The 576,716-nt window shown below is 43.0% G+C and overlaps 4 protein-coding genes and 1 pseudogene across 6 annotated transcripts; 3 read left to right on the top strand and 2 right to left on the bottom strand.

Moving 5' to 3' along the window:
- Positions 1-1,100: 1,100 nt before the first annotated feature.
- LOC141131400 (transient receptor potential cation channel subfamily M member 7-like) lies at positions 1,101-140,464 on the top strand. Of its 2 annotated transcripts, XM_073618615.1 has the most exons (38): positions 1,101-1,176; positions 7,962-8,000; positions 20,146-20,326; positions 24,367-24,580; positions 26,956-27,080; positions 27,166-27,337; positions 30,260-30,434; positions 30,538-30,661; positions 37,542-37,614; positions 38,824-38,924; positions 39,043-39,177; positions 47,137-47,190; positions 55,127-55,258; positions 58,816-58,938; positions 59,027-59,298; positions 60,247-60,475; positions 67,569-67,721; positions 68,584-68,730; positions 70,053-70,181; positions 80,127-80,408; positions 82,227-82,401; positions 90,138-90,264; positions 91,331-91,512; positions 97,070-97,202; positions 99,415-100,340; positions 100,857-100,900; positions 103,197-103,293; positions 105,274-105,344; positions 108,622-108,659; positions 108,752-108,777; positions 113,777-113,827; positions 113,905-113,970; positions 115,425-115,708; positions 125,718-125,800; positions 127,218-127,423; positions 128,824-128,875; positions 134,408-134,514; positions 140,121-140,464. In XM_073618615.1, the coding sequence occupies exons 1-38, from the start codon at positions 1,148-1,150 to the stop codon at positions 140,243-140,245; spliced, it is 5,682 nt and encodes a 1,893-aa protein (XP_073474716.1). In that variant the 5' UTR covers positions 1,101-1,147; the 3' UTR covers positions 140,246-140,464. The 2 variants fall into 2 exon arrangements, with proteins under 2 accessions (XP_073474716.1, XP_073474717.1); XM_073618616.1 differs by lacking the exons at positions 30,538-30,661; positions 37,542-37,614; positions 38,824-38,924; ... (26 more) ...; positions 134,408-134,514; positions 140,121-140,464 and having other exon boundaries at positions 30,260-30,438.
- A 54,781-nt stretch (positions 140,465-195,245) lies between these two features.
- LOC141131402 (migration and invasion enhancer 1-like) lies at positions 195,246-209,043 on the top strand (annotated as a pseudogene).
- Positions 209,044-215,135: 6,092 nt separating this feature from the next.
- On the bottom strand, positions 215,136-235,415 carry LG03H15orf40 (linkage group 03 C15orf40 homolog). Its single transcript, XM_073618617.1, has 4 exons — positions 235,192-235,415; positions 228,861-228,987; positions 227,558-227,685; positions 215,136-215,534 (listed from the first exon to the last, which is right to left on the bottom strand). Exons 1-4 carry the CDS (start codon positions 235,279-235,281, stop codon positions 215,439-215,441), a joined length of 441 nt encoding a protein of 146 aa, XP_073474718.1. The 5' UTR covers positions 235,282-235,415; the 3' UTR covers positions 215,136-215,438.
- Positions 235,416-243,028: 7,613 nt separating this feature from the next.
- Positions 243,029-379,593, top strand: TM6SF1 (transmembrane 6 superfamily member 1). Of its 2 annotated transcripts, none has more exons than XM_073618620.1 (10): positions 243,029-243,101; positions 302,855-302,958; positions 307,136-307,233; positions 324,181-324,284; positions 332,555-332,637; positions 334,228-334,349; positions 347,597-347,701; positions 359,073-359,165; positions 370,307-370,426; positions 376,386-379,593. In XM_073618620.1, exons 3-10 carry the CDS (start codon positions 307,213-307,215, stop codon positions 376,575-376,577), a joined length of 840 nt encoding a protein of 279 aa, XP_073474721.1. In that variant the 5' UTR covers positions 243,029-243,101; positions 302,855-302,958; positions 307,136-307,212; the 3' UTR covers positions 376,578-379,593. The 2 variants fall into 2 exon arrangements, with proteins under 2 accessions (XP_073474721.1, XP_073474720.1); XM_073618619.1 differs by lacking the exon at positions 243,029-243,101 and adding an exon at positions 284,133-284,552.
- A 1,532-nt stretch (positions 379,594-381,125) lies between these two features.
- On the bottom strand, positions 381,126-464,107 carry HDGFL3 (HDGF like 3). Its single transcript, XM_073618621.1, has 8 exons — positions 463,682-464,107; positions 431,821-431,897; positions 421,156-421,294; positions 409,889-409,900; positions 403,499-403,660; positions 397,352-397,495; positions 387,146-387,229; positions 381,126-385,371 (listed from the first exon to the last, which is right to left on the bottom strand). Exons 1-7 carry the CDS (start codon positions 463,763-463,765, stop codon positions 387,176-387,178), a joined length of 672 nt encoding a protein of 223 aa, XP_073474722.1. The 5' UTR covers positions 463,766-464,107; the 3' UTR covers positions 381,126-385,371; positions 387,146-387,175.
- Between the last annotated feature and the right edge of the window lie 112,609 nt (positions 464,108-576,716).

Here is a 576,716-nt window from a genome sequence, read left to right on the forward strand (position 1 = left end):
TGCACCAACATCATTGGTGCATGCGCACTGAAGAAATGGCCTGTTTGTGCCGTTTCTTCAGGGCCTGTGCTGTGACCGGCGACGGGAGTGATGTTATCGCGGCTCCGGGTTATCCCCCTGATGATGACACGTGATCCCTGTGTCGAAGACGCGTAGGGGAGGGGCCAGGATGGAGAGACTGACACGGACTTTACACCAGCGCTGTCCCAGCACAGCATACCGCACCAAACATCCAGTGATTTTGCATAGAAAGCCGTTATAGTACGGTGCACTGACGCACCAGTGCCATGTGAGCACCCCGGTGTGGGGAGCATTTTCTTTTAATAAAAGTATTTTGACTATATTACACTATATAGTTTCCTTTTCATTTATATGTATGGAGCCACATTGTTTCCAGCTGGAGGAGTGCAGCAGACACTGAGACTGAGCCCGGGGGTGGCTCCAAAGCCTATTTGGACTCAGGGTAGAAGCTGAGTCACACGCTCTGAGGTGAGCACATTAGCTTAAGGGGGTCACGAAGGAGCACAGGAACATGTTTTGCAGCACTCAGGATATCTTCGGCATGATGTTGGATTGTTGTCACAGCTGAACACCACCTGCACGTATTGTTTTATTATCACTGCTGGACATTATTTGCACGCACTATTTAGAGTGCCAAAGAGAACTTTTTTTCATTATTTATTATTTATTAATTTTTTTTATCTAAAAAAGCAGGATACTTTATATTGAGCACTAAGCACTTTTTATGTTGATTAAGACACTATATATGGTGTAACAAGCACTATTAAGCACTAATTTATGGTGTAACAAGCACTTGTTTTTTCACACCTTGTTTATTTATTCAACATTCATATTATTTGTATTTAATATCATCGCACTAGTAAGCACAGAGTTGGTTATTATTAATTTTGTTTTTGGGGTCACCCAAGCGCAGCGCATAACTTGTAAATTTATCCTATGCACGTTATATGAAGCGTGATTAGCGCATGCAGCTGGAGGTAGCACAAGCAAGGCATAAGATCATTGTGGCTCACAGAATTTTTCCAATTTGAATTATATGATCAGCATGGTAAAGCTTTACACTTTTGTTTTCCAGATGAACTTGTCCTGGATAGAAAAGACCTTTTATAAACGGGACTGTGTTTGTATGATACCAAGCTCAAGAGAACCTCACAGGTTTGTTTTTTGCCCAATAAAATACAACATTATTATATTTCCTGCCATTACAATAGATTGCAGTATATTCGCAATGTGGTCATTAAACAGAGCATTAGAACTTGCTTTCAGCTGTGTTGAATGTGCATGGTACATTGCAGATTTGTTCATGTATTGATAAACGCATGGGCAGCTAAGCTATGAGGAATGATTAGAGGAACTGAATCTATTCCCTCTTGAGAAAAGGAGATTAAGGGGAATATGATCAACATGTACAAATACATAAGTGGTCCATATCGTGAACTTGGTGTTGAGTTATTTACTTTAAGGTCATCACAGAGGACAAGGGGGAACTCTTTATGTCTAGAGGAAAAAAGATTTAATCTCCAAATACGGAAAGGTTTCTTCACAGTAATGCCCCGTACACACGATTGGACATTGATCGGACATTCCGACAACAAAATCCATGGATTTTTTCCGACGGATGTTGGCTCAAACTTGTCTTTCATACACACGGTCACACAAAGTTGTTGGAAAATCCGATGGCTCTGAACGAGGAGACGTAAAACACGTACGCCGGGACTATAAACGGGGCAGTAGCAAATAGCTTTCGTCTCTTAATTTATTGTGAGCATGCGTGGCACTTTGTGCGTCGGATTTGTATACACACGATCGGAAAATTTCCAACAACGGATTTTGTTGTCGGAAAATTTTATAGCAAGCTCTCAAACTTTGTGTGTCGTAAATTCCGATGGAAAATGTGTGATGGAGCCCACACACGGTCGGAATTTCCGACAACAAGGTCCTATCACACATTTTCCGTCGGAAAATCCGACCGTGTGTACAGGGCAAAAGAGCTGTGAAAATGTGGAATAGACTCCCCTCCAGAGGTGGTTCTGGCAATCTTAATCGATTGCTTTAAAAAAGGCCTGTATTCTTTCCTAAATGTACACAATATAACTGGGTACTAACATTTATAGGTAAAAGTTGATCCAGGGAAAATACGATTGCCTCTCGGGGATCAGGAAGGAATTTTTTCCCCTGCTGTAGCAAATTGGAGCATGCTTTGCTGGGGTTTTTTTCTTTCCTCTGGATCAACTGTGGATGTAGGTTTGTATATATGGGATTGTATTTTTTTTTGTTGAACTTGATGGACGTGTCTTTTTTCAACCTGTAACTAACTATGTAACTATGATTCACTAAACTACAAAGAACAGTAGTTTGCATGTGTGTACATTCACACATTCAAGAATGTTTTCGTACCAATATAACAAAGTTGTGCTTGTTCCTCTGCTGGTACATTGGCATGGGAACATTATCCCATGCCACCTATGCTGCGTGCACATACATCACATACTCAAATGCCAGAAAACATGTAGTATGACTGCGCCTTCACACCGGAATGCAGGAAGGGAAAACTGTGTTCCGTGCCCATTTCCCGCACTGTGCTCTGAACTTTCGAAATGAATGGGCTGAAAATCACATTGCACTGAACGCATTCCTGTGCAATTCTGGTGTGAACCGTCACTAAAGTAAAAAGAGGTAGATATTCCAGGAGGAATTTGAATATCCTTAGCCTGGCCACAGTGCTTGTATTAACTGCCCATGTGCCACCACTCTGCATTCCAAGTAGGTTCCCTACAAACATGTCAGGAAACAGCCTTGTTGCCGTGCTATAAGAGGTACATTAAGCTGATTCATCAGGTGATGTATATCTAAGACCCTGTAATATATCCCAAACTCTCTCAATAAATTAATAGATCTATTTAACTATTGTGAATCATTTGAAAGACTGTAGAGCAGGTATATCACAGCTACCACATTTAGAAATCTTATACAAAAATTAATATAATCCCTTAATTATAACTGTCAATTAAACATTTTAATCTGTGTAGGCCATTACATAATATAATAACATAAACTAAAAACAGATCATGTACACGAGAAGATGGGCTGATATCAGGCACTCCCATATAAATGAAATTACTAACAAACCTTAAGATATGAAATGCTTACTATGAAATAAATGTAGCCCTCTTTTAGGGGGTTATGGGAAATGTCCCTCCCCAAACAAGATACTGCACTGAACTTGTAGGTAAATAAAAGAACTGAGACATTCTCTACATGAAAGCTAATAATAGGCGTCATAATAAAGTTGGCAGTGCCTCCACCCAGGAACAGGGGTGATTCTGTTCCTGGGAAATTAACCAGTAATCTAATTAAAGTAATTGGGAGCAGAGGAACTACTGCAACCAGCATATAACATTAACCATAATCATATAGATGCACACCAGTATAGAAATAATACAAGCTTTATATAAGAAGAGAATAATAACAGTACATACATCTGGAGCATCCTCCTAGTTGATAGTGTAGGTACATTTAGTCTGGCTCCTCTGTAGGCAGAGAAGCATGGGTTAATTTGTTTTTGGGACTGTGCAGCAGGTGGTGGCTTACCAGAATAGAATGACCCCCAATAAAGAGTAGTCAAACTGCGCTCAAAGTACTCCACACAGGGCAATCGACTCACTGTGTGCCATCTTGCAAGCATATACGAAGTTGCCACCTTGGATTCCACTCGTCAATGTTTAAAAAACTCAAAGTATCAGCATCATGGAAAGAAAGAAAGACTCTACATTGTAAAGGTCATCAAGTATAAATAGATTAACTCGGTAAATACACTTATGCCGCGTACACATGGTCGGATTTTCCGACGGGAAATGTTCGATGGGAGCTTGTTGTCGGAAATTCCGACCGTGTGTAGGCTCCATGGGACATTTTCCATCGGAATTTCCGACAAACAAAATTTGAGATCTCAAATTTTCCGACAACAAAATCCATTGTCGTAAATTCCAATTGTGTGCACACAATTCTGACGCACAAAGTTCAACTCATGCTTGGAATCAAGCAGAAGAGCCGCACTGGCTATTGAACTTCATTTTTCTCGGCTTGACGTACGTGTTGTACGTCACAGCGTTTTTGGCGATTGGAATTTCCGACAAGATTTGTGTGACAGTGTGTATGCAAGACAAGTTTGAGCCAACATTCGTCGGGAAAAAAAACATGGATTTTGCTGTCGGAATGTGCGATTGTGTGTACGTGGCATATCAGTGAGCTGAGGATAAATGAGCATTTCTTTAGTAAAAACAGCTGTCAGGATCTTGGTAGGAGACCGAGTTGCTGAGAGGGCTCCCCTTGCGGCCGAGTGCAGCACAACCCTGAAGATGACACAGGGATGTGGTGCTCACAGAAGCACGGGTTGCCTGGAAGTAGGAGCCGGTGTTGGTGGCTTGATAGAGAAAGTCACTAGAGGCAACGTGCTTAGGGTCCAAGGAGGGGACCAATGGAAGTCCAATAGGAAATCAGAAGCCAGGCCAGGGGGTCAAACACAGTAAGCAGTCCGAGAATCAAAGCAACAAGTCCAGGTACAGGAGACAGAGGAATGCGGAGTCCGTTTAGCCAAGCCAGGGTCAGATGCAGGAAGCAGGCTGGAAGAGTCAGAAGCAAGCCGGTGGGTAAGCCAGGAGGTCCAGAGGAGTAGATAACAAGCCGGGTCGGTACACAGCAGGTCAGGACAAATCACAATCACAGGAACACAGGAAGAGCTGACGATAATCCAGCAATGTGGCACTGTCAGTGGATCGTTTAAATAAACAAGGCGCAGTATCACGTCGTACGCGCACCGTTCCGTTCGTGCGTTCGTACCATCGCGACGTTGTTACGCACGCGCATTCGTCCGAACGTGGCGCCAGGCGTCCGCCTAGTAGAAACATTGCACACCCGTGTGCGTTGATGCGCGTTAGCGCGACCTTGCCTGTGCTGGTTTGCTAGCCTAGCAGGACTATGCATAGGGGTGCGCCTATTTCCCTGACAACAGCTTTCCATGCCAGGATCAAAGGTGGCCGTGGCGATTTGCGCATGTGCAGTAGTGTTTCGGCTCCCTCCTGCGCGTTTTGTCATACTTGACATCATTCGGGGCACAGAACACATACTGCCGCCCGCTAATACATGTATAGATGGACACAGGGAGGATTGTGACCAGATTGGAATCCCTGAAGGTAGGCGGGACGTAACAATTAACCGTGTTAATGTATAATTTGCACATTGCGGCAATGGCTCATTGCAAAGCTCTCCAACTGCGCCATCTAGTGGATAAATATTAAAATATAAAAACATATAAAAACCCAATGCCAAAGGCAATTATTGGTATAATCCATGGATAACATTATTTCTAAAATGTTTGAAATTTAATCCTCCATATGTCTCTCCATCTTGATGCATACAACTTATAGGCATTCCATATGAGTACACAATTATAAGGTTAAAAAAGTTAAAAGTAAAAATACTTTTTTGTGGATTCTTATGTATTTTCATTTTTAACCTTTATAATTGTGAAATTTATAAAAAAAAAAAAAAAAAAGGTTAAAGCAAGTAAATATAATATAATTTCCTATCTATTTACTAATGCTAGCAGCATAAGGATTAGAAATAGTCAATGTTGATTGAGAGTGAGTGAAGTTCTGCTTTAATGTACCCACAATCTGATAGAATGTGAAAGCTGGAACTAAACCCTAAAATGGAACTCCAAGCATATATTAGAAATGTATTCATTAACTATTATTTTAGTTTTAAATACAACTATTTTTTAGTTTTAATCACAGCTAGTATAAATATCTGAATTGGTTATTTTAGGTTTGTGTAATCAACAGTTAGGCTCTGCTCAGACAGACATACTTAAGTATACATCCAAGAAAGGGCCGTGTCTTCCCGCACGGAATGCACAGGTGTTCCGTGCATCCACATATAGGCAGGCCTATTCATGGCAATTAGAATGCGGCGGGTGCATGGACATAGCGGCTGTTCCCAATTTGACATCCGTGTGGGTGCAGGTCAGGTGTGTCCTCAAATGCAGACAGTGTGAGTTTGGGGACACACAATCACACAAACCTGCACCCACATTGATGTCCAATTGGGAGCAGTGTGTGTGTGTGTGTGTGTGTGTGTGTGTGTCTGTGTGTGTGTCTGTGGGTGTGTGTGTATCTGTCTGTATATGTCTGTGTGTGTCTGTGTTCATTTTTTAATTTCACACTGGAATTGGGCTCTAAGGTAAAAATAACCTATGTGAGTTCTAGTATATTTTGAAGTTAAAAGCAATATGTACTATTACATGAAAAATAAATAATAGTGTTCCAACCATAATCTGTAGATTCAGGTTCTCGAGTACAGTGCCCACTACCAATGTTCATCCATTGTAGGACTAGAAAGACACACCTGTGCACACTTCACACAGGGCAATACAGCAATTAAAAAAAAAAAAAAAAACTTTAAAAAAAGTTTTATTAGTTGAAATGAAAACTGTTACTGATATGCATTAAAACAATGTAGCAATTATAAGTTGTATATTTCCTAAAAACTAAGTAACAATGATTTAGGTATTCAAATTAATCATAGAATTATTGACAAGTTAACTGATGCATAATGTTAAAAATAAAAGCGAAAAATCTTGCGAGCCACAACAATCCAGTGCCCAAATAAAACCAAACGTAAATGTGAATACCTAGCAGCAAACGCAGATCACGTATTCATGGCCGTGCGAATCAAATGTAAGAGAGAGTAAATGTAAGAGAGAAAAAAAAAAATATATATTTACATATAATTCCTCATAAGTGCAATGTGCATATAAATGAAAAAATATAATTGAAAAAAAATATATAAAAATTCTCACATATAATCAAGAAGTTAACACATATATGTACTGTGCCTATAATACATGTATAAATTAATAAAAAACGTGCAGTAATACATATAGAGTGCAACATGCATATACTCTGTTACAATCAAAAAGTATATTAAAGTGCCTGGTGAACCTTAAATAAATTAATAAAATCTGTAGAGGTCTCGCCCAAAAAATGTGCATATAACAGTGTTCAAAATATCCAGAAGGTAATGTGTGTATTAGTGTCCAAAGCAAACATTAAAAGTCCAAATCATCCAGCGTGCTCAATCCAAGTGTCACAAAACATGCCTCGATGTGCCTCGGTGACCCCCCCCAAAGTGGTTGCGCTCACCTTAGAGGGATCATCCCCCTGATGAAGACACGTGACCCCTGTTTCGAACACGCGTAGGGGAGGGGCCAGGACGGAGTGAGCAGCACAGAACACAGCTGGGAGAATCATATACCCCACAGCACGCCGGTCAGCAGTTTGTTAAGAAGCTTGTAATGTATGGTACACTCACGCACCAAGGAAATGTGAGTACCCCCCTGTGGGGAGTGGGTTTTGTTATAATAAAGTTACCTTGACGGAATTACACTATATAGTCTCTTTTTACATTTATGATATGACGTTTATGGAGCCACATTGATTTAGGTTGGAGACCGCTTCTAGCTTGCCATACAGAGCCCGGAGGTGGCTCCACAGCGTGTTTTGACACAGCTAAAAACTGTGTTACACGCTCTAAGGTGAGCGCAACCACTTTGGGGGGGTCACCGAGGCACATCGAGGCATGTTTTGTGACAATTGGAGTGACACTTAAATATTTATTTTATATGTAAATATATATATATTTTTCTCTCCTATACGTTTTTTTTTTTTTTTGGTATTATAATCACGTTGGATAGTGTATATGATATATACCTAAGCGCAGTGCATCCTTGCTTTACATTTGATGCATAATGTTGTTGCAAAATTTGGTCTGGGTATCCAAAAATCAATGACCTTTGATATCAAAGAAAATATGATAGAAAATGGATATATAAACATGAATTAGTGCTAATGTTGTGCTTTATAAATATGTTTGTTTTGTAGATGTATTCCTGGATGTCAGATTTGCCACCAGCTTGTGCGGTAAGTTTTGAACCTGCATGAACATTCAAGTTTAATTTGCATATCAGGATGCTTAGATAAGGAACTATACCCTGCTACAAATTATTATGCCAATGATATTTTTCTCATTTACCTAAATAATTGATGTAAACAACATCATAATTCTCATGTTATCAACTATTAAGAGTACAATTCAAATTTTATTGAACAAACCTCCTAATGATAACAGTTTTTATTTTTCAAAATAAAAAACTTACAATGCACTGTTCCAAATTATTACGCACAGTGTAAAAAGTGTTAAAACACTTTATAGGTTGTAAAGAACTTGAAATTGTCATTTGTTGTGTTTGCAGCATATTTACTGAAATCAAAAGCTATTTCAATCAAACTTTCAACAACATTTTAACTTTTTAAACATTTTAACAGGTCACGTTACATTTTAACATAGGACCCCTTATTTGAAAGCAGCTTCACAAGTCTTGCATCCATTGAACTTGTGAATATTTGGGCAGTTTCTGCTTGAATTTGTTTGCAAGATGTCAGAATAGCCTCCCAGAGCTGCTGTTTGGATGTAAACTGCCTCCCACCCTCATAGATCTTTTGCTTGAGGATGCTCCAAAGGTTCTCAATAGGATTGAGGTCAGGGGAGGATGGAGGCCACACCACGACTTTCTCTCCTTTTACCCCCATAGCAGCCATTGATGCAGAGGTATACTTTGCAGCATGAGATGGTGCATTGCCATGCATGAAGATGATTTTATTACGGAAAGCATAGTTCTTCCTTCTGTACCAGGGAAGGAAGTGGTCAGTCAAGAACTCCACATACTTTGCAGAGGTCAGATGACCTTCACCTTCAGGGACCCTAAAGGGGTTGACCAGCTCTCTTCCCATGATTCCGGGCCAAAACATGACTCCACCGCAGCCTTGTTGGAACAGGGTGGCCGTCCACCAACCATCCACTACTCCATCCATCTGGACCATCCAGGGTTGCACGGCACTCATCAGTGATCAGGACTGTTTGAAAATTAGTCTTCATGTATTTTTCTGCCCAATGCAGCCGTTTCTGCTTGTGAGCATTGGTTAGTGGTGGCCGAAAGGAAGGTTTATGCACAGTTGCAAACTCTGGAGGACTCTACACCTTGATGTCCGTGGGACTCCAGAGGCGCCAGCAGCTTCAATTATCTGTTTGCTGCTATGTAATGGTGTTTTAGCAGCTGCTCACTTGATCCAATGCATGGACCTGGCAGAAATCTTCCTCAATGTGCCTTTATCTGCACGAAACCCGTCTGTGTCAAATCTCCTAATAGTGCGACGATCACGCTTAAGTTTTCATGAAATATCTAATGTTTTCATACCTCGTCCAAGGCATTGAACTATTTCGTCTTTTCGGCAGCAGAGAGATCCTTTTTCTTCCCCATATTGCTTGAAAATTGTGCTCTGCTTAATAATGTGGAACACCCTCCTTTAGTAGTTTTTCCTTTAATTGGGCTCACTTGTCAATCCAACTATTACAGGTGTCCGAGATTGTTTTCAGTGATCAAAAGAGCCCTGAGACACAATGCCATCCATGAGTTAAACTGAAAAACAAAATATTTAATCTTTGTGACACTGAAATAGAATTTGCATAATAATTTGGAACAGGGTGTCTAGTGCTGTATATACCTGCCAAGTCATTTGTACAAAATGAATATGTACTGTACATCTAGATTAGATTTTTTCAACCAGGGTCTCACCTGGGTTTGAGAGGGGTGCCATCTGCAAGCACCACTCAGATTGAATGCTGTACACAATGGATTCTGCCTTCTGTGCTGTTCTGGGCTCATCCATCTGCCACTTGCTGGCACACTGGAAGCCAATTAGCGAGTGGTTAATTGTTGCATGCAGCACTGTGACCAATAGGAGAAGGACTCTTTCCAATTTTTTATTTTATTTTAACCTCCCTGGCGGTATGATTATTTCGGATTTTAGGTGCTGAAAGTGGTACAATTATTTTGCATGGAAATTTGGCGTTTTATATTGTAGGTCTGTAATTCTTAACAATAACACACTTAAATCTGTCCAAACAAGAGTCTAGTAGATATCCCGGGTATGATAAAGTTTGAAACACAAAAACATAAATTATAATATAATAAATAAAAATAAATAATTAAAAAAAAATAAAAATAATAATAATAAAATAAATTTCCCCACGATTCACTATCGTCCAATTCTGCAAAAGTTCTAATTTACTATTGCTGTTTTCTAGCTGGTCTAAAGCCACTTTTGACGTACAGGGACACTTTTTGGTTGCTATGGACAATCTCAAGTTTCCAGGCAGAAAGAACAGTATATATCACATAAAACTGCATGCAGGGCATGGGCCAAAGCACTGGGGACAAAAGGGATGTTAAATCATTTCATACAGTACTGTAATCTGTAAGATTACAGTACTGTATGTGTTATGATTTTTACAATTTTTTGAATTTGCCGCCAAGCTCCGCCCCCGTGCGTCGCGGCGCTCGCAGGGAACGGAGCCTGGCAAGGAGAGGCTTCGGAGGAGGACGGAGCCCACGAACACAGCGGGGGACATCGCAGGATCCTGGGGACAAGGTAAGTAAGGAGGCACCAGGATCCTGTGATGTAATCCCGAGTGTGGCTTGGGGTTACCGCTAATGGTGCTGAAATTTAACCCCGAGCCACACTCGGGAAAACCGCCATGGAGGCTACGACAACATACAGTAAATACAGAGACCAATGACAAACGTGTCAAAATATATCACCGATTAGAAAATCAGAACATTTGGAAAACAAGTGAAGTCAAGAACAACACACGGGTTACTAAAATAACATTCAGTAAGGCCTTGTACTCATCAGAATATACAAATACATACCAGTAAAACCACTTTTTGAGGAATTTCAGAAGGGCTCTGATTGGCTGCCAGATGGGTCAGCAGAAAGGCATAAGCACTATTATAAATAGGTGGAGCACAAATACTGTAGCTGCTAACTTTAAACAAACAGGTACTTACCAACCCAGGAATTCAGCACTGTCTTTACCAATGCCAAATCTCTGCTGGGCTTTGGCGTTGCCATCTTGGATGTGGGAGCTGGCTGTGACTTCCTGATGCCTGACAGCTGGGTCCACGCTGTGTATGCGCAAGATTGTGTGTTGCTTACAGACTGGTCTTGCAGCCTCCAGGAATGTGTGATGTGTCCCAGGAGGTTGCGGGCAGGGGGACAGAGGGCTAAAGTGATGTCATCCTTGCCTAGGCAAGAACTGAGTAAGTGGGAGTGGGTACTGTCAAAAACCGCTCCCAAAGAAGAAAAAGACTTGAGGGGAGGGGTGGATGAGTAGTACTTTCCTGTTTCAGTGAAGGTCTGCTTTAAAGTAATTGTCCACTAATAGGGAAGTTAAAGTCACCATACACAGGCTGAGAGGTAGATGTGATAGATGAAAGTGGGTCTGTGGAAATAAATTAGAATCTAGTATTTAATCCCCTCCTATTGATGGTAACATTTACATTTTTTTAAACATTTAATGCCGTGTACACACGAGCAGACTTTACGGCAGACTTTGTCTGGCGGACTTTTCGACTGACTTTCCGAATGAACGGACTTGCCTACACACGATCAACCAAAGTCCGACAGATTCGTACATGATGACGTATGACCGGACTAAAACAAGGAAGTTCATAGCCAGTAGCCAATAGCTGCCTTAGCGTCGGTTTTTGTCCGTCGGACTAGCATACAGACGAGCGGACTTTTCGACCGGACTCTAGTCCGTCGGACAGATTTGAAACATGTTTCAAATCTAAGTCCGTCAAACTTTTGAGAAAACAAAGTCCGCTGGAGCCCACACACGATCAAATTGTCCGTCAAAATCCGGTACGCCTGACCAAGTATGCCGTAAAGTCCGATCGTGTGTACGCGGCATTAGACTGGAGTGCCCTGAGGTTTTGCATGCTTTTGAAGGGTCCCATGACTGATAAAGGCTAATCTAGACTATCCTACATAAACAAAACATGTGGGTTCTACTTATGAAAGAAACTGATACAAGAAAAAGGTTTGCCCAATGCATGTACTGGTATAACAGCCATACCCTCCTGTGACATGATGTACATACTGTATGCCAGGAATTCCAGATCTACTGGAACTGTTGTGGGTTTCAGTAGCAGGAGGGTTAGTTGGAAATACGTCTATATTTGTTCACAAGATATGAAAGTATTCTTACCTCCATCTCTCTCTCACCTGCTCGTCCTCCTTCTTGTTCCCTCTCTCCATCTATCTTTTTTTCTTTTGCTCTTCCTTTCTATACTGTATGTTTCTTATTTCTCCTACCCTTTGGCTTCAAACCAGCATCTTTCCTTATACTTGCACACTTTGTTTACTTGCACAAAGTCAGGGATTTTGTAGGATTAGAGTCAGGTGTATGATTAACCATATATACCAAGCAGGTGCTAATGGTCATCAAATTCGTATGTAGGTTGAAACACAGTCATTAACTGAAACAGAAACAGCTGTGTAAGAGGCTTATAACTGGGTGAGGAACAGCCAGACTCTGCTACTAAGGTAAGGTTGTGGGAGACAGTTTCATGTCACAGGTCATACACCATGGTAAGACATAATAAAACAACAAGACAAGGTAGTTATACTGCATCAACAAGGTCTCTCCCAGGCAAAGATTTCAAAGTAGACTGGAGTTTCATGATGTGCTGTTCAAGCTCTTTTGAAAAAGCACATAGAAATTGGCAATATTGAGGACTGTAGACACAGTGGTCAACTAAGGAAATTTAAAGTGGATGTAAACCCTCACATTTGCCCAGTGAAGTGAATAGCCTCAGATGATACACAGGGATGAAACAAATCTCCCTACATAAGTTTTACTTGTATATCTGCTGTCTTCATAGTTATATACTGTTTAGAAAGTGCCCATCATGTTAGGAGATTTTATCTTCCTGGTTAGCAGTACAGTGAAGCCTATGCATATAGCCAAGACAACTGATTGGAGGAAAGGCACACACCCCCTCTGCTCATAGGTAGAGAATTTCAGCTCTGTTTGTTGAATGGTTCAGGGCTCTGCTAATCTATTTATCGCATCCTCCCCAACACAAAAGTGAGGCTGCTTTTATCACATGTGACGGAGAACTTGTCAGGAGTTATCAGGCTGATAACAGAAGAACAGAGCAGGAGACAGTTACGGGACATAGGGCTTTGAAGAGAGATAAGAAAACAATGCAGATATATGCATTCCAGCTCAAATTTCATGAATCGGGTTTACATCCACTTTAATGCAGCAGATAAAAGACATATCATGCTTACTTCCCTTCAACATTGGAAGATGTCCAGCAGTGCCATCAGCACAAAAATAGTGGAAACCAGTAGGACCTAGGTACACCCATCTATCATTCAGAGAAATCTGGCCAGAAGTGGTCTTCATGGAAGCATTGCAGCCAAAAAGCCATACCTCCGACATGGAAACAAGACTAAGCATGAAAGCATAGGAACTGGGGTGCAGAAAAATGGTAGCAGGTGCTCTGGACTGATGAGCTAAAATATGAAATATTTGGCTGTAACAGGAGGCAGTTTGCTGGTGAAGGACTGGAGAATTGTACCATAATGAGTGTCTGTAGGCAACAGTGAAGCATGGTGGATGTTCCTTGTAAGTTTGGGGCTTCATTTCTGCAAATGAAGTTGAAGATTTGATCAGGATCAATGGTGTCCTCAGTGCTGAGAAATACAGTCAGATACTTATCAATCATTAGGCGTGTGATTGCCCCCAAATCTATTCTGAAAAAGGATAATTACCCCAAACATACAGCCAATGTCAGTAGGAACTATCTTTACTGTAAAGAAGAAGGAGTCCTGGAAGTGATGGTTTGGCCCCCACAGAGCCCTGATCCCAATATTGAGTCTGTCTGGGATTACATGAAAAGACAGGAGGATTTGAGACAGCCCACATCCACAGAAGATCTGTGGTTAATTCTCCAAGACGTTTGGAACAACCTACCTGCTGAGTTTCTTCAATTCATGTTGCTAATTGACATAGGCCTGCACACCAGGTATGTCGGGTGTGCCTGGGCACACCCTAATCACTGTGCTGTTTCTGAGATCTGCTGGGAAAAGCTGCGTCCAAGCAGAGTGTAGCCCGTTTCACATTCAGCAGATCATGAGGCTTGCCAGAGCCGCTCAGTGTGTGTGAAACTGTCTGGTAATGTAGCTTAATGCAAGGAGAGAGACCAGCTGTCACAACATGTCTGGTGGGCAGGACCGAAACAGCTATAAAACACCAACCAATGGGATGGGGTCTGGGCGGGCCACTACATTTACTTGGCTCCGCCCCCTTTCTTAAGCAGCCCAATCATTGGCTGGTGTTTGATAGCTGCTCGGTCCAGCCCATCCCCGACATTGCGGCTGAGTTATGACAGATGGTCTCTCTCCCTGCATGCAGTTACATTACATGACAGTTTCACACACTGAGCGGCTCTGGCAAGTCTCACGATCTGCTGCATGTGAAACTCCCCCTCTCCCCTGTCAGTGTCCATGAGTGCTGCCAATCAGAGCCCATCAGTGCAGCCTATCAGTGCCCATCAGTGCTGCCTATCAGTGCCAATCAATGCTGCCAATCCGTGCCCATCAATGCCAACCAATGCTGCCTATCAATACCAATCAATGCTGCCAATCAGTGCCCAGCAGTGCTGCCTATCAGGGCCAATTAGTGCTGCCTATCAGTGCCCATCAGTGCTGCCTATCAGTGCCAAATAGTGCCCATCAGTGCTTCCTATCAGTGCCCATCAGTGCTGCCTATCAGTGCCAATTAGTGCCCATCAGTGCTGCCTATCAGTGTCCATCAGTGCTGCCTATTAATGCCACTCAGTGCCCATAAGTGCTGCCAATAAGTGCCCATAAGTGCTGCCTATCAGTGCCAATCAGTGCTGCCAGTCTGTGCCCCCTATCAGTGCTGCCAATTACTGCCCATCAACGCTGCCAATCAGTGCCAATCAGTGCAGCCTATCAATGCCAATCAGGGCCCATCATTGCCAATTATCAGTGCCAATCAGGGCCCATCATTGCTGCCTATCAGTACTGCCAATCATTGCTGCCTAACAGTGCTGCCAATCAGTCGTTATCAGTACCCATCAGTTCTGCCAATCAGTGCCCATCGCTGCTGCGAATCAGTGCCAATTAGTGCTAACAAACTGTGCTGCCTATCAGTGGACATCAGTCCTGCCTATCAGTGCCCATCCATGCTGCCAATCAGTGCCACCTATCAGTGTCAATCAGGGGTGCCTATCAGTGCCCACCTGTGCTGCTTATCAGTCCCAATCAGTGCTGCCAGTCAGTGCCTTCTATCAATGCCAATCAGTGCCTCCAATTAGGGCAGCCTATCAATGCCAATCCGTGCCCATCATTGCCACCTATAAGTGCCCATCAGTGCTGCCTATCAGTGCCAATTGATGCTGCCAATCAGTGCCGCCTATCAGTGCCAATAAGGGCCTATCATTGCTGCCTATCAGTGCCAATCAGTGCTGCCAATCATTGCTGCGTAATAGTGCCACAAATCAGTGCCCATCGGTGCCCTTTAGTGCTGCGAATCAGTACCAATTAGTGCTAACAATCTGTGCTGCCTATCAGTGGACATCAGTGCTGCCTATCTGTGCCCATCCGTGCTGCCAATCAGTGTCACCTATCAGTGTCAATCAGGGGCACCTATTAGTGCCCATAAGTGCTGCCAGTTAGTTCCACCTATCAGTGCCCATCAGTACTGCCAATCAGTGCCCATCAGTGCTGCCAATTAGTGCCCATCAGTGCACTGAGTGGTGGAATGGAGAGACGAACTCTGCAGCCAGGCACATTCTTTATGGGGGAAGGGGGGGTGGCATGGTGGGGCACAACTGAAATCCGTAAATTTTTATTAATGCCACATGCCAATCTTTAGTATAATAGGTAATCACCACACTACTATTTACAATAATAGTAGTGGAGGTAAAGTAAAAAAAGTGTCAGTAAAATTGCAAAATCCCCATACCTCTGACGTGGAAACAAGTCTAAGCATGAAAACATAGAAACTGGGGTGCAGAAAATGGTAGCAGGTGCTCTTGACTGATGAGCTAAAATGTGAAATATTTGGCTGTAACAAGAGGCAGTTTGCTGGTGAAGGACTGGAGAATTGTACCATAATGAGTGTCTGCAGGCAACAGTGAAGCATAGTGGATGTTCCTTGTAAGTTTGAGGCTGCATTTCTGCAAATGAAATTGGAGATTTGGTCAGGATCAATGGTGTCCTCGATGCTGAGAAATACAGGCAGATACTTATCCATCATGACATACCATTAGGCGTGTGATTGCCCCAAAACCTATTCTGCAACAGGACAATGACCCCAAACATACAGCCAATGTCAGTAAGAACAGGAGTCCTGGAAGTGGTGGTTTGGCCCCCACAGAGCCCTGATCTCAATATTGAGTCTGTCTGGGATTATATAAAAAGACAGGAGGATTTGAGACAGCCCACATCCACAGAAGATCTGTGGTTGATTCTCCAAGACGTTTGGAACAACTTACCTGCTGAGTTTCTTCAATTCATGTTGCTAATTGACGTAGGTGTGCGCACAGGGTGTGCCAGGTGTGCCTAGGCACACCCTAATCACCGTGCTGTCTCCCGGAATCTGCTTTGAAAAGCTACATCTAAGCAGTGTGTAGCCCGCTCTGCCTGTGAAACAGTTTCACATTCAGCAGATCGTGAGGCTTGCCAGAGCTGCTCAGTGTGTGTGAAACTGTCAGGTGTTCTAGCTGCATGCAAGGAAAGAGACCAGCTGTCACAACTCAGCCGCGATGCCAGGGGTGGGTGGGACCGAACAGCTATTAAACACCAGCAAATGGGATGGGGTCTGTACGGGCCACTATATTTATGTGGTTCTGCCCCCTTTCTTAACCACTTGCTGCCCACCATATAGAGAATGACGGCGGCAAAGTGGTTTCAATACAATATTCTGACTGGGCGTCATATGACGATAATGAAGGTGTAGAACCATCTCAAGGATGATCAGAAGAAATGGACAGCACCTGAGTTAAATATATGAGTGTCACAGCAAAGGGTCTGAATACTTAGGACCATGTGATATTTCAGTTTTTCTTTTTTAATAAATCTGCACAAATTTCAACAATTCTGTGTTTTTCTGTCAATATGGGGTGCTGTGTGTACATTAATGACAATTAATTCATGAAAAAAAATGAACTTAAATGATTTTAGCAAATGGCTCCAATATAACAAAGAGTGAAAAATTTAAGGGGGTCTGAATACTTTCCTTTCCCACTGTATATATATATATATATATATATATATATATATATATATATATATAGGCATGTCTGTTTGAGCTTTGGGGGGGCACACCCTAATGCAATAGGTTGCGCATTACTACGCTAATTGATAAAAAGAAACTATTAGCACTTCTATTTCTAAAAGCATTCTTCATTTACAGCATTTTTCACACCTGCCTAAAACTTTTGCACAGTAGTATAAATGACAGCAGTTCTCAAAATGTTGCACCTGTACTTCCAGATATACAGATTCAAAGGATACTGCTTTGAACTGCCTATGTAGGTAGGGGTCGTCTGTAGATAAAAGCTAACTTTGCACCTTTGGTTGAACAATGTCCTTACTATAGGTTTGGCCATTTATGTACCTCTCAAAGCTTGAAAAGCCCACTGAGATTGCATCACCCTGTCCTGCTTTGTTGCTAGGATGTTGCTAGGGGTCAATCCCAGCTGTCACCTTCCTCATCAGAGGAGTGAGCTCACATGTGCTCTCTCCCCCCTAATGCAGTAGATCAGTGTTTGTGATCTCACTCATGTGATAGCTGGGGTGAACTGTAACGGCTGGAAGTCACAGTTAGCAACTTCCTAGCAACAAAGCAGGTCAGAATGATGCGGTCTCTATGAATTTATTAGTCTGGCTTTGGGAGGTACATTAAAGGTGAACTATGCCTTTAAACATTTTGTAAATACCAAATCTTATACAAGACAAATTAAATTGTTTAAAAAGCAAGAAATACCTTTTAGGCCTGGTTCACACTTATGCATTTTTTTGCACGTTTTCAAATTCGCTGAAACACACTGCAGTCCATTTAACATGGTTTCCTATGGGTCACGTTTACATCTGTGCATTTTATGGAAAGGGCCAGGGATCAGCAGGTTGTGTTTTTGGTTCCATAGACTTCAATGGATCAAAAACGTTTATTGAAAAATGCAAAATGCACCTGGAATATGCAAACTGCAACCAGGGGCGGACTGACAACTCATGGGGCCCCCCGGCAATAGGAGATTATGGGGCCCCCGGGCAATAGAAGATTATGGGGCCCCCAGGCAATAGGAAATTATGGGGCCCCCAGGCAATAGGAAATTATGGGGCCACACAGTATACACACACATACAGTATACACACACAGACACACCATATACACATAGTATACACACACAGACACACAATATACACATAGTATACACGCACAGAATACACATACACAGACTGGAAAGGAGGGGCAGCTATAATCTTGAGATTTTTAAAAAAACACAGACTTTTACATACTGTCCCTGGTTTTATTGCGGCTGGCAACCCTGATGGGGCCCCTTAGTGGCATGGGGCCCTCGGCCAGTGCCCAACTGCCCCAATGGTCAGTCCACCCCTGACTGAAACCTGCATAGGTGTGAACCAGGCCGCAGATGGCAGACATCCCAACCTGCAAAAACTCATTTCAGGGAGGTTTCCAACTCATTTCAGGGAAGTGACGCTTCGCACCAGAGCCGACCCTACCAATAAAATACAGCCTTACCAGTGCCAATTAAATGCAGCCTGATCAGTACCAATTAAATGCACCTATACCAGTACCCATTAAATGCAGCCTTACCAATGCCCAATGAAATGCCGCCTGATCACACAGCTGCTGGGGCTGGGCTAACGGTCCTGGGGTCTGGCTGCTAGGGCCTGGCTGCTGGGGCCAAGGGTCTGGCTGCTGGGGCCAAGGGTCTGGCTGCTGGTCCTGGTGTGTGGCTGCTGGGGCCTGGGTTCTGGCTGCTGGGGTCAGGGGTCTGGCTGCTGGCTGCTGGGGTCAGGGGTCTGGCTGCTGGTCCTGGGGTCTAGCTGCTGGTCGTGGGGTCTGGCTGCTGGTCCTAGGGTCTGGCTGCTGGGGCCAGGGGTCTGGCTGCTGGGGCTGGGCTGCTGGGGCCAGGGGTCTGGCTGCTGGGACTGGGCTCCTGGAGCCAGGGGTCTGGCTGCTGGGGCCAGGGGTCTCGCTGCTGGGGCTGGGCTGCTGGGGCCAGGGGTCTGGCTGCTGGGGCTGGGCTCCTGGGGCCAGGGGTCTGGTTGCTGGGGCCAGGGGTCTGGCTGCCGGGGCTGGGCTGCTGGGGCCAGGGGTCTGGCTTCTGGGGCGGTCTGGCTGCTGGGGCCAAGGGTCTGGCTGCTGGTCCTGGGGTCTGGCTGCAATGGGGCTGGTGAGCCATCCCAGTCAGAGAATTCCCCAGAAGGAAGGGGGTGGGCGGAGGCAGAGAGAAGGCTGTGATCTGCAGGCTGTAACAATTAAAAGAAAAAACTTTCCCCTGTCAAGCAGCCTCTTTCTCCACTTTCGGCTGCCGCTGCGCAGTGTTCTCCTGTGTGACAAATACATGACAGTCCCGGTCTCTTCTATATCAATCCGCCGAAAGTGGAGAAAGAGTCCTCTTGACAGGGGAAAGTTTTTTTTTTCTTTTAATTGCTACAGCCTGCAGATCACACTCTCTGTCTCTGCCCACCCCCCTCCTTCCCTGCTGAATCGGCCGGACCAACCCCAAAAGGTACCCATGCAGCAGCCAAAGCAGGCTGGGGACAGCAATATGGGCTGTTACTCAGCCACAGACAAAGCGGCCGTACTCCATTCGGCTGCTTGGGATGCTCCTGTCTGTCTGTGGCTGAGTCACAGGCCCAGCCGGGATATCGCCCTACGCTCGCGGGTATCCGGGACCCCGCAGCCAAATGCGGGAGACTCTTGCGGTTCGCGGGAGACTTGGGATGTCTGAGATGGTATGGACAAATTATGTATATATTTCTTACAAGCGGCTTGCAATGTATACTGTGTGCATAAAAGTTTATAAATTCATATACATCTTATTACACAGAGATACGTAGAGCATAATGGAAATGTCTTTCTGCTGTGCAGGTGCTGTTGTGGCCGGCTAATAAAAGAACACAGCTTCTATAGGAGCAATGCTGGAGGAAACCCTTCTGGGGACATGCCAGGGTCAGAGGTTTGGACAGCGGAAAATCACACAGTGAAAAGTTCTACAGATGCTTATGGAACCATTGACTTTCAAGGAGGTTCACAGACTAGCAAAGCCAAGGTAAAGGTTTTATTTAAAATAATTGTCAAGTTAATTTATTTTTTAATAACCAACATGTCATACTTACCTGATCTGTGCAATGGGTTTGCAAAGAGCAGCCCTGTTCCTCCCTCTCTGGTACTCTGGGCTCCTCCTCTTCCCTGTGAGCCACCGTGGAATGCTGCTTGCTATGGTGGACACATATGCATTAATCCCATGCCGTGCTCTCTGTCTATTGACATACACAATGTGGCTCAGCCCTGCGCCCACTCCCTCATCACTGGATTTTATTGACAGCAGCAGGAGCAGGCACAGCGCTGGATCAAGATCAGGCTTAGGTAATTATTTGGGAGGGCTGGGGTTGGCTTCTGACAGTAGAAGATATTTAGGCATTTTACCCTATTGCAGAGAATGCAGTAGCCTCCCTGTGATTATGGCAGATTTTTGAATCTCAAAGCGGTAAATTGTTTTGCATGGAAATTTGATGTTTTATATTGTAGGCCTGTAATTCTTAGGAATAACTCACTTGAATCTGTCCAAACAAGAGTCTAGTAGATATCCCGGGTATGATAAAGTTTGAAACATGAAATCATAAATTATAATATAATAAATAACTATAAATAATTATAAAAAATAATAATATAATAATAATAAAATTAATTTCCCTACGATTTACTATCGCTCAATTCTGCAAGTGTTCTAATTTACTAACGCTCTTTTCTAGCTGGTCCAAAACCACTTTTGACGTAAAGGGACACTTTTTGGTTGCTATGGACAATCTCAAGTTTCCAGGCAGAAAGAACAGTATATATCATATAAAAGTGTAGGCAGGGCATTGGACAAAGCATTGGGGACAAAAGGGATGTGAAATGATTTGATACAGTAATGTAATCTGTAAGAATACAGTGTACTGTATGTGTTATGAATTTTGTACTTTCTGAATTTGCTGCCGGGCTCCGCCCCCATGCTTCGCGATGCTCGCAGGGAATGGAGCCCAGAACACAGGACACGGGGTGGATGATCTGGCGGAGGAGACAGCGGGGGGACATCACAGGATCCTGGTGACAAGGCAAATATGTTGTACCAGGATTTTGCAATGCAATCCCGAGTGTGGCTCGGGGTTACCGCTAATGGAACTGAAATTTAACCCCGAGCCACACTCGGGAATTCCACCAGGAGGGTTAAAGTGGTTGTAAACCCCCCTGACCTATTTTTACATATAGGTAAGCCTACACTAAGGCTTACCTATATGTACTGAAAATATCTCCTAAACATACGCCGTTTAGGGTATATTTGCCTTGTAGTGCGCCCGATGATGTCACCGCGCATGCGCAGTGAAGAAATGGCCCTTTGTGCCGTCTCTTCCCAAGCTTGTACCGTGACTGGCAGCTCCCGCGCGCATGCGTGGGAGTGACGTCACGCTGCTCCGGCCAGTCACAGAGTCCGTGGCCCTGGAAGGAAGAGGGGTGAAGATGGATGCTTCCAGCAGCGGGTACATCGTGGGTTTCGTTTGCAAGGTAAGTGACACATAATGGGCTAGTATATTGCATACTAGCCCATTATGCTTTTACTTTGCAGGGGAATACAGAGGAAGTAAAACCCATCAGGGTTTACTGCCTCTTTAAGATAAAAAACACCTTCAGCCTTTGCAACCACTTTAAAGTGTATTTCCAGCTTTGCAACCAAATTGGCATAACACCGACTTTATTTGTTCCCATTCACATGGCATAACCTATATATATTTTCTTTTAAATCCAAAGCTTTTTTTTTTATTGACAAGGAGAAAAAGTGCCTGCACATTGTGGAGGTAAGAGGTATACATGACAACCAATTACACAAACATTGTAAATAAGGTAGATAACCAGGTACAGAGCATCACATCGTATACGAAACATATACAAGGTTTTATAAAAAACATTGAAGAGGAAAAACAGTCTCTTTTGGCTACACTCGGATATAAAGCTCAGAAATTCCCAAACTTGGGCCATGCCCATTATAACTATAACCTATATTTATAAATTGCCAACTTTCGCTCATTTGTCCCCCCCCCCCCCCCCCCGGTGCCTTGGCACCTTTCAGGGGGGGAGCAGGGACAGGGTCCTGTTCCCACTTCCGAGAGCCACAGCCGTGGATATTGATATCACTGCTCAGCTGACCGCTCGGCTCCCTCCTCTTCCCCTGTCACCGGGCCAGCAGGAGAGAGGAGCGGGGCCTCGCGCATGTGCAGTAGGGTTCCCGGTGTGAAGCATCAGCTGCCGTGCTGACATCGCTAGACTCCAGGACAAGTAAGTGTCCTATTATTAAAAGCCAACAGCTGCAGTATGTGTAGCTGCTGGATTTTAATTTTTGCAGCGGTGGGCGGACCTCCGCTTCATTTTAGATGCTGTTTTCTGATAACTGCATCACTAAAAAATCCTACTCAGTTCTCTTTGTTTATAAGAGGTCTGGAGAGCTGTGTTTGCCATAAACAATTGTGTCTGTACTGTGCTGGCAGAGCTCGTTGTAAACTGGATTTGCACACTTCCTGTCCTAACAAAGGGCTAAAGGTTTAGAAGCTGACCTCCTGCATTGTATGATAATGAGTGGAAATTTAGTCTGTCCTAATCACACTTTAATATTGTTCAGAAAAACTTTTGTAGTCTGCCATAAGGCCTTCTTCTAAGAAACATTTATAGATATACTTGTGACCGGGAACACATAACAAAGGTAAAGTGGGTTTTCAGGAATATGATTGCAAACGTGAAAATACACCTTAAAGTTGTTTTAAAAGTTTATATATACACTTTACATTTATATACCTATTTTATGGTGCCGTCTCCTGCATACAGAATATGATTTTATAATTACAAATTGCCATGATAGTAAATTAGGCCCAATGGCAGCTAATCATCTATCACTGCTTTAATTACATAATTCTGAACATAGTTGCTAGCTATAGAAACAGATTTAAAAGGAGGATACTCACCTTCCCAGTGCTTCCTCGTGGGTGCCAGCATATTCTCCTGTGTTCCAGGTTTCGGCTATCTCCATTGGCTGGCGTAGGATGACGTCACTCCTGTGCATGTGCAGTACCTAGTCATCCTTGCACACAGGATCAGCCCGGCCTCAGTAAGTTGAGATGTGCATTCTCAGCACTTTACTCAACAAAAGCGGAGTTACGCTTTAACATGATAATAATCATGTAAATAGCTGTGGCACAAGGTTTAACACTAAAAAAAATATTTTTAAAGAAATATAACACTATAAGCAGTAACTTTACATGGCAAGTCATATAAGAAGACAAGGTATAAATGTCCAACATCTGTTTTCCAAACGTAAAGACACATGATTCCTCATCCCAATATTTGACTAGTCCCAAGTATCTGGACCATCGCCCCAAGGATCCTGAGATGTTTACATCTAAAGTAGTCTATGAAGAATTTGACTGGGAAGGAGCAAGCCCTGGGGTATCCAACCAATTTTGCCAGATGGACATTAATTCATGTATTAGAGTGGAATTTACCTGTTTGATCCAATGTTGCTCAATGAGAGTTTGAGATGGAAGCCAAAACTGGGCTATTTGTTTATGTGGCATCTAGAGAAGTCTTATTATTGCAGTGCGAGTCGGGGGAGGGGGGAGGACAAACAATTCCTCATCTATATAGCCCAGCAGGCATACTATTGGGTCTTGAGGTATAGTAATGGCAAATGCCGAAGATAATATATCAGCAATGTCCTTCCAGTATCTGTCTTTGTTATACTTTATTGCTAGATGACAAGGGCGCTGGGTGGCATTGTATCCTATTATTTTGTACCCTATTATTTTGATTATGACACAGTTAATATAAGCCCAGTCTGATATATTTAATGACTGACTGTTGACCTGCTCCCACCCAGTAGATGATTCATATAGTATATGATTAATTAAGTTTATATTTGTTATTTATTATGGGTTGTGCTGTTATTATACTATTACCTACATTTTCCCTAAGTATGTCATAACATGTTAATTAGCACATGGTAAACATACAAATTAATTTAATGTTATATACATGTATCTGTTGAATTTTTTTTTCATTTAGTATGTCAGACTATCAAGTGACAGTAAGGTTGAAGATATACTTCATCTTATGGTTGAGGAGTGGAGGATGCAGCTACCAAAACTTATTATCTCTGTACATGGTGGGAAGCAAAAATTTGACCTCCATCCTCATATAAAGGAGGCTCTTTCTAGAGGATTAGTGAAAGTGGCCACAACCACAGGATCTTGGATCTTTACGGAAGGACTGAATGATGGTAAATAAACAAAATCATCATGTTATAGTGCATAGAAAATATACAAAATAGACACAATTCTTAGGAAAGTATCAGGGCTAGCCAAGTTAAATGTACCATATCCCATTTTTTGCAGAGCAACCAGAAAATAGAGAGTACCCTGTGGAACTTTTAGGGTACAAATGTCATTGATTGTAGTCTCATATTAATAACCATGTCAAATTACATAAAACACATTGTAAACAGTATATCGAGTGACTTAAAGTGGAACTTTAGTCAGAAAATTTAAATATAGAAAATACTGTATAAAATCCAGTAATACGGTCTCACCCTGCTCTGCACATGCTCAGTTGCTCTCCAATTTTAGGAATTTTTAGGCACCGCTGAGATTGTAGAAGCCAATCTGCTGACAGCCTGAAAAATAGATAAAACCCACCTATCCTTTACAGCCAAGGAAGCTGCTTCTGTTTGAGCTACAACTGCCATGGTGCTGCCCGTGTGATCATTTAGGATACCAGTTATTGGATGGTTTGACAGTTTGGTCAAAGACACAAGAAAATGTGACAGTTAGCAATCCCGGCATTCCAGGAATGTAATTGTTTTTTGAAACTGTTGAATCGATGGGTTGAGTTTCGCTTTACCATGTACTGCTGTACAGAGGCTCTAGGCTTCAGCAAAATGGCAGCCTCCAGCAAGAATAAACAGGAGCAATGTTGGAGGCAATTTACAGCACATACTAATGTTTGTAGCATAATTATTAATTTGGAATGCATGTTCCTTCCTAAAGAACTTTATTTTTTATCAAGTTGTTATGAGTAAAGTTCTGTTTTAACTACAGGAGACAAAAATCAGGTCTCCTGCCCTCCAAACAGATCTGGATGGACAGAAATACAAATCATTGGCAGAACCCAAAATTGTTTCACTTGCTTTTCTGAAACTGACACTTCTGAGAGTGTCGAACTTCTATTCCCCCTCAACACTCAGTGGTTCCTCCCACCAACCCCCACGTCATTACAGGACACAGAGAAACCACTGAGCACAGCGGGGGAGCAGGAGTTTGATATTCTTGTCAATTTCTTTTCTGGAGAATGTTCAGGGGACAATTTCTCTGCAGTGCAATGGGATTTAGTGGCATGGGCAGCAGGGGAAGTAAATATTTACTGCACAGATTGTATTATCTTTCAGCATAGAATCCCCACTGTAGTCCAGGCAGCATTCATACTTCCCCTTTTCAGGTTTGTGCAGTATCAAAAGCAGGGAGAGATAATGTGACACTAAACTAAAAAAAATCGATTCAAGTATGTATTCTTAACTCAATAAAGTATATTCTATTGCTCTCGGCCCCCTCCAAATTCCTTTATTTTGCTGCTGTGATCCAATCGATGTTCGTTCTCCATGGTCACACTGCAGTGGCGGCTGGTGGTATATTTTTTGGGGGCGGGTGGCAATCCATCTGCTGCCAACCCGCGCCGGTCTGGTCTCCTGCACCCCCCCTCCCCGGTCAGTCGGGTCTCCCCCACCGCCCCCGTTGGTCGGTCAGCAGCCGAGCACTAACCCCATCTTTAGCGTGGGCTTTCTCCGGAGCGGCGGATGGCGGCTTCACACTGCGTCCTCCATCCTCGGCTTAATAGTGGCGTGGCTTCCCCTGCGTGATGTCTCCTCCCTCCTCCTCCTCCTATGCCAATAGGATCACTTCTCCTTTCGGCCAATCAGGGAATGGGTCTCAAGACCCGCTTCCTGATTGGCCAGGAGGAGAATCAGTGTGACAATAGCGAATTTTCATTCTCTATTGTCACACAACTGGGTGAGCTTGGGGTGCAGTGCTCTGCGCCCAGAGCCCACCATTTTTTGAAGCCTATTAGAGCCTCAGGCTCTAAAAAAAACAAAACATTGGAATCCATGCGTCCGGCACTCCGCATGTAGATTAGGGGGTCGGAAACAAGGATGGGGGGGCCCACCACTGTCACACTGTATATAGGAGCGTAGCCACCCTTTCTTGCTCACTTCAGAGATACATAAGGGAATCTGGACTATGGGGATTTTTTTTTTTTAAAGGGTTAAAGTATATAGGTACAAAACAAAGCCTTTGGGCATTCCCCGACTTGCAAGCACATAAAACATAACAGTACTATCATCTTATCTAGTAACAAAACCACAACATTAAATGTGCATAGAGCAGTATACATGACTGCAACTAACATGCACTGCTTGTTCCAAACAAATCAAGGTGAGGAGGGAAAAGTAGAGGTTTGGGAGATAATGGAAGGTGTTGCATGCTTCTTTGATAAAATGTTTAAAAATTCTAAAACTGGTAGTGTTGAGTTAGATATTGTGTGCACAATACACCCATTATAACTATAAGTGCATGATAGGTTTGCGTTTTCCTTATGACGCAGGTGTTGCTGAACACATCGGAGATGCCTTACAGGAGAATTCATCCTACCTAAATCAGAAGGTCTGCACTGTTGGAATAGCTCCATGGGGTGTAGTTGAAGGTAGACAGGATCTTATTGGAAGAAATGTAAGTCATCTTGGCCCATGCACAGTTTTCATTATCTGTTCACCTCCCAGAAGTGACCATCTTCATTATTTTTGTTTTCTTCAAGATTGTAGTACCATACCAAGCTCTGCTGACCCCACTTAGCAAACTTCATGTCCTGAATAGCCTCCATTCTCACTTCATTCTTGTGGACGATGGAACAGTTGGGCGACATGGAGCAGAAGTTTCAATACGAAAAGATTTAGAGAGTAGAATCTGTCTGCAGCAAATCCATTCAAGTAAATTTTGGCAATATATTTTATAACAATTGCATTAAAAATTAGCTTTGGGCACAAATAAAGACACCATGTATTCATTAATATATATATATATATATATATATATATATATATATATATATATATATATATATACGGGGCTTTTTTTCTCAGAGAAAAGGTGCAGGAACTCAACCATGACCGCCACACACATACCTGCCAAATGGTATCTAATAGTAGTTCTTCCCTCTGCATACAACCCCTCCCTCCACTGCCCTTATCTTCTCCCCACCTCCTTAAAAGCTCCACCATCTGTCATATGTCTTACCTTTGTTGCAATATTAAGCTGAAGCACCTATCTGGCTGTAGTACCTCCCAGCATACTATACTATACTACAGTCACTTGCAAGGGATATCATGCAGTAGGAGCATCAACAACTGGTCACCAGGGAAAAAATGGAGACCACAGAGGGTGCAGTCTAACACGCACCCTCTCCTGCCCATGACTGCACTGAACCCTGGGCACCTGTTCTGTATCTCCCTTGTCCCTGTCTGGCACTCAGTGGGATCTGCGCAGGAGACTTGTGGGAGCTACTGGGAGATAAGCTATCACTTGCAAACACAGAAGCTGGACATCAGTGTTATCAAGTGATAGTGGTGATCAGGGAGCAGAAGACCTGAGCCAGAGGTGGTGGAACTGAGTTCCCCCTAGTTCCTGCTGAAAAAAAGCCAGATAGATAGATAGATAGATAGATAGATAGATAGATAGATAGATAGATAGATAGATAGATAGATAGATAGATAGATAGATAGATAGATAGATTTCATTGATGAATTACATACTGTAAGTACCTAAATATGATGTTACATTAACTTACTGTAACCCACTGCGCAGCAGCACTTAAGCTGGCCATACACGGGTCCGTTTTGTTCAACTGGCGATTTGAACAAAAAAAGAAAAACTGACCCGATTCCCTCATCCACACATTCAATTTGAATGTTGGAATCCCCGCTGTCAGAATACAATGACACAGCGGGGAGAGTCCCCCCTCCATCAGAATACACAGATCAGTGCTACAGCCTATTGCCTGTTTCTCTGATCAAGTGAAAATATACCAACAAGGCAATTTAACAGAAGTTGATCAGTAGATCGACTTCTGTACAACCACAGCGGCCACACATATATTTGTCTGGTCCCTGCTAAACCGGCCCAATTTAGATTCATGTGTATGACCAGCTTAAGACTAATGCCGCGTACACATGGTCGGAATTTCCGACAACAAATGTTCGATGTGGGCTTGTTGTTGGAAAATCCGACCATGTGTTTGCTCCATCGGACATTTGCTGTCGAAATTTCCGACAACAAATGTTTGAGAGCTGGTTCTGTTTTGTTGTCGGAAATTCCGAGCGTGTGTACACAATTCCGACACACAAAATTCAACGCATGCTCGGAATCAAGCAGAAGAGCCACATTGGCTATTGAACTTCATTTTTCTCGGCTCGTCGTACGTGTTGTACGTCACCGCGTTCTTGACGATCGGAATTTCCGACAACATTTGTGTGACTGTGTGTACGCAAGACAAGTTTGAGCCAACATCCGTCGGGAAAAAATCCACAGTTTTGTTGTCGGAATGTCCGATCGTGTGTACGCGACATAAGAGTATGAAGGTCAGTGTTGCCAATCAGGATATGTTATATTACATTACACTATGCTGGGAATGCACTTACAGGAGAAGAAAACACAAAGATGACCTCAGCATGTGTTTTCTTGCTCCTTCATTGTTCAATATCACAAACATAAATATTTTTACCAGTGGTGGTATTGTACAGCTTTTTAAAAGGCCTTTGCCAACCTTTGTAAAAAATGGTTAAAAAATAAAGAGAAAACGCACTATAAATAGGAGAAATAACGTGATTGTAAAGTCTCGATTTAACTTTTTTTTTTTAAATAACAAACATGTTATACTTACCTGCTCTGTTGCAGTGGTTTTGCACAGAGCAGCCCAGATCCTCCTCTTCTTGGGTCCCTCTTCAGTGCTCCTCACCCCTCCCTCCTGTCGAGTGCCCCCACAGCAAGCAGCTTGCTATGGGAACACCCAAGCCAAGCTGCAGCTCCGTCTGTCCATTCAAACACAGAGCTGTCCCACCCCCTCTCTTCTGATTGGCTAACTGACTTTGATTGACAGCCACAGGAGCCAATGGTGCCGCTGCTGTGTCTCAGTCAAATCAGGAGGGAGAGTCCCAGAGGGCCGAGGGACTCGTGGACATCGCTGGACAGAGATGGGGTTCAGGTAAGTATTAGGGGGGCTGCTGCACACAGAAGGCTTTTTATCTTAATGTATAGAATGCATACAACCACTTTAATAAAACTTGTGTCTTACTGGACTGATGTCTATAGTTTTTTTTTCTTGTAAAATGATTGCAATATCTTATCTTATACAATAGGATCCTCTTATGCCGCGTACACACAATTGGACATTCTGACAACAAAATCCTGGATTTTTTCCGAAGGATGTTGGCTCAAACTTGTCTTGCATACACACGGTCACACAAATCTTATCGGAAATTCCGAACATCAAGAACGTGGTGACGTACAACACGTATGACGAGCTGTGAAAAATGAAGTTAAATAGCCAGCGCGGCTCTTCTGCTTGATTCCGAGCATGCATGGAATTTTGTGCGTCAGAATTGTGTACACACAATCGGAATTTACAACAACGGATTTTGTTGTCGAAAAATCCAGATCTCAAATTTTGTGTGACGGAAATTCCGATGGAAAATGTCCGATGGAGCCTACACACGGTCAGAATTTCCGACAACAAGCTCCCATAGAACATTTTCCATTTGAAAATCCGACTGTGTGTACGGGGCATTACTCTTAACATTACTCATCCTTAGCAGTCATTTAATATACTTGTATATATAAGTTTTTTTTGTCTTCAGGAACTGGCAAGCGAATACCTATTGTGGCTCTAATACTAGAAGGTGGACCCAGTACTATCCTGAGAGTGTTTGAGTATCTTCAGCAAAACCCTCCAGTGCCAGTGGTGGTTTGTGAAGGAAGTGGCAGAGCCGCAGATCTCTTGGCATATGTATATAAACATACAGAGAGCCAGGGGTAAGATGTGTTCTAATGAATGATTACCGAATGTGTTCTAATGAAAACCACTAGAAACCACATTGTTATTTAATAACACCCTATCTTTTATCCCCATGAATAGAAAACTCTTAGAAGGCTCAGAGGCTGATGTTATTGCCACTATAAAGAACTCCTTCAGCCTAAGTCAAAGTGAAACTGCTCACATGTTCCAGACATTATTGGCTTGTATGAGGACCAAACACTTAGTGAGTTTGTTGATTTTCCTTCTAAAGATTTGTCCAGTGGCAATACATGCTTCACTTATTTACATTTCTTAGATGTGATGGCTGCAATCATTTTCTTTTTTAGGCCCCTTTCACACTGCCACAACTTGAAAGCTGCGCGATTTTGCCGCGATTTCAGGGAATGCCTGTGTAAACTTGAAGTCTATGGACCTTAACTCGCATCGAAGTTGGACCAAAGTAGTACAGGGACTACTTTGAAGTCAATGTGTCTTGAAGTCACACATATACGAATGGTTATCATTGGGTACAACTTTTTATGTGACTCTGATGTCCAAAGTCACAGGAAAAGTCGCACAAGTGTGAAAGGGGCCTTAAGCTTTCTTTCTTCTATTTTCATCAGGTGATCCAGCCAGTAAGTCGGTTTATTTGCAAAAAGAACATGCTCTCTAGCAGAATGTATCAGTTACAGAGATGCGACAAATAACACTGGCAGGGGTGCTTACAATGAGCAGCTTTTATTTATTTATGTAAAACATTTATCCCAAAACAAAAACTGGTTGCCGTAACCGATTATAAAGTATTAACTGGAGTTTGGTTTCAATTTAGTAGTGTATTTAAATTTGCTAGTACATCTAACACGCCCCTCCCCCCCAGACTGCCAATGCTGCTGTCCAAAAGTGCCCCCTGTGCTCATTCATCCAGAGTGGGAGCATGCTAACACAGGAGGTGTGTTACTGACCAGATCACCAGGTGAAAACAGAAAAGAAAACGAATAAGCGCTGCGTAAATTGACAGCGCTATATAAGTACCTGAAATAAATAAATAAATAAATGAATGTATCCACCACACCCAATGATATTCCCATATAGTGATCAGAGCTTTTTATGTGGGAAACATTTAAAGCTGAAATGGGAATTCATATTTAGAGCCCTTTCACACCGGGTCGCCCATAGCGTCGGCGGTAAAACGCCACCATTTTTAGCGGCGTTTTACCGTTGGATTAGCGGCGCATTTCGGCCGCTAGCGGGGCCCTTTTACCCCCCGCTAGCGGCCGAGAAAGGGTTAAAACCGCCCACAATGTGCCGCTATAGCGGCGTTTTGCCGCCGGTATCCCAGTGCTGCCCCATTGATTTCAATGGGGAGCAGCAGTGGAGGAGCGGTAAACACCGCTCCTTCACCGCTCGAAAGAAGCTGCTGGCAGGACTTTTTTTCCCGTCCTGCCAGCGCAGCGCTCCGGTGTGAAAGCACTCTGGCTTTCACACTGGAGACAATGCTGCAGCTGTTTGAGGGCGGATTGCAGGTGCTATTTTTAACGCTATAGCGCCTGCAAATCGCCCTCGGTGTGAAAGGGGTCTTAGAATATCAGGTTTCATTTATGCCTTGATAAGTAAACAGTTGTTATTTTTAGGGGCTAATTATTAAATGTGTTAATCATGTTAATGTGTAATAACCAATGAGAATTCATCTTGTATGGGTTAGGCTTTAGCAAAGTAAATTCAAGTTGAAATAGTGCTGTATTTACAGTGTCATTAACAAATTATAAACATTAACAATGTTAACAAAGATCTTGAATGGTATGCAAATTAAGAAAATTAGGGGTAAGTCAGAAGTCATTATCGCCATCCTTGTTCCAGGTCAAAGATTCAGAGTATTGAAGCGAAAGCATCAACACTATAGAGAGGCAACTAGTATTTTCAGCTAGAGAAAGCTTGGTAATAGAGGTCTCTGGGTTGGTCTCACAATAGCACAATAGGTGTCATTTGTTATTAAAGGCAAGGGAGGCAATACCATTCTGCTCCTTCCTAAGGTGTCCTTTTATGAAACTGAGATCAGCGGCGATCCTGAGTCTCACCGCTGATCTCAGCGCTTTACCAGTTTATGAAACTGAGATAATCAGCGGAGAACATGTTCTCCGCTGATTATCTCAGCACAGTGAGAATTCACAGAAACGGCCAGTTTATGAAGGTGCGATCTCCACACCTCACTGGCGATCTGTGACAGAATTCTCACTTTCTGATTCACCATTTCAGAAGTGGAGAATCAGAGTGAGAAGCCTGAAACTGGCTGATATTCTGGAGAAAGAAAGAAGTCTTTTGACTTCTTTCTTTCACCAAACAGTCAGAGCACACCTTCCCCACCATTACACACCCCAAAACCAGCAGGATAGGAATTTATAGTGTATATATATATATATATATATATATATATATATATATATATATATAGCTATATATATATATATATATGTATATATATATAGCTATATATATATATATATATATATATATATATATATATATATATATATATGTGTATATATATATATATATATATATATATATATATATATATATATATATATATATACATACATATATATATATATATATATATATATATATATATATATATATATATATATAGCTATATATAGAGACATATATATATATATGTATGTCTCTATATATAGATATATATATATATATATATATATATTTTTTTTTAGATGTTCACGTCTCTGGCTGGGTTCACACTTGTGCGATGCGTGAACCAGCGTGATTCCTGTGCGGGTTTTCACATCGCACCTACATTGACATCTGCGCACCACTGCGGGTGTCAATGTAAAGTTAATGACACCCCCAGATCATTTCACAGATCGCAGTGCGAACTATGTAATGGTGCAGGAATCGGATCGCATGGGTGTTCACACCCATGCGATCCGATTCCAGTGCGGACCAAATAAAGGGTCCTGTACCATTTTGGTGCAAATGCAATATGATTTAGGGCCAGTTCCCACTGCTGCGGTGTCCGAGATCGGATGTGATTCGCACCGCAGTGCAAAATCACATCCGATCTCTGTGCGATGCGATTTCAGCCATACATTCAGCCATTGCCCTCGGACCAAACTCTTACAGGACCCTTTTTTTGGTCCACAGCAGAATCGGATTGCATGGGTGTTCACACCCATGCGATTCGATTACTGTCCGAGTTTGCAGATCGCACTGCGATATGCGAACTGATTTGGGGGTGTTAACTTTTAGGCCCAGTTCACACTTGTGCGATGCCGGACATCGCACAGGCATCGCATGTTATTTGCAGCACACTGCCATTCACATTACATGCGATGTCTGTGCGGTGCGATATCAGCTGTACAGATAGTATGGCTGATATCGCACCGCATTCGGTGCAAACACACACAGGACCCTTTTTTCTGTTCGGACCAGAATCGGATCGCATGTGTGTTCACACATATGCGATCCGATTCATGTCCGAACTGTCAGTTCCAAGTGCGATATGCAAGCTGATCTGGGGGTGTCCTTAACAATGTATTGACACTCCCCAGCGATTCGCATATGGCAATGTGAACTGACATGCGAGTCGGTGCGATGCGGGAACCGCAGTGGATTCGCAGTGTTCTCGCATCGCACCAGTTTATCAATTTTTATGTTTATCTATAATGAAATATATTTTATTTTAATTTATTAATAAATATTTATACTTGTATACTTTATTAAAATTATTTTTTTAATGATTATAAATGTATTTTGCATTTATATGAATGGTGTATAGCTGCATTACATATGTGCATTACATTCATTTACTATACACCATTCACATTTAAATAGGGACATGTATGATCTTTAAATATTGATAAAAACAATGTTTTTTTTATAATTAGGTTAATGTATATTGTGTAGGGGGAATTTATCTTTATTATTTTATTAATATGTTGGGGAATAATGTGTGCTGATTTGTGTTAAACTTTTGTATTTTATGGTTCCTCATACTGTAATCCCGCTACATCACACGAGATTATAGTGAGAGGAGCCATTCTCAGGAGTTCCCGGCGTTTGTAGATCGCTCCTCAACTCAACATGAGAAGCGATCTACACACTTTCATAAACAGGCACTCAGAGGAGAGCGATCTCCTCTGAGAATGCCTGAGAACTGAAAAGCGGTATTTTACCGCACTTTCATAAAAGGACACCTAAGTTTGCAGTTAATTCCAAAACAGCAATGTTGAGGCTAAAGTGTCTCCAGACATATAAAAGACTCCTGAATCTGGAACCTTTCTTTGTTGTCTTCATTTATTTGATTGATGGGAAATTTGAACATGGCTTCAGTCAGGATACAGACCTGGTAGTCATAACCTGTTTTCCTTCAGGTCCTCTAACTATATAAAGCAGCATTTCTCCAACTCTTTATCATATAGGAACCCTTGACATACCTTACAGGTTTAAGGCTGGGTTCACACCTATGCCAATTGGATGCGGGTTTCCATTGGGGTCTGTAGTAAAAAAAGCTCTTTACACTATTGGTCAGTGGGAAGAATGCCTCTTACATTGATGGTCAGTGGGAAGAATGCCTCTTACATTGATGGTCTGTGGGAAGAATGCCCTCTTACATTGGTGGTCTGTGGGAAGAATGCCCTCTTACATTGGTGGTCTGTGGGAAGAATGCCCTCTTACATTGGTGGTCTGTGGGAAGAATGCCCTCTTACATTGGTGGTCTGTGGGAAGAATGCCCTCTTACAGATATCTAGAAAGATTATTGGTGTCACTGCCCTGAAGGCAGAAATTACTCCCTGCTGAAGGAACCCCTAACAACCTTTGTAGAGACCACAGAGTTCCACGGAACCCTGATTGAGAGAGACTATTTTAGAGGGATATTAAGACAAAATGTGTGGTCATGTTAGAGCTGTAGCTTATTTGTTATATGAGAGTGAGCATGATAAGCTCCAAAGCTGTCCCTAGGCTGCTCAAATTTCCCTCAGTGGACGCCTCCCGTCTAATATCCTTCGATTGAATAATCAAAGGATCTTGGCAGAAAATTGTTGACCAAACAGTGGCTACATCCAATTGGATGCAGCTGCTGTTCAGAGCTGGCTGTCAAAATACAATGGCTGCAACAGGAAATTCATTCATCTGCTCTGCATAGCTTGGACAAAGGAATTTAGTTTTTTTTGGAGGAAAATTCATGAGTATATGGCCAGCTTAAGATGTCTTGTACCCAGCAAGCTTGTGATGGGCAGGTGATAAGACTAAAGCCTAGTACACACAGGCCGAATGTTGGGCTGTACTAACATCCGAATGTTAGTATAGTGGCTCTGACCTGAGCTGTGAGTAGTGTCCATGGATCTAGTATTGTGTACGAGGCTTAAAGTGTTACTAAACCCAGGTCCCTGCATTCACTATATCTGGTCTCCCACAGTACACAGAACATGAAAATGCTATTATTTTTGTAAATATAAACTGCTAAATACCTTTTCTCATCAGCTGTATATAGCAGTCTTGTGACTTATATCAGTGTCTGGCTAAAGCTTGTAGGAGGAGATTTCATCCTGCACTGGCTGTCCTATCAGGATACAGGATCCCTGACCCTCTGTCTGGACAATGCTGATTGGCCCTGTGCTGATCACATGCACTCTCTCTCTCTCAAAAAGAAAAACTCTCTAGCCAAACACAGCATGTGCAGACTGACTACTAATTCTGTCTTATCCGGACATGTTTTGGGGGCAATGCAAGAAGGGGAGGATCTGTGCATACAGGATCAAACAGCCTTTTTACACAATGCAGAGGATTAGCCCCTTAGGTTCAACAGTGAGTATAACAAGCATGCTTTACTGCATATACAGACTGATTTTACTGTTGTGGGTTTAGTAACACTTTAAGGCAGACCACACATGATTCCTCTATCCAAAAACTCAATGTGGGTGGGAGCATCCCTCCCACACAGCTTCTCCACGGGTCAAAATACACTCATCAGCACCTTCAGCTATAGCCGGCGGCACTCTTTGAGCAAACATTTTCCAACAGGCTGGTTGTTTAGAAGTCAATCGAGATATTGACTTCTTTACAACCAGCCTGCCCATAGATGGATCAAAATTTGGTGGGTCCCTGCTGAACCGACCCAATTTCAATCCATCTATGGCTGGCATTAACCGGGCCATACAATAGTAGAATTTTGTTCGAAAGTTGTAAGAAATTTTCGAATCATTAGTGGGTCAAATTGGCTTTTGTTTTCAACTACAACAATGAGAAAATTTGAAGGAGCAGGATGGAAAATTTTTCTTTCTCTAATTTCTAACATTGTATGTCTTTTTTGATCTGGAAAATTCATTCATTTCAAAATTGAATGTTAAAAGTAAACACAATTTTGAAGTACTTTCAAATTACATTTGTCAATTCATCAAATGTACTGAGAATTTTTATATAAGTGTTCGAAAATCTACTAGTGTATGGCCAGCTTAAGACTACTGGAAGTTCACAAATGTTTTGCATAAGTAGGGTTGGCTTGTTTTAAAAGAGAAGTATGGGTTTGGGGGGTTTCCCCCATCATACTTACCTAGGCGGATGCAGCATCGGTCCGATGCTGCATATGTCCCCTGGCGTCTCTGCACTGAGAACCGATCGATCGAACATCGCCGATGGCTCAGTTCTCACAGCTCCCCGAACGGAGAGCTGCTGCATGTCAGTCAGCAGCTCCCCACTCTGCTCCTCCTCGATCATTGGAGCGCTGAGCTGTGGAGGGGGCGGAGCGGACCGTCTCAGGCTCTCAGTGGCTCGCTGAGAGCCTGAGCCGGGTGTCAGTCCAGGCACCTGGTGGATCCAGACTCTAGGTATGACACGGTGCCTGGGCTGATTTCTGTGACATCAGGAGAGAGCGAACTTCAGTCCGCTCTCTGCTGAAAACGGATCACAGGAGTGCAAAACAGATTGCTCTCCTGTGAGCCATAGGAGAAGCCCAGCCAAACGAGCTCAGGCTGGACTTCTCCTTTAATGAGGGGCATGTTATTTGTTAATCAGCTTCTTTGCATACAGGACATAAATCAGTTGACAGGCAGAGGTTATTGTTTAGCCATGTCTAAAAACATTTTCTGACAATTCCTTTTGCTTTCCAGATAACTGTATACCATGCTGGACCCGAAGAACAACAGGATATTGATGTTGCAATCCTAACATCTCTGTTAAAAAGTCAGTATATGTTCATTCTTGGTTGCAGGGTGATCTGCCTTCTTCTGATGGCAAGGTGGAACTAATATTATATAGAGACTTCTAATGCTGATCTTTAGAAAATGCTCTTTTGTTTGACTGTTGCTTAAATCCTCTTACTTCAGCACTTACTGAACCACTGACCTAGAAGTATACAGTAGTTCAAGTGGAACTGAACTAAAAATTAAAGATGTGCTAGCATAGGTGTGTGCACAGGGTGTGCTGGGTGTGCCCAGGCACACCCTAATCATCCCTGTGCTCTGTCTGTGCTTTCACTGCCAGTGCTAGTGCTGACTGCTGCAACATAAGTAACTTACGGTTACCACTGGGGTTGGGTCCGGGGCAGCAAAACTAGCTGTGCTGCGAGTGGGAGGTGATTGAGCAGGGCCTAGGGACCACAGCCGCGGAGTAATCCAGCCACATTTTCTGATCTGGCTTCTATAGTCCTGGCTGCAGGTCCCACAGGCGCCGGTGGAGTGATATACATCTGCACTCTGCCTGCCCTCTGGACTCTCTCTCCCTTGGAAGAACAGCGGAGCCTGGATAGCAGAAGGCGGGTGGCTGCAAGATCGAGGTGAACAGTGAGACTGAGCAGGGCAGGCACATGGACCAAAAAAAAAAAGGCAACAATTCAAATTAATTTGAACCTTGGATTGTCAGCAAAAAAGTGTGTATTTATTTGTATATATGTATATATATATACATACATACATACATACATACATACATACATACACAATTCTGCGCCTACAGCCCCATAGCTGCGTACTTTTCCCAGGTTAGTGACTTTTTGCGTGGCAAGTCACATGGCCAATGCCATGACAGTCAGATCCCTCAGCAGACAATCAGATATTCCCTGGAGCAATTATCCCTGGTGTTATTACCTCTAAATACTAGTGTCCGGTTATATTTTGTGTATTTAGGAATGCATCCAGCTCTTTTTTTAAAACAATCTACTGAGTTGACCAGAACTGGTTCTTGAAGGAGTCTGTTCCACCGTTTCTTAGCTCTTACTGTAAATAAGGATTTCTATGTGTGGAGGTCAGATCTCTTTTCCTCCAGATGTAAAGATTGTCCCCTTGTCCTCTGTAATGACCTGAAAGTGACTAACTCACACCAAGTTCACTATATGGACCTTTTGGCGATCATATACCCCCTTATATATATATATTTCTGTTTCATTTCTTTTAGGCAAAAATATGTCTCCATACGATCAGCTTGTTCTAGCTTTGGCTTGGGACAGGGTAGATATTGCCAAAAATTGTATTTTTGTACATGGACAGCAGTGGTTGGTATGTGAACATTTCTCACTTATTTCATATTATATTAAGTCAATCCAATTTACAAGATCTTGGGGCAACAGAAAGCAAATCCATATACATAAATAATTTTTATTTATTTTTTTCATAGACAAAACCCTTGGAACAGATCATGTTGGATGCGCTTGTTATGAACAGGGTTGCATTTGTCAAACTTCTCATAGAGAAAGGTGTTAGTATGCACAGATTTCTGACAATACCCAGGCTGGAGGAACTGTACAATGCAGTAAGTGTTCACTATCCTGTTAGGATACCCTTATCTTTCCATAATCTATTCTTATCAGTCCTAAGTTCATCCATCTAAAAACATGTCTAAGCACAACTTTGAAGTCGGACCCCAGCAAGATTTCCGCATGACTTGCATACGACTTCTTTAACAGAAGTCAATGCAAGTCAGACCAAAAGTAGTGTAGGAACCTTTTTCTAAGTCAGAGCGACTCAAGTCGCACTGAATAGGGGCCAACTTCTGATGCTACAAGTGCTCCAAGGTCGGAGCGAGTGTGAACCGGGCCTTATACAGTACTGCTTACAACGGCACAAGTTCATTGTTTTTTACAAGATCAACAATGATATGAATTATTATAATGTGTTCTAATTTGTTGACTTCTAAACTGAGGATTCAAATTTTAGAACCTGATGGCTATAGCAGAAGAGCCTCAGAAACAAGTGTGATGCACTCTGAATGTATTTTTATTAAAGTAAGCTTGTTTTGCGGAATACATGGGGACTTCTGTCTGCTGGTTGATTGGCTGTTATACTAAAAATAGTAAAAAACAAAACTTATCTGCATACTTTTTCCAAGTCGGTAATATAAAGTACTTAAAATACAGGGTTAGTATTACATTTCAATGTTCTTTTTATTAAATGTTAGTTCTGAGATCAACAATTCAAGTAAAAACAAAATATCTAGCACAAAGATCAATACAAATGGTATCCAAAAATGTAGCTGAAGACATAGTTCAAAGACAATTATGGCAAGTTAAATCAACAGAGTTATGACACCGTAGAACCAATTTTCCACCAGGTATACATCTCCCTATCGTAGAGATTGTAGGTTAAAGGAACAAGAGGAAATATTTATCATACTTACCAAAAAAAAGTGCGCTGCCTCCTTAAATAATAATCATAGAATAATGCCCCGTACACACGGTCGGACTTTGTTCGGACATTCCGACAACAAAATCCATGGATTTTTTCCGACGGATGTTGGCTCAAACTTGTCTTGCATACACACGGTCACACAAAGTTGTCGGAAAATCCAATCGTTCTAAACGCGGTGACGTAAAACACGTATGCCGGGACTATAAACGGGGCAGTGGCCAATAGCTTTCATCTCTTTATTTATTCTGAGCATGCGTGGCACTTTGTGCCTCGGATTTGTGTACACACGATTGGAATTTCCGGCAACGGGTTTTGTTGTCGGAAAATTTTATATCCTGCTCTCAAACTTTGTGTGTCGGAAAATCCGATGGAAAATGTGTGATGGAGCCCACACACGGTTGGAATTTCCGACAACAAGGTCCTATCACACATTTTCCGTCAGAAAATCCGACCGTGTGTACGGAGCATAATAGTTATGTGCAATTACGTACCTTGTATAGAAAGAAAATTCACATCTACAACATAAATAATGAATCAAATTACTCTGCATTAAATATATTTCACTAATAAAAAGTCTGAATCTTAAGTGAGCAATAAATGAATTGGACTTCATAAATCGTGTAAAAAAAATAAACTCCAGTAACGTATAATTGTGATAAAGTTCATTACTGCACACATGCAAAAATCAATCATATGAAGCGCGTAAAGAAGTGCTGAGAAAAGTGCTCAGTGCTTGTTGTAAACAACATATTGAAAACGTGTTCCAAAGGTGCCCGTTAGGTAATGTAACCTCTTACCGGAACAAAATGATCCCTAATAGTAGAGATCATTAGAGCTCGTATGTTATCCAGGGAGCCAATGCGCTCAGCCACAGATTGCCGTTCAGGTCTATTGCGCCTGCAGGTAAGACCGCCAGCCCAGTTTCCGGTGTCTGCTTATCCTCTATCCACACTTCCCAGATAAATTCCGACGCTCAAAATCGCAAGTATAAAGAAGAGGATCTCATAGAACAAGTCGACTAAAAAATATCCATTTATTAAAGTAGTGCTGAAGATATATAAAGCATTTAGCCAGACAGCTTGCAAAAGAACCTCAGCCACAGTGTCATCTAAACAGCTTTGGCGTGATGACGTCACAGACCCAACTCCATCCAAAGCGTTTCTCCATATGAGGCGTCTTCTGAGATTGGAGATTCTCTTGATATGCAAGATAATTAAGAACATAGCGCAAAAAAAAAAAAAAAAAGAGAAAAAAAATGATAGGGAAAGAGAAGGAGAGAGAAAGTAGTGACTGTATCAGCAGAAAAGGTGAGGAGTGCCGCCTCGGGACTCGCTAGTCAATAGATATCTGATCCATGGGCCTCAAGTCTTATCAGATTTTGTGGTGTTATTTATTTTTCTCACTACAGGTTTCCTTTATGTTAAAGCAGACTTTAACCTGAAAAGCAAACTACTGCTCAGTCTCTTCCTCCCTCCAGTCTTCAATTTTTTGCAGCTTTTTCTTTTTTTGGGGGGGAGCAAGTACCTTTTTTGACATGTACCCAGTCCCACTGCCTCAATCTTTTCCTAGCCTAATGTCACGCATTCCTGGAGGTTGCAGGACCAGTCCCCCTGTGTCATCAATCTTCCGAATGTGCAGGGGGGAGCGGACTGTGAGTCATCAGAAGTCATAGCTGGCTCCCAAATCTAAGATGGCGGTGCCAGAATCTGCTGCAGGGAAGACAGCGCTGGACTTCATGAACTAGTTAAGTGTCTGTTTCTTAAAAGTTGGCAGCTACAGTATTTGTAGCTGCCGACATTTAATTTTCACAACCCCGGGTGAAGTTAAAAAGCTAATGTTGTTATACCAATAACTATTATTAAATGTTACTTATTCAGCGTCTGCAGTAATATTTGTTTCATCCTACTCCCCAGTCAGTGCCTGCAGTAAGCTGTTATGATCACAGTGGTTAATACAGGCTTTCTGATTTCACAATAAAAGTGCATTAAACATATGATGAACTCATCCTAAATTGAGATATCTGTGCAAATAAAGTCCATATAAAATGTGTAAAGCACTATGCAAAAAATCTATTATAATATATATATATATATATATATATATATATATATACACAGTGGGGACGGAAAGTATTCAGACCCCCTCAATTTTTCACTCTTTGTTATATTGCAGCCATTTGCTAAAATCATTTAAAGTGGTTGTATACCTTTATTTTTAACTTTTACCTACAGGTAAGCCTATAATAAGGTAAGGTTTAGGAGATATTCCCCTCGCAATGAGCCGGTGACTGCAGCGGCGCATGCGCACAGGGGATTCTCGGCTGACAGCCCGGCAAACTCCAGAGCTTGCCGGGCAGAAGTCTCCCGTGCGCATGCGGGAGTGACGACATCGCGGCTCCGGCCACTCACAGCGCCGGAGCCACGATACACGGAAGACACACCGAGGGGAGTTGTCAGCTCCCTTGGCGTGGACCAGGGGAGATGCCGGCGCCTCGTTCTAAGGTAAGTATCTCATAATGAGCTAGTATGCAGTGCATACTAGCTCATTATGCCTTTTCCCTTGCAGGTGTAGAAAAAAAAAAAAGACAGCAGGTATACAACCACTTTAAGTTCATTTTTTTCCTCATTAATGTACACACAGCACCCCATATTGACAGAAAAACACAGAATTGTTGACATTTTTGCAGATTTATTAAAAAAGAAAAACTGAAATATCACATGGCCCTAAGTATTCAGATCCCTTGCTGTTGGTTGTTGTGAGCTAACTGATCCCTACAGACCAGGAGAAGAGGCTATTATGGAGCTGTTTATGCCATTTAACGCTGGATGTTTGTGAGTGCAATCCTCATTTTTTTATACACTTATCTTCATCTATTAAACGATAACACACTAGGGCTGGTGTGCGCTCTCTCTCTTGTCATTATATATTTTCAGACCCTTTGCTGTGACACTCATATATTTAACTCAGGTGCTGTCCATTTCTTCTGATCATCCTTGAGATGGTTCTACACCTTCATTTGAGTCCAGCTGTGTTTGATTATACTGATTGGACTTGATTAGGAAAACCACACACCTGTCTATATAAGACCTTACAGCTCACAGTGCATGTCAGAGCAAATGAGAATCATGAGGTCAAAGGAACTGCCTGAAGAGCTCAGAGACAGAATTGTGGCAAGGCATCTGGCCAAGGTTACAAAAAAATTTCTGCTGCACTTAAGGTTCCTAAGAGCACAGTGGCCTCCATAATCCTTAAATAGAAGACGTTTGGAATGACCAGAACCATTCCTAGAGCTGGCCGTCCGGCCAAACTGAGCTATCGGGGGAGAAGAGCCTTGGTGAGAGAGGTATAGAAGAACCTAAAGATCACTGTGGCTGGGCTCCAGAGATGCAGTCGGGAGATGGGAGAAAGTTGTAGAAAGTCAACCATCACTGCAGCCGTCTACCAGTTGGGGCTTTATGGCAGAGTGGCCCGACGCAAGCCTCTCCTCAGTGCAAGACACATGAAAGCCTGCATGGAGTTTGCTAAAAAACACCTGAAGGACTCCAAGATGGTGAGAAATAAGATTCTCAGGTCTGATGAGACCAAGATAGAACTTTTTGGCCTTAAATCTAAGCGGTATGTGTGGAGAAAACCAGGCATCACCTGTCCAATACAGTCCCAACAGTGAAGCATGGTGGTGGCAGCATCATGCTGTGGGGGTGTTTTTCAGCTGCAGGGACAGAACGACTGGCTGCAATCGAGGAAAAGATGAATGCGGCCAAGTACAGGGATATCCTGGACGAAAACCTTCTCCAGAGTGCTCAGGACCTCAGACTGAGCATCTCTAGAGAGACCAAAAAATGGCTGTCCACCAACGTTTACCATCCAATTTGACAGAACTGGAGAGGATCTGCAAGGAGGAATGGCAGAGGATCCCCAAATCCAGGTGTGAAAAACTTGTTGCATCTTTCCCAAAAAGACTCATGGCTGTATTAGATCAAAAGGGTGCTTCTACTAAATACTGAGCAAATGGTCTGAATACTTAGGACCATGTGATATTTCAGTTTTTCTTTTTTAATAAACCTGCAAAAATGTCAACAATTCTGTGTTTTTCTGTCAATATTGGGTGCTTTGTGTACATTAATGAGGAAAAAAATGAACTTAAATGATTTTAGCAAATGGCTGCAATATAATAAAGAGTGAACAATTTAAGGGGGTCTGAATACTTTCCGTCCCCACTGTATATATATATATATATGTATATAGAAAAGTGCAAAAAGGTGCTGAGATTTTCTAAACTTCAATAGTCCCTCTTTCTTTGCCATGAAGGAACCAGCACCGTCTGGGGATATGAGGCTCATATCCCCAGGAGACGCTGATTAAAGAGAAATTCGTGCTTTGGCAGGGGCCTCACACGTGATGTTTTTCCGCAAGTCGGCCTGACCGCTTGGATCTGATGGTTGTTTGTAATGCATGCTGTGTAATTCCTTCAAAATTGTAAGTTTGATTTTATAATTTTAATAAAATTTTGGTGAAATATTACACTATGTGGATTTTCCTCTGTACTTTAACTTCCTCCATGGATCGTGGAACCTTTGCATGCATGATCGTGGTGTATAAGGCTGCTGTGCAGCAAGGCGTCTGATGGTCTCCTTGTGGGATCAGAGCAGATGGTAAGGAGCTCATTTAATCACTTGTGGTGATTCCTTTTGGGAGCACTCTTTCTTCTTGGTGGTGCACGTTATCATCAGTCTTTCACGGCAAAGAAAGAGGTTTAGAAAATCAGAGCACCTTTTTGCAATATATATATATATATATATATATATATATATATATATATATATATATATTTTATAATATGTTTTTTTGCACAGTGTTTGCACATTTTATATGGACTTTTTTTGCACATATATGTCAATTTAGGATGAGTTCATCATATGTTCAATGCACATTTATTGTGTCTCTTATGTGGTTTATAAACTTATACCTATCACAAGGATAGCACACTTTTTATTGTTTGGTTGAAGCTTGTTACACATCCTATTCGGATTGGTGATTTACAGTAGCTTCACAGTAGCTTGACCTCTACCCCTTGAAATTGTCCACATTTTGTCATGTTACAACCAAAAATGTAAATGTATTTTATTGAGATTTTATGTGATAGACCAACACAAAGTGGCACATAATTGTGAAGTGGAAGGAAAATGATAAATGGTTTTCTCAGTCCCCCTGGGGATGTCTCTACCAGCTTTGCACATCTAGAGAGTGAAATTTTTGCCCATTCTTCTTTGCAAAATTGCTCAAGATCTGTCAGATTGGATGGCGAGCGTCTGTGAACAGCAATTTTCAAGTCTTGCCACAGATTCTCAATTGGATTTAAGTCTGGACTTTGACTGGGCCATTCTAACACATGGATATGCTTTGATCTAAACCATTTCATTGTAGCTCTGGCTGTATGTTTAGAGTTGTTGTCCTACTGGAAGGTGAACCTCCGCCCCAGTCTCAAGTCTTTTTCAGACTCTAACAGGTTTTCTTCTAAGATTGCCCTGTATTTGGCTCCATCCATCTTCCCATCGACTCTGACCAGCTTCCCTGTCCCAGCTGAAGAAAAGCATCCCCACAACATGATGCTGCCACCACCATGTTTCACGGTGGTAATGGTGTGTTCAGGGTGATGTGCAGTGTTCGCTTTCCACCACAAATCCTAGGAGTGTCCTGTATTTGGCTCCATCCATATTTCTATCTACTCTGACCAGCATCCTTGTCCCTGCTGAAGAAAAGCATCCCCACAACAAGATGCTGCCACTGCAATGTTTCATGGTGGGGATGGTGTGTTCAGGGTGATGTGCAGTGTTAGTTTTCTGCCACACATAGCGTTTTGCTTTTAGGCCAAAAAGTTAAATTTTGGTCTCATCTGACCAGAGCACCTTCTTCCACATGTAGCCCTGTTATGGGGGGGGGGGGGGGGGGTCATATGAAGTTGAGCTCTCCACACTCCAGGCTATGGCACTAACCTGCAGGTAACCAAAGGAGCCAGAGCCTTCGCTAAAGGAAGAGTGGACTATGAATATATAATTGGCATTGCCTCCACCTAGAACAGGGCTCCAGCGTAAGTAGGGATGATCCCTTTTCAGGACAATAACTAGTAACTCACCCAATAGAACTGACAGCAGTAGTACTAATGCACCCAGCTAAGATTTCTAAAAGTAAAAATAAGCAGACCTACCAGCAGGTGATTAGTGTAACTTTATATATGATAAAGTGATGGCATTACATACAACCAACGCAATAACAGGAAGAATGTACATATGTCTGAGAAGAACAGTGTATATATGTATCTCTGCTCACACTGTACCGATCGGTACAGAGAGGGGAGAGAGGAACCGGACATGATGCCGGTTTGTTTACAAGTGATCGCTCCGTCATTTGACATTGTCATTATCATCACGTAAAAAAAGGGTCGCTGTCAGCGGCCATTTACCGTGATCCATGATGCAGGACCCAGCGTTATCCATGATGCAGGTAGCCGTTATTCAGCTATGGCGCAGTTGGCAAGCGGTTAAAATCCAGTAATACACTGGGGTTTATTTACTAAAACTGGAGCACTCAGAATCTGGTGCAGCTGGGAATGGCAACCAGTCAGCTTCTAACTTCAGCTTGTTCAATTAAGCTTTGATAAAAAACAAAAACAAAAAAAAACTGGATTGGTTTCTATGCAGAGTTGCACCAGATTTTGTATGCTGCAGTTTTAGTAAATCCACCCCTCTGTCTAACCCTGTACTGCACATGCTCAGTTGTTCTCTATTTTTAGGCACTGTGCCGAATTTGTAGAGGTCGATCTGCTGACAGCCTTAAGATTTACTGCTTTCAGGGGCTCTGGGCTTCAGCAAAATGGCGGCCTCCAGCAAGAAGAAACAGAAAAGATGCTGGAGTCAGTTTACAGCACACATTCTTTTTGGTAACATAATTATGAATGCAAAATGTATATTTAATGCTAAAGAACTTTATTTTTATGAAGTTTTTATGGGTTAGATTCCATTTTATTCACTTCCCATTATTTTACAGGAAGACCAACAATTAAGTATTTCTCTTTGCTGTTTCCTAGGCTCATTACACAAGTAAAGACACCCTTCTGCAGCTAATCCAAGATGTCAAGAAGGTAATAATTCAACTTTTCCTATGCAATGTATATTATAGCATAAAAAGGAAAAAAAAGAAAATGGGACTTTACATGTGGCATGTCAATGTGTATACTACTGCATAGAATATACAATCTGTCTGTATTACTTTAGCATCTCAATCCCATAGGGTAATCCATGATTGTAATAAATTAATGTATCAATATCAATCATATTCAAAAAATAGTATAATCAAAAAAGATTTACTTAGCAAATATATAATATAACATATTTAATAGAGGTAATCGATGGACATAAATTATGCAATCAATACAGAATGAATAAATATAATTCATATAAAATACAGAGCATATAAATTAAATTCACATAATACATATACAAATAGTAGGCACCAATATTAAAAATGTATCTTTGGGCGAGCATGTCTCGGTACTCATATTTGAACACTCAACGCGTTTCATGGCGTTATAGCCAATCATCAGGAGTAAAATGCACGGTAATTGCTGAAAAGTCAGATAAATACCCGTTAATATATAATGCCCTCTAGAGATGGAAAGTGTCAAACGACAGACTAATTCTAAATTACTTACACATAAAGCCCACAGGCTATACCCAGCTTATGTGATGTAAATGGGCGGTGGCCTGGGATGAGCTGTTTCACCCAGGGTTGAGGTGGGACCAAGGGGGGCAGCAGCTGGGGAGCATTCCAGACCAGTCACGACATAGATCTCAAGGTGTACTATTTGCGCGCACCGCGCTTATACTCAATCTGTGAATTTTTTTTAAAAAATAGGTAAAGACCAAACCAAAAAACAAAAAAAAACTAAAATAACTTAAAAAAAAAAAAAACATATATATATATATAATAAGTGACATCTAAATGTTCCCAAATAAGGGAGTATGTATATGTGCGTGATTGAAGTGAATAATCCTATTGTTGTTAATTAAGTGTGTTTATAGACACACTGTGCATGTGAACAATGTTGATGCACTCCATAGGTGTGCGCTGCTGACTAGCAAAAAATTGAAGTAAAATAAAGTGTGTGTGTGTGTGTGTGAAGTACCTGGATGATACAAGTGTAGTTTAAAAGGTGTCCCTCCTTGTGGTGGAATCATATGAAGTGTATAGCTGGCAGCCCCCGGCTAAAATACCCCCCAGGTCCAGGGTGGGTCCCCGCCAACGTCATGAAAACATGTATATTATTGATATATTCTTTATATGGTCACTCTGGGCACATTTAGTACATTGGAACTTTCTGTACTATATGATTATCCCCTGAGTGAATAGATTATAATGAGGAAACAGAAGAGAGTATTGGGCAAAGCAGGCTGTAATAACTTTCACAGCTTTGCTGGCTGGGAGTTAAAGAGGAACTCCGACATCCCAAGTCTCCCGCATTTGGCTGGGGGCTCACTGTCTGTGGCTGAGTGACAGGTGGATGTGATGAGGTCCCTGTCTGTGCGAGATGGAGGACTGTAACAAAATCCCGCCTCCTAGATAGACGGAACATTGATCCAATGATACATTGAATCAGTGTGACGTGTATCATGGGAGGCAGGAATTTGTTACAGTTGCCGCCGGGATATTCAAATTCGTTTCAGAGCTCTGTGTGATCAGGCTGTATTTTATGGGCACTGGTATAGCTGCATTTCATTGGCACTGGTAAGGCTGTATTTCATGGGCACTGGTATAGCTGCATTTCATTGGCACTGGTAAGGCTGCATTTCATTGGTACTGGTAAGGCTGCATTTCATTGGCACTGGTAAGGCTGCATTGAATTGGGGGGGGGGGGGGGGTCGGCGCTGGTGCGAAGGGTCACCCACCTGAAATGAGTTTTCCACCTCGCTGAAATATGTTTTTGCAGGTTGGGATGTCTGGGAACTGCAGTCTGCTCACATATTTTGTAATAAAACTATCTTTGCCATCCTGAAACTTCCCTCCAACCACTTTGCATATTATTTGATATATACTGTGATTCTGTACTTGCCAAATATGCTGCAGAAATCTCCCTTCACTGAGTCTGGCTGCATACATTTTAACTGTGGGCAGCTGAAGCTGCTGCCTGTTTACTTCCTGGATTTACACAGGCACACCTTCAGCCCTGCAGCTCTCATTGGCCCTCTTATGACTCATCACCCCTCCCTTCCTGGCAAACTCTCACACGAGTCAGAGAATGAGCTGTGAATGATGTCATAAGCCTAGGCTTTTTACCAGACAAGAAAGAGTTAGTGGGCTGTATAAGGTAATTACTGGCAGAAAAAAAAAGTTTTACTATCCAAAGTTAAAACAACAAGGGCAGGAGATTAAATAGCTGGAAAGTTGAAAAAATTACTGATGGTCCGCTTTAACGTCTAATCATCTTTACATTGTGAGCTTAACCGTTAGCCGACCAGCCGCCGCAGTTATACTGTGGCAGGTTGGCACGGCTGCGCAAATCGCCGTAGTTGTACGTCGTTCCTTTAAGACGTCACAGCAGGTGCACGAACGCGCCCGCCGTGTGTCCCCGGAGCCAATGCACATGCCCGGTGGGCGTGATGGCGGCCGGGCACCCGCGATCGCTCATGACAGAGCGAGAACCGTGATCTGTGTGTGTAAACACACAAATCCCAGTTCACTCAGGGGAGAGGAGACAGATCGTGTGTTCATACACACGAACACTGATCAGTCTCAACCCCTAGTCAGTCCCATCCCCCCCACAGTTAGAACACACTGGGGGAACACAATGAACCCCTTCATTGGCCCCAGTGTTAACCCCTTCCCTTCCAGTGACATTTATACAGTAATCAGTGGCTATTTTTAGCTCTGATCACTGTATAAATGTCAATGGTCCCAAAATAGTGTCAAAAGTGTCCGATCTGTTTGCCACAATGTTGCAGTCCTGATAATTTCTAGTAAATAAAAATGACATCAAAATATCCCCTATTTTGTAGGCTTATTGCAATTTTTTTGTATACCTGACTTAGACAGGTATCTGCACCCCCCTCCCCCCTGAAAGGTGCCAAATGTGACACCGGAGGGGGGAGGGTTCCGAAAAGCGGAGGTTCCATTTTTGTGTGAACCTCCACTTTAAAGAAGAAGTATAGCCAAAGCTCGTTTGGCTGTACTTCTCCTGTGGATCACAGGAGTGCAGTTCGTTCTGCACTCCTGTGACCCGTTGTCAGCAGACAGCGAGCTGAAGTCCACAATCAAAGAGCCGGTCCAGGCTTAGGCAAGATCACGACACTGGGGTCAGGATCCGCCCACATGCCTGGATTAGCACCCGGCGAGCTACTGAGAGCCTGAGCCGGCCACTCCTGCCCCCTCCACAGCTCAGTGCTCCAGTGAGCGAGGAGGGGGCAGAGCAGAACCGAGCGATCTGCGGTGTTAGATCTCTCGGTTCTCAGTGTTAGAGCAATGCTGTATCCACATAGGTAAGTATAAATCTGCAAAAACTCCAAACCCCATACTTTTAAAATAAGACATATAGCAATCAAGCTCAACCACACACAAAACAAAAAATCACCTTGCATCTTCAAAGACCCCCAGGTAATACAGAGTAATGCTGGCCATACACTGAGTGAAATTTGAGTGAAATTTGAGTGAAATTTGCTTTGTGGGTGACCCTGTTTGCCCCCTCCTGCCTGATGTCCTTTGTCTGAAAAAGCAAAAGAGCCGAGCAGAAAATGGTTGGTCAAACAGAAGCTGAATCCAATCCATTTCAGCTGCTGTTTGGGTATTCTGGCTGTCAGAATACAATAGCCCACACTGCAGTTTTGTCCATCTGATCAATAGCATTGATGGAGAAACCTGCAAACGGAACAGAGAAAAATTCCTTGTTAATCCCCAAAGGCAATTTGATGACTAATTGGGTCGAAATTCTGCATTGGTATTTTGTATAAATAGTAATAGTTTATATTTTACAAATGAACAATATACTGAGCCTTCTGGAGCTAGTTCTTGTAGAAGGCTTCCCTTCATTTTCACAGCTCTTCCAGTAAACAGCTGTTTCTGTATACAGAGGTTACACTTTTTTTTTCTCCAGCCACAAAGAATACCTTCATGTCTTTTTCAGTGACCTTAAAGAGTATTACATTAAAACATTTAAATAGTTTTATTTTTTGAAGTTTTTTTTTTCTTTTTCACCTGTCCCTTGGGTGGCTACCCTCACTCCTCCACTGTATCTATGGCAGGAGTAATGGTTGTCAGGCTAGACTTCAAACATGATCATGTTTGTTCATGTTCAAGGCTTTGTTCGTGTCCATTAGATGGGGAATGGGGAGATAAGTATTTTACAGAAGGAAGATACATTTGTTTCCAGTTCATATCAAAGAAAGTGACAAGAACACTGACCCACTAACAAGATCAAAGGGTATTTTGTGTACTTTCAGAAAATATTTTTAGCTTAAAATGTGAAAACTAATACAGCCAAGAACTGATAAGCTGCAATACATTTTTGGTTTTAGTTAACCTTTATTAAAGTAAGTATCTTTTGTACTCTATGGACCATTTATATGCTGTTTGTGTATATATATATATATATATATATATATATATATATATATATATATATATATATATATATATATATATATGTGTATATATATATATATATATATATATATGTAGTGCTGGTAGATTTTTAATCTACCGCTGATAGGTAAATCTTGTGGAAGTTAGATTTGCCTCTGTTCCAGCTTGGCTGAGTTGCATGTAGTTCCATACTGTGCCGGTGGGTGTCGTTGTCACCATGGGCTGGTGTTGGAAAGGCAACGTGTTGAAGCGTATGAGTGCTCCTCTGTCCCAGAGACAACTCGGTGGAGGTAGTCCTCCGAGTTGCATTCTGGGAGAGGGTATTTATGGGACAGACGCCATGTTTAGGGGTTCGTTTTCAGCCACCTGCTAGCCCTTCTGGCCGACAGGTATGTGTTAGAGTACCACCTCATGGTCCTCCGTTTCGGAGGCCCACGTCGCTGCGGCGCGTGGGTGGGCCCAGAAGCCTGTCTGGGGCCTACCACAGCAGCCGAGGAATGGTCCTGAGCTGCCTAACCAGAATGAAGAAGCTGGACAACCGAGGAGATCCCAGGGGAGGACCCATCATGGAAGGATCATGCAGAGTGCTGGTCTGGAGAGGGGCCTGGTGACTTGGTTGGAGGATGTATCCTGAAGTAATCTTACAGTATAGTACTGCCGACTTGGCTTAAAGGTTCAAGTACTGTGTCTGACATTCATCGCAAACCAATACATCCTGTGGCAGAGGATTGTACGGGTTTTATACCAAACAAGTCTATGGCAGAGACTTTTGTTCGTGCTGTGTACTGGCTGCTAGGCAAGTGAGAGAGGCCTATCCAGGCAGGCAAAGATTGAATTCCACAAGGGGAGTGCATTCAACTACAAGTGTTCAATTCCAAAGAATGTTCTAAAGAATACTAAGGAAAGGTATTTGAGCTTCCCTGCAACTTTCCTTCTGCCTCTTTCCTGCTACTTCCTTTATTACTTGTTCATTAAAGCATTGAAAAATATACTCAAGTGTTTGGTGCCTACATCGTCCAGAGGTAAACTCAATGGGACCCTAGACCCGGTGTCGGTGAAACAGAGGTATCGAGAGTGAAGGTAACAGCCCGCTTTAAACCAGCAGCTCCACCAAGAATTAGTGCTACATATATATATATATATATATATATATATATATATATATATATATATATATATATATATATATATTTATTTTACCAAAAGTATTGCGACATCTGCCTTTACACGCACATGAACTTTAATGGCATCCCAGTCTTAGTCCGTAGAGTTCAATATTGAGTTGGCCTATAACAGCTTCAACATTTCTGGGAAGGCTCCATGAAGTTTAGAAGTGTGTCTATGGGAATGTTTGACCATTCTTCCAGAGGCGCATTTGTGAGTTGTGCATATAATTTAATATAGGGACATTTGTCATGTTTTACATTTAAAGAGAAGTTCCAGCCCCCCCCCCACCAAAAAATTAAAAGTCAGCAGCTATAAATACTGTAGCTGCTGACTTTTAATATTTGTCCATCGATCCCGCAATGTCAGCACCCCAGACGATGTTTCAATCAGCTCTTGGGTGCTTCACAGCCAGTTACCTACTGCATATGCGTAAAGCGGTGGAATGGGGGCCGAACTTCCGAGGGACCTTGCCGCGGTGAAGTCTCCAGGAAGTATGGACAGGTACCTGTCAAAAACAGGTACCCGCTCCCCCCAAAAGGTGCCAAATATGGCAGCAGAGGAGGGGAGGAAGCAAACAAGCGGAGTTCCACTTTTGGGTTTTTTGGCTTTAATATAGGGGTAGCACTTTACCATTTATCATTCACATATCAAGAACAGCTGTTCATTTCATCTAATTTTTTGTATGAGTTAACCTTGATAATTTTAGTTCATTGGTCTTAGGAGAACTTTAAACAGTGTCTGGTAAAGTACTTAGTAGATACTTGATGATTTCATTATCTGAGTAAAGCTTTAGGAACTTGGTATCATTTTCTTTTTCTATGAATACAATAGTAATGAAATTCATAGTGGCTTTTTATTGATGTGATTCACTTTTATAGACTCAGTGGATTATTATTATACATAATATATTGCCCAATTAGGATAATTGTGGATAAATAAAACAAATTAACCACTGACTTAACTAGTCGATTAAACAAACAACTGAGTATTAATAATGGAACGCAAACAATTGATGATGATGTATAGTTCTATGTTTAATTATATGCTAATATATGTGTTTGCAGGAAGTTGAAACTCCCTGTGTGTTTTATTTAATAGATGTCTTCACAATATAATAATACTAGTGTACAATACGTGATAGATAGATATATATATATATATATATATATATATATATATATATATATATATATATATATATATATATACACATGCCTTTTATATATTTGATGCTCTGGTTGTGGCACCCTGTTTAAAAATGCAATTTGATTGTACTATGTCAAAGTGAACCTCTAAGGACCTGTACAACCATCGGCTGTTTTGGTTTTGAAAGGTGCGGGCTTTGGGATTGTAATCCTTATCCTGACAGCCCTGGAGCCTGTACCTTTCAAAAAGTAAGTAATAACTACTCCCAATTTCTATCCTCAGAAGTCCACTTTAATAAATCTATTTGGTTTGACTTTTATTCACTATGCCATTTTTAATAGTTTTTTCTCTATTTTGCCTGTCATAGACGGAGTGAATTTCTTTCCTTTCAACTGCAGGAAAGAAATTTGTTTGATTGCCTCATCAACACTGACAGTGTTGACATGGGAATCCCTCCTGTGGAGCCATTGTGTTCTCTCACCGAGGGGGGGGGGGGGGGGGGGGGGGGGGGTACTGGAGAAGCTGCCCCTCCCGGGAGAACACAGTGATTATTGTAACAGCCAATAGCACTCATCGCATGTAAAATCTGGCAGGCTTTTCTTGTTAAAAAAATATCTGGCAGGCTGGTTGTACCTAAGTTGATAAATTGATCAACTCGGGTACACCGAGCCTACCCATACATGGTTTAAATGTCAGCGGGTTCCTGCTTAGACCTTGAGAACAAATAACTTCATTTGTTAGTGATCACAATTTTAAGTAACTGTACACATACAGCTTATAACACATATAAATGTAAACTTTTCTACTTCTACTCAAACGTGTGATTTAAATACCCTGACTCTATAGCAAGGTAGGTGCTACTCCTATTTCCTATTTCAGTTTTGCAGATTCTTATGTGACATTTCTGCTCACTGGAAAAAGAAAGATTATCGGACAGTGTCCAATGATCAGGAGCATGATACAGGAAGCTCCAAGACTGAATAGGGTAAAAGGAGGTCTCCTACCATCTGTGAGCTTGTCTTAATAGAATGATGGGTATTTTTGCAAGTACAGCAGTTCACATACCGGTATGTAAATTTAATCTGTATACTTATTGTATTGTTTCACTTTAGTTATCATTGAATCTGGTTTAGGGTAACCTCCCAGCAACATACAAGATCACCCTCCTGGATGTTGGACTTGTTATAGAATGTATTATGGGTGGAACATACAGATGCAACTACACAAAGAGAAACTTCAGAACAATGTACAAAAAGCTTAATCAGGTATTTAATGATCTCCATTTGAGGGTGAAATGTACCCTGAAAGCACCGATATGGACTGAGTTGTTTTCTTGCTTTTTTAGCTGCAAAAAATATTTTTTCCTCGATCTTCTTGTGCAACTGTCCAGCCATATCACATGTAATGAAAGTATTTGGTCTATGATTCCTTTTTATTTTAATGTATGAATCTTGGATCTTATTTCACAAATCTTTTTATATGTCTCTCCACATTTACAGACAGGCCAAGTAATGGCACTGCTGGGAGTTAGTTGGGATGAATGACAACAATCCTAGTGTTGCCTCAACTGTTACAATAACAGAGATGCAATGAGAGTGCTAGCAAAGTGAGCCAGTCATGCTCTCCTGCATTTTACAGCCTATCATTGTAAAATGTTTTAGGTCTAGATGTTTTAGGGGATTTTAGGCAGCCTACAGCAATGGTGGGAGTACAGAGTGGGTCACCAGAGTGGCAATGCTTATTTATAGTCTAACCGGCAGAAATAAAGGGTAACTCCAGTTCTGTGAAAAAATGAAAAATTCATTGCAATATGGCAACCTGGAGACACGGTTATATAGAGCACTGTCAGAAATGTCATTTCCTGGTTGTGTGATTGGCTTACTGATTTTCCTAGAAGTCTGCTCAAGTCAAATTTTAACTGAAAGCCAATACTGAAATCTGGAGGGAGAGTGTGCAGGCCGTGGGTGCAATGTTTTGAAGGATCCTTTGGGAAAAAAAGAATTTGCACGTTTTTTTCCCCCTGCAAAAATATGTGCATTTATTATTTTTTCCCTAAAGGTTAACTTATTCTTTAAATATTTCTAAAGTGGTGCAGACACTGTAGCTTTTCTCATCAGAACACCAGTGCCGCGTGTCAGGTCACCTTGAGGCTAGGTGACAGATGCACTCTGTAGGAGTCAGAAGTGCACCGCTAGGTAGTGGACCCTAGGATTGACTGCTGCGGATTGAACCCTGGGAGGTTCAGGAAGCAGGTCAACTGGATCACTGACACAGATCCCACTGGGAGCTAGAGCATAGATTCCCCAGGGCACGGAGTCTAAGAGCCAGCAGGTGTTCACCAGAGCCTCTAGTGGTGAGAATGGACTGCGCTGCAGTCTGGCTCCAGGTCGTGGCCCCCAGGGTCTCAGCTCATGCTCACGGTAGACTACAGGAGAAGAGGAAGGAGGCAGCAGGTTAGAACAACAAGGAAAGTAAGGGACAAGCCAAGGTCGGGGCCACAAGCAGACAAGGACAACAGAGTTCACACCAAGGTTCAGGTTCACGAGCAGACAGGAATAGTTAAGAACAGGCCAAAGTCAGTAACTGGAATCAGACATAGGAAACACAGCAAGTACACACGAAAGCTAACACACAATGGTTGATCAGCACTGCTGGCTTGCAGTGCACAGGTTAATATAGGGTTCCCTGATAGGGCCTGGGGTGGGGCCATGCTTAGAGGAGAGGTTATAAAACCAGTCAGGTGAGAGGCAGCTGGTCTTTAGAGATGAACACATGGAGACAGGTAAGCTGACAGAGAAACTCTATTGCATAACCATGACACCGCGTACACATGATCGGAAATTCGGCCAGCCAAAGACCGATGAGAGCTTTTGGTCAGAAAATGCGATCGTGTGTATACTCCATCGTACTTCTGCTGGCCGAATTCCAGCCAGCAAAAGATTGAGAGCATGTTCCTATCCGAAAATGCGATCGTCTGTAGCAATTCCGACGTGCAAAGTTCCTACGCATGCTCAGAAACAATTCGACGCATGCTCAGAAGCATTGAACTTCATTTTCTCGGCTCGTCGTAGTGTTGTACGTCACTGCGTTCTTGACGGTCGAAAGTTCAGCGAGCTTGAGCAGAATCCCGTCGGAAAAGCCATCATACCTTTTTCCGACCAAAATCCTGATCGTGTGTACGCAGCATTAGCGTGCACCAGGTGATTATGGTTAACCAGCCACTCCTAATCAGAACTGGCATCCAAAAGACATGGTGGAAAAAAACACAGCTTGTTCTTTAGGACAGAAAAATGTAGAATTCTGCAAACAAAGTTGGTTAAAATCCCTGCAATGTAAATCCAACACCCAGAGGGGATTGTTTTTTTTTTCAACAAAAGTTGGAGTTACTCTTTAAGGTTGTAAGAAGATGTAGAAAGCTAAAGGCTTTTAAAAAGTACCTAGGCAATCTGGCAGGGTGTGCGTTATCATAAGATAGAGTGAAGAGAATTACAGTTCACATATATGTATGTCAAAGGTATAATGTTAGGCTGTTAACATTTTAATAATTATTGGTTGTTAACTGAAAGACCTGTGCAATGTTAGATTATACTGGTATATGTTATATTTGCTCTGTTCCATGAAAAGATAGCAAGACCCCAACTTTAGGCTCCTGCGACCTCTAGCAGACCCTTCTAATGATAATCTATCTCACATGGTGGTTAAGCTCACAGAAGGAAGCATGGGATGGGAGTATTGAATCCAAGGATTCTAAATTTTAAGAAATGTGTTATCTGTATTCGTCAGTATACTGGTTAAATATTAATTTATGAAAAAAGGCATCTATTAGTTTTACTTCGGCTAAGCAAATGAATTGTTTTTCTTAGTAGCTAGTACAATATAGTTTCTATTGGAATTTGGTTAGGAAGGGGGCTTTGAAATGGAATGCCAGCTAAAGATCTTTTTGGGATTTGGATGTTGAACAAATGTAGCAACAATTTAAACACTTTAGCCCAGAATCTGCTAAGTATTGGACAGGTCAACCGAGTGTGTATGGCATCTCCAACCTTGTCTCATCCTCTGAGACATTTATGTGATTATGCCAGATGAAGATATGGAAGTCTGGATGTTACCATGTAACAACAAGTGTAAACTGGCAGATTCTAGTTCTAGGGTGGTTATGGTAATAGTGCCTGAGGCAATTGTGTTGCCAGTCTTCCTTGGATTTAGTATCACCAAGGGCTTTCTCCAACTTGGAATAGTAAGTATGTCCTTTTTATGATCAGAAAATAAGTTAAGGTGTGAAGATTAATATTAGTTTAAAAGCTAGCAGAGTGTAATGGAATTTGTGCTCATTATTATATTATTATTATTATACACAATTTTTATAGCGCCAACAGTTTACGCAGCACTTTACAATGTATAGGGGGGAGACAACACAATTACAGTACAATACAGAAGAGACAGGAGGGCCCTGCTTGTAGAGCTTACATTCTAAGGGAGGGGGTGGGGTACAAAAGGTAAGGTGTTCATAAGTAGTCAGTTTGATTGTGTGATTATTGTGATTATTGTTTCATATTAGTAATAGGATGCAGTGCCTGATTTGTAGCTATATAAAGAACTCAGCTTTGGGTGCTGAGAAGTTGTCTTTAATACTAGACCAGTTGTACCATATCTCTATCTTGAGAGCAATTAACATTGATGTTGACAGTTTTTCACCAGTTGAAAAGCTGCGGCATTCCGGTGGGGGGGGGGATAATGGAGATAATGGATTACCCTGTAAAGTAGTGGTTGATGTGCTAGATTAGCTTGCTATAATGGTAAATTACATTATTTTTCATTTTAGAGTTTAGGCCAGTCAGATCAAGGAAGCTCTTCAAAAAGTGACGACTCTCTGCAAAGGATAGATAGGAAAGAAAAAACAAGACACAATCACTTCCTTCAGACTGCCAAACCATTCGGGTCTAAGGTATCATTTTTAAATCAAACTTGACAATCCAGGAAAGGATATGAAGATATATTCTCTTTAATAACATTTATTCTTTCCTTACTGGCAGAATGACACAAGTGAAAAAGAAAAAGTCCCCAGATCTGGCATAGCTCATCGTGAGGATGACAGTGGAAAACCTTTCCAATATCCATATAATGAGCTCCTAGTTTGGGCAGTGTTGATGAAAAGACAACAGATGGCACTCTTCTTCTGGCAGCATGGAGAAGAATCCATGGCTAAGGCACTGGTTGCTAGGTGTCTGTTCCGAGCAATGTCACGGGAAGCTAGGAAATGGGACATCATTGATGATACACCGGATAAGCTCAAAGAATATTCCAAGTAAATATATTTGTTTTTATTTACTGAAGTGGACATTGGCAATTGTTTTTATCAGCGATTAGGCGACACACAAGAAAAGTGACCTAGACACTAACAATTCTGCCACAGAATCATGCATGATCCAGCCACTAAAGAGCTTTCTAATGAGATTGTAGTAGAACCATGAGTGCTCACATCGGTCACATTGGGAGGGGCTCTCTAGAGATGTTCTCAATGATGTCGCCTCTATAAATAAATCAACTGTGATCAGCTGAGAAACTTCCAACCAGGACAATTGACTACATACCCTACCCCCACAGAGAAAGCTTGAGCAGGGGGTGGCTGGGTAGGGCCTTCTAACATATGAATTATCCCAAATCCAGCCATTTCCAAATTTTTAGTGACAGAATACTGGAGAGCCTTATGGAAGGCAGAATGAACAAAATACATAGTATAATAAATACAGTATATTGTTGTTACTATAATGCCGTGTACACACGAGCGGACTTTTCAACAGGACTGGTCCGATGGACCGAGTACAGCGGACAATTCGACCATGTGTGGGTTTCATCGGACCTGAAGCGGACTTTTTCGGTCGAAAATCTGACAGACTGTAGATTTGGAACATGTTTCAAATCTTTCCGACGGACTCGGTCGAAAAGTCCACTCGTCTGTATGCTAGTCCGACGGACGAAAACCTCAACCTCAACTTCCTTATTTTAGTCCAGTCGTACGTCATCACGTACGAATCCGTCGGACTTTGGTTTGATCATGTGTAGGCAAGTCCGTTTGTTCGGAAAGTCCGTCGGAACTCCGCCGAAAGTCCGTCGGATAGACCGTCGGATAGACCGTCGAACCAGTCTGGTCGAAAAGTCAGCTTGTGTGTACGCAGCATTACTGTTTAATTTGTTTTCATGTGATTTATTTTTGTGAGACTATACTGACAGCACTTTGTTATCCTCTCTGTAGAGAATTTGGAGATCTGGCAGTTGAACTCCTTGATAAGGCCTACCAGAGTAATGAAAGAAAGACAATGAAGATATTAACATATGAGCTACGCAACTGGAGCAAATCTACTTGCCTTAAGCTGGCTGTTTCAGGAAAACTCCAAACATTTGTTTCTCATGAATGTACTCAGAAATTGCTGACAGAGATATGGATGGGGAGGCTGAACCTGAGGAAAAATTCATGGTTAAAGGTAGCTATGAAAAGATGAAAATGATAAAGCTAGCCAGGGAATATCACATGGTGCCAAAGTCAGAAAATGCACTCCGCTTTTGTGAATTGTCTGGAAGAATCCACAAAGACAGAACACACTCTGGGGAAGGAGTGGAGAGCTTAATGCCCTGTACACACGATAGGATTTTCCGATGGAAAATGTGTGATAGGACCTTGTTGTTGGAAATTCCGACCGTGTGTAGGCTCCATCACACATTTTCCATAGGAATTTCCGACACACAAAGTTTGAGAGCAGGATATAAAATTTTCCGACAACAAAATCTGTTGTCGGAAATTCCGATCGTGTGTACACAAATCCGACGGACAAAGTGCCATGCATGCTCAGAATAAATTAAGAAACGAAAGCTATTGGCTACTGCCCCGTTTATAGTCCCGATGTACGTGTTTTACATCACCACATTCAGAACGATCGGATTTTCCGATAACTTTGTGTGACCGTGTGTATGCAAGACAAGTTCGAACCAACATCCGTCAGAAAAAATCCATGGATTTTGTTGTTGGAATGTCCGATCAATGTCCGATCGTGTGTACAGGGCATTACAGTTTAAAAGTTTTAAAGCTGAACTCGGGGGAATAAACACTTTTGTGGAAATATATTACTTAATAGCCAGTAAGGATATAACCCCACTTTGTGTGCACCAAATGCCTTTGCAATCACTGTTTGCATATACACTATATTACCAAAAGTCTTGGGATGCTGGCCTTTACACACACATGAACTTTAATGACATCCCAGTCTTAGTCCGTAAGGTTCTATATTGAGTAGGCCCACCTTTTGCAGCTATAACAGCTTCAACTCTTCTGGGAAGGCTGTCCACAAGGTTTAGGAGTCTTTCTATGGGAATGTGTAACCATTCTTCCAGAAGCGCATTTGTGAGGTCAGGCACTGATAAGGACGAGAAGGCCTGGCTCGCAGTCTCCACTCTAATTCATCCCAAATGTGTTCTATCGGTTTTAGGGCAGGACTCTGTGCAGGCCAGTCAAGTTCCTCCACCCCAAACTTGCTCATCTATGTCCTTATGGACCTTGCTTTGTGCACTGGTATGCAGTCATGTTGGAACAGGAAGGGGCCATCCCCAAACTGTTCCCACTAAGTTGGGAGCATTAAACTGTCCAAAATGCCTTGGTATACTGACGCCTTAAGAGTTCCCTTCACTGGAATTAAGAGGCCAAGCTCAACCCCTGAAAAACAACCCCACACCATAATCCCCCCTCCACCAAATGATTTGGACCAGTGCACAAAGCAAGATCCATAAAGACATGGATGAGTGAGTTTGGGGTGGAGGAACTTGACTGGCCTGCACAGAGGCCTGACCTCAACCCTATAGAACACCTTTGGAATGAATTGGAGCAGAGACTACGAGCCAGACCTTCTCTCCAATATCAGTGCCTGACCTCACAAATGCCATTCTGGAAGAATAGTCAAACATTCCAATAGACACACTCCTAAACCTTGTGGATAGCCTTCCCAGAAGAGTTGAAACTGTTAGCTCCAAAGGGTGGGCCAACTCTATATTGAACCCTATGGACTAAGACGCTTTTAAAGTTCATGTGCATGTAAAGGCAGGTGTCCCAATACTTTTGGTAATATAGTGTATCTTGCGCAGAGAGTAGAGCCGTGGGAGGGAATGGATGATTCTTGTTAACTGCCAATCCTCCAACCAAATAAATTCTGTGAAATGAAATAAAACAACAGCTGCCAGCACTCCCTCCACTTCCTTATAGTGAAATAACACAAAATATATCTACGTATAGTGCAGCACTATTAATAATGTGCAAATATATCTATACCACTAATATAATCCAAAGAGCATAAATATAAACAGCCAAAAACAAATGAATAAGGCCTCATGTACACTGCTGTTGGTAAACGGACGTTCAGAGGCAGTTGGGTGCTTTTTTCAGCTGCCCCTGAACTCATCCAATGTTATCTTTTGTGTACACGTACACAGGTTAGTTTAATGTCGTTTTTAGGCAATTGTGTTTATAAGCTTTTCTTTAAAGGCAAAAAAGTGAGTTTGATAATTAGTTTGAAAAAGCACAATTTTTTTTTTTTTTAAACTTGTAATTGCTTGCTATGCTTCATAGACCATTTATATATCGCTAATGAGCATGATCCAATCCAATACACCACTTGCATTGCTGTTAGCCAAAGTATAATTGGAATTTGACCTATATGTTGTTAGATTTCAACCAGATGACCCCACCATTGAGCTTCACCACGACTTGATCAAACATAGTTGCATGAAATTTAAGGTTAGCAGTTAGGGTTAGTGTTTCCTATTAGTGTTAGGGGGTTATGGTTAGGGTTTTCCCGTTGAAGAACAAGTTACACACCAACGTACCCTGAATGAGCCCAGGAGTGGCTCCAAAGCGTGTTAGACGCTGTTTAACTACCGTGTCACATGCTTAGAGGTGAGCGCAAGCACAATTGGGTGACCACAGAAGAGCACAATAAGCATGTTTTGATATGGACACCATTTAGGAGAAGCATGATGGACACTTAATTTATGGACACTGAATATTTGCACTTTATGTTCCGGTTTTAATAAGCTGATTATACTTTGATTTGACACTTGATTGTCACAAGAACAGCACTTGGATTATACGTTCAAAGTTGTATTTATATATTTTTTCTCTTTTTGCATGATGCACTTTTGAGGATTTTTCTATATAAGGATTGCATTTATTATATGTATATTTATATGTATGTCTTTATTGGCACAATAATTTTGGTTTTATTATATTAGAGATATTTTTGCACTATCTTTCTTTTTTTATATACATTTTAGCGCAGACACAATTGGTGAAAAACAAAAACCCTTTGTGCAAAAAACATTTTTTTCTGTGCAAAAATGTTCATCTGTAAAGAATATACTGTGCAAAATCCGCAATATTGTGATACAAAATAATCCTTAATCCATAATCTTCATTTAATTCCACGGTGTATAGTCCTTTTTACTCCACAATGTGCCACCTCCACCATTTAAAATGTGCCCTCACCTTAATACAGTAGATAATAAGCCTTTAAGACTTTTCCTTAGCCTTATATGTCGATCCTTGCTGGATAACTTGTCAGCATTCCCCACACTTCTCAATCTGTTCATCCCGATCTCCGGCTTGATAGCTCAATATGGTCATGCAAAATAACAAGGATATGCAATAGTGCTTTACCGTTTTGAAAACCTTTTATTTATAAAACATGTGCCAAATGAACACTCACATTAACATCATAAAACGTAAGCATGTACAGTGTGACAGTGGTCAGGATGGTTACTTGCCGTTACTTGGAGTCATGCACAGATCTGGAAGAAATACACAAAGAACACCAATATTCAAGTAAGATTACACACACCTATTGTATTTATGCAAAATTTGCTTACCTGGAGTTCCGTTTTAAAGAGGCCATCCTCAGCATTGCTTTAGCTGTGCATGACCATAGTCCATCAATGTTAAGAAGTGGTGACCTAGCTTTTTAAGGAATCTGAGAATGTCTTTCCACAATAACACAATATCTACTGTTTGCATCAGTCTACAAACAATTTCATTAGGAAACAGAGGGAAACATAACTGTTTACAGAATGTTCTCAGTATAACACTCAAAGGTTAAACTTGTTTGATATGCTTAGATAAATTAAAGGAAATAAGATGTTTTAAAAGTGTACATATTTTCTAAAATTATTTTTTATACAGTTCTTCGCAGTAATGTACCCACCATCAGGTTAGATGCCAATGACTATTGCTAACAGAAATGGTATATGAGTTCATGTAATACAGGGGTAGGCAACCTTTTGAGCACAGTGTGCCGAAATTTTTTTCAAAGAAATTGAGTGTGCCGATTTTATAACAAAAAAATTTTAAATTCACACTCTCAATCATGAAAAGCATTTTTTATAAAATAAATGCTGTAAACTACTTGAGTAGTAGTGAGAAATTAATATCCTGCACTCTTACGCCTCAGATCAGCCCCAATTCATACACCTTCACACCTCAGATCAATGTCCCCCTGCTCATCTGCCCCACCACTGTAACCCTCTGCACATCTACCCCACCACTGTAACTCCCTGCACATCTGCCCCACCACTGTAACCCCCCTGCACATCTACCCCACCACTGTAACTGCCTGCACATCTGCCCCACCACTGTAACCCCCCTGCACATCTGCCCCACCACTGTAACCCTCTGCACATCTACCCCACCGCTGTAACTCCCTGCACATCTGCCCCACCACTGTAACCCCCCTGCACATCTGCCCCACCACTGTAATCCCCTGCTCATCTGTCCCACCAATGTACCCCCTGCACATCTGCCCCACCACTGTACCCCCTGCACATCTGTCCCACCACTGTAACCCTCTGCACATCTACCCCACCGCTGTAACTCCCTGCACATCTGCCCCACCACTGTAACCCCCCTGCACATCTGCCCCACCACTGTAATCCCCTGCTCATCTGTCCCACCAATGTACCCCCTGCACATCTGCCCCACCACTGTACCCCCTGCACATCTGCCCCACCACTGTACTACCCTGCACATCTGCCCCACCTCTGTACCCCCCTGCTCATCTGTCCCACCACTGTGACCCCCTGTACATCTACCCCACCACTGTACCATCCTGCTTTTCTCTCCCACCACTGTACCACCCTGCTCATCTGCCCTACCAATGTCCCCCCTTTCTCATCTGCCCCACCACTGTACCTCCCTGCATATCTGCTCCACCACTGTACCCGCATGCTCTTCTGTCCTAACACTGAACTTATCTGCTCATCTGCCCCACCACTGTAACCCCCTTTCTCATCTGCCCCACCACTGTACCTCCTACACATTTGTCACAACTCTGTTTCCCCTACTCTTCTGCCCCACCACTGTAACCCAACTGCACATCTGCCCCACCTCTGTACCACCCTGCTCATCTGTCCCACCACTGTAACCCTCTGCACATCTACCCCACCGCTGTAACTCCCTGCATATCTGCCCCACCACTGTAACCCCCCTGCACATCTGCCCCACCACTGTACCACCCTGCTCATCTGTCCCACCACTGTAATCCCCTGCTCATCTGTCCCACCAATGTACCCCCTGCACATCTGCCCCACCACTGTACCCCCTGCACATCTGCCCCACCACTGTACTACCCTGCACATCTGCCCCACCTCTGTACCCCCCTGCTCATCTGTCCCACCACTGTGACCCCCTGTACATCTACCCCACCACTGTACCATCCTGCTTTTCTCTCCCACCACTGTACCACCCTGCTCATCTGCCCTACCAATGTCCCCCCTTTCTCATCTGCCCCACCACTGTACCTCCCTGCATATCTGCTCCACCACCGTACCCGCATGCTCTTCTGTCTCTCTGCTGAACCACCTTCTCATCTGTCCTAACACTGAACTTATCTGCTCATCTGCCCCACCATTGTAACCCCCTTTCTCATCTGCCCCACCACTGTACCTCCTACACATTTTTCACAACTCTGTTCCCCCTACTCTTCTGCCCCACCACTGTAACCCCCTGCTCATGTGTTCCACAGATGTACTTTCTTTCTCCTCTGCACCCCTCTGCACATCTGCCCCACCTCTGTACCCCCCTGCTCATCTGTCCCATCAATGTACCTCCTTTTTCCTCTGCCCCACCTGTACATCTGCCCCACCTCTGTACCCCCTTCTCATCTGCCCCAACACTGAACCCCCCTGCTCATCTTTCCCACCACTGTAACCTCCTTCTCATCTGGCCTAACACTGAACCCCCCGCTCATCTGTCCCACCACTGTAACCCCCTGCTCATCTGCCCCATCACTGTACCCCCCTGCTTTTCAGTCCCACCGCTGAGCCCCCTTCTCATCCCTACCACCACTGTACCTCCTGCACATCTGCCCCACCACTGTACCCCCTTGCTCTTCTTTCCTATCAATGTACCCCTTTTCTCATCTGCCCCACCACTGTACCTCCTTCCACATCTGTTTCATCGCCGTATCCCCATGCTCTTCTGTCTCATTACTGAATCACCTTCTCATCTGTCCTAACACTGAACCCATCTGCTCATCTGCCCCACCACTGTAACCCGCTTTCTCATCTGCCCAACCAATGCACCTCCTGCACATCTGTCTCACCGCTGTACCCCCCTGCTCTTCTGCCCCACCATTGTAACCCCCTGCTCACCTGTCCCAGCAATACACCTCCTTTCACATCTGCTCCACTGCTCTACCCCCCTGCTTTTCTGTCCCACCACTGAACCCCTTTCTCATCTGCCCCAACACTGAACACCCCTGCTCATCTGTCCCACCACTGTAACCCCCTGCTCTTCTGTCTCACTGCTGAACCCCTCTCTCATCTCTTCCACCATTGTACCTCCCTGCACATCTGCCCCACCGCTGTACCCTGCTGCTCTTCTGTCCCACCTCTGAACCTCTCCTGCTCATTTTCCCCGCTGTAACCTCTTCTCATCTATGATGTGCGTGATATGCAGATTGGTGAAACGAAGCAGAGATGAGACACATCTACCTGTCCTGGCACACTAATCCTGCTGATCCACCACTCACATCCAGCCCACGTACTTGTATGTGATGTATGGGATGTATGTGATGTTACATAGAAGCATCTCAAATGGATGCGCAATGATGAGCTCAGGTCAGGGGTATTTTCTGAAAGCAGCGGGCCTGTGTGCAGGATCATAAGTTGGGCCCCCACTACCAGAACTGCACCCAATCTCTTCCCATCACAAAAGCTGACAATCACAGCAAAAGAAAAGTTAGAGAACCAAACAATGTTTCCCATCTTTTACAATGTGTGGGGGCGCAGTGCCTCCCTCTCAGTGCAGGTGCAGCGTAGGGAATTCTGAGATTGGAATGCATTAGTGTCTCACTGACACTTCCCTGCGCTGCTCTGCTGATGGGGAGGGAGTCTAGTTCCGGCAAAAGAGGCTTCACATGCCGCTTGTGGCACCCATGCCAGGGGTTGCCTACCCCTGATGTAATACATGTATCTAGTGGCTGAATTTATTTGATTTTGTACATTTAAACCCTTATAAAAAATGTATACATTTGTTTTTTCTAGGTGATTCTAGGTATTTTTCTGCCACCAGTTATTCCATTTTTTAATTACAAAACCAAGGCACAAATGTCCCACATCCCATTGTCTGAGGATGCCCATCAGATGATACAGAGTGAACGGGATGATGTAAAATACACTGAAGAAGGAATTACTCTGGTAAGGCCATAAACATCTACATATAGAACTGTCCAGTCTAACCATTGTATACCAGTCTAACCATTGTATATGACAGTAAGTGGCAGGAATTGTGTAATTAAATAATAACACTTCTCCTGTACCAAGTTATGTTCCTTATATTGTACAGTATTACTAGACCAAGTGTGTCCATCATGGAAAGAATAGAACCCTGGGTGCTTGAACACACTCTAGCTTCTATGTCTCCAGCAGCAGTAGCAGATAAAGATACATATTGAATTACTGTAGAATAACTGTACTGCCACACCTGCCACTTTCTAATGGGGCGTACACATGGTCGGACTTTTCAGCTACAAAAGTCCGACAGCCCGTCCGACAAACTTTCGACGGACTTTTGGCGGACTTGCGGCGGACTTTCTAACGAACGAACTTGCCTACATATGATCACACAAAAGTCCGACGGATTCGGACGTGATGACGTACACCGGACTAAAATAAGGAAGTTGATAGCCAGTAGCCAAAGCTGCCCTAGCGTGGGTTTTTGTCCATCGGACTAGCATACAGACGAGCGGATTTCTGGGTCCGGTGGAGTTACGACGTAAAGATTTGATGCAAGTTCCAAATCTAAAGTCCGTTAGATTTGCGACTGGAAAAGTCCGCTGAAAGTTTGGGGAAGCCCACACACGATCGGATTGTCCGCCGGATTTGGTCCGTCGGCGTCCGTCGGACTTTTGTAGCCGAAAAGTCCGACCGTGTGTACACCCCATAATACATTTTAGGGTCTGCCAGCTCCTAAAGCAGAATTTATCGTTTTTCTTTACCCTACCATATTTCTGCTCATTGCTATGGTACAGTTTAACTCTTCATAACTACTATGTTTTAGGGTGCTTGTAAAGAACGTGCATTTCATGATGGATCTGGAGAAAATCATCCTGAAATGAGAATTGAAGGAAAGTATCAGCGTCTTCCTCTGGCACAGAAGTATTTTGCATTTTACCATGCACCAATTGTGAAATTCTGGTTTAACACGGTAAATGCCATATTTCTTGATACATTTTCACTGTATTCAGTTGCTGAAAATGCACTAATTAGGTCTGTCATGTAGAGGTATGCATGATTGGCCAGCACAGGTACCGGAAAAGCAGCACCTGCAGTGTTGGGTGTACTGCATTGATGGTAGGTAGATTGCTTGTCCCTTGGAAAAGTTGACTTGAGCTGGCCTCGTTTGTGCTGTCTAATGCCGCGTACACACGATCGGACTTTCCGCCAACAAATCCATGGATTTTTTTCCGAAGGATGTTGGCTCAAACTTGTCTTGCATACACACGGTCACACAAATGTTGGCCAACAATTCCGAACGTACGATGAGCCGAAAAAAAGGAAGTTCAATAGCCAGTGCGGCTCCTTCTGCTTGATTCCGAGCATGCATGAACTTTTGTGCGACGGACTTGTGTACACACAATCGGACTTAACGACAACAAGTTTTGTTGGTGGAAAATTTGAAAACCTGCTCTCAAACATTTGTTGGCGGAAAGTCCGACAGCAAATGTTCTATGGAGCATACACACAGTCGGACTTTCGGACAACAAGCTCACATCCAACGTTTCCCGTCGGAAAGTCCGACCGTGTGTACGCGGCATAAAAGTTTAGTCCCTGTTACCTATGGACTCCAACCAGGTATCAACTATCATTTTTTACTGTAGATTTCGTTGTTATAACAGAGTTTTTTTCTATAATTATGACCTGTGTAGACCAATATTTCTAAAGGTGGCCATAGATGAAATGAAATTCAGCTGCCTCCGCAAGGAATGTCTGAATTTTGATCCATGTGGGCCACTGCAGTTGAACAGATGTCGATCTACTGATTGACGTTTGTTCAACCACCCTATCAGAAAAAAGTCTTCCTGCTGTCAGAATACAATAGTGCAGTGGAGAGAATACAAGGAGTCGGTTCCGTTTTTTTTGTTCAGGCTGCTGGCGGAACAAAAGAAAACGGAACCATGTATGGCCAACTTAACATTGCTTCCTTGTTAACATAAACATACCCAGGATGCATCTTGGGTATCTTGTTTACTGTCACTTTTGATGACAGTAAACAAGATATATAGAGAGGGTGCACAGAGAACAATAAAAACCTGACAGGTATTCTTAACCCGCTGCTCTCTATCCAAAACTAAAATAAAAGTTTTGCCTTTGTTTACATGTTAATTCCATTCCAAATAAGTAGCCCATTGTCCATGTATATTTTAGAGCATATTATACTTGTATTACATGGCTACTTTTATTAATGTAGTCTCATTTTGGCTTGTTTTCATGTTCAGTTATTAAACTATACTTGTTTACTGCATTTAGCTAGTGTACCTAGCATTCCTGATGCTCTACACCTATGTCGTCCTGGTTAAGATGGAAACTTTACCTTCTGTGCAAGAGTGGATTGTGATCATAACCATAGTCACTACAGGTGTCGAGACAATGCGTGAGGTGTGTATGAAACAGAGTTTAAAACCCAAACTAAACTAAAATGGAATGTCACTGCTCTGGATAGACATTGGGGTAGGGGGGTTGAATCACCAACTCTTTCTTTACACCAGGAGCCTGTTTGAGTTTTTACCTGCTTTCCAGTCCCAGTCATTAAAAGCTAAACATGAATTTCACGATAACCATGCTGAATATATTGTGTGTTTGGTCTTTATTGCCAATCCATGCATTAACCAGTTTGTTTGTCAATGAACCTCATTCTTTTACGAACAATGATGTAACGTCAGAAATGTGCATGAAACAATAGGGAAAGACTAGGAATTGTATTAAATCGGTTGTAAAATATACCTTTTAATAAAACTTATATAAAGCTTTTCATAAGGCTTACCTGTACATATTGTGAATTAGGGTTGTCCCGATACCACTTTTTAAAGCCATACTACAAGCACTGATCAGCCCTGTTGGGGGGCTTTGGTGAGATATCAGGGGTCTTAACAGACCCCTGACATCTCCCCTTTGAAACAGGGAAAGGGACTGAGGACACAGATTCCCCAGTCCTTTTCTCTGCAGCCTCATCTGCACTGAACATGAATGGACAGGAGACAGCAGCTCCTCTCCATTCATAAACTGAAGCATCGTAAACACAGTCACTGACTCTGTTCATTCAGAAAAGGAAGGAGTTGGTAAATGACAGATTTACCAGCTCCTTCCTCTGCTCTCCATCCTTACAGATCCAGGACAAAGGGGGCGGAGAAGCATGGAGAGGGGGCGGAGCACAGAGGGGGGGACAGTAGCACAGAGGGCGGAGCATGGAGGGGACAATAGCATGGAGGGGGACAGTAGCACAGAGGAGGAGCGGAGCACGGAGGGGCACAGTAGCATGGGGGGAGCGGCACACGGAGAGGGACAGTAGCACGAAGGGGGAGCAGAGCACTGAGGGGAGCACTGAGGGTGATAGTAGCACGGAGAGGGAAGCGGAGCGTGGAGGGGGTCAGTAGCACGGAGGGGGGAGCTGAACACGGAGGGGGGGAATGGAGCACGGAGGGGGATAGTAGCACAAAGGGGGAGCGGAGCAAGAGGGGCAGTAGCATGGAGGCGGGAGCAGAGCACGGAGGGGGGACTTGAGCACGGAGGGAGGGTGGAGCACAGAGTGGGGAGCGGAGCACGGAGGGGGGACAGTAGCATGGAGGGGGACAGTAGCATGGAGGGGGAAGCCAAGCATGGAGGGGGACATTAGCACAGAGGGGGAGCGGAGCACGAAGGGGCACAGTAGCATGGGGGGAGCAGCGCACGAAGGGGGAGCGGAGCACTGAGGGGAGCACTGAGGGTGACAGTAGCACAGAGGAGGGAGCGGAGCACGGAGGGGGACAGTAGCACGGAAGGGGGAGCGGAGCACAGAGGGGGACAGCAGCATGGGGGGCAGTAGCATGGAGGCGGGAGCAGAGCACGGTGGGGGGACAGTTGCACAGAGGGGGACCAGAGGAGCCTGGAGGAGGACACAGTGGGGGTCTGGAGGCTGGTGGAGGATACAGAGGCAGTCAGGGGTGATCGGTGCGGCGGTGGGGGTGGTTGCAAGCACCGATTCCCCTGTATAGATTTCAATATAGCAGCTGAAAGCTGCACGGTGAGAGAGAGGAGGAGAAGTGGCTGTCAGCTGCTATATTGAAATCTATACAGGGGGATCGGTGCTTGTAACCCCCTCCACCACCACGCCGATCACCCCTGACTGCCCAAGTATCAAGCATCAAATACTAGTATCGGTATCGGGACAACCCTACTGTGAATATCTTCTAATATTCAGCCATTTAGAAAATATTCACATTGTCTGCAGTCAATGGCATCACTGAGCAGTAACTCTGCATTCAGGGCACACTGAGTGTGCCCTGAATGTAGAGAGTGCCATGGCATGATCATTACTCCCCTATGCATGCATGGGAGTGATGTTATCATGGCCCGGCCATTCAAATCACCAGAGAGCGCAAACTTGTAAAGAAGATGGTGTGAAGATGGAAGCACTGGCAGCGGTGACAGCATGCCGCTGGGGGGTTTTATTTACAGGTTAAGTTTGTTATAATGTGCTAGTGTGTGGCGCATAGTAGCACATTATAACATGAGCCTAAAGGGGGGGCCATAAAAAAAAAATCAACGGTAGAATTTACTACCAACACTGAAGAAATGGCTGCACTCCAAGATCCATCAAAATTCTTATTTAATGAACGAACATCCCAAGTGTTACAAACAGTTCAAACGCGTTTCACACACTAACAGGTGTGCTCAGTCATTGCGAATTTACTACCACTTTTACTTCCACTTTAAGACTTCAGTACACACAATTTCATAACATGTTGGGGAAGGGGGAGCTCTGTTGTCCTAATACATTTAATGCACTGGACAGTATTGGATTTCTGGCAGGACCAACAGGCATTGTTTGCTATTATAAAATACATTTCTTTCAATGTTTTTTTATTTGAGGTGATTGTAGCCGTATTAGTGCAATTGTGACAGAGAAAATTGAGTACTGTCCGTGATATTTTTTTTATTTGCACTAACATACAATTTTTCAGGATGAGCTTTTGAGGTATGTCCCCTTCTTCAAGGTCCAAGCAGTACTGATTCACAAAAGTTTTAGCAGAATGTTAAAATGTTTAAAAAAAAAAAAAAAAAAAAAAAAAAACACCATTTCTGAGGGAAAGGAAAAAGAAAAAAAAAGAAAAACAAACACATACAAATCAATGTGTATGGCAATGGTAATAAAGCTAGCAGCAAGTGAGATAAGACAGAGGGAGAGCTATAGGCTGGAGGGGGGGGGGGGGTGGCATTTGATAGTCACAGAGGGGGTCGTAAAACTGTAATATCTAAATTTAGGCCATTATTTTTTGTGTCAAAAAGAAGTATCATTCTCAGTTGTTCAAATGTTTTGCTTTCCTGGACAGTTCTGAAATTCCCTTTAAGAACTAAAACATTGAGGTCTTCTATAGTGTGGTCCGGCTGTGAGAAGTGATGTCCCACAGGTGTGCAGAAACTGTCTTCTTTATGTTCCTTGATGGTATGTCTGTGAAAATTCATCCTCACTTGCAACTTCTGTCCTGTTTCACCAACATAAGATCCTTTGCTGCACCTTTTGCATTGGATGAGGTACACAACATTACTGAATGTACAGCTGTATGATCCCATGATATTTAAGGTCCCATTTGTGTGTGTGACACTTTTGCAACCAGGTTGATCTGGTTGCACAGTTTGCAGCGTTTTTTATTGCAGGGTTTGCTTCCATTATTTGTGACTTCATTTTCAGATTGAAGTTTCCTGCTGATTGGTTTATGTCTGAGGATGGGTGGTTGTCTGAAAGCCAATAGTGGGGGTTGTTGGAATATTTCTCTCAGAGTTTCATCCTCTGTTATTATGGGTTATAAATCTTTGATTATCTTTTTGATCCCTTCTAGTGATGGGTTGTATGTGGTGACTAGAGGTACTCGGTTATTCCTTTTTTTTCTCTGTGTATTGGAGGAGAATTTCTCTTTGGGTTTTCAAGGCTGTGTTTATGCTGTTGTTGATGGTTTTGTCTTTGTAACCTTTCTTATGGAAGGAGTCTGACAGTGTTCTGAGATGTTTATCTCTGTCTTCTGGGTCTGAACATATTCGGTGGTATCTGATGGCCTGGCTGTGTATGATGGCTTGTTTAGTGTGTTGGGGGTGAAAACTGGAACTATGGAGATAGCTGCATCCTTCAGTCGGTTTTCTGTATATCGAAGTGTGAAGCTTGTCATCCCTGATGTATACTGAAGTGTCTAGGAAGTTGACATGTGTGTTCGAATAATTCATTTTTAGTTTGATAGATGGGTGAAAGGTGTTGATCAATGAGAAAAATTGTTTTAGATTTTCTTCACCTTCAATCCATATCATGAAGATATTATTATTATTATACGAGATTTATATAGCGCCAACAGTTTACGCAGCGCTTTACAATGTATAAGGGGGACAACACAATTACAGTGAAGTTCAATAGAAAACATACAGGAGGGCCCTGCTCGTAGAGCTTACATTCTAAAGGGAGGGGGTGGTGGTACATAAGGTAATAGCTGCAAAGAATGATTTGATGGGGGTGGCTCAGGGACAGTTATGTGGGTGTGGGATAGGCTTCCCTGAATAAATGAGTTTTCAGGGATCTCCTAAAGGTGGACAGGGTAGGGGCTGATCGGACATACTGGGGCAGGGAATTCCAGAGGGTGGGAGAGGCTCTGGAGAAGTCCTGAAGGCAGGCATGGGAGGAGGTAACAAGGGAGCTAGAGAGCAGGAGATCCTGGGAGGAGCGGAGGGGGCGATTTGGGCGATATCTGCAGATGAGGTTGGTGATGTAGATTGGGGCGATGTTGTGGATGGCCTTGTATATTGTGGTTAGCATTTTGAATTTTACACGGTGGGGTAGGGGAAGCCAGTGAAGGCATTGGCAGAGAGGAGCAGCAGTCACGGATCGATTAGTGAGGTGTATTAGTTTAGCAGCAGCATTCATAATAGACTGAAGGGGGGATAGCCTGCTTAAGGGAAGGCCATTAAGGAGAGAGTTGCAGTAGTCGAGGCGGGAAATAATCAAGGAGTGAATACGTTGCTTTGTGGTGTCATCAGTCAGGAAGGGTCGAATTCTGGAGATGCTGCGGAGGTTAAGGCGGCAGGATTTAGCCAGTGATTGGATATGGGGGCTGAAGGAGAGGTCAGAGTCAAGGATTACACCCAGGACCCTGGCATGTGTGGAGGGACCAATGGTTGTGTTGTTGATATTAATGGTGAAGTCACAGGAGGGGGACCGTGAAGGAGGAAATATAACAAGCTCAGTTTTAGAAAGATTAAGTTTGAGGAAGTGGTGTGACATCCATACCGATATGTCATTCAGCAAGTTTGAGATCTGTGAGGAGATAGAGGGGGTGAGTTGAGGAGTGGAGAGATAGATCTGGGTGTCATCGGCATAGAGGTGGTATTGGAAGCCATGGGAGGTTATCAACTGGCCCAGGGAAGAGGTATACAGTGAGAAAAGGAGAGCGTTAATATCTGTATGGCTTTTGTTGTATGCTAGAAAAGCAGAAAAAAAACTGCGCTAAATCATATGAATAAAACAATCAATTGGGAAAAATTGAAAAATGTGTTATGAACCCAAACGAATATATAGTGAATTTTGAAAAGCAGCAACTCTAATAAAATGACACCCATATTTTACTTAAATGTAGAAACACAAGAATCACGCTAAATTGGAAATAAATTAAACTTAGTGAGTGAATAAAATCATTGTAAAAATAAATGATGGGTAAGCTTGTTCGCATGTGCAGAATAAACTAAATACAATAGATCATAAAGTCTCTGTGAATGATGGCATCTAATAATACAGAATCTTGGGCAGCATGTAGAAGTCCCCAATTTCTGGACTATCTGGAATTGCACTGATAAGTTGTGAATCTAGGTGGCTTGGTATTGTTGCGATGAGACCTTTTAATTGCTTAGTAAAATCCTGGGTCGGATCATAATACAGTTCTTTGTAGTAAGTAGTATTTGCCAGCTGCCTCTGGCCCTCTTGTATACATTTGTCTGAATCCATCAGAACGACAGCTCCACCTTTTTTCTGCTGGTTTTGATGGTTATGGTAAAATGATTGTGCAGATTGTGTACAGCTCTTCACTCCAGTGGTGAAAGGTTGTATAATTCTTTTGCTGGGTGGTTTATTTACAAACCAAAAGGGGGCAAATAAGAGAAGTTAAATATTAGGGTTTACATAGGTTAGAAGTATAGTGTCTACCTCAGAAGCGACTGCTTTCACTCCAAACACACAAAACGTTCTGTAATATAAAGCTAGGTGATGCAGTACAGTTTCATCTGTTCTACTGCTATGGATTGGGATAAACACCTGCAGGACCTCAGGTAGGAGTTTATGCAAAAAGGTTAAAGTGCAAAGTCAATAGACACTCAAATCAGGAACATGGCCTCCATTTCCAGGCAGAACCTTCTGAAGTATCAGCCACCCAAGGGAGAGACCCACTTCTACTTGGTGGTCACCTACTACCCGCAGCTGGGAATTATGGGCAACATCGTAAAAGAACTCCCAGTGGTGCTACATAAAAATGGAAGCTTGCAAGATATTTTCCCAGACCATCCTTTCCTATCTTTCTGGCAGCTTCCCAACTTAAAGCAATTGATTGACTGAAGCAACTTCCATCTAAGAATGACACATCTCCCTACCTGAAAAAATGCTGCAAAACCCACAGACACATATACAACACTGACTGTCTGCAGGTACCACAATGTCAACCCAGCTATATTTCAATCCATGTGTAGCAGTTCTCATTTGAGAGGAGTTGATCTAGTGATCGATATTTTCGCTTGATCAGTGCTTGCAGCCAATCAGCTGCAGCACTGATCAGTGTATTCTGGCAGCGGAGAATCCCCACTGCCAGAATACAAAAGCGCAGTGGGGGGATTCACCCAATCTTCCAGCTGGCTGATAAAAAAACAAAAAAAAATTATCTATCTATGGCCAGCTTAAGCAGATAAGGGTTTGGGGAACATTTCCCTGCAGGTACTCAGATGTGGTGGATCTGATTATGTGTGTGCAATGTCCCTCCACTGGTTTGTATGTTGGTGAAGCAGGGCAAATACTGTGTCAAGCAGATAAACTCTCATAGATTTTCCATTAACAGCTGCAGGATCAGTCTTCCCACCTGAGAATCACTATTCTGATGGGGGGCTCCCACAGAGGGAAAGGAACAAAGAGGAATATAAACTTATACAGAAATTTAACACATAACACTAAGTGGCCTTAATAGGAACAAAACTATATGTGCCACTATGACTAAAGCTGGTTATACACACATACTGTAGGTTCCCCCATCCACACTATAGAGCATGGATTGAGAATCCACCCCCTTCAGCTATTGTATTCTGACATCTGTTAGAATACCCAAACAGTGGCTGCATCTGATTGGATGCAGATGTTGTATGTCTGACGATTTTCTGTCCCCCCTTTTGATTTTTCACATAAAAGAGAAAGGGGGGGGGGGAATCACCTACATTTTTACGTTCCTGCTGGCTCCTTATGTAGTAACTAGTGAAAGTTTTCATTCAATATTTTTAGGCAGTTAAAACATTAAAATTAGAACATAGATTAGCTACTAACACACACTGTACTATATCTTATGAAAATGTATTTAAGCCCTAACAGTTAAAGTAGAAGTTCAGTCAAAATCTAACTAAGGCTAAACCTACTCCCACCCCATTCTAAGACTATTATATTCATCCTGTAAAAGGAAAGATGTGTATACTTACCTATTCTAAAGAAGCTTCGGTCCAGTCACATGATAATGTCCCAGCACCGGCTTCAGTGTAGAGGAGGGGAAGCTGACAAAGGTTGCTCCATAGTAAGCCAATGAGTGATGTCACTTCACAGGCCTTTGCAGCTGTTGTCAGTGATCTCTCCTCTCCCTTGAAACCAGCGTTGGGACCTGATCATGTGGCTTCAGAATAGGCATATATAAGCATATATAATAGGCAATATAAGCATCTTTTCTTTCACAGGATAAAACTAGGACTTAAAAGTCTTAAAATAAGCATGGGAGTAGGTTTAGCCTTAGTAAGATTTTAACTGAACTTAACGCTTTTTTATTTGCCCCATTTTGGAATTCTTTTTATATCTGTTTCCAAAGTGTAAAAATATCTGATGATCCTGCCAGAAATCCAGTGGTGTTCTAAATTCTGTGCCCCCTACAGTGTTATCTCTACCAATGTTATAAGGAAATGTGGACTACAGAGCACCTCTCCCATGAGAGGGAGAGCACCGGAGAGAGGGAGGTATTCTGAAATCCCAATACAATTCGTATTTTAGGGTGACAACACTGCTCCTTCTGAGATACAGTACTATGAGCAAAGATTGTCACTCTAGGACAAGAAGTGTGTTACTGGCAGGATCATCAAACAAAACAAAAAGCCTAAAAAAGAAAACACATGTATTTGTCACATCTAAGGACTGGTAAGCTAAAATATTTTAAATTATTGTTCTTGAGTTTAGATACTCTTTCAATGAGGTCCTGTAGCATTGCACCAAGAATGCAAATGATATTCAGTGGCCACCAGACAGTGGTTATCTTACATCACTTCTGTTTAGCTGACCATATGCTTACACATGTAATGTAACAGATTCCTATATCCACAGTAGACAGAGAGGATGGAAAACCTACCCTGCTGGCCATTGTAATACGAGAGCTGGCATCAGCGGCTGCCAGAGTACATGAACAGTGGCTGCATCTGATTGGATGGGTTGGTTGAAAATGTTCTGCCTGTCTCCTTGCACAAAAGTTAATTGAACAATTGGCTTTTGTAGAGGCAGGTGGTGCTGAAGAGGGCTAAATCGGCTGAAATTTGATCCATGTTTGACAAACCATTAGATACATGAGGTTAATCTGTGACTAATTGTTCTATGTTACTGACCGCTATTACCCATTTTTATGCCACTAATGAAACTAAAGCAGGTTATAGATGTATAGAAATCTGGAAACTGGCTAAATTTCAATGTGTGTATTTCCCGCTCTGTTCAACAAAACTAAGTCTAAAGCCTTGTACACACGATCAGACTTTCCGACGGGAAATGTTCGATGACAGGCTGTTGGCGGTAAATCCGACCATGTGTATGCTTCATCAGACAATTGTTGTCGGATTTTCCACGGTCAAATGTTGGCTAGCAGGTTTTTAAATTTTCCACGGACAAATTGTGTTGTCGGATTTTCCGAGCGTGAGTACACAAGTCCGTCTGACAAAAATCCAAAGTACAAACACACATGCTCGGAAGCAAGGACGAGCCGGAAGTGGTCGGTCTTGTAAACTAGCACTCATAATGGAGAATTAACATTTGTGACGTGGCAAATTATGAAATCTCGAAATGCAGCGCACATTCTCTTCTTCTTTAATGGGATAATAATGAAGCTGCTTTGCTGGTGATACTGATGGAGTTATTGCAAACGGATTTTCAAAGGCTTTTTTTTTTCTAGTGATATCAAGAATAATATTATTATGCTTTTTTATTTTTTTATTTGGGCAAGTTACCACAACACCATTATCGCATAGTTTTTAAGATCAAAGATACAACTATGTTGGTGTCCCTTGACAATTTTACATTGTATTTTTTAAAATGTAACTGCCTACTCCCAAACTGTCATTTGAAGTAAAACACATAGCCAAGTATTATTCTACACAATTTTTTTTATTGTGCATTAAAAAAAGAAAACAAATAAAATTAGACATGCTATCTGTCAATAGAACTTAACCAAAAAGTGCATTCTATGCATCCAAAAATATAGAAAATATACCCAATCAAACTATTATTCAACCAAAAAATAATGTCAAAGCAATAACTCCAAGGCCAATAATAAATAACACGTTATCTCCTCCGATTCCGCAACATGGCTGCTTGACAAACGGCCACTCAGAAACTAACTGAAAAGCGTGAAATGAAAAGCGCAAAATGAAAAGTGCGAAATGAAAAGCGCAAAATCAACACTCACTAAACTTCTACTAACACAAAATTAGCAGAAGGAGCCCAAAAGGTGGTGCTAAAGAGCTGAAAAATAACGTATTATGTCACTACGTTCGTATTTGTTGGCCAACAATTGTGTGGCCGTGTGTATGCAAGACAAGTTTGGGCCAATGCCCTTCAGACAAAATTCCACAGTTTCGTTGGCCAACAATCCGATCATGTGTATGAGGCTTTACAACTGTCTTCTGTTAAATAGTCATGCTGGAAAAAGAGCATTCAGTTAGCCACTGCAGTCAATGGCTACTGCACTAATGTGTGTATTCTGTCAGGGGGGAGGAGTCCCCACCTTTAAAATAAAATAGCGCAGTGGGGGAGATCTGTGAGTTCTCTGCGTTTATACCCATCTTAACCTAGCCCTGCTAAACCCATTTTTCTTTTTATTGCAGATCTTCATTTCAGAGGCTGGTAAAATAAGCCAGAAGCTTAAAACACATTTCAGTAGTTACTTAAATGTTAATGAATTCTTGGGAATTTTAACATTCCTCATCGGTTTTGGTCTAAGATTCGGCTATAGAAATATACCCAACAGTACCTCTAGTGAGGATTTAGTTTTTGAAGCTGGAAGAATAATCTACTGTCTCAACACAATCTTCTGGTTTGTGAGGTTGTTGGATATATTAAATGTGAATCAAGATGCTGGCCTCTACGTTTTTATAATAGCGAAAATGGTAAGCCTATATGATCTAATATTTTGTTATACTGAGTTAATATGAACCGTTGCTATGATTGCTGGCCCCCTGAAAATGCTGGCCCCCTGTCCATCTTGCATTCAACCACTGAGCCAAAAGAAATATGCAGCTAGTGAAGTACTAACTTCTGATCTGTGTGTAGCCTTTTTTTTTGGGTAGGGGGGTGCAAAATGGTCTCCCCAAACAGGACATCCTGCTAAACCTGTAAGTAAATAAGAGAACCAGAACCTTCACTAAGTGGATGGGTGGGTTTGATAAAGAAAAAGATGGCAGTGCCACCACCCAGGATAGGGCCTCTCTAAACAGGGGGGGTTCTCTCTCTCTTCCTCCTTCTAGGGTTTCAAAGCCAATGACCTAGGGGCAGAAAGTACATACTGTACATAATATATTTACAGACATTTGCAAATTCAGACAGTAGAGGGCAGTAGATCCCTACATGTCTATTTGTTCCGGGCCAGTAAAGCCATAAGATCAGTATAACAGCCAAACAATAAGGATTTTCAGAAGGAAAGATTAACGCTCTTTAATACAGGTATGCATTTCGGAAAAAAATAAAAAAGAAATAATTAAAGCATAATTCTTTTCAAATTCTGCTCAAATTGAGGCCAATTTAGATGGAATTGGCAAAAACTTGAGCTATATTTGACCAGCTTAACACTAGGTGCCTGCTTATGTGTGTATGAGTGATAGTTAACTTGTGTTAGTCCTTTTGATTTTTTCATTAGCTTTTAGATAAATTTGGTGGTTGCCTTGCTGCTATAACAATAGTTTTTAAGTGATTGTAAAGTCTATTTTTTTTCCTATAAAAATAGCAAACATGTTATACTTACCTGCTCTGTTGCAGTGGATTTGCACAAAGCAGCCCGGATCCTCCTCTTCTCGGGTCCCTATTCTGTGTTCTTGGCCCTTCCCTTCTGTTGAGTGCCACCAAACAGCAAGCAGCTTGCTGTGGGGGCACCTGAGCCGAGTCAAAGGTTCCTGTATCCATTCAGATACGGAACCGCGACCCAGCCCCCGATCCCGTCTCTGTCCTGATTGGCTAGCTGACTTTGATTGACAGCAGTGGGAACCAATGGCGCAGAGGCTGTGTGTCAGCCAATCAGGAGGGAGGATTGGACAGCTGAGCTGAGGCACTCGTGGACATTGCTGGACAGAGGGGGACATCAGGAAAGTGTTAAGGGGGGCTGAGGGGGGCTGCTGCCCACAGAAGGCTTTTTATCTTAATGCATAGAATGCATTAAGGTAAAAAACCTTCTGACTTTACAATCACTTTAAGAATTCTGCAAACGAATTTCTAATCCTTAGGTCCTCAGATTAGTACAGTCAGAAAATGTAAAATTATTCTTTCTTAAGCCTATATATAGAACTGCATATTCATAGCTCCCAACTGTCCCTGATTTCAAGGGACTGTCTCTGATTTGGAACAAAGTCCCTCTGTCCCTCTATCCTCCTCATTTGTCCCTCATTTTGGTCTGATCTATATAGTTGTATTTAAATGTACTATTTATCTTTCAAAAAGTGTTTCACAGTGCTAAATATTTTATCCAATTTCTAATTTGCTGTATTTGTAAATTTCAGAAGTCAGTATATAGTGATAGTAGTGGTTAAAAAAAAGCACTTGTAGGTTTAACTAATCTTTTTTTTTATTTAATTCTGCTTTAAGGGGGCGTGGCATGGGGTATGCCTACATACTTTTGCTAATAGATGTCTCTCATTCCTATCTCAAAAAGTTGGGAGGTATGCATATTTCCCTAGCCAAGCTTCTGTTCATAATCAAACAATTTCTTTTTCTTTTAGGTGTCAAGAATGTTTTTCATTGTTGTTATAATGGGGATTGTTGTGATAGCCTTTGGTGTCCCAAAGCAAGGAATTCTTCATCCTCATGAGGAGCCTTCTTTTGCTCTTGCACAAGCTGTTGTATTTCGACCATACTGGATGATGTATGGTGAAATGTTTGCTTATGAAATTGATCGTAAGTCCAGTATCTATCAACAAGGGAAGAGGTTGCTATTGGCCAATCATTTATCATATACATTGTTATTGGCTCATGACTATGTTGGGCTGCCTTGACACTACCAGGAAATCAAGTAGCTTTGCAAAAGTAGTTGTGCCTACACTTTACAGCCAGCAGGAGACATATTTCTACTTTTGTAGTCAAATTTGAGAAACCCTACTAAATGTTTTTTATGTGTTCCCATTTACACAACTTACCTAAAAATGCTTATAAATATTTCTTACCTTTTTGATGTTTCTCAGGAGAAGGCCTTATGGTAGAGTGTTGGCATTTGTGGACAATCTCAGAATGAGTCTGTTCCAAGGACAGGCTGAGCTTCCTGTTGTTACTATACAATGCAGAATTAAGATACACCTCTCAATTTGTAACCCTATGTTAGGACAGTGTTCAAATCTATTTTACAACTGGAAATTATAGTTGCAAGCATTGCACAGATAGGGTTTAAAGGATAAGTTCACCTGTTATGAAAAAATAATAAATGCACACCTTTTTGCAGGTAAAAAAATGCAAAAGGGAAAAGAAATATTGTGCTGTCATCAAATAGGGTGCTTAAAGCGGAGTTCCACCCAAAAGTGGAACTTCCGCTCATTGTACTCATATTTGGGACCTTTCGGGGAGGAGTGGGGACAGCATACCTGTCTTTCACAGGTATGCTGTCCCCACTTCTGGGAGCCTCAGCCGCAGGTATTGATGTCAAGCCTTAAGCCAGTAATTTATATTAATTAAAATTCATCCAATTAGTGCAATCCACATACAGTCCATGCTATCATGCAAGGAAAACAAAGTGCAAAATCACCCCAAAAAATTATTGAAAATTGATAAAAGTCCCTAATACAGTCAATTATTGAAAGATGGTGCACATCCTATTGTTCTGTAGGTGATCACCCAATCATGCTCCACTCCAAGATGAAAAAATTAGCCTCTTACCAGAAAGTAAGACTTTAATAGGGTCTGAACTCGCTTTAGTGAGCCCACCCTTCACTGTTGGTATGGAGAGTATCTCTCCCATTAGGAAAGCCCATAGGTAATTAATAAAAATATGTCAATATCCGCGCTATTCTATGCGAACCAATAAATCAAAGCAGCCAGCACAGTCGGTTGATAACCAAACATAATAATACAAATATCCAAAAAAATGCGGCGCTTTAAAATGACAAATAATAGTAAGTCCAAAGTAGGGAAGAAGAATATTCCAGTCACCAACTATAGTGCAAGTATACAAAAGCACTCGGCACCACGTGGTAAAGTGATCTGCTTACCATATGGCTGGAAATTATATGCATATCATAATGACCCCAGGCTCATCCTGCATATCCGGCTTCAGAGCAAAATTCTTCCAATAAACGGTGTCCAGATAATATTCTCCCTCACACAAAATTCTCCAGGAACTCACATCAGATGTAAGGTGTTCAGTAAATCGATCAACAATGCCCAATGAAGGAAATAAGTGACCAATAGTGAAGCCCGCAATACCATTAAAAACAAATTTATTGTAGTAACTTACAGTTTAGATTCAAGAGTGCATGCATCACAAGGACCAATCGGCTGCAGCATTCAGTGTGCTGGTTTCAACCTGCCTGACATGTTTCATTTCCGTTTAACAATTTATGTCCCATTCAATGTTAAGCCCCTGTGGACAATGGGTTTTGAACTCATAGATCCAGCGGGTCTCATGCCTGGAAATATGGCGAACTGCATTGCTCCCCCGCCAGTGGGATGAAAAAGATCCTATACCCACTACCTTTAACTCTGATGGATTTCTGCCATGTTTAGGGGAAAATGTCTCGATAGACTGTGTATGCTAAACCCTTTCTTAATGTTAGCAAGGTGTTCCCCTATATGTATTTAAAAAGTCCTTTTAGTCGTCCCTGCCTATTTTAGCCAACAGCTACACTGTAAAAGGTACACCACATTCTTAGTATAGCAGGTTATAAAAACCATCAATCTCATATGTTCTTCCTGTTACTGTGGATTCAAATGTCTGAGTCCTAATAGAATTGGACCCACAGCACCTGCACACGGGGAACCTCCTACAGGGATAAAAACCCTGTACATTTCTAAAGAAAGAAGGCTTAATGGGTGGCTCTATATCATTAGGTGCCCTCCCCACCCATACATTGCAGTTTCCAATTTACATCACAGCCCACCTCCTTTTATATCACAGCCCTTTTCTTATCACAGCCCCATCTTTACATCACAGCAATCCCCTTTACAATATAGCCCCCCTTTACATTACAGCACCCCTTATATTACAGCACCCCCTTTACATCACAGTCCCTCCTTTACATCACAGCCCCCCTTTACATTAAAGTGCCCCTTTTACAACACAGCACCCTCTTTAGATCACAGCAATCCCCTTTGCAATACAGCCCCCTTTACATCACAGCACCCCCTTGACATTACAGCACTCCCCTTTACAATACACCCCCCTTTACATCACAGCACTCCCTTTACAATACAGACTACCTTTACATTACAGCACCCTACTTTCTTGTATACCAGTCCTTTCACAGCCCCCCTTCTTGTATACCAGTCCCCTTCACAGACTCCTCTTTCTTTGCACCTCAGTCCCCTTTCAGCCCCAACTTTCCTTGCACCCCAGTCCCCCTCACAGCCCCCTCTTTCTTTGCACCCCAGTCCCCCTCACAGCCCCCTCTTTCCTTGCACCCCAGTCCCATTCCCAGCCCCCCTTTTTGCATCCCAGTCCCCTTCACAGCCTCCCTTTCCTTGCACCCCAGTCCCCTTCACAGCCCCCCCTTTTTGCATCCCAGTCCCCTTCACAGCCCCCCTTTCTTGTATACCAGTGCCCTTCATAACCCTCCTTTCTTGGTTACCGGTGCCCATCACAGCTCCCCCCTTCTTGTATACCAGTCCCCCCTTCACAGCTCCCCCTTTCTTTTATACCAGTGCCCTGCAATGCCCCCCTTTCACATATTCCAGTCCCCTTCATGGCCCCCTTTCTTGTTTCTCAGTTACTTTCACATAGCCCGTCTAAAACGTTTCCAATCCTACCTTGCACCACGGTTGGTGGGCGGGGTGTGTGGCGTGTCTGAATGGGGGCAGGACTGCCCAGATTTTCCTGTTGGCAGGCAGGTGATTGATTGCTGGGACCACCCCATGTCTTGGTGGCAAGGAACCGGCTTGTGAGTTTGGGCGGTCCCGCCCTCCGTCCAGGTGTGCCTTCTGCTTGCCAGTGGCAGCAGCAAGGGAAGGAAGTTATCACCAGGAGAGGACACCCAGGCTGCTGGATGGCGGAGTTGCAGTCCGGATAGGACTGTAATTCGGTCTGGGTCCAGACTGCAGTCCGTCATTTAGTGACCCCTGCTCTAGGGCGATTTGGAAGAGCCAGGCCCAATACCTCATCACTCTTCAAAATATTCCAGTGTCTGTTTAACAATTTGTTAAGTTCTATATTGACTAAAATAAGTGGAAGGGAAGGACCACTCATAACCTAAATTGTTCCTCCCTCTTTCTCTAGGCACTAATAAATTATTTCTGTCAACAGATGTAACTTGTATAGTTCTATCAAGTGTTTGATTTGAATAGCCCTTCTCAATGAACCACTGTTTGATCACTAATTGGTTCATAAAATCATTCACATTAGAACAGTTGCATTGGATCCTCAAAAATTGGCTTTTGGGGATACCCTGCAGCCAACTGGGATGATGAAAACTGTGTAATTGAATGTGCCTATTCCTGTAGGTTTCTTGAAAAAGTACTAAATCTACTGCCATCCCTGATAATTGTGAGATCAAGAATATTAAAAAACTATATAGAAAAAAAAGAAAGGTATAGAATATTTTTCTTCCCACTGGTGGGGGAGCAATGCAGTTCGCCATATTTCCAGGCGTGAGAATTGCTGGATCTATAAGCTCAAAACCCATTGTCCACTGACTTAACATTAAATGGGACATAAATTGATTCATTAATAATAATTAGGTCTTGGGAGGAATAAAAGGGCTTGTTTTTTGAATAATGATATTCCACTGTTCAATTTAAATTTTGATCAAATCTTAGGGATTTTTTCCATTTTTATTTTATTTTATTTTAAGCTTTAAGTTTTAATGTAAGCTTTTGCTAAATTGATTGTAGCATTCCTAGGATACGCTACCACTTTTACTCATATATGTATGTGTGGATTTAATTAGTTCTAATATTTTTGTTGTTTAAAGTTGCTTATTAGAAGTATTTTCCCCCATTAGGCTGGGTTGGTACACATATTAACCACTTGCCAACCATGTCACACATATTAACCACTTGCCAACCATGTGTAAACACACAAATCCCTATGCTGTCAGAGGAGAGGAGCCATATCGTTAGTTCCTATAAGTAGGAAAAACGATATGGCTCCTCTCCTAGTCAATCCTATCCCCATACAGTTAGAACACAGTGAGGGAGCACACAATTAATCCTTTGATCGCCCCCTAGTGTTAACCCCTTCCCTGCCAGTGACACTTACACAGTAATCATCGCATTTTTATAGCACTGATCGCTGTATAAATGCCAATGGTCCCAAAAAAGTGTCAAAAGTCTCCAATGTCGCAGTACTGCTAAAAATCGCAGATCACCGCCATTACTAGTAAATAAAAAATAAAAATGCCATAAATCTTTCCCATAGTTTGCAGACGCTATAACTTTTGTGCAAACCAATCAATATATGCTTATTGTGATTTTTTTTTTTTTTTTACCAAAAATATGTAGAAGAATATATATTGGCCTAAACTGATGAAGAAATGTGTTTTTTAAAATAAAATTGGGGTTATTTATTATAGCAAAAAGTAAAAAATATTGTTTTTTTTTCGAAAGTGTCTCTCTTTTTTTGTTTATAGTGCAAAAAATAAAAACCGCAAAGGTGATCAAATACCACCAAAAGAAAGCTCTATTTGTGGAAAAAAAGGACGCAAATTTTGTTTGGGTACAGTGTCGAACGACCGCGCAATTGTCAGTTAAAACAATGCAGTGCCAAATTGTAAAAAGTGCTCTAGTCAAGAAGGGGGTAAAATCTTCCGGGCTGAAGCGGTTAAAGTAGGGTGTAAAATGTTTGACTTATTTTTATCCTAACAGTGTTTCAAATATAATGCACGGGTTGGAGACCCTCTTGACTCCGGTACTATGGCGGTTGCTATACTGCCAAGAACTAGGAAAGTGGCAGCGCTCTTGTCACGTACCTGGTTGGAGACTGAAATGACGAGGTCAGCCTCTCTTGTATCTCCAGTCCAGGTCCCGCTGGAAGTGGAACAGCGGGAGCCGAGGACCAGGAGGGACATGAGTGCCTGCAGCTGCGGGCCCGGAGACTTGTGGCGGAGGATGCGATCTTGAATGAGCAGAGAAACCGTCAGATCAGGATAAGCGGTGCTGCGCCAAGGATCAGCTGGGCTTAAGGAGGCACTCCGCAGGAACTGTGGTGCAGGAACGTTAGGTGATGTAAAGTCCCTGGAATACTTGCAGCAGGAAGTCGCAGCAGGTTGCAGGACTTGCAGGATAACGAGTAGAAACGCCAGAGGCAGGAGCAGAGTCTCAAGGGTAGCCAGGTTCGGTAACAGGCGGGCAGCGGGGTACAAGGCAGCAGGCAGAAGCGAAGTCACATGGATAGCCGGGACTGGTAACATGCGAGCAGTGCAGTGCAAGGCAGTAGGCATAAACAGAGTCCAATGGGAAGCCAGGATCAGAAACCGATAGTCAGAGCAGAAACAGGATCCAAAAGCAGGGTCAAGGCAAGCCAGGTTCATCAACAGGTAACAAGCAGGTAGTAGCAGGGTTCAGGTATCAGGGTACAGCTGAAGACCAGTCAGCACCGGTCTGAGGGCAGAGCACTTCTTTAAATAGGCCGGCTGGCGCCAACTGGCGTTATGGGCGCGCTCCTGCACGTGCACGCTGTCCATCACGCACACGCATGCGCATTGATGCGCACATCCCAGTAAAAAGGAAGTTCAATAGCCAGTAGCCAATAGCTTCTGTCTCGTACTTGCTTCAGAGCAAGTGTTGTTTTTGGTCCGTCGGAACAGCATAGAGACAAGCGGTTTTCCCGATAGGAATTGGTTACATCGGAAATATTTAGAACATGTCCTATTTCTAGGTATGTCAGAATTTTAGAAAACAAAAGTCAGATGAGGCACACACACGATCAGAATAGACGATGAAAAGCTTCCGTCGGACTTTCTCTGTCGGACATTCCGCTCGTGTGTACGCGGCTTTATGCTGCGCTAGCATTAGTAAATGGATAGGAGAATATATCATATTTACTTGTTTTATTCATTTCTTCAGTTACTTCCTGGTTTCCATGCCTAGGCAAATGATGTCATACATCCCAGGAGTCTTCAGAAGGGGAGGAGGGATTTTCTCAGCTAAGCTTGCATGCCTGAGCTAAGGGATTCCAGGAAGTAATTGCTACATGAATCATCTGGCCTTACTCAAGATGGCCACACCATAAATGACAAGGGCTGTTTTTCAAAGTGATTTGTCAACAAAATAAAGCATTGAGGCATGGATGGATGGGGGGAGCTGCTTTGAATATTAAAAATGAATTAAAGAGCATTTTTGGTTTGTGGTGCTCAGATAAAGTGTAGTTCCACTTTCATTACCTATGGGCCTTCCCAATGGGAGATACTCTCCATACCTACAGTGAAGGGTGTGCTTAGAGGCTAATTTATTCATCTTGGAGTGGAGCACGATTGGGTGATCGTCTACAGCACCAGGCACAATAGGATGTGCACATGTTGAACACCATCTTTCAATAATTGTATTTGGGACTTTTATCAATTTTCAATAATTTTTTTGGGGGGATTTTGCACTTTTTTTTCCTTGCATGATAGCACGGACTTTATAATGTGGATTGCACTAATTGGATGAATTGTATTTATATTAATTATAAATAAGGCACTATATGCACTTTATTATTAATTTATAAATTTGTTGGTATGCGTTTAAACAAATCTATTTAAGCAATTATTTGATGATGGCACATTTCTTTTCTTATTTGTGTTTTTATATTGTTATGTGCAATATTGTGAGTTCAGCTGTTGGCACTATTGATTATTAGCAATTAATCATTCCTTTCACACTGCGCAGATAGTTCCTATTAGGTAAAAAAAAAGTTTATTTATTATTTTTTTACAATGGAGCCTGTAAAGCATGGCACCCGTAATCAGCAGAGCGGAGGTGCAATGCCAGGCTCCTGCAGACTCCCAGTACAATGTCTACCTGTACCTCCTGTACGGGCAGGCACTTACTGAATTGCAGGAAGAATCAATGAACTACGAGAGCTACTAGCCATTAACAGCAATGGGCAATGGTACATGTATTTCATCCATTCATAGAACTCTGTGAAAAAATTATAAGGACATGCGGGAGGAGCCCAGCATGGCCAAGCTGGTTTTAAATTATGACAGCGGGTGTGGGGAGAGGTTCCCCCTCCTGCTGTCACAGGGAGGGTCAGATCGGAGGGAGAGGAGGCAGGAGCCGGAACATATTACGTTACACCCCATATTACATTACACCCTACATTTAACATGTTCCAAAGGTGAACCTATCCATTAAGCCTGTTCCTGGTAGTCTATTCACATGCAAAGAAAACATAGAAATAGAGATGCCAATATCTTTGCTTTTGTCTTTCCGTATTGGCAAATGGTAAGGGTTGGACTGCTTCTGCACTGAATGTATTTTATGTAATTTTATGTTTTCTTTCATTTTCCAAGCGTGTGCCAATGACTCAGTTGTACCACATCTCTGCGGCACAGGAAGCTGGCTGAATGGATATCTGCAAGCTGTTTATGTGTTTGTTCAATACATTATTATGGTTAATCTTCTCATTGCTGTTTTCAAGTAAGTAAAATGTCATTTGCAGGCATAGTTAAAATGTAACTCCAGACACAATCTTTTTTTAGTTTTAGAAATGGAAAGAAAGGCATAGAATCTCTGATAGGTGTTGATTGCTCTCTGTGTCCCCACTGTAGAGCTTTTTTCTTACTTTTTGTGCCAGGAACAGCGTTGTTCCTGGGAAATAGTTACATAGTTACATAGTTAATAAGGTTGAATAAAGACACCAGTCCAACCTGAGTGAGTGTGGGTGTCTACAATTATCCCTAACCCTGTACATCCCACACTCACATCATTCCCTACCCTCAATCCAAGGTCCCCATTCATATACTAGGGCCAATTTTGGACAGGATCCAATTAACCTACCAGCATATTTTTGGAGTGTGGGAGGAAACCGGAGTACCCGGAGGAAACCCACGCAGGCACAGGGAGAACATGCAAACTCCAGGCAGGTAGTGTCGTGTTGGGATTCGAACCAGCGACCCTTTTTACTTCTAGGCGAGAGTGCTATCCACTACACCACTATAGCCACCTTCCCAGGCCGCCTGCTCTCTGGCCCGGCGCCTCTCCTCCTCCTCAGCGGGGGTCCTCTGCACTGCAAGCCGCTGATCCTTGCGCCGATTCCGCCTATTCTTGCGCTCCACACTGACAGCTCACACACAGTGCCTGGAAAGTGTGTCTAACGGAGAGAATATCCCCAGACTGCATCTCCAAACTCCTACCTGACCGCACCGCTGACGTAAAAACTACGGGAAGTAGTTGAAGAAGATGCTTTTCTTTTTCCAGTAATAATGTTTTTACAGCAAAATGAAAAGGGAGAAAATCTCCATAAGAATATATTTGTTAGCAGCAGGAACCTAAAAAAGCAGTAAGGCTACCAGCAGGGCTCCCTTTTTAGAGCCACGCATACAGAAATACTGATTGTTTCCAGGGGTTTATACATCTGTATATGTGTGTGCGTCTCACATCATTTCCTCATCTATCAACGTATCTCTTATTTAATTACTTTTTTGTATATGAGCAGTTTCTGTGTCAAAGATTCACAAGGTGGTGTGTCTTTTGTGTCCCATAGCAATGTGTACTCCGAATGTAAAGCAATGTCTAATCACCTGTGGAAGTTCCAGCGCTATTATGTGATTATGTTTTATCAAGGCAAGCCAGTGCTCCCTCCTCCATTTGTTCTGTTCTCCCATATAACCACTGCCATTGCTTGGATGTGTAGAGGAAGACCTAAGACCAAGTCGCAAGGACCAAGTAAGTTTCAATATAACGTTTACCTATGGTATATGCTAAATACCTTTTCTTATCAGCAGTATATAGCAGTCTTGTAACTTTTATCAGTGTCTGGTTAAAGCTTATAGGAGGAGTTTTCATGAGGCTGTATGACCCCTGACCCTCTGTCTGGACAGGGCTGATTGGCCCTGTGCTAATCACATGCACCCCCCCCCTCCCCCAAAAAAAAAAACTTCTAGCAATAAATGCCAAACTGAGCATGTGCAGAGTGCCTCCAAGGCTCTGTACTTTCGGCAGATGGCTTGGGGACAGAAAAAGGAGGGGAGAATCAGAGAATACAGGATCAAACAGCCTTTTTACACAATGTGGAGGATTAACCCCTTAGGTTCCACAGTAAGTATAAAGACTGCATATACAGACTGATTTTACTGTTGTGGGTTTAGTAACATTTTAACTAGAGTAAAAGGGCTGATATACTTACCCTTTATGGGCCACTTAGTCCATTGTGTGGCAATGATGTTGTGAGAAAGGTGCAGCAGGGTGTGGCGGGCAGTGAACACACAGGGTTTTATTTACTAAAGGTGGAGAGTGCAAAATCAGGCTCACTTCTGCATAGAAATCAATCAGCTTCCAGGTTTTATTGCAAAAGCTTAAAGGGTAAGTTCACCTTTACAGAAAAATCTGTAAGGTGAACTTACACAGGACCCCCTATTCACCCCCCTCCCCCCGGAGTCCCGCTGACCTGCGGCACAGCGATCTCCTCTTCTAAGTCATGGTATACCCGCCTCACAGCTCAGGGGCTTAGAAATCCCCGGAGCTTAATCTTCTAAACATACCCCATCAGGAGGGATGTTTAGGAGCATTCTAATTGGTTGGCGCCATCACATGGGCGGCGCTGACCAATCGGAACTGGAGTAGTTCGTCCTCTCAGCGGGGAAGAAGAGGAGTGGATGCCAAGGGTATTTCTAAGCCCCGGACCCCTGAGGCGGCTATACCGGGGCTCAGAATGGGAGATTGTGTGCTGAGGGGGGGGGGGGTTCCTGTGTAAGTTCATCTTACAGATTTTTCTATAGAGGTGAACTTACACTTTAATTGAACAAGCCAAGGTTATAAGCTGATTGATTTCTATGCAGAAGTGAGTCTGATTTTGCACTCTCCAGCTTTAGTAAATAAACCCCACAGTCCAAGTAAGGCAATAGTGATATATTGTAAAAAAGTCCAGCACAACTCAGCTAGGCCCGGCGGGTAGGCACACCTGTCCGGGACCACTTACAACAGCGGGTAACAGTGGTCTGTAGACTTAAAGATTCCAACAGCATCTGTAATGAGGAGCGGAATGCAGCTTGGCCAGTCCACACCGAAAAGGGAAGGCTTCCTGAAGCGCGGTAGATGTAGCCCTGCACTGTTCCTACTCCTCCAGCATCTTTCCTTATCTCTAAGCACTGTCCCAGATGAGGAACCTATCCTACTCTGGCTATTTGCATAAAACAAGCCAAACCTGCCAAACCTGTGAGCCTGACCAAAGACTCTTCCTGACCCAAGATGGCCACCAAAGTCACACGGGACCTCAGAGTAAGATTGGACAGCTGTCTCCCCATGACCTCAGGAAGTCAACTTCCTTCCTCTTCTTCAATACCACTTCAATCGAGTGCCACCTACAGTGGGGAATGCAGAGTGCACCTGCCTACAATGTGACCAAACACATTTACATTTGGTCTTGTGATACTTGTTGAAAAGGCCCGTCAAAGTCCAGGTTGCTAATCCACTCCCTCAGCAGAGATTATGCAACCAATTAGTTTTTGTTGAGTATGCTACCCCGACATTTCATATTTCTGATATGTGCTTGCTCTACCATGTGCTTGCATAAAAAAGTATCCTGTTGTCTTTGTATTGTCACCCTTGTGTGAAATACTTGGTCTTCCTGCCAATCCCTCTGTTCTCTTGTTTAAAACTGACCAGTCTAGGCATGAGACCACAGCCCACAGCGTGGTCAGTTTCCCAGCTGTGCTGGAAACTCAGCCTGCTCTCCTTTAATGAATGGGACTTGTTCTGACCCCCCCCCCCCCCCCCACAGCCATTCACTGAGAAGATAAGTGTGCTGCTGCTTCTCCTCTCTCCCCCTAGCTCTCCTCTCTCCTCATGCATCTGTGAACATAGATTACCTGATTACTTATAAACAAAAGGTATGTATAATGTTATAAATATATAGCTAAACACAAATGTTTTGCCTTTCATTTCTATTTTTCTATTCTAAAATGAATGGGTTGTTTTACAAGGTGAGGGTTTACATATAATTTAGGTTGATCAATGCAAAAACTCGTAAAAAGGAAGGTTTTGTAACATGCACATTTATTGATGACAGGGGTAATGCTATCAACAAGAATGAAAAAATGAAAGGATAAAAACCTGACTGAGCCTCAGTCAGGTTTTTATAATTTCAATTTTGCATATTGACTTAATACTGTCAGCTCCCTCTGGCAGGTGTTTATTATTATTGTTGTCTTCTTTCTGTTATCTTGGTACGAGCATTAATGAGATAATATTGGACTATGACCTGAAGGACACATTTTTAATTATTTTATGTTGGGATTATCAACAAGAATGGTGTTAAACACAGGGGTCCACATTTTAAGCTATCATATGAAATACCAACTAAAATAGATGGACAACCATTGATTGGCTTTTCACCCATTGGAAGAATTGTACAGTCCTAAATGTGGTCACTGTGACAGGCTGGAGCTAACATCCAACAGCAGTACCAGTACTGGCATATTTCAGGACTTTAATGCTGTTAATATAGCTTTAGTTCAAAAATATACATAGGGGCTTGGTAATGATGCCACTCACTTTAATACTAGTACAGCCTTTCCAGCTTAGTAAAAAAAATACATAAAACCTGGAGCACTATCAAATCGTTGGGTCATATGATGTGGTGTGACAAACGAAATTCTGTAAATTGTGGATCAGAAGCCAGTGCAGCTGCTTAAACATTAACCTTTATTACCCACCAATATCCACCCTCCTGTGTGGCCACGTCTCGTATGTCCATCTTCACCCCACAATTTAGGAAACATAGCTTAAGATTTACTTTGCATATTCAATGTGGAATGGTAGTGTTGATGATTCAAATTTGCCTTCTTTTGTAAGAACTACAAAACTTTTTGAATAAAAAAAAAAACTATCTTTAAAGCTGCGAAGCAGATAATAGTGAAGGCACGGTTTTCTGATGCGTTAACAATGTCTGAAGTTAAATCTCCTATACAATGGGCCTTAGGCTGGCCATACACGGAACAAATATCTTTCCTGCAACATATTGCAGAAAAGAAATTAGTTTGATTACCCCCATCAACGCAGACAGTGTTGAGACAGGAATCCCTCCTGCCAGACCATTGTCTTCTCTTGGTGGGGGGGTGAGGGAAGCTGTCCCCGCCAGGAGAAGACAGTGCTTATTGCTAGCGGCTATAGCAGCCGCTAATGATAATCACAGATAAAACCCGGCATGCTGGTTGTACCCAAGTTAATTGATCGATCAACTTGGTACATTCAGCCTGCCCATACACAGTTCGAAGCTCGGTAGGTTCCTGGTGATTCGAACCGTGTATGCTGCCTTAGTCAATGAAAAACCTACTGTTAATTTGCAAGGAATTATGGCAAAATTTCACAGAGTTTGGGTATCTTGGCCCTCTCATTTTCTCCCAAGGGACTTTCACCATTTCCTTCTTAAACGCTTAATCTTGGAGCTGCTTTGGTCGGGGTCTCTGGGCCATCTCTCTCCCCCCCCCCCTTCCCTTTCCCTTCTCTCCTTCCCTGCTTTTTACACACATAGCACTGATTGGCCTAATCATTACTGGAGCCAGGTCCCTACCCAGGATCCTTGTGAACACACTAACAATATGATCTGTTACCATTTTCCATTTACCTATCTGTTGTTGCTTTTTATACAAATGTTCACAAGGCTGAAAAACCCTTTTCTTTTGCACCATATTACCTGTTATTGTTATTAAGTTTCAGTGATCGGAGATGTGAACCTATATGTTCCCAATGTTCTTACCTGAAGCACTTTGTTGTATCTGTGCATTTTTGATTAAAATCAGTAAAAACATTGAACAAGAATTAAAATAAAATAAATATAAATAAATATATACTGTATATACAGTATCTCATAAAAGTGAGTACACCCCTCACATTTTTGTAAATATTTTATTATATCTTTTCATGTGACAACACTGAAGAAATGACACTTTGCTACAATGTAAAGTAGTGAGTGTACAGCTTGTATAACAGTGTAAATTTGCTGTCCCCTCAAAATAACTCAACACACAGCCATTAATGTCTAAACCGCTAACCACAAAAGAACAAAAGGGAGTACACCTCTAAGTAAAAATGTCCAAATTGGGGATAAAGTGTCAATATTTTGTGTGGCCACCATTATTTTCCAGCACTGCCTTAACCCTCTTGGGCATGGAATTCACCAGAGCTTCACAGGTTGCCACCGGTGTCCTCTTCCACTCCTCCATGACGACATCACAGAGCTGGTGGATGTTAGAGACCTTGCGCTCCTCCACCTTCCGTTTGAGGATGCCCCACAGATGCTCAATAGGGTTCAGGTCTGGAGACATGCTTGGCCAGTCCATTACCTTTACCCTCAGCTTTTTTAGCAAGGCAGTGGTTGTCTTGGGGGTGTGTTTGGGGTCGTCATCATGTTGGAATACTGCCCTGCGGCCCAGTCTCCGAAGGGAGGGGTAATGCTCTGCTTTAGTATGTCACAGTACATGTTGGCATTCATGGTTCCCTTAAAGAACTGTAGCTCCCCAGTGCTGCAGCACTCATGCAGCCCCAGACCATGACACTCCCACCACCATGCTTGACGGTAGGCAAGACACACTTGTCTTTGTACTCCTCACCTGGTTGCTGCCACACACGCTTGACACCATCTGAACCAAATAAGTTTATCTTGGTCTCATCAAACCACAGGACATGGTTCCAGTAATCCATGTCCTTAGTCTGCTTGTCTTCAGCAAACTGTTGGTGGGCTTTCTTGTGCATCATCGTTAGAAGGGGCTTCCCAATTTGATGCAGTGTGCGGAATATGGTCTGAGCACTGACAGGCTGACCCCCCACCCCTTCAACCTCTGAAGCAATGCTGGCAGCACTCATACATCTATTTCCCAAAGACAACCTCTGGATATGACGCTGAGCACGTGCACTCACCTTCTTTGCTCGACCATGGCGAGGCCTGTTCTGAATAGAACCTGTCCAGTGTTGAGTTATTTTGAGGGGACAGCAAATTTAAACTGTTTTACAAGCTGTACACTCACTACTTTACATTGTAGCAAAGGGTCATTTCTTCAGTGTTGTCACATGAAAAGATATAATTAAATATTTACAAAAATGTGAGGGGTATACTCACTTTTGTGAGATACTGTATATATAGAAAGAAAGAGAGAGATAGAGGGATAACACATTTATTCAAAAGGTAACAAACATTTTCGCCCTTCCTAAAAAACCTTAACAGTGACTTATTCTGATCATAAAAAAAAAAATATCTATCAGCCTTTACTTGTTTCTTTTCAAACAGAACTCTTTCTAACGGAGGAAGACCAAATAAGACTTCATGAATTTGAAGGACAATGTGTTCAAATTTATTTCAATGACAAGAAAGATCATGAAAGTTCAAAGAGTGATGAAAGAATCCGTGTAACAACAGAAAGGTATTATGTAAATGTGAGCAGTTCAAATGGCATTCTGCCATACAGAATAAAAAAAAAAATATTCCTAACAAAGCCAGAGCAAAAGAGGAAATGCAAAATAGAGATGGATCCCTCCTATTCTTTGTCATAAATATTTAAAATTTTTTTAAATAGTGGGCAGAGTATACTGAGCTCTGTGACACAGATTGTGGATGGTGTGTATGTGTCACTTAGGTTTGCAGGGTATGACTGATGTGACGAAAACAAACTTTTTGTATTCTCAGAATCATAATAAGTTCTGTACTGGGTCATGGAGCCTGGATATTTTGTAGAGATTTGGGTGGCATAAAGTCTCCATTCCTGAGACATACTTTACCCTTATTATTAGTCTCAACTGTCCATTGGCCTTTATAAATGTAAGAAGAGCTATGCATTCTTTGCATTAAGGTAAAAAATGTTTAGGAATCTGTATCCCCCCTCCCGCCCTTTTACTTACCTAAGTCCTTATTGGATCCAGCGCTGTGTCCGTCTACAGCTCTTCTCTCTACTTACTTCCTAGTCTTACAGCTTTTGCTGAGGCATTGGCTCCCACTGCTGTCAATCAAAGCCAGTGAGGAGGAAGTGGGGAGTGAGTCCCACTGTCTGTGTCTATAGACGCAGACAGTGAGGCTTGCGAACTAGCCCACACAGTGCCCCCATAGAAAGCGGCTTTCTATGGGGGCACTCATCGGAAAGGAGGAGCCAGGAGCAGCAGCAGGAGACCAGAGAAGAGTAGGTTAGGGGCCTCTCTGTGAAATTCCATTGCACAGAGCAAGTAAATGAAAACCTGTTTGTAGTTTTTATTTAAAAAAAATAGCATTTACAGCCAATGTGTGTCCTTAGTAGGGCTTTTTGTCTGAAAGTCCCTCATGTTACATTTCTAAAATTACATTACAATTGACAATCCCTGTAACATCTTCTACGAGATTTATATTTAAATGTCCAGGTGAGGCAGAGTAATAAAATAAAAAAATAACACACAAAATAAAAAGGGAATATAATTCATCTAGTATCAGGCTACCCCCTGCTGTCCTACTCATCTACTTAGAGCAGTGGTTCTCAACCTGGGGGCGGGACCCCCCCGGGGGTCAAATGATGATTTGCCAGGGGTCACCGAATCCTGGGCTGTTCCTGAATCCCGCACCGCTCTCCCAGCCTTTTTGTGGCCGCACAGCTGGGCGGTTCCTGGAGCCAGTGACCGCCCACTCAGCCTCTTCGCAGCCGCCCATTCAGTTCACAGCACGGCTGGGGGGCAGAGACTAAAGGTCAGCTGACTGGGGAGGTATGTGAAGTGGGAGAGGCTGGAGGAGACCCTATCTCCTGATTTTGGCATAGGTGTCACTGCTGCAAGTAACCACAAAGTTGGAGACACAGTGAGTAACATTACCTGTGATTAGTGTTGCCATTAAAAGTCCCCACTACAGTTCTCAGATCAGCAGATGACCTTGATCAAGAGCACCTAAGCTGGCTGATCATAACCCCCCTAGCACTGCCACTGATCGCAACTCCCCACCAGCACTGCCACTCATCCCATTCCCCCCACCAAGGAGTAAGAGAAGGAATAAAAATAGAGAATACATGGAATGGAGAGGAAAAGAGGGGGAGGAACAAAGAAAAGGGATAGAAAGAATAAGAGAACAAGAACAACGGCTAGAGAGAGGAAAAGGGAAAAAAAATCAAGAAATTGGGATAGAAAGAGATAAAAGGGAAAGAAAGGAGAACAAAGAGAAGGAGTGGTACATCCTAAAATGTACCACAAGGGGTTTTAATACTGTACGAGTGGAAGGGACTCAGGGAGCGCTAAATGTCCGTGGGTTAGGGGCGCAAATAACTTGTCTTGCCTTGGGTGCCGACAACCCATGCTATGAAAATAATTTTACTGTTAGGGGTCCCCACAACTTGGGGAATTTTATCAAGGGGTCACGACACTAGAAAGGGTTGAGAACCACTGAAATACGGCCTTGCAGCCTTTATTGTATCTGTTCTGTACTTATAGACAAGTGGTAACCACAGCTGGCAAAAAACTATTATCTGACTAGTGGAAAGTAAAAAATAAATTACTGTTTCCTATCGGTTGCTGTTTAAATATATCGGTATGTACTATAGACTTTTATTTGTCATTTGTCTGTCAGTAATCAGTTTAAAACGAAAAAGCACTTGCAATGTTACATAATTTTATTTTTGATCTTTCTAGAGTGGAAGATATGCTTGGTGATGTGAAAGATGTCAGAGATCATGTTGGTTTCATTAAACAGTTGCTTCATCATTTAGATGATCACATTGGACACCTACAAGATCTTTCAGGACTCACTTTGGATTCCATGAAAACCTTGACAGCGCAGAAAGCCTTGGAAATTAATAGAAGCCAGAGCATCATGTCCAGTGATATTAGCCGATCACAGCAGACCACCGATGACGGACTTGGACATTCTGTCATGTGGAGAAAAAGCAGAAGTGATCAAGTATGGAGTCGTTCCCTTTCACAGCCTGGTATGGATACAATTATCCAACCTAAAGCTTCAATCTCACTGCGAAGGATCAATATTTCAGATACTAGTCCTACAGGTAGTTCTTTGTTTCACTCATCTCATGGCCATAACGAGAAATGTGATGACCTGGAATTCCAAAATGGAGCTTTCAGTGAACATAAAGTAGGATACTCTCAGCCTAAGTCTTTAAAAAGACATCACTCAAGTGTAGCAATGATACACAGTCCCCAAACACTTCCACAGTTACGGGTCACCCCAAAACGTAATGATTCTCTTCAGTCTCAAAATATGCAGTTGCACACTTTTTCAGTATTTACAGATTCTGTTGATCAAAGCAACACTCTAAGGGAAGAAGGCATTGTAAATTTGGCATTTATTGATGACAGGGGTAATGCTATCCACAAGCATGATGTTGACCATATGGGTTCAGATTTCAAAATATCAGATGAAGAATCAACTAAGAAAGATGGTCAGCTTTCATCAGGAATGTCACCCGCTGAGGGTAGTGATTGTCACAATGACAACATTCATGAAAGTACAGCTAAACCTCCAAGCAAATCGGAACAGTTATCTAACAGCAGTACCATTACGGAGATGTTTCAGAAACTCTGGACAAAATCGAAACATTCAGGTAATGTTAAATTACTATTTCATAGCTCCCAACTGTCCCCGATTTGGAATTAAGGCCCCAATTTCCTCCTCATTTGTCCCTCATTTTGGTCTGAGCTATATATTTTTTTATCTTTCAAAAAGTGTTTTACAGAGCTAAACCTTTCATCCAATTTCTAAATTGCTGCATTTGTAAATGTCAAAAGCCAATATAAAGGAATACTAGTGGTAAAAAAAAAGTACTTGTGGGTTTAACTAATGATTTTTTTATATAATGCTCCTTTAAGGGGGTGTGGGGGGAGGTGTGTCCTATGCCTACATATTTTTGCTAATATGTGTCCCTCATTCCCATCTCAAAAAGTTGGGAGGTATGCTATTTTATAAAGGTTATTGGTTTTTGTATACTTACACTTTATGTAAACTAATTGACACCCAAAACACAATGCTAAAGTGGATTTTGTTCTAGACATTATAAACAATTGCCATGTTTGACAATTACAGATTGATCTCATTATAATAAATATGCTTTATTACTCAGGATTCAAGCTGCACAAAACAAAGCAGTTGCCAGAGGATACAGAGGTAAACCTTTTTTTTGCAGTTTTGGGAAGGGGGGACCTCTGTTAGCTTTTTGTTGCTGTATATATTTTCCTGTCCCAGTGATGACCATTGTCTTCCTTTGGAGTCAGAGACGGCAATATAAAAGGATAGTGGCCTATTTATCAAAATGTTATTACAAGATCCACACTTGTTTCAACCAGGATTCACCAGTGTTAATTTCGTCAATGAAAACATTTGTCAAAATTTTCGTCAGCGGCCTTTTTATGGCGACAAAATGAAAAGTACACCACACTTTTGTCCACTGATGAAAGTCAAGTACGTTTTCGTTAATGATTGAAAACCAAACTAAATTTTGAGGCAGGGATGTTTACCCTCGTGCGCTTCTGGTTTCCACGTAGCTCCGTCTGCTTCTGCTCCCAGCAAGAAAGTGACTCGAGTCTGTAGCGTTCTTCATTTAGCAGCAGTTAGCAGACTGAGCAGCCCGCATTACAGGCCTGCGAGTCCTCAGAGGACCGTCTAGAGCATCACTGTGCATTACAGGCCTCCCGACGAGAGTCCCACTCCCGACGATGACTGTCCAGAGCAGAGAGCACTGTGAGTGTGTACATTACAATTAAAGGTATCCCCTCAGACCACCATCCAGCACTGTACAGCATTACAGACCTCTCAGTATCAGAACACTGTCCAGAGCACTCTGTGCATTACAGGCCTCCTCTGACCACCGGCATCCAGAGCACTGTACATTACAGGCCATCCCTCAGACCTGAGAACACCATCCAGCATTGTGAATCATTCCTGGCCTCTCAGATTCAGACCACTATCCCAAAGCACTGTGCATTACAGACCACCATCCTGAGCACTGTGCAACATTACAGATCTCCTCAGACCACCGTCCAGAGCACTGTGTAGCTTTACAGGCCTCTCAGACCACCATCCAGAGCACTGTGCAGCATTACAGGCCTCCTCAGACCACTGTCCAGAGCACTGTGCGCATTACAGGCCTCCTCAGACCACTGTCCAGAGCACTGTGTGCAATGCATCACAGGCCTCTTTCACAGACTATTCATGTCCAGAGTACTGTGTGCATTACAGGCCTCCTCAGACCACTGTCCAGAGCACTGTACAGCATCACAGCCACAGTCCAGAGCACTATGAGGCATTCCAGGCCTCCTCAGACCATCATCCAGAGCACTGTGTAGCATTATAGCCACCGTCCAGAGCACTATGCAGCACTACAGGCCTCCTCAGACCACCGTCCAGAGCACTGTATGTATTACAGGCCTCAGACCACTGTCCAGGGTACTGTGTGCAATGCATTACAGGCCTCCTCTTCAGACTATCGATGTTCAGAGCACTGTGTGCATTACAGGCCTCCTCAGATCACTGTCCAGAGCACTGTGCAGGAAGGAGGAGGGGGCCGAACTTCCCGAGGGATGGCACCGCGACTCTGTCTCCCGGAAGAGGGGAATGGTACCTGTCAAAAACAGGTACCCGTTCTCCCCTCCCCCGAAAGGTGCCAAATGTGGCATTGGAGGGGGAGAGTAAACAGATCAGTGGAGGTTTAACTTTTGGGTGGAACTCTGCTATAATACCATAAATAATAACATGGTATTAGATTTTTTTTTACTTCAGGAGTATATAACGAGTTTGGAAATTCTATAGAAATGCTTAAATAATGCATTACAATTTAACTAAACACATTAGATTTTAGTTGACTAAAATGATTTTATTAGACTAAAATACGATTAAAAAAAAAGGCAGATTACCAAAATGAGACTAAAACAAAGGCCCCTTTCACACTTGTGCGACTTGTCCTGCGACTTGGGACTGCAAAGTCACATGACAAGTCTTACTCCATGATTCCAATGAGTACCGTTCATATCTGTGCAACTTCAAGTTGCAGTGACTTCAAAGTAGTCCTTGCCTTACTTTGGTCCGACTTTGATGCGACTTGAGGTCCATAGACCTCAAGATTACACAGACATTGCTTCAAGTCGCGTCATAGTCGCGGCAACATCACTGATAAAATCGAGGCAAAAATTGCACGACTTTCAGGTTGCACAAGTGTGAAAGGGGCCTAAAATGGTCATTTTAGTCAAAAGACTAAAACTAATTCAAAATTTGATGCCAAAATTAACACTGGGCTTCTCACATTTGCAATGGAATCCATTTAGAAATATATTTGAATTATTTGTAAAGCATTTATAATTAGACCCCTAAACCTAACCTGTAATTGCCCTGTTTGATTAATAACAATTAGCTACTTTTATCCAGGGACCTCCAGTATGAAAAATAACACTGCTTATTTGATTTCTAGTCCACTTACAGCAATGAAGATGGTCTCAGAAGAACTTCTTCCTGCACAGACCTGAATGTATTCCAACCAACTTCTCCATCTGCATCAAATAGTCAGTGTAGGTGAAATTGTTTGAAGATTTTAACAGTAAATTTTTCTGGGCATGCTTCACACTAACAAACTTCTGGTTTCCATCAAAGAGTTATGGTGATAATAAATGCCTCACTTTAACCACTGGCCAACCGCAATACGTATATATACGTTTCAGTTTGCAAGTGCATTACCGGGATTATGACTGAAGATATCAGCCATAACCCCTGTACCATTTTTTTCAGCAGGCGGCCGGCTTTCTCATGAAACCAGTCTGAGCGGCTCATGAGCCGGTGGAGCAGTTTCCGAAGCGTTTCTCGGGCTTACCATTTCCGAGAAATAAAAGTGATTAAAATAAATAAATTAAAGGACAGTGTAAAAATAAAAAGTAAAATAAATAATGATAAAAAAAAAAAAAATGGTAAAGCTCCCCCTCGAACGCAGAAGCGAACTCATACTTAATTTGCGCACAGATATGTAAATGGTATTCGACATGTGAGGTATTGCTGGGAACGTTACAGCAAGAGCAATAATGCTAACATTAGACCTCCTCTGTAACTATAAACAGGTAACCTGTAAAGGTGTTTAAAGCATTGCCTATGGATATTTTTAAGTACCATCGTTTTCCCCATTCTACGAGCGTGCCGAATTTAAAAGTGTTAGCTATCTATTTACTCAGTGTAACCTTATCTTTCACATTATACAAAAGTTGGGGTAACTATTGCGTTTTTTAAATTTTTTTATTAAAGTGTATTTTTTCCCAAAAAATTGCATTTGCAAAACTGCTGCGCAAATACTGTGTGGCATAAAAAATTGCAACAATCACCATTTAATTCCCTACAGTCTCTGCTAAAAAAAAAAAAAAAAAAAAAGAAAAAGATAATGTTGGGGGGTTATAAGTAATTTTCTAGCAAAAAATACAGATTTCAACTTGTAAACAAAAAGTGCCAAAAAAAGCCTTGTCAGCAAGACTTATCAGTTGAGCTTTGGTAGTGGGCTCGTGGTGAAGCCTGTACAGGCTGGGGCCTCAATTTTCCCCGTTCTCATAGAAGTGGTGGCCACTGTTTTAAATGGTGGAAAGCCTAAGATGGGACTGTGAGACCAATCAGTGGGCAGTGCCTGAGGAAGAAAGGCGATTAAAGTGTGGCCCTTGGAAAGAAGAGTGAGTATGGGGTGGACAAAGCCAAAAATAATTGGTGGGGGGGTTGGCAGAGTGGAAAAAAATGGGCAGGGGAAAAGGAGATGGGCAGCATTTACACACACAGCACCCACGGGAGTAAGGATGAGCTCAGCTTTTGGCTAACCTTTGGTGTGAACTGCACCTGGCAGGAAGCTGTTATTCCCGCTCACTCAACTGCAGCCAGGCCAGGGCATTCCCCTTCCCACATCTACACAAAGTGGTGGGTATGCTGTACTTTAGACATCAATGACCTAATACGGCCATGTAACCATATAAAGTCAAAGATGTCACAAGCATCCCTAACCCTTAGTTTATGTATAGCTGTGAACTGGGGAATGTCTTGGACACAGATGACTGAGCGGCAGCGGGAGGGAGTGACAGCATCCTGTTGGATTTGGTCTGAACCCAAGTTTGGACCAAACATGAGCTCATCCATAACCGGGGGAAAGCTTAGGGGCCTCAGTTATCATTTGACAGTGGTCAAAGTACAACAATCTGTGGTAGGGCTCCACAGTGTTGTGAGTGTAATGTGAAATTGTTTTATAAATCTGTGTTCCCCCAAATGTATGCAAAAAGTCGTTGTTATGTCCTTATTGGAGTGCCAACTGGGGAAAAGAGAAGGAGTGGCCACCCAGACCTTATATCAATCAAAATAACATGTTGCAGTTTGTGGTTTTCTATAAACACCAGTAAGTTGCAGATGTCCTAACCGGTGCTAAACAATTGAAAGCTAGAATCAGATTGCAGCAGATAATACACTCAATGAGCCTAATAATCAAATTTGTGTTTCCTTTTTTGTTTATGTTTATCATATTTTGTCTTATATAGTTAACATGGACAGCAAATCTATGTCTTATGAAGATCTGTATCAAATTGACTCCAAGGCAGCCTTACTGAAGGTGGGTGGATTGTGGGAAGGAATTTTGTACAATAAAACAGGATAAGAACTTTAAAGTACAACTGCACCTTTGTTGTAAAAGACAATTTTGTAATGAGCCTAACATGCAATAAATCATCAGTATCGATGCTTTACCTTTTTTTACACGAACTAAGATTTTGTCATAGTCCGCTTAATTTAAAGTAATACTAAAGTCTTGTTTTTTTGTTAAAAATAACAAACATGTACTTATCTGCTCTGTGCAGTGGTTTTGGTCAACGGGGGACCCGATCCTCCTCTTCTTGGGTCCCCCGTTGGCGCTCCTGGCCCCTCCCTCCTGTTGAGTGCCCCCACAGCAAGCAGCTTGCTATGGGGGCACCCGAGCCCAGCCACTGCTCTGTGTGTCCATACAGACACAGAACAAAAGATTACAGCCCACACATACAAAAATTACATTTAAATCCTGCAAGGCTATCTAAAGCACCTGAACATATTAAGCAAATAAGCAAAAATATGGGGATTTGGTCTCACCACATGGCCATACAGTGCTTAAGCCCACTACTGCGTCAAAGTACCGCATTATCAGTGGGTCCTACACTATTCATAGAATGAAAGATCCTACTTCTCAACCATGGGAGAAATACACTCCTCTTTATGGGAGAACTAAAAGGACCCCTCCTATAACTCAGGTGGACACTAATTAGAGGTAATGGTGAGGGGCAGACACAAAGCCACGGCCCAGTCTTATCCCCTCTCTCTCCTCATTGGCTCACTGACTTTGACTGCAGTGGGACCCAATGGCACTTCGCTGCTGTCTCAGTCAATGAGGAGGGAAAGGAGAGTCCCGGGCAGCCGAGTCTCTAGTGCACATTGCTGGATCGAGATGGGGCTGCTGCACACAGAAGGCTTTTTATCTTAATGCATAGAATGCATTAAGATTAAAAAACCTTCTGCCTTTACAACCATTTTAAGGCTGGCCATAGACAGTTTGAATCTCGGCCGGTTCAGTAGGAACCAGCTGAGATTTGAACTGTGTAGGGGCAGGCTGAATGTGCCACGTTGATCGATAGATCAACTTGGGTACAACCAGACTGCTGGATTATACTTGCAATTATTGCTAGCGGCTGCTGTAGCCGCTAGCAGTAATCACTGTCTTCTCCTGCTGGGAGAATACAATGTCTTGGCTCGAGGGATTTTCCTGTCAACACTGATGGGGAAAACATGCAAATTTCTTTCCTGCAACCGGTGGCAGGGGTCCTCAAACTACAGCCCGCTGGCTGGATACAGCCCGCCTAGGTTATTTACCAAGCCCACGGTGCACAGGTGAGGCTGCATTGCTGGACACTGGAGAGGCTGCATTGCTGTGCACAGGTGTGGCTGCATTGATGGGCACTGGAGAGGCTGCATTGATGGGCACTGGTGTGGCTGCATTGCTGTGCACTGGTGTGGCTGCATTGCTGTGCACAGGTGAGGCTGCATTGCTGTGCACAGGAGAGGCTGCATTGCTGGACACTGGAGAGACTGCATTGATGAGCACAGGTGTGGCTGCATTGCTGTGCACTGGTGTGGCTGCATTGCTGTGCACAGGTGAGCCTGCATTGCTGTGCACAGGAGAGGCTGCATTGCTGGACACTGGAGAGACTGCATTGATGAGCACAGGTGTGGCTGTATTGATGGGCACAGGTGTGGCTGCGCTGATGAGCACATCTGTTGCTGCATTGATGGGCACTGGTGAGGCTGCATTGATGGGCACAGGTGTGGCTGCATTGATGAGCACAGGTGTGGCTGCGCTGATGGGCACAGGTGCGGCTGCGCTGATGGGCACAGGTGAGGCTGCATTAATTCAGCCCACCAACATTCTGAGGGACAGTGAACTGGCCCCCTGTTTAAAAAGTTTGAGGACCCCTGGTCTATGGCCTGGGGTCTGGTCTATGGCCATAAGGGTCTCCTTCCCAGGAGAAGCCAGTGATTATTGCTAGCAGCTATAGGAGTAAGTAAGTAAAGGAAGTAAAATCCAGCAGGCTGGTTGTACCCAAGTTGATCAATCGATTAAGTTGGCACATTCAGCCTGCCCATACACGGTTCGAATCTCGCCTAGTTCCTGTTGAACCGGCTGAGATTCGAACTGTCTATGGCCCGCCTTACTCTGTTGCTAAAATCAACTAAAATTTGGCTGCCACCAACTGACCACCCAGACTCCTGTGGAGTAACAAGTACACAGGAATAACTATAGTGTGCTTTATAGTCCCAGCTTTTAAGACAGACCAGGAAACTTATATCCCCTCAGTTTGCACAAGTGTGTAATTCTAGAGATGGGTATATTGCTCCAAAATTCAGCGCTGCTGAAGTAGAATGGGAAGTGCATGAATGATCTCATCAGCATGTCCACCAGTTGGCTAACAGATGGACAGGATGAATAGAGGGGGTGAGGATGGTCAGCTAGTAATGATGTAAGTGAATAAGAAGTCTGGGCAGCGCTCAAGGCTTGTAATATTTAGGGTCACATTTTTTTGACCACCACTGATTGTTGTAATTACTGTACAACACAAAATCGTTAAGCAAAAGTGACCAGATAATTCCATTTTACTCCAAAAAAAAAGATCACAGGACCTTTAAAACAAAATGCAAACAATTGAAAGTAAACAGTACCGAATGCCACCATGTCAGGGCTAAGATGAAAAGTCACACTGTATTCCAAGCCAGAACGAAGATGGAAGTGTCAGTCCTCGGAATCTCTATGGGGAGAATAATCTGGCTTGCAGGATAGTGTCTCCAGGCTGGGTGTGCCAGCACGCCATGGGTGACACAGGTAGGGAGGAACCACACGGAGGTGGCTTGGACCGCAAATGTAGTTGGTTGCTGTGATGGCGAGTTTCGCATGCATGCTCTTTATCAAGTTGTGACTTGATAAAGAGCAAGATAATAAAATATGGCCATTGTCCTTTAAACCTTAAATAATACTAAATGCGTACATGTAACACTTATTCATTCTGCTGCCCACTCTACTGAACGTCGCTATATTTAACAAAAATCGCCACCTAAAAGTCCCCTCCTGTACTCACAGATTCCTACTGCCAATCCTTACAGTACTAAAGGACAAAGTAGTAACACCAGAAGTGTCAGTTTCTGAAGAGCCTTCAGGCAAGGATTTCTCTTAAATACAGTGGCATTCATGGACACAAATAGAAGGAAAGATATTTGCTATCTTCTTTGCAAGGACAATTTTTATTCACAATTTGATTTTAGCAACATTTCTTTAAATATTAGTAATATGTAATGTTTTAAACATTTTTAAACAGGAACCATATTACAGCCGATATTCATCTGCTTCGAAGAAGTAAGTTTTTTCATGTTTTAAAAACATTTTTATATAAAGTTAACCTTTAAAAAGCATTATGTATTTATTCAAATTTCCTATTATCTTTTTAGGTCTCTTCAAAAAAAAACCTTTACAAGTAAGACATTTTACCAAGTGATATTTTGTTTTTGCTGATCCAGATTGTAAGTCCTCACAGGCAGGGCACTCCTAACCCTCTCGTACTGAATTGTATTGTCTCCCTTTATTTTGTAGAGCCCTGTGTAAACTGTTGGCGCTATCAAATTCTTTATAGCAATAATAATTATTATTAGTAGCCATATGGCACTTATAGTGAGCTATGCAAAGTCATCCTGTGGGCAAACGCCATGCTTCTCCTTTCCAAATAATAATTATAATAATTTTAAAATCTTGTCTTAGTTCACACTGTATTCTCTATTATGCATTTTATCATACAGGAGTTTAGCAGCAGAAAAATGCACCAAAAAGCTGCGTTTTTGCATGCGCGTTAATGTGCGTTCTATGCGCCTGGCATTCATGCTTTCTATTGGCCAGAATGTTCATTTATTCTGGCCATTAGAATGAATTACTGTGCGAATGTATATAAACACACCTAGTGTTAACACGCATTTATGCACTTTTCAAGTGTTTTTCTGCTCAAAAGGTTCCTCTCCTGGATGTGACTTTGGTGGGTTTTTTTCTGCCTCTAAATGCCCCTGCCTTTAAACTCTTGAAAATACCCATAGTGTACATGGGCACATAGGTTAACAAGGAGGGGCATTTAGAAGAAGAAAAAAAAAAAAGCTCAAACTCTTGTACAGGCCGTGTTTTTGGACTCAAGTGCATTTCTGTGCATGAGCCCTTATACTTTAACCTCCCTGGCGGTAATCCCCAGTGTGGCTCGGGGTTAAATTTCAGTACCATTAGCGGTAACCCTGAGCCACAGGTTACTTACCTTGTCCCCAGGATCCTGCGATGTCCCCCCGCTTTGTGGCTGTGTGTGTGGGCTGTGTACTCCGCCAGATTCTCTGTGTGTGGCTCCATTCCCTGTGAGAGTCGCAACGCATGGGGGCGGAGCCCGGGAGCAAATTCAAAAAGTACACAAAACATAACACATACAGTTCACTGAAATCTTACAGATTACAATTTCTGCATCAAATTATTTCACATCCCTTTTGTCCCTAATGCTTTGTCCAGTGCCCTGCATGCAGTTTTATATTATATAGTTTATATAATTTATATATTAAATATATTATATATATATATCTATATATATTTATTTTATATCTAATATTTATATATATATATATATATATATATATATATATATATATATATATATATATATATTCTTTCTGCCTGGAAACTTGAGATTGTCCATAGCAACCGAAAAGTGTCCCTTTACATCAAAAGTGGTTTTAGACCAGTTAGAAAACAGCGATAGTGAATTAGAACACTTGCAGAATTGAGCGATAGTGAATTGTGAGGAAATTAATTTTATTATTATTATATTATGATTTTTTATAATTATTTATAGTTATTTATTATATTATAATTTATGATTTAGTGTTTCAAACTTTATCATACCCGGGATGTTTACTAGACTCTTGTTTGGACAGATTTAAGTCTGTTATTGCTAAGAATTATAGGCCTACAATATAAAACGCCAAATTTCTATTACCGCTTTGAGACGCAAAAATCTGACATAATCATACCGCCAGGGTGGTTAAGTTAGACCCCGAAGAATGGATAGTAAAAGACTAAATGATAAATAGAAAAAACAAATAAAATCAGAAGTAAAAAAGTAAACATATGCAGAAATAGCAATGCTACATCTTGTGTTGTTCATTTAACGTGAACCTTTAGTGACTCCACATAGTACAAAACAGTAGAATAATATAAAATGAATTTGACCACCTAGTATGCTTCTGGAGTTCCCTGCAACAGCTTTCTGAAAGTCAGAATGACAGGCCAGCTACATCTTATGGGGTGTTGCCCAGGCCTTCTCATTGGTTGAGCATTGGTTGAGCAGGCACCTAGTATTACAGGGCCATACCTACTATCACCACAAGAAGACATTCAGGTGGCACCGTGGTTCCACTGAACAGCAGCAGCTGAATGTACCTGATGTTCTGTGTAGGTGTTGTTTTATGCTATACAGTGTCACTACAGGTTTGCATTACAGTTCTAAATTTAAGTTAATCTGTGGCATGCTTAAAGCGATTGTAAACCTCAAACATGAAATATACACAAGGCATATCCCTCTATAGTGTGTACTTGTCTCAGTCCAGAGCACTAAGTGTCATTTCTCTCTGCTGCCTCATTCCTCTGCTATCTATATGAGTAATTTCTGACACCATGAGGTAAAAAGGTGACAGGGTAGGGAGCTTCAGCACACAGTTTGTGATTGACAGCCTTGGCTCTGTTTCTGTGTGTTATGTAAAAGGATGAGGGGGGGGGGGTCTTCAGCTCTCAGAGCTCCCCTCACTGCTCTCTACAGAATGTAACTTGAGCTCCCCTTCCCCTGCTTTCTGGAAGTTCAGACAAGCTGTATAAATTCTGGACACCGCAGATAAACAGGTACAACTTATGTAAGAGGATTTGTTTCATCTTCGTGTATCACCTGAGGCTAGACACTTCACTGGGTATATGTAAGGGTTTACAGCCACTTTAAAAGAGCAATTGGCAAATGTTACTTTGCATGAAAAATGCACATCAAATGAACAGAACTATAGGCAACTGATGTTACATGCAGATCTTGACTTTTCCTGTAAATGTTGAGCTCTGTTAACAACTTCTGCCTTCAGGACATCCCTGTTTGTCAGTGAGGTTGCCCATTATTTTAAAGGGCCAATGCTAATCTTCTTACCTATACAGTACCCCACCTGCACTATCAAATTATTCCTTATTGTCATCATAATGTCAGTTGGGGGGACCCTGATAAGGAATATCTTCCCATTGTCTCCTTTGGTTTTTCGTACGCATATAACTTCAGCTGCCTATACGGCTGGATCTACTGTTTGTTGTGACATCCAGGTTTTACTGTAACCTCTGATTGTGCATTTTCCATCATAAGCTCAGTTTGAATTAGAGTGTTCTGAAATAAAAAAATATAAGAAAATATAATGGAGGCATAAAACACAACATAATGTGTGTACTTTTTGCATAAAGACCAACAATCAAGCAAACAATGGTATCATTGAGGACAAAACAGAAAATAGTTCTCTATTTTTTTTTCTGCAGCCAAGTAATCAACAACAAAAAAAAATTGTACTTTTCAGTGGCACATTAGACAAAGGTAGAGATTGTGACATCACCACCCTTCCTCTCCACCTCATCCAATCAGTGCACATGTTGTATTCATGAAATAACATACAAGGCATTTTGTGAATGGTGGCAGTGTTGAGGGAGTCAGATAGTAGGGTAATAGTACTGTGCCAATCCCAAAAAAATCAAAAGCAGCCGACACTACAATCAGACAAATTGTGCAAAAATATATGGAATAAAGTGTAGCACTAATAAGTGGAAATAATATACAATTAGTGAAAAAGGCGATCAGAGAATGACGCCCCAAAACTACAAAAATAAGTGATTAAAACGTGACAAATCCGCACTATGCCATTGAGTAGAGAACCCAAATCGCACTTGATGAGTGAAGAATGTGACCTCATATGCCACTGTGGGAGTGCAGCAATAGTGGTGAACAACCATGTCACATTAAGCCAAATATGTATATAACCACTGTATTGGCAAACTGCGACATCATATATAGATAAAGAGACATATCAAAAGGCAAGTATAAAAATAAAAATCTATAGCTATTAGTGTAGCAAAACAATTATTCACCTAAAAACAAAAGTTTGTGCACACAATAAATTGGTGTTACTAACATCAAATGCAAAATTAAATGAAAAAACGGTGTTGCTAGCGACCAAAAAAAGTTCATAAATGTAGATAGTGACAGTCCCAGAAGTTATCATGAGTTTCTCAAACTGCCCAAAATGGTGAGGAGATGATCCAAGTAATATTCTTCCCAATGGTGATTGCAAACAATGTAAAAGATAAGGTATTCTTACCAGCACTGGTGGACTCACAAGCCATGAGCGGTGAGTCAAAATGGCTTAAACTGTCATACAATGAGTGACAGTGTGGACATGGTCTGCAGAGCTGAGATGTTTCTCCTAGGGTGGAATCCAGATATCCGTCCAGATCGTTAGTTCGATCTTCCGACTTTTGTTATTCTGAAGAAATCCAAAGTTGAGGGAGTGACCCCTTGTGGTCAGTGTGCAGAAATGGAAGCTGCATGGCACAGGACCCGTAAGTTCGTGGCTATCACTGTAGTAGCGCTGATTTCTATAGTGCAGCCCTTTTCAACCAGGGTACCCAGGGGTGCCTTGAGAGTTCTTTAGGGGTGCCTTGGCAAAATGCCTAAAAATTGCCCAAAAATTGTATACACGTCAGCGTATGGATGAAGGCTGCCTTTTTAGTTACACAAAGCCCCAGGTTTTCATTGTGCACCATTACAACCTTCTAGCTGCTGGCATCCTAACGACCAATGGCATCATCAGTTGATAGGAAGGATGTCAGTCGGCTGCATAGCATCCGTGTTTGACCCTACCCTGCCCCTCTCCATCAGCGTTGGGGTCACATTAGCTGAGTGATGGAGAAAAACTGAGGGAGAAAAGAAACATTGGAATACTAGTCAGTACCAGTTTGCATAAATGTATTTGCTTTGGAAGAATAAAGCCCCTCAAATGTTGGGTGTCCTACTTAGACTTGTGGATTTTGCTGCATTATGTAAAACTGTTGAAATCATTTTTACATTTTAGAATGGGGTCCCTTGAGATTGTCCATAATTTTTAAAGGGTGCCTTGACTGAAAAAAGGTTGAGAAACACTGCTATAATGATTGTCAGCTTCACGAATGACCCTCAGGTATGAGATATACTGTACATACTTATATTATACAAAGCTGAACCAGTGTAAGTATGCAATACATATCATACCTGGAGTTGAGCTTTAAACCTGTCATGTACATGTATATACATTTTAAAGTGCTAACATTTTGTGGAACAGATAGCCTTTGATGTATAGAATATAATAGCGCTGCATTTTAATTGAAACGCTGTTATTTTTTAGGATTTGGCCATGATTTTAAAACATCAATGGATAAATCTTTTTATTATTCCGGTGAGTATTATTTAGAAAATATTTTATCAAACTAAATTATTATCAGTTACTAACTTTATTCTGTGTATCACCAACAGCCATTGAAAGAAACAACTTATACCGGCTCTCCCAGAGTATACCCTTTACACCCCTGCCTCCTGTAGGTAAGCAGAAAAGTAGATTGAATTAAGCCGCGTACTCACGATCGGATTTTCCGACGGGAAACGTGTGATGACAGGCTGGTGGCGGAAAATCCGACCGTTTGTATGCTCAATCAGACAATTGTTGTCGGATTTTCCATGGACAAATGTTGGATGGCAGGTTTTAAAATTTTGCGCAGACAAATGTCTGTTGTCGGATTTTCCGAGCGTGTGTACACAAGTCCGTCGGACAAAAGTCCAAAGTACAAACACGCATGCTCGGAAGCAAGGACGAGCCAGAAGCATTCGGTCTTGTAAACTAGCGTTCATAATGGAGAATTAACATTCGTGACGTGGCAAATTATGAAATCTCGAAATGCAGCGCACAATTCTCTTCTTCTTTAATGGGATGATAATGAAGCTGCTTTGCTGGTGATACTGATGGAGTTATTGCAAACAAATTTCCAAAGGCTTTTTTTTTTCTAGTGATATCAAGAATAATATTATTGTGCTTGTTATTTTTTTTTATTTTTTAAGATCAAAGATACAACTATATTGGTGTCCCTTGTTAATTTTACATTGTATTTTTTTAAAATGTAACTGCCTACTCCCAAACTGTCATTTGAAGTAAAACACATAGCCAAGTATTATTCTACACAATTTTTTTTATTGTGCATTAAAAAAGAAAACAAATAAAATTAGACATGTTATCTGCCAATAGAACTTAACCAAAAAGTGCATTCTATGCATCCAAAAATATAGAAAATATACCAAATCAAATCATTATTCAACCAAAAAATAAAATAAAAGCCTCATGCATGTGTCCTGCTTCTTAATATAGGGGGTCAACAATGCCAAGAGTTGGTGAAAGCAGGGGTCCGTCATCCAGAGATAATTCCGAAAATCATCTGGATTATTCTCCTGGAGCGCCCGAGGCAAAGGCATATGACATGATTGGTCACGATTAATAAAGCAACCAATTTTTGGTCCAAGAAATTCTCCTCCTCCTGTTCCTGGACTGGACTTGGGTCAAAGCAATAACTCCAAGGCCAATAATAAATAACACGTTATCTCCTCTGATTCCGCAACATGGCTGGTTGACGAACGGCCGTTCAGAAATTAACTGAAAAGTGCGAAATGAAAAGTGCAAAATGAAAAGCGCTCACCAAACTTCTACTAACACGAAATTAGCTGAAGGAGCCCAAAGGGTGGCGTCTGACAATTGAACTTCCTCTTTTTCAGCTCGTAGTACGTCTAGTATGTCACTACGTTCATGTTTGTTGGCCGACAATTGTGTACCGTTTGTATGCAAGACAAAATCCAGGCACATGCCTTCGGACAAAAGTCAGACGTTTTGTCTGCGGAAAATCCGATCGTGTGTACGAGGCTTAAATCCTAGTTTTTCCCAAATAAATGCTGTAAATGAAGTATTAAAAATAGAGTGCGTATATCTAACAAGTGCCCACGGTTTATTTCAGGGGAGCTGGCCACTGTGTATCGGCTAGAAGAAAGCTCACCAAACATCCTGAACAACAGCATGTCGTCCTGGTCTCATAATGGCTATTATGCCACAATAGAGATACTAACTAAGGAAGAAATGGGAGGTGGATTGAGACGTGCTGTGAAAGTGGCCTGTACCTGGTCTGAGAATGACATCCTCAAGGCTGGACACCTCTATATCATCAAGTCATTTCTACCTGAGGTGGTGAATAACTGGTCAGATGTATATAAAGATGGCACCGTGTTGCAGCTGTGCCTCAGGGTGAGTAAAATTATTAAAATTATGCAAAAGATATATTGGGTCACTGTCATCCTTGCTGTGTCTATGGGCAAATCTCAACAGGTGGATAAGGAGTACAGAAAATTGCAATAATACATATACACCTATTATATATAAAAAAATATATATATACATGTAGTGTGAGTGGGCAAAGGAGCTATGACTATCACCAACATGTTACCACCCCTTCCAAAAGGGTGTTAGGCCAGTTCTTGTTGGAGGAAAATCCTCCTTATGAGGCACCAAGTACTCTTTCACACAGGCGTTGAAAATAGGCGAATGGGTCCTGTTTTTAGCTTTTTCCGAATGCCTATCAATGCCACCCAAAATTGTTACAATAGGGACCAGATGGAGGCATTCACACTGCAGTGTTAGCGTTGCTGGGAGGAAAAAATAATGCTGCCTGCAGAGCTTGTAAGGCATTGATGCTTTGATGCTGCCTCCATTCACTTCTATTAAAACGCACCACAGCCGCACCTTAAATGCACTGTAAAAGTGCCTGTGGCATTTACAGTGCAGTTGCAAAGCGTCAAAAGTGATTATTTTCCATTTTAGCCTTGTAAGAAAAAAACACACAGGGCATTTGAGAAGTGTTGCCTTATGCAAAATGAACCCCTGTAGAACACATCCTAAATGTTCATACATGCTATAGGTGCGTTAATGCGCTTTTAGGCTAAGTTCACCCTGGCATTAAGAGGACTTTTACACTGGGGCAGTGTGGCCGGTAGCGGCTAGTTTTAGCGGCGCTTTACCACTGTTATAGCGGCACTTTTTGGCCGATAACACTTTTAATCCACGCTGGCAGCCGAGGAAAGGGTTAAAAGTGCCTGTGTTGCGGCGCTACCAAAGCGATTTTCAGGTGCTTCGGCAGAGATGCCCATTCATTTCAATGGGCAGGGCGTTTTGGGAGCGATGTATACAACACTCCTGCACCGCCCCAAAGTTACTGCTTGCAGGAATTTTTTTTCCCGTCCTTCAAGCGCACCGCCCCAGTGTGAAAGCACTCGGGCTTTCACACTGGGGTGGCTTTACGGGCACTGTTTTTAGCGCTAAAACGCCTGAAAAGCGCCCCAGTGTGAAAGAGGTCTAAAAGCAGGTGTTTGAGAGGCGTTAAAAATGCCCCTCAAATGCCTATGCAAATGATACAATAGACAGCACACAGTGCTGATCATACTATCAAAACATGAAGCCTCATGTCAAGTCAGGAGGTGTTTTAAGACTTTCAACGCCTCCCATTCAAGTCTATGGTAATGCCTCGCAAATGCTCTGGCAAGCAGTTGCGTTGCTGTTGCGGGGCATTAAAAGTAGTTTATTTCCTGTAATGGAATAGGCGTTTGTGGAGCAGTTTTGATGTACCTTAACGCTCGTCAGACCAGTGGCGGCCCGTGCACTGTGGGCGCAGGGGCGCCGCCCCCCCATCCATGCGCCCGGCCCCTTTTCAGGATGTCGAACGCATGGATTCCTATGGCGAGGGTGGGAGGGGGTTGTACATTTTGAAGCACCTGATTAGAGCCTGAGGCTTCAATAGGCTTCAAAATAGGGTGGGCTCGGGGCGCAGAGAGCGTGCCCTGATCCCACCCAATTGTGTGACGATAGCGAATACATTTTCGCTATTTTCACACTAACCTTCCTCCCTGCCAATCAGGAGGCAGGACGTCAGACCTGCTTCCTGATTGGCCAAAGCGCCAGGCAACCCTATTGGATGCCTGACGCTTAGGAAGAGGAGTGAGGAGACTCGCGCTGGAGCGAAGGTCGCCGCCGCTCTCAGAGGTAACTCCCCTCGGCTGCATCAAACCCCACCCGCACGTGGATGGTGGCTCTGGCACCACCCCTCGGGTGCCAGAGCCGTGATCCACGTGTGCGGTGGGGGATGCAGCCAGGGCCGCAAACCCCGCGAGTGGGGGGTGGGGTCAGTGGGCACTGTGGCTGCATTTGATGAGCACAGGTGGCTGCTGTGACTATTTTATTTAATTAATTTTTCCTTTTCCACTTTGATGGGACACTATTGTGGATTATATGCAGTTGTCACCTGCATTTATCCTCCTTTACACATATTATATTTTTTTACTTATGTCATGTATGTAAAGTTGCACATTTAATTAGCGCAATTCCTTTATTTTTCTCTGTCATTTTTATGACAGACCCAGACCCCCCCAAAAAAAAAATGATATGATATAGAGAAATAAAGCGGGACCCACAGCATGCATTGCAAATTGTCAGTGTGGTCAAAATGCGTTGATAGAGAGAGGGCTTAAAGGGGAGCCGTAGCAGAGAAGGAGAGAGCTGGAGGGAGGAGACTGCATCTCACTGAGCTCACACTCTCCCTGACACAGTGCGGGCCCACTAAGGGTTCCATGGCCACAGAAGATTCTTTACACAGCACTGCCAGACAGCGGCATGTACACAAAAAATTAACTATCAGGTGGCCCCAGCACTCCCAGTGAGCCCACACCCAGAGCAAACCTCACCCCCCCCCGCACCCCCATTAGTACGCCACTGCATTTACTTTGAGAAGACCCTCTTTGCACCAGTAGCTTCAGCCATCTGTCTCCAGGGTCCCACTACAATACTGAGGACCTTCAGGCCTCGTTCACACCATGTGCAGAGATGTCAGTTTTTCTACATGTGTTCTGCAAGGGTACAAAAAAAAACAATTGTCCTCTGAGTGCCCTGTTCACACCACAACTCTGGTATCCCGTGCAGATTTTTTTCTGCGCAGAAAACTGCATATACATTGCAGATTCCTACACAGAAAAAATCTGCATGTGATACCAGAGTTGTGTTGTGAACAGGGCACTCAGAGGACAATTGTTTTTTGTTGTGCCCTTGCAGAATGTTACAGAAAAACTGACGCCTCTGCACATGGTGTGAACAAGGCCCAAAAATACAGGAGAAGGGGAAATCTATGCAGCTCACTCTATAGTGATGACAACTCGTTGGCAGGTCAACTACTGTCTGTACCTAATTCTAAACCAGATGTCCAGTCAGGTTTGGGTTGTGTTCTAACAGCTTTATTCTAACATAAGCTGTTAATCTTTTCTTCACACTGAGGCATTTCCAACAAGGTAGCTTACAGCAAGTTTTAATTAAAAAAAAGAAAAACACCTTTCAGAATGGCAGAGGGAGATTAGAGAAGTAAACAAGTGGCTGAGGAGCTGGTGTAGTAAGGAGGGGTAAGAAGGAGCAGCGTCTCAGTCGGTTACCAGCTCTATAGAAGGGACGGACTGCACCTAAATGGGGAAGGTGCAGATCTGCTGGGAGTGAAGATGGCCCAAAAGTTAGAGGGGCTTTTAAACTAGGTGACGGGGGGGGTCTAGAGGTAGAGATAGTCGGACTGGAACATATTCCAGAGGGTAGTATTGTTGGGGGCATTAGTGGTAGGTTGACTAAAGAACCTAAACCCAAGGTAAGTATAGTAACAGGTCCTATTTGCAACCCCGGAGCACCCAATAAGGAGATAGTATGCGACCGGTCTAAACTACGTAGCATGTTCACCAATGCCAGGAGTCTGGTGGACAAGATGGGAGAACTAGAAATACTGTTGTAGGAGGAGGATTTTGATTTTGTAGGAATTTCAGAGACTTGGTTCGACAGCTCTCATGATTGGCTGGCAACCATTCAAGGGTATTCCCTATATCGCAGGGATAGATAAGGTAAAAAAGGGGGTGGGGTATGCCTGTATATAAAAAATGATGTACAAGTGAATGTGAGAGATGACATCACTAAGGGAGCAAGGAAGGAGGTGGAATCCTTATGGGTCGAGCTACAAAGGGAGGAAACTAAGGGGAAAGTAATACTGGGATTATGCTATAGGCTCCCTAACCAGAGGGAGGAGGCAGAGGTGGACCTCCTATCACAATTTGGATTAGCGGCAAGAATGGGAAGTGTCATTATAATGGGGGATTTTAATTATCCAGACATAGACTGGGTGGAAGGAACCACGCATTCATCTAAGGCTCACCAGTTCCTAAATGTCTTGCAGGACAATTTCATGGGTCAGATGGTAAATGCACCAACTAGAAACAAAGCGTTACTAGACCTACTGATTACCAACAATACAGGCCTGATCACAGATGTGGAAATACAGGGAAATTTAGAAAACAGCGATCACAGGTCATTTATGTTTTAGTATAAATCACACAAATAGGAAACATACAGGAAATACAAAGACACTGAATTTCAAAAGAGCCAACTTCCCTAAACTACGATCCTTGCTAGAAGATAATAATTGGGATAAAATCTTAGGAACAAAGGACACAGAGGAAAAATTGGTATGCTTTAAGGGCATATTAAATAAGGGCATTAGCCAGTGCATCCCAATGTAAAATAAATTTAAAAGAGCTAATAAAAGTCCTGGGTGGCTTAACTCCAACGTAAAAATGCATATAAGAGCAAGGGAGAAGGCCTTCAAAAAATACAATACTGAGGGATCATCATCAGCATTCAATCAGCATTCAAACTTTACAAAGAATGCAACAAGAAATGTAAGGGTGCAATCAGGGCAGCTAAGATAGAACACAAAAGGCACATAGCAGAGGAGAGTAAATGCCAAGAAATTCTTTAAGTACATAAATAGTAAGAAAGGGTGGTCAGATCATATTGGTCCCATAAAGAATGATGAGGGGAATCTGGTTACTAAGGATGGGGAGATGGCGAAGGTATTGAATTTATTCTTCTCCTTAGTCTTCACGAAGGAATTGGGGGGCTTCCGTAACCAAAACTGCAATGTTTATCCTTATGACACATCACAGGAAACACCCTCATTGCTAACAGAGGACAGAATTAGAATTAGACTTGAAAAACGTAACATTAATAAGTCACCAGGACCAGATGGCTTGCACCCGAGGGTCCTTAAGGAAATCATTTAAGTAATTGCTGGACCATCGTTCCTAATTTTTACGAACAGTCTACTGACTGGAATGGTTACCAGCTGATTGGAGAAAAGCCAATGTAGCACCAATATTTAAAAAAGGGCCAAGATACATCCCTGGGAATTACAGACCAGTTAGCCTAACATCAATTGTATGCAAGCTCTTGGAGGGGATGATATGGAACTATATACAAGATTTTAGTAATAACAACGGTACCATTAGCAGTAATATGCATGGATTCATGAAAAATCATTCTTGCCAAACCAATATATTAACCTTCTATGAGGAGGTGAGCTACTATCTAGATCAGTGGTTCTCAACCTTTCTAATGCCGTGACCCCTTGATAAAATTTCCCAAGTTGTGGGGACCCCTAACAGTAAAATTATTTTCATAGTGTGGGTTGCCAGCACCCAAGGCAAGACAAGTCATTTGCGCCCCTAACCCACAGACATTTAGTGCCCCCCGATTCCCTTCCACTTGTACAGTATTGAAACCCCTTATGGTACATTTTAGGATGTACCACTCTTTCTCTTTGTTCTCCTTTCTTTCCCTTTTCGCTCTCTCTATCCTAATTTCTTGTTTTTTTTTTCCCCATCTCTCTCTAGAGCCGTCTTTCTTGTTCTTTCTCTTATTCTTTCTCTCCCTTTTTCTTTGTTCATCCCCCTCTTTTCCTCTCCCTTCCATGTATTCTCTATTTATATCCCTTGGTGGAGGGTGGGGGAATGGGATGAGTGACAGTGCTGGCGGGGAGTTGGGATGAGTGGCAGTTCTGGTGGGGGGTGGGTTCAGTTCAGTGGCAGCGCCGGGGGGAGTTCTGATCAGACAACTTAGGTGCTCTTGATCAAGGTAATCTGCTGATCTGAGAACTGTAGTGGGGACTTTTAATGGCAACTCTAATAACAGGTAGTGTTACTCACTTTGTCTCCGGCTTCACTGTGTCTCCAGCTCTGTGGTGTTTCGTAGCCATGCCACCTATGCCGAAATCAGTAGATAGGGTCTCCCCCAGCCCCTCCCACTTCACATTCCTCACCAGTCAGCTGATCCCTAGTCTCTGCCCCCCAACCATACTGTGAACTGAATGGGTGGCTGCAAAGAGCCCGAGTGGGCGGCCGCAGGCTTCAGAGGCAGCCCTGCTGGGCAGCTGCAGGCTTCAGAGACAGCCCTGCTGGGCGGCCGCAGGCTTCAGAGACAGCCCTGCTGGGCGGCGGCGAACAGGCTGTAAGAGTGGCGCGGGCTTCAGGAACAGCCCAGGATTTGGTGACCCCTGGCAAATCATCATTCGACCCCCGAGGGGGTCCCGACCCCCAGGTTGAGAACCACTGATCTAGATAAAGGAAGGCCCGTAGACGTGGTGTGTCTGGATTTTGCAAAAGCATTTGATACAGTTCCCTATAAATGTTTACTGTACAAAGTAAGGTCCGTTGGCATGGACCATAGGGTGAGTACATAGATTGTAAACTGGCTACAGGGATGAGTTCAGAGGGTAGTGATAAATGGGGAGTACTCGGAATGGTCCGGGGAGGAAAGTGGGGTCCCCCAGGGTTCTGTCCTGGGACCAATCCTATTTAATTTATTCATAAACGACTTGGAGGATGGGATAAACAGCTCAATCTCTGTATTTGCGAACGGTACTAAGCTAAGCAGGGCAATAACTTCTCCGCAAGATGGGGAAACCTTGCAAGAAGATCTGCACAAATTGATGGGGTGGGCAAATGAGGTTTAATGTAGAAAAATGTAAAATAATGTATTTGGGTGGCAAAAATATTAATGCAATCTACTCACTAGGGGGAGAGGCTCTGGGGGAATCTAGGATGGAAAAGGACCTGGGGGTCCTAGCAGATGACAGGCTCAGCAATGGCATGCAATGCCAAGCTGCTGCAAGCAAAGCAAACAGAATATTGGCATGCATTAAAAAGGGGATCAACTCCAGAAATAAAACGATAATTCTCCCACTATACAAGACTGTGGTCTGGCCGCACCTGGAGTATGCTGTCTAGTTCTGGACACTAGTCCTCCGGAAGAATGTGCTGGAACTGGAGAGAGTCCAGAGAAGGGCAACAAAAGTAATAAAGAGACTGGAGGACCTTAGTTATGAGGAAAGGTTACGAGCACTGAACTTGTTCTCTCTGGAGAAGAGACGCTTGAGAGGGGATATGATTTCAATGTACAAACACCGTACTGGTGACCCCACAATAGGGATAAAACTTTTCAGTGAGAGGAAATTTAATAAGACACGTGGCCACTCACTAAAACTAGAAGAAAAGCTGTTTAACCTTAAACTGCGTAGAGGGTTCTTTACTATAATAGCAGTTAGGATGTGGAATTCTCTTCCACAAGCAGTGGTTTCAGCGGGGAGAATTGATAATTTCAAAAAACTATTAGATAAGCACCTGAATGACCACAACTTACAGGGATATACAATGTAATACTGACATAAAATCACATACATAGATTGGACTTGATGGACTTGTGTCTTGTAACTATGTAACTGCTAATACTCAGGTGCTTAGAGTGCCATGGGTGCTTAGGCTCCTAAAAGGGTGAAAACTCTGTCCTGTCTGTTCCCAGAAGGCTCTCCTAAACTAAGGGTAATGTATTTTGTGTACTTAGGGGTCCTCCTGCTTCTCCCAATGGGAAAGCCACCGCAGCAGAGTCGCCTGGTGTCACATAAGCCCTTATCCCCCAACTTGTTGGGGAGCAGTAGTATTCCCTTGAAGTGGTGATCACATGTGCCTCCCTCTCCTAGACTACATCCTTACTGCTGATGAAGACCCCCCTGCTGTGATGCAATATATATTATTTATATATCATGGCAGAAGTACTTGGTTTGTTTCCATTTGGGATACAGATCTCTGCAAGATGTCCCCTGAAGCCTACAGCAGAGAACATATTAGTCCTATGCTTAGCTCCCCTTATGCCATTTTTGCCCCTTTTCTTTTTTTTGCATGCTAGTCTTATATCGAAAACCAATAGGTTAAGTTAAAAAAAAATAATACAATTTCAGAAGCGTTGTAATGTATTGTATTGTATTGTAATGTAATGTATTCCTTAATTTCCAAGCTTGCGTGGTCTTGGTCGTACTATTTTTTTCGTACAAATACCATACTAATTACATAAAAATATTTTGTTCTGTTATCGTGCGAGAAATATTTTCATTCTTGTCCCTTCGAATATTTTCTCATGAACTGGTGATTGGCTCTCGAAAGCTGTGTACTAGCGATCAGCTTAGAAAGCTGTATTTTTCATCCGATTTTCTCATTATGTGTACTAGGCGTTAGGTTTCTGCACAAGTAAATTGTAGATATGTAAGGACATCTAGTGGCACCCAGAAACATTGGCAGTAGAATTCACATAAGTAGTATATACAAGGCATAGTTTTACTTTCTCCAAAGTAATTATTATTATTATTCTACTACAGGATTTATGTAGCAGCAACAGTTTGCACAGCTTTTTACAACAAGAGGGCAGACAGTACAATTACAATACAGTTTAGTACAGGAGGAATTAGAGGGCCCTGCTCGTTAGAGCTTACAATATAAGAGGGAGAGTCAAGAGATACAAAAGGCAGGGGATGAGCTGATGGAGAAAGTGGTAATACAGTTGTTAGGTGGGGGCAGGGTAGGCCTTTCTGGAGAGAAGGGTTTTCAGGGATTGTTTAAAGTGAACAGAGTAGGAGATAGTCAGGCAGATTGGGGTAGGGAATTCCAGTGGGTGGCAGAGGCTCGGGATAAGTTCTGGAGGCGAGCATGGGTGGAGGTGACAAGGGAGCTAGGGAGCAGAAGGTCTTGGGAGGAATGAAGAGAGCGGTTTAGTTGATATTTTGAGACTAGGTTAGTGATGTAGCTGGGGGCCGAGTTGTGGATGGCTTCGTAAGTTGTTTTTTTTATTTTGAATTTCATTTGTTGGGTGCGGAAGCCAGTGGAGGCAGCAGTGGGGGTAGCAGACACTGAGCGGTTGGTGAGGTGAATGAGTCTGACAGTGGCATTCATGATGGACTTAATGGGGGATAGCCTATGTAAAGGTAATCCCATGAGGAGGGAGTTTTAGTAATCAAGGCAAGAGATGTCCAGGGAGTGAACTAGAAGCTTGGTGGCATCATTGCTTAGGAAGGGGTGTATTTTAGAGATGTTGCGGAGGTTGAGGAGGCCCTGTAATATATACAGGGCAAAGTTATATTTGTCTACTAATCTGCCATTATTCTAGAGATGCTGCCATAATCCAAAGGCAACAGAATAAACACTGATAAGGTATATTTGTACGATACCCCAATTCAAGTATTGTGTTTAAAATATGTATGTATTTGAGGGTTCCAGGTATATCCTAGGGTAGTAGAGTCTACTGTGGTCTACATGTATAAGAGCTCTCAAAAGTTCTTTTGGCCCTAGTTCTCCTTTGGGTCACAGGTCTGCACTCCTGTGACCCGCATATAACCGACACACACAGATGCCTTACCGGCAGCTGGCTCAGCCTCTCAGAACACTGCTGAGATCCTGAGCCAGCCGTTCAGCCCCCTCCACACCCCAGCGCTCCAGTGAGTGCTGGAGGGGCAGAGCAGAGAGCCGGTGACTGACAGTCACTTGCTCTCTGCTCTCTGAAGATGCTACATCCACCTAGGTGAGTATAAATGTTTGTTCTTTTTAAATCCTACACTTACTTTTAAATAACCTTCCCTACAGTATATTAGGGTCACTGTGACGTTTATTATACTTTTCAACAGGAACCAACTTATTAAAATTCTATACCTCTTCTTGATACATGTACCATGGGCAAGGCCCAGCTAATCCATAAGCATTTATGGGTAGGAGGGGAGTGCTGTATAATTGTCATAGTATATAAGCAAGTTAATTGCATTTAATAGTTTTCTTTGCCAAGTTTAAGCGCAGTAAACCTTGTTTTAACTAAAAAAAAAAAAAAAAGGCATACATGCTATACCTATTACAAGAGCTGGTGACAGAGGGTAGTGTAGCTGTGCTTTACGGGAAATAAAGGTCTGAATTTGTGATGAAAATATCATTATAATACATTGCACACGTGCAGCTTTTGTTAGTTTTTTAGTGATAATATGCTAACATATTACTTACATTTTATCTGAAATCCCCTATTTCTACTTCTACTCTAGGAAATTCAGCAACAACGAGCTGCCCAAAAATTACTGTTTGCTTTCAACCAAATGAAACCCAAAGCAATCCCATATACTCCAAAGTAAGTACTGTGTGTTCAGGTGCAGGGCGTTGTGTCTATGTGTGTACTACAAAAAATAGAAAGAAACTAAAAAGAGAGTACAATGGGCCACCCAAAGGCTACTTCCTCACATTAAATTTGATTGAATATAAAATATAAACAGCATAAAGGCTCCTAAAACATTATGTTTCCCCCTCTTTCCTAAAAACCATCATCACATCCCCAAATATTCTATACCTACCTAGACCCACACCCTATAACCCTCCTCCCTAACACAGCAAAACACTATAACCCTCCCATAGGAAGCTGGGACAGAGGTGACTGTATAAATGGAACCCCTGATGTGAATACATGCACGCTAAAGGGACCTAAAGTCCATATAAGTCAAGGGACCCAATAAAAACAGAAGATGTATGTGGTGACTCTGCACCTTAAGGTTACAATGGGTGAATGCAGTGCACAACCACCACACAGATGATCCTGTGGGGAAAACTATAGCTATGTAATAAGTTCCATCAATGTCATGAGAGTAAATGCAGTCCATCCAATGTCATCAGGTATGAGTGATGTACTGGTGAAACTCAAATAAGAGCAATAGTCAATATAAGCACCTCCAGACCATGGGTACAATGTAAACCTGAGCCCCTCCAAAGGTTTGCATGATTTACCACCAGTAGTAATGAGGCATAGTTTACTGGAGACAGAGAGATGGAGCTCAGCAGGCAGAGCAAAAATGATTACACCTTGTTTAAAAGGAACCATTCATAGTGTCTCACCAGTACTGTAGCTGGTGTGGCCGGTGCTATGTTCCCAGCCATTGTGGGTATCATACTACACTGCCAGTAGAGCCAGTCTACTTGTGTTAGGGGTCAAGGTTACTCACAGTCCTGCTGCACCTGTCTCATTCCAGTGTATATCACACTCTCCATGCGTTCAGGCTCTTGAAATACTGGCCGGTAATATAGAGGTAATGAAAATCAGCAGCATTCAATCTACAGATGAGCACAGTAGTCCCATAGGTCGATGGTATACAGTGTACTGATGGCAGCTTATGTCTCATGGATGGACATTGATTGCAGTAGTATTCAATGCCTCCACGAAGTTCTAATATAGGATCGTATGGTATAATAGTGTGCACTAAATCATAGGGGGTGTGTGGGGGAGCCCATCCTAGTGTCTGTGTCTACATGTTTCGTTCCACCCCCGGAACTTTGTCAGGACATTTGAGCTCTCTTCCTGTCACTGAGTTATATATCAATCAGAGCACCGCCTATCAGCTTCAGCTCTTAAAGTGATATACCATAAAAGGGGAAAAGCCCTATGTAAGTTAGTGTATAGTCTCGGATTCCATCACCCACCTTACCATATCAGTGATATGTGTGTACTTCTGCTGAGGTTTTGTGACCTGTAGAGCTGATGAAATATTTTTCCATGGCAGATTTCTGGAGGTTTTCCTCCTCTATTGTCACTCCGTTGGACAGTGGTTTACAATTGAAGAATGTATGGCGGGAAGATTTCGAAAATATAATAACAACACCGGCAATGAAACAGTCCCATCAAACAAGCTGGAGAAGACCATGTTAGCCTATAGCCACTGGACCTATGAGTATACAAGAGGGGAATTTCTGGTCCTGGACTTGCAAGGTAGATCACTTAGTTTAATGGCTCCTTAATATTATCAGTAAAAAAAAATGTATGTGTTGCTGTCCTTATTTATTTAACTGGTTGACTTTTAAAATATATTATCTTTAAGACAAAGCAGAATGTTGTAGATATAATATTTAAAAAAGAGATTTGGGGATGCACACATTAACACCCCTTTCACACTGGGACCGTGGCCGCGTCAGTGCTAAAGCGCCGCTCATTTTAGTGGCGCTCTAGCGCTGTTTAAGCAGAGCTTTTTGGCCGCTAGTGGAGCGCTTTTAACCCCAAAGAAGGGGTTAAAAACTCCCGTGTTGTGGCACTTCCGAAGCGCTTTGGAAGCGCTGCCCATTCATGCCAATGGGCAAGGGCGTTTTGGGAGCGTTAGATACAGCACTCCCAAACCATCCCAAAGATGCTGCTTGCAGGACTTTTCATAACATCCCGCAATTGCACCGCCCCAGTGTGAAAAGTCACACTTGAATTAATGGGAAGCGGTTTTCAGGCGCTTGGCAGAGGCTATTTCCAGCGCTAAAGCATCTGTAAACTGCCCCAGTGTGAAAGGGGTCTTATAGCCTTGACATATTTGGTACCTCTTTACTTGACATAATCTCATCATTTTATATTGACAAATATAAAATACAAACAGATTAATTCTCTTCGTTCCTCCCAAGACCTCCTGCTCTCTAGCTCCTTTGTCACCTCCTCCCATGCTTGCCTCCAGGACCTCTCCTGAGCCTCTGCCACCCTCTGGAACCCCCTACCCCAATCTGTCTGTCTATCTCCTACTCTGTCCACTTTTAGATGATCACTGAAAACACTTCAGTTCAGACATTTATTTTCTCCATCAGCCCATCTCCCACAGTTATTGCCTTTGTATTTCTTGACCCTCCCTCTTAGATTGTCAGCTCTATCAAACAGGGCCCTTTGATTCCTCTTGTATTAAACTGTATTGTAAATGTACTGTCTGTCCTCATATTGTAAAGCACTGCGTAAATTGTAAGCGCCATATAAATCCTATATAATAATAACAATAACAGATTTGAAATAGTTAAATGAATACATACAAATAATTATGTTATATTAATTATTATTACAAATATGTTATCTTATAGTTATGAGTATAATGTATGAATATCTGAATATGAATATATGAAACAGTTGCCCAAATATCATGTGAAAAATGAAAAAAATGCTTAGGCAGCAAAAGGATTAATATAGTTAGAAATGTTAATACTACTACCAAAAAGTGTTCATTTCAATCCAATGTCACTCCTGTAATGTACGTTATGACAAACATTTGTCATATTTGTAGCCCTACATCTAAAATGTGAAATGTATCTGAAGATCAACTGTTAAAAACCACATTAGAAAATTTTTGTGCTTTATTTTTATTTTTTTAGGCGTTGGGGAAAATTTGACAGATCCATCTGTTATTAAAGCTGGAGAACGCAGGTGAGTCATACATATAGAAACTAACTTAGCTATAAGACACACCCAACTGACAGTATTTTGAAGTGAAAAACAAAATGTCAGTGTTTCAGGCGGATCTGATCGGAGCCTCCATTCGCTCCTATGGAGAGGCGGACGACATGTCCACTGACACCCACTGCTATCCGATCTGATCCTGTCTGGGAAATCCAGATGGATGGTGACCCTATTTTCCATCCGTCTGGCGGATCGGATCGGATGAAAACAGACCACCATAGAGGAGAGGGGGACTCTGACAGGTCCGCCTCAGCGCAGTGAGCGGAGACAGAGCGGTCATCCGCCTGCTCAGCGGGGATCAGCAGATCAATCCCCTGCTGAGCAAAGCGGAGTCCGCCGGGCAGATTGCTTGTGTGAAAGGACCCTCATCCAAACCAATCCGAAAGACGGATGGAAATAGGGTCACCATCCGTCTGGATTTCATGGACAGGATCAGATCGGATAGCAGTGAGTGTTAGCGGACACGTCACCACTGACAGGAGTGAATGGAGGCTCTGATCAGGTCCGCCTGAAAAACTGACAGGTGGACCTGATTGGAAAGCCTGTGTGAAAGAGGCCAGGCTGAATATTCCTATCTAACTACATCTCAGAGATGACTTGTGCCGCGTACACCCGACTGGACTTTCCGGCAGAAAAGGTCCGACGGAACCATTCCGTTGGACATTCCGATCGTGTGTGGGCTTCATCAGACCTTTTTTTTCTAAATTCCGACGGACTTAGGAATAGAACAAGTTTCAAATCTTTCCAATGGACTCAGTTCCTATCGGAAAACTGCTCGTCTGTATGCTAGTCTGACGGACCAAGAACGACGCAAGGGCAGCTATTGGCTACTGGCCATTGAACTTCCTTTTTCTAGTCTCGTTGTACGTCATCACGTTCTAAACGATCGGACTTTGGTGTGATCGTGTGTAGCAAAGTCCGTTTCAGCGAAAGTCAGTCGAAACTCAGTCGGAAAGACCGTCAGACTTCGGTCCGACAGAAAGACTGGTCGTGTGTACGCGGCATTAGTGGAGTTAGTTATATGGCCCTCATAAATGTATTTTTCTATCTGCATTCTTCTCCTTATCGAGGTTACTGTGCATTTCATTGTATTGTAGTTTTAAAGTATATTTAGAGATAAAATACATAAGGCAGTACCAGTGGCAGCTGGTGCTCCAAATTTTTTGGGGGGCGCAAATAAATACCACCAAAAGAAAGTTCTATTTGTGGGAAAAAAAAGGACGTCAATTTTATTTGTGTACAGCGTTGCACGACCGTACAATAGTCAGTTAAAGCAATGCAGTGCTGAATAGCAAAAAATTGGATTCCTATCTGTGGCTGATCACAAAAACCTGCCCATGCCCGCTGCAGACATATGCTGACCTGGCTGGTATAAGGCCCTAATTGGCCATGTGCATGAGATATAGGAAAACTATCATCTTATCTTACCTGTCTCTATACCTAACACACTTCAGGTAGATGTTAACTACTATGACAATGACGTTTAAATTTTTTTTTTTTTTTTCATGCGATGTGCATCTTAGCACTTCTGATCTCCTGCAGCCTCTTAGCAGCCACTTCGCATTTATATGCATGCCCCCTGCACCAGCTGCATGTCATTGGTTGGCAGGACATTTCTGCACAATGGATGTTGCCACATCCTTCTCCACCAGAAGTATGTGAAACCAGGTGACAACCCAGGAGAACAGTTGGCAGAGGGGGACAGAGTGTTGTCACTATAACAGGAAGTGCCTGAACATGGACCTTCACAGAAGAATCGCTGGGTATTATTATAATGACTGCTTCAGATTTGAAAAGATTGACAAGAACTTTGGAAATAACTATGACATGATGAAGATTGGATGAGATTGGGTGCACAGGTCACAGATACAATCCAGCTGTGGGATCTATCACAATACAGATGACACACATATACATCATCATTCATTGCTAATTTTCCCAAATGTAATGAGAAAGCCTTTCCTCTTATTGGATGAGATGATCAGCGCACTCATAGGACGTCTGACAAGGGGGATTTTTTACAGAATCAGCAAAACATCCATCCTGAAAAGTTGTTTCCCCATTTCCCTCAGGAATGGAAGCCTGATTCCCAAACAAAGACTTTTCCAGCTGTGTGGCCTGGTGTCACATAAACATGACATTGGGTGGAAGAGGCAGGGATGGAGCCTGGGTTGGATGGTGGGTGAGCAGAGCCCATGTGCTCTCATTGATGTCCCTCATGCAGCAGAAAGTTTGTTTATTCCACAAGTGAGGAGCTCAGCCATGCACTTAGGGTTGCCACCTGTCCAGGATTCACCCAGACAGTTCGGTTTGGAATCATGCGTCCGGGTTTCAGACTGCCTGAAACCCGGACACATTGATCAGATTTGACCATCGCTTCCCAGTGGGGTTGCTGACTGCAGTTGTCTGTTACACTCTCTCTCTCACAATGACCAAAGCCAGCACTAAAGATCCCCCCCAAACACACACAGATGGGAGAGGAGAGAGGACTTGATCTGCTCCTCTTCCTCCCGCCCCTACCCCTCTTTGTCTGCCCACACTCCAATCCCAGGCGCTGTGCCTCAGAAAAGGAAAGTGGGAAATGTGAAGTTCAGCAGCCTCAGCTACATCTGGATGAGAGGTGCTGACTGCCAAGGGGTGAGTGAGCTCACCATCCATCTCTGTCTGTGACTGAAGTCTCCCCCATTCTCTCTCCTGCCTCTGAGTACACTAAGGTAAATCAGGGTTCTCAAAACACCCCTTACATCAGAGTCCTCTCCGTGCATCAGAGTTCTCAGTTTTCCCCCTTAATCAGGGTTCCCAGATCATCCCTTATGTCAGGGTCCCCGGAGTTCTCCCCTACATCAGAGTCTGCAGAGTCCCCCCTTACAGTGAATGGGAACTCTGCGAGTTCAGATGTAAAAGGGGAACTCTGTGGACTCTGATGTAAAGGGGGGACTCTTGTTATTAACTTCATATAATTAGAAATGTTATTTAATAGCAAAAGATATGTATAGTTTATACTATAAAAAATAATATGGCTGTGCGCCGCTAAAGTGTTTGGGTTTGACTGAAGAAAAGGTGGCAACCCTACATGCACTGCTGCTGGGGAATGGCGGGGTCTTTTGTGTGCAGCTCACTCACATCACCAACACATGCCGTGGCGTGCTCACAAAACACTTTTTATTACAGGAATAGATCATCAGACACAAAGCAAAGATCAGCTATAAGACACAAATAGGCATTCAGTTTAACAAAGCATTTTGCAGGCTACACAGTGCTCTGGAAGTAGCTTGCATGCAGATCAGAGGGGATCACAGTCCCGGGATACACAGTGACAGAGGCAGAGCATTCACTTTGACAGCAGCATGGGAAGCAAATGTCCACATGACAACAAAACCACCTGCCCACCATCTGTCAGTGCAGACACCCTCCACCCCTGTACACAGCCCACACCTACCTTTCTTCCTCTTGTCTGATGGTCAGTGGGGGGATGATGGAGATGAGGCGTTAAATGTCTTGTGTGTTCTGGCATGTCCTTCGATCTGAAACTTCTCCAAGTTTTCCTGTTCTCCCAGCAGCAGCATCTTCAATCGATCTTCAAATAGGCCCCGCTTGGGCTGTGCATTCCATCCAAGCTGTGCCAACACCACTTCTGGCTTCTCGCTGGCACAGAGAAACCAGAGGTGACGTCAGGAGGGAAAGCACCGCCCACGTCCTACGGAGGTGCCAAGCAACATAAACACAGCAAGAAGAATGACACTATGAGAGTGTAGAGGTGCACTGCATGGCGCCACAAAGCAGCAGAAAACCCCCGCAAATGAAGCGTCTCGCCTGCAATCACGCGATTGCATTGGCATCACGCTTCCCATAGTGTCCCGCGCCCGAACACAGTGCACTTAAAATACTTTTTTTTCTTTCTTAAAGTTCCTTTTTTTGTGACTAGCTGTGGGGGGGGGGGGGGGGGGGCGGAGCCCATGTGCCCCCTATGGACAGGCCACCACTGGGCAGTACTGTCTTATTGCCAACACAATATCATATAATGACATATATTTCAATGATATCTAAACCTAAGAACAAAAATGTAATATATTGTGGTATACCAGTCCATAGATGTGGTGACTGCATTAGTTCTTTTTTTTTTTTGGTTAACAACATTTTCTGCTAGTACAGAAAATATCTGTTGATCTTTTAAGAAGTATGTTATGTTATGTTATCCTTGTAACTTTCTGTGCACTGAACTGTAATCTCAATCAGGAGAGCAGCCTAGGGTGGCAGCGTTGCTCCTCCCTGAATACATTTTCACCCTAGGACAAGACAGGTATAAGGAGATGTCAAGTGGGGTCTCTGTATCCTGCCACTAGGTGGCGCCCTTTCCTAACATATAAATAGGTGTGCTTTAGAAAGAGGGGAGTTCAGGCATACAGTCAGTGGAGGGGCATGGAGTATTTGGGTCTGGCCCCTATGAGACGTGGTGGTAACTTGACTGCAGCTATGTAGCCTACCATGAACACAGTATTCCCTGGCTGGGAAATGCCTTGGAGTTCTGTTTCTCCCAGTTGGGCTTAGGGATAGGAACAGGACAAAAGAATGTCCACTATAGCAAGTGCTAATACCCCCCTCTGGAATTGTGTGTACTACAGTCGCACAAAGTAAAGCAATAGAAAAGCAACCTAGACTTGTCCCTTATTTCACTGGTGGCCTATTCCAAAACTGATCACTGACTAAGCAAGGGAGAGCAGGATAACGTGCTGTGCCAATGGTTTGTGTATACTAAGGTGGAACTGATCTTTTCTTACTACCTCTGAGAGTGGTGCTCACGCCAGCTAGAATGTAGACTCAAAAAACCTGCTGATGGCACCCAAGGATGCAACAAGTGTCCTACGTTCTCTTGGCCTCGCCTACAAGTGTGTTACTTACAGAATCACTAGGTGAAAATAAAGGAAATCATTTTTTTCTGAACAAAGGAAAACAAATGCAACCACCACATCTAAGGTATAGCATTTAGGGGTATAACTATGGTTTGAGTGTTACTGGACTTTTTTTGAGGAAAAAAAATTATCTTCTGTAAATTCATATGCAGTACATTGCATTTTAGCTAACTTGTTGCATTGCCTTCAACTGACTTTATCTTTCTCTCGTCACTTGATTCTAATCTAACAACAGAGACACTATAACACATACAAATTATTAACTGGATAAGTATTCAACCAGGTGTACCAAATTTTCCCCATATTTTCACTAATATGATTAGTTCATATGATCCATCTAATGGCCATAATTTGGTATTTTTCTTTTTAAATACTTCAATCAGGAAAGTACTGCATTATCGCCAGTGGATGGAGCTGACGTTCATATGAAACATTTGTTACGGCTTAGAGAATACATGTGACATTCGTCCAGCAAATTATTTATAAATGGTTCCATACTGTGCTGAAATGGAAATGGTCTTAAGCCAGTTTATGGTTCCTTTCTTACTGGCTATAATCTTGATGGCATGTCTTTCTTACACTTGTCCAGATCAAATGACATGGTATTTGGACCAGCCAACCTCGGAGATGATGCCATTAAAAACTTCTGTGCCAACCACCAATGTAACACATGCTGCAAGCATTTAAAACTTCCAGGTAAGGTATACCTAATGAATGCACCTGAAGGTGGTATGGGTGAACTATTGCTTTGTAAATGAATTGCTGGTGAAGGATACCACTCATGTCTTCACTGATGTGACAGCACAATATTGCACATGTAATTTATTGTTATTCAATGTACACGATGAACAAGTAAGGTCCATGTCATCTGCAGAACACACCTCTCCCATAGCAATGAATAGGGCCATGGTGAGCATGTGCGCCAAGAAAAGGAACACTGACACGTTCTGTAAAAAGGCTGGGCAGTGCTGAGCAGAGCCATATATGAAGATCCCTGGAATGGGGAAGAAGTATTAAACATGGCATGCTACATTAAGCGGGTAGAGAGGATTTGTTAAAGGACTTCAAAGTTCTTCAGAAGTGTTTGCCATGTGCCCTATGTGATCTCATGATACTTGTCTCTTGTTCAGTTTACATCATACAGTATATTATTATTATTATTATTATTATTCAGGATTTATATAGCGCCAACAGTTTACGCAGCGCTTTACAATATAAAAGGGAGACAATACAGTTATAATATAATACAATACAATACAATAGGATTAAGAGGGCCCTGCTCAGAAGAGCTTACAATCTAATAGGGTGGGGCAGGTGGTACAAAAGGTTGTAACTGTGGGGAATGAGCTGGTGGAAGTGGTAGGAGATTAGTTGGAGACGTGATAGGCTTTCCTGAAGAGATGAGTTTTCAGGGATTGCCTGAAGGTAGCAAGAGTAGGGGATAGCCGGATAGATGGAGGTAGCGAGTTCCAGAGGATGGGAGAGGCTCTGGAGAAATCCTGGAGACGAGCATGGGAGGAGGAGATGAGAGAGCTTGAAAGCAGGAGGTCTTGAGAAGAGCGGAGAGGACGATTTGGGTGATATTTGGAGACAAGATTAGTGATGTAGCTTGGGGCAGAGTTGTGAATGGCTTTGTATGTTGTGGTTAGAATTTTGAATTTAATTCGCTGGGTGATTGGGAGCCATATATATTGTTCAGGTGTGTTTTTTCTGTATTTTTCTGTATTTTCATGCACTCCAAGGAAAAACTGAATATGCACAGCTGTCCTTCTTTTCATCTTGCTTCATTTTGCATACTCACCCCTAAGCTTTGAAATTAACTAGCACTGCATTTAATAGGGCTGCATGCTAACAGTGGTCACAAGGTGGCAGCATTGCCACCCTCTAGATCAGTGGTGGTCAACTGACATGATGCAGGGGGCCTCATGTGTGGTCCCTCACATCACCAAAGGACCGCAGACATTGGTGTACGTAGCCTATTGCATTAGTGTGTGCACCCCAGAGCACAATCACACATGCGTATATATCAACAGAGCAGTGGACGGTATCAGTAGTTTTTTATTTGTATTATTTTTTACAATTCAGTTTTTTTTTTATTATTCTTTACAGTTCTATTTTTTATTATTTGTTTACAATCATTTTAGAAACCCTGTTGTTGGGGGGGGGGCTCTTTTTAGACAGAGAAAGGGACTGAGGACAGAGCTCCCCCAGTCCCTTTCTCTGCAGCCTTCGCTGCACTGGACAGTGAAGGAATGGGAAGTGCTCTGTGCTCAACGGCATGGTTTACTATGCTTCAGTTAAGAATGAACACAGGTGCGCTCGGTACAGATCACTCACTGTGTTCATTCAGAAAAGGAAGGGGCCGGTAAAGGAAATATTTAATGGCCCCTTCCCCCACTCTTCATCCTGAAACATCCCCGTTGGAGCCAGAGGGAGAGGAGAAGAGGGAAGCTGGCAGAACTGCAGGGGGGGGGAGACCGTCTTGAATGCAGAAGCCCCCAGGATGGGTAACAAGGATCTAGCTCTAGATCAAGCTTAGATAGAAGGTGCTATGACTTTTACCATAAATCAAAAAATGTTTCCTCATATTCAAGAACAAAATTTTCTTATTCAGTAACACCGTTAAAACATAATAATAAAGTGCAGTTTTTGGTTAAATCAAGAATTGTCTTTGGGGGATCTGCATGGTACAGCAAAATACTCACATGAGAAGGCCATATAGATGTGTAGATTTTTTTAGCCTGAATGAAAGAAAATTTGCAGATTTCTCCATCTACACAAATGAGGTAGATGGAGGAATTTCTCGCGCCCGGAAATTGTATTCTGACACCTGCTGCTGTCAGAATACATTGATCTGCAGTAACAGCTGATTGGCTGCAGCCACAGATCGACAAAAGCTTTTAAGCATCTTCTTTTGACAGAAGTCAATCGACTTCTGTTGAATAGGGTCAGCCACACACTGATTGAAATTCGGACGGGCCCTGCTGACCCACCCCGATTTTCAATTAGCCTCTGCCCAACTTTAGATAGAAGCTGACCCTTAGGCACAGAGCAGGTTGAGAGTTGGTGAATAGCAGCTTCCACTTGAAGCTTCCTACATAGGCATCCTGGCTTTTTGATAGTGTTTGTCACACTTTGTACTGTTGCACAATGTGTATTTATAATTTTTTCTACAGGAGCTTGAAAATCATTGCACCGTTGATCAACAGATCATGTCAGGCTCCTGCACAGTCTTCATCCAGCTTTATGCCTGTACTTCTGTATGGGCTTTCTGTTACAAAGCTAGAAGAATAGATTAACCCCTTCACACCTACGAGTAATCTAAATGCCTAAGCTCAATTTTGCAAGTTTGACACATGTTTGTAAAACTGTACATATCGTCACAACTACTTAGTGCATCCAGATGGATTATCCCTAGTTTCTTTCAGAACAAATTGGGCTTTCTTTTGGTGGTAAATGGTAATGGTATCTCCTGATTTTTTTTTTTTTTTTATTATCTAAACTTGCCCAAAATAGTAAAAAAAAAATAAAACATTTTTATTTAGCTGCATATTTCTTGCTATTTTCATAATTTACCACCAAAATACAACCCAAAATAAATTCTCCTGCTCTTGATGATCGCAGCAATACCACATATGTGGTGTATGTTGTTGTTTGTACCTGTAGTACAGGCCAGAAAGAATGGGGAGCATTTTGCATATTTTTGATTCTTCCTAAAACACACTGATATCAATTAAAAATGTGTTTTTTTTTATTCTGCACAAAATATGCTGGCCATGACCTTGACCTTGACCCTAACAAAAACCCTTGCAACCTTGATTCTGTTATTTTTTCTCAATTTTTTTTCTTTCTTTTTTTTTCTTTCTTCATTTATTTTACACACTTGTATTGTTTACAATGCCTCTCCTGCAAGAAAAGGAAGACACAATATATCATTCTCTTCATTCAGAAGAGAAAGGAAACCAGGGGTGGGCCTCACAGTGACTGATCACTGTGATAGCCAATCAGAGGCTACCGCAGCGATCAGGTGACCCGGAACCGACAGTCCCAGGTCCCGATCGTTAGTACGCGCTCCCAGCACAAAGGGAGTCACACATATATTCAGCCCCACGGGAAAAAGCCCATTTCCGTGAAGCCACATATACTGTATGTGTCCGGTCAGTACGAAGGGGTAAACCCTCCTTGGTCATTTTTACCTACAGGTAAGCCTATAATAAGACTTACCTGTAGGTAAAATCAATATATCCTAAATGTGCACCATTTAGGAGATATTCACCCTGGATGCAGCCAGTTACGTCACTGGCTCATGCTCTCTGAAAGTCCGACATACCTTGCTGGACCTTCTGAGCTTTGTGCTGGAACTGAGGGCTCCTGCGCGCACGCGCGGGAGTGACGTCATCGCGGCTCCGTCCAATCACATAGCTGGAACGTGAAAACCCGGAATAAAGGCCAGGGGAATATGTCAGACCTTTCAGCAGTGACAGCACAGCACTGGAGGGCTTTGTTCCAAGGTGAGTATTTCATAATGTGACAGTATGCAATGCATACTAGCACATTATGCCATTGCCTTACAGGTGTTTTTGTTTTTTTGTTTTTTCACAACAGCTGCGGTTTACTACAGCTTTAACTACAAGTTCAATAAAGCTACAGGTCTGTTTGCTGCAGTGGTAGTTTTTTTTCATTCACAGATCCCTGTGAATGAATGATGCAGCTGTGCGGGCAGAACCCCACACAGCCATGCTGTTTTTAAAATGTGACGGCAGGTGTGGTGAGATTATGCCCTACCCCCTGTCACGGTGGAGGGGGGAGGGTGAGGGTGTAACATGTTCAAAAGGTGCATCTATCATTTAAGTTATGCACAACCCTATACCTCTCAACACCCTAATGATAACATAGTCATTGAATCCCTATATCATTTTGCTTAAAAAAGAAGTATGGGTTTTATATTCTTTTAAGAATCATACTTACCTAGCTGGTTGCTGCATCTGTCCCCCGCCGCCTCTAAGACTGAGAACCGAGCGATCAAATACTGCTGATCACTCGTTTCTCAGAGCTCCCTGAGCAAAGAGCTGCTGACTGTCAGTCACCATTGTCTGCTCTTCCCCCTTCTCACTCACTGGAGCGATGGGCTATGGAGGGGGGCGTTAGTGGCCGGCTCAGGTCCAGGCATGTGGGTGGATCCCAACCATACGGTCGCGATCTTGTCCGAGCCTAGACCAGCTCTCTGACCCACAGTGGGCTTCAGCCTTCTGTCTGCTGAAAACGAGTCACAGGATTGCAGATCGAACTTTGGCTGTACTTTAAAACTAGCTCCAGTTTGATTATGTTTGGTCAAAATCTTAATGACTGTCCTCTTCACCGTCCAAAATTTAGGTCCTCCCTCCATATTATGGGCAGTTGAATAGCATTCTTAATTTTTTTTTTTTGTAATTCCTTTATTTGCCAAAGAAAGTTACATGTAACAGTCAAAAGAAACAGTGTTTACAGAATCTCAAAACAATAACAGATAAGTAGTCAAAGGCCGAGTCAGGAAACAACAGGCCCAGCGTTGTACAGAGTATATGGTCATAATAGCGAATACGTTTGTGAAGATAGTGCTCCGTGCACCACACTGGAGTATCTGTCATAGATTTGTAGTAAGGATCAAGGCTTATGTGCTTTAATGCATGAAACATTGGGATGAACCAAAATAAAGTATATAACATACAATAGAATGGAGTAACTTAGCTTAGAATTTTCAGGTAGCGTATCGGGAGATAGTATTCCCCTTGGACATAAGAAACCCAGGGATGGAGCAATATGAAAGCAGGATATAAACCAGGATATACTACATATCTGAGGGGCGTATCCCATCAATGGGTCTCAAGAGGATAACTAAAGAGAAAAAAGGGGGGGTAGGACCAGGGGACCAACCCGAATGGAGGCAGTTGTTGGGAGTAGATGGCCCCAGGGTAGGAGGAGCTGGGTGTAGGGGATAGACTCAGTAGACTCAGATCCAGGGAGGCTAGTTTGTTTGTGCCACCTCCTGTATCTACGCATCAGTGTATATAAAATGGTTCCAGGGTCGCCAGGTCTCTCGGAAGGTCTCCTCTTGATTATGCAAGGTAGCTGTGAGATCCTCCATGTCTCTCAATTCTTTTACCTTAGAGAACCACAGAGATTTTGATGGGGGGTTTTCCAATCTCCAATAGCATTCTTAATTTGTAGCGGTATGTGTGAGTATGGTTGTATGCTGTTTTACTTTGATGCTATATAGTATTTGAATGCATGTCTGCTAAACAAGATCATAATTATCTCCTCAGAGATAAAGAGGAATGACTATGTTCTAGATGAAGCTTTGCTCCGAGGAAGCGCTCTACTCATTAATGAGAGTCATGGGACAGAAAGGCCAATCCCGCAATCTCTAAGGGAAGATCAACAATGTTAACCTGAAAAGACTATTTCCTAAGCTCTCCATGTGCCATTTGTAGGTCTTTTTCACTGTTTACTATATTTTGCAAAGAAAGCCACTTTTTTATTGAAGAATACATTGTTTTAGTCTTCTATAAAATGTTCTTTTTTGAAATGTTGATGTAAATATTTGTCTATGGATTAATTCCATATACTGTGCAATATTGTAATAAGATGTAATTTTTGGTCAAATAAAGGTCTAATTTTTTTAAAGGTTTGCCAGTGTAATTTTCTATACTACAGATGGATATATGGCTCTACTGTCCAGGTACATGACATCATAGCTGGTTTGCTTTTTTACATGCAGTAAGTTAAGCTGTACGTTTGTATGAAAGTTTACCAGTATATGGCCAACTTAAAGTGGAACTAAACCGTTCTTTACAGTCAAGGAAGCTGCCGTCTGGTCTCTGTTTGATCTGCAGTTGCCATAATGCTGCACATGTGACCAGTTATGACACCAGCGATGTGATGGTTTGACAGTTGGGTTGAGGGCACAAGCAAATATGACAGTAATGCCCTGTACACACGATAGGATTTTCCGACAACAAAATCCATGTTTTTTTTCCGACGGATGTTGGCTCAAACTTGTCTTGCATACACACGGTCAACACAAATCTTGTCGGAAATTCCAAACGTCAAGAACGCGGTGATATACAACACGTATGACGAGCCGAGAAAAATGAAGTTCAATAGCCAGTGCGGCTCTTCTGCTTGATTCTGAGCATGCATAGAATTTTGTGCGTCGGAATTGTGTACACACAATAGGAATTTCCGACAATGGATTTTGTTGTCCGAAAATTTAAGATCCAGATCTCAAATTTTGTTTGTCGGAAATTCCGACAGAAAATGTCCGATGGAGCCTAAACACGGTCGGAATTTTCAACAACAATCTCCCATAGAACATTTGTTGTCAGAAAATCCTATTGTGTGTACAGGGCATTAGCATTCCTGGCATGCCATGAATGTAACTGTTTTGGGAAATAGTTATAGCGATAGGTTTAGTTCCACTTTAAAGTGGAACTTTAGTCAGAAAATTAAGTCTTGCTAGATGACTTTAGGCTGGCCCCTTTTGCAGGTATAGCCATGTAAAACCTTAAAAATAAGTGCCTATAAAGTTTAAAATCCAGTAACTCACTGTCTCACCCTGCTCTGCACATGCTCAGTTGCTCTCCATTTTTCTGCACTGTGGAGTTTGTAGAGGCTGATCTGCTGACAGCCTTAAAGCGGAATTAAACCCTCATATCCTTTACAGCCAAGAAAGCTGCTTCTGTTTGATCTGCAACTGTCATGTTGCTGCACATGTGATCAGTTATGACACCAGCCATTTGATGGTTTGACAGTTTGGTTGAGGACACAAGCAAATGTGACAGTAATCCGGGCATTCGAGGTTTTTGAAACTGGTAAATCGATGGGTTTAGTTCCGCTTCATGATTTACTTCAGGGGCTCTAGGCTTCAGCAAAATGGCAGCCTCCAGCAAGAAGAAACAAGAGCAATGCTGGAGGCAATTTACAACACACACTCATTTTGGTAGCATAATTATTAATATGGAATGTATGCTCCTGGCTAAAGTTGTTATGGGTAAAGTTCCACTGTAGGCTGGCCTCACACTGGTTTCCCCGCATCCAATTCGCATGGCAGGAGATTGTGAGTGGCTCTCAATGGAGCCGGTTCACACATCTCTGGAGCGGCTGCAGAGCGAATTGCGCAGGAGTCCTGTGTGTCTTCTAGTTCGTTTCAGGTCCGAATTCAGCCAAAAATTCGGACTGAAATCGGACCCGAAACGGTGAACAGTGCTGCACCGGACCCCTGCTGTGAGCCGCTCCGTACGCCAGTGTGAACCCAGCCTTAAGGAGTCATTACAGCTCTTCTATGCTACAAATGGACACCTTATCATATGCCACAGCTACGCTTATCTGAACTACAATACAGAACAAAGGCTGTCAACATGAACTTAGCTTAAATAAATACATCCAACCTGCCTGATAAATGCATCATCCAATTTTTGTTCCCCGCTTGATTACTGTGTTTATTTGTAGTAGATACACTACCCTGCAGCCGCACAAAAACATGTTAGGGCTGTTATCTGTCACATCTAAGGCTCACATGAAGGTTGCTATTTACTGATTCCTGAAAGTGGTTATAGTGCTACATCATATGTCGGCAATACCATATACACTGATGTAACTGTTTGAAGCTGTCATCACTTCCAGTAGTTGGGCAATGGCGGAGCTTTGGCTGCAACAAGTAACAGCTATCATTACAGGCCCCCTTGAATCCACTTTTGGGAACAATAATCTCATTCTCATTCAACAAATAAGAAACAAGTGAAAAAAAAAAAATCTCATAAAGTTGCTGCTTAGCCTTTTATTGCTCTTATATTTTACTCCCAAACTGAATTTTTCTGTGGAATGCAAGGGGGTTTTGGAATTTGTATTATAAATAATGTTGTCTTGCTGTGCTGGCAGATCACCTTATCAGCTATAAATGTAGATTTGAACACCGTCTGTCCTAACCAGTGGTGGCCAGCTCATTAGGTTTGTTCGCCACCCCCCCCCCCCAAAAAAAAATTGCGCACCAGCCGCTACTGGTCCTAACAAAGGGTTAAAGATTTAGAAGCTGGCTTCCCACACTGTATTTTTTTTTTATGTAAATTTCTTTTTATTGAAAATTTTGAAGTACATACATACACTGAGAATCTGCCAACGTAGCACATTCCCAGCACAACATCTGGCCACACAGGGCCTATGCAAACTTCCCCCTGCTCTACCCCCCCCCCCCACCCTCCCCCCACCCTCCTTGTCACAGCTCACAGATTATACTGTATATCATAAACCTTAAGCACCCAGTCTTCTTTCTTTGCTTACAAAACCATGTATTTAGTGATCATAGAATGAGAGTTATATTATTAATAATCTACATTATCCTTCATACTAATAACAGTCTGTCCCTCATCATAATGTGTTGTGTCTTACACTCTCAGATTGTTTGCATTACATTTTATTTGATCTTACTGGTTTCTATATCAACCATTTTTAACCCACCGTGGTAGCTGACTCATACCACACTTTCCATATTTTATCAAATTTTTTAATACATCCCCTTGCTTCATATGTATATTTATAGTGGGGTAACATTGAATTTACCAGATTTTTCCAAAAGTTTATGTCAGGTGCTTTGGCATTTTTCCATTTAAGCAGAATGGCCTTTTTCCCGTAAAACAATAAAATAGCGAGTAACGTTCGCATGGCTCATTTTGGAACCACCTCATCCACCAGTCCCAATAGGCACACCCTAATTGTCATTGGTATAGGTACCGATAAGAGGTCCGATATGCATGTTGTAATCTCTTTCCAAAAATCTTGTACATGAGAACATAGCCAAAAAATATGCTCAGCATCAGCTGGAGATGCAGAGCACCTCCAACACTCTGCCGATGTACTACCATAGATCTTGGCTAGTCTGGCTGGTGTATAATAACTTCTATGTAAAAATTTGAATTGTATTAGTCTGTCTCTGGCTGATACCAGGTGCCTGAACAGCTGATTCCAAAGGTCATCCCAATCCTCCCCCTGTAGGTCCGGAACCTCCATTTCCCATTTGGTTCGGCATTTAGTGATTGCTTTCGGTGTTGATTTAAAAAATTCCTTGTATGTCACCGAGAGGACCTTGCTCAGGCCCTCTGCTGACAATAGGGATTCAGGAGTGGATGGCAGAGATTCCACTCTCAACTCTCCAAATTGATTCTGAAATGCGTGTCTAATCTGGAAGAAACGAAATAAATATGAGTTGGGCAGCTCATGTCTTGACTGTAACTGGGAGAAGGTCAGAAGATCTCTAAATGTTGTGATATCTTTGAGTGTTTTTACGCCCTTAACCGCCCATACCCCTGGATCTGGTAAGTTATAAAAGTGAGGTAAAGTATGATCCATCCAAATTGGGGTCGATGGGGAAAGTCCCCCATAGCTAGGTGTTGCCAACCTTACCGCTAATTCCCAGGCCTTAATAGTAGCTTTCATAGTTGTAGTCAGAGGCAGATCAGATTTGGTGCCCCCGAAACAGCGCCAAACACAGGCTTTCATAGGAACCCAAATGTGCCGCCTCCAAGACTGTGGCAGAGTCCCCATCATCTGACATTAGCCATCTCCGGGCAAACACCATCTGGCCAGCCAGATAGTATTTTTGCCAATCGGGTAGCGCCATTCCTCCCTGATCACAAGGTTCTTGTAATACTTTTAATCCTATCCTAGAGGGTTTGGGGGCCCAAAGAAAAGAACCAATATTTCCTTCAATTTGTTTGAAATATGTTTTGGGTATCCAAACTGGGGAGTGGCGTATGAAGTACAGTAGTAGTACCGGAAGGAACTTCATCTTGAGTAGGCTGATTCTACCTATGAGCGAAAGGGGTAGTTTGCTCCAAGAAAGCACTTTTTGCTTGAGAAGGGTCAACAGGGGGAGCAGATTTAAAGGGCTATACTCCTGAATATTTGCCGTAATTTTCACCCCCAAGTACTTGAGTGATGTTATCCATTGCAGGGGCACCCCTGAGTTCGCTTTTTCCCTAGCTTTAGCGTCTAGAGGTAGTATGGACAACTTACTCCAATTTACCTTCAACCCAGAGAACTTCCCAAATTCATTTAAAATCTTTAGTACTGCCTTTAGCGAGGCATCAGGGTCACTTAGAAACAGGAGCATGTCATCTGCGTATAAAGCTAGTGTTTCATGAATTGTACTTACTTTGATTGCCTGCACTTCTCCAGAGGCTCTCAATGCGAGGCCAGGGGCTCCATAACCAGGGCAAACAAGAAAGGGGACAACGGGCACCCCTGTCTTGTGCCCCTGCCCACCTCAAAGAATTCAGAAATCCTCGATCCCATTCTGATAGCTACCTTGGGGTTTCTATACAGCATGGAGATCCATCGTCTAAATTGCGCCCCAAAACCCATTGCCTCTAATACTTTGAACATAAACACCCAATCAACCGTGTCAAAGGCTTTTTCTATATCTTATGACACTACTATTTTGGTATCAGTATCTGTCTGTGGAAGTTGTATGTGAGTGAAAAGTCTTCTTAGGTTACTATCAGTCGATTTTCATGGCATGAACCCGGTCTGATCTATATTTACCACCGTTTGAATGACTAGAGCTAATCTGGCTGCCAGTATTTTGGTTAGAATTTTGAGGTCCGCGTTGAGTAGAGCTATGGGGAAGTATGAGGCACACTCTGTCGGGTCTTTCCCTGGTTTGGGCAGGAGGATCATATAGGCCTCAAGCATGGAAACTGGTAGGGAAGAATTTTCAATACTATGTTCTAATAGCCAGTTAAATCTCTCGGCCAGTTGATCCACATGCGCCTTGTAAAAGTCAGCTGGGAAGCCATCAGGGCCTGGAGCCTTGTTGGGGGGGGGAGGCAAAAATTGCGTTCTGTACCTCTTTAACTGTTATTTTAGCATCTAGTGTATTACAGTCTTCTATAGTTAGTCTTGGTATAGTCAGTTTAGATAGTAGCGAATCTAGCTCTTCTGTATCATTTTGCGGAATTGGGGTATATAGTGTAGAGAAGAAATCAATGAATTCCTTCATAATCAACGACGGGTCAGTGACCAGTGTGCCCCCCTTGTCTCTTATAGCTGGTATGTGTGCCACTGGGTGATAATCTGCCACTAGCATAGCTAAGAGTTTCCCGTTCTTGTCGCCTTCTGCGAATATCCTGTGTGTATTTCTGTTTAATTCTGTTCGTGTCAGCCCTTTAATATGTAGTGACAACTCTCTCCTTGCCTCCAGATGAGCCTCATATGAGGCCTTTGTGGGGGCTTCCGCCTGTTTTTCCGCACATTCCCTCTCTTTCTGTTTCAAGGTATTTCGTATTTCATTATCATTCACTCTTGCTGTCTTTATGGCCGAAATGCATTCCCCTCTTACCACCGCCTTAAAGGCGTCCCATACTACTGGTGGCTCTGATGAGTCAGTATTGGTAGACCAATATATTTTTATCGTTTCCGCCAGCTGAGTTTCAACTTGTTCATGTTGTAACCAACTGGGCGAAAGTCGCCAACCTCCCTTTGTCTGACCTGTAGCAAAAGACAGAGTTAGCGATAGGGGATTATGATCTGACAGACCCCCTGCCATATATTCAACATCGATTACATATTGCAAAGTTCGAGCGTTACCAAAAGCTAGATCAATCCTGGCCGATGACCCATGCGACAATGATATATGGGAGTACCCCTTTAACCCCTTTACATTTGGATGTTTCCATCTCCAAAGCTCAACCAACCCAGCCACGGAAGCCCATCCGTTCAAGTCAGCCGAGCTCCCTCTGCTTAAATTAGAAGAGTCCAAGGCCGCATCTAGAATTGCGTTGAAATCTCCCAAAAAAAAGGGCAGGCAGATGTAAAAATTGGGCTAATTTAGTTAGCATATCAAATAATAGTTGGCCCTGAAATGTAGGGGGTATGTAGACATTTACTAGCAGGATTTGACAATGATATACATTTATAACAAAAGCCACAAACCTTCCCCCTGGATCAGTAATGACCCTATGAATAGTGCACGGGACAGATTTGTAAGTTATAAACAAATATATACCGCGCTGTCTCAAAAAAAAAAAAAAAAAAAAAAAAAAACTAAAGCAGCCAGCACAGCAGTGGATAAAATTGCAAAAATGACAAATAGGGTGAAATGTGCAGCGCTTATGTGATCATATAAACCATAACAAATAATATTAGTACAGAAAACTTGAATAATAAATGATGTGCTCAAAAATACTCCAAGCAGTCCTCTATTATGACATGTGATGTCTATAAACAGAGTAACTTGGACGTGTGATGTCCAAAAAAGAAAAAAGTCAGTGACAAGCTTCAGTCATGTGTGATGATAATCCTCAACCACATGTGGATATAATATAGTGACAGTCTTTAACTTCAAATATGTATGATGTAATAACAGTTAATAGTGGGTCCACCACCAAAGACACCAGAAGCTGCTTACCAGAGGGATTGAACTCAAATAGGTGTACACCTAGTGAGTCAATCAAGCTTTGTGGTATAATATACCAAGGGGATCAGATGCTCTATCCAGATATGACCTCCAGATGGACCTCCGAACAAGTGTAAGGTATGGATGGACTCAGTAGATATAGGCAGTCAGCCCCATAATTAAAAGAAAGAGGAAGGCATATAGTGTAACTCCGTATGGAAATTTTAATACATAAAAAGCAAAGGAAATACACTCACGTGTTAAGCAATAAAATCAAGCGCTTGTATAAAAGAAGACAGTGGTCTCAGCATATCCTTCCGACGCGTTTCGACTTAGAAGTCATCATCTGGGGTGCTGGACCACTGTACTGGCTGAGTATTTATAGGTACTGGTTACCCCCATAACAAGTGGCAGCTCCATCTGATTGAAAGTGCAAATTATGGAGATTACTTCCTGGTTCCTCCAAAATGGCGCCAGGGCTTGCATTCCAAGCCTCGTTTTCATGTGTAAACGAGGCTTGGAATGCAAGCCCTGGCGCCATTTTGGAGGAACCAGGAAGTAATCTCCATAATTTGCACTTTCAATCAGATGGAGCTGCCACTTGTTATGGGGGTAACCAGTACCTATAAATACTCAGCCAGTACAGTGGTCCAGCACCCCAGATGATGACTTCTAAGTCGAAACGCGTCGGAAGGATATGCTGAGACCACTGTCTTCTTTTATACAAGCGCTTCATTTTACTGCTTAACACGTGAGTGTATTTCCTTTGCTTTTTATGTATTAAAATTTCCATACGGAGTTACACTATATGCCTTCCTCTTTCTTTTAATTATGGGGCTGACTGCCTATATTTACTGAGTCCATCCATACCTTACACTTGTTCGGAGGTCCATCTGGAGGTCATATCTGGATAGAGCATCTGATCCCCTTGGTATATTATACCACAAAGCTTGATTGACTCACTAGGTGTACACCTATTTGAGTTCAATCCCTCTGGTAAGCAGCTTCTGGTGTCTTTGGTGGTGGACCCACTATTAACTGTTATTGCATCATACATATTTGAAGTTAAAAACTGTCACTATATTATATCCACATGTGGTTGAGGATTATCATCACACATGACTGAAGCTTGTCACTGACTTTTTTCTTTTTTGGACATCACACGTCCAAGTTACTCTGTTTATAGACATCACATGTCATAATAGAGGACTGCTTGGAGTATTTTTGAGCACATCATTTATTATTCAAGTTTTCTGTACTAATATTATTTGTTATGGTTTATATGATCACATAAGCGCTGCACATTTCACCCTATTTGTCACGGGACAGATTTGCTTATTAAAATGGACACTCCTCTGGCAAAGGTAGAATACGTGGAGTGTAAAGCCCTCTGTATCCACGGTTTGCGCAGGGACATTACCCTGTTGCCATCCAAGTGTGTTTCTTGTAAAAGAATTATGTGTGGTTTAGATTGTTTCAGGTATTGGAACACCAAGGCCCTTTTGAATTTATTGTTCATGCCTCTGACATTCCAAGACACCACTTTTAGTTTATCCGCCATTATTATCACTACTGTAATGATTATCCTTACCGCTTACCAATGAAACTAGCTTCTCCCTCTCCCTGACCACTGTACATTCTAGTAGAATTTCTATATCAAAGGTTGTTGAGTTAGCTTCCGTTATGTGAGCTGTGATAAGTGACATTTCCCCCACTGCTATTATACCAGAAACATAAAAAAAAAAAATTTCCAGTAAAAAAAGGTAAACCAGAATACAAAAACCAAAAAACAAAAAAGTTCCGGTATGTAGCTTTTAACCAAAAACAAGAAACAATCCTGATGGAGAGTTCCAACCGCATTAATCAAAGTTCGGCAGAGTTTCTGTATGTTAGTCTCTGTTACCGTATGCTCCATAAAACAAAAAAAGTGAATTTTCGGAGTAGATGTGTAATTTGCAAAAAATAAAAGAAAAATATCACCATAAAAAATAAAGAAAAAGAGAGAAGAGATCTCTGTAATGGGGGAGAGAGACACCTGGGTAAAAGAACTCAGAACCGGAAATTCCTCTTTCGACCTGCAGACTCCCATCCACTTCAGGGTAATGGTAGTCCTCGTTCCCACGTGTTCCAGTATGCTATCCGGAGAAATAGGAGACATTTGTTGATCTACCCAAGTGTGCAGTCAGCCATTTACTGGAAGCCATGCAATTAAAAACTTGAAGTGATGGCTCTTATTGAGATTTCAAACTGACGTCATACTATTCCGTCATCTGATGCAGTAGTATGCCCAGTGATGTATTCTTGCCCAGGGTCTGTATAGCATCCACTGGATTTTCCGGGGTTAGGGTTTGTTTTCACCCTGTGCCAGGGGCGTAACTAGAAATCACAGGGCCCCATAGCAAAATGTTGTATGGGCCCGCCCCCTGCAAACCGCCCCCTCCACAAAAAAAACAACTAATGCCATTAAACAGCAGATTACCGCACCCATGTGGCACAGTACCCAGGCAACAGCTTATATTAATTTTGAACAACAAAGTATGCAGTATAATGTATGCAGCCCCTAAAGGACACACAATGCTGACCTCCAGCCTTCTAACCAATTTCTGTTCTGTTATATAAAATGAAATAGTTCAACTCACCATAATGCAGAATCAGTGAGAGTCCTGAGTGTGTCACTTGCCACCGTCGCCTGCCACCAGATGCAACTTGTCACGGAATGTCACTTGCCACATCACCCACCACACATTGCGGATTGTCCACTTGCCAGGTCGCCTGCCACCAGATGCAGATTGTCACTTGTCACACGTTGCAGAATGTCACCTGCCACATGTTGCCGATTGTCCACTTGCCACGTCCTGGATTGTCACTTGCCACGTCACCTGCCACACATTACGGATTGTCACTTGCCACGTCCCGGATTGTCACTTGCCACTTCACCTGTCACACATTACGGATTGTCACTTGCCACGTCGCCTGCCACATGTTACAGATTGTCACTTGCCACGTCACCTGCCATACATTACGGATAGTCACTTGCCACGTCACCTGCCACACATTACAGATAGTCACTTGCCACGTAACCTGCCACACATTACGGATTGTCACTTGCCACGTCCCGGATTGTCACTTGCCACACATTACGGATCGTCACTTTCTGCCACGGCCCGGATTGTCACTTGCCACTTCACCTGTCACACATTACGGATTGTCACTTGCTGTGTCACTTTCATGCTGTGTCCCAGAGTCAGGCAGCAGAGAGATAAGGTCATCTCTCTGCTTCCCGAGGCTGCCTGCACAGTGAGGGGGGAACTGCACTGCAGGGATGCAGGGAGGGCGCCGGGCGGTGAGAGATGATGTCATCTCTATGCACCCCTGGCTGCCAGCTCCCTGATTGGCCATCCCGCTCACACACGAGCCAAGCCGCCCAGCTGACTAACCGCCTGACAGACCCGCGGAGCCGCCCGCTCTCACCCGCAAAGCCGCCCGCTCTCGCCCGCAAAGCCGCCCGCTCTCACCCGCTGTCACCCGCGGAGCCATCTGTGCCTGTCCTCACCGGGTCAGGGCCCCTAACAGCTGCGAGCCCCATAGAGGCCGCGTGTGTCTCTATGGCGGTAGTTCCGCCACTGCCCTGTGCCCTTCATTAACGTCACTCATCAAAGAATTCCGTGCATGCGTATGTCCGCCCCAGGGATAGTCAATCAAAAGCAAATCACTGGCTTAACGAATGCACAGACCAATCATTGTAGGGCCTGAGTAACTGGGAACAATCAACCAGCACAACTGGTGCAACCTTTATGTAAAATAGCACTTTCTTACTTGCTCATTCGATCTATTTTCTGTCCCAGAAGCTTTAAGCAAGTTCCTTATCCATCCATTCACAAGCCTCCGCAAGATTTTCAAAAAACTTTACTGTGCCTTTATATTGTACTCGTAGTTTGCTCGGATATAACATACTGTATTGTACCTCTTTTTCACGAAGTCTCCTACGTACATCATTGAAAGAGCGTCGTCTCTGCTGCGTGGCCGCTGAAAAATCCGGGAACAACATAAGGCGCGCATTCTCATATTTCAAGTCTTGAATTCTTCTAGATTTTGCTAGGATCATATCCCTGTCTCTATAGTTCTGGAATCGGACCAGGAAAGGTCTGGGATAGGCACCAGGGGGTCTTCTTCCTGTGGGGACCCTGTGCGCTCTCTCTACCACATAAGTGGGGGGTAAATCCTCCAGGGAAAGCAACTGTTTAAACAGGACCTCAGCAAAGAGTGTAGGCTTTTCCCCTTCAGCACCTTCAGACAAGCCCACCACCCTAATATTGTTCCTCCTTTGGCGGTCTTCAGCATCATCTGCCCTATGTTGCAGGGACTTCACCAGGTCCCAGAGTTCAGCTAGATGTATGCCTTGTGTGTGAGAAGTGTCCTCCACCTCTGTCTTCCACTGTTGTAAGCCTGCCCCTGATTTTGTCCAGATCGTGCCTGATCAAAGTGCATTCGGATGATAAATGGTCTATGCACCCCAAGAGCTCTGACTTACTTAGGTTAATGGCTTCTAGGATTGGACCAGTTATTGCATCCGCATCCACAGCCAGCATTTGTTCTTTCACAGCTTCGTGCTCAGCGTTCATCTCCTTTGGGCTCCCAGTCGGCGCCATGTTTGCCGTCTTATGCTTGGCGCGCTGTTCAGGCTCCCTTGCAGGCAAGATGGCGGGGGCGGAGTCTCTCACTGCCTCCTTTGCAGAGCGTGTCTGGCGCTGGTCATGCAGCTGCTTCTGTGCCTTTTTGGACGCCGAGGAATGCATGATAGGAGTCCTCTCACCTTCCCCCAAATGTTAGTGAAAGTTAAAAGCAGGGGGATTCACTCTAATTTGAAGGATTAGATCAGGATGTATGGAGCTCCTCAGAGACGCGTGCTGCCCCGATCACATCCGGCCACGCCCGCCCCGCTTCCCACACTGTATGTTAATGAAGGTAGCTAAGAATGTTCCAGGTGTGGGGACAGGGACACTTTGAGATTGTCCAGAAATTTTTTTCAATCTGGTAACACGTAACAAACATATAGTAGAGTTTTCTCAAATTTGACTGCAAAAGTGTAAGTACACCTTAAGTAAGCAGAATTAAATAAATGAACATTGGAGTGAACCCTATGGTTCAGCTATGTATTAAAAAACAATAGCTTACTTATATATATTGTGTTAGTGTGGTACCCCACCAGTAAATGGACAAAGTATTCTCAACCAGGCAGGTTGAGGGGCTCCAGTGTATCATCCTGCCCGAGGAGTCCAGGCGAACAAGGGAGAAGCGTGCATGGCTGCACGGTATAGTCAGACTGAGAGACCAAGCCTGTGGGCTGAGCAGGACCAAAGTTGGAAAAGAGGTACAGTGCCTGGACAGGAACTTCGTTATAGAGCTAAGAGGGCTGAAGCATAAGCTTGAGCAGCGGTGCTGCTAGAAAGCCAGGTGGCTTGGCATTTTTCATTTATATTGTTGCTGTGGAAAGCTGAAACTCCTGCGTGGGCAACTGTTCTGTTATTGGACTTATTTTTCCTTTAATAAACGTGGGCTAACAACTGGCATGGACTCAGCTCACTGGTAGGCTCTATGTTAAACTAAAACACCCCCCAATATTATATAGTAAAGGTAAATAGTAGCGCTAGCAGATAAAAATATCTTTTATATAAAAAACCCCACAGTGATAGGGTGTGAAGAAATTAACAGTTCATGAGTAACTTCATAACTTCATAATCAAACACTTTGTTGCTGAGCTTCCAACTGTCACCACACGATGTAAGAGCCCTTTCACACCGGGCCGCCCATAGCGTTGACGGTTGTAATGAAAATTTGTAAGTTCTGTATATAATTGTATTGTATTTTGTATGTATCGCACACGGCCCTCACTGTGCACACAGCACTAATAATGTTTTCAGTAAATGTTTACATTATTTCGAGTCCTGATTAGATTTAGCCTGCCTATGTAACGCCCCTTGTTACCATAAATGTACAATTGTAATATTAATGTGATACCTACGTAATCATGTGCATAAAAACCTTCAATTGCGTCATAATAAAGCAGAACAGTTGTTTGGAAAGATGCTGAGCGTATCTTTTGTGTCTGTTCCCTACTGCAGTAGTTATTATTAATTTGGAACCACTAATTAATATGAGGATAGGAGTTGCCTATCATCAATTTAACCGAGTCAGCATGGCGAGCTTTGCCTTAGGAGGGGATTCCAGGTGACCCTGAGTATCCGAAACGAGGAGCTTGAGACGATCCGGGAATTTCTGATAATCAGCCGGCTGAGGTAAGCCTTTTGCTTACATTTGAGTTATCAGACTTCCTTGATCGGTAAGGCATTTTCGGGACAAAGGGTACCTATTTTACTCCCCTTAATCGAACTGTATTGATTGGTGGTTATATGTTATGTTGTCCCTGTCTATTGTCCATCGGAGTGTTATAGATAAGAAAGGGAAGAATAGTGCTGTTCACAGGTATTTGTAGTACATCTGCTAGATATAGTAGTTTAGAGGCAAGAGGGTATAGGCACACGTAGAGAAGAGAGAAGACTGGCCAGTTATTATGGGCATTGAATTAAGTAAGGGAATGAAGGGTAAGAGACCCTCAAAAATGCCCAGCGCAAGAGGAGCGCTACATATGAACCAAAGGTGCGGTTCCGCCTATACTGAGCCCCTAGATTAATGGTTAGAGTGGACAGGGATCCACAGTGGATACCTGGGTTACCAAGGTCCACAGGGACTAAGAATCATGCAGAGTAAACAGCTAGAGAAACAGCTATCTATGTGAACAGGATGGGTCAAGGGTGACATTAACACTAGACAGAAAGGGACATTTTCATGTTAAGTTGTGGGATGAATTTGGGGTCAGGCACTACAACTAGTAAAATCAGAAACAGAGAAATGAGAATTAAAACAGAATACTTTATATGTTGTCAGAGAGGGAAGATGGGATGAGTACTCTGGCTGCCCGTCTGATCATAGAAACTAGATATAAAAGATATCTGAACAAAATAAGGAAAGCAAAATTTAGGCAGGGAAATATTAAAGAGAGTTAAAAGAAATTGAGAGAATGATATGCATGTGTTGTGTACAAATGGGAAAAATGTAAGCGATTTTAGAGAGATATTGGTGTATGTGCGCGAATGCTGGGACCTTTAGTTCTATTGCTTGTGTGTGTCATGTACACAGATGTGACCCCCTCCTTTGCGCTCTCATGAAAGAATGTCCCTGAGAGGTCAGTGATAAGCTGGAAGGACACCATGCCAATTTCTGTTTTTTAGACAAAACATTTATAACAAAATGTGCCGGGTTAACGAATCTAATGGTAAACAATGTGATCACAATTATTTTGAATCTGTTTTCCAGACATGGTAAAATGAAGGTTACATTTAACCGTGTATTACACAAATTGAATATCCTTTGATAGTGGAAACAGTGCATTTAAAAAAGGGAAATTAAGTAATAATGAGTATTAATTTCTAATATGAGTTTAACAATTATATAGATATATTGAAACTGGTTTAGACAACCTTTGGTTGGAAATGAAATCCAGGGAAATTTGTAAAAATAGGATTAGTTTAGATTAAGATAACAATTTTTGTAATTTTTCATTTATACAATAAGCCCTTATTGAGAGAAAAAAAAAGATTAAGATGGGGTTGTTATTTGGAATAAAGCTGCCACAATATTTAACAAAGCCAAGATGGATGGGATACATAAGAAGTTTTTCTACAAAAATGAAATTTTAAGGTTCTTGATAACAACTTGATGTGCGGTCCATGATGTGAGAGTTGTTATAAAATAACATTTAAATATAACAGACCCATCACATCAAGTCCACACACCCTGTTAGGATTGATGCCACCTGCAGCCAGTTGTTTTATAGTTTTTGATGCTTTATGGTCCATCATACAGATTGTTGATCCTTTTGTTTTTATTTATTTTTATTTTTGAAATCCAAAGCAGAATATGTGGATTGTGAAATGATGTGCCCCTTTTCCTTGTAAGTACAGTGGTATAAGCAGAAGAATATTTTGGATTTATGGGCATCTCTGCATGACTGCAGGGTATTGTTATCATTTATTATAATATTGCCAGGAAGAAGTTGTCTTTTGAAACATGAAATTGGAGTTCTTACACAAATAGCATGATAGAAAACAAGCCATTGTAATATATTTATGCAAGCTGGACCCAGTAATGAAGGATTCATCCTGATATATCAGAGCTGCAGCTTTTATGCAAAGGTGCTATTAGACAAAGTTGGATATTGTTTTGGTCAAACATTTAATTTTTAATGGTCCGACATTCTGTGCAGCAAATATACAGCTAACTAAATGTTTGTCTAATGAAAGGTTTAAAATATGAGTTTGTTTATGTACAAATCTAACAATGAAAAATGCGTACATTTATTCAAAAGAAAGGAAAAGACGCATGTGTTAAATTGATGGTGTAGGAATCAGCTGCTGTGAGCCCAGTGCAGGACACACTCCCTGAAGACCCAGATATTACATTTTTTGTAGATTTGAGGATGCAGTTTATCACCCAGAAGGATACTCTGTATTCAAAGTCATTGGATCCTTTTTCCCCAGCTCAAGAAGCAGAGCTCCATGTTTTAGCAAAGCCTGTGAGCTATAAAAAGAGTGTATATTTATATAGATAGATATAGAGAGCTTTTGGTTCCATTTGAAGGGCCAGAAGTTTGTTTTTACTTCGGCAGGTAAACCAATAAAGCATGCCAAGTTAATTTGATTGGCTGTTTTCAGCCTTCCAGGTTCTTGCTGAGGTAGCCATATTAACTTTCACACATGGAAGCAGATCAGGTGACTAAGGATGCTGCATTTACATCCCCGGACACTTGATGGGTCTGTGCAACTCACAGATTCCACCCTAGTTCTGGCCCAGTATAGCTGGGATTAATAATTCAACTTTAAGGACCCCAGAACGAGAAGAACAAGTGGTCCACAGGGGGCAACTTCTTATGAAACAGGACTTTGGAAAAGGTGATCATTTATGTCTGCCAGCCACTCTTTTCCCTCCAGCTTGACACATGGACCGTGTCATCAGTCACAAGCAGTTATGGCTGCCTTAGTAAATGAGCATGGGATAGAGCCAGGGTTCTCCACAGTTGTTTTTATAAAATACCACTTCTTGTTTTACCTGTTACCAAAGGTGTTACCAAAAGCTGAACATCCCTTCCAGAGATTACAAAAAAGATATATCCAGATGCCCAAGTCAAGATCTTACAAGTATGCATTTTGTCTGTATGGACATGTTTTTTTTGATGTCCAGTGGCAAATGCTACTGCAAAGGCCACAGTAAAAAGTGTTATCAGAAGTAGTTTGTAAGTACAGAGTGCCAGAAAGTACAGAGAGTAACAGAGGAAATCATTTTTATAGGAGAGTCCTTAATAGAAGTTTTGAGGTTTTATTTTTACACCCCCTACTGTCTACAATGTAGCGGACAAAGTAGAGTAATAAACTAGAAAACTTTTGCCTGAATGTTTTCTTGTATTTTATCAAGCCCCTAAGGGGATGTTGGACTCTCTCTGGGATTTGGTTTGGGAGTGTGTTACTCACTTGCTTATATTTTGTCTCAGCAGCTGAAGTCCTCCATTCGGATCTCACGGAGAATGTTGATAATCTTTTAAGGTTTTTTGACAAACTCATTTATGTGTTTTCTCCCCAATTCCAGATCCTAAAAGTTTGGAAGGATCTAAAACTAAAGCCAGGTGACTTGTGGATTGTTAAGAGACATTTATATATAAAGAAATGTTTGGAGACTCAATACAGCATCCATTTCATGTACAGTTGTGCAAAACTTAAAGAAAAATTCACCTGGATCCACACCAGACACTGCAAAAATGACTAAATTAAAGAAATCTCTGTGTTTGATTTGTTTCCCTCTTGTCATCACAGTCTAGGGTACTTTTTGATTCAATTACTTTAATTGTAAGGGATATATATATTTTAAAAATAGTTTAACCATGTTGAAGTCATATTTGTCTTCTGTACGTCTTCCATTTTATGTAGAATTGTCTGTGTTTACATATGCTGATAAGTCAGCATGCCAACAATTCAGCTAGAAGGCCATTCAGGCCACAGGAGTGTACAGCCAGTACTCTGTAAATATGTCTTATCAATTATTTGTTTTTCACAATGAAAAGTCATTTTGTAATGAAAAAGTTGCTCAGCTATTATTTTCTCCACAATGGAGTTTTTGCCTCTTTGGCCAGGACTACCTCCACCTAAGCGTGTGGAGGTTCCAGGTTAAAGGTGATAGCAGGTATGGTTAGTGATCAAAATATTGATCAAAAGAGGGGAGACTGTAATGGAAATTTGTAATTCTGTATATAATTGTATTGTATTTTGTATGTATCGCACACGGCCCTCACTGTGCACATGGCACTAATAATGTTTTCAGTACATGTTTACATTATTTCGAGTCCTGATTAGATTTAGCCTGCCTATGTAACGCCCCTTGTTACCATAAATGTACAATTGTAATATTAATGTGATACCTACGTAATCATGTGCATAAAAACCTTCAATTGCGTCATAATAAAGCAGAACAGTTATTTGGAAAGATGCTGAGCGTATCTTTTGTGTCTGTTCCCTACTGCAGTAGTTATTATTAATTTGGAACCACTAATCAATATGAGGATAGGAGTTGCCTATCATCAATTTAACCGAGTCACGGTAAAACGCCGCTATTTATAGTGGCGTTTTACCGTCGGATTAGCGGCGCATTTCGGCCGCTAGTGGGGTGCTTTTACCCCCCGCTAGTGGCCGAGAAAGGGTTAAAACCGCCCATAACGGCGTTTTGCCGGCGGTATCCCAGCGCTGCCCCATTGATTTCAATGGGGAGCAGCGGTGGAGGAGCGGTAAACACACCGCTCCTTCACCGCTCAAAAGAAGCTGCTGGCAGGACTTTTTTCCCGGGCTTTCATACTGGAGACAATGCTGCAGCTGTTTAAGGGCGGATTGCAGGCGCTATTTTTAACGTTATAGCGCCTGCAAAATGCCCTCGGTGTGAAAGGGGTCTTAGTAAAAGTGTCACTGCTTCCCCAGTCAGATCTACACTCACCAACTAGTATTGCTTCACACTCTTAGCAAACAAAGCAGTCACCCCTTAGGGTTAAAACAACATCCCATCAGATAGAGGTCCAAGGAAAATCGTAATATGTGGAGAAAATAAACTCCAGATAGTGTTATACCATATATAAAAGTTTATTTAAATATAGCATTACATCACCAGCCTAATGGTAGTGCACTTACCAGAAGGCAACGAAAGTATTGCATAGGTATCGTGTGTGATGCCGGAAATATCACATTGCGGCAAATATAAGAGAAACTTCAAATTTCACCCGTCTTCCTTATCCAAAAACACTCGGAATGCCAATTCCGGTGGTACGTGATCGTCCCTTCCGGTTGCCATACAGCCACGTCCTGACGCTTTTCATCATACTGAATTTGCCCTGGGATTACGGTACCACTTTATCTGGAGTTTATTTTCTCCACTCTATCTGATGGGATATTGTTTTAACCCTGAGGGGTGACTGCTTTGTTTGCCAAAACACAAGAGTGTGAAGCAATACTAGTTGGTGAGTGTACATCTGACTGGGGAAGCAGTGGCACGTTTACTCATATGGTGTGGTGACAGTTGGAAGCTTAGCAACAAAGTGTTTGATTATGAAGTTACTTGTGGACTATTAATTTCTTCACACACTATCACTGTATTTTTTTTTTATTTACCTTTGCTATATATATGTAGCGCTGGTAGATTTTCAATCTACCGCTGATAGGTAAATTTAGTGGGTTACCTGTTCATACATAGTCAGATTTGCCTCTGTTCCAGCTTGGCTGAGTTGCATGTAGTTTCACATTGTGCCTGTGGGTGTCGTTGTCACCATGGGTTGGTGTTGAAAGGCAACACACTGAAGTGTATGAGTGCTCCTTTGTTCCGGCGATAACTCGGTGGAGGTGGTCCTCCGAGTTGCATTCTGGGAGAGGGTATTTATGGGTCAGACGCCATGTTTTAGGGTTCGTTTCGTTCCACCTGCTGGCCCTCCTGGCCGACAGGTATGTGCTAGGAGTACTACCTCGTGGTCCTCCGTCCGGGAGGCCCACATAACTGCGGCGTGTGGGTGGGCCCAGAAACCTGCCTGGGGCCTACCACAGCGGCAGAGGAATGGTCCTGGGCTGTCTGTCCTACGGGAAGAAGCTGGACAACTGAGAAGATCCCAGGGGAGGACCCGTCATGGAAGGATCATGCAGAGTGCTGGTCTGGAGAGGGGCCTGGTGACTCAGTTGGAGGACGCATCCTAAAGTAACCCTACCGCATAGTACTGCCGGGTCGGCTTAAAGGTTGTAGTGCTGTGTTTGCTATTCATCATAAACCATTACATCCTGTGGCAGAGGATCGTATGGGTTTTGTTCCAATCAAGTCTGTGGCAGAGACTTTTGTTCGTGCTGCGTACTGGCTGCTAGGTTAGTGAGAGAAACCTATCCAGGCGGGCAAAGATTAAACTCTTCAAAGAGATAGTACATTCATCAATAAGTTCTAAATTCCTGATGCTACACCAAGAAAAGGTATTTGAACTTCTGTGCAACTCTCCTTCTACCTCTTTCCTGCTACTTCTTTCAACTTATGTTTATTAAAGCATTGGAAAAGATACTCAAGTGTCCGGTGCCTACATCATATGGTGATAAACTCAACGGGACCCTAGACCCGGTTCTGGTGAAATAAAGCTAGCGAAGGTGACGGTAACAGCCCGCAAAAAACCAGCAGCTCTACCGTGAGTTAGTGCTACGTATATATATATGTGTGTGTGTGTATATATATATATATATATATATATATATATATATATATATATATATATATATATATATATATATATATGGTAAATCTATAGTTTTTTTTAATGTTTTTCTCATTTTCCCGTTTTATCCTATTGTTATTGTCCGTTATGAATTTATTGAAAATAAATACCGTAATCATCTAGCTTGTTTCCACTCTCTTCCATTCCCCTGTACACCCCCTACTTTCAGATGAAGATGCTCTTCTTAATGAACTAAAAGCAAAACATCTTTTTTTCAGGGTTATAACCCATTAGTTTTTTTTGACAACTGTGTCCCATTGGACATATCACATTGCGGCGAATATAAGAGAAACTTCAAATTTCACCCATCTTCATTATCCAAAAACACTCGGAACGCTACTTCCTGTCCCATAGCCAAAACAGGAAGTGAGAGAAAATCACTGCAAATTGTTAGCCCGGTCACCAGATTTAGTGCCCCAATTGGACCATGTGAGTAAACGTGTCACTGCTTCCCCAGTCAGATCTACACTCGCCAAATAGTATTGCTTCACACTATTTGCAAACAAAGCAGTCACCCCTAAAGCCATGTACACACGGGCGGACTTTTTGACCGGACTGGTCCGATGGACTTTCCGATGGACTTAAAACGGACTTCTGACGGACGTCCGACGGACTTTCTAACGAACGGACTTGCCTACACACGATCACACCAAAGTTCGACCGATTCATACATGATGACGTACACCGGACTAAAATAAGGAAGTTGATAGCCAGTAGCCAATAGCTACCCTAGCGTCGTTTTTTGTCCGTCGGACTAGCATACAGACGAGCGGATTTCTGGGTCCGACGGAGTTACAACGTAAAGATTTGAAGCATGTTGCAAATCTAAAGTCCGTCAGATTTTCGACTGGAAAAGTCCGCTGAAGGTCCAATGAAGCCCCCACACTTAAGATGGCCACGGCCTGCTGTAAGTTGTATGAAATAACAAACTACTGCTATAAACTAACAAAACAGACCTTAGTTTACAGACTAACTTTACTAGAATACAATTTTTATTTTTATTTAATTTTATTTTTATTTGAAAACTATAATTTCGACTGGAACACCACTTTAAGCAAGGTATTAATGAAATTAAAAAGGGGAGGGAGCGAGGCTGCTTACCCATGTCCCAGCAGACACCAGGCGCAGGGTTTTGCCGCCAGGGAGTGATCTCCCGCGGCGACCCGGGGAGCTGCAAACATGACGGATAAGGATCTGGGTAGATAAAGTAAAGGAATTGGGTATACTGGGATTGCCACACTAAAGACAAGTGGATAAGTGAAGCGTAGGATAGTAAAAGAGGTATTAAAATAAAATTGTGAAGGATGTGAGCTAGTAATAGAGATATACAAAGTGCACAATGAAAAGGGGAGTGAAGAAGAAGAAGAAAAAAGGTGAAAGTGATGATATGTGAACAAATGTGAAAAATTGTGAAAGCAATAAAAAATAAAAAATGTGTGAAAAATTAAAAAAATGAATAAGTAACAATAAAAGTGAGGGAAGACGTCTGGGGGGGGGGGGGGGACAAGAAGGGCATGGCAGTGGGTGAGTGCGGGGCGGGGGAAAGAAAAAGGGGGGGAAAAAGAGAGAGGCTGAGGAGCTGACATGTTTCCTCTGTTTCTCATCATATCTATCATTTTACCCACAGGTATGTGATGCATACCAGCACATTATGCTATTGTCTTGCAGGTTTTTGTTTTTTTTTTGGGGGGGGGGGGGTTTACGGCGGTTTACAACTGCTTTAAATCTAGTTACAATCGATAATGAAGATCTGCCTGCCCACAACAGATAGGGTTAATTATGGCAAACACAGCTGCCCAGTCCACTAGGATTTTACCTTGTCCAGAAAAATAGAATTTAAAAAAGGTAAGTTCCAGTTTTTAAATATTTATGGTATGCTGAGTGAATGGGGACATGTAACATACAGGTGATACTCGAAAAATTAGAATATTGTGCAAAAGTTCATTTATTTCACTAATGCAACTTAAAAGGTGAAACTAATATATGAGATAAACTCAATACATGCAAAGCAAGATAGTTCAAGCCGTGATTTGTCATAATTGTGATGGTTATGGCTTACAGCTCATGAAAACCCCAAATCCAAAATCTCAGAAAATTAGAATATTACATGCAATCAATAAAACAAGAATTGTGCATAGAACAATATCAGACCTCTGAAAAGTATAAGCATATGTACTCAGTACTTGGTTTGGGGCCCCTTTTGCAGCAATTACTGCCTCAATACAGCGTGACATGGAAGCTATCAGCCTGTGGCACTGCTGAGGTGTTATGGAAGACCAGGATGCTTCAATAGCGGCCTTCAGTTCTTCTGCATTGTTCGGTCTCATGTCTCTCATCTTTCTCTTGGCAATGCTCCATAGATTCTCTATGGGGTTCAGGTCAGGCGAGTTTGCTGGCCAATCAAGCACAGTAATCCCACGGTCATTGAACCAGGTTTTGGTGCTTTTGGCAGTGTGGGCAGGTGCCAAGTCTTGCTGGAAAATGAAGTCAGCATCCCCATAGAGCTCATCTGCGGAAGAAAGCAAGAAGCGCTCCAAAATCTCCTGGTAGACGGCTGCGTTGACCCTGGACTTAATGAAGTACAGTGGACCAACACCAGCAGATGACACGGCTCCTCAAATCAACACAGACTGTGGAAACTTCACACTGGACTTCAAGCATCTTGCAGTGTGTGCCTTTCCATTCTTCCTTCATACTCCGGGTCCTTGATTTCCAAATGAGATACAAAAGTTGCTCTCATCAGAAAAGAGGACTTTGGACCACTGAGCAACAGACCAGGTCTGTTTTTCTTTAGCCTAGGTAAGACGTGTAGTGCTGGTAGATTTGCGATCTACCATCTGATAGGTAAATTTAGTAAATTGCTCATTAGGGGTAGTTAGATTTGCCTCTGTTCCAGCTTGGCTGACGTTGCATGTGTTTCCATACTGGGCCGGTGGGTGTCGTTGTTACTATCGGCTAGTGTTGGAAAGGCAACATGTCAAAGCGTATGGATGCTCTTCTGTCCCGGAGAGGTGGTCCTCCGACCTGCATTCTGGGAGAGGGTATTTATGGGACAGACGCCATGTTTTAGGGTCGTTTTACATCCACCTGCTGGCCCTCCTGGCCGACAGGTATGCGTCATAGTGCTACCTCGTGGTCCTCCGTTCCGGAGGCCCACGTCGCTGCGGCGCATGGGTGGGCCCAGAAGCTTGTCAGGGGCCTACCACAGCAGCCGAGGAATGGCCCTGAGCTGTCTATCCAGAGTGAAGAAGCTGGACAACCGAGGAGATCCCAGGGGAGGACCCGTCATGGAAGGATCATGCAGAGTGCTGGTCTGGAGAGGGGCCTGGTGATTCGATTGGAGGACGTATCCTAAAGTAACTTTACAGCATAGTGTTGCCGGGTTTGGCTTAAAGGTTCAAGCACTGTGACTGACATTCACCGCAAAACCAATACATCCTGTGGCAGAGGATCGTACGGGTTCATCCCAAGCCAGTCTGTGGCAGAGACTGTTGTTCATGCTACGTACTGGCTGCTAGGCAAGTGAGAGAGGCCTATCCAGGCGAGCAAAGAGTGTGTCCCACAAGGGGAGCGCATTCTACTGTATTATTCAACCCTAAAGGACATTTGTCAAGAATCCTACAGAAAGGTATTTGAGCTTTCCCTGCAGTTTTCCTTCTGCCTCTTTCCTGCTACTTCCTTTGTTAATTGTTTAATAAAGCATTGAAAACGCACTCAAGTGTGCTTGTATCGTCCGGCGGTAAACTCAACGGAACCCTAGACCCGGTGTCGGTAAAACGGAGGGAAGGAGAGTGAAGGTAACAAGCCCGCTTAAACCAGCAGCTCTGCCGAGAGTTATTGCTACATGTGGGAGAGTCGTCCGGGATTTGTTGACCATCAATTCTCGCAACCCAGAGAAGTGTTTCACCGGGAGTTTACGGTGAGAGCTGGACTTTGTCAAAATTTTGCAGGAAGAGAAGGGATTAAAGCTGCAGGACTTTATTTCTGAGTGCGTAGGCGGCGGGCGCCAGTATAAGCCCAGGAGCTACGTGATCAGAAGATCAGAGTGTGGCTATGTCTTTTCCAGCGATGCAGCCAATTATGGGACCGAGAATGTTCCCTGCAAACACCGTGTTGAATACTGTGCTGACCGGAACCCTGCTTACGGATACTGGAGTTCATTTGAAGCCGCAGGGGAGGTTTGTTCTGTATACCTCAGGAGATATTGAGGGACTGGGCATGATCTGCCACCGATGTGAAGGACTGGCTGTGCATCTTCGTCCGTTTGGCCGATGTCTGCAATGTGGAGAGTACTTGTTTGTGGTGGAGCAACCTACCACGTCGCCCTGTGCTTATCGGATGGATTGGGCAACAGGTATCGCCACAGTAGAAGCTGCTACTACTACAGAGAGAGAATGGCAGGCCACCACTTTGCCTGTTGTTACTGACAATGTTCCGGAGAGAGACACTGCTGTTGCCGTCTCATCAGGGGACATTACTGTGATTTCTGCGTCCACTACACCTACTCCTGTTGCACCTGTTCAGAGGAAGGTGGGATATGTGAAGGCTTCCCGCGAGCGTGGTCGAGGCCTACCTCAGAGGTTACCTGAACCGGAGCTACCAAAGTCCACGTCAGGTACGGGTAAGCCACTGATGGGGAATGTATCTGGGACTGTAAATAAATATCTGCCAGCGGAAGAGTTGGGAGATTCGGAAATAGAATCCATGTCGGATCTTTCCGGCGATGATGACTTATTTGCGACTATGTCACAAGAGCTGTTGTGGTCACAAGGCGAAGACGTTGCCTCTGCTACGACTTTCCCTGAATGGACAGCCCTGAGTTCTGGGAAGACGTCACCCTGTGTGGAGCCACACAGTACTGCTACTGAGACTTTATCGAAAGTTGCTAGTTCACTACAGACACCGGCTGGGTCTATGGTGAGCAAATCATTGGATTCCTGTGTGCCTCCTGGTATAGGGAAAGACAGATCTTTGCCCAAACTTGCACGTTTGCAGAGAATGTTAAACAAGCGTGTGGCTGCAGAGTATGGTTTGGAATTCCCTTATGTGCCCCAGGACAAGTGATTGAACTTAACCGGGAACTTTGGTACAGTAAAGCTGTTTGGGACTATTTGTCTGTGCCTAAGCCTTTCCGAAAGACTGGATGTTCTGTTAAAATAGATGAACGTTTTAATGGATGTTTTACGCACTGGAACTTCGGTCGGCACATCTATGCTGACAAAGTGGTCATCTGCAGGCCCGGAAAAGATGACGTTGTCTATTTCATTACCACAGTGGCTAAAACGGGAAAGACGCTGACCTTGCCAGATCCCCGGTTTTATTGGTGATTATGGACAAAAGAACTTTGAAGTTAGATAGTTAGTTAGTGTCAGTATAAAGAGATCTTCGTGGTCAAGATCTGCATATCCTGTTCAGTGTTTCAAATCCAAGGACTTCTTTTTGCTAGCCGGATTTCCTTCATTTAGAGAAATTAATATACAGGGATGGACTCCTTAAGATTATTTTGATATAGGTAAAAGGAAGAGAGGCTCATTTAAAAAAAAAAAGAAAAGATGAGGCTTTGCTCCTGATATTGTACGGTATATGTGTGTGTTTAATATGTTTTCCTTTTCAGGAACTATTGGATCTCCTATCAAGCTGGGAGTCTTTTCAGCTAGATAGATGATGAGGATATTGTACAGTCATAAGATGGTTTTGTTTACGGACGTGAACATAATGTTTTGTAGATGTAAGTCTTATAATGTCTTTCCACTGTCTTTCTTTCTTCTTTGACTATCCAAGTTATTAAAAGCTCAAATACCTACTCCCAGGCTTGGGAGTTACTGTCATTGTTTTTGGACAGACGTTGGGGACAACGTCTACTGTAGTGGGGGGAGTATGTAGCGCTGGTAGATTTGCGATCTACCATCTGATAGGTAAATTTAGTAAATTGCTCGTTAGGGGTAGGGGTATCCTAAAGTAACTTTACAGAATAGTGTTGCCGGGTTTGGCTTAAAGGTTCAAGCACTGTGACGGACAATCACCACAAAACCAATACATCCTGTGGCAGAGGATCGTATAGGTTCATCCCAAGCAAGTCTGTGGCAGAGACTTTTGTTCCTGCTATGTACTGGCTGCTAGGCAAGTGAGAGAGGCCTATCCAGGCGAGCAAAGAGTGTGTCCCACAAGGGGAGCGCATTCTACTGTAATATTCAACCCTAAAGGACATTTGTCAAGAATCCTACAGAAAGGTATTTGAGCTTTCCCTGCAGTTTCCCTTCTGCCTCTTTAGTGCTACTTCCTTCGTTAATTGTTCAATAAAGCATTGAAAACGCACTCACGTGTTGGTGCTTGTATTGTCCGGAGGTAAACTCAACGGAACCCTAGACCCAGTGCCGGTGAAACAGAGGGAAGGAGAGTGAAGGTAACAAGCCTGCTTAAACCAGCAGCTCCGCTGAGAGTTATTGCTACAGACGCTTCTGACGTTGTTTGTTGTTCAGGAGTGGCTTGACAAGAGGAATACAACATTTGAAGCCCATGTCCAGGATCCGTCTGTGTATGGTGGCTCTTGATGCACTGACTCCAGCTTCACTCCTTGTGAAAATCCCCAACACTTTTGAATGGCCTTTTCCTGACTATCCTCTCCAGGCTGCGGTCATCCCTGCTGCTTGTGCACCTTTTTCTTCCACACTTTTCCCTTCCATATAACTTTCTATTAATGTGCTTTGATACAGCACTTTAGGAACATCCAACTTCTTTTGCAATTACCCTTTGAGGCTTTCCCTCCTAATGGAGGGTGTCAATGATGGTTTTCTGCCAGGTCAGCAGTCTTTCCCATGATTGTGATTCCTACTGAACCAGACTTAGAGACCATTTAAAGGCTCAGGAACCCTTTGCAGGTGTTTTGGCTTAATTAGCTGATTAGAGTGGGACACTTTGAGCCTAGAATATTGCACCCTTCACAATATTCTAATTTTCTGAGATTGTGGATTTGGGGTTTTCATGAGCTATAAGCCATAATCATCACAATTATGACAAATCACGGCTTGAACTATCTTGCTTTGCATGTAATGAGTCCATCTCCTATATTAGGTTCACCTTTTGAGTTGCATTAGTGAAATAAATGAACTTTTGCACGATATTCTAATTTTTCGAGTATCACCTGTACGTCCAGAAGGTGTTATCCCAGTTTGGCTGCAAACGTGGAAATACACTTCAGCAGATAGTGACTTTCTAAGAAGAGGATGTACAGCTCAGCAATAGGACAGCGATAAATATAAGATTCACCCATAAATCAAACACTGAGAATGGTAATGGCTTAGTTTCCAAGAAGTGCTTTCATCATAAAGCTTCCTGTGCAGTGTGTAGACACACATTTACAGTATTGCTGCAATGTCTTCTATTTGCACACACTATTAAAGCTGCTCACACATAAGGTAACTATTTACTTTTTTGCTAAACCGCTTCCTTCAAGCTTCATAAAGCTTTCTGTGCAGTGTGTAGACACACATTTATAGTATTGCTGCAATGTCTTCTATTTGCACACACTATTATAGCTGCTCACACATAAGGTAACTATTTACTTTTTTGCTAAACTGCTTCCTTCGAGCGTCTCCTGATAAGTAATTTCACTCTAGAACATTTATGAAATAGCCACACTCATGAAAATGTGCCTTTTTCATGTGGACACAGTTTTACTAAACCCACAAGAGTAAAATCAGTCTGTATATGCAGTAAAGCATGCTTGTTATACTCACTGTGGAACCTAAGGGGTTAATCCTCTGCACTGTGTAAAAAGGCTGTTTGATCCTGTCTTCTATGATGATCCCCTTCTTTTACCATCCCCAATCCGTCTTCTGATAGTACAGAGCCTTGGGGGCACTCTACACATGCTCAGTTTGGTGTGTAATGCTAGAGAGTTTTTTTTCTTTTCTTAGGAGAGTGCATGTGATCAGCACAGGGCCAATCAGCACTGTCCAGACAGAGGGTCAGGGGTCCTGCAGCTTCATAGGAAAGAGTAGAATGCAAACTCCTCCTACAAGCTTCAACCAGTGCCTGGCCAGACACTTATAGAAATCACAAGACTGCTATATACTGCTGATGAGAAAAGGTATTTAGCAGTTTATATTTACTAAAATAATTGCATTCCCACTTTCTATGTACTGTGGGAGATCAGATATTGTAAATGCAGGGTCCTGGGTTTAGTAACACTTTAACCGCTTATGGACCGCCCCACGCAGATATACTGCAGCAGGGCAGCCCTCCTGCGCAAAATCACATACAGGTACGTGATTTCGTGCACAGGGCCTGGGGCGCATGTGTGCACCACCGGCAATGTCCACTGAGGCCCGCCCATTGTTCTCTGGAGAGGAAGAAAGGCGGACCACCATTCTGTGAGAGAGGAAGATGGAGATCTTGTGTTTCTGCTAAGCAGAAACACAGATCTCTCTCTTCCTTCAGTCAAAGCAATCCCCCACACAGTTAGCAAGCACTCCCTAGGAGCACACTTAACCCTTTGATCGTCGCTGATGTTAACGCCTTTCCTGCCAGTGTCATTAGTACAGTGTCAGTGCATATTTTTTAGCACTTTTTTTCACTGTATTAGTGTTACTGGTCCCCAAAAAGTGTCACATAGTGTCATAGTCCCACTAAAAATCGCAGATCGCCACCATTACTAGTAAAAAAAAAATTCAAAAAATTCCATAAGCCCCCGTTCACACCTATGCAAATTCGCATCCAATTCTCAGGACATTTTAAAATACATTCATTTGAATGTATCTGGATCACATATGTGCGTTGCATTCGCACTGCGCATTGCACAAAAAACGTGTGCGTTTTTTGGGCATTGCGGTGCAAACTACAAGCCTATTATCTCCTATGAGAACGCATCTGATTCGCAGATGCATTGCGTTCTGAACAAGGATTTTCTCCTCACTACACCTCCCCCTCTCCCGCCCCGCCTCCCTCCTCCTCTCCCTGCTCACTGATCCGCAGCTACAATGCAGTGAAACCTCTGAACAGCAGATTTTTATCTTCCCAGTGAAACCTGAGCTTCAATTCGCACCGCACATGTGTGAACCCAGGCTAAATCTATCCCTTAGTTTGTAGATGCTATAACATTTGGCAATCAATGTACACTTATTGGGATTTTTTTATCAAAAATATATAGCAGAATACATATTAGCCCAAAATGATGAAGAAATTATATTTTTTAAATTTTTGATTGAATGTGTTTTATAGCAGAAAGTAAAAAATATTGGTTTTTTTTCAAAATTGTCAGTCTTTTTTTGTTTATAGCGTAAAAAATAAAAACCGGAGAGGTGATCAAATACCACCAAGAGAAAGCTCTATTTCTGGGAATAAAAGGTCATCAACTTTATTTGTGTACAGCATCGCACGACCGCGCAATTGTCAGTTAAAGTAACGCAGTGCCGTATCGCACAAAATGGCCTGGTTATGAAGGGGGGTAAACCTTCCGGAGCGGAAGTGGTTAAAGAAGTATGAGAAAGCAAAAAAAAAATCATGCATACTCCCCTATATGGCTGCAACATCAGTCAGATGCTGCAGCTGTCTCCCGCCTGATCTAAGACTGTAAGCAATCACATGACCACTGATCGCTCAGTTCTCGGTCTTCACTGAGCAGTGGGCCAATCACTATTGGTCACCGGCTCTCTGCTCTGCCCCTTCAGTGCTCACTGGATCATCAGGGCTGGGGAGGGGGTGGGAGCAGCTGGCTCAGGCTCTCAGTGGCATGCAAGTTACTAATCCTTTTTTTTTTTTAACAGAAGGAATGTTTATTGAAGTATTTAGACATTATACATGAGATCAGTAATAATCAAATTAGCAAATATCCACATGACAAAACCAACAATGACTTTCTTGTTTCTCTGAGTTCATTAAACATAATCAAATTTCCTCTCTTACAGCATATCCACCACAATCTTCCCCAAACCTTCCCCCAACCCCCGCTAGGACAATGCCCACATTATTTTTAATAGGTATATCAACACCTGTATAGGATGTACCTGCTTGGTTTAGTTCTCATACCAATATAAATGAGAGGAGGGAAGGGAACGGAGAGAAGGGGGTGCAGACATGTACACGAAGAAGAGTGAAGGAGGAAAATAAGGAAGAAATGCGAAAAGAACGTGGAGGAGGGGGGGAGAGAAAACACAATCTATACACCAGGTTGAACCTTTCTTAGACCCCAGGAGAGATTCATGCCATGTTCCGCCACCATCTATGTATTCCAGCTTCCTTTATCTTCTAAGTCCATACCCCATGTATCCTGATCTATCCATCTACACTGTGATATGCCTGGCTTGCACCCAGGGCGCCCATATTTTTTCAAATTTTTGAGGGCAGTTCCTGCCCATGTACGTGAGTTTATACATGGGCAAGACCGTGTTTATAAGCGCCCTCCATGTCGACAATTGAGGGGATCTGACACCTTCCACTTCAAGAGTATCGCCTTCCTGGCATAGTAGGCCGCATAAAAGACAAATAATGAATTATGTTTGGTCGTTTTAAGGTTATCAGTGATACCCAGTAAAAATATCAAGGGGTCTCCCTCCAGATTGAGTCCTGCCACACTGTTGACATCAGCAATCACTGCCCGCCAGAATATCTGAATGAGGGGGCACTCCCACACCATATGTATAAAGGTACCCACCGACTGTCTGCATTTGGGGCACGTCTCTGTCACCGCCGGATATATTTTGGAAAGCCTAGCAGGAGTATAGTATACTCTGTGTAAAAATTTTAATTGGACAAAACGATCTCTGGCTGATATCATAAGCGGAATGCATTGCTGTAGACCCTCCGACCAGTCCTCCTCCGTTAAGGCAGGTATATCTTATTTCCAGGCCTCAAAGAGTTTAACTGTGTTAGCATCTTTCCTGCACGTGAGCCTCAGATATATAGAGGATAGTGTGCGATCAATCTCTACCGCCATTAGGAGGGACTCGACCGAGTTGACAGCAATAACAATCCCAGCCGGGAACTGAGTCCTCACAGTGTGCCTAAGCTGGATATATCTAAAGTACATCCACGGCGGTAGACAAAACTATCTCCTGAGCTCCGCTAGAGATAGAAGCCTTCCCCCAGATATAATGTGTTTTAATTTAGTTATCTGAAACCTAGCCCAGACTTGTGGGTCCGGAACAGATCCAAGATGTTGCAGATTAGGATTCCCCCAAAGCGGAGTGTGAGGGGACACAGTGCCCCCCTCTACTAAACAGTTGGTAACTTGTTTCCAGGCTAATAGTGTTGTTTTCATGGGAGCAGTCACTTGTGGGCCATACTTGGGACCGCGGTATACTAGGTTGCTGAGTTCTGAATAAGATCCCAAGATGGCCGCCTCTAAATTCACCGCCGGGTTTGACTTGTCCTGAGTGAACCACCATCTTACAGTAACCAATTGTGCAGCCCAGTAATATTTTTTTAAAATTCGGCAAGGACAATCCCCCCTCAGTAAGGGAGAGTTGGAGTTTTGATTTGGCCACCCTGGGGACCAAACCCGCCCCAATAAATGTAGAAATTATGCGATCTAGCAAAAAAAGCAAAAAAGGCATTGGGAATAGGAATCGGGGCTTGTCGGAACACATACAGAAATTTAGGGAGAAAGGTAATTTTGATAAGGTTGACTCTACCAACCGGGGTAAGGGGAAGATTCCTCCACACCCCGCATTTAAGTAATAGCTGTTGGAGAACAGGGTATAGATTATCTTCTAGATATTTTTTGAGATCACGTTGAACATAAATGCCTAGATATTTAAATCTAGTCGTTACTTGTAAAGGAATTTGAGGGGCTACTATTTGTTTTCCCGTTGCCAACGGGAAGAGGAGCGATTTATCCCAATTTACCCTTATCCCAGAAAAGTATCCAAATCTATCTATAATGGCTAAAGCTGCGGGTAGTGAGCGGTGGATATCTTGCAAGTATAGCAGCATATCATCCGCATATAGAGATACCTTCTCGACCAAGGGGGGGAAAGAAATGCCCCGAACCTCATCAGCGGACCGCAGAAGCTCTGCCAACGGCTCAACTGCCAGCGCGAAAAGAGCCGGAGACAGAGGGCAGCCCTGCCTCGTTCCTCGGTGAAGTGGGAAGGCCGGTGAGAGTATACCACCTGTACGGACTCTAGCCGAGGGGCCCGAATATAGCATCCTCAGCCAGGCTATAAATCTGGGCCCAAATCCAAATTTTTGAAGAACAAGCCATAGATATTCCCACTCCACAGAGTCGAAGGCCTTCTCTGCGTCTAACGAGGCAACCGCCTGAACAAACGTCTCGCAGCTGCATGTTGGATAATTTTTGCCACTGGCGTGAAGTGAAGCATCACAACAGCGACATGCAAACACACCTGTCTGCTGCCATTGCAGCTTAAAGCGGACCTTCAGTCATTTTTTCAGCTTTCCATCTATTAAATCTTCTGCCCTTGTTGTTTTAACTTTGGATAGTAAAACATTTTTTTTCTGCCAGTAAATACCTTATACAGCCCACTTCCTGTTTGTGGTCTGGTAAAAAGCCTAGGCTTAGGACATCATGCACAGCTCTCTCTCTCTGGTCAGAGTTTGCCAAGAAGGGAGGGGGGATGAGTCATAAGAGGGCCAATGAGAGCTGCAGAGCTGGAGGTGTGCCTCTGTGTGTCTGTGTAAATCCAGGAAGTGAACAGGCAGCGGCTTCAGCTGCCCACAGTTAAAATGGCTGCAGCCAGACTCAGTGGAGGGAGATTTCTGCAGCATATTTGTCAAGTACAAAATCACAGTATATATAAAATAATATGCAAAGTGTTTGGAGGGAAGCTTCAGAATGGCAAAGATGTTTTTATTACAAATTATGTGAGCAGACTGCAGTTCCTCTTTAAGAAGGAAGCAGTTGGGGGTGTTAAAAACATGGCTTAACGTCCCCCCAACTGCACGTTTAACCTCTTTGGGGCCGATCTAGGACTGAGACTGAAATAGCTAATTTTATAAATATGATGACATGACAATCTAAAAATGAAATGTATCATCACTGTTAAAAAAAGACATAATAAATTGAATCACCAGTGGATAAACTATAATATGCTAAAATTATATTTTGTATAGAATGTATAATCCTATTAATAATAATAATAATTATTATTTTTTCCCCAAATTCTTTATTTATAAATGTTTATGAGTACAAAAGACACAGTCAGCAATCATTGACAGCATTCATTTTTAAAGCAACGCTTCATATTTTAAAATGTTTACAGAGACTGCTGCAAAATATAAACTATTTATAAACCGCCAATCAGCATAATCAGAACAAGAAAATCGCTTCATCTTACCACGTGGGACCTGCCTATTCCTATTGCTACTTCTCACGCAGCATAGTGAAGATGAACCAAAGATATCGCTGCCCTCCCTGTGATAGTCAAAGATCTCTGGATGTACAGTGCCTTGAAAAAGTATTCATACCCCTTGAAATTTCCCACATTTTGTCATGTTACAACCAGAAATGTAAATGTATTTTATTGGGATTTTATGTGATAGACCAACACAAAGTGGCACATAATTGTGAAGTGGAAGGAAAATGATAAATGGTTTTCAATTTTGTTTTACAAATAAATATCTGATAGTGTGGCGTGCATGTGAAAGAACGTGCTCTGGTCAGATGAGACCAAAATTTTACTTTTTGGCCTAAAAGCAAAACGCTTTGTGTGGCGGAAAACTAACACTGCACATCACCCTGAACACACCGTCCCCACTGTGAAACATGGTGGTGGCAGCATCATGTTGTGGGGATGTTTTTCTTCACAGGGACAGGGAAGCTGGATAGAGTTGATGGGAAGATGGATGGAGCCAAATACAGGACAATCTTAGAAGAAAACCTGTTAGAGTCTGCAAAAGACTTGAGACTGGGGCAGAGGTTCACCTTCCAGCAGGACAACAACCCTAAACATACAGCCAGAGCTACAATGGAATGGTTTATATCACAGCATATTAATGTGTTATAATGGCCCAGTCAAAGTCCAGACCTAAATCCAATTGAGAATCTGTGGCAAGACTTGAAAATTGCTGTTCACAGACTCCATCCAATCTGACAGAGCTTGAGCTATTTTGCAAAGAAGAATGGGCAAAAATGTCACTCTCTAGATGTGCAAAGCTGGTAGAGACATCCCCAAAAGGATTTGCAACTGTAATTGCAGAGAAAGGTGGTTCTACAAAGTATTGACTGATTGATGTGGGAAATTTCAAGGGGTGTGAATACTTTTTCAAGGCACTGTAAGGAAGGCCCAACCAAGGACCGGGTTGTTAAACCAATCCCTGGACCAGGTGTCCAATGTAGATCTCACTGCTGGCAGTCTTTTGAATTAACAATTAGGCTCGGTTCACATATATACGAAAAGTGATCCGTGAAAGGACTTCTGCGCTACTATATATTAAACTAAACCTAAATACTAAATGTGAGTGGAATTGCTGCAAAATCTAAAAGTGATCACAACTCACTAAAAGCATACAAAAAGGATATATTAATAAGTATATAAATGATCCTGCGCAAAACCTAGTGATAATAATATCTTTTGGAATGATATATAAATACTACAATCATAAACAGTGATTAATCATCACATAACAGTGAAAGTGAAAATCCTTAATTATTTGTTGGACTTTTTCACTGATGGAATCACTATTGGGATTTTTCACTTTCACTGTTATGTGATGATTAATCACTGTTTATGATTGTAGTATTGATCATTCCAAAAGATATTATTATCACTAGGTTTTGCGCAGGATAATTTATATATTTATTTATATATCCTTTTTATATATACGGGTGCGGTTTTCATCTAGCGGTTCAGGTGAGATTCAGGTGTAAATTTGACACTTAAATTGTACCTGAACCAGACTGAAAAATGCACAAAATCCTTTTTTATTCGCACCTCAACCGGCCCGCATATATGTGAAACGGCTCCATTGAAATCCGGTCTGGTTCATATGTTGCGCGAATCAGATGCGGTCAACCGCATCCGATTTGCATATATGTGAACCGAGCCTAATGATGTCAGTATATATATTATGTGGGCAGCTGACTTAGAAAGAAACCCTGATTATAATATTTAACATACACATGCATACTAATATCATCTAGCCAAAAGTATACAAGACAATTTGATGGAGATTAGACATGTCAGATTTATTTTGTTACATAACTAAATTCGGGTGAAATTTGCGTGATTTGGAGATTTGTATGTATCCGAATCTCTGAATCATAATAGTAATGAATGTCAACAAATCTCCAAAAAATTATAACTAAAACAACAAAGTCATTTGAATTCTTTCATTTCATCCAGAATGACATGATGTGATAGTTTGGGCCTTTTGTTAATGTTTGAAGCATCCAAAATAACTCAATGACATAACGAATGATCCGCATTAATTCGGATCCATTCGTTTTTATTTTAGTAAGCATTGAGTGAATATTCTAATAGAATTCTTTCTGTATTGGGGTTAACTATTTGTTTAATTTGTATGTGCACTGCTCAACAAAGTCTGTTGAGAATGGGGAAATGAATTCAACTTAAAGTGGAACCTCACCCAAAAAGGGGAAATTCCGCTAGTTTGCACCCCCCCTCCACTGCCACATTTGTAAGTTTTTCAGGGGGAGAGGGTACCTGGTTTTGACAGGTACCCACTTCCAGGTCAGATCGCTGCAGCAATCTACGAGGATGTTCGACCCCCTCCTCTTTCTCCCTGCAGCATTCTGGGACACACACAGGTCCCAGAAGACTGCGGGACCAATCACAAAGGGTAGCACAGCTTGCGCATGCGCAGTAGGAAACCGGTCCTGAAACCAAAAGGCTTCACTGCTGGTTTCCGTTACCTAAGATGCCTGCACCTGAAGAATCGGCTTGGGTGCGGACATCACTGGATCCCTAGACAGGTAAGTGTCCTTATATTACAAGGCAGCAGAAACCGTATTTGTAGCTGCTGACTATACATTCTTTTGGAGACTGAAGCTCCTCTTTATAAATATAATAAATAAATACATATTCATTTGGATTGATTTGTTTTATTCGGATGAGAATGGCATGGTAGTCTCTGACTTTTGGATAATCAGCAGATTCTTTTTGCATAGACATTTTTCACTATTGTGAAAAATACACTCCATAAAAAATAGAAAAATATTACAATTAAATACAGTAAGGCAGGACTCAAAATTTCAAGACCTGAGCTACTAGCCAGGCCTTAATGGTTACTTGCCACCAGTTGCCCCACCCAACCCCCTCCAATGCGGCTCCACACTCGCTCTTAGCTTATTTCCACTTCCCTAATGCGAGCAGACGAATGGAAATTTTAAGGGCTGGTGTATAGAGGTGTATATAGTATATAGAGGTGTGTATAGACTGTATATAGAGGTGTATATAGTATATAGAGGTGTGTATAGACTGTATATAGAGGTGTATATAGTATCTAGAGGTGTGTATAGAGTGTATATAGAGGAGTATATAGTATACAGAGGTGTGTATAGAGTGTATATAGAGGTGTATATAGTGTATATATAGAGGTGTATATATAGAGGTGTGTATAGAGTGTATATAGAGGTGTATATAGTATATATAGGTGTATATAGTATATAGAGGTGTACAGACAGAGCACAGATCACACAAACAAGTATAGATACATGATTGTCATACAGACAGAGGGATTGGTGGGTGATGGGATGTGGATGATTGGTGTGCAGACATCGCTTCATCTATGGAGACATTTCATCTTATCCTCCCTCCCCTACCACCTGGACTATTATCCCCCTCCCTCCCCTACCATCCGGACTATTATGCCCCTCCCTCCCCTTCCATCCAGACTATTATCCCCCTCCCTCCCCTACCATCCCGACTATTATCCCCCTCCCTTCCCTACCATCCAGACTATTATCCCCCTCCCCTACCATCTGGACTATTATCCCCCTGCCTCCTCTACCATCCGGACTATTATCCCCCTCCCTCCCCTACCATCCGGACTATTATCCCTCTCCCTCCCCTACCATCCGGACTATTATCCCCCTCCCTCCTCTACCATCCGGACTATTACCCCCCTCCCTTCCCTACCATCCGGACTATTATCCCCCTCCCCTACCATCCGGACTATTATCCCCCTCCCTCCCCTACCATCCGGACTATTATCCCCCTCCCTTCCCTACCATCCGGACTATTATCCCCCTCCCTCCCCTACCATCCGGACTATTATCACCCTCCCCTCCCTACCATCCGGACTATTATCCCCCTCCCCTACCATCCGGACTATTATCCCCCTCCCTTCCCTACCATCCGAACTATTATCCCCCTCCCTCCCCTACCATCTGGACTATTATCCCCCTCCCTTCCCTACCATCCGCACTATTATCCCCCTCCCTCCTCTACCATCTGGACTATTATCCCCCTCCCTCCCCTACCATCCGGACTATTATCCCTCTCCCTCCCCTACCATCCGGACTATTATCCCCCTCCCTCCCCTACCATCCGGACTATTATCCCTCTCCCTCCCCTACCATCCGGACTATTATCCCCCTCCTCTACCATCCGGATTATTATCCCCCTCCCTCCCTTACCATCCGGACTATTATCCCTCTCCCTCCCCTACCATCCGGACTATTATCCCCCTCCCTCCCCTACCATCCGGACTATTATCCCCCTCCCTTCCCTACCATCCGGACTATTATTCCGCTCCCTCCCCTACCATCCGGACAATTATCCCCCTCCCTCCTCTACCATCCGAACTATTATCCCCCTCCCTCCCCTACCATCCAGACTATTATCCCCCTCCCTTCCCTACCATCCGGACTATTATTCCCCTCCCTCCCCTACCATCCGGACAATTATCCCCCTCCCTCCTCTACCATCCGAACTATTATCCCCCTCCCTTCCCTACCATCCGGACTATTATCCCCCTCCTCTACCATCCGGACTATTATCCCCCTCCCTCCCTTACCATCCGGACTATTATCCCCCTCCCTCCCCTACCATCCGGACTATTATCCCCCTCCCTTCCCTACCATCCGGACTATTATTCCCCTCCCTCCCCTACCATCCGGACAATTATCCCCCTCCCTCCTCTACCATCCGAACTATTATCCCCCTCCCTCCCCTACCATCCGGACTATTATCCCCCTCCCTGCACAGGACACACAGAGCTCACCTCTCCTCCGCCTCCATCCACACACACTGCACATGGCCTGAGCTCCGCCCACCCACACTGGGGAGGAGTCACACTACACTCATCACAGGAAAGGCGTCACTGATTGAATGACTGTGTGTGACTCCTCCCTTCAGAATCGAGTCCTAACATTGCCCAGCGCTAGGGGGGTGTAGGCTGGGTGGAGAATCCGCTTCCGTTCGACCCCGCCTGCCACTGATGCCGCCCCCCCCCCCATGCAAATCCACACACTCGCCTTCAGCTTATTTCCACTCACTAAATGCAAGCAGGTGAGTAGAAATTTTGAGGGTTGCAGTAAGGTATAAAAGTGAAATAAGAGGATTCTACTTATTGTGTTTGGGTTGGATGGAGGTGAATCCCTCAGAATCTTGAAATCATAACATAAGGAATGAATCCAAAATGAATTTAGTTCTATTTGTTACTTTCGGATTCATGTGACTCAAGTTCATATCATCCAAACACTTTTTTTTTTTTTGAAAAGTTTTATTTATTGCTTTTTTTTTTTTTTTTTACATACCATAACAAGTACATACAAGACCCATTGGGCCACATACAAAATAAACTATTTACAATTCTTCAGCATTGGCTCACTCCTCCTTCCTCCAGACCTTCAGTAAAAATTAAAAAATAAGATAATAGTAATTAGGCCACCTTTTCACAATATCAGTCAATGAAAACTTCAGGATATGTCAGATAGTTACATACATGTTAAAACCCACTAAAAGCATATTCCATTAGGTACTACTCAATCCGCCACCGTATTTTCACTATTCATCCAACTGCCCCACACTTTATCAAATTTTTGTGGTATGCCCCTGCTAATATATGTAGCCCAACACTGTATCCTGGCCTAGGCCAACAAGGCCCAGGCCTAGGGCAGCACTTTGCAGGGGGGCAGCATTAAAAGAGTCCCCACCGGCTTCCGTTACACTTTTCGTGCAGCGCAGTCTTATGAGGTGGACTTGGCCACAAGACAAATCGGTCTGGCACCCCCATAAAGCGGCCGCACTGCTGCCGGTATGATAGGGATGGCGCAGACGCAAGGGACACTGACATGGTTGTAACGAGCCCCTTGCTCGCTCGGTTCCACTCTCCCGACACTCCTCTGCTGCTATAGAATCAGATTGCAGATCGCAACATCTGATTGTTCGGTCATCCGATGCTCCGGGATTAGAACTACAGCTATGTGCCGTTCTAACCCAGTTGTGATAGCTCAGAACAAACACCAGGAAGGCTGTATGTAAGTTCAACCAGGAATCCCTCTTTATTGACAGGAATACAGTCTCTTTTATACAGTGAAAGAGGAGGTGCAGACCTCCTGTTCATATTACTCTAATAATACAGCTTTAACCTAATTAACATGAGCTAATTAACTAATCCCTTTAGACAGCATAGATGACTCAGACATGACCTTTAGGCCAGACTGGCCGTCTTGTAGCTCAGAAAACCCAATCAACATTATCACAATAGCAGAGTTAATTAACACAAACAATGGGGATCTAATGACTCTTAGATCCCATACTAGAGACTTATTTACAATACACATTCTAGCAGGCAACAGACTGACAGGTGTCTGGAATTGACATCAGCATCTCCTAACAGTATCTGTCCCAGCATTATGAAACAGCCACTATTTCTAATATGGCAAATCCAGGGTCCCCAGAGTCTGTGTGTCCTGGGGGACCAGGACCCGAATCCACAGTAATACCACCTCAAGGGTCCCCAGGCATACGGCTCACAAAGAGCACTGTTCCCCCAAATGACAGGGCCCACGATCGATCGGCAGGAGGCTAGAATTCAGTCCCCTCCAAAAGTCTCTCTCCCGGCTAGGTCTGTCACAATGGTCACCTATACCTGGCAGGTAGGTAGTAGGACTCTCCTGCAATCCTTTGCTTGTGTCAGTTGTACATATTAAGGAATCTTATTTTTATTTATTTCTGTTGATTGCTGATGAGAAAAAAAAAAAGATGGATTTATTTGTTGCTGCCCCTAATCCTTCCTTTGCTCACTGCCTGGACCACAAACCTTCATCACTGTGCTATATGTTTTCTGCTGCACCTCTGGCATGGTTATATCCTCTAAGTCCTCCAGAAATTTACCAGAAATTTGTGCTTAACCACTTGCCGTCGACCACCTCCCGCTGATATATGTCGGCAGAATGGCACGGGCAGGCAGAATCACGTACCGATTGGACCCCCCCCGGTGCCTGAGGTGGTCGGCTTCTGTCCCGGAGCGATGAGAGGTGAGGGGGAGGCCATCCATTCGTGCCCCCCCTCGCGATCGCTCAATAAGAATCTTCCTCTGCCTCTGCATAGTAAACAGAGGCAGAGGAAATTATGTCATCTCTCCTCGGCTCGGTATTTTCCGCTCCGGCGCCGAGGAGAGAAGGCTCCAATGTGAGTGCACAACACAACACATCACAGTAGAACATGCCAGGCACACATAACACCCCCCTTTACCCCCCGATCACCCCCCCCCCCCCCCCCCGTCACAATGACACCAAGCAGTTTTTTTTCTGATTACTGCATTGGTGTCAGTTTGTGACAGTTAGTGTGGTAGGGCAGTTAGTGTTAGCCCCCTTTAGGTCTAGGGTACTCCCCTCACCCCCCCAATAAAGTTTTAACCCCTTGATCACCCCCGTCGCCAGTGTCGCTAAGCGATCATTTTTCTGATCGCTGTACTAGTGTCACTGGTTACACTAGTTAGGGAGGTAAATATTTAGGTTCGCCATCAGCGTTTTATAGCGACAGGGACCCCCATATACTATCTAATAAAGGTTTTAACCCCTTGATTGCCCCCTAGCTAACCCTTTCACCACTGATCACCGTATAACTGCTACGGGTGACGCTGGTTAGTTAGTTTATTTTTTATAGTGTCAGGGCACCCGCCGTTTATTACCCAATAAAGGTTTAGCCCCCTGATCGCCCGGCGGTGATATGCGTTGCCCCAGGTTAGCGCCAGTACCGCTAACACCCACGCACGCACGCAGCATACGCCTCCCTTAGTGGTATAGTATCTGAACGGATCAATATCTGATCCGATCAGATCTATACTAGCGTCCCCAGCAGTTTAGGGTTCCCAAAAATGCAGTGTTAGCGGGATCAGCCCAGATACCTGCTAGCACCTGCGTTTTGCCCCTTCCGCCTGGCCCAGCCCAGCCCACCCAAGTGCAGTATCGATCGATCACTGTCACTTACAAAACGCATAACTGCAGCGTTCGCAGAGTCAGGCCTGATCCCTGCGATCGCTAACAGTTTTTTTTTGTAGCGTTTTGGTGAACTGGCAAGCACCAGCCCCAGGCAGCGTCAGGTTAGCGCCAGTACCGCTAACACCCACGCACGCACCGTACACCTCCCTTAGTGGTATAGTATCTGAACGAATCAATATTTGATCCGATCAGATCTATACTAGCGTCTCCAGCAGTTTAGGGTTCCCAAAAACGCAGTGTTAGCGGGATCAGCCCAGATACCTGCTAGCACCTGCGTTTTGCCCCTCTGCCCAGCCCACCCAAGTGCAGTATCGATCGATCACTGTCACTTACAAAACACTAAACACACATAGCTGCAGCATTCACAGAGTCAGGCCTGATCCCTGCGATCGCTAACAGTTTTTTTTGGTAGCGTTTTGGTGAACTGGCAAGCACCAGCGGCCTAGTACACCCCGATCGTAGTCAAACCAGCACTGCAGTAACACTTGGTGACGTGGCGAGTCCCATAAGTGCAGTTCAAGCTGGTGAGGTGGCAAGCACAAGTAGTGTCCCGCTGCCACCAAGAAGAAGACAAACAGGCCCGTTGTGCCCATAATGCCCTTCCTGCTGCATTCGCCAATCCTAATAATTGGGAACCCACCACTTCTGCAGCACCCGTACTTCCCCCATTCACATCCCCAACCAAATGCAGTCGGCTGCATGAGAGGCATTTTCTTTATGTCCTCCCGAGTACCCCTACCCAAGGAACCCCCCCCCCAAAAAGATGTTGTGTCTGCAGCAAGCTCAGATATAGGCGTGACACCCGCTATTATTGTCCCTCCTGTCCTGACAATCCTGGTCTTTGCATTGGTGAATGTTTTGAGCGCTACCTTACACTAGTTGAGTATTAGCGTAGGGTACAGCATTGCACAGACTAGGCACACTTTCACAGGGTCTCCCAAGATGCCATCGCATTTTGAAAGACCCGAAACTGGAATCGGCTACAGTTATAAAAGTTACAGTTACAAAAAAAAAGTGTAAAAAAAAAAAAAACACAAAAAAACACAAAAAAAAATATAAAATTTTAAAAAATAGTTGTCGTTTTATTGTTCTCTCTCTCTCTCTATTCTCTCTATTGTTCTGCTCTTTTTTACTGTATTCTATTCTGCAATGTTTTATTGTTATTATGTTTTATCATGTTTGCTTTTCAGGTATGCAATTTTTTATACTTTACCGTTTACTGTGTTTTATTGTTAACCATTTTTTTGTCTTCAGGTACGCCATTCACGACTTTGTGTGGTTATACCAGAATGATGCCTGCAGGTTTAGGTATCATCTTGGTATCATTCTTTTCAGCCAGCGGTCGGCTTTCATGTAAAAGCAAGCTTAGCAGCTAATTAGGCTCTAGACTGCTTTTACAAGCAGTGGGAGGGAATGCCGCCCCCCCCCCCCCCCCCCATCTTCCGTGTTTTTCTCTGGCTCTCCTGTCTCAACAGGGAACCTGAGAATGCAGCCGTTGATTCAGCCAGCTGACCATAGAGCTGATCAGAGACCAGAGTGGCTCCAAACATCTCTATGGCCTAAGAAATCGGAAGCTATGAGCATTTCATGACTTAGATTTCGCCGGATGTAAACAGCGTCATTGAGAAATTGGGAAAGCATTTTATCACACCGATCTTGGTGTGATCAGATGCTTTGAAGGCAGAGGAGAGATCTAGAGTCTAATATACCCCAATTTTTTCAAAAAAACAGTACCTGTCACTACCTATTGCTATCATAGGGGATATTTACATTCCCTGAGATAACAATAAAAATGATTAAAAAAAAAAAAAATGAAAGGAACAGTTTAAAAATAAGATAAAAAAGCAAAAAAAAAAAAAAAAAAAAAAGCCCCCCTGTCCCCCCCCCCCCCTGCTCTCGCGCTAAGGCGAATGCAAGCTAAGGCGAATGCAAGCATCGGTCTGGTGTCAAATGTAAACAGCAATTGCACCATGCATGTGAGGTATCACCGTGAAGGTCAGTTCGAGGGCAGTAATTTTAGCAGTAGACCTCCTCTGTAAATCTAAAGTGGTAACCTGTAAAGGCTTTTAAAAATGTATTTAGTTTGTCGCCACTGCATGTTTGTGCGCAATTTTAAAGCATGTCATGTTTGGTATCCATGTACTCGGCCTAAGATCATCTTTTTTATTTCATCAAACATTTGGGCAATATAGTGTGTTTTAGTGCATTAAAATGTTAAAAAGTGTGTTTTTCCCCAAAAAAGTGCGTTTGAAAAATCGCTGCGCAAATAATGTGTGAAAAAAAAATGAAACACCCACCAGTTTATTCTGTAGGGCATTTGCTTTAAAAAAATATATAATGTTTGGGGGTTCAAAGTAATTTTCTTGCAAAAAAAAAATAATTTTTTCATGTAAACAAAAAGTGTCAGAAAGGGCTTTGTCTTCAAGTGGTTAGAAGAGTGGGTGATGTGTGACATAAGCTTCTAAATGTTGTGCATAAAATGCCAGGACAGTTCAAAACCCCCCCAAATGACCCCATTTTGGAAAGTAGACACCCCAAGCTATTTTCTGAGAGGCATGTTGAGTCCATGGAATATTTTATATTGTGACACAAGTTGCGGGAAAAAGACACATTTTTTTTTTTTTTTTGCACAAAGTTGTCACTAAATGATATATTGCTCACACATGCCATGGGAATATGTGAAATTGCACCCCAAAATACATTCTGCTGCTTCTCCTGAGTACGGGGATACCACATGTGTGAGACTTTTTGGGAGCCTAGCCGCGTACGGGACCCCGAAAACCAAGCATCGCCTTCAGGCTTTCTAAGGGTGTAAATTTTTGATTTCACTCTTCACTGCCTATCACAGTTTCGGAGGCCATGGAATGCCCAGGTGGCACAAAACCCCTCCAAATGACCCCATTTTGGAAAGTAGACACCCCAAGCTATTTGCTGAGAGGTATAGTGAGTATTTTGCAGACCTAGCTTTTTGTCACAAAGTTTTGAAAATTGAAAAAAGAAAAAAAAAAAATGTTTTTTCTTGTCTTTCTTCATTTTCAAAAACAAATGAGAGCTGCAAAATACTCACCATGCCTCTCAGCAAATAGCTTGGGGTGTCTACTTTCCAAAATGGGGTCATTTGGGGGGGTTTGTGCCATCTGGGCATTTTATGGCCTCCGACACTGTGATAGGCAGTGAAGAGTGAAATCAAAAATTTACGCCCTTAGAAATCCTGAAGGCGGTGACTGTTTTTCGGGGCTCCGTACGCGGTTAGGCTCCCAAAAAGTCCCACACATGTGGTATCCCCGTACTCAGGAGAAGCAGCTGAATGTATTTTGGGGTGTAATTCCACATATGCCCATGGCCTGTGTGAGCAATATATCATTTAGTGACAACTTTTTGTAAATTTTTTTTTTGTCATTATTCAATCACTTGGGACAAAAAAAATGAATATTCAATGGGTTCAACATGCCTCTCAGCAACTTCCTTGGGGTGTCTACTTTCTAAAATGGGGTCATTTGTGGGGGTTTTGTACTGCCCTCAAGAAATGACATAGGCAGTCATAAACTAAAAGCTGTGTAAATTCCAGAAAATGTACCCTAGTTTGTAGGCGCTATAACTTTTGCGCAAACCAATAAATATACGCTTATTGACATTTTTTTTACCAAAGACATGTGGCCGAATACATTTTGGCCTAAATGTATGACTAAAATTGAGTTTATTGGATTTTTTTTTTTTTTATAACAAAAAGTAGAAAATATTTTTTTTTTTAATTTTTGGTCTTTTTCCGTTTATAGCGCAAAAAATAAAAACTGCAGAGGTGATCAAATACCATCAAAAGAAAGCTCTATTTGTGGGAAGAAAAGGACGCAAATTTCGTTTGGGTACAGCGATTAGCAGTTAAAGCGACACAGTGCCAAATTGTAAAAAGTGCTCTGGTCAGGAAGGGGGTAAATCCTTCCGGGGCTGAAATGGTTAAAGTAGAACTATACGCAAAACTTTTTTCCCATTTTGGATAGAGTAAGGGAGGGTTATAGCCCCTGTTCATTTTTTATGCCATCCGTTCATTTCCTGCCCCCTAGCCAAACAGGAAGTGAGAGGAAATCTCTGCAGATTAAGGAAATCCCCCCCCCCCAAGGCCCTCAGAACTAGTGTCCCCACTGAAAAATATTTCAGGGCAGGTCTTAAACAGGAAGGGGTGTGACCTTGACAGGAAGGGGTGGATCATAAGTTAGGGGCTGAGCGAGTTTAGTCAGGCCTAGGGCAGCACAAAACCTAAATACACCACTGATGTAGCCTTGTATAAAGGTGCAGCCCTATTCACCACGCCTTTCCACGCTGATACAGATGGAGGATTAGGCTTTTTCCATGACAACACTATCATTTTTCTAGCGTAATAGATTAGGATCGTTAGCAAAGTACGAGTCACTCTCTTTGGGGCTAGATTGTCCACCAACCCCAAAAGGCACACCTCTATTGTGGGCTGTATAGGAATGGCTGTTACTTCTGCTATACATTCTGTAACTCCCTTCCAAAATGCTTGAATGTTCGAGCAATTCCAGAAAATATGCATGAAATCAGCAGTGAGGGAGCTGCACCACCAGCAACTAGGTGACCGGGTAGGGAACATTCCAGCTAATCTAGCTGGAGTAAGATATATGCGATGAAGGAATTCGAATTGAATGAGTTGGTCTCTAGCAGAAACCAATCTAGTAAAATTAATGTCCCATACATCGTCCCAGTCATCCCCGTCCATCTGGGGGACACCTCATCCCACACCACCCTACACTTTGCAAGGAGATCTCCCCCCTCACCGAACAGTTGTTTGTAGATTGTAGACAGGGCCTTGTCCAAAGTGTCCTCCCTCAGTAAAGACTCAATATCACTCATTTTCAGGGTAATTCCATTATTTCCAAACTGGGCATTATATGCATGCCTGAGCTGAAAATAACGGAACAGGTGAGGGTTGGGAAGATTAAACTTAGTTTTAAGGATGTCAAACTGTAGAAGTTCCCCACCACCCACTATGTCTTTCAGTGTCTTAATACCAAATTTAGTCCAGATAACTGGATCAGGATGCTCATAAAAGTGTGCTAATGTAGGATTCTTCCAAAGTGGTGTGTGAGGAGAAATTTCAGACGCATTACCCAGCTTGGTCACCGCCACCCATGCCCTACTAGTCGCACGCATGGATATCGTGAGTCTATACGGAGCCCTGAAACCCCGAAACGGGAGATGTCTCAGTGTCTCATAAGAACCAACAACCGCTGCCTCTAGAGTGTTAGCAGTGTCATCTTCAGGCATAACAAACCACCTATGTACCATTACTAGCTGACCCGCTAAGAAATATCTATGAAAGTCTGGGACCGCCAATCCCCCTTGTTTCCACGGCAGCTGCAGCACCCGAAGTTTAATGCGGGGGTGTCGTCCCTGCCACAGGAAAGTCGTTATGAGCTGATCTATTCTTTTGAATATATATCTCGGAATCCAAACAGGGGAGTTCCGAAATATATACAGAAACAGAGGCAAAAATTTCATTTTCACTAAGTTCACTCTACCTATGAGTGACAATGGTAAATTCTGCCATGCCTGTAACCTGGATTTTAGTTTAGTCAGAAGCGGATCGACATTCGTCCAAACACTTTAAAATAAATATAGTAAATTTTTCGAAATATCAAAAGAATAACAGAACTTCCGAAAATACAAATTGTTTCGGAAAAAAATGAATATAAACTCTCCTGAAATAACAAATCCTTCCAATAATGAATCATTCTAACATAACGATTGTGACGAAAAAAAATTATTTACTTAACAAATGAAGCCAAAACAAATGTTTCCGTTATGAACATCGCTAGTAAATATCCATGTTTGATATGTGAAGGACCACTGGGGCCGCAGAAAATCACTGCGGTAATCCACACTACACACAATGATAACTGTGCTGTTCCAGATAATGCTCTGATGGCTTCCATTCTGCACACTGAACACGAGGAGTCGCTCGCTCAGCACTGCTGCCTTTTAGAAAATGCCTTGCATTGTTTCAATGAATACAAGGCATTCTCTGATTGGACGAGGTGGAGATTGTTACATCATTTGCCCCTCCTTTCTACCTCCTCAGAGGATGTTTTGTATTTACTGAAAAAAAGATGTTCTGTGAATGGCGGTTGTACAGAGTGAGCACCCAGTAGAGCGTGGCTATCACTGCTTGTAGCAAGTACTAGTACAGTAATTTACAGCATCCCAAGTGGCCCTCCAGATATCAAATATGGAAACTTACATCAGGCCAAGCTGGACCAAAAAAAGATAATAACTTGCATTTCGCTTTAACTGCTTTAAAGCGTTCGTTACCCCAACATTTCATATTCCTGATATGTGTCCGCTGTACCATGTATTTGTATGAGAAAGTCTCCTGTTCTCTGTGTATTGCTTCCTTTGTGTGAAATCCCCATTGTTCCTGCTAGCCCCACTTCTTTCCTATTAAAAACTGACCATACTAAGCAGGAGAGCACATCGTGGTCAGTTCCCTAGCTATGCTGGGAACTCAGTGTATTCTCCTCCAATGATCAGACTTGTCCTGACACGCCCCCCGCTGCACAGCCATTCACTGGGAAGATCAGTGTAGTGCTGCTTCTCCCCACCCCCGGCTTTTATGCAGCTGAGAACAGAGGTTATATGATCACTTATAAAAAAGGGATAAAGGTATTTGTAGGCCCCTTTCACACGGACAACTCCGCCGTACTGAATCCACTTGCTCAGCAGCAGGGAATCAGTCCACTGATACCCGCTGAGCAGGTGGATGAAAGGTCTGTGTTCGATCCGCTGTGCAGAGCAGAGACAGGCACAGTCCCACTCTCTGCTATAAAGAAATCAGGTGGAAATGGACCGCCTGGTCCGTTTTTATCCGTTACTATCTGATCCACCAGCCGGATGGAAAATAGGACCACCATCTGTCTGGATTTGGTGGGCAGGATCGGATCGGATAGCAGCGGGTGTCAATGGACATATGTGCGCTGACATCCGCCGCTCCATAGAGGGGACTGGAGGGTCCAATCAGGTCCGCCTAAAAAATAGACGGACCTGATTGGGCAGCTCTTGTGAAAGGGGCCATAATGTTTTTTTTTTGTTTTTTTATATCTATACAAAAATGTTTCGCCTATCATTGCTATTTTAACCGCTTCAGCCCCGGGAGATTTGGCTGCTCAATGACCAGGCCATTTTTTGCGATTCGTCACTGCGTCGCTTTAACTGACAATTGCGCAGTCGTGCGACTCTGTACCCAAGCAAAATTGACGTCCTTTTTTTCCCACAAATAGAGCTTTCTTTTGGTGGTATTTGATCACCTCTGCGGTTTTTATGTTTTGCGCTATAAACAAAAGAAGAGTGACAATTTTGAAGAAAACACAATGGGGGTTATTTACAAAAAGAAAATCCACTTTGCAGTGCAAGTGCACTTGGAAGTACAGTCACTGTAGATCCGAGGGGGACATGCAAGGAAAATAAAAAACAGCATTTTAGCACATGATTGGATGATAAAATCAGCAGAGCTTCCCCTCATTTTAGATTTACCCCTTAGATTTAGAGCGACTGCACTTTCAAGTGCACTTGCAGTGCAAAGTGGATTTGCCTTTCATAAATAACCCCCAATATCTTTTACTTTTTGCTATAATAAATATCCCTCATTTTTTATCAAAAAAATAATTTTTTTTCCTCAGTTTAGGCCGATACGTATTCTTCTACATATTTTTGGTAAAAAAAAAATTTGCAATTGATATATATATATTGATTGGTTTGCGCAAAAGTTATAGCGTCTACAAAATAGGAGATAGATTTATGGCACTTTTATTATTATTGTTTTTTACTAGTAATGGCGGTGATCAGCGTTTTTTATTGGGTCTGCGACATTGTGGCGGACACATCGGACACTTTTTTGAAACTGACTCGGTTAAATTGATGATAGGCAACTCCTATCCTCATATTGATTAGTGGTTCCAAATTAATAATAACTACTGCAGTAGGGAACAGACACAAAAGATACGCTCAGCATCTTTCCAAATAACTGTTCTGCTTTATTATGACGCAATTGAAGGTTTTTATGCACATGATTACGTAGGTATCACATTAATATTACAATTGTACATTTATGGTAACAAGGGGCGTTACATAGGCAGGCTAATTCTAATCAGGACTCGAAAGAATGTAAACATTTACTGAAAACATTATTAGTGCTGTGTGCACAGTGAAGGCAATGTGCAATACATACAAAATAGAATACAATTATATACAGAACGTACAAATTTCCATTACAGTCTCCCCTCTTTTGATCAATATTTTGATCACTAACCATACCTGCTATCACCTTTAACCTGGAACCTCCACACGCTTAGGTGGAGGTAGTCCTGGCCAAAGAGGCAAAAAAACTCCATTGTGGAGAAAATAATAGCTGAGCAACTTTTTCATTACAAAATGACTTTTCATTGTGAAAAACAAATAATTGATAAGACATATTTACAGAGTACTGGCTGTACACTCCTGTGGCCAGAATGGCCTTCTAGCTGAATTGTGGGCATGCTGACTTATCAGCATATGTAAACACAGACAATTCTACATAAAATGGAAGACGTACAAAAGACAAAATATGACTTCAAAATGGCTAAACTACTTTTCAAATATATATATTCCTTTCAATTAAAGTAATTTAATCAAAAAGTACCCTAGACTGTGATCACAAGAGGGAAACAAATCAAACACAGAGATTTCTTTAATTTAGTCATTTTTGCAGTGTCTGGTGTGGATCCAGGTGACTTTTTCTTCACGTTTTGCAAAAACTGTACATGAAATAGATGCTGTATTGAGTCTCCAAACTTTTCCTTATATATAAATGTCTCTTAACAATCCACAAGTCACCTGGCTTTAGTTTTAGATCCTTCCAAACTTTTAGGATCTGGAATTGGGGAGAAAACACATACATGAGTTTGTCAAAAAACCTTAAAAGATCAGCAACATTCTCTATGAGATCCGAATGAAGGACTTCAGCTGCTGAGACAAAATATAAGCAAGTGAGTAACACACTCCCAAACAAAATCCCATAGGGAGAGAGTCCAACATCCCCCTTAGGGGCTTGATAAAATATAAGAAAAACATTCATCCAAAAGTTTTCTAGTTTCTTACTCTACTTTGTCCGATACATTGTAGACAGTAGGGGGTGTAAAAATAAAACCTCAAAACTTCTATTAAGGACTCTCCTATAAAAATGATTTCCTCTGTTACTCCCTGTACTCCCTGGCACTCTGTACTTACAAGCTACTTCTGATAACACTTTTTACTGTGGCCTTTGCAGTAGCATTTGCCACTGGACATCCAGAAAATATGTCCATACAGAAAAAATGCATACTTGTAAGATCCTGACTTGGGCATCTGGATATATCTTTTTTGTAATCTCTGGAAGGGATGTTCAGCTTTTGTTAACACATTTGGTAACAGGTAAAACAAGAAGTGGTATGTTATAAAAACAACTGTGGAGAACCCTGGCTCTATCCCACGCTCATTTACTAAGGCAGCCATAACTGCTTGTGACTGATGACACGGTCCATGTGTCAAGCTGGAGGGAAAAGAGTGGCTGGCAGACATAAATGATCACCTTTCCCAAAGTCCTATTTCATAAGAAGTTGCCCCCTGTGGACCACTTGTTCTTCTTGTTCTGGGGTCCTTAAAGTTGAATTATTAATCCCAGCTATACTGGGCCAGAACTAGGGTGGAATCTGTGAGTTGCACAGACCCATCAAGTGTCCGGGGCTGTAAATGCAGAATCCTTAGTCACCTGGTCTGCTTCCATGTGTGAAAGTTAATATGGCTACCTCAGCAAGAACCTGGAAGGCTGAAAACAGCCGATCAAATTAACTTGGCATGCTTGGTTGGTTTACCTGCCGAAGTAAAAACAAACTTCTGGCCCTTTAAATGGAACCAAAAGCTCTCTATATCTCGACTATCTATATAAATATACACTCTTTTTATAGCTCACAGGCTTTGCTAAAACATGGAGCTCTGCTTCTTGAGCTGGGGAAAAAGGATCCAATGACTTTGAATACAGAGTATCCTTCTGGGTGATGAACTGCATCCTCAAATCTACAAAAAATTTAATATCTGGGTCTTCAGGGAGTGTGTCCTGCACTGGGCTCACAGCAACTGATTCCTACACCATCAATTTAACACATGTGTCTTTTCCTTTCTCCAGCCTCCTCCAATAGAGGCAATAAGGTGGCTGGATTCAAATGTACGCATTTTTCATTGTTAGATTTGTACATAAACAAACTCATATTTTAAACCTTTCATTAGACAAACATTTCGTTAGCTGTATATTTGCTGCACAGAATGTCGGACCATTAAAAATTAAATGTTTGACCAAAACAATATCTAACTTTGTCTAATAGCACCTTTGCATAAAAGCTACAGCTCTGATATATCGGGGTGAACCCTTCATTACTGGGTCCAGCTTCCATAAATATATTACAATGGCTTGTTTTCTATCACACTGTTTGTGTAAGAACTCCAGTTTCATGTTTCAAAAGACAACTTTTTCCTGGCAATATTATAATAAATGATAACAATACCCTGCGGTCATGCAGAGATGCCCATAAATCCAAAATATTCTTCTGCTTATACCACTGTACTTACAAGAAAAAGGGGCACATCATTTCACAATCCACACATTCTGCTTTAGATTTCAAAAATAAAAATAAATAAAACAAAAGGACCAAGAATCTGTATGATGGACCAGAAAGCATCAAAAACTATAAAACAACTGGCTGCAGGTGGCATCTATCCTAACATGGTGTGTGGACTTGATGTGATGGGTCTGTTATATTTACATTTTATTTATTATTACTCTCACATCATGGACCGCACATCAATTTATCATCAAAAACCTTAAAATTTCATTTTTGTAGAAAAACTTCTTATGTATCCCATCCATCTTGGCTTTGTTAAATATTATGGCAGCTTTATTCAAAATAACAACCTCATCTTAATCTTTTTTTTCTCTCAATAAGGGCTTATTGTATAAATGTAAAATTACAAAATTGTTATCTTATTCTAAACTAATCTCATTCATTACAAATTTCCCCATTAACCTGAATTTCATTTCCAACCAAAGGTTGTCTAAACCAGTTTCAATATATCTATTTTATTAATAAAATTGTTAAACTCATATTAGAAATTAATACTCATTACTTAATTTTACTTAATTTCCCTGTTTTAAATGCACTGTTTCCACTATCAAAGGATATTCAATTTGTGTAATACACGGTTAAATGTAACCTTCATTTTACCATGTTTGGAAAACAGATTAAAAATAATTGTGATCACATTGTTTACCATTAGATTCGTTAACCCGGCACATGTTTAGTCTAAAAAACTGGAATTGGCATGGTGTCCTGCCAGCTTATCACTGACCTCTCAGGGACATTCTTTCAGGAGAGCACAAAGGAGGGGGTGACATCTGCGTACATGACACACACAAGCAATAGAACTAAAGGTCCCAGCATTCGCACACATACACCAATATCTCTCTCACTTTCTTTTAACTCTCATTAATATTTTCCTGTCTAAATTCTACTTTCTTTATTTTGTTCAGATATCTTTTATATCTAGCTTCTATGATCAGACGGGCAGCCAGAGTGCTCCTCCCATCTTCCCTCTCTGACAACATATAAAGTATTCTGTTTTACCTCTCATTTCTCTGTTTCTGACTCTAATAGTTATAGTGCCTGACCCCAAATTCATCCCACAACTTAACATGAAAATGTCCCTTTCTGTCTAGTGTTATTGTCACCCTTGATCCATCCCGCTCACATAGATAGCTGTTTCTCTAGCTGTTTACTCTGCATGATTCTTAGTCCCTATGGCCTTTAGTAACCCAGTTACCCATTGTGGATCCCGGTCCACTCTAACCATTAATCTAGGGGCTCAGTATAGGCGGAACCGCACCTTTGGTTCATATATAGCCCTCCTCTTGCGCTGGGCATTTTTTGAGGGTCTCTTACCCTTCATTCCCTTACTTAATTCAATGCCCATAATAACTGGCCAGTCTTCTCTCTTCTCTACGTGTGCCTATACCCTCTTGCCTCTAAACTACTTTATCTAGCAGATTTACTACATATACCTGTGAACAGCACTATTCTTCCCTTTCTTATCTATAACACTCCAATGGACAATAGACAGGGACAACATAACATATAACCACCAATCAATACAGTTCGATTAAGGGGAGTAAAATAGGTACCCTTTGTCCCGAAAATGCCTTACCGATCAAGGAAGTCTGATAACTCAAATGTAAGCAAAAGGCTTACCTCAGCCGGCTGATTATCAGAAATTCCCGGATCGTCTCAAGCTCCTCGTTTCGGATACTCAGGGTCACCTGGAATCCCCTCCTAAGGCAAAGCTCGCCATGCATGACTCGGTTAAATTGATGATAGGCAACTCCTATCCTCATATTGATTAGTGGTTCCAAATTATTAATAACTACTGCAGTAGGGAACAGACACAAAAGATACGCTCAGCATCTTTCCAAATAACTGTTCTGCTTTATTATGACGCAATTGAAGGTTTTTATGCACATGATTACGTAGGTATCACATTAATATTACAATTGTACATTTATGGTAACAAGGGGCGTTACATAGGCAGGCTAATTCTAATCAGGACTCGAAAGAATGTAAACATTTACTGAAAACATTATTAGTGCCGTGTGCACAGTGAGGGCAGTGTGCAATACATACAAAATAGAATACAATTATATACAGAACGTACAAATTTCCATTACAAAACCATTGACAATTATACAGCGATCAGTGCTATAAAAATGCACTGATTACTGTGTAAATGTCACTAAATGTTTACACACACACATCCCGGTTCTCGCTCTGCCACAAGTGATTGCAGGAGCCCAGCGGTCATCGCGCCCGCCGGGCACTCACATCGGAGTCGTGCACACGATGTGGGCGCACATGCCCCTAGTGGTCAAAAGTAAAATTGCACCGGCTGGTTGGCAAGCGGTTAAACTGAATGGCGGGCCAGCTGCCGTCATTATACATCGTTGTATTAATGTCAATGGTCCCATCTGTCCGCCGCAATGTCATAGTCCTGCTAAAAATCGCAGATCACCGCCATTACTGGTAAAAAAAAAAAAAAATGCCATAAATATATTTCCTATTTTGTAGACGCTATAAATTTTGCGCAAACCAATCAATATACACTTATTGCGATTTTTTTTTACCAAAAATATGTAGAAGAATATATATGGGCCTAAACTGATGAAGAAATTTTAATTTTTTGGGGGATATTTAATATAGAAAAAAGTACAAAAATATTGTTTTTTTTTTTTTTCAAAATTGTCGCTCTTTTTTTGTTTATAGCGCAAAAAAATTAAAAACAGCAGAGGTGATCAAATACCACCAAAAGAATGACTGCGCAATTGTCAGTTAAAGCGACACAGTGCCGTATCGCAAAATACAGCCTGGTCATTAAGGGGGAAAATCTTCCGGTCTGTAAGTGGTTAATGAGCTGAACACCCACACAGGATGAGTTCTTCATTTCGCAGCATCTGGAGCAGATTTCAGCTGGACTGGCTGGGGATGTGTCTGGAATCTGTGCATTTGGCAGGCCATCACTGAGATATCACAAGCTGCTCTATTGATGCGCTCCCACCACTCCCAGTCTGCACTGGTCTCTATTGTGTTGCTAGTTTCAGCTGACAGGTCTGGTTTCATCGGTCACGTGACAACAGAGAACACGCTCACAATGACTAGGCAGCTTTTCTGGTTCTTCCTGTATCAGTGATCTGTTTGCTGCTTTAAATAGAGGCAGCCCAGTCCTGGACAGCACAACAAAGCAGCAAGATGACGAGCCAGAGCCAAGCCGTGAGGATCCATATAGAGTACTGGTAAGTAAGACTATCATCATGTATCAGACACTGTAGAAATGGTCACCTTCCTTTAGTATGGACCTATAATCGCAGGACTTGCATTCAATGTTACTACATGATATGAGTATATATGAGCACAGTGAGGAGGATTTACTAAAACTGGAGGGTGCAAAATCTGGTGCAGCTCTGCATAGAAACCAATCAGCTTCCAGGTTTTTTTTTTTGTTGAAGTTTAGCCACTTAAGGACCGAGCCTCTTTCTGAGATTTGTTGTTTACAAGTTAAAAACAGTTTTTTTGGGTTTTTTTTTTTTTGCTAGAAAATTACTTAGAACCCCCAAACATTATACATTTCTTTTTCTAACACCCTAAAGAATAACATGGCGGTTGTTGCAATACTTTCTCTCACACTGTATTTGCGCAGCGGACTTACAAGTGCACTTTTTTGGGAACAAATGTTTTATTTTTAATAATATTAATTATTATTAATTATTATTAATATTAATGGTGACAAACTTTTAACCTTAAAAATCTCCATAGGCGACGTTTAAAAAATTCTACAGGTTGTATGTTTAGAGTTACTAGGTCTAGAATTATTGCTCTCGCTCTACCGATTGCGGCGATACCTCACATGTGTGGTTTGAACACCGTTTTCATATGCGTGCGCTACTTACGTATGTGTTCGCTTCTGCATCTGAGCTCGGCGGGATGGGGTGCATTTAAAAAATTTTTTTTTTTTTCTTAGACCCCTTTCACACTGGGGTGCTTTGCAGGCGCTACAGTGCTAAAAATAGCCTGCAAAGCGCCCTGAAAGAGGCACTCCTGTCTCTCCAGTGTGAAAGCCTGGAGCGGTGCACTGGCAGGACGCTAAAAAAAGTCCTGCTAGCAGCATCTTTGGAGCGGTGAAGCAGCGCAGTGTATACCGCTCCTGCCCATTGAGCTTTGCGGGTGGTTTTAACCCTTTCTCGGCTGCTAGCGGGGGGTAAAAGCGTCCCGCTAGCAGCCGAATAGCGCCGCTAAAAATAGCGGTGCTTTACAGCTGATGCACCCACCGCCCCAGTGTGAAAGGGGTCTTATTTATTTTACTTATTTTTACACTGTTCTTTTAAAAACACTAAATTGTGTCACTTTTATTCCTTTTACAAGGAATGTAAACGTCCCTTGTAATAGGGAAAAAAAGCATGACAGGACCTCTTAAATATGATATCTGGGGTCAAAAAGACCTCAGATCTCATATTTACACTAAAATGCAATCATAATAAAAAAAAAAAAAAATGTCCCTTTTTAAGAGGTATGGGTGGAAGTGACGTTTTTGACGTCACTTCCGCCCTGAAATGGTATGGAGACGGGTGGGGGCCATCTTCCCCTCACTAGGCTCCATGCCTAGCAGGAAGAAGGATCCAATCGTCTTTGCCGACGGCTACGGTAAGTGGCGGAGGGCACCAGAGTGCGGCGGGAGGGGGGACCGCCAATAAAAGTGATCTTGTGGTGAATCCGCCACAGAGACCACTATTATCAGAAACCAGACCACCTGCCGAAGAAGAAGATACCTGAGTTATGGCAGCTAGCTGCTGCCATAACAAAGATATCCCTCTTCAAAGTTAGGATGTATATCGGCGTGCAGCAGTCCAGAAGTGGTTAATTGAACAAGCTGAACTTAGAAGCTGATTGGCTACAATGCAGAGCGGCACCAGATTCTGAGTGCTCCGGTTTGAGTAAATCTCCCCCAGTGTTTTCTCTGCCCACATTTTGGGCTGAAATCGGACCTGAAACTGTGATTGGAGACACACCGGACCCTGCTGTGACCCGCTGCATGTTCTAGTGTGAACCCAGCCTGAAGGAAGTCTTTCCTATGAGAAGCATGAAGTCCGCTATTGCTGAGTAAATGATAGTTGCCAGCCTACATAGAATAACTGATGTGAATGTGCATTTGCAGATATGGACGTCCAACCTCAGTCTGCCTTCCCTTTTGCTAATCATACATGGCTTTATGTTCTCTCATTCAACCCAGAGCGAGAAAAAATCCATTGATTTCCCAATCCATGTTATAGGACGTAGATGGAAGAATCTCCACTGACAGCTACTGTGTTCAGGAGTCATGGCACTCACAACTGCCTGAATACAGTTCTCCTGCCAAACAGCGATTGTATCTGATAGGATGCAGTCACTGTTCAGCAGATAATGTTCTGCTGTGGTCCTTGCAGGGCTTGAAAAGCCCAAACTTTGAATGATCTATACAAAATTCAAGGTGTCTATGGCCAGCCATTTGTTGAGCCAGGTAGTGCTTGCAGGACCAAGCTTGGCTCCAATTTGGAGATGTCTTTGGCCAACCTTTCCTAGTCAGTAACTTAAGCTGGCAATTAAATTTTTTCCTTCAGGCTGAACAAAAAAGATCTCACACTCTCCCCTATCATGCTGTACACTACAGTGCAGATGGAGGAATCACCTGCTGTCGTATTCTGACAACTGGCACCAGAACACCCGAACAGCAGCTGCATCTGATTGAATACAGCTGCTGCTTGACCATCAATTTGCCATATGGCTCCTTCAATTTTAAGATGCCAAAGGGAGGGTAGTAACAGGGTCACCCATGAAATGAATTTCGGTCAGTTCATTAGGAACCGCCCAATATGACTAGCTTTAGAAAGTATTGAAACCAGAGGGTTGGCTTACTGCCAGGCAACCAGCATTTCCAGAAAGAGGTCAGCAGTAGAATGGTTTCCTTTGAAATGTCTGAATGCAAGGGGCTTAGTAAAAAATGATCTACTGGGGTATAAATATAGAACAGTTGTTTCTCTTTGATGTAGGATTTTGAAACCACATTAGTGGGAATGCATACCGTATTCTCATACATGTTGCACACCGCCCTTACATGTAGGTAATATGTTCTTTCGTAACCATTATGTAACAAATACATACCTTGGTCATTGGGCACAATTTCATACCTCCCAACATTTTGAGATGGGAATGAAGGACAGCTATCGGCAAAAGTATGCAGGCATAGGACACACCCCTTGCCACGCCCCCTTAAAAGGAGAATTGTACAAAAAACAAGACTGGTTAAAACCACAAGTTTTTTTTTTACCACTACTATTTCTTTATATTTGCTTTTGGAATTTACAAATGCAGTCATTTAGAAATCAGATGAAAGGGTTGGCGCTGGGAAACACTTTTTGATAGATAAAAAGTGTATTTTATATACATCTATATAGATCAGACCAAAATGAGGGACAAATGAGGAGGAATGAGGGACAGAGGGACATTGCTCCAAATTAGGGACAGTCCCTCGAAATCGGGGACAGTTGGGAGCTATGCAATTTGAATATGCATTACATACTGTAGTGCACAGAGCACTGCAAATAGGCTAAAAAAACTAACTACAGAATAATTTTTTTCATTATAGTTCTAATGAATCTTCTATAATCGCTGAGCATTACCCCTGACCTAAAGCATTTCTGTTACACTGTAGGCAGGTATGGAACACTATGCATTTTACAATGGCAAAGAGCATTACATCTCCCTGGTTATTCTAACTGCTGACCAAAATCTTAGGCCAATGTAATATTACACAGTGAGCACGTAGCATCCTGCAGCAGCAGAACCACATTTCAAAAGTGTAGAAGAATTCAGCATACCTTTCAAAAGAAATTCCAAGTCATCTGAGCCAATAATGCAGTCTAGCAAACCCTGCAGCAGTCCTGAAGCCAAAAGGTTCAGTTAGGGCTTGTTCTAACGTGTGCCTATTATTGCTGCCTCTTTGAAAAGTGATCTAAAGTGGAATGTTTTTCGGGGGGGGGGGGGGGGGCATTGGACAAGTAGTGCGGAGGCTATATGTGATCTCCTCACTGCATTTTTTTTTTTTTTTTTTATCTCTCAAAATGCCAATTCACCACACCGGAACTGTCTGTTGTGGCACAGCTCCATTCATTGCAATGGGTTCTGCTGTGTTACCACCCACCGAATGCAACATTCCACTCTTTTTGCCATGGCCATGAAGATAGGCGTAGTGGTTGTGGCATGTATACAGCCCTAAGAAGTTGCATTTCTGTGTTTAGGTGGATGTTCAGGGGACAGTAAATCCACAGCTCAGCTGCCTGTTCTTACTGCCTGTGTGAATGAGCCCCTGGTTTATCTTTAGTTCAGTTCTCTGATATTCCCTGCAGTCAGAATCCAGAGAAATCCTTGCCTGTCGGATGGGGGTGTCTCCTCTGTTATTTGCCTATCTGTGTCACCCATTCCATTGGGATTTGCAAGGCAGCTTTAAATGTGATTGATGATTGTGTGAAGTGTCTGAAAGGTCCGGCTTTATGTATGTGAGATACAGCAAGAAGAATGCAATGGGTGTGTTTGTAATGCTGAGGAGGTAAGTAAAAAGGGGGTCCCAGTCTTTGGATAAGTGTTACCATAATGAGTTGGGACCTAAAAGTCCCATCACTGGATGCAGGAACCCCCTACAATCTTCTGTCAGGACCCAATCTTGATAATGATTCCTTACAAAGATAAAGTACAGATAATGATTGCATGGACAGAGTTCTTAGAACACCATATTGTGTTTATTTTATTTTTTTATTTTATAGAATTGATTTGATAAATTACAATCAAACAGGTTTGGTTACTGACTCTTTGTTTTCGTATTTCCCAGTGGTAGGTGAGGATACAAGGCCCGTTATCAGGAGCTTGCATCTGAGATCAAGGAGCATGTACCTGATGCGGAGATCACTGGTGGTTTAGGAAGGACGGGTAAGTTTACTGATCTGTTTCATATTATTTGACTTTTCCATGTAGGAAAACGGTTTAGACACAGACCCAGAAGAATGCAGCATACTTCTTCTGGGCTAGTGTCTTACAAAATTCAGAAACCAATGGATTAGCATGACAACCATGGTACTAGCATTTTCAGATGTTATCTATGATTTCTCCCAGTATAGGTTTCCCTTGAAAAAAATTAAAGCCACCTTTATTGGGCTATTAGTAATATTAGATTGTATCCTATTAATATAAAGACTTATTCTGTGTTTTGTCCAGTTTACGCTCGTATAATGTTACTTTGACACGCTATATTACGAAAAGTATTGGGACACCTGCCTTTATACGCACATGAACTTTAATGGAATTTCACTCTTATGCCCTGTACACACGGTCGGACATTGATCGCACATTCCGACAACAAAATCCATGGATTTTTTCCGACGGATGTTGGCTCAAACTTGTCCTGCATACACACGGTCACACAAAGTTGGCGCAAAATCCGATCGTTCTGAACGCGGTGGCGTAAAACACGTACGTCGGGACTATAAACGGGGCAGTAGCCAATAGCTTTCGTCTCTTAATTTATTCTGAGCATGCGTGGCACTTTGTGCATCGGATTTGTGTACACACGATCGGAATTTCCGACAACGGATGTTGTCGGAAAATTTTATAGCAAGCTCTTAAACTTTGTGTGTCGGAAATTCCGATGGAAAACGTGTGATGGAACCCACACACGGTCGGAATTTCTGACAACAAGGTCCTATCACGCATTTTCCGTCGGAAAATCCGACCGTGTGTACAAGGCATTAGTCTGTAGGGTTCATAAAACAGAGAGAGGGGAACTGACATTGTTCCTCAATATGACCCCGGAAACCGGGAGCGACGAGAATTAATTAAAAAAAAAAAAAAAAAAAACACCACGGTCCCCCCCAACGCATATGTTACTCCCCCACGCATATGTAAATGGTGTGGTATTGTCACGAATGTCAGAGCGAGCGCAATAATTCCAGCACCGGACCTGCTGTGTATCTCTAAACTGGTAACTTGTAAAGGAGTTTAAAGCTGAGAATGTGGAGAATTTTAAGCACTGTAGTTTGCTGCCATTCCACGGGCAAACACAATTTTAAAGCATGACATGTTAAGTATGTATTTACTTGGCATAACATCTTTCACATTATACAAAAAAATTGGGGTAAATATTGTGTTTTTTTTTTTTTTTTTTTTTTTTTATTATTATTAAAGTGTATTTTTTCCAAAATAATTGCATTTGAAAAACTGCTGCGCAAATACCGTGTGACATAAAACACCCATCCCACATTACATATATATATATTAATAATGTAATTTTCTAGCATTGATTTTTACATGCAGGAGTGAAGTGTCAGAATTGGCCTAGATATGAAGTGGTTAAACCATTTTAAACACAATATGGCATTTTGTATAAAGAAGTATACGGTACATGTAAACCTAGGAACACCTATACAAAGTACAAATCCATTAAACCTATAAATAGACTTCTCTTTTGAGCTTTATCTTATCTCATAGGAATGCAGTGCCACTCCCCAGATTTTTCTTGCATATTTCCCATTTTGAGATGCACGCAGTTTTTTTTTTGTTTTTTTTTGTTTTGTTTTTTTTCCCCTTCTGAAACAAACTAATGGAATTTGAGCGCTTTCATTACCATTGTGTATTTCTGGTTACCTGGCTTTAGAGTTGAGCTTGGGCGTCCCCCAAATTCATCTCTAGCCGAACACCAAACTGGAACTCTACTTGCCCTCTGTATTTTCTGATTTAGGCCTCATGCACACTGGTTTATTGTAAACACTGTTTCCCCTGATAGGGAAAAATCAGCGTGAAAAAACTCACCTAAGCTGCATTTTTTTAAACCAGTTTAAGTGAGTTTAGTAGCATTTGGTGATTGGGAATTTATTTAATTGGCCAGTATTGTAATTTATTCTGGCCATGGAAATGAATAATGCTGAAGTGCTAAACGGCCTAGCAGCGTTTGGCACTTTTTATGACCAAAACCTCCTCTTCTGAACACAATTCTTCTGCATTCAGGAGAGGAGCATTTCACTGCTCCTAACCTCTGGTAAAAGCCTATGTGTACATGGATACATAGGCTTTTATTGAGCTGAATTCAGGGGCTTTGGCAAAAAAAACGCCAAAAGCTCCTAAATGTGAGTTTAGGAGCAGCAGTGTGCATGAGGCCTTACTAACCCACAAGAAGTAAGTAGATCAGATGTTCTGACTTCACTCTGACTTTGGTTGCTCCATGCTTGAGTCAGTTCAGGCACTTGGATATTTCAAACCAGAGAGGGCCAAGAGATGGAGATTTGGCAATGGCTGTGCTCCACGAACTCCAGGTTTCCTTTGTAAAAGTCAAGAATGCTTCTATTTAATAATTTAAAAAAAAATCCCACCTTTTATTCTGTCCCTGAGGACATCTCTAGAAAACCAGTGAAAACCAGTAGGTACTGCAAACTTGGGAATCCTAAACCAGCAGGGTAAGGTGGCTCATAGTCATGTCCCTTCATCTGTTATGAATATGCTCTATAACAGGGCCATCCACCAGGAGGTCTGTGGGCTACATTATCCAGGGGCCTTTATTGGGACCCACAAGACAGTGGTCAATGCAGAGTGGCAGCGAATTGCTGCATGCCAGAATGTTCTCTGCATTACAGAACCCAGCGCTGCCTGTTGGCAGAGTAATCTAATGATCACTTGGTCCAATAGAGATAGTGCCATTTCAGCACGACAGAGTGGTAGAAGTAGTGTGACAGAGTGCCACATCCACCAAAGAAGGGGAGATAAGTTATTTATTAATGCCACTATTACCCAAGGGCACGTGTGTCAAACGCAAGGCCCGTGGGCTGAATCTGGCGTGCCAGGCTATTTCATGTGGCTCTCGCACCCAGGGCTTTTTTTCAACCAGAGGTAGCAGAACCCTGCACACTGGCATAGCACACCCCTGAACTCTGCACTCTGTATGTAGCGCAATCCTCAGCCCTGCACTCCATACACTGCACACCATCCCTGAACTCTGCACATAGCACAATGCTCAGCCCTGCACTCTATACACAGCACACCACCCCTGAACGCTGCCATCTGTGCATAGGGTACCTCTGAACTCCACACATAAAACACTCCTGTTATTTATTGCCCCTTTAAGATCTTCCCACTGTCACTACTGTAATTTGGCCACCCCCATTGTTTGATGCGGTTCAGCAGAGGGTGTGTGGTTAAAGTTCCTGCACCTATTCTCTCAGGGGAAAAAAAAAAACTCTGGATAAATTTATACCATCTTGCAGATCCACCCAGCCCTTTAAGGGCAACTATAATGCTGATGTGGCCTGCAATTAAATTGAGTTTGACACCCCCTGCCCAGGGAGGGGGTATTTAGTGCTGCTACTCTAAGTGAAACTAAACCCTCCTACCATTTCCAGCCTGGGAAGCTGCCATCTTAGCTTCTGTTTTATCTGCAGTTGTCATGGTGCTGCACATTGATCAGTTGTGACAGCAGCCATTTAATGCCTTGACAGTTCAGTTGGGAAAACTAGCAACTATGACACTTATTCTTCATAGCTTCAGGGCAGGCCCGAAGACCCACACCCTACCATATGTGAGTAAAGGAAAATGGAAACATACTGTATATAGAGTGCAGTGACACAACGTGACAGTGAATAAAAAAAAATAAGAGAGGTGCCAATGTTGTGCACAATGGCTGGGACTTGCGGCCCGTTAACAAAAATTACCCCGTTCTCACCTATGAAGCGATGTGCAGAAAAAAAATCAAGAGGCGTCATGGTCAAGTGCTTGTTCTCACAGTGGGGTCCTAAACCCATAGTGATGCTAGGAGCACCCCTGGGTCACCACTGCCAGGGGGGTCTTAAGACTGCAGGCTCTCTGCCTGGCCACACAAGGTAGCACTGTTCAAACCAGGAGGCATTGGGTCCCTCAATCCCTATATTACAGTGATCTCTAGATTCCACAGGGATCCCACGGGTATGTGACTTGTGAAATGCGGCTATCACTGTACATATCAGCAGCTCTCAGCATATCTTAGGGGAGCTTACAGAGCGCTCTTGGAGTAATTAAAACATTACAGGTTTAATTTGAATATGAAATATTGAAGTGAAATAGCTTTGCCTGGAGTTCGGGTTTAAAGGACATGCCAGAATGCTCTCCGCTTATCACTACAGGAGAAAGGCCATTGTCAAAATCTGTTTAGAGGGTTCAACCCCTGGCAGGGCCTTGCCACGTGAGCCTTTGGGGAGAAGAGTACAAAGGTTTGCATCAAATGCTGATTGAAACACTGAATTTAGCTTTCACTATGACTTGACCTTCTCTGGCACTGTCTGTGATGCTGATGATAATGATGTGGAATGTATGAGAACACATTATGTTTTTCCTGATTATTATTGTTCTCACCACTGTAATCCTTCTATCAACAGGCAGCTTTGAAGTTAAAGTTAACGATGAGCTGATCTTCTCCAAACTGGAATGTGGCGGATTTCCGTTTGCGAAAGATGTAAGTGTCGGAATATGTATGATCGCTAAAACAAGACAACACTTTTTATGAACATGTGGAATCATTAGCTCTGAATGAACATAGAATGGACGTTATGGAATAATTGATTTGTTCATATAGCCAGGTTTGGTCTTATGAGAGAGCCTGGTTGGGTATTTAAAGCAGTGTTCCACCTGGGAAAAAAAAGAAAAGTCAGCAGCTACAAATACTGTAGCTGCTGACTTTTAATATATGGACACTCGCCTGCCTAGGGAGCCCATGATGTCAGCACCCCCAGCCGATTTTCAGATCAGCTCCTAGGTGCTGCCACCGCCATTCGTGGTAAGGGAAGCCGGCAGTAAAGCCTTTCGGCTTCACAGCCGATTCCCTACTACGCATGCGCGAAGTGTGCTGTGCTTTCTAACTGGCCCGGCGGCGGTGGAAGGAGAAGAGGGGCCAAACTTCCGAGGGGCGGTGCCATCTCCCAGAAGTGGGAAAGGGTACCTGTCAAAAACAGTTAAACCTTGCTTTGGGGGCACCCAAGCAGGCACACTCCCCAGCCGCAGCTCTGTGTGTCCATTCACACATGGAGCTGCGGCTCAGACCCGCCCCCTTCATCCCCTGATTGGCTCACTGGCTGTGATTGACAGCAGCGGCAGCCATTGCTGCTAAAAGCCAATCTGGAGTGCGAGTCCCCGGAAAGCCAAGGTTCTCGTGGACATCGCTGGATTAAGAAGGGCTAAGGTAAGTATTAGGGGGTGGCTTGGGGGGGGGGTCGACTGCTGCACACAGGTTTTTTTATTTACCTTTAATGCATAAAATGTTCAAAAAAACATTTTGCCTTTACTACCACTTTAACTTCAACTGCCACTGGACCACATCAGTCCATTCATACTGGTCCCCATGCACACTCCCGGGGGAGACTCTGCCGGACAGTTTGCCAACTCATCTCCCTCTGACAGCTGTCACAACATCCTAGCCCAATGCTGCAGGCTTTCATTGGGTAACACAGGCCGTGAAGAAATGACATATCACGCTGGAGACACCTGCCTCTGAAAAGTGATCCACTGCTGATTTCATTTCAGAGGGTTGGAAAATACCACTTCAGAAATCCTTAAACAGATCTCAACTGAAGCAAAACTAAAGTCCCATTTTCAAAAATTGTTTTGACAGAAAGGGAGAAATAATTGTAGGAATAATTACTTGGAAAGAAGTTAAGTTGGCTTTTAGACAGGGACGTTCTATTTCAACATCTTTCCCTATCTCATATTCCGAGAATTGTGTCAGATCATTGGCAGAACATTTTGATGTCAACTGGTCATCCACATGTGTTGCAATACCAAAAGAATTTAGAAACAAAAAGAGAAAAACAAGTAAAATGGGAATACAATTTCATATTGAAGAGGAACCCTGAATTTATAAAAAGATATGGTTCCTATATTTCCTATATCTTCACACGAACAAGCAGGCTCTTTTTTGCAGAAGAGACATGCAATGCCTGTTCTGCAATAAAATAAACATACCTGCTTTTAGAATGTAAGCTGAGCTGCATATGCATAGGTCAGTTTACATTGCGGCACAGCGCCTGTGTGTAGGGATGGCTGCACTCCTATGCATGCGCAAGAACGACGTCATCCTGCACAGACCAATGAAGATGGCCACAGCCCAGCACCCAGGAGATACTGGGTAGAAGAAGCCATCATTGGGGAGGGACGCCAGCTCGTTGAATGAATAGTAAGTATTGTGCAGTTTAGCTCTGCTTTAAAGGGATAGTTTACACCAGACAAATATGTTTTTTTAAATGGAGTATGAAAGTGTATGCAAGAAAAATGAACGTATTTCAATGAGCTTAGTTTACACCATTGCAACGCTTTCATGTGTGTTTAAAAAAAAAATAGTACAGCATGATGCAAATTTTTTTTTTTTTTTTTTTTTTTTCCATGTACTGGAACACACAAAAACACCTTGAAAATATAAATGCAACCCATTAAAAACAAAACCATAAATAACGGCTAAAAATGTGCGGCAAATGCAACAAAAATGCACTGCCAATGAGGTTGATTTACTAAAGACTAAAAGACTGCGCACTTTGCAGTTGCTCCCGAGCTTAGTAAATGAGCAGAAGCTTTGCTGACTTCCATCATCCAATCATGTGCAAGCAAAAATGCTGTTTTTTTTTTTTTTTTTTTTCCCTGCACATGATCGGGTATTCTTTGCAAAGTGAAGCCTTACCTCATTTACTAAGTTCTGGAACAACTGCACTTTGCAAAAAGCAAGTCTATTTGCCTTTTAGTTAATCAACCCCTATGTGACAAAGCACTCATAAATGCGCATGTGGAACTGCACATTAAACACGGGATTGTGATGTAAAAAAAAAACTATTTATGCCAGGAGAAAACTTCTCTCTGAAGCTGAATCTGTATGAAATAACATTATAGTAGTATATAAACCAGATCCCCCCCCCCCCCCCCCCCAAACGTATCACAATAATAACAGGCAGTAGCGGTTGGTTGGCTTTTCTTAATAACTACCCCCACCATGTGGTGCGGCACTAATGCACCCCCCTCCTAGCAAACAGAACTACCCCCCCCCCATGCGGTGCGGCACTAATGCACCCCCCTCCTAGCACCAGGGATGGCCGCTGGGTTTGCAGCTCTGTCAGCACCCCCCCCCCCCCAGTGTTTCTCCTATTACACAGCGCGAGGCATCCAATAGGATCGCCAGCCGCTTTGACCAATCTGGAAACGGGTCTCCCTGACCTGCTTCCTGATTGGCGGGGAGTAACTGTAGTGTGAAAATTCATTTTCTATGGTCACACAATTGGGTGGGATCGGGGCGCACTCTCTGCTCTCTGCCCCCCAAGCCCACCCTATTGTGAAGCCCATTAGAGCCTCTGGCTCTAATTAGGTGCTTCAAACCCCACCCCCACCACCACCACCATAGGAATTCATGTGCCCGGCGTCCTGAAAGAGTTTTAACCAGTGGCTATTTTTAGCTCTGATCGATTGTATAAATGTCAGTGGTCCCAAAAAATTGTCAAAAGTGTCCAATCTGTCCGCCGCAATGTCACAGTGTCGCTAAAAATCACTGACCACCGCCATTACTTTAAAAAAAAAAAACAAATGCCATAAATCTATCCCCTATTTTATAGACACTATAACTTTTGCGCAAAGCAATCAATATAGGCTTATTGCAATTTATTTTTTTTACCAAAAATATGTAGAAGAATACATATTGGCCTAAACTGATGAAGAAATTTTTTATTTTTTTTTTTTGGATATTCATTATAGCAAAAAGTAAAAAAAGATTTTTTTTTTTTTTTTTTTTCAAAATTGTCAGTCTTTTTTTGTTTATAGCGCAAAAAATAAAAACCACAGAGATGATCAAATACCACCAAAAGAAAGCTCTATTTGTGGGGGGGGGGACATACATTTTGTTTGGGTACAGCGTTGCATGACCGCGCAATTGTCAGTTAAAGCTACGCAGTGCCGTATCACAAAAAATGGCCTGGTCTGGAAGGGGGCAAATCCTTCCAGACCTTAACTAGTTAAGCACAAGTTAAAAAAAAATAAAAAAAAACAATTGCCACATTACACAGGACATCGGGCTCAGTGTATGATATCCTGAAACATTTCCATGTCACCCATTTGTCATGTAGAACATCCATGACCTTTAATCCAGGCTAATGTTTACATTTTATTCCAGGAGTGGGTGGGATATAAGAGCAAAGCACTGCTTCAGAGAGCCGGCTTCTGATAGCAGAGCACTGCTAATAACATTTAAAAGGGAGGGTTCTGGCTTGAGTGGCAGTGGGACCCGGATCCACAGGATGCTGGCACTGTGTTAGAATCTTGGGACAGTCCAGCGGAATCCGGGACTGTTGGGAGGTATGTAAATGTCTGATGAGCTAAAATTGGTCTAACAAGGTCTGTGTCTGTCTTTGAATGTGATGACTGAAACTGACATTTATGGATCTTTGAAGGTTTATTAGACTTTTTTGTTTTTTTTTGTTTTTTTTGTTTTTCAATTGACACTGGCTCAGCCATGCAGAATATCATTTTGTGTCAGGAAGTTGGTAGTTGAAAATACTGGATGATGATGATGATGATGATAAAATTTTTTTTTAGATCATAGAGGCTGTGCAGAGGATGAACGATGGCAAGAAAGCTGAGAAAATCACCAGGAACAAGAAAGCATGCACTATCCAATAGAGTGCAGCTGGTGTGGAAGACTTGAAGACGGTCTGCCTTACAGACCAGGGCAGGTTCTGCTAATGACTGGTTTCGTCAAAAAGCCGAGGAAATCATGAGTATCTTTAGAGTCTGTTCCTAAGGGCTGTAAGACAACTTATTCATGTCTACATGGAATAAAAATTCTCAACAGTGACTCGGTATTCTGTTCTGTCATTTTTACAAAAAAAATAAATAAGCATTTTCTAATTATTTAATTCCTTGATTTGAACAGATATGTTTTGGAAACGGCACTCGCCTTCTGACTGCAGGTGTTCTGTCAGAATAGCGAACCAGTCAGATTAGGTAACGGAAGTGACCCTCCGTCAGCTGCGCATGTGCGTTCCACCGCTACCAGGTTTGCTAATCTGACAGAACACCTGCAGTCAGAAGGTGGCAGCGGACATCTTACTACACCCAGCTACTTTTTGAATAATGTTAGCAATAATAAAGTGAACGTATATAAATAAATATAGTATATTGACATCTGTGATGCTGCTTTGATGTTACATTTCAAAAGGAGCTGGACGCCAGCAGTAGGAAGGTGGTGGTGGCCATGTTGGTACACCCTGCATTGCTCTGTACTAAACCTTTAGGCTTTCAAAATTAAACATCCAGACAGCATCACAGATGTCAATACACTATAATTATTTATATACGCTCAGTTTGTTGCTAAAATTTACAGGGTAATTCAATACGTAGCTAGGTGTAGTAAGATGTCCGCTGCCGCATTCTTCTGACTGCAGGTGTTCCGTCAGAATTGGCGACCCATCAGATTAGATAACAGAAATTACGTTCCGTCACTACACCGCATCGCCATCTTGCTACACCCCGCACTCAGCCGCAGTAAGCCTGTGTTCCATCAGATTAGGTGACCCGTCAGATTTCGTAACAGAAGTGACGTTCCGTCACTGCCATCTTGGTGCACCCTGCACTTGGCCACTGTTTCGATGTTGAATTTTACAAGCTGCGGCAAGCTTTCTGATCTCACACGTTTGCTAATCTGACAGAAGACCCCTGCTTTTAAAATTCTACATCAAAACAGTGTCACGGACTCCTAAATACTGTATTTTACTATATAAGCTCAGTTTACTGGTAAAAATAAGTGTGAAATGCTAAACTCCGGAACACTAACACTAACAGAACACTAGTCATAAAAAGGTGGCAGCGGACATCTTAGTACACCCAGCTATGTCTTTAATTTAACAGTCATTTTAGCAATAAAGTGAGCATATATAAATACATATAGTATAGTGACATCCGTGATGGTTATTTGATAACTTTTGAAAGAAGTTGGACGCCAGCAGTAGGAAGGTGGCGGAGGCCAGACATCAGATGTCACTATACTATATGTATTTATATACGCTCACTTTATTGCAAAAAATGCCTGTTAAATTAAAGACATCTTTTAGATTAGCAAATCTGGTAGCGGGTGTACACTTGTGCAGGTAACTTATTCGTAAAATGCAGTATTTTTAAATCCATGACACTTTTGATGAATTTTAAAAGCAGCGGGAAGCCTGCTGATCTCACAGAACCGCTGCTTTTAAAATTCAAAATCAAAACAGTTTGACGGATTTCAGAATACTGTATTTCACTATATAAGCTGTTTACTAGTAAAAATAAGTGTGAAATGCAATCTTGGGTGGGTGTAAAAAGATGTCTGCTGCCGCCTTCTGACTGCAGGTGTTTCCTCAGATTGTAACAGAAGTTACATAGTTACATAGTAGGTGAGGTTGAAAAAAGACACAAGTCCATCAAGTCCAACCTATGTGTGTGATTATGTGTCAGTATTACATTACATATCCCTGTATGTTGCAGTCATTCAGGTGATTATCTAATAGTTTCTTGAAGCTATCAATGCTCCCCGCCTAAACCACCGCCTGTGGAAGGGAATTCCACATCCTTGCCACTCTTACAGTAAAGAACCCTCTAAGTAGTTTAAGGTTAAACCTCTTTTCTTCTAATTGTAATGAGTGGCCGCGTGTCTTATTAAACTCTCTACTGCGAAAAAGTTTTATCCCTATTGTGGGGTCACCAGTACAGTATTTGTAAATTGAAATCATATCCCCTCTCAAGCGTCTCTTCTCCAGAGAGAATAAGTTCAGTGCTCGCAACCTTTCCTCATAACTAAGATCCTCCAGACCCTTTATTAGCTTTGTTGCCCTTCTTTGTACTCGCTCCATTTCCAGTACGTCCTTCCTGAGGACTGGTGCCCAGAACTGGACAGCATACTCTAGGTGCGGCCGGACCAGAGTCTTGTAGAGCGGGAGAATTATCGTTTTATCTCTGGAGTTGATCCCCCTTTTAATGCATGCCAATATTCTGTTTGCTTTATTAGCAGCAGCTTGGCATTGCATGCCATTGCTGAGCCTATCATCTACTAGGACCCCCAGGTCCTTTTCCATCCTAGATTCCCCCAGAGGTTCTCCCCCCAGTGTATAGATTGCATTCATATTTTTGCCACCCAAATGCATTATTTTAAATTTTTCTACATTGAACCTCATTTGCCATGTATTTGCCCACCCCATTAATTTGTTCAGACCTTCTTGCAAGGTTTCCACATCCTGCGGAGAAGTTATTGCCCTGCTTAGCTTAGTATCGTCTGCAAATACAGAGATTGAACTGTTTATCCCATCCTCCAGGTCGTTTATAAACAAATTAAATAGGATTGGTCCCAGCACAGAACCCTGGGGAACCCCACTACCCACCTCTGACCATTCCGAGTACTCCCCATTTATCACCACCCTCTGAACTCGCCCTTGTAGCCAGTTTTCAATCCATGTACTCACCCTATGGTCCATGCCAACGGACCTTACTTTGTACAGTAAACGTTTACGGGGAACTGTAAACTGTTCCATCGCCACCATCTTGCTACACTCCGCACTCCTCCACAGTAAGGATCCAGTGAGAAGGGGGCAAGCGGACATCTTGTTACACCCACCGGAGTTTTGCATTTCACACTTATTTTTAAAAGTAAACGGAGCATATATGGTGAAATACAGTATTTAGAAATCCGATGGACTGTTTAGATGTTGAATTTTAAAAGCAGCGGCAAACCTGTTGATCTCACAGGTTTGCAAATCTGACAGAACATCGCTGATTTTATAATTCATCATGTAAACAGTCTGTCGGATTTGTAAATACTGTATGGGATAGCAGTCAGCAGGATTTGACACAATAAAACACACCAATACCTTTGAATGGAAAAATATTTGGCTGTGGCCTTTATTATTGGCTTTAACCTCTTGCTTACTGGGCACTTAAACCCCCCTCCTGTCCAGACCAATTTTCAGCTTTCAGTGCTCTCACACTTTGAATGACAATTACTCAGTCATGCAACACTGTACCCATATGATTTTTTTGTCCTTTTTTTCATACAAATAGAGCTTTCATTTGGTGGTATTTGATCACCTCCTGGGTTTTTTAATTTTTGCGCTATAAATGAAAAAAGACCGAAAATTTTGAAAAAAAAAAATGCTTTTTTCTTCGTTTCTGTGATAAAATTTTGCAAATTAGCAATTTTTCTTCATAAATGTTGGCCACAATTTATACTGCTACATATCTTTGGTAAAAATAACCCAAATTAGTGGATATTATGTGGTCTGTGTGAAATTTATAGAGTCTACAAGCTATGGTGCGAATCATAAAAAAATGATCACACCTGATGTACTGAGGCCCATCTCATTTCTTGAGACCTTAACATGCCAAGAAAGTACAAACGCCCCCCAAATGACCCCTTTTTGGAAAGTAGACATTCCAGGGTATTTAGCAAGAGGCATGGTGAGTTATTTGAAGTTATTATAGCTTTGTGGATTTGTGACCTGTGACTGCAGACAGTAATAATTCAGTCAGTGGTGTATGAGGAGTGTGAAGGGGGACGGAGAGCTGTGACAGAAGAGGACTGACGATCTCCCCTCCATACACATTGCTGGCACTGGGGGGGGAAATGTGGTCAGTGACCGGTGCAGGATTGAAATGAGGCCTAGACTGCAATGGTGGAGACCCTAAGGGGAGCTAACTGTGCCAGGAGCAGGAGGGGAAATCAGAGGTAAGTGTACCCTGCATGACCAAGACCGTCCCATGTGTCCACACCAATACACACCATAGCATACTTGTACAAGAGTAATATTTAATATTGTTAAAGGATAGATTCACATTTCATAACATGTTATATGTTACACCCCTGTTACTTAATAAGCAGCCCCCACAACTCTTACCACCCCTCCAGGTCCCTGTTGTGACAACACACCCACCGTCACAATTTTTAAAAAGCGGTTGTGTGGGGGCTCCACCCACCCAGCTGCGTCATTCATTTATAGAGTTCTGGGAATGCGAGAACTACAACTACAGTCATCCATTGAGGCTGATGGCTTGTAGTTCTCAATGAACTACCAGGGCATTGAGCGCTGTAGGTAGTCGATTGATTTTTCAAGTCATTAAATAACTGCCTAACCTTACGAGGTACGGGCAGACAGCTATATTGACAGTCTGCAGGAGCCTGAGATTGCACCCATGATCAGCAGATCTCGGGTGCAATGCGTTGCAGGCTCCTAATAAAACAAAAAATAAGAAATGACATTTTTTTGACCTGCAAAAAGATGTGCGTGCATTTTTTTTTAAAGATTAACTTAGGCTTTTAATATTTTATTAGCAGTGATAATATCACATTATTATAGGGATGAGTAAGTAAAATGTATTACTAAAATAATAAAGTTATTATAATATTTAATGTATTGTTTATGTTTTTTAACCTCTTAATTGCTATGTGACAATTTGTAGTTCTGATGGTAATCTACATAATTAGGAGCAAAAATAAAATTTTCATTGCCCCCAGAACTAAGAATTAAAAATGGCGAAGTGCAATATGTTGCCTGAAACTGGCTGCATGCCGTGCAGAGTACTGAGCAGCTATACCACTTTCTTGCATGAGTAGATTAGTGTAGCCAGCGAGGTGCACCATTTAGCCATTTCCAACCTTTTTAACCCCAGAATAATTATCAGGTCTCAGGAAACTCTTACTAAAATCCATTCATTGGGGGAAATCCAGGTATGGATTTTGAACACATTCAGATAGTACTTTGCAGTTTCCAAATGAATGCAGAATGTTCTCCGACTGGATGAGGTGGAGAGTGTGATGTCACTGCTTTTCTTCTCCACCTTGTCCAATCATTCCATTGTAGGGAAAATAATATAAAAAACTAATATAGGTTTTTCAGACAGCTGCTGTTTTTTTTTGGGACTGGCTGGTCCAGCAAATTCAGCGCAAGAGCTGACTGCCTGATGCTAAAAGAAGTCCCAAAATTGTGTTGCAGGATCTGTTGGTAGAAGTACATTCTGGAGCAATATGCTTTGGCCTGAATAATCAAAGTGTTGTTTAAGCACAGTAACAGTAAGCATGTTTGACACATACTAAAGACAGCATGTCAGAAGAAGAACCTCATACCAACTGTGAAATATGGAGGTGGAAATGTTATGGTTTACTTTGCCGACATGAGATAATTCTACGTTTCGAAGCGTGCTTGATAAAAAAAAAAAAAGGTTAGACCTCCCTTTCAAAATTTGAAGTAAAACCAGAAATGGATCTTTCAATATAATGATGCAAAAGCACACACTAGCATAAAGGAAAGGCTCAAAAATAAGCAATGAAGGGTTATGGACTGGCCCAGTGAAAGTCACAATTTGAAAGGCAATTAAATTGGGGAGCAAAGGCAAATCATGCAAGAATTTTTCACGAAGGTTTGGTTAAAAAATTTTTTTTAAAAAGTGACCAAGTTGAGTCTGGTTATCAAAAGATTTTCGATAAGTTATTTCTGCTTCAGGAGCCAATAGCACCAATAGCAGCTTTTTTTTTATCAAGACTGTGTATTTTCCCACAGTATATCATTACATCTATTGATTAGATTAGCATGCATAGCATGCATTAAGATAAAAAGAAACTTCTGCCTTTACAACTCCTTTAATTTTTTTCCCGTTCAAATATATTAAAGCTATTCCTTTCTACACGTGATAATACACAATTTACATGGAATGTACTTTCTTTTCCACATCTCCCTACTCTATCCATAATAAAGGCTGATGATTTGTACTGGATAATATTTCCTCGAAAACAAGGTTTGTCCTTTGAAGGTGAGAAATTCATAAACCCTCATTTATCACGTTTCACATAAACTTTGAAGTAAGTTGTCTTATATACACTCCAAATGGAAACTTTTAATACCTAGAATAAATGTAGCTACTTATCAATCGTTTTGATGGACCATTTAAAAATTTAATGCAGAAACTACAGTATATTCATCCTTAAATAAAAAAATAATGTATTTTAGTTTTGCCAGTAACAGATGCAGTACATTCTGTTCTCCATCAACTGCTTTTCCAATTAATTTAATGCACAATCAATGCATCCAGATCATTTTCACACTAGCACTTGTGACACATATATTAAAATCAGATTCTGCCACAAAGATCGCTGTGGAGTGATATATCACGGTGTGTGCGATACATTCTTCAGTTAGCAGAAGCCATCGTTACACAAGGACGCCTCTTTTCCATTCAGCCTTTTCCTGCTTCACTCTTCAGCTTCTCTAACACAGCTTCTGTGGTGGTATTGGCTGAAATCTTTACAACCTTTTCTCGACTTTTGCCACCCTGTTAGAGAGGGAGAAAAAAAAATCAGTTACTGCTTCTAAATAAACTACTATATAAAATTGCCACTGAACTACCAGCTTGAAAATAAATCAAATCATGTTCATACTGATAGTAATATTACAAAACATACATTGTACACACTGTATGGCATAGGCTGCATTATCAGGAGTGGAGCTTAAAGAGGAAGTAAAGTCTTTTTTTTTTTTTTTTTTTCTACTTATACCTACCAGGTAAGCTTATAAATAGGGCTTACCTGTATGTACTGTGAAAATCTCCTAAACTTTCACTGTTTAAGAGATATTCAGAGTGCATACAACCAATGATGTCATTGCGCATGCGCTCTGAAGGTTCGGCTTGCCATACCACAAAACGGCGGCCCCCACACGGATGTGCAAGAGTGACGCCATCGCGGCTCCGGCCACTCACAGCGCTGAAGCTTGTGAACCCGGGAGAAACACCGGGTAAGATGTCAGCAGTGTACCGGCGCCACTGGAGGGCTTCGTTCTAAGGCAAGTATTTCATAATGAGCTAGTATGCGATGCATACTAGCTCATTATGCTGCCTTTGTCCTACAGATTTTTTGGGGAACCCACACTCCTGGACCCGTAATAGCACCCTGCCAGTAAAACTTTATGGCTGAAAATACCAAAGTACTGGATCCCGGGGTCCAGCTCTCTAAAAAGAGAAGCGTTACAGGCAAAACCTCTTTTTTTCCAGACACGAGGCCCGGGTATCATTCAATTCGGCCTAAAAGACACTTTGAATGGATCTGGCTGCATAGCTAGCCCTAGCAAGGATTGCTCCGGTGGAGCTCAGCACAGCACATCTTTAGTCGTGACCAACACCTTAGACACTGGCGAAAAAAAAACTGAGGTACTCCCAGTAGTGGGAGGGGTTATATAGGGAGTGGACTTCCTGTCTTAGGGTGTGCCAGTGTGGATCACCTGAAGGTGGCCTATAACCCACATAGAAACTACTATGGCTCTGTGTCTTGTGATGTACGATAAGAAATCTCCATAGGCAATGCTTTTAAAGCCTTTATTAGGTTAGAGATAACCGCAAGTTATGACACTGCGAATATTGTTCTAACTCACGGTGATACCTTGTGTGGTGTAATCTCTGCTTACATACATGTGCACATGTTTGCATTTGTGGGTGTGCATAAGGCAACAGAACTTTCAATATTTCTTTAAATATATTTTCTTTTTTCATTAACATAACACACATTATACTTACTTGCTTTGTGTAATGATTTTGCACAGAGCAGCCCTGATGTCAGGAAGATCCTGGCAGTAATCAGCGATCCAGATGCACGGGGACATGGCCACGGGTTCCACTGCGCATGCATTCTCGGGTGCTGTCACGCAGGGGGACACGCGCGCACTCCCGTTAGTGCTAGGCGGGCTATTTAAACCGGTCTGTCACAATCTATCCCCGCTGTCTGCTCTACAGCGTTCCGTGTGCCTTAACCTGATCTGACCTGTGTACTCTGCTATCTGACCCGCCTTCCTGTTAGACCATCCTGCTATCCGCCTGCACCAGACCCTCTTGGCTTGCCTGACCATCCCTCTGTATTATCCCTGGTACCTCTGCTGCTGGACCGATACCGACCACCGGCTTGTTTGACCATCCCTTTGTCTGATACCAGTATCCAGTCTATTACCTGCTGCCTTGTTCCTGGTTCCAGTCCAGCATTCCAGGCTACTACCTGCTGCTTGTTCCAGTCCAGCGTCCCAGGCTACTACCCGCTGCCTTGTTCCTGGTTCCAGTCCAGCGTTCCAGCCTACTACCTGCTGCCTTGTTCCCGGTTCCAGTCCAGCGTTCCAGTCTACTACCTGCTGCCTTGTTCCTGGTTCCAGTCCAGCGTTCCAGGCTACTACCTGCTGCTTGTTCCTGGTTCCAGTCCGGCGTTCCAGTCTACTACCTACTGCCTTGTTCCTGGTTCCAGTCCAGCGTTCCAGGCTACTACCCGCTGCCTTGTTCCTGGTTCCAGTCCGGCGTTCCAGGCTTCTACCTGCTGCCTTGTTCCTGGTTCCAGTCCAGCGTTCCAGGCTACTACCTGCTGCTTGTTCCTGGTTCCAGTTCAGCGTTCCAGTCTACTACCTGCTGCCTTGTTCCTGGTTCCAGTCCAGCTCTCAGTCCTGCTTACTTACCTGCTGTGGTTCCGGGTCCTCTCTGCATTCCAGCCTCCTCTTCAGCTTCAGGTTCCAGAGGGTGCCACCACTCCCGAACTTCCGGTGACTGTCGATCCTGCCAGGCACCCATACCACTCCTCACTCCTGGGCCTTCTGTCTCCATTCCAGGGGAACAGGAGTGGGAGCTGTAAGGGAGGTCTTTCTCTGCACTTCGGGCTCAAAACCTACCAGGTACGTGACAGTAGCAGACAGCCATGTCTGAGCCTGAGCAGGGAACGTCTCCCATGGAGGAACTTTGTGCACACCTGGCAGGATTGACTGAAGCAGTCAAGAATCTACAGCAAGGATACACCAGGCTGGAGTGTTAACCTTGTCTAATCCAATTGGGGCCCAGGGAGTTCCTTCCGCTCCTGCTCCTTCAGTCGGGCCTTCCTCAACGGTGGTTATGCTCCCTCCAGAACCCAAGGTCCCGACGCCTGAACGTTTCTCCGGAAATCGCCTTAAATTCAGGGCTTTCCGCAACTCCTGTGAATTGTTCTTTGCTCTTCAGCCACGTACCTTTTCCCTGGAGGCTACCAAGGTGGGCTACGTAATCTCTCTGCTTTCTGGTGACCCCCAAACCTGGGCCCATTGCCTCTTGGAGCAAAAGGACGTATCCCTGACTAATCTCTCCACCTTCCTTGACACACTAGGTCAGCTGTACGATGACCCCCAGCTGTCCGTGACTGCAGAAGCGGCTTTGCACACCCTTCAACAGGGTCGCAGGGCTGCAGAGGACTATGTGGCGGAATTCAGAAAATGGAGTGCGGACACAAATTGGAATGATGCGGCTCTCCGCTATCAGTTTCGAATGGGACTTTCTGACTCTCTGAAGGATGAATTGGCCAGGGTGGGTACCCCACAGACTTTAAATGCATTGATCGATCTAGCAATCCAGATCGATCGACGCCTAAGAGAACGTAGGACTGAGAGAGCTATGGGAACTTCTCGCCCAACTTGGATTACCCCTAAAGTTCCTCATCATACGTCACCAGCACCACCTACCTCCACGTTTAACCCACCTGAGCCAATGCAATTAGGGGTTCTGCGGCCTTCTCTTACCCAGGAGGAACGACAACGTCGTTGAGTGAATAATCTGTGCCTGTATTGTGGGGAACCTGGGCATTATGTCAGGAACTGTCCTCTTAAACTCCGTAAGTGTCTATCCCTGTCCACTGACTATGTTGCACCTTTGGTTAAGAACACTACTCACCTTGCTCTCTCTATCCTGTTACAGCTTCCAGGAGAGACTCTGCAAATAACCGCCATTATTGACTCTGGAGCTTGCAGTTGTTTCATGGACTCTCTTTTTGCTACCCAACACCGGATACCTCTGTTGCCTAAAGCCCATGGACTTTCCATCCATCTAGCTGATGGAACCGCCATTAAGTCTGGGCCTGTTACCCAAGAGACTGTTCCAATACCCGTCTCCATCTACAATTCTCATCAAGAACTGCTACGCCTAGATATCATCGCTTCACCTCTGTTTCCCATAATCCTCGGCATGCCATGGTTACAGGCCCACAATCCTGACATCAATTGGATCACAGGTGAAGTTACCTTTTCTTCTCCATATTGCCAACAGTCTTGTAGATTTCAGAACACTCAGGAGAACCCTACCTTGCTCTGTTTGAATACAGATCCTAATCTACACCTCTCCATCCCTTCTGCCTATCATGATTTCTTAGATGTATTCAGCAAGCAAGGGGCAGAGGTCTTACCCTCTCACCGGGCCTATGACTGTCCTATCGAATTACTTCCCGGTGCTGAGATACCTTTTGGAAGAATATTTCCTTTGACTGAAGTAGAACAAGGGGCTTTAAAAGAATATATCGATGAGAATCTAAAGAAAGGCTTCATTCGTCCATCCACGTCTCCAGCAGGTGCAGGTATCTTCTTTGTACAGAAGAAAGACAAGACCCTCAGACCATGTGTAGATTACCGCGAGCTGAACAAAATCACTGTAAAAAAACGTTACCCTCTTCCCCTGGTACCAGAATTGTTCCAAAGACTTGGGACAGCTACCATATTCACTAAGCTTGACCTTTGCGGAGCCTACAATTTAGTTTGTATTAGGGACGGAGACGAATGGAAGACCGCTTTTCGTACCCGTTATGGACATTTTGAGTACCTAGTGATGCCTTTCGGTCTGTGCAATGCCCCTGCTACATTCCAGTACTTCATCAATGATGTTTTACGAGACTTCCTAGATCTGTTTGTTATCGTCTATTGAGACGACATACTAATTTTTTCTTGTTCCCTTGAATTCCATCGCAGGCACGTCAGAAGTGTGTTGGCCCGGCTTCGACAACACGGTCTATATGCAAAAGCTGAGAAATGTGAATTTGAACAGGAAAGTATTCAATTTTTGGGGTTAATCATTTCCAGTAAAGGCATTAAGATGGACCCTCAAAAGGTCGCTGCAGTGCTAGATTGGCCAGTCCCGACAGACAAGAAGGGGATCCAGCGATTCGATGGATTCGCTAATTTTTACCGTAAATTTATTAAGGGGTTTTCAGCCATCATCACACCCATAACACAGCTAACTAAATAGGGTACACACTTCCACTGGTCTGCTGAGGCTCAAAAGGCTTTTGAGACTCTCAAGGGCCTTTTTACTTCTGCCTCCGTACTAAAGCATCCAGATTCCTCTCTGCCATTCGTACTAGAGGTGGACGTATCCGAAATTGCAGTAGGGGCAGTGTTGTCCCAAAGACAGGGAACTAAGGCCCTGTTATATCCTGTGGCCTTCTTCTCTCGTAAATTGTCCACGGCAGAGAGAAATTATGATGTAGGTGACAGAGAGTTGTTGGCAATCAAATCAGCGTTGGAGTAGTGGCGCTATCTGCTAGAGGGTGCCGCTCATCCAGTCTTAATTTTTAGATCATAAGAACCTTGAAGCCACGCCAAGCCAGGTGGGCTCTCTTTTTCTCCAGGTTCTCTTTTCATGTCACTTACCGCCCTGGCTCCAAGAATACCAAACCTGATGCCCTATCCAGGATGTTTCACAAGTCCCAAGAGGATTCCCCTCCGGACACCATTCTGTCCCCGGGGAATTTTCTTTTGCTTCAGGGAGACCTGCTTTCCCAGATTAAGCAGGCTTCCGCAGAGTTGGGATCTTCCATTAGGTCAGAACTCCAAGTTAAGGATGGGTTACTGTGGCACGAGAATAGGATCTTTATACCTGAAGAACTATGAGTTTCAGTACTAGAACTCTGTCATGACCATGCATTGGCTGGGCATTTTGGCGTGGCTAAGACTACTGATCTGGTACAGCGTACCTTTTGCTGGCCTCAGTTACGTGAAGATTGTAGGAGATTTGTTGAATCCTGTACCACCTGTATCAGGAACAAGGGGCACAGGACCAAGGCATGGGGATTGCTAAAGCCATTACCTGTCCCAGATAGGCCTTGGAAAATGCTTTCTATAGATTTTATTGTGGAATTACCTCCGGCTGGGGGCTTCACCTCAATTTTTGTCATAGTAGACCGGTTGTCGAAAATGGCCCACTTTGTCCCAATGAAGGGCACCCCCTCAGCTACAGAAACGGCACAGGCATTTATTAAAGAAGTCATCAGGCTCCATGGGGTACCAGTTAATATCGTTTCAGATCGGGGGGTACAGTTTACCTCCCGATTCTGGAGGTCTCTGTGCAAAACATTGAAGATTGAACTCTCATTTTCATCTGCTTATCATCCCCAGACTAATGGGCAAACAGAGAGAACAAACCAGACTCTTGAACAATATTTACGCTGTTTTTCTTCTTTTGCCCAAGATGATTGGATTTCTGTTCTTCCATTGGCTGAATTCGCCTACAACAATATAGAATTGTTGTAGGCGAATTCATTCATATCAAACAAACTCCATTTTTTGCAAATTATGGTTTCCACCCTTCATTTTTGCCTAATTCTCTTCCAGAGTGCACAGTACCCGCAGTTCAGGAGAGGTTGGACTTCTTTACTTCCAACAACCAAGTTTTGCAGGAGACCATGACCAGGACCCAGGAGTATAATAAGGCAACTTTTGATAAAAAGAGAAGAGGTGAGCTGTTACTTTTACTGTAGATAACCATACCTGGTCCCCGGGTATATCTCAGGATGGCTTGCCCTTCAAAGAAATTGGGTCCCAAGTTTCTTGGACCATTTCCTGTCAAGCGAAGAATTAATGAGGTGGCATACGAACTTGAACTTCCGGATTCACTAAAAGTACATCCAGTATTTCATGTGTCCCTGCTCAGACCCTTTGTTTCTAATCCATTTCCAGGCCGAAGTACGGATCCTCCTGATCCAATTTTGGTAGATGGGGAGGAGGAATTCGAGGTGGAGGCTATCATGGACCATAGGAGAAGAGGTAACCAAAATCAATTTCTGATAAAATGGAGGGGGTTCGGCCCAGAAGAAAATTCTTGGGAACCTGAGGATAATATTCATGCTGAAAATCTGTTGCAATCTTTTAAAAGAGCCCATCCGGAGAAATTTCTTCAAAGGGGCATCCGGAGGCTGCCCCTTGGGGGGGGGGGGCAATGTCATGAAGATCCTGCCAGTAATCGGCGATCCAGACGCACGGGGACACGGCCACTTGTTCCACTGCGCATGCGCGCGCGTTCACGGGTGCTGTCACGCACGGGCATGCGCGCGCACTCCCGCTAGTGCTAGGCGGGCTATTTAAACCGGCCTGTCACACTCTATCCCCGCTGTCTGCTCTACAGCGTTCCGTGTGCCCTAACCTGATCTGTGTACTCTGCTATCTGACCCGGCTTCCTGTTAGACCATCCTGCTATCCGCCTGCACCAGACCCTCTTGGCTTGCCTGACCATCCCTGTGTGTTATCCCTGGTACCTCTGCTGCTCGACCGATACCGAACTCCGGCTTGTTTGACCATCCCTTTGTTGGATACCATTATCCAGTCTATTACCTGCTGCCTTGTTCATGGTTCCAGTCCAGCGTTCCAGGCTACTACCTGCTGCTTGTTCCTGGTTCCAGTCGAGCGTCCCAGGCTACTACCCGCTGCCTTGTTCCTGGTTTCAGTCCAGCGTTCCAGCCTACTACCTGCTGCCTTGTTCCCGGTTCCAGTCCAGCGTTCCAGCCTACTACCTGCTGCCTTGTTCCTGGTTCCAGTCCAGCGTTCCAGGCTACTACCTGCTGCCTTGTTCTTGGTTCCAGTCCAGCGTTCCAGTCTACTACCTGCTGCCTTGTTCCTGGTTCCAGTCCAGCTCTCAGTCCTGCTTACTTACCCGCTTTCTTACCTGCTTACCTACCTGCTGTGGTTCCGGGTCCTCTCTGCATTCCAGCCTCCTCTTCAGCTTCAGGTTCCAGAGGGTGCCACCACTCCTGAACTTCCGGTGACTGTCGATCCTGCCAGGCACCCATACCACTCCTCACTCCTGGGCCTTCTGTCTCCATTCCAGGGGAACAGGAGTGCGAGCTGTAAGGGAGGTCTTTCTCTGCACTTCGGGCTCAAAACCTACCAGGTACGTGACACCCGATTCTCCTCTTCTCGGGTCCCTATTGGTGTTCCTGGCCCCTCCCCCTGCTCAGTGCCCCATAAGGACCCGCTTCTTATGGGGGCACTTGTGCGGGTTCGCTCCTGAGCATGCGGTTTACGTCTATTCAGACACACAGCCTAGCTCGGTCTCACCCCATGCTCTCAGATTATGACTGACAGCCAATGGCTCCCACTGCTTTCAGCTAAGGCTGTGAGCAGAGAGAGAGGGGAGAAGAGCTGCTGCAGACATGCACAGCAGTGCATGAGATGGGGCTCAGGTGAGTATTTAGGCGACGATCCCTCCTGCTGTTTCTAAAAGCAATCCAGCCAATTGCATTGCTTTTATCAGAAAGAGGAAAATCGCCGGCTGAAAAAAAAAAAGAAAAAAAACCCATAATGTAAATGTACATTAGGGGGTCTTGAAGTGCATAAGGAAAAAGAAAAAAAAATATATAAAAAAAAAACAAAAAACACACCTTTATAACCACGTTGATGGTTTAAAAAAAAAAAAATAAATACAGGGGGTCCCCTAGTTACAAACATCCGACTTACAAACGACTCCTACTTACAAACGGATGGAGACAACAGGAAGTGAGAGGAAATCTACCCCTAGGAAGGGAAATAAACTCCTGTAAGAGCTAATATGGGGAAAAGGTACCTCCACTGATGCTTTATCACCAAGGCTTGTTTCCACAACAACCCAAAATTTTCAAAATCCAATTGTCATTGGGACAGAAAGTCAGGTGAAATCATCTGAACAGGGGCACAGACAGCAAAACAAATGTTACAGGGGTGATAACCCTTCCCTATGCTATCCAAAAAGCTTAAAAATAGTTTTTTTGGCTGGAGCTACACTTAAAAAAGGTACCTGTTCCGACTTACAAACAGATTCAACTTAAGAACAAACCTACAGTCCCTAACTTGTTTGTAACCCGGGGACCCCCTGTAAATAAAATAAAGTTAAATGTGGTTATAAAGATGTGTTTGCATTTTTTTTATTTTACCTTAACCACTTCCAGACCCCCTAATGTACATTTGCATTATGGGTTTGAAGTGGTTTACCAGGGTTATGGCTGAACCATCATTACTATCAAAAGGGGTTAAACCCCCCCATGTAATAGCATAGGGCAGATGACGTGCCCTCCAAAGAACTAACCAAGCACAGATCTGCTCGGTTACATGCTTCCCTGGCTGTATCAGCCACAGAATGACACGTCTAAAACCAGAAGGGAAATCATTGTCTCTTCCAGTTGTATGCACATCAGCCATCAGATTGTGCTTAGCCCTTCACTCCTTGGACATACTGCATACATCCAAACAGCTGAAGTACTAAAAACCCCAGAACATTATGTGATGGGAGGGCCCGTGGAACCCAGAATCCCTTGGAGAGGTTGGGAAAGCCTTGTTTCAGCTCCCCATGCATCCCCTTTGTCTACCCTATGTCCATTAAGTTACCCTGTGCCCTTTAGGGGAACAGGGTGAATGAGAAAAATGATGGACAGCTGTTTAATGGACAATGAGAAGGTGGTTACTTAAATATAACAGTAATATTTATCCACAATATCACCCAGGATATAAATAAAAGAGCTGATCACAGGAGAGAGAACTGGGTAGGAGCCAGACAGTCTACTCCTGCTGTAGTCTGGTTCCTACTAGGCTGAGGAGGGGGAGATCACAGTTCGAATTGCTAATTGTAATTAGCTTCTGCTATTGTGAGAAGGTTTGCTGTGTTTATATTTATGATAAAAGACGGCAAGTCTGTCCTGAAAGGTCATGCCTCTGAGTCAGCTAGGCTGTCTAAACGATTAGTTAATTAGCTCATGTTAATTAGGTTTCTGGTTACAGTTTGTATTTTCAATCTGGTGTATATATTTTTGTGCAAGATCTCAAAACAACCAATCCATGTTAAAGCTGTGTAACTGAGCTAGTCTCGTTTGGATCTTGGTTACAGTATTCAGCTATAAAATCTGACATCTGAAGGTCCAGATTTGAGGAAGCTGTGTGCTGACGGAAGCATTCAAGCGGAGTGCTACGGGGATCCGTTACACGTTATATTTCTGAAAGCAGAGGCCCTATATAATAAAAAGGTAGTAGTTGCAATTTTTTATGTTGCATGATATTCCGAGTCGAGTACAGATACCACACTTATTAAGCCTTAAAACTGCATGATCCGTAATATTGCAAAGACCACGCCGCTCGCACTTTACAGGTAGGAGCTGGCTAAAGAAAGCTACTGCAGCCATGAACTGCTATTGAACCCTTCACTCTCTGGACATACTATAGACATCCAAAGAGCTGACGTGGTTAAGGAATGAAGGTGAGCAGTTTATAATAAACAATGGCATCTAGGTTTGTTACCTTTCTCTTTCTGTCTCAAATCATTTCCACTTGCATCACAGAGGTAACACACAGGTATACACAAAATCACCTGTGTTTGTGTTGTGTATGTCATTACTTCTAGAAAGCAGAGAAGTCTTGTGGAGAATCATGTGAGTCAGCTTTGTTTTAATTGATAGCTAGAGTTTTTTCCTACACAGAGTAGGTCTGAGGTTCAAGTTTGCCTAATCCACTCCCCACACTATACCAGTGTGGGGTCACAGTAGCCATATTGTCAGATTCTGTGTATGGACATGTACTATACCAGTGATGGCGAACCTATGGCACGCAGAGCCCTCTCTGTGGGCACACGAGGAGTCCAGGGATCGCAAGGTAGAGGGAGATCAATGAAGAGTCTAGGTCCATGGCAGTGAGAGCGCGGCAGCAGCGAAAGCGAGGTGCGGTAAACCATCTGCACATAGCAAGTGAGTGGGTGGCCCCGCAGCCTCCGTGGGGAAGGCGAACTGAGAGCCAGGAGGGAGAAAAGAACTTTACCGCCTTTCTGCTGCCCATAAAGGCGAGCAGCGGGCGCAGCATCTCTGGCACCCTTCAGAGTCTGGACCCCCTCAAACCTCCTCTTTGCTAAAACATCAACAGTGAGGCTCCCGAGAACAGGCTGATTGGGGGGCCCGAAAGACGAGGATGGCCAGGAGGCATAGGCTGCAAGGAAGCCGCTGAAAGGAATCTCTCTCTCAGTGGTGCTGGGTGTCACTGCTTCCCCTGGAGGATTGGGATTACTGGGAGCTCAGTGCGAGGTACACAGGTGGGAGGTGAGGGGGTGCTGCACCTGCCAGGGAGGGTGGGGACTCCTAGAAGGGATATTACTGTAGCGGACCATGTGTGATCTCCTACCGGGGAACAGAAATATGGTGGGGTGCGTGGAGTTCTCCCCCCCCCCCCCCTCACATCTCGACGCGGTCACATGACTTCTGACACGCTGCTCTGTACACCTGTTGCAGTTTAGCCACTCGGGCCCAAAAAGGTTCACCATCACTGTGCTATACTGTTGATTCCAGTGATGGGCTACATATCCACATACAGATTTAAAGCCGATCCCCAGCTTTACTGTCACTTTAGCTAGTTCATATGGGCCAAGCTGGCCAAAACAAACTAACTATTTCCTACACTAACGGGTGTGCCAGCTGGGTGGGAAGAGAATTTCTGGCAGGATGGCGTTATACTCAACTTTTCTTTTGCTTATAAAAAAAGCCTTTTTTTTTGTTTAAACGGTGGATGAGTTTATTGTTGTGTGAGATGAAGAGAATGAGTTCATGCACTTCATCTGACAGCCTAGGTACCGGACATTCCTAAGGGTACTTGTAACATTGCCTTCCAGGGGACATCTGTGCAGCTGGAGCTATGTATTGCCTTCAGGGGAACAAGGAACTGGTGACCAAAAAAGTAAGTGTCAAAATCAAAATCCCCCTTTTTTTGTTTTTAATAAACTCATCCACCGTTTCAAAAAAAAAAAAAAGGGCTTAAAGGCTTTTTTATAAGCAAAAGAAAAGTTGAGTATAACGCCATCCTGCCTGGAAGTTCTTGTCCCACCCAGCTGGCACACCCGTTAGTGTAAGAAAGGTTGTTTTGGCCAGCTTGGCCCATATGAAACAGTAAAGCTGGGGATCGGCTTTAAATCTGTATGTGTTGTTCTAGAGCAAGGTAGTCTTAGAAGCATGCTGATGGGTAAATTTGGAAAAAGGGGAAAGTCTGCTTTATAGAATTTGTGTATTTTCAATATCTCTTTTGAAGCCACATGAAAAAGACCCTCTCCCTGCTGTACAGTATTTTGTTTTTATTTTGTCAGTACATATTCTCCCCAGCCTTTTATTTAACATCGGCTTACTTATTAGTCCTACAAATGGCCTGAATTGAATAACAAGATTTGGCCCCCAAAAACATCATTGGGATTTACAAAACATCTTGCGAATCAAACCTGGGCCTGTTCAAATGGTCACCCACCCTGAGTATAGGGAGTAGAAAGCCACTTACCTTGTCGAGGACAACTTCACTCTTCTTTATTTCCAAAACCTTTGATAGATATCGACACAATTCAGCATTCGCCTCGCCTTCAGTTGGAGGAGCAGCAATGGCAACACCAACAGCTTCTGATGTCACATCTATAATGGAAACATGTCATATGTAGCAACTGACAAGATACAGATAAAAGGCACGTAGGTTTCAGATTGTAATTGCATTCACTGCATGAAATGTAAAACAATGAAAAATAAAAAATAACCATTTTTTTTCCAAGGAAGGGCGTTAAATGGCAACCCCAAACTGGAAGTAAGTGTATTGTCAGTAGAGCAGCCTTATCCAAGCTATCAGGACACATAAGACATTTCATCTCCACCAGTTACAGTGATCAGGATACAACATCAAAAGAAGCCCTAATTCTGGCCATGGAATAGGAGAGTTCCCAGCAGTTTTCTGTCATCATGACAACTGACTGTTGCCAAATACTTCTTTTTATTTTTTTTTTTTAATTAAAGCATTAGTAAAGTCAGGGCTTGTTTAATATACCTTAGCTTGGTATTGGCAATCATGTAAGTGCAGTGGCAAGGCAGGTAGGCCCTTAATGCCCACACATGCATCTATGGGGGGGGGGCTAAGGTTTCTATGCGCTCCCAGCATTTGTCATTCCTGATGCACTGCTGCCTGTCATGAAAAGAGCATGAAACAAAGAAGGACAGCACAGTACTATGTAGGTAACAAGCCTACCAGGTGCTGGAGGACAAGTACCTTTTGGCCACTTAAATGGACTGTAAATGTTTTTTTATTATTAAAATAGCATGTTATACTTATCTGCTCTGTGCAATGGTTTTGCACAGAGCAGTCCCTGGCGCGCCAGGGTCCTCCCCCTGCCGAGTACCCCCATAGCAAGCCTCTTGCTATTCTGGTACTCATGCGTGCTCGCTCTTGAGCCCCACTCTGTGTGTCCATTGACACAGAGCGTGGCTCAGCCTGGCCCCTCCTAACTAGCTGTAATTGACAGCAGCAGGAGACAATTACTCCCACTGCTGTCTCTGAGTCAATGAAGTGGGGGAGAGCCGAGAGAGTAACTGCTCATCGCTGGATTGAAATCGGGATCAGCTAAGTATAAGTGGGGCTGGGGGGAGCTGCATGCAGAAGGTTTTTTACTTTAATGCAGAGAATGCATTAAGTTAAAAACTTCTTCCTTTACAACCACTTTAAACATCAAAGGATGCATTAAAAATGCATTGATGCATATATCTATGAAATATATTGTGCTGCATTCATCACACAGGAAAGGACTGTACTCACAAATATTTACCTGTTATAGCATTTTGTTTGGAACCCGGCTTAGCATGAATAGCAATAGAAATGGATCCACTTTTATCTATTCTAACTGGACCTGTGGTGTGCGGATCCTGGGGTGCTTCTTTCTTCTGTCCCTTACCCTGCAATGAAAGACAAACACTCCAATAAATGCATAACAACAATAAGTATATTCTTTACAATATACAAAAAGTCAAAAGAAAAATGGACACAAAGAAGCATATGCCAGGAGACTTTCATGATCAGGTTTTCCAGCACTGTAGTTCCTGAATAATTTTTACTGAAACTAAAAATCAAACTTTATACAGTGCTGTGAAAAAGTATTTGCCCCTTCCTGATTACAGGAAAGTAAACAACCCTTGTAATAGAAATAAGGATGACAGGTCCTCTTTATGAAGAGATCTGGGGTCAAAAAGACCCCAAATCTCTTTACCTTTAAAAGCAAAAGATCAGCCCAGACCAGCCTGGACTGGAAGTGACGTCATGACATTGCTCCGGTCCTCCAAGGCCACAGAGTCGATCAAAGCGTTAACTCTTGGATCGCCTATGAGACCAGACAGCCACACCATTGGATTGTTTCTCGGGCAAACCGGCAGCAATAAGCCCGAGAAGCCCCAGCAGGGGGTAGGAACGTCCCCTCCCACCACTTTGAAAATCGGCCCATCATGAGCCGCTCGGACCGGTTTTATGAGAAATCCAGCAGTCTGCTGAAAAAAATGGTAGGGGGGTTATGGTTGATGTCTTCAGCCATAGCCCTGGTAAACCACTTGCAGAACGCAACATATATATACGTATTATGGTCGGCAAGTGGTTTTTAAAATGCCATCCTGTTAAAAAATCTTGATCTCAATTGGTGTAATGCATAGTTGCATTGGCAGCATGGGTGGGCCTTAATGCCCAGTCACTGTATTTGTCCATGGAGCTCTGCGGTTCCATTCTGAGATTGCACACTGACAGCTCCTGGTCAGTGTTTGCGAGTATGAGACCAGGTGACACCTAATTACAGCAATCAGGGGATTGGGAGGCTGCCTCTGCCATTAACATTCACTTAAAGGACTGCTGGGAGGCAGTGGAAATGGGTTAAATAAACTGCTGTTGCAAAATACCACTAAGGACCGATTTGCTTGGATTGGTTTTTAAGTGGTATTTACCTCAATTTTAACAAAGTTGCTGACAGTCAGGGTTTTATGATAGAATAGAGACCCTATCAGTCTTCTTCTATCAGAAGTGCTTCTCCCTGCCTGTGAGAGGTAATGAAGACCGAGCCGTGCATGCAAAGCTCAGAATACATTTATGGCACCCGATCTGTGCGGTCATGATGTGTGCCGGAGTGACATCATTGTGGTACAGCCATTCAAGTGGCTGAACAGACAAAACCCAGTAGGAAAGACCGGGAGAAGATTGACATGACCATGCCCCCTTATGACCTCACATTCCCAGCATGCCCCGGGACTGTGATGTCATAGGGGGCGGAGTTACCGCCTATATAAGTCATAGCAGAGCGCACAGACAGCATTACAGTCGGAGAGACCGTCGTGTCAACATCTCTGGAAGAGAAGAGGGAAGAAGACGATCCAGATGTCCGGGCTCCTCCGCTAGCAAAAGAGTGGCAAAAGAGCAGAAGTTAGCGGAGGAGCCCGGCAGAATGAAGAAGGCACCGGAGAAGAACCAGAGAGCGCAGAGACGACACCGGAGAGAGGGAGAAGAGGCCTGAGAGACCCCCGAAGTCGGCAGAGGAACCCCGAAGTCAGAAGAAGACCCCCGAAGTCAGAAGAAGACCCCGGAGCTGCCTAATAAATTAATTTTAAAACCTGTGTAGCGTGTTTTATTTATTGACACTTTTTTCCCTAGGTGAATGGGTAGGGGTACGCTGTACCCCATACTCATTCACATAGGGTGTGGGGCCGGGATCTGGGGGCCCCCTTATTAAGGGGGGCTCCCGGATTCCGATAAGCCCCCCGCCCGCAGACCACGACAACCAACGGCCAGGGTTGTCGGGAAGAGGCCCTTGTCCTCATCAACATGGGGACAAGGTGCTTTGGGGTGGGGGGGCCGCAGGGCGTCCCCCTCCCCCAAAGCACCCACCCCCCATGGTGAGGGCATGCGGCCTGGTACGGCTCAGGGGGGCCCCTTTCCTGACCGGCCTGCGTGCTCGGATAAGGGTCTGGTATGGATTTGGGGGGGGGACCCCCACGCCGTTTTTTCGGCGTAGGGGGTTCCCCTTACAATCCATACCAGACCTAAGGGCCTGGTATGCCCCTGGAGAGGAACCCATGCCGGTTTTTTATTTAACATTTGGCGTGGAGTTCCCCCCTCAAGATTCATACCAAACACAGTGCCTGGCATTGGCGGGGATCTAAGTCGGATCCCCGCACCAGTGTGAACCCGGCTCGCAAGGTGTCTATCTCGCCAATAAAAGTGGCGAGATTGACTCAATATCAGACAACAATACAGAAGTTGACCAAAGGGTGGTGGTAAAGAGCTGAAAAACCACGTGATTTGGTGAAAGTTGGCTGGAAAAGTCCTGTTGTCTGTATGCAAGACAAACTTCTGGCCAACTCCCTTTGTACAAAAATCCAAGGGAAAGTTTGTACAAAGTCCTATCGTGTGTATGGGGCTTTAGGGTGTTCATTCCATTCAGTTGAATAAGACAATAATGGTTCCTTCACACAGTTGTTCACCGCCCAGATCCGTATTTCTGTGGTGGTACGGACAGGTGTTCAGGTTCAGCTGCGGACCAGAAGCGTGTACAAACCAATGACAGGCCGAGAATGTCGTGCATCATCACATGTGCAGAAATTAGGGACAAATGAAAAATTCCTGGTAAGGATGGATGCGCGGGGGAGCGGTGACAGCTCAGTCCTGGAGGGCTCCGTTTCCAGGTAAGTCTGTCATAATGTACTCGTAAGCAGTGCATACAACATTATGGACTTAAACCTGCAAGGGGCCCATTTTTGTTGTTTACAATCAGGACTTTAAAACCACTTTACCTACCTAGAGCGCTCACTAGCACCCTGATAGTTCATTGAGAACTACAAGCTACCAGCTGCAAAGGCTGTCAGTACTTGAAGTTCATTCATTCACAGATCTCTGTGAATGAATGACGTTGGCTATGTGGGCAGAGCTCCGCTAGGCTGTGTTCTTTTCAAATTGTGACAGCTGGTGTGGGGAGAAGATCCCTGGCCCGCTGTCACAACAAGGGGGGGGGGGGGCAGCAGTGGGAACATGTTACCTCCTAAAAAACAGGTGGAACATGTTCCCAAAGGTGAACTTATCCTTTAGGCTGGGTTGACACCTATGCGAATTGGATGCAGGCTTCTCCGCATTCAATATGCATGGTAGGAGATTGTGACCGGCTCTCTATGGAGCCGGTTCACATATCTCCGGGACGTCTTTGGCTCAGTTTCAAGGACAAATTCAGGCAACGATTTGGCCCTGAAACGGAGAACAGGGACGCACAGCGCTCCTGTGCGACACGCCTCCATTTTAGGTGTGAACTGAGCCTTAAAGAGGAACTTCACTCCCCACTCTCTAACCCCCCTCACCTTTTGCAAGTGTTATGCACACAATTCACATCCTGACTCGGCCAGCGAATCCATAGTCGTTCAGCTGTGATCCACCGCACTGCTGTCATAAGTCGGGTCCCACACCGCCATCTCTGCTGCTGACGTCGTTGGGTGCCTCTTCCTGGTTCAGGCAGCTCAGCCCCTGATGATTCACTCCCAGGTCCACCCTCCTCCAGCTACATAAATGAAATAGGAAGCATTGTGGAGAAAAATAAGATAAAGAAAAAATATTTAAAGTTTTAGATTATGGAGGAGGAGAGGACAGCAGTGATGCCCGGGGTATATAGTGGGTGAAGGTGTGCTTTAAACATCTGGCTGTACCCACTGCAGAAATATGTCGATCTTGGTGGTAGATGGCTGTGTGAATGAACCCTTAAAGTGGTATTAAACTCAAAACCAAAATCTTAATATATTGAAGCTTACAATTCATTAGATGTGGTGACTGTGTTAGTTTTTCTTTTTTTTAGGCTTGTCTTTTTGTCTATTTTCACCTGGTGATCTGGCCAGTAACACATCTTATTAGAGTGCCCCCATTCTGGATGCACCTTTGGACAGCAACATTGCCAGTCTGGGGGGACATGCACCATTATATTGTTGTTTAGATTTGTGTGTTAGGTGTCCAGCCCTGAGACACAAGTTATCATTCATGCACTAGGATCACTTTTATTACATGTTTTGGATCATTATTTATATTGCATGTTTCTATGCCTATTTTCTATTACTGCTGATTTAACACGGTGTGAAGAGTGTGGCGATCGCTGGATGAATAGGGGCATCACAGAGTGATTGCTTTTAGCCTTGAGGTTACACCCAATTGGTTTATGCACTGAAATCACTTTATATTTATATTGACGGTTATCTATTGGGATTGATTAACTAGGTTTACCTACCACAACAGTTCATGTCACATATTGGTTAGATCGAGTTAACTGTCAGCACCTCACTACTCTCTAACAATTCATTCGGTATTGTCACAGTGGGTGGGCACTGCGCCCCGAGCCCACCCTTTTTTTGAAGCCTAATAGAGCCTCTGGCTATAATCATGTGCTTCAAAAACACTCCCCCCGGCCCCCATTGGAATCCATGTGTACAGCGCCCTGTATGTAGACGCGCCTCTAATGGACAGGCCATCACTGTAAAGATAGTTTTATTGGACTCTGTGTGTGAAGGTTACTATGGGAGTCCTCTTGTTCCTGTAAGTTTTTTTTTCTGCTAAATGATTAGCGCTCCCCGCCTTGTGCGTCTGCTAAAGAGAAGTATGTAGTCTGTATGGGAAGATGTGCGACTACATGGGACCCCCACCCACATCAATGGGACCCCAGACTAAGGGGGAATGAAGGTGCAGCTCAATCACGTGTTCATACTGCCCCTCCCCGGCCCCAACCACAACGATATACAAGGCCCTGGGACAAAGTACTACAATCCCCTCCCCCCATAACACACAGAACTGTACAATCCAGAATGACAGATCCAACCGCTATGTCCTCCGCACACCCGCATCCCGACTCCACGTCCTCCGCACACCCGCATCCCGACTCCACGTCCTCCGCATCCCAACACCACGTCCTCCGCACACCCGCATCCCGACACCACGTCCTCCGCACACCCGCATCCACGTCCTCCGCACACCCGCATCCCGACACCACGTCCTCCGCACACCCGCATCCCGACACCACGTCCTCCGCACACCCGCATCCCGACACCACGTCCTCCGCACACCCGCATCCCGACACCACGTCCTCCGCACACCCGCATCCCGACACCACGTCCTCCGCACACCCGCATCCCGACACCACGTCCTCCGCACACCCGCATCCCGACACCACGTCCTCCGCACACCCGCATCCCGACTCCACGTCCTCCGCACACCCGCATCCCGACACCACGTCCTCCGCACACCCGCATCCCGACTCCACGTCCTCCGCACACCCGCATCCCGACACCACGTCCTCCGCACACCCGCATCCCGACACCACGTCCTCCGCACACCCGCATCCCGACACCACGTCCTCCGCACACCCGCATCCCGACACCACGTCCTCCGCACACCCGCATCCCGACACCACGTCCTCCGCACACCCGCATCCCGACACCACGTCCTCCGCGCACCCTGTACCATACCTCCCAACTAAGGATGAGCTCCGGTGTGTTCGCACATCCCACATGCAGAGCCCGCCAGAAAGTCGTCACTAATCACAGGCATTGAGACATTTCCTGATCTCTGCAGTCGCACATTGGGAAATGTCTCACTGCCTGTGATTAGCGCTGTGCAGTGCTGACTTCCTGGCGGGCTCTGCATGTGGGATGTGCGAACACACCGGAGCTCATCCTTACTCCCAACGTTTTGAGATGGGAATGATGAACACCTACTAGCAAAAGTATGTAGGCATAGGACACGCCCCCTGCCACACCCCCTTAAAGGAGAATTACCTTTAAAAAAAAAAAAAAAATTAGTTACATCCACAAGTGCTTTTTTTAACCACTACTATTCCTTTATATTGGCTTTTAAAATCTACAAATACAGCCATTTAGAAATTGGATGAAATGTTTAGCACTGGGAAACACTTTTTGAAAGATAAAACGTGCATTTTATATACAACAATATAGATCAGACCAGAATGAGGGACAAATGAGGAGGAATGAGGGACATTGATCGAAATTCGGTACAGTTGGGAGCTATGCTGTACACCGGGTAGATCGGTCCGCTCTCTCTCTCTCTCTCTCTCCTCCTATACATTGTATATTACAGTGCGCGCTCACCTCTCTGCTCTCCTTGCGCGGCATTGTGCGCGCTCCCGCTGCTGCCTGCTGAATGGAGATCACAAGGGAACGGCTCAAGCGAACGAGCATGTAGATCCAGGGAAAGTGTGTGGTGTACAGATGAGTGGAGTGTGATCTTCACAGCATCTCCCTACACCGAGCCATGGGATCATGAATGTCCGGGTTACTGTGTACATCACATGACCGCCCCGCCCACCTTCGGACATAGAGATAGAGCTGTCAGCTGGCTTATCATCTGCGGACCACAGCGACCCCTACTGGTCACACCGAAAGCTGCTCCCCATAAGATTGCACACAGCAGAGCATAGACTACGAGTGTCCTTATTACTGAGGGGGGTGATATTACAGGGTACACACAGGGGGGGGGGGTTGTTATATTACAGGGTACTACCGTACACACAGGGGGGATGATAATACAGGGTACACACAGAGGAGGGATGATATTACAGGGTACACACAAAGGGGGATGATAATACAGGGTACACACAGAGGAGGGACGATAATACAGGGTACACACAGAGGAGGGATGATAATACAGGGTACACACAGAGGGGATGATAATACAGGGTACACACAGAGGAGGGATGATAATACAGGGTACACACAGAGGAGGGATGATAATACAGGGTACACACAGAGGGGGATGATATTACAGGGTACACACAGAGGAGGGACGATAATACAGGGTACACACAGAGGGGGGGATGATAATACAGGGTACACACAGAGGGGGGATGATAATACAGGGTACACACAGAGGGGGATGATATTACAGGGTACACACAGAGGGGGGATGATAATACAGGGTACACACAGAGGAGGGATGATAATACAGGGTACACACAGAGGGGGGGGGGGGTGATAATACAGGGTACACACAGAGGGGATGATAATACAGGGAACACACAGAGGGGGATAATAATACAGGGTACACACAGCGGGGGATGATATTACAGGGTACACACAGAGGGGATGATAATACAGGGTACACACAGAGGGGGATGATAATACAGAGTACACACAGAGGGGATGATAATACAGGGTACACACAGAGGGGGATGATAATACAGGGTACACACAGAGGGGGGGATGATAATACAGGGTACACACAGAGAGGGATGATAATACAGGGTACACACAGAGGGGGATGATAATACAGGGTACACACAGAGGGGGGATGATAATACAGGGTACACACAGAGGGGATGATAATACAGGGTACACACAGAGGGGGGGATGATAATACAGGGTACACACAGAGGGGATGATAATACAGGGTACACACAGAGGGGGATGATAATACAGGGTACACACAGAGGGGGATGATAATACAGGGTACACACAGAGGGGATGATAATACAGGGTACCGACAGAGGGGGGGATGATAATACAGGGTACACACAGAGGGGGGGATGATAATACAGGGTACACACAGAGGGGGATGATAATACAGGGTACACACAGAGGGGATGATAATACAGGGTACACACAGAGGGGGGGATGATAATACAGGGTACACACAGAGGGGGGGATGATAATACAGGGTACACACAGAGGGGATGATAATACAGGGTACACACAGAGGGGGATGATAATACAGAGTACACACAGAGGGGATGATAATACAGGGTACACACAGAGGGGGATGATAATACAGGGTACACACAGAGGGGGGGGATGATAATACAGGGTACACACAGAGGGGATGATAATACAGGGTACACACAGAGGGGGATGATAATACAGAGTACACACAGAGGGGATGATAATACAGGGTACATACAGAGGGGATGATAATACAGGGTACACACAGAGGGGGGGATGATAATACAGAGTACACACAGAGGGGGATGATATTACAGGGTACACACAGAGGGGGATGATAATACAGGGTACACACAGAGGGGGGGGTGATAATACAGGGTACACACAGAGGGGATGATAATACAGGGTACACACAGAGGGGGATGATAATACAGAGTACACACAGAGGGGATGATAATACAGAGTACACACAGAGGGGGATGATAATACAGGGTACACACAGAGGGGGATGATAATACAGAGTACACACAGAGGGGATGATAATACAGAGTACACACAGAGGGGGATGATAATACAGAGTACACACAGAGGGGGATGATATTACAGGGTACACACAGAGGGGGATGATAATACAGGGTACACACAGAGGGGGATGATAATACAGGGTACACACAGAGGAGGGACGATAATACAGGGTACACACAGAGGAGGGACGATAATACAGGGTACACACAGAGGGGGATGATAATACAGGGTACACACAGAGGAGGGACGATAATACAGGGTACACACAGAGGGGATGATAATACAGGGTACACACAGAGAGGGATGATAATACAGGGTACACACAGAGGGGGATGATAATACAGGGTACACACAGAGGGGGGATGATAATACAGGGTACACACAGAGGGGGGATGATAATACAGGGTACACACAGAGGGGATGATAATACAGGGTACACACAGAGGGGGGGATGATAATACAGGGTACACACAGAGGAGGGATGATAATACAGGGTACACACAGAGGGGGATGATAATACAGAGTACACACAGAGGGGTTGATAATACAGGGTACACACAGAGGGGGATGATAATACAGGGTACACACAGAGGGGATGATAATACAGGGTACACACAGAGGGGGATGATAATACAGGGTACACACAGAGGGGATGATAATACAGGGTACACACAGAGGGGGGGGGGGGTGATAATACAGGGTACACACAGAGGGGGGGATGATAATACAGGGTACACACAGAGGGGGGGATGATAATACAGGGTACACACAGAGGGGATGATAATACAGGGTACACACAGAGGGGGATGATAATACAGGGTACACACAGAGGGGGATGATAATATAGGGTACACACAGAGGGGGATGATAATATAGGGTACACACAGAGGGGATGATAATACAGGGTACACACAGAGGGGGATGATAATACAGGGTACACACAGAGGGGGGGGATGATAATACAGGGTACACACAGAGGGGGATGATAATACAGAGTACACACAGAGGGGATGATAATACAGGGTACACACAGAGGGGGGGATGATAATACAGAGTACACACAGAGGGGGATGATATTACAGGGTACACACAGAGGGGGATGATAATACAGGGTACACACAGAGGGGGGGTGATAATACAGGGTACACACAGAGGGGATGATAATACAGGGTACACACAGAGGGGGATGATAATACAGAGTACACACAGAGGGGATGATAATACAGAGTACACACAGAGGGGGATGATAATACAGAGTACACACAGAGGGGGATGATATTACAGGGTACACACAGAGGGGGATGATAATACAGGGTACACACAGAGGGGGATGATAATACAGAGTACACACAGAGGAGGGACGATAATACAGGGTACACACAGAGGGGATGATAATACAGGGTACACACAGAGGGAGATGATATTACAGGGTACACACAGAGGGGGATAATATTACAGGGTACACACAGAGCAATGATAATACAGGGTACACACAGAGGGGATGATAATACAGGGTACACACAGAGGGGGATGATAATACAGGGTACACACAGAGGGGGATGATAATATAGGGTACACACAGAGGGGGATGATAATATAGGGTACACACAGAGGGGATGATAATACAGGGTACACACAGAGGGGGATGATAATACAGGGTACACACAGAGGGGGGGGGATGATAATACAGGGTACACACAGAGGGGGATGATAATACAGAGTACACACAGAGGGGATGATAATACAGGGTACACACAGAGGGGGGGATGATAATACAGAGTACACACAGAGGGGGATGATATTACAGGGTACACACAGAGGGGGATGATAATACAGGGTACACACAGAGGGGGGGGTGATAATACAGGGTACACACAGAGGGGATGATAATACAGGGTACACACAGAGGGGATGATAATACAGAGTACACACAGAGGGGGATGATAATACAGAGTACACACAGAGGGGGATGATATTACAGGGTACACACAGAGGGGGATGATAATACAGGGTACACACAGAGGGGGATGATAATACAGAGTACACACAGAGGAGGGACGATAATACAGGGTACACACAGAGGGGATGATAATACAGGGTACACACAGAGGGAGATGATATTACAGGGTACACACAGAGGGGGATAATATTACAGGGTACACACAGAGCAATGATAATACAGGGTACACACAGAGGGGGGATGATAATACAGGGTACACACAGAGGGGATGATAATACAGGGTACACACAGAGGGGATGATAATACAGGGTACACACAGAGGGGATGATAATACAGGGTACACACAGAGGGAGATGATTTTACAGGGGACACACAGAGGGGGGATGATATTACAGGATACACACAGAGGAGGGATGATAATACAGGGTACACACAGAGGAGGGATGATAATACAGGGTACACACAGAGAAGGGATGATAATACAGGGTACACACAGAGAAGGGATGATAATACAGGGTACACACAGAGAAGGGATGATAATACAGGGTACACACAGAGAAGGGATGATAATACAGGGTACACACAGAGAAGGGATGATAATACAGGGTACACACAGAGGGGATGATAATACAGGGTACCGACAGAGGGGGGGATGATAATACAGGGTACACACAGAGGGGGATGATATTACAGGGTACACACAGAGGGGATGATAATACAGGGTACACACAGAGGGGGGGATGATAATACAGGGTACACACAGAGGGGGGGATGATAATACAGGGTACACACAGAGGGGATGATAATACAGGGTACACACAGAGGGGGATGATAATACAGAGTACACACAGAGGGGATGATAATACAGGGTACACACAGAGGGGGATGATAATACAGGGTACACACAGAGGGGGATGATAATACAGGGTACACACAGAGGGGGGGGGGATGATAATACAGGGTACACACAGAGGGGATGATAATACAGGGTACACACAGAGGGGGGGGATGATAATACAGAGTACACACAGAGGGGGATGATATTACAGGGTACACACAGAGGGGGATGATAATACAGGGTACACACAGAGGGGGGGGTGATAATACAGGGTACACACAGAGGGGATGATAATACAGGGTACACACAGAGGGGGATGATAATACAGAGTACACACAGAGGGGATGATAATACAGAGTACACACAGAGGGGGATGATAATACAGAGTACACACAGAGGGGGATGATATTACAGGGTACACACAGAGGGGGATGATAATACAGGGTACACACAGAGGGGGATGATAATACAGGGTACACACAGAGGAGGGACGATAATACAGGGTACACACAGAGGAGGGACGATAATACAGGGTACACACAGAGGGGGATGATAATACAGGGTACACACAGAGGAGGGACGATAATACAGGGTACACACAGAGGGGATGATAATACAGGGTACACACAGAGAGGGATGATAATACAGGGTACACACAGAGGGGGATGATAATACAGGGTACACACAGAGGGGGGATGATAATACAGGGTACACACAGAGGGGATGATAATACAGGGTACACACAGAGGGGGGGATGATAATACAGGGTACACACAGAGGAGGGATGATAATACAGGGTACACACAGAGGGGGATGATAATACAGAGTACACACAGAGGGGTTGATAATACAGGGTACACACAGAGGGGGATGATAATACAGGGTACACACAGAGGGGATGATAATACAGGGTACACACAGAGGGGGATGATAATACAGGGTACACACAGAGGGGATGATAATACAGGGTACACACAGAGGGGGGGGGATGATAATACAGGGTACACACAGAGGGGGGGAGATGATAATACAGGGTACACACAGAGGGGGGGATGATAATACAGGGTACACACAGAGGGGATGATAATACAGGGTACACACAGAGGGGGATGATAATACAGGGTACACACAGAGGGGATGATAATACAGGGTACACACAGAGGGGATGATAATACAGGGTACACACAGAGGGGGATGATAATACAGGGTACACACAGAGGGGGATGATATTACAGGGTACACACAGAGGGGGATGATAATACAGGGTACACACAGAGGGGGGGGATGATAATACAGGGTACACACAGAGGGGGATGATAATACAGAGTACACACAGAGGGGATGATAATACAGGGTACACACAGAGGGGGGGATGATAATACAGAGTACACACAGAGGGGGATGATATTACAGGGTACACACAGAGGGGGATGATAATACAGGGTACACACAGAGGGGGGGGGGGGTGATAATACAGGGTACACACAGAGGGTATGATAATACAGGGTACACACAGAGGGGGATGATAATACAGAGTACACACAGAGGGGATGATAATACAGAGTACACACAGAGGGGGATGATAATACAGAGTACACACAGAGGGGGATGATATTACAGGGTACACACAGAGGGGGATGATAATACAGGGTACACACAGAGGGGGATGATAATACAGAGTACACACAGAGGAGGGACGATAATACAGGGTACACACAGAGGGGATGATAATACAGGGTACACACAGAGGGAGATGATATTACAGGGTACACACAGAGGGGGATAATATTACAGGGTACACACAGAGCAATGATAATACAGGATACACACAGAGGGGGGATGATAATACAGGGTACACACAGAGGGGGGATGATAATACAGGGTACACACAGAGGGGATGATAATACAGGGTACACACAGAGGGGATGATAATACAGGGTACACACAGAGGGGATGATAATACAGGGTACACACAGAGGGGATGATAATACAGGGTACACACAGAGGGAGATGATTTTACAGGGGACACACAGAGGGGGGATGATATTACAGGATACACACAGAGGAGGGATGATAATACAGGGTACACACAGAGGAGGGATGATAATACAGGGTACACACAGAGAAGGGATGATAATACAGGGTACACACAGAGAAGGGATGATAATACAGGGTACACACAGAGAAGGGATGATAATACAGGGTACACACAGAGGGGGGATGATAATACAGGGTACACACAGAGGGGGGATGATATTACAGGATACACACAGAGGAGGGATGATAATACAGGGTACACACAGAGGAGGGATGATAATACAGGGTACACACAGAGGAGGGATGATAATACAGGGTACACACAGAGGAGGGATGATAATACAGGGTACACACAGAGAAGGGATGATAATACAGGGTACACACAGTTTTTTCAACGCAGGCTCTTTGTCACAATTTATGTGTTCGGGGCTCTCACAGATTTGAGCCTGTGTGGTATCTATGTTTCATACTGCTTTGTATCCTATATGATGTTTTCCATATGTATTGGTATGAACATGTGTAGACCTGTTAAGTGAAAAACTTCAATAAAAATGATTTGATTTAAAAAAAAATAACACTTAACTTACCTTACCCTCCACTCCCCTGGCAGATGGCGCTCCCCCGGTTCCGGCGGTGGACTGTCCCTCAGTGTTTTCACCTCCAACGCAGGGCTATGGACATCTTGATGACATTGAAATTTTAGAATGTGGGAGAAGACTCTACAGGGACCGGTCTAGAGGATCCGGTAAGTAAATCTCCCTTTCTATGTCCCCCAGACCTAAACAAGCAACTAACCTTTGCAGTGCCAGCACAGCCCCACTACAAAGGATAATTGTTAAGTTTCCCGGAGTTGGGCTTTAAGGGCGAGTTTTGTGACTTTGCCTAGACTGATCTGATGTCATTTGTTTTTTTCAGGCACAAGGATACACGTCCTCCGTTTCCTCTCTCCAGGGATCAGACTGCTGTATTGTAAGAAGGCACAAGGTAAGAGGCCACAGCAGTTCATATTCTGATCTATAGGCATAGTGTACTCTGTTACATCTCCTTATTAAAACCCCACTTAAAATGACACTTACAAAAAGGTAAATGATACACGCTTTACAAGCAATATCGTTCAGCTCCCTACCTCTATCGGCGTGATTCTGGCGTAACGTCACCAAGCTTGACTCTTCCCCTAGACGAGTTGCGCCACATGATAGGGCTTCTTCAGTAGGTGATACCTACTAAAGGCGCAACTCCGGCATTACTCTATTGGCACGACTCCAGCGTAACATCACAAAGCTCGACTCCTCCCCTGCTCACCACCTCCATCGGCACGACTCCTTGTCTGGCTCACCACCTCTATCGGCGTGACTCCAGCGTAACTTCACTGAGCTCAACTCCTCCCCTAGACGCATTGCGCCACGTGATAGGGCCTTCTTCAGTAGGTCGGACCTAATGAAGAAGCCCATCACGTGGCGCAACATATCTAGGGGAGGGGTCAAGCTCAGTGACGTTAAGCTGGAGTCGCGCCGAGGTTGTGAGCCGGATGATATTACTTGTAAAACGTTTATCATTTACCTAAGTGTAATTTTAAGTGGGGTTTTAATAAAGAGTTGTTACGGAGTACACTATTCCTGTCCTTTTTGCCTTGTTACATATGAGCTGAGTCCGGGTGATCCTCGGTGAGCCGCGAGGAAGCCTCTGTCCAATTGAGGAGAAGTGGAGAGATTTGCCCGGGTGTAAAGAGAGAAGCGATTTTTATTTGTATGGAGGTGAGCAGGCCCTTCACTTGGTGACGGATTCTCACTGTGCATATGGAGAGTCGGCACGGGGTGCTTTGAAATACATTGTTATGTGCACAGATTCACAGAATATTTAGTCAACATTGTTTGATTTATTATTCACGATAGAGCTGCACAATTAATCGTTAAGAATCAAGATCGCAGTTTTTGTCCCCCCTCACGATCTTAACAAAGCATTTTCCCGATTCTATGCAGAGAGTTCTCTGCTCAAGCCGACAGCTGTTAACCCCCCCCCCACCAAAAAAAAAACTAGGCAGTCTGCAAAGTTTCACAACATTCCTCAGCTGCTGAGCTAACTATAAACATTGTAACATTTTGTTCGTCAGATCAAACTAATGAACTTCAGTCTGTAAATGAGGGCAGTTTAACCACTTAAAGTCTAAACCTTTTTCTTACACTTGTTGGTTTCAAGTTAAAATCAACATTTCTTAGAACTCCCAAACATTATATATATATATATATATATATATTTTAGCAGAGACCATAGCGAATAAAATGGTGGTTGTTGCAATATTTTATGTCACACTATATTTGTGCAGCGGTCTTTCAAATGCAGGTTTTTTTTTTTTTTTAATACACTTTAATGAATTAAAAAAAAAAAACGAAACAGTAACTTTTTTTTATAATATGAAAGATGATGTTACGCCGCAAGAATCATGATCTTTATTCTAAGCAAAAAATTTGTGATTCTCATTTTAGCCAGAATCGTGCAGCTCTAAGTCACATCTATATGGGCTACACTGATTTATGTTTGAACACTCAACTGATTGGTAGGATGAAGAAAGTGACCAAAACAGAAAATGCTATTTAAATACCAAGTCATAGAATGGGAAGTCACCAGTACTCCAAAATGTAGGATTTATAAATACACAGATTATTGTGAACACATAGGGGTTAATTTGCTAAAGGCAAATAAGCTGCTCACTTTTCAAGGAAATTATCTTTGTGAATGTGGTGAAATTTCACTTTGCAAAGAATACCCAATCACGTGCAAGGAAAATAAAAAAAAAAAAAAAATATGAATTTTGCTGACACATGATTGGATGATGGAAGTCAGCAGAGCTTCACCTCATTCACCAAATGAAGGGAAAATTCTCCTGCAACATGACCAGCCTATGAACTTTAGTAAATCAACCCCATAATGTCACATAGGTTGTTTAGCCAAGGTTTCGGGGGCCACGCAGGGTCCCCTTCCTTATGGTAACACAGTGGCTAAATGATCTGTGTGACATTATGGGGTCTGATTATAAAACATATCAGAAGCATCTGTGCACACTGAATGAAATGTGACCGTAATGTGTGTCAGTGATTAATGCTTTTATCTTCAGCTCCATGACTGAGGTGTATTTTGGCTACTAGATGGCGTTGAAGATTCAGGCATGAATTTTTCTGACATTCACATAAAAATATTCTATAAATAGACTCCTACGTGTTCACAGCAAACAGTAAATCCATATTTTGGAGTGCTGGAGACTTTCTATTTTATAACTGCAACAGGAGGCTGATCTGTGTCAGACGTATGGCATGGAGCTCTGCCTGTCACAGAGAGCCGGCGATTCAATTCCATACTAGGAAAACAATTTATATCAGTGCTGTGGCTCAGAACTGCTGTTCTAGTGCATCTCAAAATGGCCCTTAAAGTGCGTGTACATCCTATATCTGTGTTTTAGTATGTTTGGCATCACGGCTCATTGTATACATTTTTACTCAACAAATGTTTTTGTAAATTTGTTGCAAAGTTTCTTATTTGGAGATCCTGCCAGTAACAGCACTTCCTATTTCAGGCTGCCACAGCTAAACTTCTGCCTCAGTTAGCAGAAGCGTTGTCACCGGCATTGCATGCTCCTTCACTTGGCTGTGTGGCTGCCCATGTGATAGACCCAATAACCCAATGGAAAAATAAAGTGGCTCAAATGGCATGGAAATGCAGTTATTTTAGTAAATATAAACTGCTAAACACCTTTTCTCATCAGCGGTATATAGGAGCCTTCTGTGACTTCTATCGACGTCCGACTGAGCACTGGCTAAAGCTTTTAGGAGGAGTTTTCATTCTCCTCTGACTGTCCTATGAGACTGCATGACCCCTGACCCTCTGTCTGGACAATGCTGATTGGCCCTGTGCTGCTCAAACGCAAACTTAACCCCCCCCCCCCCAAACAAAAAAAACTCTCTAGCAATACACACCAAACTGAGCATGTGCAGAGTGTCTCCCCCCCCCAACCCTACCACTCTCTAATGCAACGTCCATCATAGGGGCTAGCTATTAAGGGTATAGTGCTGAATGCTGCTGCCCAAGAGGTCTTCTTTATTATTTACAGTTCTCCTGGTGGACATTGTAATTTGTATTATACCTTGCACGGTAAACTGTGGGGTTAACCCCTTGATATGTAATCAATTTTACTGATAATTTTGTCATGCAATTGATCTATGCCTGTGTTTTCTTATGCTGATTTGTTCAATTAAAAACATTTCTGTTAAAAAAAAAAAAAAATTATATAAACGAAAAAAGACCAACAATTTTGAAAACAACAATACCCAGATACTCTCTACTTTCTATTATAAAACATATCCAAAAAAAACCCCAAAAAATAATTTCTTCATAAATTAATGCCAAAATGTGTACATCTACAAAATTCCAATAAGTGTACATTAATTGGTTTGTATGAAAATTATAGCATCTACTATCTATGGTGTATATACTGAAACTTTTGTAGCTTTGACGCTATACTGTAATGGCGGTGGATACTACCTGGAGGGTCGCTAACTTACTGACGTTGGTAGTGACACGAATACAGTTATCAGTGATAATACTGTCCACTGTCACTGTACTAATGATATTGGCTGGGAAGGGGTTAACATCTAGGGCCAACCAAGGGGTTAACTGTGTGCCTAACAATGTGTAATGTGTGCTGCTTTTACTTTATTATCTGGCTGTTTTTTCTCCCTGCTTTTCAAGTGGACGAAACAGCAAGATCGCTGTTCCTATGCACACGGAGTCCTGTGCTTTTGTAAACACAAAACTCTGTGTGCGATTGGACACAGCCGATCAGCTGTTTTCAGCCAAAATCATTGGCTGAAATCTGCTGCCAAACTCATGCTGAGTCCAATCACAGGACTGGTCAGCAGGGGGCACTCCCCAAACCCAGAAGAAAGGCCTGATGTACAGGTATGTGATTATGCTTACACCTGCTGCCCACTCATAGTAAATTTACTGTGAGCGGTTGACATGTGGTTGGGGTATTGAACCCCCAGTCAACAGAATGACTGTAGAAAAAACACACACTTGTACAAAAGAGCAACTATACTCACTGTTATTCAATTTATTTTGTAGAAAATGCAGATCTATGTGAATGGGTTACCTGAAGTTAAAGTGACACTAAATGATTTTCTTGTTCTCCAGAAATAATCCATATGTGGGCTGGCTGTGCATAGAAAAGTGTACATGACCGAAACTAACCTGCGCAACAAATGGAAGTGAGGGGGAGAGGCAGTGGCGATCCTGACCTCCCTGGGGCCCTAAGCAAAATTCTGCTAAGGGGCCCGTGATGTCGTGAGCTATGTAAACCACTTGCCATTGCCACACAGTCACACCTGACACTTCAGTGCTCCCAATACAATCCTCCCTCCTTCAGGGTCCCCATAGAGCCCCCCCTTACACCAGGGTCCCAAGAGAGCCCCCCCTTACATTAGTGTCCCCAGAGAGCCTTCCCTCTTACATTAGTGTCCCCAGAGAGCCCCTCCTTACACAGGGTCCCCAGAGAGCCCCTCCTTACACAGGTTCCCTAGAGAGTCCCCCCTCTTACAATAGTGTCCCAAGAGGGCCCCCTCTTACATCAGTGTCCCCAGAGGGCCCCGCCCTTACATGAGTGTCCCCAGAGAGCCCCCCCCCTTACAGTAGTGTCTCCAGAGGCCCCCCTCTGACATCAGTGTCCCCAGAGGGCCCCGTCCTTACATTAGTGTCCCCAGAGGCCCCCCTCTTACATCAGTGTCTCCAAACAGCTGACTCCCCCCCCCTTACAGAGGTTCCCCTGTACCTGGCTGGTGGAGGTGGGAGGCGGCGATCGGCAGCTCTATGGTGTCCACAGGCAGGGGGATCTCCCTGGGGCTAGTAGTTCTATCTCCGAATGTATACAGCGGAGAGGGGAGGGGCCTCTGACCCGGGCATCAGCAACAGTGTTCAAGCAGAGTGAAAGTGAAACTGATACCTGCCCGGGTCAGAGGCCCCTCCCTTCTCCTCTCCACTGTATACACTGACACTCAAGAGAGTACTACAAGCCCCAGGGAGATCCCACCGACCACACAAGCACCATAGAGCTGCCGATTGCCGCCTTCCACCTCCTCTCACCTCTCCCCACTGCACTCTAAACGGCCAGCCAGAGGTGCAGAGGGAGATGCTGGGTCTTGGGGGCCCCCGCCACAGCGGTATAACGGAAGAGCCTAGTCGCAAATGCTGGATGTTGTAAACATTAATTGACGCGCTATGACACAAGGGGGAGGCGGGGCCTCGAGTAATTTGCGGGGCCCTACGTAGCTTGTGTAGTGAGCGTATAGGGCGGATCGGCTCTGGGGAGAGGTTTAGGAGCTCACAGAATGAGTTTGTATGGATGTGTATAGATTATTTAGGGTGTAACATGTAACATAGTGAAAATGGGGCCCCCCATACCCAGGATAGCATGCGGGGTTCTTCTCCCTTGCAGCCACTGTCACTTTTGAAACTGGTGCAGCTGTGCAAGATTCTGCCTGCACAGCCACGTCATTCATTCATTCATAGAGATCTGTACATGAATAAACTACAAATCCCGTCTTCCATCACGGTAGTTGTAGTTCTCAATTGAACACGGGTGCAGTGATCACCACACTTGTAGTCCATTGACACCTCCTTCAGCTCTCCAAATGAAAGCCTGTGCAAAGTTACAGGCAGAGAGCTGGAGGAAGAATCTACAGGAGCCTGCAATTATACCCACGATCCACTGATTGTGGATGAAATACTTTTCATGCTCCTACAAAAAGAAAAAAAAATTCCTTCATGCAAAAATATGTGCATTTAATATTATTATTTTAAAGTATTACCATAGCCATAGCTCCCAACTGTCCCTGATTTCGAGGGACTATCCCTGATTTGGAGCAAAGTCCCTCTGTCCGTCATTCCTCCTCATTTGTACCTCATTTTGGTCTGATCTATATAGATGTATATAAAATGCACTTTTTATCTATCAAAAAGTGTTTCCCAGTGCTAAACATTTCATCTGATTTCTAAATTGCTGCATTTGTAAATTCCAAAAGCAAATATAAAGGAATAGTAGTGATAAAAAAAAAGCACTTGTGGGTTTAACCAATCTTGTTTTTTTGTACAATTCTCCTTTAAGGGGGCGTGGCCAGGGGTGTGTCCTATGCCTGCATACTTTTGCTGATAGGTGTCCCTCATTCCCATCTCAAAAAGTTGGGAGGTATGCCATAGCTTTTAACCCCTTGGCGCCAACTCCTCCCGGCCCTTTAAAGGGTTTCAGATGCCGGGAGGTGTGTCAGGGTTTCTGATCATGTGACCACCATGATTGGCTGTCACAGTGGTCACCTGATCGGAAAGCTTCTGATCACTAGTATGCATTGGGAGCTTTCAAGTACCCTACGGCTACTGTGCTGGGAGCAAGCAGGGGGCGCACCCTCAGCACGATAAGTTGTTTTAACAGCTCCACATATATGCAGCCCTTAAGCGTTAAGGGCCCCTCGTTGAGCGGCCGCATATATATACATGCGGCCGGCATCAAGAGGTTGAAGTACAGCAGCTATGCTGGGGAACGTGCAACTAGAACTGTCCATGGTGCTGAAACTGTGTTTTTAGAATGGTACCAAAATTATGAGAACAAGTCTTAAAGGGGTTGTAAACCCTCTTGTTTTTTCGCCTTCATGCATCCTATGCATGAAGGTGAAAAAACACCTGGCAGTGACTGCCCCCCCATTTTACTTACCTGAGCCCTGGAACTTGACCCGGTGGGGATGTGCTTTTGATTGGATAGATTGATAGCAGTGCAGCCATTGGCTCCTGCTGCTGTCAATCAAATCCAATGACGCGGGCAGCTATGGACGCCGAATGCTGGACTCAGGAGGGCATACCCGCAAGGTAACCCCCTCGGGAGAGCGCTTCTCCTAGGGGGTTATCTGATGTGGGGAGGAGCCACGAGAGCCGCCAGGTGACCCCAGAAGAGGAGGTTTGGGGCCACTCTGTGCAAAATGGGCTGCACAGTGGAGGTAAGTATGATATGTTTGTTATTTAAAAAAAAAAAAACCCTTACAATCACTTTAAGCCCCAAACCTCTTTCTGAGATTTGGTGTTTACAAGTTAAAAACAGGTTTTGTTGCTAGAAAATGACTTAGAACCCCCAAACATTATATTTTTTTCTTTCGAACACCCTAGAGAATAAAATGGTCGTCGTTGCAATACTTTCTGTGACATCGTATTTGCGCATCGGTCTTACAAGCGCACCTTTTTCTGAAAAAATTCACTTTTTTGAATGAAAAAATAAGATAAGAGTAAAGTTAGCCCAATTTTTTTTTATACTGTGAAAGATAATGTTCTGCCAAGTAAATTGATACCCAACATCAGTGGTGTATTTACGTTTTGTGCTGCCCTAGGCCTGACTAAACTCATGCACCCCCAAATTTAAATATGACCAGCCCCTTCCTGTCGATGCCACACCCCTTCATGTTTAAGGCCTGCCCTGTCATCTGTAAACCACACCCCTTCCTATTTAGGCTCCACCTCTTCCTCTCTGTACATTAGGCCTACATTCACATTAGGGAGAATTTGAAATCTGAACTCGCACGATTTCAAACCGGCAATGAAGTCCGAATTCGGGGACGATTTGACAGACATCTGTGTGGGTTCATGCACAGATGTCTATTAAAATGGCCCCCAAAGTCACCAAAAGTAGTACAAAAACTTATTTTGGGAATCGGTTCGGCTCCGCAAAGGCAGCGTCGCACCGATTTGAACTGTGTAATTGTCAGCAATAGCTGTAAATTTGGCATGCGATTTGACATGCCAAATTGGCCCAATGTGATTGTGGGCTTAAAGTGGGTACCAAGTGCAGCCTCATCAGTGCCGATCAGTGCAGCCTCACCAGTGCCCACACAAGTGGCGAGGAGGCCGCATATTGCCTCTGAAAAGAAATCTGTGTGTATTGCTTTTCAGAGGCGTGACAGTCTTTTTTAATCAGAGCAGGAGAGGGGGACATTAGTGTAATTGTCTAGGAGGAGGTGATGTTTAAACTTACTAACCAATTTTCCAGCCTCTAGTATGCGTGTACTCTGATTTGCCACCTGTCCTGCACACCTTAACATACACACAGAAAGTGTGTCTGTGTGTGTGCATCAGGGGGTGGAGTCTGGACATAGCTGATGGGGCAGGCACAACAGAGATTGGATAGATCATAAGGAGGCGGGGCAAAATCATTGGCCTTTTCAGCAAACTGCGTTCACTCCAAATAGAGACAAAAGAAAAAAGAAAGAAAAATAAATATACGTCAGTCTTAAATGTAGTTAGTAGAATGGACAATAAAATCCAGACTGATCTATAATGAGAAATGACACTTTTCTTTGTATGTCAGAAGGCAGCATGAACCATACAGGTAGCTATGAAAGGTTAAACCAATATATACAAGCAGACACTAAGGTGTTAAATGCCATTTTTTACCAGAAGCACCAGCCTGCAGATGTTGAGCTGTAAATAGTCAGGCTGCATTCACACCTGAACGTTTTCAGCTCGTAAAATGCCATCAAAAACCCGTGAAAACGCCCAACAAACAAAATCCCATTCATTTAAATGGCCCCTGTTCACATCTGAGCATTTTGTCGCCTGTAGTAAAACGCCTGAAGCTGCATTCACACCTGAGTGTATCGTTTCCAGGCAGAAAGTTACGCTATTTTTGCCACGATTTTGTACAGGTCAAAAGGTCACCAATGTAAAAGAATTAAAAACGCCTGTAATCTGCCAAAAAAGAAGCTGATGTACTTTTTTGAGCGATGGCCGTTTTGCTTTATGTGACAGAAAGCTCAGATGTGAACAGGGGCCATTGAAATGAATGGGATTAGTCTTGTTGGGCATTTTTAGAGCTGAGGCTGAGAGCAAACAAATGCCCAAAAACGCCTATGTGTAAACAGAGCCTGAGCTCAAAAAAGTACATGAACTTCTTCATAGGCAGATTATAGGCATTTTTCTGCTTTTTTTCTTTGGTGACCTTTTGACCTGTACAAAATTGTGGCAAAAATCATGGTAAAAACGTGCGACTTTCTGCATGAAAGAAATACGCTCAGGTATGAGTGCAGCCTTAACCATTTAGAGTCCTTTCACATTGAAAGCATCTGGGCGTCGACAGTAAAGCGGCGCTATTTTTAGCGCCGCTTTACCGTCGAAATCGGCCGCTAGCGGGGCGGTTTTAACTCCTGCTAGCGGCCAAAAAAAGGTTAAATTCGCCTGCAAAATGCCGCTGCAGCGGCGCTTTGCCGGTGCTGCCCATTGATTTCAATGGGCAGGAGCAGTGTATTCACCGCTCCTACACCGCTGCAAAGAAGCTGCAGGCAGGACTTTTTGTAACACCCTGCCAGCGCAGCGCCCCAGTGTGAAAGCACTCAGGCTTTTTTCAGGTGCGCTGTAGTGCCTGAAAAACGCCGCCAGTGTGAAAGGGGTAAGCAGCAGTGTACATGTGTTCATTAAGCCCAGGTTCACACTGATGTGATGTGGGAACCAGTGCGATTCCAGCGCCAGTTGCCGCATTGTATCTCTCCCGTGGGCAGATCACACCACCCTCTGCGAACCTCTGTGGGTGTCAATACAATGTTAATGACACCCCCAGCTTAGTTCACAGATCGCAGTGCGAACTGTTAACTCGCACAGGAATCGGATCGCATAGGTGAGAACACCCATGCGATCTGATTCTAGTGCTGGGAAAAACAAGTCCCTGTTATTTTTTTCTGTGCCAATCCAATACGAGTTCAGCCATACAATTTCATGGCTGAACTCGCATCTCACAGACATTGCATGTAATCGGTACCACTGGTGCGGGTGCGAATCACATGCAATGTCTGATCACACTGGTGTGAACCTGGGCTGAAGCAGAGAAGAAAAGAAAAGCACAGTTCTCCCCCAGCAAGGACATAGAGGGTTAATTACTAGAGAGACTCTATTTCAGATAACAGGAGATAGGAGAAACAAAGTGGGAAAGTCAGAGCACAGATAAGCAGTGCTATGAGGTTTGCAAGGAGACCTAGTGAGGATCAGTATTTCCTCTCACCCCTCCAGCCAGGTCAGATATGAAGAATGTACACAGTAGCCGGTCCGCTGCTGAAGCCACAATCCGACTGCTCCATGTGCACTCGGGGTCACAACACAGGAAGAGAAACTGACCTCCTCTCTCACTGCTCTCCGTCTGTTTAGAGAGGAGGGGGGAACTGTCACCACACTGTATGAGAGAGAGACGCTCTCCGAACGCTGCGTGTTCTGTCAAATTCTCAATGAATGGGCTGACTCAGGAGGGGGGGGGGGGGGGCGGCAGCTGCCGCCCCCCCAAAGTGCCGCCCTAGGCCTGGGCCTTGTCGGCCTAGGCCAAGACACAGCACTGCCCAACATGTCACGCTTCAAAATTGTGCCCGCTCATAGAATGGCGACAAACTTTTACCCTTAAAAATCTCCACAGGTGACATTTAAAAAATTCACAAGTTGCATGTTTTGAGTTACAGAGGAGGTCTAGGGCTAGCATTATTGCTCTCGCGGCGATACCTCACATGTGTGGTTTAAACACCGTTTTCATATGCGGGCGCCGCTCATGTATGCGTTCGCTTCTGCACGCGAGCTCGGCAAGCTTTAAAATGTTTTTTTTTTCTTATTTATTTTACCTTTTATTTTTTTTTTTTTTTTTTAAATGGTGTCACTTTTTTTCCTATTACAAGGAATGTAAACATCCCTTGTAATAGAAAAAAAGCATGACAGGACCTCTTGAATATGAGATCTGGGGTCAAAAAGACCTCAGATCTCATATTTACATTAAAATGCAATACTAAAAAAAAAAAATGTTTAAAAAAAAAAAAAAATGTTGCTTTAAGAGCTATGGGCGGAAGTGACTTTTTGACATCGCTTCCGCCCTGCAATGGTATGGAAACGGGTGGGGGCCATCTTCCCCTCACTCATCTCCATACCTAACAGGAGAAAGGACCCGATCGCCTCCGCCGTTGCCAGTGGCTCCGGTAAGCGGTGGAGGGCACCGAAGCACGGCGGAAGGGGGGGCCTCTGCTGCCGCCGATAAAAGTGATCTCGCAGAGACCGCTTTTATCTGAAAGCGGACCGCCACCCGCTGAAGAAGAGGATACCGGAGGGTTATGGTAGCTAGTTGTTGCCATAACAACAATAACCCTCTTCAAAGTACCGATGTATAACAACGGCAGGCAGTCTGTAAGTGGTTAAAGGATAAGTTCACATCTTGTAACATGTTGCATGTTACACCCATATTTAGGGTGTACCATGTTACAAATGCACCAGCCCCTGCACCCCACTGATCCCCTGTTTTGAAAGCGAGCAGGGGATTTTCTCCCCCTGCTTGCTGTCACAATATAAAAAATAAAAAGAACATTCATTCACAGTATTCTGTGAATGGGAAAACAACAGCCTTTGCAGTTGTCAGCTTATAGTTCTCAATGAACTACCATGGTGCTGTTGATCACTTTAAGTAGTTCATTGAGTCTCCCTGTCAGAGTGTAACTGTTTGTATCCGAGGTACGGCCAGGCAGATACACAGACAGTCTGCAAGACCATGGCATTACACCCACCATCTGCCGATTACAGGTGCAATGCTTTACAGGCTCCTAATGATAACATTTTTTTATTTTTAACCTGCAAAAAAATGTGCATTTATTTTTTATTTTTTGTAAAGTTGTAAAGTGGAACTTATCCTTTAAAAGCTCCCAACTCTTCAGCAGGGGGTTGGTTTACTAAATGCAAATAGGCTGTTCACTATGTGAGGGAGTTTTGCCTCAGAGCCCAGTGAATAAGATGAAGTTCTGCTGACTTCTATCATTCAATCACATACAAACAGAAATTCTGTTTTTTTGTTTGTTTTTTTCTTTGCACTTGATTGGGTATTCTTTGCACCTTCACCTTCAAGCTCTGTGGAAAATTCCCTTGCAAAGTGAACAACCTATTTGCTTTTAATAAATCAACCCCACAGGCTCAGTTTACACCTGATCGATTTGAAGTTAGAAGCTCTTCAATGCTCAACATGAGGATTCTCATTGTATCCCATGGTGTCGCTGCACATGTGAAGCTTGTTCAAAGTTCCAAAATGTTTTTGGTCAGTATAGACTTCAATGGGATCACATGAAAAACAGGCATAGTTTTTTTTGTTTTGGTTTTTTTTTTGTCTCTCCTTCTGCTAGTAACTAATTTTGCATTGGCTAAAACACTCATGCATAAAAACACTTGAAAAAACTGTGTACAAAAGTGCATAAAAAACACTCCAAAAATACTTGAAGAAGTTCAAGTGTGAACCTAATGCCGTGTACACACGAGCGGAATTTCCGTCGGAGAAATCTTGGATGGTTTTTCTGACAGAATTCCGTTCAAGCTTGGCTTGCATACACATGGTCACACAAAAGTTCTGTGAACTTTCGACTGTCAAGAACGCGGTGACGTACCACACTACGACGAGCCAAGAAAATGAAGTTCAATGCTTCCAAGCATGCGTCGAATTGTTTCGAGGCATGCATAGGAATTTTGCATGTCAGAATTGGTACAGACGATCAGAATTTCCGATCGGACCTTTTTCCGACCGTAAATTAGAGAACATGCTAATTGCAGGAATTCCGCCAGCAAAAGTCCGATGGAGCATACACACAGTCAGAATTTCCGACCAAAAGCTCACATCGGACTTTTGCTGGTGGAATTTCTGATCGTGTGTACGGGACATAAGGGCAATTTTGATAATGCAGACCACAGGTCAGGGTTTACTTCAGTATCCGCAGAGCTACAGCACTCTAGCTTCTTCTCGGAGGCAGCACAATACTGCAGAAGCTCTAGCCAGCTGCATAGACTATTATGGACAGCACTTTAGTCTCTCTGAGCTCAGATGGCTCAGAAACAAAGCACCTGTACACAAAGCTGGATTGTGATAGGTCATTTGGCTGCTGGAATCAAAAATCTGTGCTGGGGTCTGCATTTTTCCTTGTTCAATATTTTTATTGAATTTAATCAAACAGGTATAAGTACAGCAAGCTGATTCAGGTATAAGAAGATATTTAGAAATACAGCTCCATTCACTGACACATACTATGACAAATACAATGCAAAAGAAGACTTGTCAGCCTTAGTATAAAGTGCAAATAAAAACAAAAAACGGTACAAACAATGGTATCAAACCATGTTGGTGGTGCTACCGCAAAGATCCTGGGTTGGGACCTGGTCCCAGCAAGAGTAAGGCCAATGAGTACTGTGTATTATAGTGGTAGAGAGAGGAAAGGTAGGAGTGAAGAAGAAGAAAAGGAGCACAGAGGGTGCAGAGAGCAGGGGAGAAAAAGGGGGGGGGGGGTGAAGGAAGGAGACAATCGGGGAGTGAACACTGTCCAGTTCAGAGACCCCAGCCAGGGCCGCTTCAAATGTTAAACTTCAAAGAGGCGTTGGTCGAAGTCCTGTGGAAAAAAATGAGAGACCCAAGGGTCCCAAACCTTATAGAATTTTGTCATGGTCCCTTGAAATTTAGCTGTAAGCTTTCATTGACTAGGACCTATTGCATACATAAGTTAACTTCGGATATCAATAAGGTATAAGACAGCCAAGCCTCAGCAATTGTCTGTTTTGCAGTCATCAAGACATGGGTCATCAACGTGTGTTAAAGGAGAAGTACAGCCAAAGTTTGTTTGGCTATACAGTACTTCTCCCATGGATCATAGGAGTGCAGTTTATTCTGCACTCCTGTGATGCATTTTCAGTAGACAGCGGGCTAAAGTCCGCTGTTGGCTGACGTCACAGAACCGGTTCAGGCTCGAGAAACATTGTGACAATATGATTGGGATCCGCTCACATGCCTGGACCACCACATGGCTCAGCCTCTCAGTGAGCCACTGAGAACCTGAGTTGGCCACTCCCGCCCTCTCCACATCCCAGCACTCCAGTGAGTGCTGGAGGGGCAGAGCAGACAGTGGTGCCTGACAGTCACCAGCTCTCTGCTCAGGCAGCCTGGAAAACTGAGCGATCAGCGATGTTTGATCTCTCTGCTCTGAGCCTTAGAGCTGCTTCCACCTCGGTAAGTATGATTTTAAATTTAAAAAAATTCCCATGCTTCTCTTTTAAGCAGAGCTTCTTGCAGAAGCATAGGGATTGGTTTCTGCAATAATTTATGCAAGATATCATAGACAGTAGTCCAAAACATTTGTGCCATTGGGCAGGTCCACCATATATGGAAATATGACTTTGTATTTGGACAGCCATGAAAACGGGTTAGGGGATTGGTCGGAAAGACACGGGCTAGTCTGAGTGGCACCAAGTGCCAAACGAGAACTTTGTAATTGGTCTCGACCACTGGTATGGTTATGGAGACATGGTAGTATCCCAAATTTGAATCCAGGCTTGCGAGTCTAATGGCATACCCAGGTCCCTCTCCCAGGAGAGCAGGTTGGTAGAAAATTTAAATAAGAGTAGTGTATAGAAGTGAAATTAAGCCCAGAGAATGCAGATCCTTTAGGGGTTTTACATTTATAATTACCCCCTTCCCCCAGCCTGCATGCCATGCTTCGTTGGTGGTGATGAAAGCATTGTTCCAGTGCTTATGGGCCCAGGCATCTTAGCACCCAAAGCTGCAAAAGGAGTTGTTCGCATTGACTGACTTTCATGCTACCAGTATGCTCATTGTGAGGGGTAAGTGGGTGGTCATTTCATCATTGTGACCTGGTTTTGAGGATACTTGGCCCATTTAACATGAATGGGGGCTGAAGGGGAAACTTTGACCTTCATAAAAAACTACTTTAAATTGTGAACTGTACATAGCCAAAGAATATTTCATTTTGGATAATGTAGGAAAAGGTTAAGTGTCAGTATGATTTCTGCTCTCAGTGTCTTATTAGGGAGATTTACCTTCATGTAATTCAGAGAAGCAACAAGAAGTGAGAAAAAAAATATCTAAAAAAATAAATACATTTCCCCCTTAGACAATTATCACTGGAACAAGTGTTCCTTCTTTTGAAAGTTTTCCCCTTACCTCTTGTTCTGGTGATGCCTTCCAAATTTTGAATTTCCAGTCGTGTCATATTTTGGTAAAAGTGGTCAACAGAACAGATAGGAAAAATGAATTTACCTAGCAGGGACATAGAAAGCAATTAATACTTGACAGGAGTGCTAATCCTTCCCAACTCTGTCCAAAACTAAAAACAAAGTTTTGGCTACACATACACTGTAATGTTCTAAACTTAACTACTGTATCTAGCGATGTCTAATGCTGGGTCTTTTTTTGTGCCTGACTGAAATCCCTAATAGAGGAACAAAAGTCCCTGGCAAAGAAAAGGAGATCCTCAGCAAGCCATGGCTTTAAGTGCTGAGAGAAGTTTGGGAAAAGCATTCATTTTTTTTTTTTTTACTTTTATTAGAAACGATGTTACGCTATAAACAGTGTAGGACATGCTATTTCTTACCTCTTTAAAAGGGTGATTAAAAAAAAATTCTTTACCTATTCATTGTCTGGCCATGAGAGAGCCTGAATTCCTTCTTTTCCACTCTTTCTTCCTTCCTTAGGCCGCTCTAGGCCTTTCTCTCTTCCTTTCTTTCTCTTTTTGGATCATACTTTCCTCTCTTCCTTTAATCATACATAATCATACACCTTATCTGTTTTATGATTTTATCACATAATGCAAATATCAGTGACATGGATGCCTTCTCTCCCTACAATGTTACTCTGCAATGTTTCCACCTGTTTACTTGGACTCTGTTATCATTGTTCACTCAAACAGTGTTATTTGGGTATAACCCACTGTTGTATTACTACTTGTGATGGGAACAAATAATAAAAATACATATTTACCTCTAAAAGGGGGGATTAAATAAAGATCTTAATGGGTTGGAGTAAATTTTAATACTTTTTTTTTAAGTTTTTGATTTAATTTTAATACTTTTTAAAATAGTTTAACTAATATTTAAAATTGTGTATATATATATATATATATATATATATATATATATATATATATATATATATATATATTTATATATATATGAGATTAAACATAACATTTCTTCTCTGAATTACATGAAGGTAAATCTCCCTAATAAGACACAGAGAGCAGAAATCATAATGACACTTACCTTTTCCTACTTTATCCAAAATAAAATATTTTTTGGCTATGTACAGTTCACACTTTAAAGTAGTTTTTTATGAAGGTCAAAGTTTCCCCTTCAGCCCCCATTCATGTTAAATGAGCCAAGCATCCTCAAAACCAGGTCACAATGATGAAGTGGCCACCCACTTACCCCTCACAATGAGCATACTGGTAGCATGAAAGTCAGTCAATGCGAACAACTCCTTTTGCAGCTTTGGGTGCTAAGATGCCTGGGCCCATAAGCACTGGAATCAATGCTTTCATCACACTATATATACACTATATTTTCAAAAGCATTGGGACTCCTGCCCCAATAAAGACATGGATGAGCGAGTTTAGGGTGGAGGAACTTGAGTCCTGACCTCAACCCGATAGAACACCTTTGGGATGAATTAGAGAGGAGACTGTGAGCCAGGCCTTCTCGTCCACATCAGTGTCAGACCTCACAAATGCGCTTCTGCAGGAATGTCAAAAATTCCCATAGACACAGTCCTAAACCTTGTGGACAGCCTTCCCAGAAGAGTTGAAGCTGTTATAGCTGCAACTCAATATTGAACCCTACAGACTAAGACTGGGATACCATTAAAGTTCATGTGCGTGTAAAGGCAGGCGTCCCAATACATTTCACAAGATAGTGTATATACAGTATACACTATATATAAGTCACTAAAAACAAGTGATGCATGTGCTGCCTGTCAATCAAATAACAATATAATACACTAAAACATAAGGAAAAACACAACATTCTTCTGAAAACCACCTCTTAAACCGCCTTAACTCTGCCCTTCCCGCTGTTGACTCCAAAGCATTTTGTTAAAATGGACACATTTTACAAAAGATGTAGGTAAAGTGAAATCAGTCAGTCTCGCTCATCACATTGTGAGTTGAGCTCTTTTTTTCCCCATACACCATATATGTATATGGAGGAGGACATGTGACTTGTAACTTATTTATAGGCTGGTAAGCAGGCAGTCTGTTGCCTACAGACAGGAATACAAATTACCACTGGCCGTGTCTACAAATAAACCTGCAAAGGTCTGGTTTACTCTGCTATGGAGCCACTTTGGCATATGCTGCTCACATGCTTTGAATCACAATGACAATTATCTTCCACATCTTTCATCAAGAAACCAGATAGCGAATTTAGATACAGAAAGTACATTTGGGTTTCTTGTGTTTTCAGTTGCTGTCACTTATACCATTTTACATACTTCTTTGTTATATGGACAATTTTTTGCTCTACTTGGCACAGCAGGAAGTTTTAATTCATCAATGTGCATGTTACATTGAAAAGTGAATGAATATTTTTAATATGCAATGAAAAACTGGTGTTAAAGTCAAGGTGAATGAAATGTGTTAAGGCTAACCTATGCTTTGCTTAGTGGTAGCCCCACAGTAGTCCATTCACTCCCTACAAGCTGTATGTGGCTGCCAGGAGCAAGAAACAATACCCATTACATCTGGGTAGGTTTCTGTAGGTGACTCTACCCTCTCTTTCTTTAATGTGACTGCATTGGTACTTGATGATTGGCTGCTCAGGCACCCAATAGAAAAGGGAGAGGAGTCCTCAATCCTGTGTAAGCTTCACGATGGGCTCCTGAACCAGAGCTGCAGGGGAATGTATGTAAGTACAGTTGGAGAAGCTGCATTAAAGTATTTATTACAGGTGCATATATAGCACCAACAATTTACATAGTGCTTTACGTATATAATGTAGATTCACATCAGTCCCTGCCCTTAAAGAGCTTACAATCTAAGGTCCCTAAAGCTGGTCATAGACAGTTCAAATATTGGCTAGTTCAGCAGGAACCGGCTGAGATTCGAAAAATGTATAGGCAGGCTGAATGTGCTCAAGTTGATCGATCGACTTGGGTACAACCAGTCTGCCGGATTTTACATGTGATTATTGCTAGTGGCTGTTATAAAATCCAGAAATCCAAGTAGAGAGAGAGTATCACCGCTCCAGGTGGGTCAGATCAAATTAAAAGGCATCTCCTTCAGTCTAGAAGTCCAGGTGCTGGCAATGCTGTAACAGTTAGACATCAAAGAAATCCTGGACAGCCGCACTCCAAAAATATTTGCCTTTATTCAATAAAGTGTCATCCAAAATAGAGGTCACAGCAGAGTGAAACAAAGCTTACACGTTTCGCACTACACAGAGTGCTTAGTCATAGCTGGTGACTAAGCACTCTGTGTAGTGCGAAACGCGTAAGATTTGTTCCACTCTGCTGTGACCTGTATTTTGGATGACACTTTATTGAATAAAGGCAAATATTTTTGGAGTGCGGCTGTCCAGGATTTCTTTGATGTCTAGCGTCTATTATAGCCAGCAATAATATATAGTTACATAGTAGGTGAGGTTGAAAAAAGACACAAGTCCATCAAGTCCAACCTATGTGATCACTGTGTTTTCCCAGCAGAGACGGCTTCCCCTGCCGGGAGAGCACAATAGCTCCACGGGAGGGACACTGATTGTGTTGATGGGGGAATCGAGCAAATGTGACAGGAAACCGGAGGAAACCCACACAAGCACATACACACTACAGGCAGATAGTATCATGGTTGGGATTCGAACCAACAACCTAAGTTGTTTTGCTCTGCATTGCATAGCACAGGTTAATTGAGATGTTTACTCATTGACAACATTTCCCAAACTACTCCAATGAGTATCTAGACTTGTAATATTTACATATGGATCAAGGGTTGCATGTGGAGTTTTTGTTTTTCATTTTTGTAATGTATTGCTATCTGTGTGACTGTAGAGATTTAAATTTAGTTTGACTGGACACCCCAATTAACATAGCTAAGTGCAAAACTTGCAAATCAAAAAGTTCATACAGTATAGCAAGAACACACCATAATTCACAACTTGTCATGAGAGTCACAACATGTCAGCAGTCATTAAACAGCAAGAATGTGACAAATGAGATAAAAAGTAACCATAGAAAAAAAATTCCCTCCTCCTTCCCTCAGCAGCCAATTCGATTGCTTCTCCTCTCGGCCAACCCGTTTCCTGTTTGGCCGGGAGGAGAATAAGGAAGACAATCGCGTATATTGATTCGCTATTGTCACACAACTGGGTGGGCTCAGGGCGCAGTGCCCTATGCCCCGAGCCCACCCTTTTTGAAGACAATTAGAGCCTCAGGCTCTAATCGTGCTTCAAAAAACAAATCAAAAAAACCCCATTGAAATCCATGCGTCTGGCGCCCTGCATGTAGATTATGGGCTGGGAGCATGGATTAGGGGGGCGGCACCCCTTATGGACAGGCCACCACTGGTTCCAAAAGAAATTAAAATTAATGGAAAACATAGATATGACAATTTATGTAAATAATTGTTGATTACAACAATTGCAAATGAATCGGAGCTCCGGGCAAATGGCTAAATACACACCACTGCCATAGTGCATAGCCAGGAAGATACCATGTACTTGTTGTGTAAAATGTTAAATCATTGTAGTGTGTGGCCAGTCCTCCTTTTTTTTTTTTTTTTTTTTTAAGCATGTTGAGCCAGCCGCAGAGATTAGATGGAGGAAAACTGTACATGAGTTATCCCATCACCCTTGTACCTGCCCTGTGTGGGATATGTACCGACAGACAGCACTCATCTTCACTGTAGTTGGTGTTTGGCAAAAGTACAGCATTCACGTGCTGGAGAGCCTGTGAGAAAATGGGCAAGGTCTAGCAAAATCTTTTCATCATAGTTTTCATTAGCTGTATGTTTTCAGTGATGAAAACTAAACGAAAATAAAATAAAAGTTTTAATTCTGATGACTAAAATACGACTGAAACTAAAAAAAGAAGAATCTAAAACTAAATTGATGCAGTGTTTCTGTTCAGACTTTTGTACACTGGACCAATCTATCTTTTATACCAACTTTACCGGCCCCCTGGAAATATTCCTGTCTTAGATTATTGCTATATTTCTCTTCAATATTGTTTATTTTGTGCACAATCCACTGAATTATTTGTTTGTTTTGGTGCTACTGTTTTTATTGATTTTCTTTTATTTGGTACCTGCCCCAGATTGTTGGGGGCCTATGTCAGGGTTTTGATACCTCGTATGCTAAATGTTTTTTTTCAATAAAAATTAGATAACATAAAACTAAATCGAAATTTGATGCCAAAATGAACAGTTGTTAAAAAAGCAATATTTTTTGTCTACAAAACTTTATTCATACTTGTTTTCATTATTAACAGAGAACTGTTAAACTTTTTATATTCAGGTATTACATGCAATGGCATTACAGCGAATAGAATTTACAGGTTTGTTTTTTTTTATATATTTTAGAGTTACACTTCTGTAACAAAAAGCAAAATTTGTTTGTTTATGATACTGGAGATTTTAGTCGACTAAAATAGGACTAAACTAAAACAATTCAGATGACTAAAACTAAAATGGCATTTTAGTCAAAAGAATATGACCAAAAGGAAATCGAAATTAACACTGGTTCTGCTAAGTAAAAAAGAAGGAATAACAGTGGAATGAAAGATTTGACATGCAAAATTAATTTTTATAGATCCCAGATCTATATGACCATTGATATATAATTAATTGAATATAGTAATTGAATATAGTACATAGTTTTCTATCTATGGCAAGAAGGGCTGGCTAAAATGTAAGGTGAAAGAGGCAGGAGGTTCAGCTCCCAGCATGCAATGTTGCTCTAAAGTCAAGAGCAGAGTTTCCCAGGGTGTGACTGCACAGGGGAAAATACTGGAAAAAAAAAAAGTATATAAACAAGGTTCAAGGTTCATCACTCAGTAGCAAAGATGTTATCAGTGACCTCTGACACATAGGGGGCCACTAAAGCTTGATGTCACTGACATCCCGTTAAGGAAAGCACATGGGGAAGCAGTCACAATATAACAAGAGGGGGGTTTTATGTCATCTTATGAGACATTCAGCTAGACATTCAGGAGGCAATCCTGCTTCCTCCTAAATGCCTTTTTTGGTCTTTTTTAAATTAAATTCAAATAGGGATTTTTTAATTAAAATACTGCACCACAACCATGAGCGAAATGGCTTGCTCGTGGTTGCAGGGTGGTCCCTTTAACATCAATAGGTGAGTTTGACAGGTGATGCCACCTGTCAACCTCTGCAAGCCGAGTTAAATTTGCTGTGACCGCAACAGTGTGTACTACACTGTCCTACCGCAACATTGGATTTAAATGGATGGTCAAGAGTAAAAACATGGTTTAGTCGTCTGTCTTTACTGGCTTTTTGCCAACCAAGAGAAAAGCCTTTAAATTAATTACACTTATGCCCCGTACACACGATCGGACATTCCAACAACAAAATCCATGGATTTTTTCCTACGAATGTTGGCTCAAACTTGTCTTGCATACACACAGTCACACAAAGTTGTCGGAAAATCCGATCATTCTGAACGCGGTGACGTAAAACACATATGTCGGGACTATAAACGGGGCAGTGGCCAATAGCTTTTGTCTCTTAATTTATTCTGAGCATGCGTGGCACTTTGTTCGTTGGATTTGTGTACACACGATTGGAATTTCCGACAACGGATTTTGTTGTCGGAAAATTTTATAACCTGCTCTCAAACTTTGTGTGTCGGAAATTCCGATGGAAAATGTGTCATGGAGCCCACACACGGTCGGAATTTCCGACAACAAGGTCCTATCACACATGTTCCATTGGAAAATCCAACTATGTGTACGGGGCATAAAAGTATAGCATTCTTACAAATAGTTTACATGGCCGTATATCAAGATAAATATAATCTTGACCTCATTGCTCTACATATGCCATATTGCTAATAAAAAAGGGGTAGATTCAATAGCAATTTTTGTGAAGTAAACTAAGTTTATTGTACAAGGCTAGTTCTATTTATAAGTTATAGCAGATAATGGCGGAAAACAGTTTATTTTTGGTCAAACCTTAAAATACATTTGTATGCCATCCCCATACATCCCTATAGATACACAGTATTTGATCCCTGGCCTTTTCTATATATCTAGACAAACAAAATGTACTTATAAAACAGGTATGAGTTCCCTTTTAAAAAGCGAGTTGTGACATTTTGTTACAATAGAAATATGCTGCCCGTCTTTCAGGAATAGTTCATATTTACAGCCTCATAATATTCATCTTATGATTCATTTTGTTTCTATTTTTGACCCGTAGCTCAGGATAACAGCTGTCTCCTACAGTCTGTCATTACATGTTTTTTGTAAATGGCTTTACCTCCAATGACACAAACAATTGCTGTCAAGTGACCTGCATGAAGGTTACTCCACTGCTACATGATGCTTTAAATCATCACAATTCCACAATGGATCATATCTTTCCATAGCGAATATCATAAAGGGAAGAACGTCAGGAGAGATGCCAATTACAATACTTTCCAAAGGCAGCTGCAGTATCATATCTAACACAATGACAACCACACACAGATAGCAAAGTGCCAGGCTTGCCTTCTGCTGTGCTTTATAAATATATAAACACATATAAATTTACAAATTTGCCCTCATTCAGACAGGCATTGGCATCCATACTGTGTGCAGGCAGCCTGTGGAGGTGGATTCAGATGCAGCACCTGTACTGACCAGGCCACAAGTCAAAAGTTGAGAGCCATGCAATAGCGGGTGCACAACCCTGAACACACACTGCCTGTGTCTGGGGCTATGCACCCCTTCCTGCATGTCTGTCAGATTTTGACATGCGTCTGTGTTCATGCAACTGCTCTGTCTGCATATACTTCCTTAGGCGGCTTGCACGCAGCTTGGGGTGGATGCAGATGCCAAAACAAAATCCTCCTGCATGCAGTACAGGTGCCCGTGCCTGTCTTAATGAGGCCTATAAGGCCGGGGTTCACAGCAGGGGATCCGGTGCGTCCCTGTTCACCGTTTCAAGTCCGAATTAGATCCAAATATTTGCCTAAATTCAGACATGAAACAGAGTCAAAGACGCACAGGACCCTTCTGCCTTGCGCTCCGCGGCCACCCCGGAGATGTGTAAACCGGCTCCATTGAGAGCCGGTCACAGTAACCTCTCATGCAAATTGGATGAGTGGAAACCAGTGTGCACCCTGCCTAAAATAAACATAAGAATACAGTTAAACACATTTATCATAGTTACTAACAAAGAATGCATGTAGGGTATTGTCTAATCGATCTGCCAGGATAAATAAAATGTATTTTTTGAAGATTATTGTGTAGAGTTAAAAGATTATTTTTCAATCAAGTTAGGTCTTAAAGTAGAACTATAGGCAAAACTTTTTTTTTTTTTTTTTCATTTTGGATAGACCAAGGGAAAGTTATAACCCCTGCCAGATTTTTTTTCACAATCTCTGTCCCATTGCAGGAATTTTCCTTCACTTCCTGTATCGTAGCCAAACAGGAAGTGAGAGGAAATCCCTTCAAATTAAAGGAATTCCTTAGGGACCCCCAGGGCACCAGGCATAGTGTCCCCATTGGAAAATTTCCCCTCTATTATTTTTCTGGGGACAACACAAAGTTTGTGATTTTTTTTTACTTTCACTTTCACTTGCTAATGGGGGCACAGACAGCAATAAAATCTGACAATTATTCTAATCCACCTCCACTCTGTCTAAAACTGAAAAAAAAATTGCCTTTAGTTATTCTTTAACATTTTATTTAGTTTTCCACTAAAACTTCATATACAGTTGACCTTTGTTAGCTTAAATTCTTCTACCTAGGAGCGAGTATACAGTAGAGCTGCTCGAATCTGGCCAAAATGAGAATCGCAATTTTTTTGCTTAGAATAAATCTTTTACATTATACAAAAAAATTGGACTAACTTTACTGTTTTGTTTTTTTTAATTCATTAAAGTGTGTTTTTTTAAAAAAAATTGTGTTTGAAAGCCTGCTACGCAAATACAGTGTGACATAAAATATTGCAACAACTGCCATTTTATTCTTTAGGGTCTCAGCTAAAATTATATATATATATATATATATATATATATATATATATATATATATATATATATATATATTTATTTATTTATTTATTTATTTATATATATATAATGTTTGGGGGTTCTAAGTAATTTTCTAGCAAAAAATACTAATACTAATGCTAATACTAATGAACAACAACTGTCAGAAAAAGGTTTAGTCTTTAAGTGGTTAAACTTCCCTCATTTACAGACCGAAGTTCATTCCTTTGATCTAAAAGGACAAGTGTTACAATGCTTATCATCTAAGCATGTTGCCATAAACTTGGCAGGCTGTCTGGTTTTTTTTTTGACAGCTGTCAACTGTGAGCAGAAATCGGGAAAATGCTGTGTTAAGATCGTGAGGGAGGAAGAATCGCGATCTGATTTTTTAACAATTAATCGTGCAGATCTAGTATACACAGTATGTATTTTGTGATTTGTGATATTAGCTATGTTACCCATAGAGATAAGATTGAGGTCTACCATGTGCTTAAGGTGAACCCTGCTTGTTCTTGGTGTGCAAACTTGGCAAATAAATGTGTGTGTGGGGGGGGGGGGTTTATTTAAGCCACCCCCTCCAAATAAAATGATGTGTTCCCAGCAGCCATATTGACAATGAACTTTAGATGTTATAGGAAAAGCGTAGAAAGTGTTGTTGATAATCTTAAAGGGAGTGATTATTGTAGGGCTTGTAGGCACTGGTAGGTCTCTAAGAAGAAATATAAACCTTTACCAAATGTCCTGTAGGTAGCAAAGTGCTGTGTATCTGTGGGTAATCTGGGGGGGGGGGGGGGGGGGGGGGCTTGGGTGTAGCAAAGTGTTTTTACCTTATTTCACCTTTTGTTGTATTTTAATGGTGCTGATGTCCTGTAGCCAGTTTACAGCTTGTTCCTGTCTACATGCACTATGGTTATAACAAGCTGCATGTGTTTTTTCACAGGTCTTTTTTTTAATAGCGGCAACAGTGGGTGATGTGCTTGTCGAGCATGTGACAAGCAGAAGATTGTGGGAGTTCTGGGTAGAGCATTGTCAACCCATCACACAAGGGCTAATATATGTCTGTAACAACAAATTGATAGCTAGCTTTTCAACTGTCAACACCTTAGTTATGTTTTTCTACTACTTAGAATATTTCCCCTTTTTTTTAAGATTGTAACTATTATGTTAGGGTGATTAGGGTACATCAGGCAGTTGTTACTGATAGTCTATTCAAAAGCTGTCTTTTTCCCAGCACCTCACTGCATTCTTTAAAGAGGTTGTAAACCCAAGGAAAAAAAAACCTGCACTGGCTACTAGCTCATTATGAAATACTTACCTTAGATCAGAGCCCCTGCAGCTCTCCCGGTAACATGTCTCCCGGAGTTATTTACGGGTTTGCGGGCTCTGTGATTGGCCCGGAGCCGCGATGACGTCACTCCCACGCATGCGTGCGGGAGCCGCCGGTAACGGCACAGCAGCTGAAGAAACGTCACGAGCGAGCCGTTTCTTCAGTGCGCATGTGCCGATGCCGTCGGCACATGCAGATACAGTGAATATCTCCTAAATGGTGCATGGTTCATGGCCTATAAAGCTTACCTGTAGGTAAATGTGGTGTGTAAGGGTTTACAACCACTTAAAAAAAAAAAAATGAAAAGCACTACAACCCCTTGCTGTATCCCACTTTACAGAAAAAGTGTTTAGTTCTAACTTAGTTAATAGTATTTAAAACAAATGTGTTGATTTTATGAGTAACATCTGCAGTTGGTGTTTGGTACTCCTCTACAATCCAGGTCTGATTAAAGTGATTGTAAAGTCAAATTAGTATTTTTTTTTACTAATATAACAAACATGGCTGACGCTCTAGGCTCCTCCTCTTTTCTGTGTGCCCCTATAGCAAGCCGCTAGCTATGGGGGCATACCTGTGGGCTTGCTCCCAAGCTGTCCTGTTTGTGTCCATTGACGCAGACAGCGTGGCTTCCCCTCCCCCCATCTCTCTTTACACCTTTAATTGACCGGATCGCTCACAGGCTTAGGTAAGTGAGTAAATCATCTTCTGAGTCACAAATCCCCCCTGAGTACCTTTAACTCATATTGCTCCAGATAGTAGTACACCGTTCACAATCAGTAGTCCATGCGTATAATTGCTTGTCAATGTTTTCATTACAGTCTTGTCCCTGTTAGTGTTTGCTTTACCAGGGCAGGGACAGCCTTACAAGGAGAAAAACTGTAAAAATGAAAAAAAAAAGAATCTCTAACATTAACCTTTAGCATATTCTTTTTAAACTCTATTCACAGAGTGGTATCGGAAGGTGTTTCCCCATACAGATTGCTGTAAAGTTTAAATATAACTACAATAAATACCACCTCCACATTCACAAAAATAAATGTAGATCCAGTTTCAGATTTAAACAGAGTGCTTTTACAATATACGTAAATTCCCCATCTCCACAATTTAGGAATGTGATCAATAGCCCTATACTTGATTTAACCCAGGACCTCTTTCCACAGAATGTCTTACCAATTCTAATGCCACCTGTTAATCCCTAATATCATACTTGTGTCTTGCAATGCAGTTCTGAAATTTTTGTGTGGTCTCCCCAATGTAACAGAGATCACCTGAACACCTAATAATAAATATATTTGTATACTGACATGTTATATAGTGTTTGCTTGCAATGACAATAAAATGTGGATGGAGCACCCTGGAGTTTAGGCAGGGAGCTCCTCACAAATTTACTTGCCAGGAGTAGTTATCCTGGTTGATTGGTAGAGATCTATTGATTTCTCTCTAAGTTTGGCCTTGTTGCACTTTTCTCTTCTACCACTAGGTGGCCGGGTACTTGGTGGTACTAGATACGCGAAGGACAACGCGAGGTCAGGTTATGGGTATATGGGGTATCTCAGCCAGATGATCTATGTTCTGTGCCACCTGGATGGCTGTCTGGGTGGACATGTGTTGTATTGCCCGGGCTGCCAGGCTGGAGATTGGGCCTATTCTGGGCACATCTGGCTGCTAGGCTCTCTGAGGGCCTATCCAGAAGCAAGAAAGCAGTGTAGGGTTGGCACTGTGGCTTGCAGTCCAACAAAAAGTGACAGTTCTGCCGGCTGGAGAACCTGTCATGGTCGGAGGTAGAGGGGAAGCTGTTGCCAGTAAGGGACTATCCGCCTAATTACAAAGGACCACAGTGAGTAACTGAAGCAAGTACCGGAGCAGCATTCTCTCCAACCGGGGACAGTGAAGAATTGGGAAACTTCAGTGGCTATCAAGCCAGGGACCCAGCCAGCGGAGGTGACGCTTGCAGAGCAGCCTTGTGAGTCAAACCAGGGCCTGAGCAGGCCAGCAGGGGTGAACCTTGAGAGGTATCTAGAGTGCCAAGCTAGGAACCCAGCAGAGAAGCGGGGGTGACGCTTGAGGAAGTTACCACCGTGAAGATTGGAGGAGCTCAAGGGATTCAGTGGCAGTGAATCAGAGGGTCTAGTGAGAGGCCGGGAGCTCAGTGTGCTGAAGAACTATGAGGGGCAATTGTAGTGAAGGTGAAGGAACTGTTAAGCTTTGTGTTTGAAACTGTTAAAGACTGTTACCATAGGAGACAGCATTCCTGCACATGCAGATGTGGTGTTTTGCTGGATGCCTTTCCCTGCATGGCTGTCTTCCTATTGAAGTCTCGGAGTCTGCCAATTAATCTTGCAACTACCTGGCCCTAACCCTCTCTCCCCCAAAAAAGTTTGTTAAGAGAAATAAACTTTCTTTTACATTCAAGAAGTGTCTGGCGCCCAATAACTTTAACTACTCTGCACCCACCATGCTTCACAACCCACTACATACAAAAGGATGTCAGCTATCCCTGGCCCTGGAGGTTCTCATTAAATCAAAGGAGGCCTAGGACCTCGCTACATATACATAAAATTGTATCTACTTTCCCCAATCAGGACACAATCACCAGTCTGACAGCAGAGGTCGTGATTCAGACTGCCTCTCATATATGTTTACTCAGTGAAGGAGAACGATTTTCTGCAGACTTCCCTTCCTTCTATGTTGTGGAATGGCTGGCAGCCTATGGCCATAGGTTTCCACCTCCTGACCCATTTCCTACTCTGCTTTCTGGGCTAATGAATTGTGGCTGTGTACCTGGCACTATGCTGTAGCACAGGCCAAAAACTTGCAGAAAGGGGTGATTTGAATGGCTGAAATGGAAACCACTGCAGATCCATTCCCATTCACAGCTGCTGATCTATCCCAATGTTGAGCTTTGTCAGCCACTTGGCTACCTCCTGCACATGCTGTGGCTATATAGCAAAGGCAGATGTTCCCTCATCTTACATGATGCAGCCAACCACCATTTTGCCCTGCAGAACATGCCCGTCCCTTACTGTCTCCACCAGCAGAACCTCTGCCTGTATTTTAGGCCTGCTTGACAATCTTTTAAATAAAGGGGATTATGTAAATTTAATGGCAGCTATGGCAAAAGGGAGGGTAAATATGTGCTTTAATGCACACTACTTTAGTGTACAACATAGGCGTGTGCACAAGGTGTGCGGGATGTGCCTGGGCACACCCTAATTAGCCTGTGCGGTGCTGATTCCCCCTGCTTCCTGGCACCCCTGTTTCCCTCAGCAGTGCTGCCAGCTTCCCTCCTCACCTGCTGGTTGTTGTGGGGGATGTTTCAGGATGGAGAACGAGGGAAAGGCCAGTAAATATTTCACTGGCCCCTTCCTTTTCTGAATTAACACAGTGAGTGATCTGTACGAATCATTCCTGTTTTCATTCTTAAATGAAGCATAGTAAACTATGTATACTGTGCTTCAGTTTGTGAATGAACAGGAACCAACTCAGCACAGAGCAATTCCTATTCATTCACTGTCCAGTGCAGCTGAGGCTGCAGAAAAAGGGACTAGGGAATCTACTGTATGTCTTCACTCAGTCCCTTTCTCTGTATCAAAAGTGAGACATCAGAGGTTTGTTTAGACCCCTGATATTTCACCAAAGCCCCCAACAGGGCTCCTAAAAAAAATTATCAAAATAATATTGTAACAAATCATTTAAAAATAAAATTGTGAAAAATATGTCCACAAGGTTTAGGAGTATGTCTATGGGAATGTTTGATCATTCTTCCAGAAGTGCATTTGTGAGGTCAGGCATTGATGTGGACGAGAAGGCCTGGTTCGCAGTTTCCGCTCTAATTCATCTCAAAGGTGTTCTATCAGGTTGAGGTCAGGACTCTGTGCAGGCCAGTCAAGTTCCTCCAGCACAAACTCGCTCATCCATGTCTTTATGGGCCTTGTTTGTGCACTGGTCCAAATCATTTGGTGGAGGGGGGATTATGGTGTGGGGTTGTTTTTCAAGGGTTGGGCTTGGCCCCTTAGTTCCAGTGAAGGGAACTCTTAAGGCGTCAGCATACCAAGATATTTTGAACAATTTCATGCTCCCAATTTTGTGGAAACAGTTTGGGGATGGTCCCTTCCTGTTCCAATGTGACTGCACACCAGTGCACAATGCATGGTCCATAAAGACATGGAGTTTGGGGTGGAGGAACTTGACTGGCCTGCAGAGATCTCAACCCGATAGAACATCTTTGGGAGGAATTAGAGCGGAGACTGTGAGCCAGGTCTTCTCGTCCACATCAGTGCCTGACCTCACAAATGCGCTTCTGGAAGAATGGTCAAACATTCCCATAGACACACTCCTAAACCTTGTGGACAGCCTTCCTAGACGAGTTGAAGCTGTTATGGCTACAAAGGGTGGGCCAACTCAATATTGAACCCTACGGACTTAGACTGGGATGCCATTAAAGTTCATGTGCATGTAAAGGCATGTGTCCCAATACTTTTGGTAATATAGTGTACATGCATGTGTGTTTGTGCTCTGGAGTGCACACCCTAATACAATAGGTTGCCCGCACCAATGGTGCACAAGTATAGGGTGACATGCTGTAAACGATGCGCAGCTTTGCCTGTGTCAGCAACAAGTGTACACTAAATACAAAATGCAAAAACCACAACAATCAAGCAAATATTAGAGCTGCAGCAAACACCAATATTGTGTTCCCACACTCAAAAGACAACTAACAAATAGAGTGTTGCGCTACTCCAAAACATGCAGTGTACATAGTGACTTAAAATATAGTCAGAATTAATACAATACCATGAATTACATCAAAATAAGTGTGTAAATATAATCATCAGACACAAAAAGTTAAATAATCATAACAGGTTAAAAAAAGGTCCATTAGCAATCCTCATGTTTATTGCACGTACACTATATTGTCAAAAGTATTGTGACGCCTGCCTTTACATGCACCTTACTTTGTGCACTTGTCCAAATCATCTTGTGGAGGGGGGATTATGATGTGGGGATGTTTTTCAGGGGTTGGGCTTTGCCTCTTAGTTCCAGTGAAGGTAATTCTTAAGGCATCAGCATGCCAAGACATTTTGGGCAATTTTATGCTCCCTACTTTGTGGGAACAGTTTGGGGATGGCCCCTTCCTGTTCCAACATGATTGCGCACTGGTGCTCAAAGCAAGGTCCATAAAAGACATGGATGAGCGAGTTTGGGGTGGAGGAACTTGACTGGCCTGCACAGAGTCCTGACCTGAACATGATAGAACACCTTTGGGATGAATTAGAGCGGAGACTGCGAGACAGACCTTCTTGTCGACATCAGTTCCTGGCCTCACAAATGCGCTTCTGGAAGAATGTTCAAACATTCCCATAGACACACTCCTAAAGCTTGTGGACAGCCTTCCCAGAAGAGCTGAAGCTGTTATAGCTGCAAAGGGTGGTCCAATGCAATAATGAACCCTACGGACTAAGCCTGGGATGCCATTAAAGTTAATGTGCCTGTAAAGGCAGGTGTCCCAATACTTTTGACAATATAGTGTATCTCTGTGCTTCACCAGAATCAGTGCAGTGCCCCACCACCAGTAAGAATGCTCACTCACCTGGAACGTGGACATATGTAAATATACAGGTCAGAATACACCTTATCCAAACATCTGGTGATATCTACAACCTAATAGGTTCTGGTAGACAGGTCCCATTTACATTACCGGCAGGTCCCCTTTATATCCTAGGCATTCTTCCATTCAGCCATTAAAAAATGCTCCGATAGTGTAATTCAGCCATTAAAAAATGCTCCGATAGTGTAATTCAGCCAGGGAAGAAAAAGGCTCCGATAGTGTAATACAGTTTATTGATTTTAAAACGTTAAAAAATATAAGAGACCTGCCAGTGATTTAACCACTTACAGACCAAAAGATTTTCCCACTTAATGACCAGGCCATCTTTTGTGATACAGCAATGCATCGCTTTAACTGACAATTGCACGGTCATGCAACACTGTACCCAAACAAAATTGATGTCCTCTTTTTCCCACAAATAGAGCTTTCTTTTGGTGGTATTTAAACACCTCTGCGGTTTTTATTTTTTGCGCTATAAACAAAAAAAGAGTGACAATTTTGAAAAAAAACCCAATATTTTTTACTTTTTGCTATAATAAATATCCAAAAAAAAAAATGTAAAAAACAAAAATTTCTTCATCAGTTTAGGCCAATATGTATTCTTCTACATATGTGTGGTAAAAAAAAATCACAATAAGCGTATATCAATAAGTTTGCGCAAATGGTTTCATGTCTACAAAATAGGGGATAGATGTATAGCATTTTTATTATTATTTTTTTCTTTTTACTAGTAATTGCGGCAATCTGTGATTTTTAGTGGGACTGCAACAGTGCGGCGGACAGATCGGACACTTTTGAAACTTTTTTGGGATCATTGACATTTATACAGCAATCAGTGCTATAAAAATGCACTGATTAATGTGTAAATGTCACTGGCAGGGGGGGGGGGGGTAACACTAGGGGGCGATCAAGGGGTTAAATGTGTTCCCTGGGAGGTGTTTCTAACTGTGGGGGGGGTGGGACTGACTGGAGGAGGATAGAGATCGCTGTTCCTAATCACTAGGAACAGAAGATCTCTCTCTCCTCCCCCGTTAGAACTGGGATCTGTCTGTTTACATTGACAGACCCCCGTCCTGGCTCTCGTTCGCGAGATCGCGGGTGGCTGACGGACATCGCGGCCGCCGGCCAGCGCACCTGGTCCCCCGCTGTGCAGCACGGGTCTCCAGTGGCATGCACGCATCTGCTATGACTCTTAAAGGAGCCGATTTACATCTACGGCGATTCGCCGGAACGTGCCGCACTGCCGCAGTATAATCACGGCGGCTGGTCGGAAAGTGGTTAAAGGGGACCTGTCTACCAGTACCTACTGGGTTGGAGATATCAATAGATGTTTGGATAAGGTGTATATTTACAGTGAGGGAAGAAAGTATTTGATCCCCTGCTGATTTTGTATGTTTGCCCACTGACAAGGAAATGATCAGTCTATAATTTTAATGGTAGGTTTATTTTACCTGTGAGAGACAGAACAACAAAATTATCCAGAAAAATGCATTTCAAAAAAGTTATAAATTGATTTACATTTTAATGAGTGAAATAAATATTTGACCCCTTCGCAAAACATTACTTACTACTTGGTGGCAAAACCTTTTGTCAGGTCACCTGTATCCAGGTGACAGATGCACCCCGTTGGGGTCAGGAGTGCACCGCTATGATAGTGGACCCTAAGGCTGACTGCTGCGGATGGAACTCGGGGTGGTTCAGGAAGGCAGGTCCCCTGGAGCACCAACACGAATCCCACAGTGAGTTAGAGCATATATTGCCCAGGGCGCGGAGTCTAAGAGCCAGCAGGTGTTCCCCCAGGGTCTCCCAGCTCACGCTCACGGTAGGCTACAGGAGGATGGAGAGGAAACAGTAGCCCAGGACAGCAAGGGATAGTAAGGAGGTAGCCAAATGTCAGGGCGACTAGCAGACAAGGATAACAGAGAACACGCCAAAAGTCAGGGTCACAGGCAAACAGGGATAGTCGAGAACACGCCAAAGGTCAGGGTCACAAGCAGACAGGGATAGTCAGGAACACGCCAAGATCGGTAACAGAGACAGAGACAAACTTAGAGCACACGGCAAACAGGAAGCCAAACACACAATATTGTACGGCAAGGCAGGCTTGGAGAATACGGTGTTAAATAGTGGTTCCTGTTGAGGCTAGGGTGGAGCCACACAGAGGGAAGATTACTTAAGCATGCAGGTGTGAGAGTACAAGCCTCAAGGCTGATACACAGACCAGGTAAGAGACAGACAGGTCATGAATGTATTACTGCAAGGTCATGACACCTTTGTTGGCCATCACAGAGGTCAGACGTTTCTTGTAGTTGGCCACCAGGTTTGCACACATCTCAGGAGGGATTTTGTCCCACTTCTCTTTGCAGATCCTCTCCAAGTCATTAAGGTTTCAGGGCTGCCGTTTGGTAACTGGAACCTTCAGCTCCTTCCACATATAATTTCTATGGGGTGAAGGTCTGGAGACTGGCTAGGCCACTCCAGGACCTTAATGTGCTTCTTCTTGAGCCACTCCTTTGTTGCCTTGGTCATGTGTTTTGGGTCATTGTCATGCTGGAATACCCATCCATGATCCATTTTCAATGCCCTGGCTAAGGAAAGGAGGTACTCACCCAAGATTTGACGGTACATTGCCCCGTCCATCGTCCCTTTGATGCGGTGAAGTTGTCCTGTCCCCTTAGCAGAAAAACACCCCCAGAGCATGTTTCCACCCCCATATTTAACGGTGGGGATGGTGTTCTTGGGGTCATAGGCAGCATTCCTCCTCCTCTAAACACGGCGAGTTGAGGTGATGCCAATGAGCTTGATTGTGGTCTCATTTGACCACAGCACTTTCACCCAGTTCTCCTCTGAATCATTCAGATGTTCATTAGCAAACTTCAGACGGGCCTTTACATGTGCTTTCTTGAGCAGGGGGACCTTGTGGGCACTGCAGGATTTCAGTCCTTCACGACGTAGTGTGTTACTATGTGTTTTCTTGGTGACTATGGTCCCAGCTGCCTTGAGATCATTGATAAGATTCTCCCATGTAGTTCTGGGCTGATTCCTCACCGTTCTCATGATCATTGAAACTCCACAAGGTGAGATCCTGCATGGAGCCCCAGAGCGAGGGAGATTGACAGTTATTTTGTGTTTCTTCCATTTGCGAATAATCACACCAACTGTTGTCACCCTCTCACCAAGCTGCTTGGCGATGGTCTTGTAGCCCATTCCAGTCTTGTGTAGGTCTACAGTCTTGTCCCTGAGAGCCTTGGACAGCTCTTTGGTCTTGGTCATGGTGGAGAGATTGGAATCTGATTGATTGCTTCTGTGGACAGGTGTCTTTTATAAAGGTAACAAGCTGAGATTAGGAGCACTCCCTTTAAGGGAGTGCTCCTAATCTCAGCTCCTTATCTGTATAGAAGACACTTGGGAGCAAGAAATCTTGCTGATTGATAGGGGATCAAATACTTATTTTACTCATTAAAATGCAAATCAATTTATAGCTTTTTTGAAATGTGTTTTTCTGGATATTTTTGTTGTTATTTTGTCTCTCACTGGTAAAATAAACCTACCATTAAAATTATAGACTGATTATTTCTTTGTCAGTGGGCAAATGTACAAAATCAGCAAGAAATCAAATACTTCTTTCCCTCACTGTACATAGGTCCACATTCCAAGCGAGTGAGCATTCTTACTGGTGGTGGAGCACTGCACTGATTCTGGTAGAGCACTGAGTTACAAGCAATAAACACGAGAATTGCTAAAGGGCTTTTTTTGGACCTATATTGATTATTATTATTAATCTTTTGGTGTCTGATGATTCTATTTATACATCTATTTTGACGTAATTCATGGTATTTTTTTTATTTTTTGTTAGTTGACAAGAGTACACTGCTAACTTGAAGTTAAAAAAGAAAGTAAAATTATATTTATTTATTTATTAAAATGCTTAACCTACGCAGTCTTACCCGAAGGCCTCGATGCACAAAACACAAGACATTGACATTAAAAAACCTTAGGGGTATCAACATACCAGCATGACAACATACAGAATAAAAGTCTGGGGGTCTGTCCATCACACCCCATTAAAATTAGGTGACTCCAAAAGCTTGTACAAAAAGTACGGTTTTCAATTTCTTTCGGAATTTCAGAAAGTCATTCTCAAGTCTCAGTTTCAGAGGCAAGGAGTTCCAAAATTCAGCTCCTTGTATTTCACTCGTTCTCCCTTCGCATGTTTTTTTTTTGAATTTAGTAATCTTCAATATGGCCAAGTTCGCTGATCTCAAGGATTGGGTAGGCACATACTTGATGAATTTTTCCTTCAGGTACTCTGGGCCACATCCATGCAATGCCTTATGGACAAGACATCCAGTTTTGAACAGAACCCATTCAAATATACCTTTTAAAAAAAACAGAAAGCTATGCCTGAATACAACTGACTTCTGACTGCCTGGGATGTTAAAAAAACAAAACAAAAAAAACATATTTAAATAGAAAACAAACAATAAACAAAAAATAAATAAAAATAAGTTGCAGGGGGGGCAGAATCTGCAGGGAAGTGGTTGCAGCTTAAAAAACTTGGACAAAGTGGGGTTAAGACAGCGAGACTCATTATAGTGTAGCTTTTTTTTTTTTTTTCGCTCCAGATGTCAGTTGATGCCTGTTCCCATCTGGAGCTGCATTTTCATGCGTATTTGCATAATAGTTCCTGATGTGATAACATTTTTACTTTGACATGTTCTTTTTAATCAGACACTAGGGGTCAGGATCAGGATGTCCCTGATGCACTACACTGAAGCTAATGGAGCGCATATTGTACTCTATTAGCTTCTTCCCTGGTTGCTGTGGGATCAGAAACCGCAAATAAGGAAATCCTCATCACTATTATTATTATTATTATTATTATTATACAGGATTTATATAGCACCAACAGTTTACGTAGCGCTTTACAACTTGAGGGTAGACAGTACAAATACAATACACTTTAATACAGTAGGAATCAGAGGGCCCTGCTCCTTAGAGCTTACAATCTAAGAGGGAAGGTCAAGAGATATAAGAGGTAATAACTGTGGGTGATGTGCTGATTGAGAGGATAAATGTACAGTTGTTAGGTGGGGGCCAGATAGGCTTCTCTGAAGAGATGAGTTTTCAGGGATCGTATGAAAGTGGATAAAGTAGGAGAAAATCGGACGGATTGGGGTAGAGCATTCCAGAGGATGAGAGAAGCTCTGGAGAAGTCCTGAAGGCGAGCATGGAATGAGGTGACAAGGGGGTTTGAGAGCAGGAGGTCTAGGGAGGAGCGAAGAGAACGATTAGGTTGGTATTTTGAGACTAGGTTGTAGCTGGGGGCCAGGTTGTGGATGGCTTTGTAAGTTATAGTTAGTATCTTGAATTTAATTCAGTGACTGAGTGGCAGCCAATGGAGGGATTGGCAGAGGGGTATAGCAGACACTGAGCGGTTTGTGAGGTGGATGAGCCTGGCAGCAGCGTTCATGATGGGCTGAAGTGGGGATAGCCTATTTAGAGGTAAGCCAATGAGGAGGGAGTTGCAGTAGTCGAGGCGGGAGATGACCAGGGAGTGGATTAGAAGCTTTGTGGTGACATTAATGAGTTCTTAATAGCTTGGGGTAGATCAGTGAATGGGCACTCACTAGTCTTCCTCCCCTGTACTCAGCAACACCTGCCACGTGGGTCCCGGGTCCACAGGTGGGATAGTGGAGCCGAGGAAACACAGTGGGGCACAGGGCAAAATATACCAGGGGGTCCATGGAATCAAACGCTTTCACCAGAAAGCTTCTACCTTTCCTGTGTAGAGGGAATGTTCATAGAAGCAACACAGAGAGTAGGAGTCAGCAGGTTTGCAAGTCTTGCAGTGCAAGTACCAGAGTAAGAATATTAAATAGTTTACTGGGAAATGTTTATTTTATTTTGCTCAATGTGTTAAGCTAAAAAACGGTGAGGGTTTAATACTACCTTAAGCTTTTAAATGTCCCTTATTTTTCTAATTCTAAAGCAAGCTACCATGTCATTAGCAAATATACTTTATTTATTAATAAATCTGAAAAGCTGAGCATAAGTGAGTTTCATGCCAACATCTGACCTTTGTCCTATTTTTCCAGTGCTATATTTTGGGCCTATAATCCTATGATTATATGATTAACAAAATAGCCATGCCTCTTTGAAAGTAATTCATGCACCAAAAATTGCTGTGCATATAAATAACTTGATTTCTAAACAAAACAAATTGTATTATGTCTGGTGGAAGGTTCATCCAGTACTGGAAAAGGAACGTGAGGTTTCAGAAAACACATCTGAAGCCAGTAAATAAAAAATGAAGTAAAAGTTAGGTAAAGCATTAAAATAACTCTACTTATTTGATATTATTCAACCGGCTTATTTTCTGAATAACATTATAGTAGAAACAGAAACAGTTAACTGTTTTATTACCATCATCATTATTATTATGTAGGATTTATATAGCGCAAGCATTTTGTGCAGCGCTTTAAAAAATGGAGGCAGATAGTGCAGGTACTACTGTAACTATGATTCAATACAAGAGGAATCAGAGGACCTCGCTCGTTAGAGCTTACAATCTATAAGGAAGAAATAAGTAATACAAAAAGTAATAACTCAGGGGCATGAGCTGATGGAGAAATAAAAAGTTCAGTTACGGTAATTAGTAAACCACTTGACCTCCGGAAGATTAACCCCCCCCCATTTACTGAAAATTGTGCAGTTGTGCAACACTGTACACAAATACGATTTATGTCCTTTTTTACCCCACAAATAGAGCTTTCTTTTGGTGGTGTTTGATCACTTCTGTGGTTTTTATTTTTTTGCGCTATAAACAAAAAATACCGACAATTTTGAAAAAAAAAAAAAACAATATTTTTTACTTTCTGCTATAAAACATATCCAATAAAAAAAATATAAAAAATCGAATTTCTTCATCATTGTAGGCCAATATGTATTCTGCTACATACTTCTGGTATATAAAAAAAAACCCAATAAGCGTATATTGATTGGTTTGCGCAAAAGTTAAAGGGTCTACAATTTATGGGATTTTTAAAAAAATGTTTTACTAGTAATGGCGGTGATCAGTGACTGTGATATTGCAGCAGATAAATCAGACACTAACTGACACTTAAAACACATAACATAAAAATTTGCTACAAAATTTTATTCTAACAAAACAGGACTTGGAAAAGAGCAAAGAAAGCAAAAAACACATGCATGTTACTTTGAGACACTAACAGAATATGGTTTTGAGGTCTGACCATTTGGCAGAGGAAACTAACAGGAGTGAAAAGGACTGCGCCCACAAACGGACAGTCTCTTAAGGATTTAAACATTTTAGTCACAACATCTTGAGGAAGATTTTGCAAAATAATGCAGCACTGACAATTAAATCAAAGTGAAACTAACAACCTACAAACGACACATATTGACAACATCAAAAATATTTCAGGCACAAATATCCCCCCCCAAAAAAATAAACACAAGTAAAAAATACTTGCTCTAAAACACATCTGTTTTGCAAAGACATAACAAAATATAAAGAGGAAATACACATGTCACAAACACCCCCCCCCCCCCCCCCGGTTCAGGGGGGCAAACAAAGAGCCTAACATGGGCAAAAGTTATATAACAAATACCATTGCAGTCTATGGGAAGTTAATTGTTAATTTTGCTAGTCCCCACTTGACTGGCTTATATTCTAGTTATTGGGTATGGGGGCCCAGGTTGCACCCTGAGGGACATAAATCAATATCACCAATTTGGACAACCCCAAAAACGACACAAGGAGAAGTGCCTTTAAAAATGCAAAATTGCTTAAAAGCTAGTAACTTGTGGGAGGGAGGGGGGGTTACTCTGCCTGTAAAGTGGTGCATCTGTAGCATGTATCCAAAATGCTGCTTCAAAGATGTACGGCTTTAGAGAAAACGTACAAATCTACATTGCAGCTGCAAGATTTTAACCCAAAACAAAAATAGCCTGCCCCCCAATACATACAAGGCCGATTGGGTCTGTTTAGGCTTAAAATGAGAACCCCCACGTGAAAAATACCACCCCAAACTAAAAAAGTATTGTGCCCCTCCCACACACTAACAAACCCCTAGCCAAACACACAGCAAGCTAGCCCATGAAAGGGGGTGGATGCTTGGGGGCAGGAGGGGTTCGGGCACCCCAAAAGTCAACCACCTTGTTCCCATATTCAGGGGGACAGGGGCCTCTTCCACACAACTCTAGGCTGGGGTTGTGGGGGGCTGCAGATAGGGGGCTTTATGGAATGTGGAAAGGCCCTTTAAACTAGTGGGTACAAGGTGCTTTGTGGTTGGTATTGGGCTGATCCCAACATGCCCCAAAGGCAGCCAGCTATGTTGAGTGCATGTGGCCTTATATGGTTCAGGAGGGGGTTGGGCGATCGCTCTTCTCGCCCCTTTCCTAGCTGGCCCTGTTGTATGCTCTGAAAAAGGATGTGGTTTGGATTGGTGAAGGCAGCTCACAGCCTTTTGAGAATGGAGTGGAGTGTGGAGTTCCCCTTTAAAAGCAAAAGTTAGCCCATGGAAATCCAAGGAATTAGAGGGGGGGGAGACAAGAGCATTGGAGAATGGAGTGTGGAGTTCCCCTTTAAAAGCAAAAGCTAGCCCAAGGAAATCATATGCATTAGAGGGGAAAGGTTAAATGCCCTTTTAGGAGGAGCTAGAGGAGCGAGAGACTTTTTAGATAATTTTAACAAGGTGCATGTCACATGTTGGCATCGTAACATGCTAGCATGACCTATGTGCAAATCTCCTTATAAATACATATAGGTGAACCAGCGTAAAAAAAAATGTGTCAAGTTTAGAGGTGCTCCCGTTCCACCTATGCAATTGCATGTACGTTGCTTAACATTTACTAAGATTTTGGCCGCACAGTGAACAAACTCATGTGAACGAGAGCAAGAGCCGCTTGCGCATGCGCACTGCTTACATTGATCTCACGCAGTTCTAAACGTACTTGCAGGCACAGCAGGCTTTCTATGAAAAAGTTACTTTCTCATTCTATTTTGGGCAAATTTGTTACTTGGGTAGTTGTTACTAAACTTCCTCACATCACCCCATAATATTGGCACCTCCATCTTCAATATTGAATTAGAGATGCGCCATGTCCATAGTGGCGCACAGATTGCATTCTCCCGTGCGCCAAGATTGCTATAGTAAATGGGGTATGGCACTGTTACCAGCGCACCATTTCGTAAATATGGAAATGTGCTTTGCGCCTCGCCGTGTGCCTCTACTGATGGAGCACGGCTTTCGTAAATCACCCCCTTTGTGTTCTTACTAAGGGGCCCATCTACCTCCATCTCCATGGACTTCTATGGGGCTTAACTGTGCAGGTTCGTTCAGGAGACAGGGGACTTCCAGCATGGGTTGTCAACAATCCCTGGAGGCTGCAGGCAAGTATTCATATCTGGAGGGGGAGGGTCTGTTTGGTCAGCTTAAAGGGGCAAACAGGATAAGTGCACGTACTCTGAAACTGCACTTATTGTTTAAGGCTGGTACACAAGGGCTGAATATCAGCCATTTCAAAAGAAACCAGGTGACATTTGGCCAGTGTGTACAGCAGCCTGTTGGGGCATGCTGGAAAAACAGCAGCCGATCCGCATCCGATCAGTGCTTGCAGCCAATACCTGCGAGTGCTGACCAGTGTGTCCTGGTGGGGGTGGGGCTAGGGGCAGTGTCAGAACACAATAGCTCAGCATGGAGATTACTGTACTAACATTGCATAGTTAGTACAGCAAGCTCCTTGTGAGCTCTTCTGTTTTTTTTTTTTTTTTCGTTTAGCCTGCTGTGTACCAGGCATTAATTTCCAGGGTTGACTAAATGCAGCTTTATTATTCACTTTTAGTTCTCTTTCCATTTGCATTTATTAAAATTTAATTAAAAAAAAACTGTACATTTTGCTGAAAGACTGCACATAATTGTATGATGTCATGTTGATTCAGCTGCTGATTTGCTCCAGGTTTACTCAATCAGATGAGGTCACAGCTTTCTGAATCTGTTGTACTGGCACTGGCCTGAGCCAGCCACTCGCTGTAGGAATTCGAAGCAGCTTGTGTTCTGAAAACAGCAGTCAGCTGTGTCACTGCACAGAACAAGGGGAGGCTCGGGTGTCCTGTGTGTGTAACCTTGTGTGTGCCGAGCACCAAGCATTGCATCCAAAGGAAGAGAACTGAGAAGATTTTCTAGGGGGTTTCATATAATGCAGAGGGCATAGCAAGCTGGCAGCAGTGTCATGGAGCAGCTGTTTCAGGAGGTGCACCACATTGTGAACTCCACCATCCTCTGAGCTGGAGATGCCGCTTTCCTGAAGGAGGGACAAGTTCTACCATAATGAGCGCACCTGCTGCAACCGGTGTATTTATATTATCCTTAACTGCCATTCCTGTCACTTACCTTTTCAACTATGTGTCTACAGTTAACGGGTAAGTGGAATACACCTATTACATAAAGCGTAGTAATATTAGCTAAAAAGAACCTCACTGAATAGACAGAAGTTGGTTTTAATTGCGTTTTTATCCCAGTAGGATAATGCATAACAAATACATTGTTTTAGAATCATTTTTTGGTACCTTATACCCCAATTGTAGACCTTTCCATGATCTCTGATTCATATATTCATCTTCTGTAGAGGAGTCACTATGAATCCATACTCATCTGTCATCAGCTGCCTGAGTTGGAGATAGAATAGCATTCCGTTTGACACTGACCACGTTAAACAGGGACATGGTTGTCAACTAGGCTTAAAAAATCAAAATGGCTAAAAGGGTGATTTGCAAAGGTCATATTATATATGGCCAAGCCAAATGTTCTAATACATTTAGTTTTAGTGCTTATTTCTGTAGAGTTCTTGGAAATCCCCATTACACAGAGGTGCATGGTTTTCAAGCACAAAAGATCACTCCATTAACCACTTCAGCCCCGGAAGGATTTACCCCCTTCCTGACCAGAGCACTTTTTACAATTTGGCACTGCGCCGTTTTAACTGCTAATTGCACGGTCATGCAATGCTGTACCTAAACGAAATTTGCGTCATTTTTTCCCCATAAATAGAGCTTTCTTTTGATGGTATTTGATCACCTCTGCGATTTTTATTTTTTGCGCTATAAACGGAAAAAGACCGAAAATTTTGAAAAAAAATGATATTTTCTACTTTTTGTTATAAAAAAAAATCCAATAAACTCAATTTTAGTCATACATTTAGGCGAAAATGTATTCGGCCACATGTCTTTGGTAAAAAAAATGTCAATAAGCGTATATTTATTGGTTTGTGCAAAAGTTATAGCGTCTACAAACTAGGGTATATTTTCTGGAATTTACACAGCTTTTAGTTTATGACTGCCTATGTCATTTCTTGAGGTGCTAAAATGGCAGGGCAGTACAAAACCCCCCCAAATGACCCCATTTTGGAAAGTAGACACCCCAAGGAAATTGCTGAGAGGCATGTTGAGCCCATTAAATATTAATTTATTTGTCCCAAGTGATTGAATAATGATAAAAAAAAAAAAATTACAAAAAGTTGTCACTAAATGATATATTGCTCACACATGCCATGGTTATATGTGAAATTGCACCCCTAAATACATTTAGCTGCTTCTCCTGAGCACTTTTTGGGAGCCTAGCCGCGTACGGGGCCCCGAAAACCAAGCACCGCCTTCAGGATTTCTAAGGGCGTACATTTTTGATTTCACTCCTCACTACCTATCACAGTTTTGAAGGCCATAAAATGCCAAGATGGCACAACCCCCCCCCCCCAAATGACCCCATTTTGGAAAGTAGACACCCCAAGCTATTTGCTGAAAGGCATGTTGAGTCCATGGAATATTTTGACACAAGTTGCGGGAAAATTACAAACTTTTTTTTTTTGCACAGTTGTCACTAAATGATATATTGATCAAACATGCCATGGGCATATAGTATGTGGAATTACACCCCAAAATACATTCTGCTGCTTCTCCTGAGTACGGGGATACCACATGTGTGGGACTTTTTGGGAGTTTAGCTGCGTACGGGGCCCAGAAACCAAGCACCGCCTTCAGGATTTCTAAGGGCGTAAATTTTTGATTTCACTCCTCACTACCTATCACAGTTTTGAAGGCCATAAAATGCCAAGATGGCACAACCCCCCCCCCCCCCCCCAAATGACCCCATTTTGGAAAGTAGACTCCCCAAGCTATTTGCTGAGAGGCATGTTGAGTCCATGGAATATTTTATATTGTCACTAAATGATATATTGCTCAAACATGCCATGGGCATATGTGGAGTTACACCCCAAAATACATTCTGCTGCTTCTCCTGAGTACGGGGATACCACATGTGTGGGACTTTTTGGGAGCCTAGTTGCATACGGGGCCCCGAAAACCAATCACCGCCTTCAGGTTTTCTAAGGGTGAAAATTTTTGATTTCACTCCTCACTACCTATCACAGTTTTGAAGATCATAACATGCTAAGATAGCACAACCCCCCCCCCCCCAAATGACCACATTTTGGAAAGTAGACACCCCAAGCTATTTGCTGAGAGGCATGGTGAGTATTTTGCAGCTCTCATTTGTTTTTGAAAATGAAGATAGACAAGATAAATGTTTTTTTTTTTTCTTTTTTCAATTTTCAAAACTTTGTGACAAAAAGTGAAGTCTGCAAAATACTCACTATACCTCTCAGGAAATAGCTTGGAGTGTCTACTTTCCAAAATGGGGTCGTTTGAGGGGGGGGGGGGGGGGTTTGTGCCACCTGGGCATTCCATGGCCTCCGAAACTGTGATAGGCAGTGAAGAGTGAAATAAAAAATTTACACCCTTAGAAAGCCTGAAGGCGGTGCTTGGTTTACGGGGTCTGGTACGCGGCTAGGCTCCCAAAAAGTCTCACACATGTGGTATCAAGAGGATCAACAGAATCTATTTTGGGGTGTAATTTCACATATTCCCATGGCATGTTTGAGCAATATATCATTTATTGACAACTTTGTGCAAAAAAAAATTGTCTTTTTCCCGCAACTTGTGTCACAATATAAAATATTCCATGGACTCGACATGCCTCTCAGCAAATAGCTTGGGGTGTCTACTTTCCAAAATGGGGTCATTTGAACTGTCCTGGCATTTTATGCACAACATTTAGAAGCTTATGTCACACATCACCCACTCTTCTAACCACTTGAAGACAAAGCCCTTTCTGACACTTTTTGTTTACATGAAAAAATACATTTTTTTTGCAAGAAAATTACTTTGAACCCCCAAACATTATATATTTTTTTTAAAGCAAATGCCCTACAGATTAAAATGGTGGGTGTTTCATTTTTTTTTTCACACAGTATTTGCGCAGCAATTTTTCAAACGCATTTTTTTGGGAACAAACACACTTTTTAAAATTTTAATGCACTAAAACACACTATATTGCCCAAATTTTTGATGAAATAAAAAAGATGATCTTAGGCTGAGTACATGGATACCAAACACAACATGCTTTAAAATTGCGCACAAACGTGCAGTGGCGACAAACTAAATACGTTTTTAAAAGCCTTTACAAGTTACCACTTTAGATTTACAGAGGAGGTCTACTGCTAAAATTGCTGCCCTCGATCTGACCTTCGCGGCGATACCCCACATGCATGGTGCAATTGCTGTTTACATTTGATGCCAGACCGACGCTTGCGTTCGCTTTTGCGCGAGAGCAGGGGGGACAGGGGTGCTTTTTTTTTTATTGTTATTTTTTTGCTTTTTTATCTTATTTTTAAACTGTTCCTTTCTTTTTTTTATCAGTTTTATTGTTATCTCAGGGAATGTAAATATCCCCTATGATAGCAATAGTTAGTGACAGGTACTCTTTTTTGAAAAAATTGGGGTCTATTAGACCCTAGATCTCTCCTCTGCCCTCAAAACATCTGACCACACCAAGATCGGTGTGATAATTTCCCAATTTCCCAATGGCGCTGTTTACATCCAGCAAAATCTAAGTCATAAAATGCTCGTAGCTCCTGGTTTCTTAGGTCATAGAGATGATTGGAGCCATTCTGGTCTCTGATCAGCTCTATGGTCAGCTGGCCGAATCACCGGCTGCATTCTCAGGTTCTCTGTTGAGACAGGAGAGCCAGAGAAAAACATGGAAGACGGTGGGGGGGAGGGCATTCCCTCCCACTGCTTATAAAAGCAGTCTAGAGGCTAATTAGCCACTAGGATTGCTTTTACATGAATGCCGACCGCTGGCTGAAAAGAATGATACCAAGATGATACCTAAACCTGCAGGCATCATTCTGGTATAACCATTCCAGTACGTTGCTGCTCCTTGTTGGGCATATATTGTAAACTTTTTTTTCATGCAGCCTGTGGGCTGAACGAAAAAAAGAGATTAATCGGTGGGTATGGCCACCATTAGAATACTTCCCTTCATCCACTTCTAATGATGGGCATACATGCACCGTTTATATATGCCGAAGCATGGGGGCATCCACCCCAAAAGGTAGGAGCAAATCGCTCCTCCGCCCCTGCTGCCCCCATGCTTCGGCATATATGCTCTTTTTTTGGATTTAGCTGTTGCTGTTAAGATAAATAAATCCGCACTGCAACTGAATGCCGTACCTGCTAAGCAAATGATGGTTAATAAAACAAAGTAAGATTACAGTATAACACTTATGCCCCGTACACATGGTCGGACATTGATCGGACATTCCGACAACAAAATCCATGGATTTTTTCCGACAGATGTTGGTTTAAACTTGTCTTGCATACACACGGTCACACAAAGTTGTTGGAAAATCCGATCGTTCTAAACGCGGTGATGTAAAACACGTACGTCGGGACTATAAATGAGGCAGTAGCCAATAGCTTTTGTCTCTTAATTTATTCTGAGCATGCGTGGCACTTTGTGCGTCGGATTTGTGTACACACGATCGGAATTTCCGACAACGGATTTTGTTGTCGGAAAATTTTATAGCAAACTCTCAAACTTTGTGTGTCGGAAATTCCGATGGAAAATGTGTGATGGAGCCCACACACGGTCGGAATTTCCGACAACATGGTCCTATCACACATTTTCCGTCGGAAAATCTGACCATGTGTACAGGGCATTAGACTTACCATACCTGCAAAGCAAATACAAAAAAAACATAGTAAAAAATAAAACATTTTTTAATGCAACCTGTGCCTAAAATATATATATGCCGAAGCATGGGGGCATCCACCCACAAAAGGTAGGAGCAAATCGCTCCTCCGCCCCTGCTGCCCCCATGCCTCGGCATATATCACCTCCGACAGCGCTGGAGTCACGGCTTTATGTATCGTGGGAGCAAACGCTGTTGCTGTCAAGATAAATAAATCCGCTCTGCAGCTGAATAGCGTACCTGAAAACAAAAAAATGGTTAACAATAAAACACAGTAAACAGTAAAGTAAAAAAAAAATGCATACCTATAAAGCAAACATGATAAAACATAATAACAATAAAACATTGCAGAATAGAATACAGTAAAAAAAAGCAGAACAATAGAGAGAGAATAGAGAGAGAACAATAAAACGACAACTATTTTTTTTTTTTTTTTATTTTATATTTTTTTGTGGTTTTTTTTTCACTTTTTTTTGTAACTGTAACCGGTTTCCAGGTTCGGGTCTCTCAAAATGCGATGGCATCTTGGGAGACCCTGTGAAAGTGTGCCTAGTCTGTGCAGTGCTGTACCCTACGCTAATGCCCTGTACACACGGTCGGATTCTCTGACGGAAAATGTGTGCTAGGACCATGTTGTCGGAACACATTTTCCATCGGAATTTCCGACACACAAAGTTTGAGAGCTTGCTATAAAATTTTCCGACAACAAAATCCGTTGTCGAAAATTCCCATTGTGTGTACACAAATCCAACGCACAAAGTGCCACGCATGCTCAGAATAAATTAGGAGGCGAAAGCTATTGGCTACTGCCCCGTTTATAGTCCCGACGTACGTGTTTTACGTCACCGCGTTCAGAACGATCGGATTTTCCGACAACTTTGTGTGACTGTGTGTATGCAAGACAAGTTTGAGCCAACATCCGTCGGAAAAAATCCATGGATTTTGTTGTCGGAATGGCCGATCAATGTCCGACCTTGTGTACAGGGCATAATACTCAACTAGTGTATGGTAGAGTTCAAAACATTCACCAATGCAAAGACCAGGATTATCAGGACAGGAGGGCCAATAATAGCGGGTGTCACGCCTATATCTGCGCTTGCTGCAGACACAACATCTTTTTTTGGGGGGCTCGTTGGGTAGGAGTACTCGGGAGGACATAAAGAAAATGCCTCTCATGCAGCCGGCTTACTGCATTTGGTTGGGGAAGGTGAGGTGGAGCACCGTCTGGAAACAGAAGGGCTCTGACGATCTCTTCCTGGAATTTAAGGAAGGATCCAGTTCGTCCTGAAGCTCTGTATAGCACATGAGCGTTCAGCAAAGCCAATTGAAATAAATAAACAGACACTTTCTTGTACCAGCATCTGGCCTTACGGGCAATTAGGTACGGCACCAACAACTGGTCGTTGAGGTCCATCCCTCCCATATTATGGTTATATTCGTGGACACAGAGGAGTTTCTCCACAACACCAGTCGCCATAGTAATTTGGACCATCGTGTCTGCATGAAGGGAGGTAAGAACGAAAACATTCTTATTATCCCTCCACTTCATAGCAAGTTATTACACTTGAAGCAGGCTCTCTCCCCCAGCCTAAGACGGGAATCTACAAGCCGCTGGGGAAAGCCCTGGCGATTAGGTGCACGGTGCCACATGCTCCAATCTGCTGATCAAACAAGTGACTAAAAAGTGGCATGCTCATGTAATAATTGTCCACATATAAGTAGTACCCCTTTCCGAATAAGGGTGACACCAAGTCCCACACAATCTTGCCAGCGCTTCCTATGTAGTCAGGGCAGTTTGTCGCTCTACTGGGCTATCTTTTCCATCGTAAACCATAAAACGACATGTATAGCCTGTGGCCCTGTCACAGAGCTTATACATCTTGACCCCGTATCTGGCACGCTTGCTGGGAAGGTACTGTTTGAATGACAAGCGGCCAGAAAACTTAATCAGGGACTCATCAGCGCAGACAACTTGATGGGGAGTAAACAAGTCTGCAAAACGTTGGTTGAAGTGGTTTACGAGGGGCCGAATTTTGTAGAGCTGATCGTATCCAGGGTCGACAGAGTTCATTGTCATTGAGGTGCATGAACCGCAAGATCTGCTCGTATGGTGCCCTGGTCATGGAGGCAGAGAATAAGGGCATATGGTGAATTGGGTCAGTGGACCAATATGACCGCAACTCACTGTTTTTATTTATGCCCATGTTGAGGGAAAGGCCCAGAAAGAGCTTAAATTCGGAAACCGTAATTGGTCTCCAATTTCTGGCACGGGAGGACTGGGGAATAGTGGCGATGTGTTGACCAGTGTACAAATTGCTTTGTCCACAATAGATCTATAGAGATCTTCGGTGAAAAACAGCGAATAAAAATCAAGTGACGTGAAATCAACTGTTTCCACCTGAACGCCGGCTTGGCCAGTGAATGGGGGAAGTACGGGTGCTGCAGAAGTGGTGGGTTCCCAATTAGGATTGCGAATGCAGCAGGAAGCGCAATATGGGCACGACGGACCTGTGTTCGTCTTCTTGGTGGCAGCGGGACACTACTTGTGCTTGCCACCTAACCAGCTTGAACTGCACTTTTGGGACTCGCCACGTCACCAAGTGTTACTGCAGTGCTGGATTGACTACGACCAGGGTGTACTAGGCCGCTGGTGCTTGCCAGTTCACCAGAAGGAATGGCGGCGCTAGTACTGCTCTGCTCCATACGAGGGACCTGCGGTTCTTGCACATCAATGACAGAAGAAGAAGATTGGGGTCTGGTACACCTGACCTTGGCGGGGACCACAACTCTGTCGTCAGAGCTATCTGTCATGGAGCCACTGTCCTCTACAGGATCGTATTCTGAGCCTGAATCTGACAGATGAGTGACTTCCTCTTCACTATCTGTCATGCTCAGAAACGTGTAGGCCTCTTCACTAGTGTACCTTCGATTTGCCATTTTGGGCTCTAAATTTAGTGGTACACTAGTGAGACTCACAGGCAAAAAAGCTCCTGACTGTTAGCAGCTGTATCAAAACGCTACCAAAAAAACTGTTAGCGATCGCAGGGATCAGGCCTGACTCTGTGAACGCTGCAGTTATGTGTGTTTAGTGTTTTGTAAGTGACAGTGATCGTTCGATAATGCACTTGGGTGGGCTGGGCTGGTGCTGGGCCGAGGGGCAAAATGCAGGTGCTAGCAGGTATCTGGGCTGATCCCGCTAACACTGCGTTTTTGGGAACCCTAAACTGCTGGGGACGCTAGTATAGCTCTGATCGGATCAGATATTGATCCGTTCAGATACTATACCACTAAGGGAGGTGTATGCTGCGTGCATGGGTGTTAGCAGTACTGGCACTAACCTGACGCTGCCTGGGGCGACGCAGACCCTATCCGACCCTAAAACGTAACTTATATCACCGCCGGGCGATCAGGGGGTTAAACCTTTATTCGGTAATAAACGGCGGGTGCCCTGAAACTATAAAAAACAAACTAACTAACCAGCGTCACCAGTAACAGTTATATTATAGTGATCACTGGTGAAAGGGTTAAGTAGGGGGCAATCAGGGGGTTAAAACCTTTTATTAGGTAGTATATGGGGGTCCCTGGCGTTATAAAACGCTGACGGCGAACCTAAATACATACCTCCCTACCTAGCGTCACCTGTGACACTAATACAGCGATCAGAAAAACGATCACTTAGTGACACTGGTGACGGGGGGTGATCAAGGGGTTAAAACTTTATTAGCGGGGTTAGGGGGGTACCCTAGACCTAAAGGGGGCTAACACTAACTGCCCTACCACTTATAACTGTCACTAATGACACCAATGCAATAATCAGAAAAAAAAAAAAACTGCTATTGGTGTCACTGTGACAAGGGGGGCAGGGGGGGGGTGACTGGGGGGTGGAATGTGTTCCTAGAGTGTTCTACTGTTAGTGTAGTGTTGGTGCACTTACTTGGATGTCTTCTCTCCTCGGCGCTGGAACGAAAAGACCGACACGAGGAGAGATGACATCATTTCCTCTGCCGCTGTTTACATTACAGAGGCAGAGGAAGATTGTCATTCGTTGGAAGCGATCGCGAGGGGGTGGCCACGAATGAGTCGCCTCCCCCTCAGCATGGATCGCTCCCCTAACCGACCACCTCGGGCACCGGTGGGGACGCGATGCGCCCCCCTGCCCGCGGGAGGCAAATCACGTACCAGGTACGTGATTTTGCCTGCCCGTGCCATTCTGCCGCAGTATATCTGCGTTAGGCGGTCGGCAAGTGGTTAAAGAGTGATAAAACTAGAGGACATTTATAAAGCTCCAATAACGATAGATGTATAATTTTTATTACTAAGCGCTAATGTAATGTAAGCTAGAATGTAAGCTCTACGAGCAGGGCCCTCCTGTCCCTTTTGTATTGAACTGTACTGTAATTGTGTTGTCTCCCCTATACATTGTAAAGCACTGCATAAACTGTTGGCGCTATATAAATTGCGTATAATAATAATAATGTACTTCAATTTGCATGTTCCAAGAACCATAAGAAATGGCCACAGATGGTTTTTGGAAAGGCTTTCTTATCCTCTTCTTTGGAAATACACTTATAAACCAATAAGTACATAAAAACAGCTTTTAAGTTATCTCCTCAAAATTAAACCTGTTATTTACTTTAGGTTACAAAAATACAATTTTAACCACTAAATGGCTAAAGCAAACCATATGGGTTGAATTCCAAAAGCATATTTTTTACGAAAATCGTAGCTAGGAATTTTCTTCCAAATTTCACACCATTACCTTTGTTAAAAAAAAAAATTCACACCATTAGTGGGCTTCAGCAATGAACAATTTATCGTGCGGCCATCAAATTTGAGTGATTGGGCATCTTAGAAATTTCGAATCAATGATGGGAGAATCGTGTGAGAAATATAATCGAAAAAGAAATGTGCATGATCTGTGACCTGGAAAGAAAAGAAGATTTACAGCCAGTAAAAATTCTTTTCAACATGAGGTGAAATTGAAGGCTTGGTTGGTCGATTTTTTTTTTTTTTCCCTAGGAATCATACTTACCTCAGTGAATGCAGCATTGGTCCGATGCTGCACCTGTCCCCCGGCGCCTCTGCACTAAGAACCGAGCGATTGAACACCGCCAATCGCTTGGTTTTCAGAGCTCCCCAAGCAGAAAGCTGTAGACTGTCTCTGTGCTGCTCTCTGCTCTGCCTTCTCCTCGCTCATTGGAGCGATGGGCTGGGCTGTGGAGGGGACAAGGGCGGCCGGCTCAGGCTCTCAGCGGCTTGCTGAGAGCCTGATCTGGGTGTCAGTCTAAGCACCTGGCGGATCTGGACTCTGTGGTCATGGTGACGCGGTGGACTGACAGCAGTGACGTAAACAGAGAGTGGACTTCAGCCCGCTCTCTGCTGAAAATGGGTCACAGGAGTGCAAAATGAACTGCACTCCTCTAATTCATAGAAGTCCAGCCAAACAAACTTTGGCTGGACTTCTCCTTTAAGTTGAGTTATATTTTTCAGAGTTATTTGCAAGATGTGTGACAGTATGCTTCCCTGTCATGGTATTTGTCACCCAGGATTCTCAACAAGACAGGTTGAGGGGCTCCAGGATGATTGTGTAATTTGGAGGAAACTGTTTTTTCAGTTTACTTCGTGGTTGGTAGAATCTGGTTTGGGACCTGGAGGTTTCATAGTGTGAGGAAATCGCCAATCCTGGGACCAGGTTTTAGGAATAACCAGGACACTGATTGTGCAGGTGGGTTCTGGGCTTTTTGTGGAGACAGGACCAGGGTTCTGGTCTCCAACCTCCCGAGGAGTCCAGGTGTGTAAGTGAGAAGCCAGAGGGCTGCATGGTGCAGTCTGTGATAGAACAGTGGGCCCAAGCCTGTAGGCTGGAGCTTCAGTAAAGCCGTGGAAGAAGAGTGCTAACTGTGGTACAGTGTTTGCAAGTGAATACAGGGACACTGTTACATGGTCAGGAAGACCAAAGCACAAGGTCTGAGCAGTGGTGCTGCTAAAAAGCACCAGGAGGCTAAACATTATTTTGTGTTAATGATGGAAACCCCCTGTGTGGGAAACTTAGATTGTATGATCTTTTTTCTTTCTGAAAAGTAGGCCAACAGGCCCTTAAATGGCACAACTGGCATAGTCTCCACTCACTGGTGAGCTCTACACTTAAGCTAAACAACCCCCAACATTACAGATGTTATTTTACACTTAAGGCCGGGTTCACACTATTGCGAATTGGATGCGGGATTTCTACATCCAATTCGCAATAGCAAGAGATTGTGACTGGCTCCGGTGCAAATTTGCGCAGGAACTCTGTGCGTCTTTTGGTCCATTTCAGATCTGAATTCAGCCCAAAAATTTAGGCTGAAATCGGACCTGAAATGGTGAACCAGGACTCACAGGACCCCTGCTGTGAGCCACATTGGCATGCAGTGTGAACCCAGCCTAAAGCAGTATTAAAATAAAGAACCATATATAATATATCACAGTTACCATTTCTTAAATGTGGAGACTGCATTAGTTTCCTTTTTTTTTGTCTTAATTTGACCAGTTACACACTTCCTGTCATAGGGTGTCCGCATTCCGGATGGAGGAGCAACGGGACACCTTTGAACAGCAGCATGGTCAGTTTGGGAAGAGGGTAGTGTTAGGTGGACTAGCAAATTTAGATGGACTGGACTAACAAATTTAAGCTGATCCCCAGCTAACATTTTTTATGTATCTATAGCAGCAGTTTTTTTCCCTTTGAGGTCAAAGGTTTTTCATAAATGAATAAAAGCTGATCACTGTAAGCCCCCCTAATAATATTAAATGAATCGTCTCAACTAACTGCTACTTTTGCTAGACAGCATGGTCTGCTAAAGGTAGTTGAAAAACAGACTTACTGGCTGGATCACCAGGTGAAAAGAATGAATGCAGCCACCACATCTGAGAATTGGTAAGCTGCAGTATATAATACTTTTTGTCTTTTGGATTTAATACTGTTTTAATGGTGTATGACTTAAGGAGAAAAGACCACAATGTTATTATAAATTGGGCATTTTATTTGTCCTATTTAATTATTTTGGTTAGCGTGTAGGCCAATAAGAATATATACATGGATGTTAGTACCCACAAAGGAAGGCAATTCACCCATACACCAAAGTCTGTACAAAGTGCAATAGGGTCTCTGGGCAAAATCCAGGAATTGACACACATAAATAAATTATTTAATTAATAAATAATAGAAAACAACATTACAAAATATTTTGTTATAAAATAATAATCATATAAACATATATTAAAAATATATATAAATAAATAAATATATTTTAAAAAACACAGTAATAAACATAAACTATAAAGCTATAAATAATCCACCACCTGAATAATAATGAAAATTCACATTATTCAACTGAACCTATTATCGGTGTGTGAGAAGAATTAAAGCTGAATATCAGGCAGATATAAAGTCAGAGATTAATGCAGTTCTGTATTCATTAATACATCCTTAAATGTTTTATTTAAAAGCATGCAATTCGATTTGGACTTGTATCAGCCTTTTGCAATTCCCATATAGCAACACACATCTGTTGGTAGGTACACTTGGGTGCCAATCAGAATGACTGTCCATGTGCACAACCATTTAGTGACCCTCAACATAGGCAAAAGCATCTTCGTGCACAGCACCCAGCAATGTTTTAGTTGTGTCTTCACATGAGAACACAGCCAACCGCTGAGATGCACTGTGCCATGATCCATACTGTGTGCATAGCAGGCTGTGTTTACTGTACAGATAATGACAAGCTGTATTCATAGGCTTATGAACACCTAAAAGGTCAGATGACACTGAGGGTTGATGTGAATTCATTAAGCAACTTTTAATCAATTTTCTGGAAAAAATCTTCTGAATCCAATCACCCCTGCTAATAATCAAAGCACACCATTGGAGACTCCCTCTCCGCCTGGCCTAACCAGCAAAGTAGTACATCCCATGTTTGCTTTACAGCAGTGGACCCCAATAGCAGCCTTACCCAGCACTGGGAAGGAAGCATACAAATAACGAAAGCCTTTAAACTATTTAGGTATCCCAAGTGTCACAGCACATCTCCATAAGGTTGCACACAATAGAGTAAACCATAACGAAATGAGAGCTGAGTCAAGGAGTCCATTCTTATTGGGAGGGGCTTGCCAGAGTCCTATATCACACTCACCAGGGATGCAAGTAGTTCCAATAGTCCTGCAACTTTCTCTTCCTGCTACTTCCCTTAGAAGAAATATCAATAGATAGAGCCTCACAGACTACATCCTTACTGTAGCTTGGTGCTTCAGACACTACCCACTACAAACTCCAGGCAGACTCCAACCAAACTATTTATAACAGGGCCCTACTTCCCAAGATGTCCCACACATGGGCTGGGATGACACTTCCCAAGATCATACCCTGATGCTATAATGAGGGCCTCTAGTAGCTAACTATGAGCTTACACTGCCAACTAAATGCAAGGTTTCCTGCGCTTGCTCTCAGTTACCTGTGGTGATACCTGGTGACCAAATTGCAGAACTACACTGGACAATCCCGTGCCTCTACCCTACACTGTTAGTAAAAATACATAGTCACCAATGCACTTCTTAACAGTGCCACATCCATACCACTTTAAGAGTGGTTGATTACAGTTAGCAAGCGATCCATTTTAGTATGACAAATAAGACATATACCTGCACTATGGATGTTGCACTTCTATCATTATTCTTGTTTTGGCTGATCACAAAGAATTGCTGGCCATACACAATTTCATAGCAATTTCAATTAGATAGTGATCGCAAACATGGATAAATCATGGTAATATATAAATATATACATTATTGGATAAAACAAATGGTAAACTAATTGTGGGTGTATACTTATAGGCCCCCTAACTTTAAGGATTATTAGGAGATCTGTCTTGTTCACAGTTAGAATGGCAGGAAAGCAGGGCAATGTTATACTCATAGGGGACTTCAACTATCCTGATATTGAGTGGGGAAGCAGAACTATGCACTAAACTACGACTTGTTGTTTCCTGAATGTAATGTACAACAATTTCATAAATCAAATGGTGGAATTCCCAACCAGAAATAATGCTCTACATGACCTGTCATCCAGCTGCTCCTCTCAGCTCAGCAGGAGATAAGCGGACTGACTCCCTGCTGGGCAAAAACATATCCAGCCCGTGTGAAAGGGGTCTAATTCAGCCTTAAAAACTATATAACTATATATTTATAGAGTTGCCTTGGTCTATTTGATCATTTTTGTGATGGAACTCTGATTATAAGTAGTTAAGAGAAAATTGTCATGGCTATGACTAGTATATGAAAGCTTGCATTCAGTCAGAATCAAGAATAATCCTTATTATTACTACAGTAAACTGATATGTGTGTCAGGCTCAGTTCACACTGCCGCAAGTTGTGAGACCACACGTTGCATGACATGGGAAATCCCATTTTAGTCAATGAGAGCTGTCTTAATTAGCACTACTGAAGTCACTCCGACTATAGAAACGGTTTCTGTACTACTTCAAGGCGACTTCTATCTGACTTGTGCCCATAGACTTGTAGTACCCTGATGTTTAGGCAGGGTTGTTCTTAAATTTATCTGCCAAGTGATAGTTGCCATGGCCAATTGCTAGGAGATGAAATGATTTCACCCTAATTCTGGAATTGCTGCACTTCTCTCCTCTCTCAATAGGTGGCTGGTATCTGGTGACATTAAATAACACAAGGGCATTGCAAGGACAGATTAGGAATGAATGGGGTGTTTCAGCCAATGGGCAGGGATTTTCTTGGGTCCCTTGGCCTGCTGGGAGAACCTATTTATTTGGGTGGAGTCAGGTGCTCGGGGTTCTGTGCCACCTGGACGGCTGTCTGGGTGGACGTGTGTTGTGCTGCCCCAGGCTGCTAGGCCAGAGACCTGAGGCCCATCCCGAGGACATCTGGCTGCTAGGCTGTCTGAGGGCCTATCCAGAAGCAAGAGAGCAGAGCAGGGTTGGGATTGCGGCTTGCAATCCAACCAGAAGTAACGGTTCTGCCAGCCAGAGAACCTGTCGTGGTCGGAGGTAGAGGGGAAGCTGTCGCCACTAAGAGACCATCCACCTTACTACCAGGGGCCACTGTGAGTAACTGAAGCAGGTACCTCCACCAGTATTCTCAACAACCGGCAGGAGCGTTGGGAGGGTGGGGCTTGGAGGGCTGGAGCCCCGAAAATCCCAGAGTCTCAGGCATGCAGCTCTCCATTGTTAGCGGCGAGCACCAGGACCGATCTGATCCCGAGCGCGGCCGAGTGCCATAGCATGTCCCGCCTTCTGGAGCCTGCAACGCCTATGATGGACGTCCCACTGGTCCAATGCTGGGACCGCGGGACGTGTGACCTCCATCATAGGCACTGCAGGTTCCAGAAGGTGGGTATTACAATTACAATCCCCGCTCGGGCGGGCGGCTCTCCTTTCCTCCTCTGACGACTGACTGACTGACTGCCTGGCTGCTGTGACACCGCACACCACGGCTGAGCTGAGGTAGGTCAGACAGTGTATGTAAATGTCAGTGTATGTAGGTCATTACCGTCAGTGTATGTAGGTCAGTGTATGTAGGTCACTACCGTCAGTGTATGTAGGTCACTACCGTCAGTGTATGTAGGTCAGTGTATGTAGGTCAGTGTATGCAAGTCAGGGAGATCAGTGTATGTAGATCAGGTAGGTCAGTGGCAGGCAGGTGAGTTTAGTGGTCAGCACTGATGGGCACTGGTAAGCCACACAACCCCCCCCCCCCCGGTGACCGGTGCCTTAGACTTCGGGCTGAAGCCTAAGGTCTTTTTGCCACCTAGCAATGCCCCTGCCAACTGGGGACGGTGAAGAATTGGGAAACTTAAGCAGAGGTCAAGCCAGAGACCCAGCCAGTGGAGGTGACACTTGCAGAGCATTATTCTGTGCCAAGCCAGGGGCCGAGCAGGCCAGTGGGGTGAAGCTTGAAGAGTGTCTGTGAGTGCCAAGCTAAGGACCCAGCAGGGATGCTGCGGTGATGCTTGAGGAAGACACTCAGTGAGAAGATTGGAAGAGCTCAGGAGATCCAGTGGCAGTGGATCAGCGGGTCTAATCCCGCGTACACACGATCGGAATTTCCGACAACAAATGTTCGACCATGTGTAAGCTCCATCGGACATTTTTTGTCGGAACTTCCCACAACAAAAATTTGAGAGCTGTTTCTCAAATTTTCTGACAACAAAATCCGTCGTCGGAAATTCTGATCGTGTGTACACAATTCTGACGCACAAAATTCCACGCATGCTCGGAATCAAGCAGAAGAGCCGCACTGGCTATTGAACTTAATTTTTCTCGGCTTGTCGTACGTGTTGTAGGTCACCGCGTTTTTGACGTTCAGAATTTCCGACAACATTTGTGTGACCGTGTGTATGCAAGACAAGTTTGAGCCAACAGCCGTCGGAAATAAATTCAGGATTTTGATGTCGGAATGTCCGATCGTGTGTATGCGGCATAAGTGATAGACTGGGAGCTCAGTTGAGTGAAGATCTAAAATGGAGATTGTGGAGGAAGTGAAAGAGTTCATTACAACTTTGTTAGAAACTGTTCAAGATTGTTGCCATAGGAGACAGCGTTTCTACACATGCAGACGTGGTGTCCAGCTGGGTGCCTTTCCCTGCATGGCTGTCTACCTATAGAAGTCTTGGAGTCTGCTTATTAACATTGCAACTACTAAGGGGTGTCCTGGCCCTAACCCTCTCTTAGTTCTGTTCAAGAGAAAATAAATCTCTTTGCATTTAAGATGTGTCTGGCGCCCATTAATTTACCTTACATTGCACCCACCATGCCTGGTAACCCACCCTACACAGAAGGATGTCAGCTGTCCCTGACTTTGGAGGGCACCATTAGGCCTGGAGTGGCTCTGGACTTGGCTACAGACTTTAATGGAAGTCGCCTCCAAGTCGGTTCCTAATCATAATTGATGTGATTTGAATCTGACATTACAGTAATATTAGCCAGGCATTCCCTGAAGTTGCTTCAAAGTTGCACTGAAGTCGCCTGGCAGAGCTGCACTGTAAAGCATCGTACACATGGTTCGATTGTTGTACGACCGAGCGTCTGATTTTTGTCAAACGGGCGTGTGCAGGATTTTGTCTAGCATACTAACAATCCGCAAATTGTCATTCGATAAACACGAACATAGTGACGTACTATGAGAGTATAAAGAGGAAGTTCATTTCTCAAGCGCCACCCTTTGGGCCCCTTCTGCTAATTTCATGTTAGTAGAAGTTTTGATGAGCGTTGATTCACACTTTTTTGTTAAGTTATTTTTATTTGGATGGCAGATAGCATCTCTAATTACATTTCATTTTTTTTTCTGTAAAATAAAATAATTGTGTAGAATAATACTTGGCTGTGTGTTTTTCTTCAAATGACAGTTTGGGAGTAGGCAGTTACATTAAAAACAACACAATGGAAAATTAACAAGGGACACCAACATAGTTTTATCTCTGATCTTAAAAACTACGGGATAATGGTGTTGTGGTAACTTCCCAAAAAAAATCAAACAACAACCACCATATTAATATTATTTATATCACTACAAAACAAATGCCTTTTAAAATACATTTGGCACAACTACATCAGTATCACCAGCAAAGCAGCTTCATTATTATCCCATTAAAGAAGATGAGAATATGCGCTGCATTTCGACATTTCATCAATTGCCGCGTCATGAATGTTAATTCTAGATTACGGACGGTAGTTTACAAGACCGAACTCTTCCCGGTCGTTCCTTGATTCCGATCATGCGTGTTTGTACTTTTGTGTCGACAAAAATGTTATAGCCTGCACATCCAGCTTTTGTCTGACGAAAAAGTCAAATCGACTGTCGAAAGCACTGTACTAACGATCCGAAAATCCGCAGACCGCTCCTCTTAATTTTCCCTTCTGATTTTCGTATCGTGTGTGTACGAGCCGCGTACACACGAGTGGAATGTCCGACAGAAAAAGTCAGACGGAAGCTTTTCATCATCTATTCCGATCGTGTGTATGCCTCATCTGACTTTTTTTTTTCGAAAATTCTGACGGACCTAGAAATGGAACATGTTCTAAATATTTCCGACGGAACCAATTCCTATCGGGAAAACTGCTCGTCTGTATGCTGTTCCGACGGACCAGTACTGGCTATTGAACTTCCTTTTTCTAGTCCCGTCGTACGTATTGTACGTCACCTCATTCTGGACGGTTGGACTTTGGTGTGACTGTGTGTATGCAAGACAGCTTGGGCGGAATTCCATCGGAGTTCCATCTGAGAAACCTTCAGAGTTTATTCCAACAGCAAAACTGGTCGTGTGTACGAGGCCTAAGGCATTGATTTGTTATGAATTAGAACCCAGTGCTTGCAACACCTATGTGGCCCACACCCAGACTGTATACCCTGCTTTAATGAGGGAAAAAAAGGAAAACTTGGTAATTAGCAAGTCCAATGGTTCGTGTTTGTGCGCGCTAAATTTATGATGGGTTTACCAATCTGCACCTCTACTTCTATGGGTCATGTTTATATAAAAAATTAACAATAAAATAAAAATGTATTTTTAAACAGCACCGATCTTAGCAACTGTGTAAATGTCCATTTATCTGTCAAATATTTTGTATTTTCCAGTTCCTGGCCGGTTATAGTTTCTGGTGCTGTGGTTTTAGTGGTCATCGCATTATTATCCCGTCTGCTTGTCATTCAGAAACCACCCAAGGATCCTTTGTTTTATGGTATGTATACCTACGAAACCGTCTTAACTTATGTTTTGTTAATGTTTCTTAACATAGTAAATCGTATTAATCTAGTAAATAAATGAAATAATTATATAAATTTATATTAAAAAAATAATAATATTATGGCTGTTCTTCAGACCTTGCTGATTACTGTCATCGATGCCAAGGGGTTCACCTTCCAGACACTGTTTGTATTATTTTCAAATCACAAGAAATGATCTTGTGTCATTAGAGTCTCCATCACGTAGCTATCATACATTCAGATACTGGAGAGTGTGCTGCTTAGTGTTCTGTTATGCAGCGGACACACAAGCGGACTTTTCAGCATCAAAGGTCCGACGGTCTTTCCGACGGACTTTCGACAGAGTTACGACGGACTTTCGAATGACCGGACTTGCCCACACACGAAAGCCCGTTGGTTTGAATATGATGATGTAGGAAGGGTCTAGAATAGGGAAGTTCATAGCCAGTAGCCAATAGCTGCCCTTGCGTCCTTTTTTGTCCGTCGGACTAACATACAGACGAACGGATTTTTCGACCGGACTCGAGTCCGTCGGAAAGATTTGAAACATGTTCCAAATCTAAAGTCCGTCTGATTTTTGAAAGAAAAACTTCGCTGAAGGTCCGATGAAGCCCACATACGGTCGGATTGCCCGACGGATTTGATCCATCGGACCAGTCCGGTCAAAAAGTCCGGTCGTGTGTACACAGCTTTTCAAATGTTTTATACAAAAGACATACCTGCTGAGTCCCAGTCTTTATGGACAGGATGGCAACTTGCTGACATAACAAGATCCACAGGATGTGTCACCTCACAGAGAAAACTCACAGTAGGAATGCGTTTTAGTTTATTCCAGGCTGCCAGGTTACAAAAGATCTTTTCTGGAATTTTCTCAGAGGTGAATAATAATGGAACAAAACCTTCTGACTCCTTTTAGGGAACTGTACTAATACTTAAAACACAATGGTGACACACAGGAGCATACCAGGTATGAGCATTAGATAATAAAACAAGCAGCTGTGGCAACACACCAAGAAAAACAATGAAAATAGTACCGCTCAAATACCCCCTAAACCTATGTCAGTCAGATCAGTATGTGAATAGACTGGTGCAAGACAGACAGGATTGGCTTGTCAGGCTCGAGTAGAATTCAACAAAATGGTGGCCATCTGCACACAGACACCAACTCCCTGTTGCATAAATGTATATGAGATGTGTAAAAGATGGCTTCAGCTCCTGTTCTTCACCTGTAGAGAAATCTTCAGACGTATTTCACCCTTTTCAGGGCTTATTCATAGAGGGCTCTATGAGTAAACTCTGAAAAGGGTGAAACGTATTGGAGGAGTTATCTACAGGTGGAGAACAGGAGCTGAAGCCATCTTTTACCCATCTCATTTACACTTATGCAACAGGGAGTCGGTGTCTGTGTGCAGATGGCCACCATTTTATTGAAGCACGCTAAGCAAACCACATTTGTTAGTGAATTGGCTGTATGTACACTTTTCAGTTGTATGCATCGCTGCATGGGTGTTGTAAACACTGTGAGAGTACTCATTTTCTATATGACTGGATTTGTGGGCACATCAATGCAACAGCTTATGTGTGTTATCCTTAGCAAATAATTGTTCACATCTCTGTGTGTTACAAAACACCTTCACCCTTTGTTATAGGAAAAGGAGAGGGGTGTTTTTTTGTAGTCCAGTCACAGAGAGACAACGCTGCTCCTTGTGTTGATTGCGCCCTCTGTATCACTCTGTAAAGAGATTTTCCATCTTGTAGAACAACAATCTAAGCACCAGCAGGCTGAGAGTGATCACCTGTGGGGCAGGTTGAGTAGTTAACCCTTTACATAGAGGCATGGAGGAGTTTAAATATGAGGAAAGATTAGAGGAACTGAATGTATTCCCTCTTGAGAAGAGGAGATTAAGGGGGGATATGATCAACATGTACAAATACATAAGTGGTCCATATAGTGAACTTGGTGTTGAGTTATTCACTTTAAGTTCATCACAGAGGACAAGGGGGCACTCTTTACGTCTAGAGGAAAAAAGATTTCATCTCCAAATACGGAAAGGTTTCTTCACAGTAAGAGCTGTGAAAATGTGGAGCAGACTCCCTCTAGAGGTGGTGCTGGTAAGTATAGTAAATTGCTTTTAAAAAGTTCTGGATTCTTTCCTAAATGTACAGAATATACCTGGGTACTAACATATATAGGTAAAGTTGATCCAGGGAAAATCTGATTGCCTCTCGGGGGATCAGGAAGGAATTTTTTTCCCCTGCTGTAGCAGATTGGAGAATGCTTTGCTGGGGTTTTTTGCCTTCCTCTGGATCAACTCTGGGTGAAGGATTGTGTATATGGGATTGCATTATTATTTTTTTTTTTGGTTGAACTAGATGGACTTGTGTCTATTTTCAACCTGAATCCATAGACTGTCACAGCACAGATCAGGAGCAGGATACATGCAGGCAAGCGACTGACTGCCAATGTGGGATGTGACTATCCCCGCACCGAAGAGCCTGGTTTAAGGCAAAGATGGAATGTAGAAGACCGCAGATGATGACAAAAAAAGAGCTGGATAGCAGGGGCGGCTGAGATCTTGATGACCAACACACCAGGATAGGATGCTGATAGAGGTGAAAAACGCCAGAGAAGCCGATCCTCAAGCAGCGACTGCTGTGTATCCTTACACACTGTACAGTCCTGTGTAGACCTTGTACAAGGGATAGCAGCGGGTAAGCGTACGCATTTCAGGGTCCCGCCCCTTTCCCAGCATCATACCACTGCAGATGCAGGGTAAAAAAATAGCATTCAAGCAAAAAAATAAAAAATATAATCAAATAATTGAAAATTAAGAAATAAAAGATCAGAGAGAGTAAAAAAAAATGTTAAAAACATCCATGAGAGATAAACAAGCGGCCACCACCAGCCAACACCAGCCAACTCAAAGTGCAGGGACACAAAGAGGTTTGGCCATCATCTACTGTCTTCTACATTCCATCTTTGCCTTGAACCAGGCTTCTCAGTGCAGGGATAATTACATCCCACACTGGCCGTCAGGCGGCTTGCCTGCTCCGGCTCACCACCACCCAGCCCGCTGTCTCCCCCAATCTGTGCTGTGACAGTCTGTGGATTCCCCCTCACCTCCTCCACTGTGGACCAAGCCATCCATGTAAGTTTTTGCTAATGCTTAATAAATTTTTTAATTCATGGTCCACCGCCTTGGTCCCTGGTTTGCAATTCTCTGTGGATCTTCCCCTGATCTTTTATATCAAGAGCCGCGGATCATACACTGGAAGTTGTGTTTTTCATTTTTAAGAAACTTCATGACAATTGTTAATCCTCTGCAACCTTTTTACTGCTTTTTCTAGAGTTGACAGTTACTCATCCCTTGCAAGCTTTTTGCAGCCACTTCATGTGCATGAATAATTCCTTCTAGCAGTCCATTGTGAGTGCTTGAGTAAGTGTCTAATGGCACTTTTTGTTTTTAGTATTCAAATGTACAGGGCGTCACATGACTTCTTGTATCCTATGCTAATGCCATAGGCGTGCGCAAGGGGTGTGCCAGGTGTGCCTGGGCACACCCTAATCCTGTGGTTGGCAACCCGCCAAGGACTGGTAGGTGACAGGTAAACCGCAATCCTTCCTTGCTGACCCTCAGAACCTGGACAGGAGAGGCGGGGTGGAGTTTAGTGGAACCGATCTGTATTTTCCTCCTGCAGCAGCTGAAAGTAGGCTTCTCCTAATCTCCCTCTCATCAACATTCAGCTGCCACAGGAGGAAAATACAGGGGGGATCTGTACCAATATATGCTATCTATCTATCTATCTATCTATCTATCTATCTATCTATCTATCTATCTATCTATCTATCTATCTATCTATCTATCAATCTATCATTGTCCCACTTGGCAATTGGGCTGTATGTCTCTATCCAGCAAAGAATAATTAATCATCTGATATGGATTTTCATTGTTGATCGCTGTTGTAACAGAGGTACCATTCCAAGTTGACTTGCTCATTTATGCAGATAATCCCTCAATATTAGATCATTTGGTAATTGTAAAGTGCATGCACAGTGTTAGTGTGATATCTTTACCCATCTATAAAATGTCTCCATAATGCTTGTGGTGTTTTTTCTTTACTGTAACCATCATGATGTTTTTGCTTTTCTAGTATATGCAGTATTTGCATTTACCAGCGTGGTGGGTCTTATCATTGGCCTGGAACAAGATGGACTCATTGATAGTTATATGACCCTATATTTAAAAGAGGTAATAACAACAGAGTTTAGATATGTGCATAGCTGTTTTATACATTTATGGAACATGATGACTGTAACTGTTCCCTTTTGAAGCAAAATATATTAAAGCTGTATTTTTATTTTTTTGCAGTATGTTTGGCATCATGCCTTACTGTATACAGTTTTCCTAAGCAAATCCATTTGTCAATGTGTTGCAGAGTGCCTTACCTGAAGATCGTGCCATGAATAGCACTTCCTGTTGTGGTCTGACAGTGCTAAGCCTCTACCTTGCAATTAGCAGCAGTGTTGTCAGCCTGCATTGTGCAGTTCTGCCTGCCTGGCAAGCATGGGCAGACCTGATTGACAGTCCCATGGCCAGTCTGTGAGGTGCACACAGGCTGACAGCACTGCTACTAATTGTGAGGCAGTGGTATAGCCCAGCCATAGAGTCGAATGTATGGGCAGGCTGAATGTACCAAGTTGATCAATCAACTTGGGTACGACCAGCCAGCTGGATCTTACATGCAATTATCGCTAGCAGCTGGTATAGCCACTAGCAATAATTACTGTTTTCTCCTAGCGGGGATGGCTTCCCCCGCCCCTCACCAGGAGAATACAATGACTCCGCAGGAGGGATTCCCATGTCAACCTTGTCTATGTTGATGAGGGAATCAAGCATATTTCTTTCCAGCAACCCGAGTTTGCAGGAAAGAAATTTGCACCATGTATGGCTGGCTTTAGCCTTGTCAGCCTCAACAGGAAGTGATGTTACTGTCAAGATCTCCAAGTAAGAAACTTTGCAACAGATTCACAATAAATTATTTTCTTGATAAAAACTGTGTACAGTGAGGTGTGATGGCAAACAGATTTTGTGTTTACATACATTTTAAAGCTCAGCATAATTACAAATGAATAAATCAACATATGATCAGCTGAAGTGATGAATCTGAGAGTAAAAAGGTAATTCATGTGGTACAGTATATGTGCATATCACACACCATACCAAGTGCATGAAAATATGACAAATCATTTGTGCTGTTGAAAGTGTTTTCAGACTTTTCCAAAAAGACCCCTATGCATTCTTCTGAATAGTAAACACCTGTGCTCCTCCTGTTTCAAATGTTGCACCTCCTCTAATTAAATATGCAGTGGTGGAGGGCCTCTCAGCAAAAACTGCTGGCCTCTCGATCCCCCTCCACCCTGCCGGTCACTCCAGCCAATTCAAACTGCCTGTTTGCAGTGTACTCTCTCCATCTTTAGCTGCAGCAGTTGAGCTCAGCTGGAGAAGAGAGCGCAATTTGAATGGCAGGACGGAGGGGGATTGAGGAGCCAGCAGTTTTTACAGAGAGGCTCCCCAACAGTTGCATGTGTAATGAGAGGAGGTGCAGCATTTAAAAGAGGAGCCCTGGTAAGTACTATTCAGAGGATATGGAATTGCATAGGGGGCTTTTTGGAAAATGTTGCTGAAGGTGAACTTATACATTAAAGGGGTTGTAAACCCTTGTGTTTTTTCAGCTTAATGAATCCTATGCATTAAGCTGAAAAAACTTCTGACACTAACCAGCCCCCCAAAACCCCCAGCCCCCCCCCCCCCCAGTTTTACTCACCTAAGCACCTTGTTCCCTTGGCAGAGACATGCTCACCCTCTCTGCCTGGGGTTCTTGGGTCTTGATTGAATAGATTGATAGCAGCGCAGCAATTGGCTCCCATTACTGTCAATCAGATCCAATGACGCGGGCGCCGGGGGGCGGGGCCGAGTCCGGCATTCTGTGTCTATAGACGCAAATGCTGGACTCAGGAGCGAGAGCCTGCTAGGAGAGCGCTGCTCCTAGGGTGTTTACTGATGCAAGGAGGAGCCGGGAGCGCCGTTGCTGGACCCCAGAAGATGATGATTCAGGCCACACTGTGCAAAACGAACTGCACAGTGGAGGTAAGTATGATATGTTTGTTATTTAAAAAAAGAGAAAAAAAAAGAGGGTTTACAACCCCTTTTAAATAGGAATGCAATTTTAAATATTTTTCAGTTCTGAGTTTAATCCCTTGCTGGATCTTGATATCTTCCCCAACCTCCAGCTGTAATGTAACAGTTAGGGTCCAGCTGTGAGCCGAACTTCATTTTTTTTTAAATTGGAAAGCATTTTCCATCATTTACATGGAATAACAGGTACATGATAATGGCAGTCTGCTCTGCGATGATGAAACTGCCGTTGGATAAGAGCAAGAGTCACAGCCAACAGTGAGGATCAAAGCTTAAAAATAAAGAATACTTTGGTACCCTTCCAATTTAAATTTCAGCTACGCACCCTGGAGATTTGATTGGATAAAGATGTACCGTGCAGGGGTAGGCAACCTTGGCACTCCAGCTGTGGTGAAACTACAAATCCCATCATGCCTCTGCCTCTAGGAGTCATGTCTGTGATTGTCATGGTCTTGCAATGTCTCATGGGACTTGTAGTTTCACCACAACTGGAAGGCCGAGGTTTCCTACCCCGATGTAAGGTATCAGTTAACCATCCATAAGTACTAGGCTTCTATCATTTGCAATGATTAGAGGGAAAGTCCCAAAAGTGAAGGGCAACCCCTGCGGTTCACAGAGTTTCAAGGAGTACACAGCTGTAATTACAGATTTCACTTGCAGCATCACTTGCTGGTGAAGTTTGGTAAGACCAAACTGCAATAGTTTCTCATGGAAATTGCTGTGCATTTAGTATTTCCCTTTTAACCTCCCTGGCGGCATGATTATTTCAGATTTTTCAGGGATGTGAAATGATTTCATACAGTACTGTAATCTGCAAGATTACAATACTGTATGTGTTATGATTTTTACATTTTTTAAAATTTGCCGCCAGGCTCCATCCCTGTGCATTGCGACGCTCGCAGGGAACAGAGCCTGGCACAGAGAGGCTTCGGGCAGAGGACGGAGCCCGCAGACAGCGCGGGGGGACATCGCAGGATCCTGGGGACAAGGTAAGTAACCTGCACCAGGATCCTGAGATGTAATCCCGAATGTGGCTCGGGGTTACCGCTAATGGTGCTGAAATTTAACCCCGAGCCACACTCGGGTATACCGTCAGGGAGGTTAAGATTTGATTCCATCAAAGTACAGAGAGGAGAGATCTTACTGTTAGAACAATAATGCCGCGTACACACGATCGTATTTTACGACAGGAAATGTTGGATGTGAGCTTGTTGTTGGAAAGTCCGACCGTGTGTATGCTCCATCGAACATTTGCTGTCGGACTTTCCACCAAGAAATGTTTGCTAGCAGGATCTCAAATTTTCCGCCAACAAAACTTTGCTAATGCTATAATAATGAAGTTGCTTTGCTGCTGATATTCACAGAGTTCTGACAAACATATTTTTTATTATTTCTCGTGATCTCCTGAATAATATTTGTTTTTGTTGTTTTTTTTTCTCGTGATCTCCAGAATAATCTTCTTTTTTTTTGTCTTATAGCGATCTCCATATTTTTTTTTTTTTCTCGTGATCTCCATAATTTTTTTAAAACCAGAAAGAGAACAAAAAGCGGGACTTTACGTGAGACATGTCAGCGCATAAACAACAATTAATTGGTCAGGCTCATATAGGGCTGGCCTGTATCCAATGCAAATATAAAAACTGGAAGTCAATAATAATATAAAAAACAATGGGCGTAATCACAAAGGATTTACATCAGATATTCATAGAAAATATAATTTTAATTCATCATTCAACATAGAAGAATTAATGTAAAATCAATCAATGGACATAATAAGTACAAAAAATACAGTTGCAGTGCAGATAGTTGTTAGAATGTAGGCGGCCTCAGTCTTTTGGGTTTTTTTGGGGACTGGTCCTTGCCTCAACCCCGGGGGAGACTTTGCAGACCCAGACCACCTGATAGTCCCATTTCAATGGTTATCCATCAATTTGTGAGTACTACCTTAGTTTTTGTTTTTTCGGTACATAACTGTCAATCATTAGACTAATGGCTGCTCCGTTACTTTATTTATTTTTAGTTATTACGCATCTGAACTCCTGATGATTGGTTATAAGCCAAGAAACGCGTTGAGTTAACAACTTATGGATGCCTACATTCTAACAACTATCTGTACTGTAACTGTATTTTTTGTACTTATTTTGTCCATTGATTGATTTTACATTAATTCTTCTATGTTGAATGATGAATTAGAATTATATTTTCTATGAATATCTGATGTAAATCCTTTGTGATTATGCCCATTGTTTTTTATATTATTATTGACTTCCAGTTATTATATTTGCATTGGATACAGGCCAACCCTATATGAGCCTGACCAATTAATTGTTGTTTATGCGCTGACATGTCTCACGCAAAGTCCCGCTTTTTGTTCTCTTTCTGGTTTTGTATTAATTGGGGTGGAGACATGTCAGCGTTCTAAATAATGGTATGGTACAGGTCACAACCCCCTTCTCCATAATTTTTTGGTCGTTTTGTGTGTCAAGTTACCACAACACCATTATTATCTTGTATTTTTGAACATCAAAGATACAACTATGTTGGTGCCCTTTGTTAATTTGACATTGAATTTTTGAAATGTACCTGCCTACTCACAAACAAACTGTCCTTTTTGAAGTAAAACACATAGCCAAGTATTTGTCAAAACAAAAATGAGAAATTTAATAGGGGTCATAACAAAATAACGCTGGAGAAACAGTTGGAATTGGTGAAGCCTTTGTACCCCAGGGCAGACATCAATTATTTGACTGTCAAAATTGGTAACCTGAGGAGTCCATTTAATAGGGAGCACAATACGGTCCAGGAATCCGAGAGATCGGGAGCAGCAGCAGATGACATATATGTCCCGAGGCTGTGGTCTTACAACAGCCTGCGTTTTTTGCCAGACAACACCAAACCCAGGCCATCACTCTCAACACTTCCTTCTACGCTTCCTTCCATGCTGCTGTGGTGGGTTGGGTGGCTGTGGTGTTGGTGGTGGAGGAGTATGGTCCAACTCACACAGGTGGGTTTGAGTTGTTAGTTCGCCCCTCTTCCCCTTGTTTAGGGCCTGCAGAATGATTTCCTCACAGATCGTGCGTTAGCCCTCCTCCATGTGTTCGAGCTTGCTTGCTGTGACACAGCCAAATGCCTCGTGGCCACCAGGGGTCGGGTTACGTGCCGCAGTACCCTCCAGGTTCCTCTTCTTTCTTATCCTTTTGCTTGGAGGGCAGAGGGGAGGAACCTGGGATTCCGTCAGGCTGCTTGCCACGGGCACCTCCTGGCTGAGACTTTCCTGTGTATGAAAATGATACATAGTTTTAGTTTTTTGGTCATCAATCACACAATTTTTAGCTCATGACTGTTGCAAATTGAATGTTAACAAATAGAAAAGAATATCCTTCTGACCCCAGCATTTTTCATTCTTGTCTATTTTTGGCTACTACTGTCTATTGATATGTAAACCACTTTGTTAAATCAGAAATTAGTGATCACTAACATCTAGTTAACAACATTCAATTTTTGATAAGAAATATGTTCCACAATGCTATACCTGGGTCAAGCTAGGCTCCTCCACATCTTCCTGGGTGAAAGGCCCAGGTTGGACTTCAGGAGCCTCAGCTGGTGTGGAAGGAAGTATTGAAGGAAGTGTAGATAGTGATGGCCTGGGTTCCGTCTGTTCTGACAAAAAACGCAGTCTGTCGTAGTACCACAGCCTGGGTACATATACATCATCTGCTGCTGCTCCGGATCTCATGGTATCCTGGACCTACTTTGCGCTCCCTATTATATGTGCTCCTCAAGCTACCTCTAACGCTACCTTTTGGCCTTCAAATAGTTGATGTCTGCCGTGGGATACACCGGCTTCAGCAATTGCAACAGTTTATCCAGCGCTGCCTTCCTTATTTGCTTGTTCGAGTAGTCCCTGCTTTGGACTTGCCAGAGACATGGCAGCTCCCTGTACATGTCTAGGAATTTGGGCAGGAAGTCCGGGTCTGTGAATTTATCCACCATTTTAGCTGCAATACACAAGACAAACCCTAATGTCAGGCTAAACTCTCCTAATCTTGTCCCAATATAGGCCTCAATCTATAAGCAGTATAGGCCACTAACCACTGATGCCCCAAGTTACAATTGTACCTTCGTTTGCATGATCGGCGCTTACGATCCTCCGTTCTCCACTCACAGATCGTACATACGACGCCCGCGTGTTATGCTTTATATACACTGCGCATGCATCAAACTCTTCCCCCTGTCCTTCTTTCTAGTGTATTTCCTGCCTTTTCTCTTTCGGGGCAGAGGGAGAGCACATGACGGAGACACAGCAGGTGTGTGCTGTTATCAGCAACGACGAGGAAAGCCCGGAGCAAGGAAGTTTCAGATCCAGGAGGAGATAGAAGGCCTCAAATATGTCCTTTGAAGAGATGGTGGAGATGGTGTACATCTTGAAGAGGGCAGACTATGATGGGAAGTATGGACCGTACAGAAACCTAATTGTGAGAAAGGCCAAGATCATGACTAAAGTTATGAGAAGTCTGCACAGGACTTTTGGGGTATGATGATCCAAGGTGCAATTGAGGAAACGCTGGTCAGACCTGAAATTGAAGGAGCAGGGTCAGTATAGAAGGATCAGGAAAGTGCTGCAAAAAAGTAAGTATTTCCTAAGTGTTCCTATTATTATTATCATTACTTTGGTGCTGGTACATGTGCTTTTCTTTACTGTTGTACAGTTTAATATGCCAAGTTTGAGGTTCGTGGGAACAGTAATCGTTCTTATTAAACATCGTTCATTGGACCACTAATACGATGTTTTTGGCAGGTGCAGGTTAACTACATTTGTTCATGCCTATTTGGATTAAAAGAAGTTTATTACATTGTTGTCTAGATGTGTTTGAAACTATAATGAAATGCCAACTTGATTCAGTGTAAGAAGAGGACGCTCAGCAGCTGTTTACACATCTGGACGCAGGACCACTAGTGTGGGACACCATAACAACCTTTTTATGGTGTCCCACGCAGGTGCTGCAGTGGATACATGATGGGAGCTAGCACATGTTGACACACTGTGGCTTATTTCAAAAAAGCAAAACCACTTTGCCCTACAAGTGCACTTGAAAGTGCATTTGTAGGGCAAAGTGGATTGTCCTTTCTGAAATAAGGCCCAGTGTGTCAACATGTGCTAGCTCACATCATGGGGGATCAATGGACGTGTTTCGGGGGTGCAACTCCTTCCTCTCACCTACTTTAGTTTCGAGGAAGGGGTTGCACCCACAAAACACATACATTGATATCCCATGATGGCAGATAGCACATGTTGACACACTGTGTGTTTTGTGGCTTTAGAAAAATAGATGTAGGGAAAAGACACACATTTTAGGCATGGGGATCATGAGGGAAATCCACATTTTGAGTCCCATTTTGTATGCATCTTCAAAATTTGGCTTTTACAGGGGTGAGATCACCCCATCTGATGAAAGCAAAATCAACACAGTTTTGACATACTAATGTCTCATATGGCCTTCGCTTTATCAAAGTTGAACTTTGTAAGTTTCTGAGTTGGGGATGTTTATGTTATGGTTTTAAACATGCCTGTTTAGCCACAAAAAAAGGATATATACTGTCAAACATACATGTTATACACCAAAGATGTTGGTTTGTTAAAAAAACATTTTATAACGCACATGTGAATGTGCTTGGAGTAATCAGGCCATTTTAGGGACTCCAAGCAATGAATTCATGGAGTTGAAAAGGATGAATATTTTTATCATTAATGCATTACATACATTAACAACAAAAACATTGTGTAGCAGACCCACAGCACAACATAATAGTTATCTGAAGAAGAGATTGTCACCTCATGTATCAAATAAGTTATGTTTGCACTATTGAAAAAAATGGCCAAAAATAAAAGGCCATTGAAGACCCTAGGAGACAGATAAGAAACACAAGCAATAAATCAAATTAAATATGAGGTTAGTTTTTAAAAAAAAAATTATTTTAAAGAGCTTCCAGATTCTCTGGTATATCAACTGCCCCCCTACCCATGAAGTACTCCACATAGCTTTGCCGTACTTCCTGGGCGCTTTGGGGGAGCAAGCCAGGACGGCCAGTTTCAAGCGCTGTCATTGTTTCTGTGGGTAAAAAGTCAGCCTCAATCGCAACTGAAGCCAGATAGTTGGCTGCATTCTTACGCAGAAAATTATGTAGAATGCAGCAACTTAAAATTATGTGATTCAGTCTGTATTCGGCCATGTTTATGGTCGTTTGGAAAAGCCGGAACCAGCTGGCCATTATGCCAAAGGCATTCTTGACAACTCTTCTGACTCTGGCCAGCCAGTAGTTAAAAACCCTCTGCTCCAGGGTCAGGGTCCTCATGGGGAACGGCCTCATCAAATGCTCCCCCAGCGCAAAGGCCTCACCTGCAACAAAAACAAACGGGAGGCCCGCCACGTTATCCGCTGGAGGTGGCAATCCCAAGCTGCCATTCTGGAGACACCTGTAAAATTCTGTCTGGGTGGTGTCTCCTCCATCAGACAGAAGGCCATTCTTCCCCATGTTCAGATAGAGGAACTCATAAGTCGCCGACACCACCGCCAACATCACAACGAATGAATGATGAATGAATGAATGAATGAAAGATTTGTAGAGCGCTGCAAATGCGAACTGAATCGCCTCAAGGCGCTATAATACTACTATACCCCTTGTAATTGTAGTAGTATGACCCCTGGTTGGGGGGTGGGACGATCCAGACGTGCTTCCCATCTATCGCACCACTGCAGTTGGGAAAGTCCCACTGCCGGTGGAATTGGGAGGCCACAGTCTGCCATTCCTATGGGTTGGAAGGAAACTGTGGAGTCAAACAAGCAAACAAAAATTAGTACTTTTGCACATAACGTTGCAAGCAGATTAGACACAAACATTCTTGGCCAACATAAGTAGAACATTTATGGAAATTAATATTTAAAGACAAAAGTATAAGGTCCACTTATCAGATTCCTCACCCCCTCTGATGGCCCATTGGAAAAATGTTATGGTGGGGGGGTGTTTTGGACAGGTAACCGCCTCCACTTCATTGAGAGCTGAATGCATAAATAATGTGTCTTACTTTGGCCAGCCCCTCCTTACTTACACTATTGGCAGCCCACTGGACAGGTAAGAAGTGTCATAATCCAAAAATATGAATACACACTGTCCAAATTGAAGCACGTTTTTACATTCTGCAATTACCTATCAAGAGTACCATTTGAAAGTATTCAGGCAGGCACTTGCACTATATGCTTTGGTGAATTCATCCATAGATATGACCACAAATAGGTATAGTGTATATCGTTTTGGCAAAGTCAGCAGATAGAGTGTTGGTATCGGTTGACTTAGTGTTTGGGAGGAGGGAGGTTTCCAAATGAGTTTTGCCCCCCCCCAAAAGCCTCTTGCACCATGCCTGTATTTAAGGACAACAATAACATTTGTACAGATTTTTTATGCTTACAGCATGCATAAGGACAAAGAGGACATTCACAGCATATTATAATCATGGTAATTATGGAATGATGAAATAAATACAATACATTAGCAAACATTAAATACATAGCATGTGATGTTAAAGGATAAAACTTACCTTAATATAGTCCTTCTGCAGGTCCTGAATGATATCAGAACAGGTCTCTGGAATAATGATTCCCAGAGCCTGGGGGGAGATCCCAGTCGTGAACTTGATATCCTGGAGACTTCTCCCTGTCGCCAAGTACCGCAAGGTGGTGATGAGCCTTTTTTCAGGAGTGATGGCTTGCCGCATGCAGGTGTAATATAGGGGGAAAGCAAAGCCAACAGACGGTGAAAGACAGGGTCCATCATCCGGTGATAATTCCTGAAATCATCAGGATTATTCTCCTGGAGCTCCCGCAACAAAGGCATATGAGAGAATTGGTCACGATTAAGTAACCAGTTCTTGGTCCAAGAACTCCTCCTCCCCATGTTCATGGACTGGACTTGGGTCAAAGCAAGAACTCCAACACCAAGCCCAACAACAGCACGAACTCTACGACAAGTACGTAACCGCAACATGGCTAGAAAACAGTCAGCTGCTCAGAACGAACTGACAATACGCACTGAAAATCAGAAAGGACCTGAGAAGAACGAGCTGAAAATCAGAAACGAGCGGACAAGAACGCACTGAAAAACAGAAGCGAACTATAAATAGAATGCACTGAAAGACAGGAACGAACTGACAACATGCACTGAAGAACAGATACGAACCGACAAGCACAAACTGAAAAGTAGAAACAAACTGAAAAGCACGAGGCTGAAAAGCGCGAATCGTCTCTCACCAAACTTCTACTAACACGAGATAAACACAAGATCAATAGAAGGAGCCCAAAGCGTTGCGCACTGGCTATTGAACTTCCTTTTTATCGGCTCGTCGTACATGTTGTACGTCACCGCGTTCCCACGTTCGTAATTGTTGGCCAACATTTGTGTGACCGTGTGTATGCAAGACAAGTTTGAGCCAACAGCCTTCGAACAAAAATCCACGGTTTTGTTGGCGGAAAGTCCAATCGTGTGTACACGGCATAAGACTGTGGCTAGTGGGGACTATTACATGCCTATGTATTTGAATCTCATAGATCATTTTTTTCCTATACAAGTTTCACAATTTGTATGTCTCCTGTGTTTATTAATTACTTGCCTTCCTTCTCTATCTACATCGTAAGAATGCTATAGAGTTTGCCTTGTGCACTAGATAATATTGTCTCTGGAAGTCACCTGCATCTTACAAAGATATTTTATTCTCTTCTTTTATAGGAAACTATGTAAATATAAAAAAATTTAAAATATTTTAATCCACCTTACAGCTTTCACTGGCGAGCCCTTTCAGAAAATCTTGCAATCTCTCTATGGATTAATTTAATTGTACTTCTAAATCCTGAATGGAAAATATTTTAGCACATTTGGAGCAGATTAAAGATTCATGTTGTTTTTCAGAAATATTAAAATGTAGCAACAATAGTTGTTAAGCAGCAATATTGCAGAAACTGTTAACTCTTCTGCAAATCTGCGTTCAAGGTCAACTGCATCTTCTATGGAATATGTAATCATATGAACATACCTTTTATCTTCTGCCCTTTGGAACCAATAGTTGAGTTGGTAAGCTCTTTAGGCTTGTGTAGCATACAATTAAAGTTAGGCCTCATATACACTGGATGTTTAGCCCCAGTGCATGAGACTCCAGTGTTTATGTGCAGGTGGAAGGCATAGGTACATTGTCTAGCCCTGCTGCTGGTGACCTGTAAAACTCTGTGAGAGGCTGACAGCTGCTGCGACTGTACAGGGCTGGATGATGCATCAACTGGTACTAATGTTTTGGGTAGCATGTGTCCAGGGAGGAATGCCTAGAATGCAAGCCATCTCAGTTCCCAGCATTTGTCCCTGGGTGCATACTGCCCTAAACCTGTTCTGATGGTGTGGCTGTAAGTCTCCCAACCGCTATCTTATGTCTATGGATAATTTTAAAGTTATAGAATAGAATGTGATCTGTCCTCTGGACTTATTGCACTGGGGAAGAACAGTAAAACGGGCGGGTTGAGTTTCAACTGCCATACAGCTATGGTGGCCATGTACGGAATAGCTTCATATATGATTGTATTGTTGGTCAGTTGGAGAAAAAATACAAATGAAAGATCGAAAAGATTGTTTCATGCACCATACACCTAACAAATATATTGATCCATCTACTTTCCAACAAATGGATTTTCTGTACAGACCGATCAGAACAATTTCAATAAAATCAATTGGTTTTGTTAAAAATTGATTAGTGGCACAATATTGGGTTTTTGCAAATAATATTCCTTGCACAAATGCAACCAATATCTTCACATTTAGAAAGAAAATCACTGTATTTGCTCTAATATATGTAGTTTCTATATTGTCAACCACACCATGTGGCAATAATACTTTTTCCCCCAATTTGAGGTATTTATGGAAAAAAATGCATTATGGCCAATTGGTGGTGCTCCTCCCACGAGCAAGGCACTAGGCAATGGGAGCTTGCATGTTGGGGTGGCACCAGGGAGACAACAAGTTATAGTTGGACACTTCACAGAGAAAGCCTTCATAGGCTGTTAATGCTGTAAAGACAGCACAATACTGGGGACAGGAGGCAATGACGACATTAGGTATACAGCTACATTTATTAATTTATTTAATCAAGGAGGGTTATAATAATACATTAACAATGAGACTCGCACATTATACTGCCTAAAAGGAGAAGAATATGTGCTGCCTTTTAGAAACCACTTGCTTTTCTTTTTAATTTACCAATCTGCCCTAGTAATACAAAGGCTGATTGGTTGCTATGAGGAGTGCCAACAGTTTGTTTTTTTCAGAAGCTGTCATATGTAAAACCCAGTGTATCCCCCTGGTCTGGTTTGGCAGCGAGCACCTTTATTATCAGTATATATAAGCAGGTATAGATCCCAAAGCAATAATAAACTGTTTATTTAGAGAAAATATATGTCTCCCCACTGAAGAAGCGGCTTGCACCACAAAACATGTAGAGGACTCTATCATGTCTGGAGAGCGGTGTTAATTTCATAGACGAAAACATTTCTGTCAACATTTTCGTCAATGGCCTTTTTACAGTGACGAAAATGTTTACGAAGGAAAACAAAAATGAAAATGTGAGAGGGACGTTTACCCTTGTGAACATCCAGTTTTCATGGAGCTCCTCCTGTGTAGAGCCCGTGAGTGCTTCCGCTCCCAGCAAGCAAGGGACTCAAGTCCATAGCATACTTAGCTTAGCACTGTGCAGCCAGCATTACAAGCCTCTGACCTCTCAGATGACCAGCACTGTGCCTTACAGGCCTCCCTACGAAAGTCCCACTCCTGACTCACAACGACTGTCCAGAGCAGAAAGCACTATGACTGTACATTATAGTTATTACAGGCCTCCCCTCAGGCCACCATCTGTCCAGAGCACTGTGTGCATTACAGGCCTCCTCAGCTCTGACCAGTGACCACTGGCATCCAGAGCACTGAGAATTACAGGCCTACAATCAGACCTGAGACCAGCATCTAGCACTGTGCAGCATTACAATCCTCCCCTCAGACCACCGTCCCAGAGCACTGTGCATTACAGTCCTCCCCTTAGACCATCATCCAGCAGCATTACAGGCCTCTCAGACCACCGTCCAGAGCACTGTGCAGCATTACAGGCCTCCTTAGACCACTGTCCAGGGCACTGTGCAGAATTACAGGCCTCCTCAGAAAACCATAGCACTGTGTAGCATTACAGCCACCTTCCAGAGCACTGTGCAGCATTACAGGCCTCTCAGACCATACAGAGTATACAGGCCTCCTCAGACCACTGTCCCGAGCACTGTGCAGCATTACAGGCCTCCTTAGACCACAGTCAAGAGCACTGTGCAGCATTACAGGCCTCTCAAATCACCATCCAGAGAACTGTGCAGCATTACAGGCCTCCTCGGACCACTATCCACTTATCCAGAGCATTGTGCAGCATTACAGGCCTCCTCAAACCACCATCCAGAGCAATGTGCAGCATTACAAGCCTCCTCAGACCACCATCCAGAGCACTGTGCAGCACTACAGGCCTCCTCACACTGCCATCCAGAGCATTGTGTAGCACACACCACAGATGATATCCAATAGGGATATCCAGTGTCCAGTGACGCTCATAAGCCATTGCAGTCTCTTTCTTGATGCATCTTTAGATTTTCTATGCACTTATCAAGCCTACATGTGTAAATGTACATCTGTTTTTCCAATAAAACACTTTTATACAGTTTTACACTATGTGTGGCTGTTTATTCCCTCCATACATGTTCGAGAGCGGCCTTCCTTTCTGATGTTTGCTGTTGGTTGGAAATTTGTTCGGTTAAAGTGGAACCTCCTCATTCAGTCAGTGATGGGGTGTATACAGACCATCCATCCGATACAGCAAGACAAGGTTGAGGTGTTACCTCACATATACTTGGTTGACTCATTACAAACCAATATATGAGTCCATAATTTCTGGTAAGCATGTCCATTTTACTCTCAGGTGGTGGATTGCACAAACCAGTGGGCAGTGTTTTTTTCTACTGTACCTTCTCATGGGTATTTTCATGTTCACCTAAAGATTTCATTTTCTCATGGACTTTTTTTCATTCACTTTTTTCATACATTTTTTTGGTTTATGAACATTTATTTGGGAGTTTTTGAACGTTAATCATTCATTGCTTTTGTTTATTGATCAAAACACGGTATTCACTATTCATTTACTGTTGCATTTGTGTTTTGTCATTTGTGTGCATATCCACAGTTTTCTGTCACAATATTTTTTACTAATATTTAAATTAGAATGGTTAACTCTTTGGGGGGGGGGGGGGATTAATTAACAATACAACAATTAGTAATATGCAGCATGAAGAGGTTAATATGCTGCCACTGGTCACTGATGCATTAGTGACCAGTGACAGTTAATTACGGTAACCCCTTTTGCTGCAGCATGAAAGGGTTAGTAATAAGCACTGACACTAGTGCCACTACTGCAGCACAAAGGGGTTAATTAACTGCCCCTAGTCACTAATGCATCAGTGACTAATGGCAGCACATTAACCCCTTCATGCTGCATTCTACTAATAACGTTGTTAACTACTTTCGGACCAGCAATATACTGGTACGCTGCTGGACTAAGTGGTTATACCAAAATGATGCTTGCAGCTGCTTGCAGTTGCAGGCATCATCCTGGTAGGTCTTGTTAGGGCCAATGGCTGGCTCTCTTGCAAAAGCAATCCTAATGGCTAACTAGCCGCTAGACGTCTCCCCCCTCTCACTGCCTTCTGTGGCTATCTCAGGCTGTCTTGTCCCAATTGACCAGCCGGAGCTTCTGCCAGCTGATCATGGAGGTGAACAAAGACGGAAGACGGAACCGCTCGGTCAGCCTCCATTAAAAAGGAAACTGTAAGCGATGCGCATACATCACTGCCGATTTCCCCGGATGTAAACAGCGCCATTTTTAAAACTGGAAAGAATTTGATCACATCGATCTTGTTAAAGCTGAGTTCCATCCACTTTTTAATCTTCACACCATTAGCTTCTAAACTGACAGTAATGAGTGCATTGGGCATTTTTTTTCTTCTCTTTGTTTACCTTGTTTTCAAGGCTCTCTCTCACTCTTCCTGTTTCTCCCCTCCGCGGTGTTGTATGTAGTTTCCTGCAGCACACTGGCTCCTAGGAGATGTGTGTCATGATTCCCTGGAGTCAGTGAGCCTTGCAGCCTCTCAGCATCACGAGATTTAAATGTGATTGTGAAGGCAACCAGAGACGTATCCTGTGCTGTGACCTGTGTTTAATGTGCATGCGCGAGGTCAGGAGGTGCATGCTGGGTAGCCAGCAGCACCATATCCCAGAAAAGTATCCTAGTGGGCTTCACATTCTCACAAGCAAGATGGAAGAACGCAACACAGCCCAAACAAAAGTTAGTTTTTTTTCTTAAATAAGAAATACAACAGCGGTTTTACTAAAAGTAGCGATTACAACCTGAGATTAATTAAATAAAAAAAGTTGCCTTTGAAAAAAAAAAAATATATATATATGTGGGCGAAATGCCTCTTTAAAGGCAGAGGCGGGATTTGTCCTGCCTATTGCTGCCGCAAGAGATGTTTACATTCTTTGTGACAGCAATTAAAGTGATAAAAAAACATTTTTAAAGTTCCCCCATTCCCTTGTGCTCATGTGCAAAGGTGAATGCACACATCAGTCACGCACGCATGCAAAAAGCGATCACCCCATACATGTGAGGTATCACCGCGAACGGGGTGTGGGGGGGGGGGGCACAGTTTGCCATTTTCGTCCTGACCCCGGATTAGTTTGTCCCTGCACTGAGTAGCACTGTGGCAGGCTAATGGGGGTGAGAATGCACTAGGCTGCTCTATGTCCTACTGCCTGTCCTGCTGTCATTCTGCAGTGGCAGGACAGAGCACTGCAGCCTTGGGGGGGAGGCACACCATGTTTTACCGCACCGGGTAACACCAACCCTAGTGACGCCATGCCACTGATGACGAGTACTCTTTATGGAGGGATCAGGGGTCAATAAGACCCCAAATCTCTCCTTTGCACCTGAAAGCATTCAAAACACCAAGATCCGCGGTTTTGAATACTTTCAATTTTCAAATAAGCTATTAAGATGCCGGTAAATCTGGAAGTGATGTTGTGTCATCGCTTCCGGGTTACCATAGCGGTGACCTGATCAAAGCCGATCCTGGCTTTCTTTGGGTCTCCGACTGACCAGCAAACGCCCGGCTAGTAGCTTCGGTCTCCCGGTGGGAAGGGAGAGCCCGACCAACCGCAGAAGGCGGTGGGAGGGGGGCATCCCCTCCCGCTGCTTGTAATAACAACCGAGTGGCTGGTTGGTGACCGTTGGCTCTAAAAAACAGTACCGGGGTAGCTGCAGGCATCACCCTGGTACAACCACTTGATGGTCAACCAAATCAGGCACGTGATTTGGCAGCAAGTGGTTAACGTTACATTTCTGTCGAAAAAACAATATTCTTGTAACAAAACTTAGTTTTACTTAAAGACATTATATAACGACTAAATCAGTGTCTGCCATGCATGTTCAAACAATAATACCATAAATAATAACGTTAGATTTTTTTTTCAATTCAGGAGTATATAATGAGTTTGGAAATTATAGAGAAATTGTAGAGAAATGCTTAAAGAGGAAATAAACTTCCCTGGTTTGTTTGTACCTATAGGTAAGCCTATAGTAAGGCTTACCTATAGGTACTGCAAATATCTCCTAAACTTGCACCGTTTAGAAGATATTTACTGTATACGCCGCCGAATTTCATCACATGCGCTCTGAAGGAACGACCGCCTATGCTGCCCATGTAAATGCTATTCTTTCTATGTTGGAGTAAAAGGAGTTTAAAAAAAGTGTACAATTGTATGTAGTTGACACAAAAAAATATGCAGAACACCTCTTTTGTGTTAAATGGTAATTATCATAATATCATTTTCCAGAGTGAGCCATATCTGAACACAGCTCATGGTCATATGATCTGCTATTGGGATGGCACTGCTCATTACCTGATGTACCTACTGATGGTGGCAGCGATCGCTTGGGAGTAAGTGGATGATTGCAAACATTAGCATAACCAATGTGTGTATTATATACAATTTGTAGTTTTAATTAACACTAACCCATTTTGCATAGACAAAATTGGGCACAAATAAAAATAAAATAAACATTTACTACAGGTTGCATGTACTGTATTTATAATGTTTAGTTTGCATATCTACAATTAGAAAGCCTGTGCCTGCTGGCTGCATGCATATGGGACCACCTGCTTTAGTCAGTTAATATGAAATTAGTCAGTTGATATGAAATATGAAATATCTACAATATCTCCCAAAAGTGAGTACACCCCTCACATATTTGTATTTTATTATCTCTATTACCTGACACCGGGGGGGGGGGGGGATTGGCTAACCCAGTTTGGAGATCTTCACTTGGGGGTGTACTCATTTTTGTTGCCAGTGGTTTAGAAATGAATGGCTGACGGCTGTGTGTTGAGTTATTTTGAGGGGACAGCAAATTTACACTGTTATACAAGCTGTACACTCACTACTTTACATTGTAGCAAAGTGAAATTTCTTCAGTGTTGTCACATGAAAAGGTATAATAAAATATTTAGAAAAATGTGAGGGGTGTACTCACTTTTGTGAGATACTGTATATGCAATATTTACGTGATTGAAAAAACATACGTAATACAAAGATGTGTTTCTCATACTGTAAATATTGCATTATTGTTTAGCTAAAAAAAATAAGATTGAGGGACAGTGCTTACATTCCTCAAAGTGTCCCTTTGTACTGGTGGCTTGAAATCTTCTGTCCTCTCAACCCTCCATTACCCCCTGTAATTTTCTGGTGCTGCGGGGTTAATACAACCACTGAACCTGTCATAGGCACTCATGAAGTCTGCTGACTATGCCTGCCCCCCCCCCCCCCTCCTCCTCCAATTGTAGAAGTTGTTCTATAGCTTCTATCAATGTAAAGTGCTCCATAGATGGAGGATGTGGACCTTTTATTTATCCGCCTGTGCTCTATACACACTACAAATCCCATAGTCCATCTTGAGAGCGAGCATGAGAGGGTGACTACGTTCCTACATACAGTGGAACCATGGAGAATGAACATAGCTACCCTATAATTCGGAGGAAAATCACAACAGCAAACAAGGAATTTGGAGATTTAGAAAAGGCTGAGAGCAATAGAAATAATTTTTTGTGCTAAGAATACCTATTTGAATAGAATTTTTTTAACCACAGTTTAGTGTCACTTTAAATGATAAGAATTTCTATTTTAGAGAGTCAATTCATGACATTAACACAACATCGGTGTTTCATGATATGAAGTAATTTAAACAAAATTTCTAAAATATTTAGTAGGTGTAACAGTTATGTACAGTAAGTAGAACTGGATCAAAACACCTCCATTACAAGCAGAGGTACAACACTAAGTACAAGAGGCATTTGCCATTAAAGGAAGGCCCTTCACATACTAAATATAAGCGTTAAAGCGTTAGTATCTAAACGCAAGATCAAAAATTTAATACATTGCAGCTTACTAGTCCTCAGTGTGGTGGCTGCATTTCAAGCTTTTCCTGCTTTACTTTACCTGGTGATCCTCCTGCAAATTACACGCCTCCTGTCCATGGGTGGCTACATCACTCCTCCACTGTTATCTATGGAGGGGAGCCTTGGTCGTCACTCTAGGCTTCTCTCCTGATATTGATTGCAAACATGTCAATATCTTTTCAAATCCATTTCATGGGGGCAGTGCAATTGGTGGTTTACAAAAGGAAGGAAGATATTCTGTGCAGCTCACAGGAAGAGCCAAGGACACCGCATTTCCAGCAAGATCAACAGGTATTTTCTGTATTTGCTAAAAATGTTCTTAGCTTGAGAAAAATAAATAAAACAAAGGCAGCCACCACATCTAAGGACTGTAAGCTGCAATAAAGTGCCTTGAAAAAGTATTCACACCCCTTGACATTTTCCACATTTTGTCATGTTACAACCAAAAACGTAAATGTATTTTATTGGGGTTTTATGCGATAGACCAACACAAAGTGGCACATAATTGTGAAGTGGAAGGAAAATTATAGATTTCCAATTTTTTTACAAATAAATATGTGAAAAGTATGCCGTGCATTTGTATTCAGCCCACTTTACTCTGATACCCCTAACTAAAATCTAGTGAAACCAGTTGCCTTCAGAAGTCACCTAATTAGTAAATACAGTCCACCTGTATGTAATTTAATCTCAGTATAAATACAGCTGTTCTGTGAAGCCCTCAGAGGTTTGTTAGAGAATCTTAGTGAGCCAACAGCATCATGAAGGCCAAGGAACACACCAGACAGGTCAGGGATAAAGTAAAGTTTAAAGCAGGGTTAGGTTATAAAAAAAAAATATCCCAAGCTTTGAACATCTCACGGAGCACTGTTCAATCCATCATCCGAAAATGGAAAGAGTATGGCATAACTGCAAACCTACCATGACATGGCCGTCGACCTAAACAAGGCCAGGCAAGGAGAGCAATAATCAGAGAAGCAGCAAAGAGGCCCATGGTAACTCTGAAGTAGCTGCAGAGATCCACAGCTCAGGTGGGAGAATCTGTCCACACATTGATAAGTGCCTGTATCCTGGCACTAAATGGTAACGCGTGTGGTCGGATGGATGCCACAACACTGCCGCTGGAGACAAAACCGGAAGCTGGGACCTGGAAGTGACATGACCGGAAGGTGCCTCAACGCACGTTTCATATTGCTACGTCATCAGGAAGCGCTTCCTGATGACGTAGCAATACGAAACGTACGTTGAGGCGGTTTCATCTTCTTGTTTTGTCTCCAGTGGTAGTGGAATGCACGCTAATTCCCAGCGTGAGCAGGGCATATCGCGGCATCCATCCGACCACACACGCGTTACCATTTAGTGCCGGCATACAGGCACTTATCAATGTAAGCAGGCAATATTTATTTACTATTGATGTTTTAATAAACCAAGCAATATTACGCTATTGGATCCTCCTTGTCTTTTCTCAACTTATGTACCTATTATGGGGGAGAGGAGAGCACATGGTTGGATAGTCTGAGATTCCACACCAGGCTGCAAGATTGCAGCACAACCGAATTCTGATCTTCTTTTGGCTAAAGAGGTCATGGCTGTTTGGTGAGCAGGTTATTTTACAAGAGCACGTTGGGTGTTGTTGGATGTTTACAAGCGGTGGAGGATATCTACACCTACTGATTGAACTAATCACATTTCGTTTTGGAATATTCACTGAGAAATATGGACCATTTTTATCTTTAATTATAGAATTATAGAATATCACTATGTGTTATATATATATATCATGTATTATTGCATCTGTTCACAAATTGGTACACTTAGGATTTTATTTTATTAGTATTCACAGCCCCTATTATCACTTCACATTCATAGCACAGTAGGTATCCTACAAGCACTTTGGGGAGCATCTTAACTAGCAAAATTATCAGGCATTGGCGTAAGGTTTTTTATTATTCATTGTTAAAAGAAAGCCATAAGAAGTCCCATTTGCAGTTTGCGAGAAGCCATGTGGGAGACATAGCAAACATGTGGAAAAAGGTGCTCTGGTCAGATGAGACTAAAATTGAACTTTTTTGGCCTAAAAGCAAAACGCTATGTGTGATGGAAAACTAACACTGCACATCACCCTGAACACACCATCCCCACCGTGAAACATGGTGGTGACAGCATCATGATGTGGGGATGCTTTTCTTCAGCAGGGACAGGGAAGCTGGTCAGAGTTGATGGGAAGATTGATGGAGCCAAATACAGGACAATCTTAGAAGAAAAGCTGTTAGAGTCTGAAAGACTTAAGACTGGTGCGGTGGTTCACCTTCCAGCAGGACAACGACCCCAAACATACAGCCAGAGCTACAATGGAATGGTTTAGGTCAAAGCATATTCATGTGTTAAAATGACCCAAAGTCCAGACCCAAATCCAATTGAGAATCCGTGGCAAGATTTGAAAATTGCTGTTTAGACACTCTCCAACCAATCTGACAGAGCTTGAGCTATTTTTGCAAACAAAAATTGGCAAAAATGTCACTCTCTTAGATGTGCAAAGCTAGTAGATATATACCCAAAAAGATTTGCAGCTGTAATTACAGTGAAAGGTGGTTCTACAAGTATTGATTCAGGGGGGCTGAATACAAATGCACGCCACACTTTTCAGATATTTAGTTGAAAAATTAAAATTGAAAATCATTTATCATTTTCCTTCTACTTCACAATTATGTGCCACTTTGTGTTGTTCGATCACATAAAATCCCAATAAAATACATTTAAGTTTTTGGTTGTAACATGACAAACTGTGGAAAATTTCAAGGGGTGTGAATACTTTTTCAAGGCACTGTATATTGTGTTTTTGTACTTGGTTTAGTTCAGCTTTAACTACATTCCCACCAGAGAGACTCTAGTTTTGTGCAATTTTTTTCACAAATGCACCTTTGAACATTAAACTCTATTGCTTCACCTACAGTATTAGCCTCTGTAGTTCTGATTCCTATTAATTTAAATGAGATGTAATTATTTCAAATGCAGCAATGCAGAGTCACATTCGTTATTCCTGCTGTAAAGGACTAGCGTCAAATGTAGAGCTTTAAGGACACCACCACTCACTGTTTCTTCTTTTTAGGGGCTTTGTTTGCCCATTTTTATTAAAAGCAAGTTCAGCAAACAAACATAGGTTTCCCTCGCAGAGGTTTCAGCATTCCTTTTTCCATCAACAAAATGACATTCAGCCTAGTTGGCTCTTACTTGCAGCACTGCTGCTTTGGCCTTACACGCAGTGGCGGCTGGTGACGTTTTAGGATGGGGGGGCGCCAGACCCCGCCCTTCCTTTTTGACCCCTCCCACTTGGTGAAAATGGATGTGGTTTCAGGGAAATAGTGGGCGTGGCTCTAAGGTGGTGTGGTTAGCGTCTGAGATGAACGAGGGATGGAGGGAGAGGGAGAGGGAGAGAGGGACAGCAGGCCTAGATCCTACACAACAAAAGAAATGTGTATTCTACAAAGTTTAACAATCAGCAGATAAAGATACTCCAAACACCTGGTGTTAGCGCTTCAATCATCCCATCACCATGGTTGTTATGGTGTCAGGATGATTGAAGCTCATTATTACTATTATTACATTGTAATATAAAATGAAATCGTTCAACTCACCATAATGCAGAATCAGTGGGAGCCCCGAGTGTGTCACTAGCCACGTCGCCTGCCACCAGATGCCATCAGGTGTCCCCAGCAGTCCCTTCTTACATGCAGCCTCTGTCACATAAAATGCAGCCTCTGTCTCCCCCCCAAATCCAAATGCAGCCTCTGCCCCCCCCCAAATACAGCCTCTGTCCCCTTACATCAGAGTTGCCATCAGTGTCCCCCCACAGCATGTGTCCCCATCAGAGCCCCCCACAGCAGGTGTCCCCCACAGCAGGGTGTCTCCATCAGAGTCCCCCCACAGCATGTGTCCCCATCAGAGCCCCCCACAGCAAGTGTCCCCCACAGCAGGGTGTCTCCATCAGAGTCCCCCCACAGCATGTGTCCCCATCAGAGCCCCCCACAGCAGGGTGTCTCCATCAGAGCCCCCCCACAGCATGTGTCCCCATCAGAGCCCCCCACAGCAGGTGTCCCCATCAGAGTCCCCCCACAGCAGGTGTCCCCATCAGAGTCCCCCCACAGCAGGTGTCTCCATCAGAGTCCCCCCACAGCAGGTGTCCCCATCAGAGTCCCCCCACAGCAGGTGTCCCCATCAGAGTCCCCCCACAGCAGGTGTCCCCATCAGAGTCCCCCCACAGCAGGTGTCCCCATCAGAGTCCCCCCACAGCAGGTGTCCCCATCAGAGTCCCCCATCAGAGCCCCCCACCAGAGCCCCCCACAGCAGGTGTCCCCTATCAAAGCCCCCCACAGCAGGTGTCCCCTATCAAAGCCCCCCACAGCAGGTGTCCCCTATCAAAGCCCCCCACAGCAGGTGTCCCCCATCAGAGCCCCCCACAGCAGGTGTCCCCCATCAGAGTCCCCCCACAGCAGGTATCCCCCATTAGAGTCCCCCCACAGCAGGTGTCCCCCATCAGAGCCCCCCACAGCAGGTGTCCCCCACAGCAGGTGTCCCCATCAGAGTCCCCCCAAAACAGGAGTCGCCCATCAGAGCCCCCCACAGCAGGTGTCCCCCATCAGAGCCCCCCAACAGCAGGTGTCCCCATCAGGGTCCCCCACAGCAGGTGTCCCCCATCAGAGCCCCCCAACAGCAGGTGTCCCCCATCAGAGCCCCCCAACAGCAGGTGTCCCCCATCAGAGCCCCCCATCAGAGCCCCCCACCAGAGCCCCCCACAGCAGGTGTCCCCTATCAAAGCCCCCCACAGCAGGTGTCCCCCATCAGAGTCCCCCCACAGCAGGTGTCCCCATCAGAGTCCCCCCACAGCAGGTGTCCCCATCAAAGTCCCCCCACAGCAGGTGTCCCCCATCAGAGTCCCCCTTTAGAGCCCCCCACAGCAGGTGTCCCCCACAGCAGAGTGTCCCCATCAGAGTCCCCCCACAGAAGGTGTCCCCATCAAAGTCCCCCCACAGCAGGTGTCCCCCATCAGAGTCCTCCATCAGAGCCCCCCACAGCAGGTGTCCCCTATTAAAGCCCCCCACAGCAGGTGTCCCCCATCAGAGCCCCCCACAGCAGGTGTCCCCCATCAGAGCCCCCCACAGCAGGTGTCCCCCATCAGAGCCCCCCCACAGCAGGTGTCCCCCATCAGAGCCCCCCACAGCAGGTGTCCCCCATCAGAGCCCCCCACAGCAGGTGTTCCCCCATCAGAGCCCCCCACAGCAGGTGTCCCCCATCAGAGCCCCCCACAGCAGGTGTCCCCATCAGAGCCCCCCACAGCAGGTGTCCCCCATCAGAGCCCCCCCACAGCAGGTGTCCCCTATCAGAGCCCCCCACAGCAGGTGTCCCCCATCAGAGCCCCCCCACAGCAGGTGTCCCCCATCAGAGCCCCCCACAGCAGGTGTCCCCCATCAGAGCCCCCCCACAGCAGGTGTCCCCCATCAGAGTCCCCCACAGCAGGTGTCCCCCATCAGAGCCCCCCCACAGCAGGTGTCCCCCATCAGAGCCCCCCACAGCAGGTGTCCCCCATCAGAGCCCCCCACAGCAGGTGTCCCCCATCAGAGCCCCCCACAGCAGTTGTCCCCATCAGAGCCCCCCAACAGCAGGTGTCCCCCCCATTCTCCACACAGAGGTACTTACCTTGGGTCTCCTGCGGTGTCCTCCTCACACTGGCACCAGCATTCTTCCTGCTTCCTCTGTCGGGCGCAATGAGAGAGAGAACCAGGAAGTGACATCTGACTCAGGGCAGATGTCAATCAAATCTGAAGTGCCAAGTAGCTTCCGCCCGGCGCCTGTAGTATGTATTACTATGGCCGGGCGGAAGCTACTTGTTGCTTCAGAAAATGCCCCAAGGCGGGCTAAACGCCCGCAAATGCAGCGCCACGTCTGCAATCTCGTGATTGCATAGACGTGGCGCTTCCTATAAGTGCACTGTGTCCGGCGTCGCACTGTATCCGGCGTCCGAACACAGTGCACTTAAGGACCTTTTTTTTCCTTTTTTTTTTTTTAAAGGGCCAGTATTAAAATTTTTTTATTTTTTTATTTTTTTGCTGCCTGGAGGGGGGGGGGGGGGGGCGACGCCCAGGCGCCCCCTATGGACGGGCCGCCACTGCTTACACGCCAGGCCCTTGTCTGTCTCCTACAGACTGTTTCATAGACCAACTTGGTGCACTTGCTGCACTGGCTCCCCCGTGGAGTCCCCCTGACTCCTGGCCAGACTTCCTATCTGCCGGGGTGGAGTCCAGAACCATGGTCAGGTTACTACTAAAAGCCGTTCTCAAAATCAAGAACCAGGACTGGGGATTTCATCCCACCCGGATCTCTAAAAAATTCCCTGAGCTCCAGGTCCCAAAGTGGACTTTGCAAAACACTGAGGAAACTGAAAGGCCAGTTTCCTCTTCATGTTACAAGCTCCCTGGAGCCCCTCAACCCGTCCGATTGAGAATTCTGGGTCACAACCTCCTTCTAGACCCTGGCAGGGCAACGCTCTCCCACAGTACCTACATAGGAACTACTATCTAAGGATAATGTTTGTATGGGGTGATTTCTAATTATGCTGCAAGAGGCAAGAAGACACACACATACAATAAAAAAAAAAAAAAAAAAAACACATTGCACAGAGCACATATGCATAGAGGTGTTTTGTTATTTTAAAAAATTCCCTTAACAATTACTTTAATGTTTATTGCCATTTTCTTCTACAGCCAGAATTACAGGACAATTGGCCTTTATTGGATTGGATCTATTATAATGAGCATGGTTGTCTTTGTTCCTGGAAGCATTGCTGGTAAGTATCACAGGTACATAATAGGCAATCAAACTTTATATAATTGTGCAACACAAAGGCCCCATACTTACTGTCATGCAGCTGAAACTGCTGCACAGCACAATGTGTGTTAACACATCATGACTGTGTGAACTCAAAAAAGGCCGGATTTCCGATCACCTATTAAGGGAAGCGCACAGCCACTGACAATGCAGGTTGCTGTCAGTATAGTACTGTATAGAAAAAAGTTCCAGACGTCGATCCCACCTGCCATTATAATCCAGTCAGGTCCTCATTGGTGCAATGCCTGCATAATCTGTGCATTATGTTGGTGGAAGAGTATACTGTGTATTTACAGCTGACCCGTGCTGGGTCTGTATACCTGCAACTGAACTGCTAGAAGAATAAGGACAGATTTTGCTTATCACGTCTTGCTGACAGTTCCAGGAGTCCCTTAGACCTGGTACACACGTCAAGTTTTTTTTTCTTTTCCTTCAATCCAGCGGGCTGAATGAGAAAAAAAACAACCCGACAGATTGCTGTACCAACAAAAGCAATGCTGGTGCTGTGATCTCCCTCATTGTGCCTTTGTGTTTTGACAGGGGGACTACCCCCCTCCCCCACCAGAACACATTATTCAGCGCTTGCAGCCATTGGCATTAATGCATTGTCTCAATTAACTTTTCTGTAAATAATTAATGATTTTAGATCTTAGACTATCCCTTTTAAAGCAGTAGTAAACTGCCGAAAAAAAAAACGAAAACAAAGAAACCTGCAATACAATAGCATAATGTTTTAGTATGCGTCGCATACTAGCACATTATGAAATACTTGCCTTAGAACGAGGCTCCCGCAGCTCACCCGGTCACCGCTGAGGGGGCTGACATGTTCCCTCTGCGTTTCTTTCCGGGTTCGCAGGCTCCGGCGCTGTGAGTGGCCGGAGCCACAATGAAGTTCCATCCACGGCTGCATGCAGGGTGAATATCTTCTAAACCGTGCAGGTTTAGAAGAAATTCATTTTACCTACAAGTAAGTCTTATTATAGGTTTACCTGTAGGTAAAAATGACCAAGAGGACAATACAACCGCTTTAGGTCCTGAATAAGATATGGACCCTTATCTAATAATTTAGTTTGAATTGAACTAAAAGGTCAATTGTTCCAGCAGCTGCTACTGAGCTGGATCACCCAATGTTTTTTTTCTTTTAGTTTGGGACTCCAAGGGCAAAATCATAATTTCCTGGCTTAAATGTGAACCTGCGTTTTTCCTAAGCTGAGCAAATTAACAGGTACGCTTAAAAATGGCCCCACAAGCAGCGCATGTTTCTCATTCCTGTTTCTTCCATATAACAGAACTGGTGCCCAGTAATTTGTGTTCTATAGGAACACAATACTGTCACAGGCAGAGATTGCCCTGCTGCAGTTCCTTGCAGTTAACACAAACTGATTGGTAACACATCCCTGCGAGTGTTTGTCCGACTCCACACCATCTATGTAATACTTGCACATGATCACACTACATATAGCAAAGCCCTGGGATTCATGTCATTACAATCACTTCACAAATGTATTGCAGTACAACTTAAACATAAACAGGCGTTTCTGTTCCACAGGGAAATATGGGACACGAATTTGTTCGACATTTCTCCTAAACTTTCCATATTTGTGCCTTCCACTTTGGGCTGCAGTCAAGATCTACAATCAGCCATCTGTCATTCATAACCCATCTATAGAGGTAACTTAACATATTTAACATTGACTATACTGGATTCTAAGAGATTTAGAGCATGCAGCTGAATGTTACTAATATTATTATGCCAAGAAATTTATATTATTATAGCCAATGGTGAAGCACTTCCTCGAAAACCTTATTAATAGTGCTTAAATAGTGATAATTATAAATTATATAAAGAACTCTCTGTGACAACTCATAATAATATGATTAAATCAATATAAATCATATAAACTAAATACAAATATAAACCAGGAAAAATGTGATTCACATAAACGGAAATATAAAGTCCCATCCGATCCATGATCAATGTGCGAATTCCAAATTCGTAAAAAAGTCCAAGCAACATATATTCCCAATATAGTGCCCCGTACACCATCCACTCTGTATATAAGCGGTGCACGATTTATGAACTCTTCTCACAGGTGATATCTGACCTTTTTTTCACTTCACTCCACACCCACAAAGCCCTTCACCACACGTCTTGGGTGTCCTCTCACCTAATGTAGGGGACCCCACTAGTATATTAGGATCAGTTGCACTTTCCTAATAACTGTCAGCTCCAGTCTTTCTATTCAGGCTCAGCAATAAGACAGGTTGCCAGATGGATGGAATATGGGAGGAAGCAAAAAAGAGAACCCAATAGTGTAGACTGCTAAAAATGTTCTGATCTCTTAACATATAAATTGCACTTACTTTTATTAAATACCCACAGGCATAAAATAAACTCAAATTGATATCTCAATGGTGGTGTGCAAATCCTGCCCAGTGTGATGATGCCACTGCCTCATGCATTGCGAACTAATCAGATTTCTCAAAGGCTCCTTTGGAACCTTTGAGAAAGCTGACTGGAGCGCAATGCTATCACTATTTAAGCACTATTATTAAGGTTTAGAGAAAGCGCTTCACCATTGGATATAATATATATTGCATTTGACAGTGTGGTGATAACACGTGGTAGCTGTGTTTTTTTTTTTTTTTTATTTGATATAGTGGTGTTGAGTAGAGTAGCACAGGGTACCTATATTTGTTTATTATGCCAAGAAACTTGCCTGTAAAATGATTGCCATTGTAGCTGCCTTAGCTACTGTATGTGTGATCTAGGTGGAATATACACAAAAAAGATAACTTTGTTCTCCCTCCTGACTTATGGCTGGGTAGTTTGCTTCCTTTCTTCCTCCCCCACCCCCCTTTCCTCATCTTTGGCCTGGTCTATAAAGCTTTTACCCTCGAACAGAGACAGATTAAGGCAGAAGGGGCCCTAGGCAAGTTATTAGCTTTGGCCTCCCACCTCTGACTAGCATTGATGTTGATTGCACAAAGTGCCCCATTTGCACTGTCTGTACTGGTATGGCCCCATCAGACACAAGCTGAATGTAAGTACATCCTTGTGAATTTAGAGGCAGGTGCAGAGCTAGGACCAGTTTGCTGTATCCTGCTAGTTTAGTGCAAGAGCATGAATGTAAAAGGGACCCCTTGACATCTACTGGGCCCTAGGAACCGGATTAGGGTTGCCTTGTGGATGATCTGGCTGCTTGTGGTGTGTGTATATGGAGGACAATGTACAGTATCTCACAAAAGTGAGTACACCCCTCACATTTTTGTAAATATTTTATTATATCTTTTCATGTGACAACACTGAAGAAATGACACTTTGCTACAATGTAAAGTAGTGAGTGTACAGCTTGTATAACAGTGTAAATTTGCTGTCCCTTCAAAATAACTCAACACACAGCCATTAATGTCTAAACCACTGCCATCAAAAGTGAGTTCACCCCTAAGTGAAAATGTCCAAATTGGGCCCGCAGTGTCAATATTTTGTGTGGCCACCATTATTTTCCAGCACTGCCTTAACCCTCTTGGGCATGGATTTCCTCAGAGCTTCACAGGTTGCCACTGGAGTTCTCTTCCACTCCTCCATGACGACATAATGGAGCTGGTGGATGTTAGAGATCATGCGCTCCTCCACCTTCCATTTGAGGATGCCCCACAAATGCTCAATAGGGTTTAGGTCTGGAGACATGCTTGGCCAGTCCATCACCTTTACCCTCAGCTTCTTTAGCAAGGCAGAGGTCGTCTTGGAGGTGTGTTTGGGGTCGTTATCATATTGGAATACTGCCCTGCTGCCCAGTCTCCGAAAGGAGGGGATCATGCTCTGCTTCATCATGTCACAGTACATGTTGGCATTCATGATTCCCTCAATGAACTGTAGCTCCCCAGTGCCAGCAGCACTCATGCAGCCCCAGACTATGACACTCCCACCACCATGCTTGACTGTAGGCAAGACACACTTGTCTTTGTTACGCTCACCTGGTTGCCGCCACACACGCTTGACACCATCTGAAGCAAATTAGTTTATCTTGGTCTCATCAGACCCCAGGACGTGGTTCCAGTAAGTCCTTAGTCTGCTTGTCTTCAGCAAACTGTTTGCAGGCTTTCTTGTGCATCATGATTAGATGAGGCTTCCTTCTGAGACAACAGCCATGCAGACCAATTTGATGCAGTGTGCGGCGTATGGTCTGAGCACTGACAAGCTGACCCCCCACCCCTTCAACCTCTGCAGCAATGCTGGCAGCACTCATACGTCTATTTCCCAAAGACAACCTCTGGATATGACGCTGAGCACATGCACTCAACTTCTTTGGTTGACCATGGCGAGGCCTGTTCTGAGTAAAACCTGTCCTGTCAAACCGCTGTATGGTCTTGGCCACCGTGCTGCAGCTCAGTTTCAGGGTCTTGGCAATCTTTTCATAGCCTAGGCCACCTTTATGTAGAGCAACTTATATTTTTTTCAGATACTCAGAGGGTTCTTAGCCACGAGGTGCCATGTTGAGCTTCCAGTGACTAGTATGAGAGAGTGTGAGCGATAACCTCAAATTTAATACACCTGCTCCCCATTCACACCTGACACCTTGTAACAATAACAAGTCACATGACACCGGGGAGGGAAAATGGCTAATTGGGCCCAATTTGGACATTTTCACTTAGGGGTGTACTCACTTAGCGGTGTACTCACTTTTGTTGCCAGCGCTTTAGACATTAATGGCTGTGTGTTGAGTTATTTTGAGCGGACAGCAAATTTACACTGTTATACAAGCTGTACACTCACTACTTTACATTGTAGCAAAGTGTAATTTCTTCAGTGTCACATGGAAAGATATAATAAAATATTTACAAAAATTTGAGGGGTGTATTCACTTTTGTGAGATACTGTACACACTAGGGGTGCAAAGGATCAAAAAACTCACGGATTGGATCGATCCTCGGATCAGAGTCACGGATCGGATCATTTTCGGATCAGCAAAAAAAAACAAAACAAAAAAAACACACAAATCTTGTTACACCCACCGGAGTTTTAGATTTAAAAGCTATTTTCAACACAAAACCAAGCTTATATGCATAAATACAGTATTTGTAGATCGGACAGACTGTTTAGATGTTAGATGTTAGATTTTAAAAGCAACAGCAAACCTGCTGACCTTACATGGTTGCTAATGTGACAGAACACCTCTGATTTTCACATTTAACATTAAATGTGAAAATCAGAGGTGTTCTGCACCAATAATGGTAGTGATGCAGCCCATCACTAGAGTCGTCGGCGGACCTAGGTAAAATGGCCGCCATCACAGCTCCATAGGTTGCTGGATAATCCATTATTGTTTTTTTAAGCCATTCGTTGATCACAGGTGTAGCCCAACACTAGAGCTGTCGGCGGTCCTAGGCAAAATGGCCGCCGTCAGCATATAAAATACACTCAGAACGCCCATCCAATGAGATCCCCCAGAGGAAGGCACGTGATCCCTGTGCCGAATACGCATACGCATATATATACAACAATTATTTTCAAAGATTAACACCTTTATTGAGCTAGCTTTAGTTCTCCCTATGTCCATACCCTAAAGAATTGCCTTCTTGGTGTACAGGATGACCTATAAACCTCAGTATACAATGTACAGTACATCAAATACTTTGGTATGTATACTGTATTTTTATGCTAGAAAGATGATACTCCTTGCCATCTTTCTCCATCACAAAAATCCTCTCCATCCTAGTCAGAATGGGGACAAGTTACTGTATATCACTATCCTGCAACTATTCAAACTGATATACAAGCTCAAAAGTAAACCTCAGCCTTTTGAAAAAATATGGGGTCCATGGCTTCACCCAACTCATGCTGTTCCTGAACACCTTGTGTTCTTTACCAGTAGCACTATACACCTATCAACCATAACTATAGGACCATCCACTAATATTGAGTACATCCCTATTTTGCTTCCAAAACAGCCCTCATCCATCAAGGGGATGCCGCTAGATCTCAAAAGATCTGCTACTGATGGCTTGGTGCCAGTTACCAGAGCATACCTTCAAAGTCCTGTAAGGGGCCTCCATAAGAACCTGTAAGGGGCCTCCTCTATAAGAACTGTTTAATGGTGAATCGCATAAAAAAATCTTTATAAAAAAATATTGCTAGCTTCTGCCTGTCAACAGTGAATGAAGGCAAAATACAGGTACAGTATATGTAGTGCTAAAAATGAAAGCATAAAAATATGTAACTAAAAAGTCCACTGTAATTTTGCATAAAGAGTCCATGTGCAGAAAAATTGGAATCACCCACGGTGTATACAGGACAAACTAGGGTGAATCGAGATATCCTCCACCGAACACCAACACACCGGGCCTCTTACTGCAAACAGTGGACCAGGGCCGATCCTACCCAGGGTGCGAAGGGTGCTTTGCACCCAGGCGCCTGCAGAGGTGGGGGCGCCGAAGAGCCAGAGTTCTCCCCTCCCTCCTTCTCTCCTTGTGAGTGTCTGTCCAGAACTCCAGTGTGAGCGTAGGGCAGCTGTCCAGCCTGGCAGTGCTCAGGGGAGGGGCGCTCCTCTTCCTGACACGAGTGTTCTAGTCAGTGGCTGCTGATGTGCAGGAATGAATTCCTCACACTGGGATCCCGCACTGTCTCTACCAACTCCAGTTGGAATGCCTCCCCCTCCCATCGCTATTGCATGGAGAGAGAACTGAGGTGAGTCAGTGTGCTGTGTGTAGGAATGGCATCCCCTGCACACCTTTATATGTGCTCTGGGCTGCCCCTGCTAGGAGATGTTTTATGGCATGATAGATTACAATAGGATACACAGCCCCTGTCTCTTCCTGCACCTAAGTAGTCCATCTACAGATGTGATGTTTAATGAGATGTACTAAGAGCCCTTTCACACTGACAGTGCAGGGGCATCGGCGGTAATGCGCTGCTACTTTTAGTGGCGCTTTACCATCCCTTTAGAGGTACATTTAAGCCCCACTGAAGGGTTCAAAGGCGCAGCTGCGGAGGCACTTTGCAGGCACTGCCCATTGATTTCAATGAGCAAGGGCGCTTTAGGAGCGGTGTATACACTGCTCCTAAAGCGCCTCAAAGAAGCAACTTGCAGGAATTTTTTGGACGTCGTGCCAGTGCTCTGCTCCAGTGTGAAAGCATTCGGGCTCTCACACTGGGATTGCAGATAAGGCTTTTTCCAGGTGCTATTTTTAACACTAAAGCACTTGAAAAACGCCTCCAGTGTGAAAGGGGTCTAATGGACCATCTCCTGTACTATGTCGGCAGTAAGGATGAGCTCCGACGTGTTCGCAAGCTGCATGTGCAGAGCCCGCCAGGAACTCGGCACTGCACAGCGCTAATCACAAACAGTGAGACATTTCCCAATGTGCGGCTGCAAAGATCGGGAAATGTCTCACTGCTTGTGATTAGCGCAGCGCATTGCCGACTCCCTGGCGGGCTCTGCACATGCAGCTTGCGAACACGCCGGAGATCATCCTTAGTCTGCAGTCTCGGATCATCTCCTGTAGTATGTCTGCAGTCTCTGATCATCTCCTGTATTATATCTGCAGTCTCTAACCGTCTTCCATATCATGTCTGCAGTCTATGACCATCTCCTGTACTATGTCTGTAGTCTCGGACCATCTCCTTTATTATGTCTGCAGTCTCTGACCATCTCCTGTACTATGTCTGCAGTCTCTGATCCTCTCCTGTACTATGTCTGCAGTCTCTGATCATCTCCTGTACCATGTCTGCAGTCTCTGACCATCTCCTGTACCATGTCTGCAGTCTCTGATCATCTCCTGTAATATGTCTGCAGTCTCTGATCATCTCCTGTACTATGTCTGCAGTCTCTGATCATCTCCTGTACTATGTCTGCAGTCTCTGACCATCACCTGTACTATGTCTGCAGTCTCTGACCATCTCCTGTACTATGTATGTGGTCTCTGATCATCTCCTGTATTATGTCTACAGTCTCTGATCATCTCCTGTACTATGTCTGCAGTGTCTGACAATCTCCTGTACCATGTCTGCAGTCTCTGACCATCTCCTGTACTATGTCAGCAGTCTCTGATCATCTCCTGTAATATGTCTGCAGTCTCTGATCATCTCCTGTACTATGTCTGCAGTCTCTGATCATCTCCTGTAATATGTCTGCAGTCTCTGATCATCTCCTGTACTATGTCTGCAGTCTCTGATCATCTCCTGTACTATGTCTGCAGTCTCTGATCATCTTCTGTACTATGTCTGCAGTCTCTGATCATCTCCTGTACTATGTCTGCAGTCTCTGATCATCTCCTGTACTATGTCTGCAGTCTCTGACCATCTCCTGTACTATGTCTGCAGTCTCTGACCCTCTCCTGTACTATGTCTGCAGTCTCTGACCATCTCCTGTACTATGTCTGCAGTCTCTGACCATCTCCTGTACTATGTCTGCAGTCTCTGATCATCTCCTGTACTATGTCTGCAGTCTCTGATCATCTCCCGTACTATGTCTGCAGTCTCTGATCATCTCCTGTACTATGTCTGCAGTCGCTGATCATCTCCTGTACTATGTCTGCAGTCTCTGATCATCTCCCGTACTATGTCTGCAGTCTCTGATCATCTCCTGTACTATGTCTGCAGTCTCTGATCATCTCCTGTAGTATGTCTGCAGTCTCTGATCATCTAGTGTACTATGTCTGCAGTCTCTGATCATCTCCCGTACTATGTCTGCAGTCTCTGATCATCTCCTGTACTATGTCTGCAGTCTCTGATCATCTCCTGTACTATGTCTGCAGTCTCTGATCATCTAGTGTACTATGTCTGCAGTCTCTGATCATCTAGTGTACTATGTCTGCAGTCTCTGACCATCTCCTGTACTATGTCTGCAGTCTCTGACCATCTCCTGTACCATGTCTGCAGTCTCTGACCATCTCCTGTATTATGTCTGCAGTCTCTGACCATCTCCTGTACCATGTCTGCAGTCTCTGACCATCTACTGTACCATGTCTGCAGTCTCTGACTATCTCCTGTACCATGTCTACAGTCTCTGACCATCTCCTGTACTATGTATGCGGTCTCTGATCATCTAGTGTACTATGTCTGCAGTCTCTGATCATCTCCTGTACTATGTCTGCAGTCTCTGACCATCTCCTATACTATGTCTGCAGTCTCTGATCATCTCCTGTATTATGTCTGCAGTCTCTGATCATCTCCTGTACTATGTCTGCAGTCTCTGATCATCTAGTGTACTATGTCTGCAGTCTCTGATCATCTCCTGTACTATGTCTGCAGTCTCTGATCATCTCCTGTAGTATGTCTGCAGTCTCTGATCATCTAGTGTACTATGTCTGCAGTCTCTGATCATCTCCCGTACTATGTCTGCAGTCTCTGATCATCTCCTGTACTATGTCTGCAGTCTCTGATCATCTCCTGTACTATGTCTGCAGTCTCTGATCATCTAGTGTACTATGTCTGCAGTCTCTGATCATCTAGTGTACTATGTCTGCAGTCTCTGACCATCTCCTGTACTATGTCTGCAGTCTCTGACCATCTCCTGTACCATGTCTGCAGTCTCTGACCATCTCCTGTATTATGTCTGCAGTCTCTGACCATCTCCTGTACCATGTCTGCAGTCTCTGACCATCTACTGTACCATGTCTGCAGTCTCTGACTATCTCCTGTACCATGTCTACAGTCTCTGACCATCTCCTGTACTATGTATGCGGTCTCTGATCATCTAGTGTACTATGTCTGCAGTCTCTGATCATCTCCTGTACTATGTCTGCAGTCTCTGACCATCTCCTATACTATGTCTGCAGTCTCTGATCATCTCCTGTATTATGTCTGCAGTCTCTGATCATCTCCTGTACTATGTCTGCAGTCTCTGATCATCTAGTGTACTATGTCTGCAGTCTCTGATCATCTCCTGTACTATGTCTGCAGTCTCTGATCATCTCCTGTATCACGTCTGTAGTATTTCTGGGGGCTCTTTCTAACAGACTCTCTAACAGAAGCGCTCTCTGTCTCCATCAGAGAGGCCCCCCTCCAGGTCCCAATAAAGTACTCTTGCTTCTCTTCCTGTATTTTGTTTATTGTACCTGTAAGGATCCCTGGGTAATGAAGACTTTGTGGTGGAGCATCTCTGTGGTTGAGTTGTTGCCATAGAAATTTTTGTAAAGGGGAGGAGTTACTAAAAATGACCACGCCCCTGTGAGGGCGCCAGAAATATTTCTGCACCCAGGCGCCTGTGACCCTAGGATCGGCCCTGCAGTGGACCAATAGATTATAGGAGGTCAAACAGGCATAATATATCCATAATATCACGACTCTACTCAGGTAACAGATAGCTGGATCTCGTACAGTCTCAACATGTGATGGATCCGCAGGTTCATATATTAAATAAAGAGAAGAAAGCAACTCCTCATGGTGCAGTATGCTGCTTCACCCATGTGGTACCAGCTCTTCCGTGTCTCCTGTCCCGTGTTTCCTCCCAGGTAATTCTTAATTTTCAGATTCTGCCAAATCTTTCATAAAGGACATGGAATGCCACAAGAGTCCTTTGTAGTAAATGTACACGATAATGTCCATTATTATGGGCTTCCCATCAGATTTTTGTGGAATGTCTCTGGTTTTACCTTTGTGGAGCTTTGTCAGAGAAAATACAGATTGCAGTCCTCCTGGAACTGAGCAATGGAACACAGGTGTGTAGGATTGTGACTTTAAGGATTGTGAATGCCAAGCTGCGGTTTCCAAAGCGAGCAAAGTCCTTTCTTGTATTAAGAGAGGTATGGACTCCTGAGATATCATTATGCCCCTGTACAAATCATTAGTAAGATCTCATCTGGAATATGCAGTTCAGTTTTGGACACCATTTCTCAAAAAGGATATCAGGGAACTGGAGAAATGCAGAGAAGAGCAACCAAGCTAATAAGAGGCATGGAGGAGCTCAGCTATGAGGAAAGATTAGAGGAACTGAATCTATTCCCTCTTGGGAAGAGGAGAATATCGTTAAGCATATTTTTAGGATTTCATTTTTAGCGCTGCATATATCTGTATTTTTCCTTGTCTAATTGTTAAAGTTAAAAGTTAAAGCTCTTTAGTTATGCGCAGTAATTAATTTTTATTTTTAGTGAATGGAGGTGTTTATTGGGGGAGCAGAATATGGAGCCATTTAAGGTGGTGGTAAAATATTGATTCACAAGACAAAAAACTGATCCTTGGGATAACAAGGTTTTCAACAGTTAAATAATAATTTCTTGTAGAAAAATGTCAATTTAACACTAATGCAATATTTATTTTTTGCAAATTGGACATTTTGATCAGGAACTTTAGGGAGAAAAAAGTTAATGCATGTAAAACAACTTCTGCAGCTTTGATGCTAATGTGTTTTATGTATATCACATTTAGGCTGGGTTCACACTAGTGTGAATTGAATGCAGGTTTCCCCGCATCCAATTCACATGTAAGGAGATTGTGATCAGCTCTCTAAGGAGCCGGTTCACATGTCCGGAGCGGCTCTGGTGCGAATTGCACAGGGGTCCTGTACGTCTTCTGGTTCGTTTCAGGTCCGAATTCAGCCAAAAATCGTACCTGAAGCAGGGGAATTGGGACCCACTGGACCCCTGCTGTGAGCTGCTGTGTGTTCCTGTGTGAACCCAGCCTTATGCCCCGTACGCACGATCAGACATTCCGACAACAAAATCCATGGATTTCTTCCGACGGATGTTGGCTCAAACTTGTCTTGCATACACACAGTCACACAAAATTCCGAACGTAAAGAACGCGGTGACATACAACACGACAAGCCGAGAAAAATTAAGTTCAATAGCCAGTGCAGCTCTTCTGCTTGATTCCGAGCACGCGTTGAACTTTGTGCGTCGGAATTGTGTACACACGATCGGAATTTACGACACTGGATTTTGTTGTCGGAAAATTTGAGATCCAGATCTCAAATTTTGTGTGACGGAAATTCCGATGGAAAATGTTCGATGGAGCTTACACACGGTCGGAATTTCTGACAACAAGCTCCCATCGAACATTTTCCGTCAGAAAATCCGTCCCCGTGTCTACGGGGCATTAGAGTTCAATCTTTATGAAAGGTTCACACAGGCATTAAATGGGGAAGCGTGTTGTTTTCCTCATGCCCACTATAAGCAATCTCCACTGATCAGGGGCTGAACAGACCATCACTGAGAAGCCGCACTGTGTCTGCAATCTCTGACCCACAGCACATTTGGAATATATTTGACTTATCAGGTCCCTTTTTTAAAAAGTGCCTGAAGTTGTGCGGGTGGTGGACGGGACACAAGGCCTTGATGACGCCTGTGTGTGTTTTTCGTTAGATAAATTGGCCTTGCTAAGGCTGAGCGTACCATCAGAGATTGTTAAATATATGTAAGCCAAATCTGTAAAATCTCACAAAGGATTTAGCCTCCTTGTTATTTCAAAAGTCATTTAAATGTTTTTTTTTTCATCTGTAGCTTTATTCAGAGAATAGCTGGTAATCATTCGCTGAAAGACCTTGTTATAGGATTTCTCCCAGTTGTTCTCCTGTGCTTTCACAGTACACTGTTATCCCCATGAAGAAACAACGAGAAATGGCTTGTATTTATTTCTAAAGTGCATACATGTACATAGAAAGTAGCCGCAAAGAGGCTGGAGGAGATCAGTAGCACTGAGGGGCAAGAAAGAATGAAAAATTGATTAACTACCTCAATACCATGCCATAGCTGAAAGACAGCTACATCGCGTCTCTCTTGTTTTGGGAGGGCATCCACGGACGTCCTCCCAGAACACACCTCCCACGTGAACTCCCCATCCGAGCGTGGTCTGTGACCGCTGTTCACAGATTGAGGTAAAGGGCCAAACACAGCTCCCCTTTAACACATTATCCAATCATATGGGTCCAATCACAGCTTATCACATGTAAACTTGCCAATTATCAGCATTCCCATCCTCACGCGCTGTCACAGTGTGATGAAAAGAGAGCCAATAACTGGCAAATCTGACAGGGCACATTTACACAGATCATTATCAGTGCAGCCACATTAGTTCCAATCAGTGCAGCTTATCAGTGCCCATCAGTGCAGCAGCATCAGTGCTTTCTCATCAGCACCCCTTAGTGTTGCCTAATCAGTGCAGCCTCATTGGTGTAGCCTCACCAGTGCCCACCACTGCAGCCTCACTTTCTACCCATCAGTGCAGCTTCATCAGCACACATCAGTGCATCCTCACAAGAGCCCATCAGTGAAGGAGAAAAATTACTTTGTTTCTGTTATAAAATTTTGCAAATAAGAAAAACTTTTCAAAATTTTTGGTCTTTTTTTTTTTTAAACAAAAACCCCAGTGGTGATTATATAATTCCAAAAGAAAGCTCTATCTATCTAAAAAAAAAGATAAAAACATCCATATGGGTACAGTGTTGCATGACCGCGCAATTGTCATTCAAATTGGCACAGCGATGAAAATTGGCCTGAGCAGGAAGGGGGTGGAAGTGCCCTATATTGAATTGGTTAAAAGAAGTATTTTATTACAAAGGGCTTATGTTTATGAAACACAGTGCTTCAGCAAATGTTATTTCACATGTACTTTTATTTGAAAGATGCATATTGAAAGTGTAGTTATTTGTTAAAGCAGAACTATACTCAGCTGTACTCCAGTGCTGTGATCCCCCAGAGCTCCAGGTATCGATCCCCAGCTGTTTCCATTGGCCAAGCTGAGATGAGGTCATTCCCACGCATGAATTCAGTCATTTCTGCATTGCCAAAATTTTTACACTGAGCTGCAGTGCGCATACAGTACATAGCACATACATACATAGCATGTCTCTTCTGCATTAAACATCCTGCTTGTTCTCAATTTGTTTAAGTAAAGCTCCACTTTAAGGTTAAATATATTTTTATTGAATTTTTTCAAGGTAAAATATAACACAGATGAGAAAAAGGAAAAGGGGGGGGTACATAATAAAGAAAGATGGGGGAAATGGAGAGGAAGAGGGGAGGCGGTTTTCACATACCGTCCATTGTACATAATGCTATATCTTACATCTATATGTCTATTTAAAGCATTTCTTCATAATACAAGACTCAGCCATGCAGTGTCATCTATCACCGGACACTGCCTGGAATATCTGCTCAATAAACAAACTGTCGGATAGGGGAGGGTACGGGGAAAACATTAAGGTAAAGAGGGGGGCGGATCAGGGGGAATGAGTAAGAGGGGAGAGGAGGGGGGTACTCAGCAGTAAATGTCTAATAACAATTTAGTCAGCTATACACTATACTATAAGCGTTATCAGAGTCTCTTTTGTTGAGGGTTTGTATCTCTTTTCATTTCCGTGTTCCATATTTGTGGTATGGAATGCTGGCAATGCTGTTGAGGAAGGGGTCTGATGAGGAATGATGGAGCCAAGGGTACCATAATTGTGTGTGTATTTATCCCATGGATCACTTTGTTTTGCCTGTAACTCCTCCATGATCATAGTGTCATTTAGGGTGTCTATCCATCTAGTGATAGGGGGGGACGGTGTCGGTCTTCCAGAACTGCGATATGACATGTCGGGCCGCGGACAAGAAAAATCTAAGAAGGCTTTTTCTGTGAGAGCTTATTGGTCCTGGAAGGATGGATAATAGTGCCACTTGCAGGGAGGGTACCATGGAAACATTGTATAAGCCATTATAAATAATAAATACCTTGTCCCAAAAAGGGCGAACTCGGTCGCAGTCCCACCACACGTGGATATATGAGCCCTTTCCTCCGTGACAGTGCCAGCACCCGTCCGAAGTACCCGGGTACATCTTGCTCACCGTGACCAGGTCCCTGTACCACAGTGATAGTAGTTTGTAGTTTTTCTCTTGTGAGAACCCGGATATGGAAGATTTGTGTGTAAATGTGAATTAGGTGTCCCACTGTTGAAAGCTCCACTTTAATATCCGTCTACATTGTTTGTTTTTTGTAGGAAGCACAAAGTATTCAGGAGAAAAATATATTCCAGAGACCATTAGACTTGGTGCTAGCTTTGTATCTTATTGCTGCAAGTACCTTTTGTGTATTCCGTGGAATGGTGAGTCATGTAATCATAGTAATATGACTGTATGCGCTATTACACTCATTTAGAACTAAAGTGGTATTAAACCAACAATGGGAAAGTATACATGTTTCAAACTTTTTTTTTTTTTATATACATGCAAGAGACCAGGATAATGTAAATTGTTTTCTCAATATCAAAGTGGTTTATATGTTTTGTATTTAAATGTTTTATTTTTACAGTATGTATTGTTAAATCTCTATATAAAATGCAGTATACAAATATGAAAGAGCAGGTATGTAACAATGTGTAATGAAATGTATAAGTTATATAAAAAGTTAGTTTAGATAACATGCATACATGAAGATAAGCACTCCAGGAAAATACACTACATTTGTTTTAATTCCACAACGGGTGAAAGGAAAGAAAATTGTTTGATTTCCCCTATCAATACAATCAGTATTGATGGGGGAATACTTCCCGCAGTGCTATTGTGTTCTGTCGGCAGGGAGGCTTCCCTGCTGGCAGAAAACAATGATCACTGCCGGTGGCTATAGCCACCGACAGTGATCACATAAAAAAAAATCTGATGGGTTGGTTTTACTGAAATCGATTAATGGATGAACTTCAGAACAACCAGCCTGCCCATAAATGGTTCAAATCTCATCCTGTTCCTGCTGAACAGGCCAAGATTTGATCCGTCTATGGCCGGCATAAGAGAATTGTTCGTTTTAATTACCTTTATCAGTGAAAAGTAATGAAAACATTGCCCCAATACAATTCTTTGCCTGTGTAGCGAAATGCGTATCTAGAATGAATGGAGCATAGAAAAGCTAAAGAATAAATATGCAGATTCATTTATTCAGACTTGCATGTTTTTAGCTGTTGTGTTGTGGGCCCCGCTGTTGTGCTGGGGAGCTTGTCCTCCACACTTTCAGCCATGTGGTGGGGGAGCACCTGTACTTCAACCTATTCCTGCTTGCCATAGTTTGGTCCCCTTAGACTGACTGAGGCTCTCTTGGCATAGGATCATTCTCTGTGCGCCATTACAGAGGCACCCCAGCTTGGCCTAATGAGCACCACTCAGGAGCCAAGTCCATAGCTTCCTCTTCCAGCAATGGACCTCAATGGTTGCTTTACCCAGCACAAGTTTAATTTCCAGCAGATGTTCTCATCTTGACTTTAGGAGAAAGAAGAATCCATGCAATGGAGGCATTTTTACTATTTTACTGGAACACAATTGATTTACATACACCATTCCGCCATAACTTTATGATAACCCACCTAATATTGAGTAGGTGTCCCTTTTGCCTCCAAAACAGCCCTGACCTGTTGTGGCATTGACTTCCATGGACTAAACCTCTGAAAGTATGTAAGGGGGTTTAAACTGGTTGTCCATCACCTCCTTCATGCTTCCCTCTCTCGTTGGGCACCAAGTAAGGGTCACATGAGAGGTTCCCCCTCGGGGTAGGTTCTTTGGACTATACCAGGCCTTGAACAGGGTCACCAACCCTTGCATGTGGTAATACTTCCAATGCCCAGGACCAGGCAGGAGCAGCAGTCATGTGAAAAGTCAAACATTAAGGCGGTCTCCTAACTCAGTGATGAGCCATGTGTGCAGTACCCATGACACAGAGTTCCTCCTTAAGCTTCTTTGTCCTATGTTCTACATGCTTGTTCTGACATACAGTATGTGTTTCTAATCTGAGGGAAAGGCTGCCAACTCCAACAGTCAAAATACCCAGTGCTGTGTTTAGGCCTAGGGCGACAAGTCCAAGGCCTAGGGTGGCACTTTGCGAGGGGCGGCAAAAAGGCCGCCCCCACACGAAAAAAAGCCTCCCCCCAACACGTCCTCCCGAGTCACGGCTCCCACGGCCGCCTCCTGCACTAATGCAGTCCCCGACGTCTGGCTTGCTGTAGCGCTGCACTTGTTGTTATTATGGGCGTGGTAAGCCGGGGGGAGCGTCTGGCGCCCCCATAAACCGGCCAGTGACTGGCTGCACACAATTGCACAGGCGAAGCTCCGCCTACCCTGCTCTGCGCGGCATCCTACCATTGCATCTTCTCCCCGGCCCGGGTCGGGGTCTGTCTGTAACATAGGAGGAAAGAGAGAGAGAGAGGAGGACGAGGGGAACCCACAGGCAGCGGCCAGGACAGCAGGTACATATAAGTTACTAATACTTGTCATGTGCCACTGCCAAGCAATATATAAAGTACTCAATATGGATTAAGGTAATATACAGATCATATTGCAATACAGTGATCCGTCCTACAAAATTCATTAAGCAGTCCACATTCAGAGAAAGTTCATGTACTGCAAACTTTGAAGTTTATGAATTTTCACTGAATGTGGAGTGTTTAATGAATTTGCATTGATTTCAGCATGTGCAAAGTGCTCAATGCTGAAATCAATGCAAAGTCATTAAACAGTCCACATAACAGTGAAAATTCACTGAAAAAACTGCAAATTGCTCCAAGCTGAAATCATACATAATTCATACACTAATATGAATTGAATATGAATATGAAATTAGCGATATTTGAAACTGATGAGACGGCACTCTTAAAGTGGAGTTACACCCAAAAGTGTAACTTCCGCTCATTTGTCTCCTCCCCCCCTCCTGTGCCACATTTGGCACCTTTTGGGGGGGAGGGGGGAAAAGATATCTGTCTTTGACAGGTATCTTGTTCCCACTTCCGGGAGCCACAGCCACGGCTGTTGACATTACGGCTCGACTCCCTCCTCCTTCCCCCACCGCCAGCCAGTAGGAAGTAGGAGAGAGGAGCGGAGCCTCGCGCATGCGCAGTAGGGTTCCCCGCGTGAAGCCGTAAGGCTACACTGCCGGGTTCCCTTACCCACAATGGTGGCGGCAGCACCCGACAGCTGATGGTGCCCACATCGCTGGACTCCAGGACTTAGTGGCAAAACCCTTGTTGGCAATCACAGAGGTCAGATGTTTCTTGTAGCTGGCCACCAGGTTTGCACACATCTTTGCAGATCCTCTCCAAGTCATTAAGGTTTCAAGCCTGACTTTTGGTAACGTGAACCTTCAGCTCCCTCCACATATTTTCTATGGGATTAAGGTCTGGAGGCTGGCTAGGCCACTCCAGGACCTTAATGTGCTTCTTCTTGAGCCACTCCTTTGTTACCTTGGCCCTGTGTTTTGGGTCATTGTCATGCAGGAATACCCATTCACGACCCATTTTCAATGCCCTGGCTGAGAGAAGGAGGTTCTCATCCAAGATTTGACGGTACATGGCCCCCATCCATCGTCCCTTTGATGCGGTGAAGTTGTTCTATCCCCTTAGCAGAAAAACACCCCCAAAGCATAATGTTTCCACCTCCATGTTTGAGGGTGGGGATGGTGTTCTTGGGGTCATAGGCATCATTCCTTCTCCTCCAAATACAGCGAGTTGAGTTGATGCCAAAGAGCTTGATTTTGGTTTCATCTGGCTACAACACTTTCACCCAGTTGAGCAGGGGGACCTTGCAGGCACTGCAGGATTTCAGCCCTTCACTGCGTAGTGTATTACCAATTGTTTTCTTGGTGACTGGTCCCAGCTGCCTTGAGATGATTGACAAGATTCTCTCGTGTAGTTCTGGGCTGATTCCTAAACGTTCTGGTGATCATTGAAACTCCATGAGGTGAGATCTTACATGGAGCCCCAGACTGAGGGAGACTAACAGTTATTTTGTGTTTCTTCCATTTGTGAATAATCACACCAACTGTTGTCACCCTCTCACCAAGCTGCTTGGCGATGGTCTTGTAGCCCATTCCAGTCTTGTGTAGGTCTACAATCTTGTCCCTGACATCCTTGGAATACTTTTTTCCCTCCCCATACCTTGATCCAATGTTTCTATCCCTGTAACCCCTGTTATTCTTCCCCAAATAATAGCTTCACCCCCTCGCTATTTAACACATATCCCCTTCATATCCCTTCCGTACAAACACAAAGCCCCCACTCACAGTAGTGGAATTTGTCGAGCGTCTGTCATGCATGACAATGGGAATCACATAATTCTCTATGATGCCTGTTCCTATCAATGCAACATGGTGCAGGGCGATTTTTTTTAAAAGATGTAGTTTCTTCTTTCAGTGCTACACACGGGTGTTATGCTGCGTACACACGGTCGGACTTTTCGTCTACAAAAGTCCGACAGCCTGTCCGACAGACGTTCGACGGACTTTTGGCGGACTTTTGGCGGACTTTTGGCGGACTTGCGGCAGACTTTCTTACGAGCGGACTTGCCTACATACGATCACACAAAAGTCAGACGGATTCGTACGTGATGACGTACACCGGACTAAAATAAGGAAGTTGATAGCCAGTAGCCAATAGCTGCCCTAGCATGGGTTTTTGCCCGTCGGATTAGCACACAGACGAGCGGATTTCTGGGTCCGGCGTAGTTACGACGTAAAGATTTGAAGCATGTTTCAAATCTAAAGTCCGTCAGATTTGCGGCTGGAAAAGTCCGCTGAAAGTCCGGGGAAGCCCACACACGATCGGATTGTCAGCCAGCTTTAGTCCGTCGGCGTCCGTCTGACTTTTGTAGACGAAAAGTCCGACCGTGTGTACGCGGCATTAGTTTACCAAAAGCAGGGAATGCAAAACCTGGTGCAGCTCTACATGGAAACCACTCATCTTCCAGTTTTTTGTCAAAGCTTGATTGAGCAAGCTGCAGTTAGAAGCTGATTGGCTACTATGCACAGCTGCACCAGGTTTTGCACTCCCCAGTTTTAGTAAATCAACCCCAATGTTTTTTTGGACCCATAGACTTTAATGGGAGCCCACCAAAAAACACATTTTTGGCGCAGTTTTGTGCTTAACTACTTGCAGACACCCCCCCGCCCACAATGTACTGTGGACGGGTGGACACACAGGCAACGCTTTTTACCCATACATCGCCGCCTGCCTCTGGGTTTAGAGTGAGCGTATGCATGACTCCCGCCAGCACCTTGATTGTACACAGCAGGAGCATGTTACCAAGTCTCGGCCAATGATTCACAGCTGGCACCTGCTGATTGGCTATGTGCAATCACAACCCAGAGCTCTGTGTTGACAGTCAACACAGAGCTCTGTACAGAGAGAAAGATCTGTCTGTTTTTGATGCCTGCAAAGCAGGGGTGAGAAATTTAGAGATCTGTTAGTAAAATCAGCACACTTTACACATATTACACATAGTTCAGCACACATTTAACTCCTTGATCACCCTAGTTGTTAACACCGTCCCAGCCAGTGTCGTTACAGTACAGTGACAGTGTACAGGCATGTCTGAGTTACGTACATCCAACTTGCATACGATTCATACTTACAAACGGAGGGAGACGACAGAAAGTGAGAGGAAATTTACCACTAGGAAGGTAAATTCACTCCTGTAGGTGTTATCGTGGGAAAAAGGTGTATCCACTGAAGATTATCACCAATCCTTGCTTCCACTGCAACCCAAAATTTTCAAATTCCAATTGTCACAGGGACAGAAAGTGAGGTGAAATCTTCTGACTGGGGCACAGACAGCAAAACAAACGTTAAAAGGGTGTTAACCCTTCACTATGCTATCCAAAAAATGTAAAGATTTTTTTTAGGCTGTTTTAAAAAAATACTTTTAAAAAATGTACCTGTTCCAACTTACATACAAATACAAGAACAAATCTATAGAACCTATCTTATTTCTAACCCAGGGACTGACTGTATTAGTGTCACTGGTAATGTCAGTGGCAGTTAGTCAGTTCCCCCCAGCGTGGGATTGCCTTCCGCACTATCGCAGTCCCATTATAAGTCGCTGATCACCACCATTAGTGGTATAAACAAAAAATTCCAGTATATATAGTTTGTAGGCACTATAACTTTTACGCAAACCAATCAATACACATGTACTGAGATTTTCTTTTCTTTTTTTTTTTTTTTTTTATCAAAGACATGTTGCGGAATACATTTTGGCCAAAATTTATGAATAAATTCGATTTTTTAATTCTTTTATTGGATATGTTTTGTAGCAGAAAGTAAAAACATTGTTTTCAAAATTTTCAGTTTTTTCAGTTTTTTTTCCTGTATATAACAAAAAATAACCCATTGGTGATCAAATACCACCAAAAGAAAGCTGTATGACATAAATTTTGTTTGGGTACAGTTTTGCATGACCACACAATAGAAAAAATAAAATAGAGCAGTGCTTTATATCTTGCAGAATTTAATAAAAATTTTCACTGATAACAGAAAAATAGAGCCATGCTAACGGGCAAAAAAATGGCCTGGTCATGAAGGGGGTAAAATCTTATGAAGTTCACGTGCTTACAACCCTGTCTGTTCCTCCTAATAAAAATAATATCCCAACAGATATTGCTAGTCTTTGTCCAAAATAAAAATGCATGAGACATGGGGAAATGGAAACGCGCATAAACACGATACGAAAAGGCACTGAAGGACTATGCAGCAGCGCTAACCTAGGGTTACACTCATTTGAGTGGCCTACACTCATTCCTAACTTCTCTAACCCTGATCACTTTTCCTAAGTATCCAAAATTTCATCCACCTCAATACCCATAGTGATCCTAAGACCCCTTTCACACTGAGCGGCCCCGGGCGTCAGCGGTAAAATGGAGCTATTTTTAGCGCCGCTTTACTGTCGTTTTAGCGGCGATATTCGGCCGATAGCAGGGCGGTTTTAACCCCCGCTAGCGGCCGAAAATGGGGTTAAATCCGCCTGCAAAACGCTGCAGCAGCGGCGCTTTGCTGGCGATATAGCAGCGCTGCCCCATTGTTTTCAATGGGCAGGGGCACTTTAGGAGCAGTGAGTTCACCGCTCCTAATGTGCTCCAAAGAAGCTGCTGGCAGGACTTTTTCTGATGCCCTGCCAGTGCACCGCTCCAGTGTGGAAGTCATCGGGCTTTCACACTAGAGTGAATGGAGACGCTGTTTCAGGGCGCTTTGCAGGCGCTATTTTTAACGCTTTAGCGCCTGCAAAGCGCCTCAGTGTGAAAGGGGTCTTAAAAGCCTAAATGGCGCAATGATGTCTCACCCAAGCATAGTATATTATGACATCATTTATGCAGATAGATTGTGTGTTGCAGCAAAGAGGGCCTATTGGGGCCTCCAGCAGCAAGGGTTTTGTTAAAGCTGCAAAGTTCCTATGCCACTCTGTATGATGATGGACTCTGAACAGGAGCTTGTTTTTGACAGAGTTCCAGATGTTTTTTTTTCATAAATCCTATTCTTTTTTTGAAAAATGATAGCCAAATGGGAGGATTATTGTGCTCATCATCCTGAAATTTAGGATTTGAAAATAGACCAAAGACCATTTATGTTTGATTCTGTTAGAAGTGTCTGGTTCATGCTGAGTGGAAATGTTGCAAAATGCAAAACTTAAAGGGGAAGTCCAGCCTAACACTAAAACCTCTACATCTATAGACATCCATGATATAACACTAACCTATCTAGCACTGTAAAGAATAAATCGGTATACATACCCTGGGAAGTGACATCACCCATAGTTACTATGGGGCTTACGTTGTTGGCTGTGTCCTCTGCACCCACCTCCACAGAGAAGCCGCCGCTGACAGTTCAGTGTGGGACCGGATCGGCTTCAAAAAGGTATGTATACTCTATGTATACTGATTTCATCTTTACAGGGCTAGATAGGTTAGTCTTATGCCGCGTACACGTGAGCGGACTTTTCTACCGGACTGGTCCGCCGGACCTAGTCCGGCGGACAATTCGACCGTGTGTGGGTTTCATCAGACCTGCAGCAGACTTTTTCAGTCGAAAATCTGACGGACTTTAGATTTGGAACATGTTTGAAATCTTTACGTTGGAACTCCGCCGGACCCAGTTCCTAACTAAAAGTCCGCTCGTCTGTATGCTAGTCCAACAGGCGGAAACCGACGCTAGGGCAGCTATTGGCTACTGGCGATCAACTTTCTTATTTTAGTCCGGTCGTACGTCATCACGTACGAAGCCGTCGGACTTTGGTGTGATCGTGTGTAGGCAAGTCCGTTTGTCCGGAAAGTCCATCGGATAGACTGTCGGAACAGTCCGGTCGAAAAATCCGCTTGTGTGTACGCGGCATTAGAAAGCGGATGTCTGTAGATATAAAGATTTTAGTGTTGGGCTGAACTTATCCTTTAAGGTTTTAGTTATGACGGTTTTCACCCATGATTCACACAACTTTCACACAAAAATTCTCATATTTTCCACATCAATTTTAATAAGAAAAATGGGGGCCCCTTAATGAAAGTTGAATGGACAAAACAATGTACATGCAACATTTTTTTCTGATGCAACTCACTGTGCGTTGTGGTGTGCTGCAACACAGTGCAATGGAGCAGTGATGTTTTAATACGTTGAGCGGGTGGTTCAATATGAATGCCTCCAAAACACTAATGCAATGCAGTGTAAGCACATTACTGCAATGCATTGGAACAGTATGTTTCAGCCCTTGAGTGTGTTTTGGCCTCAGTAATAACACATTTAGTACAGACATAAATAAATGTCTTCATAATGAGCACTTTCTTAAAGGGAACCTGTGCCCACATCATGCACACTAAAGCATTTACATATTTCGAACAAGCAGAAAAGTAAAAAAAAAAAGCCCTCATTCATCTCTTTATCTATAAGAATTGTGGAGAAAATCATTTTCACATTTTACAACACAAGCATTACAAACTTACCTTTTCTTTCTAGCAAAACAGAATCTTAGCAGCCTGCCAGGCCACTAATGTAAACAACCAGCGGGTGTTTCTAATCTGTTAGAAACCCACTCATGTGTCATGATCTTATGAACTTCCCAGTAAACATGGATAGGAAGCTCACGGATGGCCTGATAATTTAAAATGAAGCTAAACAATATCCTTAGTCTCGAAAAATAATTCATAGTGGATCCGTCCACCATCCCCCCCACTTACCGGGTAGTTTGTTGTGTAGATTTTGGGTATTCACCCACCCAGGGGATCCAGCATTATCCTGCTAAAATCCTCTTGTTTTCAGCCACCTTTATTCCTGTGCCGCCATATTGATGATTACAGGCAGTCCCCGAGTTACGAACAAGTTAGGGACTGCCTGTTTGTTCTGAAGTGGGATTTGTTCGTAAGTCGCATGCGCAGAACGGCATAGACGCCGTTTTCCGATGTTTTCCAACGTCGTTTTCCAATTTGCCCGCCGACACCGCCTCCCGTTCGTAAGTTGGAGTCGTTCGCAAGTCGGAGGTTCGTAACTCAGGGACCCCCTGTACATCATCAGCAGTCCTGCCAGCTCTTCTTGGTTAAGCCGGCGAGCCTCCTGATGATGCAGTGCTAGGCAAACCCCCCCTCCTCCTTATGAATGAGGTGCTTTGCCCCCTGGGATATGTAACATGCATATTTCAAGAGGCAAAGGGAGGACAGTGCGCAGCATTTGTCTAGGCGAATAATGTGCAGGGGGTGCTCCGCACTTTTTTTTTATAAAGAAACAAACACAAAACACAACATTATTCTTGCAGCGGAAGGGAGAAGGGGTGGAGAGGAGGGAAGTCTCTCCTGAAGGTGAAGATTTGTTTTTAATAGCCTTGTGTCCTACTTTTCATGAAATCACTTATTACTCTGTTTTTATGCAAAGACTTCCCGTACCTCTCATTTCCCCCCTTACTTCCACTTGTTTGGAACAACATGTTAGTTGTGGACATGTGCACTGCTCTATGTGCACAACAAATTCAGTAGTACATAGGAGTTAGTCCATCTCAGGATCGAGCAAGAGGGGGGTAAATATGTTCCTACATACAGAGGGACCATGAAGAATGAATGTAGCCACCCTCTAACATGCAGTCAGATCTCAGCAGCAAAATGATAAAGGATTGGAGGAAGCTGAGAGCAATAGAGGGCACTTTTAAAATTAAAAACATATACTTAGAAGCAGAGCTGAGTGTCACTTTTATGTCCATAATCTGAGCACAGGCGCCCTTTAAGGCTATACAATAAAAAGAGAATTTGAGAGAGAGCAGTACAGACAGTTCTATGTTTTATTCTTCTACTCAGCTGTGAACAACTTCTACCTTTTATAACTGACATAAAATGCTGACTGTCCAAGCTGTACAAGTTCCACAGTTCATTGGATTTGGTCAGTCCCTTCCCTTTATCTCTCATTCACTGGTTCTGTGTCTCTCATATGTTTAAAGCCTCGTACACACAATCGGATTGTAGGCCAACCAAACCGTGGCATTTAGTCCGAAGGGCGTTGGCCCAAATTTGTCTTGCATACACACGGCCACACAATTGTTGGCCAACAATCACGAACATGACGTACTACGTGGTTTTTCAGCTCTTTAGCGCCACCCTTTGGGCTCCTTCTGCTAATTTTGTGTTAGTAGAAGTTTGGTGAGTGTTGATTCGCGCTTTTCATTTCACACTTTTCATTTCGCACTTTTCATTTAGCGCTTTTCATTTCGTGACTTTCAGTTAGTTTCTGAATGGCTGTTCGTCAACCAGACATGTTGCAGAATCGGAGGAGATAACGTGTTATTTATTATTGGCCTTGGAGTTATTGCTTTGACATTATTTTTTTGTTGAATAATAAGGATTTGATTTGGTATATTTTCTATATTTTTGGATGCATAGAATGCACTTTTTGGTTAAGTTCTATTGGCAGATATCATGTCTAATTTTATTTGTTTTCTTTTTTTAATGCACAATAAAAAAATTGTGTAGAATAATACTTGGCTATGTGTTTTACTTCAAATGACAGTTTGGGAGTAGGCAGTTACATTTAAAAAAATACAATGTAAAATTGACAAGGGACACCAACATAGTTGTATCTTTGTTCTTAAAAACTAAGGGATAATGGTATAATAGTGTTGTGGTAACTTGCCCAAATAAAAAAAAAATTTAAAAAAGCATAATAATATTATTCTTAATATCACTAGAAAAAAAAGCCTTTGAAAATTAGTTTGCAATAACTCCATCAGTATCACCAGCAAAGCAGCTTCATTATTATCCCATTAAAGAAGAGAATTGTGCGCTGCATTTCGAGATTTCATAATTTGTCGCATCACGAATGTTAATTCTCCATTATGAACGCTAGTTTACAAGACCGACCGCTTCTGGCTCGTCCTTGCTTCTGAGCATGCGTGTTTGTACTTTGGACTTTTGTCCGACGGACTTGTGTACACACGCTCGGAAAATCCGACAAAGACATTTGTGCGCGGAAAATTTTAAAACCTGCGATCCAATATTTGTCCGCGGAAAATCCGACAACAATTGTCCGATGGAGCATACAAACGGTCAGATTTACCGCCAACAGCCTGTCATCACACGTTTCCCGTCGGAAAATCCGATCGTGTGTACGAGGCTTAAGTAGTAATTGGGTTCAGTCAGCTACCTTGTTTGTGATGCTGAGTATAGTGAAATTACACTATTAATCTGAATTTTATATTGGTTTATAGGTCGTCTTAGACTGTCCTTCTGATATCTGTCGGTTTTATTTGCAACTGCAAGAACCATATCTTAAAGATCCTGCTGCCTATTCAAAGCTTCAGGTAAATCTTTTCTGAAATGACATGTAAAGCTGAACGTCAGGCAGGTATAAATGGAACATATTACTGCCCCAATAATGCTTTACAACATTAAGTGTATTTTGGAAAGAAAATAAAGTATATATGGCGCTGTTCTATATCTGTGTTTAAAATTAACTAAATAAATAAATTGGTTGGTGAATATACACGTGAAGGTGCAACTAGCGTATACACTACATAGATTTACATGAGTCCTTTCACAAAGAGAAGGAAAATATAATAATCAAACAAATATAAATACAGTGCCAATTGGTTAAATAACCTCTGTGCAAATATGCCAAGTGCTAGACCAATAAATCCTCCACAAAAAATGTGTTTAAAATATGAATATTACCATTAGTACTTTAAAGGGCTTCTGTGCAAAAACTTGAAGCATTAAAAATTAAAAACATAATATGTGTGTAGTCCCAACTTTAAATATCCAAAAAATATACAAAAAATATTAAAGTGCTTCTGTGCTGGTGAAAACAATAATTGTGTTGGTATTTTCACTTTGCAAAGGTGATCACAGCATTTTTTATCCGTGCTATTATTGTGGCTGCACTCACCGGCTGCATCAGATGCAGACAAGACAATCCATGAGGTACAAAATACAAAGGAGACATTGCTGGAAGAAGTAGCAGAGGAGAGTGGAAACCATTAATACATCGGGGATTATCCAGCCTCCAGAGTGCTGCACAGTGGCAGATACTGTGAATGCTCCATACCCCAAGAGGGGGGGAGATCCGGTGAGTGCAGCCACAATAATAGCACGGATAAAACACGCATGCTGTGATCACCTTTGCAAAGTGAAAATACCAACACAATTATTGTTTTCACCAGCACAGAAGCACTTTAATATTTTTTGTATATTTTTTGGATATTTAACTGCTTGCCGACCGGCGCACGCCGATGTACGTCGGCACAATGACACGGCTAGGCAAAAGGACGTACCTGTAAGTCCTTTTGAAATTGCCGCCGTGCCATCGCGGTCCAGCCGGGAGCTCCGTGAGTTGGGTCGCGGGTCCTGCGGACTCGATCGCCGCGGGGATACCCGCGATCGCCTCACGGAGAGGAAAAACGGGGAGACGCTAAGGTAAACAAGCATCTCCCCGTTCTGCCTAGTGACAGTGTCACTGATTTCTGCTCCCTGTCATCGGGAGCAGCGATCAGTGTAGTGACACTGCTAGCCCATCCCCCCTACAGTTAGAACACATCCCTAGGATACATTTAACCCCTACAGCGCCACCTAGTGTTAACCCCTTCACTGCCAGTCACATTTACACAGTAATCAATGCGATTTAAATTGCACGGATCGCTGTATAAATGTGAATGGTCCCAAAATGACGCCAAAATTGTCCGACGTGCTGATCGCCGCCACTACTAGTAAAAAAAAAAAAAAAAAAAAAAAAAATGCCATAAAACTATCCCCTATTTTGTAAACGCTATAACTTTTGCGCAAACCAATCAATAAACGCTTATTGTGATTTTTTTTTACCAAAAATATATAGAAGAATACGTATTGGCCTAAACTGAGGAGAAAAAAATTTTTTTTATGTATTTTTGGGGGATATTTATTATTGCAAAAAGCAAAAAATAATGCGTTTTTTTTCAAAATTGTCGCTCTTTTTTTGTTTATAGCACAAAAAATTAAAAAACCACAGGGGTGATCAAATACCAACAAAAGAAAGCTCTATTTGTGGGGAAAAAAGGACGCCAATTTTGTTTGGGAGCCACGTCGCCACGACCGCGCAATCGTCAGTTTAAGCGACGCAGTGCCGAATCGTAAAAAGTGCTCTGGTCAGGAAGGGGGTAAATTCTTCCGGGGCTGAAGTGGTTAAAGTTGGGACTACACACATATTATGTTTTTAATTTTTAATGCTTAAAGTTTTTGCACAGAAGCACTTTAAAGTACTAATGGGAATATTCATATTTTAAACACATTTTTTGTGGAGGATTTATTGGTCTAGCACTTGGCATATTTGCACAGAGGTTATTTAACCAATTGGCACTGTATTTATATTTGTTTGATTATTATATTTTCCTTCTCTTTGTGAAAGGACACATGTAAATCTATGTAGTGTATGCTAGTTGCACCTTCACGTGTATATTCACCAACAAAATTTATTTATTTAGTTAATTTTAAACACAGATATAGAACAGCGCCATATCTACTTTATTTTCTTTCCAATCACATACTCCACCTAGTGGTAGTAATTAGTAGGGGCAGCAGTTCTTTTAGTTTTTTGTTTTGTTGTTAGTATTCACTTCCTTTGCGCGGAATCATTCACATTTCCTGCATTAAGTGTATTTTGTAAATGCAAGTAGTGTAGGTATTTGGATTTTACTCAGATTCAGCCTATTGCAGTCTACTGTTTTGTCTCTACAGCAGAACTCAGAAAGGAGGCGGGAGAAGCAGCCCAAGAAGCCAATCAGCAGTGTTGCAGTAAAAGAAGACACACTGATAGGATGAAAGAGTAGAGAGAGATGAGCTCATTAGTGTGCTGCTTTTCCTTTCACTGTCTAGTCACAGGGTGGGAAAGGGATTTGTAAAGGACCCTTTCACATGGGTATTCTGATAAGGTTCACCTGTCAGTTTTTCAGGCAGTCCTGATCAGAAGATCAGGAGGATGTAAATGGACTTGTGTCTGTTTACACGCACCTACCTCTGGGTCCACCCAGGTCCTAAGAGAGAAAAAACAGAAAAGGACAGCGTCCTTTTCTGTTTTTCTGAACCGGATCAGAGGTAGCCTGATGTAAACGTAAAGCAAAGTCCACCTGTGTCTGCCGGACAGAAACTGAAGGGGTACAGATGTAGAAAAACTGACATCCGTCCCCTTTGGCTATGATTCAACAGGGGATCGGTGAGCAAATCCCCCACTGAGCAGAGTGGACTCCCCTCCATGTGAATGGAACCTTAGTGAAAGTGCAGCAGTAAAAGGTCAGAACACAGCTGTATAAATCACAAGAATGTATAGAAGGAAATTCAAATCCTTTGTCAGGCTACATTTATATTAACTTCCTGCCTACTGGGCACTCCCCCCCCCCCCTCCTGCCCAGGCCAATTTTCCACTTTCAGCGCTGTCACACTTTGAATGACAATTGCACGGCCATGCAATGCTGTACCCAAACTACATTTTTATCATTTTTTTAGACAGATAGAGCTTTCTTTTGGTGATATTTAATCGCCACTGTTTTTTTATTTTTTGCTAAACAAACGAAAAAAGACCTACAATTTTGAAAAAAAATGTTTTTCTTAGTTTTTGCAAAAATTTAGCAAATAAGTAATTTTTGCCCTTCACTGATGTGTGCTGATCAGGCTGCCATAATGGGCACTGATAGGTGGCATTGATGAGCACAGATAGGTGGCATTGATGGGCACTGATAAATAGGATTATCAGTATAGATGTCCCCTGTCACAGTTGCCGGTTACCGGCTCTCCTCTCCTCACACACAAGGAAAGGAAGGCCAATACTCGGCAGTTGTGTTTACCTTGTGATCAGCTGTGATTGGACACAGCTGGTCAATTGGTAAAGGGATCACAGAGTGCGCCAGATGTGTGCCGCAACGGGCGTGGTTCTGGGAGAACATCCACAGAAGCCCTCCCAGAACTGGACGACCGTGCTGTAGCCGTCTTTTGGGAAAAGGTTAATCTTTGTATTTAGCTGTTTGCCTGGAGTTCAGCTTTAACAAATATTTTACAAAATGTAACTGAGAGAAAATGCATTGTGTTATTTTAACACTGCACCTGACAGTTATATAAGATGCTGTTGAAAACGTCCAGTGTTTTCTTTTCTTTTAATTTCTAGTATCATGGATCTTTAACTCCATAAAATGGGTATTTTTTTAAGCCTAGGTGGCAAAATCATAGGCTGTACAGCCAAAAATCATAGCACATCATTTCTAACAACAATTTTCAGAGGCATTTGTCAGGCAGTTTGGAGGTGATATGCTGCCTCCTCGTTGCCTGTTTTAACACCTGAAAGCCTGCAGCATCAAGCATGTTACACACGGTTGAGACATGGCCCCATTGACTTAAAATGTCTTGCGTTTGGTGGCGGTACTGCCCAGCAAACGTGACCTGTGGTATAATTTCTCCCATGCTGTACAACGTCAGTGTGTACTAACCTCGCTTGTGGCCATGTTAATGTGTGATTGGGGAGGGGGTGTCAGACTGTGGCTCCAATGCAAATTTTCTCAGGGACTGGGAAAGGGGGCCTTGTGATGGACGGGTCAGGGATGGGATATTTACGGAGTCTGTCCTCAGCCCCCTTCACACCACAACCCCCTTTACATCACAGTTCCCCCTTTAAAGCAGTCCCACAGTGTCCTCAGTTTCCCTTCTCATCACAGCCCCCTTTACATTACAGTGCCCCCTTTACAGAGCAGTCCCCTTTACCATCACAGTGCCCCCTTTCCATTAATGTAAGGGGGGGGTGCTCTGTAAAGGGGGCACTATGATGTTAAAGGACTGCTCTGTAAAGGGGCACTGTGATGTGGAGTGGGATGTGATATAAAGGGGACTGCACTGTAAAGGGGGCACTGTGATATGAAGGGGACTGCACTGTAAAGGGGCACTGTAATTATTACAGTGCCCCTTTACTGTGCAGTCCCCTTTATATTACAGTGCCCCTAGCAATCACAGCCTCCTCTATCACAATGCCCCTGCAGTTTTCCTCCATCCCCCTTTCCTCTCTAATATCACCCAACCCATTCCAATCTCTGTCCCCCCAGCACGGGCCTCCTACCTTTGACAAGGTGAAAGCTGTGATCAGTCCGTGTGTCCTCTGCCAGCTCGGCCGATGATGTCATCCTATCAGCAGCAGTTGATGGGAGGAGCTCTCCATTAAGATCTGCAGCTCCTCCCTGCCCTGCTGATAGGATAACATTGTCAGCCGGGCGGGCAGGCAGAGGACCCAGTAGAGCAGCGTTTCTCAACTCCAGCCCTCAAGGCGCCCCAACAGGTCATGTTTTCAGGATTTCCCTCAGATGAAACAGCTGTGGTAATTACTAAGGCAGTTAAACTGATCAAATGACATGTGCAAAATAATGGAGAGCCTGAAAACATGACCTGTTGGGGCGCCTTGAGGACTGGAGTTGAGAAACATTGCAGTAGAGAATACACGGGCATGACCGCACAGCAGGAGGTGAGCAGCGACTGTGGTCTGCAATAGACCTGTGCAGACTGCGGTCACCGTTTGCCTCCTGCTGTGTGGCTCGGTCATCAACAGGCCACGGACCGGCACACGGCCCATGGTTGGGAACCCCTGGGATAGAGGACTCAGCTGGGACGTTTTACTTGCAAAAGTTGTGGCCCCAGGCAGGACTGCACATTGAAGATTGTGGGACGAAGGTATAAATGTTACCAGGTGGGCTGCACTCAGCTCAGGGAGGATTTAATAAAAAGAAAGCTGTCTCCCAATTACCACATTTATCGGCGTATAACACGCACCCTAATTTTAAGAAGAAAGTTTCAGGAAAAAAACATATTTTTCAAATAAACAATTTTGAAGCAAATTAAGGGTCAGCGCCCATGAATGTCCATCTGCAGCCTGATCAATGCCCATCTGCAGCCTGATCAATGTCCATCTGCAGCCCATCAATGCATCAATGCAGCCTGTAATGGCATATTTTTAAAGCTTCATTTGCAGCCTCACCATCTCTCATCAAAGCAGCCTGAACATCAGGAAATCACAAAACTGTCATGTCCTGTTTACTCGGCTCTCACACACACAGTCCTGCCTCTGCCATCGGCATTGGACCAGCTTCTGTGATAGAACACTGGTCCAATGCCGGTGGCGGAGGCGGGATTGTGTGTGTGTGACGTGAGAGCCGAGTGGAGAGGAGATGATGGATTAATGAATTCCGGCGGCGCTCGTCCCCCTCCTTCCCCTCCGAGGTACACTATCGGCATATAACACACACCCCTGATTTGTCCCCTATTTTCAGGGGAAAAAAGTATGTGTTATACGCCAATAAATACAGTAATACATAATTGTTTAAAGAGTATGTTTTACATCTACCAGGAGTTCAGCTTTATTTACTTAAAGTATATGTAATTCCTAACATTTAACTTTTATTTTTTGCCCCCCTTTTGGTCTGTTAAAGTGAGAGTAAACTCCCTTGGTTCATTTTTACCTATAGGTAAGCCTATAATAAGGCTTACCTATAGGTACAGTAAACATCTCCTAAATGTGCATCATTTAGAAGATATTTACTTGTGAAGCCGCCGGTGACGTCACCGACGCATGCGCTCTGAAGGAATTGCATACCTGTGATGTTCCTTCAGAGTCCTGTGCTGTGAACAGCGTTTCCCATGTGCATGTGTGGGAGTGACATCATTGTGGCTCGTCCAATCAAAGGATGAGAGTCCGGCAACCCTAAAGGTAAACCGGGTGAAGATGGAAGCCCTGTCAGCGGTGACAGCCCACCGCTGGAAGGCTTCGTTTTAAGGTAAGTTTCACATAATGTGCTAGATATGCGATGCATACTAGCACATTATAACTTATCCTTGCAGGGTTTTTTTTTTTTTTTAAGCTGGCGGTTTACTACCACTTTTAATTTATCACTGAAAGATCACTGAATGACACAGCCCGCTCTGCTCTATGGGCATCATGATGTAAACAGACCGGCTGTCCGTTTACACCTGACTGCCCTCTCATCCGCTCTGACCATACAGAGGGGAACGGATCCCCTTCTGTTTTTATTTGCTCAATTGGATTGGACTCAGGGGTAGCCAGGTGTAAACAGACACCAGTCCATTTACATCTGATTGCCCATAGAGGAGAATGGAGAATTCAAACAGGGATGGCTGAAATACGGTCAGCTGGGCCTCTTTTGTGAAAAGGGCCTTACAGAGATCTACTGCGTTTTTTTTATTTAACCAGACATACACTTTATTAGATATACTACTAACGTTGGTGTATTAAATATTTTAAAATCCAGCCCTGGCCAAAACATTTTTTCAATTTTAGAGTTAGAGTTAAAAACTTTCAGATTTGTATTCCTTTCTATGTTTCTATGTGACATAGTGATCACATGCAGTGGTCACTGGAGCCTGTAGATGGCAGTATCCTTCCGTTTAATACTCTAATTGTCTCATACACTGATAGTATTTAAAATTTTTAAATAAATGGTAAAAATATATACATGTATTTGATCCCCTGCAGATTTTGTAAGTTTGCCCACTTACAAAGAAATGAAGGGTCTATAATTGTTATCATAGGTGTGTATTTTAAATGATAGAGACAGAATATCAACCAAAAATCCAGAAAAAAACACATGATACAAATGTTATAAATTGAGTTACAGTTCAGTGAGTAAAATAAGTATTTGACCTCCTACCAACCAACAATAATTCTGGCTCCCACACACTGGCTACAGTATGTGCTCATGTGGTACACAGATTAGTCCTGTCACTTTAAGAAGGTGCTCCTAACCAGTGGCGTAGCGTGGGGGGTGCAGGGGGGGGGGCATGGCCCCGGGCGCAATATCTAGAGGGGCGCAGAAGTCCCAACTCCCGCTATCCCGATTCCCGACTACTGTCATTCCGACTCGGCACTCCACACCTGGGAGTACCGAGTGTGCCACTGTCTGCGCCCCGCCTCTGCCGCTCTCCATGTTTCTGTGCTAGTGCTGCCGGAGCTTCCCCAGCTGTCCGGCCTCAGCGATGGACGCTCTCTGTGATTGGCTGCTCCAGTCATGTGTAGGCACGGCGGCAAGCAGAGCTGGCTTTGCCTGCTGTCCAGGTCTCATCACTGGCTATGCTTCCACCACACTCCGCAGTCCACATATGGGAGACAAGAAGAGCCCAGGTGAGTGGTGGCTGTGTACTGCTGTGCCAGGGCTGGGCTGGCTGGAGACTAGCAGGCTCAGCAGTGACTAAGAAACAGATCAGGTAGGATGGGGATGGCCGGGGTGACACCTTCTCTGCCAGGCTGAAATGAGATGGAGGGAGGAAGTTTTTCTGAAGTGCCGCTCTTCTACCACTTCTGGGACACTTCACATCCTGGGAAGGGGGCACATTCCCACGGACTGGGAAACCAGAATTGCCAACATGTACCCATAGCTTTCTGCTCTGTGCTTCATACATGGGGTTCTGTGTATATATAGTACATGGTATGATGGGGGGGCAGTGTGTGTATATATATATATATATGTATATATATATATATATATATATATATATATATATATATATATATATATATATAAATACATGAGGGTGGGGGGGCAGTCTACATATCATACATAGGGGGGTCAGTGTATGTTTAACACATGGGGGGGGGTCAGTATATATGATACATGGGGACCAGTGTATATATAATATATGGGGAGTCAGTGTACATATATATAAAATATATGGGGTAATGGGTGGGGTTAGTGTATATAATTTATGGGGGTTAGTGTATATATAATATTATGGGGGTTAGTGTGTATATATATATATAATATATGGGGGTTAGTGTATATATAATATATGGGGGTTAGTATGTGTATATATAATATATGGGGGTTAGTGTGTGTGTATATATAATATATGGGGGTTAGTGTGTGTGTATATATAATATATGGGGGTTAGTGTGTGTATATATAATATATGGGGGTTAGTGTATATATAATATATGGGGATTAGTGTGTGTATATATAATATATGAGGGTTAGTGTGTGTGTGTGTATATAATATATGGGGGTTAGTGTGTGTGTATATATAATATATGGGGGTTAGTGTGTGTATATATAATATATGGGGGTTAGTGTATATATAATATATGGGAGTTAGTGTGTGTATATATAATATATGGGGGTTAGTGTGTGTGTGTGTGTGTATATATATATATATATAATATGGGGGTTAGTGTGTGTGTATATATAGTATATGGGGGTTAGTGTATATATAATATATGGGGGTTAGTGTGTGTATATATAATATATGGGGGTTAGTGTGTGTATGTATAATATATGGGGGTTAGTGTGTATAATATATGGGGGTTAGTGTAAATATAATATATAGGGTCAGTGAATATATAATATATGGAAGGTAGTGTATATATAAAACATGTGAGGGAGGGCAGTGTGTAATACATGGGGTGATGGGGGGGGGATCAGTGTATACATAATACATGGAGGGGGAGTGTGTAATTCATGGGGTGATGAGGGGTCAGTGTATATATAATACATGGGATGATGGGGGGGGAGGGGCGGGGGCAGCGACACAGATGCATATTTTTAATTACATACATGTGCTTATGGGGTAAGGGGTTTAATACTGTACTAGTGGAAGGGAGTACTAAAAGTACATGAGTTAGGGGGGCGCAAATTACTTGACTTGCCCTGGGTGCTGACAACTCACGCTACGCCACTGCTCCTAACTACAACTCGCCGTGTGTATAAAAGACACCTGTCCACAGAATCTCTTTCTTCCATTCAAACCTCACCCTACTGGGCAAGACTAAAGAGCTGTCAAACAACGTCAGGGACAAGATTGTAGACCTGCACAAGGCTGGAATGAGCTACAAGACCATCAGCAAGAAGCTTAGTGAGAAGGAGACAACTGTTGGAGCGATTATTCGGAAATGGAAGAAATACAAAATGACCATCAATCGCCCTCAGTCTGGAGCTCCATGCAAGATTTTGACTCATGGGGTAAGGGTGATCATGAGAAAAGTGAGGGATCAGCCCAGAACTACACAGGAGGAGCTTGTGAATGAACTCAAGGCAGTTGGGACCATAGTCACCAAACAAACCATTGGTAACACAATATGCCGCCATGGATTGAAATCCTGCAGCGCCTGCAAGATCCCCCTCAAGAAGGCACATGTACAGGCCCATCTGAAGCTTGCCAATGAATATCTAAATGATTCAGAGGATTGAGAGAAAGTGTTGTGGTCAGATGAGACCAAAATTGAGCTCTTTGGCATTAACTCGACCCACCGTGTTTGGAGGAAGAAAAATGCTGACTATGACCCTAAGAACACATCCCTACAGTCACGCACGGAGGTGGAAATATGCTTTGGGGCGGTTTCTCTGCTAACGGTACAGGCCGACTTTGATGCATTGTGGGGCCAATGGATGGGGCCATGTATTGTAAAATCTTGGATGAGAACCTTCTTGCCTGAGCCAGAACACTGAAGATGGGTCATGGATGGGTCTTCCAGCATGACAATGACCCAAAACATATCACCCAAATGACCCAAAACCTATCACTAAGGCAACAAAGGAGTGGCTCAAGAAGGAACACATTGAGGTCATGGATTGGCCTAGCCAGTCTCTAGACCCTAATCCTATGGAAAATTTATGGAGGGAGCTGAAACTTCGAGTTGCCATGTGACAGCCAAGAAACCTTAAGAATTTTGAGAAGATCTGTAGAGAAGAGTGGACCAAATTCCCTCCTGAGATGCATGTAAACCTGGTCACCAACTACAAGAAATGTCTGTTACCTCTGTGCTTGCCAACAAGGGTTTTTTCACCAAGCAAGTTATGTTTTGCTTGGGGATCAAATACTTATTTTACTCACTGAACTGCAACTTAATTTATAACATTTGTATCATGTGTTTTTTCAGGATTTTTGGTTGATATTCTGTCTCTATCATTTTAAATACACCTATGATAACAATTATAGACCCTTCATTTCTTTGTAAGTGGGCAAACTTACAAAATCTGCAGGGGATCAAATAATTATTCCCCCACTGTATACTGTATATATCTTTAATTTGTAAGTCTATAATAAAAAATAGAACAGGGATTTTTTTTTTTTTTTGTAATCAAAACAGTTTTCCAGATTAAAATCAGTTTACTAAATCCAAATTGGTCATATACAGTTTTTAGGACATGCATATTAGTCATAGAGTTATAGCCAAGTGTTTCAAATTGAAGCATCACTGTACTGAGAAATGAAACAAGATGTAGTACCGGTTGCTAATTCTCCTTAGCTTTCATAAATCATCCCTACTTAATGGACAGAAGCAATGTTCATGTGAATGCAGTAACGTCAGCAAATTAATCAAATTATCATCAAACTTGCCCTAATTAATATAAAACAAGCCGAGCATCATATAAGTTTTATTCATTCCTGGTACTGTTTTAGGTGCTAAAATATTACTACCTCTGCTTTCTCTGTTTTTCAGATGTTGGTATATATGTTCTATTCAGTTCCATGCAATCTAATCACTGTGTATGGTTTGCTGGTTCCTGGTTGTACTTGGATGCCAGATCTGTCTCTTATACACGCTGGGGGATTAGCTCAGGTACAGTTCTTCTAATTTAAATCTGTTTGTTCATTTGATATGCTTTTACATATTAATTGCTGTTTTCTATTACTCATGTGCCCTGTGCACATATCCAAAAAACTTGCTGTCTGCAGTGCTTTAAGAAAATTTAAAAGGGCAGTTCTTCCAAAATGTATATTTTAGTTATATGAGAACCATAGGGATTGAGTTACTAAAACTACAGTACTCAACTGTGCATAGTAACCAATCAGCTTCTCACTTCAGCTTGTTCAATTAAAGTGTAACTCCACTTTGTTGAGAAAAAAACATTCCCCCCTGGGTGATCTATGTACATTACAATGATTTTAACACTTTGTTGCAGATTCCTACTTTTTGTTATTCTGAAGAAATCCCTGTGTCTGTCTCCACCTGGGAGTCCAATTGGAGAGGTTTCATAATCATCAGTCAGCTGTGCACCTGCAGGGCTCTTAATGAGGAAAGCTGCTGGGCCTGCATCCCTTTAGACATGATTTCCTATTGGGAGTATCTTGCCAAAAATGACATTTTTGTTGCAGAGGATGCCTGAAATCTAACTTGTATCTTAGGCTGGCCATACCCTATAGAACTTTCTTATTCAACTTTCCTTTAGATTTACCAAAACCATATAATATGAGGTCAAATCTAAACCCTTTTAATTTGTATGTAATCAGGCAGGCCCTTGCACTACATAGTTGAAGGTAAATCTAAAGGAAATTGAATAAGAAAATTGTATGGTGTATGGCCAGCCTTAGGGCATACTTCTAGGAAAATCAGTGAGCCAATCACACAAGCAGAAAATCATGTTTCTGTGTACAGAACATCTCCAGGTAGCCATCTTGCATTGCATTTTCAGAAAATAACAGAGCTGCAGAATGAAAAGGAAAGGTAATGTTTAATAACGTTCAATTACAATATGACATGTCGCAATTGTAAACACTATATTATTTTTTAATTATTTGCTATTTTTTTTTCCCCATGAAAGTGAAGTTACCTTTTACGCTGTGACAATAAAACCTGGAAGCTGATAGCTGATTGGCTACCATGCAGAGCTGGTCCAGATTTTGTACTCTCCAGTTTTAGTAAATCAACCCCTTGGTGAGCTTAGTCAGCCCCTGGCTTTTTAATATGTCTTGAATACTACTACAGCGAGATTTCCTGCCATAATTTGTAACTCTCTTCCACTCTAATTTATAATTTTGGGTATTCCAGCAAATTATTTCTTGCATTTTTCTTATATCAAAAAATTTTACAAATCGGACAGGGAGAATTGAACACCCCATAATTGTCACAGTAGGTTTGTAAACCCAGGAACTAAGCACAGATATTTTGCTGTTAGTCCCAGAGAAACACAGGAAATTGTCAGGTGGTTTAAAGCAGTGATCGCCAACCAGTGGTCCGTTGACCACTGATGGTTCACGAGAGAATTTTGGTGGTCCCCAGGGGTACTGCCGCAAATCAACATTGTATCGAATGTATACCGCCCAATGTTGCTTCCAGTGTTGTTCTCAATGCGAGCTGACAGTCAATACTGTCAGCGCGTATTGATACTCGACTCCTCCTCTGTAGTTCTGGCTCCTGTGAACTCAGAGGGTGGTGCTGGGAGTAGTGCAGAGAGCGGGAGGTCAAGAAGGAGGGGACTTCCAATGGCAGAGCTGATCATAAACTGTGGGAGGAAGCACGGAGCTCGGTCAAATGGCTGGATAAGGAGGTGAGATCCAATTATGAGTCTGTGTGATGCAGCGTGCGAGGGGGTGGGGGAAGGGGTCAGAGAGCCGGAACATTGTGTATAAGGCCAGTAAAATTCATGTAAGTGGTCCATGGGATTCACAATTGTGAGTTTAGTGGTCCGTGAGGTCCAAAAGGTTGGCAACCCCTGATTTAAAGCAACCGTTTAATGATGAAAAATAGCTTGCTGTTTCCAAAACCGTAAAGACCCCAATAATATGCTTTAATGTAAGGGCATTCTGACAAGCAAAACTCCAACATTTCTGGTAGAATGAAAGCTTATCATCAACACATCATAGTAATCAGCTAACAGAATGTGTGGGAGGGAACAGGCAAGCCTCAATACTACCAGGAGTCAGAGCTTTGCCTGTCTGAAGGCCTGGCATTTGAGCTTTGAGACCGGTACACATGGTTCAGTATCGGCCAGTTCAACAGAACGGCCAACATTCAGCCAGTGTGTACAGAAGCTGACTTCTGTTGAACGAGCATTCTGGAAAACCAGCAGCCGCCAATGGATGCGACCGCTGATCAGTGTGTTCTGGTGGGGGCAGGGGGGGGGGGGGTTGAGTCCCCCTGTCAGAACATAATAGCTCTGTGGAGATGGCCGCACTAACATTAGTATGGCAACCTTTTTTTTTTTTTTTTTTTTTAAGGGATAGGCCGACACTTTATACCTATCACCAAATTCCCCCCCATGAAAGAATTGCTTAAAAACTTCCAGTTTATGTCTGTCTGGGACTCTATTGGCCAGACACCCCAGCCTTCAACTCCCCGTCATTGCTGAAAAACTAGTTCATTCTGAAAGGCAAAATCCTTGCTGGCAGTGTTGAACCTTTCCTGCTCTCTCCCACCTCTCCTCACTTTTTTTTTTTCCTATTGGTTGAACACTATGATTTGTGGGAGATGGTCAAGTCACAACACTACTAGGAAATGGTGCAGCTTTCCCCATCAGAAGAGCTTAGAATTTGGGCATAATGATGGGGCTTAGAGGCTGTCGCAAGTTAACCGCTTGCCAACTGGGCACTTTCACCATCTTCCCGCCCAAGCCAGTTTTCAGCTTTCTGCGCTGTCGCACTTTGAATGACAATTGCGTGGTCATGCAACACTGTACCCAAACTAAATTTTGATATTTTTTTTTTCACACAAATAGAGCTGTTTTGGTGGTATTTAATCACAGCTGGTAAACGAAAAAAAAAAAAGGAAATTTTGAAAAAAAAAAATCTTTTTCATAATTTTGAAAACAGATCATTTTTCTCCTTCACTGATGTGCACTGATGAGGTCGCACTGGTAGACAGTACTGATGGGCACTGGTAGGCGGCACTGATGAGGAGATACTGGTGAAAAGGAGCAGTGAAGAGAGATGGTAACTGGCTGCTGTTGACATTGTGATCAGCTGTGATTGGACAAAGCTGATCACGAGGTAAAGAGCCGCTGATTGGCTCTTTACTTCAATCTGTATCCGGCAGTGTCCAGAGGACACTGCGACCACAGAGAGCACAGCCTGCGCCCATCAGTGGGCCCATGGCAGACCTAAATAAGGCCACACCGCAACCATGTGCAGTGTTTGTGTTACTTTGCAGTGGTGTGGGCTTCTAGGAAATAAAACAGGTGATGAGGAGGTGACATAGCACCTCCTTACAGCCTGCCTTCCAAAAACCAATCCACCGCAATCCCCTGTTTAGAGGGCTAATGTGTACACAAACCCTAAAAGCCATATTGCACCATTTTTACAGCATGCAGTGTGATGCTCATGAGCCTCTTTCAGAGACACCAAACAATGGTGAGCCCTTCAGTATGAGCATAACTACATTAAAACCGTCTGTATTTAAAATGTATTAAGGTGCAACAATTCAATAGCTTCACACTTTTATGTGTTCGGTACTCTTGCAAGTGGTTAAAATGTATTAAACGTTAATTAAATCAGAAATGATGTGCATTTCACTGAGCCCTGCCTACATTCATGTATTTAAAAGTATTATAGTTTTAAAAAGGCCTAAATGTTGTATTTATATTGCACACAAAACTTTCCATGGGGTTTATGGGGTTTTAAAATCCAAATGTATAAACCCGACCCAAGACATAGGTTTTAACTGTATATAAATTGCTGTAAGCAATATGTATAATCTTCCACAACAGCAGATAGTGATCCACTTAGATACTCAGTTAAAAAATTTATTTTTTCAGCACCATACAGTGGGTATAGAAAAGAATCACTCCCCCTTTAAAATAATCACATTTTGTTGCTTTTCAGCCTGAAATGAAGACAAACACAGTTTTTGTTTTATCCAGCTGTATTTACTCAGTGCAACTTATAACATCCAAGTGAAAGATAAAACGCCAGAAAAAAATGTAAAAAATTGAAAAAAGGATCATCCTTCTAAAAATTACTCATAAACTCAATCAGGTGTCGGTAATCACCCTCTCAATGGCACACAAAGCCATTTGACTTTCAACTGTGATCATTTTGATTAGCTCAGCATGAAAAGAGCTTTCCCAGAGCATTTCAGTGGTGGTGCAACTGAAGTAAACAATCAACTATGGGTGGCAAGGCACTGTCACCGGATCTCCGGGATAAAGTTGTGGACAGGCACAAGTCAGAAAATGGATACAAAAAAAATGAAAACGCTTTATCAATGCCTAGAAGCACAGTCGCGTCTATTATTAACAAGTGGAAGGTATTTGGTACAACACAGACCCTCCCTGGATCAGGACATCGTTCCAAACTGAATGAAAGAGCCAGGAGGAAACTGGTCAGAGAGGCTACTAAGAGGTCTACAGCAACTCTGAAGCAGTCGCAGGTATTTATGACAAAGAGTAGTCATTGTGTGCATGTGACAACAATATCACAAATTCTCCACAAATGTGGTTTGTATTGGAGGGTTGCAAGAAAAAAAGCTACTCATCAAGAAAGGACACATGCAGTCACCACTTAGCTTTGCCAAAACACACCTTGAAGATTCTGAGGCCACATGGAAAAAGGTGTTATGGTCAGATGAGACTCCAAATTGAATTATTTGGCCTCAACACCAAATGATATGTCTGGTGGAAATCCAATACAGCGCACCATCCAAATAACACCATTCCTACAGTAAAGCATGGAGGTGGTAATATCATATCATGGGGGTGTTTCTCTGCAGCAGGGACTGGAGCCCTTGTCAGGATAGAGGTAAAAATGGATGGGGCAAAATACCATCAAATTATTGAGGAAAACCTGCTGCTCTCTGCCAGAAAATTGTCAATGGGAAGGTTCACCTTCCAACATAACAATGACCCAAGGCATCCCAGCAAAAATGACCACACAGGAGTTGAAGGAGAAAAAGGTGAAAGTCCTTGCATGGCTGTTGGAGCCCAGACTTAAACCCCATTGAAAATCTGTGGAATGACTTGAAGACTGCAGTCCACGAACGGTCAAATTTACCTGAACTTGAGCAGTTCTGCAAAGAAGAGTGGGCAAATATTGCAGAGTCTAGATGTGCAAAGTTAGTAGACACATTCCAACAGACTAAAGGCTGTAATTAAGGTGGTTGTATACCCCATTATTACATTTTTACCTACAAGTAAGCCTATAATAAGGCTTACCTGTAGGTAAAATGAACATCTTCTAAACCTACACGGTTTAGGAGACATTCACACTGCATGCAGCCGCTGATGTCAGCGGAGCATGCGCAGCGAAGGTCCGGCGTATCGTGCCAGAGTGGAGGACTCCCGCGCGCATGAGTGGGAGTGACCTCATCATGGCTCCAGCCACTCACAGCTCCGGAGCCGCGAACCCAAAAGAAACGCAGAGGGGAAAATGTCAGCTCCCTCGGCAGTGACTGTGATGCGATGCCGACGCTTCGTTGTAAGCTATTTCATTATGCCTTTACCTTACAGGCTTTTTTTTTTTTTTTCGTTGGCGGGTATACAACCGCTTTAAAGCAAAAGGTGGTTCAACAAAACACTGATACAAGGGGGTGATCTTTTTTCCAACTCAGTGATTCTGTTTTTGAATTTTTAAAAAACATTTCTGACATGTTGGTGTTTTATCTTTCACTTGGATGCTATAAGTTGCGCTGAGTAAACATAGCTGGATAAAACAAAAACTGTGTCTGTCTTTATTTGAGCCTGTAAAGCAACAAAATATGATTATTTTAAAGGGAGTGATTCTTTTCTATACCGACTGTATTCCCTAGTTCTTGTTTCTATGTCTTATGTGAATAAATAAGTGATGATTCATTTTCTCTTGCTGTACAGGCCCAGTTCTCTCACATCGGTGCTTCTCTTCATGCTCGGACTCCTTACATCCACAGAGTTCCTGATGAAGCCAGGCTTTTATTTTTATTCACAAATATACTATTTGCATCTGTTCCACAGCTACTAGCTCATCGGTGTATCAGTGAACCAGAATTTTTTGTGAAGGTAAAAACAGGGGTCAAATCTGAATAGAATTAGGTTTCATGTGCAACTCTCTTTCCAGCAAGATGAGCTTCACTGTATTTTTTGCCTTTCTGTAAAACGAACTGCACATTTTCCTTGGATGCATTGAAGATTTTTATAGTATTGAATGAAAAGTAATGAAGTTGCAGCAGAACAACCAAACCTCCCAGGAGGCCAACAAAAGAAACTGCACACAATTCCTGTCAAGGACCTAATAATGTGTAGGGGCATCCCTTGACTTGACTGTTCTGAAAGCCTTTACTTCATGATGGATGAAGTAGGTAGAAATGTACTTAAAGTGTTACTAAACCCAGGACCCTGCATTCACTATATCTGGTATCCCACAGTGCACAGAACATGGAAAAAATATTTTAGTAAATATAAACTGCTAAGTACCTTTTCTCATCAGCAGTTAGAGCAGTCTTGTGACTTCTGTGTCTAGCCAAGCACTGGTTAAAGTTTGTAGGAGGGGTTTTCTGACTGACCTATGAGACTTCAAGACCCCTGACCCTCTGTCTGGACAGTGCTGATTGGCCCTGCACTCTCCTAAGAAAAAAAAACCTCTCTAGCAACACACACCAAACTGAGAATGTGCAGCCTGACTCCATAGACCACAGGTGTCAAACACAAGGCCCCGAGCTCCAGCCCTCCTCTAGTCCTCCTCCAGACCCTTACTTTCTGCTTTCAAGCAATGCATCCAGCTTCTTCCCAGCAGCAGCATAAGGAAAGGGGGTGCACTGTGATGTAAAGGAGAGTGGGGGACTCAACTTCTGATGGTGGGGTGGCTCTTAACACCTAATGTAAGGAGAGGGGATGCGCTAGACATCTAAGATACAACCGGCCCTTTTGAGGGCAATCATAATGCTGATGCGGCCCATGATGAAATTGAGTTTGCCACCCCTGCCATAGACACTTTGTTATCAGGAAATTATTAAGAGTCAATGGAAGAAGGGGAAAATCAGAGAAGACAGGATTAAACAGGCAGAGGAATAACCCCTTAGGTTCCACAGTGAGTATAGCAAGCATGCTTCACTGCATATACAGACTGATTTTACTGTTGTGGGTTTAGTAACACTTTAAAGGAGTTCTATGGTCACAGCACACACTTTCATTTTATAACGTCATCACTGTAATAATGATATAAATAGTTACATTTTACAATCCAATGCAAACTTTTCATTTCATGGTGTGATTTCTGCCTGTCTTCTGGCCATCTCTTTCCACAACTTCCTGGATTCCCAGCATACTTTACAGCAGGGGTCTTCAAACTATGGCCCACCAGTTGTTCAGGAACTATAATTCCCATCATGCCTTGTCATGTTTGTGAATGTCAGAGTTTTACAATGTCTCATGGGACGTGTAGTTCCGCAGAAGCTGGAGGGCTGTAGTTTGAAGATCCCTGCTTTTCAGCTTCTCCTCTGTTGTTTACTTTCATTGCCTAAGGACTACATGTCCCATGGTACTTTGCTGCCTTCAAGCAGTGATTCCTGTATTGACTCCGCCTCCAGAAAATCCTTCTCTCAGCACCACTGTAGTTCAGAGGGCAGGTTCTGAATTCCAAGACACAGCAATGCCTCCTCACAGTGCATAGTGAATACGTGTCACAGAATTTACATAAATGTGTGGAGAGCTCCACAAAGTTTACAAACTTTAGGATCGTTTAGAGTAATAGAGATAGGCTAGAAATATCTGAAATATAATTTGGAAATGAATATGTGATTTTAAATTTTGACCATAGATATACGACCCCGATTCTCAAAAAGTTGAGACGCTGTGTAAAATCTACATAAAAACAGAATGCAATGACTTGCAAATCTCATAAACCCATATTTTATACACAATAGAAAACCTATCAAATGTTTAAATTGAGAAAATGTATAATTTTAAGAAAAAAAAATAAGGCAATTATGAATTGATGGCAGCAACACGTCTCAAAGTAGTTGGGACAGGGCAACAAAAAACTGGCAAAGTAAGTGGTACTAACAAGGAAGAACTGGAAGAACTTTTTGCAACAAATAATGTTAATAAGCAACAGGTCAGTAACATGACTGGGTGGAAAAAGAGCATCTTAGAGAGTCTGAGTGTCCCAGACGTAAATATGGGCAGAGGTTCACCAATCCGTGAAAATCTGCATCTAAATATTGTCAAATAATTTCAGAATAATGTTCCTCAATGTAAAATTGCAAAGGCTTTAAATATTTCATCATCTACCGTAAATAATATTATCAAGAGATTCAGTGAATCTGGAGAAATCTCTGTGTGCAAGGGACAAGGCTGAAACACAATATTGGATGCCTGTGAGCTTCAGGCCCTCAGATGTCACTGCATGAAAAACAGGCATGATTCTGTGATGGTCATCACTGCATGGGCTCAGGAATACTTCCAAAAATCACTGTCTGTGAACGCAGTTCGCTGTGCCATCCAAAAATGCAAGGTAAAGCTCTATCGTGCAATGAAGAAGCCTTATCTGAACATGATCCAAAACAGTGTTTTTTAACTGGGGTTTCGTGGAACCCTGGGGTACCCCAAACAGTCCTCAGGGGTGCTGTGGCGAAATCCCAGTCTGAGTGCGACCCTGTATAATCCTCCCATACACAGAGAGGAGAGAGAGAGCACACCCCGCACCTCCTCCCGGCTCTCTCCTCTTCCCTGCTGCTATGTGTACTATTGCTGGCAAAACAAAAAGCTGTGTCAGCCGGCCAAACAAATCTGGTGATGTCATTGGTTGCTAAGGACACCAAGCAGTCTTCACAGCTTTGTTTGCCGGAATTAATACACAAAGCGGCAGAGAGGAGACACGGGGTGAGCTCTCTCCCTGTGCACAGGGCAGTACGAGGGGGGATTTGTGCTGGGGATGTGGGAGGCTTGTGCTAGGAGTGGGTATTTGGGAGCAGCAGGCTTGTGCAAGGATGGGGGATTTGGGAGGTTTGTTCAAGGAGGAGGAATTTGGGTGGGTTTGTGCTCTGAGGGTGATTTGTGTTAAGAAGAGGAATTTTGGGAGGTTGTGCTCAGAGTGGGTATTGGGGGGGGGGATCATGCTAAGAGGGGGCATTTGTGCTAGAAGGAGGAATGGTGGGGCTATGCTCAGAGGGGGGATTCCTGCTAGGAGGGGGAATTTGGGGGAGAAGAGTGCAACCTAAAGTGAACTCTGCCTCACAGACTACATTTTAGGGCTTGTTCATGCCAAGTACAGTGCAGTAACATATGCAAAATCACCTTTTCCTGTAAGGCAGAAAAATGTACTGCCTTTTGCAGTCACGCATGGGTGCTATTAACTCTTAATGACACCCTCATGCATTATAGCAAAATTGTGTACGTTCACACCCATTAAAACGTGCAGTGTGCAGGAACCTGCAAAAAAAAAGCGCATACTTGGACGCACCTCCTGGTGTGATTGAGCCCTCACATTGGTGTTCTGCACTGGATTGTGCACAGTTTAAAAGGGTGCCTTGAGTGAAAAAAGTTGAAAAACATTGGTCCAGAAAATCAAAATTTGTCTTTCTTTTTGGCAAACATGGGCGCAGCATCCTCTGGACTAAAGAGGAGAGGGACCTTCAATGGTGACCCCTGGTGGATGTGCTGATAAGAATATATGCAGCAGAGATGGAAAGTGGTAGATTAGGTGGGGGGGGGGGGATAATATAAAGGTTAAAAAAAAAAAAAAAGGATCTGGGTGAAAGCCGTTTTACTATAGGCCACATCAATAAAGTGCCTGTAAAATTTTGCATGGAATACCAGCAGTGCCATAAAAGTATGTCACAAAAATTGATGGGTGTCAGAATACAGATGATGATACTTCCCATTATTCCCACCCACCTTTGTGGCCTATAACAAGTCCATGAGACATTGTATTAAACGGAAGTCAGAAAATCGGCCAACTTTGTAAAAAATGATCAGCAAGGAGGCGTAGCCTGGAGCTGCATGGCGTAGGGAGCGCAGAGTGAGAGCTCTGTCTGAGAATTCTCCTTCTTCCTGGGCGATCCTGGGGGGGAATTATTTCTCCTACCACCCTGATAACCTGACCTACAGACACCCGCAGCTCACCCACAGTCAAGTCACCACCGAAGCGGACCTCTGCAGAGGAAGACAGAAGGAGGAAGAACCACCCACAGGGGACACCGCCAGGGTTCTGGAGGCCATCTCCCTATGCCAGTGTACTCTCACCGCTAAAATAGAGGAGGTGAAGGTTGATATATCCCTCATTAGACAAGACATTCACAAACTGAAGGAGAGGGTATCAGAGAACAAGCACAGGGTTGGCCACGTGGAAGCTGAAATTCCGCCATTGCAGGTGACAACTGAACGGCTGCAGTACCAGCTCAATGCAGTTCTCAGGAGAACAAACTCCGCCGCTGCAATCTCCGTTTCGTGGGTCTACATGAGAGGATGAGGGCTCTGACCCCCACACATTCCTGGAGAACTTGCTTAAAAAATAATCAGCAATTATACTAGAAACGGGAAAGTTCTTATTTTGTAATGGAAGAGTTGATGTGACAGAAATGTAAGAAACCAAACATATAGGATACTAGAGGTTTTATACAAAAAACATTTAGTAAATATGTTCTGTACTTTTTTTTTTATTGTACTACACATGACCTATATCTGATACAACCCACAATGTACAAAACAATAACCCTTAATCACCAATACAATCATAGCCGACACCACCGTTTACAGAAGTTCTGTTTTAATATCTGCATTACACATACTGTAAATAAAGTCAAGTGTGACCTAATTAACTCTTAACCATCTTTAACCTAACTTTTGACACACATCCAGAGTGTTTATTTTGTAAAAACAGTTATACATCTTTATATGTGATGTGTTTCAACTACAAACACTGGAAATGCAAAAGATGCAAGAACGAGCAGAACAAATATAGAGAAAATAAAAAGCTTTCACTAGAAAAATGCAATAAAATAAATAAAAATCTATTATCACAACAGCAACAGCATCGTTCACAAGAAAAGACATTCTGGAATGATTATTTATTAGTATTGTAGTTTTTACCTAGGTAGAAAATAATCCTATCTTCCTCTTGAATCTCTATATTAACAGATCGTACATGACAAAATGTGTTACCATAGTTTACATGGAGGGTGGTTGTTCTTCATTGTGGGTGCTTACATACTTGACATTCTTCAGACTACCCCATATTCTGGTGACTTTGGGAGCGACCCTCGAGTGAAATGGATGGATTGTGAAGATTTGTTGGATTGCCCGGGTCCAAGATCAAAAAACTTTGTATGAACCCTTCTACTGATGTTCAACTATATCTCCCATACAATCCCCATGGATTCACTGGCCGCCCGGTGGCTTTAAGCTGCTTATAACAGTTGTAATTGTAGGTAACAATGTAAAGGCTGCCGTCAAGACTGGATGTCTAAAAAAATCATCAGAAACAGGAAACTGACATGAAGCAAAGGCAGAACTCTTTCAGTATTCTCAGTTTTAACTGGTTTTGTGATTCTCCAATGAGGTTCCACAATATAAAAATGTTATTGTGTATAATCATCAGGTTGTTTAATACATCTGTGTGTTACAGTAATCCTGTACTTTGTTCACAGTAGGTACAGTAACTGATTCACATAATAGCAGGCACGGTAGTCGTGCTCACTATAATTCCTAAGAGATGAGATGAAACTTTCACAGGACTCATGTGACAACGTTCTGGTCAGCAGACTGGTCACTCATTGAGGGTTGTATTAGAGGACAAAGCGGGGAAGCCTTTTTCCCCCATACTTGCAAGCATCAAGTATCTCTTCAGCTGGCCATACATGGACTGAAATTCGGCTGGTTCAGCAGGGATCCATGTATGGGCACTGTACAGAAGTCGATCTACCAAGCCCTGTTGGGTTTTTCTCTGCTCAATCAACAGTGCAGCCTGTAATACTGATTAGTGTATTTTGATAGCAGGAAAGCCTCCGCACTGTCAGAATAAAATAGCTCATCAGGGAGGTTTCCCTCATCCACCTCGAATGTGAGGATGGGAGAATTGGGTCCATTTTTTTAACTATATCATCTATGGGCTGCCTAAGGGCTCTGGTGCTGAATCGGGGCAGTGCAGGTAAGTACAGCATGCTATAAAGTGAACATGTTACTTTCCAAACTAGTACCTATAAGTGATTGTAAAGGGATTTTTTTGAAATAACAAACATGTTATACTTACCTGCTCTCTGCAATAGTTTTGCACAGAGCAGTCCTGATCCTGCTGTTACGGGATCTCCAGTTGGCACTCCTGGCACCTCCCCCCTGCCTAGTGCCCTCATAGCAAGCCACTTGCTATCTCATGTGGGCTCAATCCCGAGATGTGTTCTGTGTGTCCATAGACATACAGAGCATGGCTTAGCCCCACCCTTGCTCTCTCCTCATAGGCTGTGATTAACAATGGCTCCCACTGTTGCCTCCATGGCCAGTGATGACAGAGAGAGGAGAGCCACTGCTCTCGGGCACAGCGCTGGATTGAGATCAGGCTCTGGTAAGTATATGGGGAGCTGCACACAGAAGGTTTTTTACCTTAATGCATATAATGCATTAGGGTAAAAAAAAACTTTCTACCTTTACAACCACTTTAATGTATTACTTGTTCATTTAGAAAATCACTGCTTATTTTTAAGCACAAAACAAATGTTACTATAAAAAACAGCATGTTGGACAATATATTTTATAAACTTGGTCAATTTACAAAGATGAATATTGTTTTGAACGGACATGCAAGCTATTCACAAAACTTGCCAGTTTAAAATGAGACATCAGATTGCTAGTTTGTGAATTTAAGTGTAAAGCAAACTGTTAAAAGCCTCATTAAAATATTTAAAAAAAAATCATTTTTATTTTGCACACTTGTGCCTTTATTAACAGTGCCAGCAAGAGGTCGCCTTTAAATGTGCTTTGCATATGACAGCTTAATTCAAACACTGTTGTCACTGTTGTCTTTTTCTTCTGTGTCCATTTGTGTGGATACGGGTCAGTTCTGGTAGATAAAAGCTATTGTAATGGCTTCATCCACTCTGATGCTCTGGGTAGGGAGGTTGGCAACCCGCGATCTGAGCTTGTCACCCCAAAGCAGGAGGTTGTGGTCCATATCAGAGGGCTCCTGGTTGAGCACCCCTGATTTATCATAATTATCACTTTCTCTAGATTCAAGACAATGAATTAAAATACGGATGATGTACCTGTTAATATATTGCATTAACTTTTAACAACACATGCACAGAATTTAAACACAGAGGATTAAACCCTACATTAAAACTGCCCGAGTCACATTTGCTTCATGTCAAGACACAGATTCACGTAATTTCGGGAAATCCTTTACATTTTTCTAATACAGAGCTAAAGAAAGTGCTAAATAATAATAGCAGTTTACAGTTACAGAAAAAAAAACATTCATATTATTATTCCCTTTATCAACCTTTACCTCTTCAATATAAGAGTTTTTAGAGTAATTAATGCAGTTCTATCAACAAAGCGATGTTTTAAAGCTGCCATTTCACTAGCCTTTGAATGCACAAAAAGGTATTCTGTACTAAACCATAAAAGGCATCTAATATTCACATAGGTGAGGCGGGAAGGCTAGGTGGTATAATTCGATTCTCATAGGTTAAGCTCTTTTAGATGGCAGCCAACTTTCCCAACAATGGTTTGGTAAGAAGCTTCATGCTGCATTGGCTCATGTACTTGGAAGCATTACAGCATCTTCCACATTTGGTTTCCAAATGTCCACGTTCACATCACCAAGTTTAATGGTGAAGGCAAGCTATAATATAATCATAGTGTAGGCTGGAGTTGTAGTTCATCTCAGTGGGCACAGTCTGTAAGAGACTTGTCCCTTTGTTACCTGACATTTGCTACAGTGCTTATGAATGCTAAATAATTAGTGCTATGATGACAACACCGTGGGGTTGATTTACTAAAACTGGAGAGTGCAAAATCCAATCTGGTGCAGATGTGTATGGTAGCCAATCAACTTCTAACTTCAGCTTGTTCAATTAAGCTTTAACAACAAAAAAAAAAACTGGAAGCTGATTGGTTTCTCTGCAGAGCTGCACCAGATTTTGCACTCTCCAGTTTTAGTAAATCAATCCCACTGTGTTTTCATCATCGCAAGGTGTGGTAGTGTGTATTAGGACTGTGGGTTTTAGAAGGTGTAAAATTGTGTCTCTGAAAACAGAGCTAAAGACCTGCAAGCATGAATCCTAATGCTGGAATCAATACGTGGGAACATTTTAAAGTACCAACACGTGTCTTGATTCTGCACTGACTTCACAGCTTAAAGTGGCTGAGCAATCTCCTAATCCATTCTACTCAAATGAGACATTTATTGAATATTCAGACTGAAGTTTTGGCATTAGGCATTTTTAGGCTATTAAATGATTAAAAGGGGCAATGTAGCTCAGCACATATCAGACTGTGTGATTTGAGCATCAGCAATCACTGCTTTAGCTTGTTTTAATTTGGACACCTTATAAATATTGGATGCTTTACCATACAGTCAATGTAGTAAAGATAAACCAAGTCCATTGGTATGAAAAACAAATCTGCAGTTAAATGTTTCCAGGGTTTGAAAATTAAATGCACACATTGAAGGCTGTGAAATCTGTTTAGATGGCAACTTCATGCAACAGAATAATGTAAAATGATAGGCTGCCCCCCCAGAGCTTATACTCTTTTTATGCCAGCAAACACAACAAATAGAACATGATATTATGTATACAAACTGACAATCTCTTGATGGCAACAATTAAATGTGTGGAGTACAGCAAAATATGGACCGCTTCCCATGGTAATCTGTACTTTCTTAAGTCTGAAAAAAAGAAAAATAATAGTCATGTTAGTTTCAAAAATAATATCTAATTCTACCCTTCATTTATATAAATATTGTCTTCATACCTCGTTATTTCAAGCTGTAACTCCCTGTTTAATATTTGTACAAATTAATATAAAGCAAGGGTATAATATTTACACAGGAAAAATGTGACAATGTAAAAAAAGAAAAAAAAAACAAGTTAACGTGAAGACTAACAGCAAGGTTTGTATGTAACGACAATAAATCATTTTAACCTTCAATATCGGTACATTACAACAGATGCAGGTGCAGTTATCTATGGCAGAGGTGATTATACCTGTGGCTGTCTCCAGCTCTGTCTGAACTAACACTACCCAGCATGCCCGAGGGGGTTAGAAAGGAATGCTGGGAAAGATGAATCAACAGTAAGTAGCCACATCATAATTTTCTTTATTGTAATGCAATGACTATGTTATATGGGGCACACCAAAATCTTATAATGTGTAACATGTTAATTAATACTTTGAGTATACAAATCTATCATCTGATATACACCGATCATCCATAACATTGTGACCACCCACCTAGTTATGAGTTGGTCCTCCTTTTTGCCACCAAAACAGCTCTGACCCATTGAGGAATGGATGCCAAAGTAACCTCCACATTTATGGCAGGACACAAAGTATCCCAGCAGAACATTGCCCAAAGCATCACGCTGCCTCCGCCGGCTTCCTAACATACTATATCCTGGTATAATCTCTTCCCCAGGTGGGTGACGCACACAAACCCGGCCCATCCACATGATGTAAAATAAAATGTGATTTACCAGACCAGGCCACCTTCTTCCATTGCTTTGTGGCCCATTTCTAATACTCACATGCCCATTATAAGGCGCTATTGGCTGTGGACATGGGTCCGCATGGGTACCACTGATCAGCCTATGGCTATGCAGCTCCATACACGACAAACTGCACTGTGTGTACTGACACCTTTCTATTGGAACCAGCATTAACTTTTTCAGCAATTTGAGCTTCTATAGGACTGGACTACACAGGCCAGCCTTCACTCCCCATGTGCATCAATGAGCCTTGGCCACCCATGGCCCTGTTGCCAGTTTTCCTTCCTTGGACCACTGTTTGGCCGGTCCTGACCACTGCAGACTGGGAACATCCCATAAGAACTGCAGTTTTGGAGTTGCTCTGACCCAGTCATCCAACCATTACAATTTGGTGCATGTCAAAGTCTCTAAATTCCTTACAATTGCCCATTTTTTTCTGCTTTCAACACATCAATTTAAGGGACAAGTTCACTTGCTGCCTAATAGATCCCATTGATTTTCAGATGCCATTGTAATAAGACAATCAATATTACCACTCACTTTACCTGCCAAAGATCATAATGTTATGGCTGATCGGTCTATATAAATAAAATGCAAACAAACTAATACTGGTGATTGAAAAAATATGACATATTCTGTACACATTTCTTCAAGAGAGCAAGACATTTCATTAATTAAAATATAATCATTGGCCAGGCATAAATAAGCTAAATGGAAGAAAACACCTTGGACTTCTGCTACATAATTTGTTAAAAATAACAGCTAATGCGTGCAGCAAAACACAAATAGCTGTGAACCCATCGATTGGCCATGGTTACTGGATGGATCATTTAGTCAGGGATACCATTCCGGAAGCTGTAGTGTTATAAATCTGTTTGTGTCATTAAAGAACATCCAGGTACAGAATATTTAGCAGCACTTTGCTTCATGTTACACAGGTAATTGTATGCTCACCAAATCTTGCATGTGTGCCACTAAGATTTATTATTTCTCTTTAGCATCTGTGCCTTTCTTACGGGCCCCTCTTGCATAAACATTCTGCAGGAAAATCACAGAACACCCAATAAAACCTTCACTTTAAGCATTATTCAGAAAGTCTTATCATAACAAGGATGGACATTCTTTGTGGCTTTTACACGGCCTTATAAATAAACCTCTGCAAAAATAAAAATAATTAACAATGATAATAGTATTACATGCATTTACCTTAAAGTTCTCTGCAAATAACCTTGCTTTGACTGACACCTAATTAAGAATTAAATTATAGAACTATTAAAAAGCTGAAATCGGTTCACATTTTTCACTGGATTGAAACTACCGCTTGCTAAAGAGTAATTTCAATTTTTCGAGAAAACAATCCCCTCTGGGCCATTTATATTTATTGCAGGGATTTTAACAAACTTTGTTGCAGCTTCCGACTTGTTTCTGCTCTGAAGAAATAGCTCCATGTTTGATTCTATCAATATGCAGAGTGAATCTGAATGGGAGTGACTTTTTCATTATTAATCAGCTGATACACTTTCAGTGCTCTAATGAGGAAAGTAGTGTCTGCATCCCTTCACAAGTAATTAACCCTTTGGAAGTATCTCACCAAAAAATTTTTTTTTTTTTTTTTTTTTCGCATAGGATGTTTAAAATCTGACTTGCATCTTAGTGTAGACTTCTGGGAAATCATTGAGCCAATCACACAAGCAGGAAATAAAATTTTTGGAGGTGATCCGTACCCCATCTGTGTACAGAATGCCTCTAGATTACCATACTGCACTGAATTTTACAGGATTGGATTCGAAAGGGAAAGGTAATTTTTAATAACATTAACCACTTGCCGACCGGACCATAGCCGAAAGACGGCTACAGCGCGGTCGGCTTATTCTGGGTGGGCGTTCGTGGGACATCCTCACAGAATCGCGCTCCCACGCTCCCCCTGGGGCGTGCACCCGGGAACATCCGTGACCGCCTGGTCCCGAAGACCCGGGGGATCACAGATCACGGTAAACAGCCGCTAAAAGCGGCTATTTACCACGTGAGCGCTCCATCAAATGACGGAGCAATCACTTGTAAACAAACCGGCGTCATGTCATGATGCCGGTTCCTCCCTCCCCTCTCTGTACCGATCTGTACAGTGTAAGGGGAGAGGGGGAGAGATCGTTTGCAGCAGCGCTGTGGGCTGGATCTGTAGTGCCCACAGCGCTGCTCAGTGCCCATACTCTGCAATACTCTGCAGTACTATGCCAGTACTCTGCTTATACTCTGCCCATACTCTGCAGTACTCTGCCAATAATCTGCAGTACTCTGCCAATACTCTGCAATAATCTGCCAATACTTTGCAATAATCATTCAATACTTTGCCAATACTCTGCCAATACTCTGCAATAAATTTTAACAGAAGCAAAGAATTTTTTTTTTACCGAATTTTCAGTCTTTTTTGATTTATAGGCAAAAAATAAAAAACCCAGTGGTGATTAAATACCACCAAAAGAAAGCTCTATTTGTGTGAAAAAAAGGACAAACATTTCATATGGGTACAGTGTTGCATGACTGAGTAATTGTCATTCAAAGTGTGAGAGCACCGAAAGCTGAAAATTGGTCTGGTTAGGGAGGGGGTTTAAGTGCCCGGTGGTTAAAGTGGAAGCAAACCCTTTTTTTTTACTTGTACCTAAGGCTTACCTGTAGGTACAGTGAATATCTGCTAAATCTGCACGGTTTAGGAGATTTTCACACTGCATGTAATTTACCGCTTTAAATTACAACATGGCTTTTGTAGCATTTGTATATGCTATATTATTTTTTTTAATTGCTATATTTTTTCCCACAAAAGTGGAGTTATCCATTAGAGATCACGGATTTGGTTTTAAATAGACTTATTAGAACTCATACATTTAGGCTGGGTTCACACCTATGCGAACTGGATGCAGCTTACACCACATCCAATTCGCAGAACATTTTAAAATCTATTACTTTCAATCAGTCTGGTTCACATATGTGCATTGCATTAGCACTCCGCATTGCCCAAAAAACGTGTGCGTTTTCTAGGCAGTGCGGTGCGAATTGCAGGCATATTCTTCGATGGGAACGCTTCTGAACGTTGTGAACAGGCATTCCCTCCCCCTCCTCACTACCCTTCCCCCTGTTCAGCTGATCCGCAGATACAACAGAAAGGAAGAGCTGAACAGTTGCTTTTTCTCTTCGCACAGAAAACGGAGCTGGAATTCGCACCGGACTGGTGTGAATCCAGCTTTAATCACGTCTTTCAAGTTTTTGGGTCGGTCACAATTCACAGGCTGTAGGGAATGAGGTTTGCTGAGAAATGGTCTTAGTTCCTACAGAAATGTCAATGGATCAGAGGAGAACTCATTGGAAACAGAATAAAACAGCTGTCATCGAAGGATGCTGGGAGAATAATGTAAAGTTGGTCTAAGTATTATGCAACTGTTAGTTTAAATAATTACATTAAGAGAGCCTTAGAAGAAAAGTTGCATATGAAAGTAATAAACATTGTTAAGATACCTCTAGGATAATTGATCAGCACACAAAGTATACAAAGCTAAAATCGCACTAGAAAAGCGAAGGTTCTGTGTTGTGGAAAAACCTATAATGACTGCAAATTTAAACAAGACTGAAAAGTTATGATGAAAATAATTGTAGAGTTCTCTCTTCATGTTACAAGTGCTCTTCACTGCTGATTACGTTGTGAAGAATAGATGAGGAAAACATTTAGATCACTTTTAAATTGTTTATCTTTTCACATCCCTTTATCTGAACAGAGCAATCAATAGTATGCGGAAAATGAGATTATTATTATGTTAAACTTGGTGCTATGTTGTTGAATATTGATCCAAAGATACTTGCTCTTAGGTATTCAATGCTGGAATTAAAGTGACCCTGTCACTAGCTGGCAGCAATTACAGAAGATTAAAGTGGTTGTAAACCTAAGGCATGAAATATGAACAAAGCATATCCCTCTATAGTGTGTACTAATCTCAATTAGTAGCACTAAGTGTCATTTCTGTCTGCTGTCTCGTTCCTCTACTTTCAGCATGAATCACTTATGACAATTTTTCCTGACACCAAGTGAAAAATGGTGACAGGGGAGGTGTGACAAACCCAACCGGACAGGGGCTTTTGGAGAGGACTATGGGCTTGCCTCCTACCCACTGATTATGGCCCATGGAGGAGACCAGGGATTTTGTCTGCTTCTCCTGGTCAGAGCATGGAAAAGAGCTCAGATCAGCCTCTGATCCAATGAAGAGAGCAGATCATTCTCTAATGATGGACAACCACATGACGAACGCTGAAAGTGAGGTTTGGATTAATTCTCTGAATAAGAACAATAAAATTTCTCATCTGGAGCGGATGGAAAGGTGTAATATTAATCTTGTACAGGTTAATGGTCAGAGGAAATATGATGGCCCTCCTGCAGACTGGGTTGGAGAGGCTCCTTCACTTGGGACAGAAATATTTATCAACAATCTCACTCAAGAAATTTACAATAAAGTCAGTTCCAGTGTGCACCTATAATACCTGGTTCCTGGTTCCAGAGTGAAGGAAGCTGTACCTTGGTGGAGGCACTCAAGCAGTGAGCCAGGCGGTCGGTCACAGGAGAGACCTCCAGCTGATTGACAGTCTCAGCTCTGTTCCTGATGTCTCCTTACTGTACTCTGCAGTGTGTAATTTCAGCTCTCCACCCCTTTTTTCTTACAGCTCCGACAGGCTTTATAAATTCTGCACTTTGAATTGTTGTAGAGACTATAGATAGACAGGTACAGCTTACATATGAGGACTGGTTTCATCTTTGTGTAGCACCCGAGGATAGTCACTTCACTAAGTATATGTTAGGGTTTATAACCACTTTTAACGCTGCAAAAGAAAAGTGGGAATCCTGACTTTTTTTGGCAGATGACACTGCTTTGTGTGTTGGCTAGTCCCCTGTGCTATACACTGCAGTTCCTCCAAGCACATCACTGCAGGACACAGTAGCGACTTTGGGGGGAAACACATCAGCAGACAAATCTGACACACCTGTGTCGGATAGGAGAGGCTGTAAATCTTGGAGAGTGAGGATTTTCCTCACCACCTACCAGAAAGCTAAGAATTCCTCCTCTTTTGCAGGGTAATTCTTCTCTAATGTCTGTCAGCTAGCAACAGGGTCACTTTAAATATGTTTGAATGGTCAAGTTTAGTTTGTCATAAGTCTGAGAGCAATTGTTGCCAGATATGTTGCAGTAATTTGTGTTGTATTTGGCTATAACCTACAGTTACTGGACCTACTGTGATTCGCTTACAGTTACAAACACAACTAATACATATGAAATAAGATATACCTTTTATAAGATGGTTGGATAACACAATGTGAAGATCCCCTTATCCAACCACTTGTTTGACAATAATTATCTCACATGATGACTATGCAGCATTTATAAACTTTCAATTTGCATTTTCCTACTTATTTCCATCACAGTTTGCACTGCCCATTGCTAATGGGATGTCCACAGAGCTTGGTAAAAAAAGTAATTATTATACATGATCTGTTCTCCTCAGAAGATGCTGCATTTGTACTTTATTGTCTTACCACATGACTATTGTATGATGTTTTTGCACTCTGTTTGTGCATATGTACTATGTATGCTGTTGAAAACGTACAATAAAAATTCTTTTGGTTGAAAAAAAAAAAACTTATGTAGGGAGATTTGTTTCATCCCTGTGGGGTACCATCTGAGGCTGTTCACTTCACTGGGTATATGTGAGGGTAACATCCACTTTAATGTTACTGCAGCTCCACAGTATTCTCTACTTTCCAATTTTGATCCAGGTAGACAACCGACTTCTCTCTATTACATGTATAAGGGACTTCAGAAGTATACAAAACATACATTCTGTAAAGTTAATTTCATAAGTGCCCCCTTCGGACAAACATTTAATTGAGTAAAACTGGGCATTTGCTAACATTTTCATACAATGTACACAGATGTTTCTGCTTTCACAACATAATGAAATGTATTTAACTTCCAGCCATTATGCTCATTCTCCTAGACATCTGGATTTGGTAAAGGAAACTGCCTGACCTAGATAAGATGCTGGGTAATACAATGCGTTATTCCATCTGGTCATTCCTGTTATCCAGGCAGCAAGGTGTCTTATTAGTTCTGATTTGTTGTACCCTTCTGGCAGAAGAAAATGTCAATCCATCTCAAGGCACGCTTATTATTGGTCTTTCTAAAGATGAACCCATCTCTCTGCTTTCATTGGGTCATTTACTTTGATGATCCTTTTTTTAGGGCTCAATGGTGGATGATGCTGTTTCCAGTGAAGAGGAACAAATATCTTTGCAATGTTTATTTCACTAAGAAATGGTGCTGCGGCTGCATTGTTTGATAGGGAAACAAACAAATGTTTATGTTTGGAGTGGGGTTTAGGACATTCCCACCATATAAAGAGGAACATGCTACATTGGGCAAAACCCCCTTGAACAGTGGTCTCCAAACTGTGGCCCAGGGGCCATATGCGGCCCTTTGCATGCTTTTATCTGGCCCTTGGGGCACTATTTCATCCATTGACCCCAGTGAAGGGGTACAATTCCCCCCAATGACACCAACAATTGGAGCTAATGACACCAAAGATGGGGCACAATTCTTCCACTGACACCAACGATGGGGCCCAATGACACCAAAGATGGAACAGAATTCCTCCCAATAACATTAACGATAAGGTACAACTCCTCCCACTGACACCAAAGATGGGGAATTGTTTTTACCCACTGACATCTGGACTATTTCTACTCCCAATGGCCACACTCCGCCCCCCCCCCCCTAAAGTCTGAAGGACAGTAAACTGGCCCCTTTTTTAGAAAGTTTGGAGACCCCTGCTCTAGAAGGTGTCTGGAATATATGAAGAGACGTGAGCTAGCTTAGTCACAGCCCAGTACCATCTATTGAGCAATTTATAACATTTGGGAGGCAAAGGATGCACAAGTGTCAAGTGGGAGATTTTTAGTTTGCTGGGGGCCTGTAAAAGTAAAGCCCAATTCTGATTCCCATTGTCTGAAAAATTACAGTATAGGTCTACGGCTTTGCATAATGGAAGTTGCTCAGTTGTTTGCACCTCCATTCAGAATCTTCCATATTGGTCTTACAGTTGTTACACAGGGATCAACCATCCCTTTGGAATTAATTCACCACAACATTTTTCCCCATCTATGGCTTATAATCAAAACAGGGACAGGTGTTCACGCCCACTTTTTACAAAAATGGCACTTTGGTATTTTTCAGATAACAATCTAGGTAATAAAAATGACATTACTGATCTGTAATCAAATCAATAAAAATACGTAAAATTGTCAGGCTTTTTTTTAACTGAAAGAAGCTAAAACTGGGGCAAGCTACATAAAAATATGTAGAAACTTGAAGATGTCTGATCTCAGGCCTTCACAATGATAAGCTTTCTCCCCATGTTTATATGCTGGTTATGTCTTTATCCCATATTCTGTGCAGCTAGACATTACTTTAAAGCGTCTTCTTAACATGACTTTAGTGCTTCAGAGGGAGTAAAAAGTGTAAGGCAAAAGCCTTGTACACACGATCGGACTTTCCGACAACAAAACCGTGGAATTTTGTCTGAAGGGCGTTGTCTCAAAGTTGTCTTGCATACACACGGTCACACAATTGTTGGCCAACAATTACATACTAGACGTACTACGTGGTTCTTCAGTTCTTTAGCGCCACCCTTTGGGCTCCTTCTGCTAATTTCATGTTAGTAGAATTTTGGCGAGTGTTGATTCGTGCTTTTTTTTCCACGTTTTTAATTTCACACTTTTCAGTTAGTTTCTGAACGGCCGTTCGTCAACCAGACATGTTGCAGACATGTTGCGGAATCGGAGGAGATAACATGTTATTTATTATTGGCCTTGGAGTTATTGCTTTGACATAATTTTTTTGGTTGAATAATGATTTGATTTGGTATATTTTCTATATTTTTGGATGCATAGAATGCAGCTTTTGGTTAAGTTCTATTGGCAGATAGTATGTCTAATTTTTTTTTTTTAATGCACAATAAAAAAAAAATGTGGAGAATAATACTTGGCTATGTGTTTTACTTCAAATGACAGTTTGGGAGTAGGCAGTTACATTTTAAAAAATACAATGTAAACTTGACAAGGGACACCAACATAGCTGTATCTTTGATCTTAAAAACTACAGGATAATGGTGTTGTGGTAACTTGCACAAATAAAAAAAAAAAAAAAAAAAAAAACATAATAATATTATTCTTGATATCACTAGAAAAGAAAAGACTTTCAAAATTTGTTTGCAATAACTCCATCAGTATCACCAGCAAACCAGCTTCATTATTATCCCATTAAAGAAGAAGAGAATTGTGCGCTGCATTTGGAGATAATTCATAATTTGACACGTCACAAATGTTAATTCTCCATTACAAATGCTAGTTTACAAGACCGACCGCTTCTGCTTCTGAGCATGTGTGTTTGTACTTTGGACTTTTGTCCAACAGATTTGTGTACACGCGATTGGAAAATCGGACAAGCCACATTTGTTGGCGGAAAATTGGAAGACATGCTAGCCAACATTTGTTGGCGGAAAGTCCAACAACAATTGTCCGATGGAGCATACACACGGTCGGATTTTCTGCCAACAGCCTCACATCCAACATTTCCCGTCAGAAAATCCGATCATGTGTACGGGGCTATAGACTTGGGAACGGTTGACTTGTTGTTAGGGGCTGAATTTTCATCTGAGAACTTACTAAATTCCACCTAGTATTGTTAAAAAAAAATTCTCATCCAGGTCAGCTCTATATACTGCCAACAGTACAGTAAATATATTTTGCTATGTCCTATAGATATTTCATAAGAAATTAATTAAAACTTTTCACAATGAGCATAAAATGGGAGGTTCTTCAATTACTGTAAACATGTGACTTGTGTCAGTGCTGCAACCAGAAATATGCACAGCTGATATCCTTTTAGATATGTAACTTGTAAGCCAAAGAGAGTGTTTCTTGTGTAGTACCACCAAACCATAGCATATAACTTGCAATAATAAATCTACAGAAACATAGGTTCTCTGCAGTGTATGAAAAAATAATGCTGAACATGCTCTAGAAGCGTTACCAGGCCTAATGGCAGCTCCTATCTGAGGGCAGCACAGTGGTGTAGTGGATAGTAGACATGTGCACACTGAAATATTTCGTTTCGGAATTTCGTTTTCGTCCGAAAAAAAAAATTTATTTAGTTACTCTCGAAATTCGTTTTTATTTATTTCGTTTTTCGTTAAAAATTGCATTCGTCCGAAAATCCAAATTAAGGTCGAATCTGTCATTAAAGGCTTATGGTGTCTGTCGAATGTTCAAAGAAGATTCGACGGAGCAGCTAAACTGTATGACGCCGTATAGTTTACCTGCTCCGTCGAATCTTCTTAGAACTTTCAACAGACACCATAAACCAAAGTACATGTGTACTTAGTTCTAGCTATTTTACTGCTCCTCCTCTTTGGTTACAATCAGCCAATAACATTCATCATCACCATTATTTTTATTTATCTTTTCTCCCTATGTCGAATCTTTTCTCTCTGTGTCGAATAATCTTGGACTAATAGAGTTAAGGTTAGACACATTCGACCACAGGTTTGATGGACACAGATAGTTATTGTCATCATCATGTCGAATCTCCTATCTATATCGAACTGTTGTAGCAACGAAAACGAAAATAAAGCATTTGTTTATGTCGGATCTTTCATTTTTCGGATTCTGCACTTTCGTTATCGTTTGTTAAAACGATAACGAAAATACCTGAAATTCGGACGAAAATGCATTCGGACGAAAACGAATGCACATGTCTAGTGGATAGCACTCTCACCTAGCAGCAATAGGGTGGCTGGTTCAAATCCCGACCACGGCATTACCTGCCTGGAGTTTGCATGTTCTCCCTGTGCCTGTGTGGGTTTCCTCCGGGTACTCCGGTTTCCTCCCACACTCCAAAGACATGCTGGTAGGTTAAAAAGCGCCCTGAGGCGATTCAGTTCGCATAGGTAGCGCTATACAAGTCACTCATTCATTCATTCATTCATTCATGAATTATTTCCCAGACTGGTGCACAAAAAAATAATTCTTGTATTATAATAGCTGTAGTAGGTTTATGCATGGCTTAGTGTCTGGCTTAATAACACATTTAAGAGTCCTTTATCTTAATGAAGGCCTCTAGAGTGGTCCAGTGTTCAGTGTGAAAAATTCATTTTGAACCACATACTAAAAATTTAATATTCCTTACAACAGATATTAACCTATGACCTATTGCAGATGCATCATATTACGTCTCTGCTTTTGTAATTTCACAAACTCAGAGTGATATCTCATCATATAATATCTGAAAGCACAGCATGAGGAATCTGTCTTCTAATGCTGGCTCAAGTGAATAATAAACTGAAAACAAATGAACAAACTTCATTGCTTATACTCCATGTTTGTGACCATGTTACATAGGAGTTAGGGACCTTAGATTGTAAGCTCCTTCAGGGCAGGGACTGATGTGAATGTATAATATATGTAAAAGTGCTGCGTAAATTGATGGCGCTATATACCTGTAATAATAATAATATGTCAAAAGAGGCTTTACAGTAGCATTTGACAATGTAAGCAGTAACTGTATTGTATTTATTTAAAACATGTAAGTTGATATGGACTGTTTATGGTCCATACCATTTAAGATCATCCATACAGTTTTCTGATAATTGGAAAACCCATCTCCCATGATAAACTCCTGTTAGACAGGGGAAACAGACAAGACTGATGGGCTTGTTTAACAAATGTGCAGCTAAGTTATGAACACTGGGACAAAAGTGGAGCTATTTACCAACCTATTAAAATGTTTTTTAAAGCAATGAAAGAAGGTGTTTCGTTTTTCATAAATTAGTCCCTAGTCAACAATGCATGAGCTAACAACAAATAACAGAATTCAGTATAGCTATAAATTACTGCACACTACTGCTATTTGCACTGTCATTGGGTCCAGCAATAGGTGGCTGCAAACATCATACTGCCCGATGATATAATTAGTTATAGCAACATTTTACATAATACTCAGATATTCTCAAACCTGCCTGGACTATGACATAAAATAACATTACTGTAGCACAGCACTAAAACAGTCTTACCCCTGCGCTGCTTTTCTGCACCTCTGAGGCATTTCTCTTGTCATTGTCCACATCGCCAGCTTCTGATCCGCTCTTATTTTCTTCATCTTTACTGTCTTTTTCTCCCTCATCTCCCGAAGATTTCCGAGAAAGCTTTGACGGTTTCTGGAGTGGTTAGAAAAGTTTTTTTCACTGCATTGTCACTTTGGAATTGTTGCACTTTATTGTGTATGAAGAAAACGTTATTTATTCATTGCTTGTGTATAGTTGCACATTAAGTATCAGCATATTTGTTCATTTAATTTATTACTGTGTTTGAAGATACATCACATTACATATTGAGTAAGTGCCACATTATTCATTATATTGTGTCTGTCATTAACACCTTCCAGGAAGAGGGAAGGAAAGATCTCTCAGATTTTGGGGCTGATTTGGAAATCCACCATGCCAGGAAGATTTTTACCTGGCTGGACAGAAGTAGTGGGTAATTCAGAGAAAGATTCTGCTTGTCCCACATTGTGAGAATGTTGAACCACAAAACTCTCGAGTAGAACTGAGCATGTAGGAACTCGTGGGCTGGGTTATAGGATGGTGCACTGGGGGTGTTCCCTGCAAAGCCTTTGCCAGTCTCCAATCACCTGAAGATAGCAGCTTATAACACATGGTTTATGCCTTTCTGTCCTGTACAGTGCAGTTAAAGTAAGAACTTTAACTGCCAAAGTATTTATATGATAAAGCATAACTGAAAGCAGATATGAAAAAAAAAACAAAAACAGTCCAGGTATATAATTATGGAATACAAAAATAAATACTTGAACCTGTCCTGATTTTCACAGCACCCACACTGGGAAGGGAAGGATCAGTGCCCTGAGCCAATCAGAGCTTTGCTGCCATTACTTAACAATATAGACAATTCATACAGGAGTGGAGGACAAAGTTATAACCTTATTAGTGAGCTGTGCACGGGCTGATGACCATAATGTACCTCCCATCTGAGAGTGCTCGGGCCCAGTAGAAAATCACTGGGCTCAAATACTCTCACATGGAGGAGGTGACGTCCAGGGCTCTACCCCTGATTCCACCCTCTTTGCCCTGCCCATGTATTACCCACATTTTTAATGAAGCGCCCATCAAATGCAGCCCACCAGCGCCCATAAATGAATGTTTGCTTGCTTCCATTCATTCGGGAGTCGGGACACACAGTCCTCTGCCGCCGCTGAGCCTCTGACACTATGCGCAAATGGAGCGGAGGCTGCCTGCTGATGCCGACACTTAGTTGCTTGCTGCAGAGAGAAGAGAGTAAGAACACCAGTGGCTGGGTGCCCTAGGCATCAGTGCGCACAAGGCGGCTGCCTAGTGGTAGCACCGGCCCTGGTGACATCACCCCTACACTGGGCATTTTACTGGTGGCTGTAACAGAGGAAAGATCGCAGGGGGTCACTTTTCAGAGACTCAGCTACTTTGCACTGAATGGACACAATCTACTTTAAGGCAAATTGTTTGCATAGGTTTTTAGATAGTAAAGCAAAATGTGCTCCTACCTGAAGTCTAGAAAGCATGCTCTGACAATGGTACATCGGTAATGTATCTGAGGCACCCTGAGGCTGGGTTCTCATCATTGCGAATTGGATGCGGGGAACCCGCATCCAATTCACAATAGCGGGAGATTTTGATCTTCTCTCTATGGAGCTGGTTCACATATGTCTGCAGCGGGTCCGGTGCGTTTTGCACAAAAACGCTGTGCATCTTTTGGTCCATTTCAGGGCTGAAATTGGACCTGAAACAATGAACCAGGATGCACCGGACCCCTGCTGTGAGCTGGATGCGGCGATGGTGTGAACCCAGCATGAATATGCATTAACTTGAACAGTCTGTTTACTCTGTAAACTCCTTTGGTGCACTAATGAGCTCATTTGGAACAAATGGTATTATACCACCTGCAGCAGATCCAGCATCTTATAAAATACGAGTAATATGAAATAAAATAACATTTTTCCATTTTTCACCTTTTTGCAGTACCACTGTTGAAAGTCCACGTTATTTGCCCAGATTGGTAAAAAAACTATCACAGAGATAATGCAAATAAAGCTTGAATGTTTCATTACCATATTCTCCTAATAAACTAGTCGTTGATATATGAAAAATTGATTCATTTTAAAGGTAAAATAAATCTTAATGCCTGCAACGTTGTCATGTGTCAGTAAAACTGTACATATCTTTGCAATGACTTAAGCACAGTATACACATCAAAATTTGGTTAGTTCAGAAGGAACTGGATAAATATAATACATGTGTACAGCTCTGTCTTCAACAGAACGACCAGCTTGTGTCAAATGGTCCTACTGGAAAACCAACCAATGGCTGCAGTACTGATCTGTGTATTCTGATGGGGGGGGACACCCTTACTGTCAGAATACAGGGTCCCAGTGGAGGAGATTTCTACATCCACATCGCTTGTGTGGGTGTGGGAATCTGTCAGGTTTCTTTTGTTCTTTTGTTTACCCACAGTAGGGCACAAAAACAATAACAATTTTGCTATTTTTTTATCCTACCTAAGACACACTGATGCTAACACTAAATAAACAGCTTCTTGGAAATGACGGACCTTCTCTCTGGTCTTCCTATCCCCGCTTTAAAGGCCGATGATAGAGTGTGGCTTGAACTGGTTGGACTTCCCGGTGGAAGTCTGGATGGAACCGGATGGGTTCCCGGTGGAGTGGTATGGACAATATTCTGACACACTAGGCCCTCGACTACAACCATTATACTCCTATAGCTTTAAAAATGGGGCTCTGCCTCCTTCCATTCTAGACGTTTACGTGGTTCTCCTCCCTAAGCCTGGTAAGGATCTCATGTGTTGCTCCTCCTATAGGCCAATAGCTCTCCTTCATGCTGAATTGAAAATTCTCACAAAGGTTTTGGCCACCAGATTGTCCATAGTGCTCCCAGCCCTGGTTGACATGGACCAAACAGACATCATGCCAGGGAAGTCTACAGACACCAATTTACATAGTTTGTTTACTCATTTGCAGATTTCTCACAAAACAACTGGAACTAGGGCGGTGGTCTCACTGGATATGGCCAAAGCCTTTGATTCTGTTGACTGGGGCTATATGAAAGTGGTGTTAGAACGTATGGGTTTCGGGACACATTATTGTAAGTGGGTGTCCTCATTATACAGTAAGCCTCGGATGGCGTTATAAATTGGGTCTTCCTTATCTCCCTTCTTTGCGGTGGGTAGGGGAATCAGGCAGGGCTGCCCTTTATCACATTTCCCATTTTCCTTAATGACTGAACGATTGGCAGTGGTTCTGCGTTCCTCTCCTGAGGTAGGGGCATTGGAAGTTGGAAACATTAAGTAATGCATAGCACTGTATGCGGACTATATGCTGCCGTTTTTTGAAGTATCCGGGTATGTCTCTTCGAGCAGTCCTTAGCATTTTGGATAACTTTTTAAAATTTTCCAGGCCTAAAAGTAAATTGGGACAAATCAATTATTCTCCCTCTCGACTCTGGTTCTAGAGCCACGGCAGACTCTGGGCTGCCACTACAGTGGGTCACTCAATTTACTTATTTGGGATTCGCATATCTACAAGGGTTGCCGATTACCTTGGTCTGAATCTGCAGCCTCTGTTGGATCTCCTTATAGGAAAATTGAGATATGGAGGAATCTTCCTCTATTGGTGTTGGGACGTATAAACCTTCTAAAAATGAAGATACCTCAGTTTTTTAAAAATATTTTTAACGTAACTCCCCTATGGATTCCACGCTCCTTTTTCCGTCGGGTACATGGCATTTTTGTTTTATTCATATTCTCCTCCCAGAATGATGGCTTCATAGGGACGATGGGGATTCTGCCACAATCTTGGAAGCAGCGCTGCTAGGCTCCTATGAGAGTCTGCGTCTCCTCGTGTACAGAGGCTCTGGGGCTAAATTTCCACTGATGGGCACAATGCGAGCCACCATTAAGGCCTAGGACCGTGTTCAGGAATTACTGGCACCTGCTTCTAATGCCCTATCACCGCTGTGGAGGAACCCCCGTTTTCCCCATTTGCTCACTATACCAGATCCGATCATTTGGCTGTCAAAGGGGATAAAAACCTTGGGTGATGTCACTAGAGGGGGCGATTTGTTACAATTTGAAGATCTAAAACAAAAATTTGAACTACCTAACCCCCATCTCTTTTGCTACCTCCAACTGCGACACGCATATATCTCCCAGTTTGACTCCACCAAGATGGAACTTAGGTCCTCAATTCTGGAGAATGTCATACGGGACGAGTCCGTGAAAAAAACATTATCAGAATTATATAAAGAACTTTTCCTTGTCCCTCCCCACTCTGTAGCCAGGTGCAGGGAGCACTGGGTGGTGGAGTTTCCGGATTTGGGAGGGGAGGAGTGGGATGATATGTGAAGCGTGCTTTCACGCACTTAGTGTCAGCTAACGATTGCTTAATTCAGTTTAAATTCCTACACAGGATATATTACACGCCAGCAAAGTTATCTAAAATTTACCCGGGAACATCAGCAGAAGGTTGGCATTGCTCACAGTCTCCAGCCAATTTTAGTCATATTTTTTGGTACTGCCAGGCAGCCAAGGAGTTTTGGTCTGCCGTTGGGAAATGCATAACGGAGATTACTTCTGTGCCTGTGCCTCTGATGGTGGTGGCATGCTTGCTTGGCTTAGCGGAGGGTTTAGTACTTACTAAGGCTCAGCGCACTTTACTTAGCCTGCTAATGTTCTATGCGCACAAGGTGCTGATCCTCTATTGGAAGAAACCCATGACACCCTCACCGTCGTACTGGAAAGGGTTTGTGAATAAGGTGATTCTGTTTTATAAAGCAACGTACCTGAGCAGGGGATGCTCTAAAATATTTGACAAAGTTTGGAAGATCTGGTTGGATAGCCCTGTTTCTATAGCCTAATGATTATATGGATCGTACTACATGGGCGGAGGTTGGCTGGGTGGAGATGGATATGGATGCACATAGCTCTGGGAATCTTGTCATAACAATGGGATTATTTCGGAACCGATTGCTGCCAAAACAGTTATATGTAGGTGTGATTGATGGCCTTATTGCCTCCAGAACTGCAAAATCACTATATTTAAATCTAGTGGCGATTAAAAGCGCCCGCAACGCGCCACTGCCAAAGCGCTTTACAGGTGCTTCGGCAGCACTGGCCATTGATTTCAATGCCAGGGCAGTTTAGGAGCGGTGTGTACACCGCTCCCGCACTGTCCCAAAGATGCTACTTGGAGGACTTTCTTTCCTGTCCTGCAAGCACACCGCCCCAGTATAAAAGCACTTGGGCTTTCACACTGGGGCTGCAGAAAAGGCAGTTTACAGGCACTTTTCGTAAGCAATTTTTAGTGCAAAAACGCCTCAGTGTGAAAGTGGCCTACCTGCTACTTGTTTTTTGGAATCCTGCCCTGCGCGGCGTGGTTTTGTTTTCCTTCTTTTGTGTAATTACTAAAAAAATGTAAAAAAAAACTAAAAAAAAAAAAAAAAAAAAGTTTTTTTTAAATTTTACATAAAACTCACCCCTGACCTTTGACCCTAAACCCAATCTTGCTTTTTTGCTCTTTATTTCATTTATGTATTTGTTCATTTTTTTTACACACACTTTTTTTGTTAACATACAATGTATCTTTTTCATTCATTCAAGAGGAGAAAGAACATAGGGGCAGGTTGTATACCTACTGATCACTTTGATAGCTCTCGATCATTAGTAAGAGACCTGGAGCTTTCGGTCTTTATGCTGGGAACGCGTTGTTTAGTCCTGTCCCAGCACAAACACACAGGTATGCACACTTCACTGAGACATATGTGCATATGCTCGTCATCTAGGAAAGCAATGTCACATTTGGATTCAACAAACCCTATTTGTAATAAAATGGATGCGAAGATATGTTAATTTGTCCTATGTCTTGTACACTATTCTCAATCTTATCTCAAGCAGAATAAACCTGTGTATGCTTTTTATTTTTTTTATTTTACACTGATACACAGACATGAGACAGAGATGCCACGTAAAAATAGTGTGCTATAATAACCAAATATTTAATTTACAAAGCGTGAAAACTATTGTGGATATTGTGCATTTTAGCACTTGCACCACAATACCATACTAAAGATATAAGACAGTATAACATGACTACACCTTACCTTTGATGAGTAGGACTTCTTCCTCTTGGAAGCTGCTTTCTCATTCTTCCTCTTGCCTTTTCCATCCTCTTCTACCTGATCTCCTTCTTCCTCTTCACTGCTGCCATCAGCAGCATTGCCTCCTTCCCCTTCAGTTTCTGAGGAGCTTTGTTGCTGCATTGCCTTAAATGAATCAGAAATGTGACTGATATAAGAGGCTGTAATCCAGTACAAAATTGCCAAACAACCATAACCTATTTGTAGTCACGATGAAAGATGTCAATTTATTTTTATGTAACTCTGGATACTCTATACAGTAGCCCTCAAAATGTCACTGCCACTGCTGGGAAGGGGGGGGGGTTACATTTTAATGCCACTACATTGACCACCAATGCAGGGGAGATAATTAAAATTGCTACACTAATGCTTGGCACCAGTGCAGGGGGTTAACAGCAGCACTACTGACACATTTGCTGAGGGTTATTACTCTGGTCACTGACACCCATGCTGGGGGTTATTACTCTGGTCACTGACACCCATGCTGGGAGTTATTACTCTGGTTACTGACACCCATGCTGGGAGTTATTACTCTGGTCACTGACACCCATGCTGGGGGTTATTACTCTGGTCACTGACACCCATGCTGGGAGTTATTACTCTGGTCACTGACACCCATGCTGGGGGTTATTAATCTGGTGACTGACACCCATGCTGGGGGTTATTACTCTGGTCACTGACACCCATGCTGGGAGTTATTACTCTGGTCACTGACACCCATGCTGGGGGTTATTAATCTGGTGACTGACACCCATGCTGGGGGTTATTACTCTGGTCACTGACACCCATGCTGGGGGGTTATTACTCTGGTCACTGACACCCATGCTGGGGGTTATTACTCTGGTCACTGACACCCATGCTGGGAGTTATTACTCTGGTCACTGACACCCATGCTGGGAGTTATTACTCTGGTCACTGACACCCATGCTGGGGGTTATTAATCTGGTGACTGACACCCATGCTGGGGGTTATTACTCTGGTCACTGACACCCATGCTGGGGGTTATTACTCTGGTCACTGACACCCATGCTGGGAGTTATTACTCTGGTCACTGACACCCATGCTGGGGGTTATTACTCTGGTGACTGACACCCATGCTGGGGGTTATTACTCTGGTGACTGACACCCATGCTGGGGGTTATTACTCTGGTCACTGACACCCATGCTGGGGGTTATTACTATGGTCCCTGAAACCCATGCTGGGAGTTATTACTCTGGTCACTGACACCCATGCTGGGAGTTATTACTCTGGTCACTGACACCCATGCTGGGAGTTTTTACTCTGGTCACTGACACCCATGCTGGGGGTTATTACTCTGGTCACTGACACCCATGCTGGGGGTTATTACTCTGGTCACTGACACCCATGCTGGGAGTTATTACTCTGGTCACTGACACCCATGCTGGGAGTTATTACTCTGGTCACTGACACCCATGCTGGGAGTTATTACTCTGGTCACTGACACCCATGCTGGGAGTTATTACTCTGGTCACTGACACCCATGCTGGGAGTTATTACTCTGGTCACTGACACCCATGCTGGGGGTTATTACTCTGGTCACTGACACCCATGCTGGGAGTTATTACTCTGGTCACTGACACCCATGCTGGGGGTTATTACTCTGGTCACTGACACCCATGCTGGGGGTTATTACTCTGGTCACTGACACCCATGCTGGGGGGTTATTACTCTGGTCACTGACACCCATGCTGGGGGTTATTACTCTGGTCACTGACACCCATGCTGGGGGTTATTACTCTGGTCACTGACACCCATGCTGGGGGTTATTACTCTGGTCACTGACACCCATGCTGGGGGGTTATTACTCTGGTCACTGAAACCCATGCTGGGGGTTATTACTCTGGTCACTGACACCCATGCTGGGGGTTATTACTCTGGTCCCTGACACCCATGCTGGGAGTTATTACTCTGGTCACTGACACCCATGCTGGGAGTTATTACTCTGGTCACTGACACCCATGCTGGGGGTTATTACGCTGGTCACTGACACCCATGCTGGGGGTTATTACTCTGGTCACTGACACCCATGCTGGGGATTATTACTTTGGTCACTGAAACCCATGCTGGGGGTTATTATTCTGGTCAGTGACACCCATGTTGGGGGTTAATACTCTGGTCACTGACACCCATGCTGCGGGTTATTACTCTGGTGACTGACACCCATGCTGGGGGTTATTACTCTGGTCACTGACACCGGTGCTGAGGGTTATTACTGCAGTCACTGGCTCCAATGTTGGAGGATTGTCATCGCAGTCACTGACACCAAAGCCGGGGGTTATTATTGTGTACGCCAATGTTGGATTTTTTTACTGCAGTCAATCACATCAATGCAGGTCACTGACACCAATGTTGGGGGTTCTTAGAACTGCCAAAAAACACCTATGTTGGGGGGGGGTTATTATTACGGTAACCATTGCCAGTGCGGCGTGATGGTATTGTGATAACAGACACCAATGCTGGAGGTTATTATTGCATCTCCTGACATCACTGATGACCCCAACTTTCTCTTCAGCATGCATTGCATTAAATAAAAATGCCCATTAATATTGAATGGGTTGTATAACTTGATGCAATGCACATCAACATTATAACCTTCTGGAAATATGGTCAAACCAACAGAAAAGTGTAAATTATTATATTAAAGTTGAAAACAGTGGATTTTAGAAGCCTTAATAGCTGCAAAAGTGTACAAAAACACTATGACTGTGCATACAGACTATGCATGCTGCATCCTTTTAGTAACTGAACACCATAATGCCTAAATAAAAATGATACCAAAATAATGGTTTAGAGTCACCGTTACAAATTTTTGCATTTTTTTACTAGCCTGCTATTACCTATGAAGCAAACACCATAATTTTCAGCTTTTCACTAAAAAAAAGCTTTGAAAGCCTGTGGACATTGGCCGTGTTTGAGCTTTAACAGCAATGAATGTGCATCTTTCCATGTATTATAGTATTTTTAAACCATTTCAACATACCAGAAAGCATACATCCCAATCCCCCTAATCATACTAATTTCCTTTGTCTATGCCCAATCTTCTCCTTACTCCCAACAAACATCTCATCAACCTGACCAGGTCTGGAGTACATAGTTACATAGTTAGTCTGGTTGAAAAAAAAAAGGCACAAGTCGATCTAGTTCAACCAATAAAAGGGAAAAAATAAATAAATTATACAATGACCACAGTTGATCCAGAGGAAGGCAAAAAAAACCAGCAAAGCATGTTCCAATTTGCTCCAGCAAGGGAAAAAAATTTCCTTCCTGATCCCCTGAGAGCTAATTGGATATTCCTTAGACCAACTTTACATATAAAGTGCCTTGAAAAAGTATTCATACCTCTTGAAATTTTCCACATTTTATCATGTTACAACCAAAGACGTAAATGTATTTTATTGGGATTTTATGTGATAGACCAACACAAAGTGGCACATAATTGTGAAGTGGAAGGAAAATGATAAATGGTTTAAATATTTTTTTACAAATAAATATGTGAAAAGTGTGGGGTGCATTTGTATTCAGCCCCCTTGAGTCAATACTTTGTAGAACCACCTTTCACTGCAATTACAGCTCCAAGTCTCTGTGGGGATGTCTCTACCAGCTTTGCACATCTAGAGAGTGAAATTTTTGCCCATTCTTCTTTGCAAAATAGCTCAAGCTCTGTCAGATTGGATGGAGAGCATCTGTGAACAGCAAGTCACAGATTCTCAAAGTGGATTTAGGTCTGGACTTTTGGTCATTCTAAAACATGAATATGCTTTGATCTAAACCATTCCATGTAGCTCTGGCGGTATGTTTGGGGTCCTTGTCCTGCTGGAAGGTGAACCACCACCCCGGTCTCAGGTCTTTAGCAGACTCTACCAGTTTTTCTTGAAGATTGTCCTGTATTTGGCTCCATCCATCTTCCCATCAACTCTGACCAGCTTCCCTGTCCCTGCTGAAGAAAAACATCCCCACAACATGATGCTGCCACCACCATGTTTCACGGTGGGGATGATGTGTTCAGGGTGATGTGCAGTGTTAGTTTTCCGCCACACATGACATATTGCTTTTAGGCAAAAAGTTCAATTTTGGTCCCATCTGACCAGAGCAACTTCTTCCACATGTTTGCTGTGTCCCTCACATGGCTTCTGGCAAACTGCAAACAGGACTTCTTATGGCTTTCTTTCAACAATGGCTTTCTTCTTGCCACTCTTCCATAAAGGCCAGATTTGTGGACTGCGTGACTAATAGTTGTCCTGTGGACAGATTCTCCCACCTGAGCTGTGGATCTCTGCAGCTCCTCCAAAAGTGACTATGGGCCTCTTGGCTGCTTCTCTGATTAATGCTCTCCTTGCCCGGCCTGTCAGTTTAGGTGGACGGCCATGTCTTGGTAGGTTTGCAGTTGTGCCACGCTCTTTCCCTCGGATGATGGATTGAACAGTGCTCCATGAGATGTTTAAAGCTTGGGATATTTTTTTTTATAATCTAACCCTGCTTTCAACTTCTCCACAACTTTATCCCTGGCCTGTCTGGTGTGTTCCTTGGCCTTCGTGATGCTGCTTGTTCACTAAGGTTCTCTAACAAACCTCTGTGGGCTTCACAGAACAGCTGTGTATACCGAGATTAAATTACACACAGGTGGACTATATTTACTAATTAGGTGACTTCTGAAGGTAATTGGTTCCATTAGATTTTAGTTAGGCGTATCAGAGTAAAGGGAGCTGAATACAAATGCATGCCACACTTTTCAGATATTTATTTGTAAAAAAACTTGAAAATCATTTATCATTTTCCTTCCACTTCACAATTATGTGCCAGTATGTGTTGGTCTATCACATAAAAAAACCCAATAAAATACATTTACATTTTTGGTTGTAGCATGACAAAATATGGAAAATTTCAAGGGCTTTGAATACTTTTTCAAGGCACTGTACATGTTAGAATCCAGTTATATTATGTACATTTATGAAAGTATCCAGGCCTTTTTTAAAGCAATCTACTGAGCTGGCCAGAACCAGCTTTAGAGGGAGTCTATTCCACAATTTCACAGCTCTTACTTTGAAGAAGCCTTTCCATATTTGGAGATTAAATCTCTTTTCCTCCAGATGTAGAGTGCCCCCTTGTCCTCTATGATGACCTTAAAGTGAATAACTCAACACCAAGTTCACTATATGGACCACTTATGTACAGGCATACCCCACTTTTAAGTACACAATGGGGTTTATTTACTAAAGCTGGAAAGTGCAAAATCAGGCTCACTTCTGCATAGAAACCAATGAGCTTCCAGGTTTTATTACCAAAGCTTAATTGAACAAGCCGAGGTTAGAAGCTCATTGGTTTCTATGCAGAAGTGAGCCTGATTTTTCACTTTTCAGCTTTAGTAAATAAACCCCGTTGTGTACTTAAAAGTGGGGTATGCCTGTATTTATATATGTTGATCATATCCCCCCTTAATCTTCTCTTTTCAAGAGAGAATAAATTCAGTTCCTCCAATTTTTCCTCATAGCTGAGCTCCTCCATGCCTCTTATTAGTTTAGGTGCATGTCTCTGCACTTTCTCCAGTTCCCCGATATCTTTTTTTGTGAACTGGTACCCAAAACTGAACTGCATAGTCCAGATGAGGTCTTACTAATGATTTGTACATGGGCAAAATGATGTCTCTCTCTCTCTGGAGTCCATACCTTTCTTAATACAAGAAATGATTTTGCTCACTTTGGAAACCGCAGCTTGGCATTGCATGCTATTATTAAGCTTATGATTTACCAAAACCCCCAGATCCTTCTCCACCATTGATTCCCCCAGTTGTACTCCCCCTAGTATGTATGATGCATGCATATTCTTAGACCCCAAAGTGCATAAATTTACATTTATCAACATTAAACCTCATTTGTCAAATAGTTGCCAAATTAAAGAGTGCGTTGAGGTTGGCTTTTAAGTTGGAGATATCCTGTAAGGAGTAGTTTGAGCTGGACCAGTACTGGTCTCCAGGTGCCTGTATTTCTAAAACTGAATATATACTTAAAATGTATTCATCTGGCACATGGACATCTAAAACAAAAAAAGTCCAAAGTAGAGGTGTTTACATTTTCAGCCAATCAGATTCTAGGTTTTCGAGTTCCTACTACAGGTTACAGAAAAAGCAAACATCTAGCTGGTTGCTGAGGCAATACCATATCCATCATCTTGTTTTGTAATCAAGACTCCATTGTTATAGCTTTCAATATTCCACCTCTGTATTTTTTCTGTGTATTACTTATTGCATATTTCCAGGAGAACTTCCACCAAAGTACATGATCATTTTCTCACTGTACTTCCTTCTACTGTAATCTGCTTCTGCAGTTCATGCTCACCTTCAGATGCATCTATTAAAGAAAAGAAATATAAATATGTTTTACTTATATGCCTTACTACGTACACAAATACACTTAAAATATGTTTATCAATAAGGCTTATTATTTGTTATATTTTCATTTTTTTGTATCAACATTTGACTACACCCAATTCCTTGAAAACATCTGACACCAAACTGCTGCTGTTCCCGACCACACCATTCCTGTGTCCACATTTCACACAAGCATGGAGTACCACAACAGGTATTGCTCCAAATCAGCCTGCTTATACCCTAAAGAGGGGAATTTGTAAACCCCCAAAGCACACTGAACATTGATTTTAAAATAAAGAATATAATTTGTAAATCTTCTTTATTGAGATCTACCATCCTGTTACAGGACAGTGAAAGAGCAGCAACAGACTGAAGAGGTCATCTCTCTGCTCTCCCTTCTGTCAGCATGTTCCTTTTTACCGTAGTACATGCAGAACACCTGACTGGCCCTAAGTACTGCCCCTCCCTCTCAGTCTAACTGCTGTTGTACATGGAAATACTAGAACTGAAATCAAGTCAAATTCAGTTCTTTACCCTACTTGCATTTTAGAAACACATTTAATTAATTCATGTATTAATTTGTGCTTTTGTTTTTGTTTTGCATATCTGCTTGGTCTTTCTTTGTACTTCCTTTCCCTATTTTTAAAAAAAATTCATTTTGAAAATAAAAGTTTAAGGGACGGCCATTTGCAGGAACTAATTCTATTTAGAAAAATACAGGAGAAGGAGACAGAAAGTGCATTGACCAGAAATCAGTGGGGAACATTTCTGTATCATCAGATCACACATGATATGGCCTTTAAAGTGATTGTAAAGACAGAAGGTTTTTTATCTTAAGCATTTAAGATAAAAGCATTAATAATAATCTCTAATACTTACCTGAGACCTCTGTCTTTCCAGCGATGTTGTAGGATTGTCTCAGCTGCCCAGGGCTCCCCTCCTCATTGGCTGAGACAATCAAAGTCAATCAGCCATTGAGTAGAGGAAAGGGGCGGGGCCAGGCCACAGCTCTGTGTCTGAATGGATACACGGAGCTGCAGCTCGGCTTGGGTGCCCCCATAGCAAGCTGCTTTCTGTGCGGTCACTCGTCAGGAGGGAGGGGCCAGGAGAGCCGAAGAGGGACCCAAGAAGAGGAGGATCTAGGCTGCCCTGTGCAAAACCACCGCACAGAGGAGGTAAATTTAACAAATACCTAAATTGCAATTTCTGCTGAAATGCAGGCATTTGGTGGCAGGTGCAAATACCTGTGTTAGCCTTTAAATGAATCCCTGTAGCCATATGAAGCTCTTTGGATCTTAGTCACAGGTTGTAATCATAGGTGCGGTGCGGTGCTGATTCCCCTGACTTCCCTGGGCTTTCCCCTGTGTTGCCCCCCCCCACCGCAGTGCTGCTAGCTTTCCTCCCCCCCCCCCCCCCCCCCCCGGCTGCTATGGTGGATGTTTCAGGATGGAGAGTGGGGGGAGGGGCTAATTGATATGTCATTTACCAGCCCCTTTCCTTTTCTAAATGAACACAGTGAACGCACTTACAAACTGTGTTTACTATGGGAGCTTTGGGGTGCACACCCTAATGTAACAGGCTGCGCATAGCTATGGTTGTTGTAATACATTAATGGCAGACATTGAAGGGTAGTGTGCCAAGACCCGCACTGCAACTTGAAAAAAAGCCAAAAAAAACACATAAAACTGGCGTTTAGAGTAGCTGATAGGGAGACAACAAACAGGCAATTTAAACTGTACAAAAATCTAGGATTGTGTAAAAAAAACAATTGAGTCCATAGATTTAAGTCCATAAATATAAGCCCAATGATTACTGATGATAAATGATTTGCTAGTAGAGGGAATAGATGTAGCACTGTCAGCAAAGGGCAGCTTTTCTCAGGAGTGAAGCCGGCTTGGATCATCAAGAGAAAAACAAAAGAAAGAGAGGAGCGCCTCTAAGTGAAAATGCTTTATTCCATGTAGAAAAGGAAATTTAGCCACTTACATATTGGTAAAGAACAAAGCTCTCCTCAAAAGGAGACAGGAGCTCGAGGAGTGTCATGGGTCCGTGGCTGCAATGATGGCAAAGAACCAGGATGGGAACAGCCGATCGTGCAGGGGAAGGAAGAGCTCGTGGAGCCGGCGTGTGACGTCAGCTAGATGAGAGAACACAGCGCGTTTCAGAGCATGCGCAACGTCCGTGGGGCGCATGCGCACTCCTTTCTCCAGTGTAGTGATAGAGAGGCATTTATATACGCCGGCTGCGAGACAACAAGCAGCTAGCCAAGTGGAGAGATCTCTAAAAGATGGCATTGTTGGGACAAGGAAATACAAGGTGGAGAAATATAGACCCATATCTGCTAAACAATAAAATAGTGTAAATATATGACAATGTATGAAATATATGGGCAATGACAATGAATAATAAATATTACAAATGGATGAAAAAAATGAAAAGTAAATTAAAAAATAATAAATAATAAATAAAAAAATATATAAAAATAAAATACACTGACCTGCCCGGACAACAAAAACTACAATAAAAATAATAAAAAAGAAAGTAAAAAAGAAATGAATAATGGGTGAATTTAAACAAAACCACCCTACAGCAAGCACCAAGGTGTAAGGTGCAAGCCATTGAAAAAAAAATATATATATGAAATGTGTGGAATCAAGGTAATGATCCTAAAAATAAAAAAACATATAAAAGTATACATACATCTATGTATGCATATACCTATGTAAAACAGTAGAGACATCAAATTGAAGGAAATATTATATAAGTGGACTCTCTATAAGGGCGAATATGTGAAAAATAATAAAAAATATGTATTTATAAGGTATATAAGTGAAAACTAAAGGATTGCCAAATGTGCTCATGGGAAGACGATGACATGAACTTATAAATTGGTATTAATCTCAAGTTCCTCATTTAACCCATTAGAGGCAAGGGTGTCCAAGGTATATATCCAGAACGTTTCAAGTTCACACAGTCGCGAGAAACGTTCCGCTTCGGAAAAGGACCTGGGTATGAACTCAATAACCCAAACTCGAAGGCCCACCGTGGACCGGGCATGATGTTCCAAAAAATAGCATGGTACGCTATGTTTGTCACAACCCAATTCAACCAGGCGGCGATGCCTACCCGAACCGTTGCCTTAACGGAAGAATGGTGCGACAAACATATAACATCTGGCAAGGACATATGAGGCAGTAAACTACATAGTTACTAGAACAGTTATGAAAATTGTCAAACAAAAAGAGCCTACCTTTGTGGGTAAAGCTCTTTTGTTCATGATTAACAAACTGACAAGTCTTGCATCGGGGCTTATTGCACCTATACATCCCTTTAAGGGGAATAAGACAAAGAGAATCATCTTTCTTTATAGATCTTAGCTTACTGGGAGCTATTTTATTTTTAAGGGTGGGGGCCCTCTTGTAGGTGACCTTAGGTTTGTGAGATAAGGTATTATTCAAGTGAGGATCCTGCTTTAGGATTTTCCAGTGTTTGCTGAGAATACGTTCCATTTTTTTGTATTGATCATGGAAACCTGTAATGAAACGTACTACCGGCCCTTCTGTAATTTTAGTGGCCCTGGGTTTCTTTCCTGAAAGGAAGGAATTATAAGCATCTTCTATCAATGTTGGGGGGTAGGGTAGCCCTTTTCGGCAAACTTATCCTTAAGGAGTGAACTTTGGGAAATATAGTCGCAGTCTCTGGTAGAGTTCTGCCTGAGCCTGCAAAACTGTCCTTTCGCGATATTGTTCACCCATAGAGGGTGATGGCAGCTGTCATAATGCAGGTAAGAATTACCTGCAGTTGCCTTGGTGAAATTACAGGAGAAAATTCTATCGTCTTCATGATTAAGTTCGAGATTGAGAAAGGAAAGGCTACCCTTGCTCCAAACAGAAGTGAAAGAGAGGCCTAGATCATTGTTGTTGCAATGAGCGACAAAATCATCAACCTGGGACGGAGAACCTTCCCAGATGATGACAATGTCATCGATATAGGGACCAAAGAATATAACATGTTGAGCAAAGGGATTATTGTTCCAAATGAACTGGTTCTCCCACAGGCCCATGGTCAGATTGGCATAGGAGGGAGAGAAATTGGCTCCCATGGCTGTACCATGGGTCTGTAGGTAGAACTGTCTGTATATTTACACTATTTTATTGTTTAGCAGATATGGGTTTATATTTCTCCATCTGGTTTTTCTTTGTCTCCACAATGCCATCTTTTAGAGATCTCTCCACTTGGCCAGCTGCTTGTTGTCTCGCAGCCGGCGTATAAAAATGCCTCTCCTCCTATTCCTTATCACTACACTTGAGAAAGGAGCACGCATGCGCCCCACGGACATTGCGCATGCTCTGAAACGCGTTGTGTTCCCTCACCTAGCTGACGTCACACGCCGGCTCCACGAGCTGTCTCTTCCTTCCCCTGCACGATCGGCTGTTCCCATCCCGGTTCTTTGCCATCATTGCAGCCACGGACCCATGACACTCCTCGAGCTTGTGTTTGGAATCGCAGCCATACTACCTGTTATCAACTTGTGGAGAACTTTGTTCTTTACCAATATGTAAGTGGCTAAATTTCCTTTTCTACATGGAATAAAGCATTTTTACTTAGAGGCGCTCCTCTCTTTCTTTTGTTTTTCTCTTGAAAAAAAGCCGAGGTTCTGTGTATAGCTTGAGCCTAGGATCTAAAATGTAATGTCCAGGAGTCTTGCTAGTCCTGCTAGTTCAACAGTTTGAGAATGTTTTCAGTGACTGAGCCCAAACAAGTATGCAAATTAGGTGTTCTCACCTAATTTTCTGGATTTCTTGTCCTGGGCCACTGATTCAAAAAGTACTGAAGCCAGAAACAGCATCAACCACTAGCATATTTAACAGGAATGCTGGCCACAAGTATTAAAAAATTGGTGATCGCTCGATGAACAATAATTAATCCAAGGAACAGCAACAAAGTAAAAATTGGAAAGTCTCATCAAAAGTAACTTCTAGAGAAAGTACACAATTCAAAGTGTGTACTTACTGAAAATACACTTTATGTTTATACATAAGGTACATTTCACTATTTTTATTCTACCATTGCATGTGCAATGATTCAGTGTTCTACCTGTCCTAACACACCTTTTTTTTTTATAGTTTCCTGAACTTTAGTCACCCAGTAGAAATAAAACAGAAAATGACTGAAACGGTACAAATGTTGCATATGAACACATCCCTTGGAATTCATGAAGACTGGTGCAGAGAGATTTTGCTAAAGTGTCTCGCATGCGTCCTAAAAGTGGCACAGCGTGCACCAAATTCATGTAACTGTCTAGCACTTGTATAATTTGGCACATGCTGTGCCCCTTTTAGAAAGCAAGACACTTTTTCAAAATCTGTCTCTGTACATCAAGAGAGCATTAGTCTTAATCATCTCCACTTTCATAAGATACAAAGGGGTTGATTTACTAAAACTGGAGATAGCAAAATCTGGTGCAGCTGTGTATGGTAGCCAATCGGCTTCTAACGTCAGCTTGTTCAATTAAGCTTTGACAATAATGTCGGGTTGACACTGATACGACAAACGCTCCGACACTGGGAGCTCATGTCGCATGACGTGTGAAAATCAATGTTTACCTTTGAGAGCCATCTTAACTGGTCCGGCACAAGTCGGTTCAACTTTGAAAAATGTTCCTGCACTACTTTGGTCCGACTTTGATCCTACTTCAGTCCACTGAATATCACTGAAGTCGGATAAAAGTCGGATCGCCGTCTTAACTGATCCGACTTTGGCATGTGACTTGTGCTCTGATATTCTTGAAGGGGAACCCCATGCCAAGATTAAAAAAAAAAAACGGCATAGGGTTCCCCCTCCTAGACCATACCAGACCCCTTGGTTTGGCATGGATTTTAAGGGGAACCCCCCATGCTGAAAAAATGGCGTGGGCCCTCCCCCAAAATCCATACCAGACCCTAATCCAAGCACTAGCCCAGCAGGTCAGGAAAGGGGGTGACCCACCCCAAAGCACCATGTCCCCATGTTCATGGGGACAAGAGCCTCTTCCTGACAACCCTGGCCCTGGTCGTTGGTTGATGGGGTCTGCGGGTGGAGAGCATATTGGAATCTGGAAGCCCCCAGATCCCAGCCCCCCACCCTATGTGAATGAGTATGGGGTACATTGTACCCCTACCCATTCACCTAAAAAAAGTGTCAAAATACAGTACACAGGTTTTTAAAGTAATTTATTAAAGCAGGTCCGGCGACTCTTCTGATTTTCTCTCCCCACTCCGGCTCTTATGACGTCACTGCCAGGGGCATGATGGGGCAGTGACATCATAAGGGAACGTGGTCTCCAAATGACGCCACCGGATGGCCCCGCCCCATGTCTTTATAAGTCATAACACATGGCGGACCTGGCATTACACCGGGAGAACGCATCGAGGCAACATCGGAAGAAGAACAGAGGGAGAAGAGCGCAGAGAGGAGACCCGGCAGAGGCAGAAGACAGCAGACAGAGGGAGAAGAACCGGAGAGGGCTAGAAGACATCAGCAGAGAGCGGAGAAGAACCAGAAAGGGGAGAAGAACCGGCAGAGTCAAAAGACATCAACGGAGGAGGGAGAAGAAATCAGAAGAGACACTGGAGCTACCTTAATAAATTACTTTAAAAACCTGTGCACTGCGTTTTATTTTTGACACTTTTTTAAGTGAATGGGTAGGGGTACAATGTACCCCATACTCATTCACATAGGGTGGGGCGCCAGGATCTGGGGGCTCCCTTGTTAAAGCCCTCCGCCTGCAGACCCAGACAACCAATGGCCAGGGTTGTCGGGAAGAGGCCCTTGTGCCCATCAACATGGTTGTTGGGAAGAGGCCCCCCCCTGCCCCAAAGCACCCACCCCCCCATGTTGAGGGCATGTGGCCTGGTATGGTCCAGGAAATTGGGGGGGCTTGCTCGTAAGGGTCTGGTATTGATTTTGGGGGGACCCCAAGTCATTTTTCTCGGTGTGGGGGGTCCCCTTAAAATCCATGCCAGACCAAAGGGTCTGGTATGGTCTGAGAGGGGGAACCCATGATGTTTTTTTATTTTTATTTGGCGTGGAGTTTCCCTTTAAGATTCATACTAGACACAAAGTGCCTGGCATTGTCGAGATCAAAGTCGGATCCCCGTTCATTGAAGTCAGACATATGTCGGACTTCAAGTTGCAGGGCAAACGACGGTCGTGTCGTACCAGTGTGAACCCGGCCTAAAACCTGGAAGGTGATTGGTTTCTTTGCAAAGCTACACCAGATTTGCACTCCCCAGTTTTGGTAAATCAACCCCAAACTGTTGGTATTTTATTATGAATTTGGCGCACGTGTTGCTCCATAATGTAGAAGTGGAGCAAAGTAGAACTATTTGAATTTGCCGTGTGAGTTGCTGCCAGAACCAAAACTGTTGCAGGTGCTGTTTTTGAATTACCAACAGTTTGGGGTTTTAAATTAACAACACACTAACAAGAGCAATTTATACCAGAAAAGTGTCACATCAGCTTTATTGAAACAACCCCCCCCCATTCTTTTAAAAAAATTACAGTTTTAAATTACTATTTAGAGGATAAAACTTGCCCCTGAGATTCACTGTGGCATTAGCTGCTTTTAAAAAAATGCAGAAGTTTATAAGAGTAAAGACTAGCATGTTATGTTACCATATGACTGGGTCTGGTCTCTCAGATGCTGACAGCTGGGTCTGGGGGTGCTTCTATCAAGGGGGTATGTCAGGGACTAGACTTATTGGGACGATTCAGTAGGGCATTCGCTACACATTTCTGGCGGTGTGTGTGTATATAGTCAGAAGCCTTGCACCAAATTCATGAAAACATATTTATTAGGACCGATAAATGAGACAAGTTCAAGCAGCTCTATCGGTAACACTTTTACTGTATGCCATTATTGCTGCGACAATATTGTTGGTGATAAGGAAAGTGGAGGTAACGAAGATTTCTTCCATGTTGGCGTAAACTGTTGATTGTGTTAAAGCAGAACTATAGGCAAAACTCTTTTTTTTTTCATTTTGGATAGAGCAAGGCAGGGTTATTATGACCCCTTTCAGTTTTTTTTTTCACCATATGTGTGCCAATGTGGAGATTTCCCTTCACTTCCTGTTCCATAGCCAAACAGGAAGTGAGAGGAAAACCCTGCAAATTAATGTAATTCCCTGGGGACCGCCAGGCCACCAGAATTAGTGTCCCCATTGAAAGATTTCCCCTCTATTACTTTTCTGGGGACAACCCAAAATTTGGGATTATCTTTTACTTTCAATGATAATGGTAACAGGACAAATAGAGAGGGTGAATCTCCCTAATGACAGGTGTTCTAATCCATCTCCACTCTATCTAAAACAGTGGTTCTCAACCTGGGGGTCGGGACCCCCTCGGGGGTCGAATGACGATTTGCTAGGGGTCACCAAGTCCTGCGCTGTTCCTGAAGCCCGCACCACTCTCCCAGCCTTTCATGACCACCCAGCAGGGCCGTCCCTGGCGCCTGTGGCCGCCCAGCTGGGCTGTTCCTGGAGCCCGTGGCCGCCCACTCAGCCTTTTTGCAGCCGCCCATTCAGTTCACGTCATGGCTGGGGGGCAGAGACTAGAGGTCAGCTGACTGGTGAGGAATGTGAATTGGGAGGGGCTGGAGGAGACCCTATCTCCTGATTTCAGCATAAGTGTCACTGCTATGAGACACCACAAAGTCGGAGACGCAGTGAAGCCGGAGACACAGTGACTAACACTACCTGTGATTATAGTTGCCATTAAAAGTCCCCACTACAGTTCTCAGATCAGCAGATGACCTTGATCAAGAGCACCTAAGTTGGCTGATCAGAACTCCACCCAGCACTGCCACTCATCCCAACTCCCCGCCAGCACTGCCACTTATCCCATTCCCCCCACCCACCAAGGAGTAAGAAAAGGAATAAAAATAGAGAATACATGGAAGGGAGAGCAAAAGAGGGGGAGGAACAAAGAAAAAGGGAGAGAAAGAATCAAAGAACAAGAAAGACAACTAGAGAGAGGGATGGGGGAAAAAAAACAAGAAATTAGGATAAAGAAGGATAAAAGGGAAAGAAAGGAGAACAAAGAGAAAGTGGTACATCCTAAAACGTACCATAAGGGGTTTTAATACTGTACGAGTGGAAGAGACTCAGGGAGCGCTAAATGTCCATGGGTTAGGGGCGCAAATTACTTGTCTTGCATTGGGTGCTTACTACCCATGCTGCGAAAATAATTTTACTGTTAGGGGTCCCCCCAACTTGGAAAATTTTATCAAGGGGTCACCACACTAGAAAGGTTAAGAACCACTGATCTAAAAGGAAAATAAAAGTTTTGCCTTTAGTTATACCTTACAGTCCTCTGAAACTGGTAATCAATACTTTTCCATTATTCTCCCAACTTCTCCAAATAACTTATCTGTCTGTCCACCACTTCACAGGAGAGATGCTTGCAACAGTTCTTTCAAAGTTCCAACAGATTTATATACACCTTACCAACATGTACATGAATCTGCTGCAGGTTCCACCTTTTGCTGCACCACCACAAGACAGATTTCCAAAGTGTATCTACAATACGGTTAATGTATTGCAGGGATAGCGTGCAATAGAAATGCACAGGAAAAGCAGTTACCCTGGCTGGAATTCTGCAGAAAAAGGTCTGGTAATCTGCACAAAGATACTGTTATTTATCAGCAATTTTCCTATATAAATAACACAAACAATTCAATGTGTGCTGGGCAACTACCAGTGCTGACACTATAGGGTCTATATATAAAACATTCATTAGACAAATGCAGGCTGCATGTATTTGGGCTGTAATTTCTGTTACAGATTAATTTAAATGATTGTCAGCTCAATCTAATGACCAAAATGTGATATAGTTTTCTGAAATAACTCAATGAGAAAATACACCACATTTCGGCCACAAGATGGCACTGATGATCATAAGAATTGAAGAGGAGCTCCAGTCTCCCCACAAATACTGTAGTTGCTGACTTTTAATATAAGGACACTTATCTATCCAGGGATGAGGATGTCCAGCCATGTTCTAACCCAAGCTGATTCTTCAATCTGCTTCGGGTCCAGGTGTCGGCATCTTAAAAAAATCCCCCAAAAAACATGCTCCTGTCCCTCTAAGACACGAGATATTGCAGTGTTTTTTGCAGTGTTGTTTGTCCCAATACATGTTCTACTATAACTGGTTGATCTTGCCGGTTCCTGTGTTCCTCTATGTTTACTGACCACGCTAATCATGGCTGATGATCCATGATAGCGTGGACAGTTTACTTCCCTTCATTATCCCGCTCTGTGTTCAGAGTCTCTGCGTCTCCCCCCTCCCTCCCTGTCATTTCTGTAATCTGTGCTCTGAGCCAATCTCCTCTCTGCCCCTCTCCTCCTGCATCTATACCCTTGTGGCTGTAAAGTGACATGTATTAATTACTTGTATCCCCTCTGTGTTAGGAAGAAATAAAGTACAGTGCGTTTTTTTTAAATTATAAAGCTAAATGCCTTCTGTGCCCAGCGCTGCTGTGTGGATCACGTGTCCTCCCCCTTCTAGCTTGCATATGTCAGAAGGGAATCTCAGCTCCTCCCACTGTACTCCTTTAGAGTACAGTGGGAGGAGAGTGGAGGGAGGACACGTGACAGCAGCACTGGGCAAAGAAGGCATTTAGCTTTATCAATAAAATAAAAAAAAAACCCACACACACTGTACTTAATATATTCTTAAAATAGAGGGGATACGAGTAATTTATATTTTTTACTTTACAACTGCATCAAGTAAGGGGAACTGCCAGTTTCCGATTGTGAGCCGCGCTGCACTTTGTGAATGGTCCCACAGATTTGTGGGGCTTGTAATGTGTCCCAGAAGGCTACGGGAGGGAAGGAAGGGGTCGAACTTCAACTCAGATTGCCACAGTGATTTGACCTGAAGTGGGAGCAGGTACCTGTGCCAAATGCAGCAGTCGGGGGGGGATGCAAACAAGCAGAACTTCCTCTTTTGGGTGAAGTTCCATTGTAATCTTTTACAGAAACAGTTGCCAGCATTTTTTCAACCTGCACAAATGTGTATGACATTCATCCAACAAATGTTTTATAAATAGGCTCCTATGTTTTAGTGGAGCCCAAAGTTCAGCCTTACATGCACAGAAAGATGACCCTAATTTCTATTTTCATAGTTTCACAGCATAAACTACAAATTCATTCAATATATATAGCAGACAATCAATAAAAGATATTTGCTTACTTGATACCCAGTAAATTTTACTCCAGGGTTGTTCTCTATTTCCCACAATCCTTCATTGAATCCTTTCCTTTTGTTTGACTTCCCAAACTTGTCTTTAAATTCCTTGTAGGGGAACAGATCTTTTGGGCCCAAAAATGCACTGCAATGGGAAAAAAATGTGATCTTTCAGAATCAGTGGTACAACAAGTAAACAACATTTATTGCATTATTACAGGTAATCTGGTCAGTGTTTTAGTATTTAAATTGGATGTCAAGAATTGTCAAATTCTCCTAGAATTGAGTTCAGCAACGAAAGGAAAAAAAATAAGTAATTGGTGCTCAACTTTTTTTTTCTCCCCACCATAAACTGAGAACCAGATCTTTAGATGGAAAGGTTTGCCTGCCATACTACTTATGGCGTCATTCCACATCACCCAAACAGGAGGAGTGTAATGCCGCTTTCACACGGCCGGAATTTCCAACAACAAATGTTCGATGGGAGCTTGTTGTTGGAAATTCTGACCGTGTGTAAGCTCCATTGGACATTTTCCGTCAAAATTTCTGACAAACAAAATTTGAGATCTGGATCTCAAATTTACCGACAACAAAATCCGTTGTCAGAAATTCCGATCGTGTGTACACAATTCCGACGCACAAATTCCATGAATCAAGCAGAAGAGCCGCACTGGCTATTGAACTTCAATTTTCCCGACTCGTCGTACGACAAGATTTGTATGATCGTGTATATGCAAGACAAGTTTGAGCCAACATCCGTCGGAAAAAAAACATGGATTTTGTTGTCGGAATGTGTGTACGCGGCATTAGAGTTTACTAATAAGCCACAGTTGTCCAGGGTCTAGAATTAGTCCGAACAGGGCAGTAACCTACAGTATATGGTCTTCCTCACTTTAGATTTTTGTCTGTTAATTGACATTGTCCTCCATTTTGGCGACATGTATAGAAGAACATGTACATGTTCTTGTGACATGTACATGTGACATGTATCAAAGATGAAAGCTATGTTTATACTAGGAATGGCAAGAACACCTGTCGGGGGACCCTGATTCAGAAAGATCATGACAATCTCTAAGTGGTGTATAGAGACTCCTGAGAAATCTGGAATTGGATTCCACAAAGTTATCACACCCAAAGGTGTGGGGAGACCCTCCAGAAGGGGAGGTCTGACATATACTGTAGACTCGGGCGCCAGACTGTTAAGACAGATATAAGGATAACGGTAAACCATCTTCACTAGTACCCTAAGGAATACAGAAGGATACAGTCTACCCCTGGCCTATAGGCATGGGTCTAGACTTGGTCCTGTTCCCCCTGATCCAGCAAAGCATCAGCATCAATCAAGCAACTATCTCTTGATGGAATGCCAAGCCCAAGGGAAATGTCTGAACAGGTCTCCCTTCAAAGGCTTTGCTTCTCTCAAAGGAAAACTACCTAATCCCAGGACTACATGTCCCCTGAAGTCACCAAAGACTTTTCAATTCCTGTCAAAGGAATCCAATGGCAGTAGACCAAAAATACCTTGTTGGTCGTCGGTCCTGAAAGAGACTGTGTTCTGCTCAGGCAAACACATAACCCCACAGTCTGATCATACAGTTCTTGACTGAGCATAAATACTATTGTGACAGCAGTATGGTAATCTTGGGGAGGGGGAGGATTTAGGCTCAAGTTTACACTACTGCAAACACGATTCTGATGTGACTTTCCATGCGGTCATGCAGTGCAATCTTGATATGACACCGGATGTGGGTTGCATATTCTATGGAGCCAAATCTCACCAAAATCGCAAAGTAGCATAGGAACCTTTTTTAAAATTGCACCACACAGTCACATTGATTAGAACAGGCACCATTGAAAATAATGTGATTTCCCTCGTCATACGACTCAAGTCACATCAGAAATCGCACCAGTGTGAACCAACACTCAAACTTGGAAGCATTCCCTCGTGATCTCCACAGATGATGGCCTCACCTTATTGGTTCCCAGCCAGGGTTTATGGCACCCTTGAAAAATATGTGTGACTCCCTTTTTGTCAAGAGGCTACCAGTAGAGATAAACTAAAATCGCGGCATTTTCCTCGCAAGGAATGGCGCATGGAAAACTAAGGATTGTAGTATAGTCCAGCGCCATAACCAGCTATTAAAATGTTCCCTGTTTCTGCCAGGAGGATCCTGAATCAGAAGACCCACACACACTGTCTGCCAACAAACTTGTGAGACCCTGACTCTCTGGAATGGCCTAACCAGACAAAGTCTAAGGTACACCAAATGGCATGAACCTCTCTTTATGCCTTCCAAGAGACTACTAGTCAAGAGAAGCTGGATTCCTGGAGATTGCCCATATCCAGAACAGCACATATGAGATGGAGAGTTGCGGTATTGTACAGTCCAGGAAGCAGACTATCTCCCCTGATGCAGAAAAGATTCCTTTCCAGAGATGACAGCTCAATAAATCCCAGATGGTGTCCAACAGATCTGGGCAGATATTCTGCCTAAGGATAGATCCTACGAAGTAGATGGAACCACGTGTTCTGGTGGCTCAGAAGATGACGATTCTCCAGAGAACCCCCAGGTGAGGAAGTCAGAAATGTTTTCAGCTGTGTGGAGCTGAGGTTGGGTAGATACACCAGGGACAATGTGGTTAATAGTGGCAGGGGTATGCCCATTAGATATTATTAGACCCCTTGCAATGATGGAAACTATGGCTAAGGATCACCAAGAATGGTTGCTAACAACACAACACTGGGTCTAGTAAAGCAGGATCTACTGAAAGGACCTAGGTCCATCTAGTACAACCAATGCCAGGAGCAAAGCCCTTCCTCTAGAGGTTGTCCACTAGGGTCCCCGACAACTATACTCTAAATCCAAGGTCCTCTGCATGTCCCACAACAGTAACGGTAGGAAAAGAACACAGATTGAAAGCCAAGAGTCCATGCACCTAGAATTATCAAATGTGCAAGATCTACTCTGAGAGTAAAAGTCACCATCTTAAGCTTGCCATAGACAAAGCGATTTTCTTTCCTGCAACCACGGTTTGTAAAAAAAAAAAACGCTCGATTCCCTCATCAACACAGTCAGTGTCGATGGGCGAATCCTTATACATGTAAGTAAATAGTTACAGCCTACGCCCTGACAAGAATTTCCTTTTTAACAATGCAGTTTACACTGAGAAGGAAAATTGTTAGAAAAGAGAAATAAAATAAAAATAGTCTCTAGAGTGCAATGAATGTTTGCAGCAGCAATGCTAAAAAAAAAAAAGTTAATATCAAAATCACCAAAAATATACAAAGAAGGTCCAGTTATTAAAAGAGAAAAAATGAAGACAAGTGCATCGATCTGGTGCAATAAAATCTCCAGGTGTATGTTTGACATTATTTGTGTAGATATCTGTACCATTGCTTGTTCAACAATAAATAACAATAAATAATATAAAAACAGTTAGGAAATATGGAACTCACTACTGATGTTGTTGCAAATCACTAAACCCATTACAAGGAAACATAATATTGGGAATTACTAACACTGAAGAGTACAAAATCTGGTGCAGCTGTGCATGGTAGCCGATCAGCTTCTAACTGTTCAATTAACCACTTAATTACTGGGCACTTATACTCCCTTGCTGACCAGGCCACTTTTCAGCTCTATCTCACTTTGAATGACAATTGCACAGGCATGCAACACACTTTTAGACAGATAGCTCTTTCTTTTGGTGGTATTCAATCAAACCACTGGGCTTTTTTTTATTTTTGCAAAACAAACAAAAAAAGATGGAACATTTTGAAAAAAAAAATTTTTTTTTTAGTTTCCGTTATACAATTTTGCATATAAGTAATTTTTTTACTTCACTGATGTGCGCCGATGAGGCTTCACTGATGAGCACTGATATGTGGCACCGATTATCTGTGTACATGTCCCCGTCAGGATTGCTGGTTACCAGCTCTCCTCTCCTCACACTGTGACAGCGTGTGAGGAAAGGAGGGCCAATAACTGGAAACTCTGTTTACATTGTGATCATCTGTGATAGCACACAGCTGATCACGTGGTAAACGGCCGCTGTGACTGGCCCTTTACCACGATCTTAGATTGGCTGTGTCCGAAGGACACGGCAATCACAGACCGCACCAGATGCGAGCCCCAGGGGGTGCGTGACGGCATGGTTCTGGGAGGATATCCACGGATGCCCTCCCAGGAACAACTGAGCCACGATATAGTGGTCTTTCTGCTATAGTGCGATAAGGAAGTGGTTAAGCTTTGACAAAAAAAAACAAAAGAAACTGGAAGCTAACTATGCAGAGTTGCACCAGATTTTGCACTCGCCAGTTTTTGTAAATCAACCCCCAATGTCATTTCAATTCAGACCATGTGAGGAAACCAAAATTATAACACCAATATTTCTGAGGAAAATACTTCCTGTTTCCTAAAGATGAACTCCAAGCAATACCCCTTTCACTGCAGCACACCTTACTGGCTTCTTGTGCTCCCCCCCCCCCCTTTAAGCTCGGCTGTACAGATTGTACAGCAGACTATGAGAGGTTGATACCAACTCAAGTGCAGGTTCTTGAACTGAAAAAAACATATATGATACATTAATGATTACAAAGTTGCATTCATTTTTGATTTTTTTATATCTCTCAAGATTTACCGTAACTGCTGTAAAAGAAGTGACTTGTAAAAGTGACTTGTACAAAATGACAGCAGTACATTAAAACTCAACTAAGGCTCCATACGTTTTTTAGATCTTTATATCTCTGCACACCAGCATTACATTAATTGAGGCTATTCTTTGCTTGGAAACGCCTAAACAAGGGGATGAGAGGTCCATGTCTGCTACATTTATGCACAGCGGACACAACCCGCTCTCCTCATTGGGCGGTCGGATGTAAGCAGACCTCCTGTTCATTTACACCTGACTGCCATCTGATCTGATGGACTGAAGGGGAAGGAATATCTGTCTGTTTTTAGCGGATCGGATTGGATGAAGGCGGGTGTAAACAGACAACTGTCCATTTGCTCCATAGAGGAGAATGGAGGTTTTGATCAGGTCCACTTGTTCGTTTTTCAGGTGGACCTGATGAGAACATTTGCGTGAAAGGGGCCTTACTGAGTGTTGATTAAGGAGTGCAGCAAGTGCTTACTTTGGTGCCTATTGGACTATCCATTCTTATTTAGGCTCCATTTACACCAATGCGTTTTTTCATGCTTTTTGCCTTTTGCCGAAATGCAGGACATTTTTTTAATAAGGGTTCCTATGGAACATATTCACATCAACGCATTTTTGTGCCTCTACATTTTCAGAAAGGGTCAGGGACTATTTTAAATGCAAAACAGTGCTTTTTAGCTTTTTTATTAATCAATAGGCATCAATGAAGAAGCTGCAGGAAAAACATGTAGTGCGTTTTTACCGTGATTTTGCCACGATCTGCATTATTAAATCTGCCCAACAACAAATTTTCCCCCCAAAAAAGCATAAAAAGTAAAAATTCAAAACCCACGAAAACCACAGCAAAAAAAGCACTGTAGAAACGCTCAAAAGCAACATGCATAGATGTGAATGGAGCCTTAGAGACCACATACAACTGCAGTAACAGGTGGAGATACAATGGGAAATGGTGGTTGTTAGAATAAAGTTTGACTGCATATAAAATTCTGTGATTTCAAAATAAAAAAAAGTTACCAATCACATATCAATATGCAACAATCCTGTAAGACAATATGCTCAGCATATGGTCAGTACAAAGTTCATGTAAATAAATCCAAACCCACATATAGTTGATTTACAAATCATATATAATCATAAAACACCTAATCCAATATCTCAGAATAGAAGCGACAAAGCACACAAAAGACTCCAGCACTGTAAATCTGTCATTGTGCTTGCTGAAGAACAACTTCTGTTGACCAAGTGTTCTTTAGCAACCATCAGGCATGTATGTGCACATCATTTGTAAAAGATAATTAATGTGGACAGTGTGAATGTGTGCCTGTCACTACTTAGTTGAGACCAAATAGCATGCTGAAGCAAGAAACAACAGGTTGTGTTATCATGTAACGAAAGTTAAGCCTGTTAAGCAGCAGCTACACATTGGCAGGCAACCAAAACGTGGCCCTTATAATTAGGATGCAAATGTGCATGTCTCTGCATTACATCTTGGACAAACATGAATGTGTACATTGCCCATTCTTGTTATCTTCTTATATGGTGCAAATACTACTAATAAAAGTTATATTAAATAAAAAACAAAAATAAGATGCATAAGCATCAAGATGGTGTGTTGAAACCAATACTGGCCTAATTAACATCTGCAACCTCATTGTGGATTTATTAACAATAAATCGAGCTGAGAGACACAGGGACAGCAAATGACATACAAACACTGATCTCTGTTAACTGGAAAAATAGGAACTTTGGCTTCCCTGTAAATTCCTTACCTTTAAGTATTGTACAGGACACAGAACTTGTATTCCTAGACCATGGGTTACATGTACCCTATCTTCAGATGAGTGGGCACTGGAAAAAAAAACTTGCTGCTGGGGCTGCCCCTTCTACACACCCCACCAACTCTGTGATACTCCGGTTCTTTAGCAAGAAATAGTGACCAAGACACAGAGGGGAGGTGTCTGTGACTTGCACTGTACTCCATGATAAGAAATGTACAGGTAAGTCAAAATTTCCTAATATCTTTATATGAGCAACCCCCCCCCCCCAAAAAAAAAGTCTTGATTAAGGATTGAGAGGCAAGAGGTTTCTGAAATACAATGCATAAGGCAGAAACCTGTTTTTTGAGGGTAATCAGGGCCAGATGCTGGTTAAGACCAAACTGAAGAAACAACAAAATATGAGAGATACAGGCATACCCCACTTTTAAGTACACAATGGGGTTTATTTACTAAACCTGGAAAGTGCAAAATCAGGCTCACTTCTTCATAGAAACCAACGAGCTTCTAACCTCTGCGTGTTCAAATAAGCTTTAGTAATAAAACCTGGAAGCTGATTGGTTTCTATGCAGAAGTGAGCCTGATTTTGCACTTTCCAGCTTTAGTAAATAAACCCCATTGCGTACTTAAAAGTGTGGTATGCCTGTAGAGTATTCCCAGGGACTTAGCTCCCTGTTCTCACATCAGGCAAAGAAAGCCATCGATAACTTATGGTAAATTTTGCAGGAGTTGGAATTTCTCTTAATGAGTAAGGTGAAAATAACAGAATCAGAATAAACCCTATTCCTTTAGGAATTGGATTTCAAGAGTTTCATGCTGCTAAAACCAGTTACACAGATGTCGGATAGAATGAGAGGCCTTGGACCAGTAAGTCTAGTCTGTCTGGAAGAGGCCAAAGCTCATCGGCAAGTTGTCTGGAGTGCGTCTGTGTATCACGTTCTCCTGAGAGAGTTTGGTGTGATGAGAATCATCAGAATCCTTTCCTCTACCTTGTGCATCAGTTGAGGAAGGATCTTCATTGGAGGGAAATCATAAACCAGCTTGAACCAAGACCAAGGAATCACCAGAGCATCCACAACAAAGGCTAGAGGATCCTTGGTCTTGGCCAAAGATTTGTTCAGCTTGTTGATGAATCTGGAATCCATGGTATCCACATCTGATATCCCTCACTTTGACTTTTTAAAGGTCTTTGGGTTCTTAGGAAGTCCATCTGCCTATTATCCACTTCATGTGTATGTGTATAGCTGAGAGAAATAAAATGTGTCTCTGTTCAGAATATCAGACTTGTTTCCTTTAAGGCTGGTTGACCTCTGCCTCCCCCTTGTATGTTTAGCATTGGACAACTGCATTTTCTTTTTCCATGTCATGTGTATGTTGGATTGAAGAAGTCAGGGGTGAAACTGGGCAAAGGGAACTGCACCAAACTACTGTCAAGCCCAGAACACTCATGCAGAAGCAAACATTTAGTTCTGAGATTCCACATGTGGGACTTTAGGGAAGAAACTTCCTTCTGATAGAGGAATATTCTGGCTTGGGCTGTGTCCAAGATTAGCCCCAGGTACTCCAGACAGACAGAGTCAGGGCTGGAGAGACTTTGAAAAGTTGATCATACAGCTGAAGTTTTGAAGAAGAAGATTCCTTTGGAAGACAAGGTTATGCATTAAGAGTCCTTCAGTAGGAGATTATTCAGGTAAACTGTGCTATGAATGCCCTGGGTACGCAGAAGAATCAGAAGTGGGGCAAGCACTTTTGTAAACACGCGGAGTGCAGAGGAAATCCCAAATGGTAGTGCTACAAATTGGAAGGTCTGCCACAGCAAAATGCAGAAAGTGCGGATGTGAGAGGAAGATGGAAATGTGTAGATAAGCATCCTGTAGTTCTACTTATGCTAGAAATCCCCTTTGAGATAAGCAATGGCAGATCTCACTGATCCCTGATCAGGTTCCTGATCACTGTTCATTTGTCTTGTTCAGTTAGCAACAGTCTGGCAAATTAAGACGGCAGCAATTGCTGTCTGCAGGACAGGACCTGCAAGGGCAAAGAATGCCCTTAAGACTCCTATGAACAGAATTCTCAAGAGAAGGAACATCCTCAATGGGAACCCAGTATGAAAGTGTAAGGTGTTTATTGAAACTAAAATGTTAGGATCCAGTGCCAGAACAACCCACTTCTTCTTAAAAATCCTTTTCGATAGAATAAATTTCAGCAAAAAGCTTTGGAGGAGTGAATACATTTTCAGGATTGCGCCTGTGACCCGTCATTGCCAAACGAGGGGATCCCCAGTGGGTGCTCACAGTTATGGAGTTTGGAACAGAAGGGGTTTTAGGTGTCCAGATACAGGAGCCACTATAACCCAGGTGCTGGCCATGTTCAAGTGGCTGTCCCTTTATAGGATGGTAGCAGGAGTGCAGCATCATACTGAGCGCATTTTAGGTGGAAAAAGGCAGGTGGAGATGCATCATCGTGATGCAGTTACCTCTTCTTCCCAAGACTAATGCCGCGTACACACAATCGTAATTTCCAACAACAAATGTTCGATGGGAGCTTGTTGTCGGAAATTCCGACCATGTGTAGGCTCCATCTGACATTTTTTGTCGGAATTTCCGACAACAAAAATTTGAGAGCTGGGTCAAATTTTCCGATAACAAAATCCGTTGTCGGAAATTCCGATCCTGTGTACACAATTCCGACACACAAAATTCCACGCATGCTCAGAATCAAGCAGAAGAGCCACACTGGCTATTGAACTTCATTTTTCTCGGCTCGTCGTACGTGTTGTACGTCACCGCATGCTTCACGTTCTGAATTTCCGACAACATTTATGTGACCGTGTGTATGCAAGACAAGTTTGAGCCAACATCCGTCGGAAATAAATCCAGGATTTTGTTGTCGGAATGTCCGATCATGTGTACGCGGCATAAGTCTAGATAGTAGGAGATGACCACCAAATTCAAATTGTTCACGGCAAGAAGCAAGGGCCCAGACTTTTCCCGTCATGGTGGGCATACTCACCATGGGGACTTCAGGGTCAGGGAACCATAGATATAGACCCTGGCCCTGTAAAGCACCCTGTGGCTAAATACACACATTGCACTATGTGCCAAGGTGAGCACCTAACACAGGATTCTATTTAGTGGGGTTCAGGTACAGTCCCCAATACACACCAAGAGTAAGCGATGCAGAAACTGCTAGGTAGCCATAGGCAGTAATCAGTCAGATAGAAGCTTCAGAGAAAAAACAACAACGGTTCAAAAAAGAAAATTCTTGAGGACAACAAAGCCATCACCAAAGCACACTATAAAAAGAAAAAAAATGGAGTCTCGTGGAGTGGGCGGAGTTATATGAGTGTACACTCTAGGGGAGACACTATCATATTTTTTGTCCAATCACCTGAAGGTATCCCGCATATAACCCATGAATAAAAGCCCTGTGTCCTGTATGATTAAGATATAAAGTATCCAGGGCAAACACTCCTCCCCCTCTTCCAAAAAGTGTCTAATGGGGTGAAAAGGAAAGCACATATTGCTCACAGAAAACAAAAAATATTTATATGGGAATCATTGGAACATATGAATCCAGCAAGTAAATCAAAATTAACCAAGAATAAACAACATAAATAATGATATGTTTTAGGTTTTTCTTACACAGTCTGAAGTAAAAAGAGAATGTATTTTCTTATAGAGGCAAAGCCTACTTTCACATCAACATAGATATTCTAAAAACTGAACAGAAGTTTTAGCCCTTTCTATGAAAAAAAAATAAAAAATTACTTTAAGATGAACGTGTGAGAAAAGGGGGTGAGGGCAGAAAAAGTGGCACGCCTATTTGCATGCACCTCCAGCTTCCTTGGATCTGTTGTTTTGGGTGACCTCTACTGGAAATAACTAAACATGCTTGTTGATAGATCTATCCTCGCCCCATTCTGTCAGGTAAACCTTACCATTGCTTAGCAAGGCCACTCATGCAAGTGATGGACAAATTGTAACATGCATCTCAAAGAAGGGAGTGTGGCCGTTACCTCTGACCAGAAAGTTTGTACAGTTACCCAATGTACAGAGCAGCTCCGCTTTTGAGTTCCTAAATTAATATACCAAAGATTCGAGGCAGCTTTCCTACAACTGGTATACCTTGGGCTTCTTCCCTTTTTTGTCTTCACTTTATCTTGTCTCCTTATGTAATATCATACAGTAGAGGTGTTAGGCATACAACATATATTGATCCATTGAAAATGACTTACGTCTCATGAGTGCCAAAAAAGAAGATTGGAAATTTATTTGCTGGTGGTTTCACAGCTCCTTCCGGTAGTTCATCAATCTGTTAAAGATAAAAATATATTCAGATTTTTACTGAAAAATCTCTGTATAAATCTTTATAAGCTTTCTTTTTTTACTGAAACCAAAATCATGTATATACATATTGTATAAATAATATTAGTTCTTGAAAGCTTACATAAATGCTACCACTTACATACTGCTTAGAAATGCCTTTTAAAAGCTCTTTAAAGTGGTTGCAAACCCTTTTTAACAAGTCCAAAAACAAAACCTGCAAGATAAAGGCATAATGAGCTAGTATGCATAGCATACTAGCTCATTGTGAATTAGTTACCTGAGATCGACACCCCTGCAGTGGTCCTCGTTTACCACTCCGGCGGCCGACATCTCCCCGGGGGGGGGTTACTTCCGGGTATCGCGGCTCCGGTGCTGTGATTGGCCAGAGCCGCGATGACATCACTCCCGCGCATGCCGCGGGACCGCCGGTAACGGCACAGTACAACTGAAGTTTGCGAATGTGCTGATGACGTTGGCACATGCAAATACAGGGATATCTCCTAAACCGTGCAGGTTTAGGAGATATCCAGTGTAGCTACAGGTAGGGCTAATTATAGGCTTGTTTGTAGTTTAAAGTGGTTGTAAAGGGTTTACAACCATTTTAATGTCTATTCATTCTTCTTTGTTGGTGCGTGTATGGTGAGATTACAATCTCCCAAACATTGACTGTATATACCAAAGGAACTGTCCAGCTTTACTTGTCTTTATGAATGAATAAAATTAAGGAGTGTAAGAAAAGGACAATTTTTTACCGCTAAATAACATTTAGTAGATAGACTGGTTGATACGCGTTTCAAATCTCGACTGGTTTAGCGGGAGATTCGAACCGTGTATGGGCAAGTTACATCGATCAATCAACTTGGGTACAACCAGCACGCCGGATTTTACTTCCGATTATCACTAGCGGCTACTATAGCCACTAACAATAATCAATGTCTTCTCCCGGCAGGGGCAGACAGTGGCTCAGCAGGAGGGATTCCCACTGTCTGTGTTGATGGGGAAAATAAATTCATTTCTTTCCTGCAACAAAGAAATTCCCTCTGTGTATGGCCGGACTAAGACACTTTGAACTGAAATCTCCTACACAATGGATAAATGTGAATACAATGCATGTAGCATCCTGCGGTTCAATTCACATTGGTCTATTTATTAATGTTTTCACACTAGATTCACATAACTTTCCCCCGGGATTCACACATTTTTCCAATTCCTAAGTGTTAAAAAGCCCAACAGTACCCTCAACAAAACCTAATTAACTTGGGGTGCTGAAAATAGCATCCATACTTTTTTGATGGCTTAAAAAACATGTCCAACAGCAGTGCAAAGTATAGGGCACAGACAACAGAGCACCGATGTTTGGAGAAAAATAAAATAAAACACAACTTGCAAATCGATTAATTCCATTTGGAACCGTTTCTATGCTTTAAAGTCAAATTTCCTGCCTTCAGAAAACCAGATTTAAAAATGTGTCAATGCTTTCACTAATGTCAAAAAGTTTCCCTTCCCTACCTTTGGTAGGTAGATTTACTATACTGTCTGACAAGAAGGTAAAACAAATTATTGCTAAAATCCTTGTGATATAAGTAGTAGACCTGACTTAGCAGTAGGACCACTAATATACCACTGTACCGTCCAATAGGGTTGATTTACTAAAACTGATCCACTCAGAATCACTCATCAATGCATTCGGCAGCTGTGCATGGTAGCCAATCAGCTTCTAACTTCAGCTCTTTCAATTAAGTTTTGACAAAAAAATGGAAGCCGATTGGTTTCTAGGCAGAGCTACACCAGATTATACACGCTCCAGTTTTAGTAAATCAGTAAATCAGCAGCCCCGGAAGGATTTACCACCTTAACCACTTAAGGACCGGGCCTATTTTTCAAACTTGTTGCTTACAAGTTAAAATATATATTTTTTTGCTACAAAATTACTTAGAACCCCCAATTGTTGCAATACTTTCTGTCACACTGCGCAGCGGTCTTACAAGCGCACTTTTTTTGGAAAAAATAGACTTTAAAAAACCAAAAAAAAAAAAAACAACAATAAACTGAGCCCAATTTTTTTTATATTGTGAAAGATAATGTTACACTGAGTAAATTTATACCCAACATGTCACACTTCAAAATTGCGCCCGCTTGTGGAATAGCGGCAAACTTTTATCCTTAAAAATCTCCATAGGCGACGTTTAAAAAACTCTACAGGTTGCATGTTTTGATTAACAGAGGAGGGCAGAATTATTTCTCTCGCTCTAACGATCGCGGTGATACCTCACATATGTTTTAACACCGTTTTCATATGCGGGCACTACTCACGTATGCGTTGGCTTCTGCACGCGAGCTCGGCGGGATGGTGCGCTTTTAAAAAAATGTTTTTCTTATTTATTTTACTTTTTAATTTTTATTTTTACACTGTTTTTTTTTTTTTTTTTTAATTGTGTCACTTTATTCTTATTACAAGGAATGTAAACATCCCTTGTAATAGAAAAAAAGCATGACAGGACCTCAAAAAGACCTCAGATCTCACATCATATAAAATGCAATAAAAAAATGAATTAAAAAAATGTCGTTTGAAAAAAAAAATAAAAAAAAATAAATGTCCCTTTAAGAGCTATGGGCGGAAGTGACATTTTCACATCGTTTCTGCCATGCAATGGTATGGAGCTGGGCAGGGGCCATCTTCCCCTCACTCAGCTCCATAGCATAGAGGGGACAGGATCTGATCGCCTCAGCCGCTGCCGGCGGCTCCGATAAGCGGTGGAGGGCACCGGAGCGTGGTGGGAGGGGCTCCTGCCACCGATAAAAGTGATCTCATGGCGAATCCAGCAGTGAGACTACTTTTATCTGAAACCAGACCGCCCGCTGAAGAAGTGGATACCGGGGTTATGGCAGCTAGCTGCTGCCATAACAATGATATTCCACTTCAAAGTGCCACCGTATAATGATGGCGGGCGATCCGTAAGTGGTTAATGACCAGGCCATTTTTTGTGATACGGCACTGTGTTACTTTAACTGACAATTGCGCGATCATGTGACACTTTACCCAAATAAAATTGATGTCCTTTTTTTCCCACAAATAGAACTTTCTTTTGGTGGTATTTGATCACCTCTGTGGTTTATATTTTTTGCACTATAAACAAAAAAAGATCAACAATTTTGAAAAAAAAACAATATTTTTTTTTAACTTTCTGCTATAATACATATTAAAAAAAAAAAACTAATTTCTTCATTAATTTAGGCCAATATGTATTCTGCTACATATTATTGGTAAAAAAAATCCCAATATTCTGCCAGGTTGCTCATTTTGGCAACACTGAAGAATACTAGCACATTATGACATTGCCTTTCAGGTTGTAAAAAACAAACAAACAGTGGTTTACTACCGCTTTAAAGGGGTTGTAAAGGTTTGTGTTTTTTCACCTTAATGCATCCTATGCATTAAGGTGAAAAAACACCTGTCAGTGACTGTCCCCCCCCCAGCCCCTTTGTTTTACTTACCTGAACCCTCTGACTTGTCCCATGGGGACGCGCTGTCTCTCTGCTAGGGGGTTCTCGGTTGTTGATTGGATAGATTGATAGCAGCGCTGCCATTGGCTCCCGCTGCTGTCAATCAAATCCAACGACGCGGCTGCTGGGGGGCGGGGCTGAGTCCTGCATTCAGTGTCTATGGATGCCGAATGATGGACTTGGGAGTGCACCCGCAAGGTAACTCCCTGGGAGAGCGCTTCTCCTAGGGGGTTATCTGATGTGGGGAGGAGCCGCCGAGGGACCCCAGAAGAGGAGGTTCAGGGCCACTCTGTGCAAAACGAGCTGCACAGTGGAGGTAAGTATGATATGTTTGTTATTTAAAAAAAAAAAAAAAAAACATGAACATTTAGTGTCACTTTAAGTACTTATAATGCCACTCATGAGAGGTTTTCTTTGAACAGATTTTTAGAAGACACATGCATACACGATATTTTATTACACTATACACATAAGCACAACAGTTCTGCGATTGTAATCATAAAACATACCTTTCTTTGATTAATCACATACGCTGATATATGCAGGCTAACAATTAATATTGCATTGACATAAGACTCGTGATACCTTTGTCTGACTATCCTAGTACAATTATCCACTTGGGAAGCACAGTTGCAATGATAATTTATATTTAAATGGAGATATGGACAGTAATACAGCTTTCAGTAAAGACAAAATGAAACAAATACAGTCACTGACCACACAGCAATCACTGATAACAAAGAAGCTGCGTGTATTACTAGAAAACACCTACATTTCAAGTGAAGCAATCACATTTATTTCATTAATCTGATCATCAGCCTATTGTATTTCGACAATCCCAAAAATATTTGAACATGTATGTTAACATCAGTAGAATCAAACTGAAATCACATGAACATTTCAGAGCCTCTGCCAATACTAACATAAAAGGAACCAGACATGTGATTTCAGTTAAAATGAGCCTGGACTGGAGTCAACATCGTGTTTTCCCAATAGATCCAGCTCTGGAAGGAGAAAACATGGAGATCGTTTTCCTTCTTACAATTGTAGTGAAGGCAGTGAATGAAGAAAACACGGCAGAAGCCATGGAGGTGTGGTGATCCTCGTAAAATCGTGTGCAGCCGGAGTCTGCTCAACCTCCATTATCACAAACAGCTCTCTCAGGGAGACAACCTTTCAGCCATCCCCATCTATATTCTAGGAAGAATAACACTGGAGCCATTTACTATCCCCTTTATACCAGACCTTATAGATTTTATTCAATCATTTCAAAAAAATCATTCCTTTCTCTGGTTAGCTGTTTATTTCAAAGACGCTAAAAGAGAGCTAAAAGACAGCACATCTCCTATTCAGTAAGACTGTATTTGGCTTTATTTAGGGCTCATTTACACCAGATAACGTCAAACACATTTGAAGCACAGTATACATGCATATGCAAAATTATTAATGTATTTCAATGAACCTTGTGTACACTCCTGTGGAGCTCTCATGTTTGTTTAACCGATTGCCGGCCGACCTATAGAAGCTTTACTGCTACAGGACGGCCGCTCTGTGCAGAATTGTGTATATATATATATACGTGATTCAGCGCTTCCAGGTAGGGGGCGTGCGGTCATGCAACGCTGTACATAAATGAAATTTATCTCATTATTGAGATAATGTTTTTCCCCACAAATGGAGCTTTCTTTTGGCTGTATTTGATCACCACTGGGTTTTTCATTGGCTGGCACCCATTGATTGGCTTCTGCTGTGACTAATCACAGCAGAAGCCGATCACCGGGTGCCAGCCAATGGATGACCACTGGCACCTGCTGATCGATGAGGCGACACACACTGGACGCAGCTCTGTCTATGTAAACAAGGCGGAGCTCCATCCTGTCAGCGGGGATGTGCTGGATATTGTTTTCTGGCAAAGCAGAGAATAAAATCCAGCACATCCCCTAGTGAAAGCACCTCACAGTACACAAAAACACTAATTAGGCACACATTTAACCCTTTGGTCTCCCTAGATGTTTACCCTCTTCCCTGCCAGTGTCATTAGTACAGTGACAGTGCATATTTTTAGCACCGATTACTGTATTCGTGACACTAAAAAGTGTTATGCCCTGTACACACGGTCGGACTTTCCGACGGAATATGTGCGATCGGAGCTTGTTGTCGGAAATTCCGACCATGTGTAGGCTCCATCTGACTTTTTCCATCGGAATTTCCGACACACAAAGTTTGAGAGCTTGCTATAAAATTTTCCGACAACAAAATCCGATCGCTTAAATTCCGATCGTGTGTACACAAATCCGACGCACAAAGTGCCACGCATGCTCAGAATAAATTAAGAGACATAAGCTATTGGCTACTGACCCGTTTTTAGTCCCGACGTACGTGTTTTACATCACCGCGTTCAGAATGATCGGATTTTCTGACAACTTTGTGTGACCATGTGTATGCAAGACAAGTTTGAGCCAACATCCGTCGGAAAAAAATCCTAGGATTTTGTTGTCGGAATGTCCGATCAATGTCCGACCGTGTGTGCGGGGCATTAGTGTCAGATTGTCTGCTGCAATATCACAGTACCGCTATGTCACTGATCGCCGCCATTACTAGTATAAAAAAGGTAAATAAATCAATATACACTTATTGGCATTTTTTTTTACCAAAAATATGTAGCACAATACATATTGGCCTAAATTTAAGAAAAATTCGATTTTCTTCAATTCTTTTTTATTGGGTATGTTTTATAGCAGAAAGTAAAAAATATTGTTTTTTTTTTTTTTCTTTAAAACTGTTGGGCTTTTTTTGTTTTAAGTGCAAAAAATAAAAAATGCAGTGGTGATCAAACCAAAAGAAAGCCCTATTTGTGGGGGGGGGAGAAATTAGATACACGTCACTTATGTACAGCGTTGCATGACCGTGCAAATGTCAAACTATGCAGTGCTGCATAGCAAAAAATGGCCTGGTCATGAAGGGGGGTAAATCTTCCAGAAGTCAAGTGGTTAAACAAAGTAAATGCAACTCTGCAAAAATAAATAAATAATAATTTAAAAATATATATATATACAGTACATATGAGTTTTTTGGTGCTTTTTGCAGAAACGCACTACAGTCCATTTAACATGGTTTGCTATGGGACATGTTCACATCTATGCTTTTTTCAGCTGCTGCATTTTTGAAAAGGGTCAGGGACTTTTTTTTTATTATGCAAAAAAGTCCTTTTTTGTTCAATAAATTTAAATGGAGAAGCTGCAGAAAAGCTTGTAGTGCGTTTTTGCCACAATTCGCATCTTTTAATCTGCCCAACAGCAAATTGGCCAAAAAAACAAGTATAAACAATGCAAATCGCAGCAAAATCCTGTGGCCAAAAAAGCACCGCTAAAACGGATCATTTCCACCACCATCCCTGACTCCAGTGTGCAGTTCTGTATGCACATTCTTATGCATTTGTAATGCGTTTGCAGTGCATCTATTTAGGCGTCATTTTTTAATCTTTAATGATAACCAACGTTTACTAAATAAAATGTTTGCTACATATTTTTTTTTTATTGTTTTGAGTGGGACTTCCTGTCCCACTTCCTGCTTCCGTTTTCGGTCCGCCTAGGCGACTCCTCCTCTCCCCCTAGGTGGCCCCTCCCTCTCAGCAATCTTCTGGGAAATGTCACAGGTCCCTGAAGATTGTCTGTCCACTTGGAGAGCGCAGTGTGACTCACGTATGCACAGTGCACGCCCGGCCGTTAAGCCGTCATGACCGTGTGCCCAGTTTCAATGGAGGCGCCGCGGAGAGGAGGGGGAGAGGAGCGAGGCTCCGTGTGGCCACATCACTGGACCGTGGGACAGGTGATGGTCTGTTTATTAAGGCCGGGTTCACACCTATGCAAATTAGTTGCGGGTTTCCCTGCATCCAATTTGCATAGCAGGAGAATGTGACTGGTTCCCTATGGAGCCGGTTCACATATCTCCGTTGCAGCTGCAGAGCGCACTGCAGAGAAACGCTGTGCGTCTTTGGCTTCGTTTCAAGGCCAAATTCAGGCATAGATGCGGCCTTGATTTGTCCCTGAAACGGGGAACAGGGATGCACAGCGCTCCTGTGCGATCGGCAGCGGGTTACAGTGTGAACCAAGCCTAAAAGTCAGCAGCTACACTTTCTGTAGCTGCTGACGTTTAATAAACTAAAAAAAGCCTGGAACTCCGCTTTAGGTGATTTGCTAACCGGTTACGGGCTACAATGAAATGGTTCAGAATTTAGAATTTTTTTATTTTGAATAGCATATTGAACAATTTCCTCAAGCAGCCGCTGAATGCCTGCAGGCGGGAGAGGAGGAGAAGCCAGTTTTTAGCGCTTGCAGGAGAAAAATGTAGGGGGTCTTTTTCTCTATATGCTGCACCCACCGCCCCCTGTCCAAGTGTAAAACAGAATGTGGCAGGGAGGCTGCATGGACCCCCTGGAGCATGGGGCAAGGCCACCATTGTGACCCCTGATGCTATACCAGTGGTTGGGGGGTATGGTAAAAATACATCTCAACTATGTTGTTTTACCGCCCCCCAAACTGCAATTGTAAATGAACCCTTACTGTCCTGAGCCCTCTATAAGGCTGCTTTCACACTGATTCAGGAGTTTTAGTGAGCTTTCAGAAAGTGCACCAAACCTGCAAGATATACAGTGCCAATGTTCAATGTTTTTTTTAATCTGAATTATATATGATGGATCAGAACACAATAGTCTAAGTTGGTGAAGTAAAATTAGAAAAATATATATATTTTTCAGAAATAAAAAACTGATAATTGGCATGTGCGTATGTATTCACCCCCTTTGTTATGAAACCCATCAAAAGCTCTGGTGCAACCAAATAGCTTCAGAAGTCACATAATTAGTGAAATGATGTCCACCTGTGTGCAATCTAAGTGTCACATGATCTGTCATTACATATATACACCTTTTTGAAAGGCCCCAGAGGCTGCAACACCTAAGCAAGAGGCACCACTAACCAAACACTGCCATGAAGACCAAGGAACTCTCCAAACAAGTAAGGGACAATGTTATTGAGAAGTACAAGTCCGGGTTAGGTTATAAAAAATATCAAAATCTTTGATGATCCCTAGGAGCACCATCAAATCTATCATAACCAAATGGAAAGAACATGGCACAACAGCAAACCTGCCAAGACGGCCGCACACCAAAACTCATGGACCGGGCAAGGAGGTCATTTATCAGAGAGACAGCACAGAGACCTAAGGTAACCCTGGAGGAGCTGCAGAGTTCCACAGCAGAGACTAGAGTATCTGTACATATGACAACAATAAGCCGTACGCTCCATAGAGTTGGGCTTTATGGCAGAGTGGCCAGAAGAAAGCCATTACGTTCAGCAAAAAACAAAATGGCACCTTTTCAGTTTGCGAAAAGGCATGTGGGAGACTCCCAAAATGTATGGAGGAAGGTGCTCTGGTCTGATGAGGTTAAAATTTAACTTTTTGGCCATCAAAGAAAACGCTATGTCTGGCACAAACCCAACACATCACATCACCCAAAGAACACCATCAGTGAAACATGGTGGTGGCAGCATCATGCTGTGGGGATGTTTTTCAGCAGTCAGTACTGGGAAACTGGTCAGAATTGAGGGAAAGATGGATGTGCTAAATACAGGGATATTCTTGAGCAAAACCTGTACCACTCTGTGTGTGATTTGAGGCTAGGACGGAGGTTCACCTTCCAACAGGACAATGACCCCAAACACACTGCTAAAGCAACACTTGAGTGGTTTAAGGGGAAACATGTAAATGTGTTGGAATGGCCTAGTCAAAGTCCAGACCTCAATCCAAAAAAAAAAAATTTGTAGTCCGACTTAAAGATTGCTGATCACAAGCACAAACCACCCAACTTGAAGGAGATGGAGCAGTTTTGCAAGGAGGAATGGACAAAAATTCCAGTGGTAAGATGTGGCAAGTTCATAGAGACTTATCCAAAGCGACTTGGAGCTGTGATAGCCGCAAAAAGTGGCTCTACAAAGTATTGACTTTAGGGGGGTGAATAGTTATGCACATTGAGTTTTTCTGTTTTTTTGGCCTATTTGTTGTTTGCTTCACAATAAAGACAAAAAAAATCTTCAAAGTTGTGGTCATGTTCTGTAAATTAAATGATGCAAATCCTCAAACAATCCATGTTAATTCCAGGTTGTGAGGCAACAAAACACGAAAAATGCCAAGGGGGGGTGAATACTTTTGCAAGCCACGTAGAAGTGTGCTTCCCTGGTTTGAAGTTAAGGGCCACATCAGAGGGCTCCGAGGGCCACAGGTTGAGCACCCCTGTCTTACATAGAAGAGCAAAAATACTCAGGAACTATAAACCACAATCAATTATTTAAATGGGTTTTGGAGCCTTGGTTCGGGTTCATAAGTAAATGTAAGCCCAAAAAACATGTTTTATCCAACACACATCATTCTGCTAAAAATCACTGCAGACCAGTTAACGAATTTGAATGGTATAATACAGCCATACTTGGATATTAATTAATCTTTTTTAAATACTCGCACCTTGGGGAGGGAGGTTCAGACTCACACAGACAGTCAGCTCAGACGAGCCTCTCCGAAGACTTCTATCATATTGGAGGCTGAATTTATTCAACAAAAGAACACCATAAGGATTCAATTGACATAACGTGCAAAGAGTAATTATGTTTTGTTAACCATACTAACCAATTAGAAAATCACTTTTCATTACTATGAACTTTTAAAGGATAAGTTCACCTTTCTGAACATGTTACACCCATATTTAGGGTGTAACATAGAGTTGCCACCTCATCCCTTTAGACCCGACCATATATTAATTACACAGGTTCTGAGGCTAATTTGATGCGGATAAGTGAGTTTAATTACCACCTTATCTGCCTCAGAACCTGTGTAATTAATATGTGTTCGGTTTTAACGGGATGAGGTGGCAACTCTAGTGTAGCATGGAACTTGTTCAACATCTGACCCCTTTCCCTCCGACCACCCCACCCTCCTCCTTGTGACAGCGAGCCAGGGATCTTCTCCCCGTACTCGCTGTCACAATTCAAAGACAGCGCAGCCATGAGAGGCTCCGCCCACACGGCCGCATCATTGATTCACATGTCCCTGTGAATCAATGAACTACAAGTTCCAATAGCCTTTGATGCTTCCTGTCATTGTGTAAGTGCCTGCCCATATTGGATACATACAGGCATCCGATACAGGCAGACAGCTACACAGACAGTCTGCATTACACCCACAATCTGCTGTCCGCTAAAAACAGACAGATGGGGATTGGATGAGTTGGGTGGAAACAGACAGGTCAGCTGCTGACTTCTAATTTTTTCAGAAAAAGCTGAACAGCTTTAACTTACGCTGCAGAGTTTGACAAGTGGCACCGCCTGTCAAACTCACTGATTAATATCAATGGTGCCTCAGCGCAATCGCAAGCCAAGTGCTTGGCTCGCAGTTGCGTCACCGTACTGCAAAGTAAAAAGAACAAAATCAGGCATCAGGAGGCACCAGTATCTCCTTCTAAATGCCCGTCAGCTGCTGCTATGCCGCACCCTGAAAAGTGATTCACTGTGGATTTCTTTTCAAAGGACTGAAAGCTTACCACCTGTCTGAAAGAACCCGTAGATTCATGACGGAAAGAAGGTATTGCTGAACCTGGAAAACATTGGATATACAGACGTGTGCCAGACCAGAGCTGTAGAATTGGCTATACATTATTTTGAGGTCAAGTCCAAAATGTGGTATTTCTTCTAGAATACGTATAATTACACAAATTACATTCTCCTTACATTTTAGACTAGAAAACGTCACAGTCGTTAACACTAATAACGAAAATAAGGGATTACAAGTGAATGAAAAATGTGTTCGAGGAAATCCTCCCATATTGCTTTCATAATATAACAACCTGGAAAATCTTCTCTGCCAATCAAAGTGGTTCTGAAGGCTGAAGGTTTTTTTTTTACCCTCATACATTCTATGCATGAAGGCAAAAAGCCTTCAGTATGCAGCTCCCCCACCTAATACTTACCCAAGCCCGGTCCAGTGATGTCTATTGACTCCCGCTGCTGTCAATCAAAGCTTACAACCAGTGAGGGGGGGGAGGGCAGAGCAGGGCTCGGGAGCGAGCATGAACGAGTGCAAGCTGCTTGCTATAGGGGCACTCAGAGAAGAGGAGGAGCCAGGAGCAACAGTGGGAGACCCGAGAAGAGGAGGATCAGAGCTGCTCTGTGCAAAACCACTGCAGACAGCAGGTAAGTATAACATGTTTATAAAATGAAAAAAAAAAACTTTAATACAAGGTGGTATCAAAAAGTTTTGAGAGTAGTTTTGTAACACGCCAACAGATGACAGCACAAGGCTGAATGCACAGTCACAGGGAGCACCAACCTTCATAAGTCAGTGTGCCAAAAGACATCATCCTGTGTACATCGGGAGCTGTGCAATTGGTGCTATTCTGTGCGTTCCACATCTGCCATTTCATCATGCAAGTTAGAACAAAAAGCAAACGTGAAATTCTGCAGGAAACTGGGCAAATCTGCCACAGACACGTTTGACATGATTCGGCAAGTTTACGGCGATGCTGCAAAGAGTCATTCGAGGTGTTTTGAGTGGCACAGTGGCGATTGTTCTCCGTCGATCATCATGAACAAGTTGACAAATGGTTTCGACATTTTTGAAACTTGCCGAATCATGTCAAACGTCTCTGTGGCAGATTTGCCCATTTTCACACAGAATTTCACGTTTGCTTTTTGTTCTGACTTGCTGTCCATGATGAAATAGCAGACGTGGTAACACACGTGGTCAGAATAGCACCGGTTGCACAGCTCCGGATGTACACAGGTCTTTTGGCACACTGACTTATGAAGGTCGGTGCTCCCTGTGATTGTGCATACAGCCTTGTGCTGCATCTGTTGGCGTGTTACAAAACTAGTCTAGAAACTTTCTGAAACCACCTCGTATCACTTTAAGGCTCTTTTCACATGGGCCAAGTCCATTCTTCTGATCAGCATGCGATTCATGAACAGATCCTCTGCTGAATCAGAACCAACAGTACGGATATCACTTTTGTGACATCAATGTCTGTTCATTTTTGCCCTCCAGATGTAATGGATGTTTGTCTATTTATATTGCACTGCCCTAGATTGGTCACATTTATTCTGGAAAAAATGCAGACCATTTGCATTTTATTTTTAAACCTAGAAGGACTCGGAGGTAATCAGGTGTACTAGGACTAGGGCCGAAACAACTAATCAATTAAGAAAATAGTTGTCAACAATTTTCATAATCGATTAATCAGCCAGCCGATTAGTTGGTCTGCATACAGAATGCATTATTTGTTTACATATCAGAAGACACAGTGCAGCACACATACAGCTCAGTATACCGTCCATACATATCAATAAGTGCCTGCTAACATGTGAATGTGTGAGGAGCAATGCCTCATGGGACAGGAAGTGAGTGGTTCTAAAGTCAGAAGTTTTTTTTACCTTGATATTGGGGCACTCTGAAAGCAGGTGGAGCCCGAAGCGTCGGTGGGGGGACCCTAGAAGAGGAGAATCAGGGCTGCTCTGTGCAAAACCATTACACAGCAGGGTGGATATAAATTCATGATTTAAAAAAAAAAAATCAAAAAATTCAGATTTTTTTTAATTTAAATCTTATTTTTTTTATTTAAAATCAATTTTTTTTATCATATTTATTTTGATAAAATGCTTTTGGAGTAAAAATCTATCTAAAGATAGGTTTCTATTTTAAGATACACTAATAATTTTGTTTATTCAACATGAAATGGAGCTCAGTTATGTAGCATGAGGCTGTATATTCTGCAATATTTACATTTATGGTAAACTCATTCAATGAATCCAAGCTCTGGGGGATAATTATTATAGCAAAATGTAAAAAATAATGCGTTTTTTTCAAAATTGTCGCTCTTATTTTGTTTATGGCGCAAAAAATAAAAAACGCAGAGATGATCAAATACCACCAAAAGAAAGCTCTATTTGTGGGAAAAAAAGGACGTCAATTTTGTTTCGGAGCCACGTCGCAAGACCGCGCAATTGTCAGTTAAAGCGATTCAGTGCCGAATCTCAAAAAGTGCTCTGGTCAGGAAGGGGGTAAATCCTTCTGGGGCTGAAGTGGTTAGGAAAAAAAAAAACACTTTTAGGCCTCATGTACACGGCTGCTGGTAAACGGACGTTTAGGAGCAGTTGGGCATTTTTTCAGCTGCCCCTGAACTCTCCTCTATGTTATCCTATCAGTACATGTACACAGAGTCATTTATAGTTGTTTCTAGGCAGTTGAGTTTAGAAGCACTTTTTGGAAAGCAAAAAAATGCGTTCAGGACGGATGTTCAGATTCATTTGAAATGCCAAATGCCTGTAACAGATTGTAAACGCGGTAACTCGCGTTTAACCGCGTTTCTCTTACAGGCGTTTTTAATGGAGATACATTTTTGACTATTTGAAAAAAAAATGCATCTAAACGCAAATACGGCTTAACGGACATTTTTAAACGTTGGTTACTATCGTCAAGAAAATCGTTCAGGAGAGGTTTTAAAACGTCCCGTGTACATTAACCGCTTGCCCAGTCTCTGTTGTTATACGGTGGAAGGTCAGCTCTCCTGTGCAAATCTCCATAACTGTACGGCGGCTCATGCAGGTGCGATTGCGGGCAGGCGTGTGCCTGCGGGTCGGGCGGACTCGATGTCTGCCGGCAACCCGCAATTGCCTATTACAGAGGCAGAACGGGGAACTGCCTTTGTAAACAAGGCGATTCCCCGTTCTGACAGGTGACATGACAGAGATCTACTGTTCCCAGTGATCGGAAGCAGTGATCTCTGTCATGTTTCAGTAAGCCCATCTCCACTATAGTTAGAACACACCCAGGGAACATATTCAACTCCTTGATCGCCCCCTAGTGTTAACCCCTTCCCTGCCACTGACATTTATACAGTAATCAGTGGCTATTTATAGCACTGATCGCTGTATGTCCCAAGAAAGTGTCAAAAGTGAACGATCTGTTTCCTGAAATGTCACAGTCCCACTAAAAATCGCAGATCGCCACCATTACTAGTAAGAATAATAAAAACAATAAAAATGCTGTAAATCTATCCCCTATTTTGTAGACGCTATAACTTTTGCGTGAACCAATCACTATACGACTATTGCGATTTTTTTTTTACCATAAATATGTAGAAGAATACATATCGGTCTAAACTGATGAATAGATATTTTTTTTAGATTTTTTTTGGATGCGTATTATAGCAAAAAAGTTTTTTAAAAAATGTTTTTTTCAAAATCGACGCTCTTTTTTTGTTTATAGCGCCAGAAATAAAAATCGCAGAGGTGATCAAATACCACCAAAAGAAAGCTCTATTTCTGGGAAAAAAAGGACAACAATTTTGTTTGGGTACAACGTCATTGTCAGTTAAAGCGACGCAGTACCGTATCGCAAAAAATGGCCTGGTCATTAAGGGGGTAAATCCTTCCAGGGCTGAAGTGGTTAAGCCTAAAGACTGTGTGCAGGGAAGAACAGAATCTGAACCCAAAGAAGGTGGAGGCTGATAGACTGGAGGTAATAGAAGACATTACAATTACGTTTAAAGTAAACTTTTACCAGTATTGTGCATTATATTTAAAATGATCATATCCATGAAAAAGAGTCTCTGATTTTTCATGGATAGATGAAAAGATTTATATCTCACTTCCACCCTTCATAGAGCTTCATGTCTGACTCCTATTTAAAATGCCCATATATCTTACTTCTGGGTGTATTTATTATTATATATAAGATGTAAGTAATATATATTATTACTTTCACAGTATAAATGAACCCCTTATAGTGTGATTATCTGCTCTTTTTCTACTATAAAGGGCTCATTTTAGTTTGTTTTTTTTAACCCTATTATGACAGGTGATACAAAAAAAAAAAAGAAAGAAAAAAACATGCTGCTGCTACTAAATGTCTTAGGCCTGGTTCACACACCTATGCGTTTTTTGGTGCTTTTTGCAGAAACACACTACAGTTCATGTAACATGGTTTCCTAAGGGACACATTCACATCTATGTTTTTTTTCAGCCGCTGTGTATTTGAATAGGGTCAGGGACTTTATTCAATGTAAAATGGTGCTTTTTTTGGTTCAATAGACTGCAAAGGAGAAGCTGCAGAAAAGCATGTAGTGTGTTTTTGCAGCAATTTTACCATCACTGTGGTCAAAAACAAACGTTGATTTGACCCCACTAACAATTAGATAATCGAATGAACGTTCTTAAAATTACATTTTTTTTTTTTTCGAAGGAAGACGTTGTTTCTGTATGGCCAGCATATAATATATTACAGATCTGTCTGAAAATCAGCAAAACGGTCTTTAATTTTTTTTCTTTAGATAAAAAATTTGATCTCTGACTCTGATGATATTTACCAGATTTAACCTCTAATAGTATATACAGTATATATCTTCTGTCTGTTATTCTCAGAGTGGATTCGAGATTTTGCTCCCTAACCATATAGTTGGTTATTTATATTTACCATTGCATATAGAGATTTAAGAATAAATTGCCTTTTTTTTTTTAAACTTTACGTATTAACTAAATTATACACCACACTTTTTTAAGGTTATTATCTGATTAATTGAAACAATAATCGGACAACTAATCGATTATGAAAATAATCTTTAGTTGCAGCCCTAAACAGGATGCCCCCATAGACTGACATTGAGCTTCCATTCTGATCGCTCTGAAAAAGCAACAGGCAGATATGATTGGACTGCCAGTATGAAATGGACCTAAAGAGGTTTTTCCTTTTCCTTGAAAAAATAAAAAATCCTTCAGATTTGGGACAATCTAGGTGCTGACAAACAGATCTGGACCTAAGAACATTCCTCCAAGATCATATAGTAAAAATTCTGGATGTCCGCAGTCTCATAAAATTACATTTATTGATCCATAATAGAAAAACAACAATACATACAGCAATGGGGGTACAAATACAGCACAGCTAACACGTTTCACACTTTTCCTGGTTCGTAGTCATAGCTAACGCGTTTCACACCTTCCCTGGTGCTTAGTCATACTAACGCATTTCACGCCTTCCCTGGTGCTTAGTCATAGCTATTATTTTTCTATTATAGATCAATAAAGGTGATTTTATGTGTGTGCGGCCATCCAGACTTTTCACTATATGCTTCCTGATACATGCAGGGCCAGCACCCTTTCATGTGCAGAGGTAGTGCAGTAGAGAGATTTCGCTACCTGGAGTGGTGTATTTCTTCTTCAAAGTATTAGATTCCTCTAAGATCAGCTTTTCTAAGCCCAGCCTTACCCTGGCCAAAACATTACAATTTTTATCCTGTATACTTTCTTATGCTTTCAATGTAACATATTTCCATGCAAAGTCCAGTGCTGCATTAAAGTACTGTAAATCTAGTGAGATTTTAAGAAAAATACTGTAAGCGGGTCTCCCCTAGACAAACACATGTGCAGTCTATTGCTTGATATACAGAACATCAAAGTTGTACAGTCACACATTGCTTTGAACTCCAAAAAAATTCCCACCTCATCCCAACATCAGGGAGAAGAAACAGCCAGATCACTGTCCCCTGTACGCAGAGTCCTGTTTGTAAACACAGACCTCTGTGTATGATTGGACACATTTTCCCTGAGGTAGCCACAAGGGCGGCGATGTAACGCGAGGGAGGAGCTGGGTAATGTCGATGCTGCCAGTGGTTGGATTGCAAATGTTACACTAAGTTTAAAGGTACATTTACTTGATTTTATTGCAAGTGCATTTCTTTTAATACATTTTGGATTGTATTACATACTGGGTACCCACCTTGTATCTCTTTGAGTGACTGGGAGCAAAGGAAAAGGAACAGAGGGCCCCTTAAAGAGGTATTAGCCCATTACTACCACCAAGAATACAGCAACTCCTAGAGGACACCTATAACCAATTTTTTCTACATCTACACTTTAATAATTTTTTGCGCTTAGTTTTTTTGCATCTTTATTTATTTATGGTGACGTATACACTTTCATTTAACACATAAGGTATTATAAGGGAGCACCGCATAATTAGCTATAACCTGTGTGATTGGACACAGCCCAAAACCTGGAAGAAGGTTACTCACGTACATGTGGGTGACCGTGCCTGTACCTGCCGCCAGCTTGCAGTATTATTACTGTGAGTGGCCAGCAGGTGGTTAAGGTCCAGTGCCTTGTAAACCACAATGCGGATGAACAACACAGTGCAAAATTTCTAAAACAGTGAACTTGATAGTGTTAATGGTATGAGCATGTTTCTTAAGAAAACTGGCTATAAAAGTAAAATGATGTTCCAAACATCTATACATATAAAGCAATATCCCAGATAAGACTGAATGCAGCCAGTCTGTATACTAACCCTGGAGCTGCTGACATCACAAACTATCACAGTCTACAAGAAGAGGACAGGGAGGCACAAACCTCTTTGTTAGGCTGGTCATACACGGCTCGAATTCCATCTGGTTCCTGTTGAATCAGTTAAAACTTGAACTGTAGGTTGGCCCTGTTGACATCATTAAGCTCAACAAAACTTAACTGAAAAATTAAAGTCGGGTGTAAAATTGTTAGCTGAAAAATGACGGCTTCCCATCCAATGCAGTCACTGTTCAGGCAATCAGAAGCCACGGGTGCCTGCACTCAGAATACAACAGCCGGCAGGGAAGATTTGTCCATCCGCTGTTTAGCGTGGATAGAGGAATCTATTCATTTTTTTTTCTTTGTTCAGACCATGGGCTAAACAAGACAAATCTTATGAGGTCTAGTTATAAAGTAGAAGCATTTTTGTATGCTGGATGCTCCCCATATTTTTGTAATAGATTAAGTCCTATATCATCAGCTCCATCCAGAGGCCAAAATGCAGTATACCTTCCCACTGACATATATCAGAAAACTATACTGCATTTTGGCCACTAGGTGGAGCTGAGGATAACGGAATCAATCTATAACAAAATAAAACTTCATGCAGCCTGCTTTTATTATCCGTCCACTGAATGGTTTATAAATAAACCTCTATGTGTATATGACCAGCAACAGTTGTATTCACAATAAATATTTACAGACTGGGGGTGTGAGCAGTGACATCAGCAGCAGACAGGCTTAGCTTGCAAATACTGTTTGCAGACGGCTTGTTACACACTAGGGCACAGTCTGATGAGTGGCTGCTTTGTCTTTATGGATGCAATTAAAATCATTTCACAGTTTTACAGCCTGTTTCACAGCAAACACGCACTTGTTGAAAACAGTCACTAATGAAAATAATATATATACAAAAATGTAAGATATAAGTTCTCAAAGTGGTATCCATAGGAAATTTCTCATAGGATTCCTGCACTGTTTCTCTTTAAAGTGGACCTGGCAGAAAGCATGCAAGATCTGTTTCTTAAAAGAGAAGTATGTTTTTGGGTTTTTTTGCCTATTCATACCACCTAGGTCAGACCTATTATGCATCTGTCCCCCGCTACCTCTTCACTGAGAACCGAGCCACTGAACACCGCCGATGGCTCGGTTCTCACTCCTCCCCGAGCGGAGAGATGCTGCCTGTCAGTCAGCAGCTCTCCTGCTCTGCTCCTCTATACTTATTGGAGCACTGAGCTGTGGAGGGGCGGGGAGCGGCCGTCTCAGCGGCCCGCTGAGAGGCTGAGACTGTCATCAGTCAAGGCACAATGACGCGGCGCCTGGACTGATCCTGGTGATGTCAGCAGAGAGCGGACTTCAGACTGCTCACCGCTGAAAAACGGGTCACAGGAGTGCAAAATGAACGGCACTCCTGTGACCCATAGGAGAAGTCCAGCCTAAAAAGCTCAGGCTGGACTTCTCCTTTAAAGCATTTGTTACCCTTAAAAAAATAAATAAATAAAAAAAATAGATCCTGTTCCTTTAAAGCATGTTATGCAGCACAGTGCTTGTTCTGTGTCATTTGGCCCTCTCTATCACCTGAAATACCTGGCTGATCCTGCCTGGCTATACCCTCCCACCTGTAAACTGACCACGGTATATCACGGCTGCTGAGCCCTAACACCGTGGTCAGTTTACATTCCTCCATCATCCGCTCTCCCCCCCCCCACTTCTCAGCTAGTGACAGCGCCCACCCCCTCCCCCCTGCTGCTGAAATTACTTTTGATTCTTCATATAATCCTCTGTGTTTCCTAATGCTATGTACCACAGAGTCTGTTTGTTAAAAAAAAAAATACCTGATTTCAGAACGCCGCCTCTCTCCTCCCCACTGACGTCAGTGGGGGGATTCCTGGCCCCTCCCACAGTACCCATCAGATCGAGAGAGGCGGCTGGTCACGTGAGCACCGAGCGGTGCTCTGAAATCAGGTATAGAAGGCATTTTTTAATAAAACACAGACACTGGGGCACATAGCATTAGGAAACACAGAGGATTATATAAAGATATAACAGGGCCTTTTTCCCTTTTAGGAGAGGATCTCTCCCTTTTTTAGGAATGCAGCAGGAAAAAAAATACCTGTAGGGGGGTAAATATTAGACCACATACTTACCTTTCCTCCGGCTGCTGCCTGCAGTAGCAGGCAAGGGTGAAATCCTCCTCCTTCCTGCAAGATCTGGGGAATGTAGAGCACGCCAGGATCTTGTTGAGAAGACTATCCCAGCGCAGTGCTGCAGCGTCTCTTTGCGAGGTTTAGAGGATTCACCATTCCCCAGGATCTTGTTTGCAGAAGGATGTAGGACCCCCTACACTACTGAAGTAGAAAGAGACGTAAGTATATTATGTATCTTTTTTCCTTTTTACTCTACAGTTTTGTAGAGGGTAGGCTATGTTTCAGCAATGTGGTGGTGGGGGCCTGGGGCATTGAAAAATTCATTATGAATGGGTTCAACTCACACTGCACATAAAGTATACCCAGTGAAGAGACTATCCTCAGGTAATACAAATCCTTCTACATAAATTGTACCTGTTTATCTACAGTCTTATATTCTCTACATGTGTTCAAAGTGATGAATGTATTCGTTTTTCTGAGCTGTCAGAAAAACAGAGGGAGGAGTGTTGAAATTACACTGTGCAGAGCTCAGTGAGGAGAGCTCCGAGAGCTGATTGGAGGGAGGGACTCACCCACAATCACTTGTTCATGATTCATGTCTGAGGTCACAACCACTTGCACTACCTTTGGAAATGCTCTGCAACCGGATCACATGGCTTTGTAAACAAATAAATAGCTCAGGGGGGGAAACAAATTACCTTGGCCTGGGTATCTGACGCTTTCAGGTGGCATTACCTAACTTCCTGCAGAGCTGGGAGGCCGAATAATGGTGAGAATGCACTCATGCGATGGGCTGGACTGAATTTCCGGCTATCTCAGGTGGCAGTGGAGAAGCAAAGTAGTGTCACCCACTCTTCCTATTATTGTTGCAGGTCATTTTTTTTGTTTTCTGTTTTGTTCCTAGGTAATTTGTTTACAAATGGCTTTTAAAAGGCAGTTGAGATGAGGTGACATGAGGTCTGCAAAAAAAAAAAAAAAAAAAAAAAAGCACTCTCCAAAGGTTGGTGAAACTGACTCGGGTACATGTGTGAGAAAAGGACCTTAGGCTGTAATGAGGACAGAGACTGATATGAATATACAGTACGTAAAATTCTGTGTAAACGGTCAGTACTATAAATACCTTAAATAAATAAATTATACTTAGATACATATACAATATGTAAATATTGATGCACCGATATATCGAATACACCAAATATAATATAATTATATATAAAAAAAAAAATTATATATATATATATCTATATATATATATATATAGATATATATATAGATATATATATATATATATATAAATCTGTCCACTTCGGTTTCGGTTTTTGGCCAAGTGCATCCTGAATTTTCGGTTTCAGTGCACCACTAATGTAAAGCGCTGTGTAATGCCTCATTTAAACAGTGGAAGTGGTGTGTGTGTATTTATGTGACCAGGACATGACCGCAGGGATGAGTTGGGTTTGGTCCAAAACCCAGTACAACAGGACCTGCGGCCAGAGCATTCCCTGCAGCTAAAAATGGACAGGAATGCCGATGATGTCATTCACCTACTATGGGAATTTTTGGTCAATGTCCTGAAGCCTTATTAATCCAATGACATCACAAGCATCTCTGCTTCTCTCTGTACATGCAGCTGCATGGTGGGGAATGTTGCAGCTGATCAGGCCACTGGGAATGTGATTATGTGACAGCTTCCCATAGGTTCAGATGGTACCCAGCTCATACCCAACGGATAGGTGTCTGTGTAGACCCACCTGTACAAATTAATGATAAGCTGCGGCTGTATGCTGGTAACCTCACATTTGAGCATTTGCATGCGTACAGCGAAGGATGCAGACAGTTTCTGGAGAAATTAGACACTCTTTAGAAGTCTGTCACTCCTCTGTACAACAAATGTCGTTATAGGGAACAGATTTCTTCAGCTTTAGTGGACAGGTACATCTGTGAATGAATGAATGAGTGACTTGTATAGCACTACCTATGCAAACTGAATCGCCTCAGGGTGCTTTTTAACCTACCAGCATGTCGTTGGAGTGTGGGAGGAAACCAGAGTACCCGGAGGAAACCCACGCAGGCACAGGGAGAACATGCAAACTCCGGGCAGATAGTGCCGTGGTCAGGATTTGAAATAGTGACCCTATTGCTGCTAGGTGAGAGTGCTATCCACTACACCACTGTGCTGCCCTGTGGATCTGTGGCATGGAGGGGGGGGGGGGGGTGACACTGACTCAAGAACATCCATACTGTGGGCACTCTCTCCTCAGTGCATGTTAGAGCTGCACAATTAATCGTTAAGAATTGAAATTGGTATTCTCTCCCCTCGTGATTTTAACAAAGCATTTTCCCAATTCAATGCAGAGTTCTCTGTTTAATCCGACAGCTGTCAAAAAAAACAAAAAAACAGGCAGTCTGCCAAGTTTCACAACATTCCTCAGCTGCTGAGCTAACTATAAACATTGTAAGGTTTTGTTCTTTAGATCCAAGGATGAACTTCGGTCTGTAAATGAGAGAAGTTTAACCACTTAAAGACTAAGGCTAATGCCCCGTACACACGATCGGAATTTCCGTCAGAAAAAACTTGGATGGTTTTCGGTCGGAATTCCGCTCAAAGTTGCCTTGTATACACACGGTCACACAAAAGTTCTCTGAACTTTCAACCATCAAGAACGCGGTGACGTACAACACTACGATGACCCGAGAAAATGAAGTGCAATGCTTCCGAGCATGCGTCGTTTTTTGCGCGTCGAAATTGCATACAGACGAACGGAATTTCCAATAGGAACTTTTTCCGACGGAAAAATAGAGAACATGCTCTCAATCTTTTGCTGGCTGGAATTCCGCCAGCAAAAGTACGATGGAGCATACACACGGTCGGAATTTTTGACCAAAAGCTCTCAGTCGACTTTTGCTGGTGGAATTTCTGATCGTCTGTATTGGGCTTTAATGTACACGGGACGTTTTTACAACCTCTCCTGAACGATTTAACTTGACAGATAATAACCCACGTTTAAAATGTCCATTTTGCCGCGTTAACATGCCAAGTTTGTGTTAAGAAGCAAAATAATTTTCAAAATAGCCAAAAATGAAAAACGCCAGTAAACTAAACGGTAACTCGCATTTAGTCGCGTTTGGCATCTGAAATGTCAGAAACTTCGACGTCTGAACTCATTTTTTTTGCCTTCAAAGAACAGCCTATAAACGACATTAACCACTTCAGATCCGGGCCATTGCCAAATGACGGCAACAGCGCGGATCTACATTGCCAGGACTACGTCTATTGACATCGTCCCGTGCACGATCGGCCTGCGCGCGGTGAGTCTATGAGACTCGCCTGATCACAGATCATAGTAAGGAGTCGGTCCCAACCCCTCACCACATGATCAGCTGTCAGCCAATGACAGCTGATCATGTGATGTAAACAGAGCCGGTAATCGGCTATTTTTCCTCCTCGTGCTTACAGCGTGACAGAGGAAAAAAAAAAACAGATCACCGGCGGCCGTGATTGGGACATCAGTCCCGATCACGGCGATCTTCAGTGACACAGCAATAGGCAGCAGTGCCGCCTACCAGTGCCCACCAGCATCACCCATCAGTACCCACAGAGCCATCCATCAGTGCCACCCATCAGCGCCCACATCAGTGCAACAAGTGCTGCACATCAGTGCCACCTATCAGTGCCCATCAGTGTCACCTACCAGTGCCCATAAGAGCCCATCAGTGCCGCCCATCACTGCCACCCATCAGTGCCCCCCCCATCAGTGCCGCCCATCAGTGCCCCCCCATCAGTGGTACCTATCAGTGCCCATCAGTGCCACCTATCCGTGCCAACCATCTGTGCCACCCATCAGCGCCACCTTATCTGTCCCCATCAGTGCTGCCTTAACTTTGCCCATCGTTGCCGCCTTAACCGTGCCTATCTGTGCCCATCAGTGCAGCCTATCAGTGCCCACCAGTGCCGCCTCATCAGCGCATATCAAAGAGGGAGAAAAATTACCTGTTTGCAAAATTTTATAACAAACTATTAAACATGATTTTTTTTTCAAAAATTTCCATCTTTTTTTGTTTGTTTAGCAAAAAATAAAAACCCCAGCTGTGATTAAATACCACCAAAAGAAAGCTCTATTTGTGGGAAAAAAAATGATAAAAATTTTATTTGGGTACAATGTTGTATGACCGCGCAATTGTCATTCAAAATGCATCAGCGCTGAAAGCTGAAAATTGGTCTGGGCAGGAGGGGGGTTTAAGTGCCCAGTAAGCAAGTGGTTAAACAAACCTGTGTACATGTACACATAAGATAACATTGGATGAGTTCAGGGGCAGCTGAAAAAAGCATCCAACTGCCACTGAACGTCCGTTTACCAGCAGCCGTGTACATGAGGCCTAAACCTTTTTCTGACACTTGTTGGTTTCAGGGACATCCTTGACTGGGGTATATCTGAATGCCTGCAGCTACAGACATCATTCAGATATCATCTTTTAGTGCCGGCGATTCCCTACACCATAACAACGATCATAGCGCTTACGGGCGGCGAGAGGAGACGCCCCCCCCTCCCTCCAATGCTTCTACCGACTCACCGCTTCCATCGGTGAGTTGGAGACAGGATCCGCCAGCCCCGGATGGTGATCATAGAGCTTTCCGGCAGACCAGATGGACGCCGGAGTCTCTATGATCGTTCGGAGGCCGGGCGCAATGTTATGACGTCACGCCTGGCCTCTGCATTTAAGCGAATGGCACCGCCTCAGCTGGGAAGCGGTGATCGTTCATTTTTTTTTTTTTTTATTTCAGGCTTCCCAGCCTAGAGGTGAGATGTGGGGTCTTATTGACCCCATATCTCACTGTAAAGAGGACCTGTCATGCCATATTCCTATTACAAGGGATGTTTACATTCCTTGTAATAGGAATAAAAGTGATCAAAAAAAAAATTTTTTTTAAGTGTCAAACTAAAAAAAAGAAAAGTAAAATTAACAATAAAAAAAACCCAAAAAACTTAAAGCGCCCCTGTCCCAGTGTGCTCGCACGCTGAAGCGAACGCATACGTAAGTCCCGCCCACATATGAAAACGGTGTTCAAACCACACATGTGAGGTATCACTGCGAACGTTAGAGCGAGAGCAATAATTCTAGACCTCCTCTGTAACGCAAAACATGTAACCAGTAAAAAAAGTTAAAGCGTCGCCTATGGGGATTTTTACGTACTGAAGTTTGGCGCCATTCCACAAGCGCGTGCAATTTTGAAGCGTGACATGTTATGTATCTATTTACTCGGCGTAACATCATCTTTCACATTATGCAAAAAAATTGGGCTAACTTTAATGTTATGTTTTTTTGGTTTTTTTTGCATGAAGCTGTTTTTTTTCCAAAAAAAAGTGTTCGAAAAATTGCTGCGTAAATACCGTGCAAGATAAAAGGTTGCAACAACATTGTATTCTCTAGGGTCTTTGCTAAAGAAAAATATCTAATGTTTGGTGGTTCTATGTAATTTTCTAGAAAAAAAATTATGAATTTTACATGTAGGAGAGAAATGTCAGAATTGGCCTGGATGGGAAGTGGTTTTAAAATCATAATTTTTTGCTAGAAAAATACTTAGAACCCCCAAAACATTATATATATATATAAGCAGAGACCCTAGAGAATAAAATGGTGGTTATTGCAATATTTTATGCCACACTGTATTTGCGCAGCGGTCTTTCAAATGCAATTTTTTGGGCAAAAAATATACTTTAATGAATTTAAAAAAAAGCTAAACATTAAAGTTACCCCAACTTTTTTGTATAATGTGAAAGATGATGTTACGCCGCAAGAATCGTGAGAGAATCGTGATCTTTATTCTAAGCAAAAAAATGTGACTGGGGATGTATCACTGGCTGCTAGCACACTGGCAACCATCGGAATCCCAGCAAACCACGAGCAAGAAGTTGTCACATTTATAGGAGCTCCCCGGCACATATGCTGCACTTTGTATACTGCCATCTTTGTGCCCCACCCAGAGATGGTCCTAATCACCACCAGCTTCCTCATTTGTGAACTGGCCATCATTCTTTTTAGATCTGTTGCAGCCATAGTGATATATATTCTAAAAGGGGCAATAGTAAGAACTACCTGAATATGGAGCACAAGCCGGTACTGGCACCTAAACTGGCACACAACTTTCATGAATTAGGCGCAGGCCACGTTAACCCCTTCCCATCCACTGTGACCCTTTAACTGGGTCTAAGTTCAGGTTCACATCTATCCCTGTCTGCTGTTATCTGTTTCGTAATTTGGGCTGCAGCACATTTACACACATTTTCATTATTCTGATGGGTATCTCAGTGCATGAAAAAATCTGAGAGAAAGGGACATGCCTAATGTTTTCAAATCACAGAGCAATGCACTGCAAAGGTCTGAATGGCCTCATTGAAGGACACAGCTTTTGACACACATAGTGCCGTGAAAAAGTATTCATACCCCTTGACATTTTCCACATTTTGTCATGTTGCAACCAAAAACGTAAATGTATTTTTTTGTGATAGACCAACACAAAGTGGCACATAATTGCGAAGTGGAAGGAAAATGATAAATAGTTTTTAAAATTGTTTTCAAATAAATATCTGATAAGTGTGGTGTGCATTTGTATTCAGCCCCCTTTACTTTCATACCCCTAAGCCTCGGTTCACACTGGGACGACTTGTCAGGCGACCTAGGTAGCCTGACAAGTAGCGTCCCGTTCAGTACAATGGAACCGTTCTAAGGGGAGCAACGCAAGTCGCTCTGACTTAGAAAAAGGTTCCTGTACGACTTTGGTGGCGACTTGGGGCGACTTGCATAGACTTCTATACAGAAGTCGTTTTGCAAGTCGCCCGGGCAGTCGTGTGCAGGTCGCCTCGGTGAGGCGACCTGCAAGTCGTGCTGCCTCTGGTGTGAACCGAGGCTCACTAAAATCTAGTGAAACCAATTACCTTCAGAAGTCACCTAATTAGTAAACAGAGTCCATCTGTGTGTAATTTATTCTCAGTATAAATTATAGTCAAATTATAGTTTGTTAGAGAACCTTAGTGAACAAACAGCACCATGAAAGCCAAGGAACACACCAGACAGGTCAGGGATAAAGTTGTGGAGAAGTTTAAAGCAGGGTTAGGTTATAAAAAAAATATCCCAAGCTTTGACCATCTCACGGAGCACTGTTCAACCCATCATCCGAAAATGGAAAGAGTATGGCACAACTGCAAACCTACCAAGACATGGCCGTCCACCTAAACTGACAGGCCGGGCAAGGAGAGCATTCATCAGAGAAGCAGCCAAGAGGTCCATGGTAACTCTGGAGGAGCTACAGAGATCCACAGCTCAGGTGGGAGAATCTGTCCACAGGATAACTATTAGCCTGGGTTCACACTATACCAGGCTGCGGATCGCACAGGAGAGCTGTGTGTCCCTGTTCCCTGTTTCAGGGACGAATCAGGGCCAATTCTATGCCTGAATTCGGCCCTGAAACGGAGCCAAAGACACACAGTGTTTTTGTGCAGTGCGCTCCGCAGCCGCCCCGGAGATATGTGAACCGGCTCCATAGGGAGCCAGTCACATTCTCCTACTATGCGAATAAGATGTGGGGAAACGCACATCTAATTCGCATAGGTGTGAACCCGGGATTAGTCGTGCACCCCACAAATCTGGCCTTTATGGAAGAGTGGCAAGAAGAAAGCCATAAGAAGTCCTATTTGCGAGAAGCCATGTGAGGGACACAGCAAACATGTAGAAGAAGGTGCTCTGGTCAGATGAGCCCAAATTTAACTTTTTGCCTAAAAACAAAATGCTATGTGTGGAAAAATAACACTGCACATCACCCTGAACACACCATCCCCACCGTGAAACATGGTGGTGGCAGCATCATGCTGTGTGGATGCTTTTCTTCAGCAGGGACAAGGAAGCTGGTCAGAGATGATGGGAAGATGGATTGAGCCAAATACAGGGCAATCTTAAGCCTCGTACACACAGTACAATTGTTGGCCACCCGAGCATCTGAAATTTGTCAAAAAAGAGCGTGTGCCAGGATCTTGTCTTGCATACTAACGGTACACAATTGTCGTGCCACAAACACGAACGTAGTGACGTGATAGGAGGGATTTCAGCTCTTGAGAACCACCCTTTGGGCCCCTTCTGCTAATTTCGTGCTTGGTGAGCATTGATTCCGAGCATGCGTGTTTGTACTTTCGACTTTTGTGTGACGGATTTGTGTACTGACCATATGAAAATCTGATGTCAAACCGTTGCCTGCTGAAAATTTACTAGCCTGTCATCCAACGTTTGTTGGCCAAAAGTTGGACAACAATTGTCAAAAGGAGCGTACTAATGGTAAGATTTTAGGACTACAGTATGTCAACAGACAATCCCCTACCAACAATCGTACCGTGTGTACAAGGCTTTAGAGGAAAATCTGTTAGAGGCTGCAAAAGACAAAAGACTTGAGACTGGGGCGGAGGTTCACCTTCCAGCAGGACGATGACCCTAAACATACAGCCAGAGCTACAATGGGATGGTTTAGATCAAAGCATATTCATGTGTTAGAATGGTCCAGTCAAAGTCCAGACCTAAATCCAATTGAGAATCTGTGGCAAGACTTGAAAATTGCTGTTCACAGACGCTCTGCATCCAATCTGACAGAGCTTGAGCTATTTTGCAAAGAAGAATGGGCAAAAATGTCACTCTCTATAAGTACAAAGCTCTTAGAGACACCCCCAAAAAGACTTGCAGCTATAATTGCAGTGAAAGGTGGTTCTACAAAGTATTGACTCAGGGGGGCTGAATACAAATGTACACCACACTTTTCACATATTTATTTGTAAAATGTTGAGAACCATTTATCATTTTCCTTCCACTTTACAATTATGTGCCACTTTGTTTTGGCCTATCACATAAAATCCCAATAAAATACATTTACGTTATTGGTTGCAACATGACAAAATGTGGAAAATGTCAAGGGGTATGAATACTTTTTCAAAACACTGTACAATCTTTTGCTTTACAATGCAAAAATGTGAAGGTATGAACGGGACCTTAAAGTAGAACTAAAGTTAACCCCTTCAAGCCGCTGTGTCCTGGCCCTTTAACAGGTTCTAAATGGCAGGAGGCGGGCAATTTGATCACATGAATGGAAAGTGCCCAATCAAATGCAGGCATCGGGAGCTTTCTGGTACCCGCCAGTCTCTGAGTTGGAAGCGTGCAGGGCATGCGCTCTCAGCACAGAAAGATGTTTACATGGGGACACATATATGCGGCCTCTTTGCGTTAAAGCCCACCTCCTGAGATGCAGCATATATGTACATAGCCAGTGGGAACAGGTTAAATAACAGAAGAGACACTAAAACCAGAGAGTGCAGAATCTGGTGCAGCCGTGTATGGTAGCCAATCAGCTTCAAACTTCAGCTTGTTCTATTAAGCTTTGAGTAAAGAAAACTGGAAGCTGATTGGTTTCTATGCAGAGCTGCACCAGATTTTGTACTCTCCAGTTTTAGTAAATCTCCCTCATTGTCTTTTCTGTAAAAGAATAAACCTACCTGCCTGCTTGCAGTCTTCTTTAATGTCTTGCCACCCATGTAATGCATATTGCATCCTGGAGTGGCATAGGTTTCTGAGCAGAGGGTGCCCAGTTAATGGGACTCTGGGGCAGGCAGGAAGGGATTATAATTTATATGTACACTGAGCTGAGCATGTGCTGCTCAATCTAGATTTCTGTCATGGTTCCTGTGTGCTGGGATGACTGAATGCAGGAATTATGTCATCCTGTGCTGGCCAATCAAGATGGCAGAAGACTGAGGAGAAGATGCCATGGCTGGTGAGTGACCTTTGCAGGAAAGTTGGGGGTTCAGGTAAGTTTTGCAGATTTTAGATATGATTTAGGAGGGGGCGGACTTCCAGATCACGTGACCACCGCAATTGGCAGTCACTGTGGTCACAAGATCAGGAGCCCATCCCGCTGGCTTCCAATCATACCTAGAGACAGAGATATGTCTGTGAGAGCTCGGTCACCTTGACCACCATCGATGCATGTTTTCTTCTGTTAGACCCCCCCATGTATTCCATGACCAGAAAGAGGTTAAAGGGGTCATACCGCTAGAAAAGTGTCCTTATCACTTTACAGAGTTGTGTCCGGGGCCCCTCATCCCTCCCCCTACTCATGTATACACCCAGATAGAAGGTGACACACGTCTACAGCCTGACACTGATCTGTACACCGACACGGAGAATGAGGTCCCCCCACTGACACCGAGATAGAAATACTTCCAATACATTACATGGAGGAGGATCACAAATGTGAGAATAATAATGGAAGAAGGGGTACATGGCATGATGGGGCCCTTCGTGTCATGTGATCTCCTGTCATGGGGGCCCCTTGTGTCATGTGATGTCTAGTGATGGGGGCCCCTTGTGTCATGTGATCTCCGGTCATGGGGGCCCCTTGTGTCATGTGATTTCCGGTGATGGGGGCCCCTTGTGTCATGTGATTTCCGGTGATGGGGGCCCCTTGTGTCATGTGATCTTCGGTGACGGGGGCCCCTTGTGTCATGTGATCTTTGGTGATGGGGGCCCCTTGTGTCATGTGATTTCCGGCGATGAGGCCCCTTGTGTTATGTGATCTCCGGTGACGGGGGCCCCTTGTGTCATGTGATTTCCGGTCATGGGGGCCCCTTGTGTCATGTGATTTCCGGCGATGAGGCCCCTTGTGTCATGTGATCTCCGGTGACGGGGGCCCCTTGTGTCATGTGATCCCAGGTGATGGGAGTCTCTCTTGTGTCATGAGATGTCCAGTGATGGGGTCCCTTGTGTCATGTGATCTCCGGTCATGGGGGCCCCTTGTGTCATGAGATATCCGGTCATGGGGGCCCCTTGTGTCATGTGATCCCCAGTGATGGGGGGCCCTTGTGTCATGTGATCTCCAGTGATGGGGCCCCTTGTGTCATATGATCTCCAGTGATGGGGCCCCTTGTGTCATGTGATCCCAGGTGATGGGGGCCCCTTGTGTCATGTGATCTCTAGTGATGGGGTCCCTTGTGTCATGTGATCTCCAGTGATGGGGTCCCTTGTGTCATGTGATCTCTAGTGATGGGGGTCCCTTGTGTCATGTGATCTCCAGTGATGGGGCCCCTTGTGTCATGTGATCCCCAATGATAGGGGCCCCTTGTGTCATGTGATCTCCAGTGATGGGGGTCCCTTGTGTCATGTGATCTCCAGTGATGGGGCCCCTTGTGTCATGTGATCTCCAGTGATGGGGCCCCTTGTGTCATGTGATCTCCAGTGATGGGGCCCCTTGTGTCATGTGATCTCCAGTGATGGGGCCCCTTGTGTCATGTGATCTCCAGTGATGGGGCCCCTTATGTCATGTGATCTCCAGTGATGGGGCCCCTTGTGTCATGTGATCTCCAGTGATGGGGCCCCTTGTGTCATGTGATCTCTAGTGATGGGGTCCCTTGTGTCATGTGATCTCCAGTGATGGGGTCCCTTGTGTGATCCCCGGTCAGTTGCCCCCCCCCCCCGGTGGGTGTATGTCGGTGGTGTGAGGTGGAGGATGGGTCCCCTGGATGATGATGATGATGAGGAGAATGATTAGGAGGAGGGTGAGAATGATGATGATGAGGAAGATGATGAGGAGGAGGAAGGTGAGAAGAATGATGAGGAAGATGATGAGGATACTGAGTGATGGAAGGCCGGGGCTCGCCCCTCCCCCTGTGCCCGGTCTGTCCTGAGCCCCGCCCCTCAGCGGGCACACTCACCCGGGCCGGCCAGTGCGGGTAACCCTTCATCTTGGCGAAGACCAGCTCTCCCGCCTTGTAGTCCCGGGGCCTGGGCCGAGCCATTGTGTCTTCGTCCAGCCCTGACACACCAACCTTCCGCCCTGCGGCAGCCGCTATGGTGATGGAGATGGAGGGGGAGGAGGAGGAGGAGGACGGGGGTACCACACAGGCCCCTCAGCGGATGAACTCCTCAGCAGAGCCCCCGTGTACACGGAGCAGGAGGTCTCCTCCACCGTAGGCCCTTCACCCCCTCACTATACCGACCAAACCCCTTCTTCTCCTTCCCCGCCTTCTCCCGTCACACCGACCGTCAGCTCTATGGCGCTGCGAGGAACAACACAGGACTTCTCCTACACCGGTGCGGGCGGGGACCGCACACTAACTATCCAGCTAGGTAGCCGTACGGCGCGCGGTGCTTCGCTGCCTCTGCTGGTGGATCTTATGGTTGGTGGAGGTTCCTTGATGTACAAACCGAAACGGGCGCTTATAAACATCTCATCAGAGCTCATCCACAGGGTACCAGAACACATCAGTATCTGTGACAAAGGAGCTTACAGTCTATCCCCCCCACCAAACATAATTATTATAGGGCAATAAAGAAGTAAAAAAGCCCTGTAGACAGTAATGCAATGCATTTTTCTGTTTTCTTCTGCAAGTTCATTGCCCAACAGTATAGGACAGTCAGGTTTTTTTTTTTAGCAGTGAGCCTAGCGCATATTTGCAAAGTGCGTTATGGCGCCTTTTTTCGCACGTGTCCAAGAACGTAAAGGCGTAAACGGAGTCTGAGGCCGGCCATAGATGGAGTGATTTTCATTCCTGCAACCACAAATCCCTCCCACTGAGCCATTGTGTTCTTCCAGTGGGGGGAGCTCTACCGGCCAGGAGAACATTTTTCCACTTTTTGTTATGGTACAGCCTTATTCCAGAATAGATCAAATTAATTATTTTCCTCAAAATTCTTCAAACAATTCCCCATAATGACAACATGAAAGAAGTTTGTTTGAAATCTTTACAAATTTATTAAAAATTTAAAAATGAAAAAATTCACATGTACTTACAGTCAGTGGTCTATTTAGGTTTTGTGCTGCACTAGGCCTAACTAAACTCATGCAACCCCTGTTTAAAATATGGGCCACCCCCTCCTGTCAAGGCCACACCCCTTCCTGTTTAAGACCTGCCCAATCTATAAACCACACCCCTACCTATTTAGGCTCCACCTTTTCCTCTTAGAGCTCCACCTCTTCTGCTCTGTACAGTAAAAGTGGGTACCAAGTGGCCTCGTCAGTGGCCAGCAATGCAGCCTATTAGTGCCTATCAGTACAGCCTTATCAGTGCAGCCTTATCAGGGGTAACCGGTGCAACCTATCAGTGCCGCCTATCAGTGGCCATCAGTGCGGCCTCATCAGGGGCAATCAGAGCAGCCTATTAGTGCCCATCAGAGCAGCCTCATCAGTGCCCATCAGTGTGGCTTTATCAGGGGCAACAAGTGCAGCCTAATAGTGCAGCTCATCAATGCAGACCATATCAGTGCCCATATCAGTACTGCCCATATCAGTGCCACCCATATCAGTGCCCATATTAGTGCAGCCCATATCAGTGCAGCCCATATCAGTGCAGCCCATATCAGTGCCCATATCAGTTCTGCCCAAATCAGTGTGCCCATATCAGTGCTGCCCAAATTAGTGCTGCCCAAATCAGTGCAGCCCATATCAGTGCCGCCCATATCAGTGCCGCCCATATCAGTGCCCATATTAGTGCAGCCCATATCAGTGCAGCCCATATCAGTGCTGCCCATATCAGTGCTGCCCATATCAATGCAGTCCATATCAGTGCCGCCCATATCAGCGCAGCCCATATCAGTGCAGCCCATATCAGTGCCCATATCAGTTCTGCCCAAATCAGTGTGCCCATATCAGTGCTGCCCAAATTACTGCTGCCCAAATCAGTGCAGCCCATATCAGTGCCGCCCATATCAGTGCCCATGTTAGTGCAGCCCATATCAGTGCAGCCCATATCAGTGCTGCCCATATCAGTGCTGCCCATATCAATGCAGTCCATATCAGTGCTGCCCATATCAGCGCAGCCCATATCAGCGCAGCCCATATCAGTGCAGCCCATATCAGTGCCCATATCAGTTCTGCCCAAATCAGTGTGCCCATATCAGTGCAGCCCATATCATTGCCGCCCATATTAGTGCTGCCCATATCAGCGCAGCCCATATCAGTGCTGCCCAAATCAGTGCTACCCAAATCAGTGCAGCCCATATCAGTGCCGCCCATATCAGTGCCCATATTAGTGCAGCCCATATCAGTGCAGCCCATATCAGTGCAGCCCAAATCAGTGCAGCCCATATCAGTGCCCATATCAGTGCCGCCCATATCAGTGCCCATATTAGTGCAGCCCATATCAGTGCAGCCCATATCAGTGCCCATATTAGTGCAGCCCATACCAGTGCCCATATTAGTGCAGCCCATATCAGTGCAGCCCATATCAGTGCCCATATTAGTGCAGCCCATATCAGTGCCCACATCAGTGCAGCCCATATCAGTGCCCATATTAGTGCAGCCCATATCAGTGCTGCCCATATCAGTGCTGCCCATATCAGTGCAGCCCATATCAGTGCTGCCCATATCAATGCAGTCCATGTCAGTGCAGGCCATATCAGTGCCACCCATATCAGCGCAGCCCATATCAGCGCAGCCCATATCAGTGCCCATATCAGTGCAGCCCATATCAGTGCCCATATCAGTTCTGCCCAAATCAGTGTGCCCATATCAGTGCTTCCCAAATCAGTGCAGCCCATATCAGTGCAGCCCATATCAGTGCCGCCCATATCAATGCTGCCCATATCAGTGCAGCCCATATCAGTGCAGCCCATATCAGTGCCGCCCATATCAGTGCCGCCCATATCAGTGCCCATATTAGTGCAGCCCATATCAGTGCCCATATCAGTGCAGCCCATATCAGTGCAGCCCAAATCAGTGCAGCCCATATCAGTGCCGCCCATATCAGTGCCCATATTAGTGCAGCCTATATCAGTGCTGCTCAGATCAGTGCAGCCCATATCAGTGCCGCCTATATCAGTGCCCATATCAGTGTAGCCCATATCAGTGCTGCCCATATCAGTGCAGCCCATATCAGTGCTGCCCATATCAGTGCCGCCCATATCAGTGCCGCCCATATCAGTGCACATATTAGTGCAGCCCATATCAGTGCTGCCCATATCAGTGCAGCCCATATTAGTGCAGCCCATATCAGTGCCCATATCAGTGCAGCCCATATCAGTGCTGCCCATACCAATGCAGTCCATATCAGTGCAGCCCATATCAGTGCCGCCCATATCAGCGCAGCCCATATCAGTGCAGCCCAAATCAGTGCAGCCCATATCAGTGCCGCCCATATCAGTGCGAATATTAGTGCTGCCCATATCAGAGCAGCCCATATCAGTGCTGCCCAAATCAGTGCAGCCCATATCAGTGCCCATATCAGTGCCGCCCATATCAGTGCCCATATTAGTGCAGCCCATATCAGTGCAGCCCATATCAGTGCTGCCCAAATCAGTGCAGCCCATATCAGTGCTGCCCAAATCAGTGCTGCCCATATCAGTGCCCATATTAGTGCAGCCCATATCAGTGCAGCCCATATCAGTGCAGCCCATATCAGTGCCACCTATATCAGTGCCCATATCAGTGCAGCCCATATCAGTGCTGCCCATATCAGTGCAGCCCATATCAGTGCAGCCCATATCAGTGCCCATATCAGTACCGCCCATATCAGTGCCCATATTAGTGCAGCCCATATCAGTGTCCATATCAGTGCAGCCCATATCAGTGCTGCCCATATCAGTGCAGCCCATATCAGTGCCCAAATCAGTGCAGCCCATATCAGTGCCCATATCAGTGCAGCCCATATCAGTGCCCATATCAGTGCCGCCTATATCAGTGCCCATATTAGTGCAGCCCATATCAGTGCTGCCCAAATCAGTGCAGCCCAAATCAGTGCTGCCCATATCAGTGCCCATATTAGTGCAGCCCATATCAGTGCAGCCCATATCAGTGCAGCCCAAATCAGTGCAGCCCATATCAGTGCCACCTATATCAGTGCCCATATCAGTGCAGCCCATATCAGTGCTGCCCATATCAGTGCAGCCCATATCAGTGCCCATATCAGTGCAGCCCAAATCAGTGCAGCCCAAATCAGTGCAGCCCATATCAGTGCCACCTATATCAGTGCCCATATCAGTGCAGCCCATATCAGTGCTGCCCATATCAGTGCAGCCCAAATCAGTGCAGCCCATATCAGTGCCCATATCAGTGCTGCCCAAATCAGTGCTGCCCATATCAGTGAAGCCCATATCAATGCAGCCCATATCAATGCTGCCCATATCAGCGCAGCCCATATCAGTGCCCATATCAGTGCAGCCCATATCAGTGTCCATATCAGTGCAGCCCATATCAGTGCTGCCCAAATCAGTGCAGCCCATATCAGTGCCCATATCAGTGTTGCCCAAATCAGTGCAGCCCATATCAGTGCCACCTATATCAGTGCCCATATCAGTGCAGCCCATATCAGTGCTGCCCATATCAGTGCAGCCCATATCAGTGCCCATATCAGTGCAGCCCAAATCAGTGCAGCCCATATCAGTGCCACCTATATCAGTGCCCATATCAGTGCAGCCCATATCAGTGCTGCCCATATCAGTGCAGCCCATATCAGTGCAGCCCAAATCAGTGCAGCCCATATCAGTGCCCATATCAGTGCTGCCCAAATCAGTGCTGCCCATATCAGTGAAGCCCATATCAATGCAGCCCATATCAATGCTGCCCATATCAGCGCAGCCCATATCAGTGCCCATATCAGTGCAGCCCATATCAGTGTCCATATCAGTGCAGCCCATATCAGTGCTGCCCAAATCAGTGCAGCCCATATCAGTGCCCATATCAGTGTTGCCCAAATCAGTGCAGCCCATATCAGTGCAGCCCATATCAGTACCGCCCATATCAGTGCCCATATTAGTGCAGCCCATATCAGTGTCCATATCAGTGCAGCCCATATCAGTGCCCATATCAGTGCTGCCCATATCAGTGCACCCATATCAGTGCCCAAATCAGTGCAGCCCATATCAGTGCCGATATCAGTGCAGCCCATATCAGTGCCCATATTAGTGCAGCCCATATCAGTGCTGCCCATATCAGTGCCCATATCAGTGCCCATATTAGTGCAGCCCATATCAGTGCAGCCCATATCAGTGCAGCCCGTATCAGTGCAGCCCATATCAGTGCCGCCCATATCAGTGCCCATATTAGTGCAGCCCATATCAGTGCTGTTCAAATCAGTGCAGCCCATATCAGTGCCCATATTAGTGCCGCCTATATCAGTGCCCATATCAGTACAGCCCGTATCAGTGCAGCCCATATCAGTGCAGCCCATATCAGTGCAGCCCATATCAGTGCCGCCCATATCAGTGCACATATTAGTGCAGCCCATATCAGTGCTGCCCATATCAGTGCAGCCCATATTAGTGCAGCCCATATCAGTGCCGCCCATATCAGTGCAGTCCATATCAGTGCAGCCCATATCAGTGCCGCCCATATCAGTGCAGCCCATTTAGCGCAGCCCAAATCAGTGCAGCCCATATCAGTGCAGCCCATATCAGTGCAGCCCATATCAGTGCAGCCCATATCAGTGCGAATATTAGTGCTGCCCATATCAGTGCAGCCCATATCAGTGCTGCCCAAATCAGTGCAGCCCATATCAGTGCTGCCCATATCAGTGCTGCCCATATCAGTGCAGCCCATATCAGTGCAGCCCATATCAGTGCTGCCCAAATCAGTGCAGCCCATATCAGTGCTGCCCAAATCAGTGCTGCTCATATCAGTGCCCATATCAGTGCCCATATTAGTGCAGCCCATATCAGTGCCACCTATATCAGTGCCCATATCAGTGCAGCCCATATCAGTGCTGCCCATATCAGTGCAGCCCATATCATTGTCCATATCAGTGCAGCCCATATCAGTGCCACCTATATCAGTGCCCATATCAGTGCAGCCCATATCAATGCTGCCCATATCAGTGCAGCCCATATCAATGCAGCCCATATCAATGCAGCCCATATCAATGCTGCCCATATCAGCGCAGCCCATATCAGCGCAGCCCATATCAGCGCAGCCCATATCAGTGTCCATATCAGTGCAGCCCATATCAGTGCTGCCCAAATCAGTGCAGCCCATATCAGTGCCCATATCAGTGTTGCCCAAATCAGTGCAGCCAATATCAGTGCAGCTCATATCAGTGCCCATATCAGTACCGCCCATATCAGTGCCCATATTAGTGCAGCCCATATCAGTGTCCATATCAGTGCAGCCCATATCAGTGCTGCCCATATCAGTGCAGCCCATATCAGTGCCCAAATCAGTGCAGTCCATATCAGTGCAGTCCATATCAGTGCAGCCCATATCAGTGCCCATATTAGTGCAGCCCATATCAGTGTCCATATCAGTGCAGCCCATATCAGTGCCCATATCAGTGCAGCCCATACAAGTGCCCAAATCAGTGCAGTCCATATCAGTGCCCATATCAGTACCGCCCATATCAGTGCCCATATTAGTGCAGCCCATATCAGTGTCCATATCAGTGCAGCCCATATCAGTGCCCATATCAGTGCTGCCCATATCAGTGCAGCCCATATCAGTGCCCAAATCAGTGCAGTCCATATCAGTGCCCATATTAGTGCAGCCCATATCAGTGCAGCCCAAATCAGTGGCCATCAGTATAATACCTTCAATATTGAGCACTTGACACACACACAATAGTAATGGTAACCTTCTGTCCTGGCCGCAGGCTGGGGATTCCCCTCATGGTCCTCTCTCTCTCTCTCTCCTCCTATCGCCCCGGGCTGGGGAGAAGATTCGATAAAGTAAGCCGTGCGAAGGAGAGTGGGCGGAGCATTGAGCTCCGCCTCTGCCAGTCAGCCGGCCTGGCTAATCTCCGGCTGCTTATGGGGGTGCCACTGCCAGTCCTCGACTCTGCCGCCCCACCCCCTCCCTGCTGGCCAAGCACACTGAGCACAATATTTACAAGTGCCGTGCTACAGCAAGCCGGCCGCCGAGGCTGTATTTGTGCGGGAAGCAGCCACGGGAACTGGGACTTGGGAAAACGGCACGGGGGGCTTTTTTGCCTCCCCCCCGCAAAGTGCAGCCCTAGTCCTGGGCCTTGTTGGCCTAGGCCAAGAAACAGCACTGCTTACAGTGCCTTGAACAAGTATTCATACCCCTTGACATTTTCCACATGTTGTCATGTTACAACCAAAAATGTATTTTATTGGGATTTTATGTGATAGACCAACACAAAGTGACACATAATTGTGAAGTAGAAGAAAAATGATACATTTTTTACAAATAAATATGTGAAAATTGTGGCGTGCATTCAGCCCTCCTGAGTCAATACTTTATAGAACCACCTTTCGCTGCAATTACAGCTGCAAGTCTTTTTGGGGATGTCTCTACCAGCTTTGCACATCTAGAGAGTGACATTTTTGCCCATTCTTCTTTGCAAAAAAGCTCAAGCTCTGTCAGATTGGATGGAGAGCGTCTGTGAACAGCAATTTTCAAGTCTTGTCACAGATTCTCAATTAGATTTAGGTCTGGACTTTTGGCCATTCTAACACATGAATATGCTTTGATCTAAACCATTCCGTTGTAGCTCTGGCTGTATGTTTAGGGTCGTTGTCCTGCTGGAAGGTGAACCTTCACCTCAGTCTCAAGTCTTTTGCAGACCCTAATAGGTTTCTTCTAAGATTGCCCTGTATTTGGCTCCATCCATCTTCCCATCAACTCTGAACAGCTTCCCTGTCCCTGTGATGGTGTGTTCAGGGCAATGTGCAGTGTTAGTTTTTCGCCAAACATAGTGTTTTGCTTTTAGGCCAAAAAGTTCAATTTAGGTCTCATCTGACCAGAGCACCTTCTTCCACATGTTTGCTGTGTCCCCCACATGGCTTCTCACAAACTGCAAATGAGACTTCTTATGGCTTTCTTTCAACACTGGCTTTCTTCTTGCCACTCTTCCATAAAGGCCAGAATTGTGGAGTGCATGACTAATGCCCCGTACACACGGTCGGACTTTGTTCGGACATTCCGACAACAAAATCCTAGGATTTTTTCCGACGGAGGTTGGCTCAAACTTGTCTTGCATACAGACGGTCACACAAAGTTGTCGGAAAATCCGATCGTTCTGAACGCGGTGACGTAAAACACGTACGTCGGGACTATAAACGGGGCAGTGGCCAATAGCTTTCATCTCTTTATTTATTCTGAGCATGCGTGGCACTTTGTCCGTCGGATTTGTGTACAAACGATCGGAATTTCTGACAACGGATTTTGTTGTCGGAAAATTTTATATCCTGCTCTCAAACTTTGTGTGTCGGAAAATCCGATGGAAAATGTGTGATGGAGCCTACACACGGTCGGAATTTCCGACAACAAGGTCCTATCACACATTTTCCGTCGGAAAATCCGACCGTGTGTACAGGGCATAATAGTTGTCCTGTGGACAGATTCTCCCATCTGAGCTGTGGATCTCTGCAGCTCCTCCAGAGTTACCATGGGCCTCTTGGCTGCTTCTCTGAATAATGCTCTCCTTGCCCGGCCTGCCAGTTTAGGTGGATGGCCATGTTTTGGTTGGTTTGCAGTTGTGCCACACTCTTTCCATTATCAGATGATGAACTGAGAGATGTGATGTTAGATGTGAGATGTTCAAAGCTTAGGGTATTTTTTTGATAACCTAACCCTGCTTTAAACTTTTCCACAACTTTATCCCTGACCTGTCTAGTGTGTTCCTTGGCCTCCATGATGCTGTTTGTTCACTAAGATTCTCTAACACTCTTCTTAGGGCTTCACAGAACAGCTGTATTTATACTGAGATTAAATTACACACAGGTGGACTCTATTTACTAATTAGGTGACTTTTGAAGGCAATTGGTTTCACTAGTTTGAGTCCGAGTAAAGGGGGCTGAATACACATGCACGATGCACTTTTCACATATTTATTTGTAAAAAATGCTGAAAACCATTTATCATTTTCCTTCCACTTCACAATTATATGCCACTTTGTGTTGGTCTATCACATAAAATCCCAATAAAATACATTTACACTTTTGGTTATAACATAACAAAATGTGGAAAATGTCAAGGGGTGTGAATACTTTTTCAAGGCACTGTAAGTATTCACAGCCTTTGGCCGGGTTCACACTGGTGCGACACGACAGCCGTCCTACTTTGGATCCGATTTTGCCCTGCGTCTAGAAGCCGACATGCGTCCGACTTTTAATGAACGGGGATCCGACTTGGATCCCCGCCAATACCAGGCACTGTGTTTGGTATGAATCTTGAGGGGAAGCGCCACACCAAATTTTAAATAAAAAAACCAGCATGGGTTCCCCCTCCAGGAGCATACCAGGCCCTTGGGTCTGGTATGGATTTTAAGGGGAACCCCCTACGCCGAAAAAACGGTGTGGGGGTCCCCCCCAATCTATACCAGACCCTTATCCGAGCACGCAGCCCGGCCGGTCAGGAATGGGGGTGGGGACGAGCGAGTGGCCCCCACCTCCTAAACAGTACCAGGCCGCATGCCCCCAACATGGGGGGTAGGTGCTTTGGGGCAGGGGGGCGCCCTTGGCCCCATGTTGATGAGGACAAGGGCCTCTTTCCGACAACCCTGGCCATTGGTTGTCGGGGTCTGTGGGCGGGGGGGCTTATCGGAATCCGGGAGCTCCCTTTAATAAGGGGGCCCCCAGATCCCGGCCCCCCACTCTATGTGAATGAGTATGGGGTACATCGTACCCCTACCTATTCACCTAAGAAAAAAAGTGTCAATAAAAAAAAACACACGACAGGTTTTTAAAGTAATTTTTTAGGCAGCTCCGGGGGTCTTCTTCTGACTTCAGGGGTCTCTTCCTTCTTCTCCGCAGTCTCTTTCTTCTTCTGCGTGCTCTCCGGTTCTTCTCCCGCTCTCCGGTATCTTCTGCCAGGGTCCTCCGCTATCTTCTGCTCTTTTGCCGGCTCTTTTGCTAGCGGTGGCCTGGTCTTCTCCGCCGTCTTCTTCCCTCTTCTCTTCTTCCGATGTTGACACGACGCTCTTTCCCACTGTAATGCCGTATGCGCGGTCCGCAATGACTTATATAGGGATGGAAGAAAAAGTATATAAACATATACAGAGGATGTGGGACTTTGTGTGAAGCATATGACAGCCAAAGGGATAATAGGGTGAATATGAAGGAATTTTATTGAACATTGCATTATACATACATATGTCAGGTAGCATTGATAAATAACATACACAAGGTAATAAGCCCATTGAACACAGTTCATGGTACATATGTTGATAACAACAAAAGTATGCAAAAAACACGGTAATGACTATAAATTGATAATAAAATGGTAATTTCATATGGAAAGAATATTTAAAATTCCCAAGTTCACCACAAAATATAAGCTTATGCCAATGATTAGAAAGGATATGGCCTGCAGGACCTATGGCCTCACTAGCCTGTAAGGGTACGAAATACATAATGGCTTGAAGTTCTTGATAAAACAAGTGGATACACGGCAATCAGTAGCTCTACGCGTTTCGTGGCTTAAGCCACTCATCAGGAGCAGGCACGTGTGGTTTCTATAAAAATTGAAAAAATAAAAAACAGGGACAAGGTTAGGGGTAAAGTATAGGACCACCATAACCAAGGCTTACCTACTTAGATTGGGCATGCCGAAGGTACAGTGGCAAGGCCCCACAAGCAGTCCGGAGAACGACTCTATACCGGGAGCTGAGGTGGACAGCCCCACGGGTCCAGGAGGGGCGGTACTCATGGCAGGCACGGCAACTGAGGACATTCTGGGAGTGAAGGGACAATGGTGAGCAAGGGGGTATGGAGGACATGGGGGGGGAGGGGAAAGGGGAGGGACAGGAGGAAGAGGAGAGGGGAGGGAAGACAACAGGAGGGAAAAGGAAGAAAGTAGGAAAGAAGAAAGGGGGAGGGGGAAGAGGGAGGAAGGAAAAGGGGGGGGGGGGAGGTAAAGGGAGAGGGAAAGGGGGAAGAAAAATTACGAATTAATGGAACCCCCTTGTATCTGCAAAAGAGCAGCACATTTTGCCTGTGGGTTGGGGAATGCGTGCAATTTACACATGTTCCTGGACTTGCTACAGTGTGCACCTCAGCTAGGGCCTGTTCACACCAGAACACAGTTAGGGAAATGTGCGTTTCCATGCATGTTTCCCGCATTGCACAGGAATACACTGCCCTTGCTAGGTGCATGCGGGTGCCAATAACCACTCGACCTCCGGAAGATTTACCCCGTTCATGACCAGGCCATTTTTTGAGATCTGGCACTGCATTACTTTAACTGACAATTGCACGGTCATGCGACGTTGTACCCAAATAAAATGTATGTCCTTTTTTTCTCCACAAATAGAGCTTTATTTTGGTGGTATTTTATCACTTCTGTGGTTTTTATTTATTGTGCTATAAATAAAAAAACACAATATTTTTTACTTTCTGCTATCCAATAAATAAAAAAACATATCCAATAAAAAAATGTAAAAAATTTAATTTCTTCATCAATTTAGACCAATTTGTATTCTGCTACATATTTTTGGTAAACAAAATCCCAATAAGTGTGTATTGATTGGTTTGTGCAAAAGTTATAGCGCCTACAAACTATAGGATATTTTAACGGAATATTTATTTATTTTACGAGTAATCGCGGCGATCAGCGACTTATAGGGGGACTGCGATATTGCGGCAGACAAATCACACACCTGACACTTTGGGGACTAGTGACATTAATACGGTGATCAGTGCTATAAAAATATGCACTGTCACTATACTAATGACACTGGCTGGGAAGGGGTTAACATCAGGGGCTATCAAAGGGTTAACTGTGTGCCTAGCTAGTGCTCGTGTACTGTGTGGGAGGTGCTTTTACTAGTGGAAGGCATGGATCGCTGTTCCTGCTTTGCAGGAATACAAGATTAATGCCTTCCCCACTGACAGAACAGCGATCTGCCTTGTTTACATAGGCAGATTGCCATTCTGGCTCTCTGCCTAATGATCGAGGGGGGGCAGTGGACATCAAGTCCACAGTACCCGCAGATCAGCTCCCGCTGTGTATAATAACAGCGGGAGCAGGTCGCCGGTGGCACATATGCACATCCCAGACCCCGAAGTGCAGAATCGGATACTAGGTTTGTGATCTTGCACAGCAGAGCCACCCTGCCGCCGTATATTCAAGTTATACGGTCGGCAAGTGGTTAATTGTTAATGGGACCCCAAACACATCTTAGCAAACACAGCACGTCTGCAGCTATCAAACCGCATTGTGCTGCAGTACTATGCAGTTTGGTGCAATGCAATTATTAAATGGCATGCCTACTGTACTTTTTGCATGTTCCCATGCGTTCAGTAGCCCATTGAATTAAATGGACTGTCAAAAATGGAACATGTTTCCACCCAACTCTCCTAGATGTGAATAAGGGACACCTATTGGCAAAAGTAGTCAGGCATAGGGCACCCCTGCCACGCCCCCTTAAAGGAGAATTGTACAAAAAAGATGGGTTAAACCCACAAGTTTTTTTTACCTCTACCTAAGAGTGTCCAATGCGCCCCCGTGCCTTTAAGGAGGGGTGGGCTCCCTCCAGGCTCACCTGCCCTCTGCCTATCCATTATAATGCATGTGCTTCCACTATGGAGGCTCTCAAAATTTAAAGTTAAGACTACATAAAATACCGGGGTGCCGTAAAGTGGCCTTGCAGCTTACACATGTATTTGCAAATGTGTGCAAATTAAACCTCTGTTTTTAATGCATACTGTTAGGCAGGATAACTCAGTTCAATGTAGGCTGGTCGGTAAGTTGAGCTGGGAATCTCTTTGGTTTTGTTTTGCATGCGTTACCTTTCCATGTGCCCCATCTGCTGCAAAGGCCAGTTATAGGTGAGGGCAGTGCCCATTATTTTGTACTGTTGAAATATTGGTGAGGGGACACACTGGACACCTTTGCTGTCATGGTGCTATATGCTGGGTGTCCAGTGCACCTCTGTTCCTTTAAGGAGGGGTGGGCTCCCTCCAGGCTTACCTGCCCTCTACCTATCCATTATAATGCGCCTCTACACCCTGTTTCAAATTATTATGCAAACTCTATTTCAGTGTCACAAAGATTAAATATTTTGTTTTTCAGTTTAACTCATGGATGGCATTGTGTCTCAGGGCTCTTTTTGATCACTGAAAACAATCTCGGACACCTGTGATAATTAGATTGCCAGGTGATCCCAATTAAAGGAAAAACTACTAAGTGCCGGTTCACACTGATGCGAGTTCATTCCGAATGTGATGCGTCAAAAACATTCTAAATTTGCATGTCATCCATAAAGTCATTGTTTTCAATGACCGTCGTTCACATACATGCGTTGCGATTCCCCTACGAATGCGATGCGATAAAAAAGGGTCTTGTGCGAGTTTACAGCGTTGCGTTGCGAATTTAGCCTCCATAGACATCAATGTAAATCGTTCTGGAATCGCATTGATGGTTCAGATATGTGCGAATTCCACCACACTACTCTCCACAAAAACCAGGAAATACACAGGAAGTTAACACCTTTTTTCTTTTTCCATTATGATTCCATTGGCTAGAACATCAATCGCAGCTATGTCCAACTCCTGAAATTCGCGTTAAAATCGCGGTAAATTCGCGGTAAAATCACACCTCACACAGGTCAAAAAAACGGAACAAATTCACAGCGCAGCAGTGTGAACCGGCACTAAAGGAGGGAGTTCCACATTATTAAGCAGAGCACAATTTTCAAGCAATATGGGGAAGAAAAGGGACCTCTCTGCTGCCGAAAAGAGTGAAATAGTTAAATGCCTTGGACGAGGTATGAAAACATTAGATATTTCACGAAAACTTAAGCGTGATCATCGCACTAAAGAGATTTGTGGCTGATTCAGAGCACAAACGGGTTTCCTGCAGATAAAGGCACATTGAGGAAGATTTCTGCCAGGTCCATGCATCGGATCAAGTGAGCAGCTGCTAAAACACCATTACATAGCAGCAAACAGATATTTGAAGCTGCTGGTGCCTCTGGAGTCCCACAGACATCAAGGTGTAGAGTCCTCCAGTCTTGCAACTGTGCATAAACCTTCCTTTCAGCCACCACTAACCAATGCTCACAAGCAGAAACGGCTGCATTGGGGAGAAAAACACATGAAGACTAATTTTAAAACAGTCCTGATCACTGATGAGTGCTGTGCAACCCTGGATGGTCCAGATGGATGGAGTAGTGGATGGTTGGTGGACGGCCACCCTGTTCCAACAAGGCTGCAACGTCAGCAAGGCTGTGGTGGAGTCATGTTTTGGGCCGGAATCATGGGAAGAGAGCTGGTCAGCCTCTTTAGGGTCCCCGAAGGTGTAAAGATGACCTCTGCAAAGTATGTGGAGTTCCTGACTGACCACTTCCTTCCCTGGTACAGAACGAAGAACTATGCTTTGCGTAATAAAATCATCTTCATGCATGGCAATGCACCATCTCATGCTGCAAAGTATACCTCTGCATCAATGGCTGCTATGGGGATAAAAGGAGAGAAAGTCGTGGTGTGGCCTCCATCCTCCCCTGACCTCAATCCTATTGAGAACCTTTGGAGCATCCTCAAGCAAAAGATCTATGAGGGTGGGAGGCAGTTTACATCCAAACAGCAGCGCTGGGAGACTATTCTGACATCTTGCAAACAAATTCAAGCAGAAACTGTCCAAAAACTCACAAGTTCAATGGATGCAAGACTTGTGAAGCTGCTATCAAATAAGGGGTCCTATGTTAAAATGTAACGTGACCAGTTAAAATGTTTGAAAAGTTAAAATGTTGTTCAAAGTTTGACTGAAATAGCTTTTGATTTCAGTAAATATGCTACAAACACAACAAATGACAATTTTAATTTCTTTACAACCTATAAAGTGTTTTGAAACTTACTGTGCAGAATAATTTGGAACAGTGCATTGTAAGTTTTTTATTTTGAAAAATAAAAACTGTTATCATTAGGAGGTTTGTTCAATCAAATTTGAATTGTACTCTTAATAGTTGATAACATGAGAATTATGCTGACTGTTGTTTACATCAATTATTTAGGTAAATGAGAAAAATATCATTGGCATAATAATTTTGGAACAGGGTGTACTGTGGAGGCTTAAAAAAAATTAGTTAGGACTACAGAAAATACTGGGGTGCCTTGACGGGGCTCTGTAGCTTACGCATGTATTTTCAAATGTGTGCAAACTTAACCCCTGTTTTTAATGCATACTGTTATGCAGCGTACACACGGTCGTACTTTTCGACCAGACTGGTCCGACGGACCGAGTCCGGCGGACAATCCAATCGTGTGTGGGCTTCATCGGACCTTCAGCGGACTTTTCCAGTCGAAAATCTGACGGACTTTAGATTTGGAACATGCTTCAAATCTTTACGTCGTAACTCCGTCGGACCCAGAAATCCGCTCGTCTGTATGCTAGTCCGACGGACAAAAACCGACGCTAGGGCAGCTATTGGCTACTGGCTATCAACTTCCTTATTTTAGTCCGGTGTACGTCATCACGTACGAATCCGTCGGACTTTGGTGTGATCGTGTGTAGGCAAGTCCGTTCGTTAAAAAGTCAGTCGGAAGTCCGTCGAAAGTCCGTCGGACCAGTTCGGTCGAAAAGTCTGTCTGTGTGTACGCGGCTTTAGACAGGAGAATTCGGCTGGTTCATGCTGGTCAGTAAGTTGAGCTGGCACTTTTCTTTGGTTTTGTTTTACTATTCCTTTATATTGGCTTTTGGAATTTACTAATGCAGCAATTTCGGACTTGGATAAAATGACTTTAGCACTGGGAAACACTTTTTGAAAGATAAATAGTGCATTTTATATAGAACTATATAGATTATACCAAAATAAGGAGGAAAGAAGGACAGAGGTTGTTGCTAGTTTCACATGGCAGTAGTCTCTGAAAAGCGTACAGTGGATCACTTTTCAAGGGCAGCTTCCAGGCATTCAGGGGGCGATCCTGCCACCTCTGATAGCATATCATTTAAAAAAATATTGAAAGTAAACTCAGGATAGAATTATGGGAGATGCAGCTGTGATGCTTATTAAAGGTAAGGTCTTTTGCGCAAGCAGATTTAGCCCTCTGCGGGGTCTAAAAAAACGAACTTTCGTCCTCCTAGGACACTCTGAACGCAGCAAGGAGTCCTCCACGGTATCCTGATTAGGAATGAAGATTCCGGTCTGTGGAGTGCACTGGATAGTTGACCATAGTTGGATAGTTGACAACTTTTATCTATATGGCCCCGTACCCCACCCAGGAGCTGAGTTCCGAGCGCTGCACCATTCACGATGCGCAGTGCGACTTGCGCATGTGCAGTGGGCACCCGGCAGTGAAACCGCAAGCTGTCACAGCCACAGCCCATAGTGAAAATGCCGGGGCTGGGGATCGAAGACAGCGGGTGGTGAGCACACTGCTGGATCGTGGGACTGGTGAGTGGCTGTTTTTTAAAAGTCAGCAGCTACGGTTTTTGTAGCTGCTGACTTTTATTTTTTCCTCGGGGACTGGAACTCTGCTTTAAGCTGACAAAATTTGATTTTAACAACAATACAATATTCCTGTCCAGAGATAGTCTCAATGCACACTAGCGATTTTTTTATAAGCTCAAAAAATGCTGGAAGAAAAATTCTGATAATAGCGTTTTTGTGCCGGCTTGTAGTATTGTTTTAGTAGTGTTTAGGAGCATTAGCATTTTAACAGTACATGAAAAATAAAAAATAAAACGCTCAAAAAAAGCTGTTAGGAGTATTTAGAAGTGTCCTGCTGGGAATCTGCTCCAAAAAAACTCTACAAAAATGATTGTTTTTCTGCTCCTAAACGCTGAAGCTTGAAAAATACTTCTAGCATAAAAAAGTGTGCATGGACACAAAGGATAACATAGGATAAATAGCTTCTAGGAGCAGAAAACAAAAGCTCGTAATAGCTTCTAGGACCTTAGTGTGCATGGAGCCTAAAAACGTTTATAGATGATGGCTGGCAAAATATTAATTCCCAAGATACATTTACACCACTTAACTTCCAGAAGGTTTTAGGGCCAATTCACACTATGTGCTGTGACAGGCATTTTACTGCAAACGTCTGTCTCTGCAGGGACACACAGGAAACAATTGTTGCATTTTATCGCAGTGCGCCGGGCGGAATCACACTGCAATGTCAGGTAGCGCAGCGCATCGAGCCGCCCCGACATTACATTGAATGAAGTGTATGTTTTGTACACTTCAAATAATGCTTATACAAAACAAACAAAAAAACAAACAAAAAAAAGGAGTGCAATGCACTGAATCGCACACCACACTGCCCCCTAGCTCAGCCGGCAACAGAATGCTGTCGTAGCGGTAAAGCAATGCGGCAGCTGTCTTTACAGTGTGAATTCGCCCTTACCCCTCTTAATGACCCAAGCTCTGTCCCCCCTTCCCTGTGTTAAAGGGAAGAGAGGGGAGAATAAATCCAGCACTGTGCACGGCTGCATCTATTCTCCCCTTTCTTCCTCTTCACTTAGCCGTCGAGCAACAGCAGGAGCGATTGGCCAGCCTGCTGCAGTGAGGAGGAAGTGGAGGGCAGTGCTAAGTCCCGCTGTGTAAGTCTATGGAGCACGGCTCCATAGACACACAGCTCAGGAGCATGCAGACACTGTGAGCCTCCATAGAAAGCTGTTTGCTAAGGGGACACACAAAGAAAAGCCAGGACTGCCACCAGGGGCAAGAAAAAGAACCGCTGCTCCAGGTGTATAAAGATAAGGCTGATTGCTATATTGAGTGCTAGCCCCGGCACGCCTCTGTGGGAAACTTGGAAAGAAGGAAGAAATGGCTGTCCATCCAGAACTTTAGATTGCCTTTTATTTTGTTTCACAAATATAACACCAAAGACACCAAACTGTGGTCACGTAGACGCATGTCACACATACATCTTGTGCTTAATCATTACCAATTTATTAATTGGTGATTTTGGTGTTATCTTTGTGAAACAAAATAAAAGGCAATCAGAAGTTCTGGATGTGCAGCCATTTCTTTCTTCTTTCCACTGCCACCAGGGGGCCATAGAAGAAGAGGATCAGGGCCGCTCTGTGCAATACCACTGCACAGAGCAGGTGAGAATACCATGTTTGTTATCGTAATTTTAAAAAATTTCGACATTAGTACCATTTTAAACATTTCTCTAGAATTGCCAAACTTATTATATACACCTGTAGTAAAAATCTAATAACATGTTTTTATGTATAATATTAAGGTTTGAACATGCACTACAGACACAGATTTAGCCGTTATATTACGTCTTTATAAATAAAGCCAAATTTCATAAACATTAAAAAATATTGCTTTTTGACAAACAGAAGTGCAACTTTAACCACCTACAGCGCAGACCTAATTTGCCGGGAGCGCGTCCATGGACGTACCCCCATGCCCGAGCGGCCTGCGCGCCCCCTGCAGGGCGCGCGGCGCGCTCTGTGATCAGCGAGTCTATGAGACTTGGTTGATCACAGATCAGAGTAAGGGGTCGATCCCGAACCCTTACCACGTGATCAGCTGTCAGCCAATCATAGCTGATCATGTGATGTAAACAGAGACGGTAATCGGCTATTTTTTTCGAGGAAAAAAAAAGCCGATCACCGGCGGCTGTGAGAGGGACATCAGTCCCAATCATGGAGAGCCTCTGCAGAGGCTTCTGTACCACCTACCAGTGCCCTCCAGCACCACCTACAAGTGCCCACAGTACCACCCATCAGTGCCCACAGTGTCACCTATCAGTGCAAACAGTGCCACCTATAAATGTCACCAATCAGTGCCTCATCACCAGTTTTTCCTATCAATACCACCTACCAGTGCCCATCAGTGACATCTATTAGTGCCACCCATCAGTGCCACCCATCATGGCCAATCATTAGTGCCACCCATCAGGGCCCATCAGTGTCGCCTTATCTGTGCCCATCACTGCAGCCCATCATGCCCATCAGTGCAGCCTCATCAGCGAATATCAATGAAGGAGAAAAATTACCGGTTTGGAAAATTTTATAACAAACTATGAAACATTTTTTTTTTAATTTCTGTCTTTTTTTTGTTTGTTCAAAATATATTCGTCTAAAAAATTAATACTGATGCAAATCTGGGAAACTGATTCAAATCTGGGAAACTGATGCATCATACTTAAAAGCCCTTTAGACAAAATATGCCATAAAAGGGAAGGATGGAAACCTTATCCACTTTTGGCTCAAATAATGACTTGTCTAATCATCTTGCAGAGCTGATAGCAATGAGGAAGGCAACCATGCGAATGAGGTCAGATAAGGGAATATCCCAAATGGAAATAAAAGGTGGCCCCCAAAGCACCAACAAAGTTGAGATCCCATGATGACCCAGAAGAGGATACAGAGGGGCAATGTGGGAAACACCCTGCACAGAAAAACCTTCACTAAGGAGTGAGGGGCAAGCAGCCTGAAAAAGAATAGCCAGGGCAGAGGGTTGCCCCTTCATACTGCTCAAGGCCAAATTTGGAAAAATCCATATCAGACTAGAGGAAGTATGAGTTTTCCTAGCCCTATACCACACAAAGTAAATGGCTGACTTTGTGAGAAGTTGACTTTCTAGCCTTCAGGAGCACAGGGATGGCCAAATCCAACAGGCCCGCGTCCCTAAGAACCATGATTTAAAGATCCCATCTGTCAAAGCCAGCAGCTGAGAAGCAGGAAGGTGGACTGACCCTTGGGACAAAAGATCTTGATAGTCAGGAAGGGCCCAAGGAAAAGCTGCCAGGAGTATGAGCAAGGCTGAATACCACCTCCCCCTGAGCTGGTTCAGGGCAATGAGGATCAACAGAATGCCCTTCATTTCCATCCTGAGGAGTAGATGAGGGAGAAATTTGGAGGGGAAAAAAGCATAAATCAGGCTGGACTCCCATGGAGTCACCAGAGCGTCTACTGTAAAAGCCTAAGAATCCCTTGACCTGGTGACAAATCAGTTTGTTGTTGAAGCTGGATGCCATAAAATGCAAGTTAGGTGTTGCCCACCTGTGACAGAGAGCTTGAAACACCCCTGATTGGAGAGACTATTCTACTGCTCCAGATGTTGTCGACTGAGTAAGTTTGCCTGCCAATTGTCCATGCCTGGGATGTGCACTGCAGTAAGGGACTTATGGAGTTCTGCCCAAGCCAGAATGAGATCCGCTTCTCTGAGCTGTGAGACTTCTGGTGCCTCCCTGATTGTTGATGTAAGCCTCTGCTGTGGCATTGTCTGAATAGATTCTGGTCAGCTGACCTCTCAGTGGAGTTGTTGATAGGAAGCCAATCTTTCTCTGATGACCAAATCTCTTGTACAGAGAAGTCTAGCCCAACATGCTGGTATCTATCGTAAGTGAGGATGGCAAATTTGAGAGCATAAAGAAGGGTGAAGGCAGAGACGGAACACTGTTTTGTGATTCCTTCATATGGGCACAATGCCTCCTGAATATGCACACGGCCAAGAAGGCCAACAGATGTCCCCTCCCTCTGACAACCGAAGGTGTCTGGACAATACAAATATACGAAACAGGACTTTATATATGCTTCTGAGAACACATTACACCAGGAATATGGATAAAAAAATATTTATTACATTTTATACAGTGATAAAAAAATGAAAGCACACAATTTGCGATATAACAATATAAAATACAAACTTTGAGGTCACATAGGTATGTATATTCTAGGTAAGCTTGATCTGGTTGATGCATTTCATGGGAGTTCCGCTTCTTCAGGACCATACAAGCATATACGCGTGACTTGAAGTGGAGAATAATTTTTACTTTTATGAACAAACATATTCAAAAATATACCAACTAACTATAAAAAGATATGTATACTTATTCTGACAAAAAGATGATTGGTATATGCTATTATATACTATAATATGCTGGGGTTCAACAGAAGGGGAGCAAAAAAAAAAGGGAAGAAAAGGGGAGAAAAAGGGGAGAAAGGGGAGGGGAGAAAAAGGGGGGAGGGGGGAGAGGGGGAGTAGGGGGAAGGAGGGGGGGAGGAGGAGGGGGGAGTAGGGGGAAGGAGGGGGGGAGGAGGAGGGGGGGAGAGGAAAGGAAAGAAGAGAGGGGAGAGAAAGAGGTCAAAGGAAAAAAGGGGTATTCTCATGATACAAAGACTGTCTATGCAGCCATCTCTGAACTGACCATATATATACCATACCTTCAAAACTTGTGTATGTGTGTGTCAGCATCATTAGATAAAAAAAAGAACTGATGTAGAGGATTTGTATATAATATATCAAGTTCCAGATGTAGATGTGCGCCTACCGGCTCATGGGAGTAACCCACCACTGGATAAACTGAATAAACTGAATAAAGGAGAAATATTATAATCATACCCTAGAAGCCTAAATTAAATCTCTCTTCTTTCCTTTCCCCCTTTTCCCTTCCTCTCCTATTTCCCTCCTCTCCTTTTCCACCTCCCTCTCCCCCCCTCCCTTGCTCCTCCCCTCCCTTTTCTCCCCCTTTACTCCCCTTTTCTTCCCTTTTTTGCTCCCCTTCTGTTGAACCCCAGCATATTATAGTATATAATAGCATATACCAATCATCTTTTTGTCTGAGTAAGTATATTTTTGAAAATGTTTGTTCATAAATGTTAAAAATTATTCTCTTCACTTCCAGTCACACATTGTTAATGCTTGTATGGTCCTGAAGAAGTGGAAGTCCCATGAAACACATCGACCAGATCAAGCTTACCTAGAATATATATACCTATGTGAATATACATACAGTACCTATGTGACCTGGTAGTTTGTATTTTATATTGTTATATTTCAAATTATGTGTTTTCATGCCAGCAGGCATCTTTTAAAATGTATAAAATGTAATAAATATTTTTTTATCCATATTCCTGATGTAATATGTTCTCAGAGGCATATATAAAGTCCCGTCTTGTATCTTTGTATTGTCTCTTCCCTTTAAATTTTGGGATAATGCCAAACATAATTGGAACATAATTTGTTACAATGGTTTCATTCTCAGCCCACACTTTCCACTTACCTTGATAACTGAAGGTGTCTATTCATTGTGAGGAAGGCTAGTTCCAGGACTTGACGGGTTTGGAGGTCTAACCTTCCTTATGGAATAGAGTGCCAGGTTTGGATTTGGAACCTGAGAGAAATGAAAGGAACTAATTTTTGTCTCAGGAGCTTAACCACTTACCCACTGGGCACTTAAACCCCCTTCCTAACCAGACCAATTTTCAGCTTTTAGTGCTCTCACATTTTGAATGCCAATTACTCTGTTTTTGCAAATTAGTCATGTTTTTTCCTAAATTTTGGCCAAAATTTATACTGCTACATATCTTTGGTAAAAATAACCGAAATTGGTGTATATTATTTGGTCTTTGTGAAAGTTATAGAATCCACAAGCTATGGTGCCAATCTCTGAAAATTTATCACACCTGAAGTACTGACGGCCTGACAACCTCTAATTTCTTGAGACCCTAACAAGCCAGGAAAGTACAAGTAGCCCCCAAAATGACCCCTTTTTGGAAGGTAGACATTCCAAGGTATTTAGTAAGAGGTATTGTGAGTTTTTTGAAGTTGTAATTTTCCCACAATTCTTTGCAAAATCAAGATTTTTTAAATTTTTTTTTCACAAAATTGTCATATTAGCAGGTTATTTCTCACACACAGCATATGCATACCACAAATTACACCCCAAAACACATTCTGCTACTCCTCCTGAGTACGGTGATACCACATGTGTGAGACTTTTACACAGCGTGGCCGTATACAGAGGCCCAACATTGTGGGAGCACCATCAGGCGTTCTAGAAGCATAAATTATACATATTATTTCTTGACTACCTCTTACACTTTTGAAGGCCCTGGAGCACCAGGGCAATGGAAACGCCCCAAAAATGACCCCATTTTGGAAAGGAAACACCCCAACGTATAATCTATGAGGCATAATGTGTCTTTTGAACATGTAATTTCTTTCTACAAGTTTTTGGAAAATGTGGACAGAAAATTAAAACGCATTTTATTTACACAAAGTTGTCAATTTATACAATACTTCTTACACATAACATGTACATACCAAAAAAAAAAACCCCAAAATAGATTCTCCTACTCCTCCTGAGTACGGCGATACCACATGTGTGAGACTTTTCCACAGCCAGGCCACAAACAGAGGCCCAACATGCAGGGAGCACCGTCAGGTGTTCTAGGGGCATACATTTCAAATTTGACTACCTATTACACTTTTGTGAGGCACTGTAGTGGCATGGATGAGCATGAATGGGGATGGATGAGCTGTGGATTGGGATGGCTGAGCATGGTTGAGCTATAAATGTGGATGGCTGCGTATGTATGGATGGCTATAGTTGAGTATGGCTGAGTACGGATGGGATGGCTGAGGACGAATGGGTACAGCTGATTATGGCTGGGTACAGCTGAGTATGGCTGGGTACGGCTGAGTATGGCTGGGTACGGCTGAGTATGGCTGGGTACGGCTGAATACAGCTTGGTGCGGCTGAGTACAGCTGGTTACAGCTGGGTACGGCTGAGTACGACTGGGTACGGCTGAGTACGACTGGGTATGGCTGGTTATGGCTGAGTATGGCTGGGTATGGCTGAGTATGCATGGGGGGGTGGATGGATGGATGGATGAGTATTGCTGAGTATGGGTGGCTGAGCATGGATGGATGGATGAGTATTGCTGAGTATGGATGGTTGAGCATGGATGAGTATTGCTGAGTATGGATGGCAGGATGAGTATGACAGAGGGATGTCTGAGCATGGATGGCTGGCTGGATGAGTATGACAGAGAGATGTCTGAGCATGGATGGATGGATGAATGGATGAGGCTGCAATGGGAACAGATCAGCTCTGTGGGCACTACAGATCCTGCCCACAGCCCTGCTGCACCCGATCTCTCCCCTCTCCGCTCACACTGTACCAATCGGTACAGAGAGGGGAGAGAGGAACCGGACATGATGCCAGATTGCTCCGTCATTTAATGGCGCGATCACTTGGTAAACAGCCACTGTCAACGGCCATTTACCGTGATCCGTGATGCTCACCTCCACCATCACAGGAGTGAGCTCTCAAATGCTGAGCTCAGAGCTACTGTATCAGAGGAAAGAAAGAGTATGTGAGGAGGTTTGTATCAGAGCAAGAGCTCACTCCTGTGATGGTGGAGGTGAGCAGTGATGACTAGGCCTCACTTAGCAACATCCTGGGAGTGCTTAGCAACGTCCTGGAAATGCTAAGCAATGTCCTGGGAGTGTCCCAGTCAGGCTGGACAACTCTTTGTCAGTAAGTGAAAATCACCAAGGCTCTAATGCTGACGTTTCACACGGAAACTATACAACTTCTACTTAGGCTGAGTTTCTTGCAGTATTAGCATCGACCCAGGTTGCTGTACAGAGCTATGAATAAAGGTGTCCAGAGATACAATCAAAGGTTTGGGACTTTAGATGAGACAGGAGTGATCATGGGACATAGTGCCTGCGGCCTGTAGGCATCTCTAGCACTCAGTAGTTTTGTACTACGTGTGGCCGTTTATTCCCTACATACATGTTCGGGAGCGGCCTTCCTTTCTGATGTTTGCTATCCGTTGGGAATCTGTTTAAAGTGGAACCTCTTCATTCAACTGGTGACAGGGTCTATACAGACCATCCATCCAATACAGCCGGACAAGGTTGAGGTGTAACCTCACATATGCTTGGTTGACTCATTACAAACCAGTATATGATTCCACAATTTCTGGTAAGCCGTGCAAATTTTACTGCTTGGTGGTGGATTGCACAAACCAGTGACCAGTGTTTTTATGCCTTCACATGGGTATCTTCATCTTCACTTAAGGATTTCAACTTCTTACTGTAATATTTTTTAATTATCCATTATTCACTTTTCCTTTTTCATTTTTTCACTTTGAATGGACTTTAACTTTGAAGTCATAGAATGTTATACATTTATTAGCATTTTTGCTTTTTTGATCATAGCACGTTATTCACAGCTGCATTTGCTGTTGCATTTCATGTTTTGCTAACTGTGTGTATAGCAACAGTTATTCATATCACATCTATTGCATTAATAAATATTGTGACAGTTTGGGGTTTCTTAGCTCAATGGTAGTGCCTAAACAGTGAGTTTACTCTATGCCAGATAGATGTTTTCAGGGCTTTCCTGCCCACTTTTATTAAAAGAAAGTTGCAGAAAACACAATAAAAACAGTTTTATGAATAGAAAAAAAAAACACTGAAGTTAGCCGATTGTTTTGTATAATGTAAAAGATGATATTACGCCGAGTAAATAGAAACCTAACATGTCATGCTTTAAAATTGCGCACACTCCTGCAATGGCGCCAAACTTTGCCACTTAAAAATCTCCATAGGCAACGCTTTAAAAATGTTTACAGGTTACCTGTTTAAAGTTACAGAGGAGGTCTTGGGTGAGAATTATTGCTCTTGCTCTAATGCCCCGTACACACGGTCGGATTTTCCGATGGACATTGTCCGATCGGAGCGTGTTGTCGGAAATTCCGACCGTGTGTGGGCTCCATTGGACATTTTCCATCGGATTTTCCGACACACAAAGTTGGACAGCAGGAGATAAAATTTTCCAACAACAAAATCCGATTGCGTCAATTCCGACCGTGTGTGGCCTGTTCCGACGCACAAAGTGCCACGCATGCTCAGAAGAAATTCCGACACGGGACAGCTCGTTCTGGTAAACGTAGCGTTCGGAATGGATACAGCACTTTCGTCACGCTGCAATGTTCAAAATGGTTTAATACAGCGCACTCTCTTCTTCTTTATAATGTGACAAGAATTAAGTAGTTTTGATGCTCATATTCACACACACTTCTCACAAACTTATTTCGTTACTATTTATCGGGATTCCCTCAATATATTTAGATTTCTCACATCTGACAACAAAATTTTTTTTTATTTTTGGACTTTAATGTAGATTCTTTTTTTGTGTTTCTCTTTTTTATTTTTTTATTTTTTGGTGATTTTGATTTGTACTCCCGAAAATGTTTGTGTGTGTTTTTGGTGACAAGTTCCCAGAACACCACTAATATGTTGTTCTATGTAATCTGTAGGAGATTGTTTGGTGTTGTTGTCCCTTGTTAATTTCACATTGCACTTTAGAAATGTACCTCAATCGTCACCAACAAACTGTCCTTTTTGGATGAAAACACACACAGGAGAGTAGAATTTCCCTAAAAAAATTTTATTAAGGGGTCACAACTATAAACAAAGAGGGAGGCAACGCTGGAGAAACTGCAGAAGTGGGTGAAGCCTTGGACCCCCAGGGCAGACATCAATTATTTAAAAGCAAAATTGGTGGCCTGAGGAGTCCATATCTAAGGGAGGGCAGTCTGGTCCAGAAGTCCCAGAGATCCGGAAAGCAGCAGATGACATCTGTGTCCCCAGGCTGTGGTCATACAAGAGACTGCATCTTCTGTCAGACCAGACTGAACCCAGGGTCATCACTCTTTGGTCTTCTTTCCACGCTTCCTTACAGGCTTTGGCTGTGGTGGTGGAGTTGTGGCAGCAGGAGGAGGAGGAGGAGGAGGATCGTCCCTCTCAATGACATCCGTCTTGTGTGTCAGTTCCCCACTCAACCCCTTACGAAGGACTTTATAAATCAGGTCCTCAGAGATCTTGCGTTGACCCTCCTGCATGCCCTGCAATTTTGTGGCAGCCATGCAGGCAAAGGCCTCTTCAGGACTGGGGAAGGCTCGGAGGGACGCCGAAGCCTCCTGGATCAGCCTGTACGCTGAATCCTGCACGGGACTCGGAGTGGCCTTCCTGGCTCGTTTATATGGCAGGCGGAGGGGAGGGACCTGAGACTCAGTCAGGCTGCGACTTGTCCCTGGCTTCTCTTGGCTGCCACTTAGCCCCGCCTCCTCCTGGCTGCCACTAATCCCCGCCTCCTCCTGACTGACACTAATAATCCCCGCCTCCTCCTGACTGCCACATTCCACAGCCTCCTCCTGGCTGAGGTCTTCCTGTGTATGAAAAAGGGACATAGTTTTAGTTTTTTATTCATCAATCACACACAATTTTTACCTCCTGACTGCTGCAAATTCAATGTTAACAAATATAACAGACTATCCTTCTGAGCCCAGCAGTTTTCATTCTTGTCCCAATTTTGGGTGCCCACTACTGTCTATTGATATGTAAAGCACTTTTTTTAATCAGCAATTAGTGATTAATAATAACATCTAATAAACATCATTTATTTATTGACCAGAAATCTGTAGAAGAATGCTATACCTGACTCCAGCTGGGCTCCTCCACTTCTTCCTGGCTGGAAGGCCCAGGTTGGACATCGGAAGCCTCAGCTGGGATGGAAAGAAGCGTGGAAGGAAGAGTGGAGAGGGATTCCCTGACTTCAGTGTGGTCTGACAGAAATCGCAGTCTCTCGTAGTACCACAGCCTGGGGACATAAATGTCACCTGCTGCAGCTCCGGACCTCTGGGAATCTGTGACCTTCTTGCGCTCCCTAAGATATGTGCTCCTCAGGCCACCAATTTTAGCTTTCAAATAAGGGATGGTTGCTGTGGGGACCACCGGCTTCACCAACTCCAGCAGTTTCTCCAGCGCTGCCTGCCTCTTCTGTTTGTGATTATAGTGGGGGTGTCTCACTTGCCACAGACAGGGCAGCTCCCTGTACTTGTCTATGAACAGGGGCAGGAAATTGTGGTCGTTGAACCCATCCATTTTCTCTGTAAGACACAACACAAGACAAAGCCTAATGTCAGGCCAAACTCCCCTAATCTTGTTACAATATAGGCTTCCATTTCGAAGCAGTATAGGCCCAAGTTTAGATCCTACCTTCGTTAGCACGATCGGCGTCTCCGATGCTCATTCCTCCGCTCACAGATCGTACGTAAGACGCGCGCGTTACGATTTATACACACTGCGCATGCGTATAACTCCGCCCGCCCCTGACGTTCTTTCTAGTCTATTCCCCGCCCCTTTACGTTCGGCGCAGTGGAGGAAGAGCACATGGCGGAGAGACAGCAGGATAGTGCTAAGTACAGCGACGAGGAGGAGGAGGAAAGGCTGGAGCCTGAAACGTCCCGATCCAGAAGGAGATTAAAGGACTCAAATATGTCCTTTGGGGAGATGTTGGAGATGGTGGACATCCTGAAGAAGGCCGACTATGATGGAAAGTATGGGCCTTACCCCAACCCCAATGTCAGAAAGGCCAAGATCATGGCGAAAGTGGTCAGGAGTCTGCACCGGAAATTCGGGGTACGACGATCGAAAGATCAGCTCAGGAAGCGGTGGTCGGACCTGAAATTACGAGAACATGAGCAGTACAGAAAGATCCGGAGAGTGCTGCAAAAAAGTAAGTAGTTGTGCTGTGTTCCTATTCTTTTTTGTGTTTATTACGTTCGTGCTGCTCCATGTGCTTTTAGGAACTGTTGTACAGTTTAAAATGGCAACTTTCATGTTCATGGGCACATTATTCGTTCAGATCACACATTGTTATTTCGGACGATAAAATACCATTGTTTAGGCCATATGCATTTGGCCACCATTTTGACGCCCTATACTTGTCTTCAAAGAATTGGGTTGTGTAGATGGCTTTGTTACTAGAATGAAATGCAAACTAGATTGTGTGTAAGGAGAGGACACTGAGCAGCTGTTTTCACATCTTGACACTGGAGCACTATAGCGTGGGACACAAGAACACCATTTTTATTAGGGGGGCCACACACGTGCTCCAGTGTATACTATAGGGGGGGCTACATCTGTGAAGCTTTTACCAAACAGGTAAAGTATTGCAGCTTGACAAAGGGCACTAAAAAAGCTACATCTTGGAACTCGGCTAAAATAGACAATTGTACCCCACTTCCAAGCAATGTTTCATCTTTATAGTTCTGACCTCAAATATCTGTGTGCTAATTATACCATTTTTGTTTTACATAGGGGAGAAAGAACTCGGAGGACACCCCTCATCCGAGGAGACCAGAGCCCCCCCCCCCCCCCTCTGGAAGAAGGGGAAATCCCCCCAACACAAGATGAGCAGGAGGATGAAGACGTGGTGGAAGTAGTCACCACAACAGGTGAGTGTCTGCAACCACAGGCTCAGATAAGAGATGGATTGCGGCATTTTTTTGAAAAGTAATTTATTTTGGGTTCCTCTCTTTTTAGGTGATCGTGAGGTTGTGGATCCAGATCCTTTCACATCCGAAAGTGCCCAGATCCTGATCAGGGAGATCATGGGGTGTAATTTACAATTGGAAAACATCAAGCAAAACATCAATGATGTTATTCCAAAATATAAAAACATCACTGATGTTTTGGGGCGAGTTTAAAACCCCTCCAAATCACTTTCTTCTTTTGTCTGCTACAATGTGCGAAATGTTTTTGTGATTTTTCCCAAAGCCAAATTTGGAGGATGCACACAGTGTGTCAACATGTGCTATCTGCCATCACGGGAGATCAATGGATGCGTTTTGGGGGTGCAACCACTTCCTCAATTATAAAGTAGCGGTGAGGAAGGGCTTTCTCCCCCAAAACACATCCCTTGATCCCCCGTGATGGCAGCTAGCACATGTTGACATTGGGAAATTTGTGTGCATCTTCCAAATTTGGCTTTTCAAGGGGTGATTTCCCCCCATCTGAACGCAATATCAAACACAGTTCTTAAATACTCATGTCTGATATTGCCTTCCAGTTCTACCAAATGTGAACTTTGTAAGATCAAGATTTGTGTCTTTCTTGTGGGTTTTACACAGGCCTGTTTTCTATAAAATGGACATTTTGATTTTGGATAATGACACCACAAAAATTGTTATACAACAAACATGTTGGTTTGTCAGAAAAACCTTTGGTAAATGCACATGTGATTGTGCAGGTATTAAAAAGATTGCTCATCAAGAATGTGTGGATTATTGTCTCAACACTACAACACTTTTGGGGTGATGTAATTGTTGTTTTAGGAGAAAATGGGGGTTATTTCCTAAGGGGAAATCCACTTTGTACTACAAGTGCAGTTTCAGTGCAGTTGCAAGTGCACTTGTAGTGAAAAGTGTCTTTGCATTTAGTAAATAACAGCCAACAGTGCTTTGTATAAGGTTACACAATCACGACATTTTCTGCACTCCACACATTTCTGTCAGGGTCAGCTCAAACAAACAGAAGCAGTAAATGTCCACAAAGAAGAGCCTGGGGGGAGATGCCTGTCGAGAACTTGAGGTCCTGCAGATTTCTCCCTGTGGCCAAATACCGCAGGGTAGCGACCAACCTCTGCTCCAGAGTGATGGCTTGCCTCATGCAGGTATCCTGCCTGCTGATATAGGGGGTCAGTGAAGCCAACAAACGGTGAAACACGGGGTCCGTCATCCGGAGAAAGTTCCTGAAATCATCAGGATTATTCTCACAGATCTCACGGAGCAAAGGCATATGACAGAACTGGTCACGCTGAAGCAACCAATTCTTGGTCCATGAACTCCCCCCCACCCTGTTCATGGACTGGACTTGTGTCAAGGTCAGGACCCCAACACCAAGCCCCCGCACAGCACGAACTGTACGAGGAGTACGCATACGAAACATGGCTAGAAAACGGTCGGCTGCTCAGAACGAAGTAACAGAACGCACTGGAGAACAGCAAGGCCTGTGAAGAGCGACCTGAAAAACAGCAACGAGCAGGCAAGATCACACAGAAAACTCTGATACGAACTGACTGCACGCACTGAAGAGCAGATACAAACCCACAAGCACAAACTGAACGGCAGAAAATGATCTGAAAGCCACGAGTCTGAAAAAGCGCGAATCGTCTCTCACCAAACTTTTACTAACACGAGATTAGCAAAAGGAGCACAAAGGGTGCCACGCTTGGTTCTGACCCGGCCTTTTCTAGTCTCGTCGTACGTGGTGTACGTCACCGCGTTCTTGGCGATCGGAAATTCCGACAACTTTGTGTGACCGTGTGTAGGCAAAACAAGTTTGAGCCAACATCCGTCGGAAAAAATCCTAGGATTTTGTTGTTGGAATGTCCGAACAAAGTCCGACCGTGTGTACGGGGCATAACATTCGCAGCAATACTTCACATGTGTGGTTTGAACGCTGTTTGCATATGCGGGCGCAACGTATATATGCGTTTGCTTCTGCGTGCGAGCACGCGGGGATAGGGGCACTTTTAAAAAAATATTATTATTGTTTATTGTACTTTTATTTTTTTTATTTTGACACTTTCCCTTTAAAAAAAATGTTTGATCACTTTTATTCCTATTACAAGGAATGTAAACATCACTTGTAATAGGAATTGGGCATGACAGGTGCTCTTTATAGCAAGATCTGGAGTCTATAAGTCCCCAGATCTCGCCTCTAGGCTGGAAAGCCTGAAATAAAAAAATAAGAAAACAATCTCTGCTTCCTAGCCGAGGCAACGGCAGTGTTTATATCTGCCCAGGCCGGACGTGACGTCATAACGTCGCACCTGGCCTCTGAAGATCATAGAGACTGCTGGGGACCATCTGGTCCACTGTATTCTCTATGGTAATCGGTTGTCGCTGGCCAACTCATTTTCAGGCTCGCCAATCACACGAGCGAGCCAGTCGAAGCACCGGAGGGCAGCGGGAGGGGGTATGTCCCCTTCCGCCGGCTGTAAAAACAATCAAGCGGCTAAACAGCCGCTATGATTGTTTTTACATGACAGGGAATCGCTGGCAGAAATAAAAGATATCTGAATGATGCCTGCAGCTTCAGGCATCATTCAGATTTAACCACTTAAACTTCAGGACATCATATGATGTCACCTAAGGAGAAGTGGTTAAAGCAATCTACGTATTTGGAGATGAAATCTCTTTTCCTCCAGATGTAAAGAATGCCCCCTAGTCCTCTGTGATGACCTTAAAGTGAATAACTCAACACCAAGTTCAATATATGGACCACCTATGTATTTAAATTATACATGTTAATCATACCCCCCCTCTTAATCTTCTCTTCTCAAGAGTGAATAAATGTAGACTAAATGGAGCTCCCCCATGCCTCTTATCAGTTTGGTTGCCCTTCTCTGCACTTTCTCAAGTTCCCCGATATCCTTTTTTGTAAACTGGTGCCCAAAACTGAACTGCATATTTCAGATGAGGTCTTACTAACTCTGGAGTCCATACCTCACTTAATACAAGAAAGGTCTTTGCTCAGTTTGGAAACAGCAGCTTGGCATTGCATGCTATTATGAAGCTTGTGATCTACCAGAACACCCAGTTACTCCTCCACAGTTGATTCCTCCAGTAGTATTCCCCATAGTATGTATAGTATGCATAGTATGCATATTCTTAGCCCCCAAGTGCATAACTTTACATTTATCAACATTAAACCTGATTTGCCTCATAGTTGCCCAATTAAACAGTGCATTGAGGTTGGCTAATAAGTTGGAGCCATTCTGTAAGGATGGTATTCCACTGCATAGCTTGGTGTCATCTGCAAAGACTGAAATTGTACTTTTAATCCCAGACCCTATATCATTTATAAATATATTAAAAAGGAAAGGTCCCAACACTGAACCATGGGGTACACCATTCAGAGTAAGTAATGTTAACAACTACCCTCTGAAAGAATGCTAGCAAAAAAATTGAGGCTTGCTGGGAGTGGAAGCTCTGTTTGCCATTGTCCAATTACCTGGAGGGAGCTGCATATAACCCATAATCCAGCCTCTGATCATATGTCCTGTACTGTACGATGTTGTCTGATGCAGACTCTTTATGTGATTGTTCTGTCTGTTAGATATCCAGCGTAGTACATATCCATAGGCATGCGCAGGGTGGGATGCCAGGTGTGCCTGGGCACACGCTAATCACTTGGTGCAGTGTCGACTCCCCGGGTTTCCCCCCATGTTGCCTTTCCTGCAGTGCTACTGACTTCCGTCCTCTTCCCTCCGCTGCTGCGGGGGATGTTTCAGGATGGAGAGTGGATGAAAGGGCTACTCAATATGTCATTTACTGCCCCTTTCCTTTTCTAAATGAACACAGTGTGTTTACTATGCTTCAGTTTGTGAATGAACGGGAAGCCACTCAGCATAGAGTACTTCCCATTCATTCACTGTCCAGTGCAGCTGAGGCTGCAGAGAAAGGTGTGTGTGTTTGAACTTGCACACTCTAATGCAATAGGCTGTGCACACCTACAGTATCTCACAAAAGTGAGTACAACCCTCACATTTTTGTAAATATTTCATTCTAACTTTTCATGTGACAACACTGAAGAAATGACACTTTGCTACAATGTAAAGTAGTGAGTATACAGCTTGTATAACAGTGTAAATTTGCTGTCCCCTCAATATAGCTCAACACACAGCAATTATCTAAACCGCTGGCACAAAAGTGAGTACACCCCTCAATGAAAATGACCAAACTGGGCCCAAAGTGTCAATATTTTGTGTGGCCACCATTATTTTCCAGCACTGCCTTAACCCTCTTGGGCATGGAGTTTACCAGAGCTTCACAAGTTGCCACTGGAGTCCTCTTCCACTCCTCCATGACGACATCATGGAGCTGGTGGATGTTAGAGATCTTGCGCTCCTCCACCTTCTGTTTGAGGATGCCCCACAGATGCTCAATAGGATTTAGGTCTGGAGACATGCTTGGCCAGTCCATCATCTTTACCCTCAGCTTCTTTAGCCAGGCAGCGGTCTTCTTGGAGGTGTTTTTAGGGCCGTTATCATGTTGGAATACTGCCCTGCAGCCCAGTCTCCGAAGGGAGGGGATCACGTTCTGCTTCAGTATGTCACAGTACATGTTGGCATTCATGGTTCCAGCAATGAACTGTAGCTCTCCAGTGCCGGCAGAACTCATGCAGCCCCAGACCATTCCATTCCTACCACCATGGTTGACTGTAGGCAAGACACACTTGTCTTTGTACTCCTCACCTGGTTGCTGCCACACTTGATACCATCTGAACCAAATAGGTTTCTCTTGGTCTCATCAGATCACAGGACATGGTTTCAGTAATCCATGTCCTTAGTCTGCTTGTCTTCAGAAAACTACAGGCTTTCTTGTGCATCATCTTTAGAAGAGGCTTACTTCTGGGACAACAGCCATGCAGACCAATTTGATGCAGGGTGCGGCGTATGGTCTGAGCACTGACAGGCTGACCCCCCACCCCTTAAACCTCTGCAGCAATGTAGGCAGCACTCATATGTCCCAAACACAACCTCTGGATATGACGCTGAGCACGTGCACTAAACTTATTTGGTAGACCATGGCGAGGCCTGTTCTGAGTGGAACCTGTCCTGTTTAACCGCTGTATGGTCTTGGCCACAGTGCTGCAGCTCAGTTTCAGGGTCTTGGCAATCTTCTTGTAGCCTAGACCATCTTTATGTACAACAACAATTCTTTTTTTTTTTTAGATTCTCAGAGAGTTCTTTGCCATGAGGTGCCATCTTGAACTTCCAGTGACCAGTATGAGAGAGTGAGAGTTGATAACACCAAATTTAACACACCTGCTCCCCATTCACATCTGAGACCTTGTAACACTAACAAGTCACATGAAACAGGGGAGGGAAAATGGCTAATTGGGCCCAATTTGGACATTTTCACTTAGGGATGTACTCACTTTTGTTGCCAGCAGTTTAGACATTAACCACTTCCGGACTGCCGCACGTCGATGTACGTCCAAACTTTGCCGGTGGATATCATTGTTATGGCAGCAGCTAGCTGCCATAACCCCGGTATCCCCGTTTTCGTGCGGCGGTCGGCTTTCTGATAAAAGTGGTCCCTGCGGCGGATTCGCAGCGAGATCACTTTTATCGGTGGCGGGAGAGGGCCCCCCCTCCCGCCCCGATCCGGTGCCCTCCGCCACTTACCGGAGCCGTCGGTAGCGGCGGAGGCGAACGCGTCTATCTCCCTTCTGTGCCTGGAGACGAGTGAGGCTAAGATGGCGCCCACTCATGACACTGCTGGGCGGAAGCGACGTCAAAACGTCACTTCCGCCCACGCCTCTTAAAGGCATATTTTTTCAATGTAATTTTTCTAAATAACTTTTTTTTTTTTATTACATTTTAGTGTAAATATGAGATCTGAGGTCTTTTTGACCCCAGATCCCATATTTAAGAGGTCCTGTCATGCTTTTTTCTATTACAAGGGATGTTTACATTTTTTTTTTTTCTTCTTTGGTTCCTTCAGGCTATTAAGTAGGGGGAGGGGTGATTGCTCACAGGTGCCTGCAGTCTATATAACTGTGTGTAGGACTCATCCTGAGCCTGCTCATTGGGAGATTGCTGGAACTTATACCAAGTGGAACTTTTCTAAGTGGTGAGTTAAAACCAGACGGAGAGTGAACAAGTTTTACTTTTTGTTTGCTGGGTAGCATTTTTGGGGCTTTTCCTTTTAGCTTTTCAATTAGCCTTTTCTGTCACTTTTTAAATAGCTTTTTTTTTTTTTTTTTTTTTTTTTTTTTTTCTTCTTTGGTTCCTTCAGGCTATTAAGTAGGGGGAGGGGTGATTGCTCACAGGTGCCTGCAGTCTATATAACTGTGTGTAGGACTCATCCTGAGCCTGCTCATTGGGAGATTGCTGGAACTTATACCAAGTGGAACTTTTCTAAGTGGTGAGTTAAAACCAGACGGAGAGTGAACAAGTTTTACTTTTTGTTTGCTGGGTAGCATTTTTGGGGCTTTTCCTTTTAGCTTTTCAATTAGCCTTTTCTGTCACTTTTTAAATAGCTTTTTTTTTTTTTCTTCTTTGGTTCCTTCAGGCTATTAAGTAGGGGGAGGGGTGATTGCTCACAGGTGCCTGCAGTCTATATAACTGTGTGTAGGACTCATCCTGAGCCTGCTCATTGGGAGATTGCTGGAACTTATACCAAGTGGAACTTTTCTAAGTGGTGAGTTAAAACCAGACGGAGAGTGAACAAGTTTTACTTTTTGTTTGCTGGGTAGCATTTTTGGGGCTTTTCCTTTTAGCTTTTCAATTAGCCTTTTCTGTCACTTTTTAAATAGCTTTTTTTTTTTTTTTTTTTTTTTTTTTTTTCTTCTTTGGTTCCTTCAGGCTATTAAGTAGGGGGAGGGGTGATTGCTCACTGGTGCCTGCAGTCTATATAACTGTGTGTAGGACTCATCCTGAGCCTGCTCATTGGGAGATTGCTGGAACTTATACCAAGTGGAACTTTTCTAAGTGGTGAGTTAAAACCAGACGGAGAGTGAACAAGTTTTACTTTTTGTTTGCTGGGTAGCATTTTTGGGGCTTTTCCTTTTAGCTTTTCAATTAGCCTTTTCTGTCACTTTTTAAATAGCTTTTTTTTTTTTTTTTTTTTTTTTTCTTCTTTGGTTCCTTCAGGCTATTAAGTAGGGGGAGGGGTGATTGCTCACAGGTGCCTGCAGTCTATATAACTGTGTGTAGGACTCATCCTGAGCCTGCTCATTGGGAGATTGCTGGAACTTATACCAAGTGGAACTTTTCTAAGTGGTGAGTTAAAACCAGACGGACAGTGAACAAGTTTTACTTTTTGTTTGCTGGGTAGCATTTTTGGGGCTTTTCCTTTTAGCTTTTCAATTAGCCTTTTCTGTCACTTTTTAAATAGCTTTTTTTTTTTTTTTTTTTTTTTTTCTTCTTCTTTGGTTCCTTCAGGCTATTAAGTAGGGGGAGGGGTGATTGCTCACAGGTGCCTGCAGTCTATATAACTGTGTGTAGGACTCATCCTGAGCCTGCTCATTGGGAGATTGCTGGAACTTATACCAAGTGGAACTTTTCTAAGTGGTGAGTTAAAACCAGACGGAGAGTGAACAAGTTTTACTTTTTGTTTGCTGGGTAGCATTTTTGGGGCTTTTCCTTTTAGCTTTTCAATTAGCCTTTTCTGTCACTTTTTAAATAGCTTTTTTTTTTTTTTTTTTTCTTCTTTGGTTCCTTCAGGCTATTAAGTAGGGGGAGGGGTGATTGCTCACAGGTGCCTGCAGTCTATATAACTGTGTGTAGGACTCATCCTGAGCCTGCTCATTGGGAGATTGCTGGAACTTATACCAAGTGGAACTTTTCTAAGTGGTGAGTTAAAACCAGACGGAGAGTGAACAAGTTTTACTTTTTGTTTGCTGGGTAGCATTTTTGGGGCTTTTCCTTTTAGCTTTTCAATTAGCCTTTTCTGTCACTTTTTAAATAGCTTTTTTTTTTTTTTTTTTTTTTTTTTCTTCTTTGGTTCCTTCAGGCTATTAAGTAGGGGGAGGGGTGATTGCTCACAGGTGCCTGCAGTCTATATAACTGTGTGTAGGACTCATCCTGAGCCTGCTCATTGGGAGATTGCTGGAACTTATACCAAGTGGAACTTTTCTAAGTGGTGAGTTAAAACCAGACGGAGAGTGAACAAGTTTTACTTTTTGTTTGCTGGGTAGCATTTTTGGGGCTTTTCCTTTTAGCTTTTCAATTAGCCTTTTCTGTCACTTTTTAAATAGCTTTTTTTTTTTTTTTTTTTTTTTTCTTCTTTGGTTCCTTCAGGCTATTAAGTAGGGGGAGGGGTGATTGCTCACAGGTGCCTGCAGTCTATATAACTGTGTGTAGGACTCATCCTGAGCCTGCTCATTGGGAGATTGCTGGAACTTATACCAAGTGGAACTTTTCTAAGTGGTGAGTTAAAACCAGACGGAGAGTGAACAAGTTTTACTTTTTGTTTGCTGGGTAGCATTTTTGGGGCTTTTCCTTTTAGCTTTTCAATTAGCCTTTTCTGTCACTTTTTAAATAGCTTTTTTTTTTTTTTTTTTTTTTTTTTTTTTCTTCTTTGGTTCCTTCAGGCTATTAAGTAGGGGGAGGGGTGATTGCTCACAGGTGCCTGCAGTCTATATAACTGTGTGTAGGACTCATCCTGAGCCTGCTCATTGGGAGATTGCTGGAACTTATACCAAGTGGAACTTTTCTAAGTGGTGAGTTAAAACCAGACGGAGAGTGAACAAGTTTTACTTTTTGTTTGCTGGGTAGCATTTTTGGGGCTTTTCCTTTTAGCTTTTCAATTAGCCTTTTCTGTCACTTTTTAAATAGCTTTTTTTTTTTTTTTTTTTTTTTTCTTCTTTGGTTCCTTCAGGCTATTAAGTAGGGGGAGGGGTGATTGCTCACAGGTGCCTGCAGTCTATATAACTGTGTGTAGGACTCATCCTGAGCCTGCTCATTGGGAGATTGCTGGAACTTATACCAAGTGGAACTTTTCTAAGTGGTGAGTTAAAACCAGACGGAGAGTGAACAAGTTTTACTTTTTGTTTGCTGGGTAGCATTTTTGGGGCTTTTCCTTTTAGCTTTTCAATTAGCCTTTTCTGTCACTTTTTAAATAGCTTTTTTTTTTTTTTTTTTTTTTTTCTTCTTTGGTTCCTTCAGGCTATTAAGTAGGGGGAGGGGTGATTGCTCACAGGTGCCTGCAGTCTATATAACTGTGTGTAGGACTCATCCTGAGCCTGCTCATTGGGAGATTGCTGGAACTTATACCAAGTGGAACTTTTCTAAGTGGTGAGTTAAAACCAGACGGAGAGTGAACAAGTTTTACTTTTTGTTTGCTGGGTAGCATTTTTGGGGCTTTTCCTTTTAGCTTTTCAATTAGCCTTTTCTGTCACTTTTTAAATAGCTTTTTTTTTTTTTTTTTTTTTTTTTTTTTCTTCTTTGGTTCCTTCAGGCTATTAAGTAGGGGGAGGGGTGATTGCTCACAGGTGCCTGCAGTCTATATAACTGTGTGTAGGACTCATCCTGAGCCTGCTCATTGGGAGATTGCTGGAACTTATACCAAGTGGAACTTTTCTAAGTGGTGAGTTAAAACCAGACGGAGAGTGAACAAGTTTTACTTTTTGTTTGCTGGGTAGCATTTTTGGGGCTTTTCCTTTTAGCTTTTCAATTAGCCTTTTCTGTCACTTTTTAAATAGCTTTTTTTTTTTTTTTTTTTTTTTTTCTTCTTTGGTTCCTTCAGGCTATTAAGTAGGGGGAGGGGTGATTGCTCACAGGTGCCTGCAGTCTATATAACTGTGTGTAGGACTCATCCTGAGCCTGCTCATTGGGAGATTGCTGGAACTTATACCAAGTGGAACTTTTCTAAGTGGTGAGTTAAAACCAGACGGAGAGTGAACAAGTTTTACTTTTTGTTTGCTGGGTAGCATTTTTGGGGCTTTTCCTTTTAGCTTTTCAATTAGCCTTTTCTGTCACTTTTTAAATAGCTTTTTTTTTTTTTTTTTTTTTTTTCTTCTTTGGTTCCTTCAGGCTATTAAGTAGGGGGAGGGGTGATTGCTCACAGGTGCCTGCAGTCTATATAACTGTGTGTAGGACTCATCCTGAGCCTGCTCATTGGGAGATTGCTGGAACTTATACCAAGTGGAACTTTTCTAAGTGGTGAGTTAAAACCAGACGGAGAGTGAACAAGTTTTACTTTTTGTTTGCTGGGTAGCATTTTTGGGGCTTTTCCTTTTAGCTTTTCAATTAGCCTTTTCTGTCACTTTTTAAATAGCTTTTTTTTTTTTTTTTTTTTCTTCTTTGGTTCCTTCAGGCTATTAAGTAGGGGGAGGGGTGATTGCTCACAGGTGCCTGCAGTCTATATAACTGTGTGTAGGACTCATCCTGAGCCTGCTCATTGGGAGATTGCTGGAACTTATACCAAGTGGAACTTTTCTAAGTGGTGAGTTAAAACCAGACGGAGAGTGAACAAGTTTTACTTTTTGTTTGCTGGGTAGCATTTTTGGGGCTTTTCCTTTTAGCTTTTCAATTAGCCTTTTCTGTCACTTTTTAAATAGCTTTTTTTTTTTTTTTTTTTCTTCTTTGGTTCCTTCAGGCTATTAAGTAGGGGGAGGGGTGATTGCTCACAGGTGCCTGCAGTCTATATAACTGTGTGTAGGACTCATCCTGAGCCTGCTCATTGGGAGATTGCTGGAACTTATACCAAGTGGAACTTTTCTAAGTGGTGAGTTAAAACCAGACGGAGAGTGAACAAGTTTTACTTTTTGTTTGCTGGGTAGCATTTTTGGGGCTTTTCCTTTTAGCTTTTCAATTAGCCTTTTCTGTCACTTTTTAAATAGCTTTTTTTTTTTTTTTTTTTTTCTTCTTTGGTTCCTTCAGGCTATTAAGTAGGGGGAGGGGTGATTGCTCACAGGTGCCTGCAGTCTATATAACTGTGTGTAGGACTCATCCTGAGCCTGCTCATTGGGAGATTGCTGGAACTTATACCAAGTGGAACTTTTCTAAGTGGTGAGTTAAAACCAGACGGAGAGTGAACAAGTTTTACTTTTTGTTTGCTGGGTAGCATTTTTGGGGCTTTTCCTTTTAGCTTTTCAATTAGCCTTTTCTGTCACTTTTTAAATAGCTTTTTTTTTTTTTTTTTTTCTTCTTTGGTTCCTTCAGGCTATTAAGTAGGGGGAGGGGTGATTGCTCACAGGTGCCTGCAGTCTATATAACTGTGTGTAGGACTCATCCTGAGCCTGCTCATTGGGAGATTGCTGGAACTTATACCAAGTGGAACTTTTCTAAGTGGTGAGTTAAAACCAGACGGAGAGTGAACAAGTTTTACTTTTTGTTTGCTGGGTAGCATTTTTGGGGCTTTTCCTTTTAGCTTTTCAATTAGCCTTTTCTGTCACTTTTTAAATAGCTTTTTTTTTTTTTCTTTTTCTTCTTTGGTTCCTTCAGGCTATTAAGTAGGGGGAGGGGTGATTGCTCACAGGTGCCTGCAGTCTATATAACTGTGTGTAGGACTCATCCTGAGCCTGCTCATTGGGAGATTGCTGGAACTTATACCAAGTGGAACTTTTCTAAGTGGTGAGTTAAAACCAGACGGAGAGTGAACAAGTTTTACTTTTTGTTTGCTGGGTAGCATTTTTGGGGCTTTTCCTTTTAGCTTTTCAATTAGCCTTTTCTGTCACTTTTTAAATAGCTTTTTTTTTTTTTTTTTTTCTTCTTTGGTTCCTTCAGGCTATTAAGTAGGGGGAGGGGTGATTGCTCACAGGTGCCTGCAGTCTATATAACTGTGTGTAGGACTCATCCTGAGCCTGCTCATTGGGAGATTGCTGGAACTTATACCAAGTGGAACTTTTCTAAGTGGTGAGTTAAAACCAGACGGAGAGTGAACAAGTTTTACTTTTTGTTTGCTGGGTAGCATTTTTGGGGCTTTTCCTTTTAGCTTTTCAATTAGCCTTTTCTGTCACTTTTTAAATAGCTTTTTTTTTTTTTTTTTTTTTTCTTCTTTGGTTCCTTCAGGCTATTAAGTAGGGGGAGGGGTGATTGCTCACAGGTGCCTGCAGTCTATATAACTGTGTGTAGGACTCATCCTGAGCCTGCTCATTGGGAGATTGCTGGAACTTATACCAAGTGGAACTTTTCTAAGTGGTGAGTTAAAACCAGACGGAGAGTGAACAAGTTTTACTTTTTGTTTGCTGGGTAGCATTTTTGGGGCTTTTCCTTTTAGCTTTTCAATTAGCCTTTTCTGTCACTTTTTAAATAGCTTTTTTTTTTTTTTTTTTTTCTTCTTTGGTTCCTTCAGGCTATTAAGTAGGGGGAGGGGTGATTGCTCACAGGTGCCTGCAGTCTATATAACTGTGTGTAGGACTCATCCTGAGCCTGCTCATTGGGAGATTGCTGGAACTTATACCAAGTGGAACTTTTCTAAGTGGTGAGTTAAAACCAGACGGAGAGTGAACAAGTTTTACTTTTTGTTTGCTGGGTAGCATTTTTGGGGCTTTTCCTTTTAGCTTTTCAATTAGCCTTTTCTGTCACTTTTTAAATAGCTTTTTTTTTTTTTTTTTTTTTTTTCTTCTTTGGTTCCTTCAGGCTATTAAGTAGGGGGAGGGGTGATTGCTTACAGGTGCCTGCAGTCTATATAACTGTGTGTAGGACTCATCCTGAGCCTGCTCATTGGGAGATTGCTGGAACTTATACCAAGTGGAACTTTTCTAAGTGGTGAGTTAAAACCAGACGGAGAGTGAACAAGTTTTACTTTTTGTTTGCTGGGTAGCATTTTTGGGGCTTTTCCTTTTAGCTTTTCAATTAGCCTTTTCTGTCACTTTTTAAATAGCTTTTTTTTTTTTTTTTTTTTTTTTTCTTCTTTGGTTCCTTCAGGCTATTAAGTAGGGGGAGGGGTGATTGCTCACAGGTGCCTGCAGTCTATATAACTGTGTGTAGGACTCATCCTGAGCCTGCTCATTGGGAGATTGCTGGAACTTATACCAAGTGGAACTTTTCTAAGTGGTGAGTTAAAACCAGACGGAGAGTGAACAAGTTTTACTTTTTGTTTGCTGGGTAGCATTTTTGGGGCTTTTCCTTTTAGCTTTTCAATTAGCCTTTTCTGTCACTTTTTAAATAGCTTTTTTTTTTTTTTTTTTTTTTTTTCTTCTTTGGTTCCTTCAGGCTATTAAGTAGGGGGAGGGGTGATTGCTCACAGGTGCCTGCAGTCTATATAACTGTGTGTAGGACTCATCCTGAGCCTGCTCATTGGGAGATTGCTGGAACTTATACCAAGTGGAACTTTTCTAAGTGGTGAGTTAAAACCAGACGGAGAGTGAACAAGTTTTACTTTTTGTTTGCTGGGTAGCATTTTTGGGGCTTTTCCTTTTAGCTTTTCAATTAGCCTTTTCTGTCACTTTTTAAATAGCTTTTTTTTTTTTTTTTTTTTTTTTTTTTTTTCTTCTTTGGTTCCTTCAGGCTATTAAGTAGGGGGAGGGGTGATTGCTCACAGGTGCCTGCAGTCTATATAACTGTGTGTAGGACTCATCCTGAGCCTGCTCATTGGGAGATTGCTGGAACTTATACCAAGTGGAACTTTTCTAAGTGGTGAGTTAAAACCAGACGGAGAGTGAACAAGTTTTACTTTTTGTTTGCTGGGTAGCATTTTTGGGGCTTTTCCTTTTAGCTTTTCAATTAGCCTTTTCTGTCACTTTTTAAATAGCTTTTTTTTTTTTTTTTTTTTTTTTTTTTTTCTTCTTTGGTTCCTTCAGGCTATTAAGTAGGGGGAGGGGTGATTGCTCACAGGTGCCTGCAGTCTATATAACTGTGTGTAGGACTCATCCTGAGCCTGCTCATTGGGAGATTGCTGGAACTTATACCAAGTGGAACTTTTCTAAGTGGTGAGTTAAAACCAGACGGAGAGTGAACAAGTTTTACTTTTTGTTTGCTGGGTAGCATTTTTGGGGCTTTTCCTTTTAGCTTTTCAATTAGCCTTTTCTGTCACTTTTTAAATAGCTTTTTTTTTTTTTTTTTTTTTTTTTTTTCTTCTTTGGTTCCTTCAGGCTATTAAGTAGGGGGAGGGGTGATTGCTCACAGGTGCCTGCAGTCTATATAACTGTGTGTAGGACTCATCCTGAGCCTGCTCATTGGGAGATTGCTGGAACTTATACCAAGTGGAACTTTTCTAAGTGGTGAGTTAAAACCAGACGGAGAGTGAACAAGTTTTACTTTTTGTTTGCTGGGTAGCATTTTTGGGGCTTTTCCTTTTAGCTTTTCAATTAGCCTTTTCTGTCACTTTTTAAATAGCTTTTTTTTTTTTTTTTTTTTTTTTTCTTCTTTGGTTCCTTCAGGCTATTAAGTAGGGGGAGGGGTGATTGCTCACAGGTGCCTGCAGTCTATATAACTGTGTGTAGGACTCATCCTGAGCCTGCTCATTGGGAGATTGCTGGAACTTATACCAAGTGGAACTTTTCTAAGTGGTGAGTTAAAACCAGACGGAGAGTGAACAAGTTTTACTTTTTGTTTGCTGGGTAGCATTTTTGGGGCTTTTCCTTTTAGCTTTTCAATTAGCCTTTTCTGTCACTTTTTAAATAGCTTTTTTTTTTTTTTTTTTTTTTTTTTTTCTTCTTTGGTTCCTTCAGGCTATTAAGTAGGGGGAGGGGTGATTGCTCACAGGTGCCTGCAGTCTATATAACTGTGTGTAGGACTCATCCTGAGCCTGCTCATTGGGAGATTGCTGGAACTTATACCAAGTGGAACTTTTCTAAGTGGTGAGTTAAAACCAGACGGAGAGTGAACAAGTTTTACTTTTTGTTTGCTGGGTAGCATTTTTGGGGCTTTTCCTTTTAGCTTTTCAATTAGCCTTTTCTGTCACTTTTTAAATAGCTTTTTTTTTTTTTTTTTTTTTTTTTCTTCTTTGGTTCCTTCAGGCTATTAAGTAGGGGGAGGGGTGATTGCTCACAGGTGCCTGCAGTCTATATAACTGTGTGTAGGACTCATCCTGAGCCTGCTCATTGGGAGATTGCTGGAACTTATACCAAGTGGAACTTTTCTAAGTGGTGAGTTAAAACCAGACGGAGAGTGAACAAGTTTTACTTTTTGTTTGCTGGGTAGCATTTTTGGGGCTTTTCCTTTTAGCTTTTCAATTAGCCTTTTCTGTCACTTTTTAAATAGCTTTTTTTTTTTTTTTTTTTTTTTTTCTTCTTTGGTTCCTTCAGGCTATTAAGTAGGGGGAGGGGTGATTGCTCACAGGTGCCTGCAGTCTATATAACTGTGTGTAGGACTCATCCTGAGCCTGCTCATTGGGAGATTGCTGGAACTTATACCAAGTGGAACTTTTCTAAGTGGTGAGTTAAAACCAGACGGAGAGTGAACAAGTTTTACTTTTTGTTTGCTGGGTAGCATTTTTGGGGCTTTTCCTTTTAGCTTTTCAATTAGCCTTTTCTGTCACTTTTTAAATAGCTTTTTTTTTTTTTTTTTTTTCTTCTTTGGTTCCTTCAGGCTATTAAGTAGGGGGAGGGGTGATTGCTCACAGGTGCCTGCAGTCTATATAACTGTGTGTAGGACTCATCCTGAGCCTGCTCATTGGGAGATTGCTGGAACTTATACCAAGTGGAACTTTTCTAAGTGGTGAGTTAAAACCAGACGGAGAGTGAACAAGTTTTACTTTTTGTTTGCTGGGTAGCATTTTTGGGGCTTTTCCTTTTAGCTTTTCAATTAGCCTTTTCTGTCACTTTTTAAATAGCTTTTTTTTTTTTTTTTTTTCTTCTTTGGTTCCTTCAGGCTATTAAGTAGGGGGAGGGGTGATTGCTCACAGGTGCCTGCAGTCTATATAACTGTGTGTAGGACTCATCCTGAGCCTGCTCATTGGGAGATTGCTGGAACTTATACCAAGTGGAACTTTTCTAAGTGGTGAGTTAAAACCAGACGGAGAGTGAACAAGTTTTACTTTTTGTTTGCTGGGTAGCATTTTTGGGGCTTTTCCTTTTAGCTTTTCAATTAGCCTTTTCTGTCACTTTTTAAATAGCTTTTTTTTTTTTTTTTTTTTTTCTTCTTTGGTTCCTTCAGGCTATTAAGTAGGGGGAGGGGTGATTGCTCACAGGTGCCTGCAGTCTATATAACTGTGTGTAGGACTCATCCTGAGCCTGCTCATTGGGAGATTGCTGGAACTTATACCAAGTGGAACTTTTCTAAGTGGTGAGTTAAAACCAGACGGAGAGTGAACAAGTTTTACTTTTTGTTTGCTGGGTAGCATTTTTGGGGCTTTTCCTTTTAGCTTTTCAATTAGCCTTTTCTGTCACTTTTTATATAGCTTTTTTTTTTTTTTTTTTTTTTTCTTCTTTGGTTCCTTCAGGCTATTAAGTAGGGGGAGGGGTGATTGCTCACAGGTGCCTGCAGTCTATATAACTGTGTGTAGGACTCATCCTGAGCCTGCTCATTGGGAGATTGCTGGAACTTATACCAAGTGGAACTTTTCTAAGTGGTGAGTTAAAACCAGACGGAGAGTGAACAAGTTTTACTTTTTGTTTGCTGGGTAGCATTTTTGGGGCTTTTCCTTTTAGCTTTTCAATTAGCCTTTTCTGTCACTTTTTAAATAGCTTTTTTTTTTTTTTTTTTTCTTCTTTGGTTCCTTCAGGCTATTAAGTAGGGGGAGGGGTGATTGCTCACAGGTGCCTGCAGTCTATATAACTGTGTGTAGGACTCATCCTGAGCCTGCTCATTGGGAGATTGCTGGAACTTATACCAAGTGGAACTTTTCTAAGTGGTGAGTTAAAACCAGACGGAGAGTGAACAAGTTTTACTTTTTGTTTGCTGGGTAGCATTTTTGGGGCTTTTCCTTTTAGCTTTTCAATTAGCCTTTTCTGTCACTTTTTAAATAGCTTTTTTTTTTTTTTTTTTTTTTTTTCTTCTTTGGTTCCTTCAGGCTATTAAGTAGGGGGAGGGGTGATTGCTCACAGGTGCCTGCAGTCTATATAACTGTGTGTAGGACTCATCCTGAGCCTGCTCATTGGGAGATTGCTGGAACTTATACCAAGTGGAACTTTTCTAAGTGGTGAGTTAAAACCAGACGGAGAGTGAACAAGTTTTACTTTTTGTTTGCTGGGTAGCATTTTTGGGGCTTTTCCTTTTAGCTTTTCAATTAGCCTTTTCTGTCACTTTTTAAATAGCTTTTTTTTTTTTTTTTTTTTTTTTCTTCTTTGGTTCCTTCAGGCTATTAAGTAGGGGGAGGGGTGATTGCTCACAGGTGCCTGCAGTCTATATAACTGTGTGTAGGACTCATCCTGAGCCTGCTCATTGGGAGATTGCTGGAACTTATACCAAGTGGAACTTTTCTAAGTGGTGAGTTAAAACCAGACGGAGAGTGAACAAGTTTTACTTTTTGTTTGCTGGGTAGCATTTTTGGGGCTTTTCCTTTTAGCTTTTCAATTAGCCTTTTCTGTCACTTTTTAAATAGCTTTTTTTTTTTTTTTTTTTTTTTTTTTTTTTCTTCTTTGGTTCCTTCAGGCTATTAAGTAGGGGGAGGGGTGATTGCTCACAGGTGCCTGCAGTCTATATAACTGTGTGTAGGACTCATCCTGAGCCTGCTCATTGGGAGATTGCTGGAACTTATACCAAGTGGAACTTTTCTAAGTGGTGAGTTAAAACCAGACGGAGAGTGAACAAGTTTTACTTTTTGTTTGCTGGGTAGCATTTTTGGGGCTTTTCCTTTTAGCTTTTCAATTAGCCTTTTCTGTCACTTTTTAAATAGCTTTTTTTTTTTTTTTTTCTTCTTTGGTTCCTTCAGGCTATTAAGTAGGGGGAGGGGTGATTGCTCACAGGTGCCTGCAGTCTATATAACTGTGTGTAGGACTCATCCTGAGCCTGCTCATTGGGAGATTGCTGGAACTTATACCAAGTGGAACTTTTCTAAGTGGTGAGTTAAAACCAGACGGAGAGTGAACAAGTTTTACTTTTTGTTTGCTGGGTAGCATTTTTGGGGCTTTTCCTTTTAGCTTTTCAATTAGCCTTTTCTGTCACTTTTTAAATAGCTTTTTTTTTTTTTTTTTTTTTTTTTTTTCTTCTTTGGTTCCTTCAGGCTATTAAGTAGGGGGAGGGGTGATTGCTCACAGGTGCCTGCAGTCTATATAACTGTGTGTAGGACTCATCCTGAGCCTGCTCATTGGGAGATTGCTGGAACTTATACCAAGTGGAACTTTTCTAAGTGGTGAGTTAAAACCAGACGGAGAGTGAACAAGTTTTACTTTTTGTTTGCTGGGTAGCATTTTTGGGGCTTTTCCTTTTAGCTTTTCAATTAGCCTTTTCTGTCACTTTTTAAATAGCTTTTTTTTTTTTTTTTTTTTTTTTCTTCTTTGGTTCCTTCAGGCTATTAAGTAGGGGGAGGGGTGATTGCTCACAGGTGCCTGCAGTCTATATAACTGTGTGTAGGACTCATCCTGAGCCTGCTCATTGGGAGATTGCTGGAACTTATACCAAGTGGAACTTTTCTAAGTGGTGAGTTAAAACCAGACGGAGAGTGAACAAGTTTTACTTTTTGTTTGCTGGGTAGCATTTTTGGGGCTTTTCCTTTTAGCTTTTCAATTAGCCTTTTCTGTCACTTTTTAAATAGCTTTTTTTTTTTTTTTTTTTTTTTTTTTTTCTTCTTTGGTTCCTTCAGGCTATTAAGTAGGGGGAGGGGTGATTGCTCACAGGTGCCTGCAGTCTATATAACTGTGTGTAGGACTCATCCTGAGCCTGCTCATTGGGAGATTGCCAAGTTTACCAAGACTCGTGGCCACTCATTAAAATTAGAAGAAAAGAGGTTTAATCTTAAACTACGTAGAGGGTTCTTTACTGTAAGAGCGGCAAGGATGTGGAATTCCCTTCCACAGGCGGTGGTCTCAGCGGGGAGCATTGATAGCTTCAAGAAACTATTAGATGAGCACCTGAATGACCACAACATACAGGGATATACAATGCAATACTGACACATAATCACACACATAGGTTGGACTTGATGGACTTGTGTCTTTTTTCAACCTCACCTACTATGTAACTATGTAACTATGTAACTATGAATAAAAGTCACACAATTTTTTTTTTTTTTTTTTTTTAAACAGACGAGCTCGTGCGCAGAAGCGAACGCATACACGAGTAGCGCCCGCATATGAAAACGGTGGTCAAACCACACATGTGAGGTATCGCCGCGACCAGTAGAGCGAGAGCAATAATTCTAGCCCTAGACCTCCTCTGTAACGCAAAACATGCAACCTGTAGAATTTTTTAAACGTCGCCTATGGAGATTTTTGAGGGTAAAAGTTTGACGCCATTCCACGAGCGGGCGCAATTTTGAAGCGTGATATGTTGGGTATCAATTTACTTGGTGTAACATTATATTTCACAATATAAAAAAAAATTGGGCTAACTTTACTGTTGTCTTATTTTTTTATTCAAAAAATTGAATTTTTTCAAAAAAAAGTGCGCTTATAAGACCGCTGCGCAAATACGGTGCAAAAAAAAGTATTGCAACAACCGCCAATTTATTCTCTAGGGTGTTAGGAAAAAAAACATATATAATGTTTGGGGGTTCTAAGTAATTTTCTAGCAAAAAAAACTGTTTTAAACATGTAAACACCTAAAATCCAAAACGAGGCTGGTCCTTAAGTGATTAATGGCTATGTTGAGTTATTTTCAGGGGACATCAAAATTTACATTGTTATACAAGCTGTACACGCACTACTTTACATTTTAGCAAAGTGTCTTCTCTTCAGTGTTGTCACATGAAAAGATATGATAAAATATTTACAAAAATGTGAGGGGTGTACTCACTTTTGTGAGATACTGTATGTATATATCCTAGTTGAGATGGACGATGACCTTACTGTGCCTGCAGAATTATGGTGTCACCAGGCTACACCTGGAAGCCTCCAAACATCCCTCGAAGAGGTTTTTGAAAGCGCTTACTCACAGCACTTATTATTAAAGACCCTTTCAAACGCAAAAATTAATGGAATACAGAAGGAACAACCCCCTTGACACAGTAGCTATGTTGCATACCGATATTTCCCATATTACATATTTACCACATTAATGTTAAATAAATACAATAGATTGCAACTCACTTAAAAACTATTAGAACTGTTCAGAACTTTTTCAACTAAGTAATTAATCTTTACTTTCCCAATTTCAACATTCCCTTTCCTGACCTTGCTTTGCTCCAGAAAAATTTCGAAGTTACGTGTCAGCTCTGTAGGAGATGCCTTAAAGCCTGTTCATTTGGTGACATCCCTAGCAAAAGTGTGTGCATAATTCCAAATCAGATAACTACAGCAAAGAAAAATGCCTGTCAGAGGTAGATTTAGTTTGCAGATCACTAACTCCCCTTCTGACAGTTTTTCTCTTTGATGTCAGCATATAAGGTCGTAAACATAGACCTCTGTTAGAATTGAATGACAGCACCATGGGGTCTGCACTGACCCAATTCAAATATGCCTGCTTGCCTCCTTACATAGCTACACAGGACGTGAGCAAGGTACTTTTATTTAATTACTATTATTTAGCGCTGTGCCACCAACAGATTTCATAACAATATTGCGAAAAATCTGAGTGTTGCATTTAATAGGCCCATGGGCTAGGGGAAGCACACCCGTGGGAGTCCTTGAAGCAAATGGAGGCTGCAAACTCTACACAAATTGATGATGCACATTTGTAGCTTTTCTCATGATGTTGTTATATAACCATATAGCACAATGCATTTCTTGTAAACAGGGTATTGGAGAAAAAAAATCCTAAGGGCAGTGCCCTTTTGATTCTCAAAAAAGGTGTGCCATTATCCATGTTTTTGCATGGACAATACAAAACAGCATAGCACCCTCTTACAACATGTAAGATATAGGAGAATGGCAAAAAAAACCTTCTCATTAATTGTAACCACTCTGGTGGGAAAGAAGAATAGTACTACAGCTAAATAAATTGAGCTGCTAACCACAGTTAACTGGAGTTTAGAATCTGTTCTAGGAAGCACCTTTATTTTCATTGTCTTGGAAGATTATGAATGCAAAGAAATGTATATATACACACTCTATATGTTTAAAGCTGACCTCCAGGCAGATAAAAACGTATCTATATACTGAGAGGGACTGGCTGGCAGGATTGTGTACTGTGAATACAGTATCTGACAAAAGTGAGTACACCCTTTACATTTTTGAAAATATTTTATTATATCTTTTCATGTGACAACAGTGAAGAAATTACACTTTGCTACAATGTAAAGTAGTGAGTGTACAGCTTGTATAACAGTGTAAATTTGCTGTCCCCTCAAAATACCCCAACACACAGCCATTAATGTCTAAACAGCTGGCAACAAAAGTGAGTACACCCCCTAAGTGAAAATGTCCAAATTGGGCCCGGACATGTACTGGCTTAAGCAGGGGGACACCTCTGGCACTGCAGGATCTGAGTCCCTGGCGGCGTAGTGTGTTACTGATGGTAGCCTTTGTTACGTTGGTCCCAGCTCTCTGCAGGTCATTCACTAGGTCCCACCTTGTGGTTCTGGGTTTTTTGCTCACCGTTCTTGTGATCATTTTGACCCCACGGAGTGAGATCTTGTGTGGAGCCCCAGATCGAGGGAGATTATGAGTGGTCTTGTATGTCTTCCATTTTCTAATTATTGCTCCCAAAGTTGATTTCTTCACACCAAGCTGCTTGCCTATTGCAGATTCAGTCTTCCCAGCCTGGTGCAGGTCTACAATTTTGTTTCTGGTGTCCTTCGACAGCTCTTTGGTCTTCACCATAGTGGAGTTTGGAGTGTGACTGTTTGAAGTTGTGGACAGATGTCTTTTATACTGATAACAAGTTCAAACAGGTGCCATTAATACAGGTAACAAGTGGAGGACAGAGCCGCCTCTTAAAGAAGAAGATACAGGTCTGTGAGAGCCAGATTTGCAAATAAATTCTTTCAAAAATCAGACAATGTGATTGTTTGGATTTGTTTCCACATTTTGTCTCTCATAGTTGAGGTATACCTATGATGACAATTACAGGCCTCTCTCATCTTTTTAAGTGGGAGAACTTGCACAATTGGTGGCTGACTAAATACTTTTTTGCCACACTATATCTCCAGGGAGCGACAGGTATTATGGAGTTTAGCCCCATTTGATCAAATAATACCTACCTTGAGTTAGCCAAACAGCATGGTGCTATATGGAGGAAACATGACGTTGTATATCTGAGACAAATCTTTCATAATGGCTGCTCACCTTTGATGCTTTACGGGAGGCATTTGATCTTCCCCCTGTACTTCTACTACATGCAATTATGGCATGCAATAGTAGCCCAGAGTAGAAGCTCTGAATGGTCTATGTCCTTAGTACCCCTATTTACCCTGATTAAGGAGGCGGCAACAGCCAAAGGGTTTATATCCCAAGGTTATGCTATGTTGCTTCAGTTTTTTCTGAAGAAACACCCCCTAAGAGTAAGGACCAAGTGGGAGGTCGACCTTGGTCAACTAGATGGGGATCAATGGGACGAGGCCCTGCAGGCAGGGAACATTTGCTCCTTGAATGTAACCCAAAGATTGACGCAACTCTACATTATTTTGAGGGTGTACTATACCCCCCTTAGATTACACACTATGGGATTACTGCCTATGCCAATGTGTACTAGGTGTGGGCGTGACCACGGTGATCTGATCCATCTATTATGGAGGTGCCTCAAACTGCACTTATATTGGAGAGGGGTGGTGGGCACCCTGAACAGGGTATTTCAATTGTCGCTTCCTTTGGACCCTAAACCTTGTTTGCTTAATCTATTAGACGCATTTGAATGGGAAAATAATACTAGAGAGGCTATTACTAGGACCTTATTTCAAGCTTGTAAAATGATAATGCTACACTGGAAATCAGAGACTCCTCCTACGGTTAAAGAGTGGGTGGCTGCTTTGGGAAACCCCATTCGAATGGAAAAGCTTATTTACCAGCATAGGGGGTGTTCACACAGTTATAAGAGGCTTTGGGATCTATGGTTGGATGTACCTGGGCTTGCCTGGCAGATCTGACCATGGATAGACTTCTGGGCCTTAATGTGGGCTGATTGTATAATTTGAACTCCATGTGGGCGTGCTGTTAACAAGGCCCTGTATTTTCGCTATGTCAGTTGTCTTATGTTTTTTTTTTAATAGTTGACAATTTTTATTAAGGTTTAAAAGTTACAATGCAAGAATACGAAACACAAAAACAGGGGTGGGGTAGTGAGATAAAACAAACAGAGAAGGGGAGAGGGGTGGGAAATAAGAAAGCATCAGCATACATCTGTAGGTAGCATGAGTGCATCCTGCAATTATCAAACATAAGGCTTAGCTGGTTGCCCGACCAGGGTTGAGGCTCGGCTCTAAGAGAGCATATGCGCAACACAGTGGCTGTACCAATAGACCTATATGCAGGTCCCGGTCATCAGTTAAACATACCTTGAGGAAGAAAATGTTTCCGTAAATGCATAGACTGTATTTCTAAAACAAAAAAAAAAAAAAGAAAAAGGGGGGATAGTAAAAAAAGAAAGAAAGAGGAGGAAAAATGTAGAGGACAGTAATTCCAACCATCTAGACTCGTCACTCGAGGATCCTGCGCTGACGTAGACGTGGACCTCGGGGAGCGGAGAAGGGGGGGGTGCCCCAAACAATCAAGGGGGTTCCACCCGGAGATACCAGCTCTCCCATATTGCTGTGTGTCTGGCCATGCGATCTTCTAGTCGGGCCAACATAAACTCCATGAGCTCTACATCTTTAATTCTGGCGTAGAGATTTGAGAGAGTTGGGGGGTGTCGATTCTTCCAGTGTAATGCCACTAAGCAGCTTGCCGCCGTGAGGATATGTGTGGCGAGCTTTTTTGCTAGTCCGGGGAGATTGGGAGGGAGAAGACCCAGTAGGAACAGCTTAGGGGAGAGGGGGAAATCCACCTCCAACAGCCGATGGAGAAGGCCCCGCACCGAGCTCCAGTAGGGATGGAGAGCTGGGCAGCTCCAGTAAATATGGAATAGTGTGCCTTGGTCACGATGACACCTCCAACAGTGGTCCGAGGCTGATGGGTATATGGCATGTAAGCGAGACGGTGTTAGGTACCAACCATAAAGCACCTTATAAGTGTTTTCTTTGTAAAGAGTACATATAGAACTTTTGGCCGCACAATACCATACAGCTCTCCATTGTGCAGGGGAGAGTTCCTCCCCGAGGTTTTCTTCCCACTTGCGCATGTAGCTATGTTTCCCCAAGTAGAGTCTGTCACTAGAGTTTAGAATTTTGTAGATATCCGAGGTCAGGCCTCTCTGTGAGGGACCTGAAAGGACCACTCTCTCAAATGGGGAAAGCATGGAGAACTGTAGTGTCGGGTCGATAGTGAGGGCATAATGCTGTATCTGAAGGTACCCGAAGAGAGCAGTACTGGGGAGGTCGTGCTTAGCTCTAAGTTGGTCAAAGGGTAATAATACCCTGGTTACTGGGTTTACTAGATGTCTGAAGTGAGAAAGATTTTTCTGTAACCAGGGATAAATCATCTGGTAGGTTAAACTATTGGGTAATTTAGGGTTATAGTGAAAGGCTGTGACTAAGGAGGCCTCAGATTGGAGGGGATTAACACAGTTCAGTTGTTTCCAGATGGACCGCAGTAGATTCATGGTATGTAGAAGAGAGGTGGAGGGGACCTCGGCATTCGTGTTCCACAGTAGGGTGTTCAGGTGTATGGGGGCTATCCACAATTTATCTATTTGTGTCCATCTATTGTAGGCCGGGAGGGTGACCCAGGATGCGATTGCTCTCAACTGGGTAGCATTGTAATAGCGAAGGAGGTTTGGAAAGGCCAGACCACCCTTGTTTCGGGAGGCATAGAGTATCGAGCGAGCAACTCGGTTGTAGTTCCATGTGAAGTTTAAGAGATCAGTCTGGAGTTTCCAAAGTTGAACTAGTGGGATGGGAACTGGGAGGGTCGTAAAGCAATACAGTATTTTAGGCAATATGGTCATTTTGATCGAGGCTATACGTCCGAACCAAGATATTGGGTAGTGTCTCCATTTAGACAGAAGGGACCTGATTTGCGAAAATAGGGGTCTAAAATTGACATCGCATAGTGATTCGTAGCGGGGGGTGAGGTGCACTCCTAGGTACCTAATGGCGTGCGTCTTCCAAGCGTAGGGGAAATTGTCAGAGAGATGGCGTACCTCCGAAGAGGATATGTTAATTGGCAGGGCTTCGAATTTAGAGGAATTTGTTTTGTAACCCGACAGGGATCCAAATTCCTCCAGGAGCCTATGAAGATTAGGGAGGGTCGTGCGTGGGCGCGTCAAGGTCAGGAGTATATCGTCTGCAAATAATGAGACTTGAAATTCTTGACTGATCTGGGCTGCCAGGGGTTCGATGCACAGGGTGAAAAGCAGTGGAGAGAGCAGACATCCCTGCCCGGTCCCATTCGAGATGGGAAAAGTCAGTTGTCTTATGTTTGTGTAGACTGCTTTTTGATGTATACATTTGGTGGGCACTGTTGGTGCGAATCAGGGTTATTTTTGTATAATGTACAGTTTATGTGGCTGGCTATGTTCTTTTTAGCTGTATGTAACCAATAAAGTTTTTTTTTTGGATTAAAAAAAAAACACCAACAAAAGAAGGCACTCTGTCTGACTAAAGTGATTGTTATTCAAAGTCTCACAGTGCTGAAAAGTGAAAAATGGCCTCGACAGGATGGGGGATTATTTTCAGTGTGAAATGCAGAATACAGTAGTCCTGAATTTTTGGTGCTTTATAGCTCATTCATTTTGAATGAGCAAACTTGACACAATGCACATCAAAGCATGAAAACATGCTATTGTGTGGCCTTTAGCTAGTGCTGGAAGCCTCGCTTGAAGCCCTCTGTAATTTTCAAGTTGACCACCACACAGCTCTAGTTGTTTGATTGCTCTACGGTATTATAGGAACCACTTTGTTGTGTTGCCTTCTTAATACTTTTGCAATCCATCTGCATGCTTCCCCTCTGTGTACTAAACCAGGAAGGAGGGGCGCAGTTCGGCATCCTCACCCTGTGAACTGGATGATCTTGTACTAGTACTGGGTTTGGAAATCCTGAATGGACTCTGCACACTGCTAGACAGCCTTACCTACTTTGGACAAAAGACAGGGATTTTCAGTTCACACACAGTATATTGCAATACAAGTTTACGCTGGCCTACTGGGTCAAAGTAATCCCCCTCTGGCCAGTCCCTACTTTGCTCTGCAAAATGCCAATATGGGACAAATAGACACAAGTTGTGGACGAGCTACAGGTTCAAGTCTGGTCACTGACCTGCACCATGCAATAGTGCAAAATCGTATTTCTAGTACTGGGTTTAGGAATTAGGGTTTGAGGCTGGGACTAGGGATACAGGCAAGGAGTTAGGGTTCAAGGTAAATGGGTAACAGGATTTGGAAGATATGATAGTGAGCAGTATGTGTAAGAGGGATGGTGGACAGTTTGTAAAATAAACAGAAAAGAAGACAAGTATATTTATTGCAATAGATACAGATGGTGATGGAAGAACTAATTTCTGGCACCTGTATGGCTCTCCATTGGTTGTTGACAAACAAGAAGCTGAAGAACAGGATCTCCTCCTATCTTCACCAATATTGTATAGCTTGAAACCACTTTGCCTTGTTGCCTTCTCTATACTTCAGTAGTCCATCTGCATGCCCCCCCCTTGTAATAAACCAGGATAGGGGGGCACAATTTGGTATCTTCATCCTGTGAACTGGATGACCTTGTATCAGTTCTGGGTTTGTAAATTTTGAATGGTACCTCGGCACACTGCTGGACACCCTTTACTACCCGAGCCCTGGTTCACACAGACTGAGGGAATGATATTGTGGGAGCTTTTCATTCCCGCATGTCAGTCCCGATTTCGGGGGCGATTTCAGAGACATCTGTGCGGGTTTCTGCACAGATGTCAATGGAAATAGCCAAAAGTAGTATAGAAACTACTTTTGGAAATCGGTGCGGTGTCGCACCGATTAGGACGGTGTCATTGTCGGCAATTGCCGCCGATTTGGCATGCGATTTGACATGTCAAATTGCATACCAAATCGCACGAATGTGAACCAGGGCTAAGAGTTCTTACTACTAGAGTAATTGTTGCAGTGTTTTATCAGTCTATGTATGCTTGATATAAGTTTGATGTTAAACTGTAAGAAATTATACTGTGTGGCTGCTGCTTGCATGCAGATTAGTGACAGTGTACATAAGCTAGAAGATCAGTCAGATATGGATCTCTATGTGTGTATGGTTGCCTAGCAAGTCAACTGATAAACTGCAGGTGTTGGCAAGCTACCCTGACTCATGTGTCTGGTGTGGTGCTTCAGCTGCTGCAGGGGAGCCACAGGAGAATTGTACATAAAGGTCTCCACATCCTGTCTTTGAACCCCCAAAAGCACTGATCCCACCATGTTGCCCCCAGTGCTGCTGGCTGGTCTCCCCTCCTCCCTTTCCAGCCCACTGCAGCTGCTGCTGGGGCGAGAGATTGGTAAAGGCATGAAGGGCAGAGGCTGGTAAACATGTCATGTTCACCAGCCCCTTGCTGAATAAACACAGGTAGCATTTGGTACCGATCGCACTGTGTTCATTAATCACTGATATGTAGTAAACTGTGTTTACTATGCTTTTGTTTATTAATGAATAGGATCCTCTATATAGAGACTTCTATTTTGACTTCTAATGTACAGTGCAGCTGAGGCTACAGAAAAATGGGCTGAGAACAATATGTCCTCAGTCCCTTTCTCTGTCTCAAAAATTAGACATTACTGGTCTGTTAAGACCCCTGATATATCATTAAAGCCCCCCAACAGGGCTGTAAAAAAATACATATTTTCTTTAATTGTAAAAAATAATACAACAAATTGTAAAAAACAATATAAAATCAATTAAAAAAAAAAAAAAATTAAAAAACAAAGTAGGGCCTTGTTCATATAGGCATAAATAGGCACTGCATACACCTGTGCAAGGTCATGTTTACCCACAGGTGTTCCATGCATTCCCCAGAGGGCTGAATAAAAAAAAAAAAAGATTACCTCATCCACACATTCAAGGTGGATGGAGGAATCATCTCTGCTGCACTATTGTATTCTGACAGTGGGAAGACTCCCCTGCTCTCATAATACGCCGATCAGCTTTGAAGCCTATTGCCTACCCCATAGCTATTAGTATTGATGACGTCCATCCCGTTCAGCTTCAGTTCAGCAGTGGGTCAGCAGCACAAGCAGGCAGATAGGCAGCTCAACATATACAGTAGATACAGATTCAAACAAACACACAGCTTAGGACACAGATGCAATTGACATGAAATAAACAGACTATCAGAGCTGCAGCAGCCGTGACAAGTTTAACTCCAATACAGCTTGAGATGCAAGTCCATATATATATATACAGTGTGGCAAAAAAGTATTTAGTCAGCCACCAATTGTGCAAGTTCTTCCACTTAAAAAGATGAGAGAGGCCTGTAATTGTCATCATAGGTATACCTCAACTATGAGAGACAAAATGTGGAAACAAATCCAGACAATCACATTGTCTGATTTTTGAAAGAATTTATTTGCAAATTATGGTGAAAAATAAGTATTTGGTCACCTACAAACAAGCAAGATTTCTGGCTCTCACAGACCTGTATCTTCTTCTTTAAGAGGCTCCTCTGTCCTCCACTCATTACCTGTATTAATGGCACCTGTTTGAACTTGTTATCAGTATAAAAGACACCTGTCCACAACCTCAAACAGTCACACTCCAAACTCCACTATGGTGAAGACCAAAGAGCTGTCAAAAGACGCCAGAAACAAAATTGTAGACCTGCACCAGGCTGGGAAGCCTGAATCTGCAATAGGCAAGCAGCTTGGTGTGAAGAAATCAACTGTTGGAGCAATAATTAGAAAATGGAGCCAGTACATGTCCGGGCCCATCTGAGGTTTGCTAGAGAGCATTTGGATCATACAGAAGAGGACTGGGAGAATGTCATATGGTCAGATGAAACCAAAGTAGAACTGTTTGGTAGAAACACAACTCGTCCTGTTTGGAGGAGAGAGAATACTGAGTTGCAACCAAAGAACACCATACCTACTGTGACGCATGGGGGTGGCAACATCATGTTTTGGGGCTGTTTCTCTGCAAAGGGAACAGGACGACTGATCCGTGTACATGAAAGAATGAATGGGGCCATGTATCGTGAGATTTGGAGTGCAAACCTCCTCCCATCAGCAAGGGCATTGAAGATGAAACGTGGCTGGGTCTTTCAGCATGACGATGATCCCAAACACACCACCCAGGCAACGAAGGAGTGGCTTCATAAGAAGCATTTCAAGGTCCTGGAGTGGCCTAGCCAGTCTCCAGATCTCAACCCCATAGAAAACCTTTGGAGGGAGTTGAAAGTCCGTGTTGCCCAGTGACATCCCCAAAACATCAGGAGATCTGCATGGAGGAATGGGCCAACATACCAGCAACAGTGTGTGACAACCTTGTGAAGACTTACAGAAAACGTTTGACCTCTGTCATTACCAACAAAGGATATATAACAAAGTATTGAGATGAACTTTTGATATTGACAAAATACTTATTTTCCACCATAATTTGCAAATAATTTCTTTCCAAATCAGACAATGTGATTGTCTGGATTTGTTTCCACATTTTCTCTCTCATAGTTGAGGTATACCTATGATGATAATTACAGGCCTCTCTCATCTTTTTAAGTGGGAGAACTTGCACAATTGGTGGCTGACTAAATACTTTTTTGCCCCACTGTATATATATATAGAGCCAAGCTCCATAATGCCCTGTACACATGGTCGGATTTTCCGATGGAAAATGTGTGATAGGACCTTGTTGTCGTAAATTCCGACCGTGTGTAGGCTCCATCACACATTTTCCATCTGAATTTCCGACACACAAAGTTTGAGAGCAGGATATAAAATTTTCCGACAACAAAATCCGTTGTCGGAAATTCCGATCGTGTGTACACAAATCGGACGCACAAAGTGCCACGCATGCTCAGAATGAATTAAGAGACGAAAGCTATTGGCTACTGCCCCGTTTATAGTCCCGACGTACGTGTTTTACGTCACCGCGTTCAGAACGATCAGATTTTCCGACAACTTTGTGTGACCGTGTGTATGCAAGACAAGTTTGAGCCAACATCCGTCGGAAAAAATCCATGGATTTTGTTGTCGGAATGTCCGACCGTGTGTACAGGGCATTAGTGTTAAACTTGTCACGGCTGCTGCAGCTCTGATAGTCTGTTTATTTCATGTCACTTGAACTTGCACTTGTGTCTTAAACTGTCTATTTGATTGAATCTCTATATGTTAAGCTGCCTATCTGCTTTTCTCTACTGCTCTATGTGCCATATATATGATTTATTTATTTTATTATTTTATTTATTTCAGGTACTTATATAGCGTTGTCAATTTACGCAGCGCTTTACATATACATTCTACATTCACATTAGTCCCTACCCTCAAGGAGCTTACAATCTAAGGTCCCTAACTCACATTCATACATACTAGTGACAATTTAGACAGGATCCAATTAACCTACCAGCATGTCTTTGGAGTGTGGGAGGAAACCGGAGTACCCGGAGGAAACCCACGCAGGCACAGGGAGAACATGCAAACTCCAAGCAGGTAGTGTCATGGTTGGGATTTGAACCAGTGACCCTTGTTACTGCTAGGCGAGAGTGCTACTACTACACCACTGTGCCGCCCGTGCTCTCTCAATATTTGAATATAATCCCACAATTGAATCGTGTTCACTATGTTAAATGACTATAGATAACCCATATGTGAAATATATTTGATCAGTCCACCAAGTGAGAGATATATTAAGATTAGATGAATATTGTCTCGTGTATACTTGTATTAAAAACAATAAATAAAACTTTAAAAAAAAAAGATTAGGTGAATATTAAGCCTAGATGTCAGTTGTTTGATGTATGGTCGCTCAATGGCTAATATTGCAGTGGTTACCTAGGTCTCTCTCTGATCCTTGATGATAATTGCATTATTGTCTGTCTTCTGTTAGCGTGTGAGTGTTGGTAGGGCTGTGACCCCGGGTGTATTTTTACTGTGACAGTGTTGTAAAGTTTTTCTTTTTACCATTGTACAAATTGTGTACTGTTTGTGTTAATTAAACTAGATTCATCATTAATAAGGTTTTTTTGAAAGAGAAACTGTGGTTGCCCTTACATATGAAGAACTAAGTGGGTTTTTTTCCCCATATGTGTTTGTGTACCATAGATGGATTGAATCTTGGCTGGTTCAGAAGGAACCGGCCAAGATTTGATCCATCTATGAGCAGGCTGATTGTACCCAAGTCGATCCATCGACCAACTTGGGTAAAACCAGCATGTCAGATTCTTAGCATGCCATTATTGCCAGTGGCTATAGCCACCAGCAGTAATCACTGTGTTTTCCTGGCAGGGATGGCTTCCTGTGATCCCCGCTGCCAGGAGAACACAAAAGCTCAGCGGGAGGGATTTCCCATTACCCACGGTCCCATCATGCACCGCGGCGGTGACATGACAAGGGGGTGGGGCATCCAGATGATTTCACTGGGTGGCCCCTCCTCATGGCTTTATAAGTATTGGCACACAGCAGACCCAGCATTACACCGGGAGAGTGCGTCGAGGCAACATCAGAGGAAGAACAGAGGGAGAAGGCAGCAGAGAGAGAAGATCCGGCAGAAGAGGGAGAAGACCCGGCAGAAGAGGGAGAAAACAGCGCAGAGAGGAGAAGAACCAGAGAGGGGAGAAGAATCAGAGAGGGGAGGAGGGAGAAGAGCCTGACAGGGGAGAAGAAATCGGAAGCGACGCCGGAGCTGATTTTTCAATTACTTTAAAAACCTGTGTAGTGTTTTCACTTCTTGACACTTTTTTTGGGTGAATGGGTAGGGGTACAATGTACCCCATACTCATTTACATAGGGTGGGGGGCTGGGATCTGGGGCCCTCCTTGTTAAAGGGGGCTTCCAGATTCCGATAAGCCCCCTGCCCGCAGACCCCGACAACCACCGGCCAGGGTTGTCAGGAAGAGGCCCTTGTCCTCATCAACATGGGGACAAGGTGCTTTGGGGTGGGGGGCGCAAAGCACCCACCCCCCCATGTTGAGGGCATGTGGCCTGGCATGGTCCAGGAGGGTGGGGCGCTCGCTCGTCCCCCCCTTCCTGAGCTGCATGCTTGGATAAGGGTCTGGTATGGATTTTAAGGGGGACCCCACAACATTTTTTTTTGTCGTGGGGGTTCCCCTTAAAATCCATACCAAACCAAAGGGTCTGGTATCTCTTGGGGGGGGGGGGGAACCCCACGCCATTTTTTTTTTCATTTTGGCGGGGGTTCCTCCTTCAAGATCCTGAGCACACAAGTCGCACTGCAAGTCGGATCATCATGATCCAACTTCTGGTGCAACTTCTATTCAAATCAATGGGCTTCTATAGGGAACCATTGATTTTAAATAGAGGCAGAGAAACGCTGTTGAAAGCTTACGCGGCTTAACGTACATTAACGTCAATGTAAAAAGCTACTAAAAGCATGTATTTACAGCCGCTTTTTCCTGGCTTCAGAACTAGATCTGCAGCTAATTTTTTCTAACACCCATGTGCATGAGGCCTAAAAGGCATGCTTCATCCACCTTCTGGCTTGTATACAATTTTTGGGCAATTTTTAGGCATTTTTCCATGGTGCCCCTGAAGAGCCCTGAAGGCACCCTGGTTAAAAAAGGGTGCACTAGACAGTATAATCACTATACCAAAGTCACTTAGAATAGAGTTCTGTACCACTAGACTGGAATTAACTTATGCAACAGCAATAAATAGTGCATATAAGCAACAACTGCAGTGTGAATAATAATACTGTAACTAGTCTAGACCATAGTTCCCACAGTGCAGTGCTGCCTGACTTAAACCACTGAACCCCTCCTGCTCAGCAGCTCCCTCCTCTTGATGAAATACAGTTGTGCTCATAAGTTCCTACTAATTACCAACAATACAGACCTGATCACGGATGTGGAAATACGAGGCAATTTAGGAAACAGCGATCACAGGTCAATTGGCTTCAGTATAAATCACACAAATAGGAAACACAAGTGGAATACAGAGACACTGAATTTCAAAAGAGCCAACTTCCCTAAACTATAAACCTTGCTAGAAGTTATAAATTGGGATAAAATATTAGAAACATAGAACACGGAGGAGAGATGGGTTTGCTTTAAGAGCATATTAAATAAGGGCATTAGCCAGTGCATCCCACTGGGAAATAATTTTAAAAGAGCGAACAAAAGTCCTGGATGACTTAACTCTAATGTAAAAATGCATACAAAATCAAAGAAGAAGGCCTTCAAAAAATACAAGGCTGAGGGATCATCACCAGCATTCAGACTTTACAAAGAATGCAACGAGATATGTAAGGGTGCAATTAGGGTGGCTAAGATAGAACACGAAAGACACATAGCGGAGGAGAGCAAAAAAAATACCAAGAAATTCTTTAAGTATATAAACAGTAAAAAAGGGAGGACAGACCATATTGGCGCCATAAAGAATGAAGAAGGACTTCTAGTTACAAAGGATGGGGAGATGGCAAAAGGTATTGAATTTAATCTTCTCCTCAGTCTTCATGAGGGAATCGGGCCTTCAGTAACCAAAACTGCAGTGTTTGTCCTCATGACACATCACAGGAAGCACCCTCATGGCTAACAGAGGACAGAATTAGAAATAGACTTGGGAAACTTAACATTAATAATGCGTGGAAAAGAAGAAAGGTAACAGCACTCTCTGCAGGGACAACTCAATCCATACACCAGGTCCACTCACAGGTGCTGAGGCTCGATGTGTTCCAACACACTCCAATGCACCAGTAGTACACATTTCAGCAATAGCTATGACTAAGGCTATTGCCAAAATGCATCAGCTTTATTGTTTTATTGTCACTCTGATGTACCAATAAACAACACTTCAAGGATGACAGTTTTGCCAGCTCTTCTTACTACTTAACATTAATAAATCACCGGGACCAGATGGCTTGCACCCGAGGGTACTTAGGGAACTTCGTCAAGTAATATCCAGACCACTGTTCCTAATTTTTACTGACAGTATACTGACTGGAATGGTACAAGCTGATTGGAGAAAAAAAAAACAATGTAGCACCAATACTTGTAAAAGTGCCAAAATACATCCCTGGGAATTACAGACCAGTTAGCCTAACATCAATAGTATGCAAGCTCTTGGAGGGGATGATAAGGGACTATATACAAGATTTTAGTAATGAAATTGGTATCATTAGCAGAAATCAGCATGGATTCATGAAGAATCGTTCTCGCCAAACCAATCTTTTAACCTTCTATGAGGAGATGAGCTGCCATCTAGATAAAGGAAGGCCAGTAGATGTGGTGTATCTGGATTTTGCAAAAGCATTTGACACAGTTCCCCATAAACGTTTACTGTACAAAGTAAGGTCCGCTGGCATGGACCATAGGGTGAGTACATGGATTGAAAACTGGCTACAAGGGGGAGTTCAGAGGGTGGTGATAAATGGGGAATATTTGGAATGGGCAGGGGTGGGAAGTGGGATCCCCCAGGGTTCTGTGCTATGAATCCTGTTTAATTTGTTCATAAACGACCTGGAGGATGGGGTAAACAGCTCAGTCTCTGTATTTACGGACGACACTAAGCTAAGCAGGGCAATAACTTCTCCGCAGGATGTGGAAATCTTGCAAGAAGGTCTGAACAAATTAATGGGGTGGGCAACTATATGGCAAATGAGGTTTAATGTAGAAAAATGTAAAATAATGCATTTGGGTGACAAAAATATGAATGCAATCTACTCACTAGGGGGTGAACCTCTGGGAAAATCTAGGATGGAAAAAAACCTGGGAGTCCTAGTAGATGCCAATGCCAAGCTGCTGCTAACAAAGCAAACAGAATATTGGCATGCATTAAAAAGAAGATTAACTCCAGAGATAAAACGATAATTCTCCCACTCTGCAAGACTTTGTTCCGGCATCACCTGGAGTATGCTGTCCAGTTCTGGGCACCAGTTCTCAGGAAGGATGTACTGGAAATGGAGCGAGTACAAAGAAGGGCAACAAAGTTATTAAAGGGTCTGGAGGATATTAGTTATGAAGAAAGGTTGCGAGCACTGAACTTATTCTCTCTGGAGAAGAGGCGCTTGAGAGGGGATATGATTTCAATTTACAAATACCGTACTGGTGACCCCACAATAGGGATAAAACTTTTTTGCGGAAGGGAGTTTAATAAGACACGTGGCCACTCACTAAAATTAGAAGAAAAGAGGTTTAACCTTAAACTGCGTAGAGGGTTCTGTACTGTAAGAGTGGCAAGGATGTGGAATTCCCTTTCACAGGCGGTGGTTTCAGCGGGGGGCATCAATAGTTTCAAAAAAACTATTAAGCACCTGAACAATCACAACATACTGGGATATACATTGTAATACTAACAAATAATCACACACATAGGTTGGACTTGATGGACTTGTGTCTTTTTTCAACCTCACCTACTATGTAAGTTTACATACCCTGGTAGAATTTATGATTTCTTGGCCATTTTTCAGAGAGTATGAATGATAGCACAAACTTTTCTTTTACTTATGGTTAGTGTTTGGCTGAAGCCATTTATTATCAATCAACTGTGTCTACTCTTTGCAAATCATAATCACAACAGAAACTACCCAAATGACCCTGATCAAAAGTTTACATATTCCAGTTCTTAATACCGTGTATTGCCTCCTTTAACATCAATCACAGGTTCAAGTCTTTTGTGGCATTTGTGGATGAGGCTCTTTATCTTCTCAGATGGTAACGCTGCCCATTCCTCTTGGCTAAAAGCATCCAGTTCCTGTAAATTCTTGGGCTGTCTTGCATGAACTGCACGTTTGCCCCAGAGTGGCTCAATGATATTGAGGTCAGGAGACTGAGAAGGCCACTCCAGAACCTTCACTTTATTCTGCTGTAGCCAATGACTGGTCGACTTGGCCTTGTGTTTTGGATCATTGTCATATTGGAATGTCCAAGTACGTCCCATGCGCAGCTTCCCGGCTGATGAATGCAAATGTTCCTCCAGTATTTTTTGATAACATACTGCATTCATCTTGCCATCAATTTTGACCAAATTTCCTGTGCCTTTGTAGCTCACACATCCCCAAAACATCAGCGATCCACCTCCGTGTTTCACAGTAGGAATGGTGTACCTTTCATCATAGGCCTTGTTGACTCCTCGCCAAATGAAGCGTTTATGGTTGTGGCCAAAATGCTCAATATTGGACTCATCGCTCCAAATGACTTTGTGCCAGAAGGTTTGAGGCTTGTCTCTGTGCTGTTTGGCGTATTGTAAGCAGGATACTTTGTGGCATTTGCGTAGTAATGGCTTTCTTCTGGCGAATCAAAGAGAAGGGGGGGGACTATAAATGAGGCACATATGTGGTGTGCCTCCATCCCTGGTACATATGTATGCAAAAAGAAGGAAAAAGTGGGACTTTGAATGAGGTGGCTGACATGTGGAGGTGAATTTGAACAAATAAAGTTTATTAAGCAAGAACATTATATGAAACATGGCAGTATATAAACTGCATATACTCTGGTATACTAAATCATATTAATCCATCCACACGTAACATACAGGTGTGGTGTGGATATACAGTACATAGGTAAAAGGTTTCTATTTAATACATTGCATGAAATAAATTTATATAAAATTGCATTGGACATGGAAGCAGCACTAGCAGCAAGAGTATGGATAAATAAATAAAACAATGAGACCGTAATTGATACCTCAAGTAAATAAATAAATAGTCTATTTGAGACAAAAGTCAACCTCATAACTCATTGTAGATATGGGTCAGCATCGCATATGCCCGACGCGTTTCGTGTAAAAACACTCTTCGGGGCGGATGCTTAATTAATCTATAAAGTATAAAAAATGGGAACATTAGTCTAGTTGTAAATAATATAAAGGAAAGGCAGATTGGCCCATCCTAAATACTTACAGAGGGTCCAATATGGTAAAATACTGCGGCCATGCGACCAAGACCCCAAACATGATCTTTCCAGGGAGCTGAGGTAATTGAAGCCGTGTGCAGGCAGGGCACATACAACCAAATCCCTCGATGACACAAATACATGCTGCTGGTAGCGATGTGAAGAAAAAGAAAAAAAAAAGTGTATAAATGTGATGTAAAAAATTGTATAATAAATGTGTAAATTGTGTGGACAGGAGCCAATGGCATAAAAAGGAGTGAGGGATAGAAAAGGTGAGGCCAAAGAAATAAGCCCAAAGTGAAAGGCATGAAAAGGAATAACATAAAAGTGTGTCAAACAGTGAACAAACTTACTTGTGGAACAAACTGAAAAGGGGAATGAGTGCTGCAATGTGGTGTGGTGTCTTGAATGTGTGGCAGTAAGGTTGTGTCAGGGGAGGCAGTATATATGCAGTCCCGCACAGGTGCACACCGGCTAATCACCAGTATCACGCAAGCATGGCGTAGGCTGGGAAGGGCTCAGGCAGCGGCGGTAATCACCGCCCCCGACAGAAGCCCATGTTTCCCGCCAGGGCAGCTGGATGGAGAAACATTGGTCAGCATGTTGGCGCCAAAAACGACGCCACACGCTGAGCAGGATGCGTGGCGCCGATGCGCTGTAAGTCACCACCCACTACACCAATCAGCTCTCCACCCCTAATGGGCGGGGAGGGGGGGGAAAAATAGAGCGAATCGCAGCTCCCAGGTACAGACCGGGAAGGACAGCCGCAGGATACCCCCCCATATGCTTGACGCAAGGTGCTGCAAAATCTCATGAACACAATGTAGTTGTGTCCCGAGTATGCAGGACCCGAATGTGGTACATTGCCACCGGGGGCCTGCAAACCTCTCACTTGGGCGGCAGGGGAACACTGCCAACCCTGTCAGCAAACCTCCATCCCTAGTATATATCAAAGAGAAGGGGGGGGGGACTTTAAATGAGGCACATATGTGGTGGGCCTCCATCCCTGGTACATATGTATGCAAAAAGAAGGAAAAAGTGGGACTTTGAATGAGGTAGCTGACATGTGGAGGTGAATTTGAACAAATAAAGTTTAAACCTTTACTTAGGAACTGTATATACACACCACACCTGTATGTTACGTGTGGATGGATTAATATGATTTAGTATACCAGAGTATATGTGGTTTATATACTGCCATGTTTCATATAATGTTCTTGCTTAATAAACTTTATTTGTTCAAATTCACCTCCACATGTCAGCCACCTCATTCAAAGTCCCACTTTTTCCTTTTTCTGGTGAATCAACCATGCAGCCCATCTTTCTTCAAGTGCCTCCTTATTGTGCATCTTGGAACAGTCACACCACATGTTTTCAGAGAGTCCTACATTTTACCTGAAGTTATTTGTGGGTCAATTTTCCTGGCAGTTGTGGCTGAAATTTCAGTTGGTCTACCTGACCATGGTTTGGTTTCAACAGAACCCCTCATTTTCCACTTCTTGATTGGAGTTTGAACACTGCTGATTGGCATTAGCAATTCCTTGGATATCTTTTTATATCCCTTTCCTGTTTTATACAGTTCAACTACCTTTTCCCGCAGATCCTTTGACAATTCTTTTGCTTTCCCCATGACTCAGAATCCAGAAACGTCAGTGCAGCACTAGATGAAAGATGCAAGGGCCTGTCAGGAGTCCAGAAACTCACTGACTTTTTATACACACACACTAGTTATGAGCAAACAGATCACAAGTGAGGATGGTTACCTATTAATAGCCATTCAAACCCCTTTGTGTCAACTTGTGTGCATGTTATCAGGCTAAAATCCACCAGGGTATGTTAACTTTGATCAGGGTCATTTGGGTAGTTTCTGTTGTCATTATGATTTAAAAAGAGTAAACACAGTTGATTGATAATAAATGGCTTCAGCCAAACACTAAACATGAGTGAAAGAAAAGCTTTGTGTTATCATTCATATTCTCTGAAAAATGGCCAAGAAATCATAAATTCTGCTAGGGTATGTAAACTTATGAGCACAACTGTAGCTGTTATCTAGTTCAGCACCGCAGGGCATCTCAATCCCCATTCATAGCCAAGCCCCTGGCTACAGTATACAGTATTTCTATTTCAGCATAAAAAAAATTTCAGTGCAAATTAAATCTACTGAGGTTCAAGGTTCAAAGGGGTAATTTTGTAGGCACTGTATGCTTGGTTCTCCCTTTGGTTACTATTTGTAATCAGACATTTCCCTCAACCGCTGCTAAGATTAAATGATTTCAAAGCTGGACAACCTTAAATTGGTACTGTTTTATTTAGTCTGTGCAGATAGTGCTACCAATCCTGCATGGGACTAGTTTACATGTGTTGGGTTACTTTTCAGAGGGCGGTAAATTGGTAACTTCTAGGTGTTAAGAAAATATACTGACACCTCCTGAATGCCATTTTTTGTTGGAATTTTTTTTGCAAGGGGGATTTTGCATGTAATTACCATGCGGCTACTGTGATTCCATCATTTGGATCACAGTTGCAGTGTGATCCCCTTGTCTGCAATGGAAGAGTTTGACAGACAATGCCACTTGTCAAACCTAACATTCCAAGACAAATTTGCCATGGCATGTGTATGACCCTCATGGGCTCCATGCTATGTTTTACTCATACTTTTTGCTCTGGTGACACAACAGGAAATGAGAGGAAATCTCCCCAAAGTGAGAGATAATCCCATCTTAGTTGTCAACGGAATGTTTCTTTTGGATAATTTCCCCACTTCTTGCTCAGATGACAACACTAATACCGTGTACACACGAGCAGACTTTTCGACCGGACTGGTCCGATGGACCGAGTCCGGCGGACAATCCGACCATGTGTGGGCTTCATCGGACCTGCAGCGGACTTTTTCGTTCGAAAATCTGACGGACTTTAGATTTGGAACATGTTTCAATTCTTTCTGACGGACTCGAGTCCAGTCGAAAAGTCCGCTCGTCTGTATGCTAGTCCGACGGACAAAAAATGACGCTAGGGCAGCTATTGGCTACTGGCTATCAACTTCCTTATTTTAGTCATCACGTACGAATCCATCAGACTTTGGTGTGATCGTGTGTAGGCAAGTCCGTTCGTTGGGAAAGTCCGTCGGAAGTCCGCCGAAAGTCCATCAGATAGACTGTCGGACCAGTCCGGTCGGAAAGTCCGCCCGTGTGCACGCTGCATAAGTTTTGGATTTCCCATCACTTTCTGTCTCAGTGGTCACCAATGCAAATAGAAGGGTTGACCTTCCCAGCAGGGACCCAAATAGCAATATATACACAATGGAGAATCTAACTCTTCCTAATCGCTCTAAAAAATTCCCTTTAAGCTGATCACATTCACACACATGTTGCAAACATTTTAATAGACTGTAATTTTTTTTTTAAATTTAGCTCATGGTTAGAGAAAAATTAACCGTAAACTGTCAGCCTTCTACTTCACATCCAAAATCTCATCTCAACATGAACCCAAAAAAATGACTTTCTGCCAAAATCAGGGCAAGAATAACTGAAAAAAAAGACAAATCTAATTTTCTGTTTAGATAGACAATACAGAACTGAATTTTATTGTACTTGACTGGATGTTCACAATGAGAACAGATATACTAGGATAACATAAAAAAACTACTATAGTAAATCAGAACCTAAAAATCAACATCTCTGGACAGCCACTTAGGCGTCAAGCTTTGTCCACTAGAGGTCGCTGTCCTATAACTAGAATACCTTGTCTGTCCCAAAGTGGATGTGTTTAAAGAAATAGTAAACTTAATTTAAACGTGTTATTTATTTGCCTTCTTTATATAGAACTATTCTTTACATAGAACTTTTATGCAAAAGTTTGCTTGAAATATGTAAGGGTTTATAACAGCGTGCAGCAGGTTAATTCAGAATATTTAGTGTGATCACACCCCTGTAGCACCTCATTTGTTATAAAGTATGTAAGCATTTTACATTTGAGCATATGTTTATCTTCATTTCTATTATATAGTGCAGGTCTGACCAGACCCAAGTCTTTAGCTCTCACCCAATTGTGTCTGTCTGCCCCATATTGGCGGACTATATGGGCATTAAAATATGCTATAAGCAATAAGTATTTGGTATTTTGCGTGGCAGAGCAGAGTGTATAGATTTGTGTATATAATGTGTGTGTGTGTGTGTGTATATATATATATCTATATATATATATAGATCTATATATATATATATATATATATATAGATCTATATATATAGATCTATATATACACACATACATACACACTATGGGGGTTATTTACGAAAGGCAAATGCACTTTGCACTACGAGTGCAAACTACAAGTGCAAAGTGCACTTGAAATTGTACTGAAAGTGCAGTCGTTGTAAATCTGAGGGGTAGATCTGAAATGAGGGGAAGCTCTGCTGATTTTATCATCCAATCATGTGCAAGCTAAAATACAGTTTTTTATTTTCCTTGCGTGTCCCCCTCGGATCTACAGCGACTGCACTTCCAAGTGCACTTTCAGTGCAATTTCAAGTGCACTGTGCACTTGTAGTTTGCACTTGTAGAGCAAAGTGGATTTGCCTTTCGTAAATAACCCCCTATATTACCAAAAGTATTGGGATGCCTGTCTTTACACGCACATGAACTTCAATGGCATCCCAGTCTTAGTCCGTAGGGTTCAATATTGAGTAGGCCCACCCTTTTCAGCTATAACAGCTTCAACTCTTCTGGGAAGGCTGTCCACAAGGTTTAGGAGTGTGTCTATGGGAATGTTTGACCATTCTTCCAGAAGCGCATTTGTGAAGTCAGGCACTGATGTTAGATGAGAAGGCCGGGCTCGCAGTCTCCGCTCTAATTCATCCCAAAGGTGTTCTATCGGGTTGAGGTCAGAACTCAGAACAGAGCAGGCCAATCAAGTTCCTCCACCCCAAACTCGTTCATCCATGTCTTCATGGACCATGTTTTTGCACTGGTCCAAATCATTTGGACCAAGACCAACCCTACGGACTAAGACTGGAATGAAATTAAAGTTCATGTGCGTGTAAAGGCAGGCGTCTAAATAATTTTGCTAATATAGTGTATATACAGTATCTCACAAAAGTGAGTACACCCCTCACATTTTTGTAAATATTTTATTATATGTTTTTAAGGGGACAACACTGAAGAAATGACACTTTGCTACAATGTAAAGTAGTGAGTGTACAGCTTGTATAACAGTGTATATTTGCTGTCCCCTCAAAATAACTCAACACACAGCCATCAATGTAAAAACTGCTGACAACAAGTGAGTACACCCCTAAGTGAAAATGTCAAAATTGGGCCCAAAGTGTCAATATTTTGTGTGGCCACCATTATTTTCCAGCACTGCCTGAAATCTCTTGGGCATGAAGTTCATCAAAGCTTCACAGGTTGCCACTGGAGTCCTCTTCCACTCCTCCATGACAACATTACAATGTTAGAGACCTTGCGCTCCTCCACTTTTTGTTTGAGGATGCCCCACAGATGCTCAATAGGATTTAGGTCTGGAGACATGGTTGACCAGTCCATCACCTTTACGCTCAGCTTCTTTAGCAAGGCAGTGGTCATCTTGGAGGTGTGTTTGGGGTCATTATGTTGGAATACTACCCTGTGGCCCAGTTCCTGAAGGGAGGTGATCATGCTCTGCTTCAGTATGTCACAGTACATGTTGGCATTCATGGTTCCCTCAATGAACTGTAGCTCCCCAGTGCCAGCAGCACTCATGCAGCCCCAGACCATGACACTCCCACCACCATGCTTGACTGTAGGCAAGACACACTTGTCTTTGTACTGCTCACCTGGTTAGCGCCACACACGCTTGACACCATCTGAACCAAATAAGTTTATCTTGGTCTCATCAGACCACAGGACATGGTTCCAGTAATCCATGTCTGCTTGTCTTCAGCAAACTGTTTGCGGGCTTTCTTGTCCATCACCTTTAGAAGAGGCTTCCTTTGGGGACGACAGCCATGCAGACCAATTTGATGCAGCGTGCGGCGTATGGTCTGAGCACTGACAGGCTGCCCCACCCCCACCCCTTCAACCTCTGTAGCAATGCTGGCAACACTCATACATCTATTTCCCAAAGACAAGGTCTGGATATGATGCTGAGCACATGCACACAACTTCTTTGGTCGACCATGGCAAGGCCTGTTCTGAGTAGAACCTGCCCTGTTGGTCTTGGCCACTGTGTTTCAGCTGAGTTTCAGGGTCTTGGCAATCTTCTTATAGCCTAAGTCATCTTTATGTAGAGCAACAATTCTTTTTTTAAGATCCGCAGAGAGTTCTTTGCCATTAGGTGCCATGTTGAACTTCCATTGACCAATATGAGAGAGTGAGAGCAATAACACCAAATTTAACACACCTGCTCCACATTCACACTTGAGACCTTGTAACACTAATGAGTCACATGACACCAGGGAGGGAAAATGGTTAATTAGGCCCAATTTGGACATTTTCACTTAGCGGTGTACTCACTTTTGTTGCCAGCGGTACTGCGTCGTTTTAACTGACAATTGCACGGTCGTGCGACGTGGCTCCCAAACAAAGGTGATGTCCTTTTTTTCCCCACAAATAGAACTTTCTTTTGGTGGTATTTGATCACCTTTGCGGTTTTTATTTTTTGCGCTATAAACAAAAAAATAGCGACAATTTTGAAAAAAAAAGCATTATCTTTTACTTTTTGCTATAATAAATATCCCCAAAAAATATTTAAAAAACATTTTTTTCCCTCAGTTTAGGCCAATACGTATTCTTCTACATATTTTTGGTAAAAAAAAAATCGCAATAAGCGTTTATTGATTGGTTTGCGCAAAAGTTATAGCATCAAAAAAATAGGGGATAGTTTATGGCATTTTTATCGATTTTTTTTTTTTACTAGTAATGGCGGCGATCAGCGATTTTTATCATGACTGCGACATTATGGCAGACACATCAGACAATTTTGACACATTTTTAGGACCAATGGCATTAATACAGCGATCAATGCTAAAAAATTGCTTTGATTACTGTAAAAATGTCACTGGCAGTGAAGGGGTTAACCACTAGATGGCACTGTAGGGGTTAAGTGTGTCCTAGCGAGTGTTTCTAACTGTGGGGGGGAGGGGCTGTGTGTGACACTACACTGATCGCCACGCCCCATCACAGGGTTCAGAGATCAGTGACAGTGTCACTAGGCAGAACGGGGAGATGCTTGTTTACATTAGCATCTCCACATTCTTCCTCACCGTGAGACGATTGCGGGTATCCCTGCGGACATCGGGTCCGCAGGACCCGCGGTCACGGAGCTCCCAGCGAGCGCGCGCCTGCGAGCCGCCTCTTAAAGGGCAACGTACAGGTACGTTAATCTGCCTGTACATGCCCTTCTGCCGCAGTATATCTGTGTGAGGCGGTCGGGAAGCGGTTAAAGTTGTGCTTATAAGTTTACAGGATAACAGAATTTATGATTTCCTGGTCATTTTTCAGAGAATATGAATAATAACAAAAAAAAATTTCGTTCACTCATAATTAGTGTTTGGCTGAAGCCATTTATTATCAATCAACTGTATTTACTCTTTTATGTTTACTCAAATCATTATGACAGCAGAAACTACCCAAATGACCCTGATCAAAAGTTTACATACCCTGGTGATTTTGCCCTGATAACATGCACACAAGATGACACAAAGGGGTTTGAATGGCTATTAAAGGTAACCAGCCTCACCTGTGATCTATGTGCATAAAAGGTCAATGAGTTTCTGGATTTCTGGACTGACAGACCCTTGCATTCTTCATCCAGTGCTGCACCGACATTTCTGGATTCTGAGTCATGGGGAAATCAAAAGAATTGTCAAAGGATCTGTGTGAAAAGGTAGTTGAGCTGTATAAAACAGGAAAGGGATATAAAAAGATATCCAGATGTAGCAATATGGACTATCAGCAGAAAAGCACCGTACCTTTCAATGTTTCTAGACATAGTTTGTCCTTTTGGTGTGAATTATGGGACTTAAAGTTCTCCTTCAGATTGTTGCTATGCACCCATGCACCCTAAGACTACACATCCCTGGGATCTTTGCTGTAACATTAAGATTGCTGGGAGTGGCTGGACTTGACGCCAGACGGACCTCTCTGTGTAACAGGGAGAGAGAGGTCGCGGCCTACCACGTGGAACCTTACTTCCAACCCGAGACCTAAGGGGCCTAGCTCTGTTATTCGCTTTCGGACATCCTGTCACTAACATCATTCGGCTTGCCTGTCCGTCAGTGTGGGTGCGTGTGGCGAGTTTCAATTCAGAAGACCGAGACAGCGGATCAGCTGCCCGAGTGCCACTACACGAGTTTCTGTCCAGAAGACATCGGATCGTTTTGGTTGTTGGTGAGAGGGAAAATTGCTCAAATTGCTTGCTTTATCTATTCATTGCCACTATTAAAGAACACTGTGCACAGACATCTTTACCCCAAGAACACTTTACTGCATTGCTTGAACACTGTGCCCAGACGCCTTTAGATCTTCACCACTAGGAATCTATTGCTTTCACTATAACCAAACAGATTACAGTTAACAAGCTTTATCTAGTTAGCGAAGAACATCAGATCTGCAACGTGGAACTCTTTTGCCATTACTCATAGGGAGGCCTCTATATTACCTTCTGTAGACCTGCTCTTTCATTAGGATAGCATGGGCTGGCTATATTACATATTTCTCATTGTGGCTGCATAAGTAGTTAACTGAAACATCCGCTAGGAGGTGACTTCTGATCTAAAGAGAGTATACATTTATGTATATAATATTGTTATTGCTGAACTATTGCCTTGTGTCATTGGGAGGAATTTGCTGAGTTGGCGCTGTTATCACGGCTCAGTAGATTTATTACCTCTCTCTTTGAAATAACTTTCCCTTATCTGGTTCAAGTAAAATATTTCAGAACCTAATATTACTGAGTTGTTTGATTCTTGCCACACAGAGCTACAAAGATGTCTGAACCCAGAGTGTCAGGTGGGTTGGAAGGTTCACTTAGTCATGGCCGTGCAGAAGAGCAGGTAATTCTCAGCAGTCCCCTAGTGGGCTACACAAGGAATTGAGAATGCCGATCAGCAGTGTTCAAACTGTAATCAAGAACTGGATGGGGTTCTGTTGAAACCAAACCACGGTCAGGTAGACCAACTAAAATTTCAGCCACAACTGCCAGGAAAATTGTTTGGGATGCAAAGAAAAACCCACAAATAACTTCAGATGAAATACAGGACTCTCTGAAAACATGTGGTGTGGCTGTTTCAAGATTCACAATAAGGAGACACTTGAAGAAAGATGGGTTGCATGGTCGAGTCACCAGAAGAAAGCCATTACTACGCAAATACCACAAAGTATCCCACTTACAATACGCCAAACAGCACAGAGACAAGCCTCAAAACTTCTGGCACAAAGTCATTTGGAGTGATTAGACCAAAATCAAGCTTTTTGGCCACAACCATAAACGCTTCATTTGGGGAGGAGTCAACAAGGCCTATGATGAAAGGTACACCATTCCTACTGTGATGTATTCCTCGCTGATGTTTTGGGGTATGTGTGAGCTACAAAGGCACAGGAAATTTGTTCAAAATTGATGGCAAGATGAATGCAGTATGTTATAAAAAAAATCCTCTAAGAACATTTGCATTAATCAGCCAGGAAGCTGCGCATGGGACGTACTTGGACATTCCAACATGACAATGATCCAAAACACAAGGCCAAGTCGACCGGTCAGTGGCTACAGCAGAATAAAGTGAAGGTTCTGGAGTGGCCACCTCAGTCTCCTGACCTCAATATCATTGAGCCACTCTGGGGAGATCTCAAACGTGCAGTTCATGCAGGACAGCCCAAGAATTTACAGGAACTGGAGGCTTTTTGCCAAGAGGAATGGACATCTTTACCATCTGAGAAGATAAAGAGCCTCATCCACAAATACCATAAAAGACTTCAAGCTATCATTGATGGTAAAGGGGGCAATACATGGTATTAAGAACTGGGGTATGTAAACTTTTGATCAGGGTCATTTGGGTACTTTCTGTTGTGATTATGATTTAAAAAGAGTAAACACAGTTGAATGATAATAAATGGCTTCAGCCAAACACTAACCACGAGTGAAAGAAAAGATTTTGTGTTATCATTCATATGATCTGAAAAATGGCCAAGAAATCATAAATTCTGCCAGAGTATGTAAACTTATGAGTACAACTGTATATACATTATGCACAGTTTGTTGGCAGCAACAAATAAACTGATCTTCAGTGCTGATATAAGCAATTCAGAGACTATACAGTCTCCGGAATTACAGGGTATGTTGCCGGAGAACGGCTTCTGTTACTAGAGGTAGTGTCCCTTCTTGGCATAGACAGAAGATGTTTGTGCAGTCTGTACCAGCTCTGCACCTCCACACCATTTACCAAAATGTATAAAGTGAGCAAGGAGCCTTCCCTGATCTATTCCATTGGTCTGGAACCTGATCCATTCACTGTCCCTCACAAGTGGATTCCTCTCCCTACCACTCACTCGCATGAAGAATGCCAAAATGAGGCAGAGTCCTTTATTTAAAAGTTTCCCTCACCCAAGATGGCTGCCGAAGTCTCTTGAGAGTTTGAGAGTCCAATCAGACCATCTTCCTCTCTCACGGCACTGTACAGAATCAACACGGGACAAATTCCATTACAAGACTCTCTTTCCCATGCAATTTTGGCACTACAGGTGGGAAGGCTAACTACACCTGTCTACATCCCCTCAGCATTTCATAGAAACCGGTGGATTGAGAGAAAAGAAAATTCTCGCAAGCATACGTGGTATAATTATCCTTGGCTTGCTTACTGCTTTTGTCTATGCAGAAGTACTGTACATGTAGTATGACACTAGCAGTCCCCATTCGCATAAGGCAATTTAAAAAAGCGGGTGGAAGCCCTACATTTCTGTCAACGATTCCAAATCACAGCAGAATGCACAATGCGTGTTTGGGTGCCATTATTATTTACTGCCACCCCAAATACAGTGGGATTCTTCTGCGATTGTTGCATAACAAAATCGTGCCAAGCTTGTCACCCAGAAAGGAGCAGGAGCTCCTTTTGGGAGACAAGCAAGCATTAGGTAGCCCATTGAAGTGAATGGACGGCCCTGTCTGCGACATGCATTTTTGTGGACAAGTTGTGCTTTAAAAAAATTGCGAGCAAGAACGTTCATACCCGCTACGTGAGGTCTGAACAGGGCCTTAGAGCTACAGATAAAGTACCACGTTTTATGTTCTCATCAATACTTTAGCCCCACCCAAGCTCTCTCTTTTCACCAACCAGGGACATTACTGTCATCTTACTCTGATTACTCAGAAAGTATTGAAGTTGAACTTCAAGCAGATATAAGACACAAATTGATGCAGGTCTGTATTCATTTATACATCCATAAATATTTTTAATGCATGTGGGATTAGAACCCTCTTGCAGTCCCCCATACAGCAAGGTTCAGACTGAGAGGAAAAAAGCAGCCCAAAGAGCTGGGATGTCATTTTGACATTGGATGTACAGTATCCCACAAAAGTGAGTACACCCCTCACATTTTTGTAAATATTTTATTATATCTTTTCATGTGACAACACTGAAGAAATGACACTTTGCTACAATGTAAAGTAGTGAGTGTACAGCTTGTATAACAGTGTAAATTTGCTGTCCCCTCAAAATAACTCAACACACAGCCATTAATTTCTAAACCGCTGGCAACAAAAGTGAGTTCACCCCTAAGTGAAAATGTCCAAATTGGGCCCAATTAGCCATTTTCCCTCCCTGGTGTAATGTGACTTGTTAGTGTTACAAGGTCTCAGGTGTGAATGGGGAGCAGGTGTGTTAAATTTTACAGTAATCAAAGCAATTTTTTAGCATTGATCGCTGTATTAATGCCAATGGTCCCACAAATTTGTCAAAATTGTCCGATGTGTCCGCCATAATGTTGCAGTCACGATAAAAATCGCTGATCACCGCCATTACTAGTAAAAAAAAAAAAAAAACAATAAAAATGCCATAAAACTATCCCCTATTTTGTAGAAGCTATAACTTTTGCGCAAACCAAGCAATAAACGCTTATTGCGATTTTTTTTTACCAAAAATATGTAGAAGAATACGTATTGGCCTAAACTGAGGGGAAAAAATGTTTTTTTAAATATTTTTTGGGGATATTTATTATAGCAAAAAGTAAAAGATAATGCGTTTTTTTCAAAATTGTCGCTATTTTTTTGTTTATAGCGCAAAAAAAACGCAGAGGTGATCAAATACCACCAAAAGAAAGCTCTATTGCTACCTTTGTGACCTGTGTACTTGACGAGATCTGTGCTGGGACTGACCCCTTCCTTGGGGCTTGTTGGAATATCGCCCCCCTGATTTCCTCTTGGACAAAGGCCCTGAACGGGTAACAGGTTGCAAGCTTCTAAAGCTTGCCTTGGGGTAAGCGAGCACTCTATGTGGTGTCATCACTGCGGTGGAGGATTTATTTATCCAATCATCATATTTGTTTCATTTAATCATCACATTGGAAGATTAATTTATGGGCTTAAGGCTTTGCACATTATTTTTCTATATAGATGGACATTTTTTTTTTTTCACCTATGCACTTTTTTTGCTTAACCAATTTAGTGTTTATTATAACATATTGTTCAATATCACTGCTGTCAGCGCTGCTACTTCCCATTCCATATGTTTTTGTGTGTATCCCACTTATAGCAGCTGCTTTTATGTATTGTTTCCACATATTTTCACTATTTGATGTCAAATTTCTTTGTCTTAATTCAAGTGGGCTATGGAAGCGCAGAGCGGCGCTATAAGAAGGTATATGACACAATAGATTACAGAAACACAAACCTTTTTCATTATATACTACTGTAATAGAGAGGATTCTAGCAGTTTACAAGTACCTTTACTTCACTTCACACTGGGGATCCAGGCAGGGAGGGAGAGGGGGAGAGAAGAAAGCACGTTAAATGGCAAGCCCTACTCCGAAAATAAGCCCTACTGTGTTTTTGGTTGCCAAAATTAATATAAGACCCGGGCTTATTTTCCAGGAAACACAGTAGTAATTGGGCTGAACATTAGGTATTTGCAATCTTTTCTTTATTACAATGCATGTTTTATGCATTCGTAATCCACTGACATACAGTTTGGGGGTGTTATAAACCAATTTGTTCAAGAACAGAAAAACAATCTCAACAGGTAGAGGGAGCTGGAGGACAATATGGGAAAAGTATGATACCATATAACCTTCCATAGCATAAGCGTGAAAGGTATAAACAAATACAAGCTCATGTCTATGAAGAAATTTCCGTCACAGCACGATGACAAGCCTCATCATGGTAAACATTCCTTTGGCTGACCCTTCTTCATTTAGTCTCAGTGCTACAGTAATTGAGCCAGCTGTTCCATCAGAGCAAAGCAGTGACAACATGGATGCTGAGGTCTGCACCTGCCTTCTGGTATTGCACTGAGAGTTGGCAACAGCATCCGTAAAATTATTTTACATTTTCACGGGTAAAATGGCTCCAGGTGGTAATGGGATCTCTTGCGCTAATTCAGCCTCATGCATGTCTGGAGTGATGATAGCAACACCCAACTATGCCTATGTGCTGTTCATTCACCTGCCATCTTATAAGGTTGGCATTACCACTCCGATACAGGGAATATATGCATGTGGATTTTGGAAAAATGTGTGAATTAGACTAGTAGAGTGCCATAAATGTTCACTGCATATTGTGTAGACAAATTTAATTTTAAAATGGTGGGCCCTAAGCATGTGTCCTCCTGCCACACTAACAGCAGCCTTCCTATTAGTATCATTGGAGATGCATTGAGAGGAGTTTTCCAAACAAAGGGGTTAACCTCTTAAAGCCCACTACCTGAAGCTGGCAAGGACCAGGCTGTTTGGTACCCCCCAATGCTTAGTAAGGGTTTCCTGCAAGCAATGGGGGTTTGGGTTTAAAGTAGCCTCAAAAGTACCTACTTTTTACAACTCCAATACTACAATACTGCAATACTACAATACACACAGACACACATGAAAATCCTACAACCCCCAGTGTGTTACATTTTAATCTGTAGTTAGGGAGTTTAATGAACTAAAACTAAAACCTTATCCAGGGTGAGTCTTGCTGCAGTCCAGTTAGGGCCACTGATTGCTTCACTAAGCACACTTCCTGGATAGTGACAGGGCATTTGTGATCTTCCAGCAAGCCTTGGAAGATCAGGTGCCAGGTGAATATTTTAAACATTTTAGTTGCAGGCTAGAATTTAGCACAAGTGGAGGTAAAAAAAGGCTGCATTTCCTATTAGATGATGGAGTCATTCAACAACAGTGTATCAGATCATCATCTGATCATACAATTTGGAATTTGGATTTTCAGATAATAAAAAGGGGTACAAAGAGCCAATAATCATCTTTGGCAGCAGAGACTCCACATTTCCCTTCCTAAACAAAATAAAAACAAAATAAATACAAAAGAAATAAATACAACATGTAAATCTAGCGGGAGTTCCCCACGCCGTACATTGATGCATGACGCTGGAGGGGACCCGCCCATTGACAGGGGTACATTAGCCGGGGCGAGCCAGTAGTGTGCCTGTGTCTGTTTCCATCTGATGGGATGACTTGCTCGACTCTGCCTCAGACAAATCGGGTACAGAGGGAACTCACTGGGATCACAAACTCATGCACACATTTTCTGCTTCACTGACATCCAGATGCATTCAGTCATACTACTAACATACATACACAAATCTAGGTTTCTATTTATTTTATTTTTGTACCTGGTGGGTTAGCACACTGACACTCCATTGATGGATGTGTTTACATCACTTTATCACATTAGATACACACTCACTCTCCTCCCCCTCTCCCTCCACCCCCTCTTCCTTTCCTAACCCCCCCCCCCCCACCCTTTCCTCCTTCCCACCTATCTCCTCTCCTCACTTGCTTGATTAGTTTGACTTTATAATTTGATTTTAGATTTTCAGCAATCATCCATTTTTTTCCTCATTCACTCACAGCCTCCCCACCATATCCCATGGATTTTTACCTCCAATCCCGGAGTCAGGCTGCGACCACCTGGCTCTATTCCCGGTTGCTGAGCCCTACAGTCTCTGACCCAGTCCACCTCATCCCTCTGGGAGAACCGTGGAACTGAGGCCAGTGGGAAAGGGTTTCCCGCCTCAACCCCGGACGAGAGAACATACTCAGAACCATCTCCATTCCAACCTAGGAGCCGTAGAGTCAGACCTATGAGTTATCTCCATAGGTAAAGTATCCATTGTTAGAATGTGCCTCCTATCTTATAGATAGAGGGCATAGTTTATTAGATGCTTGACTATTTTTTTACTCCTATATATATTTATTTATCTCATAGCATCCTACTGCTGATGATTGGCTTTAAATGCCATGAAATGCGTAGAGTCCACACTCAAGGGTGCCAAGCTATAGCTTACTCACCATTATGAATTTTTCAATATCTGTATACATATAATTATTTTTATATGATGTACTGTTTGCATTGTTTATGATAATCATGTATAATCGACTTATGTCCATTGTATGTATCATTGTTCTCTGTACTAATCATGCGCATTTAAGATTAAATATGTTATTATTATTAAGTATGGTTTTCTTTGTAAACCTCACACATGATGTATTTTTACATGATGTACTGTATATTATATTCGTTTATCAAATTTCTTAATATTACCATGTTACTAATCAATTTTATCATTGCTATGTGGATAGTCCACCGGGGGTTGGATTAACAAATCCATTTATGGTTATGATCAAATAGTTTATATAGTTATTGATAGTTACAGAGAGGCTTCATTTAAAGTCCCGCCTTGTTTTCCTTTTTCCCTGTTTTTAAATATAACATGTAAGTTCAAACAGTACAGTGCCAGTCCTTTAAAAGCAGGATTGTGAACAGTGTGATAAATACCACCTTTGTCCTTAGTATTCTGAAAACAATTGCTGTATCTGCAACGTATCCTGGGGCCACTATGTCAGGCCCGAATGTAGCAGAAACAATCACTGCAATCTTTAGAAAAAGATAGAAAAAATGGTGTAAAACCGCGCTAAATGAACCTTAAAAAAAAAAAAAATTAGCAGCAATTCTTAGTATAACACAATCAAAAATGGAAAAATTGGGAATCATGCTAGTTAATAATAGAAACCAAAAACAACCAAAAACAATTATTGGAAAAAAATTACAAATGAATGTAATGAATATGTGAATTTAAAAAATATAATGCAACAAAAATGTGAAATGTCCACAATAAACTGATGTGTTGAAAACACACTGAAACTCAATACTGTCCATCATCCATCACCAATCCGCTTGTGAATCCACCACCAGCTGTAGAGAGCTCTTATCAGCTCCGGTGGACCCCTTGTTATAGGGGTCGGGAAGGACATATACGGTGTCACCCGTCAAGTAGAGATGGAAAATGGCACCAAAAAAGAGACCAAGAAGCTCCACATAGTGTAAAATCCTTTGGAGGTTTAATAGATAAAATCCTTAGTACTCACAACATGTAAAGTACAGCACCTAAAATCTGGTATGTTGGCCAAACACAACCAAAGATAACCCGTCCGTTCGGACACAAGGGTGGTGGTGACGTCAGCACGTTGCTCCGCCGTACGCGTTTCATCACAAATAAGGTTTTTCACATGGAAATAAAAATACCATCCTTATCAGAAAAGCGTTTATACTGGAAGTGATAGTAAAGACACTAGTGTATCACTTTCCAAAATGCATCAAGGAGAGCCCTAGTTGGGACATGAAGAAATTCCACCCGCAGATCTAATGGGGATCAGTGGGGGAAACATCTACAGTATGTAGTAAACAAATAAATTTAATAGAGATGCGTTGGAAAGGTTGGAATGTTGAAATTCGAAGGAAGTTATCCTGTTGTCCTTTATGGGATTAGTCAAAAGGTATCGTTTGATGTTTAGTTTACGCACTTATTTGTGCACATCCATATATGTTTGGAATTTGCTTAACTGCCTAGGTGGAGCAAATTTCCAACCCCTATCGAGTATTTTCTTTTCTTGATTAGTCAACACCTGATGGCTTAAGTTAAAAATCCCTTCACCTAATTTCTCTTCCTCTTGTTTCTTGAATGCGCCTCCCCCTCTAGTTCCTCTCCCTGTTCTACGAGCCTTTTTTTGCCCTGATTGGGTTTGGGAAAACCACAATTGTGATTTGACTGACCCGGAGGTGGTCCAGCATCTATGTTTGTATTCCACACTTTCCTTGAGGGGCAGTAATTTTTCCTTCATGATTTTAATCTCCTCGTCTAATAAAATCCTGAGGTTAGATGAGGAGATTAAAATCAAGGAAAAATTACCGCCCCTCAAAGAAATTGAGGAATACAAAGATAGTTCTAAAAACTTGCAAAAGTATTTGGAAAAGGAGGAAAAGGAACACAGAATAAAAAAAGAGGAAAACATTCAAATGGGACACAGGTGATTATCAATCTAACAATGTGCTTATATATATATATATATATATATATATATATATATATATATATAAAATCAGTCCCCTACACAAAGTCCTCATCATGTCAATCCAAAGCCCCAAACAAAAGGCAAATCTCCTTTTGTTTTCAAACCTCCACATAAAGGACAGGACTATGGTAATCCCTGGACTGATCCAAATAATCAATATAGGTCAGTACCCCCTATGCAGAGACAGGCAAACTTTCAGGGTGCTATTCCCCCCTTTGAAGAGGGGAGGAATGCACAGAGACAGGGTGGTAACAACTATCCTGTGCCATACTATGGAGGGGGGACAAGTGATGACCAGGAATATAATGTCCCTGTTCACAATCACTTTTTTCCTTTACAAGATAGGGACACACCCATGGGCGTCCGCAGAAATTTTTTCAGGGGGGGGCATCATTTTAAGGTCACCCATGCTCCACCCTTTTTGTCAACATCATAGAGGGGAGGGGCTTGAGTGGGCGGTGTTGCGCCAGCTGGATGTACATCTCTCTATCTCGCCCCAGTTGGTCATCATTTTAGAATTAAAATTATTGCCCTCATTCTGATGTGTGCAGTGATATATGTGTAGGGCAAACATCATTTTCCAACCTAGGTGTCCTAGCACATGTGTTTTTGTATGTGTATGTGGGGGGAGGCCTCTAAAAAAAATGTATTATTGTTTATGTGTCCATTTAAACAGTTAAAACTTTTTAAAATGTATTTATATTTTTTTTTTCATGACTTTATTGTTATCACATAGGGAACCAATAGCCCCTATATGATAGTATAAAGGTGACTAGGTGGCGGGGGGGGAGGGTTGCACATCATAGCGGTTTTGGAAGTGATCAGCCAACATTTGGATTTACAAAAGCACACACGCTTCTGGCTGCTATTGCAGCCAGGAGTGTGTTAAAAGGACATGCCTGCAGCACATTAAAAATCTGAAGCTCCAGCAAGTTGTTGGGGATTCAGGTTTTACCCCCCCCTTCACCCCCATCCTGGCACCAATTGGTCTGATTGGGTCTGTTTGTCAGTTCACCAGACCCTCCATTTTCCTCTATGAAGTGATAGATGTAAACAGACTTGTGTCCGTTTACACCCGCCTACATCCAAATCCAATCTGCCAAAAACAAATGAAGGGGATCTGTTCCCCACTGTCTGGGCAGATGGGATTGGAGGGCAGTTGGATGTAAACACAGACGTCTGTATACACCTCACCACCCATAGAGCAGAGTGGGTTGTGTGGGATCTGCTCAGCAGGGGATCAGCACACAGATCCCAAACTGAGCATCTGGATAGGAAGCAGATTCTGTCCCTCTGTCTCCCTGTAATCTTCTCTGTTTTGCCCCATGTCCCTTTCTGTCCCCATTTCTCTTTTTCCCTTGCACTCTGTCCCTATGTTCCCCTCTATTCCAGATCTCTAGAGGGTCCCCATGGTGTACATGTCAGTGGGCTATCTTATGCAAAGCAAAGCAGCAAGATTTACCTTTTCATCCCTCCACTCCTTGCTGATCCCGCGCCTGTGCTTACAAACTCCTCCCCCTAGTCTCACTGGTCTCTTCCCCCTAGTCTCACTGGACCCCCCCCCTCATCTCTTGCCTCCAGTTCAGTGGCGATTGTTGACTCTGTGCTGGACTGGAGGCATTTCTGCGGGAATTGTTCATTGCGGAGCTGGAGCCTGGAGAGAGAAAAGCGGTTGTTCTGCCCTTCACCCGGGACTCTGAGAGAGGAGGAGCAGTAGCATCCGCCCTGGAGTGGAGAGCATATAGAAGCTAGTGTGACGTGGAGGCAGTGGCTGATGTTCACAGAATCACAGTGCGATGCCTGCATGTCACGGTGCGCGCTGTTTGAACTTTGCTGAGCTGGGTAAAGGTGTGAGCGGGGCCGGCGTCAGCATCAGCTTTTCTTGAGGGACCCGTAGCTTTAGTGCCCTCCCTCTCCTGGTACCTTAAGGCTTTCCTCCTTTCCACATTTCCTCCCTCATGCTGACGCCGGCTCTGCACCCACCCAGGATCAGCCTGGCCCCTGAGTGTCCACGTGCGGACACCTTGCTCCGGGGGGGGCACTAGCCCCCCCTTGCCTCTACCTGTGGACTCCCATGGACACACCCCCCCAATAGCTATGGATGCAATACTGGGTGGACTAATGCCAATTTTAGAAAACCACCTGAGAGTTACCATCATAATGGGCCCAATAGCAATTATTATGGGACAGGTCAATATGCTGGACCACCTCCGGGTCAGCTCAATCAGAATTGGGGTTTTCCCAAACCCAATCAGGGCATAAAAAGGCCCGTAGAACAGCGATTTTTAACTTAAAGCGGAGTTCCATCCAATAATGAAACTTGCATTTATCCGGTCCCCCCCCCCCTCTGGTGTCACATTTGGCACATTTCAGGGGGAGCAGATACCTACCAAATACAGGTATTTGCTCCCACTTCTGGCGAAAGATCGCCGCAATATCTGTGATCTACGCCATGTTCGGCCCTTCCTCCGTCCCCCCGCTGTCTTCTGGGAGACACACAGGTCCCAGAAGACAGCAGGGACCAGTCAGAATGTGCAGCATGACTCGCGCATGCGCAGTAGAGAAACAGGCTGTGAAGCCGCAAGGCTTAAGATGCCGGTGCCTCCACCCAGAGCCAAGGGACGGGTCGGCTTCGGGTGAGGACATTGCGGGCCCCCTGGACAGGTAAGTGTCCTTATTTTAAAAGTCAGCAGCTGCAGTATTTGTAGCTGCTGACTTTTAATTTTTTTTTTGCAGGCGGAACTCCACTTTAAGCCATCCACTTTAAGTGTTGACTAATCAAGAAAAAAAAATACTCGATAGGGGTTTTAAATTTGCTCCACCAAGGCAGTTTCCATTCCAACCTTTCCAACGTATTTCTGCTTAACCCTCCAGGGAGATTGGCCCCTTCACTAAAAGTATTTTGGGACTTTGTCCTGAGAGACCTGCATCAAACTAAAGTGAAGAAAGTCAGAATGGAAAAGAATTTAGAGGCCGGCCTTGATTCCCTTTGTAAAAATAGAGAACTGGTTATCAGACCAGCGGACAAGGGAGGAGGAATTATTATTTTGGACAGATGTGATTATGCGGCTGAAATGCTACGCATAGTCGGGGATAGCAGCACTTATACCCCTTTAAATCGGGATCCGGTGATTAAACATGAGAAGGAACTGGAAGTAATTGTAGATTATGTAGGGTATGATCAATAAGAAAAATGTTTTTTGGTACCTTGTGCCCCCCTCCCGCACTCCAATTATATACTATCTACCTAAGATCCACAAAATCAGACTTGCCCCCTGGGACGTCCCGTTGTCAGTGGGATTAACTCTGTCATGTCTCGGGTGGGCAAGTATATTGATTACCATCTTCAGCCGTACAAATGATGCCTTCATACATCAAGGACACTAGGCATGTCATAAACGTATTGTCCAGCCTCACCCCAGATACAGTCAGGTCCATAAATATTGTGACATCGACACAATTGTAATCTTTTTGGCTCTATACACCACCACAATGGATTTGAAATGAAACGAACAAGATGTGCTTTAACTGCAGACTTTCAGCTTTAATTTGAGAGTATTTACATCCAAATCAGGGGAACGGTGTAGGAATTACAACAGTTTGGATATATGCCTCCCACTTTTTAAGGGACCAAAAGTAATGGGACAATTGGCTGCTTAGCTGTTCCATAGCCAGGTGTGTGTTATTCCCTCATTATCCCATTTAAAAGGAGCAGATAAAAGGTCCAGAGTTCATTTCAAGTGTGCTATTTGCATTTGGAATCTGTTGCTGTCAACTCTCAATATGAGATCCAAAGAGCTGTCACTATCAGTGAAGCAAGCTATCATTAGGCTGAAAAAACAAAACAAACCCATCAGAGAGATAGAAAAAACATTAGGTGTGGCCAAATCAACTGTTTGGAACATCCTTAAAAAGAAAGAACACACCGGTGAGCTCAGCAACACGAAAAGACCCGGAAGACCACGGAAAACAACTGTGGCGGATGACCGAAGAATTCTTTCCCTGGTGAAGAAAACACCCTTCACAACAGTTGGCCAGATCAAAAACACTCTCCAAGAGGTAGGTGTATGTGTGTCAATGTCAACAATCAAGAGAAGACTTCACCAGAGTGAATACAGAGGGTTCACCACAAGATATAAACCATTGGTGAGCCTCAAAAACAGGAAGGCCAGATTAGAGTTTGCCAGACAACAGCTAAAAAAGCTTTCACAGTTCTGGAACAACATCCTATGGACAGATGAGACCAAGATCAACTTGTACCAGAGTGATGGGAAGGGAAGAGTATGGAGAAGAAAAGGAACTGCTCATGATCCAAAGCATACCACCTCATCAGTGAAGCATGGTGGTGGTAGTGTCATGGCGTGGGCATGTATTGCTGCCAATGGAACTGGTTCTCTTGTATTTATTGATGATGTGATTGCTGACAAAAGCAGCAGGAAGAATTCTGAAGTGTTTTGGGCAATATTATCTGCTCATATTCAGCAAAATGCTTCAGAACTCATTGGACGGCGCTTCACAGTGCAGATGGACAATGACCCGAAGCACACTGCGAAAGCAACCAAAGAGTTTTTTAAGAGAAAGAAGTGGAATGTTATGCAATGGCCAAGTCAATCACCTGACCTGAATCCGATTGAGCATGCATTTCACTTGCTGAAGACAAAACTGAAGGGAAAATGCCCCAAAAACAAGCAGGAACTGAAGACAGTTGCAGTAGAGGCCTGGCAGAGCATCACCAGGGATGAAAGCCTGGTGATGTCTATGCGTTCCAGACTTCAGGCTGTAATTGACTGCAAAGGATTTGCAACCAAGTATTAAAAAGTGAAAGTTTGATGGATGACCGTTAATCTGTCCCATTAATTTTGGTCCCTTAAAAGGTGGGAGGCACATATACAAACTGTTGTAATTCCTACACCATTCACCTGATTTGGATGTAAATACTCCAAATTAAAGCTGAAAGTCTGCAGTTAAAGAACATCTTGTTTGTTTAATTTCAAATCCATTGTGGTGGTGTATAGAGCCAAAAAGATTAGAATTGTGTCGATGTCCCATTATTTATGGACCTGACTGTAAAGGGTTATGGTTGGTGATGGCTGATGTGTCCTCTTTGTACACGATTATCCCTCACCGCCTGGGTCTTAAGGTTGTCCAATTATATCTTGAGTGAAATTCTGGCCTTCCCGGGTTGCAGCAGGATTTCATTATGGAATTGCTGCAATTCACGGCAACACACAATTATTTCTGGTATGATAGTCAGTTCTTTCGCCAAGACAGGGGGGTAGCTATGGGGGCCAAATATGCCCCGAGTTTGGCCCACCAGTTTATGGCAAAGTGGGAGGAGGATGTCGTCTATGCACAACAGAGTCCTCACGTGGTTCTTTGGGCAAGGTATATAGCTGACGTCCTCCTCCTATGGAAAGGTAGCCATCATGAACTATTGGAGTTCAAGAGGATCCATTAGAAAGATGACAGAGGGATTGTTTTGAATTTTGAGGCTAGCGAAGAAGATGTTATTTTCTTGGATTGAGAATTTTGATCGGAAACAATAGATTTGTGACTACAACTTTTTAAACCTACCGATAGGAATTCTTATATTCCTTTGGACAATTGAGTACCTAAGGGTTAGTTTCCCTGATTAAGGCACAACTGTACAGAGATTGCAGAGTTCGATTTACAGGCTCAAGTCTTATACAGGAGATTTGTTAAAAAATTTTATAACTCCGACCAGCTCCAGACCACTATCAGATCAGTACAAGATCTGGATAGGTGTTCATTGCTATTGAAAAAACCTAGAATTGATGGGAATGTCGATTTTTCCATTCCGTTTATTACTATGTTTTCTGCCCAACATTATAGCATTAAAAGACTCTTTCAGAAACACTGGCACATCTTGGGGAATGATCGAGTACTCAACTCAGTTTTGCCAGATAAATCATGGGTCATCTTCAGGGGTGCCCCTTCCTAGAGAGATAAAATAGCTCCCAGTATACAGGATCCACCAATAATTTTTTCAAAACCTTACAGGCTATTATAGGTGTGGTAAATTCCAAGTATGAATGCTTAATATTCGCACAGATAGTTACATACTTAGTCAGGTTGAAAAAAGTCCATCCAGTTCAACCATAAAAAAAAAAAACAAAAAAAAAAAACCCCAAAAAAAAAAAAAAAAATATTGTATAATCCAATATACCCAATTCTATACCCACAGTTGATCCAGAGGAAGGCAAAAAACCCCAGCAGAGCATGCTCCAATTTGCTACAGCGGGGGAAAAAAATCCTTCCTGATCCCCCAAGAGGCAGTTATATTATGTACATTTAGGAAAGTATGCAGGCCTTTCTTAAAGCAATCTACTGAGCTGGTCAGAACCACCTCTGGTGGGAGTCTATTCCACATTTTCACAGCTCTTACTGTGAAGAAACCTTTCCGTATTTGGAGATGAAATCTCTTTTCCTCCAATTGTAAAGAGTGCCCCCTTGTCCTCTGTGTTGACCGTAAAGCGAATAACTCAACACCAAGTTCACTATATGGACCCCTTATATATTTGAACATGTTGATCATATCCCCCCTTATTCTCCTCTTCTCAAGAGTGAACAAATTCAGTTCCTCTAATCTTTCCTCATAGCTGATCTCTTCCATGCCTCTTATAAGTTTGGTTGCCCTTCTCTGCACTTTCTCCAGTTCCCCGATATCCTTTTTGAGAACTGGTGCCCAAAACTGAACTGCATATTCCAGATGAGGTCTTACTAATGATTTGAACAGGGGCAAAATATCTCTCTCTCTGGAGTCCATACCTCTCCTAATACAAGGACTCGCTTTGGAAACCGCAGCTTGGCATTGCATGCTATTATTGAGCTTATGATCTACCAAAACCACAGATCCTTCTCCACCACGGATTCCCCCAGTTGTACACCCCCTAGTATGTATGATGCATGCATATTCTTAGCCCCCAAGTGCATAACTTTACATTTCTCAACATTAAACCTCATCTGCCACATAGACGCCCAATTAGACAGAGCATTGAGGTCAGCTTGTAAATTGGAGACATCCTGTAAGGACGTTATTCCACTGCATAGCTTGGTGTCATCTGCAAAGACAGAAATGTTACTTTTGATCCCAGACCCAATATCATTTATAAAGATATTAAAGAGTAAGGGTCCCAGCACTGAACCTTAGGGCACACCATTGATAACCCTAGACCATTCAGAGTAAGAATCATTAACCACTACTCTCTGAATTCTGTCTTTTAGCCAGTTTTCTATCCATTTACAAACTGATATTTCCAAGCCTGTAGACTTTAACTTACACATGAGCCGTGTGTGCGGAACTGTATCGAACGCTTTTGCAAAATCCAAGTATACCACGTCCACGGCCACCCCTCTGTCCAAGGTTTTACTTACCTCTTCATAAAAAGAAATCAGGTTTGTCTGACAACTTCTGTCTTTCATGAATCCATGCTGTCTGTTGCTTAAAATGTTTTTTTCCAGCAAGAACTCGTCTATGTGGTCTTTTATTAAATGCTCCAGTATCTTCCCGACTATAGAAGTTAAACTAACAGGTCTATAGTTACTTGGTAAAGACTTTGATCCCTTTTTAAATATAGGCACCACATTCGCCCTGCGCCAATCCAGTGGTACTATTCCTGTCATTAATGAGTCCCTAAAAATTAGATACAATGGCTTTGAAATTACAGAGCTCAATTCTTTTAGGATCCGTGGGTGGATGCCATCAGGTCCAGGTGCTTTATCCACCTTTATTCTGTCTAAATATTTCTGGACCATATCACTTTTGAGCCATTGTGGATCATTCGGGGCTGTGTCAATACCACCCCCATTATGGACATGAGCTCCCCCATGTTCTTTTGTATACACAGAGCTGAAGAAAGTATTTAGCCTTCTCCTTGTCCCCAGTCACCCACTCTAGATTATTTTGTAAAGGGCCTACATGCTCAGACCTGACCTTTTTACTATTAATATACTGTATTTATTGGCGTATAACACTCATTTTCACCATGAAAATCGGGTGCAAATAGCGTGTGCGTGTTATACGCCAATACTTCAATTTTAGCTGCCTCGGATTGGACAGGGAAGGGGGCGGGACGAGCGCCGTCAGATTACATACAGTGAGAATCTCCTGTTTACTTGGCGGCCTCTGTAATAGGAAGTCTGTCTATCATAGGAGATTCTCACTGTATGTAATCTCTCGGCGCTCATCCCGCCCCCTCCCTGTCCCATCTAGGCTGCAGATGGGCATCGATCAGGCTGCACTGATGGCAATGGTGAGGCTGCTGCATTGATGATAATGGTAAGGGTGCTGCATTGATGGTAATGGTGAGGCTGCAGATGGGCATTGATCAGGCTGCATTGATGGCAATGGTGAGGCTGCAGATGGGCATTGATCAGGCTGCATTGATGGCAATGGTGAGGCTGCAGATGGGCATTGATCAGGTTGCATTGATGGCAATGGTGAGGCTGCAGATGGGCGCTGACCCTTATTTTGCTTCAAAGTTCCTTTAAAATTTAAGTTTTTTTCCTGAAACTTCCCTCTTAAAATGAATGTGCGTGTTATACGCCTGTGCGTGTTAAACGCCGATAAATACGGTATTTGAAGAATTTTAACTGTTTTAACTCCTGTTTTCAACTCCTGGTTTTTAAAAGTGAATACTTTTTCTTCTACCAGCTTGGGCCGAGAGTTTGAAATAGAACCATTTATCACATTTTTCAGTACTGGGGTTGTTCACTTGATTCAATGTCCATATGGACTACAATATGTGGGACGGACCAAACGTGCTTTGCAAATATGGCTCAATGAACACATAAACAACATCAGGAAGGGCTTTAAAAACCATTCAGTTTGGGGGCGTGTCCGGATGTGAACGGCGGCGGACGTGTTAGTGCAGAGCTCCGGGAATCCTACTCTCCATCCTAAGCCATCCGTGCACAGATTACCATAAAAACTGCCAGTTTACCTACCTACCTGTCCCTCTCTCCATTGTGCCAAGTCCTGGGCCTGTATTGTGGAGGATCCGTCCGCTGCCATCCGAGGGGCCATTGATCCTGCACGTCCGCGGCCGCCGCCATCTTCCAGGCCTGTGCACTGCTGGAGGGAGCTGTTTTCGGCCTCATCGCGAGGTAAGGGTCTCTCCCCTCGCCATCCTGCCGGCCCATCCATCTGCCTGAGGTGGCCTGGTAGCCGGCCGGGCCGCTGGGACTGTCCGTCGCGGTCGCGGCCTGGTGCGGCCAAGCGAAGCCTACCAGACACCGCTCTTTCCTACGCCGCGGCCCGCGGAGGTGCGGCGCGGGCGGCCGGTTCCGGGCTCCAGAGTGCGGACACTGCCCATCTGCCTCACCGGCCTCACCATCCACCATCCTACCCATTGTGATCAGCTGCCCTGTGTAAACTGCCGGTGTGGGCTGACTGAGCTGTTTTGGGGCCCTGTCATCACCCTTCCTCTGCCTCTGTCCCTGAGCTCTGGGCCTTCCCTACCTAATACACCCAGCCATCTACCCCCCCTACCTGGAGGGATTGCTGAGAGGTGGAGGGCTGCTAGTGACCACGACCTGCCTATTTGTGCTGCGACCTCCTGGTGTTCATAGCCTGCTGCAGACCTAGATTGCAGCCCCCTGAGCGCTGACCTGGGAGACGATCGCCCGCTATAAGGCTCCCCCCCCCCCTTGAGACTGACCAGATGTCCTCCTCCTCCTCCAAAAAGGGGAAAAAGAATCCCAAGACCGCTGCAGTCAATTCACCGCTCCGGATACCACCGCCCCCTTCCCCGTTGCAGGATCCCACACTGATCGGACGACTCCGGGTTTTATTGGCGGAAATGGAGATGGGTCTTGGGGGGGCCCGGAGGCGGAAACATCAGCCCCACTGCCTCCTGATAGTACAGCCATGATCCTTGCTGCGATCGAACGGAGCAGGACCTCACTGCTGGTGCGCATCGACCATCTTGCGGAGGAGTGCAACCTTATAAGGAATGACCTCGACAAAATAAGGGGGAGAATGTCCGAAACTGAGTCTAGAATATCAGCCACCGAAGATCTTACAGCCACCCATGACACCTCCATTGCCGAACTGCAGCGCACAGTACAGTCCCTTGTCGCAAAGTCTGATGACGCTGAAAACCGCCTCAGGCGCAACAATATCAGAGTCCTGGGGCTACCCGAGAAAGAGGAAGGGGATCGCCCGGCTGAATTTGCGGAGGAGTTTTTCAAAAACCTCCTGGGCCTTACAGACGTCCCACCCACCTACGTGGTAGAAAGGGCCCATCGGGTGCCCACGGGCCGCGCTATTCCTGGAAACCCCCCCAGGCCTTTTCTGGTCCGCTTCCTTAACTATCGGGACAGGGACAGGATTCTCTCTGAAGCTCGCAAACATCCCGCACTCAGATATGGAAACGCCTCTGTGCTCCTCTTCCCTGATTTTTCGGCTGACTTGCAGCGGAAGAGAAAAACCTTCAATGACGTTCGTAGGCGGCTCAGAGATAAGAACATAAATTACAGCATGCTTTACCCTAGCCGTCTGCGGGTCCAGCATGACGGAACAACCCGGTTCTTCGACAACCCAGCGGATGCTGATGACTGGCTGATCAAATTGCATTGAAGCACTTTCCCTACAAAAGTTATCTGTTGCACGGATTTCCCACATCCTTGCCAACTCTATCCTACCAGACTTCCTGTAAGCACCGGAGCTTCTCCAAGAATACATTGATAAGAGGTTCACACTCGATCCCCACGGCTTCTCTCTAAGAAGTGGGAGACCGGGTGCTTTCCATCAACCTGGAGGAATTACCGCCCGTCCCCTCTCATCGAGATGGAACGCATGCCAACGGAAGTGGCTACCCTACGAGTTTAAGCCACAAATTAAACAAACTTGTGGACTCTGATAGAACACTGTGACTTCAATCCAGGGTCGTGATTCGCTTAGTTTTATGCCCCTTGGATACCATTAAGTCACCAACTTTATTGTTTTGGTTTTGGGATCAAGCTACAAGCCAAGTTATGTTGGGGAATAGGCTGCGTGGCAGAGAGTTTGTTGTTATGTGTAGGGTCGACCTTCCTCCCTACAGTTTAAGTATGCTCACCACTCATCTGCTCTCTCTATATACATACTTCAGGATCTATCTGTGTACTAGACCGCCAGAAAATGTCTTCCTGCCGTTATTTACTAATCTGATTACTCCTGCTAACAAAAAATTTTTTTCACAGGTGTACTAATGTCTGAAATTACGCTACTCTCTTGGAATGTACGGGGGCTTAATAACAAATTCAAAAGGTCCTTATTGTTTAAATACCTCAACACACACAAACCTCATATATTGTTTCTTCAGGAAACGCATTTGACTGGCAGTAAAGTCCTAGCCTTGCGCAGGGCATGGGTCCGACAAGCTTTTCACGCTACCTACTCCACCTATGCCCGAGGGGTAGCAATACTCATTAACAAGTCTCTTCCCTGTAAGGTTGTCAGGGTCATTACAGACCCTGGAGGAAGGTATATCATTTTATTGCTGGAAATACATACAGTTCTGTGGGCATTGGTAAATGTCTATTTACCCCCCCCAGTAGACTTCTCCATACTATACACTCTCTGTGAGAAACTTGCACCCTTCCAATCTGCTCATGTATTAATTGGGGGGGATTTTAACTCCATTCTAGATGCTGTCCTTGACTCCTCTAACACACAGCGTAAAGGGAACCCGGATCTCAGGCACTGGGCTGACACTTTCGCCCTCACTGAACTTTGGAGATGGAGGCACGCTTCTGCCAAGGCCTTTTCACACTTGTCCTCATCTCATAAATCGAGCTCAAGGATCGACCTGGCGTTTGGCAGTGCTTCTGTTCTCTCAAAGTTATCCGAGACATCCTATCTACCGACGGGGCTATCAGATCATTCCCCCTTGGAGATACGCCTCGGTGTGGGTGGGAAGAATGACCCAGGCACCTGGAGATTGGCTCCGCGGTGGATACAAGATGAAGCAGTTGCAGAGATTGTCACTCCATTATTGGACTCTTACTGGCCTGCCGGTGAGGATACGGCTTCTGTAGAGACGGTATGGGAAGCTTTTAAAGCGACCACGAGGGGTTACTACATTTCGGCCATCAAAGCGGCAAGGGCCGACTATAAATTCTTGACTTCACAACTCGAAGACCGTGCATCTGAAGCGGCCGACTGCTTCGCACATAGCCCCTCTCCAGAGGCCTATCTGCTATTGGCACAGGCAAGAAGAGAGTTAAACCTCCATTATACCACCTTAACGAACAATGATGTAACTTTATTGGCCGGTAGAATTTTTGAGTCAGGTGACAAGAACGGCAGACTGTTGGCCAATCTAGTTGCTGAACCACGTTACCAGACGGTGGTATCTGAACTACATACACCCGATGGGGAGACGATTACGGGCACGAAAGCCATACTCCATGAATTTGGGAACTACTTTAGGGAACTGTATAGCCAATCTCTGCCTGTTTCTACTGAACTCATGACAGAGGAAATCCGGAACCTCTCCCTCCCCTCTTTAGAGCAGGAGGATGTGGAGGCTCTGGACGCCCAGATCTCCACCTTGGAGATTGAATTGGCGATCTCATCCCTTCCTCCTGCTAAGACACCGGGCCCGGATGGTCTGCCGGGAGATTGGTATAGGACGTACGCAAAGAGGCTGGCCCCCAGACTACAAGCCCTCTACACTCACTGTCTAGAGAATGGATCTCTTCCACCTACCCTGTATCAGGCCCACATAGTTCTCCTCCCCAAGCCTGGGAAGGACCCAAGACTTTGTGCCTCATATAGGCCTATCTCACTCCTAAATTATGACTTAAAAATCCTGGCCAAGATTCTCGCTGCTAGATTGGTTAAAGTATTACCCTCCCTTATCAACATAGATCAGACTGGGTTTATGCCTGGAAAATCCACAGACATAAATTTGAGACGAGTGTTGACACATTTGCAGCTTCCTCCAACCTCCTCCCAGACTAGGGTCTTGGTGGCCTTGGATGTGGAGAAGGCTTTTGACACAGTCATTTGGGATTACATGCATATAGTACTACAAGCCTTCGGATTCGGCCCCACCTTCTGTAAATGGATCACCATTCTATGCAAATCCCCGACAGCACAAATTAAACTAGGGGGCATGCTCTCAGAACAGTTCCAGATACAACGGGGAACTAGGCAGGGGTGCCCACTTTCCCCTTTCTTGTTCGCCCTGGTGATGGAACCACTAGCCACTGCCATCCGTAACTCTAATGCTGTGGTAGGCATACGAGTGGGCTCCATAGTTGAAAAATTAGCTTTATACGCCGATGACTTGGTGCTTTTTCTTAACGACCCTGGGCCCTCCCTTCGAGAAGCTCTTAATATTTTTTCTCGTTTTACAATTTTATCGGGACTGAAAGTCAACTGGGAAAAATCCCAACTCCTGCCTATCGACTCAGCGGCTGAGCAGGCGGCGGACCCCTCATTGCCCCTGTCCTGGGCCTCGAAGATCCGTTACCTGTGGATCAACATCACCCCCAAGGTGACGGATTTTATTGCCTTGAACCTTACTCCCCTTTTATCAAACCTCAAATCTAAACTAAGAGCTTGGGATAATTTGCCCCTATCTCTTCTAGGTAGAATAAACCTATTCAAAATGAAGTGCCTCCCTATTTTTCTATACATCATCAGACACACTCTAGTATGGATACCCAAAAAATTCTTTACACAATTAGATGCCATCCTCTCTTCCTTCCTATGGAGGTCTGGATCCCCCAGGTTTAACAGGTCTGTCCTCCGTAGACCCTGGACGGAGGGGGGCCTGGCCTGTCCAGACCTCCAAAAATATTTCTTTGCAGCCCTACTTGTCCACGCACATAATTGGGTAATCTCTGATGATGCAAACGCCTCGGTGGTGCTGGAGGCAGCATCGCTGGGGTCCTTTGAATCACTGAGAAATGCACTATACAGAGGCCCCAGAGCGCCAGCGACTCTCACACACTCTATGACTTCAGTGATAAAGGTGTGGCAATTGCAAGTTTGTAAACATAAAACAGAACCAAACAGATGGTCCCCGGATACCCCCTTGTGGCTCAACCCGCTCCTCGCTGAGTTTCACACTATACCTGACCCGAGCTTATGGGCAACAAGGGGCATTAGGACACTCGACCATATATGTAAAGACGGGGCTATCCTTCCCTTTGACACTCTCAAACAAAACCATGACTTACCCAATTGTTACTTCTTTAGATATCTACAGCTTAGACATGCCTTCTCTTCCCAATTCGAATCTCAACCACCATTACTCTTTCACTCCACTTTAGAATCCCTCCTCTGGAATGATGAGCTGGTAAAACCCCTATCCACCATATATAAGGCACTATTACCATCAATGCATTTTGGGCTTGAAACTCTCCAAGAAAAATGGAGGGCTGACTTCCCTGAACTAGATACAGAGGACTGGGAGGATATGTGGGAATACCCTTTTCTTCAATTAGTGGCAGTGAGGGACCGTTTAATTAAATTCCGAATTCTACACCGGGTGTATTTAACGCCGCAACGGCTAAACAAAATTTATCCTGGGGCCTATCCTAGCTGTTGGAAATGTGGTAGCCTGGAGGCCGGTTTCTGTCATATGTTGTGGTCCTGTCCCAAAGTGCACTCTTTCTGGGTAGAGGTGACGCAATTTATAACCGCACTGTCAACAATCCCAATCCCGCTGACTGTACCGGTCTGCTTGCTTGGCCTGGTGGGCTCGTTAGCGCACCGCACAGCAACTAAGACCCTCATAGGACTTCTACTCTTTTACGCCCGTAAAGCAATACTACTAAAATGGAAAAAACCTGATGCGCCCTCTCTGACCTCTTGGAAAGCCCTGGTCAATTCTACAATACCATTATATAAAGTCGCATACCATTCTCGTGGGTGTACTGCTAAGTTTGACAAAATATGGAAACTATGGCTCGACTCTACCTCCACTAATGCCGCTCAAGAATAGACGGTATATCTGACACCCATTAACTCCCCCCTCTGTGCTAACACTTGCTAAGTCCCTTATGACAACCCTATAGTTGAACTTTTAATGTCCTAGGCCTAGTACCAGAATCCCCTCTTGGGAAACCTCACCTTCATCGAAGACGAGTTGCACATTCTCCTTCCACAATCTATCCAATTGGAGTGGTTGAGCAGTGATATCTAGTTTTTGTTTTGTCTTTTAGTTTTGTTTTGTATTTTATCTGTTTTTCTGTCGATAACAGCACTGTTTTAGGCAGATAACCTGTTGTTAGGTACCGATTTACATGGTACCTTGTGAGCCGGGGAATGCCCCAAGGTTCTGTTTTTGTAAATCTATTAAAAATCAATAAAGAGAATTTAAAAAAAAAAAAAAAAAACATTCAGTTTCAAAACACTATGACTAGGTGCATAATAGGGACCCTTCCAAAACGTTATTTTTGGGAATCGATAAGTATCATCCCCACTGGAGAGGGAGCTCTCTAGTAAGAGATTTGCAAACAGGAAATGGCCTGGATATATAAATTAAAAACACATGTTTCATTCAGTGTAGACACTGACGTTAATGCTTTTATTAACAATTCTTAATTTTGGGGAGGTTATGGTGTAACATTAAAAGGCAAATGACTGTTTACCCTCTCTATAAATTGGATCTAGTATTTAGCATTATTTGACCACCACTGGAGGTCACTAAGTTTGGGATTTCCACTTGTGCACTCCACAAATCTGACCTTTATGGAAGAGTGACAAGAAGAAAGCCATTGTTGAAAGAAAGCCATAAGAAGTCCCAATTTCAGTTTGTGAGAAGGCATGTGGGAGCAACCATGTGAAAGAAGGTGCTCTGGTCAGATGAGCCCAAAATGTAACTTTTTGGCCTAAAAGCAAAATGCTATATGCGGCGGAAAACTAACACTGCACATCACCCTGAACACACCATGCCCACTGTAAAACATGGTGGTGGCAACATCATGTTGTGGGGATGCTTTTCTTCAGCAGGGAAAGGGAAGCAGGTCAGAGTTGATGAGAAGATGGATGGAGCCAAATACAGGGCAATTTTAGAAGAAAACCTGTTTTTGTCTGCAAAAGACTTGAGACTGGGGCAGAGGTTCACCTTCCAGCAGGACGACCCTAAACATACAGCCAGAGCTACAATGCAATGGTTTAGATTAAAGCATATTTTTGTGTTAGAATGGCCCAGTCAAAGTCCAGACCTATATCCAATTGACAATCTGTGTCAAGACTTTAAAATTGCTGTTTACAGATGTTCTCCATCCAATCTGACAGAGCTTGAGCTATTTTTTAAAGAAAAATGGGCACAAATTTCACTCTCTAGATGTGCAAAGCTGGTAGAGACATCCCCAAAAAGACTTGCAGCTGTAATTGCAGCAAAAAGTGGTTCTACAAAGTATTGGCTCAGGGGGGATAAATACAAATGCACCCCACACTTTTCAGATATTTATTTGTAAAAAATAATTGAGAACCATTTATCATTTTCCTTTCACTTCACAAATATGTGTCACTTTTTGTTGGTCTATCACATAAAATCCCAATAAAATATATTTAAGTCTTTGGTTGTAACATAACATAATGTGTGAAATTTCAAGGGGTATGAATACTTTTTCAAGGCACTGTGTATACAATATATATATATATACACACATATATATATATATATATATATATATATATATATAGTTTTTTCTTTCTCTATTTTATATCATTATAAATCTGTCCAGTGCAATAAGATGACCCGGCATACAGAGCAAATTTGGTTACTTGCCCTCAAAGTAATTGACGTGCACCTTACTGAACTGTCCTTTGAGCAAAAGACTAAAAGGTTTCCTTGCTGAGAGAAGTCCAGCAGAGTTGCTAGCGGCTTCTATCCTGGCCAGATTACAATTCACTTCTACATATTGGTATTGGTTATACAAAGAGATAGGCAGCATAATGAGATAATAAGAATCTGCAGAATACCTAGGAAGCCCTTGGTGTGTTTTAGTTTGGCATGTTTGTGTAACAAGGTGTTAGTGGTAAAGTTTCACTTTTGTAAACTGAGTTCACAACACCATCAGTGCTGATCAAGCCAGTTGATACATTTTAGTGGGACTAAAACCATGGGAGCTTTTTTCTTTTTTTTTTCCCGTGGTTAAAATGCACATGATGAGGTAGAGAATACTGCTCTGACAAGAAACTTAAACTAAAATTGATTGAGGGTAAAAATATATACCTTATTATTAAGTATCAAAATCATAACTTTCATGAACGTATATATTTCCTCTGCAGACTCACAAATGTAAAACACTTACATATTTTTAAGTGTTTTTATATTCGGTGCTCAACAGAGGGAATATACAGTATGCATATATGAAATGCACGTTGATATTTATTAACTGCTTGCCGAACGTATAACATACATATACGATGGCAAGGAGGCTCGGCTGCGCCAGATCAGATACTAGGTATGTGATCTGACACTTCCAGGTAGGGGGCATGCATGTGCATTGGCAGGGACCCGGCCGTGCTGTGATTAAACAAAGCAGATGTCGATCAGCAGGTGTTGGCCAATAGATTACCATCGGCACCCCGCGATCGTCATAAATTTACACAGGACAGAGCCCTGCCTATGTAAACAAGGCAGAGCCCTGTCCTGTACACGGGGAAGTAATAGATTTTCTTTCCCCACAAAGCAGGGAATCAAATTGATTACTTCCCCTAGTAAAATCACCTCTCATAGTACACCAAAACACAGGCTAGGCACACATTTAACCCTTTAATTTGCCCTGGATGTTTATCCCCTTTCCAGCCAGTATCATTAGTGTAGTGATCAGTGCACATTTTTAGCACTGATCACTGTATTAATGTCACTGGTTCCCAAAAAGTGTCAGTTAGTGTCCGAATGTCTGCTGCAATATCGCAGTGCTGCTATAAGTCGCTGATTACCGCCATTACTAGTAAAAAAATACATAAATAAAAATGCCAGTATATATCCCATAGTTTGTAGACACTATAACTTTTGCGAAAACCAATCAATATATGCTTACCGGGATTTTTTTTTACCAAAAACATGTAGAAGAATACATATTGGCCTAAATGTATCAAGAAATTAGATTTTTTAAATTTTTTTAGTAGATATGTTTTATAGCAGAAAACAAAAACTATTGTTTTCAAAAATAGTCGGTCTTTTTTGTTTGTAGAGCAACTTCCCAGTTCTCTAAGGTCCTGTTTACCTACTATTAAGTGTATTCAGTGTCTGACTTCCTGTGTACCGACCTCAGCTTCATATACTATCTGTGCTTGCCTGCCACCCGCTCTAACCTCAGCTGGTTTCCTAGATTTCCTTCTGTCTCCTGCCAACTGTACTGTGCACACACGAGTGATCTCCGCATTCTCAGCTGGGCGTACCTGGGGGCCGCGACCTGGTTCCTAGTTTGCTGCAAGTCCATTCCCACCATCAGGGGCCTTGGTGAAGAAACGGGCTGGGATTTAGACGACATGCCCTGTGGAACCCCCTGTTGGTGATCTACAAGGGCTCACTATCACAGACATCTGACAGTCATCTCCACTTGCTTCTGAGTCAGGTGCCGAGCAGTTCCTCTGCTGCTTTTTGAACAGGTCGAAGGCTGGCATCGGGTGCCATTCAGAGAATGCTTTGGATTTTCTCAATGAATACAAAAGCATTTTCTGATTGCACGAAGTGGACATCACTGCCCTGCCTCTCAACCTTAAAGCTAGTACAGATCACTGTAGTAGCTGTGCCTACTACAGTGATTTCCAGCTTCTAGAGCAGGGATATGCAATTAGCGGACCTCCAGCTGTAGCAGAACTACAAGTCCCATCATTCCTCTGCCTCTGGGTGTCATGCTTGTGGCTGTCAGAGCCTTGCTATGCCTCATGGGACTTGTAGTTCTGCAACAGCTGGAGGTCCGCTAATTGCATATGCCTGTTCTAGAGGGATTCCACAGGTATGCTGGACCAATGAACCTGCTGTATGTAAACATATCAATACCTGGAATTCTCTTTTAAAATTGGTCACTACTTGCAAAGTTTTGTTGTAAAGCATTAAAATGCAACTATATTCAACTCCAGCGCTACGGTATCCCTGAGCTCCTTCACTGGCTGGTATTCTTCTGGGTTCTGATCTTTGGGCATTCGGATTGGCCAAGCCAAGATGATGTGCGTTGGTGCACCATTTACGTGATTAAAACAGATGCCTGAAGAGGCGACATATCACTTCCTCACCGCCTGTCAAACACCTCTCAAAAGCAATATGATTGCGGATCACTTTTCAAAGGCGTGGTAATATTGCTGCATGTATAAGCCTAGCCTAAAGTTGAATTTTTTTAGTTGAAAGTTAGCTGGTGTGGGTCCTGTTGAAAAAGCAGCCTAGTCAAAGTGTTTAAATATTGTATGCGTACTCGCTCCCCATTCAGGTGTGAATGGGGAGCAGGTTTGTTAAATTTGGTGTAATCACTCTCACTCACTCATACTGGTCACTGGAAGTCCAACATGGCACCTCATGGCAAAGAACTCTCTGAGGATCTGATAAAAAAGAATTGTTGCTCTACATAAAGATGGCCTAGGCTATAAGAAGATTGCCAACACCCTGAAACTGAGCTGCAGCATGGTGGCCAAGACCATACAGTGGTTTAACAGCACAGGTTCCACTCAGAACAGGCCATGCCATGGTCGACCAAAGAAGTTGAGTGCACGTGCTCAGCATCATATCCAGCGGTTGTCTTTGGGAAATAGATGTATGAGTGCTGCCAGCATTGTTGCAGAGGTTGAAGGGGTGGGGGGCTCAGCCTGTCAGTGCTCAGACCATACGCCGCACACTGCATCAAACTGGTCTGCATGGCTGTTGTCCCAGAAGGAAGCCTCTTCTAAAGATGATGCACAAGAAAGCCTGCAAACAGTTTGCTGAAGACAAGCAGACTAAGGACATGGATTACTGGAACCATGTCCTGTGGTCTGATGAGACCAAGTTAAACGTATTTAGTTCAGATGGTGTCAAGCGCATGCGGCAGCAACCAGGTGAGGAGTATAAAGACAAGTGTGTCTTGTCTACAGTAAAGCATGGTGGTGGGAGTGTCATGGTCTGGGGCTGCATGAGTGCTGCCAGCACTGGGGAGCTACAGTTCATTGAGGGAACCATGAATGCCAACATGTACTGTGACATACTGAAGCAGAGCATGATCACTTCCCTTCGGAGACTGAGCTGCAGGGCAGTATTCCAACATGATAACGACCACAAACACACCTCCAAGACGACCACTGCCTTGCTAAAGAAGCTGAGGGTAAAGGTGATGGACTGGCCAAGCATGTCTCTGACCTAAACCCTATTGAGCATCTGTGGGGCATCCTCAAACGGAAGGTAGCGGAGTGCAATGTCTCTAACATCCACCAGCTCAGTGATGTTGTCATGGAGAAGTCGAAGAGAACTCAAGTGGCAACCTGTGAAGCTCTGGTGAACTCCATGCCCAAGAGGGTTAAGGCAGTGCTGGAAAATAATGGTGGCCACACAAAATATTGGCACTTTGGGCCCAACTTGGACATTTTCACTTAAGGGTGTACTCACTTTTGTTGCCAGCGGTTTAGACATTAATGGCTGTGTGTTGAGTTATTTTGAAGGGACAGCAAATTTACACTGTTATACAAGCTGTACACTCACTAATTTACATTGTAGCAATGTGTAATTTCTTCAGTGTTGTCACATGAAAAGATATAATAAAATATTTACAAAAATGTAAAGGATGTACTCACTTTTGTGAGATACTGTATATTAAGTATTGTACATAAATATATTTGGACACGGGCACAATGTTCATACTTTTGGCTCTGTATGCCACCAGAATAAAATTAAAAAGGAACAATCCAAATGATTTTGAAGTGCAGACTTTCAGCTTTAATTCAAGGGGTTGAACATCAACTATCAAGTACAAATTTTAGGAACTGCAACAATTTTATACAAAGTCCCCCTTCCCCCCATTTTTAGGGTCTCAAATGTAATTGGACAAATGAATAAATTCATAAATAAAATGTTAATTTATAATATTTTGTTGAGAATCCTTTGCTGGCAATGACTGCCTGAAGTCTGGAACATTACCAAAGACTGGGTTTCCTTTTTTCTGATGCTTTGCCAGGCTCTAACTGCAGCTGTCTTCAGTTGTTCTTTGTGGGTCTTTCGGTCTTTAGTTTTGCCTTCAGCAAATGAAATGCATGCTCAATTGGGTCAAGATCGGGTGATTGACTCAGCCATTGCAGAATCTTCCACTTCTTTTCCTTCAAAAGCTCCCGGGTTGCTTTTGCAGTGTGTTTTGGATCACTGTCCGTCTGTATTGTGAAGCGCCATCCAATCCACTTTGCTGAATTTGGTTGAATCTGGGCTGACAGTATATCTCTAAACACTGCAGAATTCATCCGGCTGCTTCTGTCTTTTGTCACATCATCAATAAACACCAATGACCCAGTGCCACGGGAAGCCATGCATGCCCATGCCATCACACTGCTTCCACCATGTTTTTCAGATGATATTGTGGGCTTTGGATCATGAGCTGTTCCAAGCCTTCTCCACACTTTTTTCTTCCATCATTCTGGTACAGATTAATCCCAATTTCATCCATCCAAGGAATACTTTTCCAGAACTGGCCTGTTTTTTTTTTAGATGTTTTTTGACAAAGTCTAATCTGGCTTTTCTATTCTTCAAGTTTATGAAGGGTTTGCGCCTTGTGGTGAACCCTCTGTATTTGCTCTCGTGAAGTATTTTCTTGTAGACTTTGACAATGATACGCCCACCTCCTGGAGAGTGTCCTTCACTTGCCTGGATGTTGTGAATGTGTTTTTCTTTACCATAGAGAGGATCCTGTGATCATCTACGACTGTTGTCTTCCATGAATGTCCAGGCCTTTTTAGGTTGCTGAGCTCACCAGTGCATTCTTCTTTTCTGTACCAAAGGGTTGATGGCCACTCCTAATGTTGCTGCTAACTCCCTGATGGATTTGTTTAGTTTCTGAAGCCTTACAATGGCCCTTTTCACTTGCATGGACAGCTCCTTTGAACGCATGATGTAAGTTCATAGCAATAGATTCTAAATGCAAATATCACACTTAAAATCAACTCCAGACCTTTTTTTTTTCCAAATATAATTTTTATTGAATTTTTGACAAAGAAAAGAGAAAACAAAAACAAATAAGAAAAAAGAAAAAGCATATCATAATCGATATAATACATCCGTGGTCTTTCTAATAGCATTCTGACAGATACAGTCATCATATATCCTTTCCATTAAAGTGTTCCATTCTATCTGCATAGTAACTGGCCTATGACATCATTTATCCTCTTTAAATTCGTGAATCCGTCTTTGTAGTCCATAGGTATATCAACCACCATGCAGTATTACAATATAACAGGAATGACATCTTCCCAATAATTGCTTATTCTTACATAATTCCAACATAATTGGTGTGAATGGAAAGTTGTCTGTTACTGAAATAATTGACCACTTATTGCACAGAAAAAAGAAAAATATATATATAAAAAGTAAAGGCAGAGTGGAAGGGGTGAGAAAGGGGGGGGGAGGGTTATAAATAGACGCGAGCGCGATGGATCCGGCCAAGGTCCCATCCCGCAGCCGCTACCTAATCAAGGGGTTCTCAAGAATTTAGTAAGGTTTGTCCTTCATCTGAGAAAATATATATGTTCCAGGATAACCAGTTTCTTGAATGTTTGTCTTGTTTGTGTTGGGCAGTCAGTATTAGGTCTTCCATCTTTTTGATTTCTTCAACTCTACGTAGCCACATTCCCACCGTAGGGGGTGTACTCTGTTTCCACAATGCTGGAATACAGGACTTCGCTGCATTGAGCAGATGTCTGACCACTGACTTTTTATATGATTTAATTGGGGCTGAGGTGGCATGTAACAGAAAAATGGCTGGATCTCTCTGCGTTATGTGATTTGTGAATTTTTTAACAATTGTCTCTACTGCTACCCAAAACTGCTGTACTAGTGAACAGGTCCAAAAAATGTGTAGGAGCGTCCCCTCCTCAGAACCACACCTCCAGCATCTATCAGAAGTGCCGGGGAAAAATGTGTGTAATAATTGAGGTGTGTAATACCATCTAGTCAGAATTTTGTAATTTGTCTCCTGAATTTTTGTACAGATGGATGATTTCAGTGTAAGTTGAAGTATGTTTTGTGTTTGTTCTGCTGTAAAATTACATTTTAGATCCTGTTCCCACTTTCGTAAAAATAGCAAGTCTGGTTGTTCAGTCGGTGTGTTGAGTAGTGAGTATGTCTTGGAGAGCACCTGAGGCAGAGTGCCCTCCCCTCTACAGTATTCTTCTAGCGTCATCATATCGCGCTTATATCGCATCGGTTCTGGTATTGAGTAAAGGAAATTGTGTAGCCGAATCACTTTCCAAAATGACAGTTGAAAACCCCCGTTATTCGTCAGAGACTGAATTGAGGTCCAGTGGTCGTCTTCCACATAATGTGATGCACAGTCTTTACCTGCCTCCCAGAGCGTCTCATAGTTTGAATAGTCTAGCCCTGGTTCGAACGCTGGATTCCCCAAAATAGGGAATAAGGGGGATTGTTTGGAGGTCAATGAAGTGTTTTTAAGTATATTTAATCCCACTGATAGCGTGGCACCAATGGTCGGGTGTGAAGTCATGTCCCTAGGTAATTTATCGTAACATCAGATAGCTCCCTTCAAGGGTATATTAACCTGATGGTTCTCTACTTGGATCCATAATTTAGTTTTGTCGTGTCTGTTCCAGTCAATGATCCTCCCTAGGTGCACAGCTTGATAATAGTGTTTTGCGTCAGGGAGGGCGAGACCTCCATAGTGTTTCGGTAGAGTCAAATAGCATCTTTTTAGTCTAGGCTTAGAGTGTGACCACACAAATTTTATGAATAGGGAATGTATTTGTTTAAAATAGTTACCGGGGATTCTTATAGGTAAGGCTTGAAATAGGTATAGAAATTTTGGGAGAATGCACATCTTGATTAGATTGCATCTCCCAAACCATGAGTGAAGACCTTTGCCCCACTCTGCGAGTAACTCTTTAACTGTGCTCAGGATTGGAGGGAAGTTCAGTTCAAATGTGCGTTTCAAATCCCTGGGTATGTTAGTACCCAGGTACTTGAAGTGACTGTCCGACCACTTGAAATTGAATTTGGACTTCAGAGAGGAAAGTTGTTCCATCGGCATATTGATTCCCATTGCTGCTGATTTGTCAAAATTAATCTTTAGGTTAGACATGTTCCCGTATATCTGAAATTCTTTAATTAAATTTGGGAGGGAGATAATCGGGTTGGTTAAGGAAAATAAAAGATCATCCGCGTATGCGGAAATCTTGTATTGTCTGTGCCCTATGGTAATCCCAGAGATATCTGGGTTCCTGCGTATCGTGTTTAGAAAGGGTTCGAGTACCAGGGCAAAGAGAAGGGGTGATAGCGGGCATCCTTGTCTGGTACCATTAGAGATATTAAAAGGAGCAGACAGGATTCCATTAGCCTTGACCCTAGCCGTAGGTAAAGAGTAAACATTAGAGATCCATTGCAACATGTGGTTACCTAATCCAATATGCTTGAGGACTGCTGTCATAAATTCCCAGCTCACCCGATCAAATGCTTTCTCAGCATCTGTGCTGAGGAAGGTACAAGGCGCTTTAGATATATTAGCTCTGTGGATCAAATTAAGGACTTTTGTGGTGTTGTCCCTAGCTTCACGCGTAGGGACAAAACCCACCTGGTCTAAGTGTATCAGATTAGTCATATGTTGGGATAATCTATTTGCCAAGATTTTGGTGAGGAGTTTAAGATCTATATTTAGAAGAGATATGGGCCTGTAGCTACCACAGGCCGAGGGATCTTTCCCTTCCTTAGGTATAAGGTATATGTGCGTGCTTAATGTGTCTCTCTGCAAGTGGCCCCCTTCCGTAAGCTTGTTAAATAGTTTCAACATACGTGGGCCTAGAATCGGCAGCAGAGTCTGGTAGTACTGCAGAGTCAAACCGTCCGGACCCGGAGCTTTACCTGGTTTCATGTTTTTAATTGCGCCTTGTAGTTCTACCATTGTGATGGGTTCTTCTAGGGCAGCTGCATCTTCTACTGATAGTTTGGGGGTATTAGCTAGAGTAAGATATTCCCTTATTGCAGTGTCAGTGACTCCTGACTTCGGGAGGTTATATAAGGAGGAGTAAAAATTTTTAAATTCATCTGCAATTTGCGTGGGTGTCGCCCTTTTTTGCCCTGATGGGGATATGATTTGTGGTATATATGCGCGTAATCTCTGTTGTCTAACTGCCCTTGCGAGAATTTTCCCACATTTATTCCCCGATTCATAGGTGAGTTTTCTACACGCTTGTAAAGCTGCTTTCGCTTGGTAATGTAGTATGTCTACCGTCTGTCTACGTAATGTAAGGAGTTCTGTTTCTATGGATGTGGTCGGGTTTTGTTTATGTGTTTTTTCTAAATCGTGGGTTTTCTGTAATAGAATTAATAACTGTTTCTCCCGTTCCCTTTTGATATGTGCACCATGTTTGATCAGAATTCCTCTGATCACAGACTTATGGGCTTCCCAGAGTATCCCAGGGTCACAATTGTCAATATCATTCGTCTGAAAATAAAATTTAAGTTCTTTCGTGACGTCAGCTAACACTGTGGGGTCCTGAAGTAAACTTTCTTTTAGTCGCCAAAATCTTGATTTTGTCGTCGCTATTCGTGAGAGGGAATATTTCAGGGTAATAGGAGCATGGTCAGACCAGGTGATTGTGCCTATGTCAACTTTGTCTATTGCCTCCAGTTGGTTATGAGGCAAAAGAAAAAGATCGATGCGGGAATATGATTTGTGTGGGGATGAGAAGAATGTATAATCCCTCTCTCCGGCGTGTAAAAGTCTCCATACGTCAATCAGTCTGGTCTCATGTAGTGTCTTGGTGATTCATTTGTGTACACCCCTCCGAAGAGAGGACGTTCCATTTGATGTGTCTACCGATGGGCACAGAGGAACATTAAAATCGCCGCCTAGTATTAGTTGTCCTTCTGCAAAAGATAGCAGTTCGTTCAATGTTTTGGATATGAAAATATCCTGTTTGTCATTTGGGGCGTATACAGTCGCTAGTGTCACCAGTACATCACCAATCAGTCCTTTGAGAAACACATATCTCCCCTCTGTGTCAATTCTGGTGTCTCTACAGGTCCAGGGCACATTCCCCGAGATCAGTATAGACACTCCCTTTGATTTGGCTGAGGGATTGATAGCATGGTATGTAGTTGGGAAATATCGGTTTTTCAAACACATCGGTGCACCCGTCTTAAAGTGAGTCTCCTGGATAAACGCCACATCTGCTTTAGATCTTTTAAGATCATTGAGGAGCATGCGGCGCCTTTCCGGCACATTCAGCCCTTTGGTGTTTAGGGTATAAATAGTAATTTGATCCATCGCGCTCGCGCCAGTAAAAAAAAAAAATTCTTTACACAAAAAACAAAAAAAGGGGGGGGGGGAGGGGGCTAGTAATGAAATAGGGAATAGAAGACTTGAAAGAGCAGGGGGAGAAAAAGGAAAAGGTAAAAAGAATAAGAGCAAAGAGAGCTCTAGAAACAAAACAAAAACAAAGAAAAGGGGTGGACGATCAAACCAAAAGATCGTCCTACACATACTAGTTGTCGTTAGGCAACTAGGTGCAATTCCTTGCAATGAAACACACTCCAGTTATCACCGGGAAGGTGTTTCGGCCTAATGGGGATGAGGTTAGACTACGACCGGGGGAGCTAATCCCGGCCCGCCCTCCCTCCCGCCCTTACATATAAGATAGGCATGTAAGCATTGTAAACATCACAAACATTATCAAATGAACAGATAAGGTAAAACCCCAACCATATTCTTATTATTGGTAACTTCTTATCTATCTGCATCCCTTGTATTGTCTGCCCCCAATCCTATCCTTCATTGCTATTGCCATATAACTGAGCAAATTCCAACTGGCCCTTCTTACAACAATCTAATTAGTGTTTCCCTCCTCCCTCCATGCCAACCCCTCTTACTCAAAACATAAATGTTCTGTTTTCCCTCTCCCCCCTCCCCAGTTGACCCTCCTCCCGCAGTACTGATATGCAATCGTGGCTCACAGTGAACCCTAAGTTTTCAAACTCCTGAGAAATAGTTCCCTGCAATACACAGACATATTTAAAGTGTGCGTAACTTAGTGCAAGATAGTTCCAACAGAGAAAACACACTGGTGTGGAACCAGGACAGAACATTTCTGACACAGGGAGCAGTGACGTAATGATGCACAATATTCCCAATACTGATTGTCCATTGCATAGCGTGGAGACATTAACTCTTGCCATCCGTATGGCACAGGCAGAGTCACCATCAAAACCCCTTCATCAATAGAAAGTTCCTTATTCCAGGTACTACCATTAGGGGGTGCAGTGTTAGCATGATTAAATTCCAGGACTCCTCCAAATTCCCTGGTCACAACAGTAACCGTATCCTGTCCCAAGCAGCCAGATTAGTGGGGGGGGGGGGATTGATGGCTCATATCTGCAACTCTGAAGGGAGGACAGTCGGTTCTTTTGGTATGTTGTCAGGGGAGTTCAGACTACACAACATTAAGAATGGGGCCTTAAGTGGTGAAGAGTAAAGCATGAAAAATAAGAAATCCAAACAAACGTGAGTAAAAAGGCAAAAGTCAAAGCATCTGGGGCAACATACATATTCTCACCACAGCAAACGACTCTAGATTTCTCTGTCTTCTGCTGGAGACGTGATCCTTGATCTGCGTTGAGTGCGTTGTGGTCTTGGTGAGCCTGGCCTTCTCAGATTTGGACCCCCCAGGCGGTTAGCAAATTTTGGGATCAGTTGAAGCCAGTCTGGAACCGTTACTGGATCAGTTTCTAGAAAATCAAACAGTGTAGGAAGTTCCGCATAGGATCGTAAGGTGAAAAATTGTGATCTTTTCTTGAAAGTCACCGATTAGGGGTATCCCCAGCGATACGTGACGCCCGCGCGTTGGGCCAACTCAAGCACTGGCTTCAACATCGCTCTGCGCTGTAGGGTGGCTCTGGAAAGATCAGGCATGATCTGGATAGATGCACCGTCAAATTCCACATCTCTCATCTCCCATGCTTTCCGCAAGATGATCTCTTTATGGGTGTACTGGTGTACTCTGCAGATCACATCTCTTGGGCGGTTCGGATCAGTTGATTTCGGCCCCAACGCCCTGTGAATCCGGTCAAAGGACATCGTCGCAGGAAAGTCCGCTCTCGCTATGTCTCTGAAAATGGCTATAGCAGTAGCTGTGAGATCCTCTGTACCCGGGGCTTCAGGTAGGCCCCTTATACGCAGGTTGTTCCTCCTGCTGCGATCTTCAATTTCTTCTAGGTGAAGTTGCTGGGTCAATAGTAATTTTGTTTGATTTGCTTGGATATCTTCCATTTGCTTTAGACGCTGTGTAAGCTCCGTTACTGTGGCTTCTCCTGCACCCATGCGGTCTGACAGTGCTGTGAAGTCAGTGCGCACTGCTGCTATGTCTCTGCGGTGTGAGGCTTCTAGCCTGCTGGCTAGAGATTCAAAGTCTGCTCTGGTAGGTATTGCTCTCAACAGTGCTCTCAGTTCCTCATCTGCGTGCAGGGTCAGGGGTGTATTATGTGAGTCCTGTGTGTCTTGGATGACATCCCTGAGCAGCAGGGGGGTAGAGATGTCTCTATCTGAAGTACAGGGTGCCATGGACGGTGTTAGTGAGCAGTGCTGTGAGGTACTCATAAGCTCTGTTGTCCGGAGCAGCAGAGGGGTAGTGATATTTCTGTCAGATGCACAGGGGGCCATGGGCTGCGTCAGTGAGCAGTGCTGTGGGGTACTCACATGCCCGTTCGTCTGCATGGCGGCCGCCATCTTTGGAGCGGGGGCTGGGTCACTGGGTCCGAGAGATATTGCCTGATGGCTCCTTTCCGCTGTGTTTTTGGCGGCGTTCTTTTATGTTGTCGGCTGCTCTTTCCTCTGCGTCTTCCAGCAGAGTACATGCCGCTGATTAAATGCTGGTGTGGCTGGTTTAAGGGCAGGAAAGGCCGGGACGGACCGGGAGCCGCTCAGAAGCACGTCTTCACACGGCCATGTCCAGACCACGCCTCCAACTCCAGACCTTTTACCTGCTTAATTGATGAAGAAATAACAAAGGAGTAGCCCACACCTGGCCAGGAAACAGCTTTTGATTCAATTGTCCAATTACTTTTGGTCCCTTGATAAAAGGGGCGTGGCTATTCTTAAGAACTGTAATTCCTATAGTTTGGTAAATACCTAAATATATATGCACTT

The sequence above is a fragment of the Aquarana catesbeiana genome, linkage group LG03 (assembly GCF_042186555.1).
Source record: "Aquarana catesbeiana isolate 2022-GZ linkage group LG03, ASM4218655v1, whole genome shotgun sequence".
Taxonomy (NCBI): Eukaryota; Metazoa; Chordata; class Amphibia; order Anura; family Ranidae; genus Aquarana; species Aquarana catesbeiana.

Excerpts from the sequence above, each read along its gene's own strand:
- HDGFL3 (XM_073618621.1), bottom strand. The coding sequence starts at position 463,765 with ATGGCTCGGCCCAGGCCCCGGGACTACAAGGCGGGAGAGCTGGTCTTC. Across the intron at positions 431,898-463,681 it reads ACCCGCACTGGCCGGCCCGG|ATTGATGAACTACCGGAAGG; the intron begins GTGAGTGTGCCC and ends TATCTTTAACAG. Across the intron at positions 397,496-403,498 it reads AGAAGTCCTACTCATCAAAG|AAACCGTCAAAGCTTTCTCG; the intron begins GTAAGGTGTAGT and ends TAACCACTCCAG.
- LG03H15orf40 (XM_073618617.1), bottom strand. The coding sequence starts at position 235,281 with ATGCTCGTTCGCTTGAGCCGTTCCCTTGTGATCTCCATTCAGCAGGCA. Across the intron at positions 228,988-235,191 it reads CGCGCAAGGAGAGCAGAGAG|GGTAAGGGACAGAAGAAAGA; the intron begins GTGAGCGCGCAC and ends CTTTCATTGCAG. Across the intron at positions 227,686-228,860 it reads CAAACAAAATGCTATAACAG|ATGTGACATCAGAAGCTGTT; the intron begins GTAAATATTTGT and ends TTTCCATTATAG.
- LOC141131400 (XM_073618615.1), top strand. The coding sequence starts at position 1,148 with ATGATACCAAGCTCAAGAGAACCTCACAG. Across the intron at positions 1,177-7,961 it reads AGCTCAAGAGAACCTCACAG|ATGTATTCCTGGATGTCAGA; the intron begins GTTTGTTTTTTG and ends TTTGTTTTGTAG. Across the intron at positions 37,615-38,823 it reads CCTAACATCTCTGTTAAAAA|GCAAAAATATGTCTCCATAC; the intron begins GTCAGTATATGT and ends CATTTCTTTTAG.
- TM6SF1 (XM_073618619.1), top strand. The coding sequence starts at position 284,461 with ATGAGCGCACCTGCTGCAACCGGTGTATTTATATTATCCTTAACTGCC. Across the intron at positions 307,234-324,180 it reads TGACCCTATATTTAAAAGAG|AGTGAGCCATATCTGAACAC; the intron begins GTAATAACAACA and ends ATCATTTTCCAG. Across the intron at positions 334,350-347,596 it reads TTCATAACCCATCTATAGAG|GAAGCACAAAGTATTCAGGA; the intron begins GTAACTTAACAT and ends TGTTTTTTGTAG.